General features: G+C 45.0%; 4 protein-coding genes and 2 long non-coding RNA genes across 6 annotated transcripts; all 6 read right to left on the minus strand.

Moving 5' to 3' along the window:
* Positions 1 to 75,587: 75,587 nt before the first annotated feature.
* On the minus strand, positions 75,588 to 470,188 carry LOC120997662 (zinc finger protein 282-like). Its single transcript, XM_040427858.1, has 13 exons — positions 470,165 to 470,188; positions 469,958 to 470,081; positions 467,401 to 467,492; positions 445,135 to 445,213; positions 407,879 to 407,970; positions 361,945 to 362,017; positions 361,764 to 361,855; positions 160,338 to 160,416; positions 160,149 to 160,240; positions 84,138 to 84,216; positions 83,951 to 84,042; positions 83,731 to 83,806; positions 75,588 to 75,655 (listed from the first exon to the last, which is right to left on the minus strand). The coding sequence occupies exons 1-13, from the start codon at positions 470,186 to 470,188 to the stop codon at positions 75,588 to 75,590; spliced, it is 1,062 nt and encodes a 353-aa protein (XP_040283792.1).
* LOC120998434 lies at positions 285,604 to 288,229 on the minus strand. The gene is made up of 3 exons (XR_005778378.1): positions 288,218 to 288,229; positions 288,011 to 288,134; positions 285,604 to 285,659 (listed from the first exon to the last, which is right to left on the minus strand). It is a non-coding gene; the product is annotated as an uncharacterized LOC120998434 (long non-coding RNA).
* On the minus strand, positions 408,244 to 408,958 carry LOC120998428. The gene is made up of 3 exons (XR_005778373.1): positions 408,902 to 408,958; positions 408,410 to 408,476; positions 408,244 to 408,302 (listed from the first exon to the last, which is right to left on the minus strand). It is a non-coding gene; the product is annotated as an uncharacterized LOC120998428 (long non-coding RNA).
* Positions 470,189 to 474,479: 4,291 nt separating the features above from the next.
* On the minus strand, positions 474,480 to 508,016 carry LOC120997664 (gastrula zinc finger protein XlCGF8.2DB-like). Its single transcript, XM_040427860.1, has 5 exons — positions 507,965 to 508,016; positions 507,199 to 507,354; positions 498,618 to 498,741; positions 475,541 to 476,277; positions 474,480 to 474,569 (listed from the first exon to the last, which is right to left on the minus strand). The coding sequence occupies exons 2-5, from the start codon at positions 507,220 to 507,222 to the stop codon at positions 474,480 to 474,482; spliced, it is 975 nt and encodes a 324-aa protein (XP_040283794.1). The 5' UTR covers positions 507,223 to 507,354; positions 507,965 to 508,016.
* Positions 477,639 to 478,783, minus strand: LOC120998396 (gastrula zinc finger protein XlCGF66.1-like). The gene is made up of 3 exons (XM_040429071.1): positions 478,326 to 478,783; positions 478,043 to 478,198; positions 477,639 to 477,959 (listed from the first exon to the last, which is right to left on the minus strand). Exons 1-3 carry the CDS (start codon positions 478,371 to 478,373, stop codon positions 477,801 to 477,803), a joined length of 363 nt encoding a protein of 120 aa, XP_040285005.1. The 5' UTR covers positions 478,374 to 478,783; the 3' UTR covers positions 477,639 to 477,800.
* A 20,369-nt stretch (positions 508,017 to 528,385) lies between the features above and the next one.
* On the minus strand, positions 528,386 to 559,767 carry LOC120998335 (gastrula zinc finger protein XlCGF26.1-like). Its single transcript, XM_040428997.1, has 2 exons — positions 559,715 to 559,767; positions 528,386 to 530,630 (listed from the first exon to the last, which is right to left on the minus strand). Exon 2 carries the CDS (start codon positions 530,596 to 530,598, stop codon positions 529,069 to 529,071), a length of 1,530 nt encoding a protein of 509 aa, XP_040284931.1. The 5' UTR covers positions 530,599 to 530,630; positions 559,715 to 559,767; the 3' UTR covers positions 528,386 to 529,068.
* Positions 559,768 to 576,716: the final 16,949 nt, after the last annotated feature.

Below are 576,716 nucleotides of genomic sequence, written 5' to 3' on the forward strand. Positions count from 1 at the left end.
GGGCCTAAAAAATGTAGGGTAAAAAAGTTTTTAAAAAAAAGTTTAAAAAGATAGTTAAAAAATGTACATTTAAATCGCCCCCTTTCCCCCGAATAAAAATCAATAATTCAAAAAATAAACATCATAGTCATCGCTGCATCTGAAAATTTCCTTACTATTAAAATATAAAAATGTTTATCTAATATGGCTAATGTTGTAACAGAAAAAAATCTAATGGTCAATTTACCATTCTTTTTTAGGAACTTCACCTCTCACTCAGCTCCATAGACATAATGATAACAAAATGTTGGGGGTCAGAATATGGCGATGACGAGAAAAATCTTTTTTTTTTTCCAAAGGTTTAATGTTTTTTTCAGTATTAAAATACAAGAAAACCATATGAATAAAGTATGGCTGTAATCGTACTGACCCGGAGAATGAAGAGAACAGGTCAGTTTTACCTCATGGGGAATGTCGTAAAAACAAAACCCATGAAACTATGTAAATGTGGTGTCACTGTAATTGTACTGACCCGGTGTCACGGATGGTGTTGCAGAAAACTAGAAGACATAAAAAAAAGATCCGACTGACTTGATCCCAAACTAAGGAACATAAGGGTGAGCCCTATAAAAGCCCTAGAGCTCTCCCTGACTGCTCAGCCCATGCAAAGATCTTTATGATAGATAATTGCATGCCCTCGTACCTAGACTGTGTGACACCTGAAAACCCTATAATAGTGAGGGGACACGACCACCAGCTCCCTACACTTAATACGGAGGGAGTCAGGATCACCTAGGATCAAGCCAACAGGAAAACACAAATAAAGGAACAGACTTCTCTGAGGAACCAGCAGTTGCAGCATCTAGGAGTGAGCACAATCCAGGAAGTTGTATAAACCGCAAAGTGATGCAGTATGGGAGGGGATATAAAGGGATGCAATCAGTGCAACTAGATGACAGCTGAGAGAGGGAAACGAGATGACAAAAAGAAACCAAAATAAAAGAACCTAAAGCAAGAGGTACTGAAGAATGTCTGTCAGAGCTTCTCAGAGATCTGGCGGTAACAGTACCCCTCCTTCTACGAGTGGACTCCGGACACTCAGAGCCCACCTTCTCAGGATAGGACCTATGGAAAGCCCTGATGAGACGAGTGGCCTTAATGTCCGCCACTGGGACCCACATCCGCTCCTCAGTACCATAACCCTCCCAATGAACGAGGTACTGGAGAGAACCGCGGATAATGTGAGAATCCACAATCCTAGAGACCTGAAATTCAAGATTACCATCAACCACAATCGGAGGAGGAGGCAAAGAGGAGGGTACAGTCGGTTGGACATAAGGTTTTAACAGGGACTTGTGAAAAACATTATGGATCTTCCAAGTCTGAGGAAGATCAAGACAAAAGGCAACGGGATTGATGACGGACAGAATCTTAGGCCCAATAAACTTAGGACCCAACTTCTAGGAAGGAACCTTCAATTTGATATTCTTAGTAGACAATAACACCAGATCACCCACATTCAGGTCCGGATCAGGCACACGTCTCTTATCCGCCACACGCTTATATCTCACTCATTCTCTTCAGATTACCCTAAATCTTTTGCCAAATAAATGACAAAGACGAGGACAATCTCTCCTCATCAGGTAAACCAGAAGACCCCTCTCCAGAGAATGTCCCAAACTGCGGATGAAACCCATATGCACCAAAAAATGGTGACTTATCAGAGGACTCGTAGCGACGGTTATTTAAAGCAAACTCCGCAAGGGACAAAAAAGAACACCAATTCTCCTGATTCTTAGTCACAAAACAGCGCAGATATGTCTCCAGATTCTGATTGACGCGCTCTGTCTGGCCATTCGACTGCAGGTGAAAAGCAGAAGAGAGCAATAATCGAACCCCCAAGCGAGAACAGAAGGCCTTCCAGAATCTGGAAACAAACTGCGTGCCCCTATCCGAGACTATGTCTGAAGGAATGCCATGCAGTTTGACAGCGTCTTAGCATTGGGTAACCCAGGAAAAGGAATAAAATGCGCCATTTTGCTAAAACGGTCTACTACTACCAAAATCACAGTCTTCCCTGAGGAACGAGGCAGGTCCGTAATGAAGTCCATGGACAGATGTGTCCAAGGACGGGAAGGAATGGGTAACGGGAGGAGAGGACCCCATGGCCGTAACTGAGGGACCTTTGCACGAGCGCAGGTCTCGCAGACTTCCACAAAACCCTCAACCGTCTTACGAAGAGCCGGCCACCAGAATCTCCGAGCAATGAGATCCACAGTGGCTCTGCTCCCCGGGTGCCCAGCAAGGACAGTATCGTGATGCTCCTTAAAAACCTTGTGTCATAAAGCGAGAGGCACAAACAACCTCCCAGGAGGACAAAGGTCAGGAGCCTCTGCCTGGACTGCCTGAACCTCTGCCTCCAAATCAGGGTAAAGAGCAGAGACGACCACCCTTTCAGCCAAAATGGGACCCGGGTCTTCAAAGTTCCCCCCTCCCGGAAAACAACGTGACAGGGCATCGGCCTTCACATTTTTAACCCCAGGGCGGAACGTGACAACAAAATTAAACCTGGAAAAGAATAAAGACCATCTGGCCTGTCTCGGGTTCAGACGCTTGGCTGACTCCAAGTAGGCCAGATTCTTATGGTCGGTAAGCACGGTAATAGGGTGTCTGGCACCCTCTAGCTAATTTGATGGCCAACAACTCCCTATCTCCCATATTGTAATTTCTCTCTGCGGAGGAGAGTTTCTTTGAGAAAAAGGCACACTGTTGCCATTTGGCAGGAGAGGGACCCTGAGACAAGACCGCACCCACACCCACCTCAGAAGCGTCCACCTCAACAATGAAAGGTAGAGAGACATCAGGTTGTACCAAGATGGGAGTGGAAGCAAAACTCTCTTTGATACTAGAAAAGGCCTTACGCGCATCTATCGACCAGGAGGAAAAATCGACCCCCTTTTTAGTCATATCAGTGAGTGGCTTAACAACAGAGGAATAATTCAAAATGAACTTCCTGTAATAATTGGCAAAACCCAAAAAGCGCATCAGTGCCTTCTGATTCTCAGGAAGCTCCCAATCAAGCACAGCGCGAACCTTCTCAGGGTCCATGCGAAAACCAGAAGCGGAGAGAAGAAAACCCAGAAATTGAATTTCTGGAACCGCAAACACACATTTTTCCAGTTTAGCGTACAATTTATTCTCCCGCAGAACGAGCAAGACCTGATGTAGGTGGTCCCTATGAGTTTTGACATCAGGAGAAAAAATGTCATCTAGATACACTAGTACAAATTTCCCCATTACATGATAAAAAATGCTGTTCACAAAATGTTGGAAGACGGCTGGAGCATTCATCAAACCAAAGGGCATAACCAAATTCTCAAAATGGCCCTCAGGAGTATTGAAGCCTGTCTTCCATTCATCCCCTTCCCTGACCCTGACCAGGTTGTATGCCCCTCTCAAATCTAACTTAGAAAAAACTTTAGCCCCAACAATCGGGTTAAACAGGTCCGGAATCAGAGGAAGCGGATAAGGGTCACAAATTGTGATAGTGTTCAGCTCCCTGAAATCCAGACATGGTCTTAAAGAACCATCTTTTTTCTTAACAAAAAAAAAAAATGCGGCAACAGGTGACTTCTAGGGTCGGATGGGTCCCTTTCTCAGGCTCTCAGAGATATACGTACGCATAGCGACCCTTTCAGGTTGGGAGAGATTGTATATAAACAAGATTTAGGCAGCTTGGTTCCTGGGATGAGATTAATAGGGCAATCGTACTCCCTGTGAGGGGGCAGCTTCTGGACACCACTCTCTGAAAACACATCCAAAAATTCAGAGAGAAAAGATGGTAGAGTCTTGGTAGAAACCTCTGAAAGAGAGGCAATTCTCTCTGCAAAAGTCAATCCAATCATTTATTTGCCTTGCTTGCCAATCAATGGTGGGCTTATGTTTAGTGAGCCAGGGTAGCCCCAACACTAGAGGCGTAGGTAATCCACTTAGGACGAAACATGAGACATCCTCAACATGAGCATCACCCACAGTCAAATGGATATTGTGAACTATGCCCTTTAACGATCTTTGAGAAAGTGGAGCGGAATCGATAGCAAAAACAGGTATATCTTTTCCCAAAGTGCATACCTGGAAACCATGTGTTATAGCAAATTGATTATCAATGAGATTGACAGCTGCTCCACTATCTACAAAAATCTCACAAAAAATGTTCTTGCTCTTTAGCGCCACGCTGGCAGGTAGGACAAAACGGGAACTACAAGCAAACGGAAAAGCTTCAATTTCCGCATCAACCTTGCCAATGGTAACAGATGGAAAGTTTTTAGAGGATCTTTTTATTTTAGTTTCTTTATTACCCTCAAAATTCTACTTGAATCTTCTAAAGGGGCAAACATTTGCCAAATGATTTATACCTCCACAACAGAAACAAACCCTGCCCTGAGAGCTGAATCTTCTATCAGAGGCAAGCAAACCCATCTGCATGGTCTCCTGCTCAGAGGGGATTGAGAGAGACTGAGACCTCTGCGCACTGAATGAGACTGCCCCACTGTCCTTGGACTGAATATGACAGGAAGGAGTGATCTCTCCTCTCTCTCTAAGACGCCTGTCAATACGAACAGCCTGAGACATGGCAGACTGCAAGGAGGCAGGTCTCTCATGAAAGGCAAATGCATCTTTCAATCCCTCCGAAAGACCATAGCAAAATTGACTTCGAAGTGCAGCATCATTCTAACCAGTATCAGCTGCCCATCTCCAAAATTCTGAACAGTATATCTCAGAATATTTACCCTGGCATAAAAGACGCAGTTTAGATTTAGCCAGAGCAATACGATCCGGGTCATCTTATATCTGACCCAGGGCTGCAAAAAATTCATCCACCGATCGGAGGGGCCGTGCCCCCACCGGCAGCGAAAAGGCCCAAGACTGAGCGTTATCCCTGAGCAGCGAGATAATGATCCCCACTCTCTGCTCCTCATCACCAGAGGAATGGGGAAGTAGGCAAAAATAGTGTTTGCAAGCCTCTCTAAAACGAACAATATTATCACTACCCCCGGAGAACGTATCCGGGAGCGAGATCTTAGGCTCAGAACGAACTCCATGAATGCAAGCTGAACCGGTCACCTGAAATTGAGATACAGTTTTACGGAGATCTGCTACCTCCAGTGATAGACCCTGCATGCGTTCAGTCAAGAGTAAAACCGGATCCATGCTTAAGACGGTTTTGGCGGTTTATAATGTCACAGATGGTGTTGCAGAAAACTAGAAGACACAAATAAAGATCCGACTGACTTGATCCCAAACTAAGGAACATAAGGGTGAGCCCTATAAAAGCCCTAGAGCTCTCCCTGACTGCTCAGCCAAGGAAAGAGCTTTATGATAGATAATTGCATGCCCTCATATCTAGACTGTATGACACCTGAAAACCCTATAATAGTGAGGGGACACGACCACCGGCTCCCTACACTTAATACGGAGGGAGTCAGGGTCACCTAGGATCAAGCCAACAGGAAAACACAAATAAAGGAAGACTTCTCTGAGGAACCAGCAGTTGCAGCATCTAGCAGTGAGCACAATCTGGGAAGTTGTATAAACCGCAAAGTGATGCAGTATGGGAGGGGATATAAAGGGATGCAATCAGTGCAACTAGATGACAGCTGAGAGAGGGAAACGAGATGACAAAACGAAACCAAAACAAAAGAACCTCAAGCAAGAGGTACTGAAGAACGTCTGTCAGAGCTTCTCAGAGATCTGGCGGTGACACCCTGAGAATGAAGGGAACAGGTCAGTTTTATCTTATAGAGAACGTCGTAAAAACAAAACCCATAAAACTATATAAATGTGGTATCACTGTAATCGTACTGACCCAGAGAATTAAGAGAACAGGTCAGTTTTATCTCATAGGGAAAACCATAAAAACAAAACCCATAAAGCTATGGTGTAATTGTGTTGTTTTTTTTTCCAATTTCACATCATTTGAAATTTGTTTCAAGATTCCCACTACATTATATGTAATACTAAGCACAACTTGTCCCACAATAAGAAGCCCTTATATGGCTATGTTAACATAAAGGCAGGTAGTAAAAAACGTCCGGTCTTGAAGGGTTAGGGTCTTACCTACAATTTCTGAGAGTTGTCTTTCTAGTAAATGGCGTTCTAAAACACTTCCAATTTTGGTGCCTGTCTTTCTGTTTATGCTCCGCCCCTAGGATTTTTACCAAGGTGGTAGCCCAATGATAATGATTCTCAGGATGAGAGGAATAGCAGTTATACCTTTCTGAGAGGATTGGCTGGGCATCGCCAGTTCAGGTACTGAATCACCATATTCTCTAGGTAATGGGGACTTTTTGACCAGCTTACAGTGGTAAATATTAATACATTTCAAAAAGTAACGTAAGGTTCCAACTCAGAAGTGTCACTTTGTAGGTTTTACATTTAACATCATTATAACACTCTCAGCAGAGGATACTTTGATATCTCAGGCTTGGGAATAACAGTCTCTATGATGGTGGGTAAATGCCATAGTAGGAAGGTAAATGAGATCTCAGGAGTGGGCAGTATTGACTACAAATGCCCTTGTATAGATGGAGTGCATGTCTTGGGTCACAGGCCACATGGTGTTTGGAGCCCCCAAGAAAACAATATCTCTCATTCAGGTGGATTAAGGCTGTCTTTAAAGCCCAGGTGAAATTTCGGCATCTGCTCGATGGCAGAGCCATCAAGGTTCAGGTGGACAATGTGTTTTCAGTCAGTCACTAGAATTGCTAGGTCAGCACCAAATTCCTGCATCTCCTCAGGAACAAAGCTGACATAATGAAATTAGCAGATGTCTGTGTTAAAGACTTGATAGCAGTCCACATCAGAGGCAAGGCCAATGTCTGGGCAGGCAGACCAAGCTGAGAGCAGCCCATTCCAGGGGAATGGGAACTCAATAAGAAGGTCTAAAACCATGAGGTAGACAGAATCTAGAGACCAGTTATAGAACTTAAAAAAAAATAAAAAATAAGGGGTTGGGTCAGCACAACCTGCCTGTAGGTGCACATCACTATGGCGAAATACATATACAAACGGAAAATGCAAATGTGATCGCACACTACATCCAGCACTCTGCCCTCCATGCTGGACGAGACATTGGTTTATATTTTGGCCAAAGCATAGTAAGCCACTCACCGCGTCAAGGTTGTCTCATGAGTGGTCCCTAACTCTTGTTCCTACCTGTTCATGGGCCATGACAGCCACATAAAATCCAGGGAATGCAGGTCAGCATGCAAGCCAAGTACACTTTGCTTGTAACCCCGTCCGGTGCCATTACAGCTTTCATCGGATCCAGGGATGCAAGTACCAACATGCATGCTGAACCCACCATATACTTCTCCTGGAGCCAGATGGCTAATGGTAGGTTCTATACAAGCAGACTCAGTTTTATACTGACTTTAAAACCAGCCTCAAGGACAGATTAACTGGTCAGGTGTGCAATGACTCCAAGGAGATCGCCACGCCTCCAATATATACTACAAAGAAAAAAATAAGGGGTTGGGTCAGCACAACCTGCCTGTAGGTGCACATCACTATGGCGAAATACATATACAAACGGAAAATGCAAATGTGATCGCACACTACATCCAGCACTCTGCCCTCCATGCTGGACGAGACATTGGTTTATATTTTGGCCAAAGCATAGTAAGCCACTCACCGCGTCAAGGTTGTCTCATGAGTGGTCCCTAACTCTTGTTCCTACCTGTTCATGGGCCATGACAGCCACATAAAATCCAGGGAATGCAGGTCAGCATGCAAGCCAAGTACACTTTGCTTGTAACCCCGTCCGGTGCCATTACAGCTTTCATCGGATCCAGGGATGCAAGTACCAACATGCATGCTGAACCCACCATATACTTCTCCTGGAGCCAGATGGCTAATGGTAGGTTCTATACAAGCAGACTCAGTTTTATACTGACTTTAAAACCAGCCTCAAGGACAGATTAACTGGTCAGGTGTGCAATGACTCCAAGGAGATCGCCACGCCTCCAATATATACTACAAAGAAAAAAATAAGGGGTTGGGTCAGCACAACCTGCCTGTAGGTGCACATCACTATGGCGAAATACATATACAAACGGAAAATGCAAATGTGATCGCACACTACATCCAGCACTCTGCCCTCCATGCTGGACGAGACATTGGTTTATATTTTGGCCAAAGCATAGTAAGCCACTCACCGCGTCAAGGTTGTCTCATGAGTGGTCCCTAACTCTTGTTCCTACCTGTTCATGGGCCATGATAGCCACATAAAATCCAGGGAATGCAGGTCAGCATGCAAGCCAAGTACACTTTGCTTGTAACCCCGTCCGGTGCCATTACAGCTTGCATGCTGACCTGCATTCCCTGGATTTTATGTGGCTGTCATGGCCCATGAACAGGTAGGAACAAGAGTTAGGGACCACTCATGAGACAACCTTGACGCGGTGAGTGGCTTACTATGCTTTGGCCAAAATATAAACCAATGTCTCGTCCAGCATGGAGGGCAGAGTGCTGGATGTAGTGTGCGATCACATTTGCATTTTCCGTTTGTATATGTATTTCGCCATAGTGATGTGCACCTACAGGCAGGTTGTGCTGACCCAACCCCTTATTTTTTTCTTTGTAGTATATATTGGAGGCGTGGCGATCTCCTTGGAGTCATTGCACACCTGACCAGTTAATCTGTCCTTGAGGCTGGTTTTAAAGTCAGTATAAAACTGAGTCTGCTTGTATAGAACCTACCATTAGCCATCTGGCTCCAGGAGAAGTATATGGTGGGTTCAGCATGCATGTTGGTACTTGCATCCCTGGATCCGATGAAAGCTGTAATGGCACCGGACGGGGTTACAAGCAAAGTGTACTTGGCTTGCATGCTGACCTGCATTCCCTGGATTTTATGTGGCTGTCATGGCCCATGAACAGGTAGGAACAAGAGTTAGGGACCACTCATGAGACAACCTTGACGCGGTGAGTGGCTTACTATGCTTTGGCCAAAATATAAACCAATGTCTCGTCCAGCATGGAGGGCAGAGTGCTGGATGTAGTGTGCGATCACATTTGCATTTTCCGTTTGTATATGTATTTTGCCATAGTGATGTGCACCTACAGGCAGGTTGTGCTGACCCAACCCCTTATTTTTTTCTTTGTAGTATATATTGGAGGCGTGGCGATCTCCTTGGAGTCATTGCACACCTGACCAGTTAATCTGTCCTTGAGGCTGGTTTTAAAGTCAGTATAAAACTGAGTCTGCTTGTATAGAACCTACCATTAGCCATCTGGCTCCAGGAGAAGTATATGGTGGGTTCAGCATGCATGTTGGTACTTGCATCCCTGGATCCGATGAAAGCTGTAATGGCACCGGACGGGGTTACAAGCAAAGTGTACTTGGCTTGCATGCTGACCTGCATTCCCTGGATTTTATGTGGCTGTCATGGCCCATGAACAGGTAGGAACAAGAGTTAGGGACCACTCATGAGACAACCTTGACGCGGTGAGTGGCTTACTATGCTTTGGCCAAAATATAAACCAATGTCTCGTCCAGCATGGAGGGCAGAGTGCTGGATGTAGTGTGCGATCACATTTGCATTTTCCAGTTATAGAACTTATTGCAACTTGAGCCACAAAACTCACAACAGGCCTTATTCTCTGGATATGTTTTCAATCAAAGGAGACTTCAATCTAGCCTACATCTTCCTGGAGAATCCAATCATCTTGAATTTTTAAATAAGATCCGATAAGAAAGAGCGTTAGAGATTGCAATAATACCTTTCTTGTCCAACATGGTCTGGCTTCCCATGCAACTACCAATGTCTCAACTGAGTAAATTTTTAGAAACTGTATCACACCCGGACTTCTTAGTCCAGAATATAGTATATTGCCAAAATTACAAAGTGCTCAGCTTGACGGCCTAGAAATTGATAGAAACTTTTGATGAGACTTTTGATTTAAGTGCCTGTAATAGAGACATTAATGCAGTGCAGAAAGCCTGTCACTACTAAATGAGCCAGCTTCCCAGAACATCTTGGCCTACTGTCACGGCTGAGGATGGGGAAAAGCCTCAGCCGTGCGATGACAGAAGATGGTGGTCACGTCTTGGCCAAAACCACAGAACTAGGGAGCTGGTCACCTCCTATTGCCTCCCTAATCTGACCCTAACTCCTAGCGACATGAGCCGACCTTGAAGGTAGGAGGACTCATGCTCTGAAACCTCGGGTCCCTACTAGCCCTCCGCAGGTCCCTACGCTAGGAGCTGGGTAGACTACCTATTCCTCCTGGACATGGAGAAATAGGAGTCTAAAGATGGCCAAACTATAAAGAAAGGGGAAACGGAAACAGGCATATGGCAATGGCAGGTAAGTGCAACTAGTACTAACACCTACCTGCCACAGACACAGGGCCTGGGACCCAAGTATCAGTGCTGCTGTCCACAAACACAAACGACAGAGCACACACACCACACAGGACTCCAGGAAACCATACGCTGCACATAATAGACATGACACACAAACACATCCTCAAAACATTGTGTATAAACAATAAATAACAATTTGTTTATAACAACAATATGTTTATACAATTTGTTTATGACCACAAGGGTGGCCCCCACTGGCAGATGGAAATACCAGGAGGGTGTCTCCAGCAAAGCGTGGCTGAAGAACCCCCTCAGCTACTGATTTCCAAAGAAGCTTTATAGCCCAAAGTGGCCACACCCACACAGACACAAGGAGAGGGAATTAACCCTTCCAACACTAACAGGGAGTGAAACCACTTAAAGGGGAAGTGTCCAAATGAACATCACACTGTAGCTATTACCGCAGGCAACGACATGGGTGGCAACCATGTCCTGGGAGTCAGTCAGAAGGCCGAGACACTGCCACCACATGTACATCAAACCAAACGTTGCCACGGGCAGCTACAGTGAAGGGAAGAGTCACAGTGCACACCAAACATAACACCAAGTGCACACCAGACATACAAAAGTGCATAACACACACACACACCTAACAGAGAGGTAGCTAGGTGGAACCGCATGAACATGCCGCAAGCTGCCTAGCACCAGCTCAGGCTGCTATGCTGCGACAATACCAAATGACAACGTGTTGCCCGCGGCAACCACAAGTGAGGCAGCACACTAGCGGTCCTCATCTGTGGTTGAACACCCAAACCAAACCGCAGGCAACCGCATGCGGTACAGGAGTCACGACCATGACCATGGCCGTGACACTTTCCTACAGGCAGGGTTTACAAAGGTCTAAGGCCTAGTAGGTTCTCATGAAGGCAGTCACTATTACCTATAAAATAAGTGATCTAAACGTCAGAGAAAACCTATATAGCCATTCTTCTGGGAGGAGTGGTGCTCAGAGCGCTGACTCCTGTTAGAGCAGAATTTAGGTTGCGCAGGAATTCCAAGCTAACTCAGTTCACCCCAGAGATTCTAATTATTCTGGTAAATTATGTTAGCTAACGGAGACAAAAATGCACCCATTGTTCTGAACAGTCAGAATAATCAGCATCCTATATTTATTAAAAATCATAATACATATTATAGAGGAGCTTATGTGGATCAACTGTGTCACTTGAATAGATATAACTTGCGGCTACTCCTAAGGGTGTTATCAAAGTGTCCCCTCAGGTCTTCCAGTGAGGAGCACCAGGCGATCAGGCAAAACTGTACTCAGGGACAGGTCAATGTCAGGGCATTTGGAGAATGAGCAATACAATAAACAGTTCAAGGTCATGGCTGGCAGCTCAGGGTTAAAACGAAGAACAGACAGGGGTCAGGTTAGGCAGGGGACGGTCAATTCCAGAAGTCGATACATGGAACAGCCAAATGGAACACCTTTGCAGACTAGATGGGCCAAATGGTTCTTATCTGCCGACACATTCTATGTTTCTATGTTAAACTAGTAAACTAGAACCTATTGATCAAGCACCTTCACACAGGGAAATGAAATCAGTCATTGTCTGGGGAAAATTAGGGTGCACTGACCCTTTAATAGGTGGGAAGAGTATGCTTGCCTTATTGGCAGAAAGAGACATTGCCAGCAGGAAGCAGGCTTTATTCGTGTGCAAGGTGAATTGTTACTCTGGTGGCTGGGATTGAGGAGCAGAGAGAGAGAGATACCCTTGGTGGGACAGGACTGCAAGACCCCTGAAGCTATGGAGCAGGTGAGCAAGGCAGCGACTGTGCCCACCAGTTGGAGATGAGCAGAGGTGGGCACAGGCTGCCACCATTACAGTACAGCCCTTCCTACGTCCCCTTTTCTTTGGTCCAGACTGTTGCAAACATTTTTTAGAAGGGCTGGTACATACATATTTTCAACAGGTTCCCAGGATCTCTCCTCTGGACTGTAACCTTTCCCACCAAACAGTAGGTTTTGCTTTGCTTTTCTTCTTTATATTCAGAATGCTCTAAATTTCTTTTTCTTTCTCAGAACCAAAACTAAGGGGAGCAGCAACAGAAGAACTGGAGTATTGATTAAGAACCGGAGGTTTGAGGTGCGACACATAGAAGGAATTAGGGATATGGAGAAATGGTGATAATCACAACTTATTACAGAGCATGAAAGGTTTGAGGTGTGATACATGGAAGGAATTGGGGATATGGACAGATTGTGGAAGTCACAGCTTATAAAAGACAGGATTGATTTCAATATCTCGAAAGGACCCAAAAAGCGAGTTAATTTGTAGGAGGGTACCTTAAAAACGAGGTCTTGCTACGTATGAGAACCGGAAAGTTCTGCCGGTTTAGATTTATGCCACAGGTGAGAATCTGCTTTCTTTTGGGCACAGGAACATATATCTTAACCGGAGGAATGTCTTTGACCAAGAACAGATGATACTGAGATGATTTAGTCGGGATAAGTGATATATATGGTGGCTCTTCCACCCTGTCAGCAGAGTTAAAAGAATGGGAAAGGGCATCTACTTTAAGGTTCTTCTCAGCAGGACGGAAGTTTAAGACAAAATCAAATTGTGAGATTGTTGTGATCTGTCGAAATGGTGACAGAATGACAGGACCCCTTCAGAAGGTGACACCACTCCTCCAGAGCCAACTTGATAGCAAGCGGTTATCTGTCTGAAGTAATTGCAGTTTGCTGGGAAGAAAGACTTAGAGAAAAAATGGAGGGGTAAGGACAACACCAGCTGCCATGGAGGATATATTCACCTCCAGTAAGAATAATTTTTTAGAATCTGTGGGGAGAAGAAGGCCTGCTTGACAGACAAAACTGCAACTTTAGCCTCTGGTGTCAATTCCCTAGTGTTCACCTCTCTTCAGATAAGAGCAGGTAAAGTGGTGTTAAGGGTGGAAAAGTGAGAGATTAATTGCTGGTAGTAATTTGCAAAGCCTTGGAACTGCTGAATGGCTTGCACGCCCATAGGATGAGACCATTCCAGAACTGCACTCAGCTTTTCGGGGTCCATTTCAATATCACAATCACAAATTACATAACCCAGAAAGGGTGGGAGTTTTTTTTATTTTTAAAAAGACATTCCTTGAACTTGGTGTACAGTCTGTTCGCTCATAGACAAAGGAGGACAGTACGATGTCAGGTCAGGAGAGAAGACCAGAATGTTTTCCCGATAGACCACAACACAGAAAAAGATCATGGAAGACGTCATTTACGAAGACTGCAGGAATTTTGCAAAGGCGAAAGGGCATGACGAGTTATTCATAATGGCCGTCATGGGTGTTCCACTCATCGCCCTCACGAATACGAATCAAATTGTAATTGGATCCAACTTCTTGAGCACTCTGGCTCTACAGAGCATATCATATCTAAGAGTTCAAAGATAAGGTGCTGAAGATATTTGTTCTTCACCGTGATCTTGTTCAGACCATGGTAAACTATACATGGCTGGAGAGAACCATACTTTTATTTGGCAAAGTAAAATTGGCCCAGCTGGTGAGGAGGACTTCTAAATAAATTCCTTCTCAACTTTCTCCTTAATATAGTATGATATAGTCTGGGTCTCAGGCAAAGACAGTGGGTAAACTTGACCACGTGGGAGTGTGGTACCAGGCAGAAGATCAATAGGACAGTCATAGGGCTGATGCGGGGGCAGATTCTAAGCTAGAGGACTAATAGAAAACGGCAGGAGGTAGAAGGAGATGCAGAGGGGGACCCGAGAGAATCGGGCTGAAAGTGGACAAGGTTGATCAGAGATCAGTTTGGACCAGCTGAGCCAGTGGAAAGTGCATAAAAAGGAAAACATTAAGTTTAACATTGAAATCTGCTCTAGATTCAGTCAAAAGATATTGCATCCTGCTACGGGTCATCGGGCTACAGAGACTTTCCTCTGTGTGGTGATAAAAAAGTGCTACTGCAGACTAACTTCAAAGGAACTTGTTTTTAGAGCATAAAAGCATAGAGGAATATCTCTACATGTATTTGTTTAGAAGAAGGAGCATCATTAGTCCAGAGGCCAGTACCACCAGGCAGAGAGAGGGGGATGTCGGCGGGGCTGGGTCATTAAAGCCATCAAACTTTGGGAGAAGTTGAACAAGTCAGTGGCTGTGCTGACCATATGGAGAGCAGAGGAGGTGGGCAGAGGCCACTGACATGACATGCATGAATATCAATATAAGGTTACAATAACTTCTAATTATGTTTTACTACTATTCTACACATACCCTAAAATCTAGTTTAATCCATAGTAAAAGTTCACTCTACACTAGCAATAGCAGCCTCCTAGGTAGAAAAAGGAAGATCCTCAGTTACCTGAATTTGTGGAGCAGCCTATTGGTTTAGTGTTGATACCTATATGAAGCACTAAAGCTTTTGGCCCTTCATGTTCTCAATCAGTGCTCTTCCCACCATCTTGCTGTAACCCACTGTTTCACTGGATGATTATGTATTGCATATAAAGAATGACTCAGCAGATATTGGCGTTGTTTTTTCGTTTATACCATAGACTGCAATATTTTGCTGCCACTACTAAATAGCCCTCAGTACACGAACTTTAGTATTTTAGGGGTCTTAATAAGAATGTAGGTTTCCATCTCTCTTAAAGGGAACCTGTCTCCGGGATTTTGTGCATAGAGCTGAGGACATGGGTTGCTAGATGGCCGCTAGCACATCCGCAATACCCAGTCCCCATAGCTCTGTGTGCTTTTATCGTGTAATAAAACCGATTTGATACATATACAAATTAACCTGAGATGAGTCCTGTCCCTGAGATGAGTCTGAGACAGGACTCATCTCAGGTTAATTTGCATATGTATAAAATAATCATTGTTTTTTACACGATAAAAGCACACAGAGCTATGGGGACTGGGTATTGCGGATGTGCTAGCGGCCATCTAGCAACCCATGTCCTCAGCTCTATACACAAAATCCCGGTGACAGGTTCCCTTTAAGCATTTGTAATTTTAATTAGTACATCTTTAACAACATCAAGGGTATTCACCAGAGATGCTGTAATGGCAGTGGTTGTGGAACCGCTGTGTAAACCAAACAAATTTGACTTGGGGCTACTCTTAAGAGCGTTACCCTGGAAATCCTCTGGTTTTCACAGGAATCTGGACCTCGCTGCAGGGGAACCACCAGGCTGTTACCTCTTGGAGTCATTTCTGTTCAGTCGATGGTTGAATCACAGGAGGAGCACTGAAGGCAGGCAGTGAAGGGTCAATATGGAGATCAGGCACAGGTCAGGCAGTAAAGGGTCAGAATTCAGGAAATTGATAGAGGTCAGTACATGGGCAGATAAGGAACTATAGCATACCTTAGCAGGAACTAGCAGACAAGGAAACTTAATATTCAGACTCCCCCACACTAATGATAGTACCTAAAGTGGTCAGGCTGGCGAAGATTAAGAAATGCACGCCCTGGCCCTTAGATAGAAATACAGCAGCAGACAGGAAGAGAGAAGGGAGATGGCACCTCTGCACGCCATCTCCCCGTACAGCTGATCGGCGGGGGTGCCAGGTGTCAGACCCCAGCCAATCTGATATTGATGACCTATCCTGAGGATAGGTCATCAATATGAAAAAACCCAGACAACCCTTTTAATACAGAAAATAAAGACTTGCATAGTGATTCTTTTGAACTAGATATATATTTGCAATTACTTGCATGTGTATCCAGCTGGATTTGGCTTAAAGCTTCACCAATGTTGGTGTGATTAGCTGCACCTAGAGGAGACCATCAAATCTGGGACCCAGACTTTTCCACATGTGCCTCTTAACATAGTTCCAATTACAGATTTAAGTAAATGGGTACCAGCCATTGAGTCAGGATATGGAAGGGAATCAGACACACATTTATGTAATAGTCTAATATGCAATTAGTTTTGTAAAGACTTCCATGTAACCAGTGAGATCAAAATACAATAATTATTCCTGTTTAAGGAAAGTATAAACCTATCTTAGTAGCTTGGTCAAGGAGTACATTTTAGGGTGACAAAGAGGTGTTCTTCTGAAGAGTGGTCCTTGCAAATACAAAGCTACAGGGAGGCTTTCTAGGGTCTTTTTGCCTCCAGCATGGCCTTTAGAATTTTTAAGTTTAGAATACCGTTTAACATTCTACCGTTCTACCATTAACATACCGTTTAACAGTCTAATTTGGGGATGTGTAACACCCCAGAGTTGGGTTACTAAACGCTTTTACCCCGCTACTATCTGCTAAGAGCATTAACATGGTCATTTGATGTGATTTCCCTCATGTCATTCACAAGTGTGCAGATGAAACCATTTTAAAATGTGATATTTTCCTTGTAATGTTTCAGGTCTACCAGCAGGTGGCGGCATCATTGGTAGGGATAGTTTTAATGTTATGGCCATTCAGAATGGAACGTTCCAGTTCTGTTTTGCAACCTTGCTTAAGGGAAGTGGAGTTTCACACGTCCTGCAGCAAGGGAGGAAAAACCAGTTAGATCCAGTTAGTTCCAGCTCTCCCTGCATGGGGATGGCTGCGCAAGTAGGAGCACCCGGTTCTAGGGATCCAAGACAGTCTCTTGTCTTGGCTGAGACAAAAGATCATCATTCCCAGTCTGAGCCCTTCAGCCTCAGCTGGTAGAAAACAAGCAGCCACCTCCAGAACTCCAGGAAGAAGCATACCCTGTGAGCACAACTGTGAGTAACGTCCAGAGACCAGGAGAAGCCAAATTCCTCCTCAGCTAGTCAGTCCCATACACAGCAGAAGATAGACAGAGCAGAAGATAGTAATTCCTGCCACATTTCAGAGCCACAAGCAGATGACTTATCCTGCAAGAGAGCTCCAGGCACATGATAGAAGCAGAAGAGATAGATTCCTGCCACACATTGCCAATACCTGCTGGGACTTCAGACTATTGCTGTATCTCGCATGGATTAAAGCTGCATCAAGTAAAGACCAGTTTGAATTATATTCCAATATAGAACCAAACAAAAAAGCCTCACTATAAAACTGTAGTTAGGCACAGAAGAGACAACCATATAAACCTATAATGTTGTTAACCCCTTAGAGACGCATGACGTAATGGTAAGGCCTGTTTCCCGAGTCCTTAAGGACCCATGACGTACCGGTACGTCATGAGTTTAAAATGAGATTGCGGCGCTGCGGGGGTTAATCCGAAATGGATGCCGGCTGAAATCATTCAGCCGGCATCCTGTCACAACGCCGGGGGGGGGGGGGGTCATGTGACCCCCCCGTATCGGCGATCGCAGCAAACCGCAGGTCAATTCAAACCTGCGGTTTGCTGAGCTTTCTGCCGATTCTGATCCGCGGGGATCAAACTTTAAAATGCCCCAAATAAAGTTTTATTCACCCCCCCTGCACCCCTGAATGATTTTATGGCAGCGGGTGGTGCAGGGGGTGTGTTGCGGGCGGTGCGGGAGGCGGGCGGTGCGGCCTCCCGCACCGAATATTGGCGTCCAGTGGTATACCAGAGTGTCAGCAAATTGCTGACACTCTGGTATAAACGGCTGACATCTGTGATGCGATGTCAGCCGTTTAACCCTTTCCATACCGCGGTCCGTACGGACCGCTGTATGGAAAAAGTTAACAGTAAGAGGGGGCTCCCTCCCTCTCCCAACGGGGGGCTGCTGTGCCAAATTTCAAGATTTGCTTCTAAACTTCTAAGCCTTGTAACATCCCCAAAAAATAAAGTGAAGTAGACATATGGGGAATGTAAAGTCATCCAAATTTTTGGGGGTATTACTATGTATTACAGAAGTAGAGAAACTGAAACTTTGAAATTTGCTAATTTTTCTAAATTTTGGGTAAATTAGGTATTTTTTTATGCAAAAAAAATGATTTTTTTTTTACTTCATTTTACCAGTGTCATGAAGTACAATATGTGACGAAAAAACAATCTCAGAATGGCCTGGATAAGTCAAAGTGTTTTAAAGTTATCAGCACTTAAAGTGACACTGGTCAGATTTGCGTCCTTAAGGGGTTATACAAACAACAAATGAATGCCCAATGTATTCGAAAAATATATACTTTATTTAATTATAATAAACATATCATGATTATTAAAATATTAGAGATAAAAAGAAAAGAATATGAAGAGTCAGAAGAAAAACCGGAAGCCGCAATCCACTGGCAAGTGTCTTTGCTACCCGCCAACAGATGGAACACATGTCAATTATACCAATAATATGCAGCAGGGTGATTCACAATACAATAGCACATAAAGTATGACTATTCTAATGTTAGGAAATGTGATCGTCTGTCACCGCCAGATCTCTGAGAAGTTCTGACAGACGTTCTTCAGTACCTCCTGCATGATGTTCTTTTGTTTTGCTTTCGCTTTGACATCTCTTCTCCCTCTCCCAGCTGTCATCTATTAGCAGTGATTGCTTCCCTTTATATCTCCTCCCATACTGCTTCACTTTGCGGTTTATACTACTTCCTGGATTCTGTTCACTGCTTGAAGTTGCTATTGCTGGTATCTCAGATAAGTCTATTTCTGTATTTGTGTTTTCCTGTTGGCTTGATTCTAGGTGACCCTGACTCCCTCCGTATTAAGTGCAGGGAGCCGGTGGTCGTTATTATACGGTTTGAAGGTGTCACTCAGTCGAGGTACGTGGACATGCAACTTTCTATCATTGAGATCTTTGCATGGGCTGAGCAATCAGGGAGAGCTATAGGGATTTAATAGGGCTCATCCTTTTGTTCCTTAGTTTGGGATTAAGTCAGTTGGATCTTTATTTATTACTTCTTGTTTTCTGCAACACCATCCGTGACATTATAAACCGCCAAAACCGTCTTAAGCATGGATCCGGTTTTAGCCTTGACGGACCACGTGCGGGGTCTTTCACTCGAGGTCGCAGAGCTCCGTAAAACTGTATCTCAGACCGGTTCTGCATGCGTTCATGGAGTTTGTTCTGAGCCTAAGATCTCGCTTCCGGATACCTTCTCTGGGGGTAGTGAGAATTTTGTTCATTTTAGAGAGGCTTGCAAACTCCGTTTTCGCCTACTTCCCCATTCCTCTGGTGATGAGGAGCAGAGGGTGGGGATCATCATATCACTGCTCAGTGATAACGCTCAGTCTTGGGCCTTTTCGCTGCCGGTGGGGGCACGGCCCCTCCGATCAGTGGACGAATTTTTTGTAGCCCTGGGTCAAATATATGATGATCCGAATCGTATTGCTCTGGCTGAATCTAAACTGCGTCTTTTATGCCAGGGTAAACAGTCCGCAGAGATATACTGTTCTGAATTTCGGAGATGGGCAGCTGATACTGGTTGGAATGATGCTGCACTCCTAAGTCAATTTTGCCATAGTCTTTCAGAGGGATTGAAAGATGCATTTGCCTTTCATGAGAGACCTACCTGCTTGGAGTCTGCCATGTCTCGGGCAGTTCGTATTGACAGGCGTCTTAGAGAGAGAGGATAGATCACTCCTTCCTGTCATACTCAGTCCAAGGACAGTGGGGCGGTCTCATTCAGTGTGCAGGGGTCTCAGTCTCTCTCAATCCCCTCTGAGCAGGAGCCCATGCAGCTGGGTTTGCTTGCCTCTAACAACAGAGGATTCAGCTCTCAGAGGAGGGTTTGTTTCTGTTGTGGAGGTAAAAATCATTTGGCAAATGTTTGTCCCTCTAGGAGATTCAAGGAGTTTTTTGAGAGTAATAAAGAAACAAAAAGAAAAAAGTCCTCTAAAGACGTTCCATCTGTTACTTTTGGCAAGGTTGATGCTGAAATTAAAGGTTTTCCGTTTGCTTGTAGTTCCCGTTTCGTCCTACCTGCCAGGGTGGCGCTAGAGAGCAAGAACATTGTTTGTGAGATTTTTGTAGATAGTGGAGCAGCTGTCAATCTCATTGATAATCAATTTGCTATAACACATGGTTTCCAGGTATGCACTTTGGGAAAGGACATACCTGTTTTTGCTATTGATTCCGCTCCACTTTCTCAAAAATCGTTAAAGGGCATAGTTCACAATATCCATTTGACTGTGAGTGATGCTCATGTTGAGGATGTGTCATGTTTCGTCCTAAGCGGGTTACCTACTCCTCTAGTGTTGGGGCTACCCTAGCTCACTAAACAAAACCCCACCATTGATTGGCAAGCGAGGCAAATAAATGGTTGGAGTGACTTTTGCAGAGAGAATTGCTTCTCGACGTCTCTTTCAGAGGTTTCTACTAAGTGTGTTTTCTGAGAGTGGTGTTCAGGAGCTGCCCCCTCACCGGGAGTACGATTGCCCTATTAATCTCATCCCAGGCGCCAAGCTGCCTAAATCTCGTTTATACAATCTCTCCCAACCTGAAAGGGTCGCTATGCATACTTATATCTCTGAGAGCCTGAGAAAGGGACACATACGACCCTCTAAGTCACCTGTTACCGCTGTTTTTTTTTTTTTTAAGAAAAAAGATGGTTCTTTAAGACCATGTCTGGATTTCAGGGAGCTGAACAGTATCACAATTCGTGACCCTTATCCGCTTCCTCTGATCCCGGACCTGTTTAACCAGATTGTTGGGGCTAAAGTTTTTTCCAAGTTGGATTTAAGAGGGGCATACAACCTGGTCAGGGTCAGAGAAGGGGACGAATGGAAGACGGCCTTCAATACCCCTGAGGGCCATTTTGAGAATTTGGTTATGCCTTTTGGTTTGATGAATGCTCCAGCCATCTTTCAACATTTTGTGAACAGCATTTTTTTTCATTTAATGGGGAAATTTGTACTAGTGTATCTAGATGACATTTAGATTTTTTCTCCTGATTTCAAAACTCATAGGGACCATCTACGTCAGGTCTTGCTTCTTCTGCGGGAGAATAAATTGTACGCTAAACTGGAAAAATGTGTGTTTGCGGTTTCAGAAATTCAATTTCTGGGTTTTCTTCTCTCCGCTTCTGGTTTTCACATGGACCCCGAGAAGATCCGCGCTGTGCTTGATTGGGAGCTTCCTGAGAATCAGAAGGCGCTGATGCGCTTTTTGGGTTTTGCCAATTATTACAGGAAGTTCATTTTGAATTATTCCTCTGTTGTTAAGCCACTCACTGATATGACTAGAAAGGGGGTAGATTTTTCCTCCTGGTCGGTAGAGGCGCGTAAGGCCTTTTCTAGTATCAAAGAGAGTTTTGCTTCCGCTCCCATCTTGGTACAACCTGATATCTCTCTGCCCTTCATTGTTGAGGTGGATGCTTCTGAGGTGGATGTGGGTGTGGTCTTATCTCAGGGTCCCTCTCCTGCCAAATGGCGACCGTGTGCCTTTTTCTCGAAGAAACTCTCCTCCGCAGATAGAAATTACGATGTGGGAGATAGGGAGTTGTTGGCCATCAAGTTAGCTTTTGAGGAATGGCGCCATTGGCTAGAGGGAGCCAGACACCCTATTACCGTGTTTACCGACCATAAGAATCTGGCCTACTTGGAGTCAGCCAAGCGTCTGAACCCGAGACAGGCCAGATGGTCTTTGTTCTTTTCAAGGTTTAATTTTGTTGTCACGTTCCGCCCTGGGGTTAAGAATGTGAAGGCGGATGCCCTGTCACGTTGTTTTCCGGGAGGGGGGAACTTTGTAGACCCGGGTACCATTTTGGCTGAAGGGGTGGTTGTGTCTGCTCTTTATCCTGAATTGGAGGCAGAGGTTCAGGCAGCCCAGGCAGAGGCTCCTGATCTTTTGTCCTCCTGGGAGGTTGTTTGTGCCTCTCGCTTTACGACACAAGGTTTTTAAGGAGCACCACGATACTGTCCTTACTGGGCACCCGGGTAGAGCCACAGTGGATCTCATTGCTCGGAGATTCCGGTGGCCGGCTCTCCGTAAGTCGGTTGAGGGTTTTGTGGCATGCTGTAAGACCTGCGCTCGTGCCAAAGTTCCTCACTCACGGCCATCGGGTCCTCTCCTTTCGTTACCAATTCCTTCCTGTCCTTGGACACATCTGTCCATGGACTTCATTACGGACCTGCCTCGTTCCTCGGGGATGACTGTGATTCTGGTGGTGGTGGACTGCTTTAGCAAAATGGCGCATTTTATTCCTTTTCCTGGGTTGCCCAATGCTAAAACGCTGGCGCAGGCATTTATTGATCACATTGTCAAATTGCATGGTATTCCTTCAGACATAGTCTCTGATAGGGGCACGCAGTTTGTTTCCAGATTCTGGAAGGCTTTCTGTTCTCGCTTGGGGGTTCGGTTGTCATTCTCTTCTGCTTTCCACCCGCAGTCGAATGGCCAGACGGAGCGCGTCAATCAGAATCTGGAGACATATCTGCGCTGTTTTGTGGCGGAGAATCAGGAGGATTGGTGATCTTTTCTCTCCCTTTCTGAGTTTTCTTTAAATAACCGTCATCAGGAGTCCTCTGATAAGTCACCATTTTTTGGTGCATATGGGTTTCATCCGCAGTTTGGTACATTCTCTGGAGAGGGGGCTTCTGGTTTACCTGATGAGGAGAGATTCTCCTCGTCTTTGTCATCTATTCGGCAAAAGATTCAGGATAATCTAAAGAGCATGAGTGAGAGATATAAGCGTGTGGCGGATAAGAGACATGTGCCTGGTCCGGACCTGAATGTTGGTGATCTGGTGTGGTTGTCTACTAAGAATATCAAATTGAAGGTTCCCTCCTGGAAGTTGGGTCCTAAGTTTATTGGGCCTTACAAAATCTTGTCCGTCATCAATCCCGTTGCCTACCGTCTTGATCTTCCTCAGACTTGGAAGATCCATAATGTTTTTCACAAGTCCCTATTAAAACCTTATGTCCAACCCACTGTACCCTCCTCTTTGCCTCCTCCTCCGATTGTGGTTGATGGTAATCTTGAATTTCAGGTCTTTAGGATTGTGGACTCTCGTATTGTCCGCGGTTCTCTTCAGTACCTCGTTCATTGGGAGGGTTATGGTCCTGAGGAGAGGATGTGAGTTCCAGTGGCGGACATTAAGGCCACTCGTCTTCTCAGGGCATTCCATAGGTCACATCCTGAGAAGGTGGGCTCTGAGTGTCCAGAGTCCACTCGTAGAGGGAGGGGTACTTTCACTGCCAGATCTCTGAGAAGTTCTGACAGACGTTCTTCAGTACCTCCTGCATGATGTTCTTTTGTTTTGCTTTCGCTTTGACATCTCTTCTCCCTCTCCCAGCTGTCATCTATTAGCAGTGATTGCTTCCCTTTATATCTCCTCCCATACTGCTTCACTTTGTGGTTTATACTACTTCCTGGATTCTGTTCACAGCTTGAAGTTGCTACTGCTGGTTCCTCAAGATAAGTCTATTTCTGTATTTGTGTTTTCCTGTTGGCTTGATTCTAGGTGACCCTGACTCCCTCCGTATTAAGTGCAGGGAGCTGGTGGTCGTGTCCCCTCACTATTATATGGTTTGCAGTCGAGGTACGTGGACATGTCAAGTCACTTGCTCTGAGGGGGTCGGCACCACTGAGGTCACTGTTGCGCTGCGGGGGGTCGGCACCACTGAGGTCACTGTTGCGCTAAGGGGGGTCGGCACCACTGAGGTCACTGTTGCTCTGAGGGGTCGGCACCACTGAGGTCACTGTTGCTCTGAGGGGGGTCGGCACCACTGAGGTCACTGTTGCTCTGAGGGGGTCGGCACCACTGAGGTCACTGTTGCAGTGATTTTATGAGGTTTAAAGGGTTTTTCCTAAGATGGATATTTATCACCTGTCGTTAAAAAAGGACCCCTTACCTCTCCTGATTTGTCTGTTTTGGTAACTTCTTGCACCCCCACATGCAATAACAATCCTGGAGGATCTATTCTTATGACTTTATGTTGCACCATTCCTCTGTTATTCCTGTTAGTTAGTTATGAATGACTTGCTGGTAGTTTGCAGTGAAGGTCCAGATGGGGGTGTCACCGCATAGCCTGATATTATTCAATCAGTGCTGTCAACTGGTAACATCCAGCTGGACCTTTATTGCAGACTACTAGCAATTAGTTCATAAGTTCTAGTAGGAATAATAGAGTAATGGTACAATATAGAGTCACAAGAATTGACTCCCCAGAATTGTTATTGCATGGGAAATGCAAGTCGTTACTAAAACAGACATGTCCCCTTCAAGTACATGATCGCTGAGGGTCCCACCTTGGTTACCACGTTCTAGTGTTCTCTGGGTCAAGTATGGATAGGTAAATAGTGTTGATCTTGGGACAATCCCTTTAATTTTTGCTGCTGTTTCTGTGCCGGTGGTCACTGGGGTTTGCCATCCATCACGTGGCCATTGCTGCCCACCAAAGTTACATCCTTGTATGTAGATGAGCTCTCAGGTGGGTATGTCGGCGCCACCGGGGCTGTTTGTAGACTCTGAAGAGACCTGAGGCACTGGCGGAGCAGGACACAGGCACAATGGATGGTGGTGCATGCTGGTGCCAAGGGCACAAGCGAAAGACCCGGGCACATACCTTGCAGGGCCACAGTCACATGTTATGGATCTGGATGATGACATCACGCAGTGATAACCACTGATCTAGGGAGCAGCAACCTTTGGCACTCCAGCACTGCTGTGAAACTACAACTCCCAGCATGCACACTTGCTCAGCTGTTCTTGTAACTCCCAAAGTGAAAGGAGGATACTGGGAGTTGTAGTTTCAGCACAGCTGGAGTGCCGGAGGTTGCTGCTCCCTGATCTAGAGGCTGTCATTTTGTGTTATGCTTGATCTTGCTATAAAGGGGAGTTTGTCTTCCATGACCCATTGCCCTATCTCATTCCACAAAAAAGCCACCACTGCTGTGGTTATTGGATTATACCGTTATACAGTGAAGTACTTCATGTGCTTGGCAGAGGGACTGTGTGTCCTGGAGGCTGTAAATGGCCACATGCGGCACCGCATTACAGAAGAGATCCTTATAAGCATCTGATGGAACATGCTGCAATGAATCCTTGATGGATTTATAGGAAAGCTGACAGGTCTGTCGTTATGGAGGTCTCCTGTTGGTGTGTCCAGCGCTGGGACCCCCGCTGTCTTCTATAAGCAGGAGTCTGAAGCGCTCAGCCACTTGTCCTCACTGCTGACTGCGGTAGTGAAGACGGTCCCCTAGACCTTCTATTGAGGCCGTCTTCACTACCGCGCTCAGCAGGGAGGAGAGCTCGGCTGAGCGCTGCAGACTCATCACTATAGGGTAAAAACAAGGCGCTCAGACCAACACTTACCCCGCCAGTCAGGATCGCGCGCCTCCCTCCTCCCTCTTCAGAGCGATGTGTCCTAAGCGCTCCGGCAGCCCGCTCAAACTGACCAATAACAAAGCTCCTTACTGTAAGGAGCCTTGTTATTGGTTGTCTCAGGCAGCAGCAGCATCGCTGCGCTGCCTGCGCCGTTCACAGCATTCACTACACTTATGAATGGCAGGGAAAAGTCTAAGGCGTATCGGTACGCCTTAGACTTTTTCCAGGGAGTAAAATGGCCTGAACAGGCGTTATTGCGACCTCTGTGTAGAGCCCTCACATAAGTGAGACCACACACATCAAGCCTTATTATAAAGGATATGAGGGAGCTCATCTATGGACAACAGATAGACAATTAAGGCATACCATAAGACATGATGGAGGGTAAAGGCAGCAGGCACGGGACAGGCTAGGAACCTCGACGCGCGTTTCGCCTCAGCTTCGTCAGGAGGTAAGTAAGAGTGTGACCATAACCCCCTATTTGTATCCACCATGTAGCTCCTGGGCATATGATCGTGATAGGTAATTACAACAGCTGATACTTACTATCGAGCGCTCCATGCCTGATGATGCACGCCGAGTACATCATGGCGTCCCCACGTGACTCAGCGCACAGCGCATCACAGCACAGTGCTGTATCAGCCTATCCGATCACAGAGGTATCCGAACTATATCTAATATATTAGCCACAGTCCTTCACACTGGGGAGCCCTGTATGGGGAATCTACATAGGGGATATCAATTGTTCAGAGGGCGTAAATGGAGATCTGAATACATTTAGGCATAAATACCATTAGGAGAGAATGGATATACAGCATCACGGTTATTGCGGAGCTGAATACATCTAAGCATAGATACTATTAAAAAAGAGTAAGTACATAATAATCACAATTATTATAACATATCATTCGGCACTATGAATATCACATAATTTGGACAAGAGACATGATATCATATTAATATAATCATGATACAAAAAGTATTATGAATAGATACCATACATGATCATAAGAGCACAAGTGGCATGAAAAATACATAATATACACTATATAATCACACATATCATGATTATATCCTACTATCCTCAGGCCCCAATATAGAAAAATAGAAGATGTGTAATATTTTTTCCCCATAACAAACAGAAGTGATTAAGTAGTACAGACAATCTTTTTAATGATATCATAGTGAAAGTGTCATAATTCATAATTTTGGTGCAAAGCATAACCGAATTAACAAAAACAATGTGGTCATCCTATCAACCCGCCTAGATCGGCAGTATATATCCCCCCATATAAAGTGCTACGTGCATAGAGAATAATTAGCAACAAAAATACAAAAATAATTTTCCTTAATCATTTAAGTGAAAAAAAAATGTTTTTGTATAGCCAGTGTGACTGGGGCAGCATTGCCCTAACATCATAAATCACATCAGCTGTACAATACCCATAGTGTCATTAGGATGCCAAGTGCATAACAGTGACAATAGGCCCACAGATACATAATGGTCACAAAGTGTATCGGATACAAATCATAAATATAAAGGTCCGTCCTAAGATTTCCATGGTAGTCCGTCTCCATGTTCGCAATGTATATGGATCATCTCTCTCCTCACAGCTCTCCAGTCATCACATAATATGGCCACACAGAAAACTGTATAAGTAAAGAAACCTGAAATCAGCATAGAAACTTAACTAAATAAAGGATTTGAAACTCAATGCCTCATTCAATCCGTGTGGAGTCACAGTGTTGAGCAGAACCATCCATTTTGTTTCTTTTTGGAGGAGACAATGTTTTATGTTGCCCTTTAAAGGAGATGCCTCTAGGATTATAGTTATGGGCTTCCCTAAAGTGTTTTGCCACATTCAGTGATCTCAGCGGCCACCTTAATATCACGAACATGCTCCAAAACTCTCGTCTTGAGTGCCCTTGTGGTCATCCCAATGTAGATCAGACCACAAGGGCATTCAGCACGATAAACCACTGCCTCTGTTTTGCAGGAAATATGATGTACAATTTTTGTTCTCCTTCTCCCTACTTGTGTTAGTAAACTTGTCCGTTCTCGCCATATACTGACATGCAGTGCAGTCACCGAATGGGAAAGATCCCCACTGTGGACCCTTATCCCCAAAGAGACCACCTTTTTTCGGGGCCACATAGTGGCTCCTGGTCACCATAACCTTAAGATTTTTTGCTCTCTTCCAAGTGACCAGTGGTCTCTCAGAGATAACTTTCTTTAGGTCCTTATCAGTTCGAAGGACCTGCCAGTGTCTTTGGAGAATATCCTGCAATTGTCTCCATTGAGCATTAAAGTTGGTAATGAATCTAGGGATCGGGGCCCCCCCCTCTCCTCATTGGTGGCAGCGGCAGTTCCGATCGGAGTCCCAGCAGTGTAATGCTGGGGCTCCGATCGGTTACCATGGCAGCCAGAACGCTACTGAATTCCTGGCTGTCATGGTCAGTTAGTCATACTTACATGCGCAGTGGCCGCCGGGCGCTCCTCCTTCTTGTAACTCGTCACAGGTCTGTGCGGCGCATTGCTATAAGCATAAGCAATGCGCCGCACAGACCTGTGACGCGTTACAAGAAAAAAGAGCGCCAGGCGGCCACAGCACATGTAATGATGTAAGTATGCTGCAGAGTAACTGACCAACTGCCGCTGACACCACTGATGGGGGGGCTGGAGGGCACAGTGTCCACCAATGATTTTGATACTGGAGGGGGGTGGCACACTGCCCACCAATTAATGATTTTAATACAGGGGAGGGGGGGGCACACTGCCCACCAATAAATGATTTTAATACAGGGGAGGGCAGGGGACACACTGCCCACCAATGATTTTAATACCGGTGGGGGGGGGGTAGGGGGGCACACTGCCCAACAATGAATGATTTTAATACAGGGGAGGGGGGCACACTGCCCAACAATGAATGATTTTAATACAGGAGAGGGGGGCACACTGCCCACCAATGAATGATTTTAATACAGGGGAGGGGGGGCACACTGCCCACCAATGAATGATTTTAATACAGGGGAGGGGGGGCACACTGCCCACCAATGAATGATTTTAATACAGGGGAGGAGGGGCACACTGCCCACCAATGAATGATTTTAATACAGGAAAGGGCAGGGGACACACTGCCCACCAATGATTTTAATACCGGTGGTGGGGCTCAGGGGGGCACACTGCCCAACAATGAATGATTTTAATACAGGGGAGGGGGGCACACTGCCCACCAATGATTTTAATACCGGGGAGGGCGCACTGGGGGCTGATGGAGATGGTCTGGGGGCTGGTGAGAGGCACTGGGGGCTGGTGGAGAGGGTACTGGGGGCTGGTGAGAGGCACTGGGGGCTGATGGAGATGGTACTGGGGGCTGGTGAGAGGCACTGGGGGCTGGTGAGAGGCACTGGGGGGCTGATGGAGAGGGTTCTGGGGGCTGGTGAGAGGCACTGGGGGCTAATGGAGAGGCTACTGGGGGGCTGATGGAGAGGCTACTGGGGGGCTGATGGAGAGGCTACTGGGGGGGCTGATGGAGAGGCTACTGGGGGGCTGATGGAGATGCTACTGGGGGGTGATGGAGAGGCTACTGGGGGATGATGGAGAGGCTACTGGGGGCTGCTATGAGGCTACTTGGGGCTGCTATGAGGCTACTGAGGGCTCTTATCTGAGGTCTGATTGGGGGTCATTCATATTGGGGTCTGAGGTGTGATCTGAGATCTTATTGGGGTCTTATTACCATTGGGGATCTTATTGGGGCTGTTAGCTGAGGTCTGATTAACATTGGGGGTCTGATTGGTGGTCTGACCTGAGGTATAATGAAAAATATATTTTTTCTGGAGAAGCCTGGAGAAAAAAGGCCTCACAGTCTCCCACACTCCTTCTGCCCGGCCAAGCCTGCCAGCACCCCTGAGGCCAAGCCTGCCAGCACCCCTGAGGCCAAGCCTGCCAGCACCCCAGAGACCAAGCCTGCCAGCACCCCTGAGACCAAGCCTGCCAGCACCCCTGAGACCAAGCCTGCCAGCACCCCTGAGACCAAGCCTGCCAGCACCCCTGAGGCCAAGCCAGCCAGCACCCCTGAGACCAAGCCTGCCAGCACCCCTGAGACCAAGCCTACCAGCACCCCTGAGACCAAGCCTGCCAGCACCCCTGAGGCCAAGCCAGCCAGCACCCCTGAGACCAAGCCTGCCAGCACCCCTGAGACCAAGCCTGCCAGCACCCCTGAGACCAAGCCTGCCAGCACCCCTGAGGCCAAGCCAGCCAGCACCCCTGAGACCAAGCCTGCCAGCACCCCTGAGACCAAGCCTACCAGCACCCCTGAGACCAAGCCTGCCAGCACCCCTGAGTCTTCAGAACTGTAAGTAAATTATACATAAGGGGAGCTTATAATATGAAAGAGACGAATTATGTCAAAGCGGCTCTTCGCCTACACGTGTATCAGCACTAGATATATACCCCTTACTTTCCCTAATACCCAAACTACACAAGATACATATCCCTACCTTCTGTATAATTGGCATACACACCCCACGATATCTACTTTCACCTTCTTGTGTTACAGACCCCTGTACAATTTAACAATCTTCTTTAATACACAGACATTTAGATTCATACATTTCCTACACTGGCACAAATGCGTTGCCAGTGACCAACTGTCTGTGCTCAGTCCTACGCGTAACCATCGCAAGTGCATGAGGAGCTGCGGATGTGGCGACGAGGTCCGAGAGGTGTGTGGGGGTGGGAGATCCGAGAGGGGGGGGGGCATAAATTTTTTTTGCTATGGGGCCCAGTCATTTCTAGCTACGCCCCTGCGCCTAGCCCTACAGAATTGGCCAATGGGTATAGCACGAGAGACCTGTGGGTGATGTGAGGAGGAAGAGGAGAATAACAATGAGTTGGTGGCAGTGGGTTTCCTATGTATATCAAAACCCAGGAAGCCCTCATTCTCCACAGTGATCGCAAGGTCTAAGAACTCTACACGATCCCTACTATAAATCCACGTAAGTTTGATGTTCTGATCATTCAAGTTGAGATCGTGTAGAAACCCCTCCAAGTGCGACGTCGAGCCCTGCCAGATAAACAAAACGCCATCTATATAACTCGACCACGAGACCACGGTGTCGTGACCCTCCAAATTCATGACTATCTGTCTTTCCCACAGCCCCAGGAACAGATTAGCATATGAGGGCGCACAAGTCGCCCCCATAGCCGTTCCCCGGAGCTGTAGGAAATAGCGATCTTCAAACGTGAACGCATTATGTTTCAATGCGAATTCCAATGATGTCATGACCAAATCAATTAAATCTCTATCCAAATTAGTTGTTTCCAAAAAGAATCGCGACGCCCGTAGTCCGTGGTTGTGGCAGATAGACGTATACAGGGACTCGACGTCGCACGTGACCAAGAGCATATCACTGTGCAAGTGCATCCCACTGAGTCTCTTAAGGACATCGGTGGTGTCACGCACAAAGGAGTGTAAGGTCTCTACCCATCTCTGTAGAAAAAATCCACAAAGCGGCAGATAGTCTCACACAAACCCCCAATCCCAGATACTATGGGTCTCCCTCTATTATTAGCTGAATATCTGATATACTCCAAATCTTCTGTGACCACATTGTATGCACATTATATATTTTTCTAGACTTCGCTGAAGAAGGTCGTAATGATGGAAACATCCGGGAATTTCGTGTCATGTGGCTATATACTTATGATGTATAAATGATCTACTCTGGATGTATACAAATGATAATCTGCAAGAATTAATTGTGAAAATGTATTTTGCACAAAAATCTTTTGGAGTGCCGTGGATTAACTTTATATTGTTCAAACCACTCTAACAGGCACCCACACTGGATCCAAGGTGTGCAGAGTACATATTTCTTTAATAAGCCACCAGTCACAGTGCCTGCTGTCTCAGCACCACCAGTCAGTGACAAATGTATCAGCCAGCAGTCATTGCCAGCCATCAGTCATTGCCACCAGTCACAGTGCCAGCAGTCAGTGCCAGCTGTATCAGTTACCAGAAGAACAGCTCTTTGTCACCCTTAAATGTACTCCTTGACCAAGCTACTAAGATAGGTTTATACTTTCCTTAAACAGGAATAATTATTGTATTTTGATCTCACTGGTTACATGGAAGTCTTTACAAAACTAATTGCATATTAGACTATTACATAAATGTGTGTCTGATTCCCTTCCATATCCTGACTCAATGGCTGGTACCCATTTACTTAAATCTGTAATTGGAACTATGTTAAGAGGCGCATGTGGAAAAGTCTGGGTCCCAGATTTGATGGTCTCCTCTAGGTGCAGCTAATCACACCAACATTGGTAAAGCTTTAAGCCAAATCCAGCTGGATACACATGCAAGTAATTGCAAATATATATCTAGCTCAAAAGAATCACTATGCAAGTCATTATTTTCTGTACTAAAAGGGTTGTCTGGGTTTTTTCATATTGATGACCTATCCTCAGGATAGGTCATCAATATCAGATCGGCTGGGGTCTGACACCTGGCACCCCCGCCGATCAGCTGTACGGGGAGATGGCGTGCAGAGGTGCCATCTCCCTTCTCTCTTCCTGTCTGCTAGTTCCTGCTAAGGTATGCTATAGTTCCTTATCTGCCCATGTACTGACCTCCATCAATTTCCTGAATTCTGACCCTTTACTGCCTGACCTGTGCCTGATCTCCATATTGACCCTTCACTGCCTGCCTTCAGTGCTCCTCCTGTGATTCAACCATCAACTGAACAGAAATGACTCCAAGAGGTAACAGCCTGGTGGTTCCCCTGCAGCGAGGTCCAGATTCCTGTGAAAACCAGAGGATTTCCAGGGTAACGCTCTTAAGATTAGCCCCAAGTCAAATTTGTTTGGTTTACACAGCGGTTCCACAACCACTGCCATTACAGCATCTCTGGTTAATACCCTTGATGTTGTTAAAGATGTACTAATTAAAATTACAAATGCTTACGAGAGATGGAAACATACATTCATATTAAGACCCCTAAAATACCAAAGTTCGTGTACTGAGGGCTATTGTCATGCCCTGCTCAGATGATGTGCGGAGGTCTGTCAGATTAGCTGCACGTGTCGAATAATTTGTTTTGTTTTGGAATCGTGCTAGATCCGCCTCCCTTCAGGTGCTCTGGGTGGGGTCATTGGCTTAAATTACTTTCACTCCCAGGGTGCCGTGCGGGTTATAGAAATCAGTCTGGCCTTGGAAGGAAGGATTGTCTGTTCCAGCTCACATAAGATAAGTTTGGTTTCTGTTTTGTTGTTTGCTGTCTAGGCTGTTTGTGAGTCGTCTGTCCCCTCCAGGTTCTGAGGGAGCAGGCTACCCCTATTCCCCTTTCACCATCTCAGGGATTCTAGGGTATTTTCAGCCCAGGCACAAGGTCTGAATGTGGGCTTAGCAGTGTAGGGAGAGAAGTCAGGGATTTGCTAGAAGGTGACCTTTTCCAGCTTCTCGCCTAGAAACTTGTTTGTTGGTTTATCTGTGTATCTGAGATCCCGTCCGCCGTGACATTATAACCCGCCAATACTTTGACTGTCATTGCTCAGCGGTTTTGTGATGGCGTCAATTGATGCGTTAGTTGACCGCATGCAGGGGCTATCCCTAGAGGTTGCGGAGCTGCGTAATTCGGTCACACGGTGTCAGAATGCTCTGGCATCAGGTGCAGGTCAAATTTGTGGGGAGCCTAAAGTCGCTCTTCCTGATAGATTTGCAGGGGGTACGGATGACTTTATCCGTTTTAGAGAGTCATGCAAATTGTATTTTCGGCTGCGTCCATCGTCGTCAGGTGATGAAAGTCAGAGGATAGGTATAATAATTTCTCTGTTTAAAGGGGACATGCAGTCCTGGGCCTTTTCTCTGCCGCCCGGTTCTCGGGCCCTCTGGTCAGTGGAAGAATTTTTTAAGGCCCTGGGATTAATCTATGATGACCCAGATCGGGTCTCGATGGCGGAATAGAAATGACGTAATTTTTTACAGGGTGAACATACTGCAGAGGTTTACTGTGTTGAGTTTAGGAGATGGGCTACCGAGTCAGAGTGGAATGATCCCGCGTTACGTAGTCAGTTTTGTCAGGGGTTATCTGAGAGATTGAAAGATGCCCTCGCTTTTCATGAGTACTCAGATTCTTTGGAGAATGCAATGTCTTTGGCAGTACGGTTAGATAGACGTATTAGAGAAAGGTGTAGGGCTCCCTCCGTGCAAGGGATCCCTTCTGTGAGTGGTTTTGTCTCTACTGCTTCCCAGGGTGATGTTACAGGTAACTCTGGTGTATGGGAGGAACCCATGCAGCTGGATCAGGTTTCTTTCCGTTCTGGTAGTAGAGACTTTAGGAAATTGCACAAACTATGTTACTACTGTGGGAAAAGTGGTCATTTTATTTTTGCTTGTCCTTTTGTTAAACCACACGTGGAAGAGAAAAAGAAAAAAAAAACTTTCCTGACTCTTGGTAGAGTGAATGGTGTGGTGGAGCAGGCGGGTATGCAAGCTCCCTGTAATGCCCGTTTTCTCCTTCCAGTTATGGTGGCGCTAGACTCAAGAGAATTTTTTGTTGAAGTATTCCTTGACTGTGGTGCTGGGGTAAACCTTATTGACTTTCTTTTTCTTCAAAATCTGGGTCTAAGTACTTGCACTTTAGAAAGAGAAATTCCGGTTTTTGCTATTGATTCTTCCCCTCTTTCTCAAAGGTGTCCACTCATATTGCTCATGGTATTCACTTAAGGGTGGGTGATTCACATGTTGAGATTATGTCTTGTTTTGTCATGAATGATTTGCCGGCTCCAATAGTTTTGGGGTTACCATGGTCGACTAAACATAACCCAATTATAGATTGGCAAGCAAGACAAATCATTGGTTGGAGTGAATTTTGTTTGGATAATTGTCTTGGCACATCTATCTCTGGTGTGTCCACTATGGCTTTACCTCAGAATCTCTCTGATTTTGGGGATGTATTTTCGGAGGGTGGGGTTCAGGAATTGCCCCCTCATCGTGACTATGATTGTCCAGTTAATCTCATCCCAGGGGCTAAGTTGCTAAAGTCTCGGCTTTACAATCTTTCTCAACCCCGAAAGAGAGGTCATGCGGAAGTATATCGCCAAGAGTTTGGCAAAAGGTCATATTAGGCCATCTAAGTCTCCAGTGGCAGTAGGTTTGTTGTTTGTAAAAAAGAAGGATGGATCGCTGAGACCTTGTTTGGATTTCCGGGAATTGAACCGTATTACGGTCCGGGATCCATATCCCCTGCCTTTGATCTCTGACCTTTTTGATCAGATTGTTGGAGCCAAGGTGTTCTCCTAGTTGGATTTGAGAGGGGCCTACAATCTGATCAGAATCAAGGAGAGGGATGAGTTGAAAACGGCCTTCAATACGCACGAGGGTCATTTTGAGAATCTGGTTATGCCTTTTGTGTTGACGAATGCGCCAGCGGTATTTCAGCGATTCGTCAATGACATTTTCCATCATTTGGTGGGGAGGTTCGTGGTGGTTTACTTGGATGACATTTTAATTTACTCTCCTGATCTGAAGACACATCAGGATCATGTGAGACAGGTTTTGACGATCCTTCGGGAGAATAAATTATATGCCAAATTGGAGAAATGTGTATTTTCGGTGCAGGAGCTTCCGTTTTGGGATATATGCTTTCTGACTCTGGTTTTCGTATGGACCCCGAAAAGGTCCGGGTGGTTCTGGAATGGGACCGACCAGAGAATCAGAAAGCTTTGATGCGGTTTTTGGGGTTTACTAATTATTATAGAAAATTTATTTCGAACTATTCTACCATTGTAAGACCTCTCACTGATATGACTAAAAAGGGCGCCGACGTCTCTGTCTGGTCGGATGAGGCATTGCAGGCCTTTTCGGCTATTTGCGTCTGCTCCTATTCTGGTGCAGCCTGATGTGTCTCAGCCATTCGTGGTGGAGGTTGATGCATCAGAAGTGGGGGTTGGAGCGGTGCTGTCGCAGGGTTCATCTCCTGGCAAATGGGTCCCGTGTGCCTTTTTCTCCAAGAAGCTCTCGGTCGCCGAGAAGAATTATGATGTTGGAGATAGAGAGTTGCTGGCCATCAAGTTGGCCTTTGAGGAATGGCGTCACTGGTTGGAGGGGGCGTCTCACCCCGTTACAGTATATACAGATCATAAGAATTTGGCTTACCTGCAATCTGCCAAGTGTCTGAACCCTAGACAGGCCAGATGGTCACTGTTTTTTACCAGGTTCAATTTTGTGGTTACCTTTCGCCCAGGGGTTAAGAACGTCAAGGCAGATGCTTTGTCTCGCAGCTTTTCTGGGGGAGGTGATTCAGAGGATCCTGCTCCGATTTTGGCTGATGGGGTGGTGGTCTCCTCTCTGTACCCGAATTGGAGATGGAGGTGTTGGGAGCCCAGGAGGGGGCTCCTGGTTCTTGTCCCCAGGGAGGTTGTTTGTTCCTGAAGGTCTGCGATACAAGGTATTCAAGGAACATCACGATACTGTCCTTGCTGGGCATCCTGGTGGTAAGTCCACCTGTGACCTGGTGTCCCGGAGGTTCTGGTGGCCAGGGTTACGTAAGAGCATTGAGGATTACGTGGCAGCTTGTGAAACCTGTGCTCGGTCAAAGGTTCATCATACTCGACCGGCTGGTTCACTTCTTCCTTTGTCTATTCCGTCTCGTCCTTGGACGCACTTGTCTATGGACTTTAATACGGATCTGCCGAGTTCCTCTGGGAGAACAGTAATTTTGGTGGTAGTTGACCATTTCAGTAAAATGGCTCACTTTATATCATTAACTAGTCTGCCTAACGCCAAGACTCTTGCGCAGACTTTTGTTGATAATATTGTAAAATTGCATGGTATTCCTTCGGATGTGGTTTCTGATAGGGGCACGCAGTTTGTCTCCAGGTTTTGGAGGGCGTTCTGCTCTCGGCTTGGCATTCAACTTTCGTTCTCTTCGACTTTTCATCCGCAGTCGAATGGACAGACAGAGCGTACCAATCAAAACCTGGAGACCTACTTGAGGTGCTTTGTGGCTGAGAATCAGGAGGACTGGTCCTCATTCTTGTCCCTAGCAGAATTTGCTTTGAATAACCGTAGGCAGGAGTCCACGGGTAAGTCGCCATTTTTTGGCGCATGCGGTTTTCATCCTCAGTTTGGTACCTTTTCTGGGACTAGTTTCTCTGGGATGCCAGAGGAGGAGAGATTTTCTTCTGCCTTGTCTTCTATCTGGCGGAGGATCCAAGTGAATTTGGAGAAGATGGGTGAGAGGTATAAGCGAATGGCTGACAAGAGACGTGTGAATGGTCCGGACCTGTGTGTGGGTGATCTGGTGTGGTTGTCCACTAAAAATATTAAGCTGAGAGTGCCATCTTGGAAACTGGGTCCAAGATTTATTGGTCCGTACAAAATATCTGCGGTGATCAATCCAGTAGCGTTTCGGCTGGATCTTCCGCAGACTTGGAGGATCCATGATGTATTCCACAGGTCTTTATTGAAAAAATATGTGAGACCGGTGGAACCATCGCCATTGCCCCCTCCTCCTGTTCTGGTCGATGGAAATTTAGAGTTCGAGATCTCCAGAGTTCTTGACTCTAGAGTTCTTCGGGGTTCCCTTCAGTACCTGGTACACTGGAGGGGATACGGCCCTGAGGAGAGGATGTGGGTTCCGGCGCTGGATGTCAGTGCCAGCCGACTGGTTAGGGCTTTTCACAGATACCACCCGAATAAGGTTGGTCCGGGGTGTCCGGAGGTCACCCGTAGAAGGGGGGGTACTCTCATGCCCTGCTCAGACGATGTGCGGAGGTCTGTCAGATTAGCTGCACGTGTTTAATCTTTTGTTTTGGAGTCGTGCTAGATCCGCCTCCCTTCAGGTGCTCTGGGTGGGGTCATTAACTTAAATTACTTTCACTCCCAGGGTGCCGTGCGGGTTATAGAAATCAGTCTGGCCTTGGAAGGAAGGATTGTCTGTTCCAGCTCAGATAAGATAAGTTTGGTTTCTGTTTTGTTGTTTGCTGTCTAGGCTGTTTGTGAGTCGTCTGTCCCCTCCAGGTTCTGAGGGAGCAGGCTGCCCCTATTCCCCTTTCACCATCTCAGGGATTCTAGGGTATTTTCAGCCCAGGCACGAGGACACATTATTCCTACCTTCAAGGTCTGAATGTGGGCTTAGCAGTGTAGGGAGAGAAGTCAGGGATTTGCTAGGAGGTGACCTTTATCAGCTTCTCGCCTAGAAACTTGTTTATTGGTTTATCTGTGTATCTGATATCCCGTCCGCCATGACAGCTATTTAGTAGTGGCAGCAAAATATTGCAGTCTATGGTATAAACGAAAGAACAACGGCAATATCTGCTGAGTCATTCTTTATATGCAATACATAATCATCCAGTGAAACAGTGGGTTACAGCAAGATGGTGGGAAGAGCACTGATTGAGAACATGAAGGGCCAAAAGCTTTAGTGCTTCATATAGGTATCAACACTAAACCAATAGGCTGCTCCACAAATTCAGTTAACTGAGGATCTTCCTTTTCTACCTAGGAGGCTGCTATTGCTAGTGTAGAGTGAACTTTTACTATGGATTAAACTAGATTTTAGGGTATGTGTAGAATAGTAGTAAAACATAATTAGAAGTTATTGTAACCTTATATTGATATTCATGCATGTCATGTCAGTGGCCTCTGCCCACCTCCTCTGCTCTCCATATGGTCAGCACAGCCACTGACTTCTTCAACTTCTCCCAAAGTTTGATAGCTTTAATGACCCAGCCCCGCCGACATCCCCCTCTCTCTGCCTGGTGGTACTGGCCTCTGGACTAATGATGCTCCTTCTTATAAAAAAATAAATGTAGAGATATTCCTCTATGCTTTTATGCTCTAAAAACAAGTTCCTTTGAAGTTAATCTGCAGTAGCACTTTTTTATCACCACACAGAAGAAAGTCTCTGTAGCCCGATGACCCGTAGCAGGATGCAATATCTTTTGACTGAATCTAGAGCAGATTTCAATGTTAAACTTAATGTTTTCATTTTTTATGCACTTTCCACTGGCTCAGCTGGTCAAAACTGATCTCTGATCGACCTTGTCCACTTTCAGCCCTATTCTCTCGGGTCCCCCTCTGTATCTCCTTCTACCTCCTGCCGTTGTCTATTAGTCCTCTAGCTTAGAATCTGCCCCGCATCAGCCCTATGACTGTCCTATTGATCTTCTGCCTGGTACCACACTACCATGTGGTCAAGTTTACCCACTGTCTTTGCCTGAGACCCAGGCTATATCATGCTATATTAAGCAGAACCTTGAGAAGGAATTTATTTAGAAGTCCTCCTCACCAGCTGGGCCAATTTTACTTCGCCAAAGAAAAGTATGGTTCTCTCCAGCCATGTATAGTTTACCATGGTCTGAACAAGATCACGGTGAAGAACAAATATCTTCAGCACCTTATCTTTGAACTCTTTGATATGATATGCTCTGTAGAGCCAGAGTGTTCAAGAAGTTGGATCCAATTACAATTTGATTCGTATTCGTGAGGGAGATGAGTGGAACACCCATGACGGCCATTATGAATAACTCGTCATGCCCTTTCGTCTTTGCAAAATTCCTGCAGTCTTAATAAATGACGTCTTCCATGATCTTTTTCTGTGTTGTGGTCTATCTGGAAGACATTCTGGTCTTCTCTCCTGACCTGACATCATACCGTCCTCCTGTGTCTCTGAGCGAACTGACTGAACACCAAGTTCAAGGAATGTCTTTTTGAGAAAAAAACTCCCACCCTTTCTGGGTTATGTAATTTGTGATTGTGGTATTGAAATGGACCCCGAAAAGCTGAGTGCAGTTCTGGAATGGTCTCATCCTATGGGCGTGCAAGCCATTCAGCAGTTCCAAGGCTTTGCAAATTACTAGCAGCAATTAATCTCTCACTTTTCCACCCTTAAGATCACTTTACCTGCTCTTATCTGAAGAGAGGTGAACACTAGGGAATTGACACCAGAGGCTAAAGTTGCAGTTTTGTCTGTCAAGCAGGCCTTCTTCTCCCCACAGATTCTAAAAAACTGTTCTTACTGGAGGTGAATATATCCTCCATGGCAGCTGGTGTTGTCCTTACTCAAAGAGGTTCCTCCATTAAGATGGTCACCTCTATTTTTTTCTCTAAGTCTTTCTTCCCAGCAAACTGCAATTACTTCAGACAGATAACCGCTTGCTATCAAGTTGGCTCTGGAGGAGTGGTGTCACCTTCTGAACGGGTCCTGTCATTCTGTCACCATTTCCACAGATCACAACAATATCACAATTAGATTTTGTCTTAAACTTCCATCCTGCTGAGAAGAACCTTAAAGTAGATGCCCTTTCCCATTCTTTTAACTCTGCTGACAGAGTGGAAGAGCCACCATATACACTCACCTAAAGAATTATTAGGAACACTTGTTCTATTTCTCATTAATGCAATTATCTAGTCAACCAATCACATGGCAGTTGCTTCAATACATTTAGGGGTGTGGTCCTGGTCAAGACAATCTCCTGAACTCCAAACTGAATGTCAGAATGGGAAAGAAAGGTGATTTAAGCAATTTTGAGCGTGGCATGGTTGTTGGTATGGATAGGGAAAAAAACGTAAGAAAAATAGACCTGTATCTTACGTATTTTTCTTACGTTTTTTTCCCTATCCTCACAATATGTCCATTTCAGGCTTACCCCTGTCTGGACATTAGACCTGTGGCTGCCTACCACCTCTCCAGTAATCAAACACACCCGTATTACACCCGAATTTTAAACCATCCACTAACGGTCCTTCCCTTTGGCGCCCTGCCTGGATATCCCAGACTCTTTTTACCGTAAGGAGTCTGTGACTAATCCCCTCTTTTTTTCCCCTCGTATCTCTATGGTTGTTGGTGCCAGACGGGCCGGTCTGAGTATTTCACAATCTGCTCAGTTACTGGGATTTTCACGCACAACCATTTCTAGGGTTTACAAAGAATGGTGTGAAAAGGGAAAAACATCCAGTATGCGGCAGTCCTGTGGGCAAAAATGCCTTGTGGATGCTAGAGGTCAGAGGAGAATGGGCCAACTGATTCAAGCTGATAGAAGAGCAACGTTGACTGAAATAACCACTAGTTACAACTGAGGTATGCAGCAAAGCATTTGTGAAGCCACAACACGCACAACCTTGAGGCGGATGGGCTACAACAGCAGAAGACCCTACCGGGTACCACTAATCTCCACTACAAATAGGAAAAAGAGGCTACAATTTGCACGAGCTCACCAAAATTGGACTGTTGAAGACTGGAAAAATGTTGCCTGGTCTGATGAGTCTCGATTTCTGTTGAGACATTCAAATGGTAGAGTCCGATTTGGCGTAAACAGAATGAGAACATGTATCCATCCTCTGATGGCTACTTCCAGCAGGATAATGCACCATGTCACAAAGCTCGAATCATTTCAAATTGGTTTCTTGAACATGACAATGAGTTCACTGTACTAAAATGGCCCCCACAGTCACAAGATCTCAACCCAATAGAGCATCTTTGGGATGTGGTGGAACGGGAGCTTCGTGCCCTGGATGTGCATCCCTCAAATCTCCATCAACTGCAAGATGCTATCCTATCAATATGGGCCAACATTTCTAAAGAATGCTATCAGCACCTTGTTGAATCAATGCCACGTAGAATTAAGGCAGTTCTGAAGGCAAAAGGGGGTCCAACACCGTATTAGTATGGTGTTCCTAATAATTCTTTAGGTGAGTGTATATCACTTATCCCGACTAAATTATTTCAGTATCATCTGTTCTTGGTCAAAGACATTCCTCCGGTTAAGATATATGTTCCTGTGCCCAAAAGAAAGCAGATTCTCACCTGTGGCATAAATCTAAACCGGCAGAACTTTCCGGTTCTCATACGTAACAAGACCTCATTTTCAAGGTACCCTACTTCAAATTCACTCGCTTTTTGGGTCCTTTCGAGATATTGAAATCAATCCTGTCTTTTATAAGCTGTGACTTCCACAATCTGTCCATATCCAAAATTCCTTCCATGTACACACCTCAAACCTTTCGTGCTCTGTAATAAGCTGTGATTACCACCATCTCTCCATATCCCTAATTCCTTCTACGTGTCACACCTCAAACCTCCGGTTCTTAATCAATACTCCAGATCTTCTGTTGCTGCTGCTCTTACCTTTGGTTCTGAGAAAGAAAAATAAATTTAGAGCATTCTGAATATAAAGAAGAAAAGCAAAGTAAAACCTACTGTTTGGTGGGAAAGGTTACAGTCCAGAGGAGAGATCCTGGGAACCTGTTGAAAATATGTATGTACCAGCCCTTCTAAAAAATGTTTGCAACAGTCTGGACCAAAGAAAAGGGGACGTAGGGAGGGCTGTACTGTAATGGTGGCAGCCTGTGCCCACCTCTGCTCATCTCCAACTGGTGGGCACAGTCGCGGCCTTGCTCACCTGCTTCATAGCTTCAGGGGTCTGGCAGTCCTGTCCCACCAAGGTATCTCTCTCTCTCTGCTCCTCAGTCCCAGCCACCAGAGTAACAATTCATCTTGCACACGAATAAAGCCTACTTCCTGCTGGAAATGTCTCTTTCTGCCAATAAGGCAAGCATACTCTTCCAACCTATTAAAGGGTCAGTGCACCCTAATTTTTCCCAGCCAATGACTGATTTAATTTCCCTCTGTGAAGGTGCTTGATCAATAGGTTCTAGTTTGCTAGTTTCCTGCAAAGGATACCTTTTTGAAGGAATGGGAAGTCATTTTGTCAGAGTGCTCTCTGAAACTGATGGACTTAATCATAACTAATGAGAGTCAAGCTCTTGTGGATTACAGGGCAAACATCAAAAAAACACAAGAAACCTTTTGCACACAGATCAATAACCCTGAATTCATCAACCTGGATAACAAGTTAAAAGATGATCTTCAAAAAATGGAGGACGATCTCATTAAATTCAAGCAAAGGAAATTTAATCGCGATCTGCTTGATTATCAGTCCGACCAGGTGTATACATGGACAGACTCCAAACAGAACACACCTCGTTCAATCTTAAAAAAGCTGCGTAACAAAAAGAAAAGAAATAATCCGCAAAGGGTCTCCTTCAGTTCAACGGATTTGGGCTCTGCCGACTCCGAACAGGATCTCATTTTGTCATCGACGCAGGCCGCACAAAGTCAAGAGACGGTTTCACACAAAGCGGTTTCAAAAAACGGAGAGCGGGTCGAAAACATGGAAACCCGCCGATATCCGACAAGATACAAAAAGAACAGGATGAATTGGAAGTAATCAACTTATCCGCTTCCATATTGTCAGTTGATGACATCAGTATACTTAAGAGAGGCTTAACCTTTTCTCCTACCTGTCATTTTGATCTGTACAGGACGCTTTTGGATGTCAACAGGCTGGCCCGCGCCCTCACTCTCCGTCGGCATTTTCAGGTGGATGGTAATGATGTTTGTGCTGCGGAGGCTGGGGACGCTGATCACCCTGTTGCGTCTACAGGTGATCCCACTGTCTGTGTTGGTACAAATACTTTAAATAATAGACATAAGAGTTTTCATGAAATGATGCATGTGTGTGAACTACAGGAGTCCAATACAGTTCTGGAGGATCTGGATTTGTATAACAGGTCTATGCATTTTCATACAAAGAATCAGGATTTTTATCCGATTCAGTCCAGATCTCCAGCACTGGATTGATACCAGGGTTTGGTGGAACGTGATTTAGTTTTGCTGCATGATCAGACTAATCAGAATCCTGGGGGTTGCAACAATGTTACCAAAAAAGAAAAAAAGATGTTGTAATTAAACAATCTGATAAGGGGGGCGGGGTTGTCGTGCTGGACAGTGGTCTATACAGGACCCTGATAGAATCCATGCTTAGTGACACTACAGTATACGTCACTCTCAGCGACAACCCTCTCCCCTCTTTTCAGAAGGAGCTGAGGGTTATCTTGGATTTAGGGATCCAATCAGGCTTCCTAACTAATAAGGAATCAGAATATATTTACACTATGTCCCCGGTTATCCCAGTGTTTCACGCACTTCCAAAAACACACAAAAATGTTTTTCCACCTCCCCTCAGGCCAATTGTAGCGGGCATTGGCTCCTTCTCGGAGAGAATGTCACAATGGGTTGATTCCATACTCCAGCCACTTATACCATTAATACCGGGTTATCTCAGGGACACTACGTCCGTTTTACAAACAATTGATAATATTGAATGGTCCTCAAATTATGTCTGGATCACAGCGGACGTGGTGTCCTTGTATACTAATATTCCCCACGAACTAGCTATTAAATCCCTAACTTGGTTCTTACAGATATATGGGAACATTACTGCAGGCTTGCAGGAATATGTCCTGATGGTGGTGGACTTCCTCCTCAGGCGCAATTTCTTCATGTTCAACAATAAATTTTATCTTCAGATATCGGGGGTGTCGATGGGGGCCAAATTCTCTCCCTCCATCGCCAATATATTTATGGCATGGTGGGAGAGGTGTTTTCTCTTCATCGACACCCACCCTTTCTGGCACCCCATCAGGTGGTATGGCCGTTACATCGATGACCTGATCCTGATCTGGACGGGCGATGTGGCGGCCATACCATCCTTTTGTGGTTACATCAATTCCTGTGTGGACACTATTTCTTTTAGTGTCCACCATTATACATTGGAGGTGGCTTTTTTTCCAATGAAAGCGTATCTCAATTGCAATACAACCCACGCTGTTTATTTAATTACTTGCACAAAATGTAAATTGTAATACGTGGGCTGTACTATTAATGCAATAAAATCTAGAATACACAAACACATCTCTGATGTGCCCCACCATGGCAATCGCAATGCATCTGCAGCTAGTCTGCATTTCGCTGTTTGCCATGGTGGGGACACATCAGATATGATAGTACAAGGCATAGAAAAAGTTTTTTTGCCTAAGCGTGGAGGAGACTATAGAAGAAAATTACTAAACAGAGAATCGTTTTGGATATTTTCATTGAATACGCGCCAACCTGAGGGGCTTAATAAACGCCTAGATCTGATTCTGCAGCAATAATTTATATACTAATAATCTGGTGTAATAAATCCCTCCTCTTCCTGGGAATATTATAGGAGCAAAATTTCCGTTGATCTGACTTCCATCACATTCCACCATATTTTTCCAAATAACTGTTATGTATCCAGCATATACCTTATGCGTATCCTTCTTATATTTGTGGTCAAGGCTCCGGGGGGAGTGTTGAAAAGAGGGTGGAGAAACTGGACACGGTAGGACCTAACTTGGCTAGTGGTGTGCCTTTAGCCATGTGACGCGGGTAGCCAAAAAAGGGGGCTAACCCAGGGAGTCTGAGCTGAGGTGAGACTGGAAAAGAGGGAGGGTCGGGTTGGGCACCGCGCGATGCCGACACCTGGGGGAGGCCGTGAGGCCGGCTAAATACCCTATGCCCCTCCCACAAATGCAGGCTGAAAATCCAGCCTGCTATACTTGTGGTCAAGGCTCCGGGGGGAGTGTTGAAAAGAGGGTGGATAAACTGGACACGGTAGGACCTAACTTGGCTAGTGGTGTGCCTTTAGCCATGTGACGCGGGTAGCCAAAAAAGGGGGCAAAACATGGATTTTAGGCAGTTTATTGTTTGAGAATTACAAAACCAAACTGGAAAAAGCTTTGGCAATCTCGACCCGTGGATGTGGGATGTAACGGGAAAAACATGAAGATTGCCACCGTCCCATCTTCCGTATGACGTGAGTGGGGACGCCATGTTTAGAAGCTGCAGATGCGGCCCCGATTCGGAAAGAGTGTCCGGAAATGGAGGCAGCGTGGAACCCCAGACCCGAAGCTATGGAGGAATGTGCCTGATGAACTGCGCGGATGTCAGTGAAAGCACGGGAAAAGGCAGTAGGGGGCTATCGGGAGTTCTCTCATGGAGAGTGGAGAGCAGCTGATTAAACACTGACACTGGGCACCAAGGATTGAACGAATTGAAGTACTCAATCTGTACCGGTGGACCGACTTGGGAGGTTTTGGAGGAAGGTAGAAAGAAGGTGAAGTGGTCTAAACTACAGTGGAGCTGACTGATTGCTGGCCCTGGATTCTGGGCTGAGGTGGAGCAGAATTCCCCAGGTCTGAGAAACCCATAGAAGCTGAGGTAGAGAGCAGCTTTGAGGATCAAACTTCTGAAAGGGCCAAAGGGACTACCATCTAGGGCGGCAGAAATTTTTGGGAATAATTCCCCTGTAACTGGTTGTCTGGTGGGAGTGGAAGGAGAAGAGAGCTTCTGAATGCCTCTCAAGACCGCCTTGACCGCCTGGGAGGAAAAGAAAGAGGTATGACTGGGATGACTGATCATGTGGTGGTGCTGGATGCCCGCTAAATAAAGTCTGATGGTGTTGTGGGACAACCGGAGCTCCTTGTGGCAGTACGCCAGGAAGGCCAGGACGAAGGAGACTCTGTCCCTGTCCCCCCTGGGGTGAAGGTGTGCAAACCGCCTGAAGGTGTTCCACTCCGTTAAATAGTTCCGGGCAGAATTAGCCGAGAGTGACTTGCGGATGAGACCGTGGGCTGCGGAAATGTACTCCTCTAGTCCATGATCAGGGCTTCGAACCCCGGAGGGTTGATCCCGACTCTCCGTGCTCCCGGCATGACCTGAAAAAACAAATTAAAGTTTAAACGGGACAGAGCATCGGCTGCGGTATTTTTCTTGCCCTCTATGTGCCTGCAGATGACACGGAAGTTGTTTTGAAGAGACAGCCAGGTGAGCTTGCGAACCAGACGCATGACCTTGGGGGAGCTGGACCTACCCCTAGCGAGGATGTCAACAACTGCCTGGTTGTCAGTCATGAAGCACACTGGCCTGTTACTCCACGACTGCCCCCAGACAAGAGCGGCTGCAACGATGGGGTAAACCTCAAGCAGGGGGGAGGACCTGGCAGCCTCCTGGTCTGAGGAGACCTGCGTGGGCCAAGGACCCGCAAACCATTGGTCCCCGCAGATGGCCCCGAAACCGAGGGAAACAGCAGCATCGGAGAACACCAAGGGGGAGGCATCGTTCCACTGAGGAACGAAGAGGGAGATGCCATTCTAGCTGGACAAAAACAGTGACCACATGGCCAGATCCGCCAACGCATCGCGTCCGAGGTGGATGAGGGCATGCTGATCTGAAACTGTTGGGAGGAGTCTGAGCAGGCCGGCGGTGAATGACCTGCTTTGAGGCATGATCCTGGCGGCAAAGTTGAAAGACCCCAATAAAGACTGGAGTTCCAACTTTGACACCGTGCGGGTACCCACGAGCCTGGCCACAGAGTCCTTTAACCTGCTTAATTTGTCCAGGGGGAGGCTGGCCTCCATTCTGACTGTGTCCAGGGTGATGCCCAGAAAGGTGATTACCCTGGAGGAGCCCTCGACCTTTGCTGAAGCCACTGGAACGTTCAGGCGGCTGAACAGGCTGAGGAGGCTGTCCAACCTATCCGGGGCGTGTTCGGCCTGCTCGATGAGCAAGAAGTCGTCCAGATAATGGATAACCCTCGGACAGTAGGCATGGTTGACCAGGACCCAGTGAAGTGCTTGGGCGAACTGGTCAAAGAGCCAGGGACTGCTCTTTGACCCGAAAGTCAAGCGGGTGGCAAAATAATATTTTGCCCTCCATTTGATGCCGTAGAACTTCCACAGGTGGGGCAGGATAGGCAGCAATTTGAAGGCATCAGCAATGTCCGCTTTTGACAACCAAGCTCCTGCCCCGACCTGTAAGATGAGTTCCACGGCCTCGTCCAGGGAAGAGTACTGCATGGAGAACTCGACTGACGGGACCAGGGAATTTAGGCTGGGGGTGCTGGATGCATGAGGAGCAGACAGGTCATAGATCAATCTTTTTTTATTAGAGGATTTTTTGGTCACCAGACCTATGGGGCTGACCCGGTACAGAGGGAAAGGGGATTCGGCAAAAGGACCGATCATGAAGCCCTTCTGCAACTCCGCCTCCAACAGTTCGTCCACCGCCCCGGGATCCGCAAGAGAAGAGAGAAGGTTGGGGCATTCATAAGTGACCTGCGGAAGGGTGACTAGCCCTGTATGGAAACCCTCCGAAAACCCCTGTTTGAGAAACCGGACAAAACTGGGGTCATGATGTTGTTGGAGGAGGGAGAGTAACAGGTCAATGTTGACCCCGCCTAGTCAGGAGCGTTTGGCCATGCGTTGGGAATAGGAGGACTGAGGATGGGCCCTAAAGCAGATGGAGCAGATGTGCAAAGCTTTGCACTTATCATAACTGCAGAAACCTAGGTTTAAATTATTACAAATCTGATTTTTCCTAAGAAAGTGATGGGACGACCGAGTTTGTCCGTGGCGGGGTTAGGTTTCTGCGTCCCGGAGCTGAACATTGGCCTGGCAGGGGGTGGGTTGGCGACATGGGGGCACCAATCAGACGAATGGAGGACTGATTGGCAACCGGCACAGGCTGGGGATTTTTGCCCGGCGAAATGCCTGCAAAAAATCTCCATGTCCAAAACCGCCCAGTTGGTAACATGCTGGTGCTGGAGGAACGCTGCTGCAGCTTTGGCGGAGAAGGACCGGTGATATTCATAAAAGGCGGAACCGCCATATTTGTGTCCCAGCTCGGTGACCTTGTACATATATGTATCCAATTCTACCCTGCGGTGGGGATGAATGGAGCACACTATGTCCCGGTACAGGCTGAAGGTCAGCAAAAATTCGGGGATGGACAGCTTCTTGTTGAGGCGGACGTCTTTAGACCTCAGCACCACCGACACATCACCGCAGGCGATTGTCCGGTTTTCGACCGTGTCATGGGTGGAGATCAGGATGGCGGCCAAGTTGATGTCCTTTCCTGCCAGGATATCCTGCCTGATGTTCTCTGATACGAAGAAAGCGGAGGCGATGTCGGGAGAGGCAAGACTTGTACCTGGGATGTTGGCATGGGAAGTTGAAGGAACAGCTTCGGGCTCTGCCGGAGGAGGAGGCGTGGAAATCTTGCTCTCGACGGCCTGGAGCCTGGAGTCGATGTGCGACATTGAAGATGCTAGATTGTTAATGGTTGCATGGAGTTGAGTCAGGGAGAGCTGAATGGTTGACATGGAGACCAGGTCTTCGGAGGCTCCGGGTGGTTCGGGAGTCCTGGGAGATTCAGGAAAGAGCAGACGATATAGCTCTGCCTTTCGTGCAGATGCCGAGTGGCGGATCCCTTTCTTTTTAAGTTCGGCGATCAGCCTGGAGATGGTCCAGTGTCTGTAAGACGCGCGGCTGGCTGCCTCGGAGACCGCTGACTCTGGGATGGACATTGAGTCCTCAATGTCCGAAACGTGAGACATGATGTAAGAAGAAGGCCGGACCCTGTTGGGAGGATCTGAAGTGAATTGACAACCCCTCATGCAATCCCCAATTTTTTTTTTTTTTTTTTAACTTACCTGGAGCCTTAGAGAGTTTAGGATGGGAAAATTTTTGGAAACCCTAGGAGCAATCGAAAAATGCCCGGGAATGTCCGCGAAGAGGGTGAACTTCACACCCCGCGAATCTGGGATTGGTAAGTGAGGAAGAAATTTTATCTGGTACCTGCGGGGAGAGGTACACCAACATATGCTGACAAGACGAAACTTACGTGATGATGAACAGGAAGAAAACGAACCCTGAAGGTGTCAGGCCGAAAAAACGTAAGAAATCCTGAACGATATCAGGCGATGGAAGGACAAAACCTGAAAGAAAACACGAAAACCGAGTGGCCTGAGCGTATCAGGTAGTGACGAGACATGACCTGGCGTGAACAAGTGACTTGAAAAACGCCGGGCCCTGAACAAGACCGAGAGCCGAGACGCGTCTGGAAACGAGGCCCCAACTGGCTGCCAGCGTGGAATTTACCAGTGTGGCAGGCAGTGAGGTGACATGACCCGTGCGTGATGGCAATGGCGAGCAACAGGCCCCGAGCGTGACAGATAAGGAAGCCTGAACTGACCGTGATAGGTACACCTATGAGGTAGGAGAGAAAGATGCAACAGGACAGTAGGAGAGGAATTCGACGTGAAATGGTGTAAGCAGACAAATGAAAGATTTGGAAAAGATGAACGAAAAACAAGCAGGTCTGACAAGACGGGACACGAAAACCGAACGTGACAGGAGGGAGGACATGATGAAGACTGAACAGCAAGAGGACATGACGAGGACCTGAACGTATCAGGCAGAAGGACATGAAGAAAAAATCCTGAACGTATCAGGCAGACAGACATGAAGAGGAACCTGAACGTATCAGGCCGAAGGCACAAAGAACATCCTGAACGTATCAGGCAGGAGGACACGAAGCAAATCCTGAACGTATCAGGCAGAAGGACATGAAGGAAATCTTGAACGGATCAGGTGGAAGGACATGACGAAAAACCCCCGGACGTATCAGGCAACCGGACACAAAAAGAAACCTGAACGTATCAGGTGATCGGACATGAAGCGAGCCTGAACGTATCAGGCGACAGAACCTGAAGGGAACCTGAACGTATCAGGCGACAGGACCCGAAGGGAACCTGAACATATCAGGCGACAGGACACGGAGAGAACCATATCAGTGCAAAAACAGGAAAAGACGACCACCTGGACGTACCTGGAAGGAGAAAACATGACGGGCCAGGTAAATAGAATAGAGAAAAATATCTGAGCGGACAGAAAGATTTTTTTTTTTTTTTTACCTGGGGACACTAAAAACACAGGGGGGCTGCTAGTTGCTTAAAGTAACATCCTTCAGACAAACGGCTGTCATTCCTGGAACCAGTGATGGGGCCCGCTCTGTCCCACAGACTGTGTGGGATGTGACACCAACCACCTTACTGTGCTTGAGAGGGACGCCTGACAGCATGCCAAAATTTGTCCAAAACATGCACGTTTTAAGCAAGGCAGGCCATTGTTTGGCGGAATGAAAGCCGGGGAGTTTTAAGCAAGGTGAACGGGCGTCTCAGGATTTAAACAAGGGGCCAAATGGGGCCGACTATGGTGCTGTGCCCACCCTGGGGGAGAAAAACCATCCACAGGGGACGCGCCGCCTCGCCGCGTCCCCGTCTGCCGCTCCCCCAGGCACTGATATTGGTGATGCAGTCAGCCTGAGGGGGGAGGAGGAGACGCGCGGCGCCCCCCGCGATGCGACGGCTGAGAGAAGCGGCGTGCTGCGGAGGAGACTACACACAGGGAACGTATGTCAAGCCATGGCTCGGGCCGCGCATACGGGAAGTCGCGCACATGTGCAGCCTGGAAACACGCACCAAGCATCCCATCTCCTGCTGCACCGCTCCCCCCGCTGGCCACGCCAGGTAACCGCGCTCCCACAGACCAGACGCTATGGACGCGGCCGATCGGGAGTCAGATGGTGCGGGCCAGTGCGCGTGTGGACAAGCGCAGTAGAGGAGAGGCGCTGGGGGGGAAGCGGAGCCGGTGGTGGGCGCCCGGAGATGCCGAGCGGCGACGATGTAGCACGGGGTAGCTTACCACCAAAGACCGCCGCACAGGAGAAGAGTCCCGCCGCAGCTTCTGCTCTTAGATGTAGCCGGAACCGGAAGTCGCACTCGGATGAAGTCACCGTGATACGAGGTGCACCGCGCGATGCCGACACCTGGGGGAGGCCGTGCGGCCGGCTAAATACCCTATGCCCCTCCCACAAATGCAGGCTGGAAATCCAGCCTGCTATACATATATATACTCTTCTGCATAGCTATTATATTTTTTACTATGCATATGTATGGTTTCATGTTTTTGTTTTTTCTTTCATTTAATTTTCATGAGAAGAGTTAACTGAAGGTGTGGCACCTTTTCTTGGGGGCGGTTACAGGCCTGTGGAGACAATCAGTGGACACAGGTGCACCCTCCCCTTTAAAAGGTCTCACTTTTAATGTCTTTCTGTGTCATGAGGAAGGGCTGGAATTGTCTCTGGTAGCCCGAAACGCGTAGACAAGACTGCTAATTTTTGTAATTCATGGATGAGTTTTTACTGCAAGCTGAATAAACGCACATTCCTTTATCCAAGTGGAGCTGGATTTCTTTCAACCTCTTTTTGCATTGCTGCCCGTACCTGTCACGGGTTATCCGTGCTCACAACTGAAGGAGGGGCAGGTGAGAGCTGCTAAACTTCTCTTTTCTTTCCTGCAAAGGTGTTCCATTTGGTTGTTCCATATAGAGAAAAGAAAAGTTGCAGCTCTCACCTCTAATCACCCTTGTGAAGTACGGAAGATGTGGCTTGAACCCAGCCACGCTTGATATGTCCAAAAACAAAGGGTCAATTCCAGCTTCTGACGTATAAAATAATTGTTCTTTATTCGGCTTTAAAAGTTTAAGATCCAACATACATCACATGGAGAGACACAAAGTAATTGTGACGCGTTTCGGGCTATGGTATTGAGCCCTTCATCAAGACCATTTGGTTGTTCCATGTATCGACTTCTGGAATTGACCGTCCCCTGCCTAACCTGACCCCTGTCTGTTCTTCGTTTTTACCCTGAGCTGCCAGCCATGACCTTGAACTGTTTATTGTATTGCTCATTCTCCAAATGCCTTGACATTGACCTGTCCCTGAGTACAGTTTTGCCTGATCGCCTGGTGCTCCTCACTGGAAGACCTGAGGGGACACTTTGAGAACACTCTTAGGAGTAGCCGCAAGTTATATCTGTTCAAGTGACACATCTGATCCACATAAGCTCCTCTATAATAAGTATTATAATTTTTAATAAATATAGGATGCTGATTATTCTGACTGTTCAGAACAATGGGTGCATTTTTGTCTCCGTTAGCTAACATAATTTACCAGAATAATTAGAATCTCTGGGGTGAACTGAGTTAGCATGGAATTCCTGCGCAACCTAAATTTTGCTCTAACAGGAGTCAGCGCTCTCAGCACCACTCCTCCTAGAAGAAAGGCTATATAGGTTTTCTCTGACTTTTAGATCACTTATTTTATAGGTAATAGTGACTGCCTTCATGAGAACCTACTAGGCCTTAGACCTTTGTAAACCCTGCCTGTAGGAAGGCCAAGATGTTCTGGGAAGCTGGCTCCTCACTCTCCTTTCCCAGATCTTTGCACGAAATATTAAATTAATTGAGAATTCACTTCTAAACCCATTTATTAGTGACAGGCTTTCTGCAATGCATTAATGTCTCTATTACAGGCACTTAAATCAAAAGTCTCATCAAAAGTCTCTATCAATTTCTAGGCCGTCAAGCTGAGCACTTTGTAATTTTGGCAATATACTATATTCTGGACTAAGAAGTCCGGGTGTTGAGACAGTTTCCAAAAATTGACTCAGTTGAGACATTGGTAGTTGCATGGGAAGCCAGACCATGTTGGACAAGAAAGGTATTATTGCAATACCAGATCTTCTTTAGAAATTCAAGATGATTGGATTCTCCAGGAATATGTAGGCTAGATTGAAGTCTCCTTTGATTGAAAACATATCAAGAGAATAAGGCCTGTTGTGAGTTTTGTGTCTCAAGTTGCAATAAGTTCTATAACTGGTCTCTAGATTCTGTCTACCTCATGGTTTTAGACCTTCTGATTGAGTTCCCATTCCCCTGGAATGGTCTGCTCTCAGCTTGGTCTGCCTGCCCAGACATTGGCCTTGCCTCTGATGTGGACTGCTATCAAGTCTTTGACACAGACATCTGCTCATTTCATTATGTCAGCTTTGTTCCTAAAGAGATGCAGGAATTTGGTGCTGACCTAGCAATTCTAGTGACTGACTGAAAACACATTGTCCACCTGAACCTTGATGGCTCTGCCATCTAGCAGATGCCGAAATTGCACCTGGGCTTTGAAGACAGCCTTAATCCACCTGAATGAGAGATATTTTTTTTCTTGGGGGCTCCAAACACCATGTGGCCTGTGACACAAGACATGCACTCCATCTAAACAAGGGCATTTGTAGTCAATATTGCCCACTCCTGAGATCTCATTTACCTTCCTACTATGGCATTTACCCACCATCATAGAGACTGTTATTCCCAAGCCTGAGATGTCAAAGTATCCTCTGCTGAGAGTGTGATAATGATGTTCAATGTAAAACCTACAAAGTGACACTTCTGAGTTGGAACCTGACGTTACTTTTTGAAATGTATTAATATTTACCACTGTAAGCTGGTCAAAAAGTCCCCATTACCTAGAGAATATGGTGATTCAGCACCTGAACTGGCGATGCCCAGCCAATCATCTCAGTAAGGTATAACTGCTATTCCCTTTCGTCCTAACCAGCAGCACAAGTGGGGTATTTGCCCCTGTGAAGCTGGTCAGGACAGGCAGAATTTTTAATGAACACAAAAAATTTCTGCCTAAGTATCCTAATTAATTAATTAAGCCCCTACCCCATATAACCCGGCCCCTAACTGGACGGGGTTGCTTTTTTATTGTCCTGTGGACTCCAGGACAGGCTAGACTCCTTACTGGAGTCTCCCATAGTTTTCTGTAGCGTTATAATAATGGTTATTATAATGTCTAATTCTGCCTTTGTTTGTTTTTCAGATATCCTGAGAATATCCTGCCCTCTCATGCCTCCGCTGGATTACATTCGGGGCCATCTATCTATATTTATATCGATGCTTTTTACCTTGTGTGCCGCATAAGCTGTTGCTTCAGCGCTCCTGTTGCTTCAGCGTCATTGCTGTCACTTCCGGTCCGCGGCTCCGTCCTCCAGCGCTGTGTTCAGCGCTTTCCCTGTATTAAAATCCTCTCAAATTCGTGCCCTCAGGTTTGCTGGGGCACCCAACGGGGAAATGTAGAGGAATTAGTGTATTTCTATTTAAATTGTAGTTTTAACTTCGGGATCCACTCCCAGGGTGGGGGAGTGACTATGATCTCCTCCCCCTTGTGCTATTTAAGGCACCTGTGTGAGGCAGGTCAATGTTGCTCTCAGTTTACTGAGCTCAACTGACTTCTGCTGTTTGGCTACTCCTGCGCTCAGGAAGTTTTCCTTGAAGTCACCTTGCTTTCTTCTAAGATGGCATCGCCACCTCATGGTAAGGTACTGCTCTCCTTTTTTGTACGTACTATTCTGGGTCCAAATTCTTATCCTATTGTCTGTTTCTTAGGCAAATCTACTCAGAAGCAGAAACATCTCGCCTGCTCCAGCTGCAGCACCCCATTGCCGGATTCATACGAATTCCATCGATGCCCAGGCTGCCGTCCCAGACCAACGGACCCAGAACCAACCGTGGTGGATATGTTTTCATGGATGAAACAGTTCATGGATACGTCCATTGCCGAGATCAAGGGAGCAGTCTCTAACAAGAGGCCCAGACAGGCTTCTCCTGGTCCTGTACCCATGTCTGAAGACGTTGTCTCCATTGAGGATAATTCTTCCTCTGAGGAAGAGAGTTCGGCCTTCCTTTTTCCGGCCGAAAAAACTCAAAGACTGTTACGCTCCATCAGGTCGAGGGACCATGCTGTTGAGCAAGGGGAAGCTCCACAGTCCACCTCTAGGGGGCCAGGGCCTTTAAAGTGGACGAGTCTTTAAAGAAGTTAATGGCGACCGAGTGGAAACACCCGGAGAAGGGGCCAGTATTAACAAAAAGATTTAAACGAATGTTCCCTCTACAGGATGCGGATTCCTTAGTTTGGGTGCCACCTCCAAAGGTGGATATGGCCATATCAAAGCTCTCTAAAAGGACTCTAGTCCCCTCTGACGATGGCAGCAACCTAAAGGATCCCCTAGACAGACGAGCAGAGTGCACGCTTAGACGCAACTACTCGGCTGCCTCCGCCTCTGCCTCGGTTGCTATAGCGTGCTCTGAGGTATCAGAGTTCATCCGTGCACGCACTCTCAGAATCCAATCAGACTTGGATTCTGGGGTTGCCCGGGACGACATCCTGGACCAATTTAAAACTCTCTTACTGGGCATTGATTTCCTATCAGATTCCTCCCAACAGCAATTAAAATTAGTGGCCAAGTCTATGGCGCTCTCCTCAGCCAGCAGACGCCCACTCTGGTTAAAACCATGGGCGGCGGACAACACGTCCAAATTTAACCTTTGCTCCCTTCCTTATGAACCAGGGAGATTGTTCGGTTCTGAATTAGATTCTCTCATGGAGAACCTAGCAGACAAACAAGGTAAATCCCTCCCCCAGCAGTCCTTTCGGGGTCGAGGAAGAGGTAGAGGAGGAGGAGGAGGAGGAAGATTTCAAAGGGGAGATAGAACCCAGAGGCGTTCTGAAGGTAGTAAGAGAGGTAGGGGTCGCGGTCGTGGGAACTGCAGGGCTGACCTATGACTCTCTACAGCCCGTCAATTCCCCTTCCCCACCCCCCGGGGTCCCAGAGGAAGGACCAGTTTTCAGTCCCCCAGTCGGTGGACGTTTGAGGCTATTCAAAAGTTTTTGGATGCAAAAAATTCCAGACCCTTGGGTGCTACAAGTGATAGCATCAGGGTACACAATAGATTTAATTTCCCTTCCTCGGGACAAGTTCGTCCTAACAAGGACGTTAGCACCCGACAAACAATTAATCCTGGAAGACTCGGTTCTCCAGTATATACAGAAAGGAGCATTAGAGGAGGTTCCTCCTCGCGAGTGGCGGCAGGGGGTTTATTCCCCCATCTTTCTGGTACCAAAACCATCAGGAGACTGGCGGATGATCATCGATTTACGTTACCTAAATCGTTTCATCAGGAAGAAGCGTTTCCGGATGGAAACCATTCGCTCTGTAATAAACATCCTGAACCCAGGAGATGTGATGGTAACTATAGACCTGAAGGATGCCTACCTTCATGTTCCCATCTGCCCAGCACACAGGAAATATCTCAGAGTTGCTGTGGCCTTGCAAGGGGTAGTGAAGCACTACCAGTTTGCTGTATTGCCCTTCGGCATATCCTCAGCTCCGCACACCTTCACAAAGGTAGTGGCTCCTGTGGTCGCCCATTTAAGACTTCTTGGGCTAGAGGTCGTACCGTACTTGGACGATTGGCTTTTAAAAGCCGCAAACGCAGACGTCCTGCAGAGTCAGCTTCAACAAGCTCTCCAGATTCTCCATGGTCTGGGTTGGTTGATAAATTGGGACAAGTCGCACTTAGTCCCCTCAACCACGAGAACGTTCTTGGGGTTTGTGATCGATTCACAACTGATGACCCTGTACCTGTCCCCACAGAGGAGGGACAGAGTAATAAAAGCCGCACAGTCTCTTATACCGCCCAAACGAGTCTCCATAAGGGTTCTTATGAGGATGTTAGGCCACATGTCAGCATCTGCAGAGGCAGTTCCTTGGGCCTTATGGCACTTACGCCCTCTTCAGGAGGAGGTCTTAGCAGCTTGGAGTCGCAAGCCCAAAGACCTAGACAGAATGCACTCCCTGTCGGTAGAAGTCCGTTCTTCGCTCAAGTGGTGGAAGAACCTAAAAGATGGGAGCTCTCTGATCCAACCTCGTTGGGTCACGTTGACCACGGACGCTTCACTGCTGGGCTGGGTACTTGGAATCCCCAGGAGAAAATCCTCTCATCCAATTGGAGAGAGCTGAGAGCGGTCAAACTAGCCCTCCTTCATTTTGCTCCTCTCATTCGCAGTCAGGCGGTGAGAGTCCGCACAGACAACACAACTGTGGTCGCTTACCTGAACAGACAGGGAGGGACGAAATCCCAGACCCTCCTGAGGGAGGTGGGTTCTATTCTCTCTTGGGCAGAGGTCAACCTGTCCCACCTAATGGCAGTCCATATCAAAGGGGATCTCAATGTGGTCGCAGATCGCCTGAGTCGGGGTCTACCAGTTCCAGGGGAGTGGTCCCTGAACAAGAGTATCTTCTCCACGATTGTCCAGCGTTGGGGCACCCCGGAAATCGACCTGATGGCTACCCGATTGAATGCCAAGGTGAGCAAGTTCTGTTCCCTTTACAGGGAGGACAACCCGGTAGCAATAGACGCTCTGTCCATAACTTGGTGGTTCAGGCTGGCATACATCTTCCCTCCAATTTCCATGATACCAAGGGTATTGATGAAGATCAAGCAAGACCAGACCTCGGTGATCGCCATCATGCCATTCTGGCCAAAGAGGTCTTGGTTCACCCAGCTCATGCAGATGAGTCAGGGCAATTATTGGAGACTTCCCCTAATACAGGACCTTGTGTATCAGGACACAGGTCCCTGTCTAGATCTGAGGAGGCTCAATCTGACAGCCTGGAGATTGACAGGTCCCTTCTAGAAGCTAGAGGGTTATCTGTGGAGGTCCTGAGAACAATTTCTCACTCCAGAGCGGAATCTACAAGCAAGAAGTATTCTAGAATCTACAGAATATTCCTGCAATGGTGTAATGACAGAGAGGTAGTTGCCTCAGACCCTCCTCTCTCCGCTATTCTACAATTCCTCCAGGATGGTCTAGACAAGGGTCTAAGCCCATCTACACTCAGAGCTCACGTCTCTGCCTTATCGGCATGCCTTAGCAGACCGATTTCTCAGGACCCCCTAATCAAAAGGTTCCTGAAGGGAGCCGAGAGGCTTAAACCCAGAATCCTGAGACCAGTCCCACAGTGGGACTTAACAGTGGTTCTAAAAGGGTTATGTGTTTCCCCCTTTGAGCCTTTGAATGAGGTAGACTTGAGGTTCCTATCCCTAAAGATCACCTTCTTACTAGCTATCACATCAGCTAAGAGAGTTGGGGAACTTCAGGCTCTGGGGGCTTCTGAGCCCTATTTAAAATTCCTTCAGGACAAGGTCCTGATAAGGTTTTTGCAAACCTTTTTACCAAAGGTTCCTACTTTTTCTAATATCAATCAGACGATATGTCTGCCCACTTTTTCACCGGCTGCGTCTTCTCCCGAGGAGGAAAAGCTCCGTACATTGGACATCTCAAGAGGTCTTAGGATATATTTGGACAGAACAAGTGAATTCAGAAGGTCGGAAAACCTCCTTCTGACCTATTCAGGGAAGAACAGGGGTCTGAAGGCCTCCAAACCCACTCTGAGCAGGTGGATTAAAGAAGCAATCCATCTGGCCTTTCTGTCCCAAGATTTGACGCCTCCTTCTTTTGTCTCCGCCCATTCTACCAGGGCTGTATCCACCTCTTATGCAGAGAAGAAACTGATCCCCCTGGATCAGATTTGTGCAGCCGCTTCTTGGAGTTCTCTGAACACCTTCATCTCGCATTATCGTCTAGAGGCTAGACAGGCGGAGGGAATGGCCTTTGGACAATCCGTTTTAAGTGCCGCCCTCTCCTGAGAGGGGAGTAGGGAGCCCTCCCAATTTGGGTGAGGTTTCTTGCTACTTCCCCACTTGTGCTGCTGGTTAGGACGAAAGGGAAGCGTCAATTTTGACGTAAATTTGTTTTCCCTTAGTCCTAACAGCAGCACACAAATTTCCCTCCCCTTGTGTGATTATTATCATTTACTTGTTATAAAGCAACCCCCGTCCAGTTAGGGGCCGGGATATATGGGGTAGGGGCTTAATTAATTCATTAGGATACTTAGGCAGAAATTTTTTGTGTTCATTAAAAATTCCGCCTGTCCTGACCAGCTTCACAGGGGCAAATACCCCACTTGTGCTGCTGTTAGGACTAAGGGAAAACAAATTTACGTCAAAATTGACGCTTCCTCTCATCCTGAGAATCATTATCATTGGGCTACCACCTTGGTAAAAATCCTAGGGGCTGAGCATAAACAGAAAGACAGGCACCAAAATTGGAAGTGTTTTAGAACGCCATTTGCTAGAAAGAAAACTCTCAGAAATTGTCGGTAAGACCCTAACCCTTCAAGACCGGACATTTTTTACTTCCTGCCTTTATGTTTCGGGACCCTTTCCCCGAAACGCGTTGTGTGATTGCAATAAATACTTTTGAAGATTCATCATCCGCCTTTGGTTGGTTCCTTGCGCCGAGGGATGCTCCTTCTTTTTACTTCATTCCAATCCTCTGTGTGGGCCTAGGCACGCTTATCCGAGGACACCTGCATCCGTGGCTGCATACCAACCTCTATATTGGGGATTGAACTTATCTCCGACATGTCTACAATAGCGTTGTGCCTATAATTGCGCAACCCTATAAGGTGAGCCTCCTAAATTGGAGTAAATTTGAAATTTCCAAACGTTTTTACCCTATCGTGCGCCCTGTTTTTCTGTCTATACAGTAAACAACTTGCCTTTACACGTATTTATGTTCACATAGCCATAATAGGGCCTGTTATTGTGGGACAAGTTGTGCTTACTATTACATATAATGTAGTGGGAAGCTTGAAACAAATTCCAAATGGTGTGAAATTGGAAAAAAAACACAATTACACCATAGCTTTATGGGTTTTGTTTTTACAGTGTTCCCTATCAGATAAAACTGAGCTGTTCTCTTTATTCTCCGGGTCAGTACGATTACAGTGATACCACATTTATATAGTTTTATGGGTTTTGTTTTTACAGCGTTCCCTATGAGATAAAACTGACCTGTTCTCTTTATTCTCTGTGTCAGTACAATTACAGTGATACCACATTTATATGGTTTTTGTTTTTAAAGTGTTCCCTATGAGATAAAACTGACCTGTTCCCTTCATTCTCCGGGTCAGTACAATTACAGTGACACCACATTTATATAGTTTTATGGGTTTTGTTTTTACGACGTTTTCTATGAGGTAAAACTGACCTGTTCTCTTCATTCTCCGGGTCAGTACGATTACAGCGATACTTCATTTATATGGTTTTCTTGTGTTTTAATACTGAAAAAAAATATTAAACCTTTGGGAAAAAAAAAAAGATTTTTCTCGTCATCGCCATATTCTGACCCCCAACATTTTGTTATCGTTATCTCTATGGAGCTGAGTGAGGGCTCTTTTATTGTAATTTTTATAGATACCATCTCGGAATATGTTTGATTTTTTGATCACTTAAGTTAATTTTTTTGAGAGGTGAAGTTCCTAAAAGAATGGTAAATTAGCCATTAGATTTTTTTATGTTACATTAGCCATATTAGATAAATATTTTTATATTTTAATAGTAAAGAAATTTTCAGATGCAGCGATGACTATGATGTTTATTTTTTGAATTATTGATTTTTATTCTAGGGAAAAGGGGGCGATTTAAATGTAAATTTTTTAACTATCTTTTTAAACTTTTTTTTAAAAACTTTTTTACCCTACATTTTTTAGGCCCCCGAGGGTCTAGCATCATGCAATTGTTAGATTGCCACTTTTATATATCTTTGGAAATTGAAAATAGATGTAGCAAATTGCAATCTAGTGTTGCCATCTGCAGGCTTATTTTTTATATTTTAAATATCTTTTTAAACTTTTTTTTTGTACTTTTTTCCTTACGTTTTTTAGGCCACTTCTATATATCAATGAAAATTAATCCATTAAAAATAGATTTAGTAAATTGCAATCTAGTACTGCCATCTGCAGGCCTACATTGGATTATACATGTGAAAGGCATCGGAACCTCCAGCAGACTCCAGCCTTTTACATCCAACAAACAGCTCCCCCACTAGCCGTGTGAGGGAGCCATTCCAGGCTCGGAAGCTCAGCACTTCTGGATTTTGCACTCTCAGATGCTGAGGTCACATTTTACCATTACCTGCGATCAGATTTATCACCAATCGCAGACATTAGCCCAGGGTGTCTGCTGTATGAAACAGCAGAAACTGATTTGTATGGCTCACTTTGTGCTCATAAGTGAGCACCATTTTTACATGTACAGTGGAGTTCTTGAAGGGGTTAAATCTAAGGTGTCTATGAAGCTTCTTTTCTCAAACAGATCTGTTTCCACACAGAACGTCTCACTTTTGACAAATGAGTTTAGATATCTGAGGTCCAGAACTTGCCATTCAGCTATGGTATTAAGAACAGGGAATACTCCTCCGACCTTTTGATGACAGAGGCACTTCTTAATAAATTGTGTAATAGCTGATAGGAGTAGGAGCCCAACCTTCCTTTGAATAGAAACATGAGGACTGGAAAATTCAGTTCTGAAGGACAAAGGAAACCTAAGGTGTAACCGTTTAAAATTATATTGACAACCCAAAGGTCTAACCCTTGATGTAACCAGGAGGAGGTGAATATAATGCCAGTCTTCTGCCCACTGGCATTTCCTTGTGTCAGAAATTGTAATCCCTCATTCACATATCAGTGTTTCGGTCAGTGATTTCTATCAGTGATTGTGAGCCAAAACCAGGATGGAGGTATGAGGGAAAGATCTGCACCTGTTCTCTGTTTAGAGCCGCACCTGGTTTGGGCTCAAAAGTACTGATGGAAATCATTGACCGAACACGGACGTGTGAATGAGGCATAAGGTGTTGCTAAGTAAGGATTGTCTCCTCTTTGTGGGTTCGTACCTCTCTCCACCTCCTGTTCCCTGGTTCTAGGAACTCAGGTATGTGATGTGGAAACTCTTGTCAGAAAATCTTCTGGACCTGTGAAGAAATGGCAAGGTCTTATCCTTTTTTATCAGATAGTCTCTCGAATAGTCTGTTCCTCACCAAACAATCTTCCAGGTTTAAATCCCATAGCACATAGGAACATATCGGAGCCCCTCATGCACCACGTCACGGTGTCTCAGCACGCATGGGGTCCTACCACTCAACTACCGGTGGTGTGTGAACAGGCTCTGAACAGTGCTAGAAGCCAACTCACAGCCAGACTCTCACATGCCTCCATAGTGGTATCACCAATGCACTTGTCAGGTATGATAAAGCTGTGAGCCGCACCCACAACAGACCATGTGACACAGAAGTTACCAGGTGCAAAAGAACGTTACCAACAAAATAAAGTGCCACATTCCATACACATAAAGACAAAAACTCACTGAAAAAAGTGGTCTAAACGGGTGAAAATGCTTCAAACCCAGACACTGTAGCGTGTCTATAACCGGGGGAGCAATTCCTCCACATGCGGTCCGCAGACAACGGCAATCCCCAGCAAAAAAATGCGTACAATGGAGGATGCCGGGGCAGTGCATGAGGGGCTCTGATATGTTCCTGACTGTAAGATATTGGCAAAGTTCTCAGCTTTTAACATCGGCCTGAGGAATTAGCTAGTATTGTCAGTTGCGTATCATTTTGGTGCATTTTGTGCAGTGATTTGTGTATGTATATTTTTTCATCTGCACAATGTATCATTTTGTGCAAGATGTTCTTGTTGCATGCGGTCTGCCCCGGCATCCTCCATTGTACGCATTTTTTGCTGGGGATTGCCGTTGTTTGCGGACTGCATGCAGAGGAATTGCTCCCCCGGTTATAGACACGCTACAGTGTCCGGGTTTGTAGCATTTTCACCCGTTTAGGCAACATTTTTCAGTGAGTTTTTGATGTTTGGCTGCCCCCCCTAATATGTTTGGCGAGCTTCTGACTCTCCCCCCCCCCCCCCCCCCCCCCCCCCCCCCCCTCACAGATGATGTCAGAGGAGAAAAGGATCTGCTGAAATGAAATTTTTTGCTTTTGTTCTTTAGTGACATAAGCTGCCACCAGAATCTGTCTGGCGGCGTCTCTCTCCACTGTCCCCACAGAATACACCGACATGTTCGGCCAAGCTGAAGCCTGGAGGGATTTGGGAGAGATAGCCGTTGGTTGACACCTATTGAATGTGTATGAGCAGTTTCAAAGCCCAAGTGCATTGGATGCTTTGTTGTGGAGCAATTTGACCATCTAATGAGGCATTTAATTTTTGACATGTCTGCAAACCGCTTGTTCACCAGATGATTGTTCAACTACCAACCAACTTCTGTGTAATGTGTATGACCACCTTGTTTATGCTAATAAGAGTGTTTTATACGTGTTTTATGAACTTTGATATCTTTTTATATGGAACTATCTGTTGAAGATTTAGTGATGTTTTGTAATTAAGATAAGGCACATGGCAGGGGACTTAACAGCATAGCCACTGTATTCCATTAGGCCTTGAGAAAGCATTCGAGGACACAAATCAAATTGCACCTTAAAAATGTTCGATGGCAGAAACTTCACCCATCTACATCCTCGGAGCAACCTTGCCCTAAACAGAGTGGAGACCAAATGAAAATCCCTATAATCCTTAAAAACCCAAAAGTAAGCCCACTCCCAGAGGAATTCGAAGAAACAAGCTTCAGCGCTTGAAACTTAGGAAAAAATTTGCAAAAAACAATGGCGACAACACTCTACTTCCACCAAGATTGCACCCACGTCAAAAATAACCTGGACCTACTTGTGTCATTAGATGCATCACCAAAAGGGGCAGGCTTCAAGAACCAGTTGAATGTGGCCGTCAAGCTTACTGCCAGGAAGAAAACCACATGCCAATCTAGAAAGGAGTCAAAAAGGTTCATGAACCTTAATGAACCAGTACGCTCCATCAAAGCAAAACGAAACATAAAAAAATACCAAACCTGACACAAGGAAGAATGCCACCCGTCCAGCAGAGTAGTAGAAAAACAGATGAGGGGGGAGTGGCTTGGTAGGTTTTTTAATTTTTCATCATGTGAATTACCAGCAGCCGGAGACTTAACTGTTCTTGTGTTCTGCTGTGTAGGACGGCCAAGAAAACTGGAATTTCAAGATGTTTTTATTTGAAAAGTCACAAAAGGTTTTTAAAGTATTACACTCTTCAACATTAAAATTTCAACATCAAGAAAAGACATGGCATTATGGAAATCACAGGACCTTTTAATGTTTCATCATGTGAATTACCAGCAGCTGGAGACTTTACATTACTATATTTGTGTTTTGCTGTGTAGGACGGTCAAGAAAACTAGAATTTCAAGATGTTTTTATTTGGAAAGTCACAAAAGGTTTTTAAAGTATTTACGCTCTTCAACATTGAAATTTCAACATCAAGAATCAAAAGAGATGGATCGATATACATATAAATGATATGCAACACATTCAAAACATCTCAATTTGTCCAGTATGGGGTATAAGTGCCACGTGCAGATATACACACACTTACACGTCTTGGCATGCCATCAAAGAGGTTATTAATGGTGGTCTGAGGAATGTTCTGCCATGCTGAATGCACTTGGGCACGCAAATCATCAAGATCCGCTAATGGCAGCTCCATTTGCAATTTCCAACCAATATCCCCAGAAGTGCTTGATGGGAGACAAGTCTGGAGACACTGCGGCCATAGTAGCACGTTTATACACATCCTGCTCACAGTAGTATAAGAAATATGCAGCCTGGAACAGTTATTAAAAAATGTCTCATGGGAGACTTTGGAGAAGTGGCCGTACCACTGGTTACATGACCGAATCATATAAAGCTGAGCTGTTAGTGTATCTATGATCACAACAATGTTATAATGTACAGAGCAGGTTGATGGCAGATGATTGTGTCAGGATCGGCTCATGTAGAATCCCTGTGTGGATAGTAACACAATTATACAGTTTTTGTATTAAAGCTTTATACTTTAGTGTTTAGTCCTTGTGCACTCTAGTAATCCTTAGCCTTTATAAGAACGTTATGCTTCTTCATGGAAGAATAGGAAACAACACCTCACATGTAAGAGACCAGTAGACAGTACGGCCTCATTGACATCTGTGTCTTTTGGTGAGTATCTTGTATTGGCAACAACACAGACTGCAGAACTGGACTTTACCTTTGCCAGCCCAATAGATAACAATAGATCTTGGTACTCATACCCCAAGGACTACTAGAAGGGCTGAACTGCACAACAGACAGTTGCAAACATATCACAAATGAAACATGTTTCAACACTGAAAAGGCAAAGTTATGGGTGAGCACACTGCACTTGGACTTCAATAAAATCAGATAAAATTGTGAATAAAATTTAATTAAACCACAATAGTTGAACACGTGTATAATATGTAAAATGCAATAAAATACAAATCCAAAAACAAAAATAACATAAATAGCAATCCCTAAAATCTCAAAAGTTCACACTGGTTAAGTTCATAGTTGGAGATAATTCCTTATTGTCTCAATGGACGCTGAGGTATGTGTGTGACTGCACAGTGATAAAGTGCTCTGCAGTCACTGGACTCCAACACAAGGTATGCGGATAAACATACACAGAGAAATGTAGCTTCAGACTCCTGCACAATAGTAAAGTGCTATATAGTTACTAGACTCCAGTATAGAGAATATGGGTAATCGAAATATGACTTCAACACTCCTGCTGTGTGCAGTATCTTAAAGGACAGTCTTATTTTCCATAATCTTGTGCACTGGTACAGTAAGGTAGGTATTGCAGTAGTTTTAGTCCCATGCCAATAACATATATGATTTCATGGATTGTGTCTTCTTACCTTCTGTTCAGTTTATCTTTCATGTGCGTCTTTTTCTGAATCGGACAAGGGACGAGCGGCGCTGGACACTGCCGGCGTCTCGCTCCGTACTCCTCCAGCTCACTTACCCAGAAACTCGCGGGAGTTGGAGCGATATCTTGGTGATTAGCGTCCGACACAATCAAAAGGTAGATGTCTTTCTCGATTGTTTGATAGTAATTATAATCGTTTAGATATTCCTCTGTCTCAATATTTCAGCATGGCCATGCTTGTAGGTGCGGAGGTGCTTCTTACAGGTATGCGTTTCGGGAACTCTCCTTCCCTTCATCAGTGGTACCGCATTACCTGTTTGTCTCCGCCTTTTATATCCTTGATTAGCACCAAATTGTGGATCGCTGGATTTACTTAATCTACAATCTACTACATCTACTACAATCTAAACGATTATAATTACGATCAAACAATCGAGAAGGACATAGTAACATAGTAACATAGTACATAAGGCCGAAAAAAGACATTTGTCCATCCAGTTTGGCCTGTCATCCTACAAGTTGATCCAGAGGAAGGCAAAAAAACCCTGTGAGGTAGAAGCCAATTTTCCTCACTTTAGGGGAATAAAAAATTCCTTCCCGACTCCAATCAGGCAATCAGAATAACTCCCTGGATCAACGACCCCTCTCTAGTAGCTATAGCCTGTAATATTATTACACTCCAGAAATACATCCAGGCCCCTCTTGAATTCCTTTATTGTACTCACCATCACCACCTCCTCAGGCAGAGAGTTCCATAGTCTCACTGCTCTTACCGTAAAGAACCCTTTTCTATGTTTGTGTACAAACCTTCTTTCCTCCAAACGCAGAGGATGTCCCCTCGTCACAGTCACAGTCCTGGGGATAAATAGATGATGGGATAGATCTCTGTACTGCCCCCTGATATATTTATACATAGTAATTAGATCTCCCCTCAGTCGTCTTTTTTCTAACGTGAATAACCCTAATTTTGATAATCTTTCAGGGTACTGTAGTTGCCCCATTCCAGTTATTACTTTAGTTGCCCTCCTCTGGACCCTCTCCAGCTCTGCTATGTCTGCCTTGTTTACAGGAGCCCAGAACTGTACACAGTACTCCATGTGGGGTCTGACCAGTGATTTGTAAAGTAGTAGGAATATGTTCTCATCACGGGCATCTATGCCCCTTTTGATGCAACCCATTATCTTATTGGCCTTGGCAGCCGCTGCCTGACACTGTTTTTTGCAGCTTAGTTTGCTGTTTATTAAAATTCCTAGATCCTTTTCCATGTCAGTGTTACCGAGTGTTTTACCATTTAGTATGTATGGGTGACTTGCATTATTCCTTCCCATGTGCATAACTTTACATTTCTCAGTGTTAAACCTCATCTGCCACTTATCTGCCCAAGCCTCCAATCTATCCAGATCCCTCTGTAGTAGTATACTGTCCTCTGTAGTATATATATATATATATATATACAGTATACTGTCCTCTGTAGTATATATATATAGTATACTGTCCTCTGTAGTAGTATACTGTCCTCTGTAGTAGTATACTGTCCTCTGTAGTATATATACAGTACACTGTCCTCTGTAGTATATATACAGTATACTGTCCTCTGTAGTATATATATACAGTATACTGTCCTCTTCAGTGTTAATTACTTTACACAGTTTAGTGTCATCTGCGAAAATTGATATTTTACTATGCAAGCCTTCTACAAGATCATTAATAAATATATTGAAGAGAATAGGGCCTAATACTGACCCCTGAGGTACTCCACTAGTGACAGTGACCCAATCTGAGTATGTACCGTTAATAACCACCCTCTGTTTTCTATCATTGAGCCAGTTACTTACCCACTTACAGACGTTTTCTCCCAGTCCGAGCATTCTCATTTTATATACTAACCTTTTATGAGGTACAGTGTCAAATGCTTTGGAGAAGTCCAGATACACGACATCCATTGATTCGCCGCTGTCAAGTCTAGTACTTACCTCCTCATAGAAACTGATTAAATTAGTTTGACATGACCGATCCCTCACGAAGCCATGCTGATATGGCGTTATTTGCTTATTTCCGTTAAGATGCTCTAACATAGCATCTCTCAGAAAACCTTCAAACAGTTTACCCACAACAGATGTTAAACTTACCGGCCTATAGTTTCCAGGCTCTGTTTTTGGACCCTTTTTGAATATTGGCACCACATTTGCCATGCGCCAATCCTGTGGGACATTCCCTGTCAGTACAGAGTCCGCAAATATCAGAAATAAGGGTCTGGCTATGACATTACTTAATTCCCTTAGGATACGGGGGTGTATGCCATCCGGTCCTGGCGATTTGTCTATTTTGATCTTTTTAAGTCGCTGTTGTACTTCTTCCTGGGTCAGACAGGACACTTTTAATGGCGAATTTATTTCAGCATTCAGCATTTCATCTGACAGTTTATTTTCCTCAGTGAATACATTGGAGAAAAAAATATTTAACAGCTTTGCTTTCTCCTCGTCGCTCTCTGCGACTCCCCCCTCATTACTCTTTAAAGGGCCGACACCTTCAGATTTATACTTTTTAACATTTATATAATTGAAGAACATTTTAGGGTTAGTTTTACTCTCTTTGGCAATTAATCTCTCGGTCTCTAGTTTGGCCGCTTTTATTTGTTTTTTACATGTTCTGTTTTTTTCCTTATAGTTTTTCAGTGCTTCCGTGCTACCCTCCTGTTTTAGTGTTTTATATGCTTTCTTTTTGTCATTTATTGCTTTCTTTACAGTTCTGTTTATCCACATTGGTTTCTTTTTGTTCCTTAACCTTTTATTCCCATACGGTATGTACCTCTCACAATGAGATTTTAGGATGTTTTTAAAGATATCCCATTTTGTGGATGTATTTTTATTTTTGAGGACTTTGTCCCAGTTAGTTAGGCCTATGGCCTCTCTTAGTTGGCTAAATTTAGCTTTTTTGAAGTTTGGTATTTTTGTTCCTCCCTGTAGAAACGCTCTTTTGAATGATAATTGGAAGGTTATTACTTTATGGTCACTATTTCCCAGGTGTCCCCCAACCTGCACGTCTGTTGTTCTGTCAGGTCTATTGGTTAATACTAAGTCCAGTATGGCCGTCCCTCTAGTCGGGTCCTGAACCAGTTGGGAGAGATAATTGTCTTTGGTTATTGCCAAGAATCTGTTTCCTTTATGAGATATACAAGTTTCAGTTTCCCAGTCTATATCTGGGTAGTTGAAGTCCCCCATAATAACCACCTCATTATGATTTGCCGCCTTGTCTATCTCGTTTACTAGTAGATTTTCTGTGGACTCTGGTATATTAGGTGGTTTATAGTAGACTCCTATTAGTAATTTATTGTTGTTTTTAGCTCCATTTATCTCTACCCATAGTGACTCCACATGTTCATGTCCCTCACTTATATCTTCACGGAGTGTGGGCTTTAGACAAGACTTTACATAAAGGCAGACCCCTCCACCTCTCCGGTTTTGACGATCCTTTCTGAACAGACTGTAACCTTGTACATTAACTGCCCAGTCATAGCTATCATCCAGCCATGTCTCAGTTATTCCCACTATGTCATAGTCCTCCTCACACATCACTAATTCCAGTTCACCAGTTTTATTAGTCAGGCTTCTGGCATTAGTATACATACATATGAGAGGTTTATGTATATTTTTTACCCTACACCTTTCCTTCTGAACTGTTCTTGTCCCTCCTTCCATTTCTCCCCCAGTCCCACTACCTTGCCCCCGGTCTCTATCTGCACTATCTTCCCCTTCTATAGTGTAATTACCCTCCCCCCCAGTCCCTAGTTTAAACACTCCTCCAACCTTCTAGCCATCTTCTTCCCCAACACAGCTGCCCCTTCCCCATTGAGGTGCAGCCCGTCCCTACGATAGAGCCTGTAGCCGACAGAGAAGTCGGCCCAGTTCTCCAGGAACCCAAACCCCTCCATCCTACACCAGTTCTTGAGCCACTTGTTAATTTCCCTAATCTCCCGCTGCCTTTCTTGTGTGGCCCGTGGTACCGGTAGTATTTCGGAAAATACTACCTTTGAGGTCCTTGCCCTAAGCTTTTGCCCTAAATCCCTGAAATCATTTTTAAGGACTCTCCACCTACCCCTAACTTTGTCATTGGTTCCGATATGGACCATGACCGCTGGATCTTCTCCAGCCCCTCCCAGTAATCTGTCAACCCGATCCGCGATATGTCGAACTCTAGCGCCAGGAAGACAGCACATCTGCCTTTTGATTGTGTCGGACGCTAATCACCAAGATATCGCTCCAACTCCCGCGAGATTCTGGGTAAGTGAGCTGGAGGAGTACGGAGCGAGACGCCGGCAGTGTCCCGCGCAGCTCGTCCCTCGTCCGATTCAGAAAAAGACGCACATGAAAGATAAACTGAACAGAAGGTAAGAAGACACAATCCATGAAATCATATATATTATTGGCATGGGACTAAAACTACTGCAATACCTACCTTACTGTACCAGTTCACAAGATTATGGAAAATAAGACTGTCCTTTAAGATACTGCACACAGCAGGAGTGTTGAAGTCATATTTCGATTACCCATATTCTCTATACCGGAGTCTAGTAACTATATAGCACTTTACTATTGTGCAGGAGTCTGAAGCTACATTTCTCTGTGTATGTTTATCCGCATACCTTGTGTTGGAGTCCAGTGACTGCAGAGCACTTTATCACTGTGCAGTCACACACATACCTCAGCGTCCATTGAGACAATAAGGAATTATCCCCAACTATGAACTTAACCAGTATGAACTTTTGAGATTTTAGGGATTGCTATTTATTTTATTTTTGGATTTGTATTTTATTGCACTTTATTGCATTTTAGATATTATACATGTGTTCAACTATTGTGGTTTAATTAAATTTTATTCACAATTTTATCGGATTTTATTGAAGTCCAAGTGCAGTGTGCTCACCCATAACTTTGCCTTTTTAATCTATTACTACTAGAGGGTGGGTGTCCCTCTAATTTTGGGTTAGCAGCACCTATTCCAGGATTCCGCCTAGAGTGAGCCACCGCCCCGAGTCTAATGTTTCAACACTGGCAAAAAACATGACACTGAAACAAAATAACCGGTGGATAGGAACTGAATGCTGTGGGTCACAGAAGGAGATAATCCATCAATGGAGTGGGTGGCAGATGTGTGGCACATGTGAAGATAGTGAATAAATGATAGTCAGCAGAAAAGAGGCAATATTGAACTTACTCTATTTGAATTTAAGTAAAAAAAAAAATCAGCCAGGACAACGCAACAGCAAAGCAACAGACAAAAACCAAACACAGCAAGAAATGGTGGAAATACAGTTCCCAGAATAAACATAAAACACACAGGACTATATCCAGTAAAGTCTGGATATATAAAAGGCTCATCTATCAGCGACTCCACCCTTATCAATCAGAGAAGGCAATAACCCCACACAGATTCAGATACAAGGCTAACGCTCAAACAAAATTAGTAACCAGATGAACATGATGTAGACCCCTGTTGCTTGTAACATTTGTAACATGATATTTGTAAGCGAATAGAACATAGACAGAGTAGAATTTAATTAAGATATGGTCATGTTTTCCATGTTTTAGACCTACTCCTAAGTTTGGGTTATAAATACGGACATTACATACTGACCAAAATACACATATAGTATGTGAATAAGACTCTTTAATAAACACCTGCTGTAGGTTGATTTTGCCAAAGGGACATCGCTGGGTATTCAAGGCAGAGAAGGATTTGGTAGATCTATGAATATTTTGTGTAACAAATTATTACAAATTTAAGTTATTATTTTCCCCATCACCTTTATCTTTCTATACTGTACAAATGAATATAAAAATATCAATATGTCCACCTATGTTACCTAAAAGTCTCTAAGGGAAGTCCTTCCTTTTTTGCTATGTTCCTCTGAATTCTCCTGCAGTGTGGGTGGAACAGTGCCAGACGAGGGTGCCTAGAGCCCACCAGTAAAATTCTTTCTGGAAGCCCACTGTACAGCTACATGCAAATATTACCTACTCCCATAGCGGCAGGCAGCAATAAGACACTCAAGATGATTCATTATGGTGATTCCTGCAAAAACTTTGAGAAGTTGGGTCCCTGGGGAAAAATGATACTGTCTGGCTTGCTTTTGTACAGAGAAGTCACCTTAACCACTGAGTTGTATGGATGTAGGCTGGCTGAGAGGCTGTAATGGGTTACTGAGGGCCCATCTTTGTCATTGGACCACCGAGGTATTCACCTGTTTCCCTGTGGGTGAGTCCGAGCCTGGAGTCGAGGTATGAATACAGTAGGAAGCAAGGTTCATTGTGACAATTCATCTTCACTGCTCTACAGTAAACAAGGCTCTTATTTTCTTCCTCAAATCCACAATACTTTTCCTCCATTGATCCTGATCACTGTTGACCTCAGGTTAATCGAATTTGGGTGTTTTTTTCTCTATGTGAGTTTCAAAATTTGATTTTATGATGTTGTAAAACATATAGTACCTAAAGAACATCAAAATCATTTATCTCCCGTGTGATTTTTCTCATGTGCAACAAGACTTGACTTTTGTCTAAAATATTTTCCACATTCTGAACATGTAAATAGCTTCTCTCCTGTCTGAAATCTCTGATATACATCAAGAATTGACTAACTTGTAAAACATTTTCTACATTTTAGACATGAAAAGGGCTTCACTCCTGTAAATTCTCTGATGTATAATAAAACCCAATATATCTTTATAGCACTTGCAGTAGCACAGTTTCACCTTCTTGATAAATAATTACATTTGATCTATCTATGTGAATTTCCTCATGTCTACTAAGATATGATTTCTCTGCAAAACATTTCCCACATACTGAACATGAATATGGCTTCTCCCCTGTGTGAATTCTCTGATGATCTTTAAGTTTGGTTTTTGTAACAAAGCTTTTCCCGCATTCTGAACATGGATACGGCTTCTCTCCTGTGTGATATCTCAGATGTTTAACAAGATCTGATTTATTTGTAAAACCTTTCCCGCATTCTGAACATGAAAATGGCTTCTCTCCTGTGTGACTTCTCTCATGTATAACGAGACCGGGTTTATTTGAAAAACATTTTGAACACATTGAGCATGCAAATTGCTTCTCTCCTGTGTGACTTCTCACATGTTTATTAAGACTTGATTTACGTATAAACCGGCTCCCACATATTGAACATGAAAATGGTTTCTCTCCAGTGTGAATTCTCTGATGTTCTTTAAGTATGACTTTTGTTTTATAATATTTCCCACATTCTGAACATGAATACGGCTTCTCTCCTGTGTGTTTTCTCTGATGGGCAACAAGTACTGATTTCCTTTTAAAACCTTTCCCGCATTCTGAACATGCAAATTTCTTTTCTCCTGTGTGACTTCTCACATGTTTATTAAGACTTGATTTACATTTAAAGCGGCTCCCACATATTGAACATGAAAATGGTTTCTCTCCAGTGTGAATTCTCTGATGTTCTTTAAGTATGACTTTTGTTTTATAATATTTCCCACATTCTGAACATGAATACGGCTTCTCTCCTGTGTGTTTTCTCTGATGGGCAGCAAGTTCTGATTTACTTTTAAAACCTTTCCCGCATTCTGAACATGAAAATGGCTTCTCTCCTGTGTGACTTCTCTCATGTATAACGAGACCGGTTTTATTTGAAAAACATTTTGAACACACTGAGCATGCAAATGGTTTCTCTCCTGTGTGAATTCTCTCATGTCTAACAAGATGTGCTTTAGTTTTAAAACATTTTCCACATTCTGGACATGAAAATGCTTTCTCTCCAATGTGAATTTTTCTGTGGGCATTAAGAGTGGATCTGTTTTTTAAGTGTTTTCCACATTCCCCACAATTATACCTTTTACCCCCTTCCTGCCCAATAATTGTGGTAACAATCTGTGATTGGTCAAAGGCAGGTTCCTCATGATTAGAAGGATTATATAACGGGTCTGTACAGTTAAGTCCTTGATGTACATTACAGGTAATTAGGTTTTCTTCTGATGAGCGCTGCTCGATATCTTCATCTTTTTCTTTATAGTCTACTGTTAATATGACATTTTCCTCAGAATTCTTGAGATTTTCTGTTAGGATTAAAATTTGATTTTGTATTAGGAAGAGGTTACTAAAATGAAGGGTAGTAAAGTTTTTTTTACCTTTTTTTTTTGGAAATAGGAGATTTATAGATGCAACTTTTGTTTAAAAAATTTAGTTTACCCCAGATGACAATGTCTGGGGTAAAAGAATTTTGGGGAGATTTATCAAACTGGTGTAAAGTAGAACTGGCTTAGTGGCCCATAGCACCCAATCAGATTCCACCTTTCATTTTGTAAAGGAGCTGTCAAAAATGAAAGGCAGAGTCTGATTGGTTGCTATGGGCAACTAAGATAGTTCTACTTTACACCAGTTTGATAAATGACCCTATTTGTATGTATTTTATTAGAATAGGATTTACCTAATGCACACTTTTTATCTGAAGTTGAGACATGCAATAGAATTACAAATGAAAAAGGGAATCAGTCTGAAAAAAGTTTAAATCACAAAAAATAAATGAAAAATCTAAAATAATAACTTCTTATTAACCCTTGACGGATGACGGATATACAGTGGTCCCTCAGGATACAATGGTCTTTTCTGACCCATCGTAAGTGTAATACCTCGGAGTGGTATTACCATTTCTGTACTCTACTACTGTCTATTATGGTTAACATGAATGCCATCTTTGTATTTACTTCCAGGTCCTTCACTATTGTGCATTGATATTATTGTTATGCAACTGTTTTGTACATGTAATATGCCTGGTTCACCGGCAGGTGGCAGTGTATCTGGAAGAGAGCTAGATCTATGGATAGAATGGAACTTACCATTCCATTCTCCTCCTTTTGGGCAGGAATTAGCGAGTCCTGCTTCCTACCAGAAGGGAGGGGTTGCAGTTCTAGATTGTTCCAGTTTTAGACTCCATAGTGGAGCTAAGAAGACCTGAAAGAAGTAGCAGCCAGAGGAAATTGTTCTTCGGCTGGAGCAGGAGCCACCAAAGGGGGGTAGCTTGTAGAGCTCTCGGAATCCATGCTAATTTACTTTACTGAGTGTCAGGAGGGGGATAACAGCCCAAGGCACCCAAATCCAAGGATACCAGAACCGACCAAAAGTCCAGTAACTAGACCCATGCAGAGTTTAGCACAGCAGAGAGAAAGAAATCAGAGTTATTAAGCAAGCCTGTCAGCCCAGCAGAGAAAGAGAGAAAGCAGAGTTATCAAGTTTGCCTGCCAGTTTATGCCAAAGCCTGCTAGAACCAAGAGAAAGCCTGAATGTAAGAGAAGCCTGAATATTGTCTGGAATCAAGTTTACCCAAGTAAAGCTGCTGTTAAAGTTTACCAAGGTCTGGACTCAAGTTATTCTTTATCCCCTACCTCAACTATTTCCCCTTTATTTGCTTCGGAGCCTAAGCCTGGGGTCCGTTGTACCCAGGTAGGAGCACTGTGACACATATTGGCCGCACCACACCACTTGGCATTCCACTAAACCTGGAACGTGATAGGGCCCTGGGGGGCGGCTTGTTGCATAAGCTAAAACCAGACTCAGATCCAACCAATCAAGGACATTTCTCTGGTAAAATAGTTGGATTAGATGCTCGTTCTGACTGTTTTATCTGTCTTAGTTATCTGCTCATTTATCTTTGATGAAATTTTGGGGCTTTGAAAACGATCACTGAAGTTTCAATGGTTTTAGTGTTGAGCGAATTGAGCTTTGGATCATATATCTCAAAACTTAGTTTTAATGCTGCATGGAGAACCATCTCCATACGGCATTCAAATGTATGCGCTCTGGCGAGGGAAATTAATTATCTCTGAAGTCTCGCAAGACTTCAATAAATAACTTCAGACTTCGATTTATGGCTCTTGGAAAGGGGAGGAGTTAAAAATGAAAATTATTTTTAAAAAGTCATCATCCTTAAGGGGTTAAAGCCGGTTACTGAAAAATATTCAAAAACGCTATGAGAAATGGCGGGTGAATCCTCTCGAGTCGACCTATGAATACTAGGATGAAATAGAGAGAAATTTCCAAACAGTATCTCAGAGTCCTTGAGAGAGGTCTACGAAGATTGTATTATACATTTTGTATAAAATTGGCTTTTATGAGAATGATGAGTGTTGTAGTTGTGGAAGCCGGAAACACATGTGGTGGTGTTGCCCCAAGATGCACAGATCAGAGGGAAGTTATCAGCACCGTAACATAGTTACATAGTTAATACGGTTGAAAAAAGACAAACGTCCATCAAGTTCAACCAAGGGATAGGTGGGGAAGCAAATCCCAGAAGGAAGTGAGACTCTACACGTTTTCATAAGCATTTATGGTTTTTACTTTTAAGAATTCGTCTAAACCCTTTTAGAAACTGTCCACTGTTCCTGCTGTGACTCCGTGCTGAGGAAGTCTATTCCACAGATTCACAGTTCTTACAGTAAAGAAGCTTTGACGCTTCTGGAGACTTAACTTTTTCTTCTTCAGTCGAGGGCATTTTACATGAACAGCTTTTCGCCGTATTTTTTGTATGGCCCATTTATATACTTGTACAGGTTAATCATGTCCCCCCTTAGACGTCTCTTCTCAAGACTAAATAAATTCAATTCTTTTAATCTTTCTTCATAACTAAGACCCTCCATGGCCCTTATCATTTTAGTCGCTCTCCTCTGTACTTTTTCCAGCTGCAGTGCATCTTTTCTATGTACTGGTGCCCAGAACTGGACTGCGTATTCCAGATGAGGCCGCACTAGCGCTTTGTAAAGTGGTAGTATTACATCCCTGCCCTGCGAGTCCATGCCTCGTTTAATACATGACAATATCCTGGTGGCCTTAGAAGCAGCTGATTGACATTCTATATTGTAATTTACTCTACCATCCACAAGGACACCCAAATCTTTCTCTATAAGTGACTCTCCCAGTGCTACATCACCTAGGACATATGAAGCACAGAGATTATATGTGCAGAACTTTACATTTGTCCACATTGAACCTCATTTGCCAAGTTGATGCCCAATCACTCAGATTGTTCAAGTCAGCTTGTAGTTTGTGGACATCTTCCATAGACCGTACAGTTCTACACAGCTTAGTGTCATCTGCAAAAATAGATATGGTGCTATTAATCCCATCCTCAATATCATTAATAAATAAATTAAATAATAAAGGGCCCAGCACTGAACCTTGGGGTTACCACTTATAACCCGGGACCATTCTGAATAGGAATCATTGACCACAACTCTCTGGACACGGTCCTTCAGCCAGTTTTCAATCCAATTACAAACTATACTTTCCAAGCCTATAGACCAGTGATGGCGAACCTTTTTAGAGACTGAGTGCCCAAGCTGCAACCCAAAACCCACTTATTTATCACAAAGTGCCAACACAGAAATTTACCCTGAATACTACAGTCCCATATAGTATATCTTCCATGTATATCACTTAGCTATAAAAGCCTGCCTACATTCAGTGCTCTGCCTGAGATGTTGATAGTGCACCCTGTGCTGATGAATGGCAGGAAAAGTCAAAGGCATATTGGTACACCATAGACTTTTCCAGGGTGTGAGTGCCCACAGAGAGGGCTCTGAGTGCCACCTCTGGCACCCGTGCCATAGGATCGCCACCACTGCTATAGACCTTACTTTACTTATTAAGCGTCTATGAGGGACAGTATCAAAAACCTTTGCAAAATCCAGAAACACTACATCCACAGCCGCCTCTCTGTCCAGGCTACTACTACTAACCTCCTCATAAAAACAAATCAGGTTAATCTGACAACTTCTGTCCTTGGTAAACCCATGCTGGTTATCACTTATAATATTATGTATAGTCACATACTCCTGTATATAGTCCCTTAACCCCTTAAGGACTCGGCCCTATTTCACCTTCTGGATTTTTTGCAAATCTGACCAGTGTCACTTTAAGTGCTGATAACTTTAAAACGCTTTGACTTATCCAGGCCATTCTGAGACAGTTTTTTCGTCACATATTGTACTTCATGACACTGGTAAAATGAAGTAAAAAAAAATATTTTTATTTATTTAAAAAAATATCAAGTTTACCAAATTTTATTAAAAAAATAGCAAATTTCCAAGTTTCAATTTCTCTACTTCTATAATACATAGTAATACCTCCAAAAATAGTTATTACTTTACATTCCCCATATGTCTACTTCGTGTTTGGATCATTTTGGGAATGATATTTTATTTTTTGGGGATGTTACAAGGCTTAGAAGTTTAGAAGCAAATCTTGAAATTTTTCTGAAATTTTCAAAAACCCAATTTTTAGGGACCAGTTCAGGTTTTAAGTCACTTTGCGAGGCTTACATAATAGAAACCACCCAAAAATGACCCCATTCTATAAACTACACCCCTCAAGGTATTCAAAACTGATTTTTACAAACTTTGTTAACCCTTTAGGTGTTCCACAAGAATTAATGCAAAATAGAGATACAATTTCAAAATTTCTATTTTTGGCAGATTTTCCATTTTAATATTTTTTTTTCAGTTACAAAGCAAGGGTTAACAGCCAAACAAAACTCAATATTTATGGCCCTGATTCTGTAGTTTACAGAAACACCCCATATGTGGTCGTAAACTACTGTACGGGCACACGGCAGGGCACAGAAGGAAAGAAATGCCATAAGTTTTTTGGAAGGCAGATTTTGCTGGACTGTTTTTTTTTACACCATGTCCCATTTGAAGCCCCCCTGATGCAACCCTAGAGTAGAAAGTCCATAAAAGTGACCCCATCTAAGAAACTACACCCCTCAAGGTATTCAAAACTGATTTTACAAACGTTGTTAATCCTTTAGGTGTTTCACAAGAGTTATTGGCAAATGGAGATGAAATTTCTGAATTTTTTGGAAAATATTACATTTTAATCCATTTTTCCCAGTAACAAAGCAAGGGTTAACAGCCAAACAAAACTCAATATTTATGGCCCTGATTCTGTAATTTACATAAACACCCCATATGTGGTCGTAAAAAGCTGTACGGGCACACGGCAGGGAGCAGAAGGAAAGGAATGCCATACGGTTTTTGGAAGGCAGATTTTGCTGGACTGTTTTTTTTTTACACCATGTCCCATTTGAAGCCCCCCTGATGCACCCCTAGAGTAGAAACTCAAAAAAGTGGCCCCATTTTAGAAACTACGGGATAGGGTGGCAGTATTGTTGGTACTAGTTTAGGGAACATATGATTTTTGGTTGCTCTATATTACACTTTTTGTGAGGCAAGATAACAAGAAATAGCTGTTTTGACCCCATTTTTATTTTTTGTTATTTACAACATTCATCTGACAGGTTAGATCATGTGATATTTTTATAGACCAGGTTGTCACGGATGCGGCAATACCTAATATGTATACTTTTTTTTAATTTATGTAAGTTTTACACAATGATTTCATTTTTGAAGCAAAAAAAAAATCATGTTTTAGTGTTTCCATAGTCTGAGAGCCATAATTTTTTCAGCTTTTGGGCGATTACCCTGGGTAGGGTATAATTTTTGTGGGATGAGATGACGGTTTTATTGGCACTATTTTTGGGTGCGTGTGACTTTTTGATAGCTTGCTATTACACTTTTTGTGATGTAAGGTGACAAAAAATGTTTTTTTTAGCACAGTTTTTATTTTAAATTTTTTACGGTGTTCCTCTGAGGGGTTAGGTCATGTGATATTTTTATAGAGCCGGTCGATTCGGACGCAGCGATACCTAATATGTATACTTTTATTTTTATTTATGTAAGTTTTACACAATAATATCATTTTTAAAACAAAAAAAAAATAATCATGTTTTAGTGTCTCCATAGTCTGAGAGCCATAGTTTTTTCATTTTTCGGGCGATTATCTTACGTAGGGTCTAATTTTTTGCGGGATGAGATGACGGTTTGATTGCATATGACTTTTTGATCGCTTGCTATTACACTTTTTGTGATGTAAGGTGACAAAAAATGGTTTATTTAGCACAGTTTTTATTTTTTTATTTTTTACGGTGTTCATCTGAGGGGTTAGGTCATGTGATATGTTTATAGAGCCGGTCGATACAGACGCGGAGATACCAAATATGTATACTTTACCCCCCTATTTTTTACCTTTTTTTTTTTTACTTTATTTGGGGAAAATTAAGTTTTTGTTTATTTTTACTTGAAACTTTTAATTTTTGGGGGGGAAAACTTTATTTTTGAAACTTTTTTTTCACTTTATTTTTTGTCCCACTTTGGAACTTGAACATTTGGGGGTCTAATCCTTTACAATGCATTCCAATACTTCTGTATTGGAATGCATTGGCTGTATGAGTAATACTGTGTGTATTACTCATACAGCTTCCGGCCTGTGAGATCCAGGGGGCTGGATCTCACAGGCACGTCACAGGAAGGCAGCGGCGATGCCTCAGGAAGGCATCGCGCTGCCTTCCATGCCATCGGGTCCCCCCTGCAGCCCCATGGGGACCCGATGGCACCACCGCCGCCGCATCAGGTAAAAGCCGCAAACCGCAGGTCTGAATTGACCTGCGGTTTGCGGCGATCGCCGACACGGGGTGCCTGCTCAATGATTTGATCGGGCACCGGGTTCCGATCACCGCCCGCCGTCAGTACGTCATGGGTCCCTAAGGGGTTAAGATTCCTTCAAACATTTTTACCACAACAGAAGTTAAACTAACTGGTCTATAATTACCTGTTGAGGACCTTGATCCTTTTTTGAATATGGGCACCACGTTTGCCTTGTGCCAATCACTTGTCACTGTACCAGTCCCTAAAGAATACTTAAAAATTATAAACAGGGGCACAGCAATGACTGAACAGAGCTCTTTAAGCACTCTTGGGTGTAATCCATCTGGACCCGGAGTTTTATTCACATTTACCCTATTTAACTTCTCTTGGACCATATCTACAGTTAGCCAATTGAGTATATCGCTGGATGTACTAACAACCCCGGCGCCACAGATATCATCTCATTTCTCTTCTTTTTTATATACAGAGCTAAAAAACCTATTTAGGAACTCTGCCTTTTCCTTATCTTCAGTGACTACCCCTCCTTTACCATTATTCAGGGGCCCAACCTGCTCAGACCTAGGTTTTTCAGCATTTATATATTTAAAAAACTTTTTGGGATTTGTTTTGCTTTCTTTTGTTACCTGCTGTTCGTTTAGTACCTTTGCGAATTTTATGTCCTTTTTGCAGATTTTTTAAGTGCAATTACTCAATGTGGATTTGAAGCTCTCCCATTTATCCTCAGTATTATTATGTGACAGTAGCTGCTCCCAGTCTATGCCCTGAAATGCTGCCCTCAACCCAGGCAAATTAGCCTTTTTGAAATTCAGTGTCTTTGCTCTGCCTGACAGAGTTTGCTTCTTATAGTTTAGGGGGAATATAATTATATTGTGGTCAGTATTACCTAGTGTTTCTCGAACAGTAACATTGCCAACAAGTTCTGCATCATTAGAAATTACCAGATCCAACAGAGCATCGCCCCTAGTGGGAGCTTCTACAAACTGGCCCATAAAGTGGTCCTGCATCAAGTTGAGGAATTTTCTCCCCTTTGCAGTTGAGGCAGAACCGTGACCCCAGTCAATGTCTGGGAAGTTAAAATCTCCCACTATGACCACTGTACCCGCCTGTGCCGCCCGCTCTATTTGGTTATACAGTTGTGTTTATATCTCCTCTGTGATGTTAGGGGGTCTATAGATTACACCAAGTATTATTTTTTCAGTGTTTATAGCCCTTTGAACTTCCACCCATAAGGTTTCCACATCCTCACCATCCACACCCTCAATTGCCTCTTTCACACTTGTCTTCAGATAACTCCTCACATACAGGCACACACCACCACCTTTTCTATTGACCCGGTCTTTCCTAAATAGTGTAAAAGCCTCAATATTAACAGCCCAGTCATGTGAAGAGTCCAACCATGTCTCAGCTACACCAACTACATCTATGTGTTCTACTAGTACCATAGCCTCCAGCTCTCCCATTTTTCTAGCTAGACTTCTGGCATTTGTGAAAATACATTTTAAATTACTATTACCTGTAAAGTGATTATCCGTTTTTTTTTTTTTTGTTACCTTGTTCAATTTTTGTATGTAACAGGTTCTTGTTACCAGCAGTTCTATTTTTTATAAATGTATAGTTATTCCCAGTCTTCTCCCTATTTTCCTTGCTAACCCCGGCCCCCACTAAATCTCCACTTTCCCCTTCTATAACCCGCTCTCTATCTACACTATCTACCCCCTTATTAGTATGACCCCTCCCCCAGATCCTAGTTTAAAATCTCCTTTAGCCATCTAACCATTTTTTCCCCCAGGGCAGTTGCACCCTCCCCATTGAGGTGCAGCCCGTCCATACTGTAGAGCCTGTAACCGACCGCGAAGTCGGCCCAGTTCTACATGAACCCAAACCCTTACTTCCTGCACCAGCTTCTGACCCACTTATTTAACTCTCTAAGCTCCCATTGTCTCTCTGGTAAGGCTCGTGACACTGGTAGTAGTATTTCTAAAAACACTACCTTGGAGGTCCTGGACTTGAGCTTCTCACCTAGCTCCCTAAAATCATTTTTAAAGGACCTTCCATCTCCCACTGACTTTGTCATTGGTGCAATGTGTACCATGACCGCCAGGTCTTCCCCAGACCCACCCAGCAATCTGTCAATCCGATCCGCAATGTGCCGAACCCGAGCACCCGGCAGACAACACACTGTTCGGCATTCATGGTCTCGGCGACAGATGACCCTATCTGTCCGCCTAATAATAGAGTCCTCTACCACCAGCATCTGTCTGACCTTTGCTGCACTCCTTTTCCCATCCTTCCTGCAGCGGTCATGCTCCTGGTTGTTAGGAGAAACGACCTGCTGCAGTGTTGCTGGCCCTGGGCTTTCATCCCTAATATCAGCCAAACAGGCATATCTACTAGGGTGTGCCAGCTCAGGACTAGCCTCCCTAAGACTTTTCCCTCTACCCCTTCTTTCTACATTAACCCAACTGCTGATCTGATAGTTATGATCTTGCCATCCTCCACCCCCCTCCATTTCACTGACCCCAGTCAGCGCCTGCACAGTGAGGTCTAAGCCTCTCTCCAGTTTTGCAATGCCCCTAAGTATTTCAAGCTGCTTATTTAGATCCAAGATCTGGGCTTCCAAATATGCAACATGATTGCATCTAGTGCAAATGTATTCACCCTAGAACGGCTCTTCAAGGCACGGACACACTGCATAGGACACACTTAGTGGCATTGTCCATGGAGCACATGTTTAATGGGGATGAAGAGTAAAGAATGAAAACAGTAAATATGAGTTAGAATTAGACCCTGTCTGCAGTAGTTGATGGACTAGCTGGAATCAAGCCAACACACAAGGAAATTCTATCCAACCTTAGTGTCTTGCTCCTTGTCTTAAACTCCTTTTCTTTAACTCCACTTAATCAGAAGCCTACTTGGGACAGCAAGCCTCAGGAAGAGCTAAAGATACTAAAAACTGTGCACGGGGACAGATACGGGTATGGGAGGGAGGCCAACTTAAAAATCCTATGTTAGGAAATGAGAAGATACTTTATAAAAACTGACAACTTAAGCAGATATCATAACATCTAGGACCCCTGGAGTAAATGGGCTACAACGGTCAATGAGGTTTTGATGGAGTTTTTGAGCCAAATCCAGAAGTGGATCCAGCAAGAAGGAGGAGGAGACGTCCTCCCTTCATATTTCCTATTCCTTTGGAGCCGGTATACATAGACCAGCAGCAGAACATCAATAGCAGTCAGAATAATGGAGACTACTGAAAAAGAACATAAAATAACAGCCTTGCTTCACTGAGGGCAGATCAGGTCTTGGGAGAGAAGTATCGGGTGTTCGGAATTTCAGTGACCGATCCTTTTGTTCTCCCGGGAGATAAATATCCACAAGAAGTATCTGGACGCCCCACTGACAACCCAGACACTTAGCCGAGCCGAGCATGGAGGTATATGGGGGAGTCGGAGGGATAGCGGTCAGCTGAATGAGTGGCCTAAACACACCTAACTTGGTGAGTACACAGAGTTCGCCATTCTCCATTCATTATTCCATACCTGTGGTCACATGGACTGGAATGTCCTCCTCCACCTCACTATTACACGGGGGATCGCCCATCATCAGCTCTTCCTCATCCTTCACTTTAATATCAGTCAGATCTTCCCCCTGATTTGTCATCTGTAACAATTCAGTACAATACAGCAGACAGGTGGAAAATATAACAGATCCACATAAGGGACCCCCACCATTATTGACCCCTCTATGTCTGCAGGACCCCCCCCCCCCCCTATATAGATGTGTATAGGGCTCAGCTCCATCTACCTGATGGTTCTCTGGGAGCTTCTCCTCTGGACAGTCCTGGGAATACAGAGGACAGGGACATCTCTTGGGGGGATTTCTTTCTATGATTCCATCTGTAAGAAACACATAGGAAAGGATAGATTGATACATGTGACGATAAGAAGATGGTAGTAGCATCCAGGTGACCCTCAATGCAGACAATTCTTACACTGATGATCGCCCCATAAATCCATCTCCTCTTCATCATCATCTTTAACCTCAACCTTAATATCAATCAGATTTTCATCCTAAACAAGAAAAATGTAAATTCATCCTTGGTTCAATCCCTTTCTGGTCAGATTCTGGTGAGACATCAGCTCCATCTACCTGATGGTTCTCTGGGAGCTTCTCCTCTGGACAGTCCTGGGAATACAGAGGATGGGGACATCTCTCGGGGGGATTTCTCCTCCTGGATCCATCTGTGGAGACACAAGCACACAGTGACTGAATACATGGCCTCCTGTAGATCTGTCTATAGATCAGACTCTTCTCTCAGCTCCTTCACTTCTAGGTTTAGTGATCAGGGTCTAAATAACAATGTTCTGCTCCTCACTCACTTTCTACCAAACCCCAAACTAATACAGTCACCCCACATAGAAATCCCACTACTAGGACCCTCCTAGATCATGAGAACAGGGGTCCTGTGTCCTCCTGGAGCGGTGGCTGTACATGTCTGCTGTTCCCGTCACGGTCAGTGAAAATGCTGGAGATATCTATGAGAACATCTGTTACATCCACAAGGAGGACACGGGACCCTCGTTGTCATGATCAGTGGGGTCTCAGTGGTCACATATTTATCCCATCCTGTGAACAGGGATATCGTCGTCTTTAACCACTTCCAGACCGGGCCATTTGCCCCCTTCCTGACCAGGCCTAATTTTGCAAATCTGACGTGTCACTTTATGTGGTAATAACTTTGGAACGCTTTTACTTATCCAAGCCATTCTGAGATTGTTTTCTCGTGACACATTGTACTTCATGTTAATAGTAAATTTGAGTCAATATGGTTCACCTTTATATATTAAAAAAATCCAAACGTTAACAAAAATGTGAAAAAATTCACAATTTTTTAATTAGAATTTCTCTGATTTTAAGACAGATAGTGATGCCTCATAAGATATTTATTAATTAACATTCCCCATACGTCTTCTTTATGTTGGCATCATTTTTGTGTAATTTTATTTTTTTAGGAAGTTAGAAGTTTTAGAATTTTAGAAGCAATTTTTGAAATTTTTAAGACATTTTCCAAAGTCAACTTTTTTAACCCCTTAAGGACCCTGGGATTTTCCATTTTTGTGTTTTTGTTTTTCCCTCCCCGCTTTCCCATAGTCCTAACTTTTTTATTTTTCCATTCACATAGCCTTATGAGGGCTTATTTTTTTGCATGACAAGTTGTACTTTTTAATGGCACCATTTAGGGTTGCATACCATGTAGAAGGGAGCGGTAAAAAAATTCCAAATGGGGTAGAATTGGGAAAGAATGCAATTCTGATAGAGCGTTATTTGTTATTTTTTTTACACTGTACACTATGCAGTAAAATTGACCTGTTATCTTCATTCTCCAGATCAGAACGGTTCCAACGATACCACACTTGTATAATTTCTCTTGCGTTTTAATACTGAAAAAATGTAAACCTTTGAGAATTTTTTTTTTTTTTCATAACCATATTCTGACCCCTATAACTTTTTTGTAGCTATGTGTACGGGGCTGTGTGAGGGCTCATTTTTTGCGGGATGATTTGTTCTTTTCAGTGATACCAATTTTAAGTGTGTGCGACTTTTTGATCACTTTTTATTAAGTCGAGTTAAAGGAAAAGGAGTTTAAGACAAAGAGCAGGAAACTAAGGTTGGGATATAATTTCCTTGTGTGTTGTTGGCTTAATTCTAGGTAGTCCTTCAACTACAGCAGACAGGGTCTAATTCTAAATTATATTTACTGTTTTACTTTTTTACTGTTGTAATCCCCATTTAGTATGTGTTGCACAATTGACAGTGCAGTCCAGTGCACATCTTGTCTGATGTCTGCAGTCCTGGAACAGCCGTTCAGGGGTGTATATCTTTGTTCAAGATGTGAGAAAATTACCCGTTTGGAATCGCTAATCGAGTTTCTAAACGGGCAAGTTGCAACACTGAGAGGCATTGACAATTTGCAAAAGAGTTTGCTTCTCACCGAGCAAGCACTCTTTGGGGTAGATGAGGGGGAGGGTGACAGAGAGGAGGCTGAGGAAAGTGAGGTAGCTGGTGCTGGTAGTGGGAGACTCCATTATTAGGGGAACAGATAGGGAAATCTGTCACAAAGACCGTGATCGCCGAACAGTGTGCTGTCTTCCTGACGCTAGAGTTCGACACATCGCGGATCGGGTTGACGGATTACTGGGAGGGGCTGGAGAAGATCCAGCGGTCATCGTCCATATCGGAACCAATGACAACGTTAGAGGTAGGTGGAGAGTCCTTAAAAATGATTTTAGGGATTTAGGTCAAAAGCTTAGGGCAAGGACCTCAAAGGTAGTATTTTCCGAAATACTGCCTGTACCGCGGGCCACACAAGATAGGCAGCGGGAGATTAAGGAGATTAACAAGTGGCTCAAGAACTGGTGTAGGAAGGAGGGGTTTGGGTTCCTGGAGAACTGGGCCGACTTCTCTATCAGCTACAAACTATCGTAGGGACGGGCTGCACCTCAATGGGGAAGGGGCAGAAGTGCTGGGGAGAAGATGGCTAGAAGGTTGGAGGAGTGTTTAAACTAGGGACTGGGGAGGGAAATTACATTATAGGAGGGGAAGATAGGGCAGATAGAGACCGGGGGCAGGTAGTGGGACTGGGGGAGGAATGGAAGGAGGGACTAGAACAGTTCAGAAGGAAAGGTGTAGGGTAAAAAATATACATAAACCTCTCAAATGTATGTATACTAATGCCAGAAGCCTGACTAATACAACTGGGGAGCTGGAATTAGTGATGTGTGAGGAGGACTATGACATAGTGGGAATAACTGAGACATGGCTGGATGATAGCTATGACAGTGGGAATAACTGAGACACGGCTGGATGATAGCTATGACTGGGCAGTTAATGTACAAGGTTACAGTCTGTTTAGAAAAAATTGTCAAAACCGGAGAGGGGGAGGGGTCTGCCTTTATGTAAAGTCCTGTCTAAAGCCCACACTCCGGGAATATATAAGTGAGGGACATGAACATGTGGAGTCACTGTGGGTAGAGATACATGGAGCTGAAAACAACATTTAATTACTAATAGGAGTTTACTATAAAGCACCTAATATACCAGAGTCCACAGAAAATCTACTACTAAATGAGATAGACGAGGCGGCAAATCATAATGAGGTGCTTATTATGGGGGACTTCAACTACCCAGATATAGACTGGGAAACTGAAACTTGTATATCTCATAAAGGAAACAGGTTCTTGGCAATAACCAAAGACAATTACCTCTCCCAACTGGTTCAGGACCCGACTAGAGGGACGGCCATACTGGACTTAGTATTAACTAATAGGCCTGACAGAACAATGAACGTGCAGGTTGGGGGACACCTGGGAAATAGTGACCATAAAGTAATAACCTTCCAATTATCATTCAAAAGAGCGTTTCTACAGGGAGGAACAAAAATACCAAACTTCAAAAAAGCTAAATTTAGCCAACTAAGAGAGGCCATAGGCCTAACTAACTGGGACAAAGTCCTCAAAAATAAAAATACAGCCACAAAATGGGATATCTTTAAAAGAATCATAAAATCTTATTGTGAGAGGTACATACCGTATGGGAATAAAAGGTTAAGGAACAAAAAGAAACCAATGTGGATAAATAGAACTGTAAAGAAAGCAATAAATGACAAAAAGAAAGCATATAAATCACTAAAACAGGAGGATGGCACGGAAGCACTGAAAAACTATAATGAACAAAATAGAACATGTAAAAAACAAATAAAAGCGGCCAAACTAGAGACCAAGAGATTAATTGCCAAAGAGAGTAAAACTAAGCCTAAAATGTTTTCTTAAATTATATAAATGTTAAAAAGTATAAATCTGAAGGTGTCGGCCCTTTAAAGAGTAATGAGGGGGGAGTCGCAGAGAGCGACGAGGAGAAAGCAAAGCTGTTAAATATTTTTTTCTCCAATGTATTCACGGAGGAAAATAAACTGTCAGATAAAATGCAGAATGTAAAAATAAATTCCCCATTAAAAGTGTCCTGTCTGACCCAGGAAGAAGTACAACAGCGACTTAAAAAGATTAAAATAGACAAATCGCCAGGACCAGATGACATACACCCCCGTATCCTAAGGGAATTAAGTAATGTCATAGCCAGACCCTTATTTCTGATATTTGCGGACTCTATACTGACAGGGAATGTCCCACAGGATTGGCGCATGGCAAATGTGGTGCCAATATTCAAAAAGGGTCCAAAAACTGAGCCTGGAAACTATAGGCCGGTAAGTTTAACATCTGCTGGGGGTTAACTGTTTGAAGGTTTTCTGAGAGATGCTATGTTAGAGCATCTCAATGGAAATAAGCAAATACCGCCATATCAGCATGGCTTCGTGAGGGATCGGTCATGTCAAACTAATTTAATCAGTTTCTATGAGGAGGTAAGTTCTAGACTTCACAGCAGCGAATCAATGGATGTCGTATATCTGGTCTTCTCCAAAGCATTTGACACTGTACCACATAAAAGGTTAGTATATAAAATGAGAATGCTCGGACTGGGAGAAAACGTCTGTAAGTGGGTAAGTAACTGGCTCAATGATAGAAAACAGAGGGTGGTTATTAACGGTACATACTCAGATTGGGTCACTGTCACTACTGGGGTACCTCAGTGGTCAGTATTGGGCCCTATTCTCTTAAATATATTTATTAATGATCTTGTAGAAGGCTTGCGTAGTAAAATATCAATTTTCGCAGATGACACTAAACTGTGTAAAGAGGACAGTATACTGTATATATACACTACAGAGGACAGTATACTGTATATATATACTACAGAGGACAGTATACTGTATATATACTACAGAGGACAGTATACTACTACAGAGGACAGTATACTACTACAGTGGGATCTGAAAAGACTGGAGGCTTGGGCAGATAAGTGGCAGATGAGATTTAACACTGACAAATGTAAAGTTATGCACATGGGAAGGAATAATGCAAGTCACCCGTACATACTAAATAGTAAAACACTCGGTAACACTGACATGGAAAAGGATCTAGGAATTTTAATAAACAGCAAACTAAGCTGCAAAAACCAGTGCCAGGCAGCTGCTGCCAAGGCCAATAAGATAATGGGTTGCATCAGAAGGGGCATAGATGGCGGTCATGAGAACATAGTCCTACCCCTTTACAAATCGCTAGTCAGACCACACATGGAGTACTGTGTACAGTTCTGGGCAACAAGGCAGACATAGCAGAGCTGAAGAGGGTCCAGAGGAGGGCAACTAAAGTAATAACTGGAATGGGGCAACTACAGTACCCTGAAAGATTATCAAAATTAGGGTTATTCACTTTAGAAAAAAGACGACTGAGGGGAGATCTAATTACTATGTATAAATATATCAGGGGTCAGTACAGAGATCTCTCCCATCATCTATTTATCCCCAGGACTGTGACTGTGACGAGGGGACATCCTCTGCGTCTGGAGGAAAGAAGGTTTGTACACAAACATAGAAGAGGATTCTTTACGGTAAGAGCAGTGAGACTATGGAACTCTCTGCCTGAGGAGGTGGTGATGGTGAGTACAATAAAGGAATTCAAGAGGGGCCTGGATGTATTTCTGGAGTGTAATAATATTACAGGTCATAGCTACTAGAGAGGGGTCGTTGATCCAGGGAGTTATTCTGATTGCCTGACTGGAGTCGGGAAGGAATTTTTTCCCCCTTAGGTGGGGAAAATTGGCTTCTACCTCAGTTTTTTTTTTTGCCTTCCTCTGGATCAACTTGCAGGATAACAGGCCGAACTGGATGGACAGATGTCTTTTTTCGGCCTTATGTACTATGTTAGTCGAAGTGCCCAAAAATTGAAAATTGGCTGTTTTTATTTTTTTCCCCCGCTACTCCATTTGCCATATGCCATTAATATTGTTATATTTTAATAGTATGGGCATTTTTGCACGCGGCGATGCCCATGATGTTTATTTTTTTTATTATTGGTTAAGTATTTTTATTTTAAGGAAAGGGGTGTGATTTGAACTTTTAGGTTTTTTTATATTTAGAAAAACATTATTTTTTTTAAACTTTTTTTAAGTCACCTTGGGTGACAATAACTGGCAATCATTAAACTGCCCATAGTATTCAGTGATGGCTAAATAGCCATCATTGAAGACATAATTTGCACTATATCAATACAAGGCTGCCACCTAGTGGCCTGTATTGGCATAGTCATCTAATTGAAGCCTGCTTGAGGCTTCGGTCAAATAGCACAAGGTAACAGGTTCCCCTATCTCAGCCGGGGAAAGCTGTTACCGGACCAGAAGCGCGCCACTTCCCGTTCCGGTCTGCTTAGATGCCGTGGTCACATTTGACCACGGCATCTGAAGGGTAAGATGCAGAATAGCAGAAACCCTGTGGCTAAGGCGCCCACTGCACGAGCGAGCAAGCGGGCGCCATGTTTAGGGATCGGACGTACAGCTAGGTAATGGGTCCTTAAAGGGTTAAGGACCAGTTCAGTTCTGAAGTCACTTTTGTGGGGCTTACATAATAGAACCAACCCAAAAATGACCCCATTTTAGAAACGATACCCCTTGAACTATTCAAAACTGTTTTTTGAAATGTCTTTAACCCTTTAGGTATTCCACAGGAATTAAAGCAAAATAGGAGGTGAAATTTCAAAATTTCAATTTTTTTTGCAGATTTAGCATTTTAATCAATTTTTTCCTGGGACACATCAAGGGTTAACAACAAAACAAACATTATATTTATTACCTTGATTCTGCAGTTTGCAGAAACCCCCAATATGTGGTCGTATACCGCTGCTTGGGCACACGGCAGGGCACAGAAAGAAAGGAGCGTCACATGGTTTTTGGAGGGCAGATTTTGCTGGAATGGTCTTTCGGCACCATGTTGCATTTGAAGAGGCCCTGAGGTATCTCCACAGTGAAAACCCCCAAAAAGTGACCACATTTTGTAAACTACACCACTCAAGGAATTTTTAAGGGGTGTAGCAAGCACTTCACTCAACAGCTGTTTTATAGAATTTTTAATACTTGGGTGTGAAAATGAAAAATTACATTTTTGTTTTTACAAGAAAATGGTGCTTTAGGCCCAAACTTTCTTTTTCACAAAAGATAACAGGAGAATATCCCCCCAATTTGCTACCAATTTTCTCCTGAATACAGTAACACCAAATTGTGGTCGTAAACTGTTATTTGCAGATACGCCAGGGCTCAGAAGGGAAGGAGCGGCATCTGGATTTTCTAATATGGAATTTTCTGTCATGGTTTTTAAGAGCAATAACTTTTTTTTATTTTTTGTTCAATGAGCTGTAGTTTTTATTGCCACCATTTGGCTTTCTGGTTGCTTTCTATCTCATTTTTGGGAGGTGAAGTCATTTTTCACATTTTTTATTACACCGTTCATTTGATGGGGAAGATCATGTGATGTATTTATACAAATACGTCTAGTTTGTATCTTTTTTATTTTTACGTTTTACACAATAAAAACATATATTTTTTTTATGTTATTGTGTTGCCATTTTCTTAGAGCCATATTTTTTCATTTTTCTGGCTATAATCTTGTGTGAGGGCTTGTTTTTTGCAGGATGAGAGGATGTTTTTATTGCTACCATTCTGGAGTACATACAACTTTTTGATTGATTGATATTATTTTTTTTTGTGATTTGAGGTGACAAAAAAAAACCAGTTTTGGCATAATTAGTATTTGTTTTTTTTATTACACCGTTCACTTGATGGGGTAGATCACGATATTTTTGTAGAGCCAATTGTTACGGACGCGGCGATACCAATTATGTCTTTTTTATTGATTTCTAACATTTTACACAATAAGGCCGAATGCACACGACCGTGGAACACGGACGTGAGCAGTCCGTGGTATCCTGGCCTGGCATCCTGCTGAGAGCAGGAGCGCATGGCGTCATTGGTTACCATGCAGTGTATTACTGTACTGCAGTGGCGCCTCGAAACGCACGGTGTCATAGCAACCAATGACGCCGTGCGCTTCTGCTCTCAGCAGGATGCCACATGTTTTTGTGTTGCAATTTTCATAGAGCCATATTTGTTTTCATTTTCTGGCTATGGTCTTGAGTGGAGGCTCATTTTTTGCGGGATGAGGTGACGTTTTTATTGCTACTATTTTGGGGGACATACGACTTTTTGATTGACTAACATTATGTTTTTTGGGAGATGAGCTCACAAAAAAAATTTTTAAAAATGTTTACAGCATTCACCTGATGGGGTAGATCATATCCCCTGGTGGTCACATGATCATTGGGCCGGGACAGGAAGTGCATAACGCTTCCTGATCTGTACAAGCCATCTAGAAGGCACGGACACCTGGGAACTGTCCCTGCCTTCTCTCTGAGGGTGCCCTACTGTCACTGGCAGCAGGCCCCCCGCTCGGCAGCTGCACGATTAGCGTGCAGCTGCCATCTCTGAATGGACGTTCCAGAATGTCCAGAGATAAACCAACCGCCCAAGGACGTTTATAGTCAATAGGCGGTAGGGAAGTGGTTAATAACTCTTTTACTTTCCGTTGATGGAGTCCTTTTTATATTTGGTATTAATCTCTTTAGACGGCTCTAAGACAATATGGAAGGAGCAGCGCGGTGGACACCCACAGGTCCGGTGTCACAGACTGTAAGAAATCCAGTATCAAACACGGTGAGGAGCTCCGGGCACAGACCGACCACAAGGATCATCATCAATTATTATTTATTAATTATAAAAAATCATTAATCAAAAAGGCAGAACACACAATGGACGGTCCAATCAATAATCAAACCACAGGACGAAGGCATTATTGATGGTTCAGGGGTAGACGGATGAAACTGAACGTAAAATGTAAAAATAACTAAAGAAAAACACAGTATATGATGGTCCAGATAAAGTATCATTTAGTATAACCTGTATAATACACACCAGCAGGGGGCGCACTGCGGGTAAACGAAGTGCACTTATAAATGGTGGATTCACCTAAAAAATGTCTAAAACCCGTTATCGCTATATTGTGCCTAATAATGTTACTGCTAGTAGTAGTAATAGAGGGTTCAAGAGGAGTTCCAATGGCTTAGTGTAAAAATGCTTTATCTTGATATATCTGCAATGTCACGTATATTTCTGCTGACCTGAGATAACAGGCCATATCTCACAGCCACCACTAGATGGGGCTGGTATCACCCTCCATATAAGGAGTCAGCACAGTGCAGTGAGTGAGGAGAGTCTGGTCTAAACCGGTAGAGTCAGAGACAGCGCAGGGTTAGAGGAAGCAGAAAGATGTGAAGCTGACCCTTAGCAACTCCTGGATTCAGGTACCAGCCAGGGGGAGGCCTGAAGGAGAAAGGAACAACTGCCAGAAGCAAGCCAGATTTAACAGAGAGGTGTAGTGAAAGTCCAGTAGAGGTAACGTGTCTGAAGTGACTTATTGACTCTACAGCCTCCATGTTCAGGAGTAGCCTCCAATGCCTGAGCACACACCACACAACTTGGCCCACTGTGACAAGTTGGATCTTGTGGAAGTGTCCTGTAAGTACAGTAACCTGCTCAAAGACTGGAGCAGAAGAGTCTCCCTGCTGTTAGGGAGAACCGCCCTGTTGGTTGCCTAAAGTAAACTCTACACCCCGGGCCTGGGTGCTTGTTTGTACAACTCAGTTAGAGAGGTGCAGTAAAGTGCTTTCCGGAGACAATTGTGCCTGTTACCTCAGATCTCAGCTGTGACAACTGTGAAATCTGCAGAAATGATGCCTGTGAAACCTCTGCCAGTCCATGCATGATGAACCTATGATTAGGGTTGAGCAAATTGAGCGCCAGATCCAAGATCCAAAGTCGATTCGTTGCAAAACTTTGGTTTAATGCTGTATGGAGAACTGTCTCCGTACAGCATTAAAATGTATGGACTTTGCGGAGGCAAAGTTTGTTAAGTCTGAAGTCGTGTGAGAATTTGGTGAAGAACTTCGGGCATTTGATTCTACAACTTTAAAAACATTTTAAAACAGGAATCCGCAGTCGGCTTTGTTACCAAGGTACAGAAGCCAACTTCAGACTCCTGTTTTAAAATGGTTTTAAAGTTGTAGAATAGAAGCCCGAAGTTCTTCACCAAAATGTTACACGACTTTGGACTTTTGGGTGAATTTTGCCTCCGCGAAGTTCATACTTTTTTTTTTTAGATCTTTATTACTTTTTTACAATCAATAATGATAATTTTTTACAGCAATTTTATTCATTTACATACATATAAAATTCCCCCTAAGCCACTGCTTATATATATATATATCTAAAAAAAATAAAAATGAAAATAATAATTTCTCTCCCCTATCCCTTCCCTCCCACCTCATCTCCCCAACCCCTCCCTCCCACCTCATCTCCCCAACCCCTCCACCCAATATCCTCTGTCATTTAATTTAGCCATTTCTGCCATGTTCTGGCAAATCTGGATTATTTTTTATTTTTATTTACCAGGTGGAATTCCTCACTGGTCAGCGAGACTCTGGTGGACCTCATCAACCAAGGGAGCAGTACTCCCCCCCCCCCCCCCCCCCCCAGTGACGAACAATACATAGAATAGTAGTTTAGATGCTATCTCTCGGTGTTGAGGGGTATCCACTCCTTCCATCACCCCCAAAATACAGTTTTCAAATTGGGTACTTTAAACCGATGATATTCCTCTATTTTTCCGTTAACCTTTGCCCAGAACTCTCAAATTCTTACGCATGTCTAAAGTGTATGTATATCGTCAACTCCTATCTCTCTGCATTTTTGACAGCCAAACACCTTGGATTTATAACACTTCATTAAAATCTTAGGAGAGTAGAAGAGGCGGTACAGTATATTAAATTGGATGATTCTATGTGAAAAATTCTTTGAGACCCTACTTTTTTCCTGTATGGCCAGTTCCCAAAACTCTTCCCGTTGGGGATTTATAGCCCCTTGCCATTTATGCATTAAGCTACCAACTGCTCTACTCTTAGTTTTTTTATATAACATTTTGGAAACTAGTTTCTCACATGGTGTCAATTCCATCATTTTTACTAGTGGTAACGATAGGGTGGCAATTTGTGTACCTTTTCCTACCATTTTTCTCAATGCTTGTTTCAATTGTATATAATAAAACCTCAGATCTATACTATTTAATTGGAACCTATCTATAAAGTCTTCATAGGGAATTAAAGTACCCCTCATTCCATACCTGGCCCAGTTTGTATATTCCATATTTCCACTAAATTCTCTGTTCAATAAACATTAATTCTGTAAAACAGATATTGTCCCACAGTATGGTACCGATATGGGGATCACTCTGCGACCACAATTCTCTAGCTTCCTTCCATGTTTTAAACATCAACTCGAATATTGGTGGCTTTTCATCCCGCTGTTGCAGCAAAGTACCTGCCTCCAATATTTGGAAGATGTTACATTTTTCCAATCTTTTGTTAATCTCCACTATCATATTCTTGTATCTTTGCGTACTACTCCATGTTAACATATTTTTTATGTGGCCGGAAATAAAGTAGAGTTCCAGGTCTGGTACTGATAATCCACCCTCCTTCTCATGGATGCACAATATTTGTGCCTTTATACTCGGTTTTTCCCCTCGCCATATTAGATCCGTTAATAAACTAGTTATTATTTTGAAAATTCTTTTTGGGATTATCGCCGGCGTATTCCACATAATATAGTTTAAGCCGGGTAATAAGCACATCTTCACCAGTGAGATACGACCTGCCATTGAGACATATAGTTTTTTCCATATCTCTATTTTTTTCCTAATTTCCTTTATTTTTGGGACCACGTTCATTTGGACATAGTCTCTGGGGTTTGGGGTAATATAAATACCTAAATATTTAACCGGTTCGTTGATCCTCTTAATCTCGAGTGGTCCCGGTCTAAAATCATTCAGAGGGTCACAGGCGGATTTAGACCAATTTATTCTAAGTCCAACATATTTACCATACTGATCAAAAACTTGAGAGATCTTAGTTAGTGAACCATGTGAACCCACAAACAGCATGATGTCATCTGCATAAAGCACAATTTTTTCCTCATATCTGCCAAACTCAAACCCTACAATTTCTTTATCCTGCCTGATCATATCTGCAAGTGGTTCCATGGCTATAGCAAAAAGCAGAAGAGAGAGGGGACAACCCTGTCTAACTCCCCTTCCATTTACTAACACCCTTGCTGATATGTCAGTATACAATAGTTTTACCCAAGAGATAACGTTTTCACCAAATCCCATTTTCTTCAGCGTATTAATTAGAAAGGGCCATTCTACAGTATCAAAGGCTTTTAAAGCATCTATGGTTACAATAATTCGTTGCCCGCAATTTGTACGTTCAAGTTGAGTGTTCACAAAATAACGCATGAGATTATCGGTTGTGGCCTTTCCTGCCATGAATCCGGTCTGATCCTCATGAATAAGCCCAGAGACCACGCTCCTGAGTCTGACTGCCAATACCCTGGCTAATATTTTATTATCAGTACTAATCAGTGAAATAGGATGATATGAATCCAGGAATGTTGGATCCTTTCCAGGTTTTAAAATAAGTGTGATTAGGGCTTCTCGCAGGGAATCTGGCAGTTTTCCCCCCTTCCTCGATTCCACCCACATAGTGAGCAGTTTCGGTATTAGTATTTCTTTATATTGTACATATACCTCGAACGGAATACCGTCTATTCCCGGGGCCTTATTTTTTGTTATCCTGGATAGTGTATCATCTACTTCTAGAGAGGTTAGGGGAGTTTCCAAACGCTCACATTGATCTGCTGTTAATCTGGAAATATAAATTTTATCCAGAAACTGTTGTATCTCCTCTGAATTCTTATTAACCTAACTACTGTATATATCTTCAAAATGTTTTTGCCGTATGTTCAGTAGGTTTATGTCCCGATTCGTCAATTAAACTGTGAATATAACTATTCCTTTTTTCTTGGCTAGCTTTTTACCCGGTATGTGTGCCTGAATGTAATTATCTCTTACAAAGTTTTCTTTTTGATGTTCTGCCAATAAAAATAGTTTGTCCTGTAATTTAGAGGCTTTCTCTATCCAATCCTTATAACTTTGCTCTGTAGGGTTTTTAATGTGCTTTATTTTTTACATATTTTTCCATTTCTTTTATTTTCTTTTAATCCTTTCTTATACCTTATTGTATATTGTTTAAAAATCCCTCTAATGAAAGCCTTTGCAGCTTCCCATACCATGTTAGTTGCCGCAGAACCATCATTTATCTCAAAGAATTCCATTATCTCTTCCAGGATCTTTTTGTGTACACCCATGAAGTTTATCCATCCTATATTTATATTCATCCCTATTTTTTTGTTGTTGTTGTTTTTATATTTATATTAATTGGATTATGATCCGAAATCCCTCGTTGTGCATATTTAACACCTTCTATATAAAGTGAACCTTTGTTATTTGTAAAAACTGAATCAATCCGTGATAGACTCCTATGAGTCTTTGAGAAACATGAATATTTTCTTAATCTTGGGTACATTACCCTCCAAATATCAATCCATCCCATTTCCTCTGTAATATATTTTAAATTTGGTCCTGTATAAAGAACTTGGGTGTTACCTATTCTACATTTATCTATTCTTCCATCCATTACATTGTTGAAATCTCCCATAACTAAAAGTGCTTTATCCCCCGCTGTCATGCCCTGCTCAGGCTATGTGCGGAGGTCTGCCAGGTTAGCAGCACGGGTGTAGCCTTTTTGTTTGGAGTTGAGCTATATCCGCCTCCCTTCAGGTGCACTGGGTGTGGTCGTTGGTTTGAGTTTAAATTACGCCCACTCCCAGTGTCCTGTGCAGGTTATAGCTTCTGTCTGGCTAAGAGGAAGGAAGGAAGGATTTGCTGTTCCTGCTCAGTAAAGATAAGTTGGTTTTGCTTTCTTGTGGTTGTCTGTCTAGGCTGTTAGAGAGACGCCTGCCCCCTCCAGGTCCTGAGGGAGCAGGCTGCCTCTTTCCCCATTTCACCATCTTAGGGATTCTAGGGAATCTTCAGCCTAGGCACGGGGACATGTTTTTTCCCACCTTCAGGGTCTGAACATGGGCATAGAAGTCTAGGGAGAGCTGGTAGGGATTTGTCAGGAGGTGACCTCTATCCCCAGATTCTTGCCTAGACACTTGTTTGTTTATATCCTGTGTATCTTATATCCTGTCCGCCGTGACATTATAACCCGCCCATACCTTGACTGCCATTTCTCAGCTGTTTTGAGATGGAGTCAATTGAGGTGCTAGTTGATCGCATGCAGGGATTATCCCTAGAGGTTGCGGATCTGCGTAATTCGGTCACACGGTGTCAGAATGCTCTGGCATCAGGTGCAATAGGAGTAAGTCAAATTTATGGGGAGCCTAAAGTCACTCTCCCTGATAGATTTGCAGGGGGTGTGGATGACTTTATCCGCTTTAAAGAGTCATGCAAGTTGTATTTTCGGCTGTGTCCATCTTCGTCTGGTGATGAAAGTCAGAGGGTAGGGATAATCATTTCCCTGCATAAAGGAGACGCGCAATCCTGGGCCTTTTCTCTGCCGTCCGGGTCTCTGGCCCTCCGGTCGGTGGAAGAATTTTTTAAAGCCTTGGGATTAATTTATGATGATCCAGATCGGGTCTCGATGGCAGAATCTAAATTGCTTATTTATTACAAGGTGAACATACAGCAGAGGCTTACTGCGTTGAGTTTAGGAGATGGGCTACTGAGTCAGAGTGGAATGACCCCGCGTTACGTAGTCAGTTTTGTCAGGGGTTATCTGAGAGATTGAAAGATGCCCTAGCTTTTCATGAGTACCCGGATACATTGGAGAATGCTATGTCTTTGGCAGTACGGTTAGATAGATGTATTAGAGAGAGGTGTAAGGTTCCCTCTGCGCAAGGGATCCCTTCTGTGAGTGGTTTCGTCTCACCTGCTCCCCAGGGTGATATGACATGTAACTCTGGGGTAGGGGAGGAACCCATGCAGCTGGGTCAGGTATCTATCCGTTCTGGTAGTAGGAACTTTAGGAGGTTGCATAAACTATGTTATTACTGTGGAAAAAGTGGTCATTTTATTTTTGCTTGTCCTTTTGTTAAACCGCATGTTGAAGAGAAAGAATCACAAAGAGGTTTACTTAAAGAGAAAAAAGAAACATCCCTGACTCTTGGTAGTGTGAATGGGGTGGTGGAGCAAGCAGGTAAGCAAGCTCCCTGTAATACTCGTTTTCTCCTTCCAGCTATGGTGGCGCTAGACTCAAGACATTTTTTTGTTGAAGTATTCATTGACTGTGGTGCTGGGGTAAACCTTATTGATTTTCTTTTTCTTCAAAATCTGGGTCTAAGTACTTGCACTTTAGAAAGAGAGATTCCAGTTTTCGCAATTGATTCTTCCCCTCTTTCTCAAAGGAGTCTCACTCATATTGCTCATGGTATTCTATTAAGGGTGGGTGATTCACATGTTTTTTTTTTCTTTTGAAATATCTTTATTATTTATCTTGCATAGACAACAGTATAAAACAAATATCTAATCACAGAGAATACTCACGTATGACAGATACATTTGAGCGGTATATCGCTTCAGTACTAACCAACGTACATACATACAAAAGCATCTATATCCAGGATTACCCTAGGTTGATATCAATTCTCTGTCATACATAACATACACTCAAAAAAAAAACATCCCCCCCCCCAAGGCTCCGGAAAGTACCGGAGACCGCTCTTTGTTATACATAAAAACTGTCAGCTGATTTAGGACTGTCATTGCAAATGGTGGCGGGATGTACAAGAAGGCTAAAATACACTTTCTACCGTTCCATTGGGCGTAGAGGAAGATGAATCTCTATCAATCAGCTGATCTAATAGGATAAAGTCAATGCTTTGGTGTACATACACACTTATCCCTCGGGAGTATGACGAGAAGCCGGAGTGGAACTGATGCCCTGCCCATCTCTTTATAATGTATTCTGGGATATCAGGTGTAGCGTGCGTTTCCAGTAGGGCCACTATTGCGGGAAGGTGCCGAATAATCAAATCAAAGACCACTACCCGTTTCGTTCTATCAGCCAGTCCACGCACATTCCATATCATCACTCTATTATTAATCATGTTATGTATTATAGAGGAAACGTCCGTCGCCCCCCAAAAGCAACCGCAACCAGGCCAGGGTCCGCCTCCCCCCACCCCCACCCCTGCTCCCCCCCCCCATCGCATCCCCCTTACTGGTTCACTGATGCAAAGCATCGTTGTAAACCTCTCACATTTCGCCCATCCGTCCATGGGCCGCCCCCACTATTCCCCCACCCCCTACATTGGGTCAACCTCCTGCCGCCACGGCCAGAGTCCAATATCTAATCCCTAACAGTGTCTAACCATTCCAAGGTTTCTCTAGGTGAATGGAAGAACATTACATTGTCCCTGTAAACCACTCTTAACTTTGCGGGGTATAACATAGAGTATTTGATGTTTCCACCCCGTAGTCTTTTCTTAATATCGAAGTACTCCCTACGCTTATTTTGAGTGTCCTTAGAGAAGTCAGGGTATATCTGTATCGAATGGCCATTAAAGGCAATCTCTGCTAGTTCCCTCTTACGTCGAAGCACCCAATCTCTATCACTAGAGGATACTATCCTAATTAAGAGGGGTCGAGGGGGGCCACCCGGCGGAGGTTTTTTTGCAGGCATTCTATGCGCTCTCTCCACACAGAGTGCAGGGGTATCCCCACAGGGTCCCAACACGTCGATCAGCCATTTTTGCATAAACGCCACGGGGTTCCCCCCCTCTACCCCCTCTGGAAAACCCACTATTCTAAGGTTGTTACGGCGTGCTCTATCCTCCATGTCTGTTAATCTCGCATTAATCCGTTTGTTTTCTTTGTCTAGTTCGTCTATTTTTGTAGTCATCTGTCGCTGTTCTGTTTGGACCTTTGATAGCCCAGTTTCTACAAATGAGATAACAGCCCTAATTTTATTCATATCATCTCTAATGAGGGTAAACTCAGTCTGCAGTGTCTGCACGGTGGTGGAGATGTCTAAGACTGATTGGTTGGTGGTCTGCACAACCGACAATATGTCCGCCAACTTATTCTCGATCATATCAAATCTCGTACACTGTTCTAACAGTACCAGTGGTTCTACCTGTGCTTCCACCGGCTCAGGTATTTCCCCCCCCCCTCTGTTTGGGTGGGGGCGATTTCAAATATTTGTCCATTCTAGCCTGTGGGCTGTTACCATCACCCGCCCTAGGGGATCCCATACCCCCAGATCGCCTATTATATTTAGGAGGCATATTTCAAACTTGTCCAGCGGGGGTACACCACATAGAGAGAAGTGGGGGAAAAGAATAAGAGAAGTATCCCAAAGACAAATACTCTTACAGTGTCACCCCCTGTCAAATATATACTAACACCGGGTCGATGACTGATTTTCTACTGTGTATATTAAGTAACAGGGTGGGATTATATGCATATCCAGCATTGGTTTGTCCAATCCCAACTAGGAGGAGTATAGTAGTATATATCCGCCTATTTGAGACATGCACGTATACATAAACGAAAAACAATTGTGCATATAACATAGAGTTAATAAATGACAAAGTTCAGCCCAAGAGCGACCTGCAGAAAGAAGTGCCAGCAAAAACTAAGCACCTATTCACATGTTGAGATCATGTCTTATTTTGTCATGAAGGACTTGCCCGCTCCTATAGTCTTAGGGTTACCATGGTTGACAAAACATAATCCAATTATAGATTAGCAAGCAAGACAGATCATTGGTTGGAGTGAATTTTGTTCGGACAATTGTCTTGGCACATCTATCTCTGGTGTGTCTACTACGGCTTTACCTCAGTATATCTCAGATTTTGCGGATGTCTTTTCGGAGGGTGGGGCTAAGGAATTGCCCCCTCATCGTGACTATGATTGTCCAGTTAATCTCATCCCAGGGGCTAAATTGCCAAAGTCTCGGCTTTACAATCTTTCTCAACCTGAAAGAGAGGTCATGCGGAAATATATTGCCGAGAGTTTGGCAAAAGGTCATATTAGGCCATCTAAGTCTCCGGTGGCAGTGGGTTTATTCTTTGTAAAGAAAAAGGATGGATCACTGAGACCTTGTTTGGATTTCCGGGAATTGAACCAAATTACGGTCCGTGATCCGTATCCATACATCAGACTATAATTTCCCGTTTTTGGTCCTATAATTAAAATATAACTTTTATTTTCCTTTTGTTAAACTCTATATTCCACACAGAAAAAAACACACTTATTAAAAGGTATATGGAGGACTTAGACATTAAAGTGTAATTACACAGGCTAGACACAAATAGCCTGTATATGATTTTTGTGTGAAAGAGAAAGTCCTCCTGAATAATACAGATACTGAGCCCACAGGTCTAAGTCCTCCATATACCTTTTAATAAGTGTGTTTTTTTCTGTGTGGAATATAGAGTTTAACAAAAGGAAAATAAAAGTTATATTTTAATTATAGGGTGATCCGTATCCCCTTCCTTTGATCTCCGATCTTTTTGATCAGATTGTTGGAGCCAAGGTGTTCTCCAAGTTGGATTTAAGAGGGGCCTACAATCTGATCAGAATCAAGGAAGGGGATGAGTGGAAAACGGCCTTCAACACGCACGAGGGTCATTTCGAGAATCTGGTTATGCCTTTTAAGGTTAACTAACGCGCCAGCGGTATTTCAACAATTCGTCAATGACATTTTCCATCATTTTGTGGGGAGGTTCGTGGTAGTTTACTTGGATGACATTCTAATTTACTCTCCTGATCTGAAGACCCATCAGGATCACGTGAGACAGGTTTTGACGATCCTTCGGGAGAATAAATTATATGCCAAATTGGAGAAATGTGTGTTTTCTGTGCAGGCGCTTCAGTTTCTGGGATATCTGCTCTCTGACTCTGGTTTTCGTATGGATCCCGAAAAGCTCCGGGCGGTTCTGGAATGGGACCGACCGGAGAATCAGAAAGCTTTGATGCGGTTTTTGGGGTTTACTAATTATTATAGAAAATGTATCTTGAACTATTCTACCATTGTGAAACCTCTGACCGATTTGACTAAGAAGGGCGCCGATGTCTGGTCGGATGAGGCATTGCAGGCCTTTTCGGCTATTAAGGAATGTTTTGCGTCTGCTCCCATTCTGGTGCAGCCCGATGTGTCTCAGCCATTCGTGGTGGAGGTTGATGCATCAGAAGTGGGGGTTGGAGCAGTGCTGTCGCAGGGTTCATCTCCTGGCAAATGGGTTCTGTGTGCTTTTTTTTCCAAGAAGCTCTCGGTCGACGAGAGGAATTATGATGTAGGAGATAGGGAATTGCTGGCCATCAAATTGGCCTTTGAGGAATGGCGTCACTGGTTGGAGGGGGCGTCTCATCCCGTTACAGCAGGCATCTCAAACTCCGGCCCTCCAGCTGTTGCAAAACTACAACTCCCAGCATGCCCGGACAGCTTACAGGTATCAGCCTACAGCAGGGCATTGTGGGAGTTGTAGTTTTACAACAGCTGGAGGGCCGCAGTTTGAGATGCCTGCGTTACAGTATATACGGATCATAAGAATTTGGCTTACCTGTAATCTGCCAAGCGTCTGAACCCTAGACAGGCCAGATGGTCACTGTTCTTTACCAGGTTCAATTTTGTGGTTACTTTTCGCCCGGGGGTTAAAAACGTCAAGGCCGATGCGTTGTCTCGCAGTTTTCCTGGGGGATGTGATTCAGAGGATCCTGCTCCGATTTTGGCTGATGGGGTGGTGGTCTCCGCTCTGTATCCCGAATTGGAGATGGAGTTGTTGGGAGCCCAGGAGGGGGCTCCTGGTTCTTGTCCCCAGGAAGGTTGTTTGTTCCTGATGGACTGCGATACAAGGCATTCAAGGAACATCACAATACTGTCCTTGCTGGACATCCTGGTGGTAAGTCCACCTTTGATCTTGTGTCCCGGAGGTTCTGGTGGCCCGGGTTACGTAAAAGTGTTGAGGATTACGTAGCAGCTTGTGAAACCTGTGCACGGTCAAAGGTTGCTCATACTCGACCTGCTGGTAGAAATGTCGCGAACATAAAATTTTCCGTTCGCGAATGGCGAACGCGAATTTCCTCAAATGTTCGCGAACGGGCGAACCGCCATAGACTTCAATAGGCAGGCGAATTTTAAAACCCACAGGGACTCTTTCTGGCCACAATAGTGATGGAAAAGTTGTTTCAAGGGGACTAACACCTGGACTGTGGCATACCGGAGGGGGATCCATGGCAAAACTCCCATGGAAAATTACATAGTTGACGCAGAGTCTGGTTTTAATCCATAAAGGGCATAAATAAGCTAACATTCCTAAATTGTTTGGAATAACGTGCTTTAAAACATCAGGTATGATGTTGTATCGATCAGGTAGTGTAAGGGTTACGCCCGCTTCACAGACATTGACAGACCAAACTCCCCTTTTAACACACCGCAAACAGTCCATTTGCACAACCGCAAACTCCCCATTTGCACAAGGTTGGATACCAAGCTAGCCATGTCCCGTTCCTTGTCCTCACTGATGTCATTGAAGGTCTCTTCCTCCGCCCAGCCACGTACAACACCAAGGGTCCCCGAAAGGTGACAACAAGCCTTCTGGGACGCTGTGTTTGGTCTTCCACCTCCTCAAAGCCACCTTCCTCCTCTGACTCATCTTCTTCAGACTCCTCTCTATGCGTTATTATAAGGTGTGTTAAGTAGTACTATTCTTATCAGTTTAATCCCTGTTACGTCCCCTATCAGGGGACGTGTATATGGAATCGATTTTAGGAACCGGGAGAAGGAAAAAGATGCTTGGTCGGTCCTCCTACTTCAAATTTGGGGCACTGTGCGTGCAATCTAATGTGCCACCAGATATGAGTAGTGTGTTAAGTAGTACTATTCTTATCAGTTTAATCCCTGTTACGTCCCCTATCAGTCCCCTATACTTTTCGAGTTCAGGGTACGTGGCCTCTGAACACTGGACATTATTCTAGGGCCAAAGGGAATCACAGCACCACGATCACGACGGCCCCTGCGGGGTGGCCTGCCTCTGCCTGTCATTTTTTTTTCGATTAGTGGTACTATGCGTGCAAGCTACTGTGACACCAGATATGAGTGGCACTGTGCACTGGCAGAAGATGGCAGAGTAGACGCTGTAGGCCTGACACACACGCTTGCAGAGAACTAACTGCTATTCAATCTATTACAGTCAAATTTCTAGTTTTTTTTTTTTATGCACACTACTGTTACACCAGATATGAGTTGCACTGGTGTGACACTGTTCCCTGGCAGGCCCTGAAACGCACACGCGTGCAGGCAACTGACTGCTATTATATTACAGTCAAAAAAGTTTTTTTTTTTTTTTTTTTAAATGAAAGCTATTGTGACACCAGATATGAGTGGTGGCACTGGGCAAGTGGGCACAGTATACGCTGTGAGCCCGACACACACGCTGGCAGGAAACTGCAGTTAGATTACACAGGAAAAAATATATAAAAGCAGACTGATGTTCTAGCCCTAAAAAGGGCTTTTTGGGGTGCTGTCCTTACAGCAGAGATCAGATGAGTCCTTCAGGACTGTAGTGGACACTGAATACACTGGCCTAGCTATCGATTTTCCTATTAAATCAGCAGCAGCTACACTGTCCCTCTTCTCACTAAGAATGCAGCTTCCGAATGAATCTAAAACGGATGCTGTCCAGGAGGTGGGAGGGTCTGGGAGCGAGGGTCTGCTGCTGATTGGCTGGAATGTGTCTGCTGACTGTGAGGTACAGGGTCAAAGTTTACTCAATAATGACGAATAGGGGGCGGACCGAACATCGCATATGTTCGACCGCCGCGGCGAACGCGAACAAGCTATGTTCGCCGGGAACTATTCGGGACATCTCTACCTGCTGGTTCACTTCTTCCTTTGTCTATTCAGTCTCGTCCTTGGACGCACTTGTCTATGGACTTTATTACGGATCTGCCGAGTTCCTCTGGGAATACAGTAATTTTGGTGGTTTTTGACCGTTTTAGTAAAATGGCTCACTTTGTATCGTTAGCCAGTCTGCCCAATGCCAAGACTCTTGCTCAGATTTTTGTTGATAATATTGTGAAATTGCATGGCATTCCCTCGGATGTGGTTTCTGATAGGGGCACGCAGTTTGTCTCCAGGTTTTGGAGGGCGTTCTGCTCTCGGCTGGGCATTCAACTTTCGTTCTCTTCGGCTTTTTATCCACAGTCGAATGGGCAGACAGAGCGCACTAACCAAAACCTGGAGACCTACTTGAGGTGCTTTGTGGCTGAGAATCAGGAGGACTGGTCCTCATTCTCGTCCCTAGCAGAGTTTGCTTTGAATAACCGTAGGCAGGAGTCCACGGGTAAGTCGCCATTTTTTGGGGCATACGGTTTTCATCCTCAGTTTGGTACCTTTTCTGGGACTAGTTCCTCTGGGATGCCAGAGGAGGAGAGATTTTCTTCTTACCTACACAGCTCAGAGAGCAACCACACAGAGAGTAATTTTAATTAATTATTCTTTATTGGATATCCAACATGATAGATGGTATATCAATTAAAAAACATATACAAAAGACAGTACATACTGGGAACAGATCGGTGTTACAATAAATGTATAAAAACAGAGTAAGCTCCAAACCAATAAGGGACTAGTATCCCCCCGTACACAGTAGCGCAGTATCAGCTAGGTGGGGCACATATAGCAATAGAGGCATCCGGAGCATACATACACCAACACTCCAAACATTTAAGGGAGTGTAAGCCTGGATGCCGCCCACAACAAGCGGAGACTGCAGGAGATAAGGGGGGAAAAAAACACTGTTTAAAGTGCAAGTGCAATAAATACCTACTGACCCTGGTCTGAAACAGCCGCCCGACGATCGTTTCGCAAAGTGCTTCCTCTTGGGGCCTACTGAACTACTCCATACTGATCTCCTATATACTCCAGACATCTACATTCATCCAATCAGCACACACCTACTCAGCTTTCCATGATTAATCAAATCAGTTACTCCTGGCCGTGGGGAACATGCCCAACCAATAGTCAGTCGTGTTCAGTCTCGTCATCAGTCACCTGATCAAATGGTATCGGCACCGCCCACCTCTCTCTCAAGATCATATTGCGGCACCGTTCAATCCTATACTTTGAATACTCTTGTACCTATCCTCTCACTCTACCTCCGCATCGCTCCCCAAAGTTGCATACATTAGATCCCCAGTGGTGCTCGGATGATCCATTGCCGTCACGCGATCCGCGTCATGACTCGGCTACGTCAGCCGATGGCGCCAGAGAGTGACATCACCCTCTGTACTACCACTATGTTTCCATGGCCAGCATGTTTCCTAGCAGCCGAGTCACGGGGCGGGTCACATGATCGGACCAGCGGCATCTCAAAACTTCAGTGTTATGGTTTGCAGATAGAGACAAAGGTCCACATCATATGGTACGTTGTCAACACTCTCTATCAATTCTGCAAACAGTTAAATATAATAGTGATGATATAAGTACAAATAACTATAGTTGAATACATATATATATCGGAGATTGGGCATTCTACATAGACATGAAATTGGAGTAATTATCTCCAAGTAATAAAAGTGACCCGTGCACATACAAATTCATAGTATGCCTACATTGTACAATAAAATCACATGCATTCATTATTTATAATATAATCACTGCAATATCCCACATGATAGACAATCACAATAAAAAACAAAATAAAATAATATAAAAAGCTACCTAAAGTGCTGCAGTGTAAATTGCATCAACTTGATGCTACATAGTGTAAATTGCATCATATTGATGCCGCATCGTGTAAATTGCATCATATTGATGCCGCAACGTGTAAATTGCATCATATTACTGATGCATAAACACCAGTGTATATACATTTTTATACATTTTTTGAAGGTCAGGTGTTTGTCTACCATCGTCTTATATTCAACATATAGGTATCCAAACACCCGGACCATTAGGTTGGTATATAGGATCCAGTTGATGTTCTACAGACCCCTCCCTCCAATAACAACCCAAAGGCCAGATGTGTTCCAATACCATCAATAATAAAAGTGCCAGTGCATGTGCTCAAAAAATAAAAGAGTGAAGGACAGAAGGAGTGTTAAAAAAGTGCCAGTGCCAGTGCTATAGGAGAGGATTATATTGATGGTATCCAAACCCAGCTCGCCTATTCATGTTTCATCACTATAGTCATATAAGAAACCCAAAAGCAACATGTACCCCATTCCAGGCACCCCTCGGTCACTTCTCTGACTCTGTGTATAGACACAGAAGCACAGTATGTATCCTTGGTAACCTCTCTGACTCTGTGTATAGACACAGATGCACAGTTTATATCCCCTGGGGCCTCCATCAATAGGGGAGTCCAGACCACCTTAGTCTTCTCCGCATCTTTTTTTCTTTTTTGTCTTTTTCTTTCCTTTTGTTGTCTCTTTTTTCTCTCTTTTTCTTTTTCATTTCTCTCTCATACTTATTTTACGTATTTGGTGCTGTGAGTATATCTCAAGACACCCCATCGACCAGGAAGCTCAATACATGTTATCCAGACCTTCAGAATTTTACTAAGAAAAAACGGAATTGAGAGAAGAAAGGAATACACAGGAGATCAGTATCCATTTTAAAACAAATAATAGAGAGAACCACCGTGTGGCTGCATGAACTACAAGCAGCCAAACACTGGTATCAAAGGACAAGGACATAACCAAATCACTGTTAAAAAGGGGTTATACGTCATTACATCAACAAATAAATAACTAACAATGATTAAAATGAACCAATCCTACCTGGTGGTTCTGTGATGATCCAGGCTTAGAAGTACAAGCAGGAGGAAAGATAATCTAGAGAAATGGAGCATAGCTATTATAGTCATTCAATCCCACAGGGGCCATAGTTTTCAGAGTATATATCCAGCGTGTCTCTCGCTGGGCCAGTAATTTCTTCCAATTCCCACCTCTTTGGGAGATCATTACATGATCAATCCCTCGGAAACGTAGGGTTGATCCATCACAGGCATGTTCAGCTTTAAAATGTCTTGGTATAGTTGTTAGTAGTTGTACATCAGTTACCTCCTTTGCAGCTTCAATCGCTAACACATGCTCACGGATCCGTTTTTTAAACTGTCGAGAGGTCATCCCCACCTCTCGACAGTTTAAAAAACGGATCCGTGAGCATGTGTTAGCGATTGAAGCTGCAAAGGAGGTAACTGATGTACAACTACTAACAACTATACCAAGACATTTTAAAGCTGAACATGCCTGTGATGGATCAACCCTACGTTTCCGAGGGATTGATCATGTAATGATCTCCCAAAGAGGTGGGAATTGGAAGAAATTACTGGCCCAGCGAGAGACACGCTGGATATATACTCTGAAAACTATGGCCCCTGTGGGATTGAATGACTATAATAGCTATGCTCCATTTCTCTAGATTATCTTTCCTCCTGCTTGTACTTCTAAGCCTGGATCATCACAGAACCACCAGGTAGGATTGGTTCATTTTAATCATTGTTAGTTATTTATTTGTTGATGTAATGACGTATAACCCCTTTTTAACAGTGATTTGGTTATGTCCTTGTCCTTTGATACCAGTGTTTGGCTGCTTGTAGTTCATGCAGCCACACGGTGGTTCTCTCTATTATTTGTTTTAAAATGGATACTGATCTCCTGTGTATTCCTTTCTTCTCTCAATTCCGTTTTTTCTTAGTAAAATTCTGAAGGTCTGGATAACATGTATTGAGCTTCCTGGTCGATGGGGTGTCTTGAGATATACTCACAGCACCAAATACGTAAAATAAGTATGAGAGAGAAATGAAAAAGAAAAAGAGAGAAAAAAGAGACAACAAAAGGAAAGAAAAAGACAAAAAAGAAAAAAAGATGCGGAGAAGACTAAGGTGGTCTGGACTCCCCTATTGATGGAGGCCCCAGGGGATATAAACTGTGCATCTGTGTCTATACACAGAGTCAGAGAGGTTACCAAGGATACATACTGTGCTTCTGTGTCTATACACAGAGTCAGAGAAGTGACCGAGGGGTGCCTGGAATGGGGTACATGTTGCTTTTGGGTTTCTTATATGACTATAGTGATGAAACATGAATAGGCGAGCTGGGTTTGGATACCATCAATATAATCCTCTCCTATAGCACTGGCACTGGCACTTTTTTAACACTCCTTCTGTCCTTCACTCTTTTATTTTTTGAGCACATGCACTGGCACTTTTATTATTGATGGTATTGGAACACATCTGGCCTTTGGGTTGTTATTGGAGGGAGGGGTCTGTAGAACATCAACTGGATCCTATATACCAACCTAATGGTCCGGGTGTTTGGATACCTATATGTTGAATATAAGACGATGGTAGACAAACACCTGACCTTCAAAAAATGTATAAAAATGTATATACACTGGTGTTTATGCATCAGTAATATGATGCAATTTACACGTTGCGGCATCAATATGATGCAATTTACACGATGCGGCATCAATATGATGCAATTTACACTATGTAGCATCAAGTTGATGCAATTTACACTGCAGCACTTTAGGTAGCTTTTTATATTATTTTATTTTGTTTTTTATTGTGATTGTCTATCATGTGGGATATTGCAGTGATTATATTATAAATAATGAATGCATGTGATTTTATTGTACAATGTAGGCATACTATGAATTTGTATGTGCACGGGTCACTTTTATTACTTGGAGATAATTACTCCAATTTCATGTCTATGTAGAATGCCCAATCTCCGATATATATATGTATTCAACTATAGTTATTTGTACTTATATCATCACTATTATATTTAACTGTTTGCAGAATTGATAGAGAGTGTTGACAACGTACCATATGATGTGGACCTTTGTCTCTATCTGCAAACCATAACACTGAAGTTTTGAGATGCCGCTGGTCCGATCATGTGACCCGCCCCGTGACTCGGCTGCTAGGAAACATGCTGGCCATGGAAACATAGTGGTAGTACAGAGGGTGATGTCACTCTCTGGCGCCATCGGCTGACGTAGCCGAGTCATGACGCGGATCGCGTGACGGCAATGGATCATCCGAGCACCACTGGGGATCTAATGTATGCAACTTTGGGGAGCGATGCGGAGGTAGAGTGAGAGGATAGGTACAAGAGTATTCAAAGTATAGGATTGAACGGTGCCGCAATATGATCTTGAGAGAGAGGTGGGCGGTGCCGATACCATTTGATCAGGTGACTGATGACGAGACTGAACACGACTGACTATTGGTTGGGCATGTTCCCCACGGCCAGGAGTAACTGATTTGATTAATCATGGAAAGCTGAGTAGGTGTGTGCTGATTGGATGAATGTAGATGTCTGGAGTATATAGGAGATCAGTATGGAGTAGTTCAGTAGGCCCCAAGAGGAAGCACTTTGCGAAACGATCGTCGGGCGGCTGTTTCAGACCAGGGTCAGTAGGTATTTATTGCACTTGCACTTTAAACAGTGTTTTTTTCCCCCCTTATCTCCTGCAGTCTCCGCTTGTTGTGGGCGGCATCCAGGCTTACACTCCCTTAAATGTTTGGAGTGTTGGTGTATGTATGCTCCGGATGCCTCTATTGCTATATGTGCCCCACCTAGCTGATACTGCGCTACTGTGTACGGGGGGATACTAGTCCCTTATTGGTTTGGAGCTTACTCTGTTTTTATACATTTATTGTAACACCGATCTGTTCCCAGTATGTACTGTCTTTTGTATATGTTTTTTAATTGATATACCATCTATCATGTTGGATATCCAATAAAGAATAATTAATTAAAATTACTCTCTGTGTGGTTGCTCTCTGAGCTGTGTAGGTGATAATACGAATAACTCCATGCGAGATATTTATGATATAGTTTTTTTTTTGGTGCTTCAAGAGATTTTCTTCTGCCTTGTCTTCTATCTGGCGGAGGATCCAGGTGAATTTGGAGAAGATGGGTGAGAGGTATAAGCGAATGGCTGACAAGAGACGTATGACTGGTCCGGACCTGTGTGTGGGTGATCTGGTGTGGTTATCTACTAAAAATATTAAACTGAGTGTACCATCTTGGAAACTGGGTCCTAGATTTATTGGACCTTACAAAATATCTGCGGTGATCAATCCAGCAGCGTTTTGTCTGGATCTTCCGCAGACTTGGAGGATCTATGATGTGTTCCACAAGTCTTTACTGAAGAGATATGTGAAACCGGTGGAACCATCGCCATTGCCTCCTCCCCCTGTTCTGGTTGCTGGAAATTTAGACTTCGAGATCACCAGGGTTCTCGACTCAAGAGTTCTTCGGGGTTCCCTTCAGTACCTGGTACACAGGAGAGGATGTGGGTTCCGGCTGTGGATGTTAGTGCCAGCCGACTGGTGAGGGCTTTTCACAGATCCCACCCGGATAAAGTTGGGCCGGGGTGTCCGGAGGTCACCCGTAGAAGGGGGGGGGGGTTACTGTCATGCCCTGCTCAGGCTATGTGCGGAGGTCTGCCAGGTTAGCAGCACGGGTGTAGCCTTTTGTTTTGTTTTGGAGTTGAGCTATATCCGCCCCCCTTCAGGTGCACTGGGTGTGGTCGTTGGTTTGAGTTTAAATTACGCCCACTCCCAGTGTCCTGTGCGGGTTATAGCTTCTGTCTGGCTTAGAGGAAGGAAGGAAGGATTTGCTGTTCCTGCTCAGTAAAGATAAGTTGGTTTTGTTTTCTTGTGGTTGTCTGTCTAGGCTATTAGAAAGACGCCTGCCCCCTCCAGGTCCTGAGGGAGCAGGCTGCCTCTTTCCCCATTTCACCATCTTAGGGATTCTAGGGAATCTTCAGCCTAGGCACGGGGACACGTTTTTTCCCACCTTCAGGGTCTGAACGTGAGCATAGAAGTCTAGGGAGAGCTGGTAGGGATTTGTCAGGAGGTGACCTCTATCCCCAGCTTCTTGCCTAGACACTTATTTGTTTATATCCTGTGTATCTTATATCCTGTCCGCCGTGACACCCGCATTAAGTGCAAAGTCGTGTATTTTTAACCACCTCAGCTCCCCTAGCTTAAACCCCCTTAATGACCAGACCACTTTTTACAATTCTGCACTACACTACTTTCACAGTTTATTGCTCGGTCATACACCTTACCACCCAGATGAATTTTACCTCCTTTTCCTCTCACTAATAGAGATTTCATTTGGTGGTATTTCATTGCTGCTGACATTTTTACTTTTTTTGATATTAATCAAAATTTACCGAAATGTTTGCAAAAAAATGAAATTTTTCACTTTCTGTTGTAAAATTTTTCAAATAAAACTACATTTCTATATAAATTTTTCTCAAAATTTATTGTTCTACATGTCTTTGATAAAAAAAAATGCAATAAGTGTATATTTATTGGTTTGGGTAAAAGTTATAGCGTTTACAAACTACTGTATGGTGCAAAAATGTGAATTTACGCAATTTTGACTTTCTGAGCACCTGTCATGTTTCCTGAGGTTCTACAATGCCCAGACAGTAGAAACACCCCACAAATGACCCCATTTCGGAAAGTAGACACCCTAAGGTATTCGCTGATGGGCATAGTGAGTTCATGGAAGTTTTTATTTTTTCTCACAAGTTAGCGGAAAATGTTTTTTTTTTTTTTCTTACAAAGTCTCATATTCCACTTACTTGTGACAAAACATAACATTTTACATGAACTCACCATACCCCTCACGGAATACCTTGGGGTGTCTTCTTTCTAAAATGGCGTACCACGTGTGACACTTTTTTGTACGGCGATACCACGTGTGACACTTTTTTGCAGCTTAGGTGCACAAAGGGGCCAAAATTCCAATGAGTATCTTTAGAATTTCACAGGGCATTTTTTACGCATTTGGATTCCAAACTACTTCTCACGCTTTAGAATTATTATTTTTTTGGCACAAGTTAGCGGAAAATGATTTTATTTGTTTTATTTTTATCTTACAAAGTCTCATATTCCACTAACTTGTGACAAAAAATAAAAATTACATGAACTCGCCATGCCCCTCACGAAATACCTTGGGGTGTCTTCTTTCCAAAATGGGGTCACATGTGGGGTATTTATACTGCCCTGGTATTTTAGGGGCCCTAAACCGTGAGAAGAAGTCTGGAATATAAATGTCTAAAAAATTTTATGCATTTGGATTCCGTGAGGGGTATGGTGAGTTCATGTGAGATTTTATTTTTTGTCAGAAGTTAGTGGAATATGAGACTGTAAAAAATAAAATAAATAAAAAACACCCCACACACAACAAGCGGCAAGCATATATCCAACCCACTCCTCCCACCCCAAATGAGCCAGGATAACCTGAGACCTGGTTCTCTAACTTAGCATTCCCCCAGCCCTATTCCTGCTCATCTCTTGATCTTGTCTCTAACCTATTCCCCCGCCGCTTCTGGGGAGTCAAAAAAACATATTTTGTTTTCCCATTCTAACCTCAGCTTAGCCGGGAACAACATTGAGTATTTCACATTCTTTAATCGCAGTGTTTTTTTCACTTCAGCAAATCGGATCCTTTCATTAGCCGTTTCTTTTGCATAGTCGGAAAATATTCCAGCCTCCCCCTCCTCCTTGCCCTACGCAATATCTCCTCCTTGTCTCCAACCGATAGAAGATTTATCATCATTACTCTCGGTCTTGTTCCTGGGGGAGGTATCTTTGCCGATATTGTATATACCCTTTCCACAAAGTTTTTATGGTATGAGATGCCCTGGCCCAATTGTTCTATCAACCATGTTTGTATAAAGGCGCGGGGGTCTTGCACCTCTGCACCTTCTGGGAATCATCGACATCTCAAATTAGCCCTCCTAAAGCTGCTATCTAGATACAATATTTTATTTTTTAATTCCTTGTTTTCTGCCATTAAAAATGTATTTTCTTTAGCTACTATCTGCATTGAGTCTTCCACACCCGATGTCCTTTTTTCCACTATCCTTATATTTTTGTAGATCCGCCCTAAGGAGTCCCAACGACTCCCTAATGTTCCCAGTCTGGAAAGAGAGGTCCTGGATCGCCAGATTACAGTTTCTTATTTCTTAAAATATATCTTGCAGGCTTGGAGCCTGCTCTAAGGCATTTTTTCCGCCTCATTTGACTGTTTTTTACCTCTCTCCCCTGACTGAGAAGTCCATACATTTTAATGCTGCAAAAATAGAAAAAAGGGGAGCGTAGATGGAGGTGAATTAAAAAGAGAAGAAGGGGGGGGTTGTGTTGGAAATAGGGAGAAAGGTAGGATATAAAGTGGCGTAGGGTGGAATGGAGGATAGATTAGGGGGGCGCCAGGGGACACCTAAAGCCAAAACCAAAACCAAAGGAAGAAATGGTAGATTGTAAGGCTTCTTTCACACGGGCGTTGCAGGAAGATGTGCTGGTGCGTTGCGGGAACACGCAAGATTTTTCCGCGCGAGTGCAAAACATTGTAATGCGCGCATTTTTGGTACCCAAATCCAAACATCTTCACAGAAGTTCGGGCTTGGGATCGGTGTTCTGTAGATTGTATTATTTTCCCTTATAACATAGTAATATGCGAAAATAATAGCATTCTTAATACAGAATGCATAGTACAATAGCGCTTGAGGGGTTAAAAAAATAAATAAAATTTAACTCACCTTAGTCCACTTGATCGCGCAGCCCGGCATCTCCTTCTGTCTCCTTCTTTGCTGATTGCAGTAACAGGACCTGTGGTGACGTCACTCCGGTCATCACATGGTCCGTCACATGATCCATCAGCATGGTAAAAGATTATGTGACGGATCATGTGATGACCGGAGTGACGTCACCACAGGTCCTGTTACTGCAATCAGCAAAGAAGGAGACAGAAGGAGATGCCGGGCCGCGATCAAGTGGACTAAGGTGAGTTTAATTATTTTTTATTTTTTTTTAACCCCTCCAGCGCTATTGTACTATGCATTCTGTATTCAGAATGCTATTATTTTCCCTTATAACCATGTTATAAGGGAAAATAATAATGATCGGGTCTCCATCCCGATCGTCTCCTAGCAACCGTGCGTGAAAATCGCATCGCATCCGCACTTGCTTGCGGATGCTTGCGATTTTTACGCAACCCCATTCATTTCTATGGGGCCTGCGTTACGTGAAAAACGCACAAAGAGGAGCATGCTGCGATTTTCACGCAACGCATAAGTGATGCGTGAAAATCACCGCTCATGTGAACAGCCCCATAGAAATGAATGGGTTGGGATTCAGTGCGGGTGCAATGCGTTCAACCTCCCGCAACGTATCCGCGCGGAATACTCGCCCGTGTGAAAGGGGCCTTAAGGCTGCTCACACCTAGGTTCAGCCGGCCTGACTCGCAGGCCGCGATAATTAGTGGATGAACGAAAAAAGAGGAGAAGAAAAGCTGGTGGAGCGCCAAGTATTGAAAGAGGATTAATGGGAATTTGATACCACTGATAGAGGCTTGTAGTGCCTCCCCAGAAATAAAGAAGACCAAACGGTGTATAGCCAATAAGAAATAAAGATAAAAAACAGTGTTATTACATAAAAACAATAATCATCAAAGTGAGTATGTTCGCTGTATTATTTAACAGATTATACATATACACGCAATCGTGTTTTACTCACTTCACTGGGGGGGGGGGGGGCACAAGATAAAGCTCAAGACACTTGATGCCAGGTAACCCCCCCCTCGCCGAGGTCGTCTGTAGAATGTAAGTTCCTCTTGTCGTCCTGTTGATTGATTGATGACTGACAGAACTTCAGACGTTGCACAAGGTAACTTTTATTAGATTATCTTAACGCGTTTCGGGGCATAGACAACCCCTTCCTCAGGAGCATATACACATAGACAAATACAAAGCAGCTTTTTATAGATGGTCGCATAAAAAAGGAGGAGGAGGAATCTCCACGTGGTGGAGCGCTTCCTCCCGGTCCTGTGAACCGGAACCGGAAGTGCGTTCCATCCGTGGAATGCATGTTTATTGCCTACTGTTTACTCATTTATTGCCTACTGTTTACTCATTATTTCTATCCTACAGTTGCACTGAAGGGACCCTGCCTCGCACCTTAAAACATCAACATCAAGGGCACCTCGACCGCCATCAGGCAAGAGAACTCCAGAATCAGAGTGTGTCCTGAAGGGAAGAACCTGTGTGCCCTTCCCATCACTACACACTGGCCCAGAGAGCTTCAGAAAACCGTGAGTACGACTACTGCACCATCCAGCCACCCACCCTACGGCCCGGCCTCTGAAAACACTTCAGGCCATACATCTACTGCTAGAAGACACATGTCCGCTCTGACAGGACCACAAACTGGAGGAGGAGAGAGAAGAGCCCGGTGATCCCACCTTCTTCTCCGGTCACATATAGCACCTTGTGTCTTCTCTGCTTGTGGAGTGACTAGAGGATCCCAGACATGAAGGGAGGAGAACTACTGGAATAAGGTTGTGTTCACACCACGTCTGAGCCTTCCATCAGAGGTAGATATCAGGAGGGTTTCCTAACGTAGATCTCTGATAGAAGGAGGTGACGTCTCCCCTGTACAGTCCTATCATTCTATATAGTCACACAGGGGCAGACGTCACCCATAAGCCCCATGTATACGGCACGGCGCAGGTTCTCCTGCAGGACCCTCTGTATAGAATAGTGTCATCTACTGTACCGGCCGATGGAGGCCAAGAGGGGGGATGGAGCCTATGGAGAAGTGTGATGTATATGGGAAATGTAGGCTCTAACGTGATGTGACCGGAGAATAACATGTGGAGCTCCTACATTACATGTCATTACACGCGTGTACACACTGCACATGACCGGACTGAGGCTCTAACACGGCCTCTTCTCACCTCGTCTCTTCTTACCTGGTGATGTCAGAGGCCGGGGAGCCTCCATCATGGCCTCCTTGTACAGATCCTTGTGTCCTTCTATATACTCCCACTCCTCCATGGAGAAATAGACCGCCACATCCTGACACCTTACAGGAACCTGACAACACAATGACACCGTCATCACCCAGACCCCTCCAGTGCTGTTACTGGAGAATTTCCCAGCATTCCCAGCAGTGTCAGCAGCTTCCCAGCATTCCCTCTCCAGTCAGCAGCTCCATCATCTTGTGGGTGAGTTCTAGGATCTTCTGCTCATGTATCAGGGGGGGAGGCTCTGTGATGGGGGTCCTGCTCCACCCTCCTGACTCATGGATGATGGGAGTCCCCCCCAATGTCTTCTTCACTATGGTGTAATCCTGTGGATGTAGAGAGACACTTAGGGAAAGAAATTCCTTCCTGACTCCAGATCTACACTCAGAATCCCTCCCTGGATCATGGCCCCATCTCCAGTAATCTAGTCACTAGAAGCTGGAATATTATTACCCTCCAGACCTCCAGGCCCCTTCTGGACTCTTCTAGAGAATCCCCCATGACTCCTTCCTCTGGCAGAGAGCTCCATAGTCTCACTGCTCTTACAGTAAAGACTCCTCTTCTATGTTGGTGGAGAAACCTTCTTTCCTCTAGATGTAGTGGAGGCCTCCTTGTTATAGTCCAGTATCATCTAGATGTCAGACTAGTGGTAGAAATCCTCCCTCCAGGCCACACTCCGGCCATCTCCTCCTCTGCTTCCTCTCCTCCTGGGTACAACGTGCCTACTTACCTTCTCATGGCTCCTACAACATGACTATTGGTCTCCATGATACATCACTGACCATACTGGTGGCTGATCTTCAGGTTCTTCATCACTTGGAAGGTCTGGAGGCCGTTCTCCAGGACCCTGGACTCTTCCTATCACTTCCTATGATGGATTCTCCTTCCCGATGTCTGACTTGTTACAGAATACAATAAAGAGGAGAGAAATCTAGAAAAGTTTACCTCTCCGCTCAGCAGGGAGATGATCTCCAAGGTGAGGTCTAATATTCTTCTGCTGATCTCCTTCCTGTCCATCCTTGGTGGTCATTCAGGAGAAATGGAGAGACCTGGAGGAGCTGGAGGCTTCTAGTACTGCAGGCGGCTTTATGAGGAGAGGAGAGGCTGGAAATCCTCCAGGGACAAGAGGATTAGTGAGATCCAGAACCGCACATACTGCTCCTGGAGAGACCCCGCTTCTCAGAGTCCCCAGCACCGGGGATAAAGGGGGATTCTGGAGAAATGGCTGATACCAGAGAGAAGAAGAGGCTCCAGACACCACAGCAGTGACTACCGACCAGGACCTGCTCTGTATCTGCTGCACTGCAAGAGCTGAAGGACCTGTGATGACGTCACCGTCATGTGATCAGGAGGGGCGGAGCTCAGCAGTGGAGAGAAGTGGTAGAGGACCTGGGATGATGTCACTGTCATGTGATCAAGAGGGGCGGAGCTCAGCAGTGGAAAGTATAAGTGGTGGTGAAAGACCAGTGATGATGTCACTGTCATGTGATCAGGAGGGGCGGAGCTCAGCAGTGGAAAGTATAAGTGGTGGTGAAGGACCTGTGATGATGTCACCATCATGTGATCAGTGCTGGGGGTGGAGCTAAGCAGTAGAGCAGTCATAGTGAAGGACCTGTGATGACATCACAACCATGTGACCATATTCCTGTGAGGGAGGGGAAGTTCTGGAGATGTTTTCACAGGAGGAGATGAAGGTGTGATGCTCTGCAGGGACCGGGGAGCTCTGTGTGTACCGGGAAGCAAAGATGTAGAGGGGTTTTGGAAACTTGACATATATTTTACTGGGAGAAAGGCGGAATACCTTTTCTAGCTCACGTTACGCTGCACGGGTCCACGTCTGGTAAACCAGTGAGGAACGGTGGGAGAGTTCACTTTTTTGACTTCAGGTTTCCTGTCCTTAGAGTTATACCTGTAAGTGTAATTTATCATTGCTTTGGTCGCCTCACTTTCCAAAAAGAAACAATGAAAACAATGAAAAAGCCCCTGAAATGGTATCAATTAGAAGAACCATTTGCCGCTCAAAATAACAAGTCCTTACACAGCTCCATGAACATGTGAGGACCTCTCAGAACATGGCGCCAAGAAAACAAAGTGTCCTATTGCACTAGAGCATAATAAAACCATATATGAATGTTATATCACCGTATGTGTACGTTTTGTGGTGGTGATGACGAATGACCTTATTCACCGAATTCACAGGAATGTAGGTCTCGAATGGCAGTAAGAATCTGAGGTGCGTTCTAGAAAGCCAGCTACTGACCCACCGAATAAATGTAAGGTCATTTAAGCCATGCGACAACCGGAAATTCCTGTTTTATTTCCCTTTTCCAAGAAGAGTTAAGAAAGGTTACCTAATACGTTACACGAGGGTGAGTCAAAAATGATCCACACTCTGGCTGTAGAACTTTCTTTCAGAAAAGACAAATACCTCTTAAAAATACAATTTCAACATAATCTCCCTGCTTTTCAATACACTTTGTCCATCAGTCAACAAGCTTTCATTAACAAGTCCTCACTAAAAAATGTTTTGGTAGAGCTGTGAGCCACGAATGCCCCAATGTCTTCATGAGACGTGAATCTCCATCCTCGTAGGGCCACATAATCCACTGTTTCTCGTCTATCCAGCAGAATCCGCTCATGTGCACCCTCAATGTTGTCATCAGTCGTGGATGGGCGTCTGGCTCCTTCTTCATGGTTGACCCTTGAGTGACCCTCTTTGAGCGTCTCTATCGATTCATACTGCTTCATGGCAAATCACTTTCTTCATCCTGTGCAGTAAATCTTCCATAACTATCGGCACCAGACGCACCCTCAGACCACAGAAAACCCAGTCACTGCATGCTGCTTTTCTCTCGTACCAATCACAAGTAGGGCAGCCATTGTTTCTCGCCCCGCAGTCACAAATGAACTGGAAAAAACACATTCAACCCTTCACAGCAGTGACTGGAGAGGTTGTGTCGAAAAATGATGGATTTGTGCTTTCTGAAAGATGATTAAAATAAATTCTACAGCCAGAGTGCAGATAGTTTTTGACTCGCCCTCATATATACCATATAGTGGTGCCATTAACCACCTCAGCCCCTATAGCTTAACCCCTTAAAGACCAGGCCACTTTTTACACTTCTGACCTACACTACTTTCACCGTTTATTGCTCGGTCATGCAACTTACCACCCAAATGAATTTTACCTCCTTTTCTTCTCACTAATAGAGCTTTCATTTGGTGGTATTTCATTGCTGCTGACATTTTTACTTTTTTTGTTATTAATCGAAATTTAATTTTCACTTTCAGTTGTAAAATTTTGCAAAAAAACGACATCCATATATAAATTTTTCTCTAAATTTATTGTTCTACATGTCATTGATAAAAAAAAAATGTTTGGGTAAAAAAAAAATGGTTTGGGTAAAAGTTTTAGCGTTTACAAACTATGGTACAAAAATGTGAATTTCCGCTTTTTGAAGCAGCTCTGACTTTCTGAGCACCTGTCATGTTTCCTGAGGTTCTACAATGGCCAGACAGTACAAACACCCCACAAATGACCCCATTTCGGAAAGTAGACACCCTAAGGTATTCGCTGATGGGCATAGTGAGTTCATAGAACTTTTTATTTTTTGTCACAAGTTAGCGGAAAATGATGATTTTATTTTATTAATTTTTTTCTTACAAAGTCTCATATTCCACTAACTTGTGACAAAAAATAAAAACTTCTATGAACTCACTATGCCCATCAGCGAATACCTTGGGATGTCTTCTTTCCAAAATGGGGTCACTTGTGGGGTAGTTATACTGCCCTAGCATTCTAGGGGCCCTAATGTGTGGTAAATAGGTAAATGACCTGTGAAATCCTAAAGGTGCTCTTTGGAATGTGGGCCCCTTTGCCCACCTAGGCTGCAAAAAAGTGTCACACATGTGGTATCGCCGTACTCAGGAGAAGTTGGGGAATGTGTTTTGAGGTGTCATTTTACATATACCCATGCTGGGTGAGATAAATATCTTGGTCAAATGCCAACTTTGTATAAAAAAAATGGGAAAAGTTGTCTTTTGCCAAGATATTTCTCTCACCCAGCATGGGTATATGTAAAATGACACCCCAAAACACATTGCCCAACTTCTCCTGAGTACAGCGATACCACATGTGTGACACTTTTTTGCAGCCTAGGTGGGCAAAGGGGCCCACATTCCAAAGAGCACCTTTCGGATTTCACCGGCCATTTTTTACAGATTTTGATTTCAAACCACTTCTCACGCATTCGGCCCCTAAAATGCCAGGGCAGTATAACTAAACCACAAGTGACCCCATTTTGGAAAGAAGACACCCCAAGGTATTCCGTGAGGGGCATAGTGAGTTCATGGAAGTTTTTATTTTTTGTCACAAGTTAGTGGAATATGAGACTTTGTAAGGGGAAAAAAAAAAATCATCATTTTCCGCTAACTTGTGACAAAAAATATAAAATTCTAGGAACTCGCCATGCCCCTCACGGAATACCTTGGGGTGTCTTCTTTCCAAAATGGGGTCACTTGTGGGGTAGTTATACTGCCCTGGCATTTTCCAGGGGCCCTAATGTGTGGTAAGTAGGTAAATGACCTGTGAAATCCTAAAGGTGCTCTTTGGAATGTGGGCCCCTTTGCCCACCTAGGCTGCAAAAAAGTGTCACACATGTGGTATCGCCGTACTCAGGAGAAGTTGGGCAATGTGTTTTGGGGTGTCTTTTTACATATACTCATGCTGGGTGAGAGAAATATCTCGGCAAAAGACAACTTTTCCCATTTTTTATGCAAAGTTGGCATTTGACCAAGATATTTATCTCACCCAGCATGGGTATATGTAAAATGACACCCCAAAACACATTGCCCAACTTCTCCTGAGTACGGAGATACCACATGTGTGACACTTTTTTGCAGCCTAGATGCGCAAAGGGGCCCACATTCATTTTAGGAGGGCATTTTTAGACATTTGGATACCAGACTTCTTCTCACGCTTTGGGGCCCCTAGAATGCCAGGGCAGTATAAATACCCCACATGTGACCCCATTTTGGAAAGAAGACACCCCAAGGTATTCAATGAGGGGCATGGCGAGTTCATAGAAATTTTTTTTTTTTGGCACAAGTTAGCGGAAATTGATATATATATTTTTTTCTCACAAAGTCTCCCTTTCCGCTAACTTGGGACAAAAATTTCAATCTTTCATGCACTCAATATGCCCCTCACGGAATACCTGGGGGTGTCTTCTTTCCGAAATGGGGTCACATGTGGGGTATTTATACTGCCCTGGCATTCTACGGGCCCTAAAGCGTGAGAAGAAGTCTGGAATATAAATGTCTAAAAAATTTTACGCATTTGGATTCCGTGAGGGGTATGGTGAGTTCATGTGAGATTTTATTTTTTGACACAAGTTAGTGGAATATGAGACTTTGTAAGAAAAAAAAAAAAATTTCTGCTAACTTGGGCCAAAAAAATGTCTGAATGGAGCCTTACAGGGGGGTGATCAATGACAGGGGGGTGATCAGGGAGTCTATATGGGGTGATCACCCCTGTCATTGATCACCCTCCTGTAAGGCTCCATTCAGACGTCCGTATGCGTTTTGCGGATCCGATCCATCTATCAGTGGATCCGTAAAAATCATACGGACATCTGACTAGAGCCTTACAGGGGGGTGATCAATGACAGGGGGGTGATCAATGACAGGGGGGTGATCAGGGAGTCTATATGGGGTGATCAGGGGTTCATAAGGGGTTAATAAGTGACAGGGGGGGTGTAGTGTAGTGTAGTGGTGTTTGGTGCTACATATTACTGAGCTGCCTGTGTCCTCTGGTGGTCGATCCAAACAAAAGGGACCACTAGAGGACCAGGTAGCAGGTATATTAGACGCTGTTATCAAAACAGCGTCTAATATACCTGTTAGGGGTTAAAAAAAATCACATCTCCAGCCTGCCAGCGAACGGTCGCCGCTGGCAAGCTGGAGATCCACTCGCCTACCTTCCGATCCTGTGTGCGCGCGTTCACAGGAAATCTCGCGTCTCGCGAGATGACGCATATATGCGTGACTCTGCGCAGGGCTGCCGCCTCCGGAACGCGATCCTGCGTTAGGCGGTCCGGAGGCGGTTAAAGGGGTTTTCCAAGATTTGAATACTTATATCAAGGGGAGAAGAACAGAACTGGATCGCACATCCACAATGCTATGCTTAGAGCTAATTAAACAGCAGGGTTGCTGTTTGACTCCTGGGTCCTGCCGCCTACTAGGGCAGTGCCGCTTTGTCACCGCATTGTGCTGCGCCTTTTTGTCAGAGTAGGTCCCAGTGAAAGAGGCGACCTTGGCGTGGTGAGTGGGCTTATGTGCCTTTTGATCAAAATGTACACTAATGCCTGTTGTACAGCATGCGGATCTGCAAATGCGGATAGCACATTCTGGCCCCATGGAACATGAATAGGTCTGCACCCGTTCCGCAAAATTCCTCTGGATAGATCATCAGCATCTGAACGGCGGGGGTCCGCCCCCCAGGACCCCGCCGATCAGCTGTTTGAGAAGGCAGCGGCGCTCCAGCAGCGGCACAGCCTTCTTACTGTTTACCGCTGGCCCAGTGACATCATGACTAGTATCAACTAGCGTGGGCGGGGCTAAGCTCCATTCAAGTGAACAGAGCTTAGCCCCGCCCACGCTAAGCTCCGCTGCTGAAGCGCCGCTGCCTTCTCAAACAGCTGATCGGCGGGGGTCCCGGATGTCGGACCCCCGCCGATCAGATGCTGATGATCTATCCAGAGGATAGATCATCAGTTAAAACAAAGTGCAGAACTCCTTTAAGCAGAAAGCACAGATGTGGTCGGCAATAACAAGTGCTCGCGGAACTAAATCAGAAACCATATGTCCTACCACAATACGGGGGGTTCCAGTGCACATCCATGAATCCCGGAGGGAAAGCAAAAACCACCTATCCCTGGGCTAGATGATGATGTGGTATTGAAGGACAGGGTGGGCAAAGAACTGTCCCTGATATTGCCCTACAGGGGGTGCTATTCTGGCCCTGATAGCCTAACCACAGACCACCCGCCCTGATAAGAGTGACCCCGTCCGGAACCTTACCCTATATAAATATGGCCCTAGTGAGCCCCTAGGCCCCTGACTTCCAGGTGATCACTATATAGATCTATGTGTTTTTGACTCATTATAAAAGTATATTATAAGTATATCGCACCCCTCTGTGTATCACACATATAGATAGCACACCTATACCAGTCCTTATAATGTCTTTTGTGGCCCTATTAGCCAGCGTTTGGTGTCTCTAACAGCCTGTCCCTGCTCCACACAGCAACCTCGCCCTACACTGGCAAAAGACTGAATGTAAAATGGCGGCTAGATCGGGTCTATTTATAAGGTAGGGGGTGTGTCCATGTGCTGAAATGTTTCAATTGGCTGTCCTGTACCACCTGATGGATGTGTCATGGGTCAAAGTTCTTCATAATGTAAAAGAATATGGCGGGTGCGAATTTCTCCATATGTTCACATGTTTGGCGAATCGCAAACACGCAAAGTTTACCGCTGGGCGAACCGCAAGGCCATCTCTAGTGCCTGGTCCATTGGAAAAGGTCAGAAAGTGACAGAAACACCAACGAAATGGATCGGGAACACCATGGGGACGATGTCTGGATGCATCTTGGACGCCCAGGCTGCTGCTGGGAACCATGTTGTCCGAGTTGTACGCCACTTTTAAAAAATGACAAAAATATGCACAAAACCCCCCCAAAAAAATCAATTTTACAGGAAAGATTGTTAGGAAACATTCTTTCCTGTATATTCAATTGTATATAAAGTGCAAGTTCTGCAAGGTCCCACGGCACTGTTGGTAGAAGGTATCCTGGAATAGAAAATAATTGCGCTCTAGCACGATTTTAGGAAGTAATAGGAAAAATGTTTTTTCTGATGTTTTGTAAGTGCTAGTATTCAATAGTCCTCTAACCGCTATCAGGCCCTTCTCATGTGTGATCGAGGTGTATAAACTACATACATGGAATGTGACGAGTACGCAGTTCTTATCAGTCACTAATGTACCGATCTCTGACAAATAGTGTCCCGTATCTCTAGGGGAGTCTTCATCTGTGATGGTCGATTTGTTGTATACATTCTCAAATGTCCCTGCGGTTTAATGTATGTGGGAGAAACCTCCATGAGAATTAAAGATGGATTAAGTAAGCATCAGAAAGATCTTCTCTCTCTATTATCCGTTGGTGTGACGAGTGGATTTATGGATCAAAAACAGGCAGATTTTATCTACACACCTCATCCTGTGACTCCTATTTTCCACTCGCTACCCAAAATTCACAACCCTGGTTTCCCCCCTCCCATGCGACCTATTGTCGCGGGTATCGGATCTTTCTCTGAGAGACTGTCAGCTTGGGTGGATAGCCTCCTGCGGCCATTGGTCCAGACAATCCCTGGTTTCCTGTTAGATACCACTACTGTTTTACAACCATTCCATAACTTTATCTGGGAGCCAAATTTTGTCTGGATCACTGCGGATTTCGCTTTATACAGTTATTCCACATGAACTGGCCATTAACCCATTGCAGTGGTTTCTTAATGTATATTCAGACTATGGCGCAGCATTTCAGAATTTCATCTGTGATGTGGTTCACACTTTCTTTTACTGCATAATGTGTTTATGTTTAATAACCGCTTCTACTTACAACGGTCAGGTGTTTCTATGGGGGCGAAATTTTCGCCCTCATTAGCTAACATATACTCGTCATGGTGGGAACATACATACCTGTTCTCAGTGAACAACCCATGGGCTACCTCCATACAGTGGGATGATTTGCTGCTGGTGTGGTCAGGTGACCATGACGCCGTACCACTGTTTGGACAATTCCTCAGTGATAGTCCTCTTAAACTTAAATTTACCATCCACTCTGATAGGGCTTCAATTTCCTTTTTGGACTTGAAGTTGGTAGGGGACAATTTTGCTCATAAGGTTGTTACTCACAGTTTCCGTAAAGACACTGCGGGAAATACTACTTTGCTAGCCTCCTCTTGTCATCCAGGTCACGTTACACGTAAAATTCCTAGGGGCGAGTTCACACGTCTCAGGAGAATCTGCTCCAAGGATGAAGCGTTTTCCAGAGAGTTGGATTCGGCCTCTGATCGCCTCAGGGCACGTGGATATTCTCATGATTCCCTTGAGGCTGCTGGGTCTCATCTAAAAAACACAAAGATTTGGTCTTCCCGGATAATAGAGGCAGAATATTAAAAGGTTAACATACATATTGTAAGAATCCTATTTTTGACACTAGTTACAGTTTGGAATATTCCAAAATCTGCCTCATCATCCGAAAACACCTATCTATGCTACGTCATGATTCACAATGGTCAGAAATAGTGAACCCAGGTATTACCTGCATTGCTCGCAGGGCTCCCACTATAGCACAATCAGTCCTAGTCTTTTTTTGGACTCTGTTCAGACACCATGGCGCTTAAATAATAAATAATAATAATAATAAAAAAAACAGTGGGTTACAGCAAGATGGTGGGAAGAGCACTGATTGAGAACATGAAGGGCCAAAAGCTTTAGTGCTTCATATAGGTATCAACACTAAACCAATAGGCTGCTCCACAAATTCAGGTAACTGAGGATCTTCCTTTTCTACCTAGGAGGCTGCTATTGCTAGTGTAGAGTGAACTTTTACTATGGATTAAACTAGATTTTAGGGTATGTGTAGAATAGTAGTAAAACATAATTAGAAGTTATTGTAACCTTATATTGATATTCATGCATGTCATGTCAGTGGCCTCTGCCCACCTCCTCTACTCTCCATATGGTCAGCACAGCCACTGACTTGTTCAACTTCTCCCAAAGTTTGATGGCTTTAATGACGCAGCCCCGCCGACATCCCCCTCTCTCTGCCTGGTGGTACTGGCCTCTGGACTAATGATGCTCCTTCTTCTAAACAAATACATGTAGAGATATTCCTCTATGCTTTTATGCTCTAAAAACAAGTTCCTTTGAAGTTAGTCTGCAGTAGCACTTTTTTATCACCACACAGAAGAAAGTCTCTGTAGCCCGATGACCCGTAGAAGGATGCAATATCTTTTGACTGAATCTAGAGCAGATTTCAATGTTAAACTTAATGTTTTCCTTTTCTTATGCACTTTCCACTGGCTCAGCTGGTCCAAACTGATCTCTGATCAACCTTGTCCACTTTCAGCCCGATTCTCTCGGGTCCCCCTCTGCATCTCCTTCTACCTCCTGCCGTTTTCTATTACTCCTCTAGCTTAGAATCTGCCCCCGCATCAGCCCTTTGAATGTCGTATTGATCATCTGCCTGGTACCACACTCCCATGTGGTCAAGTTTACCCACTGTCTTTGCCTGAGACCCAGGCTATATCATACTATATTAAGGAGAACCATGAGAAGGAATTTATTTAGAAGTCCTCCTCACCAGCTGGGCCAATTTTACTTCGCAAAAGAAAAGTATGGTTCTCTCCAGCCATGTATAGTTTACCATGGTCTTAACAAGATAACGGTGAAGAACAAGTATCCTCAGCACCTTATCTTTGAACTGTTTGACATGCTCTGTAGAGCCAGAGTGTTCAAGAAGTTCAATCCGATTACAATTTGATCCGTATTCGTGAGTTCGATGAGTGGAACACCCATGATGGCCATTATGAATAACTCGTCATGCCCTTTGCAAAATACCTGCAGTCTTCGTAAATTACATCTTCCATGATCTTTTTCTGTGTTGTGGCCTATCTGGAAGACATTCTGGTCTTCTCTCCTGACATTGCACAGTCGTACTGTCCTCCTGTGTCTATGAGCAAACAGACTGTACACCAAGTTCAAGGAATGTCTTTTAAAAAAAAAAAAAAAATCCCACCCTTTCTGGTTAATGTAATTTGTGATTGTGGTATTGAAATGGACCCCGAAAAGCTGAGTGCAGTTCTGGAATGATCTCATCCTATGGGCGTGCAAGCCATTCAGCAGTTCCAAGGCTTTGCAAATTACTACTAGCAATTAATCTCTTACGTTTCCACCCTTAACACCCCTTTTATCTGCCCCTACCTAAAAAGAGGTGAACACTAGGGAATTGACACCAGAGGCTAAAGTTGCAGTTTTGTCTCTCAAGCAGGCCTTCTCCTCCACAGATTCTAAAAATCAATTCTTACTGGAGGTGAATATATCCTCCATGGCAGCTGGTGTTGTCCTTACCCAAAGAGGTTCCTCCATTAAGATGGTCACCTCCATTTTTTTTCTCTAAGTCTTTCTTCCCAGCAAACTGCAATTACTTCAGACAGAGAACCGCTTGCTATCAAGTTGGCTCTGGAGGAGTGGTGTCACCTTCTGAAGGGGTCCTGTAATTCTGTCACCATTTCCACAGATCACAACAATCTCACAATTTGATTTTGTCTTAAACTTCCATCCTGCTGAGAAGAACCTTAAAGTAGATGCCCTTTCCCATTCTTTTAACTCTGCTGACAGGGTGGAAGAGCCACCATATATATCATTGATCCCGACTAAATCATCTCAGTATCACCTGATCTTGGTCAAAGACATTCCTCCGGTTAAGATATATGTTCCCGTGCCCAAAAGAAAGCAGATTCTCACCTGGAACATAAATCTAAACCGGCAGGACTTTCCGGTTCTCATACGTACCAAGACCTCATTTCCAAGGTACCCTCCTACAAATTCACTCGCTTTTTGGGTCCTTTCGAGATATTGAAATCAATCCTGTCTTTTATAAGCTGTGACTTCCACAATCTGTCCATATCCCCAATTCCTTCCATGTATCACACCTCAAACCTTTCATGCTCTGTAATAAGCTGTGATTACCACCATCTCTCCATATCCCTAATTCCTTCTACGTGTCACACCTCAAACCTCCGGTTCTTAATCAATACTCCAGTTCTTCTGTTGCTGCTCCCCTTACTTTTGGTTCTGAGAAAGAAAAATAAATTTAGAGCATTCTGAATATAAAGAAGAAAAGGAAAGCAAAACCTACTGTTTGGTGGGAAAGGTTACAGTCCAGAGGAGAGATCCTGGGAACCTGTTGAAAATATGTATGTACCAGCCCTTCTAAAAAATGTTTGCAACAGTCTGGACCAAAGAAAAGGGGACGTAGGGAGGGCTGTACTGTCATGGTGGCAGCCTGTGCCCACCTCTGCTCATCTCCAACTGGTGGGCACAGTCGCTGCCTTGCTCACCTGCTCCATAGCTTCAGGGGTCTTGCAGTCCTGTCCCACCAAGGTATCTCTCTCTCTCTCTGCTCCTCAGTCCCAGCCACCAGAGTAACAATTCACCTTCCACACGAATATAGCCTACTTCCTGCTGGCAATGTCTCTTTCTGCCAATAAGGCAAGCATACTCTTCCAACCTATTAAAGGGTCAGTGCACCCAAATTTTTCCCACCCAATGACTGATTTCATTTCCCTGTGTGAAGGTGCTTGATCAATAGGTTCTAGTTTACTAGTTTCCTGCAAAGGTGTTCCATTTGGCTGTTCCATGTATCGACTTCTGGAATTGACCGACCCCTGCCTAACCTGACCCCTGTCTGTTCACTTGTTTTTACCCTGAGCTGCCAGCCATGACCTTGAACTGTTTATTGTATTGCTCATTCTCCGAATGCCTTGACATTGACCTGTCCCTGAGTACAGTTTTGCCTGATCGCCTGGTGCTCCTCACTGGAAGACCTGAGGGGACACTTTGATAACACCCTTAGGAGTAGCCGCAAGTTATATCTGTTCAAGTGACACAGCTGATCCACATAAGCTCCTCTATAATAAGTATTATGATTTTTAATAAATATAGGATCCCTATTATTCTGACTGTTCAGAACAATGGGTGCATTTTTGTCTCCGTTAGCGAACATAATTTACCAGAATAATTAGAATCTCTGGGGTGAACTGAGTTAGCTTGGAATTCCTGCGCAACCTAAATTCTGCTCTAACAGGAGTCAGCGCTCTGAGCACCACTCCTCCCAGAAGAATGGCTATATAGGTTTTCTCTGACTTTTAGATCACTTATTTTATAGGTAATAGTGACTGCCTTCATGAGAACCTACTAGGCCTTAGACCTTTGTAAACCCTGCCTGTAGGAAGGTCAAGATGTTCTGGGAAGCTCACTCTTCACTCTCCTTTCCCAGATCTTTGCACGAAATATTAAATTAATTGAGAATTCACTTCTAAACGCATTTAGTAGTGACAGGCTTTCTGCACTGCATTAATGTCTCTATTACAGGCACTTAAATCAAAAGTCTCATCAAAAGTCTCTATCAATTTCTAGGCCGTCAAGCTGAGCACTTTGTAATTTTGGCAATATACTATGTTCAGGACTAAGAAGTCCGGGTGTTGAGACAGTTTCCAAAAATTGACTCAGTTGAGACATTGGTAGTTGCACGGGAAGCCAGACCATTTTGGACAAGAAAGGTATTATTGCAATCTCTGACGCTTCTTTTTATCGGATCTTCTTTAGAAATTCAAGATGATTGGATTCTCCAGGAAGATGTAGGCTAGATTGAAGTCTCCTTTGATTGAAAACATATCCAGAGAATAAGGCCTGTTGTGACTGACTAGAGGGAAGAATATTGCAATATTCTGTGGCTCAAGTTGCAATAAGTTCTATAACTGGTCTCTAGATTCTGTCTACCTCATGGTTTTAGACCTTCTGATTGAGTTCCCATTCCCCTGGAATGAGCTGCTCTCAGCTTGGTCTGCCTGCCCAGACATTGGCCTTGCCTCTGATGTGGACTGCTATCAGGTCTTTGACACAGACCTCTGCTCATTTCATTATGTCAGCTTTGTTCCTGAGGAGATGCAGGAATTTGGTGGTGACCTGGAAATTCTAGTGACTGAAAACACATTTTCCACCTGAACCTTGATGCCTCTGCCATCTGGCAGATGCCGAAATTGCACCTGGGCTTTGAAGACAGCCTTAATTCACCTGAATGAGAGATATTGTTTTCTTGGGGGCTCCAAACACCATGTGGCCTGTGACACAAGACATGCACTCCATCTAAACAAGGGCATTTGTAGTCAGTACTGCCCACTCCTGAGATCTCATTTACCTTCCGACTATGGCATTTACCCACCATCATAGAGACTGTTATTCCCAAGCCTGAGATGGCAAAGTATCCTCTGCTGAGAGTGTGATAATGATGTTCAATGTAAAACCTACAAAGTGACACTTCTGAGTTGGAACCTGACGTTACTTTTTGAAATGTATTAATATTTACCACTGTCCTCTGGATAATATAACCAAGCTAACATCTGGTAAGAAACTGGTCTCAAGAATATACCAATGTTTGTCACACCGTAAAAATAACAGAAGAGCAGTTGAAAATTTGACGCATAAATGGCAGGGAGCCTTGAATCCCGTACGAGAAGATTTTTGGGAGTCGGCTATACAGGCGAAGAATAGGGTCTAGAGGAATTTTTCTTATAGAGTAACCCAATTTAATATATTGTATCGTCTCTACTACTATAAGATCAAAGTGTTTGGCTGTCAGAAATGTGGAGAAATAGGAGTGGACGATATACATATATTATGGACATGTGCAAAAATTCAAGATTATTGGGTAAAGATTATTGACAAAATAGAGGAATATCACCAGTTTATAGTGCCTAGACATTTTGAGGAATGTATTTTAGGGGTGATGGACGGAGTGCAGGCCCCACAACATAGAGAGGTAGCAACTCAACTATTGTTTTAAGCTAGGAAGTGTATAGTTGGACATTGGGGGGGGATGCTGTTCCCACAGTTAAAGAATGGGAGAACTTCACTAGGTTGTCGCTTATCAGAGAACAATTTCATCTGGTCGGGTTTAAGAAAAAACTCAGATTTGGCAGGTTATGGCAGAAATGGCTAAACGAAAACTGAGCCTAGAGGGGTGCGGCTGGGTCCGTGGGGGGGGTGGGGGGGGGGGGGGGAGGAGAGGAGGAAGAAAGAGAAAAAAATCGTAGTTTTTTTTTATTTAGTTTTTTTCTCTCAGCAACTAATAGGTTGGGGGCGGGGGGGATGGGGAAGACATGTAATGTATGAATAAGATGACTGCTGAATAATTATGTAAAACTTGGAAAATTGTAATAAAGATTTACAAATAAAAAAAATAATAATATTTACCACTGTAAGCTGGTCAAAAAGTCCCCATTACCTAGAGAATATGGTGATTCAGCACCTGAACTGGCGATGCCCAGCCAATCCTCTCAGTAAGGTATAATTGCTATTCCTCTCATCCTGAGAATCATTATCATTGGGCTACCACCTTGGTAAAAATCCTAGGGGCTGAGCATAAACAGAAAGACAGGCACCAAAATTGGAAGTGTTTTAGAACGCCGTTTACTAGAAAGAAAACTCTCAGAAATTGTCAGTAAGACCCTAACCCTTCAAGACCGGACATTTTTACTCCCTGCCTTTATGTTCACATAGCCATATAAGGGCTTGTTATTGTGGGACAAGTTGTGCTTACTATTACATATAATGTAGTGGGAAGCTCGAAACAAATTCCAAATGGTGTGAAATTGGAAAAAAAACCACAATTACACCATAGTTTTATGGGTTTTGTTTTTACAGTGTTCCCTATGAGATAAAACTGACCTGTTCTCTTCATTCTCCGGGTCAGTACAATTACAGTGACACCACATTTATATAGTTTTATGGGTTTTGTTTTTACGACATTCCCCATGAGATAAAACTGACCTGTTCTCTTCATTCTCCGGGTCAGTACGATTACAGTGATACTACATGTACATTTATATGGTTTTCTTGTGTTTTAACACTGAAAAAAATTAAACCTTTGGAAAAAATATAATAATAATTCTCGTCATCGCCATATTCTGACCCTCAACATTTTGTTATCGTTATGTCTATGGAGCTGAGTGAGGGCTCTTTTATTGTAATTTTTATAGATACCATCTTGGAATATGTTTGATTTTTTGATCACTTTTTAGTTATTTTCTTTGAGAGGTGAAGTGAATTAGATTAGCCATATTAGATAAACATTTTTATATTTTAATAGTAAGGGCATTTTCAGATGCAGTGATGACTATGATGTTTATTTTTTGAATTATTGATTTTTATTCTGGGGAAAGGGGGCGTTTTAAATTTTTATTTTTTAAATATCTTTTTAAACTTTTTTTTTTTACTTTCTCCCTACATTTTTTAGGCCACTTCTATATATCAATGGAAATTAATCCATTGAAAATAGATTTAGTAAATTGCAATCTAGTGCTGCCATCTGCAGGCCTACATTGGATTATACATGTGAAAGGCATCGGAACCTCCAGCAGGCTCTAGCCTTTCACATCCAACGAACAGTTCCCCCACTAGCCATGTGAGGGAGCCATTCCAGGCTCGGAAGCACAGCACTTATGGATTTTGCACTCTCAGATTCTGAGGTCACATTTGACCATTACCTGTGATCAGATTTATCACCAATCGCAGACATTAGCCCAGGGTGTCTGCTGTATGAAACAGCAGAAACTGATTTCTATGGCTCCCTTTGTGCTCGCAAGTGAGCACCATTTTTACATGTACAGTGGAGTTCTGGAAGGGGTTAAATCTAAGGTGTCTATGAAGCTTCTTTTCTCCAACAGATCTGTTTCCATACAGAACGTCTCACTTTTGACAAATGAGTTTAGATATCTGAGGTCCAGAACTTGCCATTCATCTATGGTACTAAGAACAGGGAATACTCCTCCGACCTTTTGATGACAGAGGCACTTCTTAATAAATTGTGTAATAGCTGATAGGAGTAGGAGCCCAACGTTCCTTTGAATAGAAACATGAGGACTGGAAAATTCAGTTCTAAAGGAAACCTAAGGTGTAACCGTTTAAAATTATATTGACAACCCAATGGTCTAACCCTTGATGTAACCAGGAGGAGGTGAATATAATGCCAGTCTTCTGCCCCCTGGCATTTCATTGTGTCAGAAATTGTAATCCCTCATTCACATATCAGTGTTTCGGTCAGTGATTTCTATCAGTGATTGTGAGCCAAAACCAGGATGGAGGTATAAGGGAAAGATCTGCACCTGTTCTCTGTTTAGAGCCGCACCTGGTTTTGGCTCAAAAGTACTGATGGAAATCATTGACCGAACACGAACGTGTGAATGAGGCATAAGGTGTTGCTAAGTAGGGATTGTCTCCTCTTTGTGGGTTCGTACCTCTCTCCACCTCCTGTTCCCTGGTTCTAGGAACTCAGGTATGTGATGTGGAAACTCTTGTCAGAAAATCTTCTGGACCTGTGAAGAAATGGCAAGGTCTTATCCTTTTTATTATCAGATAGTTTCTCGAACAGTCTGTCCAGTTCCTCACCAAACAGTCTTCCAGGTTTAAATCCCATAGCACATAGGGCATTTTTAATGTCACGTCTGATGCTCAGGGCTTCAATCAGACCACCTCCTGACCTGCTCTGGACCTATTTCTCACAATTCAATGCCTTGAGTTGGGGCAACACATGACAAAAACAAGCAGCTAGAGATCTATATTTGAAGGACCTTAGTAATTTGTCCCTAGCAATGTTGTCTTGGATGTCATCTTGAAGTTGAAACAGCCAAACCCTTAATGCCTTAGCTACAAATGCGGCAGTTATCGACTCTTGAGCTGACCTATATAAAGTCTGTTCAACCATCTCTGTTTTATGATCTAAGGGATCCTTCAGACTGGCACCATCTTCTGATAGTACACCCGTTTTTCTAGTCCAGAGGACAGATCATCACTATCATGACACTGCACAACCCCTTCAAAATTTTGGGGAAGAAAACTTTGAAAGTATAATAATGACCTAAAAAAATATTGGTTAAAAATCATTGTTCATTTTGCACATGCATGCATATAGGAAAGACAATACATGTGTGCCAGGTTGTTTCCTGTAGGCAGGGCTTTTTTTTCTCAGAGAAAAGGTGGTGTAACTCACCCCCCCCCCTCCCCTGGCCACGCCCCTACCCACCCCTAGGACCGCCCCCTAAAACTGCCCCTTTAGAGAACAGGGATGCAAGTAAAATTTGGGGGGGCTATAAAAGTTCAGCCCAGCAAAGAAACCCCCCAGATGGGGATGGCACTCTGTTAATGGGGGATCTGGGGATGGCACTGTTATGGGGTGGAGGATCTGTGGATGGAACTGTTATGGGGGATCTGTGGATGGGATCCACAGATCCCCCATCCTATAACAGTGCCATCCACAGACCCCCCCCACCCCATAACAGTGTCATTCACAGACCTCCCCCACCCCATAACAGTGCCATCCACAGACCCCCCCTTAACAGTGCCATCCAAAGACCCCCCCACCCCATAACAGTGCCATCCACAGACCCTTGCCACCCCATAACAGTGCCATCCGCAGACCACCCCACCCCATAACAGTGGCATCCACAGACCCCCCCACCCCATAACAGTGCCATCCACAGACCCCCCCCTTAACAGTGCCATCCACAGACCCCCCCTTAACAGTGCCATCCACAGACCCCCCCATCCCATAACAGTGCCATCCACAGACCCCCCCACCTAACAGTGCCATCCACAGACCCCCCCCACCCCTTAACAGTGTCATCCACAGACTCCCCCACCCCATAACAGTGTCATCCACAGACTCCCCCACCCCATAACAGTGTCATCCACAGACCCCCCCCCACCCCATAACAGTGTCATCCACAGACCCCCCCACCCCATAACAGTGTCATCCACAGACCCCCCCACCCCATAACAGTGCCACCCACAGACCCCCCCACCCCATAACAGTGCCATCCACAGACCCCCCCCACCCCATAACAGTGCCATCCACAGACCCCCCCATTGCCGCTCCAGTACAGTTATAAAATGTGTAATTTAATTAATAATGATTCATGCTGCCCCCTCTGTAGTATAACATTCAATATATCCTACTCACAGGGCTACTGTTATATCGTAATGCAGGCCGGCCGGGCAGACGAGCGGCAGCGTGACTGACGTGACGTGCCTGCGCTGCCTGCTTCATTCATAAAGTAGGCCGGGCAGGCACGTGACGTCAGTCAGTCACTCTGCCGCTCGTCCGGCCTGCATTACGATATAACAGTAGCCCTGTGAGTAGGATATATTGAATGTTATACTACAGAGGGGGCAGCATAAATCATTATTAATTGAATTACACATTTTATGACTGTACTGGAACGGCAGGGCCGGAGCACAGTGAACGCACCGGCCCCCAGCTCCTCCTCCCAGTCCCTCCCCGCTGATACATCGCAGCCTGCCATGCTGGAGCATGGCAGGCTGCGATGTCAAAAGGTGGCGGAACGCCGTTCCGGTGCGTTCCGCCAGAAAAAAAGCCCTCCCTGTAGGTGTGATATCACTGTGCACCTGCACAACAAGGTTTTTTAGAATTGATAATCAGAACAGAGGAATTAGGACCCTGTGGATTGAATGACAGGAACGATCACTGCTCTTTCTTGTAGACTGTAAAGGTGGCCATACACATCAGTCTAAAGTTGATCAAAACGGAAGATTTCAACCAAACTGAATATTCGTTGGGTCAAATTTAACAACAAACAATCGTTTTAGCCGACTGATGACATCCCATCATCATCTCAATAGAAGTTGGCCGTGTTTGAAAATTTCAGCCAGTAGTCAGATAAAAGAGCTGTTGTTGAAAAAGTGGAGATGAAAGATCTTTCATTGCAAGAATGTTCCCTGAATTATCCTTCGTCCATCGCCCTGTTTCACTTAATATGTATGGCCATTCTGAACAACTGTAATGTTAGTGAAGTGTAGTAATCAGTGACGGTCTAAAGGTGGCCACATTAGTATTTTGTCAGCCGAACCCACTGAGAACAGCAGGTTTGGCTGCACAAATCACTGCAAAAAATGCACCAAAATGATACGCAACTGACAATACTAGCTAATTCCTCAGGCCGATGTTAAAAGCTGAGAACTTTTCCAATATCTTCCACTTTGTGTAAGATGTTCTTGGAATTGCTCCCCCGGTTATAGACACGCTACAGTGTCTGGGTTTGGAGCATTTTCACCCGTTTAGGCCACTTTTTTGGTTTAGGTTTGGCTGCCCCCCTAATATGTTTGGCAAACTTCTGACTCCCCCCCCCCCCTCCCCTCACAGATGATGTCAGAGGAGAAAAGGATCTGCTGAAATGAAATGTTTTGCTTTTGTTCTTTAGTGACATAAGCTGCCACCAGAATCTGTCTGGCGGCGTCTCTCTCCACTGTCCCCACAGAATACACAGACCTGTTCGGCCAAGCTGAAGCCTGGGGGGATTTGGGAGAGATAGCTGTTGGTAGACACCTATTGAATGTGTATGAGCAGTTTCAAAGCCCAAGTGCATTGGATGCTTTGTTGTGGAGCAATTTGACCATCTAATGAGGTATTTAATTTCTGACATGTCTGCAAACCGCTTGTTCACCAGATGATTGTTCAACTACCAACCAACCTCTGTGTAATGTGTATGACCACCTTGTTTATGCTAATAAGAGTGTTTTATACATGTTTTATGAACTTTGATATCTTTTCATCTGGAACTATCTGTTGAATATTTAGTGATGTTTTGTAATTAAGATAAGACACATGGTAGGGGACTTAACAGCATAGCCACTGTATTCCAGTAGGCCTTGAGAAAGCATTCGAGGACACAAATGAAATTGCATCAAATTGCACCAAAAATGTTTGATGACAGAAACTTCACCCATCTACATCCTCGGAGCAACCTTGCTCTAACCAGAGTGGAGACCAAATGAAAATCCCTAAAAACCCAAAAGTAAGCCCACTCCCAGAGGAATTTGAAGAAACAAGCTTTACCGCTTGAAACTTAGGAAAAAATTTGAAAAAAACAATGGAGACAACACTCTACTTCCACCAAGATTGCACCCACGTCACGAATAACCTGGACCTGCTTGTGTCATTAGGTGCATCACCAAAAGGGGCAGGCTTCAAGAACCAGTTGAATGTGGCCGTCAAGCTTACTGCCAGGAAGCAAACCACATGCCAATCTAGAAAGGAGTCAAAAAGGTTCATGAACCTTAATGAACCAGTACGCTCCATCAAAGCAAAACTAAACATGAAAAAATACCAAACCTGACACAAGGAAGAATGCCACCCGTCCAGCAGAGTGGTAGAAAAACAGATGAGGGGGGAGTGGCTTGGTGGGCCTTTTAATTTTTCATCATGTGAATTACCAGCAGCCGGAGACTTAACTTAACTGTTCTTGTGTTCTGCTGTGTAGGACGGCCAAGAAAACTGGAATTTCAAGATGTTTTTATTTGAAAAGTCACAAAAGGTTTTTAAAGTATTACACTCTTCAACATTGAAATTTCAACATCAAGAATGAAAAGACATGGCATTATGGAAATCACAGGATCAATATACATATAAATGATATGCAACACATTCAAAACATCTCAATTTGTCCAGTATGGGGTATAAGTGCCACGTGCAGATATACACACACTTACACGTCTTGGCATGCCATCAAAGAGGTTATTAATGGTGGTCTGAGGAATGTTCTACCATGCTGAATGCACTTGGGCACGCAAATCATCAAGATCCGCTGATGGCAGCTCCATTTGCAATTTCCAACCAATATCCCCAGAAGTGCTTGATGGGAGACAAGTCTGGAGACACTGCGGCCATGGTAGCACGTTTACACACATCCTGCTCACAGTAGCCTAAGAAATATGCAGCCTGGAACAGTTATTAAAAAATGTCTCTTGGGAGACTTTGGAGAAGTGGCCGTACCACTGGTTACATGACCGAATCATATGAAGCTGAGCTGTTAGTGTATCTATGATCACAACAATGTTATAATGTACAGAGCAGGTTGATGGTAGATGATTGTGTCAGGACCGCCTCATGTAAAATCCCTGCTGTGTGGATAGTAACACAATTATACTGTTTTTGTATTAAAGCTTTATACTTTAATGTTTAGTCCTTGTGCACTCTAGTAATCCTTAGCCTTTATAAGAATGTTATGCGTCTTCATGGAAGAATAGGAAACAACACCTCACATGTAAGAGACCAGTAGACAGTACGGCCTCATTGACATCTGTGTCTTTTGGTGAGTATCTTGTATTGGCAACAACACAGACTGCAGAACTGGAATTTACCTTTGCCAGTCCAATAGATAACAATACATCTTGGAACTCATACCCCAAGGACTTCCAGAAGGGTTGAACTGCTCAACAGACAGTTGCAAACATATCACAAATGAAACATGTTTCAACACTGGCAAAAAACATGACACTGAAACAAAATAACCGGTGTATAGGAACTGAATGCTGTGGGTCACAGAAGGAGATAATCCATCAATGGAGTGGGTGGCAGATGTGTGGCACATGTGAAGATAGTGAATGAATGATAGTGAGCAGAAAAGAGGCAATATTGAACTTACTCTATTTGAATTTAAGTAAAAAAAAATAATCTGCCAGGACAACGCAACAGCAAAGCAACAGACAAAAACCAAACACAGCAAGAAATGGTGGAAATACAGTTCCCAGAATAAACATAAAACACACAGGACTATATCCAGTAAAGTCTGGATATATAAAAGGCTCATCTATCAGAAACTCCACCCTTATCAATCAGAGAAGGCAATAACCACACACAGATTCAGAAACAAGGCAAACGCTCAAATAAAATTAGTAACCAGATGAACATGATGTAGACCCCTGTTGCTTGTAACATTTGTAAAATTATATTTGTAAGCGAATAGAACATAGACAGAGTAGAATTTAATTAAGATATGGTCATGTTTTCCATGTTTTAGACCTACTCCTAAGTTTGGGTTAGAAATACGGACATTACATACTGACCAAAATACACATATAGTATGTGAATAAGACTCTTTAATAAACACCTGCTGTAGGTTGATTTTGCCAAAGGGACATCGCTGGGTATTCAAGGCACAGATAGATTTGGTAGATCTATGAATATTTTGTGTAACAAATTATTACAAATTTAAGTTATTATTTTCCCCATCACCTTTATCTTTCTATACTGTACAAATGAATATAAAAATATCAATATGTCCACCTATGTTACCTAAAAGTCTCTAAGGGAAGTCCTTCCTTTTTTGCTATGTTCCTCTGAATTCTCCTGCAGTGAGTGGAACAGTGTCAGACGAGGGTGCCTAGAGCCCACCAGTAAAATTCATTCTGGAAGCCCACTGTACAGCTACATGCAAATATTTTCTACTCACATAGCGGCAGGCAGCAATAAGACGCTCAAGATGATTCATTATGGTGATTCCTACAAAAACTTTGAGAAGTTGGGTTCCTGGGGAAAAAATGATACTGTCTAGCTTGCTTTTGTACAGTGAAGTCACCTTAACCACTGAGTTGTATGGATGTAGGCTGGCTGAGAGGCTGTAATGGGTTACTGAGGGCCCATCTTTGTCAGTGGACCACCGAGGTATTCACCTGTTTCCCTGTGGGTGAGTCCGAGCCTGGAGTCGAGGTATGAATATAGTAGGAAGCAAGGTTCATTGTAACAATTCATCTTCACTGCTCTACAGTAAACAAGGCTCTTATTTTCTTCCTCAAATCCACAATACTTTCCCTCCATTGATCCTGATCACTGTTGACGTCAGGTTAATCAAATTTGGGTGTTTTTTTCTTTATGTGAGTTTCAAAATTAGATTTTATGATGTTGTAAAACATATAGTACCTAAAGAACATCAAAATCATTTATCTCCCGTGTGATTTTTCTCATCATGTGCAACAAGACTTGACTTTTGTCTAAAATATTTCCCACATAATGAACATGAATATGGCTTCTCCCCTGTGTGAATTCTCTGATGATCTTTAAGTTTGGTTTTTGTAACAAAGCTTTTCCCGCATTCTGAACATGGATACGGCTTCTCTCCTGTGTGATATCTCAGATGTTTAACAAGATCTGATTTATTTGTAAAACCTTTCCCGCATTCTGAACATGAAAATGGCTTCTCTCCTGTGTGACTTCTCTCATGTATAACGAGACCAGGTTTATTTGAAAAACATTTTGAACACACTGAGCATGCAAATTGCTTCTCTCCTGTGTGACTTCTCACATGTTTAGTAAGACTTGATTTACTTATAAAGCGGCTCCCACATATTGAACATGAAAATGGTTTCTCTCCAGTGTGAATTCTCTGATGTTCTTTAAGTATGACTTTTGTTTTATAATATTTCCCACATTCTGAACATGAATACGGCTTCTCTCCTGTGTGTTTTCTCTGATGGGCAACAAGTTCTGATTTCCTTTTAAAACCTTTCCCGCATTCTGAACATGCAAATTGCTTCTCTCCTGTGTGAGTTCTCACATGTTTTGTAAGACTTGATTCACATTTAAAGCGGCTCCCACATATTGAACATGAAAATGGTTTCTCTACAGTGTGAATTTTCTTATGTTCTTTAAGTATGACTTTTGTTTTATAATATTTCCCACATTCTGAACATGAATACGGCTTCTCTCCTGTGTGTTTTCTCTGATGGGCAGCAAGTTCTGATTTACTTTTAAAACCTTTCCCACATTCTGAACATGAAAATGGCTTCTCTCCTGTGTGACGTCTCTCATGTATAACGAGACCGGGTTTATTTGAAAAACATTTTGAACACACTGAGCATGCAAATGGCTTCTCTCCTGTGTGACTTCTCTCATGTATAATGAGATTTGCTTTATTTTTAAAACATTTTCCACATTCTGGACATGAAAATGCTTTCTCTCCAATGTGAATTTTTCTGTGGGCATTAAGAGTGGATCTGTTTTTTAAGTGTTTTCCACATTTCCCACAATTAAACCTTTTACCCCCTTCCTGCCCAATAATTATGGTAACAATCTGTGATTGGTCAGGAGCAGGATCCTCATGATTAGAATGATTATATAACTGGTCTGTACAGTTAAGTCCTTGATGTACATTACAGGTAATTAGGTTTTCTTCTGAAGAGCGCTGCTCGATATCTTCATCTTTTTCTTTATAGTCTACTGGTAATATGACATTTTCCTCAGAATTCTTGAGATTTTCTGTTAGGATTAAAATTAGATTTTGTATTAGGAAGAGGTTACTAAAATGAAGGGTAGTAAAGCTTTTTTTTACTTTTTTTTGGAAATAGGAGATTTATAGGTGCAACTTTTGTTTAAAAAATTGAGTTTACCCCGGATGACAATGTCTGGGGTAAAAGAATTTTGGGGAGATTTATCAAACTGGTGTAAAGTAGAACTGGCTTAGTGGCCCATAGCAACCAATCAGATTCCACCTTTCATTTTGTAAAGGAGCTGTCAAAAATGAAAGGTGGAGTCTGATTGGTTGCTATGGGCAACTAACACAGTTCTACTTTACACCAGTTTGATAAATGACCCTATTTGTATGTATTTTATTAGAATATGATTTACCTAATGCACACTTTTATCTGAAGTTGAGACATGCAATAGAATTCCAAATGAAAAAGGGAATCAGTCTGAAAAAAGTTTAAATCACAAAAAATTTATGAAAAATCTAAAATAATAACTTCTTATTAACCCTTGACGGATATACAGTGGTCCCTCAGGATACAATGGTCTTTTCTGACCCATCGTAAGTGTAATACCCTGGAGTGGTATTACCATTTCTGCACTCCGCTACTGTCTAATATGGTTAACATGAATGTCATCTTTGTATTTACTTCCAGGTCCTTCACTATTGTGCATTGATATTATTGTTATGCAACTGTTTTGTACATGTAATATGCCTGGTTCACCGGCAGGTGGCAGCGTATCTGGAAGAGAGATAGATCTATGGATAGAATGGAACTTACCATTCCATTCTCCTCCTTTTGGGCAGGAATTAGCGAGTCCTGCTTCCTACCAGAAGGGAGGAGTTGCAGTTCTAGATTGTTCCAGTTTTAGACTCCATAGTGGAGCTAAGAAGACCTGAAAGAAGTAGCAGCCAGAGGAAATTGTTCTTCGGCTGGAGCAGGAGCCACCAAAGGGGGGTAGCTTGTAGAGCTCTCGGAATCCATGCTAATTTACTTTACTGAGTGTCAGGAGGGGGATAACAGCCCAAGGCACCCCAATCCAAGGATACCAGAACCGACCAAAAGTCCAGTAACTAGACCCATGCAGAGTTTAGCACAGCAGAGAGAAAGAAATCAGAGTTATTAAGCAAGCCTGTCAGCCCAGCAGAGAAATAGAGAAAGCAGAGTTATCAAGTTTGCCTGCCAGTTTATGCCATAGCCTGCTAGAACCATGAGAGAGCCTGAATGTAAGAGAAGCCTGAATATTGTCTGGGATCAAGTTTACCCAAGTAAAGCTGCTGTTAAAGTTTACCAAGGTCTGGACTCAAGTTATTCTTTATCCCCTACCTCAACTATTTCCCCTTTATTTGCTTCGGAGCCTAAGCCTGGGGTCCGTTGTACCCAGGTAGGAGCACCGTGACACATATTGGCCGCACCACACCACTCGGCATTTCACTAAACCTGGAACGCGATAGGGCCCTGGGGGGCGGCTTGTTGCATAAGCTAAAACCAGACTCAGATCCAACCAATCAAGGACATTTCTCTGGTAAAATAGTTGGATTAGATGCTCATTCTGACTGTTTTATCTGTCTTAGTTATCTGCTCATTTATCTTTGATGAAATTTTGGGGCTTTGAAAACGATCACTGAAGTTTCAATGGTTTTAGTGTTGAGCGAATTGAGCTTTGGATCATATATCTCAAAACTTAGTTTTAATGCTGCATGGAGATCCATCTCCATACAGCATTCAAATGTATGCGCTCTGGCGAGGGAAATTAATTATCTCTGAAGTCTCGCAAGACTTTAATAAATAACTTCAGACTTCGATTTATGGCTCTTGGAAAGGGGAGGAGTTAAAAATGAAAATTATTTTTAAAAAGTCATCATCCTTAAGGGGTTAAAGTTGGTTACGGAAAAATATTCAAAAACGCTATGAGAAATGGCGGGTGGATCCTCTCGAGTTGACCTATGAGTAGAGTTGAGCGAACACCTGGATGTTCGGGTTCGACGAGTTCGGCCGAACTTTCGAAAAATGTTCGGGTTCGGGATTCGAACTCGACCCGAACTTCATCCCGAACCCCATAGAAGTCAATGGGGACCCGAACTTTTGGGCACTAAAAAGGCTGTAAAACACACCCGGAAAGGGCTAGAGGGCTGCAAAAGGCAGCAAAATGTAGTTAAATCCCCTGCAAACAAATGTAGATAGGGAAATGATGAGTTAACATAAAATAAATAAAAATTAAACAATATTAATTGGAGTGAGGTCCCATAGCACAGAATCAGGCTTCAAGTCACCCACCAATGGAGAAGGTCACTTACTATTATTTTGACCACAGCACCCAAACAGAGGAGAGAGGTTCCACATCAGAGAATCAGGCATCATATCAACCACCACAGGAGTAGGCCACAATTTAATGGGACCCCGGCAACCATGTCAGATGGCACAACCATCAGCTTCATATCAATCAGCACAGGAGAAGGCGACTTTGAAAGACTTTGACCCCTACACCCAGACGGAGGAGAGAGGTTTCACAGCAGAGAATCAGGCATTTAGATCACCCACCACAGGAGTAGGCCCCCATTGAATCAGACCCTGGCAACCATGTCAGATGGCACAACCATCAGCTTTATATCAATCAGCACAGGAGAAGGCGACTTTGAAAGACTTTGACCCCTACACCCAGATGGAGGAGAGAGGTTTCACAGCAGAGAATCAGGCATCATATCAACCACCACAGGAGAAGCCACCATTTAGTTACTTTGACCCCTGCACCCAGGAAGAGGAGAGAGGCACCACAGCACATATTCTGGCATCATATCAGCCACCACAGGAGAAGCCACCATTGAGTTACTTTGACCCCCGCACCCAGGAAGAGGAGAGAGGCACCACAGCACATATTCTGGCATCATATCAGCCACCACAGGAGAAGCCACCATTGAGTTACTTTGACCCCCGCACCCAGGAAGAGGAGAGAGGCACCACAGCACATATTCTGGCATCATATCAGCCACCACAGGAGAAGCCACCATTGAGTTACTTTGACCCCTGCACCCAGGAAGAGGAGAGAGGCCCCACAGCACATATTCTGGCATCATATCAGCCACCACAGGAGAAGCCACCATTTAGTTACTTTGACCCCTTCACCCAAACAGAGGAGAGAGGTTCCACATCAGAGAATCAGGCATCATATCAACCACCACAGGAGTAGGCCACAATTTAATGGGACCCCGGCAACCATGTCAGATGGCACAACCATCAGCTTCATATCAATCAGCACAGGAGAAGGCGACTTTGAAAGACTTTGACCCCTACACCCAGACGGAGGAGAGAGGTTTCACAGCAGAGAATCAGGCATTTAGATCACCCACCACAGGAGTAGGCCCCCATTGAATCAGACCCTGGCAACCATGTCAGATGGCACAACCATCAGCTTTATATCAATCAGCACAGGAGAAGCCACCATTGAGTTACTTTGACCCCTGCACCCAGGAAGAGGAGAGAGGCCCCACAGCACATATTCTGGCATCATATCAGCCACCACAGGAGAAGCCACCATTGAGTTACTTTGACCCCCGCACCCAGGAAGAGGAGAGAGGCACCACAGCACATATTCTGGCATCATATCAGCCACCACAGGAGAAGCCACCATTGAGTTACTTTGACCCCTGCACCCAGGAAGAGGAGAGAGGCCCCACAGCACATATTCTGGCATCATACTAACCACCACAGGAGAAGCCACCATTGAGTTACTTTGACCCCTGCACCCAGGAAGAGGAGAGAGGCCCCACAGCACATATTCTGGCATCATATCAGCCACCACAGGAGAAGCCACCATTGAGTTACTTTGACCCCCGCACCCAGGAAGAGGAGAGAGGCACCACAGCACATATTCTGGCATCATATCAGCCACCACAGGAGAAGCCACCATTGAGTTACTTTGACCCCCGCACCCAGGAAGAGGAGAGAGGCACCACAGCACATATTCTGGCATCATATCAGCCACCACAGGAGAAGCCACCATTGAGTTACTTTGACCCCTGCACCCAGGAAGAGGAGAGAGGCCCCACAGCACATATTCTGGCATCATACTAACCACCACAGGAGAAGCCACCATTGAGTTACTTTGACCCCTGCACCCAGGAAGAGGAGAGAGGCACCACAGCACATATTCTGGCATCATATCAGCCACCACAGGAGAAGCCACCATTGAGTTACTTTGACCCCCGCACCCAGGAAGAGGAGAGAGGCACCACAGCACATATTCAGGCATCATATCACACACCACAGGAGAAGGCCTCTTTCAGTGATATAGGCCTTTGGACCCAGACAGAGGAGAGAGGCACCACAGCACATATTCTGGCATCATATCAGCCACCACAGGAGAAGCCACCATTGAGTTACTTTGACCCCTGCACCCAGGAAGAGGAGAGAGGCCCCACAGCACATATTCTGGCATCATATCAGCCACCACAGGAGAAGCCACCATTTAGTTACTTTGACCCCTGCACCCAGGAAGAGGAGAGAGGCACCACAGCACATATTCTGGCATCATATCAGCCACCACAGGAGAAGCCACCATTTAGTTACTTTGACCCCTTCACCCAAACAGAGGAGAGAGGTTCCACATCAGAGAATCAGGCATCATATCAACCACCACAGGAGTAGGCCACAATTTAGTTTATTTGACCCCTGCACCCAGGAAGAGGAGAGAGGCCCCACAGCACATATTCTGGCATCATATCACACACCACAGGAGAAGGCCTCTTTCAGTGATTTAGGCCTTTGGACCCAGACAGAGGAGAGAGGTCAGAGATTAGCTTCATATCCCCCAGCACAGCAGAAGACCGCTTTATTTGACTTAGGCCTCAGCACCCAGACAGAAGACAGAGGTAGCATGGCAGAGGTTATGGCTTCATGTCACCCGTTAGTTTAACCGGCCACTTTCATCTGGTTAGGCCCCGGCGCCCAGACAGAGAAGAGTTTCATTCAACTGTGGGTTTCATAAAATTTGTATCAAATAAAGAAGTGGCCCGTAGCACAACAAGACATGTTTTAGGCAGTTAATAAGGACTACTCTGCACAAGGGAGGGACAGGTCCTGTGGGATCCATGCCTGGTTCATCTTTATGAAGGTCAGCTTGTCCACGTTGGCTGTGGACAGGCGGCTGCGCTTGTCAGTAATGACGCCCCCTGCCGTGCTGAATACGCGTTCAGATAAAACGCTGGCCGCCGGGCAGGAAAGCACCTCCAAGGCATAACATGCTAACTCTGGCCACGTGGACAATTTCGAAACCCAGTAGTTGAATGGGGCCGAACCATCCGTCAGGATGTGGAGGGGGGTGCAGACATACTGTTCAACCATGTTAGTGAAATGCTGCCTCCTGCTAACACGTTCCGTATCAGGTGTCGGTGCAGATAGCTGTGGCGTGGAGACAAAACTTTTCCACATTTCTGCCATGCTAACCCTGCCCTCAGATGAGCTGGCCGTGACACAGCTGCGTTGGCGACCTCTTGCCACTCCTCTGCCTTCACCTTCCACCTGTTCCCCTGTGACATGTGGGAATGCTCTCAAGAGCGCCTCTATCAGCGTGCGCTTGTACTCGCGCATCTTACGGTCGCGCTCCAGTTCAGGAATTAAAGTGGGCACATTGTCTTTATACCGGGGATCCAGCAGGGTGGCCACCCAGTAGTCTGCACACGTTAAAACGTGGGCAACTCTGCTGTCGTTGCGCAGGCATTGGAGCATATATTCGCTCATGTGGGCCAGGCTACCCATGGGTAAGGACAAGCTGTCCTCTGTGGGAGGCGTATCGTCATCGTCCACCGTATCCCCCCAGCCACGCACCAGTGATGGGCCTGGGCTGCCACCCCGCTGTGAACTTGCGTCATCCTCGTCCCCCTCCACCTCCTCCTCCTCGTCCTCCAGTACAGTGCCTTGGCTGGCGACTTGTGAACCTGTCCTCTGCTGCTTAAACAAACCTCCCTCTGAGCCACTTCGAACAGACTGGCCCGAAAGTGTTAGAAACGAGCCCTCATCCTCCTCCTCCTCCTCCACCTGGGCCACCTCCTCTAACATCATTGCCCTAAGTGTTTTCTCAAGGAGACATAGAAGTGGTATTGTAACGCTGATAACAGTGTCATCGCCACTGGCCATGTTGGTGGAGTACTCGAAACAGCGCAGCAGGGCACACAGGTCTCGCATGGAGGCCCAATCATTGGTGGTGAAGTGGTGCTGTTCGGCAGTACGACTGACGCGAGCGCGCTGCAGCTGAAACTCCACTATGGCCTGCTGCTGCTCGCACAGTCTCTCCAGCATGTGCAAGGTGGAGTTAGGTGAGGCGGTGAGCGGGAAGGCCGAAGTTCCGCTGTAGCGCAGACAGGCGAGCAGCGGCAGGATGTGAACGGAGGAAGCGCGCACAGACGGCCCGCACTTTATGCAGCAGCTCTGACATGTTGGGGTAGTGGTGAATGAACCTCTGCACCACCAAGTTCAGCACATGCGCCAGACAAGGGATGTGCGTCAAACCGGCTAGTCCCAGAGCTGCCACGAGATTTCGCCCATTATCGCATACCACCAGGCCTGGCTTGAGGCCCACCGGCAGAAACCACTCGTCGGTCTGTTGTTCAATACCCCGCCACAACTCCTTTGCGCTGTGGGGCCTGTCCCCCAAACATATGAGTTTCAGAATGGCCTGCTGACGTTTACCCCGGGCTGTGCTGAAGTTGGTGGTGAAGGTGTGTGGCTGACCGGATGAGCTGGTGGAAGCAGTGGAGGAGGAAGCCGAGTAGGAGGAGGAGGCTACAGGAGGCAGAGAATGATGCCCTGCGATCCTAGGGGGCGGAAGGACGTGCGGCAAGGAACTGTCCGCCGGGGGCCCAGCCGCCACTACATTCATCCAGTGTGCAGTTAGTGAGATATAGCGTCCCTGGCCGTGCTTACTGGTCCACGTATCTGTGGTTAGGTGGACCTTGCCACAAATGGCGTTGCGCAGTGCACACTTGATTTTATCGGACACTTGCATGTGCAGGGAAGGCACGGCTGTCTTGGAGAAGTAGTGGCGGCTGGGAACCACATACTGCGGGACAGCCATGGCCATCAGCTGTTTGAAGCTGTCTGTGTCCACCAGCCGGAATGACAGCATTTCAAAGGCCAGCAGTTTAGAAAGGCCAAGGGCTCGAGGGTGACTCGGGGGGAATTTGCGCTTCCTCTCTAAGGTTTGAGATATTGAGAGCTGAACGCTGCTGTGTGATATAGTGGAGACGCTAGTTGACGGTGGTGGTGGTGGTGGTGTCGGTGGCACATCCTCTGTTTGCTGCTCGGCAGGTGGCAACATTCCTCTCGAGGCGGAAGCCGAGGCAGCAGCGGTAGAGGGAGCAGGGGGAGCCTCAGCGAGTGCCTGGTTTTTAAGGTGTGTACCCCACTGCAGTTCATGCTTTGCATGTAGATGCCTGGTCATGCAGGTTGTGCTGAGGTTCAGAACGTTAATGCCTCGCCTCAGGCTCTGATGGCAGAGCGTGCAAGTCACTCGGGTCTTGTCGGTAGGACATTGTTTAAAGAAGTGCCATGCCAGGGAACTCTTTGAAGCTGCCTTTGTGGGGCTGGGTCCCTGTTGGCGATGTCCAGTAGCAGGCGAACTCTGGGGGCGGCGGCTCGTCTGCTTTGGCCCCCTGCTCCCTCTTTGGCTTCGCTGTTGTCTCGGTCTCACCACTACCTCTTCCTCTGAACTGTGAAAGTCATCGCCACGACCTTCAGTCCATGTGGGGTCTAAGACCTCATCGTCCTCTGCATCGTCTTCCACCCAGTCTCCCTCCCTGACCTCCTCCTGTTCAGTCTGCACACTGCAAAAAGACGCGGCAGTGGGCACCTGTGTTTTGTCATCATCAGAGAGTCGGTGACTCTGCTGTGGTGGTATTCCCATGTCCTCTTCATCTGGAGACATAAGTGGTTGTGCGTCAGTGCATGGTATGTCTTCCTCCACTGGGGAAGGGCTAGGTGGACGCCCCTGGGAAACCCTGGAAGCAGAGTCTTCAAACAGAAGAAGAGACTGCTGCATAACTTGTGGCTCAGACCGTTTCCCTGATATGCTTGGGGGTGATGTGACAGACTGATGGGCTTGGTTTTCAGGTGCCACCTGTGCGCTTTCCGCAGAAGACTGGGTGGAAGACCATGTGGTGAACGTGCTGGAAGCACTGTCGGCCACCCAATCGATTAATGCCTGTACCTGCTCAGGCCTTACCATCCTAAGAGCGGCATTGGGCCCCACGAGATATTGCGGTACATTCTGCCGGCTAGTTGAGGGAGTTCGTTCCCTACTGTGTGCGCCTGGGGCCGAACGGCCACGTCCTCTACCAGCAACAGAGGCTCCACGGACACCACCACGACCGCGTCCTCGTCCCTTAATAGTATTTTTCTTCATTGTTGCGATTCAACTCGCACCACAATGAAATATATTATTTTTTATAAGCAAAATCCCCTCACTGGAATACTTTCAGTCTTTTGACTGTATGGATTACAGATGGAATGACTGTTATATGTGAGTACCGCTTTCTTTGACAGATTCTAGTATGGGTACATATATGTTTTCCCAACCCCAGCACATTAGTTTGCTAATTCCAGATGTATGAAACGCAGGCCTAACTGTATCTAGTATATTGAACGCCAGATAAACTAACTTGGCCTTTTTTAAATAAAAAAAAAATTCCCTCACTGGAATACTTTCAGTCTTTTGACTGTATGGATTACAGATGGAATGACTGTTATATGTGAGTACCGCTTTCTTTGACAGATTCTAGTATGGGTACATATATGTTTTCCCAACCCCAGCACATTAGTTTGCTAATTCCAGATGTATGAAACGCAGGCCTAACTGTATCTAGTATATTGAACGCCAGATAAACTAACTTGGCCTTTTTTAAATAAATAAAAAATTCCCTCACTGGAATACTTTATGGCTTTTCACTGTATGGATTACAGGTGGACTGGTATTAGTAGGGGTGACACAAGCACACCCAAGTCCCTGATGTAGGATTTCTATGGCACAGACCACTATTACAAGTGATTAATGGACGTTGGGAGAGATTGTGCTGCAGCACTAGTCCCAAGATGGCCGCCGCCTATCAGCCCAGTAACATGTGCCACAAAATGGTCTGCACAACCTTTAAAAAAAATAGCCTTGGACTGTGCTGCTAAATCGCTATTGGTCTGAATCCCAGGTGTAGATGTCTGACTTGTTTGGAGCTTTGGAATGCACACTGTGGCAGCTTCTGCTGCAGCACTACAAGTCGCAAAATGGCGGCCGGCGGTCAGCCCAGGTACATGTGGATGGAAAAATCACTCTGGCCACTCTAAAAATATCCAATCCCTATCAAAAAAGCAGCTCAGCTGCAGTTGTTCAGATGAATCACAGGTGGAGGAGAGAAATTTGCTTCCAGTTATTCAATTATCCCTGCCTATTCTCGCCCTAGCATCAGCTGCGTCTATCCCTGTTCTATTCACATCGGGAGTGAGCACGTCCCGACGTGCGCACAAGCTTATAAAGAGGCTGAGTCACATGCTGCACTTGGCCAATCACAGCCTTGCCAATAGTAGGCATGGCTGCGATGGCATCTTAGGGCAAGTAGTATGATGCATGTTGATTGGCTGCTTTGCAGCCTTTCAAAATGCGCCAAAATACATGCCGAACGACGAACCCGAACCCGAACTTTTACGAAAAAGTTCGGGTTCGGGTCCGTGTCACGAACACCCCAAAATTCGGTACGGACCCGAACTATGCTCGAACTGTTCGCTCAACACTACCTATGAGTACTAGGATGAAATAGAGAGAAATTTCCAAACAGTATCTCAGAGTCCTTGAGAGAGGTCTACGAAGATTGTATTATACATTTTGTATAAAATTGGCTTTTATGAGAATGATGAGTGTTGTAGTTGTGGAAGCCCTTTTTGAAACTGTCCACTGTTCCTGCTGTGACCACGTCCTGAGGAAGTCTATTCCACAGATTCACAGTTCTTACAGTAAAGAAGCTTTGACGCTTCTGGAGACTGAACTTTTTCTTCTTCAGTCGGAGGCAGCACCCCCTTGTCTTTTGAGCACATTTTACATGGAACAGCTTTTCGCCGTATTTTTTGTATGGCCCATTTATATACTTGTACAGGTTAATCATGTCCCCCCTTAGACGTCTCTTCTCAAGACTAAATAAATTCAATTATTTTAATCTTTCTTCCTAACTAAGACCCTCCATGGCCCTTATCATTTTAGTCGCTCTCCTCTGTACTTTTTCCAGCTGCAGTGCATCTTTTCTATGTACTGGTGCCCAGAACTGGACTGCTTATTCCAGATGAGGCTGCACTAGCGCTTTGTAAAGTGGTAATATTACATCCCTGCCCTGCGAGTCCATGCCTCGTTTAATGCATGACAATATCCTGGTGGCCTTAGAAGCAGCTGATTGACATTGTATACTATAATTTAATCTACCATCCACAAGGACACCCAAATCCTTCTCTATAAGTGACTCTCCCAGTGCTACATCACCTAGAACATATGAAGCACAGAGATTATTACTACCAAGATGCAGGACTTTACATTTGTCCACATTGAACCTCATTTGCCAAGTTGATGCCCAATCACTCAGATTGTTCAAGTCAGCTTGTAGTTTGTGGACATCTTCCATAGATCGTACAGTTCTACACAGCTTAGTGTCATCTGCAAAAATAGATATGGTGTTATTAATCCCATCCTCAATATCATTAATAAATAAATTAAACAATAAAGGGCCCAGCACTGAACCTTGGGGTCACCACTTATAACCCGGGACCATCTGAATAGGAATTATTGACCACAACTCTCTGGACACGGTCCTTCAGGCAGTTTTCAATCCAATTACAAACTATACTTTCCAAGCCTATAGACCTTACTTTACTTATTAAGCGTCTATGAGGGACAGGATCAAAAACCTTTGCAAAATCCAGAAACACTACATCCACAGACGCCCCTCTGTCCAGGCTACTACTACTAACCTCCTCATAAAAACAAATCAGGTTAATCTGACAACTTCTGTCCTTGGTAAACCCATGTTGGTTGTCACTTATAATATTATCTATAGTCACATACTCCTGTATATAGTCCCTTAACCCCTTAAGGACTCGGCCCTATTTCACCTTCTGGACTTGGCCATTTTTTGCAAATCTGACGAGTGTCACTTTAAGGCTGGGTTCAGACCTGAGCGTTCCGGATGTCGCGCTCTGTATGCGCGATTCTACGGGCGTCTCACATACGCGGTTCCGGAACAAGCGAACGCCTATTGTCGCGCGTTCCCGCTAAGTCTATGTACAGGAACGCGCGACAAGACGCCCCAAAGGAGCTCAAGAACTTTTTTGAGCGTCGGGCGTTTTACAGCGCGATCGTACGAGCTGTAAAACGCTCAGGTGAGAACCCTTCCCATAGGGAAACATTGGTTCTTGCCTGTTGAGCGTTTTACAGCGCGTAGGAACGCGCTGTAAAACGCTCAGGTCTGAACCCAGCCTAAGTGCTGTTAACTTTAAAACGCTTTGACTTATCCAGGCCATTCTGAGACTGTTTTTTTGTCATATATTGTACTTCATGACACTGGTAAAATGATGTAAAAAAAAATCATTTTTATTTATAAAACAAATACCAAATTTACCAAAAATTTGTAAAAAATTTCAAATTTCCAAGTTTCAATTTCTCTACTTCTATAATACATAGTAATACCTCCAAAAATAGTTATTACTTTACATTCCCCATATGTCTACTTCATGTTTGGATCATTTTGGGAATGATATTTTATTTTTTGGGGATGTTACAAGGCTTAGAAGTTTAGAAGCAAATCTTGAAATTTTTCTGAAATTTTCAAAAAAACAATTATTAGGGACTAGTTCAGGTTTGAAGTCACTTTGCGAGGCTTACATAATAGAAACCACCCAAAAATTACCCCATTCTATAAACTACACCCCTCAAGGTATTCAAAACTGATTTTCTAAACGTCGTTAACCCTTTAGGTGTTCCACAAGAATTAATGGAAAATAGAGATACAATTTCAAAATTTCACTTTTTTGGCAGATTTAGCATTTTAATATTTTTTATACTTTTACAAAGCAAGGGTTAACAGCCAAACAAAACTCAATATTTATGGCCCTGATTCTGTAGTTTACGACCACATATGGGGTGTTTCTGTAAACTACTGTACGGGCACACAGTAAAAAGCTGTAAGGGCACACGGCAGGGCGCAGAAGGAAAGGAATGCCATACGGTTTTTGGAAGGCAGATTTTGCTGGACTGGTTTTTTTTACACCATGTCCCATTTGAAGCCCCCCTGATGCACCCCTAGAGTAGAAACTCCAAAACAGTGGCCCCATTTTAGAAACTACGGGATAGGGTGGCAGTAGTGTTGGTACTAGTTTAGGGTACATATGATTTTTGATTGCTCTATATTACACTTTTTGTGAGGCAAGATAACAAGAAATAGCTATTTTGGCACCGTTTAAATTTTTTGTTATTTATCATCTGACAGGTTAGATCAGGTGATATTTTTATAGAGCAGGTTGTCACAGATGCGGCGATACCTAATATGTATACATTTTTTTTATTTATGTAAGTTTTACACAATAATTTCATTTTTGAAGCAAAAAAAATCATGTTTTAGTGTTTCCATAGTCTGAGAGCCATAATTTTTTCAGTTTTTGGGCGATTACCTTGGGTAGGGTATGATTTTTGCGGGATGAGATGCTTGCTATTACACTTTTTGTGATGTAAGGTGACAAAAAATGGTTTATTTAGCACAGTTTTTATTTTAATTTTTTTACGGTGTTCATCTGAGGGGTTATGTCATGTGATATGTTTATAGAGCCGTCGATACGGATGCGGAGATACCTAATATGTATACTCCCCCCCCCCCCCTATTTTTTACCCTTTTTTTAACTTTATTTGGGGAAAATGATGTTTTTGTTTATTTTTACTTGAAACTTTTAATTTTTTGGGGGGAAAACGTTATTTTTTAAACTTTTTTTTTCACTTTATTTTTTGTCCCACTTTGGGACTTGAACTTTTGGGGGTCTAATCCTTTACAATGCATTCCAATACTTCTGTATTGGAATGCATTGGCTGTATGAGTAATACTGTGTGTATTACTCATACAGCTTCCGGCCTGCGAGATCCAGGGGGCTGGATCTCACAGGCACATCACAGGTAGGCAGCGGCGATGCCTCAGGAAGGCATCGCGCTGCCTTCCATGCCATCGGGTCCCCCCTGCAGCCCCATGGGGACCCGATGGCACCACCGCCGCCGCACCAGGTAAAAGCAGCAAACCGCAGGTCTGAATTGACCTGCAGTTTGCGGCGATCGCCGACACGGGGGGGGTCATGGAACCCCCCCCGCGCGCATTTAGCCGAGGTGCCTGCTCAATGATTTGAGCAGGCACCGGGTTCCGATCACCGCCCGCCGGGCAGCGATGATCGGAACTATACATGACGTACCAGTACGTCATGGGTCCTTAAGGACTCAGCAACCATGCCGTACCGATACGTCATGGGTCCCTAAGGGGTTAAGATTCCTTCAAACATTTTTCCCACAACAGAAGTTAAACTAACTGGTCTATAATTACCTGTTGAGGACCTTGATCCTTTTTTGAATATGGGCACCACGTTTGCCTTGTGCCAATCACTTGTCACTGTACCAGTCCCTAAAGAATCCTTAAAAATTATAAACAGGGGCACAGCAATGACTGAACAGAGCTCTTTAAGCACTCTTGGGTGTAATCCATCTGGACGCGGAGTTTTATTCACATTTACCCTATTTAACTTCTCTTGGACCATATCTACAGTTAGCCAATTGAGTATGACGCTGGATGTACTAACAACCCCGGCACCACAGATATCAGCTCCTTTCTCTTCTTTTTTATATACAGAGCTAAAAAAACTATTTAGGAACTCTGCCTTTTCCTTATCTTCAGTGACTACCCCCCCTTTACCATTATTTAGGGGACCTACCTGCTCAGACCTAGGTTTTTCAGCATTTATATATTTAAAAAAACTTTTTGGGATTTGTTTTGCTTTCTTTTGTTACCTGCTGTTCGTTTGGGACCTTTGCGAATTTTATCTCCTTTTTGCAGATTTTTTAAGTGCAATTACTCAATGTGGATTTGAAGCTCTCCCATTTATCCTCAGTATTATTATGTGACAGTAGCTGCTCCCAGTCTATGCCCTGAAATGCTGCCCTCAACCCAGGGAAATTAGCCTTTTTGAAATCCAGTGTCTTTGCTCTGCCTGACAGAGTTTGCTTCTTATAGTTTAGGGGGAATATAATTATATTGTGGTCAGTATTACCTAGTGTTTCTCGAACAGTAACGTTCCCAACAAGCTCTGCATCATTAGAAATTACCAGATCCAACAGAGCATCGCCCCTAGTGGGAGCTTCTACAAACTGGCCCATAAAGTGGTCCTGCATCAAGTTGAGGAATTTTCTCCCCTTTGCAGTTGAGGCAGAACCGTGACCCCAGTCAATGTCTGGGAAGTTAAAATCTCCCACTATGACCACTGTACCCGCCTGTGCCGCCTGCTCTATTTGGTTATACAGTTGTGTTTATATCTCCTCTGTGATGTTAGGGGGTCTATAGATTACACCAAGTATTATTTTTTCAGTGTTTATAGCCCTTTGAACTTCCACCCATAAGGTTTCCACATCCTCACCATCCACACCCTCAATTGCGTCTTTCACACTTGTCTTCAGATAACTCCTCACATACAGGCACACACCACCACCTTTTCTATTGACCCGGTCTTTCCTAAATAGTGTAAAAGCCTCAATATTAACAGCCCAGTCATGTGAAGAGTCCAACCATGTCTCAGCTACACCAACTACATCTATGTGTTCTACTAGTACCATAGCCTCCAGCTCTCCCATTTTTCTAGCTAGACTTCTGGCATTTGTGAAAATACATTTTAAATTACTATTACCTGTAAAGTGATTATCCGTTTTTTTTTTTTTTGTTACCTTGTTCAATTTTTGTATGTAACAGGTTTTTGTTACCAGCAGTTCTATTTTTTATAAATGTATAGTTATTCCCAGTCTTCTCTCTATTTTCCTTGCTAACCCCGGCCCCCACTAAATCCCCACTTTCCCCTTCTATAACCCGCTCTCTATCTACACTATCTACCCCCTTATTAGTATGACCCCCTCACCCCTCCCCCAGATCCTAGTTTAAAATCTCCTCCAGCCATCTAACCATTTTTCCCCCAGGGCAGTTGCACCCTCCCCATTGAGGTGCAGCCCGTCCCTACTGTAGAGCCTGTAACCGACCGCGAAGTCGGCCCAGTTCTACATAAACCCAAACCCTTCCTTCCTGCACCAGCTTCTGACCCACTTATTTAACTCTCTAAGCTCCCGTTGTCTCTCTGGTGACGCTCGTGACACTGGTAGTATTTCTAAAAACACTACCTTGGAGGTCCTGGACTTGAGCTTCTCACCTAGCTCCCTTAAATCATTTTTAAATGATCTTCCATCTCCCACTGACTTTGTCATTGGTGCAATGTGTACCATGACCGCCGGGTCTTCCCCAGACCCACCCAGCAATCTGTCAATCCGATACGCAATATGCCGAACCCGAGCACCCAGCAGACAACACACTGTTCGGCATTCATGGTCTCGGCGACAGATGACCCTATCTGTCCGCCTAATAATTGAGTCCCCTACCACCAGCATCTGTCTGACCTTTGCTGCACTCCTTTTCCCATCCTTCCTGCAGCGGTCATCCTCCTGGTTGTTAGGAGAAACGACCTGCTGCAGTGTTGCTGGCCCTGGACTTTCATCCCTAATATCAGCCAAACAGGCATATTTACTAGGACGTGCCAGCTCAGGACTAGCCTCCCTGGCACTTTCCCCTCTACCCCTTCTTTCTACATTAACCCAACTGCTGATCTGATAGTTATGATCTTGCCCTCCTCCACCACCTCCATTTCACTGACCCCAGTCAGCGCCTGCACAGTGAGGTCTAAGCCTCTCTCCAGTTTTGCAATGCCCCTAAGCATTTCAAGCTGCTTATTTAGATCCAAGATCTGGGCTTCCAAATATGCAACATGATTGCATCTTGCGCAAATGTATTCACCCTAGAACGGTTCTTCAAGGCACGGACACACTGCACAGGACACACACTTAGTGGCATTGTCCATGGAGCACATGTTTAATGGGGATGAAGAGTAAAGAATGAAAACAGTAAATAGGAGTTAGAATTAGACCCTGTCTGCAGTAGTTGATGGACTAGCTGGAATCAAGCCAACAACACACAAGGAAATTCTATCCAACCTTAGTTTTTTGCTGCTTGTCTTAAACTCCTTTTCTTTAACTCCACTTAATCAGAAGCCCACTTGGTACAGCAAGCCTCGGGAAGAGCAAAAAGATACTAAAAACTGTGCACGGGGACAGATACGGGTATGGGAGGGAGGCAATCTTAAAAATCCTATGTTAGGAAATGAGAAGATACTTTATAAAAACTGACAACTTAAGCAGATATCATAACATCTAGGACCCCTGGAGTAAATGGGCTACAACGGTCAATGAAAATGATTGAGTTTTGATGGAGTTTTTGAGCCAAATCCAGAAGTATATCCAGCAAGAAGGAGGAGGAGACGTCCTCCCTTCATATTTCCTATTCCTTTGGAGCCGGTATACATAGACCAGCAGCAGAACATCAGAGCAGTCAGAATAATGGAGACTACTGAAAAAGAACATAAAATAACAGCCTTGCTACACTGAGGGCAGATCAGGTCGTGGGAGAGAAGTATCGGGTGTTCAGAATTTCAGTGACCGATCCTTTTGTTCTCCCGGGAAATAAATATCCACAAGAAGTATCTGGACGTCCCACTGAAAACCCAGACACTTAGCCGAGCCGAGCATGGAGGTATATGGGGGAGTCGGAGGGATAGCGGTCAGCTGAATGAGTGGCCTAAACACACCTAACTTGGTGTGCACACAGAGTTCGCCATTCTCCATTCATTATTCCATACCTGTGGTCACATGGACTGGAATGTCCTCCTCCACCTCACTCTTACACGGGGGATCGCCCATCATCCGCTCTTCTTCATCCTCCACTTTAATATCAGTCACATCTTCCCCTTGATTTGTCATCTGTAACAATTCAGTACAATACAGCAGACAGGTGGGAAATCTAACAGATCCACATAAGAGACCCCCACAATCTATGACCCCTCTATGACTGCAGGACCCCCCTATATAAATGTGTATAGGGCTCAGCTCCATCTACCTGATGCTTCTCTGGGAGCTTCTCCTCTGGACAGTCCTGGGAATACAGAGGACGGGGACATCTCTCGGGGGGATTTCTTTCTATGATTCCATCTGTAAGAAATACATAGTGAAAGGATAGATTGATTACATGTGATGATAAGATGATGGGAGTAGCATCCAGGTGACCCTCAATGCAGACAATTCTTACACTGATGATCGCCCCATAAATCCATCTCCTCTTCATCATCATCTATAACCTCAACCTTAATATCAATCAGATTTTCATCCTAAACAAGAAAAATGTAAATTCATCTTTGGTCCAATCACTTTCTGGTCAGATTCAGGTGAGACATCAGCTCCATCTACCTGATGGTTCTCTGGGAGTTTCTCCTCTGGACAGTCCTGGGAATACAGAGGACGGGGACATCTCTCGGGGGGATTTCTCCTCCTGGATCCATCTGTGGAGACACAAGCACACAGTGACTGAATACATGGCCTCCTGTAGATCTGTCTATAGATCAGACTCTTCTCTCAGCTCCTTCACTTCTAGGTTTAGTTATTGGGGCCTAAATAACAATGTTCTGCTCCTCACCCACTTTCTACCAAACCCCAAACTAATCCAGTCACCCCACATAGAAATCCCACCACTAGGACCCTTACAGATGATGAGAACAGGGGTCCTGTGTCCTCACATGGATGGAGCGGTGGCTGTACATGTCTGCTGCTCCCGTCACGGTCAGTGAAAATGCTGGAGATATCTATGAGAACGTCTGTTACATCCACAAGGAGGACACGGGACCCTCGTTGTCATGATCAGTGGGGTCTCAGTGGTCACATATTTATCCCATCCTGTGAACAGGGATATCGTCGTCTTTAACCATTTCCAGACCGGGCCATTTGCACCCTTCCTGACCAGGCCATTTTTTGCAAATCTGACACGTGTCACTTTATGTGGTAATAACTTTGGAACGCTTTTACTTATCCAAGCCATTCTGAGATTGTTTTCTCGTGACACATTGTACTTCATGTTAATAGTAAATTTGAGTCAATATATTTCACCTTTATTTATAAAAAAAATCCAAACGTTAACGAAAAAGTGAAAAAATTCACAATTTTTTTATTAGAATTTCTCTGCTTTTAAGACAGATAGTGATGCCTCATAAGTTATTTACTAATTAACATTCCCCATACGTCTTCTTTATGTTGGCATCATTTTAGTAATCTAATTTTATTTTTTTAGGACGTTAGAAGGTTTAGAATTTTAGAAGCAATTTTTAAGAAAATTTACAGTCAACTTTTTTAACCCCTTAAGGACCCTGGGATTTTCCATTTTTGCGTTTTCGTTTTTCACTCCTCGCTTTCCCATAGTCCAACCTCTTTTTTTTTTTCATTCACATAGCCTAATGAGGGCTTATTTTTGGATGACAAGTTGTACTTTCTAATGGCACCATTTAGGGTTGCATAGCATGTAGAAGGGAGCGGTAAAAAAATTCCAACTCAACAGCTGTTTCATAGAACTTTTAATACTTGGGTGTGAAAATGAAAAATTACATTTTTGTTTTTACAAGCGAATGGTGCTTTAGGCCCAAACTTTCTTTCTTTTTCACAAAAGATAACAGGAGAATATCCCCCCAATTTGCTACCCATTTTCTCCTGAATACAGTAACACCCCAATTGTGGTCGTAAACTGTTATTTGCAGATACGCCAGGGCTCAGAAGGGAAGGATCGGCATCTGGATTTTCTAACATGGAATTTTCTGTCATGGTTTAAGAGAAATAACTTTTTTTATTTTTTGTTGAATGAGCTGCGTGACGGCTTATTTTCTGCGGGACAAGCTGTAGTTTTTATTGCCACCATTTTGGGGTACATTTGGCTTTCTGGTTGCTTTTTATTAAATTTTTAGGAGGTAAAGTCATTCACCGTTCATTTGATGGGGAAGATCATGTGATGTTTTTATAGATCCAGTCATTATGGATGCAACGATATCAAATACGTCTAGTTTGTATTTTTTTTTACGTTTTACACAATAAAAACTTTTTTTTTTTAAATCATGTTTTTGTGTTGCCATTTTCTTAGAGCCATATTTTTTCATTTTTATGGCTATAATCTTGTGTGAGGGCTTGTTTTTTGCAGGATGAGAGGATGTTTTTATTGCTACCATTTTGGAGTACATACAACTTTTTGACTGATTGATATAATTTTTTTGTGATTTGAGGTGACTAAAAATAATGGCATAATTTGTATTTGTTTTTTTTATTACACCGTTCACTTGATGGGGTAAATCACAATATTTTTGTAGAGCCAATTGTTACAGACGCGGCGATACCAATTATGTCTTTTTTATAGATTTTTAACATTTTACACAATAAGGCCGAATTCACACGACAGTATTTTTTCACGGTCCGCAAAACAGGGTTCCGTTGGTCTGTGATCCGTGATCATTTTTTCGTCCGTGGGTCTTCCTTGATTTTTGGAGGATCCATGGACATGAAAAAAAAGTCGTTTTGGTGTCCGCCTGGCCGTGCGGAGCCAAACGGATCCGTCCTGAATTACAATGCAAGTCAATGGGGACGGATCCGTTTGACGTTGACACAATATGGTGCAATTTTAAACGGATCCGTCCCCATTGACTTTCAATGTAAAGTCAGGAGTCCCTATTATACCATCGGATCAGAGTTTTCTCCAATCCGATGGTATATTTTAACTTGAAGCGTCCCCATCACCATGGGAACGCCTCTATGTTAGAATATACTGTCGGATATGAGTTAGATCGTGAAACTCATATCCGACAGTATATTCTAACACAGAGGCGTTCCCATAGTGATGGTGACCCTTCTAGTTGGAATATACTACGAACTGTGTACATGACTGCCCCCTGCTGCCTGGCAGCACCCGATCTCTTACACTTACGCTGCACCTGAGGGGTTAATTGTGCATATCATAGCCCCCTATAAGAGATCAGGGGCTGCCAGGCAGCAGAGGGCAGACCCCCCTCCCTCCCCAGTTTTAATTTCATTGGTGGCCAGTGTGGCCCCCCCCTGCCCCCCTCCCTCTATTGTAATATCATTGGTGGCCAGTGTGCGCCCCCCCCCGGCCCCACCTCTATTGTATTAATATCATTGGTGGCCAGTGTGCGGCCTGCCCTCTCCCCCCCCCCCCCCCCCCGATCATTGGTGGCAGCGGAGATTCCGACCGGAGTCCCAGTTTAATCGCTCCGATCGGTAACCATGGCAACCAGGGCGCTACTGCAGGCCTGGTTGCCATGTTTACTTAGCAATATTACAATATTAGAAGCATCATACTTACCTGCTGCGCTGTCTGTGACCGGCCGGGAGCTCCTCCTACTGGTAAGTGACAGATCATTAAGCAATGATCGGGGGGGGAGAGAGGGGAGGCCGCACACTGGCCACCAATGATATTAATACAATAGAGGGGGGGCCGCACACTGGCCACCAATGATAATACAATAGAGGGAGGGAGGGGGGGCCGGGGGAGGCTGCACACTGGCCACCAATGATATTACAATAGAGGGAAAGGGGCCGGGGGGGGCCGCACTGGCCACCAATGAAATAAAAACTGGGGAGGGAGGGGGGTCTGCCCCCTGCTGCCTGGCAGCCCCTGATCTCTTATAGGGGGCTATGATATGCACAATTAACCCCTTGTGTGGATCACAGCCGACTGTAAGAGATCGGGTGCTGCCAGGCAGCAGGGGGCAGTCATGTACACAGTTCGTAGTATATTCTAACTAGAAGCGTCCCCATCACTATGGGAACGCCTCTGTGTTAGAATATACTGTCGGATATGAGTTTTCACAAAGTGAAAACTCATCTCTGAAAAAGCTTTTATGCAGACGGATCTTCGGATCCGTCTGTATGAAAGTAACCTACGGCCACGGATCACGGACGCGGATGCCAATCTTGTGTGCATCCGTGTTCTTTCACGGACCCATTGACTTGAATGGGTCGATGAACCGTTGTCCGTCAAAAAAATAGGACAGGTCCTATTTTTTGGACGGACAGGAAACACGGATCACGGATGCGGCTGCAAAACGGTGCATTTTCCGATTTTTCCACGGACCCATTGAAAGTCAATGTGTCCGCGAAAAAAAAACAGAAAACAGCACAACGGCCACGGGTGCACACAACGGTCGTGTGCAGGAGGCAGGAGGCCTAAGGCCGAATGCACACGACTGTGGAACATGGACTTGAGAAGTCCGTGGTATCCCGGCCTGGCATCCTGAGAGCAGGAGCGCATGGCGTCAGTGTATTACTGTACTGCAGCGGCGCCTCGAAGCGCACGGTGTCATAGCAACCAATGACGCCGTGCGCTCCTGCAATCAGCAGGATGCCAGGCCGGGATACCACGGACCACTCACGTCCGTGTTCCATGGTCGTGTGCATTCGGCCTAAGAGCATTTTTAGAAAAAATAATCATGTTTTTGTGTTGAAATTTTCATAGAGCCATATATATATATATATTTTTTTCTGGCTATGGTCTTGAGTGGAGGCTCATTTTTTGCGGGATGAGGTGACATTTTTATTGCTACCATTTTTGGGGACATACGACTTTTTGATTGATTAACAATGTTTTTTGGGAGGTGAGCTCACAAAAAAAAAATCTGTTTTGGTGCAATGTTTCTTTTTTTACATTTTTTTACTGCATTCGCCTGATGGGGTAGTTCATATGATATTATTATAGAGCCGGTCGTTGGGGATGCATTGATACCAAATATGTCTATTTATTTATTTTTCTTCAATTGGGGGGACATTTTTATTTATTTTTTATGTGAAACTTTTTATTTTTTTAAAAACTGTTTATATTTATATTTTTTTACATTTTTTATTTTACACTGTGTCCCCCGTAAGGTCATACAAGACCTCTGGCGGATATTTAACTTCATTTTTTTTTTTCCCCCCAGAGAGGCTGTACAGCAGTATACAGCGCTGTACAGCCTCAGTGCAGGGCTGATCAAGGTCTATGGAAGACGCGCCAACTCCTGCACTCCCCCCGCCCCCAGCGGTCACATGATCATCGGACCGGGACAGGAAGCGCATAACGCTTCCTGATCTGTACAAGCGATCTAGAAGGCAGGGACACCTGGGAACTGTCCCTGCCTTCTCTCTGGGGTGCCCTACTGTCACTGGCAGCAGGCCCCCCCGCTCAGCAGCTGCACGATTAGCGTGCAGCTGCCATCTCTGAATGGACGTTCCAGAACATCCATTCAGAGATAAACCAACCGCCCAAGGACGTTTATAGTCAATCGGCGGTAGGAAAGTGGTTAATAAATCTCTTACTTTCCGTTGATGGAGTCCTTTATATTTGGTATTAATCTCTTTAGACGGCTCTAAGACAATATGGACCGAGCAGCGCGGAGGACACCCACAGGTCCGGTGTCACAGACTGTAAGAAATCCAGTATCAAACACTGTGAGGAGCTCCGGGCACAGACCGACCACAAGGATCATCATCAATTATTATTTATTAATTATAAAAAATCATTAATCAAAAAGGCAGAACACACGATGGACGGTCCAATCAATAATCAAACCACAGGACGAAGGCATTATTGATGGTTCAGGGGTAGACGGATGAAACAGAACGTAAAATGTAAAAATAACTAAAGAAAAACACAGTATATGATGGTCCAGATAAAGTATCATCTAGTATAACCTGTATAATACACACCAGCAGGGGGCGCACTGCGGGTAAACGAAGTGCACTTATAAATGGTGGATTCACCTAAAAAACGTCTAAAACCCGTTATCAATATATTGTGCCTAATAATGTTACTGCTAGTAGTAGTAATAGAGGGTTCAAGAGGAGTTCCAATGGCTTAGTGTAAAAATGCTTTATCTTGTTATATCTGCAATGTCCCGTATATTTCTGCTGACCTGAGATAACAGGCCATATCTCACAGCCACCACTAGATGGGGCTGGTATCACCCTCCATATAAGGAGTCAGCACAGTGCAGTGAGTGAGGAGAGTCTGGTCTAAACTGGTAGAGTCAGAGACAGCGCAGGGTTAGAGGAAGCAGAAAGATGTGAAGCTGACCCTTAGCAACGCCTGGATTCAGGTACCAGCCAGGGGGAGGCCTGAAGGAGAAAGGAACAACTGCCAGAAGCAAGCCAGATTTAACAGAGAGGTGTAGTGAAAGTCCAGTAGAGGTAACGTGTCTGAAGTGACTTATTGACTCTACAGCCTCCACGTTAAGGAGTAGCCTCTAATGCCTGACCACACACCACACAACTTGGCCCACTGTGACAAGCTGGATCCTGTGGAAGTGTCCTGTAAGTACAGCAACCTGCTCAAAGACTGAAGCAGAAGAGTCTCCCTGCTGTTAGGGAGAAAAGCCCTGTTGGTTTGCTAAAGTAAACTCTACACCCCGGGTCTGGGTGCTTGTGTGTGCAACTCAGTTAGAGAGGTGCAGCAAAGTGCTTTTCGGAGACAATTGTGCCTGTTACCTCAGATCTCAGCTGTGACAACTGTGAAATCTGCAGAAATGATGCCTGTGAAACCTCTGCCAGTCCATGCATGCTGAACCTATGATTAGGGTTGAGCAAATTGAGCTCCGGATCAAAGATCCAAAGTCGATTTGTTGCAAAACTTCTAGTTAATGCTGTATGGAGACCTGTCTCCGTACAGTATTAAAATTTATGGGCTTTGCAGAGGCAAAGTTTGTTAAGTCTGAAGTCGTGTGAGACTTTGGTGAAGAACTCCGGGCTTCGATTCAACAACTTTAAAAACATTTTAAAACAGGAATCTGCAGTCGGCTTTGGTACCGAGGTACCAGCCAGTACAGAAGCCAACTTCGGATTCCTGTTTTAAAATGGTTTTAAAGTTGTAGAATAGAAGCCCGGAGTTCTTCACCAAAGTCTTGCACGACTTCGGACTTTTGGATGAATTTTGCCTCCGCGAAGTTCATACTTTTTAATGCTACAAAAATAGAAAAAAGGGGAGCGTAAAAGGAGAGGTGAATTAAAAAGAGAAGAAGGGGGCAGGGTTGTGTTGGAAAAAGGGACAAAGGTAGGATATAAAGTGGCGTAGGGTGGAATGGAGGACAGATTAGGGGGACGCCAGGGGACACCTAAAGTCAAAACCAAAACCAAAGGAAGAAATGGTAGATTGTAAGGCTGCTCACACCTAGGTTCAGCCGGCCTGACTCGCAGGCCGCGATAATTAGTGGATGAACAAAAAAGAGGGGAAGAAAAGCTGGTGGAGCGCCAAGTATTGAAAGAGGATTAATGGAAATTTGATACCACTGATAGAGGCTTGTAGTGCCTCCCCAGAAATAAAGAAGACCAAACGGTGTATAGCCAATAAGAAATAAAGATTAAAAAAAGGATAAAAAAATGTGTTGTTACATAAAAACAATCATCAAAGTGAGTATGTTCGCTGTATTATTTAACAGATTATACATATACATGCAATCGTGTTTTACTCACTTCACCAGGGGGGGGTCGGCGCAAGATAAAGCTCAAGACATTTGATGCCAGGTAACCCCCCCTCGCCGAGGTCGCCTGTAGAATGTAAGTTCCCCTTGTCGTCCTCTTGATTGATGACTCACAGGACTTCAGACGTTGCACAAGGTAACTTTTATTAGATTAGCTCAATGCATTTCGGGGCATAGACAACCCCTTCCTCAGGAGCATATACACATAGACAAATACAGAGCAGCTTTTTATAGATGGTCGCATAAAAAAGAAGGAGGAGGAATCTCCACGTGGTGGAGCGCTTTCTCCCGGTCCTGTGACCCGGAACCGGAAGTGCGTTCAATCCGTGGAATGCATGTTTACTGCTTATATTCACATTAATTTAAAACTGACCCTAGGGCAAATACATGTGGACACCTAATTAATTAGTATGTCCGCACGGGTGACTGCCCAGCTATGTTCGGAGTTTCACCCCCGCTTCTGTAGGTAGTTTAGGGCCCTAGAGGTATGGGCCGGAGATTCACTTCTGGTCACGTGATGTCGGGTCAAGAATTGCATTCGGAACGCATGAAGGGCGATATGTGGCTTCAGGTCCTAACGGGGGCGTCTAGGGCCAGGAAAACCCGATGGTTAGAGGTATATTCAATGGAAAAAGAGGAACGGATAGGGATAGAGTGTAATACATATATATGGATTGGATAAAGGATGAGAATTTCTGTGTTCCACAGTGGAACGCAAAGTGTATGTGAACGATCCAATCAACTGAATTAGGGTTTACTGCGTTCCTCATTGGAACGCAAAAGAGACTAAATTGTAAATCATAACTTAATAGGGGGAGGGGATTCTTTGAAGCAGTAATACATAAAATAAGGAAGGGATTTTTATACATAGGAACCATAAATTAAAATAAAGATTATATATATGATAAATAATAACACATAATAGGTATATCTATGGAAAGGACAGACCAAAAGTTTGGACACACCTTCTCATTCAAAGAGTTTTCTTTTTTTTCATGACTATGAAGGCATCAAAACTATGAATTAACACATGTGGAATTATATACATAACAAACAAGTGTGAAACAACTGAAAATATGTCATATTCTAGGTTCTTCAAAGTAGCCACCTTTTGCTTTGATTACTGCTTTGCACACTCTTGGCATTCTCTTGATGAGCTTCAAGAGGTAGTCCCCTGAAATGGTCTTCCAACAGTCTTGAAGGAGTTCCCAGAGATGCTTAGCACTTGTTGGCCCTTTTGCCTTCACTCTGCGGTCCAGCTCACCCCAAACCATCTCGATTGGGTTCAGGTCCGGTGACTGTGGAGGCCAGGTCATCTGGCGCAGCACCCCATCACTCTCCTTCATGGTCAAATAGCCCTTACTTTCAAAGTTTTCCCAATTTTTCGGCTGACTGACTGACCTTCATTTCTTAAAGTAATGATGGCCACTCGTTTTTCTTTACTTAGCTGCTTTTTTCTTGCCATTATACAAATTCTAACAGTCTATTCAGTAGGACTATCAGCTGTGTATCCACCTGACTTCTCCTCAACGCAACCCCATTTATAAGGCAAGAAATCCCACTTATTAAACCTGACAGGGCACACCTGTGAAGTGAAAACCATTTCAGGGGACTACCTCTTGAAGCTCATCAAGAGAATGCCAAGAGTGTGCAAAGCAGTAATCAAAGCAAAAGGTGGCTACTTTGAAGAACCTAGAATATGACATATTTTCAGTTGTTTCACACTTGTTTGTTATGTATATAATTCCACATGTGTTAATTCATAGTTTTGATGCCTTCATAGTCATGAAAATAAAGAAAACTCTTTGAATGAGAAGGTGTGTCCAAACTTTCTGTACTGTAATATATACAGGGAGTGCAGAATTATTAGGCAAGTTGTATTTTTGAGGATTAATTTTATTATTGAACAACAACCATGTTCTCAATGAACCCAAAAAACTCATTAATATCAAAGCTGAATATTTTTGGAAGTAGTTTTTAGTTTGTTTTTAGTTTTAGCTATTTTAGGGGGATATCTGTGTGTGCAGGTGACTATTACTGTGCATAATTATTAGGCAACTTAACAAAAAACAAATATATACCCATTTCAATTATTTATTTTTACCAGTGAAACCAATATAACATCTCAACATTCACAAATATACATTTCTGACATTCAAAAACAAAACAAAAACAAATCAGTGACCAATATAGCCACCTTTCTTTGCAAGGACACTCAAAAGCCTGCCATCCATGGATTCTGTCAGTGTTTTGATCTGTTCACCATCAACATTGCGTGCAGCAGCAACCACAGCCTCCCAGACACTGTTCAGAGAGGTGTACCGTTTTCCCTCCTTGTAAATCTCACATTTGATGATGGACCACAGGTTCTCAATGGGGTTCAGATCAGGTGAACAAGGAGGCCATGTCATTAGATTTTCTTCTTTTATACCCTTTCTTGCCAGCCACGCTGTGGAGTACTTGGACGCGTGTGATGGAGCATTGTCCTGCATGAAAATCATGTTTTTCTTGAAGGATGCAGACTTCTTCCTGTACCACTGCTTGATGAAGGTGTCTTCCAGAAACTGGCAGTAGGACTGGGAGTTGAGCTTGACTCCATCCTCAACCCGAAAAGGCCCCACATGCTCATCTTTGATGATACCAGCCCAAACCAGTACTCCACCTCCACCTTGCTGGCGTCTGAGTCGGACTGGAGCTCTCTGCCCTTTACCAATCCAGCCACCGGCCCATCCATCTGGCCCATCAAGACTCACTCTCATTTCATCAGTCCATAAAACCTTAGAAAAATCAGTCTTGAGATATTTCTTGGCCCAGTCTTGACGTTTCAGCTTGTGTGTCTTGTTCAGTGGTGGTCGTCTTTCAGCCTTTCTTACCTTGGCCATGTCTCTGAGTATTGCACACCTTGTGCTTTTGGGCACTCCAGTGATGTTGCAGCTCTGAAATATGGCCAAACTGGTGGCAAGTGGCATCTTGGCAGCTGCACGCTTGACTTTTCTCAGTTCATGGGCAGTTATTTTGCGCCTTGGTTTTTCCACACGCTTCTTGCGACCCTATTGACTATTTTGAATGAAACGCTTGATTGTTCGATGATCACGCTTCAGAAGCTTTGCAATTTTAAGAGTGCTGCATCCCTCTGCAAGATATCTCACTATTTTTGACTTTTCTGAGCCTGTCAAGTCCTTCTTTTGACCCATTTTGCCAAAGGAAAGGAAGTTGCCTAATGATTATGCACACCTAATATAGGGTGTTGATGTCATTAGACCACACCCCTTCTCATTACAGAGATGCACATCACCTAATATGCTTAATTGGTAGTAGGCTTTCGAGCCTATACAGCTTGGAGTAAGACAACATGCATAAAGAGGATGATGTGGTCAAAATACTCATTTGCCTAATAATTCTGTACAGGGTGTACACTCACCTAAATAATTATTAGGAACACCATACTAATACGGTGTTGGACCCCCTTTTGCCTTCAGAACTGCCTTAATTCTACGTGGCATTGATTCAACAAGGTGCTGATAGCATTCTTTAGAAATGTTGGCCCATATTGATAGGATAGCATCTTGCAGTTGATGGAGATTTGAGGGATGCACATCCAGGGCACGAAGCTCCCGTTCCACCACATCCCAAAGATGCTCTATTAGGTTGAGATCTGGTGACTGTGGGGGCCATTTTAGTACAGTGAACTCATTGTCATGTTCAAGAAACCAATTTGAAATGATTCGAGCTTTGTGACATGGTGCATTATCCTGCTGGAAGTAGCCATCAGAGGATGGATACATGTTCTCATTCTGTTTACGCCAAATTCGGACTCTACCATTTGAATGTCTCAACAGAAATCGAGACTCATCAGACCAGGCAACATTTTTCCAGTCTTCAACAGTCCAATTTCGGTGAGCTCGTGCAAATTGTAGCCTCTTTTTCCTATTTGTAGTGGAGATGAGTGGTACCCGGTGGGGTCTTCTGCTGTTGTAGCCCATCCGCCTCAAGGTTGTGCGTGTTGTGGCTTCACAAATGCTTTGCTGCAGACCTCGGTTGTAACGAGTGGTTATTTCAGTCAACGTTGCTCTTCTATCAGCTTGAATCAGTCGGCACATTCTCCTCTGACCTCTAGCATCCACAAGGAATTTTTGCCACAGGACGGCCGCATACTGGATGTTTTTCCCTTTTCACACCATTCTTTGTAAACCCTAGAAATGGTTGTGCGTGAAAATCCCAGTAATTGAGCAGATTGTGAAATACTCAGACCGGCCCGTCTGGCACCAACAACCATGCCACGGTCAAAATTGCTTAAATCCCCTTTCTTTCCCATTCTGACATTCAGTTTGGAGATCAGGAGATTGTCTTGACCAGGAGCACCACCCTAAATGCATTGAAGCAACTGCCATGTGATTGGTTGACTAGATAATTGCATTAATGAGAAATAGAACAGGTGTTCCTAACAATTCTTTAGGTGAGTGTGTATATATATATATATATATATACATATAAACATAAATGTGAACATATTTTGCCCCTAGGGATACCTAAAAATAGTAGTAAAATGTTAAAACGAATGTAGTTTAGCCCTAAATTTGAGTAGGGATCGAGATGACATGTCATGGTCCCCATATTTCCATCACATGGTCTCCGTATATATCAAACGATACAAATAGTAAGTAAAGGGTGATAAAAATAGAAAATACGTATTGAGTCATCAATAAATAGTAATGTAATGCTTGTGAAATAGGTAATGGATAATGGTGAGTACGTTTGTTAGCGAAAAATGGCTTTTATGTTCCGAGGTGGCTCATATTATTATTCCTATTGTTGTTGGTGGTTTTCATTATATTTTCATTAGGCCTCATGCACACGACCGTTGTGTGCATCCGTGGCCGTTGTGCCGTTTTCCGCTTTTTTTCGCAGACCCATTGACTTTTAATGGGTTCGTGGAAAAATCGGAAAATGCACCGTTTTGCAGCCGCATCCGTGATCCGTGTTTTCTGTCCGTCCAAAAAATATGACCTGTCCTATTTTTTTGACGGACAACGGTTCACGGACCCATTCAAGTCAATGGGTCCTTGAAAGAACACGGATGCACACAAGATTGGCATCCACGTCCGTAGGTTACTTTCATACAGACGGATCCGAAGATCCGTCTGCATAAAAGCTTTTTCAGAGATGAGTTTTCACTTCGTGAAATCTCATATCCGACAGTATATTCTAACACAGAGGCGTTCCCATAGTGATGGGGACGCTTCTAGTTAGAATATACTACGAACTGTGTACATGACTGCCCCCTGCTGCCTGGCAGCCCCTGATCTCTTACAGGGGGCTGTGATCCGCACAATTAACCCCTCAGGTGCTGCACCTGAGGAGTTAATTGTGCATATCATAGCCCCCTATAAGAGATCAGGGGCTGCCAGGCAGCAGGGGGCAGACCCCCCTCCCTCCCCAGTTTAAATATCATTGGTGGCCAGTGTGCGCCCCCCCCCTCCCTCCCTCTATTGTCATATCATTGGTGGCCAGTGTGCGGCCTCCCCCGGCCCCCCCTCTATTGTAATATCATTGGTGGCCAGTGTGCGGCCTCCGTCGGCCCCCCCTCCCTCCCTTTATTGTAATATCATTGGTGGCCAGCGTGCGGCCCCCCCCCCCTCCCTCTATTGTAATATCATTGGTGGCCAGTGTGCGGCCTCCCCCGGCCCCCCCTCTATTGTAATATCATTGGTGGCCAGTGTGCGGCCTCCGTCGGCCCCCCCTCCCTCCCTTTATTGTAATATCATTGGTGGCCAGCGTGCGGCCCCCCCCCTCCCTCCCTCTATTGTAATATCATTGGTGGCCAGCGTGCGGCCCCCCCCCCCTCCCTCTATTGTAATATCATTGGTGGCCAGTGTGCGGCCTCCCCTCTCCCCCCCCCTCGATCATTTGTGGCAGCGGAGAGTTCCGATCGGAGTCCCATTTTAATCGCTGGGGCTCCGATCGGTAACCATGGCAACCAGGACGCTACTGCAGGCCTGGTTGCCATGGTTACTTAGCAATATTACAATATTAGAAGCATCATACTTACCTGCTGCGCTGTCTGTGACCGGCCGGGAGCTCCTCCTACTGGTAAGTGACAGATCATTAAGCAATGCGCCGCACAGACCTGTCACTTACCAGTAGGAGGAGCTCCCGGCCGGTCACAGACAGCGCAGAAGGTAAGTATGATGCTTCTAATATTGTAATATTGCTAAGTAACCATGGCAACCAGGCCTGCAGTAGCGACTTGGTTGCCATGGTTACCGATCGGAGCCCCAGCGATTAAACTGGGACTCCGATCAGAACTCTCCGCTGCCACCAATGATCGGGCGGGGGGGGGGGGGGAAGAGGCCGCACGCTGGCCACCAATGATATTACAATGAAGGGAGGGAGGGGGGGCGGCGGGGGAGGGCGCACACTGGCCACCAATGATATTACAATAAAGGGAGGGAGGGGGGCCGACGGAGGCCGCACACTGGCCACCAATGATATTACAATAGAGGGGGCTGGGGGGGCCGCACACTGGCCACCAATGATATTCAAACTGGGGAGTGAGGGGGGTCTGCCCCCTGCTGCCTGGCAGCCGCTGATCTCTTACAGGGGGCTAAGATACGCACAATTAACCCCTTCAGGTGCGGCACCTGAAGGGTTAATTGTGCTGATCACAGCCCCCTGTAAAAGATCGGGTGCTGACAGGCAGCAGGGGGCAGTCATGTACACAGTTCGTCGTATATTCTAACTAGAAGCGTCCCCATCACTATGTGAACACCTCTGTGTTAGAATATACTGTCGGATCTGAGTTTCACGATGTAACTCAAATCCGATGGTATGTTCTAACATAGAGGCGTTCCCATGGTGATGGGGACGCTTCAAGTTAAAATATACCATCGGATTGGAGAAAACTCCGATCCTATGGTATATTAACTCCTGACTTTACATTGAAAGTCAATAGGGGACGGATCTGTTTGCAATTGCACCATATTGTGTCAACGTCAAACGGATCCGTCCACATTGACTTGCATTGTAAGTCAGGACGGATCCGTTTGGCTCCGCACGGCCAAGCGGACACCAAAACGACTTTTTTTCATGTCCGTGGATCCTCCAAAAATCAAGGAAGACCCACGGACAAAAAAACGGTCACCGATCACGGAAAAACAGAACCCATTTTCGCGGACCGCAAAAAAAAAAACGGTCATATGCATGAGGCCTTAGAAGTAGTTCTATTTTTATTTTTATCTGATTGGGTATTATATATTAGTTTAGTAGTGGCTATATTCCAGGGTTTCGTTTAAACCAAATGAGGAAAGGGTATTGAACCTATAGATCCAGTACACTTCTCGTCTGCACAGTTGTGTGTGTGTGATAGAGAGACCATAGCAATAGGGGTCAATTTTAGCCCCAAAAAGTCACCCGTGTGTGCTTCAGAAAAATGTTTGGATACTTCGTGTTTCAGATATTGTCGTTGGATGTTTGAGCGATGATTAATAAGTAGAGTTGAGCGGACACCTGGATGTTCGGGTTCGACGGGTTCGGCCGAACTTCACAAAAAAGTTAGAGTTCGGGACGCGAACTTGACCCCGAACCCGAACCCCATTGAAGTCAATGGGGACCCGAACTTTTGAGCACTAAAATGGCTGTAAAAATGTCATGGAAAGGTCGTAGAAATGTGGTTAAGAGCATGGCAAGTGCTCTGCAAACAAATGTAGATAGAGAAATGACTTTAAATAACATAAAATACGTAAAAATAAAAAATAATAATCTTGATCTAGGAGGACCAGGTCCATATGGAGTAGGAGGTTGAGGAAGCGGTGGACGTGGCGGTGCAGGTGGAAGTGGCGGTGGAGGAGGAGGAGGTAGCCTACACTGCTTTTTTGTTTAATTTTTATTTTTTTAAATTAGGGTACACTCCAAAACATTGGGAAATATAACCCTCCAGTCGTGCTAAACACACGTTCAGACAATACACTGGTGGCAGGGCAGGCCAGCACCTCCAAGACGTAAAGGGCAAGCTCAGGCCATGTGCCCAATTTGGAGACCAGGAAGTTGCAGGGGCTGACCCCTGTCAGTCAGTTCGTGTAGGCGTGTGCACACTTACTGCCCCACCATGTCACACGTCCCCGTGATGTTCACGATCCAATTTGATATCTGCTCTATCAACTTTTTATGCGCCTACCATGGTGATCACGGGTGGCGGGGAATCAGGGTTCCAGTCCGGAGAGGGAGCGTGAGAAAAAGACCAAATTTAAGGGAGATAAATTAATTTAAAAAAAATTGGAATCGAGCAGAAATGTGGGAAAAGCTATTGAGGCGCAAATGTGGTACAAATTACAGAAGCCCAAATGTGGGCCAAAAGAGTCAAGCGGAAATGTGGGAAAAGCTATTGAGGCGCAAATGTTGGCCAAAAGAGTATAGCGGAAATGTGGGACAAAGTATTGAAGTGAAATGTGGTACAACTTGTTTAAGCATTGAATGAAAGGAGGTGGCGCGCATCAATTACAGAAGCATTTCAGAAATTTTATTCCCTGTCACCTATGCAAGAATGTAAAAATTACAGAAATGTATTAGGCTGCGTTCACACGGGTGAGATTTCCGCGCGGGTGCATTGCGGTAGCTGAACGCATTGCACCCGCACTGAATCTGGACCCATTCATTTCAATGGGGCTGTTCAGATGAGCGAAGATTTTCACGCATCACTTATGCGTTGCGTGAAAATCGCAGCAAGCTCTATATTCTGCGTTTTTCACGCAACGCAGGCCCCATAGAAGTGAATGGGGTTGCGTGAAAATCGCAAGCATCCGCAAGCAAGTGCGGATGCTGTGCGATTTTCACGCATGATTGCTAGGTGACAGTCTATAAACTGTATTATTTTCCCTTATAACATGGTTATAAGGGAAAATAATAGCATTCTGAAAACAGAATGCTTAGTAGGTGATCAATTGAGGGTTAAAAAAATAAATAAAAATTAACTCACCTTCTCCTCTTGTTCGCGTAGTTCTCCCGGTCTTTAGTTCTTTAAAAGATGAACTATGGGCTAAAGGACCTTTGGTGACGTCAGATCACATGCTCCATCACCCCGGGAGTCTTGAGTTTATCCTGGAGGTGACCCCCCTTGTGAAGTGAGTGAAAAAGCTCTGAAGCTTTTATTATTTATCATTTGTTTTTATACATTGATCACCTCTATATATTTATTCTCATTTAATATCACAGATTGGAAGTTTGGCGCTCATCCTTCTCCTTCCTGGTGTCGTTTCTTTCACCTCACGGGTTACGAATTTAGTTTTTTCTGTTCTATGTTCATTGACTTAGTCTTTAAACTCTGTTTACACTGATTTGAGCTGCCTACTTCCTTTTTAGCGACCTATTTCTTCACATTATCACAGTCCTGTTGGCGCCCGTCTTTCCTTCTCTTCAGGGGCATTCAGTTGATCCCCTTATTGAGTTGGGATAACCTCGTTTTCTTTTTTTCTTTTTTACGCCCTTGTTATCGGCAGTGGCCATGTTGGTAGAGTACTCGAAACAGCGCAACAGGGCACACAGGTCTCGCATGGAGGCCCAGTCATTGGTGGTGAAGTGGGGCTGTTCCGCAGTGCGACTGACCCGTGCGTGCTGCAGCTGAAACTCCACTATGGCCTGCTGCTGCTCGCACAGTCTGTCCAGCATGTGCAAGGTGGAGTTCCACCTTGTGGGCACGTCGCATATGAGGCGGTGAGCGGGAAGGCCGAAGTTACGCTGCAGCGCTGACAGGCGAGCAGCAGGGTGAGAACGCCGAAAGCGCGAACAGACGGCCTGCACTTTATGCAGCAGCTCTGACATGTCGGGGTAATTTTTAAGGAATCTCTGCACCACCAAATTCAGCACATGCGCCAGGCAAGGGATGTGCGTCAAACCGTCTAGTCCCAGAGCTGCTACGAGATTTCGCCCATTATCGCACACCACCAGGCCGGGCTTGAGGCTCACTGGCGCCAACCACTCATCGGTCTGTTGTTCAAGGCCCGTCCACAGCTCCTGCGCGGTGTGGGGTTTGTCCCCCAAACAGATACGTTATAAAACTGCCTGCAGTCGTTTACCCCTGGCTGTGCTGAAGTTGGTGGTGAAGGTGTTACGCTGACCGGATGAGGAAGCAGAGTAGGATGAGGAAGCAGAGTAGGATGAGGAAGCAACAGGAGGCAAACTGAAGCGCCCTGCAATCCTCGGTGGTGGAAGGACATGCGCCAAACTGCTATCCGCCTCAGGCCTAGCCGCCACTGCATTTACCCAGTGTGCTGTTATGGAGATATACGTCCCTGACTGTGCTTACTGGTCCACGTATCCGTAGTCAGGTGCACCTTGCCACAGATGGCGTTGCGCAGTGCACACCTGATTTTGTCCCTTACTTGGTTGTGCAGGGAAGGGATGGCTCTCCTGGAAAAGTAGTGGCGGCTGGGCACGACATACTGTGGGACAGCAAGCGACATAAGGCTTTTAAAACTCTCTGTCTCCACCAGATGGAATGACAGCATTTCAAAGGCCAGTAATTTAGAAATGCTGGCATTCAGGCTAGGGATCGCGGGTGGGTAGGGGGGGTACTTCCTCTTCCTCTCCAGTGTTTGGGAGATGGAGAGCTGAACGCTTCTGTAGGACATTGTGGAGATGCTTGGAGACCCAGGTGTTGGTGTTGCTGGCAGATCCTCTGTTTGCGGGGTGGCAGGTGGCACTGTCACTCCAGAGGTGGATGAAGAGGCCGAGACTGCAGCAGAGGAGGAAGCAGGAGGAGCCAGAGACCTTTCTTGGTTTTTGAGGTGTCTACTCCACTGCAGCTCGGGCTTTGCACTTAGATGCCTGGTCATGCAGGTTGTGCTCAGGATGACAACGTTTATGCCTCGCTTCAGGCTCTGACTGCTCAGCGTGCAAACCATACGTGCCCTGGGAAACCCTGCTAACAGAGTCATCAAAAAGCAGAAGAGACTGCTGACTGACTTGGGGCTCAGACTGCTTGGCTGATTTGCAAGGGGATGAGGTGAAAGACTGATGGACATCGGCTTCAGGTGCCAACTGTGGTCTTTCAGCAGGAAACTGGGTGGGAGACAATGTGAATGAACTGGATCCACTGTCAGCCACCCAATCTACTATCGCCTGTACTTGCTCAGGCCTCACCATTTGTAGAGCCGCATTAGGCCCGACCAAATACCGCTGCAGGTTTTGTCGCCTACTCGCACCTGAGGAAGGGGTTTCACTTGTGCGTGTAGCTGGCACAGATCGACCACGTCCTCTCCCTGCAACAGGAGCTCCACCAGCAGCACCACGACCTGGGCCACGTCCCTTATTTGACGCTCTCCTCATATTTTTCGAATTTAGGATCTTGCCCAAAATGGGTGTTTAATTAATAGTAAAATAGAACGACAGTATGTAAAGGGTGTATCTCACACGGCCTGACCCACAGTATTCCTAATCTAATAAAAGTTACCTTGTGCAACGTCTGAAGTCCTGTCAGTCATCAATCAATCAACAGGACGACAAGGGGAACTTACATTCTACAGACGACCTCGGCGAGGGGGGGGGGTTACCTGGCATCAAGTGTCTTGAGCTTTATCTTGCGCCCCCCCCCCTGGTGAAGTGAGTAAAACACGATTGCGTGTATATGTATAATCTGTTAAATAATACAGCGAACATACTCACTTTGATGATTATTGTTTTTATGTAAGAACACATTTTTTTATCTTTATTTCTTATTAGCTATACACCGTTTGGTCTTCTTTAGTTCTGGGGAGGCACTACAAGCCTCTATCAGTGGTATCAAATTCCCATTAATCCTCTTTCAATACTTGGCGCTCCACCAGCTTTTCTTCCCCTCTTTTTTCGTGCATTTTAATGCTGTACAGAGACAGGTCTCCATACAGCATTAAAGTTTTGCAACAAATCGACTTTGGATCTTGGATCTGAAGCTCGATTCGCTAACCTCTCCCTATGATTAATGCACCAGAACTTTAAACTTCAGTAAAGAATTGTTTGCTGTTAACTCATTATTTCTATCCTACAGTTGCACTGAAGGGACCCTGCCTCGCACCTTAAAACATCAACATCAAGGGCACCTCGACAGCCATCAGGCAAGAGAACTCCAGAATCAGAGTGTGTCCTGAAGGGAAGAACCTGTGTGCCCTTCCCATCACTACACACTGGCCCAGAGAGCTTCAGAAAACCGTGAGTACGACTAGTGCACCATCCAGCCACCCACCCTACGGCCCGGCCTCTGAAAACACTTCAGGCCGTACATCTACTGCTAGAAGACACATGTCCGCTCTGACAGGACCACAAACTGGAGGAGGAGAGAGAAGAGCCTGGTGATCCCACCTTCTTCTCCGGTCACATATAGCACCTTGTGTCTTCTCTGCTTGTGGAGTGACTAGAGGATCCCAGACATGAAGGGAGGAGAACTACTGGAATAAGGATGTGTTCACACCACGTCTGAGCCTTCCATCAGAGGTAGATATCAGGAGGGTTTCCTAACGTAGATCTCTGATAGAAGGAGGTGACGTCTCCCCTGTACAGTCCTATCATTCTATATAGTCACACAGGGGCAGACGTCACCCATAAGCCCCATGTATACGGCACGGCGCAGGTTTTCCTGCAGGATCCTCTGTATAGAATAGTGTCATCTACTGTACCGGCCGATGGAGGCCAAGAGGACACTATATCTGTCAGGGGGATGGAGCCTATGGAGAAGTGTGATGTATATGGGAAATGTAGGTTCTAACGTGATGTGACCGGAGAATAACATGTGGAGCTCCTACATCACATGTCATTACACACGTGTACACACTGCACATGACCGGACTGAGGCTCTAACACGGCCTCTTCTCACCTCGTCTCTTCTTACCTGGTGATGTCAGAGGCCGGGGAGCCTCCATCATGGCCTCCTTATACAGATCCTTGTGTCCTTCTACATACTCCCACTCCTCCATGGAGAAATAGACCGCCACATCCTGACACCTTACAGGAACCTGACAACACAATGACACCGTCATCACCCAGACCCCTCCAGTGCTGTTACTGGAGAATTTCCCAGCATTCCCAGCAGTGTCACCTCTCCAGTCAGCAGCTCCATCATCTTGTGGGTGAGCTCTAGGATCTTCTGCTCATGTATCAGGGGGGGAGGCTCTGTGATGGGGGTCCTGCTCCACCCTCCTGACTCATGGATGATGGGAGTCCTCCCCGATGTCTTCTTCACTATGGTGTAATCCTGTGGATGGAGAGAGACACTTAGGGAAAGAAATTCCTTCCTGACTCCAGATCTACACTCAGAATCCCTCCCTGGATCATGGCCCCATCTCCAGTAATCTAGTCACTAGAAGCTGGAATATTATTACCCTCCAGACCTCCAGGCCCCTTCTGGACTCTTCTAGAGAATCCCCCATGACTCCTTCCTCTGGCAGAGAGCTCCATAGTCTCACTGCTCTTACAGTAAAGAATACTCTTCTATGTTGGTGGAGAAACCTTCTTTCCTCTAGACGTAGTGGAGGCCTCCTTGTTATAGTCCAGCATCATCTAGATGTCAGACTAGTGGTAGAAATCCTCCCTCCAGGCCACACTCCGCCCATCTCCTCCTCTGCTTCCTCTCCTCCTGGGTACAACGTGCCTACTTACCTTCTCATGGCTCCTACAACATGACTATTGGTCTCCATGATACATCACTGACCATACTAGTGGCTAATCTTCAGGTTCTCCATCACTTGGAAGGTCTGGAGGCCGTTCTCCAGGACCCTGGACTCTTCCTATCACTTCCTATGATGGATTCTCCTTCCCGATGTCTGACTTGTTACAGAATACAATAAAGAGGAGAGAAATCTAGAAAAGTTTACCTCTCCGCTCAGCAGGGAGATGATCTCCAAGGTGAAGTCTAATATTCTTCTGCTGATCTCCTTCCTGTCCATCCTTGGTGGTCATTCAGGAGAAGAGGAGAGACCTGGAGGAGCTGGAGGCTTCTAGTACTGCAGGCGCCTTTATGAGGAGAGGAGAGGCTGGAAATCCTCCAGGGACAAGAGCATTAGTGAGATCCAGAACCGCACTTACTGCTCCTGGAGAGACCCCGCTTCTCAGAGCCCCCAGCACCGGGGATAAAGGGGGATTCTGGAGAAATGGCTGATACCAGAGAGAAGAAGAGGCTCCAGACACCACAGCAGTGACTACCGACCAGGACCTGCCCTGTATCTGCTGCACTGCAAGAGCTGAAGGACCTGGGATGATGTCACCGTCATGTGATCAGTGCAGGGGGCGGAGCTCAGCAGTGGAAAGTATAAGTGGTGGTGAAAGACCTGTGATGATGTCACCATCATGTGATCAGTGCAGGGGGCGGAGCTAAGCAGTAGAGCAGTCATAGTGAAGGACCTGTGATGACATCACAATCATGTGACCATATTCCTGTGAGGGAGGGGAAGTTCTGGAGATGTTTTCACAGGAGGAGATGAAGGTGTGATGCTCTGCAGGGACCGGGGAGCTCTGTGTGTATTTGGAAGCAAAGAAGTAGAGGGGTTTTGGAAACTTGGCATATATTTTACTGGGAGAAAGGCGGAATACCTTTGATAGCTCACGTTACGCTGCGCGGGTCCACATCTTGTAAACCAGTGAGGAACGGTGGGAGAGTTCACTTTTTTGCCTTCAGGTTTCCTGTCCTTAGAGTTATACCTGTAAGTGTAATTTATCATTGCTTTGGTCGCCTCACTTTCCAAAAAGAAACAATGAAAACAATGAAAAAGCCCCTGAAATGGTATCAATTAGAAGAACCATTTCCTGCTCAAAATAACAAGTCCTTACACAGCTCCATGAACATGTGAGGACCTCTCAGAACATGGCGCCACAAAAACAAAGTGTCCTATTGCACTAGAGCATAATAAAACCATATATGAATGTTATATCACCGTATGTGTACGTTTTGTGGTGGTGATGACGAATGACCTTATTCACCGAATTCACAGGAATGTAGGTCTCGAATGGCAGTAAGAATCTGAGGTACGTTCTAGAAAGCCAGCTACTGACCCACAGAATAAATGTAAGGTCATTTAAAGGGATTCTGTCACCTCTCATAACACAAATTCGGATTTTAAACCAGTCATGCTCCACAGCTTACCTTGAATCGGCTGAGCTGTTCTATATTGTAATCCGTCCAGTAGTTTTGCAGAAAAATAACTTTTATAATTATGCAAATTAACCCTGAAGGTGCCCAGAGGGGCGTTATGTTCCCCTTTGTGTGCCCAGTAACGCCTTCCTCCAGAATCCCTAACCGCCCACAGCGTCTCATCCCTCTCCTCCCCCTCCCTGACGGCCGAGCGAAGTCTTGCGCAGACGCAGTACCCACTGAGGGCTGCACCAGTGCGATTTGCTGGAGACTGAGGGAAGAGCGAGCATCGGACGTCACTGGGCTCGGCGCATGCCCAGTGACGACGATGAAGCTCCTGCCGCCTACTAGGGCAGTGCCGCTTTGTCACTGCATTGTGCTGCGCCTTTTTGTCAGAGTAGGTCCCAGTGAAAGAGGCGACCTTGGCGTGGTGAGTGGGCTTATGGCTTTTGATCAAAATGCACACTAATGCCTGTTGTACAGCATGAGGATCTGCAAATTCGGATAGCACATTCTGGCCCCATTGAACATGAATGGGTCTGCACCCGTTCCGCAAAATTGCTGAACTGATGCGGACCCATTTTGTGGATGTATGAATGGAAAAGATATACCTCAAAATGAAAATAAATTATTAAAGTGAAAGGGGTTCTGCACTTTGTTTTAAATGATGAACTATCCTCTGGATAGATCATCAGCATCTGAACGGCGGTGGTCCGACACCCAGGACCCCCGCTGATCAGCGGTTTGAGAAGGCAGCGGCGCTCCAGCAGCGGCGCGGCCTTCTCGCTGTTTACCGCTGGCCAGTAAAATGGCGGCCAGATCGGGTTTATTTATAAGGTAGGGGGTGTGTCCATGTGCTGAAATGTCTCAATTGGCTGTCCTGTACCACCTGATGGATGTGTCATGGGTCAAAGTTCTTCATAATGTAAAAGAATATGGTGGGCACGAATTTCTCCATATGTTCACATGTTTGGCGAATCGCGAACACGCAAAGTTTGCTGCGAAACGACCGCCGGGCGAACCGCAAGTACATCTCTAGTGCCTGGTCCATTGGAAAAGGTCAGAAAGTGACAGAAACACCACCGAAATGGATTGGGAACACCATGGGGATGATGTCTGGATGCATCTTGGACGCCCAGGTTGCTGCTGGGAACCATGTTGTCCGAGTTGTACGCCACTTTTATAGACTGACAAAAATACGCACAAAATTTTACAGGAAAAATTGTTAGGAAACATTCTTTCCTGTATATTCATTTGTATATAAAGTGCAAGTTCTGCAAGGTCCCACGGCACTGTTGGTAGAAGGTATCCTGGAATAGAAAATAATTGCAAATCTAGCACGATTTTAGGAAGTAATAGGAAAAATGTTTTCTGTGATGTTTTGTAAGTGCTAGTATTCAATAGTCCTCTAACCGCTATCAGGCCCTTCTCATGTGTGATCGAGGTGTATAAACTACATACATGGAATGTGACGAGTACGCAGTTCTTATCAGTCACTAATGTACCGATCTCTGACAAATAGTGTCCCGTATCTCTAGGGGAGTCTTCATCTGTGATGGTCGATTTGTTGTATACATTCTCAAATGTCCCTGCGGTTTAATGTATGTGGGAGAAACCTCCATGAGAATTAAAGATGGATTAAGTAAGCATAAATCGACTATCAGAAAGGAGAATTTGTTACTCCCATTACCGTATCATTTTCATTTAAAGGGGCATACAATATCTCAACTACGCTATCAGGTTATAGAGAGTGTTTCACTTCCTCGACGCGGTGGAGACAGAAACAAATTGCTTTTGAAAAGAGAGGCATATTGGATTCATCGTTTGCAGACCATGGATCCAAAAAATCGAGATTATAATGTCAGTGGTTTCATATGATGCGATTATTTATAATTATGTCTTCTACTCCTCTTTTTCTTTCCTTTTTCTTTCCTTTCTTTCTATAGCGAAACTAGATGTTCCAGAGAATGTATTTCACCTGTGGAATCCCGTTTATTTCTCTACACCTTGTAGGAATTCAATGATGGGAGGAGCCTAATGAAACAATGTGATGTCATTTCCTTTGTACCTATTTGTATATATATATCAGGTTTTGTGGTAGAATACATACACACAGTCTGATGAAAGCACTTAGTTGCTGAAACGCGTCACTATGCTGTTGTAATATGTGATTGAATAAATTTGCAAGAAACTTCAACAGAGCGAGTGTCGGTCTTTTCTTCACCATTGTTCAAGTATTGTCCTTTTGTTGACTCTGGGGATTCAAAGAACACCCTTGTTTGTGTAGCAATGCATGAATGGGTTGTGTGAAACTTAGGTTTAGTGTGATTCTTGTGTGGTAAGTGAGACTGATAAGTGTGAGATTGAACGAGTGGCAAGTGTGTCATGCTATGGTATGGCCAGAGAGTTTGGGTGATAGAGAATGGGATACAGATAGCACATCATGTCGTTAAATACATTGACAGGAACTGTAAAATAAAGAGTTAAGAAGTAGCCCAGGGTTTGTGTGTCAATAGGTACTACATAAGTTGGAAATGGGAATACAGAAAGAGAGGAGGATCCAAGGGTCCTGGATTTAGTGGTAGGGACCAAGACAGGAGATGACATCTTTAAAAGCAGTCTGAAGTGAATAGACTGTCCCTTTGAGGATTTGTCACCATACTCTTGTTGTTCATCGTGTGGTTATGTTACAGTTGGTGTTGAGCGAATCGAAGGACTTCGATCTGAATTTCAGGGAAAATTTGATTTGCTGTGAAGCCGAATTTCCTTGTGCTGAGGCGGTAAAATAAAATCATCAGTTTGAGCGCAAAGAGCTGACCTCCACCATCTTGATTAAAGATCCTTCTCAAAATCCATATGACGTCTCCACACTGGCCAGCGCGAGATTTCACACTGGATGTTCAATCAAGATGGCGGGGACCGTCTCTTCATGATCAAAGTATGAATTTATTTTATTTTGTTTGACACTTTGTTAATGTCAGAAGCCGCGACCAGCTATGCAACCACCAACCATTACTTACAAAGCAATGTGCTTCGTGACCATGTACTTTGTCATAAAGCAAATTTGTTTGTAAAATTCAGCGAAGCAGCCGAATCGAATTTCCAATACTTCACTCATCTCTAGTATAGTAGTCAATGACCACAGGTGATCAGGGACCATAGGAAGGGGTACCGGGTATCCTGTAGTCACGTAAATGTTGATACGTGGCCTGGTCCACCTAGCACTGCTGCTACCTCGACGCGCGTTTTGCCAACCCACTGGCTTCATAAGGAGGCAAAGGTAAGTGCAAAAGTAGGGGTATAAATACTAAAAAGGCACCTGAGTTCATTATAGGTCACATTCCCCGCATGATTAGAACGCCAACATCACAACAGCGCGTGCGTGCGTCCAAACTCAGGGACATAACCAACACTAAAGAGAGAGGAATAACGGGACCAACCAGGTATCACAATGGAGAAAAGACCATAGAGTACAAAATATATTATGCTCAGCACTACTACATGCCAAATGGCCAACCCACAAACAAGAAATAAAAGAGAAATAAAACGAAGTAAAAAAAAAAGATAAAGACAACAAATTATATACGTGAACATGACTACAGACAGTTCATTATTATTCCATTAATATTGTGATATTAAAGTGACTAGTGCAGAACTTGAGACAAGATGTTTCCTCTTCAATCAAATCTCATCTTGGCCTATTTCTAGGGGTCCATAATATATTGCCAAAGGTTATTCTCATGAAAGCTGTAACACAATTATTAATCAGAAAAAAGACAAAAAAAAATATAAATAAAATAACCAACATTATATCCCAGTAATTAAAATTCAGAGAAAGGACCTAAAACTGACAACATCATTCAAACACTGGGGAATCTCAGTTTTCAAAACTATAATCCATTTGGTTTTCTTTTGTAGAAGAATCTTTTTGACATCTCCCTGACAGCCCAAAATTACTCCGTCTATACCTCTTACACGTAATCCCTTTGGGTCACAATTGTGTTTCTGCTTGAAATGTAACACTGATGGCTTTAATTCAGCCATATCCTCCACATTGACTGTAGATGCCAATTTAACCTTGCTAGCATGTTCTAGAGTACGAACCCGAAGCTCTCTAGTTGTCATGTCCACATATAGCTTGTTGCAAGGACAAGTGGCCAGATATATCACTGCTGTGGATCTGCAGTTAATATGGTAGATAAACTTTTACCATCGGACTCCATCAGAGTCATCAAATGTAGATGTCCTAACTATATATCTGCAGGCCTGGCAGTTGCCACATGAAAATGAGCCCCACCTTTGGCCCTTACTCCCAAAAATATTCCATCCCAATGGAGGAATATAATGACTTCTTGTGAGGATATCCCCTAAACTCTTTGCTCTCTTCCAAGTTATCATAGGGTAATCAGAGATCAAATCTTTAAGATCCTGATCTGACAAAAGGATTGGCCAGTATTTTGTCAGTATACCCTGTATTTTACCCCACTTTGAATTGAAGAGTGTTATAAATCGGGGTTTCATATCAGTGCTCTTTTGGGTACCCACCAGAAGGGAGTCACGAGAAGACAGTTTCACCCTCAGATAACCCTTCCCGATGTCCCGTTGGTTATATCCCCTGTTACAAAACCGATTTAAATAAGTCATCTGATTGAGTCTCGAATTGTTCGTCACTTGAGCAGATCCGCCGGAGTCTCAAAATTTGGCCAGTCGGAATGGCCTTAATAGTCTGTGGGTAGTGAGAAGATCTTGCATGTAGTAGAGCGTTTACAGACGTTGATTTCCTGAAGAGATCTGTGGAGACAATGCCATCACTATCGCTGGTAAGTAGAATATCTAAAAGTTCCACCTAAACTTGACTATATTTCCATGTCAATTTGATATTCAGATCATTTGTGTTTAGATGTTGTAAGAAATCATCCAATTCAGGCACTGAGCTTTGCCAGATAAACAGTATATCGTCGATATATCGTGACCACAAGATCACCAAATCATGGCCAGATAAATTCTGGACATAGTCTCTCTCCCATAGCTCCAAGAACAGATTAGCATATGAGGGCGCACAAGTTGCCCCCATCGCTGTCCCCTGGAGCTGTAGGAAGAGGTGGTCCTTAAACAGAAAATAATTATGCCTAAGTACAAAGTCCAGAATACTAAATTGAATCAGGTCAGGCTCTAAATCTGTCCTATGTAAAAAAAAACACTCGGCTGCTCGGATCCCGTGGTCATGGCGTATCAACGTATATAAGGACTCCACGTCATGTAACAAAAATCATGTCATCTTCCATGTAGACTCCATTGAATTTTCTCAGGACATCTGATGTATCCTTCACATAGGACGGCAGGGTCTCCACACAGTTCCGCAGATAAAAATCCACAAATCTACTAGCGAGTTCACAAAGGCCACCGATCCCAGATACAATGGGATGTACCAGAGGATTGGTACTGTGCTTGTGTATCTTGGATAGTAAATAAAATGTTGGTGCCACCGGATGGTCCACCACTAACCCATCTTTTAATCTAGGAGTGAGTATCTGATTACACACTTGTCATGCCCTGCTCAGGTTATGTGCGGAGGTCTGCCAGGTTAGCAGCACGTGTGTAGCCTTTTGTTTTTGTTTTGGAGTTGAGCTGTATCCGCCTCCCTTCAGGTGCACTGGGTGGGGTCGTTGGTTTGAGTTTAAATCACGCCCACTCCCAGTGTCCTGTGCGGGTTATAGCTTCTGTCTTGCTCAGAGGACGGAAGGAAGGATTTGCTGTTCCTTCTCAGTAACAAGATAAGTTGGTTTTGTTTTCTTGTGGTTGTCTGTCTAGGCTGTTAGAGAGATGCCTGCCCCCTCCAGGTCCTGAGGGAGCAGGCTGTCTCTTTCCCCCTTTCACCATCTTAGGGATTTTAGGGAATCTTCAGCCTAGGCACGGGGACACGTTTATTCCCACCTTCAGGGTCTGAACGTGTGCATAGAAGTCTAGGGAGAGCTGGTAGGGATTTGTCAGGAGGTGACCTTTATCCCTAGCTTCTTGCCTAGACACTTTGGTGGTATCTTGTATCCTGTCCAGCGTGACATCACTCCAGATTGTAAGATCTCATCTAATTCTGTATCTAATAATTACAGAATTATCAGATACACACTGCAGCTGCTGCCAGCAGTATTAGCCAGCACCAGCAGTCATTGCCAGCCATCAGTCACAGTGACAGCAGTCAAGTATTGACAAACTTGACAAAGGCTACTGCGTAGCCGAAATGTCGTACTTTGTTTGTGTGTGCACTCAAGGCTTCCAATAAATAACGCACTGAATATGCTGCTGTGACTACCATCTTTCATAGCAGTCATTGCCAGTCACAGTGCCAGTGGTCTCAGCACCACCAGTTAGTGTCAGCCACCAGTCACAATATAAAGTTAATCCACAGCACTCCAAAAGATTTTTGTGCAAAATGAATTTTCACATTTAATTCTTTTTTGCAGATTAGCATTTGTATACATCCAGAGTAGATAATTTATACATCATAAGTATATAGCCACATGAGACGAAATTCCCAGACGTTTCGGTCATTACGACCTTCTTCAGCGGGGTCTAGAAAAATATATAATGTGTATACAATGTGGTCACGGAAAATTTGGATTATATCAGATATTCTGCTAATAATAGAGGAGGGAGTGAAAAAAGTTAGAAGGAAATAGGTCCAATCGGAGGCTAATAAGAAGGGGAATAGGGAAGTCACAGGGTAAAGATTATGTAGCGATAGCCGTAGTTGTAGTAATTCATAGATGATATTTTCCTCATATGGGATGGACCTAAATCTCACTTAGAATCTCTCTACAATGATCTCAACGACATATATCCCGAATTGGGCTTCACTATACACATTAATAAAAAAAGAAGTCAGTTTCCTAGACACACTGGTACAAAAGGACACCAGAAATCAGCTTCAATTCGACCTGTACACCAAACCCACTGATAGAAACAGCTTACTTCACTACTCTAGCTGTCATCCCAACACTACCAAAAGGGCGATCCCACAATCACAGATCACTAGAGTTGATCGAATCGTCTCAGACCCAGTAACACGTACAATGGGAATTTCTGAAATGAGTAAAAAATTCACAAACGGGGGATATCCACCCCATCTAACGAAACAGAAAACGAAACAACTGCCTACAAAACCCAAGATAGACGCACCTCGATTTCCTTGCATAACCACATACCATCCCCTCATGCCCAAGATACATAGTGTAGTGCGCCAGAACTGGTCCATTTTACAAAGTGCATATCCATCAGTAAAAGAATTTGAAAACCCTCCACGCACTTGCTACAAACGAGGTCCTAACATAAGAGACAAACTTATCTGTGCAGACTTTGGATAAAGATCCCCAAACAATGTTTCGTGACAAACCCTAAACATTGAACTTTTCCATGCTTGCACTGCGCTCAATGCTCCAATATCATGAAAGGTGACTTTATTACACATCCACGCACAGGTAAACGTTTTCATATCAAGGATTTTTTTTACATGCGAGTCATCTTTTGTCGTTTATATGATTAAATGTCCGTGCGGCCTAGCTTACATCGGGGAAACTACTCAACACATCCGTTATCGCATTTTTCAAACACAAATCCACAATACGAACTAAACAACTCCTTTTACCTCTACCGGCACACTTTGAAAGATATAAACATCAAATCTCCCAACTTCGTTTTCAAGTCATCGAACAGGTGCAGCAACCAAGACGTGGGGGTAACAGGATCTCCCAATTACAACAACGGGAATCATATTGGATCCATAAACTGTACACATTAGAACCAAGAGGTCTAAATAGAGAATGTGATTTCCGCATATTATCATGATTATAACTTGCTCTTTTTCTCTGTTCCAGGCTCGTTGATAGGGATTAGGCGAACATGGGTGAGAAACCCCCTTTCTCCCCCTTCCCCCCTTTTCCCCGTTCCTTCCCTCTCATCCCATGCTAGCAGTTTTTCCCTGATTCTTATCCACCAATCACTAACCACTGTTCATTAATTGTTTTCTTTGTCTTGCTCATTATCCCCTGTTTAAATTTTACTCTTTAACTGTATATACCTGCGTATTCAGCAATTATTCATACTGCAATATTGTGCTATTCTTTATTACATCGACACATGATATAACAGGACAGTGTGCAAATGTTTAACTGTTTAATTATCCTACTAGATTGCGAGATCCCCGTTTATACACCTTTTTATACTTATAGCAACACCATAATCCATATTTCTAATTCCTCCCTCATCTGGCAGAATTGTAGTTCCTCCTTTTCCAACTAATTCTCAAGTGTAAAACGCACTACTATCATACCAATTGGCCCCTCCACCCTTTTCTTCTCCTCCTCTCACTTCTTCTGCCTTTTTGCACACACCTTTGCCCACACTGCACCCGCATATCGAGTGTGCATGCGCACGCACGACACAACGTGATGACGCACAAATGATGCCTGCACTAGCCACGGACATCCACTCCTCCAGTCCCAGCGCATGCGTTTACTCATGAGAGCCTCTGGACGTGATGACGTCACTGTTATGCGCCCATCATTACTGCTTACAGCAATAAAAAGCGCACTGATCCAGCGCCTGCCTCTCTAACCTGCCACCAGGTATTTTCTTACATCCCGAGACCTATAGCAAGCAATTGTAATCTGTCCATGATGCCTGTATATATTGATGCCTGACATGATGTAATAGGATCGCCTAACCCAGGTTTATAGATCCTTTGTCACAGATGATGTTGCAGATAGCTGGAAGTTATGGATAAACATCCGACTGGCTTGATCCCAAACTAAGGAGCATAAAGGTGACCCCTATAAAACCCTAAGAGCTCACCCTGACTGCTAAGCACATACAAGGGTCTCAGAGGTAGACGATTGCATGCCCTCGTACCTAGACAGTGTGACACCTGAAAACCCTATAATAGTGAGGGGACACGACCACCGGCTCCCTGCACTTAATAGTCAGGGTCACCTAGAATCAAGCCAGCAAGGAAACATAATACATGAAAGGACTTATCTGAACAAGCAGCCACAGAAGTCTCCAGCAGTGAACACTTCAATCCAGGAAGTAGTATAAACCGCAAAGTGAGGCAGTATGGGAGGGAATATAAAGGAAAGAGGATTAGTCTAAATAGGGGACACCTGGGAGAAGGAAATGAGATGACAAAGTGAAACCAAAACAAAGAACATCATGCAAGAGGTAGAAAAGGACATCTGTCAGACCTTCTCACAGAAGTGGCGGTGACATCCTTGTTTTACGATACCAATGATGTTATTTCTCCAAAATTACTACAACTACGGCTATCGCTACATAATCTTTACCCTGTGACTTCCCTATTCCCCTTCTTATTAGCCTCCGATTGGACCTATTTCCTTCTAACTTTTTTCACTCCCTCCTCTATTATTAGCAGAATATCTGATATACTCCAAATCTTCTGTGACCACATTGTATACACATTATATATTTTTCTAGACCCCGCTGAAGAAGGTCGTAATGACTGAAACGTCCGGGAATTTTGTCTCATGTGGCTATATACTTATGATGTATAAATGATCTACTCTGGATGTATACAAATAATAATCTGCAAAAAAGAATTAATTGTGAAAATGTATTTTGCACAAAAATCGTTTGGAGTGCTGTGGATTAACTTTATATTGTTCAAACCACTCTCACAGGCACCCACACTGGATCCAAGGTGTGCAGAGTACATATTTCTTTAATAAGCCACCAGTCACAGTGCATGCCGTCTCAGCACCACCAGTCAGTGCCAAATGTATCAGCCAGCAGTCATTGCCAGCCATCAGTCATTGCCACCAGTCACAGTGCCAGCAGTCAGTGCCAGCAGTCTCAGCCACAGCCACCAGTCAGTTCCCTTGCCATTTAATATAGACTGTTCCTACTAATGTTTATGCACTACTGTTCTAGCGCCTGTTATTGTAACGGGCTTAATGTCTAGTTATTATATAAGACCTTGACATTAATTCCACACCTTGTATGTTATTTATTTAGGGGTGTGTTGATCCATACATTCCTCAGCGTGTATGTAGGGATTGTTGTGTATTCATTTATATACATTATTTCCGATGTGTACCATTACCTGAAGTCAAATTTAAGGTCTATGTGATTCAACCAACCCAGGGCTCTTGGACCTCCAAAGTAGAAGCAATGAATGAGGACAGGCTCTGGACGGTAGGTAAAACTGGCCCAGTGTATGTAGTTCAGAGACAATGTGTGGTTTTGATCTTTAGTGGTGGGTTCAACAACGCTGCCACCAGGTTTGTTCAAGGCTACATGATGTGTGTCTGTAATAATGTTGGGAGAACCGTGACAGTTCCAGGAAAAAATATGACCAAGCCATCTAATCCATTTCAGAGGCTGCAGATGGGCTACATTCAGTTACAAAGGTGGGACAGTATGAATATGTCCTTGTCTATATTGATTTCTTTTCAGGGGATGCCTGGCCTGTAGCAACAGCAAAATAAGATACTGGCTGAGGTGCTATGTAGATGTGGGGTCTTGGAAACTGTTGAATGCAATAGGGGAACTCATTGCACTGGAGAAGTGATACAAGCAATAATGAGCATTGGGTATAGAACAAGCCGTTGGCACTCCCTACCATCTGCAATGAGCAGGACCATGGTACGGTTACGCGGAGGCCAAATTATGCAGTGGTTCCAGATATGGGTATAATAGTCTATTGGCGTTCGTGACGCCAATTGCAGCGTGCGCAGGGTACAGTCTCAGGGCCCTTTAAGGTGTTGCAACTCACGTACCAGGTTAGGAATGCCAGAGTGGGGTAATGTCTCTGTGTGGTAGTAGGTATAGTGTCAACGGTGTCTCCTACCTGGGTACGGCTGGACTCCTGGATCCTGGCTCACTTGCAATAAATGAGTGTGTTGCTAGTAGGAGTAATTGAGGGTTTTGGTAACAATAACTGAGATCCAGACTTGGAATATAATTCATATAAACCTATAATGTTGTTAATCAAACAACAAATGAATGCCCAAACGGTTTTATAGTGAGGCTTTTTTTGTTTGGTTCTATATTGGAATATAATTCAAACTGGTCTTTACTTATAGAAACATAGAATGTGTCGGCAGATAAGAACCATTTGGCCCATCTAGTCTGCCCAATATACTGAATACTATGGATAGCCCCCGGCCCTATCTTATATGAATGATGGACTTATGCCTATCCCATGCATGCTTAAACCCCTTCACTGTATTTGCAGCTACCACTTCTGCAGGAAGGCTATTCCATGCATCCACTACTCTCTCAGTAAAGTAATACCTCCTGATATTACTTTTAAACCTTTGCCCCTCTAATTTAAAACTGTGTCCTCTTGTGGTAGTTTTTCTTCTTTTAAATATTCTCTCCTCTTTTACCTTGTTGATTCCCTTTATGTATTTAGCAGTTTCTCTCATATCCCCTATGTCTCGTCTTTTTTCCAAGCTATACATGTTAAGGTCCTTTAACCTTTCCTGGTAAGTTTTATCCTGCAATCCATGTACTAGTTTAGTAGCTCTTCTCTGAACTCTCTCCAAAGTATCAATATCCTTCTGGAGATATGGTCTCCAGTACTGAGCACAATACTCCAAATGAGGTCTCACTAGTGCTCTGTAGAGCGGCATGAGCACCTCCCTCTGTCTACTGGTAATACCTCTCCCTATACACCCAAGCATTCTGCTAGCATCTCCTGCTGCTCTATGACATGGTCTGCCTACCTTTAAGTCTTCTGAAATAATGACCCCTAAATCCCTTTCCTCAGATGCTGAGGTTAGGACTGTATCACTGATTTTATATTCTGCTCTTGGGTTTTTACGCCCCAGGTGCATTATTTGATCCATGTGAGATACAGCAATATTGGAAATGGAGAGAAATTATGGACTGGCACTCTGTATGTGTGGATAAAATCAATTATTAATACAATATAAAGTGATCACATACATTTAATATTTCAAAAACTATAATACAGAATAAAATCCCAATAAAAATCCCAATAAAAATTGCAATATGTCACCTAAAAATTGTACAAAGGTGATAAATACTGATAAAAAAGTGGCTGGGGGTCTAAGGTGTGGGTCAACGCAAACAGATATTGATGTATTACTGAAAAGGATAAAATCCACTAGTTGTAAATGAACAAATGTTTATAGGTCGAATCGTATATTGTCTATTTCCAAACACAAAATCCTCTGTACAAGAGTCCTATTTGATTTCAAATAATTTAGCAATGTCCAGACTCGGTTTTTATAGCAATATAGAGTACTGGTTTGCACTGTGTAAAACCCTGTATGGGTCTTACCTTCTCCTTGGTCGAGGCAATGCATCCGGAGTTGCGGCCTTCCAAACCTGGATATTATAGGAGCTGCTGTGTTGGATAAGCGCTACTGTGTTAAAAAACTTCAACTTGTTCGCACGGACGCCAGCATGTCACGTGATCTCTTGCAAGGCTGTAGCGTGTGATTCACAGCAGGAAGTATCGCGAGGGTTGGTGCCGAGATTTCGGATGAAGAAAATTGTTATGAAATTCGGAGAGCTCCAATCTTTCGGAAGATAACTGAAAAATTACTTTTCAAATTTCTGCAGACGTTCGTGTAGATGCCTCTTTCTTGGATCCAAAGGAGGAACGGGTAAGAGGTCCCAGAGGCTGCCACTGAGGAAGGGGTAAGAGGTCCCCGAAACACGTCTGGCGTGAACAAGCATACTACTCCCTTAGTAAATGTATGTGATCACTTTATATTGTATTAATTATTGATTTTATCCACACATACAGAGTGCCAGTCCATAATTTCTCTCCATTTCCAATATTCTTATCTGTACGGGTGATAGTTTATTGGACTAGAGCACCTGGTCCTTATCACATAGGAGTGAGCTATTTCTATTATTTAAAGAGATACAGCAATAGTCTGAAGTCCCAGCAGGTATTGGCAATGTGTGGCAGGAATCTATCTCTTCTGCTTCTATCATGTGCCTGGAGCTCTCTTGCAGGATAAGTCGTCCGCTTGTGGCTCTGAAATGTGGCAGGAATTACTATCTTCTGCTCTGTCTATCTTCTGCTGTGTATGGGACTGACTAGCTGAGGAGGAATTTGGCTTCTCCTGGTCTCTGGACGTTACTCACAGTTGTGCTCACAGGGTATGCTTCTTCCTGGAGTTCTGGAGGTGGCTGCTTGTTTTCTACCAGTTGAGGCTGAAGGGCTCAGACTGGGAATGATGATCTTTTGTCTCAGCCGAGACAAGAGACTGGCTTGGATCCCGAGAACCGGGTGCTCCTACTTGCGCAGCCATCCCCATGCAGGGAGAGCTGGAACTAACTGGATTTAACTGTTTTTTCCTCCCTTGCTGCAGGACGTGTGAAACTCCACTTCCCTTAAGCAAGGTTGCAAAACAGAACTGGAACGTTCCATTCTGAATGGCCATAACATTAAAACTATCCCTACCAATGATGCCGCCACCTGCTGGTAGACCTGAAACATTACAAGGAAAATATCACATTTTAAAATGGTTTCATCTGCACAGTTGTGAATGACATGAGGGAAATCACATCAAATGACCATGTTAATGCTCTTAGCAGATAGTAATGGGGTAAAAGCATTTAGAAACCCAACTCTGGGGTGTTACACTTCCCCAAATTAGACTGTTAAACGGTATGTTAATGGTAGAACGGTAGAATGTTAAATGGTATTCTAAACTTAAAAATTCTAAAGGCCATGCTGGAGGCAAAAAGACCCTAGAAAGCCTCCCTGTAGCTTTGTATTGGCAAGGACCACTCTTCAGAAGAACACCTCTTTGTCACCCTAAAATGTACTCCTTGACCAAGCTACTAAGATAGGTTTATACTTTCCTTAAACAGGAATAATTATTGTATTTTGATCTCACTGGCTACGTGGAAGTCTTTACAAAACTAATTGCATATTAGACTATTACATAAATGTGTGTCTGATTCCCTTTCATATCCTCACTCAATGGCTGGTACCCATTTACCTAAATCTGTAATTGGAACTATATTAAGAGGCACATGTGGAAAAGTCTGGGTCCCAGATTTGATGGTCTCCTCTAGGTTCAGCGAATCACACCAACATTGGTGAAGCTTTAAGCCAAATCCACCTGGATACACATGCAAGTAATTGCAAATATACACTCACCTAAATAATTATTAGGAACACCTGATCTATTTCTCATTAATGCAATTATCTAGTCAACCAATCACATGGCAGTTGCTTCAATGCATTTAGGGGGGTGGTCCTGGTCAAGACAATCTCCTGAACTCCAAACTGAATGTCAGAATGGGAAAGAAAGGTGATTTAAGCAATTTTGAGCGTGGCATGGTTGTTGGTGCCAGACGGGCCGGTCTGAGTATTTCACAATCTGCTCAGTTACTGGGATTTTCACGCACAGCCATTTCTAGGGTTTACAAAGAATGGTGTGAAAAGGGAAAAACATCCAGTATGCGGCAGTCCTGTGGGCAAAAATGCCTTGTGGATGCTAGAGGTCAGAGGAGAATGGGCCGACTGATTCAAGCTGATAGAAGAGCAACGTTGGCTGAAATAACCACTCGTTACAACCGAGGTCTGCAGCAAAGCATTTGTGAAGCCACAACACGCACAACCTTGAGGCGGATGGGCTACAACAGCAGAAGACCCCATCGGGTACCACTCATCTCCACTACAAATAGGAAAAAGAGGCTACAATTTGCACGAGCTCACAAAAATTAGACTATTGAAGACTGGAAATTGCCTGGTCTGATGAGTCTCGATTTCTGTTGAGACATTCAAATGGTAGAGTCCGAATTTGGCGTAAACAGAATCAGAACATGTTTCCATCATGCCTTGTTACCACTGTGCAGGCTGGTGGTGGTGGTGGTGTAATGGTGTGGGGGATGTTTTCTGGGCACACTTTAGGCCCCTTAGTGCCAATTGGGCATCGTTTAAATGCCACGGGCTACCTGAGCATTGTTTCTGACCATGTCCATCCCTTCATGACCACCATGTACCCATCCTCTGGTGGCTACTTCCAGCAGGATAATGCACCATGTCACAAAGCTCGAATCATTTCACATTGGTTTCTTGAACATGACAATGAGGTCACTGTACTAAAATGGCCCCACAGTCACCAGATCTCAACCCAATAGAGCATCTTTGGGATGTGGTGGAACGGGAGCTTCGTGCCCTGGATGTGCATCCCTCAAATCTCCATCAACTGCAAGATGCTATCCTATCAATATGGGCCAACATTTCTAAAGAATGCTATCAGCACCTTGTGGAATCAATGCCACGTAGAATTAAGGCAGTTCTGAAGGCAAAAGGGGGTCCAACACCGTATTAGTATGGTGTTCCTAATAATTCTTTAGGTGAGTGTATATCTAGTTCAAAAGAATCACTATGCAAGTCTTTATTTTCTGTATTAAAAGGGTTGTCTGGGTTTTTTCATATTGATGACCTATCTTAAGGATAGGTCATCAATATCAGATCGGCTGGGGTCTGACACCTGGCACCCCCGCCGATCAGCTGTATGGGGAGATGGCGTGCAGAGGTGCCATCTCCCTTCTCTCTTCCTGTCTGCTGCTGTGTTTCTATCTAAGGGCCAGGGCGTGCATGTCTTAATCTTCGCCAGCCTGACGACTTTAGGGCACTTAAGGTACTATCATTAGTGTGGGGGTGTCTGAATATTAAGTTTCCTTGTCTGCTAGTTCCTGCTAAGGTATGCTATAGTTCCTTATCTGTCCATGTACTGACCTCCATCAATTTCCTGAATTCTGACCCTTTACTGCCTGACCTGTGCCTGATCTCCATATTGACCCTTCACTGCCTGCCTTCAGTGCTCCTCCTGTGATTCAACCATCGACTGAACAGAAATTACTCCAAGAGGTAACAGCCTGGTGGTTCCCCTGCAGCGTGGTCCAGATTCCTGTGAAAACCAGAGGATTTCCAGGGTAACGCTCTTAAGAGTAGCCCCAAGTCTAATTTGTTTGGTTTACACAGCGGTTCCACAACCACTGCCATTACAGCATCTCTGGTGAATACCCTTGATGTTGTTAAAGATGTACTAATTAAAATTACAAATGCTTAAAGGGAACCTGTCACCGGGATTTTGTGCATAGAGCTGAGGACATGGGTTGCTAGATGGCCGCTAGCACATCTGCAATACCCAGTCCCCATAGCTCTGTGTGCTTTTATCGTGTAAAAAAAAATTATTTGATACATATGCAAATTAACCTGAGATGAGTCCTGTCTCGGACTCATCTCAGGGACAGGACTCATCTCAGGTTAATTTGCATATGTATCAAATCATTGTTTTTTTACACGATAAAAGCACACAGAGCTATGGGGACTGGGTATTGCGGATGTGCTAGCGGCCATCTAGCAACCCATGTCCTCAGCTCTATGCACAAAATCCCGGAGACAAGATCCCTTTAAGAGAGATGGAAACCTACATTCTTATTAAGACCCCTAAAATACCAAAGTTCGTGTACTGAGGGGTATTTAGTAGTGGCAGCAAAATATTGCAGTCTATGGTATAAACGAAAAAACAACGGCAATATCTACTGAGTCATTCTTTATATGCAATACATAATCATCCAGTGAAACTGTGGGTTACAGCAAGATGGTGGGAAGAGCACTGATTGAGAACATGAAGGGCCAAAAGCTTTAGTGCTTCATATAGGTATCAACACTAAACCAATAGGCTGCTCCACAAATTCAGGTAACTAAGGATCTTCCTTTTTCTACCTAGGAGGCTGCTATTGCTAGTGTAGAGTGAACCTTTACTATGGATTAAACTAGATTTTAGGGTATGTTTAGAATAGTAGTAAAACATATTTAGAAGTTATTGTAACCTTATATTGATATTCATGCATGTCATGTCAGTGGCCTCTGCCCACCTCCTCTACTCTCCATATGGTCAGCACAGCCACTGACTTGTTCAACTTCTCCCAAAGTTTGATGGCTTTAATGACCCAGCCCCGCCGACATCCCCCTCTCTCTGCCTGGTGGTACTGGCCTCTGGACTAATGATGCTCCTTCTTCTAAACAAATACATGTAGAGATATTCCTCTATGCTTTTATGCTCTAAAAACAAGTTCCTTTGAAGTTAGTCTGCAGTAGCACTTTTTTATCACCACACAGAAGAAAGTCTCTGTAGCCCGATGACCCGTAGCAGGATGCAATATCTTTTGACTTAATCTAGAGCAGATTTCAATGTTAAACTTAATGTTTTCCTTTTCTTATGCACTTTCCACTGGCTCAGCTGGTCAAAACTGATCTCTGATCGACCTTGTCCACTTTCAGCCCGATTCTCTCGGGTCCCCCTCTGTATCTCCTTCTACCTCCTTTTTATGGTCCCTGATCACCTGTGGTCATTGACTACTATACTAGAGATGAGTGAAGTATTGGAAATTCGATTCGGCTGCTTCGCTGAATTTTACAAACAAATTTGCTTCATGACAAAGTACATGGTCACGAAGCACATTGCTTTGTAAGTAATGGTTGCATAGCTGGTCGCGGCTTCTGGCATTAACAAAGTGTCAAACAAAATAAAATAAATTCATACTTTGATCATGAAGAGACGGTCCCCGCCATCTTGATTGAACATCCAGTGTGAAATCTCGCACTGTCCTGTGTGGAGACGTCATATGGATTTTGAGAAAGATCTTTAATCAAGATGGTGGAGGCCAGCTCTTTGCGCTCAAACAGATGATTTTATTTTACCGCCTCAGCACAAGGAAATTCGGCTTCACGGCAAATCAAATTTTCCCTGAAATTCAGATCGAAGTCCTTCGATTCGCTCAACACCAACTGTAACATAACCACACGATGAACAACAAGAGTATGGTGACAAATCCTCAAAGGGACAGTCTATTCACTTCAGACTGCTTTTAAAGATGTCATCTCCTCTCTTGGTCCCTACCACTAAATCCAGGACCCTTGGATCCTCCTCTCTTTCTGTATTCCCATTTCCAACTTATGTAGTACCTATTGACACACAAACCCTGGGCTACTTCTTAACTCTTTATTTTGCAGTTCCTGTCAATGTATTTAACGACATGATGTGCTATCTGTATCTCATTCTCTATCACCCAAACTCTCTGGCCATACCATAGCATGACACACTTGCCACTCGTTCAATCTCACACTTATCAGTCTCACTTACCACACAAGAATCACACTAAACCTAAGTTTCACAGAACCCATTCATGCATTGCTACACAAACAAGGGTGTTCTTTGAATCCCCAGAGTCAACAAAAGGACAATATTTGACCAATGGTCATGACAAGTGGGAAGGCACAGGAAGCACAAAATATCTTAAAGTCCCCTTAGACTGGGTGATACAACAGATGATTGTCGGGAAAAGAAGAGTTCACATGGGGCACCAAAAACTGTCATTGCAATTTAGAACAGGTCCCAAACTAGAGGACTATACATTTTTTGTTTGTGGGATTCAGATTGGTTAATGGTCTTCTCCTGTGCCAAGGGAATTTGGCCAGTTAGCAGAGTGATCAAGCAATCAAGCTATACTGATTCCACTGCAAGGTAAGGGGAAACGCGTTAAACACCGCCACCGCAGTTCAGGTCAGGCATAGCTAGAAGCCTGCCTCATACAGTGAACATCTACAGTCACAGGTTCCAGCTTAACAGCTGTAGTGTAGAAGAATCAGGAGAGATAGAGAGACTTTCTCAACTAGCATATATTTGGGTGACATTTAACATGTCATTTTCTGATGATACATTCCCTGTAGAATAGTTTTTCTTACAAAAATCTCTTTGGCTAAACATTTACAGGAAATAAAATCAATTTTATCAAATAAACTTCTCTCAGAATAATAGATAATTGATGTCAAACATTTAGCACATAAAGAACATCAACATTATCTCCAGTGTGAACAAGACTTGACTTTTGTGTAAAACATTTTCCACATTCTGAACATGTAAACAACTTCTCACCTGTGTGACTTCTCTGATGTACATCCAAAACTTACTTCCTTGCAAAATATTTCCCACATTCTGGACATAAATAGGGCTTCAATCTTGTGTTATATCTCTGATGTACAGTCGTGGCCAAAAGTTTTGAGAATGACACAAATATTAGTTTTCACAAAGTTTGCTGCTAAACTGCTTTTAGATCTTTGTTTCAGTTGTTTCTGTGTTGTAGTGAAATATAATTACACGCACTTCATACGTTTCAAAGGCATTTATCGAGAATTACATGACATTTATGCAAAGAGTCAGTATTTGCAGTGTTGTCCATTCTTTTTCAGGACCTTTGCAACTCGACTGGGCATGCTCTCAATCAACTTCTGGGCCAATTCCTGACTGATAGCAACCCATTCACTTCTTGGAGTTTGTCAGAATTAGTGGGTTTTTGTTTGTCCACCCGCCTCTTGAGGATTGACCACAAGTTCTCAATGGGATTAAGATCTGGGGAGTTTCCAGGCCATGGACCCAAAATGTCAACGTTTTGGTCCCCGAGCCACTTAGTTATCACTTTTGCCTTATGGCACAGTGCTCCATCGTGCTGGAAAATGCATTGTTCTTCACCAAACTGTTGTTGGATTGTTGGAAGAAGTTGCTGTTGCAGGGTGTTTTGGTACCATTCTTTATTCATGGCTGTGTTTTTGGGCAAAATTGTGAGTGAGCCCACTCCCTTGGATGAGAAGCAACCCCACACATGAATGGTCTCAGGATGCTTTACTGCTGGTATGACACAGGACTGATGGTAGCGCTCATCAATCGGAAAGAGGCTTCATCGGAGAATATGACTTTGCACCAGTGCTCAGCAGTCCATTCACCAAACTTTCTGCAGAAGATCAATCTGTCCCTGATGTTTTGTTTGGAGAGAAGTGGCTTCTTTGCTGCCCTTCTTGACACCAGGCCATCTTCCAAAAGCCTTCGCCTCACTGTGCGTGCAGATGCGCTCACACCTGCCTGCTGCCATTCCTGAGCAAGCACTGCACTGGTGGCACTCCGATCCCGCATCTGAATCCTCTTTAGGAGATGATCCTGGCGCTTGCTGGACTTTCTTGGACGCCCTGAAGCCTTCTTAACAAGAATTGAACCTCTTTCCTTGAAGTTCTTGATGATCCTATAAATTGTTGATTGAGGTGCAATCTTAGTAGCCACAATATCCTTGCCTGTGAAGCCATTTTTATGCAACGCAATGATGGCTGCACTTGTTTCTTTGCCGGTCACCATGGTTAACAATGGAAGAACAATGATTTCAAGCATCACCCTCCTTTTAACATGTCAAGTCTGCCATTTTAACCCAATCAGCCTGACATAATGATCTCCAGCCTTGTGCTCGTCAACTTTCTCACCTGAGTTAACAAGACGATTACTGAAATGATCTCAGCAGGTCCTTTAATGACAGCAATGAAATGCAGTGGAAAGGTTTTTTTGGGATTAAGTTCATTTTCATGGCAAAGAAGGACTATGCAATTCATCTGATCACTCTTCATAACATTCTGGAGTATATGCAAATTGCTATTATAAAAACTTAAGCAGCAACTTTTCCAATTTCCAATATTTATGTAATTCTCAAAACTTTTGGCCACTACTGTACAATAAAACCTGATATATCTTTATAGCACTTCCCCCTGACCTTCTTGACATATAACAACACGATCTATCTATGTGAATGTCTTCATGTCTAACAAGATATAATTTCTCTGTAAAATATTTCCCACATACTAAAAATGAATATGACTTCTCCCCTGTGTGAATTCTTTGATGATCTTTAACCACCTCCGGACCGCTGTACGCACAGACGCGTCCTGGAGGTGGTTGATTCATTCCGAGTGGACGCGTCGGCGCGTCCTCTCGCGAGACGCGAGATTTCCTGTGAACGCGCGCACACAGGCGCGCGCGTTCACAGGATCGGAAGGTAAGAGAGTGGATCTCCAGCCTGCCAGCGGCGATCGTTCGCTGGCAGGCTGGAGATGTGATTTTTTTAACCCCTAACAGGTATATTAGACGCTGTTTTGATAACAGCATCTAATATACCTGCTACCTGGTCCTCTGGTGGTCCCCTTTGTTTGGATCGACCACCAGAGGACACAGGCAGCTCAGTAATATGTTGCACCAAGCACCACACTACACTACACCCCCCCCTGTCACTTATTAACCCCTTATTCGCCCCTGATCACCCCATATAGACTCCCTGATCACCCCCCTGTCATTGATTACCCCCCTGTCATTGATCACCCCCCTGTCATTGATCACCCCCCTGTAAAGCTCCATTCAGATGTCCGCATGATTTTTACGGATCCACTGATAGAATGATCGGATCCGTAAAAATCATACGGACGTCTGAATGGAGCCTTACAGGGGAGTGATCAATGACTGTGGTGATCACCCCATATAGACTCCCTGATCACCCCCCTGTCATTGATTACCCCCCTGTCATTGATCACCCCCCTGTAAAGCTCCATTCAGATGTCCGCATGATTTTTACGGATCCACTGATAGACTGATCGGATCCGTAAAAATCATACGGACGTCTGAATGGAGCCTTACAGGGGAGTGATCAATGACTGTGGTGATCACCCCATATAGACTCCCTGATCACCCCCCTGTCATTGATTACCCCCCTGTCATTGATCACCCCCCTGTAAAGCTCCATTCAGATGTCCGCATGATTTTTACGGATCCACTGATAGACTGATCGGATCCGTAAAAATCATACGGACGTCTGAATGGAGCCTTACAGGGGAGTGATCAATGACTGTGGTGATCACCCCATATAGACTCCCTGATCACCCCCCTGTCATTGATTACCCCCCTGTCATTGATCACCCCCCTGTAAAGCTCCATTCAGATGTCCGCATGATTTTTACGGATCCACTGATAGACTGATCGGATCCGTAAAAATCATACGGACGTCTGAATGGAGCCTTACAGGGGAGTGATCAATGACTGTGGTGATCACCCCATATAGACTCCCTGATCACCCCCCTGTCATTGATTACCCCCCTGTCATTGATCACCCCCCTGTAAAGCTCCATTCAGATGTCCGCATGATTTTTACGAATCCACTGATAGACTGATCGGATCCGTAAAAATCATACGGACGTCTGAATGGAGCCTTACAGGGGAGTGATCAATGACTGTGGTGATCACCCCATATAGACTCCCTGATCACCCCCCTGTCATTGATTACCCCCCTGTCATTGATCACCCCCCTGTAAAGCTCCATTCAGATGTCCGCATGATTTTTACGGATCCACGGATACATGGATCGGTTCCGCAAAACACATACGGACATCTGAATGGAGCCTTACAGGGGGGTGATCAATGACAGGGGGGTGATCACCCCATATAGACTCCCTGATCACCCCCCTGTCATTGATCACCCCCCTGTCATTGATCACCCCCCTGTCATTGATCCCCCCCCCTGTAAGGCTCCATTCAGACATTTTTTTGGCCCAAGTTAGCGGAATTTTTATTTTTTTTTTCTTACAAACTCTCATATTCCACTAACTTGTGTCAAAAAATAAAATCTCACATGAACTCACCATACCCCTCACGGAATCCAAATGCGTAAAAATGTTTAGACATTTATATTCCAGACTTCTTCTCACGCTTTAGGGCCCCTAGAATGCCAGGGCAGTATAAATACCCCACATGTGACCCCATTTTGGAAAGAAGACACCCCAAGGTATTCCGTGAGGGGCATATTGAGTCCATGAAAGATTGAAATTTTTGTCCCAAGTTAGCGGAAAGGGAGACTTTGTGAGAACAAAATAAAAAAAAATCAATTTCCGCTAACTTGTGCCAAATTTTTTTTTTCTATGAACTCGCCATGCCCCTCATTGAATACCTTGGGGTGTCTTCTTTCCAAAATGGGGTCACATGTGGGGTATTTATACTGCCCTGGCATTTTAGGGGCCCCAAAGCGTGAGAAGAAGTCTGGTATCCAAATGTCTAAAAATGCCCTCCTAAAAGGAATTTGGGCACCTTTGCCCACCTAGGCTGCAAAAAAAGTGTCACACATGTGGTATCTCCGTATTCAGGAGAAGTTGGGCAATGTGTTTTGGGGTGTCATTTTACATATACCCATGCTGGGTGAGATAAATATCTTGGTCAAATGCCAACTTTGTATAAAAAAATGGGAAAAGTTGTCTTTTGCCAAGATATTTCTCTCACCCAGCATGGGTATATGTAAAATGACACCACAAAACACATTCCCCAACTTCTCCTGAATACGGCGATACCACATGTGTGACACTTTTTTGCAGCCTAGGTGGGCAAAGAGGCCCACATTCCAAAGAGCACCTTTCGGATTTCACAGGTCATTTACCTACTTACCACACATTAGGGCCCCTGGAAAATGCCAGGGCAGTATAACTACCCCACAAGTGACCCCATTTTGGAAAGAAGACACCCCAAGGTATTCCTTGAGGGGAATGGCAAGTTCCTAGAATTTTTTATTTTTTGTCACAAGTTAGTGGAAAATGATGATTTTTTTTTTTTTTTTTTTTCATACAAAGTCTCATATTTCACTAACTTGTGACAAAAAATAAAAACTTCCATGAACTCACTATGCCCATCAGCGAATACCTTGGGGTCTCTTCTTTCCAAAATGGGGTCACTTGTGGGGTAGTTATACTGCCCTGGCATTCTAGGGGCCCAAATGTGTGGTAAGGAGTTTGAAATCAAATTCTGTAAAAAATGACCAGTGAAATCCGAAAGGTGCTCTTTGGAATATGGGCCCCTTTGCCCACCTAGGCTGCAAAAAAGTGTCACAAATCTGGTATCTCCGTATTCAGGAGAAGTTGGGCAATGTGTTTTGGGGTGTCATTTTACATATACCCATGCTGGGTGAGAGAAATATCTTGGCAAAAGACAACTTTTCCCATTTTTTTATACAAAGTTGGCATTTGACCAAGATATTTATCTCACCCAGCATGGGTATATGTAAAAAGACACCCCAAAACACATTCCTCAACTTCTCCTGAATACAGAGATACCAGATGTGTGACACTTTTTTGCAGCCTAGGTGGGCAAAGGGGCCCATATTCCAAAGAGCACCTTTCGGATTTCACTGGTCATTTTTTACAGAATTTGATTTCAAACTCCTTACCACACATTTGGGCCCCTAGAATGCCAGGGCAGTATAACTACCCCACAAGTGACCCCATTTTGGAAAGAAGACACCCCAAGGTATTCCGTGAGGGGCATGGCGAGTTCCTAGAATTTTTTATTTTTTGTCACAAGTTAGTGGAAAATGATGATTTTTTTTTTGATTTTTTTTTCATACAAAGTCTCATATTCCACTAACTTGTGACAAAAAATAAAAACTTCCATGAACTCACTATGCCCATCAGCGAATACCTTGGGGTCTCTTCTTTCCAAAATGGGGTCACTTGTGGGGTAGTTATACTGCCTCTGTATTCAGGAGAAGTTTAGGAATGTGTTTTGGGGTGTCATTTTACATATACCCATGCTGGGTGAGATAAATATCTTGGTCAAATGCCAACTTTGTATAAAAAAAATGGGAAAAGTTGTCTTTTGCCAAGATATTTCTCTCACCCAGCATGGGTATATGTAAAAAGACACCCCAAAACACATTCCTCAACTTCTCCTGAATACAGAGATACCAGATGTGTGACACTTTTTTGCAGCCTAGGTGGGCAAAGGGGCCCATATTCCAAAGAGCACCTTTCGGATTTCATTGGTCATTTTTTACAGAATTTGATTTCAAACTCCTTACCACACATTTGGGCCCCTAGAATGCCAGGGCAGTATAACTACCCCACAAGTGACCCCATTTTGGAAAGAAGAGACCCCAAGGTATTTCGTGATGGGCATAGTGAGTTCATAGAACTTTTTATTTTTTGTCACAAGTTAGTGGAATATGAGACTTTGTAAGAAAAAAAAAAAAATCATCATTTTCCACTAACTTGTGACAAAAAATAAAAAGTTCTATGAACTCATTATGCCCATCAGCGAATACCTTAGGGTGTCTACTTTCCGAAATGGGGTCATTTGTGGGGGTTTTCTACTGTCTGGGCATTGTAGAACCTCAGGAAACATGACAGGTGCTCAGAAAGTCAGAGCTGCTTCAAAAAGCGGAAATTCACATTTTTGTACCATAGTTTGTAAACGCTATAACTTTTACCCAAACCATTTTTTTTTTACCTAAACATTTTTTTTTTATCAAAGACATGTAGAACAATAAATTTAGAGCAAAATTTATATATGGATGTCGTTTTTTTTGCAAAATTTTACAACTGAAAGTGAAAAATGTCATTTTTTTGCAAAAAAATCGTTAAATTTCGATTAATAACAAAAAAAGTAAAAATGTCAGCAGCAATGAAATACCACCAAATGAAAGCTCTATTAGTGAGAAGAAAAGGAGGTAAAATTCATTTGGGTGGTAAGTTGCATGACCGAGCAATAAACGGTGAAAGTAGTGTAGGTCAGAAGTGTAAAAAGTGGCCTGGTCTTTCAGGGTGTTTAAGCACTGGGGGCTGAGGTGGTTAAGCTTGGTTTTCCTAACAAAGCTTTTCCCACATTCTGAACATGAATACGGCTTCTCTACTGTGTGACTTCTCTCATGTATAACGAGACCGACTTTATTCGAAAAACATTTCAAACACACTGAGGATGCAAATATTTTCTTTCCCATGTAAATTCTCTCATGTTTAGTCAGATCTGAAAATGGTTTCTCTTCATTGTGAATTCTCTGATGATCATTAAGTCTGCTTTTCGTAACAGCATTTTCCACAGTCTGAACATGAATACGTGTTTTCTCCCACGTGATCTATCTCATGTACAAGTTCTGATTTATTTATAAAACATTAACCACATTCTGAACATGAATTTGACTTCTCTCCTGTTTGGTATTGCTTGTGTTTAATAAGATCTGATTTAATTGAAAAACATTTCCCACATTCTGAACACGAATAAGGCTTCTCCCTTGCGTGACTTCTCTGATGTTTAACAAGATCTGATTTATTTGTGAAACATTTCCCACATTCTGAACATGAAAACGGCTTCTCTCCTGTGTGAATTCTCTCATGTATCACAAGTTGTGATTTATTTATAAAACATTTCCCACATTCTGGACATGAAAATGGCTTCTCTCCTGTGTGAGTTCTCTCATGTATAACAAGTTGTGATTTATTTATAAAACATTTCCCACATTCTGGACATGAAAATGGCTTCTCTCCTGTGTGAATTCTCTCATGTATAACAAGTTGTGATTTATTTATGAAACATTTCCCACATTCTGGACATGAAAATGGCTTCTCTCCTGTGTGAATTCTCTCATGTATAACAAGTTGTGATTTATTTATGAAACATTTTCCACATTCTGGACATGAAAATGGCTTCTCCCCTGTGTGAATTCTCTCATGTCTAACAAGACTGGATTTATCTGAAAAACATTTCAAACACGTTGAACATGCAAATCCCTTCTCTCCTGTGTGACTTCTCGCATGTTTAGTAAGATCCGATTTAAATTTAAAGTAGTTCCCACATATTGAACATGAATATGGTTTCTGTTCAGTGTGAATTTTCTGATGATACTTAAGCTTGGTTTTTGTAACAAGGCATTTCCCGCATTCTGAACATGAATATGGCCTCTCTCCTGTGTGACTTCTCTCGTGTTTAACAAGATCCGATTTACTTATAAAACATTTCCCGCAGTCTGGACATGAAAATGGCTTCTCTCCTGTGTGAATTCTCTCATGTCTAATGAGACTAGAGTTATTTGCAAAACATCTCAAACACATTGAGCATACATATCGCTTCTCTCCCGTGTGAATTTTCTCATGTTTAGTAATATCTGATTTACATTTAAAGCAGTTCCCACATATTGAACATGAAAATGGCTTATCTCCAGTGTGACTTCTCTCATGTTTAACAAGATCCGATTTACTTATAAAACATTTCCCGCATTCTGGACATGAATACGGCTTCTCACCTGTGTGAATTCTTCTGTGTATATATAAATTTGAACTTCTTGTAAACTGTTTTCTACATTCCCCGCACTGAAATCGTTTACTCTCTTTCTGCCTGGTACTTGTGGTAACAATATGTGATTGGTCTGGAGAAGGTTCCTCATGATTAGGAGGATTATATGATGAATTTGTACTGGGAAGTCCTGGATATACAATGCAGGTAATGAGGTTTACTACTGAAGAGCGCTGCCCGATATCTTCATCATCTCCTTTATAATTTTGCGATAACATGAAGTTTCCTTCAGAGTTTTTGCTGGGATTTTCTGTTAGGATTAAAATTATATTTGTGTTAGGAAAATAAAGGGTATCAAAAGTCTTTCCCCTCTTGAAAATAGGAGATACATGGATTTGACTTTGATTAAAAAATGGAGTTTTATATGAATAACTGCTGACATCAGCTGGGGTAAAAGACTTCCGGGGTAATTTACTAATAGAATTTTGCCTATTTTTGGCGTATTTCTGGCACAGATTGTGGCGCAAAGGTTATTTGAGCCACAATCTGCGACTATTGCCCGCACATGCCAGGTCTAAAAAAGGGGGCATGGCGTGGGCAGAGACGCACCGACACGCCCGTCTCATTTATCATTTTTTTACGCCTGTTTCAGACGTAGAAAATGGTCGAAATTTAAGCCAGTAAGGAAACTGGCGTAGATTTTGACTGGCTGTAGTTACGCCAAAGTTATGTAGAGGAAAGCACCTCTTCATTACTTCATTACAGCGCACGGGGTTATTAAGATTGACTTCTAAAACTCTGGTCTTAATAAATGACCCCCTATGTGTGTATTCCATTAGAATATGATTTACCTAATGCACGTTTTTTGTAGTATCTACAACAGAATTCCAGATCAAAAAGTTTAAAAAGAGAAAAGGTCTGACTTTTGGAAAACAGTTTACATGACAAAAAACAAAAAAAACAGTATATATAAAAAAATCTAAAAATCGTCAGATTATTATTAACCCCTTTGTTCTAAATAACGGCTATATCCATCATACACATGAGGGATATGTATGGAGCAGGTTCTGGAGCTGAGCCATCTCCATACGCGGAGGGTGCCGGCTGTGTAATAGAGCTGAAACTCAGCTGCAGTGACCAGGATCAGAGCAAACTCTGATCCCAGTCAGTAGCAACCACAGGATCTGAGAGGTTAGATAGAGGGTGGGCTCCCTGCAGTGAAATTGCACCATTTTGATCAGTAGCTATGAAGCTAGTAGAAACCCCATACACTGCAATAGTATACTAACACAGTCTGAAGTACGTTGAAATCTCCTAAGAGTACAAAAAATAATTGAAAATTATAAAAAATATTAAAGACCCCGCTACAATATGTAAAAATTCAAATCACCCTTTTTCACAATTTACATATAAAAATAAATAGGAAAAAATACCATCTTTTTCGCCCTATAAGACATACAACCCCCCCCCCCCCCCCCGTGTCCTATAAGTGCATCTTATGGAGCAAATACTAATGAGTGCTTCCATTATGGGGGGGGGTCAGTTTGTGCCTGCAGGTCACACTCAGCTACTGAAAAGGAGGACATCCCTGCATCCGTACAGGCCCTGCGCCAGAGAGAGGACAGGGAGCCAGAAAACCAAACTGTCCGGCCTAAAAACGGACGACTGCCGACCATAGAATTAGGAGAGGTGAGTTGATTTTTTTTGTCTGTCGTGTGCATGGCTCTGCTCTGAGGTCTGAATGGGAGTCTGATCTGAGGTCTGAATGGTGACTCTTATTCACATTGGGCTCTGATCTCAGGTCTGAATGGTGGCTCTTATTCACATTGGGCTCTGATCTGAGGTCTGAATGGGTGTCATTCACATTGAGAGTATGATCTGAGGACTGAATGGGGGCTCTTATTCGTATTGGGACTCTGATCTGAGGTCTGATTGGGGGTCTTATTAATACTGGGGGTCTGATTGGGGCTCTGAGCTGAGGTCTGATTGACATTGGGGGTCTGATTAGGGCTCTGATCTGAGGTTTATAGAAAACATTTTAATTTTTTTTCCCTCTAAAACCTAGGTGCGTCTTATGGGCAGATGCGTCTTATAGTGTGAAAAATATGGTCATTCTTATCGCGTCAGAAAATGTCTGAACTGATAAAAAATAAAAATTATCATCATGAACGGTGAACACTGTAATGAATAAAAAAGACTGGATGATTTGCTGTTTTATGTTCATCTCTCTCTCTCTCAAAAGTATGAAATATAAAGTTATTAAAAAGTTGTATGTTGCCAAAAATGGAACCAATAAAAACTACAGTTCATCCTGCAGAAAACAAGCCCTCCACAGCTGTGTAGATAGAAACAAAAAAACATTAGGGGTGTCAGAGTATAGTGATAGAATAAAAAATGTCAAAGGTTTTTAAAAAAAATTAAAAGCAGTAAATACATAAAAACTCTATAAACATGGCAGAATTGTGGTGGGTTTTTTCATTGTACAAAGAATTTTTGTTCCCATTTTTCAATACAAAATATGGCAAATTAAATGGTGGCATTAAAAACAACTAAAAAAAGAGGCCTTCATACAGCTAATTAAATAGAAAGGCAGGGAGGGGGGGAGTAAAATACAAAAACAAGAAAATAAAAATTGTCAAGGTCCTTGAGGGGTTAAAGACAGTTACTGAAAAATATTGAAAACTACGCTGAGAAAAATGGCCGATGGATCCTCCGGAATCAACGTATGAGGATTGGGATGAGTAGTTTCCAAATAGTATCTTTGAGTCCATGAGAGAGGAAAATTTTTACTATAAAGTGAGCATTTTGTATAGAATTTGCTAGTATGAGCATGATGAGTGTTGTAGTTGTGGAGTCCAGATACATGTGGTGGTGTTGCCCCCAGATGCACAGGTTGGAGGGAAGTTATCAGCACCGTCTAGAGTTACAGATACTAAAATCTGTGCCTAGGACTGATATGGCATGGGAGGGAGGCCATCTTAATCCTAAATTAGGTAAATGAGAACTGACTGAGTTCTTGATGCAGTTTTTTGAGCCAAATCCAGAAGGAAGGAGAAGTAGACGTCTTTCCTTAACACAGTGTATTGTCAGACAGACCTGCAGAGAACGATGGTTTGGACAACAGTTTAATGTCTATGGAGAGATTCCGACTCCCGATAGGGAGAGAAGGATCGGATGATATGAATGTTCTCTCCTGAACCTTTTGTTATCCCAGGAAATAAGCTGAAGCCAGAAGTGTCTGGTACTAGCATCCTCCCCTCTCCCCTCAGAACAGACACAAGTTTGGCCAAGCTGAATGTGTATGTGTTTGAGGGAGTTGTGAGAAAATCGGGAGAGACAGCAGTCAATCATCTACGGCCTGTAGATGGAGCTGGTGCCATGAGTATCGCCGATCAGGATCGCAGCACAAGCTATTATACAGTTCTCCATAAAGAGCTGATCGATAAGGGAATGAAAATTGAGCTTAATCCCGGGACAGTTCAGTGGATTTGCAGTTGGTAAAGGACAGATATCAGAGAACAAGAGGCAGTGACAAGTGGTGACCACAAGGGTCTGTTCTGTGTGATAGTGATAAGTCATATATGGTAGGAGATGGTTTGGTAAGTAGGGTATGACTTTAGGTAGGGTGTATAGTTAGGGTAGAGGTATAAATGTAATTAGGGTATGTAGATAAGATGTGCCATTAAGGTAGGGCATGCTTGTAGGTGTAGGTATAGATAGGTATATAGGTATAGAGAGGGTGCGCATGTTGGTGGAGTATGGATGTAAGTAAAGTGTGTAGGTAGGGTATGGCTGTAGGTGTGTGTAGGGTGTGACAATAGGTAGGGTATGACGGTAGGTAGGGTATGTAGGTAGGGTGTAACTGTCCCATGATTATGTGGTACATATAGCTGTGCGGGCCCCCATGATTAGGTGGTACATATAGCTGTGCGGCCCCCATGATTAGGTGGTACATATAGCTGTGTAAGCTCCCATGATTAGGTGGTACATATAGCTGTGCGGGCCCCCATGATTAGATGGTACATATAGCTGTGCGGGCTCCCATGATTAGGTGGTACATATAGCTGTGCAGGCTCCCATGATTAGGTGGTACATATAGCTGTGCGGGCTCCCATGATTAGGTGGTACATATATCGGTGCGGGCCCCCATGATTAGGTGGTACATATAGCTGTGCGGGCCCCCATGTTTAGGTGGTACACATAGCTGTGCAGGCCCCCATGATTAGATGGTACATATAGCTATGCAGGCTCCCATGATTAGGTGGTACATATAGCTGTGCGGGCTCCCATGATTAGGTGGTACATATAGCTGTGCGGGCCCCCATGATTAGATGGTACATATAGCTGTGCGGGCTCCCATGATTAGGTGGTACATATAGCTGTGCGGGCTCCCATGATTAGGTGGTACATATAGCTATGCAGGCTCCCATGATTAGGTGGTACATATAGCTGTGTGGGCTCCCATGATTAGGTGGTACATATAGCTGTGTGGGCCCCCATGATTAGATGGTACATATAGCTGTGCGGGCCCCCATGATTAGGTGGTACATATAGCTGTGCAGGCTCCCATGATTAGGTGGTACATATAGCTGTGCGGGCTCCCATGATTAGGTGGTACATATATCGGTGCGGGCCCCCATGATTAGGTGGTACATATAGCTGTGCGGGCCCCCATGTTTAGGTGGTACACATAGCTGTGCGGGCCCCCATGATTAGATGGTACATATAGCTATGCAGGCTCCCATGATTAGGTGGTACATATAGCTGTGCGGGCTCCCATGATTAGGTGGTACATATAGCTGTGCGGGCCCCCATGATTAGGTGGTACATATAGCTGTGCGTGCCCCCATGATTAGGTGGTACATATAGCTGTGCGGGCCCCCATGATTAGGTGGTACATATAGCTGTGCGGGCTCCCATGATTAGATGGTACATATAGCTGTGCGGGCTCCCATGATTAGGTGGTACATATAGCTGTGCGGGCTCCCATGATTAGGTGGTACATATAGCTGTGCAGGCTCCCATGATTAGATGGTACATATAGCTGTGCGGGCTCCCATGATTAGGTGGTACATATAGCTGTGCGGGCCCCCATGATTAGGTGGTACATATAGCTGTGCGGGCTCCCATGGTTAGGTGGTACATATAGCTGTGCGGGATCCCATGATTAGGTGGTACATATAGCTGTGCGGGCTCCCATGATTAGGTGGTACATATAGCTGTGCGGGCTCCCATGATTAGGTGGTACATATAGCTGTGCGGGCTCCCATGATTAGGTGGTACATATAGCTGTGCGGCTCCCATGATTAGGTGGTACATATAGTTGTGCTGGCTCCCATGATTAGGTGGTACATATAGCTGTGCGGGCTCCCATGATTAGGTGGTACATATAGCTGTGCGGGCTCCCATGATTAGATGGTACATATAGCTGTGCGGGCTCCCATGATTAGGTGGTACATATAGCTGTGCGGGCTCCCATGATTAGGTGGTACATATAGCTGTGCGGGCCCCCATGATTAGTTGGTACATATAGCTGTGCGGGCCCCCATGATTAGGTGGTACATATAGCTGTGCGGGCTCCCATGATTAGGTGGTACATATAGCTGTGCGGGCCCCCATGATTAGGTGGTACATATAGCTGTGCGGCTCCGATGATTAGGTGGTACATATAGCTGTGCGGGCTCCCATGATTAGGTGGTACATATAGCTGTGCGGGCTCCCATGATTAGGTAGTACATATAGCTGTGCGGGCTCCCATGATTAGGTGGTACATATAGCTCTGCGGCTCCCATGATTAGGTGGTACATATAGCTGTGTGGGCTCCCATGATTAGGTGGTACATATAGCTGTGCGGGCTCCCATGATTAGATGGTACATATAGCTGTGCGGGCCCCCATGATTAGGTGGTACATATAGCTGTGCGGGCTCCCATGATTAGGTGGTACATATAGCTGTGCGGGCCCCCATGATTAGGTGGTACATATAGCTGTGTGAGCTCCCATGACTAGGTGGTACATATAGCTGTGCGGGCCCCCATGATTAGGTGGTACATATAGCTGTGCGGGCTCCCATGATTAGGTGGTACATATAGCTCTGCGGCTCCCATGATTAGGTGGTACATATAGCTCTGCGGCTCCCATGATTAGGTGGTACATATAGCTGTGTGAGCTCCCATGACTAGGTGGTACATATAGCTGTGCGGGCTCCCATGATTAGGTGGTACATATAGCTGTGCGGGCTCCCATGATTAGGTGGTACACATAGCTGTGCGGGCTCCCATAATTAGGTGGTACATATAGCTGTGCGGGCCCCCATGATTAGGTGGTACATATAGCTGTGCGGGCTCCCATGATTAGGTGGTACATATAGCTGTGCGGGCTCCCATGATTAGATGGTACATATAGCTGTGCGGGCCCCCATGATTAGGTGGTACACATAGCTGTGCGGGCCCCCATGATTAGGTGGTACATATAGCTGTGCGGGCCCCCATGATTAGGTGGTACATATAGCTGTGCGGGCTCCCATGATTAGGTGGTACATATAGCTCTGCGGCTCCCATGATTAGGTGGTACATATAGCTCTGCGGCTCCCATGATTAGGTGGTACATATAGCTGTGTGAGCTCCCATGACTAGGTGGTACATATAGCTGTGCGGGCTCCCATGATTAGGTGGTACATATAGCTGTGCGGGCCCCCATGATTAGGTGGTACATATAGCTGTGCGGGCTCCCATGATTAGGTGGTACATATAGCTGTGCGGGCTCCCATGATTAGGTGGTACATATAGCTGTGCGGGCCCCCATGATTAGGTGGTACATATAGCTGTGCGGGCTCCTATGATTAGGTGGTACATATAGCTGTGTGGGCTCCCATGATTAGGTGGTACATATAGCTGTGTGGGCTCCCATGATTAGGTGGTACATATAGCTGTGCGGGCCCCCATGATTAGGTGGTACATATAGCTGTGCGGCCCCCATGATTAGGTGGTACATATAGCTGTGCGGGCCCCCATGATTAGGTGGTACATATAGCTGTGCGGGCCCCCATGATTAGGTGGTACATATAGCTGTGTGAGCTCCCATGACTAGGTGGTACATATAGCTGTGCGGGCCCCCATGATTAGGTGGTACATATAGCTGTGCGGGCTCCCATGATTAGGTGGTACATATAGCTCTGCGGCTCCCATGATTAGGTGGTACATATAGCTCTGCGGCTCCCATGATTAGGTGGTACATATAGCTGTGTGAGCTCCCATGACTAGGTGGTACATATAGCTGTGCGGGCTCCCATGATTAGGTGGTACATATAGCTGTGCGGGCTCCCATGATTAGGTGGTACACATAGCTGTGCGGGCTCCCATAATTAGGTGGTACATATAGCTGTGCGGGCCCCCATGATTAGGTGGTACATATAGCTGTGCGGGCTCCCATGATTAGGTGGTACATATAGCTGTGCGGGCTCCCATGATTAGATGGTACATATAGCTGTGCGGGCCCCCATGATTAGGTGGTACATATAGCTGTGCGGGCTCCCATGATTAGGTGGTACATATAGCTGTGCGGGCTCCCATGATTAGGTGGTACATATAGCTGTGCGGGCTCCCATGATTAGATGGTACACATAGCTGTGCGGGCCCCCATGATTAGGTGGTACATATAGCTGTGCGGGCCCCCATGATTAGGTGGTACATATAGCTGTGCGGGCTCCCATGATTAGGTGGTACATATAGCTCTGCGGCTCCCATGATTAGGTGGTACATATAGCTCTGCGGCTCCCATGATTAGGTGGTACATATAGCTGTGTGAGCTCCCATGACTAGGTGGTACATATAGCTGTGCGGGCTCCCATGATTAGGTGGTACATATAGCTGTGCGGGCCCCCATGATTAGGTGGTACATATAGCTGTGCGGGCTCCCATGATTAGGTGGTACATATAGCTGTGCGGGCTCCCATGATTAGGTGGTACATATAGCTGTGCGGGCCCCCATGATTAGGTGGTACATATAGCTGTGCGGGCTCCTATGATTAGGTGGTACATATAGCTGTGTGGGCCCCCATGATTAGGTGGTACATATAGCTGTGCGGGCTTCCATGATTAGGTGGTACATATAGCTGTGTGGGCTCCCATGATTAGGTGGTACATATAGCTGTGCGGGCTCCCATGATTAGGTGGTACATATAGCTGTGCGGGCTCCCATGATTAGGTGGTACATATAGCTGTGCGGGCTCCCATGATTAGGTGGTACATATAGCTGTGCGGCTCCTATGATTAGGTGGTACATATAGCTGTGCGGGCTCCTATGATTAGGTGGTACATATAGCTGTGCGGGCTCCCATGATTGGGTGGTACATATAGCTGTGCGGGCCCCCATGATTAGGTGGTACATATAGCTGTGCGGCCCCCATGATTAGGTGGTACATATAGCTGTGCGGGCCCCCATTATTAGGTGGTACATATAGCGGTGTGGGCGCCCATGATGAGGTAACTAGGAGCAACACACTATATGTGCAGGGTCTGCTCTCCTGAACATAGATGCTCATACGGCATAGGTAGGTATAGGTGGGACCTGCCTGACTGAGACCACCATGGCGCTGGGTAGGTGGGCACAGCATGTGTTGTGATCAAAATATATTGGCTGAGAGTCTTAGATTTTATCATTATAGTGAGGGCTTAGTCCATACATAATGTTTGCATCTATTGTGTTAGTGCATTATTTATCGTGACTTTATATATGTGTCGGTAGGGTATGACTGTAGGTGGGGTGTGTAGGTAGGGTCAAGGCCGGCGTCAGCACCCGGAATACCTGGGCAAGTGTTGGGGCCCACTGCACAGCTGATTATAATTGTGAAGCACTAGCAGCAGGGCAGTAGTGTGCCGGCTCTCACGGGTGCTAGAACACAGAAGCAATGAGCGCTTCCGTCATTACAGATGGAATCGCTGATTGCTGGAGCGCAGGGAGCCTGGTCCTGTCCCTCACCGCTCAGCTCCCAGCGCTCCACTCCTTCAGGCTGGCCGCGCACAGAATGGTGAAGCAGGAAGACTTTCCCCCGCTCCACCATTCAACCTGCAGACACCGATCGCAATGCTGGCCTTTGTTAGTGGAGCCTGCAGCCTGGAAATCTGCATAAGCTCCGCCCACACAGTGCTGCAGAGAGATCTGTGTCTGCAGGGGAGAGAGGACTGTGAGCTTCAGGAACGGGACAAGGTGAGTAGTTACTGTGTTTTGTTTTTAATACAGAGGGGGCACAGAGGTCTTTATTACTATGGAGGGGGCACAGAGGTCTTTATTACTATGGAGGGGGCACAGAGGACTTTATTACTATGGAGGGGGCACAGAGGACTTTATTACTATGGAGGGGGCACAGAGGTCTTTATTACTATGGAGGGGGCACAGAGGTCTTTATTACTATGGAGGGGGCACAGAGAACTTTATTACTATGGAGGGGGCACAGAGGACTTTATTACTATGGAGGGGGCACAGAGGTCTTTATTACTATGGAGGGGGCACAGAGGTCTTTATTACTATGGAGGGGGCACAGAGGTCTTTATTACTATGGAGGGGGCACAGAGAACTTTATTACTATGGAGGGGGCACAGAGGTCTTTATTACTATGGAGGGGCACAGAGGACTTTATTACTATGGAGGGGGCACAGAGGTCTTTATTGCTATGAAGGGGGCACAGAGGACTTTATTACTATGGAGGCGGCACAGAGGTCTTTATTACTATGGAGGGGTCACAGAGGTCTTTATTACTATGGAGGGGGCACAATAGGACTTTATTACTGAGGGGAGATCTAATAACTATGTATAAATATATCAGGGGTCAGTACAGAGATCTCTCCCATCATCTATTTATCCCCAGGACTGTGACTGTGACGAGGGGACATCCTCTGCGTCTGGAGGAAAGAAGGTTTGTACACAAACATAGAAAAGGATTCTTTACGGTAAGAGCAGTGAGACTATGGAGCTCTCTGCCTGAGGAGGTGGTGATGGTGAGTACAATACAGGAATTCAGGAGGGGCCTGGACGTATTTCTAGAGCGTAATAATATTACAGGCTATAGCTACTAGAGAGGGGTCGTTGATCCAGGGAGTTATTCTGATTGGAGTCGGCAAGGAATTTTTTTCCCATTAAGTGGGGAAAATTGGCTTCTACCTCACAGTTTTTTTTTTTGCCTTCCTCTGGATCAACTTGCAGGATAACAGGCCGAACTGGATGGACAGATGTCTATACTATGGAGGGGGCACAGAGGACTTTATTACGATGGAGGGGGCACAGAGTACTTTATTACTATGGAGGGGGCACAGAGGACTTTATTACGATGGAGGGGGCACAGAGGACTTTATTACGATGGAGGGGGCACAGAGGACTATATTACTATGGAGGGGGCACATAGGACTTTATTACGATGGAGGGGGCACAGAGGTCTTTATTACTATGGAGGGGGCACAGAGGTCTTTATTACTATGGAGGGGGCACAGAGGACTTTATTACTATGGAGGGGGCACAGAGGACTTTATTACTATGGAGGGGGCACAGAGGACTTTATTACTATGGAGGGGGCACAGAGGTCTTTATTACTATGGAGGGGGCACAGAGTACTTTATTACTATGGAGGGGGCACAGAGGACTTTATTACTATGGAGGGGGCACAGAGGTCTTTATTACTATGGAGGGGGCACAGAGGTCTTTATTACTATGGAGGGGGCACAGAGGACTGTATTACTATGGAGGGGGCACAATGGGGATTATTACTATGGTGGGGGCTCAGATAGGGCATTACAACTGTGAAAGGGGCACAGAGAGGGCATAACTACTGTAAGGGGGGCACAATGTGGACATAACTACTGTGAGGGGGGCACACATCTGTACAAAACTACTGTGAAGGTTGTACAATGAGGGCAATACTACTGTACGGGGGTACAATTTTTTTTAAAGTATTGGGGGGAGAAAGGACCCACCTCAGGTGCCAAACACCGTAGGCACCCCACTGAAGCAGGGAACCATTCGTTCCCCGCTCCACCATTGAGCCGCCAGCACTCCACAGCAGCAGCAGTACGATGTCCTCACACATGGGCCTGCTGATCTGTGTAGGAGGAGGAGCGGGGCAGGCTGGGAATCAGCCTCTGCTCCTCCTACACAGCAGCGCCATGTGTCACAGCATCCTGCAAATGTGGAGCGCAGATCATGGGAGGAGCCAGGGGACTGAGGCCAGGAGGATTTTTATTTTTATTTTTCACTTCCTGTGAAGGCGGCACATTATGAAAGGGGCACTGGGCACATATCTTGGCATATCCACCGTAAGAGGGCACATATCTTGGCATATCTACTGTGAAGGGGGCACATATCTTGGCCTATCTACTGTGAGGGGGCACATATCTTGGCATATCTACTGTGAGGGGGCACAAATCTGTGAGTAGACCTGAGGGACTGAAACACTGGGTAGAATATAAAGTAGGCACATAAGGACTGATTCACATATATCCGCTCTGTAGCATGCTCTGTGTAAGGTATTTAACCTATAATACGTGCAGTAAGCTCCGTGCAAAATGCCACAAGGGGGCCCACTGAGACTTTATCGCCCAAGGGCCCACATGAACCTGGAGCTGGCCCTGGGTAGAGTTGCTTTCTTACCAGTGATCAGGTACAATAAGGAGGACATTCCTGGAGGACTCTGTAATGATTTTCTGGATAATGGTCCAAACAATGGAGACTGCTGCAAATGTCCCCAAGTGGAACATGCTGGACTCGTGGAGAAGGAATCCTCGGAGCATCGTGTTCGGGTTCAGTGTCAGGACTTCGGGTTCTGATTTCTGTGGTCAGGCAGTAGGGAAGCGAGTGGGATTCTGGGCTGTATAGTGAGAGGTATAACCAGGAGAAGGAGGAGATTGTGACCCCGCCGTCCATCAGCTTTTATAGGAGATAAAACCGACTTGTAGATTTGTCTTTTATGTAGTTATTTTTATTAGTTTAACCAGTTTTGTGCCAATAATGGCTTATAGTGTAAAAGTATCTAATGTCGTAGAAGAGTCACATCTGATAAGACATACCTAAGGTATAACAGGCGATACTACATGTATCAGGGGGTTTGTTAGGACATGAGCTGGTGACAGGACCAGCTGACAACCTAATGTGTACGAGGAGCTCTTGACTACTCCCAGACAGATGATATCGTGGGAGAGAAGTGTCGGGTGTTCTGACCGATCCTTTTGTTCTACCAGGAGATAAACCTCCACAAGAAGTATCTGGACTCCCCATTGAAAACCCAGACACTCAGCCAAGCCCAGCATGGAGGTATTGTCACCGCCACTTCTGTGAGAAGGTCTGACAGATGTCCTTTTCTACCTCTTGCATGATGTTCTTTGTTTTGGTTTCACTTTGTCATCTCATTTCCTTCTCCCAGGTGTCCCCTATTTAAACTAATCCTCTTTCTTTTATATTCCCTCCCATACTGCCTCACTTTGCGGTTTATACTACTTCCTGGATTGAAGTGTTCACTGCTGGAGGCTTCTGTAGCTGCTTGTTCAGATAAGTCCTTCATGTATTGTGTTTTCCTTGCTGGCTTGATTCTAGGTGACCCTGACTCCCTCCGTATTAAGTGCAGGGAGCCGGTGGTCGTGTCCCCTCACTATTATAGGGTTTTCAGGTGTCACACAGTCTAGGTACGAGGACATGCAATCATCTACCTCTGAGACCCTTGTATGTGCTTAGCAGTCAGGGTGAGCTCTTAGGGTTTTATAGGGGTCACCTTTATGCTCCTTAGTTTGGGATCAAGCCAGTTGGATGTTAAAGGGTGTTAAAGGGGTTTCGGGTGTTAAAGGGGTTTCCAGGATTTCGCACTTTTTTTTTGTTTTGAAGCCATGCCAGTTCAACATGTTCTGGCTCCCTGTCTTTCTTCTGCAGTCTTACGGTCCATAGCTGTAAACCTCAGGATGGATGGGGTCACATGTGACACTGCAGCCAATTACTGGTCTTAGTGGAGACATGTCTCCAAGTGGTACATGACCCAGCAGTAAAGTGTCACTTCGGGTCCATTCAATGATGAGGCCAGTAATTGGTGACCACATCATTGGAAGGTTAGAGACGGGCACTGGATGACCACAGAAGAGAGCCAGAGAGCCGAAACAGAGCAGCAGGGAGAAGGCGAGTATGATTTTTCAACAGGTACAACTGACTTGGACAACAAATAAAAAAATGTGCAAAAAACCTGAAAAGAGTTTTAATATTAGATGTTGCATTATAGTAAAAAAATAGTCTCAGAAAGTAATCAAAAGCTATTACCATGTAAAGATCTGAAAAAGGACTGAATCTGCTCCATCCTTCAGGGTTACTGCAGCTGTAAGGTGGAGCCTCACCTGAAGAAACCTCAAAATTCCCTTCCTATATTCATTATTCCATACCTGTGGTCACATGGACTGGAATGTCCTCCTCCACCTCACTCTTACACGGGGGATCGCCCATCATCCGCTCTTCTTCATCCTCCACTTTAATATCAGTCACATCTTCCCCCTGATTTGTCATCTGTAACAATTCAGGACAATACAGCAGACAGGTGGGAAATCTAACAGATCCACATAAGAGACCCCCACCATCTATGACCCCTCTATTACTGCAGGACCCCCTATATTAATGTGTATAGGGCTCAGCTCCATCTACCTGATGGTTCTCTGGAAGCTTCTCCTCTGGACAGTCCTGGGAATACAGAGGATGGGGACATCTCTCGGGGGGATTTCCTTCTATGAGTCCATCTGTAGGAAACACACAGGGACAGGAGAGATTATTACATGTGATGATGGGAGTAGTATTCAAGTGACCCTCAAATAGACATGAAAGTCGCCCCCCCCCCCCCTCCCCCTCCTTACACTGCTGATCTGTCTCCTCTTCTGGTTCATCTTTAACCTGATGGTTCTCTGGGAGCTTCTCCTTTGGACAGTCCTGGGAATACAGAGGACGGGGACATCTCTCGGACAGATATATCCTCCTGGATCCATCTGTGGAGACACAAGCACACAGTGACTGAATACATGGCCTCCTGTAGATCTGTCTATAGATCAGACTCTTCTCTCAGCTCCTTCACTTCTAGGTTTAGTGATGAGGATCTACTGTACATAACAATGTTCCGCTCCTCAACAACTTCCTTCCAAATCCCAAAATAATCCAGTCACCCCACATAGAAATCCCACCACTGGGACCCTCACAGATAATGATAATAGAGGTCCTATGCCCTCACATGGATGGAGCGGTGGTTGTAGATGTCTGCTGCTCCACTCACTGCCAGTGGAAATGCTGGAGATATCTGTTAAGACGTCTGCTACATCCACTCCATTCACAGGACCCTTGTTTTCATGCTCAGCGGGGGTCCCATTCATCAGACACATACCGTCTTATGAACAGAGGATTATGTTTCATGTGGGAAAAGTCTATTAAAACCTTAAGGACCAAGCCAATTTTAAGGTCAAATTTTAGATTTTCCCTACTCAACTTTCTACAGCCATAACGTTTTAATTCTTTGTTTGCCAAATTACATTCCTTTTCTGTGGGACGAGCTGTATTTTATAATTTCATAATTCATATAATGTATTGAGAAACTGTAAAATAAAAGCTATTTGTGGAAAAAAAAACATAACTGGCCCTTCACTTTTACAATATTCTGACATTTTCTTACCTTTATTCTGTAGATTAGGAACTTGACCCTATGACCCTTTGTATTATACACTGCATTTCCTCAGACACCAGAGATGGGGTGTAATAGCAGCAGAAAGATAATAGACCCCCCCATGACACCAATGTGCCTGTGAATTCATCGTGAGGAAGGTGACGGGGCCGATCAGTGCTCGTTATTGGGAGCCATTTGTGTACTGCAGCTACTTGGACACAGCAGGGTTCAGTGAGAGACTATTTCAAGCACTTCTTCACTGATGACTACAGTCAGGTCCATAAATATTGGGACATGGACACAATTCATTTTTTTTTGGCTCTATACACCACCACAATGAATTTGAAATGAAACGAACAAGATGTGCTTTACCTGCAGACCGTCAGCTGTAATTTGAGGTTATTTACATCCAAATCAGGTAAACGGTGCAGGAATTACAACAGTTTGCATCTGTGCCTCCCACTTGTTAAGGGGCCAAATGTAATGGGACAGAATAATAATCATAAATCAAACTTTCACTTTTTAATACTTGGTTGCAAATCCTTTGCAGTCAATTACAGCCTGAAGTCTGGAACGCATAGACATCACCAGACGCTGGGTTTCATCCCTGGTGATGCTCTGCCAGGCCTCTACTGCAACTGTCTTCAGTTCCTGCTTGTTCTTGGGGCATTTTCCCTTCAGTTTTGTCTTCAGCAAGTGAAATGCTCAATCAGATTCAGGTCCGGTGATTGACTTGGCCATTGCAGAACATTCCACTTCTTTCCCTTAAAAAACTCTTTGGTTGCTTTTGCAGTATGCTTTGGGTCATTGTCCATCTGCACTGTGAAGCGCCGTCCAATGAGTCTGAAGCATTTGGCTGAATATGAGCAGATAATATTGCCCGAAACATCATCAATAAATACAAGGGAACCAGTTCCATTGGCAGCCATACATGCCCACGCCATGACACTACCACCCCCATGCTTCACTGATGGGGTGGTATGCTTAGGATCATGAGCAGTTCCTTTCCTTCTCCATACTCTTCTCTTCCCATCACTCTGGTACAAGTTGATCTTGGTATCTGAATGGGACTATACGTGACAATAGTCTCACTGATATTTCAAGATTCAAAGCTGTGAGTGGCCCACAATTGAGAGTGTGGGGAAATATCCTTGTTAAAATATAACCTTTATATGATATACATTAAAATATACACCTGAGGATGCATCAACAATACAAAACATATACTCCAGGGGTTCTAGGTCGATACCCCACTGCTGGTAGAGCAAAAGGCAAACAATATTACTGATGCGCCTGTGTAGACGCTCAGCGTCTACACAGGCGCATCAGTAATATTGTTTGCCTTTTGCTCTACCAGCAGTGGGGTATCGACCTAGAACCCCTGGAGTATATGTTTTGTATTGTTGATGCATCCTCAGGTGTATATTTTAATGTATATCATATAAAGGTTATATTTTAACAAGGATATTTCCCCACACTCTCAATTGTGGGCCACTCACAGCTACAAGTTGATCTTGGTCTCATCTGTCTATAGGATGTTGTTCCAGAACTGTGAAGGCTTTTTTAGATGCCGTCTGGCAAACTCTAATCTGGCCTTCCTATTTTTGAGGCTCACCAATGGTTCACATCTTGTGGTGAACCCTCTGTATTCACTCTGGTGAAGTCTTCTCTTGATTGTTGACTTTGACACACATACACCTACCTCCTGGAGAGTTTTCTTGATCTGGTCAACTGTTGTGAAGGGTGTTTTCTTCACCAGGGAAATAATTATTCGGTCATCCACCACAGTTGTTTTCCGTGGTCTTCACGGTCTTTTGGTGTTGCTGAGCTCACCGGTGCGTTCCTTCTTTTTAAGAATGTTCCAAACAGTTGTTTTGGCAAAGGCTAATATTTTTTCTTTCTCTCTGATGGGTTTGTTGTGTTTTTTCAGCCTAATGATGGCTTGAGAGTTGACAGCAACAGATTCCAAATGCAGATAGCACACTTGAAATTAACTCTGGACCTTTTATCTGCTCATTGTAATTGGGATAATGAGGGAATAACACACACCTGGCCATGGAACATCTGAGAAGCCAATTGTCCCATTACTTTTGGTCCCTTAACAAGTGGGAGGCACATATGCAAACTGTTGTAATTCCTACACCGTTCACCTGATTTGGATGTAAATACCCTCAAATTAAAGCTGACAGTCTGCAGTTAAAGCACATCTTGTTCGTTTCATTTCAAATCCATTGTGGTGGTGTATAGAGCCAAAAATGTTAGAATTGTGTCGATATCCCAATACTTATGGACCTGACTGTATATTGAGCTCATGGTGCCCCAGAACACCTTTTATGCCCAGTAGTTCATTGCCAGTAACTCCACATCATTTTATGCCCAGCCTCATCCATGTAGACACTGTAGAGATGGACAAATTCTGGGGCCTGTTTTTGAACATGGTTCTTTTAAAGAAGTCATTCCTCATGGTCTCCTGAAGTGTGAACATCTTATAGCAAACCTGATCTACCCTACTTCACCACATCAGTGCCTGGATTGCTGAAGCACACTCCCCCAAAAAGTGCATTTCCGTAGATGAGTCCCTGCTACATTTCTTAGGGAATGCTACAAAGAAGATGTGGATCCACTCAAGAGAGACTGGTGTGGAGTTCTGAGAGGTCAGGCAAAACCATAGACACGGACAGGCTGAGGTTGAGGCAGGCAAGTCAATCCTAGGGTCAGGGTAGGCAGCTCAGAGTCAGTTCTGAAGAGTCTCTGCAGGAAGGACAACTAGAACCTATTACTCAGGTATCTATCCACAGGGGAAGGTGCCTTAAGTACCCTCTGGTGGCCAGGCATAGGCTGGGGAAGATTTAGGTGAGCATGCTGGTCCTTTAAGATCTGGAGAGAGGGCATGCACAGAAAGGCCAAGGCAGGCAAGAAGAAGGACTTCTCATATCAAGTCCCAGAGCCATAAAGATCCAAGTGGAAATCAAGGTTGTGGTATAAGAAGCTGGCATTGTATAATTCATACGTGCTATATCCATGTGGAGGCCAGAGGGGAACACTTCATAGATTTCATGAGCCTAATTTTTCAGGACCAGAAAGTGGTGAGTCCCAGTGCTTCTGGAAGCGAGGCCCAAACTGTACCAGGGCAACATTTCCCCAGTGAAGTTCCCCAAACAGGCAGGAAGGGAAAGACTCAAAAAAGGTGCTGAGTGTGCCTCAAAAGAGGGATAAGTAGGAACACCATTTACCAGTGTGACACCTGCCCCAGCAAATATGGGCTTTGTATGAAGGAGTATTTTACAATTTGTCATACATACCTTGATTTTATTTAATTGAACCCTCTGTTATTAACCCAGATGTTCTCCGCACAGCTTCTACAACCCCATTACTCAAAAAGTTGTGTAAATTGTAAATAAATGTAATAAAACCAGAATGTAATATTATCTGTGAATCTCATAGCCCCATATTTTACTGACAATAGATAAAAGATAGAAGAACATACAGTACAGACCAAAAGTTTGGACACACCTTCTCATTCAAAGAGTTTTCTTTATTTTCATGACTATGAAGGCATCAAAACTATGAATTAACACATGTGGAATTATATACATAACAAACAAGTGTGAAACAACTGAAAATATGTCATATTCTAGGTTCTTCAAAGTAGCCACCTTTTGCTTTGATTACTGCTTTGCACACTCTTGGCATTCTCTTGATGAGCTTCAAGAGCTTCAAGAGGTAGTCCCCTGAAACAGTCTTGAAGGAGTTCCCAGAGATGCTTAGCACTTGTTGGCCCTTTTGCCTTCACTCTGCGGTCCAGCTCACCCCAAACCATCTCGATTGGGTTCAGGTCCGGTGACTGCGGAGGCCAGGTCATCTGGTGCAGCACCCCATCACTCTCCTTCATGGTCAAATAGCCCTTACTTTCAAAGTTTTCCCAATTTTTGGCTGACTGACTGACCTTCATTTCTTAAAGTAATGATGGCCACTCGTTTTTCTTTACTTAGCTGCTTTTTTCTTGCCATAATACAAATTATAATAGTCTATTCAGTAGGACTATCAGCTGTGTATCCACCTGACTTCTCCCCAACGCAACTGATGGTCCCAACCCCATTTAGAAGGCAAGAAATCCCACTTATTAAACCTGACAGGGCACACCTGTGAAGTGAAAACCATTTCAGGGGACTACCTCTTGAAGCTCATCAAGAGAATGCCAAGAGTGTGCAAAGCCGTAATCAAAGCAAAAGGTGGCTACTTTGAAGAACCTAGAATATGACATATTTTCAGTTGTCTCACACTTGTTTGTTATGTATATAATTCCACATGTGTTAATTCATAGTTTTGATGCCTTCATAGTCATGAAAATAAAGAAAACTCTTTGAATGAGAAGGTGTGTCCAAACTTTTGGTCTGTACTGTATATCAGATGCTGAAAGAAAAACATTTTACCATTTCATGATAAACTTGATGGCAGCAACGCATCTCAACAAATTTGGGACAGGACCATGTCTACCATTGTGTAGCATCCCCTCTTCTTTTACCAACAGTCTGTACACATCTGGGAAGTGAGGAGACCAATTGCTGGAGTTTTGGGAGAGAAGGAATGTAGGCCTATTCTTTTCCGATGTAGGATTCAAGCTACTCAACAGTCCAGGGTCTTCTTTGCTGGATTTTTAGTTTAATAATGCACCAAATGTTTTCTATTGGTACAAGGTCTTGATTCAAGCAGCGAATTCAGCACCCAGATTATTCTTCTGTGAAGCCATGCTGGAGTGATAGATGCAGTATGTGGTTTAACATTTTCCTGTTGAAATATAAAAGGCCTTTCCTGAAAAAGGCATTCTCTGGATGGAGAAGATGTTGTTCTAAAAGCTCTATATACGGTTCAGCATTGACAGTGCCTTTCCTGATGTGTAAGCTGCTCACACCATGGGCACTAATGCCATCCTATGCCATAAGAGATACAGGCTTTTGAACTGGGCACTGATAACTTGCTGGATGGTCCCTCTCCTCTTGAGTTCACAGAACACTGAATTTGTGATTTCCAAAAAGAATTTCAAATTTTGGCCATGAGAAAACGGTTGTGTTTCTTGATTGTGTTCACAAACTATGATTTTTGGAAGTGTTCCTGAGGCCATACAGACATTTCCAGTACAGAATAATGACTATTTTTTATTGTGGTGCCACCTGAGGGTAAATCACAAGAATCCAGTATTGACCACTGGCCTTGTCTCTTGCACAGATGGATCTTTCCAGATTCTGTGAAGTTTTTGATGGTACGCTGTACTGTAGATGGTGGGATATTCAAGGTCTTCACTATTTTACCTATTTTTCTTGAAACTGTTCTACCATTTTTAGACGCAGTTTTTCACATATTTCTTCTGAGAGACTTTGCCTCTCTAACATGCTCTTTATATACCCAGTCATGTGACGTAGTAGCAGACGGCTCCGTCAGCTGTTTTATTTTAGTACCACTTACTTTTCCGGCCTTTCATGCCCCTGTTCCAACTAATTTGTGATGCTGTCACCACCGGCTCTGGGAGAGATCTTAGAAGTTCAGATAGACGGAAGACTCAGGAGTCGATCTGATAGATCTCTATTGTTTTCATTGTTGCTGACTGGTTTCCACCCCTTTGCAGATGCTGCTCATTATCTGTCAGGTGGCTCTTTATATGTTTCACCTCTTCCTTGTTTTCCCTGCATCAGATAGTTCATCTGAGGAGTGCTCTGCTTGTGTGGCGATTCTCCTGTTCCAGTTGCTTCTCAAGCTAAGTCCTTTCCCTTTTCTTGTTGTGTCTGTCCTGACTAGGCCTCAGGGAGACACTGGCTCTTTCCTTGTTCCCTAAGCTGAGGGTTTGGTGCAGTGTGTCAGCAGTCTTAGGTTCCCGTGCATGTGTATTTCTACCTTTGAGACTTGCACATGTGGTTAGCAGCTTAGGGAGAGAGTCAGGGTTTGCTAGGAGGTGACCTCTTTATTCCCTAGGCTTGGGGCCTAGTCTGTAGTTGTTTTGTTGTTGTTCCCTTTGGTTGTCTTTCCTTGACACTATCAGCCACCGAATACTGTTACTGTTTCCCCTGCTCTATGTTGTCATGGATCCTGTCTCTGCACTGGTGGATCGCATGCAGGGGTTGTCACTGGAGGTAGCAGACCTCAGTGAATCTGTTGCAAGCTGTCAGATGTCTGTCTCCGCCTGTGGAGTCCAGACCTGCTCTGAAACTAGGATCGCCCCCCCCCCCCCCCCGGACCGATTTGCTGGAGGAAGTGACAACTTCATTCGGTTCAGGGAGTCTTGTAAACTTTATTTTCGCTTACGCCCTCACTCCTCTGGTGACGAGAGTCAAAAGGTGGGGATCGTTATTTCTTTATTGAAAGGTGACGCTCAATCCTGGGCCTTTTCTTTGCCGACCGGATCCCAATCCCTCCGGTCGGTGGATAGTTTTTTCAGAGCCCTGGGACTTTTTTATGACGACCCAGACCGAGATTCTCTGGCTGAATCTATGTTGCACGGCTTGCATCAGGGAAATCGGTCTGCTGAGTCCTACTGCTCTGAATTCAGGAGGTGGGCAACTGATTCTGAATGGAATGACCCTGCTCTCCAGAGTCAGTTCTGTCAGGGGCTATCTGAGAGACTAAAAGATGCCCTTGCACTCCATGAAAATCATGTTTCATTAGAAGCTCCTATGTCTCTTGCGGTGCGAATTGATAGACGTCTGAGGGAAAAGTGCAAGTCTCCGTTCTCTCGGGACGTATTACCTGAAGGGAGGTTGGTCCCCTCTGACACTGGGGGTACTGAGACACCCTAGCCCATGTTTGTAGATAAACCTATACAATTGGGACGGGTCTCTCCAGACCCTGGTGATAAGAACTTCAGGGCTAGAAAGAGACTCAGTTTTTTTGTGGTAAAGAGGGTCATTTTGTTAATGTTTGTCCCTATGTAAAATATCAAGGCGAGAATAAAAATAAAAAAAAGGAGTTACCAATAAGTTTTGTTCTCTAACTCTTGGCAGAGTAGTTGGGGAATCTGAGAACATACTCTTGTCTTTTACTGGTAATACCCGTTTTCTCATGCCTGCCAGGGTGGCACTAGATTCCAAGAATATTGATGTGGAGGTATTTTTGGACAGCGTGGCAGGGGTTAACCTTGTGGATTACCAATTTGTCCTGATGCATGGTTTTAAATCTAATGCACTGGACAAAGAGATCTCAGTGTTCGCTATTGATTCTGCTCCCCTTTCTCAAAAATTTTTGACTCACATGGTGCTGGATATCCATTTAAAGGTGAGGGATTCTCATGTTGAGGGTATTTCTTGTTTTATAATGAAGGGTCTGCCGGCCCCTCTGGTTCTAGGGTTTTCATGGTTGTTCAAACATAATCCTGTCATTGATTGGCAAGCGAGACAGATCAAAGGCTGGAGTGATTACTGTATGGACAACTGTCTCGTCACATCTCTTGCTGGGATATCCACTAAGATGTTTCCCCCGTTTCTCTCTGATTTCTCTGATGTGTTCGCTGAGGGTGTGGATCAGGAGTTACCCCCTCATAGAGAATATGATTGCCCTGTCAATCTGATTCCCAAAGCGAAGTTGCCAAAGTCTCGGTTGTATAACCTTTCTGAAACCGAAAGAGTTGCTATGCGAAAGTATATTACTGAGAGTTTGGCAAAGGGACACATCAGACCATCTAAGTCACCTATGGCGGCAGGGTTCTTTTTTGTAAAGAAAAAAGATGGGACATTGAGACCGTGTCTAGATTTCAGAGAGTTGAATCGCATCACTATCCGTGATCCTTATCCCTTTCCCCTGATCCCAGATTTGTTCAACCAGATTGTTGGAGCTAAGGTGTTTTCTAAATTAGACCTAAGAGGGGCATATAATCTGGTCAGGATCAAGGAAGGGGATGAATGGAAGACTGCATTTAATACCCCAGAGGGTCATTTTGAGAACTTGGTCATGCCTTTTTGTTTGACCAATGCCCCGGCAGTATTATAACATTTCATCAATGACATTTTTCATCATTTGGTGGGAAGGTTTGTTGTCGTATACCTGGATGACATATTGATTTATTCGCCCGACATGGAGAGTTATCAGGATAATTTGAGATAAGTCTTGCTGATCCTCCGGGAGAATAAGTTATAGGCCAAGATAGAAAAATGTGTGTTTGCTGTTCGAGAGATTCCTTTTCTGGGTTACCTGCTTTCCGCTTCGGGCTTTCACATGGATCCCAAAAAAGTCAGTGCGGTCTTGGAATGGGATCTGCCCGAGAATCAGAAAGCGCTTATGAGGTTTTTGGGGTTTACCAATTACTACAGAAAATGTATCTTTAATTATTCCACTATTGTCAAACCTCTGACTGACATGACTAAGAAAGGGGTCGATTTTTCTGTCTGGTCGGAAGAGGCGTTACATGCTTTTTCCACTATAAAGAAATGTTTTTCTTCTGCTCCCATATTGGTGCAGCTTGATGTGTCTCAGCCATTTATTGTTGTGGTGGACGCATCAGAAGTGGGAGTTGGTGCAGTTCTGTCGCAGGGTCCTTCTCCTGGCAAATGGCGCCCTTGTGCTTTTTTTTCGAAAAAACTCTCTTCTGCCAAAAGAGAAATTATGAAGTTGGTAATAGAGAGCTGCTGGCCATTAAGTTGGCCTTTGAGGAATTGCGTCATTGGTTAGAAGGAGCGATTCATCCCATTACTGTATTTACCAATCATAAAACTCTGGCCTACCTGGAGTCGGCTAAACGTTTGAACCCAAGGCAGGCCAGATGGTCTTTGTTTTTTACCAGATTTAATTTAATTGTCACTTTTTGCCCTGGGGTCAAGAATGTCAATGCGGGTGCCTTGTTGCGTAGCTTCCGGGGGGGGGGGGGGGGGGTGATACTGAGGATCCTGGTCCGATTTTGGCTGATGGGGTGGTTGTATCCGCCCTCTATCCTGAACTGGAGGCGGAGGTGTTAGAAGTTCAGGGAGAGGCACCTGATTTCTGTCCCCCAGGGAAGTTGTTTGTTCCTTCTGAGCTTCGTCACAAGGTGTTTAAGGAACATCATGATACTGTCCTTGCTGGACACCCTGGGAGCAGATCCACTGTTGATCTTATTTCTCTGAGATTAGTGGCCGGGTTTACGTAAGAGTGTTGAGGGCTATGTGGCAGCTTGTGAGAACTGTGCACGTGCCAAGGTGACTCATACTCGGCCCTCAGGATCTCTTCTTCCTTTGTCCATCCCATCCCGTCCCTGGATGCACTTGTCCATGGACTTTATCACCGATTTGCCCAGTTCTCCTGGGATGACGGTGATTTTGGTGGTGGTCGACCGCTTTAGTAAGATGGCACACTTTATTCCATTTTCTGGTTTACCCAATGCCAAAACTCTGGCTCAGACATTTATTTATAACATTGTGAAATTACACGGCATTCCCTCTGTTGTGGTGTCTGATAGAGCGACTCAATTTGTTTCCAGATTCTGGAAGGCTTTCTGTACTCGCCTGGGGATTCGTTTGTCCTTCTCTTCGATTTTTCACCCTCATTCGAACGGACAAACTGAACGCACTAACCAAAATCTCAAGACATATTTGTGGTGTTTTGTCGCTAAGAATCAGGAGGAGTGGTCCTCATTTTTGTCATTGGCTGAATTTGCTTTGAATAACCGTCGTCAGGAGTCCACTGATAAATCACCATTTTTTGGTGCATATGGGTTTCACCCTCAGTTTGGTACATTCTCTGGGAATAATTCCTCTGGTATACCTGATGAGGAGAGATTTGCTTCTTCCTTGTCATCTGTCTGGCGGAAAATTGAAATCAATTTAAAAAAGATGGTGCGATAGGTATAAACGTATGGCTGACAAGAAACGTGTGTCTGGTTCGGACCTGAATGTGGGTGATTTGGTGTGGTTGTCCACTAAGAACATTAATTTGAAGGTGCCATCCTGGAAGTTAAGTCCAAGATTTATTGGTCCATACAAGATCTCTGCCATTATTAATCCGGTTTCTTTTCGCCTTGAACTTCCGCAGGCTTGGAAGATCCATAATATCTTCCATAAATATTTGCTAAAGAGTTATATGGAACCTGCTGTACCCTCTTACTTGCCACCTCCACCTGTAATGGTTGACGGGAATATGGAGTTTCAAATTTCCAAAGTTATTGACTCTCGTGTCCTTCAGGGTTCCCTTCAATACCTCGTTTATTGGAAGGGTTACGGTCCGGAGGAGAGAATGTGGGTCCTGGTGACTGAAGTGAATGCCAGTCGGCTGCTGAGGGCTTTTCACAGAGCCCACCCTGATAAAATTGGTCCTGGGTGCCCAGAGGTCACCCGTAGAAGGGGGGTACTGTCACCGCCGGCTCTGGGAGAGATATTAGAAGTTCAGATAGACGGAAGACTCAGGAGTCGATCTGATAGATCTCTATAGTTTTAATTGTTGCTGACAGGTTTCTACCCCTTCGCAGATGCTGCTCATTATCTGTCAGGTGGCTCTTTATATGTTCCACCTCTTCCTTGTTTTCCCTGCGGTTGATAGTTCTTCTGAGGAGTGCTCTGCTTGTGTGGGGATTCTCCTGTTCCAGTTGCTTCTCAAGCTACAGATGTAGCAGGGTTAGCACTCAAACTCTTAACTAAATTTTTTTTAAATAATCGTGTTATCGTGAAACAAAAGCCATTGAAAAGCAAGTGAAGGTGTTTGCTTAGTTTAGATAACACGTCTCAGAAATCTCAGAAAGCATGAGTGTTAACTCAGTCCTTTCCCTTTTCTTGTTGTGTCTGTCCTGACTAGGCCTCAGGGAGACACTGGCTCCTTCAGGTTGGAAGGAGCTGGTTGCCTCTTTCCCTGTTCCCTAAGATGAGGGTTTGGTGCAGTGTGTCAGCAGTCTTAGGTTCCCGCGCATGTGTATTTCTACATTTGAGACTTGCACATGTGGTTAGCAGCTTAGGGAGAGAGTCAGGGTTTGCTAGGAGGTGACCTCTTTATTCCGTAGGCTTGGGGCCTAGTCTGTAGTTGTTTTGTTGTTGTTCCCTTTGGTTGTCTTTCCTTCCCCGTACTACCCGTGACAGATGCGTTGCTGCTAGAGATGAGCGAAGTTCTTAAGAATTTGATTTGGCTGCTTTGCCGAATTTTACAAACAATTTTCCCTAATTTACGTCATCACATAGCACATTTCTTTGTAAGCAGCAGACGCAATGACATGGAACGGCGATTACGCCGCCCCATCATTGAACTCCTCAGATGCCGCATTCGTTGCTGTGAAGCATGAGGAAATTTGGTTTTGCGGAGAATCTAATTTTCACTGAAATTCGGATCGAAGTCCACTTCGGATGCTTCAATTCGCTACCCTCGAGTTCTGAATTAGTAATTTTCTTTCATGAAATGGTGAACGTCTCACTTTCAGCATCTGAGACGTGTTCTGTCATCTATTGGGAATAAGATTTGGGTCTGTGAGATTTGCAGATCATTGTATCATTTTCTTTACATTAAACTACATTTTACACAGGGCCCCAACCTTTTTGGGATAGGGGGTTGAAGATGCCGCTCCTTGTCTTCTGAGCCCGGCTGTATGACCAGGCAGCAGATGAGATACTGCTGTACCTGGGAGAACCTGCAAATTGTGGGGTGGTCGTCTCCATTGGCACTCACATGGCGTATCTGAAGAGGAATTTTCACTCTGCACCATCCGCTCCCCATTAATTTTGGGACAACAAATGTGGGGTCACAAAGATTTGTAACAGGGTTGATGTTCCTGGAGGGCGACACCAAATGGAAAAGGATTTAGGAAAACTAGAGGAATGGTCAAAAATCTGGCAACTAAAATTTTAAGGGGTTCTGCACTTTGTTTAAACTGATAATCTATCCTCTGGATAGATCATCAGCTTCTGATCGGTGGGGGTCCGCCACCCGGGACCCCCGCCGATCAGGTGATTGAGAAGGCAGATCCAGTAGCGCCACGGCCTTCTCACTGTTAACCGCAGGCCCAGTGACGTCACGACTAGTATCACTGGCCTGGGCGGGTCTAAGCTCCATTCAAGTGAACAGAGCTTTGCCCCACCCACGCTAGTCGATACAAGTCGTGACGTCACTCGGCCAGCGGTAAACCATTTGGCCCATCTAGTCTGCCCAATATACTGAATACTATGGATAGCCCCGGCCCTATCTTATATGAAGGATGGCCTTATGCCTATCCCATGCATGCTTAAACCCCTTCACTGTATTTGCAGCTACCACTTCTGCAGGAAGGCTATTCCATGCATCCACTACTCTCTCAGTAAAGTAATACTTCCTGATGTTACTTTTAAACCTTTGCCCCTCTAATTTAAAACTGTGTCCTCTTGTAGCAGTTTTTCTTCTTTTAAATATTCTCTCCTCTTTTACCTGGTTGATTCCCTTTATGTATTTAGCAGCTTCTCTCATCTCCCCTCTGTCTCTTCTTTCTTCCAAGCTATACATGTTAAGGTCCTTTAATCTTTCCTGGTAAGTTTTATCCTGCAATCCATGTACCAGTTTAGTAGCTCTTCTCTGAACTCTCTCCAAAGTATCAATATCCTTCTGGAGATATGGTCTCCAGTACTGAGCACAATACTCCAGATGAGGTCTCACTAGTGCTCTGTCCTCCTAAGTGCCATCAGCTTGCCCCCCTAAGTGCCATCAGCTTGCCCTCCTAAGTGCCATCGGCTTGCCCTCCTAAGTGCCATCAGCTTCCCCCCTAAGTGCCATCAGCTTCCCCCCTAAGTGCCATCAGATTGCCCCCTAAGTGCCATCAGATTGCCCCCTAAGTGCCATCAGATTGCCCCCCTAAGTGCCATCAGCTTGCCCTCCTAAGTGCCATCGGCTTGCCCTCCTAAGTGCCATCAGCTTCCCCCCTAAGTGCCATCAGCTTCCCCCCTAAGTGCCATCAGATTGCCCCCTAAGTGCCATCAGATTGCCCCCTAAGTGCCATCAGCTTCCTGTAATTTTTTCTTTTACAGGATTTTTTTATTGAATAAATGATTTTTTTTTACACTTAATAGTCCTACAAGGGGACTATAACAGACAGCTTTTTGATTGCTTTTAAAATGCAATGCACTATCCCTGTAGTGCATTGCATTTTAATGGCAATGCAATTCTAACATTGACCAGCAGGCTGCACCAGAGAGGCTCAGCCTTCTGGAAATTACTTAAAGGGAACCTGTCACCAGGATTTTGGGTATAGAGGACATGAGTTGCTAGATGGCCGCTAGCACATCCGCAATACTCAGTCCTCATAGCTCTGTGTGCTTTTATTGTGTAAAAATACAGATTTGATAAATATGCAAATTAACCTGAGATGAGTCAGAGCTTGAAAATATGACTCTTCTCTGGTCACACAAGTAAGATATGACTCTTTTATGTTAATTTGCATATGTATAAAATCGATTTTTTTAACACAATAAAAGCACACAGAGCTATGGGGACTGGGTATTGCGGATGTGCTAGCGGCCATCTAGCAGCTCATGTCCTCAGCTCTATACCCAAAATCCCGGTGACAGGTTCCCTTTAAGGCTGGTCTGGGGCCTACATCAGACCCCATGCAGCCTTCACACACACATCGGCACCCCGCGATCGCATTTGCGGGGTGCCGATGAGAGACAGAGGGAGTCCGCTCCCTCTGTCAGCACTTTACATGCGGCGGGCGCCATTGCCAGCGGCATGTAAAGTGTTAAACAGCCCGGATAGGCACTCCTGCTGGTCCGGGCTGTTAGAGCAGGGCCACAGCTCCCCGCTGCATGGGGCGGTGGCCCAGCCTACGGCCCCTTAGTGACCGCCATAAAAACACGTATGGGTGGTTTCTAATGGGTTAAAGAGAGTCTGATAGCAGAGACCTCCGTATGAAACCAGGGGTGCAGTCACATAGCTGAGGGTCACCTACATAAAACCTGTGTGAAGGAGCTGACTGGAGCAAAGAGGCCGTCATCATCGCCCTCACCGCACCAAAGCCACGCTCCCTCCCTGGTCTGATTGTAATCTCGCCTGGTGCACGCCCAGTACAGCCGATTACCACACTGGCCAGTATACGGGCTGAACTTCACATGCACCGATATTCAAAGCGAAGGCACGTGTGCAAGAACGAAGGGTCCGGTGAGATTACATCACCACTGCCCGCCAGTAAATGTAACAACCAAAATTTACCATCAACATAAAGTACAGTGTGTCACAAAAAAATAGTCTCAGAAAGTCATCAGAAGTCATTATCATGTAAAGAGACTTAGGTCAGCTCTGAAAAATGGGTTAACTAGAGCTCTAAGGTGGAACCTCACCTGAAGAAGAAACCTCCCAATTCCCTTCCTCCATTCATTACTCCATACCTGTGGTCACATGGACTGGAATGTCCTCCTCCACCTCACTCTTACACAGGGGATCGCCCATCATCCGCTCTTCTTCATCCTCCACTTTAATATCAGTCAGATCTTCCCCCTGATTTGTCATCTGTAACAATTCAGGACAATACAGCAGACAGGTGGGAAATCTAACAGGTCCACATAAGAGACCCCCACAATCTATGACCCCTCTATGACTGCAGGACCCCCCTATATAGATGTGTATAGGGCTCAGCTCCATCTACCTGATGGTCCTGGGAATACAGAGGACGGGGACATCTCTCGGGGGGATTTCTCCTCCTGGATCCATCTGTGGAGAAACAAGCACACAGTGACTGAATACATGGCCTCCTGTAGATCTGTCTATAGATCAGACTCTTCTCTCAGCTCCTTCACTTCTAGGTTTAGTGATCGGGGCCTAAATAACAATGTTCTGCACCTCAACAACTTTCTGCCAAACTCTAATAGTGGTGAAGGACCTGTGATGATGTCACCGTCATGTAGTCAGTGCAGGAGGGGACAGAGCTCAGCACCGGAGAGAAGTGGTGGTGAAGGACCCGTGATGAAGTCTATGACATGAGAGGTGGGTGGATTTAATGTGAGAACCAGAGAAATCCTGGGAGTTGTAGTTCTCTCCTTTTATTCCCCCTCCATGCCTGGAGGGATGATATTTACTTGGGACTGTATAATGGTAGGGGTTGAAGGGAAGGCAGTGATGTTATTTACATGGGACTGTATGTGGGAGGGACTGAAGGGATGGGAGTGACGTATTTTAAATGGTACTGTATGTTGGAGGGGTCTGAAGGGAGGGGAGTGATGTTATTTATGTGGGACTGTATGCTGGAGGAGTGAGAAGGGAGGGGGTAAAGTATTTTTTTACATGGGACTGTATGTTGGAGGTGGCTGGGGCATTATAGTTTCTGGGGGCTCTATAGAAATGCTTTATAGATCGGCCTTATTTATACTGGGGGTCTATAGCGTTACCTTATTACTGAGGGCACTATATGAAGCATTATTACCACTGGGGGCACTAAACGGATGCCTTATTATTATTATTGGGCACAATATGGAGGGCTCTTCTACTAATGAAGAACAAACACAAAGTGACAGCGCTCTCTGCCAAGACTCTGACATTTATAACGTAGCATTCGCAATAGTGCAGTCTGTAGTGAGTGCGGCACTGTTGTGTTTACTCTATTACTTGTGTTTGCAGGTGCATTGTGTTTGTTTTTGCTTTTATGCTTCAATCCATGGCGACGTGCACCTGCGCACTGGGAGGTGCTGACTAACCCCCATTTCTTTCTTCTACTAATGAAAGCATTCTTGGGGAGGATTATCACCATTAGGAGCACTGTAGGGGGCACTATTACTAATGAGGGCATTCTGCGAGGGAATTACTACTGGTGAGAGCACTATTATTATAGGGGGACTATCTGTGTGGCAGTATTACTTATAAGTAGTACATGTGGGCATTGGGGAACCTAAGAAGTCTGAGTGGTAAACTCTGCACAGACAAGACGTGGCTGAAAGATGTCATCATGGTGGTCTGGGCCGACTGGAGAAGATGAGGAAAGAGAAGGTCTATATCATTAGATATAAGAGGTATTTAGTTCTGATTGAGAATTTGTTACAGAAAGGAGCGGCGCTGTTCAATTTTGACTTCAGGCAGCAGAAAACCTAGAATCAGCACTGGATGCAATGTCAACGCGGCAGAGGCGTCTCATTCACTAAGAGGTGTGTGCCGTAGTGGTGTCTTGTAGATTATTTGCAGCCTGGCTTTCAGTTAATGCCGGGTGCACGTTACATTTTTGTCTTATGTTTAAGGTATACAAAACACATAAATGTCACATGGATTCCTGTGATGGATGTCATACTGTACTAGCTGTCACCATAGGGTTGCATTGTAAAAACAAAACAAAAAAAAACGTATACATAAACATATAAGGTTTTTTTTTTCACTGGACTCCGCTAGATGGAAAAGTACAGTGTGCTTTTCCCCAACATATATGTTAAATTTAGGGTAAAAACATGATGTTAACCCCGGGTAAGCGTCCATCCGTATGGGGGATAGCTGACAGTCTAGGGAGCATTTGGCTGTCAGCTATCAAAATTTTATGGACATCAATGGGGGGGGACCTAAAGTGTTAAGAGGGCATGAAGTCCAAATATGTCCCTGATAGTCACACAGGGGCAGACGTCACCCATAAGCCCCATGTATACGGCACGGCGCAGGTTTTCCTGCAGGATCCTCTGTATAGAATAGTGTCATCTACTGTACCGGCCGATGGAGGCCAAGAGGCCACTATATCTGTCAGGAGGATGGAGCCTATGGAGAAGTGTGATGTATATGGGAAATGTAGGCTCTAACGTGATGTGACCGGAGAATAACATGTGGAGCTCCTACATTACATGTCATTACACGCGTGTACACACTGCACATGACCGGACTGAGGCTCTAACACGGCCTCTTCTCACCTCGTCTCTTCTTACCTGGTGATGTCAGAGGCCGGGGAGCCTCCATCATGGCCTCCTTGTACAGATCCTTGTGTCCTTCTATGTACTCCCACTCCTCCATGGAGAAATAGACCGCCACATCCTGACACCTTACAGGAACCTGACAACACAATGACACTGTCATCACCCAGACCCCTCCAGTGCTGTTACTGGAGAATTTCCCAGCATTCCCAGCAGTGTCACCTCTCCAGTCAGCAGCTCCATCATCTTGTGGGTGAGTTCTAGGATCTTCTGCTCATGTATCAGGGGGGGAGGCTCTGTGATGAGGGTTCTGCTCCACCCTCCTGACTCATGGATGATTGGAGTCCCCCCCGATGTCTTCTTCACTATGATATAATCCTATGGATGGAGAGAGACACTTAAGAAAATAAATTCTTTCTTGACTCCAGATCTACAATCAGAATCCCTCCCTGGATCATGGGCCCATCTCCAGTAATCTAGTCACTAAAAGATGGAATATTCTGACCCTCCAGACCTCCAGGCTCCTTCTGGACTCTTCTAGAGAATTCACCATGACCCTTTCCTAGACATAGTGGAGGCCTCCTTGTTATAGTCCAGTATCATCTAGATGTCAGACTAGTGGTAGAAATTCTCCCTCCAGGCCACACTCCGGCCATCTCCTCCTCTGCTTCCTCTCCTCCTGGGTACAACGTGCCTACTTACCTTCTCATGGCTCCTACAGCATGACTATTGGTCCCCATGATCCATCACTGACCATACTGGTGGCTGATCCTCAGGTTCTCCATCACTTGGAAGGTCTGGAGGCCGTTCTCCAGGACCCTGGACTCTTCCTATCACTTCCTATGATGGATTCTCCTTCCCAATATCTGACTTGTTACAGAATACAATAAAGAGGAGAGAAATCTAGAAAAGTTTACCTCTCCGCTCAGCAGGGAGATGATCTCCAAGGTGAAGTCTAATATTCTTCTGCTGATCTCCTTCCTGTCCATCCTTGGTGATCATTCAGGAGAAGAGGAGAGACCTGGAGGAGCTGGAGGCTTCTAGTACTGCAGGCGCCTTTATGAGGAGAGGAGAAGCTGGAAATCCTCCAGGGACAAGAGCATTAGTGAGATCCAGAACCGCACTTACTGCTCCTGGAGAGACCCCGCTTCTCAGAGCCCCCAGCAACAGGGATAAAGGGGGACTCTGGAGAAATGGCTGATACCAGAGTGAAGAAGAGGCTCCAGACACCACAGCAGTGACTACCGACCAGGACCTGCTCTGTATCTGCTGCACTGCAAGAGCTGAAGGATCTGGGGTGATGTCACCATCATGTGATCAGTGAAGGAGGGGGTTCAGCAGAAGTGGTGTTGAAGGACCTGTGATGACATCACCAGCATGTGATCAGTGCAGGAGGGGGCGGAGTTTAGCAATGGTGAAGAAACTGTGATGATGTCACACCCATGTGACCAGACTAATGTGAGGGGGGCAGTTCTGGAGTTTAGTAGAATGTGAGATGTTTCCACAGGAGGAGTCGGAGCTGTATGAGGCTTGTTGAGGGACGGTTGTGCAGAACTTGAGATTATTTGATCACTTTTTATTAGAGATGAGTGAACCATTTGAGATTCTGTTCGGTTCAGGTTTACCAGATTTTTTAAAAAAACATTCAGTTTGGACCCGAATCGATTTGGACCAAACTAAAGTGGCTCCAATTGCCCTGAAATTTGGTATATATCCTCCTCTTGTCTCCTTGGAATTTTTAGGAAAGCTTGTTATGTCGTTCCATATTTTTTTGGGTGAATTTGTTCCCTCAGCCTGCCCCCCCGCCAGGTTCTGGCATGCATGGTAAATGATGTGTGAGCGACACTGACATAGCTGTGGGTAAACGCAAGTTTGATGGTGTTATCATACAGCGATGGGTGGGCGGAGCCTGAACAATGTTAGTCAGGCTCCACCCACCAATTTCATTTGTGAATACTACTAGTAGGGCACAGCTGGGGCCTCCTGGACCAACCGCATGTGATGCAGCTGAGACGAGCACACTGACGGGGCCTGGCATGAAATACAATGAAAGTGACGGGCCCCGTTACATGTGAGCGAAGACTGAGGGCAGTGGAAGGATATTAGTGGGGGGCGGGGGCCATTAATGGGGGCAGTGGAGGACTTTACTGGGGGCAGTGAAAGGACATTAGTTGGGGACTTTACTGGGGGCCAGGGCCGGTGCTACTATAAGGCAGAACAAACGGCTGCCTTAGGGCTCCCTGGGGGAGGGCGGAAAAATGAACCTTCTTTTCTTTTAATCACTTACTTGTGAGTTGCACCGCAGCGCCGCCGCCCGCCCGCCTGCATGCGCCGTGTGGCCCCGGCCCTCACTCACAGAGCGGCACAGGCCCGGCAACACGGTCACGGGGTCAGGCCAGGGGGGTGTGACTGACGAGTGGCGCAGCGGCGGCGGGTGGCAGCGGGGACTGGAGCTGACTGTGTCTGTGAGTCTGACTCACACACAGCCAGATTGCCGTAGCAGCAGGACAGGTGGGTAGGTGATCACTGATGAGCGCACAGAGTGCACGGCATAAATGTGTTTTAAAAAAATTATTACACAAACAACAATCATAAATGAAGGGGGGGGGATAGTGACCGTGACACGACGGGAGGGGGGACAATGTCTGTAGTCTGTGACATGGGGATGGGGCCAGGGCCGGCCGGGGGGGGGATGATGTGCCAAGGGGGGGACTGAAATGTGACACAATTGGGGGTAATGATATGATCATGTGATGTGACACGAAGGGGGTGATGTGACATGGTTTGGAGGGGGAGAAATGTGACATGGAGGGCTGGTGTGACATAGATGATTTGACATGGAGGGGGAAAAATGTCACATTGAGGCCTGGAGGGGGAGAAATGGGACATGGAGGGGGTGAAATGTGACATGGAGGGGGAGAAATCTGACATGGGGGGAGAAATCTGACATGGGGTAATGTGACAGAGGGGATTATGTAAAAAGGAGGGGGAGAAATGTGACATGGAAGGGGGAAATGTGACATGGAGGGCTGATGTGACATAGGGGGGTGATTTGACATGGAGGGGGAGAAATGTGACATGGGGGGCTGATGGCTGACATGGGGGCATGATGGCTTACATGGGGGCATGATGGCTTACATGGGGGCATGATGGCTTACATGGGGGTCTGATCAGAGGTCTGATTAACATTGGGGGTCTGATTGGGGCTGATACGGTCCTCAAACCAGCGATTGTCTGAAGCAGAGAGAAGATACCAGGACCACACAGAGGAGAAGCCAGCTGCTGCAGACGGGACCAGAGCCAGGTGAGCTGCGAAGGGGGGAGCCAAAATGTAGCTTTGCTTGTGTTGGCAAAAATCCTTGCACCGGCCCTGCTGGGGGCAGTGAGAGACATTACTGGGGGCAGTGGGGGACTTTACTGGGGGAAGTGGTGACATTACTGAGGGAAGTGGGGGACATCACTGGGGGCAGTGGGGAACATTACTGAGGGCAGTGGAAGGACATTACTGGGGGCAGTTGAAGGACATATGAGTGAAGACTGGGTCAATGCGGGACATTACTGGGGGCAGTGGAAGGACATTACTGGGGGCAGTTGAAGGACATATGAGTGAAGACTGGGGCAATGCGGGACATTACTGGGGGCAGTGGAAGGACATTACTGGGGGCAGTTGAAGGACATGTGAGTGAAGACTGGGGCAATGCAGGACATTACTGGGGGCAGTGGATGGACATTAATGGGGGACTTTACTGGGGACAGTTGAAGGACATGTGAGTGAAGACTCGGGGCGGTGGAGGACATTACTGGGGGCAGTGGGGGACATTACTGGGGTCACTATAGGGATATTAATGTGGGTGCTATAGGTACATAAGTGGGGGGATATTATTATTACCAGAGACCAGGGGTATAACAATTGCGGGCAAAGAGGGTGCCACCGGGCCCGATCCAAATTTGCCCTGGGGCCCATAGAACTCTAGTTAGGCCACTGCACACATGGTGTTATGTGATTAAAAAAAAAGTAAAAAAATAGCTTGGGGGACCAAGCCTCCAAAAATGATGCCTTGACAGGGTCAGAACGCCACCCGTACGACACAAGTTCTCCCTTTTAATTGGAAGCAGCAGCAGTGTGGATTTGGAAAGAATACGAATATAGTAGTGAGGCAGCAGCCATATGATACTGTACATGTTGGCAGGTGGCAGCAGCAGCCCGACAGAACATGATGGTTGGCAGGCCGCAGCAGTGGCAAGATAGGGCACCATCAGCAAGGTCAGATCTATTTATTGACCTCAGCCAGAAGAGTGTGAAAATCTCCAGGTTCATTTTGACAAAAGTGATGTTTTGGACAACTTGGTCCGTTTGGGTGTCACCACACCTCCCGTGGCACTGAAATCCCTCTCCGGGGTGACACTGGAGGCTGGACAAGAAAAAAGATAGAACACGCTGTGCCAGTTCGAGCCACTGTTTCAGTCTGCCTGCCCAGAAATCCATGGGATCAGGGAACAGGGTATGTGCCGGAGACTGGCCAGAGTTTAGGTAGGCCTGGACATGGGCATTGAGGCGGGAGCTGTCGGCTTGCTGATTGGCCTCAGCCAGTCGTGGAACGAGAAATAAGTGCTCCTTCATGTTGTGAAGACTGAAATGGCGGCTGCTGCTCCTACTGCTGCGACTTCTGCTGCTCGTGGAGGTGAGTGACCCTGCAGGGGGCGGAAGGGGGCCTCCCTTTTTAGACATGCTGGCAGCAGGCGTCTGTTCACCATAAGTGGCATACACAGTGTTTCCTTGTAATAACGAATTTTGTCCACCCTTTTTCTTCCATTTTGCCATGGTAGTGAGGGTCTAAAATCATGGCTATCCAGTAATCATCAGACTGCTTGATGTCAACAATACGCCTGTCACTGCGTAAGTAAGTGAGTCTACAGGTCGCCATTCTGACCAGCGTGCTGCAGTTCTTTCCACCTCTGCCCCCCCCTTCCTCAAGACGATTGGGTGTCATGGCCGGTGTCATCGTCATCATCATCATCATTATCCTCCTCTCCAGAGGCAGCACCTCCTCCTCCCCCATGAGAGTTTCTCATTGTGGGTCCCCCAACAGCTGCAGGACGTATAAGATCCACTGGCATGAGCGTCAAGGTCTCTTCAAAAATACATATGAGGAGGATGAGGGACAACTAGGGTGGCCTGACATCTGGTTTTAGGACGGACAGTCCGGTTTTCTGTGTCCCTGTCCTCCATCCAGCGCAGGGCCTGCATGGACGCAGGGATGTCCTCCTTTTCAATAGCTCACGCTCAGACAGCAGTATTGTGCTGCCTGAGCTGCAGCAACAAACTGACTGACTGAGGCGTCTCTCACCCCCAATCACTAGACACTAGAGCCGGTGGACAGGTCACTCTATGGCTGACTGAGAAGGAGAGAAGCACTCCCCAGGGAGACTCTCTTGACTGTCTTCCATAGGGCACATGGGGTTTTCTTGCCACTTCTCTGGGACTGCAAGGACAGTGTCAGTCTCCAAAGTCAAATCCGTGTCATCCTGCTGTGACTGAGAGGAGGACTGAGCCATCCAATCTACAATCTTATCCCCCTTCTCCTCAACTATAATGTTGCGCCTTTCCAAAGCCAGAGACAATTGCGGCCTACTACTACTACTTCTGGTCGGACAGCTGGTGCTGCTACTACCCACATTCTAGCTCTAGGTCATCCGCACAGATAATGTTGTGCGCTACCTGGTGTATTGGTGTATTGGTGTATTGGTGATATGCTGGTTTAATTAAATGAAACAATCCCAACAAAAAAATTTGCAACCGTATGTAGACAGAAATAAACATAAACGGATGATTGCGGCCTGACACTTAATATCACGTTATCACTCACAGATATTGTTATGCGCTACCCTGTGTTTTGGTGTAGTGATCACATATATGCTGGTATATAACAGAGCAAAAGAACGGAAAGGTGAGCGCACATGAAAAAGCAGCCTTATACGCTTTTTAAAACTTAAACAAAAAACATAACATTAAATTAACTATGTGAGATGCCCTGACAATGAGGTCAGACTAGCTAAAGGCAGAAGTCTGATCAGACTAAGTGTAAAGTGAAAATACAGTACAGTACACTATATAGTGTACTGTATTGTATTATACAGACATCAGACCCACTGGATCTTCAAGAACCAAGTGGGTCTGGGTCAAAAAAATAATAAGAAAAAGTTAAAAAAGAAAAAAAAAATTATCACTGATTAAAAAAATAATCAAATAAATGCACTACACATGTTTGATATCACCGCGTCCGTAATGACCTGATCTATAAAACGGTCATGTTACTTTCCCCGCACGGTAAACGCCATAAAAAAATCAAATAAAACTATGATGAAATTGCCCACCTTACTTCCCAAAAAAGGTAATAAAAGTAATCAAAAAAGTTGTATGTACGCCAAAATGGTACCAATCAAATTGGCACCTCATCCCGCAAAAATTGAGCCCCTACATGAGACAATCACCCAAAAAGTAAAAAAAATATGGCTCTCAGACTATGGAGACACTAAAAGATGATTTTTTTAAAGTAAAATAAATTAAAAAAACTACGTGTCCGTAATAACCTGCTCTATAAAAATATCACATGACCTTACCCCTCAGGTGAATACCATAAAAAAAATAAAAAACTGTGTAAAAAAAAGCTATTTTTTGTCACCTTACATCACAAAAATTGTAATAGCAAGCGATCAAAAAGTCATACGCACCCCAAAATAGTGCTAATCAAACCGTCATCTCATTCTGCAAAAATCATACCCTACCCAAGATAATCGCCCAAAAACTGAAAAAACTATGCCTCTCAGACTATGGAGACACTAAAACAAGATTTCTTTTGTTTTGAAAATTAAATCATTGTGTAAAACTTACATAAATAAAAAAAGCAGACATATTAGGTATCTTCGTGTCCGTAATAACCTGCTCTATAAAAATATCACATGACCTAACTCCTCAGGTGAATACCGTAAAAAAATAAAAACAAAAACGGGGTAAAAAAAGCAATTTTTTTGTCACCTTACATCACAAAAAGTGTAATAGCAAGCGATCAAAAAGTCATACGCACCACAAAATAGTGCCAATTAAACCATCATCTTATCGCAAAAAAAATGAGCCCCTACACAAGACAGTCGCCCAAAAAATAAATAAAACTATGGCTTTCAGAATGTGAAGACACTAAAGAATATATTTTTTTTAAATGCTTTGTTATGTCAAACTGAAACAAACAACCAAAAAAAGTAGTCATATTTGGTATTGTCGCGTCCGTGACAACCTGCTCTATAAAAATACCACATGATCTAACCTGTCAGATGAATATTGTAAATAACAAAAAATAAAAACGGTGCCAAAACAGCTATTTCTTGTTACCTTGCCTCACAAAAAGTGTAATATAGAGCAACCAAAAATCACATGTACCCTAAAATACAGTGTTTCCCCGAAAATAAGACATCCCCCGAAAATAAGACCTACTTCCAGTTTTGCCTCTTGCTGAAATATAAGGCATCCCCCCGAAAATAAGGCCTCCCCGATAATAAGGCCCCCCGGAATATAAGGTCCCAGAAGTTACTGTAAGGCGTCTGACTCCTTTGGATCGTAGCGGCGGGTACCGCCGCGCAGCTCACTGATTGGCCACAGCGCAGCCAGAGCTGTTCAGGCGGTGCGAGGTCTCTTTAAATCAGAGAGCCCGCGCCACCGCCAGGACAAGCTGCCGCCTGCTGCTCGCTCTGCCCTGACGGAGTCTGGCTGACTCACATTTAGACAGTGAGTGAGTTGCGCAGGGCAGGAGTCGGGCACATTGTGTGGAATCTGGCCGGCACGGACACAGGGGTGACTGAGGTAGGGGGGGGGAAATGTCTGATAAAGTGGTTGTGGGATGTCTGGTGAAGGTGGGAGGGGGGAGAGACTAAATAATCCACTGTCCGCTGGCACAGGGGAGGGGGGTCATGTAAAATGACACAGGGGGATCAGAGGGGGGAATCAAAATGACACAGGAGGATAAGAAAGGGGTACTAAAATGGTAATCCCTCCCTTTGATGCTCCTGTGTCATTTTGATTCCCCCCTCTGATCCCCCTATGTCATGGAAAAATAAGACATCCCTGAAAATAAGACCTAGCGCATCTTTTGGAGCAAAAATTTATATAAGACACTGTCTTATTTTCGGGGAAACAGGTAGTACCAACAAAACTGCCACCCTATCCCGTAGTTTCCAAAATGGGGTCACTTTTTTGGAGTTTCTACTCTAGGGGTGCATCAGGGGGGCTTCAAATGGGACATGTGTCAAAAAACCAGTCCAGCAAAATCTGTCTTCCAAAAACCGTATGGCATTCCTTTCCTTCTGCGCCCTGCCGTGTGCCCGTACAGCAGTTTACGACCACATATGGGGTGTTTATGTAAACTACAGAATCAGGGCCATAAATATTGAGTTTTGTTTGGCTGTTAACCCTTGTTTTGTAACTGGAAAAAATTGATTCAAATGGAAAATCTGCCCAAAAAGTTAAATTTAGATTTTTTTTCCCTCAATTTTCTATTAATTCTTGTGGAACACCTAAAGGGTTAACAAAGTTTCTAAAATCAGTTTTGAATACCTTGAGGGGTGTAGTTTGTAAAATGGGGTAATTTTTGGGTGGTTTCTATTATCTAAGCCTCACAAAGTGACTTCAGACCTGAACTGGTCCAGAAAAAGTGTGTTTTAGAAATTTTCTGAAAAATTTTAAGATTTGCTTCTAAACTTCTAAGCCGTCCCCAAAAAATAAAATGGCATTCACAAAATGATCCAAACATGAAGTAGACATATGGAGAATGTAAATTAATAACTTTTTTTGGAGGTATTACTATGTATTATAGAAGTAGAGAAATTGGAACTTGGAAATTTGCAAATTTTTCCCAATTTTTGGTAAATTTGGTATTTTTTATAAATAAAAATATATATTTTTGACTCCATTTTACCAGTATCATGAAGTACAATATATGATGAAAAAATAATCTCAGAATGGCCTGGATAAGTAAAAGCGTTTTAAAGTTATTCACACATAAAGTGACACTGGTCAAATTTGCAAAAAATAAAGGGGTATTCCCATCACAATGATCACTGTTAAATCTGTTAATGATTTGACAGTGATCATTTTTGTAAATACATTTTATTACCCAATTCCCACCCTTTTTGAGAAAATAAGTCCCCTCTTACCTGATTGTTGTCTTTCGTCTCCCCTGGTTACGGCCACCTCTCGCCTGTCTAATCCTGTGGCCGCGCTTGCGCAGAAGACTGGAGAGTTTCTCCCGGCCGGGCCGCGCAATTTCCTGAACGCGCACGCCGCCGCGCATGTGCCATGATGACTTCTTCCTGGCCAGTATAGTACAGAGCCGCGAACGCGCACGCCGGCTCTGTACTATACAGGCCAGGAAGAAGTCTGAGCCCACCTAGCTAAATCCAGGAAGTGAACGTCGCGCTCGCCGCAGGGAAGTATGAAAACTGCTGATGGGAATACCCCTTTAAGGGGTTAATACCTATTAGTGACATATACTGTACATCATCCGCAGACTGTGTCTTTTTGCGTAAATTCAAATAATCGGCACCACATTTATTGTCTATAGTGTGTGTTTAATACACATCCGTGACATATACAGTGCGCCATCCGAAAACCGTTTCTTTACCGTAAATTCCAATAATCTGGGCCTAATCTAATGTCCATAGTGTGTGGCTTTCTATGACATACAGTACGCCATCCGAAAACTGTTTCTTTAGGGTAAATTTAAATAATCAGGGGCCAGTCCTCATCTACTGTCTCTGTAGTGTGTGCGTGTAATACACATCCGTGACATATACAGTACTCCATCCGAAAACTGTTTCTTTAGCGCAAATTTAAATAATCTGGGCCTAATCTAGTGTCCATAGTGTGTTGTTTTCTGTGACATATACAGTACGCCATCCGAAAACTGTGTCTTTAGCGGACAGTAAAACAATCTGCGTCACATCTAGTGACAAAACCATTAATATGAAGAAGGTGAGCACTAAGGGACGGGGAAGTGGGCGTGATGCTGATGGTGCACTCAGAGGCCCTGGCCCTGGGCGCAATGAAACTGTGCCTGCTGCCAGTGCACCAGAAAGAAAAAAAACATCCACTGTACCCAGCTTCATGTCCAACTTAGCTGGGCCGCGCAGGACAACACTGTCCAAGTCCAGTCTCTGTAGTCAAGAGTCTGGTAAACCGAATCCTCACTCTGATCATCCTTCCTCCCACCATGGAGAGGCTTGCCAAACGAGTGATCCCACACTTTGATATTCCGAGCAGCTCTTTTGAGCGCTACTATAACATTTGGCCCTTGCGCCAAGCAAGCTTGAAGAGGGACCTGAGATATTGTGCCCTGATTCCCAACCTCTTGAGCCTTCATAGTCTCAAGAAGATGACGGTGGTGAACGGCAATCATTCGTTCACAAGGTGGATGATGATGAGACACAGTGTCAATCATTGAGGTTGTGACTAGGTCAAGTCAGAAGGATGAGCAGAGTGAGGAAGTGGAAGAGGAGGTGGTGGACGATGAAGTCACTGACCCAATATGGGAAGGTGAAAAGCTGAGCGAGGACAGCAGTACAGAGGGGGAGGGATCCGCAGCACCGCAACAGGCTGGAAGAGGCAGTGGGGTTGCAAAAAGGAGACGTCAGCCCACACCAAACAGGCCCGCAACTATTACACCGAGCACCCCCATGCATAAATTTACCTTGCCAAGGGGTAGGTGTTCCGCAGTATACGCTTTTTCGAGTAAAGTGCAGACGACAAAAGAGTGGTAGTTTGCAACCTGTGCTGTACCAATATGAGCCGGGGAGTGAACATTAGCAACCTCAACACCACCAGCATGATCCGCCACATGGCATCCAAGCACCCTAATAAGTGGGCCGAACTTCTGGGTCCACTGCCTCCTCTTCCCCTGTGTTACGCACTGCTGGCCAATCCCCTGTTGAAGGCGCAGGCCCGGATGCCCCTCGCCCTGCACCTTTGCATGAACCATCAGCAACAACATCCACTTCCCTGTCCCAGAGCAGCGTCCAAATGTCATTAACACAGTCATTTGAACGCAAGCGCAAATACCCACCCACCCACAGGCCATAGCACTAAATGCGCAACTTTCCAAATTACTTGCCCTTGAAATGTTGCCATTTAGGCTTGTGAACACTGAGGCCTTCTGCAGCCTAATGTCGGCGGCCGTCCATCGGTACGTAGTCCCCAGTCGCCACTATTTTTCGCGGTGTGCCGTGCTCGCCTTACACCAGCCTGTGTTCCAGAACATCACCCGTGCCCTGACCAACGCAGTTACTCGGAAGGTCCTCTTAACAACAGACACATGGACAGGTGCTGGTGGCAAGGGATGCTACATTTCCCTGACGGCACACTAGGTGAATGTTGTGGAGGCCGAGAGTGAACCGTACCCTGGGATGGCAAAGGTGCTACCCACGCCTAGGATTGCGGGCCCTAGATCGATCAGGGTCTTCGCCAGCAGCTATGTTACTGTCTCCAACCCCCACTTCTCCTCCTCCGCCTCCTCCTCCACTTCCTCCTCCAGCAGCAGTCAGCCATCAGTCGCTAGCTAGAAGCAGTGTAGCACTGCTGTGGGTAAGCGTCAACAGGCCGTGCTGAAGTTGTTCTGCTTAGGGGACAAACAGCACACCCCCGCAGAGCTGTGGAAGGGTATAAGGGACAAGACCGAGCTGTGGCTCTCGCCACTCAACCTACAACCAGGCATGGTTGTGTCTGAAATGGCCGTAACTTGGTGGCGGCTTTGGAGCTCGGCAACCTGACACACATCCCATGCCCAGTCCACGTCTTAAACTTAGTGGATCAGTGGTTTATCAAAACCTACCCCAATTTTCCAGAGCTACTAGTGAAGGCGCGCCACGTGTGTGTGCCCATTTCCGCAAGTCGTCCACAGCTTCAGCCGGTCTGTCAACTCTGCAGCAGAGCTTGCGGCTTCCAGCTCACCGACTGTTGTGCAACGTGAGCACACCCTGGAACTCTACGTTCCACATGTTGGCCAGGCTTTGTGAGCAGCAGAGGGCAGTTGTGGAATACCAGCTGCAACATGGTGGTCGCCTTTCGAGTCAACTGCCACTATTCACAAGCGAGGAGTGGGCATGGATGTAAGACCTCTGTGAGGTTTTAAAAAACTTTGGTGAATCCACACAGATGGCTAGTGGCGATAACGCTATTATCAGCATAACCATCCCACTGCTGTGTCTACTCAAACGATCGCTGCTCACAATTAAGAATGACACTCTGAATGTGGCAGACGAGGAAATGGGGGAGGACATTACACAGGGTGATAGCCAGCCCACCCTCAGTTCGTCTTCTCAGCACGAATTGGACCCTGAGGAGGAGGAAGAGCTGGAGACAGTTGCCACTGCTACAGAGGGTAGTACACATGAGACTTTAATTCCATCTGTTCAGCGTGGATGGGCAGAAGAGGAGGATGAGGAGGGGGATGAGGAGATGGAGAGTCATCCTGATGTTGACATCGACGTCTTGCCTGTTGGTACTCTGGCACACATGGCTGACTTCATATTAGGCTGCCTTTCCAGCGCCCCTCGCGTTATACGCATTTTAGATAACACGGATTACTGCGTGTTCACCCTTCTTGACCCCCGCTACAAAAAGAACTTCTCATCTCTCATTCCTGTGGTGGAGAGGACGAGTAAAACAGTGCAATACCAGAAGGTACTTGTTGAGGGATTGCTCCAAAATTTTCCATCTGACAACACGGCCGGCAGAGTACGTACTTCCTTAGGCAACCGAGGAAGGGAGACAAGGGGAACACACAGCAGTTCCAACAAAGGCAGGGCAACACTCTCCAAGGAATGGGACATTTCCATGACACCCCGCCAGCAACCTCACCCTGAAGCGCGGCCTAGTGGTACAAGGAGGGGAAAGTTTTGGAAGATGGTGAAGGAATACATAGCAGACCACGTCAGCGTCCTCCATGATCCCTCAGTGCCTTACAACTACTGGGTGTCCAAGCTGGACACGTGGCACGAACTTGCGCTCTACGCTTTGGAGGTGCTTGCCTGCCCTGCCGCCAGCGTTTTGTCTAAGCGTGTATTTAGTGCTGCTGGTGGCATTATAACAGATAAGCGTATCCGCCTGTCAACTGAAAATACTGACAGGTTGAATCATATAAAAATTAACAAGGCCTGGATTGACCATGAGTTCTCGACTCCACCAGAGGAATGCTGATGAACATAATGACACTTTAAATGTGTTGTTTTTAATATTAATATAGTTAATACACTGTATTCCCATGCACCCCTTGCACCACAAACAAGGGTATATGGTTGAATCTTCCTTTTCTCATCCTCCTCCTCCTTTTCCATCATATCAACATGCATTGCTTATTCGTCACATATAATGCCCTCGCATATATGGCCTTCAAATATAATGTTTTACAGGGTCCGCTCACCGGCAGGCCCTCACATCAAATTTTTTAGAGGGTCCGCTCACCAGCAGGCCCTCACATCTAATTTTTTAGAGGGTCCGCTCACCAGCAGGCCCTCACATCTAATTTTTTTGAGGATCCGCTCACGTGCAGGCCATATGTCTACTTCATGTTTGGATCATTTTGTGAATGCCATTTTATTTTTTGGGGACGTTTCAAGGCTTAGATTTTTAGAAGCAAATCTTGAAATTTTTCAGAAAATTTCTAAAACACACTTTTTCTGGACCAGTTCAGGTCTGAAGTCACTTTGTGAGGCTTACATAATAGAAACCACCCAAAAATGACCCCATTTTACAAACTATACCCCTCAAGGTATTCAAAACTGATTTTAGAAACTTTGTAAACCCTTAGTAGTTCCACAAGAATTAATAGAAAATAGAGATGAAATTTCTAAATTTCACTTTTTTGGCATATTTTCCACCAGCAGGCCCTCACATCAAATTTTTTAGAGGGTCCGCTCACCAGCAGGCCCTCACATCTAATTTTTTAGAGGGTCCGCTCACCAGCAGGCCCTCACATCTAATTTTTTTGAGGATCCGCTCACGTGCAGGCCCACAACTCAAATCTTTTACTTGGTCAGCTCACCTGCTTGCCCAAACCTAAAATCTTTTACAGGGTCAGCTCACCTGCAGGCCTGCAACTCAATGTGAATGAGGCCCTCCATTATGTGATATACAGGCTGTATCGGAGTGACTCTTCCTTGTAATTTTTGGCAGCACTTGCACTTTATATACAAGTAAATATACAGGAAAGAATGTTTTGAATCAATTTTTACTATAAAATCGATTTTTTACTTTGGTTTTGTGGGTAAAACCTTAATTAGATTGTGGGCCTGGTGATCAGTTTAAGCCCTTTTAAGCTGCATCAGCAGCAGCATGGGGATAAAAAGAGTGGCAAGGTGACATGGTGTGGAGATGGCAGCATGAGGAGGCCACTTAGTGGCACAATGACAGAGTCTGGATAAAAGACTAAGGCCACAGATTGTTTAGATTAGAAAGATGCAGATGGAAATCTGTGGAGCTGTATCACGGTCACCTGCAGATTAATGCAGACCAGGGGCGTAGCTATAGGGGAAGCAGGGGAAGCTGCAACTTTGGGGCCCTGACCCAGAAGGGGCCCATCCAGGAGGAGGAGGACTAAAGGATTTGGTCAGGGCCCCCTCAACAGTATTACACAATGAAATTATATACAGTGACAGTATAGACAGTGTATAAAACGGATGTAACAGCTACCAACCCTGGTCTGAGAGAGCGATCTTTACTAGCCACAGGAATGGGGGCGGCATGAAAGGAAGGGGTCGCTAAAATTTTTTATGTGGGATGGAGCCCAATTCAAAAATATGCTGTGGGGACCAGTCATTTCTAGCTACACCACTGATGCAGCCCACAAAAGCAAGTTGGGTTTATCGATTACAAAATCCTAATTAAATTGTGGGCCTGGTGATCACTTTAAGCCCTTTTAACCCCTTAAGGACCAGGTCATTTTTCACCTTAAGGACCAGGCCATTTTTTTGCAAATCTGACATGTGTGGTGATAACTTTAAAACGCTTTTACTTATCCCGGCCATTCTGAGATTGTTTTCTCATCACATATTGTACTTCATGACAGTGGAAAAAATTGAGTCAAAACAATAAAAAAAATTATAAAAAATAATCCAAATTTACCCAAATTTTTGAAAAATTAGCAAATTTCAATTTCTCTACTTTTATAATAGATAGCAATACCTTCAAAAATAGTTATTATTTTACATTCTCCATATGTCTACTTCATGTTTGGATCATTTTGTGAATGCCATTTTATTTTTTGGGGACGTTTCAAGGCTTAGAAGTTTAGAAGCAAATCTAAGCAACATTTCTAAAACCCACTTTTTCTGGACCAGTTCAGGTCTGAAGTCACTTTGTGAGGCTTACATAATAGAAACCACCCAAAAATGACCCCATTTTACAAACTATACCCCTCAAGGTATTCAAAACTGATTTTAGAAACTTTGTTAACCCTTAGTAGTTCCACAAGAATTAATAGAAAATTTCACTTTTTTGGCATATTTTCCATTTGAATAAATTTTTTCCAGTTACAAAGCAAGGGTTAACAGCCAAACAAAGCTCAATATTTATGGCCCTGATTCTGTAGTTTACAGAAACACCCCATATATGGTTATAAACCGCTGTACGGGCACACGGCAGGGCGCAGAATAAAAGGAACGCCATACGGTTTTTGGAAGGCAGATTTTGCTGGACTGTTTTTTTGACACCATGTCCCATTTGAAGCCCCCCTGATGCGCCCCTAGAGTAGAAACTCCAAAAAAGTGACCCCATTTTAGAAACTACGGGATATGATGGCAGTTTTGTTGGTACTATTTTAGGGTACATATGATTTTTGGTTGCTCTATATTACACTTTTTGTGAGGCAAAGAAATAGCTGTTTTGGCATCGTTTTTATTTTTTGTTATTTACAACATTCATGAGACAGGTTATGTGGTATTTTTATAGATCAGGTTGTCACGGATGCGAAAATACCAAATATGACATGTTTGCTTCAGTTTTACATAACAAAGCATTTAAAAAAAAAAAAGGATTTTTTGGGATGATATGACGTTTTGATTTGTCCTATTTTGTGGTGCGTATCACTTTTTGATTGCTTGCTATTACACTTTTTGTGATGTAAGGTGACAAAAAAAGGCTTTTTTTACACTTTTATTATTTAATTTTTTTACGGTATTCACCTGATGGGTTAGGTCATGTGATATTTTTATAGAGCAGGTTCTCACGGACGCGGCGATACCTAATATGTCTACTTTTTATTTTATTTATGTAAGTTTTACACAATGATTTCATTTTTTAAACAAAAAATATCATGTTTTAGTGTCTCCGTAGTCTGAGAGCCATTTTATTTTCAGTTTTTCAGTATGATTTTTGCGGGATGAGGTGACGGTTGGTACTATTTTGTGGGGCATACGCCTTTTTGACCACTTGGTGTTGCACTTTTTGTGATGTAAGGTGACAAAAATGGCTTTTTTTTTACACTGTTTTTATTTAATTTGTTTTAATGGTTTTTATCGGACAGGGTGGATCATGTGATATATTTATAGAGCCGGTCATTACTGATGCGGGGATACCTAATATGTGTGTTTTTTTATTATAAAATATATATATATATATATATTTTTTTTTTTATTAAAAACACTTTTTTTAACTTTTTTTTTTCTTTACTTTATTTCTGATGTTCACTTTTGGGGGTCTGATCCCCTCTGCAATGCTTTACAATACATCTGTATTGTAATGCATTGCCTGTAAGTGTATGACCCTAAGTAATAAACTAACAGGTTGCCTAGGAGACCCAACCTGAGGCTGGATCTCCTCGGCTCCCGTAAAAGGCAGGTCCCGATGCCGTGCAAGGCATTGGGCAGCCCCTGCACGACATTGGGCAGCCCCTGCACAGCATCGGGCTGCCTTCTGAGACATCGAGTCCCCGCCACAGCAGCGTGGGGACTAGATGGGCTCACTCAAACACAAACCCCATCTATGTACGCCCTATGTCCCCAAAAGGTTAAGCTGCATCAGCAGCAGCATGGTGATAAAAATGAGTGACAAGGTGACATAGTGTGGAGATGGCAGCATGAGGAGGCCACATAGTGGCACAATGACAGAGTCTGGATAAAAGACTGAGGCCACAGATTGTTGAGAAAGATGCAGGTGGAAACAAATCTGCAAAGCTGTATGATGGTCACCTGTAGATTAATGTAGCCATCAAAATCAAGTTGAGTTTGTCGGTTCCATCTCAGCTTACCAGCAGGCCGGCACCTAAATTCTTTTACTGGGTCAGCTTACCTGCAGGCCCGCAACTCGAATCTTTTACAGGGTCAGCTCACATGCAGGCCCTCAAAGAGAATTTTTTAGAGGGTCAGCTCAGCTGCAGGCCCTCGCATATAATGTTTTACAGGGTCAGCTCACTCGCAGGCACTAGCATATAATGGTTTACAGGGTCAGCTCACCAGCAGGCCCAAACCTAAAATCTTTTACAGGATCAGCTCACCTGCAGGCCCGCAACTCAAATCTTCTACAGGGTCAGCTCACCTGCAGGCCCGCAACTCAAATCTTCTACAGGGTCAGCTCACCTGCAGGCCCGCAACTCATGCTGCTTTGCTTTGAAGTAGTAGCCGTAGCCGTTTATCAGGCTCCCTCTCCGAAATCGAACAATGATTCCCTGTTACCGGTGATCACCATGTTAGGTGCATAAATGAACATCAAAAGTTGATAGGGAAGATATCCAAATGGATCGTGGACATCACGGGGACGTGCGATCAGGCAGAAGTTATCTAGAGTCAACAAAGCGGCAGCAGGGCCTCTCCTGTATAACGTTTCCTCATCCAAAATACCGCAGTAACATTCCCTGTAATTTTGTATTACTCATTCCAATAACAGGGCATCTTAAGAGTCCTGTATTGTTATTTATCGTCACTACCTCCACGAGTCGGGAGTGGGTAATTGCTGCGTGCCTGCTGCCTTCCTTGGATGTGGTAGCCCTTTCTCAGGCTCCCTCTCCGGCATCGAACCCTGATTCCCTGTTACCCGTGATCACCATGGTAGGCGCAGAAAAGAACATCGAAAGTTGATAAGGAAGACATCCGAATGGATCGTCGCCGTCACAGGGACGTGCAATCGCCCAGAAGTTATCTAGAGCCACCAATGCAGCAGCAGGCCCTCGCCTAATATTTTAGATGGTAAGATCAGCAGCAGGCCCTTGCTCCAAATGTTTTTGAGGGTCACCAGCAAGCCATCAATCATAATTTTTCAAGGGTGTGTATGATGTCCTCCTTTATGTGTAACAAAGGGTGTATTGGAGTGCCGGTTCCTTGTAATTTTTGGCAGCCCTTTCACTTAGTGCATAGGCTTTATGAGTGTAGGAGTCCCACTACCTGAACAATTGTACCACAATGTGAATGAGGTCTCCTTTATGTGATATACAGGCTGTATCGGAGCGCCTCTTCCTTGTAATTTTTTGCAGAACTTGCACTTTATATACAATTGAATATACAGGAAAGAATGTTCCCTAACAATTTTTCCTGTAAAATAGATATTTTTTGGGGGGGTTTTGTGCGTATTTTTGTAAAAGTGGCGTACAACTCGGACAACATGGATCCCAGCAGCAACCTGGGCAGCCAAGATGCATCCTGACATCCTCCCCATGCTGTTCCCGATCCATTTCGGTGGTGTTTCTGTCACTTTCTGACCTTTTCCAATGGACCAGGCACTAGAGATGGCCTTGCGGTTTGCCCGGCGGTCGTTTCGCGGCGAACTTTGCGTGTATGCGATTCTCCGAACATATGGAGAAATTCGCGCCCGCCATATTCTTTTACATTATGAAGAACTTTGACCCATGACACATCCATCAGGTGGTACGGGACAGCCAATTGAGACGTTTCAGCACATGGACACACCCCCTACCTTATAAATAAACCTGATCTGGCCGCCATTTTACATTCAGTCTTTTGCCAGTGTAGGGAGAGGTTGCTGTGTGGAGCAGGGACAGGCTGTTAGAGACACCAAACGCTGGCTAATAGGGCCACAAAAGTCATTATAAGGACTGGTATAGGTGTGCTATCTATATGTGTGATACACAGAGGGGTGCGATATACTTATAATATACTTTTATAATGAGTCAAAAACACATAGATCTATATAGTGATCACCTGGAAGTCAGGGGACTGGGGGCTTACTAGGGCCATTTTTATATAGGGTAAGTTTCCGGACGGGGTCGCTCTTATCAGGGGGGTGGTCTGTGGTTAGGCTATCAGGGCCAGAATAGCACCCCCTGTAGGGCAATATCAGGGACAGTTCTTTGCCCACCCTGTCCTTCAATACCACATCATCATCTAGCCCAGGGATGGATGTTTTTTGCTTTCCCTCCGGGATTCATGGATTTGCACTGGAACCCCCCGGATTGTGGTAGGACATATGGTTTCTGATTTAGTGCCGCCGAGCACTTGTTATTGCCGACCACATCTAGGCTTTTTGCTTAAAGGAGTTCTGCACTTTGTTTTAACTGATGATCTATCCTCTGGATAGATCATCAGCATCTGAACGGCGGTGGTCCGACACCCATGACCCCCGCCGATCAGCTGTTTGAGAAGGCAGTGGTGCTTCAGCAGCGCCGCGGCCTTCTCGCTGTTTACCACTGGCCCAGTGACATCATGACTAGTATCAACTAGCGTGGGCGGAGCTAAGCTCTGTTCACTTGAATGGAGCTTAACCCCGCCCACGCCCACGCTAGTTGATACTATTCGTGACGTCACTGGGCCAGCGGTAAACAGTGAGAAGGCCGCGGCGCTACTGGAGCACCGCTGCCTTCTCAAACAGCTGATCGGCGGGGGTCCCGGGTGTCGGACCCCCGCCGATCAGATGCTGATGATCTATCCAGAGGATAGATCATCAGTTAAAACAAAGTGCAGAACTCCTTTCACTTTAATAATTTTATTTATTTTCATTTTGAGGGATAACTTTTCCATTTACACGTCCGCAAAATGGGTCCGCATCCGTGCAGACCCATTCATGTTCAATGGGGCCGGAATGTGCTGTCCGCATCCGCATTTGCAGATCCGGATCCGCACTTCCGCATCTGTGCTTCCGTTTCCGCAAAAAAATAGAACATGTCCTATTCTTGTCCGCAATTGCATACAAGATTAGGCATTTTCTATTATAGTGCCGGCGATGTGCGGTCCAAAAATTGCGGAATGCACATTGCCGGTGTCCGTGTTTTGCGGATCCGCAAAACACTTACGGACGTGTGAACGGACCCTCATAGTAACATTATTAAAGGTTACGTTTTATCTTTATGTATATTCTAATGGATTGCCTTCCTTGTACAATGTTATAATATACTTTCTATGTTAGATATAGTATATTATAGTGCATTTGTATTGTGCGGCAGTTGTGTGCGGTTCTGCTGCGATACTGCAGGTACAGTGGGGGAAATAATTATTTGACCCCTCACTGATTTTGTAAGTTTGTCCAATGACAAAGAAATGAAAAGTCTCAGAACAGTATCATTTCAATGGTAGGTTTATTGTAACAGTGGCAGATAGCACATCAAAAGGAAAATCGAAAAAATAACTTTAAATAAAAGATAGCAACTGATTTGCATTTCATTGAGTGAAATAAGTATTTGAACCCCTACCAACCATTAAGAGTTCTGGCTCCCACAGAGTGGTTAGACACTTCTACTCAATTAGTCACCCTCATTAAGGACACCTGTCTTAACTAGTCACCTGTATAAAAGACACCTGTCCACAGAATCAATCAATCAAGCAGACTCCAAACTCTCCAACATGGGAAAGACCAAAGAGCTGTCCAAGGATGTCAGAGACAAAATTGTAGACCTGCACAAGGCTGGAATGGGCTACAAAACCATTAGCAAGAAGCTGGGAGAGAAGGTGACAACTGTTGGTGCGATTGTTCGAAAATGGAAGGAGCACAAAATGACCATCAATCGACCTCGCTCTGGGGCTCCACGCAAGATCTCACCTCGTGGGGTGTCAATGGTTCTGAGAAAGGTGAAAAAGCATCCTAGAACTACACGGGAGGAGCTAGTTAATGACCTCAAATTAGCAGGGACCACAGTCACCAAGAAAACCATTGGAAACACATTACACCGCAATGGATTAAAATCCTGCAGGGCTCGCAAGGTCCCCCTGCTCAGGAAGGCACATGTGCAGGCCCGTCTGAAGTTTGCCAATGAACACCTGAATGATTCAGAGAGTGACTGGGAGAAGGTGCTGTGGTCTGATGAGACCAAAATAGAGCTCTTTGGCATTAACTCAACTCGCTGTGTTTGGAGGAAGAAAAATGCTGCCTATGACCCCCAAAACACCGTCCCCACCGTCAAGCATGGGGGTGGAAACATTTTGCTTTGGGGGTGTTTTTCTGCTAAGGGCACAGGACAACTTATTCGCATAAACGGGAAAATGGACGGAGCCATGTATCGTGAAATCCTGAGCGACAACCTCCTTCCCTCTGCCAGAAAACTGAAAATGGGTCGTGGATGGGTGTTCCAGCACGACAATGACCCAAAACATACAGCAAAGGCAACAAAGGAGTGGCTCAAGAAGAAGCACATTAAGGTCATGGAGTGGCCTAGTCAGTCTCCGGACCTTAATCCAATCGAAAACCTATGGAGGGAGCTCAAGCTCAGAGTTGCACAGAGACAGCCTCGAAACCTTAGGGATTTAGAGATGATCTGCAAAGAGGAGTGGACCAACATTCCTCCTAAAATGTGCGCAAACTTGGTCATCAATTACAAGAAACGTTTGACCTCTGTGCTTGCAAACAAGGGTTTTTCCACCAAGTATTAAGTCTTTTTTTGTTAGAGGGTTCAAATACTTATTTCACTCAATGAAATGCAAATCAGTTGCTATCTTTTATTTAAAGTTATTTTTTCGATTTTCCTTTTGATGTGCTATCTGCCACTGTTACAATAAACCTACCATTGAAATGATACTGTTCTGAGACTTTTCATTTCTTTGTCATTGGACAAACTTACAAAATCAGTGAGGGGTCAAATAATTATTTCCCCCACTGTATATAGAGAGACAAGCGTTACTGGAGCAAATCATTTCTACTGGTGTGATATACCAGTCGCCCCCCCAAAAAACTGATTGAAGCGGGGTGTTATATACCAATATACACTGCTCAAAAAAATAAAGGGAACACTTAAACAACACAATGTAACTCCAAGTCAATCACACTTCTGTGAAATCAAACTGTCCACTTAGGTAGCAACACTGAGTGACAATCAAATGGGATAGACAACAGGTGGAAATTATAGGCAATTAGCAAGACACCCCCAATAAAGGAGTGGTTCTGCAGGTGGTGACCACAGACCACTTCTCAGTTCCTATGCTTCTTGGCTGATGTTTTGGTCACTTTTGAATGCTGGCGGTGCTTTCACTCTAGTGGTAGCATGAGATGGAGTCTACAACCCACACAAGTGGCTCAGGTAGTGCAGCTTATCCAGGATGGCACATCAATGAGAGCTGTGGCAAGAAGGTTTGCTGTGTCTGTCAGCGTAGTGTCCAGAGCATGGAGGCGCTACCAGGAGACAGGCCAGTACATCAGGAGACGTGGAGGAGGCCGTAGGAGGGCAACAACCCAGCAGCAGGACCGCTACCTCCGCCTTTTTGCAAGGAGGAACAGGAGGAGCACTGCCAGAGCCCTGCAAAATGACCTCCAGCAGGCCACAAATGTGCATGTGTCTGCTCAAACGGTCAGAAACAGACTCCATGAGGGTGATATGAGGGCCCGACGTCCAAAGGTGGGGGTTGTGCTTACAGCCCAACACCGTGCAGGACGTTTGGCATTTGCCAGAGAACACGAAGATTGGCAAATTCGCCACTGGCGCCCTGTGCTCTTCACAGATGAAAGCAGGTTCACACTGAGCACATGTGACAGACGTGACAGAGTCTTGAGACGCCATGGAGAACGTTCTGCTGCCTGCAACATCCTCCAGCATGACTGGTTTGGCATTGGGTCAGTAATGGTGTGGGGTGGCATTTCTTTGGAGGGCCACACAGCCCTCCATGTGCTCGCCAGAGGTAGCCTGACTGCCATTAGGTACCGAGATGAGATCCTCAGACCCCTTGTGAGACCATATGCTGGTGCGGTTGGCCCTGGGTTCCTCCTAATGCAAGACAATGCCAGACCTCATGTGGCTGGAGTGTGTCAGCAGTTCCTGCAAGACGAAGGCATTGATGCTATGGACTGGCCCGCCCGTTCCCCAGACCTGAATCCAATTGAGCACATCTGGGACATCACGTCTCGCTCTATCCACCAACAGACTGTCCAGGAGTTGCACCACAAACTGTCCAGGAGTTGGCAGATGCTTTAGTCCAGGTCTGGGAGGAGATCCCTCAGGAGACCGTCCGCCACCTCATCAGGAGTATGCACAGGCATCGTAGGGAGGTCATACAGGCACGTGGAGGCCACACACACTACTGAGCCTCATTTTAACTTGTTTTAAGGACATTACATCAAACTATGACCAACAGGGCCATAGTTTAGGGAACTTACCCATCCTACTATGTTCACAATGCACCAATGCTTCCAGCCTATATATCTGATCCACCTTTTGAACCCATTCAGTTAAGAAAATGGTATCCCATTGATGCCAGTGTTTGGAGATGAGGAAACGGGCAGCTGCTATTAAATGCTTAGCCAAGATCCACACTGCACAGTCTCTTGTAGAGAAGGATCAGGTACTAATAATCTACATACATCATATGTCCTCAGAGGAGTAACACTGCACAGTCTCTTGTAGAGAAGGATCAGGTACTAATATTCTACATACATCATATGTCCTAGGAGGAGTAACACTGGAGAGTCACTTGTAGAGAAGGATCAAGAACTAATAATCTACATAAATCATATGTCCTAGGGGGAGTAACACTGGAGAGTCACTTGTAGAGACGGATCAGGTACTAATAATCCACATACATCATATGTCCTAGGAGGAGTAACACTGGAGATTCACTTGTAGAGAAGGATCAGGTACTAATAATCTACATACATTATATGTCCTAGGAGGAGTAACACTGACATTCTGGGAGTTGTAGCTCTGTCCTCTTATATCCTGCTCCTTATAATGTATTCTGATGCCCCATAGTAATAGTGTGGTCATGCTGAGAGTTGTAGTTCTCTTCTCTTATACCACTCTTCCTATAATGTATACTGATGTGTAACAGATCTCCTGGCACCCCGACTGGGTACCTCCGTTGGTTGATGCCCCTAGTGCTTCCCGAGGACTCCAAGCACTCCGCTCGACACTGTAAGCACCACAGGAACAAGCAACAGCTCTTACAAGAGCTAGGGGTTGTAGCCCAAGGAGTATACAGCATATAGCAATCCCCACACACATGAGACTAGGCTCTATGTTGAATGTAAAACTGGAACTCTTTATTGACCACACAAGCATTGCCTTCTATACACATTTTCCAACAAGGGTACCACCCCCGTGGACCTGGTTGGGAACTGAGGACATAACATAGCAACCAATAATTTACAGTTTTACAGTTTAAACACAAAAACGATACATTTAACAAACACAATGGCATTGCCTGTGACGCAATCAATAACAGAATAGGCATTGCCTGTTACATCCCCTGATAGCCTCGATCTGGGTGAACAACCTATCCAAAAATCACCCAGATTGGTTCAGGGGTTAAGGAATTTCCTGGAAGTCTTATTTTTGCCCCACAGTGCACATGGTCACATGCCCCAAATAGTTCCAGTAAAAAGTCCAGGGGGCAGAAACAGAGCCTTTGAAGTCCAATATGCCCAAATAGTGTCCCAGGGGCCATAGTCACAGGGCAAGAGGCTGGCAAGCAGGCCTCTCCAACTCCCAGTGACGAAGGTGCTTTCGTCACATGATACACCTTAATAATAGTCTGGACATGCTTGGAGTTGTAGTTCTGTCCTCTTATATCAGTATCCTCAGTGGAATACATCTCTGAACCGAGGGCCCTTTCTATCGTTTGGCTATGATGGAAACCCAAGGCTTGTTTGCCCCCACACCATGCAGAGAATCCTATATCCAGGGTGTAAGCAGGTACCTTCTGTCACAGTGGACTGTAATTTTCCTATAATTTTGTATATATCTGGTAAATGTGTTTCTTCTATTACTCAGTGTGTGTTGTATTACATAATGGGGGTTGTAGTGATGGTCTTTACATCTCCCTGGTACCAGAGATAAGGTATGCTAAGGTATACCTCTGTGATCCTCAGGAAATGTTAGGTTTGGGAACTCTACACTTCTACAAGGTCTGGCCATGCTTGAAAGCATTCCTCTCTCAGCGGGGGTAATGAAACCCGGCCCCTGCTAGTGATAGTACAGACAGGGGCGGGTGTGTCTCTGGATCTCTGAGACTGGGGGTAGTAGTCAGATGTTGGGAGATGTGAGATCAAGCTGAGGCGTTCTCTCCTCCTGGATTTCCTTCAATATGGGAACTTTTAATATCTACTAACTTGTGTGAACTCCAATAAACTGCTCACGGGTGAAAACTGCTATTGCTCAGTGCCTATCTGTGTCAGTCACAAGCCGATTTCATGACTCCTTCTCTGACCAATGCTCTAAAATCCTCCTTTGTGGTCGCTAAACTGTCATCTGTCTTCTCTTACTATTCCTAGCACATAGATTGTCACTTTTGGGTTTGTAATCCACAGGGTAAGATGATTTCCCGGTCAGCGCCGCTTCTTAGCTGTGTACTCGTCTGCAGCTCACACTAAACTGAACTTCACTCCTTCCTAGAGAGGAAGCGGTGGTGAAAGGGAACCTCCTTCTCCATACTCAGCCTATGGGACCTGGTGCACAGCATAATGTCCATGAAGTACAGTGACATTCACACTGGCAATGTTTTGTGGTGGGGACACTGCACTTGGACAGACAGATAAAAGCTCAGTTAGTCCTCAGGCACATGTCCGTATTGCAGTCCGCAGACCATGTATCCGCAGAGACACATTCTATAATATGCGTAACGGACACACGGATGCGGATGGCACATCAAGGACACCCGTGTACTGTAGGTTTTTTTTTTTGGGCGGACCTATAGAAATGAATGGGTCTGTGTGCAATCCGTAAAAACTGCAGATCAGACATAGATACAAAATACAGTGGTGTGCATAAGACCACGTAGTTCACCAAACACAGAGTATAACAAAAACATTTACACAGAAGGAGAAAAAAATAGCATTTTATTTGGTTAATCTATGATTATTACAAAGTTCTACATAATGTACAGAGCAGGATGATGGGAGATGATTGTGCGGCTGTGTCGCGAATGGTCCATGTGAAATCCCTGCTAGTGTTGATCAAGCACCAAAGTGCTCGAGTAGAACAGTTCACGATGCTCGGGTGCTCGGTAATGGGAGAACCTAAACTTCAAACCAGGCACCCCCTGCTCTGAAGAGGGGAGGATGTCGGGACTCTAGTTCGGCTTAGGAGTCCCTGCTCTGACTCCATATATAGCTATGTCCATATATGGAGTTAGTGTTTGGGGACACCCCAGTTTATTTAAATCTAATTTAGCCTGTACTTCAGAAAAGTTTCTGCCGGGATTCAAACTGACAACTTTCAGCATTAGAGGCAAGGCACTTAACCACTCAGCTATAATAGCTATAAAAATATGAGACTTCTACTGTACTGTACTTCTACTGAGACCTATACAGTAGAAGTCTCATATTTTATTTTTTTAGAGACTGGCTATGCAGCTAACAATGCCTAAAACCGACAAGAATAGGAAATGTTCTATATTTTTTGTGGGGCTACGGAATGGACATATTGATGCAGACAGCACACAGTGTGCTGTCCGCATTTTTGAAAATGAACGGGTCCACATCCTATCAGCAAAAAAAAAACGGAACGGACGCGGAAACAAACATTGTTCGTGTGCATGTAGCCTAAATTAGATTTAAATACACTGAATGGTGTTCGGCCGAGCATGCTCGCTCAACACTAATCCCTGCTCTGTGGTTAGTAACACAATTAAATTGTTCTCATCCAGGACCTCTGGTCTCTCGTTGTTCATAACCCTGTGAGGTGTCAACTTATATTAGGGGTGTGTGGACTGTGTTTCATGTTATTTATGCTAAATTTGCACTTTTGCAGTCGAGGCCGTCACATGCTGGGACTGTGCAAACATCACAGATTGCTGTCCAGAGAAAACTTCAGGGCAAGACTACACTGTTGTGAACCCATTAACATGTAGGAGACAACTTCTGGTACAACCTGCTATAGATTGAAGAATCAAACAGCATCAAGCCACCATTATACACAAGAAACCTGTATTCCAGGCAGAGAAGGACATGATAGATCTGGAAATGTTTTGTGTAACTAATTATTATCATTTATGGTAAGTTGTTGTTACTATACCCATCACCGTTGTATTTCTATACTGTATTAATAAGTATCAAATATCAACCTGTCTACAGTCGTGGCCAAAAGCTTTGAGAATTCCATAAATATTGGAAATTGGAAAAGTTGCTGCTTAAGTTTTTATAATAGCAATTTGCATATACTCCAGAATGTTATGAAGAGTGATCAGATGAATTGCATAGTCCTTCTTTGCCATGAAAATTAACTTAATCCCAAAAAAAAATTTCCACTGCATTTCATTGCTGTCATTAAAGGACCTGCTGAGATCATTTCAGTAATCGTCTTGTTAACTTAGGTGAGAATGTTGACGAGCACAAGGCTGGAGATCATTATGTCAGGCTGATTGGGTTAAAATGGCAGACTTGACATGTTAAAAGGAGGGTGATGCTTGAAATCATTGTTCTTCCATTGTTAACCATGGTGACCTGCAAAGAAACGCGTGCAGCCATCATTGCGTTGCATAAAAATGGATTCACAGGCAAGGATATTGTGGCTACTAAGATTGCACCTCAATCAACAATTTATAAGATCATCAAGAACTTCAAGGAAAGAGGTTCAATTCTTGTTAAGAAGGCTTCAGGGCGTCCAAGAAAGTCCAGCAAGCGCCAGGATCGTCTCCTAAAGAGGATTCAGCTGCGGGATCGGAGTGCCACCAGTGCAGAGCTTGCTCAGGAATGGCAGAAGGCAGGTGTGAGCGCATCTGCACGCATAGTGAGGCGAAGACTTTTGGAAGATGGCCTGGTGTCAAGAAGGGCAGCAAAGAAGCCACTTCTCTCCAAAAAAAACATCAGGGACAGATTGATCTTCTGCAGAAAGTATGGTGAATGGACTGCTGAGGACTGGGGCAAAGTCATATTCTCCGATGAAGCCTCTTTCCGATTGTTTGGGGCATCAGGAAAAAGGCTTGTCTGGAGAAGAAAAGGTGAGCGCTACCATCAGTCCTGTGTCATGCCAACAGTAAAGCATTCTGAGACCATTCATGTGTGGGGTTGCTTCTCATCCAAGGGAGTGGGCTCACTCACAATTTTGCCCAAAAACACAGCCATGAATAAAGAATGGTACCAAAACACCCTCCAACAGCAACTTCTTCCAACAATCCAACAACAGTTTGATGAAGAACAATGCATTTTCCAGCACAAAGGAGCACCGTGCCATAAGGCAAAAGTGATAACTAAGTGGCTCGGGGACCAAAACGTTGACATTTTGGGTCCATGGCCTGGAAACTCCCCAGATCTTAATCCCATTGAGAACTTGTGGTCAATCCTCAAGAGGCGGGTGGACAAACAAAAACCCACTAATTCTGACAAACTCCAAGAAGTGATTATGAAAGAATGGGTTGCTATCAGTCAGGAATTGGCCCAGAAGTTGATTGAGAGCATGCCCAGACGAATTGCAGTGGTCCTGAAAAAGAAGGGCCAACACTGCAAATACTGACTCTTTGCATAAATGTCATGTAATTGTCGATAAAAGCCTTTGAAACGTATGAAATGCGTGTAATTATATTTCACTACATCACAGAAACAACTGAAACAAAGATCTAAAAGCAGTTTAGCAGCAAACTTTGTGAAAACTAATATTTGTGTCATTCTCAAAACTTTTGGCCATGACTGTATATGTGACATAAAACTCTACATGGAAAGTCCTTCTGGATTGTCCTATGGTGTGGCTGGAGGTATTAATACAGTAAGAAGAAGCGATGCTCATGGGGACAATTCATCTTCACTGCTCTGACAGTAAACAAGGCTTTTCTTCTCTTCCTCATATCCACAATACTTTTCCTCCAGGAGATCTGGGTGTTTGACAGATGCATATCCCCCATTATGGACATGGATATAACTGCAATACAGATTGATTTCCTTGACATACACTCACCTAAAGAATTATTAGGAACACCTGTTCTATTTCTCATTAATGCAATTATCTAGTCAACCAATCACATGGCAGTTGCTTCAATGCATTTAGGGGTGTGGTCCTGGTCAAGACAATCTCCTGAACTCCAAACTGAATGTCAGAATGGGAAAGAAAGGTGATTTAAGCAATTTTGAGCGTGGCATGGTTGTTGGTGCCAGACGGGCCGGTCTGAGTATTTCACAATCTTCTCAGTTACTGGGATTTTTACGCACAAAATGGTGTGAAAAGGTAAAAACATTCAGTATGCGCAGGCCTGTGGGCAAAAATGCCTTGTGGATGCTAGAGGTCAGAGGAGAATGGGCCGACTGATTCAAGCTGATAGAAGAGCAACGTTGACTGAAATAACCACTCGTTACAACCGAGGTATGCAGCAAAGCATTTGTGAAGCCACAACACGCACAACCTTGAGGCGGATGGGCTACAACAGCAGAAGACCTGGGGTACCACTCATCTCCATTACAAATAGGAAAAAGAGGCTACAATTTGCACAAGCTCACCAAAATTGGACTGTTGAAGACTGGAAAAATGTTGCCTGGTCTGATGAGTCTCGATTTCTGTTGAGACATTCAAATGGTAGAGTCCGAATTTGGATTTGGCGTAAACAGAATGAGAACATGTATCCATCCTCTGATGGCTACTTCCAGCAGGATAATGCACCATGTCACAAAGCTCGAATCATTTCAAATTGGTTTCTTGAACATGACAATAAGTTCACTGCACTAAAATGGCCCCCACAGTCACCAGATTTCAACCCAATAGAGCATCTTTGCGATGTGTTGGAACGGGAGCTTCGTGCCCTGGATGTGCATCCCTCAAATCTCCATCAACTGCAAGATGCTATCCTATCAATATGGGCCAACATTTCTAAAGAATGCTATCAGCACCTTGTTGAATCAATGCCACGTAGAATTAAGGCAATTCTGAAGGCAAAAGGGGGTCCAACACCGTATTAGTATGGTGTTCCTAATAATTCTTAAGGTAAGTGTATAATACTATTTGATGTATCTATGTGTATGTCTTCATGTTTAGAAAGATATGTTTTATCTGTAAAACATTTCCCACATACTGAACACGAATATGGCTTCTCCCCTGTGTGAATTCTCTGATGGTCTTTAAGCTTGGTTTTCGTAACAAAGCTCTTCCCACATTCTGAACATGGATACGGCTTCTCTCCTGTGTGATATCTCAGATGTTTAACAAGATCTGATTTATTTGTAAAACCTTTCCAGCATTCTGAACATGAAAATGGCTTCTCTCCTGTGTGGCTTCTCTCATGTATAACAAGACCAAGTTTATTTGAAAAACATTTCAAACACACTGAACATGTAAATCTCTTCTCTGCAATGTGAATTTTCTCATGCTTATCAAGACCTGATTTACATTTAAAGCAGCTCCCACATATTGAACATGAAAACTGTTTCTTTTTACTGTGAATTATCTGATGGACCTTAAGTCTGTTTTTCGTAGCATAGGATTTCCCACATTTTGAACATGAATAAGGCTTCTCTCCTGTGTGAATTCTCTCATGTACAACAAGTTTTGATTTACTTATAAAACATTTTTCACATTCTGGACATGCAAATCGCTTTTCCCTTGTGTGAATTCCCTCATGTTTAGTAAGATGTGATTTAGATTTAAAGCAGTTCCCACATATTGAACATGAAAATGGTTTCTCTTTAGTGTGAATTCTCTGATGATCTTTAAGCCTGCCTTTCGTAATAAAGGATTTACCACATTGTGGACATGAATATGGTCTCTCGCCTGTGTGAGTTCTCATATGTACAACAAGATCTGATTTATTTGTAAAACATTTCCCACATTCTGAACATGGATATGGTCTCTCTCCTTTGTGACTTCTGTTATGTTTAACAAGATCTGATTTATGTGTAAAACATTTCCCACATTCTGAACATGGATATGGCTTCTCTCCTGTGTGTGTTTTGTTGTGTTTAACAAGATATGATTTATGTGTAAAACATTTCCCACATTCTGAACATGAAAACGGCTTCTCTCCTGTGTGAATTCTCTCATGTCTTATGAGACTAGATTTTATGGTAAAAATTTTCAAACACATTGAGCATGCAAATAGACTCTCTCCTGTGTGAATTCTTCTGTGGACATTAAGACTTGATTTTTGTTTAAACGGTTTTCCACATTCCCCACAATAAAACCATTTATCCAATTTCTGCCCAATACTTGTGGTAGCAATCTGTGATTGGTCAGGGGCAGGTTCCTCATGATTAGGGGGATTATATGATAGATTTTCTCCTGAAGAGCCATGCCCAATAACTTCATCTTCTTCTTTACAATCTAGTGATAACATGACGTTTTTCTCAGAGTTCTTACTGGGATTTTCTGTTAGGATTAAAATTAGATTATGTGTTAGGAGGAGGTTAGGAGAAGGGTTTTTACCTACTTTTGGAAATAGGAGATTTATGGATTTAACTTTTGGTTAAAAAAGGAGTTTGATTTATCAACTGCTAAGGTAAAAGATGTTGTATGTATTATATTACAATATGATTTAGCTAATGCACACTTTTTTTCCAGAATTCCAGATGAAAAAGCTAAAAAAGCAGTCGGTGTGACCTATGGCCGTCATTGGAAAAGCTAGCTCTATGTACAGGGGGTTCCAGCATTGCAATGCAGCTGACCCTTGGCTGCAATTACCGTGATCGGAGCTAATAGTGACCACGGTATCTAAGAGGTTAGACAGAGGGAGGGAGGTTCTTACTGTCCTCCAATCAGACCCTTGCGTGGAAATCATGGTGTTCTGATCATTTACTATGACAGCCTGCGGCAGGGCTTAATTGGAAACTAGTAGAAATCCCATAGATTGCAAAATTATACTAAAGCAGTCTGAAGTATGCGCAATCAAATGAAGGCATGTTCAAGTCCCCGAAGAGGACTAAAAATTTAAGTTTAAAATATTTAAAAAATCCACAATATTTAAAAATTCAAATCACCTCTTTTCCCAATTTTACATATAAAACAATAAAAAATATAATTATCATCACAGCGTCTGAAAATGTCTAAATGTCTGAACTATTAAAATATAAAAAAATATTCATCATGAGTAGTGAACATTGTAATAAAAAAAAATAGACTGGATGATTTACAGTTTTTTTCTCCTAGCTCTCCCAACAGCATGGAATATAAAGTTATTAAAAAGTTATATGTCTCCTAAACTGGACCCAATAAAAACTACAGCTCGTCCTGCAAAAAACAAGCTCTCACACAGCTGTGTAGATGGAAACAAAAACATTAGTGGTGTCAGAATATGGCAATACAAAGAAAACAATTATTCAAAGGTTTTTAATCTATTTAAAGCAGTAAAACATAAAAACTAATCATAGTCATTTGTGGCATACAGTGAACGCAATAAAAACCCAAAAACAAGCCAAAACTGTGGCGTTTTCAATTTCATCCTACAAAGAATTTCTCAATTTTTCAGTATAAAATATGGCAAATAAATGGTGCCATTAAAAACAAAACTTGTCCCCTGAAAAGAAGCCTTCATTTGGAAATGATAAAAGTTATGGCTTTTAGAAGGCGGAAGTAAAACATGAAAATTTCTAAATAGTATCTGGGCAGGGCCGGCGCCACCTGTAAGGCGACCTAGGCAGCTGCCTAGGGCGCAATTTAGCAGGGGGGGCGCTGGAACCGTGTGGTTTAAAAAAAAAGCGGAGGGGGGAAATGAGAGTGACAAGGGAGGGGGGGAAATGAGATTGACAAGGGAGGGAGGGAATGAGAGTGACAAGGGAGGGCGGGAATGAGAGTGACAAGGGAGGGGGGGGAATGAGAGTGACAAGGGAGGGGGGGGGAATGAGAGTGACAAAGGAGGGGGGGGAATGAGAGTGACAAGGGAGGGGGGGAATGAGAGTGACAAGAAGGGGGAGAGAGTGACAAGGGGGGGGGGGGGGGGGGAGAAAGAGAGTGACAAGGGAGGGGGGATAAGAGTGACAAGGGAGGGAGGGGGGGGAGAGAGTGACAAGGGAGGGAGGGGGAGAGAGTGACAAGGGAGGGAGGGGGGGAGAAGAGAGTGACAAGGGAGGGAGGGGGGAGAAGAGAGTGACAAGGGAGGGAGGGGGGGAATGAGTGACAAGAAGGGGGAGAGAGTATCAAGGGGCTGGGGGGTGAGAAAGAGTGACAAGGGAGGGGGGATAAGAGTGACCACAGTTACAAACAGCCTCCAGAGAGCCTGTTCTACACAAGACCAGTGGAGCCAGACTGCAGCTAGAGCCCATCATCATCCTCATCTGGTTGTAAGGAGGCAATCTCTAATTTACCTCACATTACAGAGACACTATAGTCCCCAGAACCACTGCAGCTTAATGTTCTGGATCCAGTGGACCATCACGCCAATGACACCCTGGATGAGGTAGGACCAGATTTTATTAGGACTGGGTGAGTGTAGTCATGCATTGGGCTTAGGGCTCTTTAACACGAGCGGATGCCATGCGGGTAAACAAGAAAATGACGTGCTGGACTGCTGGTATAATTACACAATGCTATGGGGCTGGTATGTAATTTTTTCCAAGGCTGGTTTTCATACCCAGTCCGGCCCTGGTGGAGGCGGAGCTCTGCTGACTTGGATGGAAGGCTGGGTAGCTAAAGGGCGCACAGCCGCGCACTGATCTCTACGTTTAACCCCCCTGAACCCTCCCACCCTTGAGCACGCAGAGCAGAGAGGGGGTGGAGCGAAGAAGGAAGGGAAGGCCACTGAGCAGCCGAGCAGCCAGCCACCAGCAATTTCCTGCCTCCCAGTGCCTTCTGGGACAGAAGTGGGCTCCTGGATTGGAGCGCAGCTGCTTTCTTCTTCCCCAGGGCAACATTGGTGTTTGTCTCCAGTCCCCGGAGTCCCCAGAGCCAGACCAAGAGCCAGACTGCAGCCAGAGACCAGATCATCTTATTGTCCTGGTGGTAAGTTGACAATGCAATATGTTTATTATTTAATTGTTTAGTTATTAATACTACATTGGAAACTAATTTACCTCACATTAAAAGGACACTCTAGTCCCAGAACCAGTAAAGTTAATGTAGTGGTACTGGTGTCCATAGCCTGTTCCTGCAGAGAACAGACACTGTGCCGTACTGGTGGTAAAGGACACTATAGTGCCAGGAAAACAAACTCATTTTCCTGGCACTATATAGTTGTTAGGAGTGGGGCACCCTCGTGTCCCCCTCCCACTGGGCTGAAGGGGTTAAAACCCCTTCAGCCACTTACCTTTCTCCAGCGCCGGCACTGGGAACTCTTCTCCCCGATCCTCCTCTCAGCTGCAAATGCGCATGCGCACGCATTCAAAACTATGTTCCGCGTCTTCCCACTGTAATTTTCACAGTGAGAATCGAGGAAGCACCTCTAGCGGCTGTCAGGGAGACGGCTACAAGAGGCTGGATTAACTATAAGCGAAACATAGCAGTTCTTTTAATTTAAATGCTGAGAAAGGGGTGGAACATATGTGATGTCATGATATGGGCAGATCATTTGATAAGGGGTGGGGGGCGGCAATTTTTATCTTGCCTAGGGCGGCAAAAATCCTTGCACCGGCCCTGTATCTGGGAGTCCTCGAGAGAGGTCTATGCAGATTTTTATTTTAAACTGAACACGTTTCACTTAGAACATTTTGTATAAAATTAGCTTTTATGAGAATTCAAAATTGACCAGTTAGAAAATATTGGATCCCTGGAGAAAATGGGTGTTGGGGAAATTTAAAAATGTACTCTGTGTTTTCTAGAATATACTCTATTGTAATTACTGAAATGAGTGAACTTTGCACGAGTATTTCAAGTTTCACCCGTATGTGAAGGGGTATGGTCTATGCCATAAAGAGGTCAGAGGCCATGGAAACATAGATCATTGCTGCCTTGAAACTTAAGATAAGAATAACAGTGGACAGTTGGAATAGTTCTTGTCCTCAGGCACTTTTTTGATAAATTATCCTTAATGTCTGTAACATTTTCCAAATGCCTTACAAACTGTGAATATGTTGTTAAAACTAGTTCAAACCAGTTTCACTATGCCTCAAGATTGCCTATATAAACTCAGCTTCAACAATATACTTCAGACGTTCTGCTGCCCCTTCATACAGTGTGTTTGTCTCTTCTTATATAAGAACAAAGAGAAAATACCTCCTTTAACCTTAAATTCAGATGACATCGAGATCCTTCCTTGGCAAAGAAAATTCTTTTAACAAATTGGCCCTTCGAGCCGGAATCCAATATCTCCTAAAACCTCGATTCATTTCGCAGCTGAACACCGTTGACAGTGGGGAGTCCCCTGACTCCCTAATTTAGAAAGACCTCCAGCTGAATTGCTGTTAAACAGAGGCCAGCAGGCGAAAGGACGAGGGGGAGTGACGGATTCAAAGAACCTAGTATGGAGAATCAGGGATCTGAGTAGAGTAGAGTCTGGAGCACTTGAGATTCTCAAGGGGAAAAAAGCCATAGCCTGTGTGAGAAGGCTACAGGAATAAATAACTCCATGCGCATGTAAAAGATGATAGGTACCTGGTAGGTATGCAACAAGTAACTGTGTTTATGTAACTAACTATTGTCTAAGTATCTTTATGTAAATTTTTTATTTTGTCTGTATTGTATGTAAGTTGTCTATTTTGCATGTCTAAGTGTTGCAAAAGTAAGAGTTAAGACAGTCTCTTACAAATACCAGTCGTGGTCATCTCGGGCGAGCGACATTACTGTCTAAGAACTGTATTTAGACTAGTGGCTCTGGTCGTCCAGAATGCGGTGAACATTACAGTCCCGGGAGGGTAACGTTTTGGAAAGCGGCTTTGATTCTTGCCCGAATCATAGTGCAGCGAGCACTGTTACTCACGACTCTTTGAGTCATCCCACTTGGCCATAAAATATATGTTTTGTGTATGCATATGAAACTCCTTGAATGATTTGTGTGAATGTATGAGGGTTAAATGAATAAAACCCTGAATGGATAAAGGAGTTCAATTAGGTGTGGTCTGAGGTCATTGTTTGGACTGAAGACAAAAACGATAGGTAGAAAACGAAAAAAAAACACCCAGGCACATTTCCCAAATAATGACACCCATCCCATGTCAAAGTGTCTACCATCGTGTAATGAATGCTGTGAAAAGTGTATTTGTTCTATAACCTTCATTGAGAAACCTTCAGGTCAAATATATGTCAAACCTGTGAGTGACCAAGTTTTCCATGAACCCTTAATTTATTGGAGAAATCAGGTTGTAACTACCTTGTGTTGTTAGGAGGTAATTCCTTTATCATTATTAGGAAATAGATGGATGGAAATAGGAAGACAGAGAGGAAGATATTTAGTTCATAGTATTATTTCTAAGGATGTTAAATATGTGATATAATATTAATTGATATTTAATATAAAGGATGTATTACACTACACACTGACACCATCTATAGTGATACAGGGTGATGGGAGGTCTGTATAGGGATGTCAAGACCTATATTTGAAGTCTCCATATATGACAATGTAGAAGCACATATGTGTGTAAGACACATCTGTATCTATGGTATAAATGATTGACAGAGACAGACAAGGGGGTGGTCTTCTTACACTCCCTCTATTGGTGGTGGTTGCTGCCGAAGATCATTGAAGAAACACATGGAGCCTTAGAAGAAGATTCCTACTCTTCAGAAAGGATACTTTAAGGACATTCATATTCACGCATGGACAATAGACTAAGACTTTTCCTAAACAATTTTTGTAAGTAATCAACCTTGATGAAGACTGTAAATAAATCGCATTATTCATTTTTTTTATATAACTCTTGTTGAATCCTGGTGATGAGTCCTCAGGGTGTTCTTTACTCCAAATAACGCATACACTTGGAGAGGATTACCAAATCAGTTTGATATATTTCATATTTATTTTACATTTGGCGAGATATTAGAGGACAAATTGGATCCCAATTTTTAATGAATATAACTTACCCCGGCTTCTCTCAGTTTAAGTGGGTCAATGCCCACTGTACTGAAGGAACTGTTCTAATAATCATATTGACTTTTGGCATTTGAGCCTTCTTGTCATCAGAAATATAAAGAAAAATCTTCCACCCACTACATTGATTTAAATATCCTGCCTAGAGTGTAAATTTGGGTCAATGCTAAGCATTTCTTTAGAAGGATGGAGGATTTTGTAAATTGTAGACAAAGGGTACTATGAAATATATACCGGATACAGTCCTTTGATATCTAAATACCTAATTTTTATAGTGTATAGGTTGAATAATGAATATACGTGTTTCTAACAGTACCAACAATTGTAGGGATTTTCTTTCATTATTTAAGGCAAGTTATATTTACTTGAAAATAGTGTAGAGAGATACTAACAGATTCAAGGATATCTTAAAAACTAGACTGGTTAAATCACAAGTGATAAGTCAGGGATTTTATCATCAAACTACTGTGGGGAACTGTGAGGAATATGGAATCCAACCACACTCAGCTTCCCTTTAAACTCAAACTTTTTACGCTACTTATCCACATACTTTACATTCTCTGGATCTAATTTGTGCATACACTTAACATCACCTTCTAAAGTAACATTCTTCTGACAAAACAGACTTCCACATACAAAACAGCTGTCTGCAAATGAGGTGCTGGCTTATTATAATATCTGATTCATGTCTTAAGGCCTATATAACGGGTTGAACATTGACCTAAAGAATATCTGCCTTACATCTGGTGGCCTCAGAGGCAGAGCTTGTTAAGAGCTCATTTTTATCCCTTTCTTGCCAAATGGAAAACTGATTAGTAGAGAAAAGTCCCAAAAGCCCAACCAAGAGGGATGGACTTAGACAACATACTTGGGAGTTGCGCGGATGCACTCCACTACTGTTGCCTCTGGATCTTGTGCTTCTAGTACAAGGGTCCATTGTTGCATATCTCAAGTTGGACCAACATTGTTCCAGAGTCAATAGATGCCCTTTATACCATGACATGTACATTGATCACACCCCTTTGCATTAGACATCCCTGACTCCAATACTTTGATATTATTTTGTCATGAACAAGCAGGACAAGCTAGAGGAGTCCTTAACCAAGAACATGGAGGCAGCCATAAACTGTTGGGATAATACTCAGTGGTTCTGAACCCTGTAATCATTGGATCTCCATTTATGTATGAACAGTTGTGGCTGCAGCTGAACTCGTTAAAAAGCTGCAAGAGCCCCATGCAATGTCTAAAATTTTACCAAACCAGACACCTGTCTGTAGCTAGACCAGACACCTTTCCAAGGTTAGTGTCACGGTCCCCCCCGTGACAGAGGTGAGATCGGACAGACTTGCTGCACGTGAGGCTATCTGACAGGTCTCTCTGTTTTCCTCATTGTTGTTGTTTGGCAGAATCTCACCTCTCCACAGGTTCTGCTCGTTATCAGTGATGAGGCTCTATTTAGGTCCGCCTCACACTGCTGACCATGCGGTTGATATTTCCTGTTGGAGTTGCTAGAGCTTGTTTGTTTTGGATCTCCTGCTTCTCCAGACATCCCAAAGCTAAGTGCTTGTGGACTTTTCTGTTTGTTGTTCGCTGCTGTGTTTTGTTCTAGGCCTTAGGGAGAATGCAGGTTCCTTCATCTGAGAAAGAACCAGCTGTCTCGTCTCCTGCTACCTATCCTAGGGATCGTCAGTTTCAGCAGCGCCTAGGTATACGGCGTATGAGCATTTCCACCATCAGGATTTGCTCATACTGTCAGGAGTTAGGGAAAGGCCTAGGGATTACTAAGAGGCCACCACCCCTCTTCCTTAGCTTTTGAGGCCTAGACTGTTGTCTATTTCCTTTGTGTGTATCTGGTGTTTTCCCCTTCCCCATTACCCAGGACAGTTAGATTCACCAAATATGAGGTTTTACTTCTCTTACCCTCCAATCTAGTTAAGGGTTGCAATGTTATGAATCCAACCAACTTGCTGCTAGTGGATTTAGAAAAGGGGGGAGAGGTCCAAAATGGTGATGAAAAAAAATACAGAAACCACTCCCTTCTAGTTGTTTGAAAAAAGATGTGGAGCTGAAGGCAATCACTGCAGCATGTAATCTGAGTAAGGGAAAAGAGGTGAACATCCATATGGACTCGAGGTAGGCATTGACTTTGGAGTCATTTGGCGGAGCCGCAGTTTCGTGAGCTCTGTAGGGAAGCCTAGGAGGGTTCTGGTGTATACACACAAAGGTCTGTCTGCCCTGTTGTTTGTTTTCCATGATGACCACCCTGTCTCAGTCAGTGGTCCATAACCTCAAGGGCCATAGTTTTACAGAACTAGTTTGCCCCAAGGTTTCAGAATGCAGTTGAGAAAATTTTTGTATAGGTATGCCTTACATGTGCAAGGTAAGCCTACCCGAGTACGCAGGAAGAGCAACACAAGAGAAGATAACCTGATCCAGAGATTGCAGGAGAACTACATACAGCTACCTAAGATGACCCTACACATGAGAGAGAGACTGTGAAGCCATTAAGTTTGATGCTGATCAGAGTAATAAAGAGGAAACACTGGCATCATCCTCATTAAGAGGGACCATATCAGGTTTTACTCACCACACCTACTGCAGTAAAAATAGCTGAGCGTACCTCTTGGATACACCATTCACACCAAGATAGTTCGGGAACTGCTAATATACTCCTAGGCTACAAAAGTCTGATTACAAAAGGGTGGTCATTTGTTAGAAGTGACTATTCTCAATGATAAACATGAATGGTTAACCTGGATGAGATACACTGCGATACGGAATAATAGAACTGACTGTATAGCTGGTGCTAAGGCTAGACCACATCTAGGTACTATACCATTCAGGCTATCAGATAAGGAAAGCCCACAAGGTCTGCAATGTATATTGTCTTTATATAATGCCTCGCATAATCCAGATGATAGTTTATGTCAGACACTTTACTGTATCCACCTCCTTTAGTGGTTGCCTACCCAGGTAACTACACCTGCTTCATGAGAGATGGACCAGGTAGGGAATTAGGGAACCTTACTAAAGAATACTGTGAAAGAACCATAAGGATTGATCTCGACAATAAGAATTATTCCTCCAGCTGGTTTATTAACCCGACAAGCGCCAGGACTGATATTTGGTGGCTGTGTGGAGATAGGAAGCTGAGGTCTAGGCTCCCCGCTGAATGGCAGGGAAGCTGTACCTTGGCTCAGCTCCTTATGCCCTTCCATTTATTTTCAGCCACAGAGTTTGAGAAGGTAAGGAAAAGTCCTGAAAGCCAAATATACCGCTATAAGCGACCACTTCCTAGAGGATTCTTTAACTCTAAGGTATATGTTGATGAAATCGGGGTACATCACGGGGTGCCAACTGACTTTAATGCCCAAAATCTGATTGGAGCAGGGTTTGAATCTGTGTTCTTTTGTTGGGTAACAGTAAATAAGAATGTTGACTGGATTAATTACAACTCACCTAAAGAATTATTAGGAACACCTGTTCTATTTCTCATTAATGCAATTATCTAGTCAACCAATCACATGGCAGTTGCTTCAATGCATTTAGGGGGGTGCTCCTGGTCAAGACAATCTCCTGAACTCCAAACTGAATGTCAGAATTGGAAAGAAAGGTGATTTAAGCAATTTTGAGCGTGGCATGGTTGTTGGTGCCAGACGGGCCGGTCTGAGTATTTCACAATCTGCTCAGTTACTGGGATTTTCACGCACAACCATTTCTAGGGTTTACAAAGAAAAATATCCAGTATGCGGCAGTCCTGTGGGCAAAAATGCCTTGTGGATGCTAGAGGTCAGAGGAGAATGGGCCGACTGATTCAAGCTGATAGAAGAGCAACGTTGACTGAAATAACTACTCGTTACAACCGAGGTATGCAGCAAAGCATTTGTGAAGCCACAACACGCACAACCTTGAGGCGGATGGGCTACAACTGCAGAAGACCCCACCGGGTACCACTCATTTCAACTACAAATAGGAAAAAGAGGCTACAATTTGCACGAGCTCACCAAAATTGGACTTTTGAAGACTGGAAAAATGTTGCCTGGTCTGATGAGTCTCGATTTCTGTTGAGACATTCAAATGGTAGAGTCCGAATTTGGGGTAAACAGAATGAGAACATGTATCCATCCTCTGATGGCTACTTCCAGCAGGATAATGCACCATGTCACAAAGCTCCAATCATTTCACATTGGTTTCTTGAACATGACAATGAGTTCACTGCACTAAAATGGCCCCACAGTCACCAGATCTCAACCCAATAGAGCATCTTTGGGATGTGGTGGAACGGGAGCTTCGTGCCCTGGATGTGCATCCCTCAAATCTCCATCAACTGCAAGATGCTATCCTATCAATATGGGCCAACATTTCTAAAGAATGCTATCAGCACCTTGTGGAATCAATGCCACGTAGAATTAAAGCAGTTCTGAAGGCAAAAGGGGGTCCAACACTGTATTAGTATGGTGTTCGTAATAATTCTTTAGGTGAGTGTATATCTAATATAATCAACAAAGGCTTGTTAATTATACAAGAGATGCGATAAAGGGTAGAGCAGACCAACTGGTTCCTACTTCTCTGATGGCAGGGCAGAACAGGATGGCCCTAGATATGTTACTAGCTGAGAGAGGAGGGGTCTGTAAAACGTTTGGTACTTTTTGTTGTACTTTTATTCCCAATATTACAGCTCCTGATGGCAGCATTAGCAAAGCATGGAAAGGACCCACATCCCTGTCTGAGGAATTGGTGGAGAACTCAGGGATAGATGATGTTTTTTTTTCGAATTGGCTTGAAGGATGATTCAGGAAGTGGAGCACCCTTATATCCAGGTTATTGATCTCTCTGACAACAGTAGCGGCCGTGCTGATGACTTGTGGACTTTGTTGTATTCCCTGTATAAGAGGACTGATTCAAAGACTTATTGACACAACTATCACTAAAACTACAGTACAGACCAAAAGTTTGGACACACCTTCTCATTCAAAGAGTTTTCTTTATTTTCATGACTATGAAGGCATCAAAACTATGAATTAACACATGTGGAATTATATACATAACAAACAAGTGTGAAACAACAGAAAATATGTCATATTCTAGGTTCTTCAATGTAGCCACCTTTTGCTTTGATTACTGCTTTGCACACTCTTGGCATTCTCTTGATGAGCTTCAAGAGGTAGTCCCCTGAAATGGTCTTCCAACAGTCTTGAAGGAGTTCCCAGAGATGCTTAGCACTTGTTGGCCCTTTTGCCTTCACTCTGCGGTCCAGCTCACACCAAACCATCTCGATTGGGTTCAGGTCCGGTGACTGTGGAGGCCAGGTCATCTGGCGCAGCACCCCATCACTCTCCTTCATGGTCAAATAGCCCTTACTTTCAAAGTTTTCCCAATTTTTCGGCTGACTGACTGACCTTCATTTCTTAAAGTAATGATGGCCACTCGTTTTTCTTTACTTAGCTGCTTTTTTCTTGCCATAATACAAATTCTAACAGTCTATTCAGTAGGACTATCAGCTGTGTATCCACCTGACTTCTCCTCAATGCCACTGATGGTCCCAACCCCATTTATAAGGCAAGAAATCCCACTTAATAAACCTGACAGGGCACACCTGTGAAGTGAAAACCATTTCAGGGGACTACCTCTTGAAGCTCATCAAGAGAATGCCAAGAGTGTGCAAAGCAGTAATCAAAGCAAAAGGTGGCTACTTTGAAGAACCTAGAATATGACATATTTTCAATTGTTTCACACTTGTTTGTTATGTATATAATTCCACATGTGTTAATTCATAGTTTTGATGCCTTCAGTGTGAATCTACAATTTTCATAGTCATGAAAATAAAGAAAACTCTTTGAATGAGAAGGTGTGTCCAAAATTTGGTCTGTACTGTATGTATCAAGAAATTAAAGTTGAAGATATATACGATGACTTAGAGATATCCCATGATGATGATCGAGACTCTGAAATATGAAAGGATTGGTGAAAACTCAAAGAGAGAACCTGTCCTCGAGGTCTTACAGAAAACTCAAATTATAAATTTAGAAAAGGGGGGAATGTTGGGGAAATGTTAATATTTACTCTGTGTTTTCTAGAATATACTCTATTGTAATTACTGAAATGAGTGAGCTTTGCACGATGTTCTAGTATTTTGAGTTTGACCCGTATGTGCAGGGGTCTGGTCTACGCGATAAAGAGGTCAGAGGCCATAGAAACATAGATCATTGCCGCATTAAAACATGAGATAACAATAACAGTGGACAGTTGGAACAGGAATTCTCCTCAGGCACTTTTTCATAAACCACAGTTGAAAGCTCAGCCCACCGTCCCGACACAAATGACTCCATACGAAACCCCAACTAAAAAATTCTGAGCCTCAGACCCATAAGTACACAGGCAGCTCGGGATCAAGTCTGATGCAGCAGGGCTCAGTGAAATGGGATTTTACCACCGACCTAAAGTACAGTGTGCCACAAAAAATAGTCTAAGAAAGTAATCAAACGTTCTTACCACATGAAGTTACACATAAAGGGCTCTGAATCATCCGCGTCCTTAAGGGCACTTTACACAAGTGAGCTTTCCGTCCAGATGCGATGTGTGTAACGAACGCGTAGCATCCGGACTGAATCCTGACCACTCATTTCATGGTTCTGTGCACGAGCATTGTTTTTCATGCATCATGTTTGCACTCGCAGCATGTTCTGTATTGTGCGTTCTCCCCACAGCTCTGGCTCCAAAGAAGTGAATGGTGCTTGAGTGAAAAACTGAAGGCATCAGCAGATTGTTAGTCCTCAGTTTTAATTCACTCTTGTAAAAAAAAGCCTGCAATCCGGGCGGCAAAAAACGCACGCACTGAATGCAATCGCTGAAAAAACATGACTGATCCTGCCTGTAAAACCATCAGTTTTCCCCTTAACAGATCCTGACACAATTCGTATCGCTTGTGTGAAAGAGGCCCAAGGGGTTACTAGAGCTCTAGGGTGGAGCCTCACCTGAAGAAACCTCCCAATTCCCTTCCTCCATTCATTACTCCATACCTGTGGTCACATGGACTGGAATGTCCTCCTCCACCTCACTCTTACACGGGGGATCGCCCATCATCTGCTCTTCTTCATCCTCCACTTTAATATCAGTCAGATCTTCCCCCTGATTTGTCATCTGTAACAATTCAGGACAATACAGCAGACAGGTGGGAAATCTAACAGATCCACATAAGAGACCCCCACCATCTATGACCCCTCTATGACTGCAGGACCCCCCTATATAGATGTGTATAGGGCTCAGCTCCATCTACCTGATGGTTCTCTGGGAGCTTCTCCTCTGGACAGTCCTGGGAATACAGAGGACGGGGACATCTCTCGGGGGGATTTCCTTCTATGAGTCCATCTGTAGGAAACACACAGGAACAGGAGAGATTATTACATGTGATGATGGGAGTAGTATCCAGGTGACTCTTAAATATACATGATAGCCGCCCCCCCCCCCCTCCTTACACTGCTGATCCGTCTCCTCTTCTGGTTCATCTTTAACCTCAGTCTTAATATCCATCAGATTTTTATCCTAAACAAGAAAAAAAAATTAAAATAATCTTTGGTCCAATCCCTTTCTGGTCAGATTCTATGGAGACTTCAGCTCCATCTACCTGATGGTTCTCTGGGAGCTTCTCCTCTGGACAGTCCTGGGAATACAGAGGACGGGGACATCTCTCGGGGGGATTTCTCCTCCTGGATCCATCTGTGGAGACACAAGCACACAGTGACTGAATACACGGCCTCCTGTAGATCTGTCTATAGATCAGACTCTTCTTTTAGCTCCTTTACTTCTCGGTTTAGTGACCAGGACCTACATAACAATGCTCTGCTCCTCACCACCTTTCTACCAAACCCCAAGATAATCCAGTCACCCCACATAGAAATCCCACCGCTGGCACCTTCATCATGAGAACAGGGGTCCTGGGTCCTCACATGGATGGAGCGGTGGTTGTACATGTCTGCGGCTCCAGTCACGATCAGTGAAAATGCTGGAGATATCTATGAGAACGTCTGTTACAGCCACAAGGAGAACACGGGACCCTCGTTCTCATGATCAGAGGGGTCTCAGTGGTCACATATTTATCCTCTGAAAATGGATATCGTCATTTTCTAACTTCCATAACTGGTTTACGTTTACGTCGATGGAGCTGGACGAGGGCTCATTTTCTGTGGGGTGAGCTGTCAGTTTGATTCACACCATTTTGGGGCAGATAGGAGTTTTTCTGACATTTTTGAACACGACCATACAGACTACGTTGATTTATTTAAGATAAATAGGAAAATAATTTATTTTTTTATTTTTCTTTTATTAATATTTTGAAAATATTTTTTTTCCGTTAGTCTTCTATGAGCTGGACCTGCAATCATACTGACTCCAGAGGCAGGTATAACAGAAGAAACAAGGTGGCGGGCCTTCATTATGTCTCAGGATGCCATTACCACCGACCAGCGCCTGAAAATTGTGTTGCAGGGAAGGGGGTGATCAGGGGATAAAGGAAGCCCCCATGTCTGCCCAGCTGCAGTGGATGTTATTGACCACAACATCTTTTGTTGGGTGTCATCTCTGTATCACAACTCCTGACCCCGCTCCTCACATTCCATCCTGACCAGTGACGTTCATGTAGCTCATTGGTCATTAATAGGTTAAGTCCCCGTTATCCACAGATGACTCCCATCCTCCGGCTTCTTACAGGAGAGGTCGGATCATTTATAACCATAGCAGACTGTGCTCCGCTGCTGATAACAGAGAGGAATAACCCCGGCCGGTCTGATGGCCTCCACCGCTGTATCCATCCCCTGCTGCAGGAACATCCACATTCACATATATGGGACGGATTTCAGGAGCGGAAACCTCTACAACAAACCTGCCATGTGTGAACACACCCTAATGCAGCAGTACAGTAAAGCGAGGGACGTGTGTGTGGAGCTCAGGCATCGGCCGCTGATCATGGACGTCCGTCACCCCCTCAGGCTGCCCGATTCATCTGCACCCCCCATGTCACCCCAGTCCTATGTATCCTGGAGCAGATCCTCAGAGTAAGAGAAAACGGAGCCCATGACATATTGTGGAGCCTCCGCAGCTAGAACACTCCGGCCGTACATCTACTGCTAGAAGACACATGTCCGCTCTGACAGGACCACAGACTGGAGGAGGAGAGAGAAGAGCCCGGTGATCCCACCTTCTCCTCCAGTCACACATAGCACCTTGTGTCTTCTCTGCTTGTGGAGTGACTAGAGGATCCCAGACATGAAGGGAGGAGAACTACTGGAATAAGGATGTGTTCACACCAGGTCTGAGCCGTCCATCAGAGGTAGATATCAGGAGGGTTTCCTAACGTAGATCTCTGATAGAAGGAGGTGACGTCTCCCCTGTACAGTCCTATCATTCTATATAGTCACACAGGGGCAGACGTCACCCATAAGCCCCATGTATACGGCACGGCGCAGGTTTTCCTGCAGGACCCTCTGTATAGAATAGTGTCATCTACTGTACCGGCCGATGGAGGCCAAGAGGACACTATATCTGTCAGGAGGATGGAGCCTATGGAGAAGTGTGATGTATATGGGAAATGTAGGCTCTAACGTGATGTGACCGGAGAATAACATGTGGAGCTCCTACATTACATGTCATTACACACGTGTACACACTGCACATGACCGGACTGAGGCTCTAACACGGCCTCTTCTCACCTCGTCTCTTCTTACCTGGTGATGTCAGAGGCCGGGGAGCCTCTATCATGGCCTCCTTGTACAGATCCTTGTGTCCTTCTACATACTCCCACTCCTCCATGGAGAAATAGACCGCCACATCCTGACACCTTACAGGAACCTGACAACACAATGACACCATCATCACCCAGACCCCTCCAGTGCTGTTACTGGAGAATTTCCCAGCATTCCCAGCAGTGTCACCTCTCCAGTCAGCAGCTCCATCATCTTGTGGGTGAGTTCTAGGATCTTCTGCTCATGTATCAGGGGGGGAGGCTCTGTGATGGGGGTCCTGCTCCACCCTCCAGACTCATGGATGATGGGAGTCCCCCCCGATGTCTTCTTCTCTATGGTGTAATCCTGTGGATGGAGAGAGACACTTAGGGAAAGAAATTCCTTCCTGACTCCAGATCTACACTCAGATCCCTCCCTGGATCATGGCCCCATCTCCAGTAATCCAGTCACTAGAAGCTGGAATATTATTACCCTCCAGACCTCCAGGCCCCTTCTGGACTCTTCTAGAGAATCCCCCATGACTCCTTCCTCTGGCAGAGAGCTCCATAGTCTCACTGCTCTTACAGTAAAGACTCCTCTTCTATGTTGGTGGAGAAACCTTCTTTCCTCTAAATGTAGTGGAGGCCTCCTTGTTTTGTCCAGTATCATCTACAGGGTGGGCCATTTATATGGATACACCTTAATAAAATGGGAATGGTTGGTGATATTAACTTCCTGTTTGTGGCACATTAGTAAATGTGAGGGGGGAAACTTTTCAAGATGGGTGGTGACCATTTTGAAGTTGGCCATTTTGAATCCAACTTTAGTTTTTTCAATAGGAAGAGGGTCATGTGACACATCAAACTTATTGGGAATTTCACTTTATTCTTTCATGAGTTATTTACAAGTTTCTGACCACTTATAAAATGTGTTCAATGTGCTGCCCATTGTGTTGGATTGTCAATGCAACCCTCTTCTCCCACTCTTCACACACTGATAGCAACACCGCAGGAGAAATGCTAGCACAGGCTTCCAGTATCCGTAGTTTCAGGTGCTGCACATCTCGTATCTTCACAGCATAGACGATTGCCTTCAGATGACCCCAAAGATAAAAGTCTAAGGCCCCTTTCACACGGGGTGAGTATTCCGCGCGGATGCGATGCGTGAGGTGAACGCATTGCACCCGCACTGAATACCGACCCATTCATTTCTATGGGGCTGTTCAGATGAGCGGTGATTTTCACGCATCACTTATGCGTTGCGTGAAAATCGCAGCATGTTCTATATTCTGCGTTTTTCACGCAACGCAGGCCCCATAGAAGTGAATGGGGTTGCGTGAAAATCGCAAGCATCCACAAGCAAGTGAGGATGCAGTGCGATTTTCACGCATGGTTGCTAGGTGACAGTCTATAAACTGTATTATTTTCCCTTATAACATGGTTATAAGGGAAAATAATAGCATTCTGAATACAGAATACTTAGTAGGCGATCAATTGAGGGTTAAAAAAAGAAATAAAAATTAACTCACCTTCTCCTCTTGTTCGCGTAGCTCCCGTCTCTTCTTTACTTCTCAAAAGATGAACTATTGGCTAGGACCTGTGGTGACGTCAGATCACATGCTCCAATCACATGGTCCATTACCACGGTGATGTACCATGTGATTGGAGCATGTGATCTGACGTCACCACAGGTCCTAGCCGATAGTTCATCTTTTGAGAAGTAAAGAAGAGACGGGAGCTACGCGAACAAGAGGAGAAGGTGAGTTAATTATTATTATTTTTTTTAACCCTTAATTGATCACCTACTATGCATTCTGTATTCAGAATGCTATTATTTTCCCTTATAACCATGTTATAAGGGAAAATAATAAAATCTACACAACACCTAACCCAAGCCCGAACTTCTGTGAAGAAGTTCGGGTTTGGGTACCAAACATGCGTGATTTTTCTCACGTGAGTGCAAAACGCATTACAATGTTTTGCACTCGCGCGGAAAAATCGCGGGTGTTCCCGCAACGCACCCGCACATTTTCCCGCAACACCCGTGTGAAAGAGGCCTAAGGGGGTCAGATCAGGAGACCTTGGGGGCCATTCAACTGGCCCACGACGACCAATCCACTTTCCACGAAACTGTTCATCTAGGAATGCTCGGACCTGACACCCATAATGTGGTGGTGCACCATCTTGCTGGAAAAACTCAGGGAACGTGCCAGCTTCAGTGCATAAAGAGGGAAACACATCATCATGTAGAAATTTCGCATATCAAGTGGCCTTGAGGTTTCCATTGATGAAGAATGGCCCCACTATCTTTGTACCCCATATACCACACCATACCATCAATTTTTTTCTTCCAACAGTCTTGGAGGGATCTATCCAATGTGGGTTAGTGTCAGACCAATAGCGGTGGTTTTGTTTGTTAACTTCACCATTCACATAAAAGTTTGCCTCATCACTAAACAAAATCTTCTGCGTAAACTGAGGGTCCTGTTCCAATTTTTGTTTTGCCCATTCTGCAAATTCAGTGCGCCGATCTGGGTCATCCTCGTTGAGATGCTGCAGTAGCTGGAGTTTGTAAGGGTGCCATTTGTGAGTAGCTAATATCCGCCGAAGGGATGTTTGACTAATGCCACTCTCCAGTGACATGCGGCGAGTGCTACGCTGTGGGCTCTTGCTGAATGAAGCTAGGACAGCCACTGATGTTTCTGCATTAGAGACAGATTTCATGCGTCCACATTTTGGCAAATCCAACACTGAACCAGTTTCACGAAACCTAGCAAGCAGTTTGCTAACTGTAGCATGGGAGATGGGTGGTCTCGTAGGGTGTCTTGCATTGAAATCTGCTGCAATGACCCGATTACTGCGTTCACCAGACATCAACACAATTTCTATCTGCTCCTCACGTGTTAACCTCGGCGACATGTCAATGGCTGTAAACAAAGAGAAACTTGTAAATAACTCATGAAAGAATAAAGTTACGTTAAAACCAAGCACACCATTGTTTTTCTTGTGAAATTCCCAATAAGTTTGATGTGTCACATGACCCTCTTCCTATTGAAAAAACAAAAGTTGGATTCAAAATGTCCGACTTCAAAATGGCCACCATGGTCACCACCCATCTTGAAAAGTTTCCCCCCTCACATATACTAATGTGCCACAAACAGGAAGTTAATATCACCAACTATTCCCATTTTATTAAGGTGTATCCATATAAATGGCCCACCCTGTAGATGTCAGACTAGTGGTAGAAATCCTCCCTCCAGGCCACACTCCGGCCATCTCCTCCTCTGCTTCCTCTCCTCCTGGGTACAACGTGCCTACTTACCTTCTCATGGCTCCTACAACATGACTATTGGTCTCCATGATCCATCACTGACCATACTGGTGGCTGATCTTCAGGTTCTCCATCACTTGGAAGGTCTGGAGGCCATTCTCCAGGACCCTGGACTCTTCCTATCACTTCCTATGATGGATTCTCCTTCCCGATGTCTGACTTGTTACAGAATACAATAAAGAGGAGAGAAATCTAGAAAAGTTTACCTCTCCGCTCAGCAGGGAGATGATCTCCAAGGTGAGGTCTAATATTCTTCTGCTGATCTTCTTCCTGTCCATCCTTGGTGGTCATTCAGGAGAAGAGGAGAGAACTGGAGGAGCTGGAGGCTTCTAGTACTGCAGGCCCCTTTATGAGGAGAGGAGAGGCTGGAAATCCTCCAGGGACAAGAGCATTAGTGAGATCCAGAACCGCACTTACTGCTCCTGGAGAGACCCCGCTTCTCAGAGCCCCCAGCACCGGGGATAAAGGGGGATTCTGGAGAAATGGCTGATACCAGAGAGAAGAAGAGGCTCCTGACACCACAGCAGTGACTACCGACCAGGACCTGCTCTGTATCTGCTGCACTGCAAGAGCTGAAGGACCTGGGATGACGTCACTGTCATGTGATCAGTGCAGGGGGCGGAGCTCAGCAGTGGAGAGAAGTTGTAGAGAAGGACCTGTGATGATGTCACCATCATGTGATCAGTGCAGGGGGCGGAGCTCAGCAGTGGAGAGAAGTGGTAGAGAAGGACCTGTGATGATGTCACCATCATGTGATCAGTGCAGGAGGGGGCGGAGTTTAGCAATGGGAAGGAGAGGTCCTGGTGAAGAAACTGTGATGATGTCACACCCATGTGACCAGACTACTGTGAGGGGGCAGTTCTGGAGTTTGGTAGAATGTGAGATGTTTCCACAGGAGGAGTCGGAGCTGTATGAGGCTTGTTGAGGGACGGTTGTGCAGACGATGAGATTTTATTTATTACTCTTTATTTCTGTTTTCAGAATGTGTAGTATAAATAATGTGTTAAAGGCTATACTCAGTGTCTGGGGTACTTAGGGCCCACTAGTGTAACTGATTCTGGGGGCCCACCTTAGGGCTCCTGCACACTAACTTATTTTTTTTCTGTGTTCGTACCGTTCCTGTTTTTGTGGCCTGTATGCGAAACCATTCACTTCAATGGGGCCGCAAAAAACGGAAATGACTCCATGTGCATTCCGTGTCTGTATGTCCGCATGGCCGTTACGCAAAATGATAGAACATGTCCTATTATTGTCGGCATTACAGACAAGGATAGGGCGGTTCTGTTAGAGGACGTTCTGTTCCGCATAATGTGGAATGTGCACACCCGGTATCCATGTTTTGCGGATCAGCAATTTGCGGACTGGAAAACGTCCAGCGGTCGTGTTCATGAGCCCTTACAGTGATAACAGAAATATTACAGATGAAGTATGATGGCGGACACTCACAGCAACATGCACAGACATACATGTGGCAGGATTTAGGCTGCTCTCACACTTGCAGTAGCAGGGTCCGGCAGGATGTTCTGGCGGGGGAACAGGCTGCCGCATACGTGCTAACGCTAGCCCACCATGCCGCCGTTAGTCCGCTGTAGTTTTTGTGTGGCCGCCTCTCGGCATGTTTGCCCCCATTATAGTGAATAGGGCCTGAGCGGACCTCCGGTGGCTGTTCCCCCACTGGTATAGGCTGCCGGACCCTGCAACCGCAAGTGTGAGAGTAGCCTTACACATATGTGGATATCCTGCTCTTAAGTCAGTCAGAAACAAGACACATGCAGCTCCTATCACACATGGGAAGCACCAAGACATGAATGCCGGACCCTATTAAGTGTAGCACAAGGGGCGGCCTCACTTCAACAAATGTCATTTTTCATGTAGAGAAAGTTAATACAAGCCACTTACTAATGTATTGTGATTCTCCATATTGCCTCCTTTCCATCACATTATACACAGCTCGTATCCGAGGATATTACCACCGTGTAATCCAGCAGCGGTGGCCGTGCTTGAACACTATAGGTAGAGGTGTTGTCCTATGAGCACTTCCAGCCTTTCCCTATAGTGTGTAAGCCCGGCCACCGCTGCTGGATTACACGGTGGTAATAACCCCGGATACGTGCTGTGTATAATGTGATGGAAAGGAGGCAATATGGACAATCACAATACATTAGTAAGTGCCTTGAATTAACTGCATGATAAATGTCATTTACTGAAGTGAGACAAACCCTTTAACCATAAATGTCTGGCATGAAATTTACCAAATCTTACCCTCTTCAGATTGTACATAATCTACATTATATTTAAAAGGGTTGTCCTACCATAATGACCTCTCGCCTATCTACAGAATCGGTGATAAATATCAGATTGCTGGGGTCTGACTGCTGGACCACCCACTGATCAGGAAAAAAGGGGTCCTGAGACATTCAATTACATTACCGCCAATCTGTGTACACAAGGGTCTTAAAGGCGTCCTCTCACTTCAGTAAGTCGGATTTATCATGTAGAGAAAGTTAATACGAGCAACTTAGTAATATAGTGTTATTATCCATATTGCCTCCTTTTCTGGCTGGATTACTCTACCACTGCTGGACTGCAGGGTGGTCGTAACCATGGAAACGAGCAGTGTATAATGTGATGGAAAAATGAATCCAGCCAGCAAAGGAAGCAATATGGATAAGAACAAATTTAAAAAATTTGCAGAGAGCATTCCTCATGACTGAGGGCCCTCGTCTGTGTGGTAACGACTAGGTTTTTCAACAGGACAACACTACAGTACACAATGCCCGCAGGACAAGGGACTTCTTCCAGGAGAAGAACATCACTCTTTTGGCCCATCCTGCGTGTTCCCCTGATCTAAATCCAATTGAGAACTTTTGGGGATGGATGGCAAGGGAAGTTTACAAAAATGGACAACAGTTCCAGACAGTAGATGGCCTTCGTGCGGCCGTCTTCACCACCTGGAGAAATGTTCCCACTCACCTCATGGAAACGCTTGCATCAAGCATGCTGAAACAAATTTTTGAAGTGATAAACAATAACAGCGGAGCTACTCATTACTGAGTTCATGTTTGGAAGTTGGATTTCTGTTTTGGGGGGGTTTAGTTTTTTTTTGCAGGTGTGGTCCTAAACTGTGGATCAGCTGAAAAACAGCCTGTTTCAGTTTATTCGTTGTTTTCATTAAATTGAATGCTCAAAAAATGTTTTGTCTCACTCCCATTTCTTCTTGTTGCATGTTGAAGCTCTACTTGGAACCTTGTTAAGATCCAGCCATGATGAATAGGATTTTTTGCTATTTTTCAAGTGGTCTTAAACTTTTGATCAGGACTGTATTAGTAAGTTGCTCGTATTAACTTTCTCTACATTATAAATCCGACTTACTAAAGTGAGACAACCCACGTTCATGGGGGACCCAGCAGTCAGACCCCCCTCACAAAATATGTATCAAACTAAAATAGAAATGCTCACCTGTTAAAGGACCTGTGTCAACTTTTCTAGTTATTATTATTATTATTATTATTTATTATTAAAGCGCCATTCATTCCATAGCGCTGTACATGTGATAAGCGGTGCACATACATTATACAGACAATTGCACTAATCATAAACAAGACAAGTTACAAACTGGTACAAAAGGAGAGTGGGCCCTGCCCGTGAGGGCTTACAATCTACATGGTATGGGAGAAGGACACAGTAGGTGCGGGTGAAGCTGGTCATGGCGGTATAGAGGCAGCAGGGTCACTGGTTGTAGGCTTGTCTGAAGAGGTGGGTTTTCAGGTTTCTTTTGAAGGATTCCAATGTAGGTGAGAGTCTGATATGTTGGGGCAGCGAGTTCCAGAATATGGGGGATGCGCGGGAGAAATCTTGGAGTCAATTGTGGGAAGAGGCGATAAGAGGAGAGGAGAGAAGGAGGTCTTGTGAGGATCGGAGAGTGCGTGTGGGGATGTATCGGGAAAGTAGCTCCGAGATGTAGGGAGGGGACAGGTTATGGACGGCCTTGTATGTATTTGTTAGTACTTTGAAGTGAATTCGCTGGGCAATGGGGAGCCAGTGAAGGGATTGGCAGAGGGGAGAGGCAGAGGAGTAATAGGGTGAGAGGTGGATTAGTCGGGCAGCAGAGTTGAGGATAGATTGGAGGGGTGCGAGAGTGCTAGATGGAAGGCCACAGAGGAGAATGTTGCAGTAGTCTAGGCGGGAGATAATGAGGGCATGTACAAGAATTTTCGCAGAGTCAAAGTTAAGGAAAGCACGGATGCGGGAGATGTTTTTGAGTTGGAGGCGGCAGCTCGTGGAAAGAGCTTGGATTTGCGGTTGGAAGGAAAGTGCAGAATCAAAGGTCACTCCAAGGCAGCGGACTTTGTTGACCGTGGAGAGTGTGCAGCCATTGATCATGATAGATAGGTCTGCTGAGGGGGTTGAACAAGATGGGGTAAAGATTATAAATTCTGTCTTATCCATGTTAAGTTTTAGAAAGCGAGAGGCGAAGAAGGATGATATAGAAGATAGACATTGTGGGATTCGTGATAGTAAGGTGGTGATGTCTGGACCAGAGAGGTAGATTTGTGTGTCGTCAGCGTAGGAGTGATACTGAAAGCCATGGGACTCTATAAGCTGTCCCAGGCCAAAAGTGTAGATAGAGAAGAGCAGGGGTCCTAGGACAGAGCCTTGCGGGACACCAACAGAGAGGGAATGAGACGAGGAGGTGGTGCGAGAGTGGGAGACGCTAAACGTCCGGTCTGTGAGGTATGATGTGATCCAGAAGAGGGCCAGGTCGGTGATGCCAAGAGATGAGAGAGTTTGCAACAGAATGGAGTGGTCAACAGTGTCAAAGGCAGAGGACAGGTCAAGGAGAAGGAGGACAGAGTATTGTTTCTTGGTTCTATCCACAGGATCGGGGATAACTAAGTGATCCGTGGGGGTCTGAACGCTGGAGCCCCCACTGATCCTCCTTCTTGACTGAGTGGCAGGTGGAGCATATGCCCTGCCTCTCCATCCATTCTCTATGGGGTCGCCGGAGATGGCGGAGTACAGAGCTGGCTATTTCCAGTGGTCCCAAAGAGAATGAATGGAGCAGCATGGGCGTATGTGTGGCCTGTCACACCATCAAAAAGGGGGAACAGGACCAGTTCCTGGGATCAGTGGGGGTCGCAGAATCAGACCCCACTATTCATATAGTTATGCCCTATAGTGTGGAGAGGATAATTTGAGAACCTGGACAACCCCTTTAAATCCTCCACCACTAGTATCTCTTTACATGGCAGCAGTGATGCCTGTAAATACGGAATATCATCACTGCCGCCATGTAAACCATAGGTGTCAATACTGGAGAATGTGACGAACTGGGCAGAATTGTTCAGGCATAAGTCCAACCCCCTTTGGATGTCATAATCTTTAACAAAGCCCAAGCAAAGGTTCTAGAGGAGCAACGTAAGCAAAGGGCACGAACAGGGGGTCATAACTGAAGCAGAGATATTAGGTGTCACGGATGGTGTTGCAGAAAACAAGAAGTAACAAATAAAGATCCGACTGACTTGATCCCAAACTAAGGAACAAAAAGGTGAGCCCTATAAAAGCCCCAGAGCTCTCCCTGACTGCTCAGCCCATGCAAAGATCTCAATGATAGAAAATTGCATGTCCACGTACCTAGACTGAGTGACAACTGAAAACCCTATAATAGTGAGGGGACACGACCACCGGCTCCCTGCACTCAATACGGAGGGAGTCAGGGTCACCTAGAATCAAGCCAACAGGAAAACACAAATAAAGGAATAGACTTATCTGAGGAACCAGCAGTTGCAACTTCTAGCAGTGAGCACAATCCAGGAAGTAGTATATACCGCAAAGTGAGGCAGTATGGGAGGGGATATAAAGGAAGGCAATCACTGCTAATAGATGACAGCTGGGAGAGGGAGAAGAGATGTCAAAGCGAAACCAAAACAAAAGAACATCATGCAGGAGGTACTGAAGAACGTCTGTCAGAACTTCTCAGAGATCTGGCGGTGACAGTACCCCTCCCTCTACGAGTGGACTCCGGACACTCAGAGCCCACCTTCTCAGGATGGGACGCCCTGATAAGACGAGTGGCCTTAATGTCCGCCACTGGGACCCACATCCTCTCCTCAGGACCATAACACTCCCAATGAACGAGGTACTGGAGAGAACCGAAGACAATACGAGAATGCACAATCCTAGAGACCTGAAATTCAAGATTACCATCAACCACAATCGGAGGAGGAGGCAAAGAGGAGGGTACAGTGGGTTGAACATAAGGTTTTAATAGGGACTTGTGAAAAACATTATGGATCTTCCAAGTCTGAGGAAGATCAAGACGGAAGGCAACGGGATTGATGATGGACATGATTTTGTAAGGTCCAATAAACTTAGGACCCAACTTCCAGGAGGGAACCTTCAATTTGATATTCTTAGTAGACAATCATACCAGATCACCAACATTCAGGTCCGGACCAGGCACACGTCTCTTATCCGCCACACGCTTATATCTCTCACTCATGCTCTTTAGATTATCCTGAATCTTTTGCCAAATAGATGACAAAGACAAGGAGAATCTCTCCTCATCAGGTAAACCAGAAGACCCCTCTCCAGAGAATGTCCCAAACTGCGGATGAAACCCATATGCACCAAAAAATGGTGACTTATCAGAGGACTCCTGACGACGGTTATTTAAAGCAAACTCAGCAAGGGACAAAAAAGAACACCAATCCTCCTGATTCTCCGCCACAAAACAGCGCAGATATGTCTCCAGATTCTGATTGAAGCGCTCTGTCTGGCAATTCGACTGCGGGTGGAAAGCAGAAGAGAATGATAACCGAACCCCCAAGCGAGAACAGAAAGCCTTCCAGAATCTGGAAACAAACTTCGTGCCCCTGTCAGAGACTATGTCTGAAGGAATACCATGCAATTTGACAATGTGATCAATAAATGCTTGCGCCAGCGTTTTAGCATTGGGCAACCCAGGAAAATGAATAAAATGCGCCATTTTGCTAAAACGGTCCACCACCACCAGAATCACAGTCTTCCCTGAGGAACGAGGCAGGTCCGTAATGAAGTCCATGGACAGATGTTTCTAAGGACGGGAAGGAATGGGTAACGGGAGGAGAGGACCTGATGGCCGTGAATGAGGGACTTTGGCACGAGCGCAGGTCTCGCAGGCTGCCACAAAACCCTCAACCGACTTACGAAGAGCTGGCCACCAGAATCTCTGAGCAATGAGATCCACTGTGGCTCTACCCCCCGGGTGCCCAGCAAGGACCGTATCGTGGTGCTCCTTAAAAACCTTGTGTCGTAAAGCGAGAGGCACAACCTCCCAGGAGGACAAAGATCAGGAGCCTCTGCCTGGGCTGCCTGAACCTCTGCCTCCAATTCAGGATAAAGAGCAGAGAAAACCACCCCTTCAGCCAAAATGGGACCCGGGTCTTCAAAGTTCCCCCCTCCCGGAAAACAACGTGACAGGGCATCCGCCTTCACATTCTTAACCCCAGGGCGGAATGTGACAACAAAATTAAACCTTGAAAAGAACAAAGACCATCTGGCCTGTCTCGGGTTCAGACGCTTGGCTGACTCCAAGTAGGCCAGATTCTTATGGTCGGTAAACACGGTAATAGGGTGTCTGGCTCCCTCTAGCCAATGGCACCATTCCTCAAAAGCTAACTTGATGGCCAACAACTCCCTATCTCCCACATCGTAATTTCTCTCTGCGGAGGAGAGTTTCTTCGAGAAAAAGGCACACGGTTGCCATTTGGCAGGAAAGGGACCCTGAGACAAGACCGCACCCACACCCACCTCAGAAGCGTCCACCTCAACAATGAAGGGCAGAGAGATATCAGGTTGTACCAAGATGGGAGCGGAAGCAAAACTCTCTTTGATACTAGAAAAGGCCTTACGCGCCTCTACCGACCAGGAGGAAAAATCTACCCCCTTTTTAGTCATATCAGTGAGTGGCTTAACAACAGAGGAATAATTCAAAATGAACTTCTTGTAATAATTGGCAAAACCCAAAAAGCGCATCAGCGCCTTCTGATTCTCAGGAAGCTCCCAATCAAGCACAGCGCGGACCTTCTCGGGGTCCATGCGAAAACCATAAGCGGAGAGAAGAAAATCCAGAAATGTAATTTCTGGAACTGCAAACACACATTTTTCCAGTTTAGCGTACAATTTATTCTCCCGCAGAATGATCAAGACCTGACATAAGTGGTCTCGATGAGTTTTGAAATCAGGAGAAAAAATCTAAATGTCATCTAGATACACTAGTACAAATTTCCCCATTAAATGAAAAAAAATGCTGTTCACAAAATGTTGGAAGACGGCTGGAGCATTCATCAAACCAAAAGGCATAACCAAATTCCCAAAATGGCCCTCAGGGGTATTGAAGGCCGTCTTCCATTCGTCCCCTTCTCTGACCCTGACCAAGTTGTATGCCCCTCTTAAATCCAACTTGGAAAAAACTTGAGCCCCAACAATCTGGTTAAACAGGTCCGGGATCAGAGGAAGCGGATAAGGGTCACGAATTGTGATACTGTTCAGCTCCCTGAAATCCAGACATGGTCTTAAAGAACCATCTTTTTTATGAACAAAAAAAACCCAGCGGCAACAGGTGACTTCGAGGGTCGTATGTGTCCCTTTCTCAGGCTCTCAGAGACATAAGTACGCATAGCGACCCTTTCAGGTTGGGAGAGATTGTATAAATGAGATTTAGCTTAGCATCTGGGATGAGATTAATAGGGCAATCGTACTCCCGATGAGGGGGCAGCTCCTGAACACCACTCTCAGAAAACACATCCGAAAATTCAGAAAGAATAGATGGTACAGTCTTAGTAGAAACGATTTTTGAGAAAGTGGAGCGGAATCAATAGCAAAAACAGGTATGTATGTCCTTTCCCAAAGTGCATACCTAGAAACCATGTGTTATAGCAAATTGATTATCAATGAGATTGACAGCTGCTCCACTATCTACAAGAATCTCACAAACAATGTTCTTGCTCTCTAGCGCCACCCTGGCAGGTAGGACAAAACGGGAACTACAAGCAAACGGAAAACCTTCAATTTCCGCATCAACCTTGCCAATAGTAACAGATGGAATGTTTTTAGAGGACTTTTTTCTTTTTGTTTCTTTATTACCCTCAAAAAACTCCCTGAATCTCCTAGAGGGACAAACATTTGCCAAATGATTTATACCTCCACAACAGAAACAAACCTTCCTCTGAGAGCTGAATCCTTTGTTGTTATAGGCAAGCAAACCCAGCTGCATGGGCTCCTGCTCAGAGGGGATTGAGAGAGACTGAGACCCCTGTGCACTGAATGAGACCGCCCCACTGTCCTTGGACTGAGTATGACAGGAAGGTATGATCTCTCCTCTCTCTCTAAGACGCCTGTCAATACGAACAGCCCGAGACATGGCAGACTCCAAGGAGGTAGGTCTCTCATGAAAGGCAAATGCATCTTTCAATCCCTCTGAAAGACCATGGCAAAATTGACTTCGGAGTGCAGCATCATTCCAACCAGTATCAGACACCCATCTCCGAAATTCTGAACAGTATATCTCTGCGGACTGTTTACCCTGGCATAAAAGATGCAGTTTAGATTCAGCCACAGCAATACGATCCGGATCATCATATATCCGACCCAGGGCTACAAAAAATTCATCCCCTGATCGGAGGGGCCGTGCCCCCACCGGCAGCGAAAAGGCCCAAGACTGAGCGTTATCCCTGAGCAGTGAGATGATGATCCCCACCCTCTGCTCCTCATCACCAGAGGAATGGGGAAGTAGGCGAAAATGGAGTTTGCAAGCCTCTCTAAAACGAACAAAATTCTCACTACCCCCAGAGAAGGTATCCGGAAGCGAGATCTTATGCTCAGAACAAACTCCATGAACGCAAGCAGAACCGGTCACCTGAAACTGAGACACAGCTTTACGGAGCTCCGCTACCTCCAGTGAAAGACCCCGCATGCGGTCCGTTAAGGCTGAAACCGGATCCATGCTTAAGACGGTTTTGGCGGTTTATAATGTCACGGATGGTGTTGCAGAAAACAAGAAGTAACAAATAAAGATCCGACTGACTTGATCCCAAACTAAGGAACAAAAGGGTGAGCCCTATCAAAGCCCTAGAGCTCTCCCTGACTGCTCGGCAGATGCAAAGATCTCAATGATAGAAAATTGCATGTCCACGTACCTAGACTGAGTGACACCTGAAAACCCTATAATGGCGAGGGGACACGACCACCGGCTCCCTGCACTCAATACGGAGGGAGTCAGGGTCACCTAGAATCAAGCCAACAGGAAAACACAAATAAAGGAATAGACTTATCTGAGGAACCAGCAGTTGCAACTTCTAGCAGTGAGCACAATCCAGGAAGTAGTATAAACCGCAAAGTGAGGCAGTATGGGAGGGGATATAAAGGGAGGCAATCACTGCTAATAGATGACAGCTGGGAGAGGGAGAAGAGATGTCAAAGCGAAACCAAAACAAAATAACATCATGCAGGAGGTACTGAAGAACGTCTGTCAGAATTTCCCAGAGATCTGGAGGTGACATTAGGTTCACCTGAGGCAGGGTAATAGTGGGGATCCTGGAGCAGGGGTAACTGGAGAAGAGGCAATATTAGTGGTGCTTTTAGAGTGGGGGCATCTGGATCTGGGACACTAATGGGGGTACACCTAAAGCAGAGGCATTAGGGTCTCCTGAGGCAGGGTGGGGATCCTGGAGTAGCTGCAGGGGTATTAGGGGGGCAACTGGAGAAGATTTAATTTTAGGGGTGCTTTTATAGTGGGGGCATCTGGAGCTGGGGCACTTATGAGGGTGCACCTAAATTAGAGGCATTGGGGGGACCTAGGGCAGAGTCCCCCCAATGCTACTCTCACACATACACAGATCTGAGTCTACTATAAACAAATCCCCTATTTCCCCCTTACAGTCTCCTACAGATCACGACTGTCACACACCTGAGAAATCAGCCCAGCACCGCAGAGGAGTCCTTCTCTCCAGCAGCCAGTGTCCTGACAGCAGGGATGGCCAGACATGTTCTCTCCTCCTTCACAGCCAGCAGCTGGGAAGTTTAGAATATACTGTGGGGCCTCCTGTACAATTTATACCAGTAGGAGGCTGCATCACTGTGCTATACTGCCACCTAGTGGCTACAATAATTATCTCTCCTGATAAGGTTGAAATAATTACTCCTCCATCTTATCTGGTGCGTAGGAGACTGTGGGCCTACCGAGGAAACCCCGCTGGACCAGTCTGAGCCTGTCCGTGATATGGTGTGCATACGGACGGTGCCCGCATATTGTGGACCCGCTGTTTGCCCGGCCGGCACACGTTCATGTACATGAGCCCTTATGCACACTGGGGCACATTTATCAAGCTCGCCTTTTTTGGCATAAAAAGAGAAATTAAATATTGGCAACGTTTGTCTTTATTTTAACCTTATTTATTGGGGAAAACTTATCAAAACTAGTGCAAAGGAAAACTAGCTTAGATGACCATAGCAACCAATCAGATTTCCAAAGGAGCAATGAAGAATGAAAGGAGGAATCTGATTGGTTGCTATGGGCAACTAAGCCAGTTCTACTTTACACCAGTTTTGATTCCCCCCCCCCCCCCCCCCCCCCATTATACTTTCAAACCATTTTTTTTTTTATTTAAGTCTGACCTCTAGTGGTCATTTTTTTTTTTTTGTAAGACAGGTTCATATTCACTAAGCCTGGTCTAATTAGTATGCGCATGAAAATATGGCGCAAATGAGCTGAAATTAGACACGTGCTCATAAATGTGGCGCAACTCACCACGCAAAACAGAGGCAGAAAAGTCTGCCTGCCCTGGAGTGGAGTAGAAATGTTTTTATGATAAGGCGCACCTACATAAATAGGTCGGAAATTAGGTTCAAAGGTTTGAAAACTTCTGAATTCGTCTTAAAACTCAAAATAGGCGCAAAATCTGTTTGTTAATTAGACTTAAAAAATAAGACAGTCGGAAATAGGCTCTGATACTATAGTAAATGTGCCCCGCGGTCTCTTTCACATCTCCGTCAAGGAGATCCAGCACAAATGCCGGCTGTGAACACTGCATGCAACGGTTTTTGTCAGACCGAAAGCTATGAATTCAAGTCGGAAAGCGGCCGGATCACCAACGGACCTCATTACAGTCAGTGGGGATCCGGTGGCGAAAATCCAGCAATGCCGGCTCCTGCGAGATCTGGCGGGCTGCTCTGTGCCGGAACAGTCCACCAGATCTCCTTGACAGAGATGTGAACTCAGTCTCTCCAAGGATGGTGCCCTCTGGCTCAGTGGTCAGAGAGGTCGGTCTTTACAGACACACAAAAAGGCTTCAGATGTCCAAAGCTCAGGTTCTTTCCGGCATTTATTGGCAGTGAATATACAGGTAACACATATACTAAAGAACACGATAAACACAATCCTGCGTATCGCTGCCTGCTCCGTCTCTGAAACATTTACTTTCACTCACTCTATTGGTCCGCTGCCAAACTAACCAGGCTCTCGAGATACATGGATTATTTAGCATCCAGTTGGGTGTAGGCCCCGGGGAAGTTCTACTTTCATTTGTTATATATAACCTGACAATAATACATTGCTTCATTGTGAACCGTTATTATGTTACCTAATATGTTCTGTTACCAACCCTTATGTGGGACCTTACTAGTCCCCGCCTGAACACACGAGAGGCTAATCTCCTTTGGCTAACCCTTTGTCCCCTTTTTCTTAGCTCAAACATGTGACCCTCAGATTGACACCTCTGCACTTACCTCACCTCGATATGGCTCCCAACCCTAAAACCATCACCTTCTATGTGAAATCTCTAATGAGCCGAGGAAACACAGCCAAGTACTAGATCTTCTTAAGAAAGCCCAGAGTGATATACTGTACTTCTACAAAAACCACAAATCTCATTACCTTCCTAATCTGCCTCACGCCCACTGCTCTAAATGGTTCTCCAGCGCACGCTTAACCTCCACCTCTAGAGGCGCAAGTGTTCTGTAAAAGCACTCTGTACATACAATTTCCCATTGGGACAGAGATGGTAGAGAGTAGAACCCTTTTTATAAAAGTCACCACAGCAGACAGTATCAATCACCAATCTGAATGCCCCTGACCACCATTAAGTCCCAATGGCTCATTTACACCATTGAAAGATGTTGTGCCTTTGCCGAAGGTATCTCGAATACCCGAGGTTTATTGATTTCACATTTTCCTTTTTCTTCCCTGTCTTTACGGAGCCATAACTTTTTTATTTTTACATTCAGATATCAGTAAATTTTTTGTGTGACAAGTTGTATTTTCTAATGCCACCATTTAATATGCCATATAATGTAGTGCGAAGCAGGGGAAAAAATGCAATTCCCCCAGTTTTACGGGTTTTGTCCCTATGGCGTTCCCTATACGGCAAAACTGACCTGCGCCCTTCATTCTCTGTGTCAGTAAGATTATAAAGTTTTATTTTTTTTTAAGTTTGAAAGTTTGGAAATATATATATATATATATTTTTATTTTTTTTTACATCGCCATTTTCTGACTCATAACTTTTTTTTATAGTTATGTCTACTGAGCTGTGTGGGGGCTCATTTTTTGCGGGACGATGTGTAGTTTTTATTGATACCATATTGGAGTATGTGTAATTTTTTCATAACATTTAATTCAAATTATTTTGGGCAAGTGAAGGAATGGAAAAAAATGGTGAATCAGCCATTTTGATTTTTATTCATTACGCCATTCGCCGTATGGGATAACTATTTTTATATTTTAATAGTGTCATGCCTTCACAAGCATTAATATCTGGTTTTATTCCCTATTGTAATGTATTGCCCTTGCTAATTACTTTGCCAACAGCGCCATGTACTGTCTCGGTGCAGCCTGTTTTACACCATTTCCTATACTAGTAATTAGCTCCTGCTTAGCTCTCTTAAGTTTGGCCATCCCAGCCACCTTCGTTTTCCCACCTGCCCCTTCTTCTTGCAGAAGCCATTACTTACTTACCGTTCTCCTCATCCCCCACACAGATATCACTGTATTGCTGTGCCTTAGCTGTACCCATGCTAGTACCATGCGGTCAGCCTCCCTCATGGTTAGTCGGCCATCTTGTCCACGTATTTCTATGTGTGTATTACATATGCTCTTTGTTATGCTATGTATATATTTGCCTCATAGTAAGCAATGTTATTTTCCTTGTAGTTTCACACTGATCCCCCAGCGTCTACCTCACTGAATAGCTGCCTGTCAACTCATTGTCCTTTCAACGTGTGAGGGTGGCAGAACAAATAGTACGCCATTTTTGGATGTGGTAATGCCCATGATATTTTTTTTTTTATTCTAGTGAAAGAGGGTTTTTTAAATTTTTATATTTTAACTGCAGCTCTGATACACTGGGTCACTTCAGAAAGACTCAGCGCATTAGAACAAAGGAATGGCTGTCCGGATTGCCAAAATGGGAAGCCGGTCCTCACCCAGAAGGGCGCACTTCCGGGTTTTTCGCCATTGAGATGGCGTGGTCAGGCTGGACCACAGCATCTAAAGGGTTAAATGCCCGCGATCGGCTTTATTACCGGTCGCAGACATTAGCCGTGGACCTTTGCTGTTTGAAACAGCAGATACCTGTCTACTATGCCCCCCCCCCCAGCGCTCTCGGGCCAGCGCCATATTTAAATAACTTCCTGATGCAGCGATTTTCTGTTTCTGCGATTTCGTTTGTTGCTCCCTGCCTTCCTGGAGACGAGGGCTTGTTTTATTTCAGGAAAAGTTGTACTTTCTAATGCCACCATTTAATATGGTATACAATGTAGAAGGAAGGTGGAAAAAAATTCCAAATGAGACGGAATTGGAAGAAAAACAAAACTAATTCCACCACAGCTTTTTTACGCAGTTCACTTTGCAGTAAAACTGACTTGTGCTCTTCATTCTCCAGGTCAGTACAATTATGGCAATACCACATATCTATAGTTTTTCTTGTGTTTTAATACTGAAAGAAAAATAAAAAGTTGGAAAAAAAAATTTTTTTCGATTCATCGCGATATTCTGACCCCCATTCTGTTATGCCAATGCCTGTATGGGATGATTTGTTATATATTTTAATAGTATGGGCGTTTTCACATGCTACGATGCCCATGATGTTATTTTATTTTTACTGTTTATTTATTTTGATTTTGGGAAAAGGGGGGTGATTAGAATTTTTTTATTTTTAAAATAATTATATTTACTTTTTTTTATTCATTCCCCAATTGCACACAAGCTTGCAATCATCTGATTGCAATTTGTATAGAATAATGGATTTTGCTCCATGATTCTATACAGAAATCACTTTATTAAAGTTTAGTGCTGCCTGAACTGTAATATGCAAGTAATTTGCCTGGAAGCCCAGTACAGGCTTAGGCTCAATACTGTAAAGGAACGTATCCACCTATCAAAACTGTTAATATTTCTCTAAAGTTTTTTTAAAACTCGGTGACCTTTTAATAACTCCCAAAAGCCATCTTTTTGGATGATTAACATCTAAGAATAACCTAACGTGTTATTTTATTAATTTATACACTGCTCACATACAGAGATTGTAGTCACATCAGTAACCGTCCCCATTGGGGCTTACAATCTAAATATCAATTTAAAATTTCAGGTTAAAAAAAAAATTCACTGTAGTAATGTTTTCCATATTCCAAAAAATGCAGTCTCTTTTCTGAGTGCATTTGCTGATGGGTTTCATAATGTGATTTCCTTGTAAGACATTTTTCTTACTTCTCATGTAGAACATCACGTCTGCTCTCCCGAGTGGCTTCTTTCATGAGCAAGAATGCTTGATTTATTTGTAAAACATTTGCCACATTCTGAACATGAATACGGCTTCTCACCTGTGTGAATACTCTGGTGATCCTTAAGATTGGCTTTGGTGACAAAACATTTGCCACATTCTGAACATGAATAAGGCTTCTCTCCAGTGTGACTTCTCTCATGTGTAACAAGATGTGATTTGTTTGTAAAACATTTCCCACATTCTGAACATGAATAGGGCTTCTCTCCTGTGTGAATTCTCTCATGTGTAATAAGATTTGATTTATTTGAAAAACATTTTCCACATTCTGAACATGAATATGGCTTATCTCCTGTGTGAATTCTCTCATGTTTAACAATGCTTGATTTATCTGTAAAGCACTTCCCACATTGTGAACATGAATATGGCTTCTCTCCTGTGTGAATTCTCTCATGTGTAATAAGACATGATTTATCTGCAAAGCATTTTCCACATAGTGAGCATGAATATGGTCTCTCTCCTGTGTGAATTCTTTCATGCGTAACAAGATGGGATTTATTTGTAAAACCTTTTTTACATACTGAACATGAATATGGTTTCTCTCCTGTGTGAATTCGTTCATGGGTAACAAGACTTGATTTATCTGAAAAACATTTCTTACACAGTGAACATGAATACGGCTTGTCTCCTGTGTGAATTCTATAATGGGTAACAAGACTTGATTTATCCGAAAAACATTTCCCACACAGTGAACATGAATATGGCTTTTCCCCTGTGTGAATTCTCTCGTGTGTAACAAGATGTGATTTCCTTGTAAAAGATTTACCACATTCTCTACATGAATATGGCTTTTCTCCTGTGTGACTTCTTCTGTGTATAAAAAGACCTGAGTTGTGTGTAAACTGTTTCCCACAGTCATTGCACTGAAACCTCTTACTCCCTTTCTGCCCAGTATTTGTGGTAACAATCTGTGATTGGTCAGGAGTAGGTTCCTCATGATTAGGGGGGTTATATAATAGATCTGTACTGTGAAGTGCTGAATGTACATTACAGGTAATGAAGTCTTCTGAAGAGCGCTGTCTGATATCTTCATCTTCTACTTTATAATCTTGTGATAACACCACGTTTCCATCAGACTTCTTACTGGGATTTTCTGTTAGGATTAAAATTAGATTTCATGATTTCTTGTTTTCCTATCTGGGATTTTTATAGGATACGCCATTCATGTCCAATAGCTGCTGCTCCCACTTCTGGGACCCACTCTTATCTCCCAAACGCTCTGTCGCGTCTGACCAAGAATGGAGAGGTGAGCATGCATGAGCAGCTCTCTCGATTTACATCAATAGCACTCCTGAAAACAGCCAAGTGCTCTGACTAAACTATTTTTGGAACCGCTATTAAATTAAAAGGAGAGAGTAGCATCCACTTCTCCATTCCCAGCTGGGTGAAACAGGGCCCCGTTCTGGAGATAGCAGCGGGTAACCTGCACCTATCTGACATTTATGGCACCATCCTTTGGTTATGCCATAAATATACCAGATGGGCATACCCCTTTAAAGCTACACAACAGACTGACTTAGAACGTTCCTATGGGGCTAGAAACAAACTTTGTAGTTTTTATTTATGTATTTTTACACAGTTTAATTGTTGACACCGTTTTTCAAGCGAAAGTCAGAAGTGGATCCATCAGGAACATTAGACGAGAAGATATTCTGTTTATTAACCAGTAGCAGTTAATCAAGTGGTATGCATTCAAAAGATATTTAATTTAAAAAATATATATAAATCGCAAAAGAAAAAAAATTGTGAATGCCTCACACTTTTGCGTGTCAAGGCTCCGGCGCTATGATGGCCGTCATAGCGCCGGAGCCTTGACACGCAAAAGTGTGAGGCATTCTTTGCTCTACAGGCTTTCCTCTATTGAGAGACTTATGCTCCTGATGATACGTGGCAGACCATATCATGTTGCAACGCGTTGAGCCGGTGATCTCCACTTAGGACAAGGCTCCATAGGCAGGGTGCAGACTAAGTGTCAGGCAGCGCTACAGCTGACCTGGTAGTGTGAATGCGGTCTGATACCGAGACCCAGTGCTGTCTTGCATGAATGGGTAGGCAGATGTAGGCAGCTGAGTGAGCGTCTATAGAATCAAACAATACTGTGTGGATGCTTCATGCTGGAGTGCCCTGATACGGTGTGTGGTGTATTTCACATACTACTATATTACAAGATTGGAAGATAACATCGCTTCCACTTGTAACAGGGCCTCCAGCTTCTGATTCACTTCACGCTAGGTAGGACTGCTACTTAACGCACCTGTGCCGGGTTCAAATATAAGAACCGTGTCCTGATTCCTTCGCCAGCATATATTGGCACTAAGGTGTCGGCAGGATAAGGACTTAGTCCAGACTTTATGCTATGTAGTGGGTATATTTATTCCCTGAACTACACTACTTGAGTCTGGAGCCTGATATTCACGAAAGTGATGTACAGTTATTTCCCGTTTTAACCAGATATTAATAAACACTTTATTATTTTCTTTTAAATACGTTCTTCAGGCAGTGTGACATTAATATATATATAGTGAACGTACCAAGTAGTATCCTTATCGTGTGAGGTAGACGATTACAGTGACACCACATTTATATAGTTTTATGGGTTTTGTGTTTACGGTGTTCCCTATGAGATAAAATTGACCTGCTCCTTTCATTCTCCAGGTCAGTACGATTACAGTAATACCACATTTTTCCCCTAGTCGTCTCCATGACACCACATCCTGAGACTGACTTCCTCTGATAGGACAGGAAAAACACAGAGAGGTGTTCAAATCCCACCCCTTCCCCTCCATCACCAGTGTTTTTCCTGTCCTACCAAGATGGGAAGCAGGAGAGGTGCATGGAGGCTCTTTTGGGGCCTACCTGCAAGGCATATATGCAGGCAGAGGTCGGATCCACAGTGCGGCTCTCCCTCCACTTCTGGTGGCCTGTGCACGGGCGCAGACTGTTGCGATCCCATGCGAAGATTCCCCTGCGGTCGTCCAGGCGGGCTTCATGCAGAGGGGAAGGAAGATGGCGACCGGAGCGACACTGAGATGCGTTCCCTCCGGCCACTGGCGCAAGACTTCAGACGCTGGGAGCGGGGCTGGACGTCATGACGTCATCTCCGGGCACCGAAGGTCACAGGAAGTATAAAAGACCACAGGTGCAGCTCAATGGCGTCTGGACAGCGCAATCCTTTTCACTGGGGGAGGAACAGTGCAGTGTCTTCTGGCGGACGGGAAATTTTTCCAGATGAGTGCCCCCATCACGCCGGGCTCTAGAGCTGAGCCTGCAGCAAATCAGGGAGTTGTGAGTAGCCTGGTATTAGGCACCTGGTGTACCACCCCTATACCCTGGTTAGCTGATCCTTCTCTCCCTTACATCTTTCAGGGAGAAAAGGATTCTGCTTCAGCTCCTAAAAAGACAAGGAAATGTGGAATGTGTTATAAGCATTTACCCAGCGCAGGAGCTTAACCCTTATGTAAAGAATGTACTCCTAATGTGGTAAAAGCTGAATCCTCTAGTATCCTGGAAGATACCAGGACATTAATTAACTCCTTAATGACCCAGAACGAGAATGCTCGTCCTAAATGGCCGGTACTTTGTGACCCAGGACGAGCATTCTCGTCCTGCGATCCTTCCTCCTCCCCATGTGCGCTGCTGCGATCAGCACCACGGATCCGGCTGTTACTGGATCCGTGCTGCATCCACCAGCATCGGTGATAATGCGGATGCCGGTGGATTAACCCCTCATATGCTGCGGTCAGCGCTGACCGCTGCATATGGGAGGTTTGCGCTCCCTCTCCTTAGCCATCGGGTCCCCGCGCTGTAGTGGTGGGGGTCGGATGGTTGCCATGGCAGCCATGATGCCTTACAAAGGCATCGGGGCCTGCCAACTACGGAAGCCCAGGAGATCCAGCCTGAGGGCAGAGTCTCCTAGGCAACTGTCAGCGTCTTACACAGAATGTATTGTACTGAATTAAAACAGGGATCAAACCCTGAAAAGGTGAAGTCCCAAAGTAGGACAAATATAAAAAGTAAAAAAATGAGTTTTTTTATAATAAAAAAATAAAAAGTTTCAAGTAAAAAAAAAAGCGTCCTTTTCCAAAAAAAAAAGAAGAAAAAAATTGTAAAAAATAGGAAAAAAAAGAAAAGTTGACATATTACGGTAAGTATCATCTCATCCCTCAAAAAAATGAGACAATCGCCCAAAAAATAAAAAAAATAGGGCCCTCATTATATGGAGAAATTTTTTTTTAATTCAAAAATGCTGTTATTGTGTAAAACATAAATAAATAAAAAAAAGTATACATATTAGGTCTCGCCGCGTCCGTAAGAACTTTCTGTATATAAATATCACATGACCTAACCCCTCAGCTGAACATCATAAAAAAAATAAAAAAATAAAGAAAGTATGTCAAAAAAGCCATTTTTTGTCACCTTACATTACAAAAAGTGTAATACCAAGCGATCAAAAAGTCATACGCGCCCTAAAATAGAACCAATAAAACAGTCATCTCATCCCGAAAAAAATTTGACCCTACATAAGACAGTCGCCCCAAAAAATAGACTATGGCTTTCAGAATATGGAGACACTAAAAAAAGAAATTTTTTCAAAAATGATTTATCTAAAACTGAAACAAACAACCAAGTCATATTTGGTATTGTCGCGTCCGTCACAACCTGCTCTATAAAAATAGCATATGATCTAACCTGTCAGATGAACATTGCAAATAACAAAAAATAAAAATGGTGCCAAAACAGATGTTTTTTGTTACCTTGCCTCACAAAAAGTGTAATATAGAGCAACCAAAAATCATATGTACCCTAAAATAGTACCTGCCACCTTATCCCGTAGTTTACAAAATGGGGTCATTTTTGGGGAGTTTCTACTCTAGGGGTACATCAGGAGGTCTTCGAAAGTGACATGGCAGCTTAAAATTATACCAGTGAAATCTGTCTTCCAAAAACCATATGGCGTTCCTTTCCTTCTGCGCCCTGCCGTGTGCCCGTACAGCAGTTTTCGACCACATATGCGGTGTTTCTGTAAACTACAGAATCAGGGCAATAAATATAAAGTTTTGCTTGGCTGTTAACCTTTGCTTTGTTAGCGGAAAAAAATGGATTAAAATTAGTTTTGAATACCTTGAGGGGTGTAGTTTCTAAAATAGGATTAAAATCTGCCAAAAAAGTGAAATTCTGAAATTTCATCTCCATTTTCCATTAATTCTTGAGGAACACCTAAAGGGTTAATAAAGTTTGTGAAATCAGTTTTGAATACCTTGAGGGGTGTAGTTTCTAAAATGGGGTAATTTTTGGGTGGTTTCTATTATCTAAGCCTCACAAAGTGACTTCAGACCTGAACTGGTCCTTAAAAAGTGGGTTTTGGAAATTTTCAGAAAAATTTCAAGATTTGTTTCTAAGCTTCTAAGCATTCTAAGGTCCCCAAAAAATAAAATGGCATTCACAAAATGATCCAAACATGAAGGAGACATATGGGGAATGTAAAGTAATAACTATTTTTGTAGTTATTGCTCTCTATTATAAAAGTAGAGAAATTGAAATTTGGAAATTTGCAAATTTTTCAAAAGTTTTGGTAAATTTGGTATTTTTTATAAATAAAAATGAAATTTTTTGACTTAGTTTTACCACTGTCATGAAGTACAATATGTGACGAGAAAACAATCTCAGAATGGCCTGGATAAGTAAAAGCGTTTTAAAGTATTCACCACATAAAGTGACACATGTCAGATTTGCTAAAAATGGCCTGGGCAGGAAGGTGAAAAATGGCAGGGTCCTTAAGGTGCTAAAGAAGAAGTCCAGTCCACACTAGCTTCCCGGGATCCCTAACCCTCCTCAGGTCATCCGTGATAATCACAATCCAGTGTATGATTCAGATTCTGACATTTTAGGAGGATCGGACGCCTAAACGTACGAAAAATATATGCATTGTCTGCTAAAGATAATGAATATAAACGGTTCTTATTTAATCCGGATGACATCGATGAGCTTATAAAAGCGATTAGAGCCACAATACGGATGGAGGTGCCTAAGAAGCCTAAAAAGAGAAATTTGGGGGGCTGGGGGAAAGGAGGAAGTCCATTTTCCCAGTTCCAGACAATATTCAAAAGTTAAATCAGGTCAGAATGGGAGAAGTCGGATAAAGGATCTTTCATTCCTAGGGGTATCAAGAGGTGCTATCCTTTTAACGAGGAGGTATCTATTCCTAGAGTAGACGCTCCTGTGGCTAAGGTAGCAAAACATACCGCCCTACCATTTGAAGATTCAGAGCAACTTAAAGACCCTATGGATAGGAAAGCAGAGAGCCTACTGAGGAAAACCTGGGAGGCTACGGCAGCTCTTCTTAAGCCAGGGGTGGCTTCTACTTGTGTAGCTAGAACCCTTAAGTTGTGGTTCAAGCAAATGGAGATTCATCTAATCAATAAAACAGCAAGAGATCAGATTCTGGAGAACATTCCATTACTAAAAATGGCAACTAGTTTTTTAGCGGATGCTGCAGCTGAATCAGTCAAACATTCAGCACGCACGGCAGTTTTATCTAACACAGCCAGACGGGTGCTATGGCTCAAAGCCTGGGCAGGGGATATTACATCTAAAAACAAGCTCTTTTCCCTTCCCTTTCATGGCCAATACGTTTTTGGACCGGAACTAGACAAGTTCTTAGAAAACGCCACTGACAAAAAGAAAGGTTTTCCCAAAGAGAGATTTATATTAAAAATACAAAATTTTCATGTCCGTCAGTACTATTCGGAACAAAAGAAAGGGGTAAACGGGGAGGTGGAGTTATGCAAAAGGAGGGAAGGGAAAAATTTCCTTTTAAACCCTAACAGAGGGGAGACCTCCTCCTCTAATCCCAAACAATGATGCCATACAAGTAGGGGGAAGACTCTGCTCCTTTTTAAGAGCTTGGGAGCAAGTAACATCAAATTCATGGATCCTAAACATCATAAGAGAGGGTTACCGTGTGGAATTAGAGTCTTCCCCTCCAGGAAAATTTGTTATTACCACTCTTCCTCCCTCTTAACAAGGTACCTTACTGACAGGCATAGAAGATTTACTAAAATTAGGAGCAATAGAACCTGTCCCGGAACATCAGCTAGGAGAGGGCAACTACTCTCGACTATTTTTAGTGAAAAACACAAACGGGAAGTCCAGAATTATAATAAATCTAAAACCCTTGAACAAACATATTACATATCAAAAGTTCAAGATGGAAACTTTGAGATCAGCAGTAAAATGAAGAGATCTCCCGAGAGATCTCCCAACTGCGGTGGATGCCTATAATCAGGACTGGACATCCCCCTTAGTGTACACATTCCTGCCCATTCCTCCAAAACCCAAGGTCTTTTAGAAATTTCAAAAAGAAAAATGTACCTTGATGTTAGTAGCTCCCTTCTGGCCCAAGAGGAGCTGGTTTGCACTTCTAAAGTCACTCAGCATAGAAGTCCCCCTTCTGCTACCCCTGAGATCGGATATGTTGTATCAAGGTCCAATTCTCCACCCAAATTTAAAAATCCTAAAGTTGTCGGACTGGATTCTGAAGAATCCATCCTCTTAAAATTGGGGTTATCTAGTAAGGTGGTTTCCACCCTACTCCTTAGCAGGAAACAGAATACAAACAAGGCGTATTTTAAAGTTTGGAGAAAATCTGCTTCTTGGTGTGGAGATTCGTTTGATCAATTTAGACCCAACATAGCGACGATCTTAGATTTTCTTCAGGACGGATTAGACCTAGGTCTTTCTCCTAATACCCTAAGGGTGCAAGTTTCAGCATTAGGGCCTTTTATAATACTAGTCTGGCAAAGAGTTTCCCTGGATAGTCAGGTTCCTGAAAGCAGCAGACAGGATTAGCCCAACAGTCAGGAATATGGTAGCTCCTTGGAACCTTAACACGGTCCTGTCAGGGTTAACTTCGGCCTCCTTTGAACCATTAGAATCTATTTCCATAAAATGTCTCACCTTAAAAAACTTTTTCTTGGTATCTATTACATCAGCGAGACGTGTCTGTGAACTCCAGGCCTTGTCTATTCAGGACCCTTTCCTCAGTGTTTTTCAGGACAAGTTTAAGTTAGATCCCAGTTTTTTGCCAAAAGTCGTTTCTACTTTCCATAGATCTCAGTATATAGTAATTCCCTCATTTTGTGCCTACCCCAAAAATGAGCAAGAGGCTATTTTTCATACCTTAGACGTCAGACGAGCAGTACTAAGGTATCTAGAAGTGACAACATATTGGAGGGTCGACAAGAACTTTTTTGTCCAATTTTGCGGGCCAGATAAAGGTAGAAGAGCGGCGAAAAGTTATATTTCCAGCTGGATAAGAACAGCTATTTCAGAAGCCTATAAATTGGAAATGAAGGAAGCCCCTCCTTCACTTAGAGCACAGTCTACGAGAGGCATTGCTGCTTCTTGGGCAGAAAGATAGTCAGACTCTCTACAACAGATTTGTAGGGCGGCAACCGGGAAAAATACCAAGCATTATAAGCTAGACATTTCTTCTAGCGAAGACATGGCCTTTGGACGGAAAATCCTTTGTGCTATTGTCACCCCCCCCCCAATATATTTCTTTGTTATTTTTAAGGATGTGGTGTCGTGGAGACGACTGGGGAAATGAGTATTAGAGTTAACTGAAAAATATTTGGTCATGAGACCGTACTTGCTATAAAAGTGTATCACTGCCTAAATGTACGGTTAAAAGGAAAATCTTTATTAGAAAATTTGTAAAATCACTAAGCTCATATGTTAGAAAAGGACAAGCGCCACTTGTGGACCCGTGTAGATGATTATCCACATTCCCACCGGCACTACAAGTGGTCAGAGCAGTAGGTATGCTGATTAACACATGTGGAATTATATACATAACAAACAAGTGTGAATCAACTGAAAATATGTCATATTCTAGGTTCTTCAAAGTAGCCACCTTTTGCTTTGATTACTGCTTTGCACACTCTTGGCATTCTCTTGATGAGCTTCAAGAGGTAGTCCCCTGAAATGGTCTTCCAACAGTCTTGAAGGAGTTCCCAGAGATGTTTAGCACTTGTTGGCCCTTTTGCCTTCACTCTGCGGTCCAGCTCACCCCAAACCATCTCGATTGGGTTCAGGTCCGGTGACTGTGGAGGCCAGGTCATCTGGCGCAGCACCCCATCACTCTCCTTCATAGTCAAATAGCCCTTACTTTCAAAGTTTTCCCAATTTTTCGGCTGACTGACTGACCTTTATTTCTTAAAGTAATGATGGCCACTCCTTTTTCTTTACTTAGCTGCTTTTTTCTTGCCATAATACAAATTCTAACAGTCTATTCAGTAGGACTATCAGCTGTGTATCCACCTGACTTCTCCTCAGCGCAACTGATGGTCCCAACTCCATTTATAAGGCAAGAAATCCCACTTATTAAACCTGACAGGGCACACCTGTGAACTGAAAACCATTTCAGGGGACTACCTCTTGAAGCTCATCAAGAGAATGCCAAGAGTGTGCAAAGCAGTAATCAAAGCAAAAGGTTCTTTGAAGAACCTAGAATATGACATATTTTCAGTTGTTTCACACTTGTTTGTTATGAATATAATTCCACATGTGTTAATTCATAGTTTTGATGCCTTCAGTGTGAATCTACAATTTTCATAGTCATGAAAATAAAGAAAACTCTTTGAATGAGAAGGTGTGTCCAAACTTTTGGTCTGTACTGTACCTGACGGTACTGCTGTATCTCTGCCCTAAACCACTTCCCAAAGGTAAATTAGTAGTAGTTAATAAATTCACTGGACCTTGTACGTCCACAAGTGAATACTACTAATACTCTCAGTGTCAGATGCTCCTTGTCTATCCTGGATAAAATCACCAGGTCCCACAACAAGGTAGCCATCTAGACACTATACCCCTATGTCAGGTTGAGGCTTTAAATCAAGTATTAGCCCCCTTAGCCTGACTAGAGATATGCCCGGAGTGCCAGGGAGAGGAAAAAGACAGTGTCACAGCCAGGCATCTATTAAAGACAGAACGCTGTTATTCCCGGCTAGTGGACTATCACTCCCTGCACTACTAAGCAACCGCTACACTCGGTGTCAGATTCTAATGCCCTACATGCACTCTACACGTTTCTGTGCCCCTATCAACGGGACACTTCATCAGGAGCACCAGGCAAAGCAAGACGAGTCATTTTCTGACAATCACTTGAGTGAAGATGGAGTAGGCGGTGAACGCTGCACGTGTATATCACAGCATCAGCGGCGCTATGATGGCCGTGAGCGCGCCGCCGACTTCAGCTCTTTTTGTAAGGGAGCGCTTGTGAAGAGGGGAGTGGGCGCTGTACACAGCAGAAAATCAAAGGAGGGGGGCGTGGCAGACATTCACTCCCGATCGTGCTGCTACATTCTATATGGTGCGACCTATGTACCAAGGTTAGTATGGGGGATCTGTAGGCGACTTTGAAACCCCCTCAGAGTGACAGAGAATATCGAGAGTGGCAGACATAACAAAAAGGCCCATATAAGCAAAAGCAGATAAATTAAAACACCCACATTATGATAGCCAATGATGTTAGAGAGCATATAGTCACGGACCAATAATTCTAATAAAATGAATAAGGTTTGGTGGTACCTCATGCATTCTTCTTAAGGGAAAGACAATACATTAATATGCAGGCATAGCCAACATGGGGGGGGGGGGGGGGGGGGAGTGAACGCTAGCACCATAAATGTTAAATTATTCTATAAAGCAGGTAAAGTTGCTTCGTTCATTTAGTCCTCTTGGAGACTCCATATCCATCCGGAAAATCCATTGGAGCTCCTTTCTCAAGAGTCTATAGTCCAGATCCCCTCCTCGTGGCATCTGCCTGATATGTTCAATCCCTTGAAATCTCATAGAGTTGATATTCCCTGCATGCATCTCGTTCATATGTCTGGAAATCGGGGTATCTTTGTTATTACGCACATCATTAAGATGTTCCCCTATTCTGCGTCTAAATTCGCGAATTGTTTTTCCAACATACTGTCAACCACAGGTACATGTCATAAGGTATACCACTGCTGTCGTCCTACGATTGATGAATGATTCTATCTCATAAGTCTTCTGGGTTACAGAGCTACGAAAAGTTCTCCCCAGCTGTATTGACCCGCATGCAACGCATCCACTGCATCTAAAAAGGTACCTGTTGGTTTTGGGGGCAACCAAGTCCGTTGTGGCGGAGAAGAGAGAAAACTGTGAACCACCCGATCCCTGACATTCCTGCCTCTCCGATAGGTTATTGAAGGAGACTCTCCAACCAATTGCGCTAAATCGGGATCTGTGCGCAAAATGCACCAGTATCGATTAATGATATCTCTAACCTCCCTATGGCCCGCATCGAAGGGGCCGATGATTCTAGTTATATGTTCCTCCATCCTTTTTTCCTTGGGGACCAATGGGGTGTTACGGTCCGAACATGGTGCATGGTGGCAAGCATTTCTAAGGATGGAGTCAGGGTAGCCTCTGGCCCTAAATCTCAATCTCAGACCATCGGCCGCATGTTTGAAATCACCTGGTTCTGAACAGTTCCTCCTGGCCCTAAGATATTGTCCCGTAGGTATTCCCCTACGTAGAGCATGTGGATGACCACTATCCCATTGTAATAGGCTATTTTGGGCGGTAGATTTCCGATACATATTCGTGGTGAGATGTCCATCATTTTGTTTAGTTATGAGAAGATCCAGGAACGTAATTGGACAGGAATCCACTACACGGCTCCAGAAGTGGCGCTTGTCCTTTTCTGCCATATGAGCTTAGTGATTTTACAAATTTTCTAATAAAGATTTTCCTTTTAACCGTATATTTAGGCGGAAATGAGTATTACACTCACCGGTAATCCGGTTTCCTGGAAGTCTCCATGACACGACATACTTCCCACCCATTTATTGTTGTACATAGATTGATTATGTTTTGTTTTCTTAAATCTAAGTTACTTATTATCTCCTTTTCCTGGTTACGTTGGAAGTACACTGGTGATGGAGGGGAAGGGGTGGGATTTAAACCTCTCTGTGTTTTTCCTGTCCTATCAGAGGAAGTCAGTCTCAGGATGTGGTGTCATGGAGACTTCCAGGAAACCAGATTATCGGTGAGTGCAATACTCATTCATAGTTTAATGGGTTTTGTTTTACAGTGTTCCCTATGAGATAAAACTGACCTGTTCTCTTCATTCTCCGGGTCAGTACGATTACAGTGAGACCACATTTATGTCATTTATTGGGTTTTGTTTTTATGATTTAACCTATGAGATAAAACTGTCCTGTTCTCTTCATTCTCCAGGTCAGTACGATTACAGAGATACCACATTTATATAGTTTTATGGGTTTTGTTTTACAGCGTTCCCTATGAGATAAAACTGACCTGTTCTCTTCATTCTCTGGGTCAGTACGATTACAGTGATACCACATTTATATAGTTTTATGGGTTTTGTTTTTACAGTGTTCCCTATGAGATAAAACTGACCTGTTCTCTTCATTCTCCGGGTCAGTACGATTACAGTGATACCACATTTATATAGTTTTATGGGTTTTGTTTTTACAGCGTTCCTTATGAGATAAAACTGACCTGTTCTCTTCATTCTCCGGGTCAGTACGATTACAGTGATACCACATTTATATAGTTTTATGGGTTTTGTTTTTACAGTGTTCCCTATGAGATAAAACTGACCTGTTCTCTTCATTCTCCATGTCAGTACAGTTACCGAGATACCACATTTATATAGTTTTATGGGTTTTGTTTTTACAGTGTTCCCTATGAGATAAAACTGATCTGTTCTCTTCATTCTCCGGGTCAGTCCGATTACAGAGATACCACATATATATAGTTTTATGGGTTTTGTTTTTACGGCGTTCCTTATGAGATAAAACTGACCTGTTCTCTTCATTCTCCATGTCAGTACAGTTACCGAGATACCACATTTATATAGTTTTATGGGTTTTGTTTTTACAGCGTTCCTTATGAGATAAAACTGACCTGTTCCCTTTATTCTCTGGGTCAGTACGATTACAGTGATACCACATTTATATAGTTTTATGGGTTTTGTTTTTACAGTGTTCCCTATGAGATAAAACTGACCTGTTCTCTTCATTCTCCATGTCAGTACAGTTACCGAGATACCACATTTATATAGTTTTATGGGTTTTGTTTTTACAGTGTTCCCTATGAGATAAAACTGATCTGTTCTCTTCATTCTCCGGGTCAGTCCGATTACAGAGATACCACATATATATAGTTTTATGGGTTTTGTTTTTACGGCGTTCCTTATGAGATAAAACTGACCTGTTCTCTTCATTCTCCATGTCAGTACAGTTACCGAGATACCACATTTATATAGTTTTATGGGTTTTGTTTTTACAGCGTTCCTTATGAGATAAAACTGACCTGTTCCCTTTATTCTCTGGGTCAGTACGATTACAGTGATACCACATTTATATAGTTTTATGGGTTTTGTTTTAGTGTTCCCTATGAGATAAAACTGATCTGTTCCCTTCTTTCTCTGGGATATAATGTACGGCGCTGTGCTTGGTAAACTGAGATCTCCAGTAAGTGCCTCGGCTTCCTCAAACAGCTGATGGGCGGGGGTGCCAGGACTTGATCCCCCCCCCCGCTGGTATGATGTTTTTAGAAGACCTCTTTAAACCATAAGTCCTATGTACGTCCCAAAATGAAACCAATGAATAGCGCCTCTGGTTCTGTAAAGAACAAGTGACATATGGCGGCATCGACAGAAAGATGAACACAGTCAAAACTAGACATTGCTGGTATCGCCCTCATCATACCGACCCACAGAATGAAGAGCTTTTTTCTCCATTACCGCCTGAAATCATCATTATATGTTAATGAATATCAAACACAAGCTGTCTGTGAAAACTGTCAATCATTTGTCCGGAGCCTTCGTACGGCTACATCGGTGGAAAAATAAGGGGCCCCCCACTGATGCAGAGAATGATTGCCGCTGTCCTGATGAAGAAGCAGGTCAAGTATGAGCACTGGCACACCGTTCATTCTTTTTGAAATTGCCGGAAGAAACAAGAATAAAAACTGACAGCTGTAGTCCTGCAGTACGATCTGGAGCCCCATCAGCATGGACTGTGGAGCTTAAGTGGTTAAAAAGGGTTTTTCAGACCCCGGCCATTAGTGCAGCCGTTTATCCTAGCCGGTTCCCCTCAAACCTGATGCGAAGCTGAGTGTTCAGCCTGGAGCATGAGAAGATGGAGAGAAGAGCTTGGAGAGGATGTCTATGTGCAGTCTCAACTCCCTCCGCTCCTGTACATAACACAGGGGTCACTGCCCGGAGTGCTACTTTACTGCAGCTCTAAGGTAGAGCCTCACCTGAAGAAACCTCCCAATTCCCTTCCTCCATTCATGATTCCATACCTGTGGTCACATGGACTGGAATGTCCTCCTCCACCTCACTCTTACACGGGGGATCGCCCATCATCCGCTCTTCTTCATCCTCCACTTTAATATCAGTCACATCTTCCCCCTGATTTGTCATCTGTAACAATTCAGGACAATACAGCAGACAGGTGGGAAATCTAACAGATCCACATAAGAGACCCCCACAATCTATGACCCCTCTATGACTGCAGGACCCCCCTATATAGATGTGTATAGGGCTCAGCTCCATCTACCTGATGGTTCTCTGGGAGCGTCTCCTCTGGACAGTCCTGGGAATACAGAGGACGGGGACATCTCTCGGGGGGATTTCTCCTCCTGGATCCATCTGTGGAGACACAAGCACACAGTGACTGAATACATGGCCTCCTGTAGATCTGTCTATAGATCAGACTCTTCTCTCAGCTCCTTCACTTCTAGGTTTAGTGATCGGGGCCTAAATAACAATGTTCTGCTCCTCACCACCTTTCTACCAAACCCAAAGATAATCCAGTCACCCCAAATAGAAATCCCAGGCCTGGAGCTGCTGTTCCATTCAGAGACTCGGCTTTCACTCCTTCCTCAGGGTAATTCATTCTCTGCAGGTGGAAGAGATTCAGAGACTGATGGATTTAGATGGTTCTCTGGTGGAGGAAACCTAGAGCCAAGCACCTTATGGGGGTTATTACAAGAGAGGGAACAAAACATAAAGATTCTCATCTAATATCAGCCAGATGAAGTAAGCAGAAGAACTACTCCCAGCAACCTCTCCACCAGGGGTGGACACCACAGAGTTGATAAAGAACGCTCTATATTGTATACAACCCCAGGTTTCCTTTCCTGGAAAGACAATTTCTCTCTCCTAACGAGCCGAGGCGGTGAATGGAGGAAAGAAAGATGACTAGCTGATTACATTTACCAGTGATCGGCTTGCTGTGAGCCTAGGACGGTGGCATGAGAGAAGGTGGCCATGCTGGAGTGGAATCTTCCTGCCCTGCACCATACATTTCTGATGCTAGCATCTGAAAGTACAGTAGTAGTACACCATAAATGTGAGACATTAGGAGGGGCTCAGATGAAGGAGGCCTGATAAGCCACAATCCATGGATCACACCTGCTTCCAACGGATTCAGATCTGGGTATCTGGAGACTTCACAGTGATCCTTTTCTCAGGTTCCTCATTCCTGGACAGTTTAGCAGTGTGGCCAGGGTATTATCCTGCTGAAAAAGGTCACTGCCAATAGGGTGCACCACCGCCATGAAGAAAGCGGAGCCCATGACATATTGTGGAGCCTCCGCAGCTAGAACACTCCGGGCCGTACATCTACTGCTAGAAGACACATGTCCGCTCTGACAGGACCACAGACTGGAGGAGGAGAGAGAAGAGCCCGGTGATCCCACCTTCTCTTCTAGTCACACATAGCACCTTGTGTCTTCTCTGCTTGTGGAGTGACTAGAGGATCCCAGACATGAAGGGACAAGAACTACTGGAAAGTGACTATGGAATAAGGATATGTTCACACCACGTCTGAGCCTTCCATCAGAGGTAGATATCAGGAGGGTTTCCTAACGTAGATCTCTGATAGAAGGAGGTGACGTCTCCCCTGTACAGTCCTATCATTCTATATAGTCACACAGGGGCAGACGTCACCCATAAGCCCCATGTATACGGCACGGCGCAGGTTTTCCTGCAGGATCCTCTGTATAGAATAGTGTCATCTACTGTACCGGCCGATGGAGGCCAAGAGGACACTATATCTGTCAGGGGGATGGAGCCTATGGAGAAGTGTGATGTATATGGGAAATGTAGGCTCTAACGTGATGTGACCGGAGAATAACATGTGGAGCTCCTACATTACATGTCATTACACACGTGTACACACTGCACATGACCGGACTGAGGCTCTAACACGGCCTCTTCTCACCTCGTCTCTTCTTACCTGGTGATGTCAGAGGCCGGGGAGCCTCCATCATGGCCTCCTTGTACCGATCCTTGTATCCTCCTACATACTCCCACTCCTCCATGGAGAAAAAGACCGCCACATCCTGACACCTTACAGGAACCTGACAACACAATGACACCGTCATCACCCAGACCCCTCCAGTGCTGTTACTGGAGAATTTCCCAGCATTCCCAGCAGTGTCACCTCTCCAGTCAGCAGCTCAATCATCTTGTGGGTGAGTTCTAGGATCTTCTGCTCATGTATCAGCGGGGGAGGCTCAGTGATGGGGGTCCTGCTCCACCCTCCAGACTCATGGATGATGGGAGTCCCCCCCAATGTCTTCTTCACTATGGTGTAATCCTGTGGATGGAGAGAGACACTTAGGGAAAGAAATTCCTTCCTGACTCCAGATCTACACTCAGATACCATCCCTGGATCATGGCCCCATCTCCAGTAATCTAGTCACTAGAAGCTGGAATATTATTACCCTCCAGACCTCCAGGCCCCTTCTGGACTCTTCTAGAGAATCCCCTATGACATAGTCTCACTGCTCTTACAGTAAAGACTCCTCTTCTATGTTGGTGTAAATTTTACAGCATCTGGACGCCACACGTGCCAGAAGCTGGTAGCAGCGCAATTTCCATCAGCAGCACTTTCACAGACTTGAAAAAGGGGTCCACAGTACCCCGAAACGCGTTGTCACGATAACAAAAACAATTAAAAAAACCTATTGGTTTGAAACAAACTCTGGTTGTGTTTTGCGCCTATGGTCCACCCTCCACTCGACCCCAGAGTCCAGTGGATACATACTTCATCTTCTATGTTGGTGGAGAAGCCTTCTTTCCTCTAGATGTAGTAGACGCCTCCTTGTTATAGTCCAGTATCATCTAGATGTCAGACTAGTGGTAGAAATCCTCCCCCCAGGCCACACTCCGGCCATCTCCTCCTCTGCTTCCTCTCCTCCTGGGTACAACGTGCCTACTTACCTTCTCATTGCTCCTACAACATGACTATTGGTCTCCATGATACATCACTGACCATACTGGTGGCTGATCTTCAGGTTCTCCATCACTTGGAAGGTCTGGAGGCCGTTCTCCAGGACCCTGGACTCTTCCTATCACTTCCTATGATGGATTCTCCTTCCCGATGTCTGACTTGTTACAGAATACAATAAAGAGGAGAGAAATCTAGAAAAGTTTACCTCTCCGCTCAGCAGGGAGATGATCTCCAAGGTGAAGTCTAATATTCTTCTGCTGATCTCCTTCCTGTCCATCCTTGGTGGTCATTCAGGAGAAGAGGAGAGAACTGGAGGAGCTGGAGGCTTCTAGTACTGCAGGCGCCTTTATGAGGAGAGACTGGAAATCCTCCAGGGACAAGAGCATTAGTGAGACCCAGAACCGCACTTACTGCTCCTGGAGAGACCCCGCTTCTCAGAGCCCCCAGCACCGGGGATAAAGGGGGATTCTGGAGAAATGGCTGATACCAGAGAGAAGAAGAGGCTCCAGACACCACAGCAGTGACTACCGACCAGGACCTGCTCTGTATCTGCTGCACTGCAAGAGCTGAAGGACCTGGGATGATGTCATTGTCATGTGATCAGGAGGGGCGGAGCTCAGCAGTGGAGTGAAGTGGTAGGAAAGGACCTGTGATGATGTCACCATCATGTGATCAGTGCAGGGGGCGGAGCTTAGCAATGGAGAGAAGTTGTAGAGAAGGACCTGTGATGATGTCACCATCATGTGATCAGTGCAGGGGGCGGAGCTTAGCAATGGAGAGAAGTTGTAGAGAAGGACCTGTGATGATGTCACCATCATGTGATCAGTGCAGGAGGGGGCGGAGTTTAGCAATGGGAAGGAGAGGTCCTGGTGAAGAAACTCTGATGATGTCACACCCATGTGACCAGACTACTGTGAGGGGGCAGTTCTGGAGTTTGGTAGAATGTGAGATGTTTCCACAGGAGGAGTCGGAGCTGTATGAGGCTTGTTGAGGGACGGTTGTGCAGACGATGAGATTTTATTTATTACTTTTTATTTCTGTTTTCAGAATGTGTAGGATAAATAACGTGTTAAAAGGTATACTCAGTGTCTGGGGTACTTAGGGCCCACTAGTGTAACTGATTCTGGGGGCCCACCTTAGGGCTCCTGCACACAAAAGTATTTTTTTTCCGTGTCTGTACCATTTTTTATTTTTTTGTGGCCTATATGTGAAACCATTCACTTCAATGGGGCCGCAAAAAGCGGAAATGACTCCATGTGCATTCCGTGTCTGTATATCCGCATGGCCGTTACGTAAAATGATAGAACATGTCCTATTATTGTCGGCATTACAGACAAGGATAGGGCGGTTCTGTTAGAGGCCGTTCTGTTCCGCATAATGTGGAATGTGCACACCCGGTATCCATGTTTTGTGGACTGGAAAACATCCAGCGGTCGTGTTCATGAGCCCTTACAGTGATAACAGAAATATTACAGATGAAGTATGATGGCCGACACTCACAGCAGCATGCACAAACATACATGTGGCAGGATTTAGGCTACTCTCACACTTGCAGTAGCAGGGTCCGGCAGGATGTTCTGGCGGGGGAACAGGCTGCCGCATACGTACTAACACTATCCCACCATGCCTCTTGGCCAGGGCTGGCTCTATAATAAGGCAGACCAAGCCGCTGCTTGAGGGCGCAGAGAAGGGGGGGGGGGGCAGTGCGGAATTTTTTACATTTTATTTTTTTAAATACATAACTTGCGGACTTGCCCCGCTGGTCCTGGCCGCCCGCCCCAGCCTGCAGGTGTGCCATGCGGCCCCAGCCCTCACCTCCTCACAGAGTGGCACGCAGGCTCAGCAGCAGCACCGCATTCGCAACACAGACAGTCATGGGGTCAGGGAGGTGTAACTGCCGAGTGGCGGCGGCAGGCAGGCAGCAGCAACTGGTGTAGACTGGGGAGCGGATGTCTGGAGACTGGAGAAATGGACAACATGGATGGAGGGGGAGAAATGTGACAACATGGATGGAGGGGGAGAAATGTGACAACATGGATGAAGGGGGAGAAATGTGACAACATGGATGGAGGGGGAGAAATGTGACAACATGGATGGAGGGGGGGAAATGTGACAACCTGGATGGAGGGGGAGAAATGTGACAACCTGGATGGAGGGGAGAAATGTGACAACCTGGATAGAGGGGAGAATTGTGACAACATGGATGGAGGGGGAGAAATGTGACAACATAGATGGAGGGGGAGAAATGTGACAACATAGATGGAGGGGGGAGAAATGTGACAACATGGATGAAGGGGGAGAAATGTGACAACATGGATGGAGGGGGAGAAATGTGACAACCTGGATGGAGGGGGAGAAATGTGGCAACCTGGATGGAGGGGAGAAATGTGACAACCTGGATGGAGGGGAGAATTGTGACAACATGGATGGAGGGGGAGAAATGTGACAACCTGGATGGAGGGGGAGAAATGTGACAACCTGGATGGAGGGGGCGAAATGTGACAACATGGATGGAGGGGGAGAAATGTGACAACATAGATGGAGGGGGAGAAATGTGACAACATGGATGGAGGGGGGAGAAATGTGACAACATAGATGGAGGGGGGAGAAATGTGACAACATAGATGGAGGGGGGAGAAATGTGACAACATAGATGGAGGGGGAGAAATGTGACAACATGGATGAAGGGGGAGAAATGTGACAACATGGATAGAGGGGGAGAAATGTGACAACATAGATAGAGGGGGAGAAATGTGAGGGCTGATGTGACATGGAGGGGGAAAAATGTGACATTGAGGGGGTGAAATGTGACATGGGGGCTGAAGAATGACATGGGGGGCTGATGGATGGGGGCTGATAGCTGACATGGCAGGCTGATCTGAGGCAATGGGGGTCTGATCTGAGGCCTAATTAACATTGGGGGTCTGAATGCTGGTCTGACCTGAGGCGTAATGAAAAAAAAAAATTCTTATTATCCTCCTCTAAAACCTAGGTGTGTCTTATAGAGCAAAAAATACGGTCCTCAAACCAGCGATTGTCTGAAGCAGAGCGAAGATACCGCTACCACACAGAAGAGAAGCCAGCTGCTGCAGACGTGACCAGGGCCAGGTGAACTGCGGGAGGATTTGGGAGGGGGGGGGCTAAAATGTAGCTTCGCTTGTGTTGGCAAAAATCCTTGCACCAGCCCTGCTCTCGGCATGTTTGCCGTGCTGCGGCCGGACCTCCGACCCACCCCCATTATAGTTAATGGGGCCTAAGCGGACCTCCAGCGGCGCGGTGGGCTAGCGTAAGCACGGATCTGGCAGGCTGTTCCCCCACTGGAAAAGCCTGCCGGACCCTGCAACCGAAGGTGTGAGAGTAGCCTTACACATATGTGGATATCCTGCTCTTAAGTCAGTCAGAAACAAGACACATGCAGTTCCTATCACACATGGGAAGCACCAAGACATGAATGCCGGACCCTATTAAGTGTAGCACAAGGGGCGGCCTCACTTCAGTAAATGGCATTTATCATGTAGAGAAAGTTACTACAAGGCACTTACTAACGTATTCTGATTCTCCATATTGTGGCTCATTTACATCACATTATACACTGCTCGTTTCCATGGTTACGACCACCCTGCAATCCAGCAGTGGTGGTCGTGCTTGCATACTATAAGCAAAAGCGTCAGCCTCTCTGGTGGCCGGGACCATGGGAGCTCACATAGGCTAGTGCTTTATCTTATAGTGTGCAAGCACGGCCACAACTGCTGGATTATAGGGTGGTCATAACCCCGGATACGTGCTGTGTAAAATGTGATGGAAAAGAGCCAATATGGAGAATGAGAATACATTAGTAAGTGCCTTGTATTACCTGCATGATAAATGCCATTTACTGAAGTGAGACAAACCCTTTAACCCCTTTAAGCATAAATATCTGGCATGAAATTTACCAAATCTTACCCTCTTCAGATTCTACATAATCTACATTATAATTATAAGGGTTGTCCGACCATAGTGACCCTTTTCACATTCCCTTTCCTTAAAGATTTTCTTTGGGTGTAAAAAAAATAAATAAATTAAAAATGTGGCCCAAAATATGTGTCAAACTAAAATAGAAATGTTCGCCTGTTAAAGGGCCGGTGTCCACTTTTCTAGTTATCCTCTACACAGGATCGGGGATAACTAAGTGATCCGTGGAGGTCTGAACGCTGGAGCCCCCACTGATCCCCCTTCTTGACTGAGTGGCAGGTGGAGCATATGCCCTGCCTCTTCATCCATTCTCTATGGGGTCGCCGGAGATGGCGGAGTACAGTGCTGGCTATTTCCAGTGGTCCCAAAGAGAATGAATGGAGCAGCAGGGCGTATGTGTGGCCTGCCACACCATCAAAAAGGGGGAACAGGACCCGTTCCTGGGATCAGTGGGGGTCGCAGAATCGGACCCCACTATTCATATAGTTATGCCCTATGGTGTGGAGAGGATAACTTGAGAAACTGGACAACCCCTTTAAATCCTCCACCAGTATCTCTTTACATGGCAGCAGTGATGCCTGTAAATACGGAATATCATCACTGCCGCAATGTAAACCATAGGTGTCAATACTGGAGAATGTGACGCACTGTGCAGAATTTTTCGGGCATAAGTCCAACCCCCTTTGGAGGTCATAACCTTTAACAAATTCCAAGCAAAGGCGCTAGAGGAGCAACGTGAGCGAAGGGCACAAACGGAGGGTCATAACTGAAACAGAGGCATTAGGGTCACCTGAGGCAGGGTAATAGTGGGGATCCTGGAGAAGGGGCAACTGGAGAAGAGGTAATATTAGGGGTGCATTTAGAGTGGGGGCATCTGGAGCTGGGGCACTTATGGGATGCACTTAAAGCAGAGGCATTAGGGTCACCTGAGGCAGGGTAATAGTGGGGATACTGGAGCAGAGGTATTAGGGGGGCAACTGAAAAAGAGGCAATATTAGGGGTGCATTTAGAGTGGGGGCATTGGGGGGCATCTGGAGCTGGAGCACTTATGAGGGTGCACCTAAAGCAGAGGCATTGGGGGGACCTAGGGCAGAGTCCCCCCAATGCCACTCTGAACTCTGCAGAGAGCAGCACACATACACAGATCTGAGTCTGCTATAAACAAATCCCCTATTTCACCCTTACAGTCTCCTACAGCTCACTACTGTCACACACCTGAGAAATCAGCCCAGCACCGCAGAGGAGTCCTTCTCTCCAGAAGCCAGTGTCCTGACAGCAGGGAGGGCAGGAGGGTGGCCAGACATGTTCTCTCCTCCTTCACAGCCAGCAGTTGGGAAGTTTAGAAGATACTGTGGGGCCTCCTGTACAATTTATACCAGTAGGAGGCTGCATCACTGTGCGATACTGCCACCTAGTGGCTACAATAATTATCTCTCCTGAGAAAGGATAAATAATTACTCCTCCATCTTATCTCCGGGTGCAGGAGACGGCGGGCCCACCGAGGAATCCCCCGCTTCCCCGGTGGCCAGTCCGAGCCTGGGTATACCACAAATATAAAACAGTTTTTACTCACATATTTGTAGGGCTTGCTTCTTTTTTATGGGTGGACAGTAGATAGGGTTGCCACCTTTCCCAACAAAAAATACTGGATAAGTTAAGCCACACCCAAAAGAGGGTATGGTTGTGGGGTGTTAATTCGCTATGTCGTAATGTGACTCCCAGTATTAATAATGCCCTCATTAGTGCCCTCCAAGTAATAGTAATGCCTCCATCAGTGCCCCCCAGAATTGATAATGCCCCCCATTAGTGCCACCCCTAATAATCCCTCTATTTGTTCCCCCAGTAATAGTAATGCCCCAATTAGTGCCCCCCCAAATGAATAATCCCTCCATTAGTGCCCCTAATAATAGTAATGTCTCCATTAGTTCCCCCCAGAATAATGCCCTTCAATAATACTGGTGTCCCCATTGATGCCCCCAGAATTAATAATGCCCCCTTTAGTGCCCCCAGTAATAGCAATGCCCCCATTAGTGCCCCCAGTAATAGCAATGCCCCCATTAGTGCCCCCAGTAATAGCAATGCCCCCATTAGTGCCTCCCAGAATTACTAATGCTCTGCTAGTGCAAAAAAAAGAACTCCCCTCCTCCATTAGATGGCGCCACGGTGAACACTCGTTGCTGACTGGAAGCTCAGGACTGGACCAGCACTCCAGCGTGTTCACCGCGGCGCCATCTAATGGAGGAGGGGAGTTATTTTTTTCCTCATCACAAGTGGGAAGGGGGGGAGGGCAGGAGTTATAGGCTGTACTAATGAGTGCTCCACAGTGGAAGTCCATTATTATTGCCGGTACAAATAAATTACCGTCCGGGGCGCCAAATAAGCTACCGGCCGCGTGGCAACTCTAGCAGCAGATATCTCCCAAGATACATTGCAATTAGCTCTTGTTAACCCTCTCCTTTCCTGCATAGAAAATAGTCCCTCACACACAGCCCCAGAGATACGTATGGTGTGTAATGCCCCCACAACGTCCTTCTCCACTGTCTAGAGAGAGATACGGCTATATACTTCTAAGAATTTTAATATAGGGAGGAATAAATGAAAGGTGTCTGGACTGATGAGACAAAGGCTATGAGAAAGGATGTATCTAACCATCCAAAATACGTAAGTCTCTCTCCTGCATAACCCCGATGTTTGTAAGGATTTGCCAAAATCTGGAGACCTCCATGCTGACTAAAATCCCTGAAATACCAAAGTTCATGATCAAAGTGACCAATATCTGCTGAGCCAGTCACCTTCACACACAATACCTGATCATCTGGTCAAACATTGGGATACAGCAAGATTATCCGTGTGGGAAGAAATAATCAGCCTAAAGCTTTAGTGCTTCATAACGGTATCAGCACTAAACCAAGAGGCTGCTCCACAGATTCAGTAAACTGAGGATCTTCTTATTTCTGCTATTGCCGGCGTAGAAGAGTCACTTGTAGAGAAGAATCAGGTACTAATACTCTACATACATCATATGTAGAGATGGTCTTGCGGTTCACCCCGGTAGTCTTTTCGCTGCAAACTTTGCTCGTTCACGGTTCCCCGAACATGCGAACATATGGCGATGTCCGCCGGCACCATATTCTTTTGCATTGTGCCGAACTTTGACCCATGACACATCCATCAGGTGGGACAGGACAGCCAATTGAGACATTTCAGCACATGGACACACCCCCTACCTTATAAATAAACCCGATCTGGCCGCCATTTTACATTCAGTCTTTTGCCAGTGTAGGGCGAGGTTGCTGTGTGGAGCAGGGGCAGGCTGTTAGGGACACCAAACGCTGGCTAATAGGGCCACAAAAGTCATTTTCAGGACTGGTATAGGTGTGCTATCTATATGTGTGATACACAGAGGGGTGTAATATACTTATAATATACTTTCTAACATAGAAAGTATATTATAGTGCATTTGTATTGTGCAGCAGTTGTGTGCGGTTCTGCTGCGATACTGCAGCTAGATAATTAAGATGATTAAGGGGTGCGTTATACCTGCTTCCACAAAATATTGATTAACCCCTTAAGGACTCAGCCCTATTTCACCTTAAGGACTTGGCCATTTTTTGCAAATCTGACCAGTGTCCCTTTAAGTGCTGATAACTTAAAAACGCTTTGACTTATCCAGGCCATTCTCAGATAGTTTTTTCGTCACATATTGTACTTCATGACACTGGTAAAATGAAGTAAAAAAAATATATTTTTTTGCATAAAAAAATACCTAATTTACCAAAAATTGGGAAAAATTAGCAAATTTCAAAGTTTCAGTTTCTCTACTTCTGTAATACATAGTACTACCCACCAAAATTGCGATGACTTTACATTCCCCATATGTCTACTTCATGTTTGAATTATTTTGGGAATGATATTTTATTTTTTGGGGATGTTACAAGGCTTAGAAGTTTAGAAGCAAATCTTGAAATTTTTCAGAAATGTACAAAAACCCAATTTTTAGGGATCACTACAGGTCTGAAGTCACTTTGTGAGGCTTACATGATAGAAACCGCCCAAAAATGACCCCATTATATAAACTACACCCCTCAAGGTATTCAAAACTGATTTTACAAACTTTGTTAACCCTTTAGGTGTTGCACAAGAGTTATTGGCAAATGGGGATGAAATTTGAGAATTTCATTTTTTTGCCACATTTTCCATTTTAACCCATTTTTTCCACTAACAAAGCAAGGGTTAACAGCCAAACAAGACTGTATCTTTATTGCCCTGACTCTGCCGTTTACAGAAACACCCCATATGTGGCCGTAAACTACTGTACGGCCACACAGCGGGGCGTAGAGGGAAAGGTGCGCCGTATGGTTTTTGGAAGCCAGATTTTGCTGGACTGGTTTTTTGACACCATGTCCCATTTGAAGCCCCCCTGATGCACCCCTAGAGTAGAAACTCCATAAAAGTGACCCCATCTAAGAAACTACACCCCTCAAGGTATTCAAAACTGATTTCCCAAACTTTGTTTACCCTTTAGGTGTTGCACAAGATTTAATGGAAAATAGAGATACAATTTCAATATTTCACTTTTTTGGCAGATTTTCCATTTTAATATTTTTTTTCCAGTTACAAAGCAAGGGTTAACAGCCAAACAAAACTCATTATTTATGGCCCTGATTCTGTAGTTACAGAAACACCCCATATGTGGTCGTAAACTGCTGTACGGGCACACAGCAGGGCGCAGAGGGAAAGGAATGCCATACGGTTTTTGGAAGGCAGATTTTGCTGGACTGTTTTTTTTTACACCATGTCCCATTTGAAGCCCCCCTGATGCACCTCTAGAGTAGAAACTCCAAAAAAGTGACCCCATTTTAGAAACTACGGGATAGGGTGGCAGTTTTTTTGGTACTAGTTTAGGGTACATATGGTTTTTTGGTGCTCTTTTTGTGCGGCAAGGTAACAAGAAATAGCTTTTTTGGCACTTTTTTTTTGTTATTTACAACATTCATCTGACAGGTTAGATCATGTGGTAATTTTATAGAGAAGGTTGTCACGGACGTGGCGATACCTAATATGTATACAATTTTTTTTTATTTATGTAAGTTTTAACCACTGTCCACCATTGATTATTTAAGGAGAGGCGGGCGGGGGATCGCGATCCTGCCTGCCGCACCGCCCGCCTCCCGCACCGCCTGCGATACCCCCCCCTGCACCACCCGCCCACATAATATTATTCAGGGGTGCAGGGGGGGTTAATAAAACTTTATTTCAGGCATTTTAAAGTTTGATCCCCGCTGTCAGAGAATCGGCTAAAAGCGCAGCAAACCGCAGGTCTGAATTGACCTGCGGTTTGCTGCAATCGCCAATACAGGGGGGTCACATGACCCCCCCCCCCGGCGTTGTGACAGGATGCCGGCTGAATGATTTCAGCCGGCATCCCGTTCGGATTAACCCCCGAGGCGCCGCTATCTTATTTTAAACTCATGACGTACCGGTACGTCATGGGTCCTTAAGGACTCGGGAAACATGCCGTACCGGTACGTCATGCGTCCCTAAGGGGTTAAAGGGTTTGATATACCTGCTTCCAGCAAATACTCATTATTGGGTTCTATATCCCTGTTTCCACAAAATACTGATAGAGGGGATTGATATACCAGCTTCCACAAATACGGCTCTTCTCTAGGGACTTTGTCAGAGGGTCATTTTGAAAATGACAGGCAGAGGAAGAGGCAGGACATTCTGCAGGGGTGGTAGGCGTCGGGCAGACGCACCAGGCCGGAGCCAAAGTGGGAAGTTGGAGAAGGTGCGTGCGATTACGTCAAATGACGCACCAGAGTTGGTTGAGTGGCTTACACAGCCTTCCGCTTCTGCACCCTCCTCACTCTCTGCTGTGTGCACCACAAAGACACCACCACCACCACCACCATAGCCCCTCCAATCGAGTCAGCAGAATTATTCTCCTATCCATTCCCAGACCTTACCGATGCGCAGCCATTCTTGGCATTGGATCAGGAAGAGGAGGTAGCAACGGCCGCCACCCAGCTGTCTGACGACAGTACCCAGATCAGCCCAAGGAGGGTGGTCCCCGCCGTTGCTGCCTACTCCAAGATCTCTAATGTCAGTGGTGGTGAAGGTGACGATAATGACGTGTCGATGGATGTCACGTGGGTGCCCACAAGAGAGGAAGAGGAGGGGAGTTCAGAGGGAGAGACAGAGCAGCAGATAGGGAGGAGAAGCAGGCAAAACTCGCAGTGCACAGGAGGCAAAAAGCAGACTGCAAATGTATCTGGAGAGAGCCAACCACCATGCACGGTCACATCTGGCACTCCCAGGATGCCGGCACATGGCTCAGCAGTGTGGGCTTTTTTTAACATTTCTGCTGCTGACAATAGTGTTGCCATCTGCAGCCTGCTCTGTCAACACATAAGTCGCGGTAAGCCCAACACTCACCTAGGAACGACCACCTTAAGAAGGCATCTGGCCTCCCAACACCGAGCCCAGTGGGAGCAACACCGTAAGAACCCACAAAGCCACACTCCCGGCGCTCCACGTCCTGCCTCTTCTCTTCTCTCCTCCCATTTGTCCTCCACTCCACCCTCCACCGTGCCATCATAGCATTCTTCTGGCAAAAGGCAGGCTTCTGTGGCCCAAATGTTCGAACGTAAAAAGTTGATTATGTCGGATAACCCTCTTCCCCAACGGCTGACCGCTGGCTTGTCAGAACTGCTAGCTCACCAACTACTGCCATATAAACTGGTGGACTCAGAGGCCTTTAGAAAATGTGTGTGTCACGGTGGACAGGATACAAGATACACAGAATACCACCAAACAAGTGTCTAGGCAAGAAGCTGGGGATAAAGGTCACCTCCTGACAAATCCCTACCAGTTCTCCCTAGACTTCTATGCCCACGTTCAGACCCTGAAGGTGGGAATAAACGTATCCCCGTGCCTGGGCTGAAGATTCCCTAGAAACCTTAGGATGGTGAAAGGGGGAAAGAGGCAGCCTGCTCCCTCAGGACCTGGAGGGGGCAGGCATCTCTCTAACAGCCTAGACAGACAACCACAAGAAAGCAAAACCAACTTATCTTGTTACTGAGCAGGAACAGCAAATCCTTCCTTCCTTCCTCTGAACAAGACAGAAGCTATAACCCGCACAGGACACTGGGAGTGGGCGTAATTTAAACTCAAACCAACGACCCCACCCAGTGCACCTGAAGGGAGGCGGATACAGCTCAACTCCAAAACAAAAGGCTACACACATGCTGCTAACCTGGCAGACCTCCGCACATAACCTGAGCAGGGCATGACAGTACCCCCCCCCTTCTACGGGTGACCTCCGGACACCCCGGCCCAACTTTATCCGGGTGGGATCTGTGAAAAGCCCTCACCAGTCGGCTGGCACTAACATCCACAGCCGGAACCCACATCCTCTCCTCAGGGCTGTATCCCCTCCAGTGTACCAGGTACTGAAGGGAACCCCGAAGAACTCTTGAGTCGAGAACCCTAGAGATCTCGAACTCTAAATTTCCATCAACCAGAACAGGGGGAGGAGGCAATGGCGATGGTTCCACTGGTTTCACATATTTCTTCAGTAAAGACCTGTGGAACACATCATGGATCCTCCAAGTCTGCGGAAGATCCAGACGAAACGCTACTGGATTGACCACCGCAGATATTTTGTAAGGTCCAATAAATCTTGGACCCAGTTTCCAAGATGGTACTCTCAGTTTAATATTTTTAGTAGATAACCACACCAGATCACCCACACACAGGTCGGCACCAGTCATACGTCTCTTGTCAGCCATTCGCTTATACCTCTCACCCATCTTCTCCAAATTTACTTGGATCCTCCGCCAGATAGAAGACAAGGCAGAAGAAAATCTCTCCTCCTCTGGCATCCCAGAGGAACTAGTTCCAGAAAAAGTACCAAACTGAGGTTGAAAACCGTATGCACCAAAAAATGGCGACTTACCTGTGGACTCCTGCCTACGGTTATTTAAAGCAAACTCTGCTAGGGATAAGAATGAGGACCAGTCCTCCTGATTCTCAGCCACAAAGCACCTCAAGTAGGTCTCCAGGTTTTGATTAGTACGCTCTGTCTGCCCATTCGACTGCAGATGAAAAGCCGAAGAGAACGAAAGTTGAATGCCAAGCCGAGAGCAGAACGCCCTCCAAAACCTGGAGACAATCTGAGTGCCCCTATTAGAAACCACATCCGAGGGAATGCCATGTAATTTCACGATATTATCAACAAAAATCTGAGCAAGAGTCCTGGCATTGGGCAGACTAGCTAACGATACAAAGTGAGCCATTTTACTAAAACGGTCAACAACCACCAAAATTACTGTTTTCCCGGAGGAACTCGGCAGATCCATAATAAAGTCCATAGACAAGTGCGTCCAAGGACGAGACGGAATAGACAAAGGAAGAAGTGAACCAGAAGGTCGAGTGTGAGCAACCTTTGACCGTGCACAGGTTTCACAAGCTGCTACGTAATCCTCAACACTCTTATGTAACCCGGGCCACCAGAACCTCCGGGACACAAGATCAAAGGTGGACTTACCACCAGGATGTCCAGCAAGGACAGTATCGTGATGTTCCTTGAATACCTTGTATCGCAGTCCATCAGGAACAAACAACCTCCCTGGGGGACAAGAACCAGGAGCCCCCTCCTGGGCTTCCAACACCTCCATCTCCAATTCGGGGTACAGAGCGGATACCACCACCCCATCAGCCAAAATCAGAGCAGGATCCTCTGAATCACATCCCCCAGGAAAACTGCAAGACAACGCATCTGCCTTGACGTTTTTAGCCCCCGGGCGAAAAGTAACCACAAAATTGAACCTGGTAAAGAACAGTGACCATCTAGCCTGTCTAGGATTCAGACGCTTGGCAAGATTGCAGGTAAGCCAAATTCTTGTGATCAGTATATACCGTAACGGGATGAGACACCCCCTCCAACCAGTGACGCCATTCCAATTTGATGGCCAGCAATTCCCTATCTCCTACATCATAATTCCTCTCGGCGACCGAGAGCTTCTTGGAAAAAAAAGCACACGGAACCCATTTGCCAGGAGATGAACCCTGCGACAGCACTGCTCCAACCCCCACTTCTGATGCATCAACCTCCACCACGAATGGCTGAGACACATCGGCCTGCACCAGAATGGGAGCAGACGCAAAACATTCCTTAATAGCTGAAAAGGCCTGCAATGCCTCATCCGACCAGACAGAGACGTCGACGCCCTTCTTAGTCATATCGGTCAGGGGTTTTACAATGGTAGAGTAGTTCAAGATAAATTTTCTATAATAATTAGTAAACCCCAAAAACCGCATCAAAGCTTTCTGATTCTCCGGTCGGTCCCATTCCAGAACCGCCCGGACCTTTTCGGGGTCCATACGAAAACCAGAGTCAGAAAGCAGATATCCCAGAAACTGAAGCTCCTGCAGAGAAAACACACATTTCTCCAATTTGGCATATAATTTATTCTCCCGAAGGATCGACAAAACCTGTCTCACGTGATCCTGATGGGTCTTCAGATCAGGAGAGTAAATTAGAATGTCATCCAAGTAAACTACCACGAACCTCCCCACAAAATGATGGAAAATGTCATTGACGAATCACTGAAATACCGCTGGCGCGTTAATTAACCCAAAAGGCATAACCAGATTCTCGAAATGACCCTCGTGCGTGTTGAAGGCCGTTTTCCACTCATCCCCTTCCTTGATTCTGATCAGATTGTAGGCCCCTCTTAAATCCAACTTGGAGAACACCTTGGCTCCAAAAATTTGATCAAAAAGATCGGAGATCAAAGGAAGGGGATACGGATCACGGACCATAATGCGGTTCAATTCCCGGAAATCCAAACAAGGTCTCAGCGATCCATCCTTTTTCTTTACAAAGAATAAACCAACTGCAACCGGAGACTTAGATGGCCTAATATGACCTTTTTCCAAACTCTCGGCAATATACTTCCGCATGACCTCTCTTTCAGGTTGAGAGAGATTGTAAAGCCGAGACTTAGGCAACTTAGCCCCTGGGATGAGATTAACTGGACAATCATAGACACAATGAGAGGGCAATTCCTGAGCCCCACCCTCCGAAAAGACATCCGCAAAATCTGAGAGATACTGAGGAAAAGCCATAGTAGACACACCAGAGATAGATGTCTCAAGACAATTGTCCAAACAAAATTCACTCCAACCAATGATCTGTCTTGCTTGCCAATCTATAATTGGGTTATGTTGTGTCAACCATGGTAAACCTAAGACTATAGGAGCGGGCAAGTCCTTCATGACAAAACAAGACATGATCTCAACATGTGAATCACCCACCCTTAACTGAATACCATGAGCAATATGAGTGAGACTCTTTTGAGAAAGAGGGGAAAAATCAATTGCAAAAACCGGAATCTCTCTTTCTAAAGTGCAAGTACTTAGACCCAGATTTTGAAGAAAAAGAAAGTCAATAAGGTTTACCCCAGCACCACAGTCAATGAATACTTCAACAATAAATTTTCTTGAGTCTAGCGCCACCATAGCTGGAAGGAGAAAACGAGTATTACAGGGAGCTTGCATACCTGCTTGCTCCACCACCCCATTCACACTACCAAGAGTCAGGGATGTTTTTTTTTTTTTCTTTAAGTAAACCTCTTTGTGATTCTTTCTCATCAAGATGCGGTTTAACAAAAGGACAAGCAAAAATAAAATGACCACTTTTTCCACAGTAATAACATAGTTTATGCAACCTCCTAAAGTTCCTACTACCAGAACGGATAGACACCTGACCGAGCTGCATGGGTTCCCCCCTACCCCAGAGTTACATGTCATATCACCCTGGGGAGCAGGTGAGATGAAACCACTCACATAAGGGATCCCTTGCGCGGAGGGAACCTTACACCTCTCTCTAATACGTCTATCTAACCGTACTTCCAAAGACATAGCATTCTCTAATGTATCTGGGTATTCATGAAAAGCAAGGGTATCTTTCAATCTCTCAGATAACCCCTGACAAAACTGACTACGTAACGCGGGGTCATTCCACTCTGACTCAGTAGCCCATCTCCTAAACTCAACGCAGTAAGCCTCTGCAGTATGTTCACCTTGCAATAAATTACGCAATTTGGATTCCGCCATCGAGACCCGATCTGGATCATCATAAATTAATCCCAAGGCTGTAAAAAATTCTTCCACCGACCGGAGGGCCAGAGAACCGGACGGCAGAGAAAAGGCCCAGGATTGCGCGTCCCCTTTAAGCAGGGATATGATTATCCCTACCCTCTGACTCTCATCACCAGGCAAAGATGGACACAGCCGAAAATACAGCTTGCATGACTCTTTAAAGTGGATAAAGTCATCCACACCCCCTGCAAATCTATCAGGGAGAGCGACTTTAGGCTCCCCATAAATTTGACTTCCTCCTATTGCACCTGATGCCAGAGCATTCTGGACACCGTGTGACCGAATTACGCAGATCAGCAACCTCTAGGGATAATCCCTGCATGCGATCAACTAGCGCATCAATTGACTCCATCTCAAAACAGCTGAGAAATGGCATTCAAAGTATTAGCGGGTTATAATGTCACGGTGGACAGGATACAAGATGCACAGAATACCACCAAACAAGTGTCTAGGCAAGAAGCTGGGGATAAAGGTCACCCCCTGACAAATCCCTACCAGCTCTCCCTAGACTTCTATGCCCACGTTCAGACCCTGAAGGTGGTAATAAACGTGTCCCCGTGCCTGGGCTGAAGATTCCCTAAAATCCCTAGGATGGTGAAAGGGGGAAAGAGGCAGCCTGCTCCCTCAGGACCTGGAGGGGGCAGGCGTCTCTCTAACAGCCTAGACAGACAACCACAAGAAAGCAAAACCAACTTATCTTGTTACTAAGCAGGAACAGCAAATCCTTCCTTCCTTCCCCTGAACAAGACAGAAGCTATAACCTGCACAGGACACTGGGAGTGTGCGTAATTTAAACTCAAACCAACGACCCCACCCAGTGCACCTGAAGGGAGGCGGATACAGCTCAACTCCAAAACAAAAACAAAAGGCTACACACGTGCTGCTAACCTGGCAGACCTCCGCATATAACCTGAGCAGGGCATGACAGTGTGGCCATTAGCACACCGCAATTGCAGGTCCCCGGAAGGAAATATTTCTCCCAGAAGCAATATAGCGTGAATGTATCTCTGGCACACAGTGTCGGTGCCAAGATACATCTGACCACAGACATGTGGTCTAGCAAACATGGGCAGGGAAGGTACATAACTTTTACTGCCCACTGGTAAACATTCTGACGGCTGTCAAGCATGCAACCCTTGGCACCCGTGTGGATTTAGTGTTACCACCACGGATTGCATGCAGGCCTGCCTCTTCTTCTCCTCCTCCTACTCCATCCTCCGTCCCCTCCTTGGCTGACTCCTCCTTTTCCACTGCTACCGCCTCTTCCGCTGCACCCCCAAGCTTCTCAGAACCTATTCGACGTGCCAGATGAGACGTTGCCATGCTATGCTGCGGCTATTGTGCCTGGAAACCAAGAGCCACACCGGTCCTGCACTGCTTTCAGCTCTGCGTTCACAGGCCGATCAGTGGCTAACCCCACTCAATTTGACAGTTGGTAAAGTGGTGTGCAACAACGGTGCCAATCTGCTGAGTGCGCTGAAACAGGGAAAAATGACACGTGCCATGCATGGCACACATCCTGAACTTCGTCGTGCAGCGATTTGCCAAATACCCCAAGGTCCAGGACATCTTGCGGCAGGCCAGAAAAATCTCTGGCCATTTTAGAAGATCTTACACGGCCATGGCTCGCCTTGCTGATGTTCAGGGGCGACACCACCTGCCCATCAGACATCTGATTTGTGACAGCCCGACGCACTGGAATTCCACCTTGTATATGCTTGATAGGCTGCTCCAGCAGCAACGTGCCATTAACGACTACCTGTACAAACTCTGCAGCAGGACAGGTTCTGGGAGCTTGGTTTCTTTTCACCGCGCCAGTGGCTAATCATGCACGACGCATGCAGACTTCTGCGGCCATTTGATGAGATCACCAACCTGGTCAGTTGCAGCCAGGGCGCCATTAGTAATATCGTACCTTACGCCTTCTTTCTGGAGCATGCATTGCTTTGTGTCATTGATCAAGCCGTCGAGGGGCAGGAGCTGGAAGATGAGGAAGTCGCAATGCTGAATAAGTTCCCAGGGGGGGCTACTCCATCGGAGACAAGTCAACAAGAGTCTGAAGAGGAGTCAGAGGAGGATGGTGCCTGGGGGAGGAGGAGGAGCAAGAAAAGCAGGCTTTAAACTTTTCAGGGATCCCTGGTGTTGTCCGTGGCTGGGGGGAGGAGACAGAGGACGACATTCTCCTGGGCAATGAGCAGGAGCCAGGGCGCTCCACCGCTTCCAGTTTAGTGCAAAAGGGGTCCTTCATGCTCCAGTGTTTGAAGAGGGACCCCCGTATAAAAAGCATAAAGGGCAAGGACCAGTACTGGGTGGGAACGTACAAACCGGATTCCAAAAAAGTTGGGACACTAAACAAATTGTGAATAAAAACTGAATGCAATGATGTGGAGATGGCAAATGTCAATATTTTATTTGTAATAGAACGTAGATGACAGATCAAACGTTTAATCCGAGTAAATGTATCATTCTAAAGGAAAAATACGTTGATTCCAATTTTCATGGTGTCAACAAATCCCCAATAAGTTGGGACAAGTAGCAATAAGAGGCTGGAAAAAGTAAATTTGAGCATAACGAAGAGCTGGAAGACCAATTAACACTAATTAGGTCAATTGGCAACATGATTGGGTATAAAAAGAGCTTCTCAGAGTGGCAGTGTCTCTCAGAAGCCAAGATGGGTACAGGATCACCAATTCCCACAATGTTGCACAGAAAGATAGTGGAGCAATATCAGAAAGGTGTTACCCAGCGAAAAATTGCAAAGACTTTGCATCTATCATCATCAACTGTGCATAACATCATCCGAAGATTCAGAGAATCTAGAACAATCTCTGTGCGTAAGGGTCAAGGCCGTAAAACCATACTGGATGCCCGTGATCTCCGGGCCCTTAAACGACACTGCACCACAAACAGGAATGCTACTGTAAAGGAAATCACAGAATGGGCTCAGGAATACTTCTAGAAACTATTGTCAGTGAACACAATCCACCGTGCCATCCGCCGTTGCCAGCTGAAACTCTACAGTGCAAAGAAGAAGCCATTTCTAAGCAAGATCCACAAGCTCAGGCTTTTTTACTGGGCCAGGGATCATTTAAAATGGAGTGCGGCAAAATGATAGACTGTTCTGTGGTCAGACGAGTCACGATTCGAAGTTCTTTTTGGAAATCTGGGACGCCATGTCACCCGGACCAAAGAGGACAAGGACAACCCAAGTTGTTATCAACGCTCAGTTCTGAAGCCTGCATCTCTGATGGTATGGGGTTGCATGAGTGCGTGTGGCATGGGCAGCTTGCATGTCTGGAAAGGCACCATCAATGCAGAAAAATATATTCAGGTTCTAGAACAACATATGCTCCCATCCAGACGTCATCTCTTTCAGGGAAGACCCTGCATTTTTCAACAAGATAATGCCAGACCACATTCTGCATCAATCACAACATCATGGCTGCGTAGGAGAAGGATCCGGGTACTGAAATGGCCAGTCTGCAGTCCAGATCTTTCACCTATACAGGGAGTGCAGAATTATTAGGCAAATGAGTATTTTGACCACATCATCCTCTTTATGCATGTTGTCTTACTCCAAGCTGTATAGGCTCGAAAGCCTACTACCAATTAAGCATATTAGGTGATGTGCATCTCTGTAATGAGAAGGGGTGTGGTCTAATGACATCAACACCCTATATCAGGTGTGCATAATTATTAGGCAACTTCCTTTCCATTGGCAAAATGGGTCAAAATAAGGACTTGACAGGCTCAGAAAAGTCTAAAATAGTGAGATATCTTGCAGAGGGATGCAGCACTCTTAAAATTGCAAAGCTTCTGAAGCGTGATCATCGAACAATCAAGCGTTTCATTCAAAATAGTCAACAGGGTCGCAAGAAGCGTGTGGAAAAACCAAGGCGCTAAATAACTGCCCATGAACTGAGAAAAGTCAAGCGTGCAGCTGCCAAGATGCCACTTGCCACCAGTTTGGCCATATTTCAGAGCTGCAACATCACTGGAGTGCCCAAAAGCACAAGGTGTGCAATACTCAGAGACATGGCCAAGGTAAGAAAGGCTGAAAGACGACCACCACTGAACAAGACACACAAGCTGAAACGTCAAGACTGGGCCAAGAAATATCTCAAGACTGATTTTTCTAAGGTTTTATGGACTGATGAAATGAGAGTGAGTCTTGATGGGCCAGATGGATGGGCCGGTGGCTGGATTGGTAAAGGGCAGAGAGCTCCAGTCAGACTCAGACGCCAGCAAGGTGGAGGTGGAGTACTGGTTTGGGCTGGTATCATCAAAGATGAGCTTGTGGGGCCTTTTCGGGTTGAGGATGGAGTCAAGCTCAACTCCCAGTCCTACTGCCAGTTTCTGGAAGACACCTTCTTCAAGCAGTGGTACAGGAAGAAGTCTGCATCCTTCAAGAAAAACATGATTTTCATGCAGGACAATGCTCCATCACACGCGTCCAAGTACTCCACAGCGTGGCTGGCAAGAAAGGGTATAAAAGAAGAAAATCTAATGACATGGCCTCCTTGTTCACCTGATCTGAACCCCATTGAGAACCTGTGGTCCATCATCAAATGTGAGATTTACAAGGAGGGAAAACAGTACACCTCTCTGAACAGTGTCTGGGAGGCTGTGGTTGCTGCTGCACGCAATGTTGATGGTGAACAGATCAAAACACTGACAGAATCCATGGATGGCAGGCTTTTGAGTGTCCTTGCAAAGAAAGGTGGCTATATTGGTCACTGATTTGTTTTTGTTTTGTTTTTGAATGTCAGAAATGTATATTTGTGAATGTTGAGATGTTATATTGGTTTCACTGGTAAAAATAAATAATTGAAATGGGTATATATTTGTTTTTGTTAAGTTGCCTAATAATTATGCACAGTAATAGTCACCTGCACACACAGATATCCCCCTAAAATAGCTAAAACTAAAAACAAACTAAAAACTACTTCCAAAAATATTCAGCTTTGATATTAATGAGTTTTTTGGGTTCATTGAGAACATGGTTGTTGTTCAATAATAAAATTAATCCTCAAAAATACGACTTGCCTAATAATTCTGCACTCCCTGTAGAGAACATTTGGCACATCATAAAGAGGAAGGTGCAACAAAGAAGGCCCAAGACGATTGAACAGTTAGAGGCCTGTATTAGACAAGAATGGGAGAGCATTCCTATTTCTAAACTTGAGAAACTGGTCTCCTCGGTCCCCAGACGTCTGTTGAGTGTTGTAAGAAGGGGAGATGCCACACAGTGGTGAAAATGGCCTTGTCCCAACTTTTTGGGGATTTGTTGACACCATGAAATTCTGATTCAACATATTTTTCCCTTAAAATGGTAAATTTTCTCAGTTTAAACTTTTGTTCCGTGATTTATGTTCTATTCTGAATAAAATAAAATATTAGAAGTTGGCACCTCCACATCTTTGTACTTAGACCCCCGGTACAAACACAGAATGGCGGACATTTTACCAGAATCACAGAGGGCTGTCAGAATGCAGAATTTCCAGGCCTTGCTGCGAGAGATTCTGCATTCTGCTGTTGAGGGCGCTGGCAGAGGAATTTCCACCCACAGAGAAACAGTTGCGGGTACCAATTCTACCGCGCATGCAAGAAGAGGGCGGTTTGAAGATGTGTTGGTCACTTCGGATATGAGATAATTCTTGAAGCCAACCCATCAACAGCCGCCCTCCGCATCCAGCCTTAGGGAGCGCCTAGAGCAACCGGTGTCCGACTACATCGGGTTAACGGCCAATGTGGAAGCTCTGAGACCCCTGGACTACTGGGTGTGCAGGCTTGATCTGTGGCCAGAGCTGGCACAATTTGCCATGGAACTTGTCGAGTGTCCTGTCCGAAAGGACGTTCAGTGCAGCAGGGGGGATCGTGACCGATAAGCGCATTCGCCTAGCTCAGACAGTGTGGACTACCTCACAGAAATTCAACACCTGTGACGACCACTTTTAATTGAATTTCCTCATGCCAATCCACACATATCCGCCATCACTCAGAACAAAGAATGGTCCGTCTTATGTAAATACAGCGGCATAAAAGGCCTTTTCTGTCCGGTGAATGCCTAATGTTTGGGGCCTGTACTCCACTGGCCTGCAGTAAAATTGGTATCCAATGACCGTCTAATATACAGTCAGGTCCATAAATATTGGGACATCGACACAATTGTAACATTTTTGGCTCTATTCACCACAAAGGATATGAAATGAAACAAACAAGATGTGCTTTAACTGCAGACTGTCAGCTTTAATTTGAGGGTATTTACATCCAAATCAGGTGAACGGTGTAGGAATTACAACAGTTTACATATGTGCCTCCCACTTGTTAAGGAACCAAAAGTAATGGGACAATTGCCTTCTCAGCTGTTCCATGGCCAGGTGTGTTATTCCCTCATTATCCCAATTACAATGAGCAGATAAAAGGTCCAGAGTTCATTTCAAGTGTGCTATTTGCATTTGGAATCTGTTGCTGTCAACTCTGAAGATGAGATCCAAAGAGCTTTCACTATTAGTAAAGCAAGCCATCATTAGGCTGAAAAAACAAAACAAACCCATCAGAGAGATAGCTAAAACATTAGGCGTGGCCAAAACAACTGCTTGGAACATTCTTAAAAAGAAGGAATGCATGGGTGAGCTCAGCAACACCAAAAGACCCGGAAGACCACGGAAAACAACTGTGGTGGATGACCGAAGAATTCTTTCCCTGGTGAAGAAAACACCCTTCATAACAGTTGGCCAGATCAAGAACACTCTCCAAGAGGTAGGTGTATGTGTGTCAAAGTCAACAATCAAGAGAAGACTTCACCAGAGTGAATACAGAGGGTTCACCACAAGATGTAAACCATTAGTGAGCCTCAAAAACAGGAAGGCCAGATTAGAGTTTGCCAAGCGACATCTAAAAAAGCCTTCACAGTTCTGGAACAACATCCTATGGACAGATGAGACCAAGATTAACTTGTACCAGAGTGATGGGAAGAGAAGAGTATGGAGAAGGAAAGGACCTGCTCATGATCGTAAGCATACCACCTCATCAGTGAAGCATGGTGGTGGTAGTGTCATCGCGTGGGCATGTATGGCTGCCAATGGAACTGGTTCTCTTGTATTTATTGATATGACTGCTGAGAAAAGCAGCAGGATGAATGCTGAAGTGTTTCGGGCAATATTATCGGCTCATATTCAGCCATATGCTTCAGAATGGACGGCGCTTCACAGTGCAGATGGACAATGACCCAAAGCATACTGCAAAAGCAACCAAAGAGTTTTTTAAGGGAAAGAAGTGGAATGTTCTGCAATGGCCAAGTCAATCACCTGACCTGAATCCGATTGAGCATGCATTTCACTTGCTGAAGACAAAACTGAAGGGAAAATGCCCCAAGAACAACCAGGAACTGAAGACAGTTGCAGTAGATTCCTGGCAGAGCATCACCAGGGATGAAACCCAGCGTCTGGTGATGTCTATGCGTTCCAAACTTCAGGCTGTAATTGACTGCAAAGGATTTGCAACCAAGTAGTAAAAAGTGAGTTTGATTTATGATTATTAGTCTGTCCCATTACTTTTGGTCCCTTAACAAGTGGGAGGCACATATGCAAACTGTTGTAATTCCTGCACAGTTCACCTGATTTGGATGTAAATACCCTCAAATTACAGCTGACAGTCTGCAGTTAAAGCACATCTTGTTCGTTTCATTTCAAATCCATTGTGGTGGTGTATAGAGCCAAAAATGTTAAAATTGTGTCGATGTCCCAATATTTATGGACCTGACTGTACCTCCAGCCACATAATCACTTGATCTTTTCTGTACGTTGAATGCCTAATTGTTGGGGTCTCTGAGGAATTCAACACCTGTGACAAACACTTGTTATCAAATTTCACCTATTTCATTTGGGGTTTATTCAAGAGAGGGGATTTAGTTAGCCATGTTTTTAATCCAATTTTATATTTTTAGTTCTTTTAAACATATGTATTTGACATGTATTTGTACTGGCCTACAGTAAAATTGTTATCCAATCACCGTCTGTAACGGACCGTTTCAGCAGACAAGGGGTTAAAATCCGTTTAGGCGATATGCCCCTTTCTGAGAGACAGGCACAGCTACTGCAGAACACCAAACTCCCGAACTGGATACAAAATAGCACTCCAAACTGGAACCTCACGAATAGCTGCTAGCAGACGAACAGGGATCAGCTTACACTCCTGGCAATCAGTCTCTAACAGCATACAGTGGATCCCCCCAATAACGAGACAAGGCTCCGTGTTGAGGGTCAAGCAGTGGTCTCAGGTGCTGGCACACCCAGCCTGGTTTTTATTACAGTTGTTGCAAATACAGGTCCGCCCACAGGGAGGTATAAAACAACCAAGCCCATCTGGTGTACACGCCCCTAGGGGACCAGAATGAAGACTGTGACACAGGACAGATATGCAGCACTGCAGGATACACAGAGACAATACATACCCACAATGCATCATGGTTTCCTCCTCTCGGCCCTGGAGACACCCGAGGAGTAATCCAATTATCTCTCAAGACAAAGGGAAATCACCAATACACGTGTGGGGACAATCACCATTTAAACATACAATGTCACAACCCTTTTCAATACACAGACATTTAACATCCCAAAATGGCACGAATTAGACCAGGAGTTCAAGTTAGTTCAAGTCCTTTGGGAACAAATGAGGCCTGGCTGATGAGAGGGCCCATAATCCTGGGGGATTTCGTTTGCCATGTTTTTAATCCAATTTTATATTTTTAGTTCTTTTAAACATATGTATTTGACATGTATTTGTACTGGCCTGCAGTAAAATTGATATCCAATGACCGTCTAATATACCTCCAGACACATAATCACTTGATGTTTTCTGTCCGGTGAATGCCTAATGTTTGGGGCCTGTACTCCAGTGGGCTACAGTAAAATTGTTATTCAGTGACCGCATAATGTACCTCGAGCCACATAATCACAAATTTATTTTTTGTGGTGAATGCCTAATTTTTAGGGCCCGTACTCCCGTGGCCTAAAGTAACATTTTTCTAGGCTCCAGCAGGGCACATTTTTGAGAGTTTCCCCTTAAGATGCATAAAAACGACCCATGATTAACCTCCTCAGGACCGCCGTACGCAGGATTGCGTCTTTGCGGCGGCCCTGCTCTTCTGGGTGGACGCGCCGGCGCGTCCTCCCGCGAGACGCGAGATTTCCTGTGAACACGCGCACACAGGCGCGCGCGTTCACAGGATCGGAAGGTAAGAGAGTGGATCTCCAGCCTGCCAGCGGCGATCGTTCGCTGGCAGGCTGGAGATGTGATTTTTTTTAACCCCTAACAGGTATATTAGACGCTGTTTTGATAACAGCGTCTAATATACCTGCTACCTGGTCCTCTGGTGGTCCCCTTTGTTTGGATCGACCACCAGAGGACACAGGTAGCTCAGTAAAGTAGCACCAAACACCACTACACTACACTACACCCCCCCTGTCACTTATTAACCCCTTATCAATCACTGATCACCCCTGATCACCCCATATAGACTCCCTGATCACCCCCCTGTCATTGATCACCCCCCTGTAAAGCTCCATTCAGATGTCCGCATGATTTTTACGGATCCACTGATAGATGGATCGGATCCGCAAAACGCATACGGACGTCTAAATGGAGCCTTACAGGGGCGTGATCAATGACTGTGGTGATCACCCCATATAGACTCCCTGATCACCCCCCTGTCATTGATTACCCCCCTGTCATTGATCACCCCCCTGTAAAGCTCCATTCAGATGTCCGCATGATTTTTACGGATCCACTGATGGATCGGATCTGCAAAACGCATACGGACGTCTGAATGGAGCCTTACAGGGGCGTGATCAATGACTGTGGTGATCACCCCATATAGACTCCCTGATCACCCCCCTGTCATTGATTACCCCCCTGTCATTGATCACCCCCCTGTAAAGCTCCATTCAGACGTCCGCATGATTTTTACGGATCCACTGATAGATGGATCGGATCCGCAAAACGCATACGGACGTCTGAATGGAGCCTTACAGGGGCGTGATCAATGACTGTGGTGATCACCCCATATAGACTCCCTGATTACCCCCCTGTCATTGATCACCCCCCTGTAAAGCTCCATTCAGACGTCCGCATGATTTTTACGGATCCACTGATAGATGGATCGGATCCGCAAAACGCATACGGACGTCTGAATGGAGCCTTACAGGGGCGTGATCAATGACTGTGGTGATCACCCCATATAGACTCCCTGATCACCCCCTTGTCATTGATCACCTTCCCTGTCATTGATCACCCCCCCTGTCAGGCTGCATTCAGATGTCCGTATGATTTTTACGGATCCACGGATACATGGATCGCATCCGCAAAACACATACGGACGTCTGAATGAAGCCTTATAGGGGGGTGATCAATGACAGGGGGGTGATCACCCCATATAGACTCCGTGATCACCCCCTGTCATTGATCACCCCCCTGTCATTGATCACCCCCCTGTCATTGATCACCCCCCTGTAAGGCTCCATTCAGACATTTTTTTGGCCCAAGTTAGCGGAAATATATATTTTTTCCTTACAAAGTCTCATATTCCACTAACTTGTGTCAAAAAATAAAATCTCACATGAACTCACCATACCCCTCATGGAATCCAAATGCGTAAAATTTTTTAAACATTTATATTCCAGACTTCTTCTCACGCTTTAGGGCCCCTAGAATGCCAGGGCAGTATAAATACCCCACAAGTGACCCCATTTCGGAAAGAAGACACCCCCAGGTATTCCGTGAGGGGCATATTGAGTCCATGAAAGATTGAAATTTTTGTGCCAAAAAAAAAAAAAATGCTATGAACTCGCCATGCCCCTCATTGAATACCTTGGGGTGTCTTCTTTCCAAAATGGGGTCACATGTGGGGTATTTATACTGCCTTGGCATTTTAGGGGCCCTAAAGCGTGAGAAGAAGTATGGGATCCAAATGTCTAAAAATGCCCTCATAAAAGGAATGTGGGCCCCTTTACGCATCTAGGCTGCAAAAAAGTGTCACACATCTGGTATCGCCGTACTCAGGAGAAGTTGGGCAATGTGTTTTGGGGTGTCATTTTACATATACCCATGCTGGGTGAGATAAATATCTTGGTCAAATACCAACTTTGTATAAAAAAATGGGAAAAGTTGTCTTTTGCCGAGATATTTCTCTCACCCAGCATGAGTATATGTAAAAAGACACCCCAAAACACATTGCCCAACTTCTCCTGAATACGGCGATACCACGTGTGACACTTTTTTGCAGCCTAGGTGGGCAAAGGGGCCCACATTCCAAAGAGCACCTTTAGGATTTCACACGTCATTTACCTACTTACCACACATTAGGGCCCCTGGAAAATGCCAGGGCAGTATAACTACCCCACAAGTGACCCCATTTTGGAAAGAAGACATCCCAAGGTATTCCGTGAGGGGCATGGCGAGTTCCTAGAATTTTATATTTTTTGTCACAAGTTAGCGGAAAATGATGATTTATTATTTTTTATTTTTTTCCTTACAAAGTCTCATATTCCACTAACTTGTAACAAAAAAAAAAAACTTCCATGAACTCACTATGCCCCTCAGCGAATACCTTGGGGTGTCTTCTTTCCAAAATGGGGTCACTTGTGGGGTAGTTATACTGCCCTGGCATTCTAGGGGCCCAAATGTGTGGTAAGGAGTTTGAAATCAAATTCTGTAAAAAATGGCCGGTGAAATCCGAAAGGTGCTCTTTGGAATGTGGGCCCCGTTGCCCACCTAGGCTGCAAAAAAGTGTCACACATGTGGTATCTCCGTATTCAGGAGAAGTTGGGGAATGTGTTTTGGGGTGTCATTTTACATATACCCATGCTGGGTGAGAGAAATATCTTGGCAAAAGACAACTTTTCCCATTTTTTTATACAAAGTTGGCATTTGACCAAGATATTTATCTCACCCAGCATGGGTATATGTAAAATGACACCCCAAAACACATTCCCCAACTTCTCCTGAATACGGAGATACCACATGTGTGACACTTTTTTGCAGCCTAGGTGGGAAAAGGGGCCCACATTCCAAAGAGCACCTTTCGGATTTCACTGGCCATTTTTTACAGAATTTGATTTCAAACTCCTTACCACACATTTGGGCCCCTAGAATGCCAGAGCAGTATAACTACCCCACAAGTGACCCAATTTTGGAAAGAAGACACCCAAAGGTATTCGCTGATGGGCATAGTGAGTTCATAGAACTTTTTATTTTTTGTCACAAGTTAGTGGAATATGAGACTTTGTAAGAAAAAAAAAAAAATTCATAATTTTCCGCTAACTTGTGACAAAAAATAAAAAGTTCTATGAACTCACTATGCCCATCAGCGAATACCTTAGGGTGTCTACTTTCCGAAATGGGGTCATTTTTGGGGTGTTTGTACTGTCTGGCCATTGTAGAACCTCAGGAAACATGACAGGTGCTCAGAAAGTCAGAGCTGCTTCAAAAAGCGGAAATTCACATTTTTGTACCATAGTTTGTAAACGCTATAACTTTTACCCAAACCATTTTTTTTTTTACCCAAACATTTTTTTTTTTATCAAAGACATGTAGAACAATAAATTTAGAGCAAAATTTATATATGGATGTCGTTTTTCTTGCAAAATTTTACAACTGAAAGTGAAAAATTTCATTTTTTTGCAAAAAAATCGTTAAATTTCGATTAATAACAAAAAAAGTAAAAATGTCAGCAGCAATGAAATACCACCAAATGAAAGCTCTATTAGTGAGAAGAAAAGGAGGTAAAATTCATTTGGGTGGTAAGTTGCATGACCGAGCAATAAACGGTGAAAGTAGTGTAGGTTAGAAGTGTAAAAAGTGGCCTGGTCTTTAAGGGTGTTTAAACTATAGGGGTTGAGGTGGTTAAAATACATATTTTTTGTGGGAATTTTTGTCATTGATCCCCCTCTAGTATGTTTCTGTCCATGTTGTGGGACGATTTATTTGTGCAGTTCTAGTAAATATTTGGTGGCTGCAAATGTGATCTGAAGGTTTTTCAGGTTCGCATGACATTAAAGTGAATGGGGCCCGCCGTGAACTTGCGGTTCACAAACATTTGATCGCGTTTGCGAATTGTCCCAGCCGATGTTCGTCAATCACTAATCATATGTTCTAGGAGGAGTAACACTGGACAGTCACTTGTAGAGAAGGATCAGGTACTAATAATCTCCATACATCATATGTCCTATAGGGAGTAACACTGCAGAGTAACTTGTAGAGAAGGATCAGGTACTAATAATCTACATATATCATATGTCCTAGGAGGAGTAACACTGGAGAGTCACTTGTAGAAAAGGATCAGGTACTAATAATCTACATACATTATATGTCCTCGGAGGAGTAACACTGGAGAGTCACTTGTAGAGAAGGATTAGGTACTAATAATCAACATACATTATATGTCCTCGGAGGAGTAATACTGGTGGAGTCACTGGTAGAGAAGGATTAGGTTCTAATAATCTATATACATCATATGTCATAGGAGGAGTAACACTGGAGAGTCACTTGTAGGGAAGGATCAGGGTATTAATAATCTACATACATCATATGTCCTAGGAGGAGTAACACCGGTGAGTCACTTGTAGACAAAGATCAGGTACTATAATTTACATGCCTTATATGTCCTAGGAGGATTAACACTGAAATTCTGGGAGTTGTAGCTCTGTCCTCTTATATCCTGCTCCTTATAATGTCTTCTGATGCCCCATAGTAATAGTGTGGTCATGCTGAGAGTTGTAGTTCCCTTATGTTATACCACTCTTCCTATAATGTCTACTGATGCACCTTAATAATAGTCTGGACATGCTTGGAGTTGTAGTTCTGTCCTCTCATCAGTATCCCCAGTGGAATACTTCTCTGAACAGAGGGCCCTTTCTATCGTTTGGCTATGATGGAAACCCAAGGCTTGTTTGCTCCCACACCATGCAGAGAATCCTATATCCAGGGTGTAAGCAGGTGCCTTCTGTCACAGTGGACTGTCATTTTCCTATGATTTTGTATATATCTGGTAAATGTGCTTCTTCTATTACTCAGTGTGTGTTGTATTACATAATGGGGGTTGTAGTGATGGTCTTTAGATCTCCCTGGTACCAGAGATAAGGTATGCTGATGACCTCTGTGATCCTCAAGAAATGTTAGGTTTGGGAACACTACACTTCTACAAGGTCTGGCCATGCTTGAAAGCATTCCTTTCCACGATTCATGACACCTTCTCTGACCAATGCTCTAAAATCCTCCTTTGTGGTCGCTAAACTTTCTGCTGTCTTCTCTTGCTTTTCCTAGCACATAGATTGTCACTTTTGGGTTTGTAATCCACAGGGTAAGATGATTTCCCGGTCAGCGTCACTTCTTAGCTGTGTACTCGTCTGCAGCTCACACTAAACTGAACTTCACTTCTTCCTAGAGAGGAAGCGGTGGTGAAAGGGAACCTCCTTCTCCATACTCAGCCTATGGGACCTGGTGCACAGGATAATATCCATGACGTACAGTGACATTCACACTGGCAATGCTTTGTGGTGGGTACACTATACCATGTATCCGCAGAGACACATTCTATAATATGCATAACGGACACACGGACGGCACATCGAGGACATCCGTGTGCTGTCAGTTTTTTTGCGGACCTATAGAAATGAATGGATCTGTGTACAATCTGCAAAAAATGCAGATCAGACACAGATACAAAATACAGTGGTGTACATGAGGCCACGTAGTTCACCAAACACAGAGTATAACAAAAGCATATACACAGAAGGAGAAGAAAAAAACCATTTTATTTGGAAAATCTATGATCATTACAAAGTTCTACAAAATGTACAGAGCAGGATGATGGGAGATGATTGTCCGGCTGTGTCAGGAACGGTCCATGTGAAATCCCTGCTCTGAGGATAGTAACACAATTACATTGTTCTCATCCAGGACCTCTGGTCTCTCGTTGTTCATAACCCTGTGAGGTGTCAACTTATATTAGGGGTGTGTGGACTGCGTTTGATGTGATTTATGCTAAATTTGCACCCTTGCGGTCGAGGCCGTCACGTGCTGGGACGATGCAAACATCACAGATTTCAGTCCAGAGAAAACTTCAGGGCAAGACTACACTGTCGTTTACTTATTAACACGTAGGAGACAACTTCTGGTACAACCTGCTAGAGATAGAAGAATCAAACAGCATCAAGCCACCATTATACATAAGAAACCTGTATTCCAGGCAGATAAGGACGTGGTAGATCTGGAAATGTTTTGTGTAACTAATTATTATAATTAATGGTAAGTTGTTGTTACTATACCCATCACTGTTGTATTTCTATACTGTATTAATAAGGATCAAATATCGACATGTCTACGTGACATAAAACTCTACATGGAGAGTCCTTCTGGATTGTCCTATGGTGTGGGTGGAGGTATGAATACAGTGAGAAGAAGCGAGGCTCATGGGGACAATTCATCTTCACTGCTCTGACAGTAAACAATGCTCTTTTTCTCTTCCTCATATCCACAATACTTTTCCTCTAGGGATCCGGGTGTTTGACAGATGCATTTCCCCCATTATGGACATGGATATAACTGCGATACAGATATATTTTCTTGACATATAATAATATTTGATGTATCTAGGTGAATGTCTTCATGTCTAGAAAGATATGTTTTCTCTGTAAAACATTTCCCACATACTGAACATGAATATGGCTTCTCCCCTGTGTGAATTCTCTGATGGTCTTTAAGCTTGGTTTTCGTAACAAAGCTCTTCCCACATTCTGAACATGGATATGGCTTCTCTCCTGTGTGATATCTCAGATGTTTAACCAGATCTGATTTATTTGTAAAACCTTTCCCGCATTCTGAACATGAAAATGGCTTCTCTCCTGTGTGGCTTCTCTCATGTATAACGAGACCAAGTTTATTTGAAAAACATTTCAAACACACTGAACATGTAAAACTCTTCGCTCCAATGTGAATTTTTTCATGTTTAGCAAGACCTGATTTACATTTAAAGCAGCTCCCACATATTGAACATGAAAACGGTTTCTCTTCACTGTGAATTCTCTGATGAACATTAAGTCTGCTTTTCGTAGCATAGGATTTCCCACATTTTGAACATGAATAAGGCTTCTCTTCTGTGTGACTTCGCTCATGCACAAGAAGTTCTGATTTATTTGTAAAACATTTTTCACATTTTGGACATGAATATGGCTTCTCTCCTGTGTGACTTCTCTCATGTACAATGAGATTGGCTTTCTTGGCAAAAAATTTCAAACACATAGAGCATGCAAATTCCCTTTTGTGAATTCCCTCATGTTTAGTAAGATCTGATTTACATTTAAAGCAGTTCCCACATATTGAACATGAAAATGGTTTCTCTTCAGTGTGAATTCTCTGATGATCTTTAAGTCTGGTTTTCGTAATAAAGGATTTCCCACATTCTGCACATGAATACGGCCTCTCTCCTGTGTGAATTCTCATATGTATAACAAGATCTGATTTATGTGTAAAACATTTCCCACATTCTGAACATGGATATGGCCTCTCTCCTTTGTGAATTCTGTTGTGTTTAACAAGATCTGATTTATTTGTAAAACATTTCCCACATTCTGTACATGGAAACGGTTTCTCTCCTGTGTGAATTCTCTCATGTCTTATGAGACTAGATTTTTTGGGAAAAATTTTCAAACACATTGAGCATGCAAATAGACTCTCTCCTGTGTGAATTCTTCTGTGGACATTAAGACTTGATCTTTGTTTAAACTGTTTTCCACATTCCCCACAATGAAACCATTTTTCCAATTTCTGCCCGGTACTTGTGGCAGCAATCTGTGATTGGTCAGGGGCAGGTTCCTCATGATTAGGAGGATTATATGATAGATTTTCTCCTGAAGAGTGATGCCCGGTAACTTCATCTTCTTCTTTATAATCTATTGATAACATGATGTTTTTCTCACAGTTCTTACTGGGATTTTCTGTTAGGATTAAAATTAGATTATGTGTTAGGAGGAGGTTAGGAGAGTTTTTTTTTTACCTACTTTTGGAAATTGGAGATTTATGGATTTAACTTTTGGTTAAAAATAGAGTTTGATTTATCAACTGCTAAGGTAAAAGACTTTGTATGTATTATATTAGAATATGATTTACCTAATGCACACTTTTTTCAAGAATTCCAGATGAAAAAGCAAAAAAAGGAATCGGTCTGATCTATGGTTGTCATTGGAAAAGCTAGCTCTATGCACAGTGGGTGTCGGCATTGCAATTCAGCTGACCCTTGGCTGCAATAACCATGATCGGAGCTAACTCTGATACCAGTCAATAGTGACTACAGTATCTAAGAGGTTAGAGGGGGTTTTTACTGTCCAATCAGACCCTTGCAAGAAAATCATGGTGTTTTGATTGTTTACTATGACAGACTGCGGCAGGGCTTAATCGGAACCTAGTAGAAATCCCATAGATTGAATTAGTATATTAGAGCAGTCTAAAGTATGAGCAATCAAATGAAGGCATGTTCAAGTCCCCAAAGAGGACTAAAAATTTAATTTAAAAAAGGTGCTTAAAATATTTAAAAAATCCACAATATTTAAAATTTCAAATCACCTTTTTTTCCCAATTTTACATATAAAACAATAAAAAATATTATTATCATCACAGTGTCTGAAAATGTCTGAACTATTAAAATATAAAAATATTCATCATGAGCAGTGAACACTGTAATAAAAAAAAATAGACTGGATGATTTATAGTTTTTTTCTCCTAGCTCTCCCAACAGCACAGAATATAAAGTTATTGAAAAGTCATATGTCTCCTAAAATGGACCCAATAAAAACTACAGCTCGTCCTGCAAAAAACAAGCCCTCACACAGCTTTGTAGATGGAAACAAAAACATTAGTGGTGTCAGAATATGCAAATACAAAGAAAACTATTATTCAAAGGTTTTTAATCTATCTAAAGCAGTAAAACATAAAAACTAATCGTAGTCATTTGTGGCATACAGTAAACGCAGGAAAAAACCCAAAAACAAGGCACAATTGTGGTGTTTTCAATTTCATCCTACAAAGAATTTCTCAATTTTTCAGTATAAATATGGCAAATAAATAATGCCATTAAAAACACAACTTGTCCCCTAAAAATAAGCCGTTATATGGAAATGATAAAAGTTATGGCTTTTAGAAGGCAGAAGTAAAACATGAAAACGTCTAAATAGTGTCTGGGAGTCCTCAAGAGAAGTCTATGCAGATTTTGATTTTAAACTGAACATGTTTCACTTAGAATATTTTGTATAAAATTGGCTTTTATGAGAATGAGCAATTGACCAGTTAGAAAATATAGGACCCATGGAGTAAATGGGCTACAACGGTCAATGAAAATGCTTGAGTTTTTGATGCAGTAGTTTGAGACAAATCCAGAAGTGGATACAGCAGGAAAGAGAAGTAGACGTCCTTCCTTTTTATTTCCTATGCATTTGGCGCTGATAACTATAGACCAGCAGCATAATGGAGACTACTGACAAACTGGCCCCTAAAAGACCGTTGCTAGGGCTTACCTGTCTTCACTTTAGTGTAAACAGAAGACAGAGGGGCGGTCCTCACACTACATGCCTGCATTAGGCTTCAGAGTGAGGAGGCGTGTCTCAGTAATCCAATCTGATTGGCTGGCAGCAAGCTGCTGGCTACACTTAGTTTGTATGTGAAGAGAGGGAAGGCAGTTTTGGCCTCAGAGAACTGGCAGAGGAGCCATCTTGAGAAGATCCTCATATTGTAGGGGTTAAAACAGCTGTAACTAAGGAAAAAGCACAAGAAAAACAGTGGTATGTGCTTGCTTCATGCATAATGCTGCAGCAGAAGTAACATATGCTAAAATTGATTATTTTGATGAAAACTTGACAGTTACACTTTAAGGCCCCCATACACATTAGCGCATTGTCAGCTGAACAGCAAAGACCAACGAGTTTGGGCAACAGTTACCAAATGTGTATGGCTGCCTTAAAACCAAGGTGGTCGGCCATTAGTGCAGATGTTTATCACAGACTAGCGTTTCCAGGTTTTTGTAATTTTTTAAGTTTAGACTTCCAGCTGTACATGTACCTCTGGATGGATGGAGTCACATGTGCGACTGCAGCCAGTTACTGGTCTGAGTGGAGACACTGTGTCACTTCAGGTCAAGTCGCCGCTTAGGCCAGTTTTAGGCTACAGTGGCCACATGACCCCATCCATCCATAAGTTTACAGATGACGACCAGAGGACGGCAGAAGAAAGCCAGGGAACCGGAGCAGAGGAGCAGAGAGCAGGCGAATAGGATCGTTTCAACAGGTACATCTGGCTAAGCTTGGAATTTAAAAATGTGCAAAAACCTGGAAAAGTTTTTTTTTGTTTGGTTCATTCAGGTAGCTGCATGTTGTGGCATAGTTAGGTTCAGCATCTGGTAGTTTGGGAAGTATGTTTTTATACTCTGTTCTAGTTTTAGGTTATATACCTCATTTTTGGGGTCTTTACATACCTAACATTGTATCCGCACAGAGCCCGACAATTGTTTGTCTACACAGGACTCATCAATTTTTTTTACATGTCTATACAATGCGGCACGCTTTGTCTGCACATTTTTGGTGTCTATACAGGTCTCACCGTTTTTATATATCTGTGCACGGCTCACTATTTTGTGTATACATGGCTCGCGATCTTTTTTTTTTCGACTATACATGGCTGCCAATTTTTGGTTTTACCTGTCATCCTCCTCGTCCAGTGATACCCCCCCACCCACACCCCTTGGAGAAAGCACCACAGTTGAAAGCTCAGCCCCACCCTCAAGACAAAGGACTCCATACGAAACCCCAACTAAAAAATTCGGAGCCTCAGACCCATAAGTACACAGGCAGCCCCGGGGATCAAGTCTGATGCAGCAGGGCTCAGTGAAATGGGATTTTACCACCGACCTAAAGTACAGTGTGCCACAAAAAATAGTCTCAGAAAGTAATCAAACGTTCTTACCACATTAAGTGACACATAAAGGGATCTGAATCATCCGCGTCCTCAACCCTTAGGATACCAGAGGTTTTTTCGTTTTTGCATTTTTTAATTTTTCTTCCTTATTTTCCGTGAGCCATAACTTTTGTATATTTCCGGTCACATAGCTGTATGGGGGCTTATTTTTTGCAGGACAAGTTGTACTTTCTAATGCCACCATAAAATGTAGTGGGAAGCGGTAAAAAAAAAAAATCCAAATGGGGCGGAATTGGAAAAAAAAAAATGCAATTCCTCCACCATTTTTTTTACATCACCATATTCTGACCCCCATAACTTTTTTATACTTATGTCTACTGAGCTGTTTAGGGGCTCATTCTTTGCGGAACAATCTGTAGTTTTTATTGATACCATTTTGGAGTGTGCATGACTTTTTGATCACATTTTATAAAAAAATTTTGGATAAGAGAAGCAATGAAAAAATGGCAAATTGGCCATTTTGACCCTTTTTTCGTTATGCTATTCGCCGAATTGGAAAGATTTTTTAATATTTTAATAGTATGGGCGTTTTCGGTCGCGGTTTTTTAATTATACGGAAAGGGGGGGTGATTTAAACTTTAATATTTTTTTTAAAAAATGTGATCATTTTGAAGCTCTTATTTGAGCCTATAAATTATGTTTTTTTATTTTGTTCCATCAGGGATTTTTAAATTGACATTTAAACCCTAATTTGCTCATTTCTTATCCTGGCTTACCATCTGATCTCCAAAATAAGAATTGCAGCATGAATACTTTCAGCCTCGTCAGCGAGGCTGAAAGTATTCAGCGCAACTGCCGATGCCCACTTTGGCCACACGGGGCATCGGTACCAAGCCCAGAAGCGCGAGCTTCCGGGTTTTTGCGCATTTAGATGCCGTGACCTCACTTGGTCACGGCATCTAAAGCATTTAATTACCGTGATCAGCATTATTAACGAACACGGTAATTAGCCACAGGTCTCTACTATTTGAAACAGCAGAGAACTGCCGGCGATGGTGCCCGCTGCACGTGCGAGCGTGCGCCATGTTTACACATCGCTCCAGCGCCGTACATGTGTGGTGCTGGTAGCGAAGGGGTTAAGGGCACTTTACACGAGTGAGTTTTACATCCAGATGCGATGTGTGTAACGAACGCGTAGCATCCGGACTGAATCCTGACCACTCATTTCATGGTTCTGTGCACGAGCATTGTTTTTCATGCATCATGTTTGCACTCGCAGCATGTTCTGTATTGTGCGTTCTCCCCACAGCTCTGGCTCCAAAGAAGTGAATGGTGCTTGAGTGAAAAACTGAAGGCATCAGCAGATTGTTAGTCCTCAGTTTTAATTCACGCTTGTGAAAAAAGCCTGCAATCCGGACGGAAAAAACGCACGCACTGAATGCAATCCGAGAGAAAACGGACTGATCCTGCCTGTAAAACCATCAGTTTTCCCCTTAACAGATCCTGACACAATTCGTATCGCTTGTGTGAAAGAGGCCCAAGGGGTTACTGGAGCTCTAAGGTGGAGCCTCACCTGAAGAAACCTCCCAATTCCCTTCCTCCATTCATTACTCCATACCTGTGGTCACATGGACTGGAATGTCCTCCTCCACCTCACTATTACACGGGGGATCGCCCATCATCCTCTCTTCTTCATCCTCCACTTTAATATCAGTCACATCTTCCCCCTGATTTGTCATCTGTAACAATTCAGGACAATACAGCAGACAGGTGGAAAATCTAACAGATCCCCATAAGAGACCCCCACAATCTATGACCCCTCTATGACTGCAGGACCCCCCTATATAGATGTGTATAGGGCTCAGCTCCATCTACCTGATGGTTCTCTGGGAGCTTCTCCTCTGGACAGTCCTGGGAATACAGAGGACGGGGACATCTCTCGGGGGGATTTCTTTCTATGAGTCCATCTGTAGGAAACACACAGGTACAGGAGAGATTATTACATGTGATGATGAGATGATAGAAGTAGTATCCAGGTGACCCATGACAGCCCCCCCTCCTTACACTGATGATCGCCCCATAAATCTGTCTCCTCTTCTTCTTCATCTTTAACCTCAACCTTAATATCCATCAGATTTTCATCCTAAAGAAAAAAAAATGTAAAATGATCTTTGGTTCAATCCCTTTCTGGTCAGATTCTGGTGAGACTTCAGCTCCATCTACCTGATGGTTCTCTGGGAGCTTCTCCTCTGGACAGTCCTGGGAATACAGAGGACGGGGACATCTCTTGGGGGGATTTCTTTCTATGAGTCCATCTGTATGAAACACACAGGGACAGGAGAGATTATTACATGAGATGATAGAAGTAGTATCCAGGTGACCCATGACAGCCCCCCCTCCTTACACTGATGATCGCCCCATAAATCCATCTCCTCTTCTTCTTTAACCTCAACCTTAATATCCATCAGATTTTCATCCTAAACAAGAAAAATGTAAAATGATCTTTGGTCCAATCACTTTCTGGTCAGATTCTGGTGAGACATCAGCTCCATCTACCTGATGGTTCTCTGGGAGCTTCTCCTCTGGACAGTCCTGGGAATACAGAGGACGGGGACATCTCTCGGGGGGATTTCTCCTCCTGGATCCATCTGTGGAGACACAAGCACACAGTGACTGAATACACGGCCTCCTGTAGATCTGTCTATAGATCAGAGTCTTCTCTCGGCTCCTTCACTTCTAGGTTTAGTGATCAGGACCTACATAACAATGTTCTGCTCCTCACCACCTTTCTACCAAACCCCAAGATAATCCAGTCACCCCACATAGAAATCCCACCGCTGGGACCTCCCACCTGGGTCCTCACATGGATGGAGCAGTGGCTGTAGATGTCTGCGTCTCCAGTCACGGTCAGTGGAAATGCTGGAGATATCTGTGAGAACGTCTGTTACATCCACAAGGAGGACACGGGACCCTCGTTCTCATGATCAGAGGGGTCTCAGTGGTCACATATTTATCCTGTAAAAATGGATATCGTCATTTTCTAACTTCCATAACTGGTTTACGTCGATGGAGCTGGACGAGGGCTCATTTTCTGTGGGGTGAGCTGTCAGTTTGATTGACACCATTTTGGGCACATAGGAGTTTGTTGGTCATACTTTATTCCAAAATTTTGGGGGGAACCAGGATTTCTTACGGTATTCACTGCACATGATTAACAAGGTGGTATTTTAATATCTCTGACATTTTTGAACACGACCGTACAGACTACGTTGATTTATTTAAGATAAATAGGAAAATATTTATTTTCATTTTTTACATTTTCTTTTATTAATATTTTGAAAAGCTTTATTTTCCTTTAGTCTTCTATGAGCTGGACCTGCAATCATACTGACTCCAGAGGCAGGTTATAACAGAAGAACCAAGATGGCGGGCCTTCATTATGTCTCAGGATGCCATTACCACCGACCAGCGCCCGAAAATTGTGTTGTAGGGAAGGGGGTGATCAGTGGACAAAGGAAGCCCCCATGTCTGCCCAGCTGCAGTGGATGTTATTGACCACAACATCTTTTGTTGGGTGTCATCTCTGTATCACGGAAGAGAAGAGGCGCTAAAACTTCTACTTTTATTAGCTGCTATTAAAAAGTAAGTGAGAGGATGTGAGATCTAAAACCCACAAACAACATACATGAGATATTAGCCGAGTAGACATGTATGTTAGAGGCAGTGGTGCCTCTAAAAAAAAAAATACAATCACTCAGGCTAGAGCTCTGAAAACGGCAATTTGTGCCACAAACAAGCCTCACAGCAGTGCGGTATATGCCAAATTGTAATGGTTATTGTCCGTCGCCATCGGTTGGCATATAACAAGGGAACGATAGTGCCAAGGGTCTATGGGGTGGTAAATAATGCCTCTGGCTGATATACACAATCAGCTACTCAAGAGGAGACCACTGTATTGAATTCTAAAGGGGTTAATAGGCATAACAGCCAAAACCAAAGACCCCTAAACCTCAAGCCCAATTGCTACCCTATCATCGCAAACTGACTAACTCTCCCTCATGTAGGGTCTATCTAGTGCTCAACGCGTTTCATCAGAGAATCATCAGGAGCAGCAATCGATTACAGATAGAGATGCTAGGCACAACAACGCGGCCACACTGGTCTCCGGCACTATGACAGCCGTGAGGCGGCCGCTCAACGCGCCGATTCAAGTAGGGGAAATTGACACACCCCCAAAGAGGGGTAGGGAAGCACGAGGCGGAAGATTCACCGGCATCACCATGACGTTACAGGATAAGCCGCCCACCCCTCGTTTTGAAAAACGGTAAGGTAGGGACCGGATTCGGCAGCCTAACCCCAAAACCAGAGACAAAATCTATGCAGGGGACAGTGACGGACAGGGAGGAGAAGAACCTCTTTTAATAAGTACATTCAAGAAATGCGCGATGAATGCAAGAATTCGCGATGGTCACAGAAAAAGGGAAGCGCAGCGCTATAACCAGCTGACAGCGCGCGTACAGTTAATAGATGTTAATAACATGTACAGGGCGAGCAGATTAAGTTGAGCAAGGAGCTATCAGACTGAACAGATGCAGGTAGCCCAAACCTGAGGATCTACAATTCACAAAGCATTTGATTTGGTAACACTTGGAAGTGGTGGTACTGGTGAATGAAGATCCCAGTTTTATGGAGTGGCATGCTACGCATCCACTACAACGAAAAGTACCCACAGTGGAGCTAGCAAACCAAGTGCTGGGATGCCATGTCTGAAAGAAACTGTGGACCAATCAGTCCTTCAAGTTGTGTCCTCTGCGATAAGTGATGGATGGGAAGTCACTCACGCAGTTTGCAATATCAGGATCCATCTTTAAGATATCCCGATGCCTGCGCAATATGTTAGTGATTGAGCCATTCGCGGCATCAAACGTTGCTTTTAGGCGGGTCTGTTTATCGCTTTGTTGTCTACTTCTGGGGTTAAGAAGAGACTCCCGTGTGCATGCTAACGAGTGTTGGTAAGCCGAAGCCAGAACCCTGTGAGGATAGTCACGTCTCAGGAATCGGTTACCTAAGTCTCTATGACATGGAGGAGCAGGTGCGACGAACCCGGAGATATTGTCCCCTAGGTATTCCTTTTTTCAAGGGAAGGGGATGACAGCTCTCCCAATGAAAGAGGCTATTGGTTGCAGTTTTCTTACGATGTAAGCTAGTGTGTATCTGTCCCTCTGCTGTCTTGGAAATCTGGAGATCCAAGAAAGTAATCTCAGATGTAAAATAGAGACCATATTTATTAATGTTTAAGGCCTTGACAAATTCGCTGAATTCCATCTCGCATCCTGTCCAAAATAATCAGGACATCATCGATGAACCTTAACCACATCGAGACAGGAGAGGACCACCTCACAAGTTCATCTCCGAAAACCACCTCTCTTTCCCACCAGCCCAGGTATAAGTTGTCATAAGATAGAGCACATGGGCTTCCCATGGCCACACCCCTGAGCGACGGTTGAAGAGGAAAACATTGTGATAAGGTATGAATTTGACAAGGCTGATCACAAATTCATTATGCGGCCAAAATTCTATCCCACGTTCTTGCAGGTAGTAGCGTACTGCATTGATGCCCCCCTCATGAGGGATGGAACTGTAGACGGCCTCAACGTCGAGACCGGCCAGTAGGGTATTGCCATCAACCTGGAGGCCATCGAATTTATTAAAAATTTCCATTGAATCCCTAACATGAGAGGGCAATAACAGAACAAAGGGTTTGAGAATGACCTCTACATAATTACTAATCTGATTCGTCAGGCTATTCGTACCCGAGACAATCGGCCTGCCTTTAAGGGGATTCAACCCTTTATGCACCTTAGGCAAGCTACAGAAGCAAGCCAATTGAGGATGTTTGGGTAGGCCTGAAATTCAGCCTTATCTATAAAAGCAAGTGCAGGACTGAGGAGACTTTTTAGCTCAAATAAGTATTTTCCAGTAGGGTTTCCCGGTAATAAACCGTAGCAGCTTCTGCGTCTCCGACACTATGACTACCGTGAAGCGGCCGCTCAACGCGCTGATTTAAGTAGGGGAAATTGACACACCCTATAGCCTATTGTAGTTTTATTTGAGAGGCACCACTGCCTCTAACATACACATCTACTCGGCTAATATCTCATGTATGTTGTTTGTGGGTTTTAGATCTCGCATCCCCTCACTTACTTTTTATTAGCAACTAATAAAAGTATACGTTTTAGCGCCTCTTCTCTTCCGTGATTCTCCTTAGTGCCGAGACGCACGATTTTTGTTTACTAATCTGGCCTTCAGTGAATTGGTGTCATCTCTGTATCACAACTCCTGACCCCGCTCCTCACATTCCATCCAGTGACATTCATGTACCTCATTGGTCATTAATGGGTTAAATCCCCGTTATCCACAGATGACTCCCATTCTCCGGCTTCTTACAGGAGAGGTCGGATCATTTATAACCAGAGCAGACTGTGCTCCGCTGCTGATAAGAGAGAGGAATAACCCCGGCCGGTCTGATGGCCTCCACCGCCGTATCCATCCCCTGCTGCAGGTACATCCACATTCACATATATGGGACGGATTTCAGGAGCGGAAACCTCTACAACAAACCTGCCATGTGTGAACACACCCTAATGCAGCAGTACAGTAAAGCGAGGGACGTGTGTGTGGAGCTCAGGCATCGGCCGCTGATCAGGGACGTCTGTCACCCCCTCAGGCTGCCCGATTCATCTGCACCCCCCATGACACCCCACTCCTATGTGTCCTGGAGCAGATACTTAGAGTAAGAGAAATCGGAGCCCATGACATATTGTGGAGCCTCCGCAGCTAGAACACTCCGGCCGTACATCTACTGCTAGAAGACACATGTCCGCTCTGACAGGACCACAGACTGGAGGAGGAGAGAGAAGAGCCCGGTGATCCCACCTTCTTCTCCGGTCACACACAGCACCTTGTGTCTTCTCTGCTTGTGGAGTGACTAGAGGATCCCAGACATGAAGGGAGGAGAACTACTGGAAAGTGACTATGGAATAAGGAGGTGTTCACACCACGTCTGAGCCTTCCATCAGAGGTAGATATCAGGAGGGTTTCCTAACGTAGATCTCTGATAGAAGGAGGTGACGTCTCCCCTGTACAGTCCTATCATTCTATATAGTCACACAGGGGCAGACGTCACCCATAAGCCCCATGTATACGGCACGGTGCAGGTTCTCCAGCAGGACCCTCTGTATAGAATAGTGTCATCTACTGTACCGGCCGATGGAGGCCAAGAGGACACTATATCTGTCAGGAGGATGGAGCCTATGGAGAAGTGTGATGTATATGGGAAATGTAGGCTCTAACGTGATGTGACCGGAGAATAACATGTGGAGCTCCTACATTACATGTCATTACACACGTGTACACACTGCACATGACCGGACTGAGGCTCTAACACGGCCTCTTCTCACCTCGTCTCTTCTTACCTGGTGATGTCAGAGGCCAGGGAGCCTCCATCATGGCCTCCTTGTACCGATCCTTGTGTCCTTCTACATACTCCCACTCCTCCATGGAGAAATAGACCGCCACATCCTGACACCTTACAGGAACCTGACAACACAATGACACCGTCATCACCCAGACCCCTCCAGTGCTGTTACTGGAGAATTTCCCAGCATTCCCAGCAGTGTCACCTCTCCAGTCAGCAGCTCTATCATCTTGTGGGTGAGTTCTAGGATCTTCTGCTCATGTATCAGGGGAGGAGGCTCTGTGATGGGGGTCCTGCTCCACCCTCCTGACTCATGGATGATGGGAGTCCCCCCCGATGTCTTCTTCACTATGGTGTAATCCTGTGGATGGAGAGAGACACTTAGGGAAAGAAATTCCTTCCTGACTCCAGATCTACACTCAGATACCATCCCTGGATCATGGCCCCATCTCCAGTAATCTAGTCACTAGAAGCCGGAATATTATTACCCTCCAGACCCCCAGGTTCCTTCTGGACTCTTCTAGAGAACCCCCCATGACTCCTTCCTCTGGCAGAAAGCTCCATAGTCTCACTGCTCTTACAGTAAAGACTCCTCTATGTTGGTGGAGAAACTTTCTTCCCTCTAGATGTAGTGGAGGCTTCCTTGTTATAGTCCAGTATCCTCTAGATGTCAGACTAGTGGTAGAAATCCTCCCTCCAGGCCACACTCCGGCCATCTCCTCCTCTGCTTCCTCTCCTCCTGGGTACAATGTGCCTACTTACCTTCTCATGGCTCCTACAACATGACTATTGGTCTCCATGATCCATCACTGACCATACAGGTGGCTGATCTTCAGGTTCTCCATCACTTGGAAGGTCTGGAGGCCGTTCTCCAGGACCCTGGACTCTTCCTATCACTTCCTATGATGGATTCTCCTTCCCGATGTCTGACTTGTTACAGAATACAATAAAGAGGAGAGAAATCTAGAAAAGTTTACCTCTCCGCTCAGCAGGGAGATGATCTCCAAGGTGAAGTCTAATATTCTTCTGCTGATCTCCTTCCTGTCCATCCTTGGTGGTCATTCAGGAGAAGAGGAGAGAACTGGAGGAGCTGGAGGCTTCTAGTACTGCAGGCGCCTTTATGAGGAGAGGAGAGGAAATCATCCAGGGGACAAGAGCATTAGTGAGATCCAGAACCGCACTTACTGCTCCTGGAGAGACCCCGCTTCTCAGAGCCCCCAGCACCGGGGATAAAGGGGGATTCTGGAGAAATGGCTGATACCAGAGAGAAGAAGAGGCTCCAGACACCACAGCAGTGACTACCGACCAGGACCTGCTCTGTATCTGCTGCACTGCAAGAGCTGAAGGACCTGGGATGACATCACCATCATGTGATCAGTGCAGGGGGGGGAGCTCAGCAGTGGAGAGAAGTTGTAGAGAAGGACCTGTGATGATGTCACCGTCATGTGATCAGTGCAGGAGGGGGCGTTGTTTAGCAATGGGAAGGAAAGGTTCTGGTGAAGAAACTGAGATGATGTCACACCCATGTGACCAGACTACTGTGAGGGGGCAGTTCTGGAGTTTGGTAGAATGTGAGATGTTTCCACAGGAGGAGTCGGAGCTGTATGAGGCTTGTTGAGGGACGGTTGTGCAGACTATGAGATTTTATTTATTACTCTTTATTTCTGTTTTCAGAATGTGTAGGATAAATAATGTGTTAAAGGCTATACTCAGTGTCTGGGGTACTTAGGGCCCACTAGTGTAACTGATTCTGGGGGCCCACCTTAGGGCTCCTGCACACTTACTTATTTTTTTTCCGTGTTCGTACCGTTCCTGTTTTTGTGGCCTATATGCGAAACCATTCACTTTAATGGGGCCGCAAAAAAACGGAAATGACTTCATGTGCTTTCCGTGTCTGTAGTCCGCATGGCCGTTATGCAAAATGATAGAACATGTCCTATTATTGTCGGCATTACAGACAAGGATAGGGCGGTTCTGTTAGACGACGGCCGTTCTGTTCCGCATAATGTGGAATGTGCACACCCGGTATCCATGTTTTGCGGACCAGCAATTTGCGGACTGGAAAACGTCCAGCGGTCGTGTTCATGAGCCCTTACAGTGATAACAGGAATATTACAGATGAAGTATGATGGCGGACACTCACAGCAGCATGCACAGACATACATGTGGCAGGATTTAGGCTGCTCTCACACTTGCAGTAGCAGGGTCCGGCAGGATGTTCTGGCGGGGGAACAGGCTGCCGCATACGTGCTAACACTATCCCACCGTGCCGCCGTTAGTCCGCTGTAGTTTTTGTCCGGCCACATCTCGGCATGTTTGCCGTGCTGCGGCCAGACCACCGGCCCTCCCCCATTATAGTGAAGGGGCCAGACCGGACCTCCGGCGGTGTGGTGGGTTAGCGTAAGCACGGATCTGGCAGGCTGTTCCCCCACTGGAATAGGCTGCCGGACCCTGCAACCGCAAGTGTGAGAGTAGCCTTACACATATGTGGATATCCTGCTCTTAACCCCTTCCCGACACATGACATACTATTACGTCATGGAAGCCACTGCGTTCCCGCAATTTGATGTAATAGTACGTTATGGTGATCGGGCGGGCACCGGAGCAGTGCTCGTCCGATCACTGCAGGGGCCCGGCAGTCCCTGGTAGCCAAGCCCCTGCTGTATCCACTGGCATCGCTGAACGCGAGAGCTGAACACATAGAAGGGGTTTGTGTCGGGTGAGGGAGCGCATCGAGTCCACGCGCTGCTGTGGCGGGGACCCGATGCGTGACAAGGCAGCCCGATGCCGTGTAGAGGCTGCCCAATGCCTTGCACGGCATCGGGACCTGCCTTCTACAGGAGCCGAGGAGATCCAGCCTCAGGCCCGTCTCCTAGGTAACCTGTCCAGCCTCAGTCCCGTCTCCTAGGCAACCTGTCTAGCCTCAGGCCTGTCTCCTAGGCAACCTGTCTAGCCTCAGGCCCGTCTCCTAGGTAACCTGTCTAGCCTCAGGCCCGTCTCCTAGGTAACCTGTCTAGCCTCAGGCCCGTCTCCTAGGCAACCTGTCTAGCCTCAGGTCCGTCTCCTAGGCAACCTGTCCAGCCTCAGGCCCGTCTCCTAGGTAACCTGTCCAGCCTCAGGCCCGTCTCCTAGGCAACCTGTCCAGGCTTAGGCCCGTCTCCTAGGCAACCTGTCCAGGCTCAGGCCCGTCTCCTAGGCAACCTGTCTAGCCTCAGGTCCGTCTCCTAGGCAACCTGTCTAGCCTCAGGCCCGTCTCCTAGGCAACCTGTTAGTGTATGACTCTGTGTCATACACTAACAGGCAATGGATTACAATACAGATGTATTGTAAAGCATTGCAGAGGGGATCAGACCCCCAAAAGTGAACATCAGAAATAAAGTAAAGAAAGAAAAGTAAAAAATAAGTGTTTTTAATAAATTTTATAAAGTAATAAAATTAATAAAGAAAAAAAAATACCCCTTTCTCTTTATTTTATAATAAAAAACAGAAAGAAACACACATATTAGGTATCGCCACGTCTGTATTGACCGGCTCTATAAATATATCACATGATCCACCCTGTCCGATAAACACCATAAAAAAATATAAAAAAACGGTGTAAAAAAAAAAGCCATTTTTGTCACCTTACATCACAAAAAGGTGCAACACCAAGCGATCAGAAAGGCGTATGTCCCACAAAATGGTATCAATAAAATCGTCACCTAATCCTGCAAAAAATGAGCCTCCACCTAAGATAATCGCCCAAAAAAAAATAAAAATAACTATAGCTCTCAGAACATGGAGACACTTAAATATCATTTTTTGCTTCAAAACTATTATTGTGCTAAAGTTAAATACATGAAAAATGTATACATATTAGGTATCGCCACGTCCGTAACGATCTGCTCTATAAAAAAGTCACATGACCTAAGGTAAACGCTGTAAAAATAAATAAATAAAAACTGCGCCAAAACAACCAATTTTCTGGTCACCTTGCCCCATAAAGTGTAATAATGAATGATCAAAAAATCATATGTACCCAAAAATGGTACCAATAAAAACGTCAACTCTTCCTGCAAAAAACGAGCCCCTGCACAAGACAATCGTCAGAAAAAAAAAAAAAAAAGGCGTTCAGAAAATGGAGATACAAAAACCTAATTTTTGTTTTCAAAAATGCTTTTTTATGTAAAACTGAAACAAACATCATAGAAAGTAGACATATTTGATATCATTGCGTCCGTAACAACCTGCTCTATAAAAATTGTGCATGATCTAACCTTTCAGATGAATGTTGTTAAAAAAAAAAAAAAAAACGGTGCAAAAAATAATGTAATATAGAGCAATTAAAAATCATATGTACCCCAAAATAGTACAAATAAAACTGGCACCTTTTCCTGTAGTTTCCAAAATGTGGTCCCTTTTTTGAGTTTCTACTGTAAGGGTGCATCAGGGGGGCTTCAAATGAGACATGGCATCTAAAAACCAGTTCAGTTAAATCTGTTTTCCAAAAACCATATGGCGTTCCTTTCCTACTGCGCCCTGCCGTGTGCCCGTACAGCAGTTTACAACCACGTGTGGGGTGTTTCTGTAAACCTCAGAAATCAGGGTAATATATATTGCGTTTTATTTGGCTGTTAACCCTTGTTTTGCTACTGGAAATTGCGGACAAGAATAGGACATGTTCTATTTTTTTCGGGAACGGAATTGCGGACCCGGAAGTGCGGATCCGCAATTCCGGCCGGGCAGCTCATAGTGGCCCATAGAAATGCGGAACAGAATTGTGGACGTGTGAATGGACCCTTAGGGTACTTTCACACTTGTGTCAAAGTTTTCCGGCACTGAGTTCCGTCCTAGGGGCTCAATACCGGAAAAGAACTGATCAGTTTTGTCCTAATGCGTTCTGAATGGAAGGGAGTCCGTATGTCTTCAGTTCAGTCCTTTTACGGTATTGTCACTACCAGAGCTTTGGGACGTTCTCACAGCTCTGTTTCCCCACCCCTGTGATGATGTCACTACTAGAGCTGGGAGGAGTTCTCACTACTCTGTTTACTTTTGGTTTCTTTCATCACAGCTGTTCTTCATGTGTTTGATTTCCCTCTCTTTATATCACCCCTCCTCCTATGATAGGATGTGGATTATAGTTCTCACTTCAGTTGTAGCTCTTGCTTTAGTTTCTTCACTTGTAGCTATCAGTTCACTAGACCTGTGTTCTGCTGCAGCTAGCACTCCGGATATTGCCAGCCTGTCCTTGGATCCGTCTTCTCTGCGGCTGCAACAGGTTCAGCTAAGTCTGCAGACATTGTTGTGTTCCTGTTTATTTTCTGACTGGATCTGAGGTGGCCACGGTTCCCTCCATATACTGAGTAGGGCACTGGTGGCCGTGCCCCTTCCACTATTGTAGGGGTTACAGTGGTCATTAGTCTTAGGCACGTGGGCATGCCTCGTTCCGCCATTGGGATCCGGGCATGTGCTTTAGCAGAATAGGGAGAGCGTTGAGGGTCGGACAGGGGTCACCCTTTATCCTCCCTAGTTCTGGGTCCAGTCAGTAGCTCTGTACTGTGTATTACTATTGTTGCTCACATACAGCCGTGACATTATAATCCACCAAAACCGTCCTTTTTTGACATGGATCCGCTTTCTGACCTGTTTGACCGCATGCAGGGTCTTTCTTTGGAAGTAGCGGATCTCCGTCAATCTATGACCCAGCTTCAAGCATTGGGCCCTGCTCCGGCTCATGGAGTATGTTGCGAGCCAAAGGTCTCACTTCCGGAGACGTTCTCCGGGGGCAGTGAGAATTTTGTTCGTTTCAGAGAGGCATGCAAACTCCATTTTTGCTTGTGTCCTCACTCTTCTGGTAATCAGGAGCAGAGGGTGAGGATTGTCATTTCCCTGCTCAGGGGTAATGCTCAGACTTGGGCTTTTTCGCTGCCATCAGGGGATCCCTCCCTTCGATCCGTGGAGGGATTTTTTGTGGCCCTGGGGCAGATTTATGATGACCCGGATCGTGTTGCTCTGGCCGAATCTAACCTACGTGTTTTATGCCAGAACAAACGGTCTGCGGAGCTTTATTGTTCTGAATTTCGGAGATGGGCAGCTGATTCGGGTTGTCATGGTCAGTTCTGTCATGGTCTCACGGAGAGATTAAAAGATGCGTTTGCTTTCCATGAGAGACCAACGTCCTTAGAGTCTGCCATGTCATTGGCGGTACGCCTTGACAGGCGTCTAAGAGAAAGAAACGAGACCTCTCTGTCCAGCCATTGTCAGTCTAGGGGCAGTGGTGCGGACTCATTCAGTGTGCAGGGGCCTCATCCTGTCTCGCTCCCCTCTGAGGAGGAGCCCATGCAGCTAGCTCGACTTGCCCCTGATAAAAGAGGATTTAGTCCTCAGAGTATGGTGTGTTTTTGTTGTGGGGGCATAGGTCATTTGGCAAATGTTTGTCCGTCTAGGAGATTCTTGAACTGTACTAAGAGCGATAATAAGAGAAAAATCTCAAAAGTTAAATCATCAAGTTCTGCTTCATCTGCTACTTTGGGCAAAGTTGATGTAGGATTTGATGCTTTTCCTCTGACCTGCAGTTCCCGTTTTCTCCTGTCTGCCAGGGTGGCGCTAGAGAGCAAAGTCATTTCTTGTGAGATTTTTGTCGATAGTGGAGCGGCCGTCAATCTTATTGACACTCAATTTGTAGCCATGCATGGTTTTCAGGTTTGCACATTAGATAAAGATATACCTGTTTTTGCTATTGACTCTGCTCCACTCTCACAGAGATCTCTGAAGGGCATTGTTCACAATATCCGGCTAGCTGTAGGTGACACTCATGTGGAGGATATATCTTGTTTTGTCCTTAACGGATTGCCGTCTCCTCTAGTTTTGGGGTTACCCTGGCTCACTAGACATAACCCCACTATTGATTGGCAAGGAAGGCAAATAAATGAGTGGAGTGAGTTTTGTAGAGAGAATTGTCTCACAGCGACTTTTGCAGAGGTGTCTACGAAAACGGTGCCATCATTTCTCTCTGATTTCTCGGACGTGTTTTCCGAGAGCGGTGTTCAGGAGCTACCTCCTCACCGGGAGTTTGACTGTCCCATTAACCTCATTCTCGGCGCCAAGCTGCCAAAAGCACGCCTCTACAATCTCTCACAACCGGAAAGAATCGCTATGCGAACTTACATCTCCGAGAGTCTCGAAAAGGGGCATATTTGTCCCTCAAAGTCACCTGTGGCCGCGGGGTTTTTTTTTGTTAAAAAGAAAGATGGCTCTCTGAGACCTTGCCTAGATTTTAGGGAGCTGAACCGTATCACGATTCGCGATCCCTATCCCCTTCCTCTGATCCCGGACCTCTTCAATCAAATTGTTGGGGCCAAGGTGTTTTCCAAATTGGATTTGAGAGGCGCGTACAACCTGGTCAGGGTCAGAGAGGGGGATGAATGGAAAACGGCCTTTAATACCCCTGACGGGCATTTCGAGAATCTCGTTATGCCTTTCGGCCTGATGAATGCTCCGGCCGTCTTTCAGCATTTTGTTAATAGTATTTTCTAACATTTAATGAGGAAATTTGTATTGGTGTATCTTGATGATATTTTGATTTTTTCCCCTGATGTTCAGACCCATCAGGATCATCTTTTTCAGGTTCTGCAGATTCTGCGGGAAAATAAATTGTACGCCAAGCTGGAGAAATGTCTTTTTATGGTATCGGAGATTCAATTTCTGGGTTTTCTCCTCTCTGCTTCTGGTTTTCGCATGGATCCCGAGAAGGTCCGTGCTGTACTTAAGTGGGAGCTTCCTGAGAATCAGAAGGCATTGATGCGCTTTCTGGGTTTTGCGAACTATTACAGAAAGTTAATTTTGAATTATTCCTCTGTTGCCAAACCCCTCACTGACATGACAAAAAAGGGGGCGGATTTTTACTCTTGGTCGGAGGAGGCGCTTACAGCCTTTTCTAAGATTAAAGAGAATTTTGCGTCTGCTCCCGTCTTGGTGCATCCCGATGTTTCCTTACCTTTTATTGTTGAGGTGGATGCTTCCGAGGTGGGTGTGGGTGCGGTTTTGTCCCAGGGCCCTTCCCCTGCCAAGTGGCGACCCTGTGCCTTTTTCTCTAAAAAACTCTCCCCGGCAGAGAGAAACTATGATGTGGGAGATAGGGAGTTGTTGGCCATCAAGTTGGCTTTCGAGGAATGGCGCCATTGGTTGGAGGGGGCCAGGCACCCTATCACCGTTTTTACCGACCATAAGAATCTGGCATACTTGGAGTCGGCCAGGCGTATGAATCCGAGACAGGCCAGATGGTCTCTGTTCTTCTCCAGATTCAATTTTGTTGTTACATTCCGACCTGGGATAAAAAATGTGAAGGCTGATGCTCTCTCTCGCTGTTTTCCGGGAGGAGGAAACTCCGAGGACCCGGGTCCCATTTTGGCGGAGGGGGTAGTTGTTTCTGCTTTATATTCTGATTTGGAGGCCGAGGTCCAGGCTGCCCAGACTGAGACACCTGCCCGTTGTCCTTCTGGGAAGTTGTTCGTGCCTCCTGAGCTACGTCACAAACTCTTTAAGGAGCATCATGATACGGTTCTTGCTGGTCACCCCGGGAGTAGAGCCACGGTAGATCTCATTGCTCGGAGATTTTGGTGGCCGGCTCTTCGTAAGTCGGTGGAGGGTTTTGTGGCTGCTTGTGAGATGTGCGCTCGCGCTAAGGTCCCTCGTTCACGGCCTTCAGGTTCCCTTCTCCCGTTACCCATTCCTTCCCGTCCTTGGACACACCTGTCCATGGACTTTATCACGGATCTTCCTCGTTCCTCGGGGAAGTCGGTGATCCTGGTGGTGGTGGACCGTTTTAGCAAGATGGCTCATTTCGTACCTTTCCCTGGTTTACCCAATGCTAAAACGTTGGCGCAAGCTTTTGTCGACCATATTGTAAAATTGCACGGCATTCCCTCTGATATTGTTTCCGATAGAGGCACGCAGTTTGTGTCCAGGTTCTGAAAAGCTTTCTGTTCTCGCCTGGGGGTTCGGCTGTCCTTCTCTTCTGCTTTTCATCCGCAGTCGAATGGTCAGACTGAGCGCCTCAATCAGAATCTGGAGACATATTTGCGCTGTTTTGTGGCAGAGAACCAGGAGGATTGGTGTTCATTTCTCCCTCTTGCTGAGTTTGCTCTGAACAACCGTCGTCAGGAATCTTCTGATAAGTCACCATTCTTTGGTGCATATGGGTTCCATCCGCAGTTTGGGACATTCTCGGGAGGGGCTCTTTCTGGTTTACCTGAGGAGGAGAGATTTTCCTCGTCTTTGTCTACCATTTGGCAAAAGATTCAGAGTAATCTTAAAAAGATGAGTGAGAGGTATAGGCGTGTGGCTGATAAGAGACGTGTGCCTGGTCCGGACCTGAATGTGGGTGATCTGGTGTGGTTGTCTACTAGAAACATTAAGTTGAAGGTTCCCTCCTGGAAATTGGGTCCCAAGTTTATTGGGCCTTATAAAATCTTGTCAGTCATCAATCCTGTTGCCTTCCGTCTTGATCTTCCACGGGTTTGGAAGATACATAATGTATTTCACAGATCTCTCTTAAAACCATATGTCCAGCCCACGGTACCCTCCTCTTTGCCTCCTCCTCCGATTTTGGTTGATGGCAATCTGGAGTTTGAGGTTTCCAGAATTGTGGACTCTCGCATTGTCCGCGGTTCTCTTCAGTACCTCGTTCATTGGAAGGGTTATGGTCCTGAGGAGAGGATGTGGGTTCCGGTGTCGGACATTAAAGCCACTCGCCTCATCAGGGCATTTCATAGGGCTCATCCTGAGAAGGTGGGTCCTGGGTGTCCGGAGTCCACCCGTAGAGGGGGGGGGGGGGGGGTACTGTCACTACCAGAGCTTTGGGACGTTCTCACAGCTCTGTTTCCCCACCCCTGTGATGATGTCACTACTAGAGCTGGGAGGAGTTCTCACTACTCTGTTTACTTTTGGTTTCTTTCATCACAGCTGTTCTTCATGTGTTTGATTTCCCTCTCTTTATATCACCCCTCCTCCTATGATAGGATGTGGATTATAGTTCTCACTTCAGTTGTAGCTCTTGCTTTAGTTTCTTCACTTGTAGCTATCAGTTCACTAGACCTGTGTTCTGCTGCAGCTAGCACTCCGGATATTGCCAGCCTGTCCTTGGATCCGTCTTCTCTGCGGCTGCAACAGGTTCAGCTAAGTCTGCAGACATTGTTGTGTTCCTGTTTATTTTCTGACTGGATCTGAGGTGGCCACGGTTCCCTCCATATACTGAGTAGGGCACTGGTGGCCGTGCCCCTTCCACTATTGTAGGGGTTACAGTGGTCATTAGTCTTAGGCACGTGGGCATGCCTCGTTCCGCCATTGGGATCCGGGCATGTGCTTTAGCAGAATAGGGAGAGCGTTGAGGGTCGGACAGGGGTCACCCTTTATCCTCCCTAGTTCTGGGTCCAGTCAGTAGCTCTGTACTGTGTATTACTATTGTTGCTCACATACAGCCGTGACAGGTATTTGGATGGAGAAAATAAAGGCAGCATGCTACATTTTTTTGTCTCCAGCCAAAAATCCTGAATACTTGGCGGCATTTTTTTCCATTGGAATATATCAGTGCCACATTGACGGATCCGGTCTTCCGTAGACCGTTAAACTCTTAAGGTCACATGACGTACCGGTACGTCATGATGTCCTGGTACTTAAGGACACATGACGTACCGGTACGTCATGTGTTGTTCCGATCACTGCCGCCCGGCCGGCAGTGATCGGAACAAGATGCCTGCTCAAATCATTGAGCAGGCACCTAGGCTAAATGCGCGGGGGGGTCCCGTGACCCCCCCATGTCGGCGATCGCAACAAACCGCAGGTCAATTCAGACCTGCGGTTTGATGCGCTTTTTGCAGTTTCTGATCCCCGCGGTCCCTGACCGCGAGGATCAGAAACTTTATAATGTCCAAATTATATCTGTATCCCTCCCCCTGCACCCCTGAGTGATTTTAGCCCCGTGGGAGGTGCAGGGGGAGGGTTGCGGGCGGTGGGGGCGGTGCGGGAGGCGGGCGGTGCGGCAGGCGGGATCGCGATCCCCCGCCCGCCTCCCCTTGTATAATCGTTGGCTTCTAGTGGGTATACCAGGGTGCCAGCACATTGCTGGCACCCTGGTATAAACGGCTGACATCTGCGATGCGATGTCAGCCGTTTAACCCTTTCCATACAGCGGTCCGTACGGACCGCTGTATGGAAAAAGTTAACAGTAAGAGGGAGCTCCCTCCCTCTCCCATCGGGGGGCTGCAGTGCCTTTGCAGCCCCCCGATGGGGAGGGAGAGAGCCCCTAGACAGCCCCCCGACAGATCCCCTCCTTACCCTTCCCCGTCTGCGAAGTTCTGAGCAGACGGGGAAGGTTCCCATGGCAACAGGACGCCTGCTCAGGCGTCCTGCTGTCCATGGTGCTGAACAGATCTGTGCTAAAAGCATAGATCTGTTCAGTGTAAGTAAAATACAGTACAGAACAATATATATTGTACTGTACTGTATTATACAGACATCAGACCCACTGGATCTTCAAGAACCAAGTGGGTCTGGGTAAAAAAAAAAGTGAAAAAAAAAGTAAAAATCAAAAAACACATTTATCACTGATTAAAAATGAAAAAAATAAAATTCCCTTCACATGTTTGGTATCACCGCGTCCGTAACGACCTGATCTATAAAACGGTCATGTTAGTTTACCCGAACGGTGAACGCCATAAAAATAAAAAATAAAAAACTATGATGAAATTGAAATTTTGCCCACCTTACTTCCCAAAAAAAGGTAATAAAAGTGATCAAAAAAGTCGCATGTACGCCAAAATTTTAACAATCAAGCCGTCATCTCATCCCACAAAAATCATACCCTACCCAAGATAATCGCCCCAAAACTGAAAAAACTATGGCTCTTAGACTATGGAAACACTAAAACATGTTTTTTTTTGTTTCAAAAATGAAATCCTTGTGTAAAACTTACATAAATTAAAAAAAGTATACATATTAGGTATCGCCGCGTCCGTATCGACCGGCTCTATAAAAATATCACATGATCTAACCCCTCAGATGACCACCGTAAAAAATTAAAAATAAAAACGGTGTAAAAAAAGCCATTTTTTGTCATCTTACGTCACAAAAAGTGTAATAGCAAGCGATCAAAAAGTCATATGCACTCCAAAATAGTGCCAATCAAACCGTCATCTCATCCCGCAAAAAATGAGACCCTACTTAAGATAATCGCCCAAAAACTGAAAAAACTATGGCTCTTAGACTATGGAGACACTAAAACATTTTCTTTGTTTTCAAAATGAAATCATTGTGTAAAACTTACATAAAAAAAAAAGCATACATATTAGGTATCGCTGCATCTGTGACAACCTGCTCTATAAAATTACCACATGATCTAACCTGTCAGATGAATGTTGTAAATAACAAAAAAAAAAAAAACAGTGCCAAAAAAGCTATTTTTTGTTACCTTGCCTCACAAAAAGTGTAATATAGAGCAACCAAAAATCATATGTACCCTAAACTAGTACCAACAATACTGCCACCCTATCCCGTAGTTTCTACAATGGGGTCACTTTTTTGGAGTTTCTACTCTAGGGGTGCATCAGGGGGGCTTCAAATGGGACATTGTGTCAAAAAAAACAGTCCAGCAAAATCTGCCTTCCAAAAACCGTATGGCATTCCTTTCCTTCTGCGCCCTGCCGTGTGCCCGTACAGCAGTTTACGACCACATATGGGGTGTTTCTGTAAACTACAGCATCAGGGCCATAAATAATGAGTTTTGTTTAGCTGTTAACCCTTGCTTTGTAACTGGAAAAAAAATATTAAAATGGAAAATCTGCCAAAAAAGTGAAATTTTGAAATTGTATCTCTATTTTCCATTAAATCTTGTGCAACACCTAAAGGGTTAAAAAAGTTTGTAAAATCAGTTTTGAATACCTTGAGGGGTGTAGTTTCTTATATGGGGTCACTTTTATGGAGTTTCTACTCTAGGGGTGCATCAGGGGGCTTCAAATGGGACATGGTGTAAATAAACCAGTCCAGCAAAATCTGTCTTCCAAAAACCAAACGGCGCACCTTTCACTCTACGCCCTACTGTGTGCCCGTACAGTAGTTTACAGCCACATATTGGGTGTTTATGTAAACGGCAGAGTCAGGGCAATAAAGATACAGTCTTGTTTGGCTGTTAACCCTTGCTTTGTTAGTGGAAAAAATGGGTTAAAATGGAAAATTAGGCAAAAAAATGAAATTCTCAAATTTCATCCCCATTTGCCAATAACTCTTGTGCAACACCTAAAGGGTTAACGAAGTTTGTAAAATCAGTTTTGAATACCTTGAGGGGTGTAGTTTCTTAGATGGGGTCATTTTTGGGTGGTTTCTATTATGTAAGCCTCGCAAAGTGACTTGAGACCTGAACTGGTCCCTAAAAATTGAGTTTTTGTAAATTTCTGAAAAATTTCAAGATTTGCTTCTAAACTTCTAAGCCTTATAACATCCCCAAAAAATAAAATATCATTCCCAAAATGATCCAAACATGAAGTAGACATATGGGGAATGTAAAGTCATCACAATTTTTGGGGGTATTACTATGTATTACAGAAGTAGAGAAACTGAAACTTTTAAATTTGCAAATTTTTCAAAATTTTTGTTAAATTAGGTATTTTTTGGTGCAAAAAAATTTTTTTTTTTTACTTCATTTTACCAGTGTCATGAAGTACAATATGTGACGAAAAAACAATCTCAGAACGGCCTGGATAAGTCAAAGCGTTTTAAAGTTATCAGCACTTAAAGGGACTCTGGTCAGATTTGCTAAAAATTGCCTGGTCCTAAAGTGTAAAAAGGCTGTGTCCTTAAGGGGTTAAAAATGTAAAAAAATAAATAAATACTGGATCCGTTTTGACGGATGACACCGGAGAGACGGATCCGCATCCCGATCCATCTACAAATGGTTTCTGTTTGCATACAGATTGCCGGATCGCGACGAAACTGCCTGCCGGAATCCAGCAACTCAAGTGTGAAAGTACCCTAAAGGAAAGGACACAGCGTGTCATGGTCACGTGGGCATGGGGACATTAGAAAGGCATAAAAGTTCTAAGCTTGTAAACATCTTCAGACTGCTAATAATACACTTATATTTGTGTGACATCTGATATACCCATTGCTCCAGAACGTGACAGTGCGGTTGTTTGTGACATTAAAAGTATGAGATTCGAAGCAGGTAAAACACTCACTGCAAGCATGTACGCAAAAATATTGCAGTAAGAATACCTAGGCACGGAACACGCATAAAATACAATCCGTTTGGCTCCGTCTCACAGAGACTTACATTATCTTTTGACAACGGATCCGCTATTTACATAACGAATGCGTTATAGGTAACGGAAAAAAAGTCCTGCAGACAGGATTTTGGTCTCTGTTATAAAAACGGATCCGTTACGGAAATGACCATAACGCAAGCAGACGTAAGCGTTTCCGTAACAGATCCGTTACCATTGACAATTATGTCATTTTAAACGGATGCGTTTCTTTGCGTTGTTTTGCTGAGAAAGGATACAAAAAGGCTAATGTGAACCCACCCTTACTGAAGTGAGACAACCCCTTTAAGACCACATTCCCTTGATCATGGGGGTCCCAGCAGTCAGACACTTGTCATCTGTCGTGTTATAGCTGTTGGACCTTTCCACATTCCCTTTCCTTAAAGGTTTTGTTTGGATGTATAAAAATAAAAAAATTGGCCCAAAATATGTGTCAAACTAAAATAGAAATGCTTGTCTGTTAAAGGGCCTGTTCTAGTTATCCTGTATCCACAGGATCGGGGATAACTAAGTGATCCGCGGGGGTCTGAACGCTGCCTCTCCATCCATTCTCTATGGGGTCGCCGGAGATGGTGGAGTACGGCGCTGGCTACTTACAGTGGTCCCAAAGAGAATGAATGGAGCAGCAGGGCGTATGTGTGGTCTGTCACACCATCAAAAAGGGCGAACAGGACCCGTTCCTGGAATCAGTGGGGGGGTCACAGAATCAGACCCCACTAATCATATAGTTATGCCCTATAGTGTAGAGAGGATAACTTGAAAACCTGGACAACCCCTTTAAATCCTCCACCACTAGTATCTAGAGTTGTTGCGATACCAAATTTTTGATTCGGTTTCGATACCATGAAAAAGTATTGCGATACTCGATACCATTCGATACCACGCGAAAAAAATAAACAAAAAAAGCCACGTGCATTCCTCATTTTTAAAAATGGCGAATCGCGCAGTTTTTATTTTATTTTTTCTGTTCCGGCATTCACCACCTAGATTTTTTTTTTATATTTTAATAGTTTGGACTTTTCTGACGTGGCGATGTAATATGTTTATTTATATATTTTATATGTGAAATTGGGAAAAGGGGGGTGATTTATACTTCATATTTTAGTGTTTGTTTTTTTTCACTTTTTATTTAATAACTATTTCCCCCCTTAGGGGCGAGAACCTGGGATCTTTCATCCCTTTTCCTATTCACCCTGATAGATCTCTATCAGGGTGAATAGGACTCCACACTGTCCCTGCTGCTCTGTGCTTTGTGCACACAGCATCAGGGATGTTACCATGGCAACCAGGGCTTCTGTAGCGTCCTGGCTGCCATGGTAACCGATCGGAGCCCCAGGCTTACACAGCTGGGGCTCCGATCAGAAGCTGCCACTGCACCACCAATGAGGGGGAGTGGAGAGGTCCCTGTGGCCACTGCCACCAATGATTTTAATACTAGAGGGTTGAGAGGGGCCGGCGCACTGTGCCACCAATGATTTTAATGGGATGGGGGGATTGAGGGGGGGGGGGGCACACTGCACCACCAATGATTTTGGACCACCGCTGATCGCAGCTCCCTGTCAGGGGCAGGGTGCCGGCAATGCGATTCTGCTGCCGGCACCCGCCTCCTGTATGTGTTAAAGACTGACTACTGTATATGAGTCCAGACTTTCACTATAAGGCCACACAGAGCGGCGCCCAGCGATGTCTCAGCACTCACCATTTAGTCCTGGGCGCCGCTCCGTTCGCCCGCAGTGCCTAGGGTTGCCACCTTTTCTTCAAGCCAAACCCGAACAGAAGGGAGGGAGGGCCCTTTCCAGGCCCCACCCATGTCCCACCTCCAGCCACGCCCATGCCCCGCCTCCAACCACGCCCATGTCCCACCTCCACCCCTGATTGCTGTCGCACCGCAATCGTTACGCCCCTGATCCCACGCCTGCGCCGTACTGTTTAGTATTCGACGCAGACGCAGGATTTACGGGACGAAGAGGAGAACTCGGACGTCAATCAACTAAACATGGGCGTGCCACTGCCAAAGGTGAATGGACGGAGCCTCTAGGTGCTGCAGCAACGCCCTCATAGCACCTAGAGGCTCATTAGCATATCATGTCTTTATTTTAAAGGGCTTCTGTCACCCCACTAAAGTGATTTTTTTTTTTGGGGCTAGTTAAATTAGTTATATTGCGATATATGAAAATATAATGGTGTTACTTACTTTGATCCAGCAGTTTATTAAAAAAATGAAGTTTTATAATATGTAAATTCGGTCTCTACCAGCAAGTAGGGCGGCTACTTGCTGGTAGCTGCTGCAGAAATCTGCCCCCTCGTCGTGTTGATTGACAGGGCCAGCCGGCATTTCAAAAATCGCGCGCCTGTGTGGATTCGGCGCAGGCGCTCTGAGATGAGGAGGCTCGTCTCCTCAGAACTCCCTCAGTGCGCCTGCGCCGATGACGTCTTCTATTTTGGTGATGTCATCGGCGCAAGCGCACTGAGGGAGTTCTGAGGAGACGAGCCTCCTCATCTCAGAGCGCCTGCGCCGAATCAACACAGGCGCGCGATTTTTGAAATGCCGACAGGGCCAGCCGGAGGAGGAGATCCCGGCTGGCCCTGTCAATCAACACGACGAGGGGGCGGTTTTCTGCAGCAGCTACCAGCAAGTAGCCGCCCTACTTGCTGGTAGAGACCGAATTTACATATGATAAAACTTCATTTTTTGAATAAACTGCTGGATCAAAGTAAGTAACACCATTATATTTTCATATATCGCAATATAACTAATTTAACTGGCCCCAAAAAAAAACAACACTTTAGTGGGGTGACAGAAGCCCTTTAAGAGAACGGCAGCAGGCAGGGAGTTATAAAACACACTGTTATGCACTGCTGACATCAGCCCATCGCTAATGTCAATCAGCTACATAACATAAATGTTTTTTCTGATTGACAGATTCAGAAACCTGAGGCTGTTTAAACACTGTTACAAACATGCTTCAAATGTTTTATATTTATACCTTTTTAGAAGTAAAGTAAGTGATTACCTAGTGTCACAGTCAGACTCAGTCTTGGTCATGTTGAAAAACTAGCAGGGCACAGCGGGCACAGTCTGGGCTGGGCACTAGTTGGGCAGGCTGCTGGAGCCTGGAGCTGCTGGAAGAATGATTTCAAATCTCCCTCCCTGCCTCTCTCTCTGATGTCACTTCCTGTGGACTTGACTTAGTTCCTTATCAGAGAGAAGGAGGGAGGGACTGAGAGGCAGAGGAGGAGCGAGGAGACTGGAGACTACTAAACAGTGAGTGAGCTGCTGCGGCTGCGCTGCCTGCCTGGCAGCCGCATCACTGTAGTGATTGTAGACTGGAGGAGGAGGGGGACTGGGGGAGGGAGCGCTCCGCTCAGCTGATCATCAGTGCAGTGCACTCAGACAGCAGCAGCTTAAATATGCGATCGGACGGACTCCACACTGACTGTCTGCAGTTTCAATGAATAGAATAGAATAATCCTGTGTCCGGGTCTAAGAAAGGCTTGTACCCGGGCACAGGATTGCAAACCCGGACTGTCCGGGTCAATCCCCGACGGGTGGCAAACCTAGCAGTGCCCCATTACTGTCTCCTCTCCTGCTCCACATGCTGCTGATTACTATCGGAGCGATGGGAGGAGACATCAGCTTCACTAGTGGGCGTTCCTTCTCCCTGGCTGTAGCGCTGTCCAATCGCAGCGCAGGGAAAAGGAACGCCCACTAGTGAAGCTGATGTCTCCTCCCATCGCTCCGATAGTAATCCTATCATTGGTGGCGCAGTGCGCCCGCCCCTCCTCCGCCCCTCTCTTCTCATTGCCGCCCCTCCTCCACCCCCTCTCTTCTCATTGCCGCCCCTCCTCCGCCCCTCTCTTCTCATTGCCGCCCCTCCTCCGCCCCTCTCTTCTCATTGGTGGCAGCGGCAGCAGCACAGGGGGAGGGAGGACAGCTTCCTTCTCCCCGTGCTGCTGAGAGAGAACATGAGCGCGCCGATAGCAGCGCGCTCATGTTCAGAGATACTAGACTGCGCAGCAGCGCAGCCCAGTATCGAAAAAACGGAAATCCCGGTATCGTATCGATACCGGGACAAAAGTATCGATTGGGTATCGAAATTTCGATACCCGCAACAACCCTACTAGTATCTCTATACATGGCAGCAGTGATGCCTGTAAATACAGAATATCATCACTGCCGCCATGTAAACCATACGTGTCAATACTGGAGAATGTGACGCACTCTGCAGAATTTTCCGGGCGTAAGTCCAACCCCCTTTGCAGGTCATAACCTTTAACAAAGCCCAAGCAAAGACGCTAGAGGAGCAACGTGAGCAGAGGGCACAAACGGAGGGTCATAACTGAAACAGAGGCATTAGGGTCACCTGAGGCAGAGTAAAAGTGGGGATCCTGGAGAAGGGGTAACTGGAGAAGAGGCAATATTAGGGGTGCATTTAGAGTGGGGGCATCTGGAGCTGGGGCACTAATGGGGTGCACCTAAATCAAAGGCATTAGGGTCACCTGAGGCAGGGTAATAGTGGTGATCCTGGAGCAGAGGTATTAGGGGGGCAACTGGAAAAGATTCAATATTAGGGGTGAATTTAGAGTGGGGGAATTGGGGGGGATCTGGAGCACTTATGGAGGTGCACCTAAAGCAGAGGCATTGGGGGGACCTAGGGCAGAGTCCCTCCAATGCCACTCTGAACTCTGTAGAGACCAGCACTGTCACGGAGGAGGTATGGGAGGGAACACCACACCGACAACAGGAGGGAAGGGAAAAGCCACTAGACCTCAACGCTAGAGAAAGGGAAAGAGTCACCTCCTATAGAACCCTACTCCTTGCACTCACTCCTATCCGTATTGCCTTGACGTTCTTAACACCAGGGCGATAGGTGACAATGAAGTTAAATCTGGTGAAAAACAATGACCATCTGGCCTGTCTTGGGTTCAGACGTTTAGCTGACTCCAGATAAGCCATATTTTTGTGATCAGTAACCGTAATAGGATGAATTACGCCATTCCTCAAAAGCCAACTTTATGGCCAGCAACTCTCTATTACCCATGTCATAATTTCTTTCAGCAACCGAGAGTTTTTTAAAGAAGAAAGCACATGGGCGCCATTTACTAGGTGAAGGACCCTGCGACAAAACTGCTCCCATCCCCATCTCGGATGCGTCAACCTCTACAATGAATGGCTGTGACATGTCTGGTTGCACCAGTATAGGGGCCGAAGCAAAACATTCCTTCACCGCTGAAAAGGCTTGTAATGCCACAGAGATAGAACCCTTTCTAGTCACGTCTGTTAAAGGTTTAACCACAGTTGAATAATTCAAGATGAATTTATGGTAGTAGTTGGTGAACCCCCAAAACCGCATAAGCGCTTTCAGATTTTCAGGTCGATCCCAGTCCAACACAGCACAGACCTTCTCAGGATTCATATGAAAACCGGAGGACAAGAGTACGTATCCCAGGAATTGCACCTACTGGACAGCAAATGCACACTTCTCCATCTTAGCATACAACTTATTTTCTCTTAGGATCTGTTATACCGGTCTCATGTGACCCTGATGAGTCTCCATGTCAGGAGAATATGTATGTCATCCAGATATACAACAAACCTTCCCACCAGATGATGAAAGATGTCATTGACAAAGTGTTGAGAAAACTGCAGGAGCATTAGTTAAGCCAAAAAGGCATGACCAGATTCTCAAAATGACCCTCAGGGGTATTAAAAGCTGTCTTCCATTCGTCCCCCTCCTTGATCCTTACCAGATTATATACGGAGAGCAGGATCATTCCACTCCGTATCCGTAGACCATCTCCTAAATTCAGAGCAATAGGTCTCCGCGGAGCGCTCTCCCTGTCGTAAACCACATAACTTGGTCTCGACCTGAGAGATCCGATCTAGGTCATCGTAAATAAGACCCAAGTATCTAAAAAATTCATCTGGATAGACTGTGATCCGGTCAGCAGAGAAAAAGCCCAAGACTGGGCATCAATTAAGCAATTAAATGATCCTACCCACACGTTGGCTCTCATCCCCAGAAGAGTATGGACACAGCTTAAAGTACAATTTACATCGACTCTCTGAACCGAATGAAATTGTCACTACCCCAGGAGAATCTGTCCAGGAGGGCAACCTTAGGTTCAGGGCAGGCCTGGTACCCACTGTAATAGAAATATTTATAGTAGAAATTCGCTTGCATCAGACTTTGTGTAAGGAAAGGTAAATCTCTTCAAGACTCAGAGTCAGACAAAGCTGTTATCATGTTGAGTTCTGCTGAGCACTCCCCCTCCCTACCCAGTCTGTTCACCTTTATTTACTCACAAAAGGGTGTAACCAATAGAAAAGGGGCTGGCCCGTCACCCGACCACTTACTTCATGTAACAAGGATACAGGAAGTTATAATACAGGAACATGAGAAACCACCATCATTTAGAATAACATAGCCAGCTAACAAACACATGTATACAATAATCTCCCATTACCACTGGTGTTAACTTTATCCAGCCTTGCTCAGTGATCAATGCCAAATAAAGTTACTATGATCCTCATGCATGTTTATTTACAGGACAACGTCATTATCTCCAGCGGCTGATCAGGCGCACTAGAGACAACAAATGCACGTTCCTTTCATATATTGTTCCCTTAACAAATGCATCCACGCCAAGCCAATAAATCCGCGTGTTGCGCGGGGGCCCTAGCCGGCGTCCATACATCAGTCAACAAAACACTGCTCTGCTGAACACATCAGTCTCCCCCGGCCCACAGCCCAGTGCATAGCACATGGACCATTCGCCGACGGAGACCTCTGCGCCCGGCAGCTGTGTCTCCACATACACAGTAAGATATGCACTCCAATGGTTTACCCTGACACTGAGAGACATGATGACAATACACAATATATTAAATACAGACCCTAATAAAATTTCCACAACAGTCCCTCCTCTTTGTCATATGCTCCCCAGTGTCCCTCGATAAATCTCGATCTTCTTCTTTGAAAAAAAACAGTCTTGTCTATGAAAAGTCCTGAATCCATAAAACAAAACAGATGATGGAAAACAGAAAGTCAATCTTGACACGTAGCTTAAAACACAAATCTTGACTCAGAGATTCTTTTCTACGGTAGGTGACTCAGGAGGTGGCATTTCACGTTGGTTGCCGGCTGGTTTGGAATCCTCTGCATCTGGTCCATGGTTTGGTCTTCAGGGCGTCTTGTCTGTTCGGGCTTTGGTAACTCGGTCGATTAGACATCAGGAACATCTTCCTCCGGCGTATAGAAGGAATGGAAACAAAAAAACATAAGTACATGTCCTATTTCCTTTAGCCCGGATCCAATGGAAAACCAGTGAGCCCCAAGACCTCCAAAAGCTTTAAAAAGGATTCCAACCCTCACTAGTCATGGCTCCGCCTCTGCCCTGATCCTGTCAGTATGGGCCTGACCCTTGTCAATGGTGTCTGCTAGCCAGGCATAACCATCATCTAATTCACAGAAACCCTCCTTTGGACGCTCTACTGACATTTCTCGGTCATCTCTCTCACTGCCTCAACGGTTTCATTGAACATATCATTCACTATGGACGAGAAATTGTTCAATCGCTTTAGAAGTCCAACTCCCCATCCCGTCCAGCCAGAAAACAACTCCCTTCTAACTCTCCCTGCCCTTCTTACCTCCTTCCACACCATCAGTTCCTCCCAAACGGCTGCAACGTAAGATGCAGGGACAAGCTTCACCAGGACACATGAACCTCTGGCATTAGGGGGAATTATCTTATAAGCGGCTAACCCACATAGGAAATAGTACGGACCCGTCAAATCCACACAAGAACTTCTGACAGTCACGGGCCTCCAGCAATAACTGATTAGATCAGATAGGGATCGCTCCCTGAGTCTGAACGTCACACCCTTCTTTCCAGCAGATATAATCTGGTCTATGGGTGTTATTAAAGAGATCGGGGGTTTCATTAGTAAGGTTGACTGTTATACCTTCCTTACAACTGGAGGATCCCACAAACTTATGCCCTTTAACACATCTACGGGCTGCCTAGCTGCCCAGACACCCATACAGGATTAACAAGCGAGGTGCAGGAGCCAGAGCTAATATTAAACCTATAGCTGATATTACCCTCTAGGAAAGTATCGTTATGTGTTATCAACAAATGTCTCCTTGTGGTCCTGGCTAGTTTGAGGTGCGTTTCCCTCCCTAAAAATTAAACTAAACAAATAAACAAAAGTGATACTCTTCATTCTTTGACGTAGTTGAGCAGCTTCTTGCAGTGACTGGTGTGGATCCAGTTGTCTCGTCCCTCGAACTTCAGAGAGGTTGGCGTCATCAGCAGTACCTGGAATGGCCCAAGATATCTCGGCTCTAGTCCCGTCCTCGGATGTTTCTTTAGCACGACCCAATCACCTGGTTGACTAGAATGAACACTGGTTATTTTCTTCTGGGTTCGGGAGAGATTCCTGAACCCGTGGGGCTGCCTGGGGGCATCCCTGATGGAATAAATGGTTACAGCGGAACATTCAGGCCATGGATCGGCCGTTATTTTTACCTTCTTTGCAAAAATCTGACCCAAGTACTATCAAAGAAAAGGCAGTCGTGATGGTTCTCAACGTAATTCCCTACTAGATTAGAAAATTGATTGACATTTGAGAGATTAGAATGGTTAGTAAAAAGATTGTTGTTTTCTGCACCACTTTCCCCCCCTTTTCATCGTCCTTAAAACCAGGACGAAGAGAAGCTGGATTCAACATGGTGCATCGTCTCAAGGTTAGATAGAGAGATGGGGGAGGGATGAGAGAGAAAAAGAGAGAGGCGACCCTGTCAGTAGTGGAGGTGGAAATGACAGTTGGAGACTAAGATTACCCCTCAGGCCAGGTTTATATCATTTGGTTCTTCCGAATTGAAACTGGGTTCTGTACGCCCTGCTTAATTACCATGATTGACTTTTGCAGCCATCATTGCGCTACCTACCTTTCAGAGGGATACTCCAATTAGTTCCCTTGGACCACCTACTCTGTTCTTTAAAGGGGCTTCATGGCTTTCGCCCCAAAACTAGATTTCATGTACTGTGCAGCAGTAGGACTGTGGGAAGCCTTACTTTCCTCCCCAGCATGGACGGTCTATTGCCCATGGAGATTAATCGACTCTAGTCTTACCCCTGTGTCCAGGGAAACCTCTGCACCAATTTAGGATTGACGGACTACAACCACTATACCACTATAGTCCACCCAACTAGAAACCCTAACCGAGGTGATGTGTAACACTATGGCTTCCAACACTTTTGGTACAGAACTATGCCAAACGATTAGTCAACAACCACAGATCACACCCCCGCGTTATGTCTCTACCCCTCACAGTGTATGCACACAACCCTTACACTGCGTCGCCAGACTAAATTGCACAGCATAATAAATATCCTCTTTCTCTACAGAACAATGTGGCTCCACCAGTCAATCTCCTGCTGATAAAGTAAAAAGAAATACGGGGTTAACCTATGGTTGTTAAAGAGAGAAGAGTCCTGGAGTGGAGAACTGTCACTTGGGAAATAGAAATAGAAAGAAAAAAGTATGTTAAGATCGAATATAGAACTGCAGAAAAAGGTAAATATAACTTAATCAAAGAAATACCCAAACAAAAATAGCCAAAATATGCAAAGGCAAAAACTGAAAGAAAAATTGATTATAACAATAACAATCTAAAAATAAAAATGGATAAGTAAAAAAAAAACTGTAAAAAGGAGAGAAAAAACAACATAGAAAACTTCAGTTACAGGAAGTTTTGCTATATACATTGAGATTCAGTAAAAAGTAAATTTTAACTTAAAAACAGAAACTTAAATACAAAAAAACCCAAAAAAAAAAAACCTTAGGAACACATACAATTGTATAGGACTGAATTAACACATCAATGTCTTGGAGGGTTTACCTGAAACTGTAAAAACTGGCAGGAGAATTTCTACCCACCCAGTCATTGAAATGCCAATTTGGCCAGCCCCAAACCAACTTCAGATTCATTTTACCAAAGAAGCAGGATTTAACATTACAAGGTCCCAAAACCGGTTTTCAGGGGAAGAGAAAGGTCAATTTAAATTAGGTCTTAGAGTTCCTCCATTTTCTTTAAATACGAACAGTAAAATGGTTTACAAAGACCTCTATAACATCTCTTAATTTACCCTTCTCTGGCACCCAAAATTAGAAACTCTACTGAATTCCAGGAACCGATCTCTTTCCTCTCTGAGATTCACATTTTCACATTTTAACAGTTCATATTGGGATTTAAAATAGGTACTAATAATCTACATACATCATATGTCCTAGGAGGAATAACACTGGAGAGTCATTTGTAAAGAAGGATTGGGTACTAATAATCTACATACATCATATGTCCTAGGGGGGAGTAACACTGACATTATTCTGGGAGTTGTAGCTCTGTCCTCTTATATCCTGCTCCTTATAATGTCTTCTGATGCCCCATAGTAATAGTGTGGTCATGCTGAGAGTTGTAGTTCTCTCCTCTTATACCACTCTTACTATAATGTCTACTGATGCACCTTAATAATAGTCTGGACATGCTTGGAGTTGTAGTTCTGTCCTCTTATATCAGTATCCTCAGTGGAATACATCTCTGAACAGAGGGCCCTTTCTATCGTTTGGCTATGATGGAAACCCAAGGCTTGTTTGCTCCCACACCATGCAGAGAATCCTATATCCAGGGTGTAAGCAGGTACCTTCTGTCACAGTGGACTGTCATTTTCTTATGATTTTGTATATATCTGGTAAATGTGCTTCTTCTATTAGTCAGCGTCTGTTGTATTACATAATGGGGATTGTAGTGATGGTCTTTACATCTCCCTGGTACCAGAGATAAGGTATGCTAAGTTATACCTCTGTGATCCTCAGGAAATGTTAGGTTTGGGAACTCTACACTTCTACAAGGTCTGGCCATGCTTGAAAGCATTCCTCTCTCAGCGGGGGTAATGAAACCCGGCCCCTGCTAGTAATAGTACAGACAAGGGAGGGGCGGATGTGTCTCTGGATCTCTGAGACTGGGGGTAGTAGTCAGATGTTGGGAGATGTGAGAACAAGCTAAGGCGTTCTCCTGGATTTCCTTCAATATGGGAACTTTGAATATCTACTAACTTGTGTGAACTCCAATAAACTGCTAACGGGTGAAAACTGCTATTGCTCAGTGCCTATCTGTGTAAGTCACAAGCCGATTTCATGACACCTTCTCTGACCAATGCTCTAAAATCCTCCTTTGTGGTCGCTAAACTTTCGTCTGTCTTCTCTTACTATTCCTAGCACATAGATTGTCACTTTTGGGTTTGTAATCCACAGGGTAAGATGATTTCCCGGTCAGCGCTGCTCCTTAGCGGTGTACTCGTCTGCAGCTCACACTAAACTGAACTTCACTTCTTCCTAGAGAGGAAGCGGTGGTGAAAGGGAACCTCCTTCTCCATACTCAGCCTATAGGACCTGGTGCATAGCATAATGTCCATGACGTACAGTGACATTCACACTGGCAATGTTTTGTGGTGGGGACACTGCACTTGGACAGATAAAACCTCAGTTAGTCCTCACGCACATGTCCGTATTGTGGTCTGCAGACCATGTATCCGCAGAGACACATTCTACTGTATAATATGCATAACGGACACACGGATGCGGACGGCACATCAAGGACATCCATGTGCTGTCTGTTTTTTTGCGGACCTATAGAAATGAATAGGTCTGTGTGCAATCTGTAAAAAATGCAGATCAGACACAGATACAAAATACAGTGGTGTGCATGAGGCCACGTAGTTCACCAAACATAGAGTATAACAAAAACATTTACACAGAAGGAGAAGAAAAAAGCATTTTATTTTGAAAATCTATGATCATTACAAAGTTCTACATAATGTACAGAGCAGGATGATGAGAGATGATTGTGCGGCTGTGTCAGGAACGGTCCATGTGAAATCCCTGCTCTGTGGATAGTAACACAATTACATTGTTCTCAACCAGGACCTCTGGCATCTCGTTGTTCATAACCCTGTGAGGTGTCAACTTATCTTAGGGGTGTGTGGACTGCGTTTGATGTGATTTATGCTAAATTTGCACCCTTGCGGTCGAGACAGTCACGTGTTAGGACGGTGCAAACATCACAGATTGCTGTCCAGAGAAAACTTCAGGGCAAGACTACACTGTCGTTTACCCATCAACATGTAGGAGACAACTTCTGGTACAACCTGCTAGAGATAGAAGAATCAAACAGCATCAAGCCACCATTATACACAAGAAACCTGTATTACAGGCAGAGAAGGACGTGGTAGATCTGGAAATGTTTTGTGTAACTAATTATTATAATTTGGAGTAAGTTGTTGTTATACCCATCACCGTTGTATTTCTATACTGTATTAATAAGGATCAAATATCGACATGTCTACATGTGACATAAAACTCTACATGGAGAGTCCTTCTGGATTGTCCTATGGTGTGAGTGGAGGTATGAATACAGTAAGAAGAAGCGAGGCTCATGGGGACAATTCATATTCACTGCTCTGACAGTAAACAAGGCTCTTCTTCTCTTCCTCATATCCACAATACCTTTCCTCCAGGAGAACTGGGTGTTTGACAGATGCATATCCCCCATTATGGACATGGATATAACTGCAATACAGATTGATTTTCTTGACATATAATACTATTTGGTGCATCTATGTGAATGTCTTCATGTCTAGAAAGATATATTTTCTCTGTAAAACATTTCCCACATACTGAACATGACTATGGCTACTCCCCTGTGTGAATTCTCTGATGCTCTTTAAGTTTGGTTTTTGTAGCAAAGCTCTTAAAACATTCTGAACATAGATACGGCTTCTCTCCTGTGAGATATTTCAGATGTCTAACAAGAGCTGATTTAGTTGTAACACATTTCCTACATTCTGAACATGAAAATGGCTTCTCTCCTGTGTGAATTCTCTCATGTTCAACAATTTTTGATTTACTTATACAACATTTTTCACATTCTGGACATGCAAATCGCTTTTCCCTTGAATTTCCTTATGTTTAGTAAGATCTGAATTACATTTAAAGCAGTTCCCACATATTGAACATGAAAATGGTTTCTCTTCAGTGTGAATTCTCTGATGATATTTAAGGCTGCCTTTCGTAATAAAGGATTTACCACATTGTGAACATGAATATGGTTTCTCGCCTGTGTGAATTCCTATATGTACAACAAGATCTGATTTATGTGTAAAACATTTCCCACATTCTGAACATGGATATGGCCTCTCTCTTTTGTGAATTCTGTTGTGTTTTACAAGATCTGATTTATTTGTAAAACATTTCCCACATTCTGTACATGGATATGGCTTCTCTCCTGTGTGAATTCTCATATGTACAACAAGATCTGATTTATGTGAAAAACATTTCCCACATTCTGAACATGGATATGGCCTCTCTCCTTTGTGAATTCTGTTGTGTTTTACAAGATCTGATTTATTTGTAAAACATTTCCCACATTCTGTACATGGAAACGGCTTCTCTCCTGTGTGAATTCTCTCATGTCTTATGAGATGAGATTTTTTGGGAAAAATTTTCAAACACATTGAGCATGCAAATAGACTCTCTCCTGTGTGAATTCTTCTGTGGACATTAAGACTTGATCTTTGTTTAAACTGTTTTCCACATTCCCCACAATGAAACCATTTTTCCAATTTCTGCCTGGTACTTGTGGCAGCAATCTGTGATTGGTCAGGGGCAGGTTCCTCATGATTAGGAGGATTATATGATAGATTTTCTCCTGAAGAGCGATACCCGATAACTTCATCTTCTTCTTTATAATCTATTGATAACATGACGTTTTTCTCACAGCTCTTACTGGGATTTTCTGTTAGGATTAAAATTAGATTATGTGTTAGGAGGAGGTTAGGAGAGGAGTTTTTTTACTTTTGGAAATAGGTGATTTATGGATTTAATTTTTGGTTAAAAATGGAATTTGATTTATCAACTGCTATAATTTACCTAATGCACACTTTTTTCCAGAATTCTAGATGAAAAAGCTAAAAAAGGAATCGGTCTGATCTATGGCCGTCATTGGAAAAGCTAGCTCTATGCACAGTGGGTGCCAGCATTGCAATGCAGCTGACCATTGGCTGCAATGACCGTGTTCTGAGCTAATAGTGACAACGGTATCTAAGAGGTTAGACAGAGGGAAGGGGGTTCTTACTGTCCTCCAATCAGACCCTTGCGAGGAAACTATGACAGCCTGCAGCAGGGCTTAATCGGAAATTAGTAGAAATCTCATAGATTGAAATAGTATACTAAAGCAGTCTAAAGTATGAGCAATCAAATGAAGGCATGTTCAAGTCCCCGAAGGAGGACAAAAGTTTAATTTAAAAAGGTGTTTAAAATATTTAAAAAAATCCACAATATTTAAAAATTAAAATCACCTCTTTTCCCAATTTTACATATAAAACAATAAAAAATATAATTATCATCACAGCGTCTGAAAATGTCTGAACTATTAAAATATATAAATATTCATATTCATATTCATGAGCAGTGAACACTGTAATAAAAAATATAGACTGGATGATTTACTGTTTTTTTTTTCTTTCTCCTAGCTCTCCCAACAGCACGGAATATAAAGTTATTGAAAAGTCATATGTCTCTTAAAATAGACCCAATAAAAACTACAGCTCGTCCTGCAAAAAACAAGCCCTCACACAGCTGTGTAGATGGAAACAAAAACATTAGTGGTGTCAGAATATGGCAATACAAAGAAAACAATTATTCAAAAGGTTTTTAATCTATTTAAAGCGGTAAAACATAAAAACTAATCGTAGTCATTTGTGGCATACAGGGAACACAATAAAAAAATAAATAAAAAAAAAGCACAATTGTGGTGTTTTCAATTTCATCCTACAAAGAATTTCTCAATTTTTCAATATAAAATATGGCAAATAAATAGTATCCGGAAGTCCTCGAGAGGTCTATGCAGATTTTTATTTAAAACTGAACACGTTTCACTTCGAACATTTTGTATAAAATTGGCTTTTATGAGAATGAGAAATTGACCAGTTAGAAAATATAGGACCCATGGAGTAAATGGGCTACAATGGTCAATGAAAATGCTTGAGTTTTTGATGCAGTTGTTTGAGTCAATTTCAGAAGTGGATCCAGCAGGAAGGAGAAGTAGACGTTCTTCCTTTTTATTTCATATTCCTATGGAACTGATAACTATAGACCAGCAGCATAAACAAGACTACTGACAAATTGGCCCCTAAAAGACCATTGCTGGGGCTTGTGTCACGATCATAGTGGGGGGGGGGGGACTCCACACTGAACACAGGAGGGAAGGGGAACATTAACTGGGCCTGGAAACTAGGGAAGGAACAGGTCACCTCCTAGACAAACAAAATAATAATAACTTTTACAAAGACAGGTGCATTCTGTGGACTTACTAAACCCTCATACTGATGTAAAATTGAGAGATTAGCCAACATATCCTACTGTGGAGGACATGTCTGAACCCGAGCACTGCGCCAAGGTTTCTCAAGTAGCTCGGGACCTAACGCTAAACCTACCTGTGCAGTATGGGCAATACCAGGAGCCAGTGGCGAATTACAGGAGCACAAGGTCTGACTCAGAGCAAACTCCCAGTTACCTCTGGCATGCAGCCATGCTTACAATGGGAGGAGGGAGAGAGCTCTGAGCCCCACCCAAGATTGGCTGATATAGCCCAGGCCTCACATGTGCCCCAGAATGCTGCCTGTAGATGGAAATAAAGGCACATTCAGACTAGGAGTTTTTACACCTCCAGACAATTTTATATGTAAACTACAAATTGGAGTGGTGATGAAAAGCAGGAAGTGCTCAACCCCATATGCAGTGGTGCATCTATACCGGGGGGGGAAGCAGATCCTGCACTTGTGATCCGCGGCTAATGGCAATCCCCAAGTACCACAATAGATATCCTACACAGGATAGCAAATGTGTGGATGTGATAAACAATCAAACAAAATAACAATAACTTATACAAAGACAGGTGCACTCTGCAGACTTACTAAACCCTCATACTGATGTTAAAATTGAGAGATTAGCCAACATATCCTACTGTGGAGGACTATGGAGGCACTGCATCAAGGTTTCTCAAGTAGCTCGGGTGAGTTGGCCCTTACGCTCCTGTAATTCGCCCACTGGCTCCTGGTATTGCCCATATGGCACAGGTATGTGAGTGTTAAGTCCCGAGCTACTTGAGAAACCTTGGCGCGGTGCTCGGGCTCAGACATGTCCTCCACAGTAGGATATGTTGGCTAATCTCTAAATTTTAACATCAATATGAGGGTTTAGTACGACCGTAGAGTGCACCTGTCTTTGTATAGGTTATTGTTATTTTGTTTGATTGTTTATCACGTCCACACATTTGCTATCATGTGTAGGATATCTATTGTGGTACTTGTGGTCCGCTGCGGGCATCCTCCATTGTATGCATTTTTGCTGGGGATTGCCATTAGCAGTGGACCACAAGTGCAGGATCTGCACCACTGCATATGGGATTGAGCACTTCCTGCATTTCATCACCACGCCAATTTGTAGTTTACACCTCCTAGACAACCCTAATCCGGGCCCTGACAACATATCAATACGATTAGACCTTGAAGGTAGGAATATTTATAAGCAGTATACCTAGGCCCTGATTTCACTATAAGGCCCTGGAATAAGTATAGGACCAGAGACAACCCATTACTCCCCAGACGGACGAATGGAAGTCTCTGTCTCAGGCCCAGATACAACAATAGGGAATAAAACAAATACAAACAAACGCGACACTTAACTTCTGTAGAGATGGAAGAACAGGAACACCAGAGAGGATCTCACACCAGCTCAGCCAAACCCAAATGAAGCTATCAACCGCATAGTCAGAAGGGAGGGGTGAGACTATAAAGGGTAGAAGTGATGACCACTGAGCAACAGCTGAGAAAAAGGGAAGTGGTCATTAACCCTATCAACACTGAATCAAGATAAATCAAGGAGGCTGTTAGATTTCTCCACGCTCAGCCAATCTCCTTGATTTCCTGACATCAGTCACCTGAGGGACCGTGACAGCTTGTCTGTCTTCCCTTTAGTGTAAACAGAAGACAGAGGGGCGGTCCTCACACTACATGCCTGCATTAGGCTTCAGAGTGAGGAGGCGTGTCTCAGTAATCCAATCTGATTGGCTGGCAGCAAGCTGCTGGCTACAGTGTGTATGTGAAGAAAGGGAAGGCAGTTTTGGCCTCAGAGAACTGGAAGAGGAGCCATCTTGAGGAAAAAGCGCAAGGAAAACAGTGGTATGTGAAGAAACTAAAGCTTGGTTGATTCATAATACTGCAGCAGAAGTAACATATGCAAATTTTTTATTTTTTTTAATGAAAACATGACAGTTACACTTTAAGGCCCCCATACACATTAACCACCTCCGGACCGCTGTACGCACAGACGCGTCCTGGAGGTGGTTGATTCATTCCTCCTGGACGCGCCGGCGCGTCCTCTCGCGAGACGCGAGATTTCCTGTGAACGCGCGCACACAGGCGCGCGCGCTCACAGGAACGGAAGGTAAGAGAGTTGATCTCCAGCCTGCCAGCGGCGATCGTTCGCTGGCAGGCTGGAGATGTGTTTTTTTTAACCCCTAACAGGTATATTAGACGCTGTTTTGATAACAGCGTCTAATATACCTGCTACCTGGTCCTCTGGTGGTCCCCTTTGTTTGGATCGACCACCAGAGGACACAGGTAGCTCAGTAAAGTAGCACCAAGCACCACTACACTACACTACACCCCCCCCCCCCCGTCACTTATTAACCCCTTATTAGCCCCTGATCACCCCATATAGACTCCCTGATCACCCCCCTGTCATTGATTACCCCCCTGTCATTGATCAACCCCCTGTAAAGCTCCATTCAGACGTCCGCATGATTTTTACGGATCCACTGATAGATGGATCGGATCCGCAAAACGCATCCGGACGTCTGAATGAAGCCTTACAGGGGCATGATCAATGACTGTGGTGATCACCCCATATAGACTCCCTGATCACCCCCCTGTCATTGATTACCCCCCTGTCATTGATCACCCCCCTGTCATTGATTACCCCCCTGAAAAGCTCCATTCAGACGTCCGCATGATTTTTACGGATCCACTGATAGATGGATCGGATCCGCAAAACGCATCCGGACGTCTGAATGAAGCCTTACAGGGGCGTGATCAATGACTGTGGTTATCACCCCATATAGACTCCCTGATCACCCCCCCTGTCATTGATCAACCCCCTGTCATTGATCAACCCCCTGTAAAGCTCCATTCAGATGTCCGCATGATTTTTACGGATGCACTGATAGATGGATCGGATCCGCAAAACGCATCCGGACGTCTGAATGAAGCCTTACAGGGGCGTGATCAATGACTGTGGTGATCACCCCATATAGACTCCCTGATCACCCCCCTGTCATTGATTACCCCCCTGTCATTGATTACCCCCCTGTAAAGCTCCATTCAGACGTCCGCATGATTTTTACGGATCCACTGATAGATGGATCGGATCCGCAAAACACATACGGATGTCTGAATGAAGCCTTACAGGGGTGTGATCAATGACTGTGGTTATCACCCCATATAGACTCCCTGATCACCCCCCTGTCATTGATCAACCCCCTGTCATTGATCACCCCCCTGTCATTGATCACCCCCCCTGTCATTGATCACCCCCCCTGTCATTGATCACCCCTCTGTAAGGCTCCATTCAGACATTTTTTTGGCCCAAGTTAGCGGAAATTATTTTTTTTTTCTTACAAAGTCTCATATTCCACTAACTTGTGTCAAAAAATAAAATCTCACATGAACTCACCATACCCCTCACGGAATCCAAATGCGTAAAATTTTTTAGACATTTATATTCCAAACTTCTTCTCACGCTTTAGGGCCCCTAGAATGCCAGGGCAGTATAAATACCCCACATGTGACCCCATTTCGGAAAGAAGACACCCCCAGGTATTCTGTGAGGGGCATATTGAGTCCATGAAAGATTGAAATTTTTGTCCCAAGTTAGCGGAACGGGAGACTTTGTGAGAAAAAAATTAAAAATATCAATTTCCGCTAACTTGTGCCAAAAAAAAAAAATTTCTATGAACTCGCCATGCCCCTCATTGAATACCTTGGGGTGTCTTCTTTCCAAAATGGGGTCACTTGTGGGGTATTTATACTGCCCTGGCATTCTAGGGGCCCCAAAGCGTGAGAAGAAGTCTGGTATCCAAATGTCTAAAAATGCCCTCCTAAAAGGAATTTGGGCACCTTTGCGCGTCTAGGCTGCAAAAAAGTGTCACACATCTGGTATCGCCGTACTCAGGAGAAGTTGGGGAATGTGTTTTGGGGTGTCATTTTACATATACCCATGCTGGGTGAGAGAAATATCTTGGCAAAAGACAACTTTTCCCATTTTTTTATACAAAGTTGGCATTTGACCAAGATATTTATCTCACCCAGCATGGGTATATGTAAAAAGACACCCCAAAACACATTCCTCAACTTCTCCTGAATACAGAGATACCAGATGTGTGACACTTTTTTGCAGCCTAGGTGGGCAAAGGGGCTCATATTCCAAAGAGCACCTTTCGGATTTCACAGGTCATTTTTTACAGAATTTGATTTCAAACTCCTTACCACACATTTGGACCCCTAGAATGCCAGGGCAGTATAACTACCCCACAAGCGACCCCATTTTGGAAAGAAGAGACCCCAAGGTATTCGCTGATGGGCATATTGAGTTCATGGAAGTTTTTATTTTTTGTCACAAGTTAGTGGAATATGAGACTTTGTATGAAAAAAAAAAAAAATCATCATTTTCCACTAACTTGTGACAAAAAATAAAAAATTCTAGGAACTTGCCATGCCCCTCACGGAATACCTTGGGGTGTCTTCTTTCCAAAATGGCGTCACTTGTGGGGTAGTTATACTGCCCTGGCATTCTAGGGGCCCAAATGTGTGGTAAGGAGTTTGAAATCAAATTCTGTAAAAAATGACCTGTGAAATCCGAAAGGTGCTCTTTGGAATATGGGCCCCTTTGCCCACCTAGGCTGCAAAAAAGCGTCAAACATCTGGTATCTCCATACTCAGGAGAAGTTGGGGAATGTGTTTTGGGGTGTCATTTTACATATACCCATGCTGGGTGAGAGAAATATCTTGGCAAAAGACAACTTTTCCCATTTTTTTATACAAAGTTGGCATTTGACCAAGATATTTATCTCACCCAGCATGGGTATATGTAAAATGACACCCCAAAACACATTCCTCAACTTCTCCTGAATACAGAGATACCAGATGTGTGACACTTTTTTGCAGCCTAGGTGTGCAAAGGGGCCCATATTCCAAAGAGCACCTTTCGGATTTCACAGGTCATTTTTTACAGAATTTGATTTCAAACTCCTTACCACACATTTGGGCCCCTAGAATGCCAGGGCAGTATAACTACCCCACAAGTGACCCCATTTTGGAAAGAAGAGACCCCAAGGTATTTCGTGATGGGCATAGTGAGTTCATAGAAGTTTTTATTTTTTGTCACAAGTTAGTGGAATATGAGACTTTGTAAGAAAAAAAAATAAAAAATCATCATTTTCCGCTAACCTGTGACAAAAAATAAAAATTTCTATGAACTCACTATGCCCATCAGCGAATACCTTAGGGTGTGTACTTTCCAAAATGGGGTCATTTGTGGGGTGTTTGTACTGTCTGGCATTGTAGAACCTCAGGAAACATGACAGGTGCTCAGAAAGTCAGAGCTGCTTCAAAAAGCGGAAATTCACATTTTTGTACCATAGTTTGTAAACGCTATAACTTTTACCCAAACCATTTTTTTTTTACCCAAACATTTTTTTATCAAAGACATGTAGAACAATAAATTTAGAGCAAAATTTATATATGGATGTCGTTTTTTTTGCAAAATTTTACAACTTTTTTGCAAAAAAATCGTTAAATTTTGATTAATAACAAAAAAAGTAAAAATGTCAGCAGCAATGAAATACCACCAAATGAAAGCTCTATTAGTGAGAAGAAAAGGAGGTAAAATTCATTTGGGTGGTAAGTTGCATGACCGAGCAATAAACGGTGAAAGTAGTGTAGGTCAGAAGTGTAAAAAGTGGCCTGGTCTTTCAGGGTGTTTAAGCACTGGGGGCTGAGGTGGTTAAACAGCAAAGACCAACGAGTTTGGGAAACAGTTACCGAATGTGTATGGCTGCCTTAAAACCAAGGTGGTCCCGGCCATTAGTACAGATGTTTATCAAAGACTAGCATTTCCAGGTTTTTGTAATTTTTACATTTTAGACTTCCAGTTGTATGTGTTCCGGCTCTCTGTTTTTCTTCTATGGTCTTCCAGTGCCCATCTGTAAACATCTGGATGGATGGGGTCACATGTGCGACTGCAGCCAGTTACTGGTCTCAGTGGAGACACTGTCACTTCAGGTCAAGTTGCCGCTGAGGCCAGTTTTAGGCTACAGTGGCCACATGACCCCATCCATCCTCAAGTTTACAGATGACGACCAGAGGACGGCAGAAGAAAGCCAGGGAACCGGAGCAGAGCAGCAGAGAGCAGGCGAATAGGATCGTTTCAACAGGTACATCTGGCTAAGCTGCTGTGAATTTAAAAATATGCAAAAACCTGGAAAAGTTTTTTTTTTGTTTTGTTTATTCAGGTAGCTGCATGTTGTGGCATAGTTAGGTTCAGCATCTGGTAGTTTCGGATGTATGTTTTATACACTGTTCTAGTTTTAGGTTATATACCTAATTGTTTGGGGCTTTACATACCCAACATTGTATCCGCACAGAGCCCGACAATTGTATTTTTTTATATGTCTATACAATGCGGCACGCTTTGTCTGCACATTTTTGGTGTCTATACAGGTCTCACCGTTTTTATATATCTGTGCACGGCTCACAATTTTTTTTGTGTATACATGGCTCGCTATTTTTTTTTTTACTATACATGGCTGCCAATCAGTCATCCTCCTCGTCCAGTGATACCCGCCCCCCCTCCCCCTTGGAGAAACCCCAGGATCACCACAGTTGAAAGCTCAGCCCCACCCTCTCGACACAAATGACTCCATACGAAACCCCAACTAAAAAATTCTGACCCTCAGACCCATAAGTACACATGCAGCCCGGGGATCAAGTCTGATGCAGCAGGGCTCAGTGAAATGGGATTTTACCACCAGCCTAAAGTACAGTGTGCCACAAAAAATAGTCTCAGAAAGTAATCAAACGTTCTTACCACATGAAGTGACACATAAAGGGCTCTGAATCATCCGCGTCCTTATGGGCACTTTGGACAAGTGAGTTTTCCGTCCAGATGCGATGTGTGTAACGAACGCGTAGCATCCGGACTGAATCCTGACCACTCATTTCATGTGTGGCGAAACCAACCTCGCCACTGAGTTTTGGAGAGGCCTGTTTATCAGCCTCTTGCCTCAGGATTATGCCCATACTAACTTTTAAACCCCTGAACCTATTCAAGTGAATTTTGGATAGGTTTGTCCCCAAGTTATACTGTTTAAATTGATGTAAGTTATATGTATGGCCAATGTAAACTCACAAAGTTGTAACAATTTATAATAAGTGTAACTTGTCAGCTTGGGAGGAATATGCTGGGTGTGTTTCTATTGTGCCATTGTCCCATTGTGTGTTTAAATGGTGATGTCTGTCCTGTTGTCTGCACATGTGTATTGGTGATTTCTCTTTGTCTTGAGAGATAATTGGATTACGCCTCGGGTGTCTCCAGGGCAGAGAGAAGGAAACCATGATGCATTGTGGGGATGAATTGTCTCTGTGTATCCTACAGTGCTGCATATCTGTCCTATGTCACAGTCTTAATTCTGGTCCCCTAGGGGCGTGTACACCAGATGGGCTTGGTTGTTTTATACCTCCCTGTGGGCGGACCTGTATTTGCAAACTGTAATAAAAACCAGGCTGGGTGTGCCAGCACCTCAGACCACTGCTTGACCCTCAACACGGAGCCTTGTCTCGTTATTGGGGGGATCCGCTGTATGCTGTTAGAGACTAATTGCCAGGAGTGTAAGCTGATTCCTGTTCGTCTGCTAGCAGCTATTCGTGAGGTTCCAGTTTGGAGTGCTATTTTGTATCCAGTTCGGGAGGTTGGTGTTCTGCAGTAGCTGTGCCTGTCTCTCAGAAAGGGGCATATCGCCTAAATGGATTTTAACCCCTTGTCTGCTGAAACGTGCCGTTACATTGGTGGCAAGCAGCGGGATCGTTCCTACAGCCAGAAGGACAGCTACAGGAGACACCATTTCTTTGGATTTTACAACTTAAGGGCAACGCATGTCTCAGTACAGCGACCCTAAAAGCACCAGGATGGAACCAGCAGTGGAGTACAGATACTCTGTGGAGGAATTTGACCGTATGATGTGGTTGCGGCTGAACTTCTTCGGACCCAATCCAGCTGAGAAATACGTGAAGTTCGTGAGGAGTCTAGTGTTCAAGACCCTACTATACCGGGCAGAAGGTGACGGTCAGCTGCCACGTTGGGTGGACCTCCACCGGAAGTTACAGTTGCGGGACAGAGAGAGCTCAGTCTCCTCTCCCCAGCGGCAGAGTGTCCAGCAGGGAATCGGGAGCCCAGTCTCCATTCCCCAGCGGCAGTGTGAATTGCAGGGAATTAGGAGCCCAGTCTCCATTCCCCAGCGGCAGGCTGAGTTACAGGGGGCAGAGGTAGTTGTTCCTGCCCCCCAGCAGCAGAGTGATATGCCGGGAAGGCAGTGTGAAGTGCAGGGAGAGGAGAGCAGCGTCCTCCCTCCCTAGCGGCAGGCTGAGTTACAGGGGGCAGAGGTAGTTGTTCCTGCCCCCCAGCAGCAGAGTGATATGCCGAGAAGGCAGTGTGAAGTGCAGGGAGAGGAGAGCAGCGTCCTCCCTCCCCAGCGGCAGGCTGAGTTACAGGGGGCAGAGGTAGTTGTTCCTGCCCCCCAGCAGCAGAGTGATATGCCGGGAAGGCAGTGTGAAATGCAGGGAGAGGAGAGCAGCGTCCTCCCTCCCCAGCGGCAGGCTGAGTTACAGGGGGCAGAGGTAGTTGTTCCTGCCCCCCAGCAGCAGAGTGATATGCCGGGAAGGCAGTGTGAAATGCAGGGAGAGGAGAGCAGCGTCCTCCCTCCCTAGCGGCAGGCTGAGTTACAGGGGGCAGAGGTAGTTGTTTCTGCCCCCCAGCAGCAGAGTGATTTTTTGGGAATTGGGAGCCCAGTCTCCATTCCCCAGCGGCAGAGTGTCCAGCAGGGAATAGAGAGCCCAGTCTCCTTTCCCCAGCAGCAGGACACTGTATTGGGAGCGGAGACGGTCGGTCGCCCTCCCCAGCGGCTGGAAGTATGTATGGGAGAGGAGCTCGTTACCCCCTCTCCCCAGCGGCAGCTTAACGCACCAGGGGGAGACAGTAACCCCCACAACAGTGCAGATGGGACCGTGGTCTCTGCACTTACAGCACAGGGGGTAGAGACAGTCTGTCTCCCCCTCCAACAACCAGACTCTAAGCCGGGGAGCAACACAGAGACCGGGAGTACCAGCTTCCAACATAACCTTGGTGGACTCACTGGACCGAGACAGGCTACCAAATGCAACAGGTCCAGTATTGGGTTGTGGGTGGGCTGCCAGACTAACTCAGGTACCGACCGGCGTGAGGTCAGGTGTCTGGTTAGTCTTCCCTGGGGGGGGGGGGGGGGGGGGAGATGTGTGGCGAAACCAACCTCGCCACTGGGTTTTGGAGAGGCCTGTTTATCAGCCTCTTGCCTCAGGATTATGGCCCATACTAACTTTTAAACCCCTGAACCTATTCAAGTGAATTTTGGATAGGTTTGTCCCCAAGTTATACTGTTTAAATTGATGTAAGTTATATGTATGGACAATGTAAACTCACAAAGTTGTAACAATTTATAATAAGTGTAACTTGTCAGCTTGGGAGGAATATGCTGGGTGTGTTTCTATTGTGCCATTGTCCCATTGTGTGTTTAAATGGTGATGTCTGTCCTGTTGTCTGCACATGTGTATTGGTGATTTCTCTTTGTCTTGAGAGATAATTGGATTACGCCTCGGGTGTCTCCAGGGCAGAGAGAAGGAAACCATGATGCATTGTGGGGATGTATTGTCTCTGTGTATCCTACAGTGCTGCATATCTGTCCTATGTTACAGTCTTAATTCTGGTCCCCTAGGGGCGTGTACACCAGATGGGCTTGGTTGTTTTATACCTCCCTGTGGGCGGACCTGTATTTGCAAACAACTGTAATAAAAACCAGGCTGGGTGTGCCAGCACCTCAGACCACTGCTTGACCCTCAACACGGAGCCTTGTCTCGTTATTGGGGGGATCCGCTGTATGCTGTTAGAGACTGATTCCCAGGAGTGTAAGCTGATTCCTGTTCGTCTGCTAGCAGCTATTCGTGAGGTTCCAGTTTGGAGTGCTACTTTGTATCCAGTTCGGGAGTTTGGTGTCCTGCAGTAGCTGGGCCTGTCTCTCAGAAAGGGGCATATCGCCTAAACGGATTTTAACCCCTTGTCTGCTGAAACGGTCCGTTACATCATGGTTCTGTGCAGGAGCATTGTTTTTCATTTAAAAAAATCGCAGCATGTTCTGTATTGTGCGTTCTCCCCACAGCTCTGGCTCCAAAGAAGTGAATGGAGCTTGTGTGAAAAACTGAAGGCATCAGCAGATTGTTAGTCCTCAGTTTTAATTCACACTTGTGAAATAAGCCTGCAAACCGGACGGAAAAAACGCTGCTCGCACTGAACGCAATCCCAGAGAAAACTGACTGATCCTGCCAGTAAAACCATCAGTTTTTCCCTTAACAGATCCTGACACAATTCGTATCGCTTGTGTGAAAGAGGCCCAAGGGGTTACTGAAGCTCTAAGGTGGAGCCTCATCTGAAGAAACCTCCCAATTCCCTTCCTCCATTCATTACTCCATACCTGTGGTCACATGGACTGGAATGTCCTCCTCCACCTCACTCTTACACAGGGGATCGCCCATCATCCGCTCTTCTTCTTCCTCCACTTTAATATCAGTCAGATCTTCCCCCTGATTTGTCATCTGTAACAATTCAGTACAATACAGCAGACAGGTGGGAAATCTAACAGATCCACATAAGAGACCCCCACCATCTATGACCCCTCTATGACTGCAGGACCCCCTATATAGATGTGTATAGGGCTCAGCTCCATCTACCTGATGGTTCTCTGGGAGCTTCTCCTCTGGACAGTCCTGGGAATACAGAGGACGAGGACATCTCTCGGGGGGATTTCCTTCTCTGAGTGCATCTGTAGAAAACACACAGGGACAGGAGAGATTATTACATGTGATGATGAGATGATGGGAGTTGTATCTATGTGAACGTCAAAATAGACATGATGTCTCCTCTCCTTACACTGATGATCGCCCCATAAATCCGTCTTCACTTCTGCTTCTTCCATAACCTCAACCTTAATAACAATCAGATTTTCATCCTAAACAAGAACAAAATGTCTAATGATCTTTGGTTCCATCACTTTCTGGTCAGATTCTGGTGAGACATCAGCTCCATCTACCTGATGGTTCTCTGGGAGCTTCTCCTCTGGACAGTCCTGGGAATACAGAGGACGGGGACATCTATCGGGGGGATTTCTTTCTATGAGTTCATCTGTAGAAAACACACAGGGACAGGAGAGATTACTACATGTGATGATGAGATGATGGGAGTAGTATCCAGATGACCCCTTGCTTACATTGCTGATCGCCCCATAAATCCGTCTCCTTTTCTGCTGTATCTTTAACCTCAACCTTCATATCAATAAGATTTTCATCCTTAACAAGAAAAATGTAAAACAATCTTTGGTCCAATCACTTTCTGGTCAGATTCTGGTGAGACATCAGCTCCATCTACCTGATGGTTCTCTGGGAGCTTCTCCTCTGGCTGGGAATACAGAGGACGGGGACATCTCTCGGGGGCATTTCTCCTGCTGGAGTCAGTATCTATAGGAGATAACAGAGTGACAGGAGAGATTATTACATATTATGATGGGAGTAGTATACAGGTGACCCTCAAATATACATGATAGTCATCGTCGTCCCCTCCTTACACTGCTGATCTGTCTCCTCTTCTGGTTTAACTTTAACCACAACCTTAATATCAATCAGATTTTTATCCTAAACAAGAAGAAAATTTAAAATGATCTTTGGTCCAATCCCTTTCTGGTCAGATTCGGTGGAGACTTCAGCTCCATCTACCTGATGCTTCTCTGGGAGCTTCTCCTCTGGACAGTCCTGGGAATACAGAGGACGGGGACATCTCTCGGGGGGATTTCTTTCTATGAGCCCATCTGTAGGAAACACACAGCGACAGGAGAGACTGATTAAATGTGATGATGAGATGATAGAAGTAGTATCCAGGTGACCCATGACAGCCCCCCTCCTTACACTGATGATCGCCCCATAAATCCATCTCCTCTTCTTCATCTTTAACCTCAACCTTAATATCCATCAGATTTTCACCCTAAAGAAGAAAAATGTAAAATGATCTTTGGTCCAATCCCTTTCTGGTCAGATTCGGTGGAGACTTCAGCTCCATCTACCTGATGGTTCTCTGGGAGCTTCTCCTCTGGACAGTCCTGGGAATACAGAGGACGGGGACATCTCTCGGGGGGATTTCTCCTCCTGGATCCATCTGTGGAGACACAAGCACACAGTGACTGAATACATGGCCTCCTGTAGATCTGTCTATAGATCAGACTCTTCTCTCAGCTCCTTCACTTCTAGGTTTAGTGATCGGGGCCTAAATAACAATGTTCTGCTCCTCACCACCTTTCTACCAAACCCCAAGATAATCCAGTCACCCCACATGGAAATCCCACCGCTGAGACCTTTACAGATCATGAGAACAGGGGTCCTGGGTCCTCACATGGATGAAGCGGTGATTGTACATGTCTGCGGCTCCACTCATCGGTTATATCCAAAAGGAGGACACGGGACCCTCGTTCTCATGATCAGAGGGGTCTCAGTGGTCACATATTTATCCTGTGAAAATGGATATCGTCATTTTCTAACTTCCATGTTGGTCATACTTTATTCCAATATTTTGGGAGAGAACAGGATTTCTTACAGTATTCACTAGGGTTGTTGCGGGTATCGAAATTTCGATACCCAATCGATACTTTCCATTTTTTCGATACTGGCCTGCGCTACTGCGCAGTCTAGTATCACAGAACATGAGCGCGCTGCTGTCAAAGTGCTCATGTTCCCTCAGCAGCACAGGGGAGAAGGAAGCAGTCTCTCCCTCCCCCATGTGACGCTGCTGCTGCCACCAATGAACGGAGGAGGGGCGGGCGCACTGCACCACCAACGATGGGACTTTTCCTGGGTCCAGACTTAGTTAAATAAGAGGCTACACAGAGCGGCGCCCAGAGATTTCCCTGCACCTACTATTATTCCTGGGCACTGCTCCGATCGCCCGCTGTGGCCCCCATTACTGTCTCCTGCTCCATATGCTAATTACTACTATCGGAGCAATGGGGAGGAGACATCATCTTCTCTCCTGGGCGTTCCTTCTCCCTGGCTGTAGTGCTGTCCAATCGCAGCGCAGGGAGAAGGAACGCCCACTGGAGAAGCTGATGTCTCCTCCCCATTGCTCCGATAGTAATTAGCATATGGAGCAGGAGACAGTAATGGGGCACGGCGGGCAAACGGAGGATAATAGTAAGTGCTGGGACATCTCTGGGCGCCGCTCTGTGTAGCCTAATACTTAACTAAGTCTGGACCTACAGTACAGACCAAAAGTTTGGACACACCTTCTCATTCAAAGAGTTTTCTTTATTTTCATGACTATGAAGGCATCAAAACTATGAATTAACACATGTGGAATTGTATACATAACAAACAAGTGTGAAACAACTGAAAATATGTCATATTCTAGGTTCTTCAAAGTAGCCACCTTTTGCTTTGATTACTGCTTTGCACACTCTTGGCATTCTCTTCATGAGCTTCAAGAGGTAGTCCCCTGAAATGGTTTTCACTTCACAGGTGTGCCCTGTCAGGTTTAATAAGTGGGATTTCTTGCCTTATAAATGGGGTTGGGACCATCAGTGGCGTTGAGAAGTCAGGTGGATACACAGCTGATAGTCCTACTGAATAGACTGTTAGAATTTGTATTATGGCAAGAAAAAAGCAGCTAAGTAAAGAAAAACGAGTGGCCATCATTACTTTAAGAAATGGTCAGTCAGTCAGCCGAAAAATTGGGAAAACTTTGAAAGTAAGGGCTATTTGACCATGAAGGAGAGTGATGGGGTGTTGCGCCAGATGACCTGGCCTCCACAGTCACCGGACCTGAACCCAATCGAGATGGTTTGGGGTGAGCTGGACCGCAGAGTGAAGGCAAAAGGGCCAACAAGTGCTAAGCATCTCTGGGAACTCCTTCAAGACTGTTGGAAGACCATTTCAGGGGACTACCTCTTGTAGCTCATCAAGAGAATGCCAAGAGTGTGCAAAGCAGTAATCAAAGCAAAAGGTGGCTACTTTGAAGAACCTAGAATATGACATATTTTCAGTTGTTTCACACTTGTTTGTTATGTATATAATTCCACATGTGTTAATTCATAGTTTTGATGCCTTCATAGTCATGAAAAAAAAGAAAACTCTTTGAATGAGAAGGTGTGTCCAAACTTTTGGTCTGTACTGTATATACGGTGGTCTTTAACACATAATACAGGAGGCAGGTACTGGCAGCAGAATCGCATAGCCGGCACCCTGCCTCTGACAGGGAGCTGCGATCCGCGGCGTTAACCCCTTAGGTGCGGCACCTGAGGGGTTAACAGCCGCTAATCTGCTGCCAGTACCCGCCTCCTGTATTAAGGGTTAATTATTATTGGTGGTGCAGTGCGTCCCCCCAAGTATTAAAATCATTGGTGGCACAGTGAGCTCAACCCCCAGTATTAAAATCATTGGTGGCAGTGGCACAGGGTCCCCTCCCTTTCTCATTGGTGGAAGTGGCCACAGGGTCCCCTCCCCTTCACATTGGTGGCAGTGGCGACAGAGTCCCCTCACCTCCTCTCATTGGTGGCAGTTTCTGATCGGAGCCCCGGCTGTGTAACCCTGGGGCTCCGATCAGTTACCATGGCAGCCAGGATGCTACTGAAGCCCTGGCTGCCATATTCCGCTACCTGCTGCTGTGTGCACAAAGCACAGGGCAGCAAGGACAGTGTGAGCTCCTATTCACCCTAATAGATCTCTATCAGGGTGAATAGGACAAGGTATGAAAAGATCCCGGGATCTGGCCCCTAAGGGGAGAAATAGTTATTAAGAAAAAAAAGTAAAAAAAAAAAAAATGTATTAAGGTTTAAATCGCCCACTTTCCCAATTTCACATATAAAATATATAAACAATAAATAAACATATCGCCACGTCAAAAAAGTCCAAACTATTAAAATATATATTAAAAAAATCTATGCAGTAAACGCTGAAACAGAATTTTTTTTTATAAAACTGCGCGATTCACCATTTTTTGTAATGATGCGGAATGCACGTGGCTTTTTTTGTTTATTTTTTCGTGTGGTACCGAATGGTATCGAGTATAGCAATACTTTCTTATGGTATCGAAATCGAAACAAAAATTTGGTATCGCAACAACTCTAGTATTCACTGCACATGATTAACAAGGTGGTATTTTAATATTTCCGTCATTTTTTAACACGACCGTACAGACTACGTTGATTTATTTTATCATTTATTAATATTTTGAAAAGCTTTATTTTCCTTTAGTCCTCTATGAGCTGGACCTGCAATCATACTGACTCCAGAGGCAGGTATAACAGAAGAAACAAGGTGGCGGGCCTTCATTATGTCTCAGGATGCCATTACCACCGACCAGCGCCCGAAAATTGTGTTGCAGAGAAGGGGGTGATCAGGGGATAAAGGAAGCCCCCATGTCTGCCCAGCTGCAGTGGAAGTTATTGACCACAACATCTTTTGTTGGGTGTACTCTCTGTATCACAACTCCTGACCCCGCTCCTCACAATCCCTCCTGACCAGTGACGTTCATGTAGCTCATTGGTCATTAATGGATTAAGTCCCCGTTATCCACAGATGACTCCCATCCTCCGGCTTCTTACAGGAGAGGTCGGATCATTTATAACCAGAGCAGACTGTGCTCCGCTGCTGATAACAGAGAGGAATAACCCCGGCCGGTCTGAAGGCCTCCACCGCTATATCCATCCCCTGCTGCAGGAACATCCACATTCACATACAGTTGCAAGAAAAAGTATGTGAACCCTCTGGAATGATATAGATTTCTGCACAAATTGGTCATAAAATGTGATCTGATCTTCATCTAAGTCACAACAATAGACAATCACCGTCTGCTTAACCTAATAACACACAAAGAATTAAATGTTACCATGTTTTTATTGAACACACCATGTAAACATTCACAGTGCAGGTGGAAAAAGTATGTGAACCCCTAGACTAATGACATCTCCAAGAGCTAATAGGAGTGAGGTGTCAGCCAACTGGAGTCCAATCAATGAGATGAGATTGGAGGTGTTGGTTACAGCTGCCCTGCCCTATAAAAAACACACACCAGTTCTGGGTTTGCTTTTCACAAGAAGCATTCCCTGATGTGAATGATGCCTCGCACAAAAGATCTCTCAGGAGACCTACGATTAAGAATTGTTGACTTGCATAAAGCTGGAAAGGGTTATAAAAGTATCTCCAAAAGCCTTGCTGTTCATCAGTCCGCGGTAAGACAAATTGTCTATAAATGGAGAAAGTTCAGCACTGCTGCTACTCTCCCTAGGAGAGGCCGTACTGTAAAGATGACTGCAAGAGCACAGCGCAGACTGCTCAATGAGGTGAAGAGGAATCCTAGAGTGTCAGCTAAAGACTTACAAAAGTCTCTGGCATATGCTAACATCCCTGTTAGCAAATCTACGATACGTAAAACACTAAACAAGAATGGATTACATGGGAGGATACCACAGAGGAAGCCACTGCTGTACAAAAAAACCATTGCTGCACGTTTACAGTTTGCACAAGAGCACCTGGATGTTCCACAGCAGTACTGGCAAAATATTCTGTGGACAGATGAAACCAAAGTGGAGTTGTTTGAAAGAAACACACAGCACTATGTGTGGAGAAAAAGAGGCACAGCACACCAACCTCAAAACCTCATCCCAACTGTGAAGTATGGTGGTGGGGGCATCATGGTTTGGGGCTGCTTTGCTGCGTCAGGGCCTGGACGGATTGCTATCATCGAAGGAAAAATTAATTCCCAAGTTTATCAAGACATTTTGCAGGAGAACTTAAGGCCATCTGTCCACCAGCTGAAGCTCAAGAGAAGATGGGTATTGCAACAGGACAACGACCCAAAGCATAGAAGTAAATCAACAACAGAATGGCTTAAACAGGGGAAAATACGCCTTCTGGAGTGGCCCAGTCAGAGTCCTGACCTCAACCCGATTGAGATGCTGTGGCATGACCTCAAGAAAGCGATTCACACCAGACATCCCAAGAATATTGCTGAACTGAAACAGTTCTGTAAAGAGGAATGGTCAAGAATTACTCCTGACCGTTGTGCACGTCTGATCTGCAACTACAGGAAACGTTTGGTTGAAGTTATTGCTGCCAAAGGAGGTTCAACCAGTTATTAAATCCAAGGGTTCACATACTTTTTCTTGCAATTGAATATGGGACGGATTTCAGGAGCGGAAACCTCTACAACAAACCTGTCATGTATGAACACACCCTAATGCAGCAGTACAGTAAAGTGAGGGACGTGTGTGTGGAGCTCAGGCATCGGCCGCTGATCAGAGACGTCTGTCACCCCCTCAGGCTGCCCGATTCATCTGCACCCCCCATGTCACCCCACTCCTATGTATCCTGGAGCAGATCCTCAGAGTAAGAGAAAGAGGAGCCCATGACATATTGTGGAGCCTCCGCAGCTAGAACACTCCGGGCCGTACATCTACTGCTAGAAGTCATATGTCCGCTCTGACAGGACCACAGACTGGAGGAGGAGAGAGAAGAGCCCGGTGATCCCACCTTCTCCTCCGGTCACACATAGCACCTTGTGTCTTCTCTGCTTGTGGAGTAACTACAGGATCCCAGACATGAAGGGACGAGAACTACTTGAAAGTGACTATGGAATAAGGATGTGTTCACACCACGTCTGAGCCTTCCATCAGAGGTAGATATCAGGAGGGTTTCCTAATGTAGATCTCTGATAGAAGGAGGTGACGTCTCCCCTGTACAGTCCTATCATTCTATATAGTCACACAGGGGCAGACGTCACCCATAAGCCCCATGTATACGGCACGGCGCAGGTTTTCCTGCAGGATCCTCTGTATAGAATAGTGTCATCTACTGTACCGGCCGATGGAGGCCAAGAGGACACTATATCTGTCAGGGGGATGGAGCCTATGGAGAAGTGTGATGTATATGGGAAATGTAGGCTCTAACGTAATGTGACCAGAGAATAACATGTGGAGCTCCTACATTACATGTCATTACACACGTGTACACACTGCACATGACCGGACTGAGGCTCTAACACGGCCTCTTCTCACCTCGTCTCTTCTTACCTGGTGATGTCAGAGGCCGAGGAGCCTCCATCATGGCCTCCTTGTACAGATCCTGGTGTCCTTCTACATACTCCCACTCCTCCATGGAGAAATAGACCGCCACATCCTGACACCTTACAGGAACCTGACAACACAATGACACCGTCATCACCCAGACCCCTCCAGTGCTGTTACTGGAGAATTTCCCAGCATTCCCAGCAGTGTCACCTCTCCAGTCAGCAGCTCCATCATCTTGTGGGTGAGTTCCAGGATCTTCTGGTCATGTATCAGGGGGGGAGGCTCAGTGATGGGGGTCCTGCTCCACCCTCCTGACTCATGGATGATGGGAGTCCCCCCCGATGTCTTCTTCACTATGGTGTAATCCTGTGGATGGAGAGAGACACTTAGGGAAAGAAATTCCTTCCTGACTCCAGATCTACACTCAGAATCCCTCCCTGGATCATGGCCCCATCTCCAGTAATCTAGTCACTAGAAGCTGGAATATTATTACCCCCCAGACCTCCAGGCCCCTTCTGGACTCTTCTAGAGAATCCCCCATGACTCCTTCCTCTGGCAGAGAGCTCCATAGTCTCACTGCTCTTAGGCTGGGTTCAGACCTGAGCGTCTTTGATATGCGCGTTTTACGCGCGTTTTTGATGCGCGTTTTTTGCAATAGTAAACGCGCGTTTGACGCGCGTTTGTGTGATTGACTGCAATGTCCTATGGCCACAAACGCGCGTCAAAACGCCCCAAAGAAGCTCAAGTACTTGTTTGAGCGTAGGGCGTTTTACAGCGCGTTTTTCAGCGCTGTAAAACGCTCAAGTGAGAACCAGGGCCATAGGGAAGCATTGGTTTTCATGTGTTGAGCGTTTTACAGCGCTGAAAAACGCGCTGTAAAACACTCAAGTGTGAACCCAGCCTTACAGTAAAGACTCCTCTTCTATGTTGGTGGAGAAACCTTCTTTCCTCTAGACGTAGTGGAGGCCTCCTTGTTATAGTCCAGTATCATCTAGATGTCAGACTAGTGGTAGAAATCCTCCCTCCAGGCCACACTCCGGCCATCTCCTCCTCTGCTTCCTCTCCTCCTGGGTACAACGTGCCTACTTACCTTCTCATGGCTCCTACAACATGACTATTGGTCTCCATGATCCATCACTGACCATACTGGTGGCCGATCTTCAGGTTCTCCGTCACTTGGAAGGTCTGGAGGCCGTTCTCCAGGACCCTGGACTCTTCCTATCACTTCCTATGATGGATTCTCCTTCCCGATGTCTGACTTGTTACAGAATACAATAAAGAGGAGAGAAATCTAGAAAGGTTTACCTCTCCGCTCAGCAGGGAGATGATCTCCAAGGTGAGGTCTAATATTCTTCTGCTGATCTCCTTCCTGTCCATCCTTGGTGGTCATTCAGGAGAAGAGGAGAGACCTGGAGGAGCTGGAGGCTTCTAGTACTGCAGGCGCCTTTATGAGGAGAGGAGAGGCTGGAAATCCTCCAGGGACAAGAGCATTAGTGAGATCCAGAACCGCACTTACTGCTCCTGGAGAGACCCCGCTTCTCAGAGCCCCCAGCACCGGGGATAAAGGGGGATTCTGGAGAAATGGCTGATACCAGAGAGAAGAAGAGGCTCCAGACACCACAGCAGTGACTACCGACCAGGACCTGCTCTGTATCTGCTGCACTGCAAGAGCTGAAGGACCTGGGATGATGTCACTGTCATGTGATCAGTGCAGGGGGCGGAGCTCAGCAGTGGAGAGAAGTTGTAGAGAAGGACCTGGGATGATGTCACCGTCATGTGATCAGTGCAGGGGGCGGAGCTCAGCAGTGGAGAGAAGTGGTAGAGAAGGACCTGGGATGATGTCACCGTCATGTGATCAGTGCAGGAGGGGGCGGAGTTTAGCAATGGGAAGGAGAGGTCCTGGTGAAGAAACTGTGATGATGTCACACCCATGTGACCAGACTACTGTGAGGGGGCAGTTCTGGAGTTTGGTAGAATGTGAGATGTTTCCACAGGAGGAGTCGGAGCTGTATGAGGCTTGTTGAGGGACGGTTGTGCAGACGATGAGATTTTATTTATTACTTTTTATTTCTGTTTTCAGAATGTATACTCAGTGTCTGGGGTACTTAGGGCCCACTAGTGTAACTGATTCTGGGGGCCCACCTTAGGGCTCCTGCACACTAACTTATTTTTTTTCCGTGTTCGTACCGTTCCTGTTTTTGTGGCCTATATGCGAAACCATTCACTTTAATGGGGCCGCAAAAAAACGGAAATGACTCCATGTGCATTCCGTGTTTGTAGTCCGCATGGGCGTTACGTAAAATGATAGAACATGTCCTATTATTGTCGGCATTACAGACAAGGATAGGGCGGTTCTGTTAGACGACGGCCGTTCTGTTCCGCATAATGTGGAATGTGCACACCCGGTATCCATGTTTTGCGGACCAGCAATTTGCGGACTGGAAAACATCCAGCGGTCGTGTTCATGAGCCCTTACAGTGATAACAGGAATATTACAGATGTAGTATGATGGCGGACACTCACAGCAGCATGCACAGACATACATGTGGCAGGATTTAGGCTACTCTCACACTTGCAGTAGCAGGGTCCGGCAGGATGTTCTGGCGGGGGAACAGGCTGCCGCATACGTGCTAACGCTATCCCACCGTGCCGCCGATAGTCCGCTGTAGTTTTTGTCCGGCCGCCTCTCGGCATGTTTGCCGTGCTGCGGCCAGACCACCGGCCCTCCCCCATTATAGTAAAGGGGCCAGACCGGACCTCCGGCGGCGCGGTGGGCTAGCACAAGCAGGGATCTGGCAGGCTGTTCCCCCACTGGAATAGGCTGCCGGACCCTGCAACCGCAAGTGTGAGAGTAGCCTTACACATATGTGGATATCCTGCTCTTAACCCCTTCCCGACACATGACATACTATTACGTCATGGAAGCCACTGCGTTCCCGCAATTTGACGTAATAGTACGTCATGGTGATCGGGCGGGCACCGGCGCAGTGCTCGCCTGATCACTGCAGGGGCCCGGCAGTCTCTGGTAGCCGGGCCCCTGCTGTATCCACTGGCCTCGCTGAACGCGAGAGCTGAACACATAGAAGGGGTTTGTGTCAGGTGAGGGAGCGCATCGAGTCCACGCACGGCATCGGGACCTGCCTTCTACGGGAGCCGAGGAGATCCAGCCTCAGGCCCATCTCCTAGGCAACCTGTCCAGTCTCAGGCCTGTCTCCTAGGTAACCTGTCCAGCCTCAGGCCCGTCTCCTAGGCAACCTGTCCAGCCTCAGGCCCGTCTCCTAGGCAACCTGTCTAGCCTCAGGTCCGTCTCCTAGGTAACCTGTCCAGCCTCAGGCCCGTCTCCTAGGCAACCTGTCCAGCCTCAGGCCCGTCTCCTAGGCAACCTGTCCAGCCTCAGTCCCGTCTCCTAGGTAACCTGTACAGCCTCAGGCCCGTCTCCTAGGTAACCTGTCTAGCCTCAGGCCAGTCTCCTAGGCAACCTGTCCAGCCTCAGGCCCATCTCCTAGGCAACCTGTCCAGCCTCAGTCCCGTCTCCTAGGCAACCTGTTAGTGCATGACTCAGTGTAATACACTAGCAGGCAATGGATTACAATACAGATGTATTGTAAAGCATTGCAGAAGGGATCAGACCCCCAAAAGTGAATGTCATAAATAAAGTAAAGAAAAAAAAGTAAAAAAAAATGTGTTTTTAATAAAATTAATAAAGTAATACAATTAATAAAGAAAAAAAAAAGCCCCTTTCTCTTTAGTTTATAATAAAAAACAGAGAAAAAAAAACATAAATTAGGTATCGCCGCGTCCGTAATGACCGGCTGTATAAATATATCACATGATCCACCCAGTCCAATAAACACCATTAAAAAAAAAAAAAAAACGGTGTAAAAAAAATGACATTTTTGTCACCTTACATCACAAAAAATGCAACACCAAGCGATCAGAAAGGCGTATGTCCCACAAAATGGTATCAATGAAATCGTCACCTCATCCTGCAAAAAATGAGCCCCCACCTAAGATAATCGCCCAAAAAAAAAAAAAAATAACTATAGCTCTCAGAACACGGAGACACTTAAATATCATTTTTTTGTTTCAAAACTGTTATTATTGTGCTAAAGTGAAATACATAAAAAAGGTATACATATTAGGTATCGCCACGTCCGTAACGATCTGCTCTATAAAAAAGTCGCATGACCTAAGGTAAACGCTGTAAAAATAAATAAATAAAAACTGCGCCAAAACAACCAATTTTCTGGTCACCTTGCCCCATAAAGTGTAATAATGAATGATCAAAAAATCATATGTACCCAAAAATGGTACCAATAAAAACGTCAACTCTTCCTGCAAAAAACTAGCCCCTGCACAAGACAATCGTCAGAAAAAAAAGGCGTTTAGAAAATGCTTTTTTATGTAAAACTGAAACAAACATCATAGAAAGTAGACATATTTGATATCATTGCGTCCGTAACAACCTGCTCTATAAAAATAGTGCATGATCTAACCTTTCAGATGAATGTTGTTAAAAATAAAAAACGGTGCAAAAAAAAATGTAATATAGAGCAATTAAAAATCATATGTACCCCAAAATAGTACAAATAAAACTGGCACCTTTTCCTGTAGTTTCCAAAATGTGGTCCCTTTTTTGAGTTTCTACTTTAAGGGTGCATCAGGGGGGCTTCAAATGAGACATGGCATCTAAAAACCAGTTCAGCTAAATCTGTTTTCCAAAAACCATATGGCGTTCCTTTCCTACTGCGCCCTGCCGTGTGCCCTTACATCAGTTTACAACCACGTGTGGGGTGTTTCTGTAAACCTTTTTTTCGGGAACGGAATTGCGGACCCGGAAGTGCGGATCCGCAATTCCGGCCGGGCAGCTCATAGTGGCCCATAGAAATGCGGAACAGAATTGTGGACGTGTGAATGGACCCTTAGGGTACTTTCACACTTGTGTCAAAGTTTTCCGGCACTGAGTTCCGTCCTAGGGGCTCAATACCGGAAAAGAACTGATCAGTTTTGTCCTAATGCGTTCTGAATGGAAGGGAGTCCGTATGTCTTCAGTTCAGTCCTTTTACGGTATTTGGATGGAGAAAAAAAAGGCAGCATGCTACATTTTTTTGTCTCCAGCCAAAAATCCTGAATACTTGCCGGCATTTTTTTCCATTGGAATATATCAGTGCCACATTGACGGATCCGTTCTTCCGTAGACCTTTAAAAATGTAAAAAAAAAAAAAAATACTGGATCCGTTTTGACGGATGACACCGGAGAGACGGATCCGCATCCCGATCCATCTACAAATGGTTTCTGTTTGCATACAGATTGCCGGATCGCGACGAAACTGCCTGCCGGAATCCAGCAACGCAAGTGTGAAAGTACCCTAAAGGAAAGGACACAGCGTGTCATGGTCATGTGGGCATGGGGACATTAGAAAGGCATAAAAGTTCTAAGCTTGTAAACATCTTCAGACTGCTAATAATACACTTATATTTGTGTGACATCTGATATACTCATTGCTCCAGAACGTGACAGTGCGGTTGTTTGTGACATTAAAAGTATGAGATTCGAAGCAGGTAAAACACTCACTGCAAGCGTGTACGCAAAAATATTGCAGTAAGAATACCTAGGCACGGAACACGCATAAAATACAATCCGTTTGGCTCCGTCTCACAGAGACTTACATTATCTTTTGACAACGGATCCGCTATTTACATAACGAATGCGTTATAGGTAACGGAAAAAAAGTCCTGCAGACAGGATTTTGGTCTCTGTTATAAAAACGGATCCGTTACGGAAATGACCATAACGCAAGCAGACGTAAGCGTTTCCGTAACAGATCCGTTACCATTGACAATTATGTCATTTTAAACGGATACGTTTATTTTGCGTTTTGCTGAGAACGGATACAAAAACGCTAATGTGAACCCACCCTTACTGAAGTGAGACAACCCTTTAAGACCACATTCCCTTGATCATGGGGGTCCCAGCAGTCAGACACTTGTCATCTTTCGTGTTATAGCTGTTGGACCTTTCCACATTCCCTATCCTTAAAGGTTTTGTTTGGATGTAAAAATAAAAATAAAAAATTAAAAATTGGCCCAAAATATGTGTCAAACTAAAATAGAAATGCTTGTCTGTTAAAGGGCCTGTTCTAGTTATCCTGTATCCACAGGATCGGGGATAACTAAGTGATCCGCGGGGGTCTGAACGCTGCCTCTCCATCCATTCTCTATGGGGTCGCCGGAGATGGCGGAGTACGGCGCTGGCTACTTACAGTGGTCCCAAAGAGAATGAATGGAGCAGCAGGGCGTATGTGTGGTCTGTCACACCATCAAAAAGGGCGATTAGGACCCGTTCCTGGAATCAGTGGGGGGTCACAGAATCAGACCCCACTAATCATATAGTTATGCCCTATAGTGTAGAGAGGATAACTTGAAACCCTGGACAACCCCTTTAAATCCTCCACCACCAGTATCTCTTTACATGGCAGCAGTGATGCCTGTAAATACAGAATATCATCACTGCCGCCATGTAAACCATATGTGTCAATACTGGAGAATGTGACGCACTCTGCAGAATTTTCCGGGCATAAGTCCAACCCCCTTTGCAGGTCATAACCTTTAACAAAGCCCAAGCAAAGACGCTAGAGGAGCAACGTGAGCAAAGGGCACAAACGGAGGGTCATAACTGAAACAGAGGCATTAGGGTCACCTGAGGCAGAGTAATAGTGGGGATCCTGGAGAAGGGGTAACTGGAGAAGAGGCAATATTAGGGGTGCATTTAGAGTGGGGGCATCTGGAGCTGGGGCACTAATGGGGTGCACCTAAATCAAAGGCATTAGGGTCACCTGAGGCAGGGTAATAGTGGTGATCCTGGAGCAGAGGTATTAGGGGGGCAACTGGAAAAGATTCAATATTAGGGGTGAATCTAGAGTGGGGGAATTGGGGGGGATCTGGAGCACTTATGGAGGTGCACCTAAAGCAGAGGCATTGGGGGGACCCAGGGCAGAGTCCCTCCAATGCCACTCTGAACTCTGTAGAGACCAGCACTGTCACGGAGGAGGTATGGGAGGGAACACCACACCGACAACAGGAGGGAAGGGAAAAGCCACTAGACCTCAACGCTAGAGAAAGGGAAAGAGTCACCTCCTATAGAACCCTACTCCTTGCACTCACTCCTATCCGTATTGCCTTGACGTTCTTAACACCAGGGCGATAGGTGACAATGAAGTTAAATCTGGTGAAAAACAATGACCATCTGGCCTGTCTTGGGTTCAGACGTTTAGCTGACTCCAGATAAGCCATATTTTTGTGATCAGTAACCGTAATAGGATGAATTGCTCCTTCCAACCAATGACACCATTCCTCAAAAGCCAACTTTATGGCCAGCAACTCTCTATTACCCATGTCATAATTTCTTTCAGCAACCGAGAGTTTTTTAAAGAAGAAAGCACATGGGCGCCATTTACTAGGTGAAGGACCCTGCGACAAAACTGCTCCCATCCCCATCTCGGATGCGTCAACCTCTACAATGAATGGCTGTGACATGTCTGGTTGCACCAGTATAGGGGCCGAAGCAAAACATTCCTTCACCGCTGGAAAGGCTTGTAATGCTGCATCAGACCAGACAGAGATAGAACCCTTTCTAGTCATGTCTGTTAAAGGTTTAACCACAGTTGAATAATTCAAGATGAATTTATGGTAGTAGTTGGTGAACCCCCAAAACCGCATAAGCGCTTTCAGATTTTCAGGTCGATCCCAGTCCAACACAGCACAGACCTTCTCAGGATTCATATGAAAACCGGAGGACAAGAGTACGTATCCCAGGAATTGCACCTACTGGACAGCAAATGCACACTTCTCCATCTTAGCATACAACTTATTTTCTCTTAGGATCTGTTATACCGGTCTCATGTGACCCTGATGAGTCTCCATGTCAGGAGAATATGTATGTCATCCAGATATACAACAAACCTTCCCACCAGATGATGAAAGATGTCATTGACAAAGTGTTGAGAAAACTGCAGGAGCATTAGTTAAGCCAAAAAGGCATGACCAGATTCTCAAAATGACCCTCAGGGGTATTAAAAGCTGTCTTCCATTCATCCCCCTCCTTGATCCTTACCAGATTATATACGGAGAGCAGGATCATTCCACTCGTATCCGTAGACCATCTCCTAAATTCAGAGCAATAGGTCTCCGCGGAGCGCTCTCCCTGCCGTAAACCACATAACTTGGTCTCGACCTGAGAGATCCGATCTAGGTCATCGTAAATAAGACCCAAGTATCTAAAAAATTCATCTGGATAGACTGTGATCCTGTCAGCAGAGAAAAAGCCCAAGACTGGGCGTCAATTAAGCAATTAAATGATCCTACCCACACGTTGGCTCTCATCCCCAGAAGAGTATGGACACAGCTTAAAGTACAATTTACACGACTCTCTGAACCGAATGAAATTGTCACTACCCCAGGAGAATCTGTCCAGGAGGGCAACCTTAGGTTCAGGGCAGGCCTGGTACCCACTGTAATAGAAATATTTATAGTAGAAATTCGCTTGCATCAGACTTTGTGTAAGGAAAGGTAAATCTCTTCAAGACTCAGAGTCAGACAAAGCTGTTATCATGTTGAGTTCTGCTGAGCACTCCCCCTCCCTGCCCAGTCTGTTCACCTTTATTTACTCACAAAAGGGTGTAACCAATAGAAAAGGGGCTGGCCCGTCACCCGACCACTTACTTCATGTAACAAGGATACAGGAAGTTATGATACAGGAACATGAGAAACCACCATCATTTAGAATAACATAGCCAGCTAACAAACACATGTATACAATAATCTCCCATTACCACTGGTGTTAACTTTATCCAGCCTTGCTCAGTGATCAATGCCAAATAAAGTTACTATGATCCTCATGCATGTTTATTTACAGGACAACGTCATTATCTCCAGCGGCTGATCAGGCGCACTAGAGACAACAAATGCACGTTCCTTTCATATATTGTTCCCTTAACAAATGCATCCACGCCAAGCCAATAAATCCGCGTGTTGCGCGGGGGCCCTAGCCGGCGTCCATACATCAGTCAACAAAACACTGCTCTGCTGAACACATCAGTCTCCCCCGGCCCACAGCCCAGTGCATAGCACATGGACCATTCGCCGACGGAGACCTCTGCGCCCGGCAGCTGTGTCTCCACATACACAGTAAGATATGCACTCCAATGGTTTACCCTGACACTGAGACACATGATGACAATACACAATATATTAAATACAGACCCTAATAAAATTTCCACAACAGTCCCTCCTCTTTGTCATATGCTCCCCAGTGTCCCTCGATAAATCTCGATCTTCTTCTTTGAAAAAAAAACTGTCTTGTCTATGAAAAGTCCTGAATCCATAAAACAAAACAGATGATGGAAAACAGAAAGTCAATCTTGACACGTAGCTTAAAACACAAATCTTGACTCTTGATTCTTTTCTTCGGTAGGTGACTCAGGAGGTGGCATTTCACGTTGGTTGCCGGCTGGTTTGGAATCCTCTGCATCTGGTCCATGGTTTGGTCTTCAGGGCGTCTTGTCTGTTCGGGCTTTGGTAACTCGGTCGATTAGACATCAGGAACATCTCACTCCGGCGTACAGAAGGAATGGAAACAAAAAAACATAAGTACATGTCCTATTTCCTTTAGCCCGGATCCAATGGAAAACCAGTGAGCCCCAACACCTCCAAAAGCTTTAAAAAGGATTCCAACCCTCACTAGTCATAGCTCCGCCTCTGCCCTGATCCTGTCAGTATTGGCCTGACCCTTGTCAATGGTGTCTGCTAGCCAGGCATAACCATCATCTAATTCACAGAAACCCTCCTTTGGACGCTCTACTGACATTTCTCGGTCATCTCTCTCACTGCCTCAACGGTTTCATTGAACATATCATTCACTATGGACGAGAAATTGTTCAATCGCTTTATAAGTCCAACTCCCCATCCCGTCCAGCCAGAAAACAACTCCCTTCCAACTCTCCCTGCCCTTCTTACCTCCTTCCACACCATCAGTTCCTCCCAAACGGCTGCAACGTAAGATGCAGGGACAAGCTTCACCAGGACACATGAACCTCTGGCATTAGGGGGAATTACCTTATAAGCGGCTAACCCGCATAGGAAATAGTACGGACCCGTCAAATCCACACAAGAACTTCTGACAGTCACGGGCCTCCAGCAATAACTGATTAGACTGAGGGATCGCTCCCTGAGTCTGAACGTCAACGTCACACCCTTCTTTCCAGCAGATATAATCTGGTCTATGGGTGTTAGGATACCAGGAGGGAACAGCGCACTCAATCGAAACCAACCTATGGATCTACCACACCAGTACCAACAGTAAACACAGCCGTTCCAGCACGCCCGGGGGTAAGCAATAACACCTACACCCCCAAGTATCAAGCTCGCCCCCCGAAACGATGCCACACCTGTAACCAACAGGGACATATGCAGCGGGACTGTCCCCGCAACCGACCACGGTCCAGCTGGAACCCCCCGGTACCCAACAACCGGGCAGCGGTTCATTGTGCCCAAGCGAAACCCTACAGAGTACCCGAGGTCCTAGCTTCCACCGAGGAACCCCTGGGCACACTACATGAGGTGAACCCTATCCAAGCCGCCTCTGACAACCGCCAAGGGCACCGACAAGAGGTACAGGTGGAGGGGAGAAAGGTACAGGGGTTTACGAGACTCTGGGGCTACTATAAAGCTGGTCCGCAAGCACCTAGTACCCAAAGGCAACCTCACGGGGGAGTGTGTAGCAGTGCGTGTAGCAGGGGGAGCGATCTACAAGATCCCCATGGCCAAAGTCCACCTGAATTGGAGAGCGGGGAATGGGAATGTGGAGGTGGGCCTGATGCAGGACTTACCCGCAGACGTTATTTTGTGCAACGACCTGGGGGAGCTGACTTCAGCTTTTGTTCCCCAGTCCATCAGCCATGAAGCTTATCCGGTTGAGACACGGCAACAGGCTCGCACCACAGCACCACCTAACCACTCTGAGTACTCCTCCGGACATCCCCAAGCCGATCCGTTAGGATCAGACTGGGTATGCCGGCTTGGTTCTGGGGGAGCATTGTGGCAAACCCAGCCACTTTATATTGTCATTCCTGTATGTACGATGTTATTGCATATGTGTATGCCACTTTAAAGAACCAAGCGTATATATGTTTTGTGTAATATGGTTCAGGTGGGCTGTAACGTTCCTATGCTGGCTGCATGAAAACCGCCAGCATTCATGCAATTGTATGTTGCTATGTGAGGGGACCCAGATAGCTAATTGTATTGTATTTGTGTATTCTGAGTGGCATTCACCTAATGATATGCCCTCAGACTTGAGCTATCTGGGATATGTTAATGTCTGTGTTTGCTGGGAGGGTGTGACATTGTGTGTTTGGGTGGTGATTCCTGTCCTGTTGTTCCCACATGTGTATTGGCAATTTCCCTTTGTCCTGAGAGATAATTGGATTACTCCTCGGGTGTCTCCAGGGCAGAGAGGAGGAAACCATGATGCATTGTGGGGATGTGTTGTAATATATTGATTGGTTGTATTTCAAAACCCTGTGGGCAGTACTATGTTTTTGGTTTGTGAATAAAAGAGGCTGTACTTGAAGTACAGTCAGTTCCTGTTTTACACTCAACATAGAGCCTCGTCTCATGTGTATGGGGATTGCTATACGCTGTATACTCCCCTGGCTATAACTCCTAGCTCTTGTAAGAGCTTGCTCCTGGTTCCTGTCTCTGGATTTAGGAGAGGTTCACCCACTGGAGCCTTGTCATAGGTCCAGGGTGGGTAGGAGACGGCGAGACCTCCACCAAGCTTCGGCGGTTCGTGGGGTCTGCAGTGCTGACGGTGTCGAGTGGTGTGCTTGGAGTCCTCTGGAAGCACTAGGAGCATCTATCGACGGAGGTACCCGGTCGGGGTGCTAGGCGTTCCGTTACAACAGGATTAACAAGCGAGGTGCAGGATCCAGAGCTAATATTAAACCTATAGCTGATATTACCCTCTAGGAAAGTATTGTTATGTGTTATCAACAAATGTCTCCTTGTGGTCCTGGCTAGTTTGAGGTGCGTTTCCCTCCCTAAAAATTAAACTAAACAAATAAACAAAAGTGATACTCTTCATTCTTTGACGTAGTTGAGCAGCTTCTTGCAGTGACTGGTGTGGATCCAGTTGTCTCGTCCCTCGAACTTCAGAGAGGTTGGCGTCATCAGCAGCACCTGGAATGGCCCAATATATCTCGGCTCTAGTCCCGTCCTCGGATGTTTCTTTAGCACGACCCAATCACCTGGTTGACTAGAATGAACACTTGTTATTTTCGTCTGGGTTCGGGAGAGATTCCTGAACCCGGTGGTGGACATCGGATGATAACCCGTGGGGCTGCCTGGGGGCATCCCTGATGGAATAAATGGTTACAGTGGAACATTCAGGCCATGGATCGGCCGTTATTTTTACATTCTTTGCAAAAATCTGACCCAAGTACCATCAAAGAAAAGGCAGTCGTGATGGTTCTCAACGTAATTCCCTACTAGGTTAGAAAATTGATTGACATTTGAGAGGTTAGAATGGTTAGTAAAAAGATTGTTGTTTTCTGCACCACTTTCCCCCCTTTTCATCGTCCTTAAAACCAGGACGAAGAGAAGCTGGATTCAACATGGTGCATCGTCTCAAGGTTAGATGGAGAGATGGGGGAGGGATGAGAGAGAAAGAGAGAGAAGCGACCCTGTCAGTAGTGGAGGTGGAAATGACAGTTGGAGACTAAGATTACCCCTCAGGCCAGGTTTATATCATTTGGTTCTTCCGGATTGAAACTGGGTTCTGTACGCCCTGCTTAATTACCATTGACTTTTGCAGCCACCATTGCGCTACCTACCTTCCAGAGGGATACTCCAATTAGTTCCCTTGGACTACCTACTCTGTTCTTTAAAGGGGCTTCATGGCTTTCGCCCCAAAACTAGATTTCATGTAATCTGCAGCAGTCTGACTGTGGGAAGCCTTACTTTCCTTCCCAGCATGGACGGTCCATTGCCCATGGCGATTAATCGACTCTAGTCTTACCCCTGTGTCCAGGGAAACCTCTGCACCAATTTAGGATTGACGGACTACAACCACTATACCACTATAGTCCACCCAACTAGAAACCCTAACCGAGGTGATGTGTAACGCTATGGCTTCCAACACTTTTGGTACAGAACTATGCCAAATGATTAGTCAACAGCCACAGATCACACCCCCGCGTTATGTCTCTACCCCTCACAGTGTATGCACACAACCCTTACACTGCGTCGCCAGACTAAATTGCACAGCACAAATATCCTCTTTCTCTACAGAACAATGTGGCTCCACCAGTCAATCTCCTGCTGATAAAGTAAAAAGAAATACGGGGTTTACCTATGGTTGTTAAAGAGAGAAGAGTCCTGGAGTGGAGAACTGTCACTTGGAAAATAGAAATAGAAAGAAAAAAGTATGCTAAGATCGAATATAGAACTGCAGAAAAAGGTAAATATAACTTAATCAAAGAAATACCCAAACAAAAATAGCCAAAATATGAAAAAACTGAAAAAAAAATTGATTATAACAATAACAATCTAAAAATAAAAATGGATAAGTAAAAGAAAACCTGTAAAAAGGAGAGAAAAAACAACATAGAAAACTTCAGTTACAGGAAGTTTTGCTATATACATTGAGATTCAGTAAAAAGTAAATTTTAACTTAAAAACCGAAACTTAAATACAAAAAAAACCAAAAAAAAAAAAAACCTTAGGAACACATACAATTGTATAGGACTGAATTAACAGGACTGAATTGGAGGGTTTACCTGAAACTGTAAAAACTGGCAGGAGAATTTCTACCCACCCAGTCATTGAAATGCCAATTTGGCCAGCCCCAAACCAACTTCAGATTCATTTTACCAAAGAAGCAGGATTTAACATTACAAGGTCCCAAAACCGGTTTTCAGGGGAAGAGAAAGGTCAATTTAAATTAGGTCTTAGAGTTCCTCCATTTTCTTTAAATACGAACAGTAAAATGGTTTACAAAGACCTCTATAACATCTCTTAATTTACCCTTCTCTGGCACCCAAAATTAGAAACTCTACTGAATTCCAGGAACCGATCTCTTTCCTCTCTGAGATTCACATTTTCACAGTTCATATTGGGATTTAAAATAGGTACTAATAATCTACATACATCATATGTCCTAGGAGGAGTAACACTGGAGAGTCATTTGTAGAGAAGGATTGGGTACTAATAATCTACATACATCATATGTCCTAGGGGGGAGTAACACTGACATTATTCTGGGAGTTGTAGCTCTGTCCTCTTATATCCTGCTCCTTATAATGTATTCTGATGCCCCATACTAATAGTGTGGTCATGCTGAGAGTTGTAGTTCTCTCCTCTTATACCACTCTTCCTATAATGTCTACTGATGCACCTTAATAATAGTATGGACAAAATCATTGGAGTTGTAGTTCTGTCCTCTTATATCAGTATCCTCAGTGGAATACATCTCTGAACAGAGGGCCCTTTCTATCGTTTGGCTATGATGGAAACCCAAGGCTTGTTTGCTCCCACACCATGCAGAGAATCCTATATCCAGGGTGTAAGCAGGTACCTTCTGTCACAGTGGACTGTCATTTTCTTATGATTTTGTATATATCTGGTAAATGTGTTTCTTCTATTACTCAGTGTGTGTTGTATTACATAATGGGGGTTGTAGTGATGGTCTTTACATCTCCCTGGTACCAGAGATAAGGTATGCTAAGGTATACCTCTGTGATCCTCAGGAAATGTTAGGTTTGGGAACTCTACACTTCTACAAGGTCTGGCCATGCTTGAAAGCATTCCTCTCTCAGCGGGGGTAATGAAACCCGGCCCCTGCTAGTAATAGTACAGACAAGGGAGGGGCGGATGTGTCTCTGGATCTCTGAGACTGGGGGTAGTAGTCAGATGTTGGGAGATGTGAGAACAAGCTAAGGCATTCTCCTGGATTTCCTTCAATATGGGAACTTTGAATATCTACTAACTTGTGTGAACTCCAATAAACTTCTCACGGGTGACAATTGCTATTGCTCAGTGCCTATCTGTGTCAGTCACAAGCCGATTTCATGACACCTTCTCTGAGCAATGCTCTAAAATCCTCCTTTGTGGTCGCTAAACTTTCGTCTATCTTCTCTTACTATTCCTAGCACACAGATTGTCACTTTTGGGTTTGTAATCCACAGGGTAAGATGATTTCCCGGTCAGCACCGCTCCTTAGCGGTGTACTCGTCTGCAGCTCACACTAAACTGAACTTCACTTCTTCCTAGAGAGGAAGCGGTGGTGAAAGGGGACCTCCTTCTCCATACTCAGCCTATAGGACCTGGTGCACAGCATAATGTCCATGACGTACAGTGACATTCACACTGGCAATGTTTTGTGGTGGGGCCACTGCACTTGGACAGATAAAATCAGTTAGTCCTCACGCACATGTCCGTATTGTGGTCTGCAGACCATGTATCCGCAGAGACACATAGACAATTGAAGGCAATTGTCTATGCTGTGAAGATACGAGATGTGCAGCACCTGAAACTACGGATACTGGAAGCCTGGGCTAGCATTTCTCCTGCGGTGTTGCTATCAGTGTGTGAAGAGTGGGAGAAGAGGGTTGCATTGACAATCCAACACAATGGGAAGCACATTGAACACATTTTATAAGTGGTCAGAAACTTGTAAATAACTCATGAAAGAATAAAGTTACATTAAAACCAAGCACACCATTGTTTTTCATGTGAAATTCACAATAAGTTTGATGTGTCACATGACCCTCTTCCTATTGAAAAAACAAAAGTTGGATTCAAAATGGCCAACTTCAAAATGGCCGCCATGGTCACCACCCATCTTGAAAAGTTTCCCCCCTCACATATACTATTGTGCCACAAACAGGAAGTAAATATCACCAACCATTCCCATTTTATTAAGGTGTATCCATATAAATGGCCCACCCTGTATAATGTGCATAACGGACACACGGATGCGGACGGCACATCAAGGACATCCATGTGCTGTCTGTTTTTTTGCAGACCTATAGAAATGAATGGGTCTGTGTGCAATATGTAAAAAATGCAGATCAGACACGGATACAAAATACAGTGGTGTGCATGAGGCCACGTAGTTCACCAAACACCGAGTATAACAAAAACATTTACACAGGAGAAGAAAAAAGCATTTTATTTTGAAAATCTATGATCATTACAAAGTTCTACATAATGTACAGAGCAGGATGATGAGAGATGATTGTGCGGCTGTGTCAGGAACGGTCCATGTGAAATCCCTGCTCTGTGGATAGTAACACAATTACATTGTTCTCATCCAGGACCTCTGGCATCTCGTTGTTCATAACCCTGTGAGGTGTCAACTTATCTTAGGGGTGTGTGGACTGCGTTTGATGTGATTTATGCTAAATTTGCACCCTTGCGGTCGAGACAGTCACGTGTTGGGACGGTGCAAACATCACAGATTGCTGTCCAGAGAAAACTTCAGGGCAAGACTACACTGTCGTTTACCCATTAACACGTAGGAGACAACTTCTGGTACAACCTGCTAGAGATAGAAGAATCAAACAGCATCAAGCCACCATTATACACAAGAAACCTGTATTCCAGGCAGATAAGGACGTGGTAGATCTGGAAATGTTTTGTGTAACTAATTATTATAATTTGGAGTAAGTTGTTGTTATACCCATCACCGTTGTATTTCTATACTGTAATAATAAGGATCAAATATCGACATGTCTACATTTGACATAAAACTCTACATGGAGAGTCCTTCTGGATTGTCCTATGGTGTGAGTGGAGGTATGAATACAGTAAGAAGAAGCAAGGCTCATGGGGACAATTCATATTCACTGCTCTGACAGTAAACAAGGCTCTTATTCTCTTCCTCATATCCACAATACCTTTCCTCCAGGAGAACTGGGTGTTTGACAGATGCATTTCCCCCATTATGGACATGGATATAACTGCAAAACAGATTGATTTTCTTGACATATAATACTATTTGATGCATCCATGTGAATGTCTTCATGTCTAGAAAGATATATTTTCTCTGTAAAACATTTCCCACATACTGAACATGAATATGGCTACTCCCCTGTGTGAATTCTCTGATGCTCTTTAAGTTTGGTTTTTGTAGCAAATCTCTTAAAACATTCTGAACATGGATACGGCTTCTTTTCTGTGAGATATTTCAGATGTCTAACAAGAGCTGATTTAGTTGTAAAACATTTCCTACATTCTGAACATGAAAATGGCTTCTCTCCTGTGTGAATTCTCTCATGTTCAACAAGTTTTGATTTACTTATAAAACATTTTTTACATTCTGGACATGCAAATCGCTTTTCCCTTGTGTGAATTTCCTTATGTTTAGTAAGATCTGATTTACATTTAAAACATTTCCCACATATTGAACATGGAAACGGCTTCTCTCCTGTGTGAATTCTCTCATGTCTTATGAGATGAGATTTTTTGGGAAAAATTTTCAAACACATTGAGCATGCAAATAGATTCTCTCCTGTGTGAATTCTTCTGTGGACATTAAGACTTGATCTTCGTTGAAACTGTTTTCCACATTCCCCACAATGAAACCATTTTTCCAATTTCTGCCTGGTACTTGTGGCAGCAATCTGTGATTGGTCAGGGGCAGGTTCCTCATGATTAGGAGGATTATATGATAGATTTTCTCCTGAAGAGCAATGTCCGGTAACTTCATCTTCTTCTTTATAATCTATTGATAACATGACGTTTTTCTCACAGCTCTTACTGGGATTTTCTGTTAGGATTAAAATTAGATTATGTGTTAGGAGGAGGTTAGGAGAGGAGTTTTTTTACTTTTGGAAATAGGAGATTTATGGATTTAACTTTTGGTTAAAAATGGAATTTGATTTATCAACTGCTATAATTTACTTAATGCACACTTTTTTTCCAGAATTCTAGATGAAAAAGTTAAAAAAGGAATCGGTCTGATCTATGGACGTCATTGGAAAAGCTAGCTCTATGCACAGTGAGTGCCAGCATTGCAATGCAGCTGACCATTGGCTGCAATGACCGTGTTCTGAGCTAATAGTGACAACGGTATCTAAGAGGTTAGACAGAGGGAAGGGGGTTCTTACTGTCCTCCAATCAGACCCTTGCGAGGAAACTACGACAGCCTGCAGCAGGGCTTAATCGGAAACTAGTAGAAATCCCATAGATTGCAGTAATATACTAAAGCAGTCTAAAGTATGAGCAATCAAATGAAGGCATGTTCAAGTCCCCGAAGGAGGACAAAAGTTTAATTTAAAAAAGGTGTTTAAATATTTTTAAAAAATCCACAATATTTAAAAATTAAAATCACCTCTTTTCCCAATTTTACATATAAAACAATAAAAAATATAATTATCATCACAGCGTCTGAAAATGTCTGAACTATTAAAATATAAAAATATTCATATTCATATTCATGAGCAGTGAACACTGTAATAAAAAAAATAGACTGGATGATTTACTGTTTGTTTTTTTTTCTTTCTCCTAGCTCTCCCAACAGCACGGAATATAAAGTTATTGAAAATAGACCCAATAAAAACTACAGCTCGTCCTGCAAAAAACAAGCCCTCACACAGCTGTGTAGATGGAAACAAAAACATTAGTGGTGTCAGAATATGGCAATACAAAGAAAACAATTATTCAAAAGGTTTTTAATCTATTTAAAGCGGTAAAACATAAAAACTAATCGTAGTAATTTGTGGCATACAGGGAACACAATAAAAAAAAATTAAAAAAAAGCACAATTGTGGTGTTTTCAATTTCATCCTACAGAGAATTTCTCAATTTTTCAATATAAAATATGGCAAATAAATAGTATCCGGAAGTCCTCGAGAGAGGTCTATGCAGATTTTTTTTTAAAACTGAACACGTTTCACTTCGAACATTTTGTATAAAATTGGCTTTTATGAGAATGAGAAATTGACCAGTTAGAAAATATAGGACCCATGGAGTAAATGGGCTACAACGGTCAATGAAAATGCTTGAGTTTTTGATGCAGTTGTTTGAGTCCATTTCAGAAGTGGATCCAGCAGGAAGGAGAAGTAGACGTTCTTCCTTTTTATTTCATATTCCTATGGAACTGATAACTATAGACCAGCAGCATAAACAAGACCATTGGCCCCTAAAAGACCGTTGCTAGGGCTTGTGTCACGATCAGTGTGGGAGGGGGGACTCCACACTGAACACAGGAGGGAAGGGGAACATTAACTGGGCCTGGAAACTAGGGAAGGAACAGGTCACCTCCTAGACAAACTAAATAACAATAACTTTTACAAAGACAGGTGCACTCTGTGGACTTACTAAACCCTCATACTGGTGTAAAATTGAGAGATTAGCCAACATATCCTACTGTGGAGGACATGTCTGAACCCGAGCACTGCGCCAAGGTTTCTCAAGTAGCTCGGGACCTAACGCTAAACCTACCTGTGCAGTATGGGCAATACCAGGAGCCAGTGGCGAATTACAGGAGCACAAGGTCTGACTCAGAGCAAACTCCCAGTTACCTGTGGCATGCAGCCATGCTTACAATGGGAGCAGCAAGAGAGCTCTGAGCCCCACCCAAGATTGGCTGATATAGCCCAGGCCTCACATGTGCCCCAGAATGTTGCCTGTAGATGTAAATAAAGGCACATTCAGACTAGGAGTTTTTACACCTCCAGACAATTTTATATGTAAACTACAAATTGGAGTGGTGATGAAAAGCAGAAAGTGCTCAACCCCATATGCAGTGGTGCATCTATACCGGGGGGGAAGCAGATCCTGCACTTGTGATCCGCGGCTAATGGCAATCCCCAGCAAAAATGCATACAATGGAGGATGCCCACAGTGGACCACAAGTACCACAATAGATATCCTACACAGGATAGCAAATGTGTGGACGTGATAAACAATCAAACAAAATAACAATAACTTTTACAAAGACAGGTGCACTCTGCAGACTTACTAAACCCTCATACTGATGTTAAAATTGAGAGATTAGCCAACATATCCTACTGTGGAGGACTATGGAGGCACTGCATCAAGGTTTCTCAAGTAGCTCGGGTGAGTTGGCCCTTACGCTCCTGTAATTCGCCCACTGGCTCCTGGTATTGCCCATATGGCACAGGTATGTGAGTGTTAGGTCCCGAGCTACTTGAGAAACCTTGGCGCGGTGCTCGGGCTCAGACATGTCCTCCCCAGTAGGATATGTTGGCTAATCTCTCAATTTTAACATCAATATGAAGGTTTAGTAAGACCGTAGAGTGCACCTGTCTTTGTATAGGTTATTGTTATTTTGTTTCATTGTTTATCACGTCCACACATTTGCTATCCTGTGTAGGATATCTATTGTGGCAGCAGCGGACCACAAGTGCAGGATCTGCCCCCCCCCCCCCCCGGTATAGATGCACCACTGCATATGGGATTGAGCACTTCCTGCATTTCATCACCACGCCAATTTGTAGTTTACACCTCCTAGACAACCCTATTCCGGGCCCTGACAACATATTAATACGATTAGACCTTGAAGGTAGGAATATTTATAAGCAGTATACCTAGGCCCTGATTTCCCTATAAGGCCCTGGAATAAGTATAGGACCAGAGACAACCCATTCCTCCCCAGATGGACGAATGGAAGTCTCTGTCTCAGGCCCAGATACAACAATAGGGAATAAAACATATACAAACAAACGCGACACTTAACTTCTGTAGAAAGGGAAGAACAGGAACACCAGAGAGGATCTCACACCAGCTCAGCCAAACCCATAGCCAAATGAAGCTATCAACCGCATAGTCAGAAGGGAGGGGTGAGACTAGAAAGGGAAGAAGTGATGACCACTGAGCAACAGCTGAGAAAAGGGAAGTGGTCATTAATAGTGTTGAGCGAACAGTTCGAGCATAGTTCGGGTCCGTACCGAATTTTGGGGTGTTCGTGACACGGACCCGAACCCGAACTTTTTCGTAAAAGTTCGGGTTCGTCGTTCGGCATGTATTTTGGCGCATTTTGAAAGGCTGCAAAGCAGCCAATCAACATGCATCATACTACTTGCCCTAAGATGCCATCGCAGCCATGCCTACTATTGGCAAGGCTGTGATTGGCCAAGTGCAGCATGTGACTCAGCCTCTTTATAAGCTTGTGCGCACGTCGGGACGTGCTCACTCCCGATGTGAATAGAACAGGGATAGACGCAGCTGATGCTAGGGCGAGAATAGGCAGGGATAATTGAATAACTGGAAGCAAATTTCTCTCCTCCACCTGTGATTCATCTGAACAACTGCAGCTGAGCTGCTTTTTTGATAGGGATTGGCTATTTTTAGAGTGGCCAGAGTGATTTTTCCATCCACATGTACCTGGGCTGACCGCCGGCCGCCATTTTGCGACTTGTAGTGCTGCAGCAGAAGCTGCCACAGTGTGCATTCCAAAGCTCCAAACAAGTCAGACATCTACACCTGGGATTCAGACCAATAGCGATTTAGCAGCACAGTCCAAGGCTATTTTTTTTAAAGGTTGTGCAGACCATTTTGTGGCACATGTTACTGGGCTGATAGGCGGCGGCCATCTTGGGACTAGTGCTGCAGCACAATCTCTCCCAACGTCCATTAATCACTTGTAATAGTGGTCTGTGCCATAGAAATCCTACATCAGGGACTTGGGTGTGCTTGTGTCACCCCTACTAATACCAGTCCACCTGTAATCCATACAGTGAAAAGCCATAAAGTATTCCAGTGAGGGAATTTTTTTTTTATTTAAAAAAGGCCAAGTTAGTTTATCTGGCGTTCAATATACTAGATACAGTTAGGCCTGCGTTTCATACATCTGGAATTAGCAAACTAATGTGCTGGGGTTGGGAAAACATATATGTACCCATACTAGAATCTGTCAAAGAAAGCGGTACTCACATATAACAGTCATTCCATCTGTAATCCATACAGTCAAAAGACTGAAAGTATTCCAGTGAGGGAATTTTTTTTTTATTTAAAAAAGGCCAAGTTAGTTTATCTGGCGTTCAATATACTAGATACAGTTAGGCCTGCGTTTCATACATCTGGAATTAGCAAACTAATGTGCTGGGGTTGGGAAAACATATATGTACCCATACTAGAATCTGTCAAAGAAAGTGGTACTCACATATAACAGTCATTCCATCTGTAATCCATACAGTCAAAAGACTGAAAGTATTCCAGTGAGGGAATTTTTTTTATTTAAAAAAGGCCAAGTTAGTTTATCTGGCGTTCAATATACTAGATACAGTTAGGCCTGCGTTTCATACATCTGGAATTAGCAAACTAATGTGCTGGGGTTGGGAAAACATATATGTACCCATACTAGAATCTGTCAAAGAAAGCGGTACTCACATATAACAGTCATTCCATCTGTAATCCATACAGTCAAAAGACTGAAAGTATTCCAGTGAGGGGATTTTGCTTATAAAAAATAATATATTTCATTGTGGTGCGAGTTGAATCGCAACAATGAAGAAAAATACTATTAAGGGACGAGGACGCGGTCGTGGTGGTGTCCGTGGAGCCTCTGTTGCTGGTAGAGGACGTGGCCGTTCGGCCCCAGGGGCACACAGTAGGGAACGAACTCCCTCAACTAGCCGGCAGAATGTACCGCAATATCTCGTGGGGCCCAATGACGCTCTTAGGATGGTAAGGCCTGAGCAGGTACAGGCATTAATCGATTGGGTGGCCGACAGTGCTTCCAGCACGTTCACCACATGGTCTTCCACCCAGTCTTCTGCGGAAAGCGCACAGGTGGCACCTGAAAACCAAGCCCATCAGTCTGTCACATCACCCCCAAGCATATCAGGGAAACGGTCTGAGCCACAAGTTATGCAGCAGTCTCTTCTTCTGTTTGAAGACTCTGCTTCCAGGGTTTCCCAGGGGCGTCCACCTAGCCCTTCCCCAGTGGAGGAAGACATACCATGCACTGACGCACAACCACTTATGTCTCCAGATGAAGAGGACATGGGAATACCACCACAGCAGAGTCACCGACTCTCTGATGATGACGAAACACAGGTGCCCACTGCCGCGTCTTTTTGCAGTGTGCAGACTGAACAGGAGGAGGTCAGGGAGGGAGACTGGGTGGAAGACGATGCAGAGGACGATGAGGTCTTAGACCCCACATGGACTGAAGGTCGTGGCGATGACTTTCACAGTTCAGAGGAAGAGGTAGTGGTGAGACCGAGACAACAGCGAAGCCAAAGAGGGAGCAGGGGGCCAAAGCAGACGAGCCGCCGCCCCCAGAGTTCGCCTGCTACTGGACATCGCCAACAGGGACCCAGCCCCACAAAGGCAGCTTCAAAGAGTTCCCTGGCATGGCACTTCTTTAAACAATGTCCTACCGACAAGACCCGAGTGACTTGCACGCTCTGCCATCAGAGCCTGAGGCGAGGCATTAACGTTCTGAACCTCAGCACAACCTGCATGACCAGGCATCTACATGCAAAGCATGAACTGCAGTGGGGTACACACCTTAAAAACCAGGCACTCGCTGAGGCTCCCCCTGCTCCCTCTACCGCTGCTGCCTCGGCTTCCGCCTCGAGAGGAATGTTGCCACCTGCCGAGCAGCAAACAGAGGATGTGCCACCGACACCACCACCGCCACCGTCAACTAGCGTCTCCACTATATCACACAGCAGCGTTCAGCTCTCAATATCTCAAACCTTAGAGAGGAAGCGCAAATTCCCCCCGAGTCACCCTCGAGCCCTTGGCCTGAACGCCAGCATTTCTAAACTGCTGGCCTTTGAAATGCTGTCATTCCGGCTGGTGGACACAGACAGCTTCAAACAGCTGATGGACATGGCTGTCCCGCAGTATGTGGTTCCCAGCCGCCACTACTTCTCCAAGACAGCCGTGCCTTCCCTGCACATGCAAGTGTCCGATAAAATCAAGTGTGCACTGCGCAACGCCATTTGTGGCAAGGTCCACCTAACCACAGATACGTGGACCAGTAAGCACGGCCAGGGACGCTATATCTCACTGCACACTGGATGAATGTAGTGGCGGCTGGGCCCCCGGCGGACAGTTCCTTGGCGCACGTCCTTCCGCCCCCTAGGATCGCAGGGCATCATTCTCTGCCTCCTGTAGCCTCCTCCTCCTACTCGGCTTCCTCCTCCACTGCTTCCACCAGCTCATCCGGTCAGCCACACACCTTCACCACCAACTTCAGCACAGCCCGGGGTAAACGTCAGCAGGCCATTCTGAAACTCATATGTTTGGGGGACAGGCCCCACACCGCACAGGAGTTGTGGCGGGGTATTGAACAACAGACCAACGAGTGGTTTCTGCCGGTGGGCCTCAAGCCAGGCCTGGTGGTATGCGATAATGGGCGAAATCTCGTGGCAGCTCTGGGACTAGCCGGTTTGACGCACATCCCTTGCCTGGCGCATGTGCTGAACTTGGTGGTGCAGAGGTTCATTCACCACTACCCCAACATGTCAGAGCTGCTGCATAAAGTGCGGGCCGTCTGTGCGCGCTTCCGCCGTTCACATCCTGCCGCTGCTCGCCTGTCTGCGCTACAGCGGAACTTCGGCCTTCCCGCTCACCGCCTCATATGCGACGTGCCCACCCGGTGGAACTCCACCTTGCACATGCTGGAGAGACTGTGCGAGCAGCAGCAGGCCATAGTGGAGTTTCAGCTGCAGCACGCTCGCGTCAGTCGTACTGCCGAACAGCACCACTTCACCACCAATGATTGGGCCTCCATGCGAGACCTGTGTGCCCTGCTGCGCTGTTTCGAGTACTCCACCAACATGGCCAGTGGCGATGACACTGTTATCAGCGTTACAATACCATTTCTATGTCTCCTTGAGAAAACACTTAGGGCAATGATGTTAGAGGAGGTGGCCCAGGTGGAGGAGGAGGAGGAGGATGAGGGCTCGTTTCTAACACTTTCGGGCCAGTCTGTTCGAAGTGGCTCAGAGGGAGGTTTGTTTAAGCAGCAGAGGACAGGTTCACAAGTCGCCAGCCAAGGCACTGTACTGGAGGACGAGGAGGAGGAGGAGGTGGAGGGGGACGAGGATGACGCAAGTTCACAGCGGGGTGGCAGCCCAGGCCCATCACTGGTGCGTGGCTGGGGGGATACGGTGGACGATGACGATACGCCTCCCACAGAGGACAGCTTGTCCTTACCCATGGGTAGCCTGGCCCACATGAGCGAATATATGCTCCAATGCCTGCGCAACGACAGCAGAGTTGCCCACGTTTTAACGTGTGCAGACTACTGGGTGGCCACCCTGCTGGATCCCCGGTATAAAGACAATGTGCCCACTTTAATTCCTGAACTGGAGCGCGACCGTAAGATGCGCGAGTACAAGCGCACGCTGATAGAGGCGCTCTTGAGAGCATTCCCACATGTCACAGGGGAACAGGTGGAAGGTGAAGGCAGAGGAGTGGCAAGAGGTCGCCAACGCAGCTGTGTCACGGCCAGCTCATCTGAGGGCAGGGTTAGCATGGCAGAAATGTGGAAAAGTTTTGTCTCCACGCCACAGCTATCTGCACCGACACCTGATACGGAACGTGTTAGCAGGAGGCAGCATTTCACTAACATGGTTGAACAGTATGTCTGCACACCCCTCCACATCCTGACGGATGGTTCGGCCCCATTCAACTACTGGGTTTCGAAATTGTCCACGTGGCCAGAGTTAGCATGTTATGCCTTGGAGGTGCTTTCCTGCCCGGCGGCCAGCGTTTTATCTGAACGGGTATTCAGCACGGCAGGGGGCGTCATTACTGACAAGCGCAGCCGCCTGTCCACAGCCAACGTGGACAAGCTGACCTTCATAAAGATGAACCAGGCATGGATCCCACAGGACCTGTCCCTCCCTTGTGCAGAGTAGTCCTTATTAACTGCCTAAAACATGTCTTGTTGTGCTACGGGCCACTTCTTTATTTGATACAAATTTTATGAAACCCACAGTTGAATGAAACTCTTCTCTGTCTGGGCGCCGGGGCCTAACCAGATGAAAGTGGCCGGTTAAACTAACGGGTGACATGAAGCCATAACCTCTGCCATGCTACCTCTGTCTTCTGTCTGGGTGCTGAGGCCTAAGTCAAATAAAGCGGTCTTCTGCTGTGCTGGGGGATATGAAGCTAATCTCTGACCTCTCTCCTCTGTCTGGGTCCAAAGGCCTAAATCACTGAAAGAGGCCTTCTCCTGTGGTGTGTGATATGATGCCAGAATATGTGCTGTGGGGCCTCTCTCCTCTTCCTGGGTGCAGGGGTCAAATAAACTAAATTGTGGCCTACTCCTGTGGTGGTTGATATGATGCCTGATTCTCTGATGTGGAACCTCTCTCCTCTGTTTGGGTGAAGGGGTCAAAGTAACTAAATGGTGGCTTCTCCTGTGGTGGCTGATATGATGCCAGAATATGTGCTGTGGGGCCTCTCTCCTCTTCCTGGGTGCAGGGGTCAAAGTAACTCAATGGTGGCTTCTCCTGTGGTGGCTGATATGATGCCAGAATATGTGCTGTGGTGCCTCTCTCCTCTGTCTGGGTCCAAAGGCCTAAATCACTGAAAGAGGCCTTCTCCTGTGGTGTGTGATATGATGCCTGAATATGTGCTGTGGTGCCTCTCTCCTCTTCCTGGGTGCGGGGGTCAAAGTAACTCAATGGTGGCTTCTCCTGTGGTGGCTGATATGATGCCAGAATATGTGCTGTGGTGCCTCTCTCCTCTTCCTGGGTGCGGGGGTCAAAGTAACTCAATGGTGGCTTCTCCTGTGGTGGCTGATATGATGCCAGAATATGTGCTGTGGGGCCTCTCTCCTCTTCCTGGGTGCAGGGGTCAAAGTAACTCAATGGTGGCTTCTCCTGTGGTGGCTGATATGATGCCAGAATATGTGCTGTGGTGCCTCTCTCCTCTTCCTGGGTGCGGGGGTCAAAGTAACTCAATGGTGGCTTCTCCTGTGGTGGCTGATATGATGCCAGAATATGTGCTGTGGTGCCTCTCTCCTCTTCCTGGGTGCGGGGGTCAAAGTAACTCAATGGTGGCTTCTCCTGTGGTGGCTGATATGATGCCAGAATATGTGCTGTGGTGCCTCTCTCCTTTTCCTGGGTGCAGGGGTCAAAGTAACTAAATGGTGGCTTCTCCTGTGGTGGTTGATATGATGCCTGATTCTCTGCTGTGAAACCTCTCTCCTCCATCTGGGTGTAGGGGTCAAAGTCTTTCAAAGTCGCCTTCTCCTGTGCTGATTGATATAAAGCTGATGGTTGTGCCATCTGACATGGTTGCCAGGGTCTGATTCAATGGGGGCCTACTCCTGTGGTGGGTGATCTAAATGCCTGATTCTCTGCTGTGAAACCTCTCTCCTCCGTCTGGGTGTAGGGGTCAAAGTCTTTCAAAGTCGCCTTCTCCTGTGCTGATTGATATGAAGCTGATGGTTGTGCCATCTGACATGGTTGCCGGGGTCCCATTAAATTGGGGCCTACTCCTGTGGTGGGTGATCTAAATGCCTGATTCTCTGCTTTGAAACCTCTCTCCTCCGTCCGGGTGTAGGGGTCAAAGTCTGTCAAAGTCGCCTTCTCCTGTGCTGGTTGATATAAAGCTTATGCTTGTGCCATCTGACATGGTTGCCGGGGTCTGATTCAATGGTGGCCTACTCCTGTGGTGGGTGATCTAAATGCCTGATTCTCTGCTGTGTAACCTCTCTCCTCCGTCTGGGTGTAGGGGTCAAAGTAACTAAATGGTGGCCTACTCCTGTGGTGGGTGATATGATGCCTGGTTCTCTGCTGTGGGACCTCTCTCCTTTGTCTGGGTGCTGTGGTCAAAATAATAGTAAGTGACCTTCTCCATTGGTGGGTGACTTGAAGCCTGATTCTGTGCTATGGGACCTCACTCCAATTAATATTGTTTAATTTTTATTTATTTTATGTTAACTCATCATTTCCCTATCTACATTTGTTTGCAGGGGATTTAACTACATTTTGCTGCCTTTTGCAGCCCTCTAGCCCTTTCTGGGTGTGTTTTACAGCCTTTTTAGTGCCCAAAAGTTCGGGTCCCCATTGACTTCTATGGGGTTCGGGTTCGGGATGAAGTTCGGGTCGAGTTCGGATCCCGAACCCGAACATTTTTCGAAAGTTCGGCCGAACTCGTCGAACCCGAACATCCAGGTGTTCGCTCAACTCTAGTCATTAACCCTATCAACACTGAATCAAGATAAATCAAGGAGGCTGTTAGATTTCTCCACACTCAGCCAATCTCCTTGATTTCCTGACATTAGTCACCTGAAGGACCGTGACAGCTTGTCTGTCTTCTCTTTAGTGTAAACAGAAGACAGAGGGGCGGTCCTCACACTACATGCCTGCATTAGGCATCAGAGTGAGGAGGCGTGTCTCAGTAATCCAATCTGATTGGCTGGCAGCAAGCTGCTGGCTACAGTGTGTATGTGAAGAAAGGGAAGGCAGTTTTGGCATCAGAGAACTGGAAGAGGAGCCATCTTGAGGAAAAAGCGCAAGGAAAACAGTGGTATGTGAAGAAACTAAAGCTTGGTTGATGCATAATACTGCAGCAGAAGTAACATATGCAATTTATTTTTATTTTTTTATGAAAACATGACAGTTACACTTTAAGGCCCCCATACACATTAGCACATTGAACAGCAACGACCAACGAGTTCGGGAAACAGTTACCGAATGTGTATGGCTGCCTTAAAACCAAGGTGGTCCCGGCCATTAGTGCAGCTGTTTATCAAAGACTAGCATTTCCAGGTTTTTGTAATTTTTACATTTTAGACTTCCAGCTGTATGTGTTCCGGCTCTCTGTTTTTCTTCTATGGTCTTCCAGTGCCCATCTGTAAACATCTGGATGGATGGGGTCACATGTGCGACTGCAGCCAAATACTGGTCTCAGTGGAGACACTATGTCACTTCAGGTCAAGTTGCCGCTGAGACCAGTTTTAGGCTACAGTGGCCACATGACCCCATCCATCCATAAGTTTACAGATGACGACCAGAGAACGGCAGAAGAAAGCCAGGGAACCGGAGCAGAGCATCAGAGAGCAGGCGAATAGGATCGTTTCAACAGGTACATCTGGCTAAGGTACATGTCTATACAATGCGGCACGCTTTGTCTGCACATTTTTGGTGTCTATACAGGTCTCACCGTTTTTATATATCTGCGCACAGCTCACTATTTTGTGTATACATGGCTCGCAATCTTTTTTTTGTGACTATACATGGGTGCCAATTTTTTGTTTTACTTGTCATCCTCCTCACCCCCCTCCCCCTTGGAGAAACCCCAGGATCACCAAAGTTCCACAAGCTCAGCCCCACCCTCGCGGCACAAATGACTCCATAAGTACACAGGCAGCCCGGGATCAAGTCTGATGCAGCAGGGCTCAGTGAAATGGGATTTTACCACCGACCTAAAGTACAGTGTGCCACAAAGAATAGTCTCAAAGTAATCAAACGTTCTTACCACATGAAGTGACACATAAAGGGCTCTGAATCATCCGCGTCCTTATGGGCACTTTACACGAGTGAGTTTTCCGTCCAGATGCGATGTGTGTAACGAACACGTAGCATCCGGACTGAATCCTGACCACTCATTTCATGGTTCTGTGCACGAGCATTGTTTTTCATTAAAAAATCGCAGCATGTTCTGTATTGTGCGTATTTTCCCTTAACAGATCCTGACACAATTCATATCGCTTGTGTGAAAGAGGCCCAAGGGGTTACTGGAGCTCTAAGGTGGAGTCTCACCTGAAGAAACGTCCCAATTCCCTTCCTCCATTCATTATTCCATACCTGTGGTCACATGGACTGGAATGTCCTCCTCCACCTCACTCTTACACGGGGGATCGCCCATCATCCGCTCTTCTTCTTCCTCCACTTTAATATCAGTCACATCTTCCCCCTGATTTGTCATCTGTAACAATTCAGTACAATACAGCAGACAGGTGGGAAATGTAACAGATCCACATAAGAGACCCCCACCATCTATGACCCCTCTATGACTGCAGGATCCCCCTATATAGATGTGTATAAGGCTCAGCTCCATCTACCTGATGGTTCTCTGGGAGCTTCTCCTCTGGACAGTCCTGGGAATAGAGAGGACGGGGACATCCTTCTCTGAGTGCATCTGTAGAAAACACACAGGAGAGATTATTACATGTGATGATGAGATAATGGGAGTTGTATCTATGTGAACGTCAAAATAGACATGATGTCTCCTCTCCTTACACTGATGATCGCCCCATAAATCCGTCTTCACTTCTGCTTCTTCCATAACCTCAACCTTAATAACAATCAGATTTTCATCCTAAACAAGAACAAAATGTCAAATGATCTTTGGTTCCATCACTTTCTGATCAGATTCTGGTGAGACATCAGCTCCATCTACCTGATGGTTCTCTGGGAGCTTCTCCTCTGGACAGTCCTGGGAATACAGAGGATGGGGACATCTCTCGGGGGGATTTCTTTCTATGAGTTCATCTGTAGAAAACACACAGGGACAGGAGAGATTACTACATGTGATGATGAGATGATGGGAGTAGTATCCAGATGACCCCTTGCTTACATTGTTGATCGCCCCATAAATCTGTCTCCTTTTCTGCTGTATCTTTAACCTCAACCTTAATATCCATCAGATTTTCATCCTTAACAAGAAAAATGTAAAACAATCTTCGGTTCAATCCCTTTCTGGTCAGATTCTGGGGAGACTTCAGCTCCATCTACCTGATGGTTCTCTGGGAGCTTCTCCTCTGGCTGGGAATACAGCGGACGGGGACATCTCTCGGGGGCATTTCTCCTGCTGGAATCAGTATCTATAGGAGATAACACAGTGACAGGAGAGATTATTACATATTATGATGGGAGTAGTATCCAGGTGACCCTCAAATATACATGATAGTCAATCTGCCCCCCCCCCCCTCCTTACACTGCCGATCTGTCTCCTCTTCTGGTTTAACTTTAACCACAACCTTAATATCAATCAGATTTTTATCCTAAACAAGAAGAAAATGTAAAATGATCTTTGGTCCAATCCCTTTCTGGTCAGATTCGGTGGAGACTTCAGCTCCATCTACCTGATGGTTCTCTGAGAGCTTCTCCTCTGGACAGTCCTGGGAATACAGAGGACGGGGACATCTCTCGGGGGGATTTCTTTCTATGAGTCCATCTGTATGAAACACATAGTGAAAGGATAGATTGATTACATGTGATGATGGGAGTATTATCCAGGTGACCCTCAAAATATACATAAAAGTCACCCCCACTCTTACACTGCTGATCGCCCCATAAATTCGTCTCTTTTTCTTCTTCATCTTTAACTTCAGCCTTAATATTAATCAGATTTTCACCCTAAAAAAGAAAAATGTAAAATGATCTTTGGTTCAATCCCTTTCTCCTCAGATTTTGGTGAGACTTTAGCTTCATCTACCTGATGCTTCTCTGGGAGCTTCTCCTCTGGACAGTCCTGGGAATACAGAGGACGGGGACATCTCTCGGGGGGATTTCTTTCTATGAGTTCATCTGTAGGAAACACACAGGGACAGGAGAGACTGATTAAATGTGATGATGAGATGATAGAAGTAGTATCCAGGTGACCCATGACAGCCCCCCTCCTTACACTGATGATCGCCCCATAAATCCATCTCCTCTTCTTCTTCATCTTTAACCTCAACCTTAATATCCATCAGATTTTCACCCTAAAGAAGAAAAATGTAAAATGATCTTTGGTTCAATCCCTTTCTGGTCAGATTCTGGAGAGACTTCAGCTCCATCTACCTGATGGTTCTCTGGGAGCTTCTCCTCTGGACAGTCCTGGGAATACAGAGGACGGGGACATTGATTGGTGGGATTTCTCCTCCTGGATCCATCTGTGGAGACACAAGCACACAGTGACTGAATACACGGCCTCCTGTAGATCTGTCTATAGATCAGACTCTTCTCTCAGCTCCTTCACTTCTAGGTTTAGTGATCGGGGCCTAAATAACAATGTTCTGCTCCTCACCACCTTTCTACCAAACCCCAAGATAATCCAGTCACCCCACATAGAAATTCCACCGCTGGGACCTTTACAGATCATGAGAACAGGGGTCCTGGGTCCTCACATGGATGGAGCGGTGGCTGTACATGTCTGCTGCTCCAGTCACTGTCAGTGGAAATGCAGGAGATATCTGTGAGAACATCGGTTATATCCAAAAGGAGGACACCGGACTCTCATTCTCATGATCAGAGGGGTCTCAGTGGTCACATATTTATCCTGTGAAAATGGATATCGTCATTTTCTAACTTCCATAACTGGTTTACGTTTCCGTCGATGGAGCTGGACGAGGGCTCATTTTCTGTAGGGTGAGCTGTCAGTTTGATTGACACCATTTTGGGCACATAGGAGTTTGTTGGTCATACTTTATTCCAATATTTTGGGGAAGAACAGGATTTCTTACAGTATTCACTAGGGTTGTTGCGGGTATCGAAATTTCGATATCCAATCGATACTTTTGTCCCGGTATCGATACGATACCGGGATTTCCATTTTTTCGATACTGGCCTGCGCTACTGCGCAGTCTAGTATCACAGAACATGAGCGCGCTGCTGTCAAAGTGCTCATGTTCCCTCAGCAGCACAGGGGAGAAGGAAGCAGTCTCTCCCTCCCCCATGTGCCGCTGCTGCTGCCACCAATGAACGGAGGAGGGGCGAGCGCACTGCACCACCAATGATGGGACTTTTCCTGGGTCCAGACTTAGTTAAATAAGAGGCTACACAGAGCGGCGCCCAAAGATTTCCCTGCACCTACTATTATTCCTGGGCGCTGGTCCGTTCGCCGCTGTGGCCCCCATTACTGTCTCCTGCTCCATATGCTAATTACTACTATAGGAGCAATGGGGAGGAGACATCATCTTCTCTCCTGGGCGTTCCTTCTCCCTGGCTGTAGCGCTGTCCAATCGCAGCGCAGGGAGAAGGAACGCCCACTAGAGAAGCTGATGTCTCCTCCCCATTGCTCCAATAGTAATTAGCATATGGAGCAGGAGACAGTAATGGGGCACGGTGGGCAAACGGAGCGGCGCCCAGGATAATAGTAAGTGCTGGGACATCTCTGGGCGCCGCTCTGTGTAGCCTAATACTTAACTAAGTCTGGACCTACAGTACAGACCAAAAGTTTGGACACACCTTCTCATTCAAAGAGTTTTCTTTATTTTCATGACTATGAAGGCATCAAAACTATGAATTAACACATGTGGAATTATATACATAACAAACAAGTGTGAAACAACTGAAAATATGTCATATTCTAGGTTCTTCAAAGTAGCCACCTTTTGCTTTGATTACTGCTTTGCACACTCTTGGCATTCTCTTGATGAGCTTCAAGAGGTAGTCCCCTGAAATGGTTTTCACTTCACAGGTGTGCCCTGTTAGGTTTAATAAGTGGGATTTCTTGCCTTATAAATGGGGTTGGGACCATCAGTTGCGTTGAGGAGAAGTCAGGTGGATACACAGCTGATAGTCCTACTGAATAGACTGTTAGAATTTGTATTATGGCAAGAAAAAAGCAGCTAAGTAAAGAAAAATGAGTGGCCATCATTACTTTAAGAAATGAAGGACAGTCATTCAGCCGAAAAATTGAGAAAGCGTTGAAAGTAAGGGCTATTTGACCATGAAGGAGAGTGATGGGGTGCTGCGCCAGATGACCTGGCCTCCACAGTCACCGGACCTGAACCCAATCGAGATGGTTTGGGGTGAGCTGGACCGCAGAGTGAAGGCAAAAGGGCCAACAAGTGCTAAGCATCTCTGGGAACTCCTTCAAGACTGTTGGAAGACCATTTCAGGGGACTACCTCTTGAAGCTCATCAAGAGAATGCCAAGAGTGTGCAAAGCAGTAATCAAAGCAAAAGGTGGCTACTTTGAAGAACCTAGAATATGACATATTTTCAGTTGTTTCACCCTTGTTTGTTATGTATATAATTCCACATGTGTTAATTCATAGTTTTGATGCCTTCATAGTTATGAAAAAAAAGAAAACTCTTTGAATGAGAAGGTGTGTCCAAACTTTTGGTCTGTACTGTATATACGGTGGTCTTTAACACATAATACAGGAGGCGGGTACTGGCAGCAGAATCGCATAGCCGGCACCCTGCCTCTGACGGGGAGCTGCGATCAGCGGCGTTAACCCCTCAGGTGCGGCACCTGAGGGGTTAACAGACGCTAATCTGCTGCCAGTACCTGCCTCCTGCATTAAGGGTTAATTATCATTGGTGGCGCAGTGCACCCCCCTAGTATTAAAATCATTGGTGACAGTGGCCACAGGGTCCCCTCCCCTTCTCATTGGTGACAGTGGCCACAGTCCTTCTCATTGGTGACAGTGGCCACAGGGTCCCCTCCCCTTCTCATTGGTGGCACTGGCGACAGAGTCCCCTCACCTCCTCTCATTGGTGGCAGTTTCTGATCGGAGCCCCGGCTGTGTAATCCTGGGGCTCCGATCAGTTACCATGGCAGCCAGGACACTACTGAAGCCCTGGCTGCCATATTCCGCTCCCTGCTGCTGTGTGCACAAAGCACAGAGCAGCAGGGAGAGTGTGAGGTCCTATTCCTATTCAATAGATCTCTATTAGCGTGAATTGGACAAGGTATGAAAAGATCCCAGGATCTGGCCCCTAAGGGGAGAAATTGTTATTAAGAAAAAAAAAGTAAAAAAAATATATTTATTAAGTTTAAATCACCCACTTTCCCAATTTCACATATAAAATATATAAACAATAAATAAATAAACATAATCGCCACGTCAAAGAAGTCCAAACTATTAAAATATATTTAAAAAAAATCTATGCAGTGAACGCCGAAACAGAAAAAAAATGTATAAAACTGCGCGATTCACCATTTTTTTTAATAATGCGGAATGCACGTGGCTTTTTTTGTTTATTTTTTCGTGTGGTACCGAATGGCATCGAGTATCGCTATACTTTTTTATGGTATCGAAATCGAATCAAAAATTTGGTATCGCAACAACTCTAGTATTCACTGCACATGATTAACAAGGTGGTATTTTAATATTTCAGTCATTTTTGAACACGACCGTACAGACTACGTTGATTTATTTAAGATAAATAGGAAAATATATTTTTTTTTCCATTTTTTTATTTATTAAAAATTATTATTTTATAATTTATTAATATTTTGAAAAGCTTTATTTTCCTTTAGTCCTCTATGAGCTGGACCTGCAATCATACTGACTCCAGAGGCAGGGTATAACAGAAGAAACAAGATGGCGGGCCTTCATTATGTCTCAGGATGCCATTACCACCGACCAGCGCCTGAAAATTGTGTTGCAGAGAAGGGGGTGGTCAGGGGATAAAGGAAGCCCCCATGTCTGCCCAGCTGCAGTGGATGTTATTGACCACAACATCTTTTGTTGGGTGTCATCTCTGTATCACAACTCCTGACCCCGCTCCTTACATTCCCTCCTGACCAGTGACGTTCATGTACCTCATTGGTCATTAATAGGTTAAGTCCCCGTTATCCACAGATGACTCCCATCCTCCGGCTTCTTACAGGAGAGGTCGGATCATTTATAACCAGAGCAGACTGTGCTCAGCTGCTGATAACAGAGAGGAATAACCCCGGCCGGTCTGAAGGCCTCCACCGCTATATCCATCCTCTGCTGCAGAACATCCACATTCACATACAGTTGCAAGAAAAAGTATGTGAACCCTTTGGAATGATATAGATTTCTGCACAAATTGGTCATAAAATGTGATCTGATCTTCATCTAAGTCACAACAATAGACAATCACCGTCTGCTTAAACTAATAACACACAAAGAATTAAATGTTACCATGTTTTTATTGAACACATCATGTAAACATTCACAGTGCAGGTGGAAAAAGTATGTGAACCTCCTAGACTAATGACATCTCCAAGAGCTAATTGGAGTGAGGTGTCAGCCAACTGGAGTCCAATCAATGAGATGAGATTGGAGGTGTTGGTTACAGCTGCCCTGTCCTATAAAAAACACACACCAGTTCTGGGTTTGCTTTTCACAAAAAGCATTCCCTGATGTGAATGATGCCTCGCACAAAAGAGCTCTCAGAAGACCTACGATTAAGAATTGTTGACTTGCATAAAGCTGGAAAGGGTTATAAAAGTATCTCCAAAAGCCTTGCTGTTCATCAGTCCACGGTAAGACAAATTGTCTATAAATAGAGAAAGTTCAGCACTGCTGCTTCTCTCCCTAGAAGTGGCCGTCCTGTAAAGATGGAGGTGAAGAAGAATCCTAGTGTCACAACCAGACAGCTGAGAAGCTCTGACAGAAGCCTTTCAGAACCTCCTCCTTGAGTTTTCTTTGTTTTGGTTTTCAGTTCCTCATCTCGTTAGTCTCTCTCAGCTGTCATGTAGTTGGACTGATTGCATCCCTTTAAATTCCTCCCCATAATGCATTAGTGTGCGGCCTATACAACTTCCTGGAGTGTGTATGCATGCTGTTCCTATTTCCCAGTCTTCTACAAGATAAGTGCTGTACATTCATTTGTGATTTTCTGTTTGCTGGATCCCAGATGACCCTGACTCCCTCAGTGTCTAGTGTAGGGAGCCAGTGGTCGTGTCCCCTCACTATTGTAGGGTGTTCAGGTATTATATAGTCGAGGTACGGGGATATGCGATCATCCACCTTTGGGGTGTTCGCATAGGCTGAGCAGTCAGGGAGAGTGCCAGGTCTCATGCAGGGGTCTCCCTTTTGTTCCTTAGTTTTGGATCCAGTGAGTCATAGATTCTTTTGCATTGTCTTGTTTCCTGTACACCTTCCGTGACATTATAAGCCGCCAAAACCGTCTCAAGCATGGATCCGGTTTCACTTTTGGCTGAACGCTTCCAGGGTCTTTCATTGGAGGTAGCTGATCTCCGTAAGACTTTTTCTCAGTTTCAAGTGACCGGTTCAGCTTGCGTTCATGGAGTTTGTTCTGAGCCTAAGATCTCGCTCCCGGATACGTTTTCCGGGGGTAGTGAGAATTTTGTGCGTTTTAGAGAGGCTTGCAAACTCCATTTTCGCCTTCTTCCCCATTCCTCTGGTGATGAGGAACGGAGGGTGGGGATCATTATATCGCTGCTCAGGGGTAACGCTCAGTCCTGGGCCTTTTCGCTGCCGGAGGGGGCACGGCCCCTCCGTTCAGTGGATGAATTCTTTTTAGCCCTGGGTCAGATATATGATGATCCGGATCATATTGCTCTGGCTGAGTCTAGACTACGTCTGTTATGCTAGGGTAAACAATCCGCAGAGATATACTGCTCAGAATTTCGGAGATGGGCAGCTGATACTGGTTGGAATGATGCTGCACTCCGAAGTCAATTTTGCCATGGTCTTTCAGAGGGATTGAAAGATGCATTTGCCTTTCATGAGAGGCCTATCTCCTTGGACTCTGCTATGTCTCAGGCCGTTCGTATTGACAGGCGTCTTAGAGAGAGAGGAGAGATCTCTCCTTCCTGTCATTCTCAGTCCCGGGACAGTGCAGCGGTCTCATTCTGTGCGCAGGGGTCTCAGTCGCTGTCAGCCCCTTCTGAGCAGGAGCCCATGCAGCTGGGGTTGATTGCCTCTGACAATAGAAGATTCAGCCCGCATGGGAGGGTTTGTTTTTGTTGTGGAGGTATAAATCATTTGGCAAATGTTTGTCCCTCTAGGAGATTCAGGCAGTTTTCTGGGAGTAATAAAGAAACAAAAAGGAAAAAATCTTTTAAAAATGTTCCGTCTGTTACTATTGGCAGGGTTGAGGCGGAAATTGAAGGTTTTCCGTTTGCTTGTAGTTCCCGTTTTGTCCTGCCTGCTAGGGTGGCGCTAGAGAGCAAGAGCATTTTTTGTGAGATTTTTGTGGATAGTGGAGCAGCTGTCAATCTCATTGATAATCAATTTGCAATAACTCATGGTTTCCAGGTATGCACTTTGGGAAAGGATATTCCTGTTTTTGCTATTGATTCCGCTCCACTTTCTCAGAAATCGTTAAAGGGCATAGTTCACAATATCCGTTTGATTGTGAGTGATACTCATGTTGAGGATGTGTCATGTTTCGTCCTAAACGGGTTGCCTACTCCTCTAGTGTTGGGGCTACCCTGGCTCACTAAACATAACCCCACCATTTATTGGCAAGCGAGGCAAATAAATGGTTGGAGTGACTTTTGCAGAGAGAATTGCCTCACGACATCTGTTTCTGAGGTTTCTACTAAGACTGTACCACCTTTCCTCTCTGAATTTTCGGATGTCTTCTCTGAGAGTGGAGTTCAGGATTTGCCCCCGCACAGGGAGTACGATTGCCCTATTAATCTCATCCCAGGCGCCAAGCTGCCTAAATCTCTTTTATACAATCTTTCCCAACCTGAGAGGGTCGCTATGCGTGCTTATATCTCTGAGAGTCTGAGAAAAGGACACATACGACCCTCGAAGTCACCTATTGCCGCTGTTTTTTTCTTTGTTAAGAAAAAAGATGGCTCTTTAAGACCTTGTCTGGATTTCAGGGAGCTGCACAGTATCACTATTCGTGACCCTTATCCGCTTCCTCTGATCCCGAACCTGTTTAACCAGGTTGTTGGGGCTAAAGTCTTTTCCAAATTAGACCTTGGAGGGGCATACAACCTGGTCAGGGTTAGAGAAGGAGACGAATGGAAGACGGCCTTCAATACCCCTGAGGGCCATTTTGAGAATTTGGTTATGCCTTTTGGTTTGATGAATGCCCCAGCCGTTTTTCAGCATTTCGTGAACAGCATTTTTTATCATTTAATGGGAAAATTTGTATTAGTGTATTTGGATGACATTTAGATTTTTTCTCCTGATTTCAAAACTCATAAGGAACACTTACGTCAGGTCTTGCTCATCCTGCGGGAGAATAAATTATACGCGAAACTGGAAAAATGTGTGTTTGCGGTTCCAGAAATTCAATTTCTGGGGTTTCTTCTCTCCGCTTCTGGTTTTCGCATGGACCCCGAGAAGGTCCGCGCTGTGCTTGAGTGGGAGCTTCCTGAGAATCAGAAGGCGCTGATGCGTTTTTTGGGCTTTGCCAATTATTACAGGAAGTTTATTTTGAATTATTCCTCTGTTGTTAAACCACTCACTGATATGACCAGAAAGGGGGTAGATTTTTCTTCCTGGTCGGTAGAGGCGCGTAAGGCCTTTTCTAATATCAAGGAGGGTTTTGCTTCCGCTCCCATCCTGGTACAACCTGATATTTCTTTACCCTTCATAGTTGAGGTTGATGCTTCTGAGGTGGGTGTGGGTGCGGTCTTGTCTCAGGGTTCCTCTCCTGCCAAATGGCGACCGTGTGCCTTTTTCTCGAAGAAACTCTCCTCTGCAGAGAGAAATTACGATGTGGGAGATAGGGAATTGTTGGCCATCAAGTTGGCTTTTGAGGAATGGCGCCATTGGCTAGAGGGAGCCAGACACCCTATCACCGTGTTTACTGACCATAAAAATCTGGCCTACTTGGAGTCAGCCAAGCGTCTGAACCCGAGACAGGCCAGATGGTCTTTGTTCTTTTCAAGGTTTAATTTTGTTGTCACGTTCCGCCCTGGGGTTAAGAATGTGAAGGCAGATGCCCTGTCACGTTGTTTTCCGGGAGGTGGGAATTTTGAAGACCCGGGTCCCATTTTGGCTGAAGGTGTGGTGGTCTCTGCTCTTTTTCCTGAATTGGAGGCAGAGGTGCAGGCAGCCCAGTCGGAGGCTCCTGATCTTTGTCCTCCTGGGAGGTTGTTTGTGCCTCTCGCTTTAAGACACAAGATTTTTAAGGAACACCACGATACGGTTCTTGCTGGGCACCCGGGGGCAAGAGCCACACTGGATCTCATCGCTCTGAGATTCTGGTGGCCTGCGCTTCGTAAGTCGGTTGAGGGTTTTGTGGCAGCCTGCGAGACTTGCGCTCGTGCCAAAGTCCCTCATTCACGGCCATCAGGTCCTCTCCTTCCCTTACCCATTCCTTCCCGTCCTTGGACACATCTATCCATGGACTTCATAACGGACCTGCCTCCTTCCTCGGGGAAGACTGTGATTCTGGTCGTGGTGGACCGTTTTAGCAAAATGGTGCATTTCATCCCTTTTCCTGGTTTGCCCAATGCTAAGACGCTGGCGCAGGCATTTATTGATCACATTGTCAAATTGCATGGTATTCCTTCAGACATAGTCTCTGATAGGGGCACGCAGTTTGTTTCCAGATTCTGGAAGGCTTTCTGTTCTTGCTTGGGGGTTCGGTTGTCATTCTCTTCTGCTTTCCACCCGCAGTCGAATGGCCAGACAGAGCGCGTCAATCAGAATCTGGAGACATATCTGCGCTGTTTTGTGGCGGAGAATCAGGAGGATTAGTGTTCTTTTTTGCCCCCTGCTGAGTTTGCTTTAAATAACCGTCGTCAGGAGGCCTCTGATAAGTCACCATTTTTTGGTGCATATGGGTTTCATCCACAGTTTGGGACTTTTTCGGGAGAGGGGTCTTCTGGTTTACCCGATGAGGACAGATTCTCCTCGTCTTTGTCATCTATTTGGCAAAAGATTCAGGATAATCTAAAGAGCATGATTGAGAGATATAAGCGTATGGCAGATAAGAGACGTGTGCCTGGTCCGGACCTGAATGTTGGTGATCTGGTGTGGTTGTCTACCAAGAATATCAAATTGAAGGTTCCCTCCTGGAGGTTGGGTCCTAGGTTTATTGGGCCTTACAAGATCCAGTCTGTCATCAATCCTGTTGCCTACCGTCTTGATCTTCCTCAGACTTGGAAGATCCATAATGTTTTTCATAAGTCCTTATTGAAACCTTATGTTCAACCCATTGTACCCTCGCCTTTGCCTCCTCCTCCGATTATGGTTGATGGGAATCTTGAATTTCAGGTCTCTAGGATTGTGGATTCTCGTCTTGTCCGCGGTTCTCTCCAGTACCTCGTTCATTGGGAGGGTTATGGTCCTGAGGAGAGGATGTGGGTCCCAGTGACGGACATTAAGGCCACTCGTCTCATCAGGGCTTTCCATAGGTCCCATCCTGAGAAGATGGGCTCTGAGTGTCCGGAGTCCACTCGTAGAGGGAGGGGTACTGTCACAACCAGACAGCTGAGAAGCTCTGACAGAAGCCTTTCAGAACCTCCTCCTTGAGTTTTCTTTGTTTTGGTTTTCAGTTCCTCATCTCGTTAGTCTCTCTCAGCTGTCATGTAGTTGGACTGATTGCATCCCTTTAAATTCCTCCCCATAATGCATTAGTGTGCGGCTTATACAACTTCCTGGAGTGTGTGTGCATGCTGTTCCTATTTCCCAGTCTTCTACAAGATAAGTGCTGTACATTCATTTGTGATTTTCTGTTTGCTGGATCCCAGATGACCCTGACTCCCTCCGTGTCTAGTGTAGGGAGCCGGTGGTCGTGTCCCCTCACTATTGTAGGGTGTTCAGGTATTATATAGTCGAGGTACGGGGATATGCGATCATCCACCTTTGGGGTGTTCGCATAGGCTGAGCAGTCAGGGAGAGTGCCAGGTCTCATGCAGGGGTCTCCCTTTTGTTCCTTAGTTTTGGATCCAGTGAGTCATAGATTCTTTTGCATTGTCTTGTTTCCTGTACACCTTCCGTGACACCTAGAGTGTCAGCTAAAGACTTACAAAAGTCTCTGGCATATGCTAACATCCCTGTTAGCGAATCTACGATATGTAAAACACTAAACAAGAATGGATTTCATGTAAGGATACCACAGAGGAAGCCACTGCTGTCCACAAAAAACATTGCTGCATGTTTACAGTTTGCACAAGAGCACCTGGATGTTCCACAGCAGTACTGGCAAAATATTCTGTGGACAGATGAAACCAAAGTTCAGTTGTTTGGAAGAAACACACAACACTATGTGTGGAGAAAAAGAGGCACAGCACACCAACCTCAAAGCCTCATCCCAACTGTGAAGTATGGTGGTGGAGACATCATGGTTTGGGGCTGCTTTGCTGCGTCAGGGACGGATTGCTATCATCGAAGGAAAAATGAATTTCCAAGTTTATCAAGACATTTTGCAGGGGAACTTAAGGCCATCTGTCCACCAGCTGAAGCTCAACAGAAGATGGGTGTTGCAACAGGACAATGACCCAAAGCATAGAAGTAAATCGACAACAGAATGGCTTAAACAGAAGAAAATCTTCTGGAGTGGCCCAGTCAGAGTCCTGACCTCAACCCGATTGAGATGCTGTGGCATGACCTCAAGAACCTGATTCACACCAGACATCCCAAGAATATTGCTGAACTGAGACAGTTCTGTAAAGAGGAATGGTCAAGTATTACTCCTGACCGTTGTGCACGTCTGATCTGCAACTACAGGAAACGTTTGGTTGAAGTTATTGCTGCCAAAGGAGGTTAGACCAGTTATTAAATCCAAGGGTTCACATACTTTTTCTTGCAATTGAATATGGGATGGATTTCAGCAGCGGAAACCTCTACAACAAACCTGTCATGTATGAACACACCCTAATGCAGCAGTACAGTAAAGCGAGGAATGTATGTGTGGAGCTCAGGCATCGGCCGCTGATCAGGGACGTCTGTCACCCCCTCAGGCTGCCCGATTCATCTGCACCCCCCATGTCACCCCAGTCCTATGTATCCTGGAGCAGATCCTCACAGTAAGATAAAGCGGAGCCCATGACATATTGTGGAGCCTTCGCAGCCTGAACACTCCAGGCCGTACATCTACTGCTAGAAGACACATGTCCGCTCAGACAGGACCACAGACTGGAGGAGGAGAGAGAAGAGCCCGGTGATCCCACCTTCTCCTCCGGTCACACCATAGAACCTTGTGTCTTCTCTGCTTGTGGAGTGGCTAGAGGATCTCAGACATGAAGGGACGAGAACTACTGGAAAGTGACTATGGAATAAGGAAGTGTTCACACCACGTCTGAGCCTTCCATCAGAGGTAGATATCAGGAAGGTTTCCTAACGTAGATCTCTGATAGAAGGAGGTGACATCTCCCCTGTACAGTCCTATCATTCTATATAGTCACACAGGGGCAGACGTCACCCATAAGCCCCATGTATACGGCACGGCGCAGGTTTTCCTGCAGGATCCTCTGTATAGAATAGTGTCATCTACTGTACCGGCCGATGGAGGCCAAGAGGACACTATATCCATCAGGGGGATGGAGCCTATGGAGAAGTGTGATGTATATGGGAAATGTAGGCTCTAACGTGATGTGACCGGGAATAACATGTGGAGCTCCTACATTACATGTCATTACACACGTGTACACACTGCACATGACCGGACTGAGGCTTTAACACGGCCTCTTCTCACCTCTTCTCTTCTTACCTGGTGATGTCAGAGGCCGGGGAGCCTCCATCATGGCCTCCTTGTACAGATCCTTGTGTCCTTCTACATACTCCCACTCCTCCATGGAGAAATAGACCGCCACATCCTGACACCTTACAGGAACCTGACAACACAATGACACCGTCATCACCCAGACCCTTCCAGTGCTGTTACTGGAGAATTTCCCAGCATTTCCAGCAGTGTCACCTCTCCAGTCAACAGCTCCATCATCTTGTGGGTGAGTTCTAGGATCTTCTGCTCATGTATCAGGGGGGGGAGGCTCTGTGATGGGGGTCCTGCTCCACCCTCCTGACTCATGGATGATGGGAGTCCCCCCCGATGTCTTCTTCACTATGGTGTAATCCTGTGGATGGAGAGGGACACTTAGGGAAAGAAATTCCTTCCTGACACCAGATCTACAATCAGAATCCCTCCCTGGATCATGGCCCCATCTCTAGTAATCTAGTCACTAGAAGCTGGAATATTATTACCCTCCAGACCTCCAGGCCCCTTCTGAAATCTTCTAGAGAATCCCCCATGGCTCCTTCCTCTGGCAGAGAGCTCCATAGTCTCACTGCTCTTACAGTAAAGACTCCTCCTCTATGTTGGTGGAGAAGCCTTCTTTCCTCTAGACGTAGTGGAGGCCTCCTTGTTATAGTCCAGTATCATCTAGATGTCAGACTAGTGGTAGAAATCCTCCCTCCAGGCCACACTCCGGCCATCTCCTCCTCTCTTCCTATCACTTCCTATGATGGATTCTCCTTCCCGATGTCTGACTTGTTACAGAATACAATAAAGAGGAGAGAAATCTAGAAAAGTTTACCTCTCCGCTCAGCAGGAAGATGATCTCCAAGGTGAGGTCTAATATTCTTCTGCTGATCTCCTTCCTGTCCATCCTTGGTGGTCATTCAGGAGAAGAGGAGAGAACTGGAGGAGCTGGAGGCTTCTAGTACTGCAGGCGCCTTTATGAGGAGAGGAGAGGCTGGAAATCCTCCATAGACAAGAGCGTTAGTGAGATCCAGAACCGCACTTACTGCTCCTGGAGAGACCCCGCTTCTCAGAGCCCCCAGCACCGGGGATAAAGGGGGACTCTGGAGAAATGGCTGATACCAGAGAGAAGAAGAGGCTCCAGACACCACAGCAGTGACTACAGACCAGGTCCTGCTCTGTATCTGCTGCACTGCAAGAGCTGAAGGACCTGGGATGATGTCACTGTCATGTGATCAGTGCAGGGGGCGGAGCTCAGCAGTGGAGAGAAGTTGTAGAGAAGGACCTGGGATGATGTCACCGTCATGTGATCAGTGCAGGAGGGGGCGGAGTTTAGCAATGGGAAGGAGAGGTCCTGGTGAAGAAACTGTGATGATGTCACACCCATGTGACCAGACTACTGTGAGGGGGCAGTTCTGGAGTTTGGTAGAATGTGAGATGTTTCCACAGGAGGAGTCGGAGCTGTATGAGGCTTGTTGAGGGACGGTTGTGCAGACGATGAGATTTTATTTATTACTTTTTATTTCTGTTTTCAGACTGTGTAGGATAAATAACGTGTTAAAGGGTATACTCAGTGTCTGGGGTACCTAGGGCCCACTAGTGTAACTGATTCTGGCGGCCCACCTTAGGGCTCCTGCACACAAACTTATATTTTTTCCGTGTCCGTACCATTTATTTTTATTTTTTGTGGCCTATATGTGAAACTATTCACTAGTATTGCACACTATAGGCAACAGCGTCAGCCTCTCTGGTGGCCGGGACCATGGCAGCACACATAGGCTAGTGCTTTATAGTGTGCAAGCACGGCCACCACTGCTGGATTGTAGGGTGTTCATAACCATGGAAACGAGCAGTGTATAATGTGATGGAAAAATGAATCCAGCCAGCAAAAGGAAGCAATATGGATAATAACAGTATATTAGTAAGTTGCTCGTATTAACTTTCTCTACATGATAAATCCGACTTACTGAAGTGAGAGGACGCCTTTAAGACGACGTTCCCTTGATCATGGGGGACCCAGCAGTCAGACCCCCATGACAAAATACACTCACCTAAAGAATTATTAGGAACACCATACTAATACGGTGTTGGACCCCCTTTTGCCTTCAGAACTGCCTTAATTCTACGTGGCATTGATTCCACAAGGTGCTGATGGCATTATTTAGAAATGTTGGCCCATATTGATAGGATAGCATCTTGCAGTTGATGGAGATTTGAGGGATACACATCCAGGGCACGAAGCTCCCGTTCCACCACATCCCAAAGATGCTCTATTGGGTTGAGATCTGGTGACTGTGGGGCCATTTTAGTACAGTGAACTCATTGTCATGTTCAAGAAACCAATTTGAAATGATTCGAGCTCTGTGACATGGTGCATTATCCTGCTGGAAGTAGCCATCAGAGAATGGATACATGTTCTCATTCTGTTTACGCCAAATTCGGATTCTACCATTTGAATGTCTCAACAGAAATCGAGACTCATCAGACCAGGCAACATTTTTCCAGTCTTCAACAGTCCAATTTTGGTGAGCTCGTACAAATTGTAGCCTCTTTTTCCTATTTGTAGTGGAGATGAGTGGTACCTGGTGGGGTCTTCTGCTGTTGTAGCCCATCCGCCTCAAGGTTGTGCGTGTTGTGGCTTCACAAATGCTTTGCTGCATACCTCGGTTGTAACGAGTGGTTATTTTAGTCAACTTTGCTCTTCTATCAGCTTGAATCAGTCGGCCCATTCTCCTCTGACCTCTAGCATCCACAAGGCATTTTTGCCCACAGGACTGCCGCATACTGGATGTTTTTCCCTTTTCACACCATTCTTTGTAAACCCTAGAAATGGTTGTGCGTGAAAATCCCAGTAACTGAGCAGATTGTGAAATACTCAGACCGGCCCGTCTGGCACCAACAACCATGCCACGCTCAAAATTGCTTAAATCACCTTTCTTTCCCATTCTGACATTCAGTTTGGAGTTCAGGAGATTGTCTTGACCAGGAGTACCCCCCTAAATGCATCGAAGCAACTGCCATGTGATTGGTTGACTAGATAATTGCATTAATGAGAAATAGAACAGGTGTTCCTAGTTCCCCTTCTTGACTGAGTGGCAGGTGGAGCATATGCCCTGCCTCTCCATCCATTCTCTATGGGGTCGCTGGAGATGGCGGAGTACAGCGCTGGCTATTTCCAGTGGTCCCAAAGAGAATGAATGGAGCAGCAGGGCGTATGTGTGGCCTGTCACACCATCAAAAAGGGGGAACAGGATCAGTTCCTGGGATCAGTGGGGGTCGCAGAATCAGACCCCACTATTCATATAGTTATGCCTTATAGTGTGGAGAGGATAACTTGAGAACCTGGACAACCCCTTTAAATCCTCCACCACTAGTATTTCTTTACATGGCAGCAGTGATGCCTGTAAATAAGGAATATCATAACTGCCGCCATACAAACCATAGGTGTCAATACTGGAGAATGTGACGCACTGGGCAGAATTGTTCAGGCATAAGTCCAACCCCCTTTGGATGTCATAACCTTTAACAAAGTCCAAGCAAAGGTTCTAGAGGGGCAACGTGAGCAAAGGGCACGAACAGGGGGTCATAACTGAAGCAGAGGCATTAGGTGTCACGGATGGTGTTGCAGAAAACAAGAAGTAACAAATAAAGATCCAACTGACTTGATCCCAAACTAAGGAACAAAAGGGTGAGCCCTATAAAAGCCCTAGAGCTCCCCCTGACTGCTCAGCCCATGCAAAGATCTCAATGATAGAAAATTGCATGTCCACGTACCTAGACTGAGTAGACACCTGACACCTGAATCCCCGTTCCTGGGATCAGTGGGGGTCGCAGAATCGGACCCCACTAATCATATAGTTATGGTGTCTACTATAAACAAATCCCCTATTTCCCCCTTACAGTCTCCTACAGCTCACTACTGTCACACACCTGAGAAATCAGCCCAGCACCGCAGAGGAGTCCTTCTCTCCAGCAGACAGTTTTCTGACAGCAGGGAGGGCAGGAGGGTGGCCAGACATGTTCTCTCCTCCTTCACTGCCAGCAGCCTGGGAAGTTTAGAAGATACTGCGGGGCCTCCTGTACAGTGTACACCAGTAGGAGGCTGCATCGCTGTGAGCCAAAAGTTTAAAATATTTTATTACTCACATAATTGTTGGACTTTTTTATGGGTGGGCAGTAGATAGGGTTGCCAGCTTTCCCAACAAAAAATACCGACAAGTTAAGCCACACCCCAAAGGGAGTATGGTTGTGGGGGCATGGCTTAACATGGGGTGTTAATTCGCTATGTCATAATGTGACTCCCAGTATTAATAATGCCCTCATTAGTGCCCCCCAAGTAATAGTAATGCCTCCATCAGTGCCCCCAGAATTTATAATGCCCCCCATTAGTGCCCCCCTGTATTAATAATCCCTCCATTAGTGCCCCTCCAAATTAATAATGCCCCTCAATAATATTGATGTCCCCATTGATGCCCCTAGAATTAATAATGCCCACATTAGTGCCACCCAGTAATATTAATGCCCCAATTAGTGCCCCCCAGAATTAATAATGCCCCCTTAGGTGCTTCCAGTAATTGCAATGCCCCCATTAGTGCCCCCAGTAATAGAAATGCCCCTATTAGTGCCACCCAGAATTACTAATGCCCCCATTAGTACCCCCCAAAATTAATAATGCTCTGCTTGTGAAGAAAAAAAAAAAGAACTCCCCTCCCCTATTAGATGGCGCCGCGGTAATCACTCGTTGCTGACTGGAAGCTCAGGACAGGACCAGTACTCCAGCATGATGACGTTTTGCAGGTCCAGTCCTGAGCTTCCAGTCAGCAGCAAGTGTTCACCGCGGCGCCATCTAATGGAGGAGGGGAGTACTTTTTTTATTTAAAAAAGGGGGGGGGGGGGGGGGTGCAGGAGTTATAGGCTGTACTAATGAGTGCTCCACAATGGACGTCCATTATTATTGCCGGTACAAATAAATTACCGTCCGGGGAGCCAAATAAGCTACCGGCTGCGTGGCAACTCTAGCAGTAGATATCTCCCAAGATACATTGCAATTAGCTCTTGTTAACCCTCTCCTTTCCTGCATAGAAAATAGTCCCTCACACACAGCCCCAGAGATACGTATGGTGTGTAATGCCCCCACAATGTCCTTCTCCACTGTCTAGAGAGAGATACGGCTATATACTTCTAAGAATTTCAATGTAGGGAGGAATAAATGAAAGGTGTCTGGACTGATGAGACAGAGTCTATGAGAAAGGATGTATCTAACCATCCAAAATACGTAAGTCTCTCTCCTGCATAACCCCGATGTTTGTAAGGATTTGCCAAAATCTGGAGACCTCCATGCTGACTAAAATCCCTGAAATACCAAAGTTCATGATCAAAGTGACCAATATCTGCTGAGCCAGTCACCTTCACACACAATACTTGTCACGAGGGTGTCAAGAACCACGCCTGACTCCGTTATACCCGGGGTCAGGAGGTTGCAGCGGTTGGCTGCACGCTCTATTTAGGATAGGGCTGTTTCCTTATGGTAGCTTTCTGGGTTTGCTTTGCAAACCCTTTTGGATCACTTAAGGACCCGTAGCTCCTTCTCCTCAGCTGTTCCTTGTCCAGCACTCCCAAACCTCCTTATATTCCCCTCTCACACTTCTCTGGTTGCCAGATATAGAGCTTCCTGCCTGGACATCTATTCTGACCCTCTGGAGCTGTGTTGCTGCGTTTTCTGGTAGTTGGTCCAGAACGCTACCCTCCGGATCCCTGTTGGACCTTTGTGGTCTATTGTGGTCGCCCACCTGGGTGTATGTGTTTGTCTGTTTTGTCTGTCCTCTCCCTGGTGTTTCCCTCTTAGTGACAGTGGTGCGGACTAGTGATCCCACCGGCCCGTTCACTATCTAGGGCTCATTTTAGGGAAAGCCAGGGTTTAGGCACGTGATCGCCGCACGGGTGAGGAACCCGTCTAGGGATGTCAGGGCAGTCAGGTGCCAGCCACAAGGTGAGTTAGGGGTCACCACCTTTCCCTCTCCCTTGGGCAGGGCTTTCCCTTTTTCCTCCCTGTGCGTGACGTCGGTCATTACACTACCAGAGGACATGCATGGAGGGCAAGAGGACAGAGGGGCTTCTCAAGGTCCAGACCCGCTACAGGTAAGCAAGTTTCTTCTTCCAGTTTTTTCCCCATCTTCCCTTGGGAGGCCGAATCGCTCATTTTATCCACGTTTCGGCTACAATAACCACAGAGTAGTGGATTCTAAACACTGTCGTGGGTTGTCAAATAGACTTCATATGTCCTCCAGTACAAACACAGAGACCCCATCCCATATTTTTCTCAAAAATAGACCAAGATCTAATAAGATCGGAAATAAGAGAACTGAGTTCCAAAGACGCGATTAAACAAATTCCTTGGCAATCCCAAGGTTATCTGAGCAATATTTTTCTTGTCAAAAAGAGAGACGGCGGTCACAGACCAGTCATCAACCTAAGAGCTCTCAACAATTTTGTTTTCTACCGCCACTTCAAAATGGAGGGCATTCATCTATTGAGAGACCTACTAATACAACACGATTGGCTTGCCAAGGTAGACTTGAAAGACATACCTCACGGTGCCTATGCACCCTCTATCCCAACCCTACCTCCAATTCTCAAGTCTACCATTTGGTCTCTCTTCAGCTCCCTGGTGCTTTACAAAGCTATTATAACCAGTAGTTACCATGCTCAGGTCCCGAGGCGTTCGTCTAATCATTTACCTAGATGACATTCTCATCATGGCTCAGTCTCAGTCAATTATACTCCATATTCAATGGACTCTATTTCTCCTGACGAACCTGGGTTTTCTTATAAATCACGAAAAATCCATTTTGAATCCCTTAAAAGAGATAGAATTTTTAGGGTTCCTGATTAACCCTCGAACAGCCATCCTAAGCCTTCTATCCAGGAAGTTGAAGACCATCCAGAGAGAAATCCGGTCTCTACTCAACAAAAAACTAGTATCTCTGCGAGCTATCGCTCGGGTAGTGGGCCTGTTGTCAGCTTCAATCCAGGCCATAATTCCTGCACCACTACACTACAGGGCTCTTCAACATCTGAAGACTCGCCACTTACAAGAGGGTTTACTGTATTTGGATGAGATATCCCTAACCCCAGACACCAAGGAAGAACTCCTGTGGTGTTTACAGCATATCCAGGCCTGGAATAGGAAGGCTATCTTCAATTCAATACCGGACATGATAATAGAGTCAGACGCCAGTCTCCAGGGCTGGGGGGCTTGTTGCAGCTCCCTTTCCACAGGAGGTAAGTGGTCCACAGAAGAGGCATCTCTTCATATCAATTGTCTCGAACTTCTGGCCGAATCCTTTGCCCTCAAGAGTTTTGAGAGGGACAAGTCACACTGTTGCATTCTCCTGAGGATGGACAACATCTCAGCAGTGCAATATGTCAATCGCCTTGGGGGCACCAGATCAGAGCGTCTGGCCAACATTTCCAAGGAATTCTGGCACTTTTGCCTAGACAAGAACATAATTCTCAAAGCAGAATATCTTCCGAGCCTTTCCAATTCTATTGCAGATTAGAATTCCCGCTTCCTGGCCGACAACAGCGACTGGAGACTGGATCCTCTCCTCTTCAAACATCTTCAATCTCTTTGGGGTCCTTTTCAGAAGGATCTTTTTGCATCCCGTCTGAATTGGCAACTCCCACAATTCTTCAGCTGGCATCAAGATCCAGAAGCTCTAGGCACCGATGCTCTCCTCCAAATTTGGCCCTCGGGGACTCTGTATGCATTCCCTCCTTTTGCCTTAATCCCGCGAGTCACTCTTCTGACAAAAATTCATAAGGCAACCCTGATGCTGATCACTCCTTTATGGCCGACCCAGACCTGGTTTCCCCAGATCTTGGAAATGGCGGTAGACTTTCCGCGCATCCTTCCATCTCATACTTCCATTCTTCTAGACCCATTTGGGAATTCACAACCCCTGGTTCAAGCAGAGACCTTGTCCTTTGTTGCTTGGCTCATCTCGAGCCAACAAACTCTGAAATTTGGTCTGATTGGTGCAATCAACGGGATCTGAATCCCGTACATGCACCTCTAAACCAAGTATTACATTTTCTTTCCTCCTCTTTTGAAGCATGGAAAGCCTACCGAACCATTAACGTCTTTTGATTGGCTCTTTCTATCATTCTCCCATTCAATCTTTACCTGTGGGCAAACACCCCTTGGTCTGTAAACTGATGAAAGGAATTAGATTCCGCAGACCTCCTTTTCCTAGATATCAGTCCACATGGGATGTCAGTCTTGTGTTCAATCTATTTAATTCCTGGGAGAATAATGATTCTCTATCCCTAAAATTGTTGTCATTCAAACTCGCTATGCTCCTTTGCCTAATGTCTGTTAAGCGAGTTTCAGATGTTCATGCCCTCGATATTGCTCACAAACAATACTTACCTCAGGGAGTAAAATTCTCTATCATCTATTGCACCAAGACCAATATTTCTTCAGTGTTCTACCCGATGTTTCCCCAACAAGAGAAATTGTGTGTAGTCCACTGCTTACGATTCTATGAGGAGAGAAATCTTCCTCTTAGGAATCAGTCATGCTCGCAACTCCTTATCTCCTACTGCAAGCCCCATGCTCCATTTTCTGCTTCTACTTTATCCCGATGGATATCTTAGACTATGTCTCTAGCTAGTATTGAGACTTCCATCTTTAAAGCCCACTCCACCAGGGGTGCTATGAAATATGGCTAGGAAAATCTTCAATTTTACCACCAACCTAAAGTACAGTGTGCCACAAAAAATAGTCTCAGAAAGTAATCAAACATAAAGAAAACTGACTGATCCTGCCAGTAAAACCATCAGTTTTTCCCTTAACAGATCCTGACACAATTCATATCGCTTGTGTGAAAGAGGCCCAAGTGGGTTACGGGAGCTCTAAGGTGGAGCCTCACCTGAAGAAACCTCCCAATTCCCTTCCTCCATTCATTACTCCATACCTGTGGTCACATGGACTGGAATGTCCTCCTCCATCTCACTCTTACACGGGGGATCGCCCATCATCCGCTCTTCTTCATCCTCCACTTTAATATCAGTCACATCTTCCCCCTGATTTGTCATCTGTAACAATTCAGTACAATACAGCAGACAGGTGGGAAATCTAACAGATCCACATAAGAGACCCCCACAATCTAGGACCCCTCTATGACTGCAGGACCCCCCTATATAGTTGTGTATAGGGCTCAGCTCCATCTACCTGATGGTTCTCTGGGAGCTTCTCCTCTGGACAGTCCTGGGAATACAGAGGACGGGAACATCTCTCGGGGGGATTTCTTTCTCTGAGTGCATCTGTAGAAAACACACAGGGACAGGAGAGATTATTACATGTGATGATGAGATGATGGGAGTTGCATGTATGTGAACCTCAAAACAGACATAATGTCTCCTCTCCTTAAACTGATAATTGCCCCATAAATCTGTCTCCTCTTCTGCTTCTTCCATAACCTCAGCCTTAATATCAATCACATTTTCATCCTAAACAAGAAGAAAATGTAAAATGATCTTTGGTTCCATCACTTTCTGGTCAGATTCTGTGGAGACATCAGCTCATCTACCTGATGGTTTTCTGGGAGCTTCTCCTCCGGACAGTCCTGGGAATACAGAAAACGGGGACATTCCTCCTGGATCCATCTGTGGAGGCACAAGCACACAGTGACTGAAGACACGGCCTCCTGTAGATCTGTCTATAGATCAGAGTCTTCTCTCTGTTCCTTCACTTCTAGGTTTAGTGATCAGGACCTACATAACAATGTTCTGCTCCTCACCAACTTTCTACCAAACCCCAAGATAATCGAGTCACCCCGCATTGAAATCCCACCGCTGGGACCCTTACAGATCATGAGAACAGGGGTTCTGGGTCCTCACATGGATGAAGCGGTGGCTGTAGATGTCTGCTGCTCCAGTCACGGTCAGTGGAAATGCTGGAGATATCTGTGAGAACGTCTGTTACATCCACAAGGAGGACACGGGACCCTCGTTCTCATGATCAGAGGGGTCTCAGTGGTCACATATTTATCCTCTGAAAATAAATATCGTCATTTTCTAACTTCCAAAACTGGTTTACGTTTCCGTCGATGGAGCTGGACGAGGGATCATTTTCTGTGGGGTGAGCTGTCAGTTTGATTGACACCATTTTGGGGCACATAGGAGTTTGTTGGTCATACTTTATTCCAATATTTTGGGGGAAACCAGGATTTTTTACGGTATTCACTGCACATGATTAACAAGGTGGTATTTTAATATTTGGACATTTTTGAACACGACCGTACAGACTACGTTGATTTCTTTAAGATAAATAGTAAAAAAAAAATGTAATTTTTTTATTTATTAAAAATTATTTATTATTTTATCATTTATTAATATTTTGAAAAGCTTTATTTTCCTTTAGTCTTCTATGAGCTGGACCTGCAATTATACTGACTCCAGAGGCAGGGTATAACAGAAGAAACAAGATGGCGGGCCTTCATTATGTCTCAGGATGCCATTACCACCGACCAGTGCCTGAAAATTGTGTTGCAGAGAAGGAAACAATCAGTGGACAAAGGAAGCCCCCATGTCTACCCAGCTGCAGTGGATGTTATTGACCACAACATCTTTTGTTGGGTGTCATCTCTGTATCACAACTCCTGACCCCGCTCCTCACATTCCCTCCTGACCAGTGACGTTCATGTACCTCATTGGTCATTAATGGGTTAAGTCCCCGTTATCCACAGATGACTCCCATCCTCCGCCTTCTTACAGGAGAGGTCGGATCATTTATAACCAGAGCAGACTGTGCTCCGCTGCTGATAACAGAGAGGAATAACCCCGGCCGGTCTGATGGCGTCCACCGCTGTATCCATCCCCTGCTGCAGGAACATCCACCTTCACATATATGGGACGGATTTCAGGAGCAGAAACCTCTACAACAAACCTGTCATGTGTGAACACACCCTAATGCAGCAGTACAGTAAAGCGAGGAACGTGTGTGTGGAGCTAAGGCATCGGCCGCTGATCAGGGACGTCTGTCACCCCCTCAGGCTGCCCGATTCATCTGCACCCCCCATGTCACCCCACTCCTATGTATCCTGGAGCAGATCCTCAGAGTAAGAGAAAACGGAGCCCATGACATATTGTGGAGCCTCCGCAGCTAGAACACTCCGGCCATACATCTACTGCTAGAAGACACATATCCGCTCTGACAGGACCACAGACTGGAGGAGGAGAGAGAAGAGCCCGGAGATCCCACCTTCTCCTCCAGACACGTATAGCACCTTGTGTCTTCTCTGCTTATGGAGTGACTAGAGGATCCCAGACATAAAGGGAGGAGAACTACTGGAATAAGGATGTGTTCACACCACGTCTGAGCCTTCCATCAGAGGTAGATATCAGGAGGGTTTCCTAACGTAGATCTCTGATAGAAGGAGGTGACGTCTCCCCTGTACAGTCCTATCATTCTATATAGTCACACAGGGGCAGACGTCACCCATAAGCCCCATGTATACGGCACGGCGCAAGTTCTCCTGCAGGATCCTCTGTATAGAATAGTGTCATCTACTGTACCGGCCGATGGAGGCCAAGAGGATACTATATCTGTCAGGGGGATGGAGCCTATGGAGAAGTGTGATGTATATGGGAAATGTAGGCTCTAACGTGATGTGACCAGAGAATAACATGTGGAGCTCCTACATCACATGCCATTACACGCGTGTACACACTGCACATGACCGGACTGAGGCTTTAACACGGCCTCTTGTCACCTCGTCTCTTCTTACCTGGTGATGTCAGAGGCCGGGGAGCCTCCATCATGGCCTCCTTGTACAGATCCTTGTGTCCTTCTATATACTCCCACTCCTCCATGGAGAAATAGACCGCCACATCCTGACACCTTACAGGAACCTGACAACACAATGACACTGTCATCACCCAGACCCCTCCAGTGCTGTTACTGGAGAATTTCCCAGCATTCCCAGCAGTTTCACCTCTCCAGTCCACAGCTCCATCATCTTGTGGGTGAGTTCTAGGATCTTCTGCTCATGCATGAGGGGAGGAGGCTCTGTGATGGGGGTCTTGCTCCACCCTCCTGACTCATGGATGATGGGAGTCCCCCCCAATGTCTTCTTCACTATGGTGTAATCCTGTGGATGGAGAGAGACACTTATGGAAAGAAATTCCTTCCTGACTTCAGATCTACAATCAGAATCCCTCCCTGGATCATGCCCCCATCTCCAGTAATCTAGTCACTAGAAGCTGGAATATTATTACCCTCCAGACCTCCAGGCCCCTTCTGGACTCTTCTAGAGAACCCCCCATGACTCCTTCCTCTGGCAGAGAGCTCCATAGTCTCACTGCTCTTACGGTGGAGAAACCTTCTTTCCTCTAGATGTAGTGGAGGCCTCCTTGTTATAGTCCAGTATCATCTAGATGTCAGACTAGTGGTAGAAATCCTCCCTCCAGGCCACACTCCGGCCATCTCCTCCTCTGCTTTCTCTCCTCCTGGGTACTTACCTTCTCATGGCTCCTACAACATGACTATTCATCCCCATGATGTATCACCGACCATACTGGTGGCTGTATCACGATGGGGAGTGGGGAAACTCCCCACTGTATTATGGGAACTGTTACTAAGCCTGGAAACAGGAAAAGGGAGCAGGTCACCTCCTAACGCATCCCTAAATCCGGTCGTGGTCTCCTAGCTATATGAGCCGACCCAGATGGTAGAAGAGCACATACTCAGGATTCTAAAAACCTTGGAATCCCTAAGAAACCCTAAGGTAAGGTGACAGGGCAAGAGACCACCTGTTCCTCCAAAATACGGAAGAACCAGGGTCTCACATCGGCCTCGTAACAGATGGAAGAAAGATAGATGGAGCAGCAACTGAACGGCAGGTAAGCACCCAGTGAAACAACAGCACACCAGAACAACACTTACCTGCCGCAGCAAAGATGCAACAACGACACCAAAACAACCTGGACCCCCATGTGGATACCGGATGCAAGGTGGCTCAAGGCAAGGCTGCTCATAATCTTTAGGTTCACCCCTCCGGGAAACCAATGGGGCCCCCTTCCGGAGGAGTATACAGACAAGGGGATGGCTAGCAACCATGCCGGGCATAACACCAAACATGCCAGACATAGTACACCAAACAAGACATCACCACACACCCATAACATAAACCCACACCAATCACAACAACAGGTAAGGGTAGAGGATAGAACATAGACATTGATGTTCTACTACGATGGCCCACAGACTGGACAGATGGAATCCAGGAACATCAACACTCCAACACACACCAAGGCTGGAGGCAAAACCTGATCTCAGGCTCAAAACACCAGGATAAATAGAGCCTAGAGACCACACTCAGTTCCACACTAAGGAAGACATTCCTCCTGTCTGGTGGTCATGGGGTTAAACAACTTAAAGAGGAAATGCACGTGCACACTGAACACAACACGTTGCCACCGGCAACAGTGTGCACAGCAACCGTGTCACGGTGCTCACCAAAAGCCTTGACAGGCTGTTCTTCAGGTTCTCCGTCACTTGGGAGGTCTGGAGGCCGTTCTCCAGGACCCTGGACTCTTCCTATCACTTCCTATGATGGATTCTCCTTCCCGATGTCTGACTTGTTACAGAATACAATAAAGAGGAGAGAAATCTAGAAAAGTTTACCTCTCCGCTCAGCAGGGAGATGATCTCCAAAGTAAAGTCTAATAATCTTCTGCTGATCTCTTTCCTGTCCATCCTTGGTGGTCATTTAGAAGAAGAGAGAATTGGAGGAGCTGGAGGCTTCTAGTACTGCAGGCGCCTTTATGAGGAGAGGAGAGGCTGGAAATCCTCCAGGGACAAGAGCATTAGTGAGATCCAGAACCGCACTTACTGCTCCTGGAGAGACCCCACTTCTCAGAGCCTCCACCACCGGGGATAAAGGGGGATTCTGGAGAAATGGCTGATACCAGAGAGAAGAAGAGGCTCCAGACACCACAGCAGTGACACCTGGATGCCATCAGATTATCTGCTCACACAGTTTCTTAGTTTCACCTCCCTCTAAGATGGCTGCTCTCTCTTACTCTCCTCTCCAGACTCTGTGTAAATCCCCACCTCTCTCATGAATATGGAGATATATATGCAGTCTGTAGCTGTGTTTAGGAAACAGCGGCATCTTGTGGCCAAACAGCAGAATGTCTGTCCAGAACATTTAATTTAATCTACACAGTGTTCAAACAATGAGAGCTGCTTCCCCATCTCACAGTATCAGCACTAAACCAAGAGGCTGCTCCACAGATTCAGTAAACCGAGGATCTTCTTATTTCTGCTATTGCCTGCGTAGGAGAGTCACTTGTAGAGAAGGATTAGGTACTAAAAATCTACATACATCGTATGCCCGGGGAGGAGCAACACTGATATTCTGGGAGTTGTAGCTCTGTCCTCTTATTTCCTGCTCCTTATAATGTCTTCTGATGCCCCATAGTAATAGTGTGGTCATGCTGAGAGTTGTAGTTCTCTCCTCTTATACCACTCTTCCTATAATGTCTACTGATGCACCTTAATAATAGTCGGGACATGCTTGGAGTTGTAGTTCTGTCCTCATATCAGTATCCTCAGTAGAATACATCTCTGAACAGAGGGCCCTTTCTATCGTTTGGCTATGATGGAAACCTAAGGGTTGTTTGCTCCCACACCATGCAGAGAATCCTATATCCAGGGTGTAAGCAGGTACCTTCTGTCACAGTGGACTGTCATTTTCCTATGATTTTGTATATCTCTGGTAAATGTGCTTCTTCTATTAGTCACTGTGTGTTGTATTACATAATGGGGGTTGTGGTACCAGAGATAAGGTATGCTGATGACCTCTATGATCCTCAGAAAATGTTAGATTTGGGAACTCTACACTTCTACAGGGGTCTGGCCATGCTTGAAAGCATTCCTCTCTCAACGGGGGTAATGAAACCCAGCCCCTGCTAGTGATAGTACAGACAGGGGAGGGGCCGGATGTGTCTCTGGATCTCTGAGACTGGGGGTAGTAGTCAGATGTTGGGAGATGTGAGAACAAGCTCAGGCGTTTTTCTGGATTTGCTTCAATATGGGAACTTTGAATATCTACTAACTTGTGTGAACTCCAATAAACTGCTCACGGGTGACAACTCCTAGTAATTAGTGTTGAGCGTACTTGTGTTTTAAGTTCGGCGTCTAAAGTTTGGGTTATCGAAGAATCGCGTTATGGATTCTAAATTCTGTTATGGTCCGTGGTAACGGAATCCATAACTCGATTGTTCGATAACCCGAACCCGAACTTTAGACGCCGAACTTAAAACACAAGTTCGCTCAACACTACTAGTAATCAGTGCCTATCTGTGTCAGTCACAAGCCGATTTCATGACACCTTCACTGACCAATGCTCTGAAATCCTACTTTGTGGTCGCTAAACTTTCGGCTGTCTTCTCTTGCTTTTCCTAGCACATAGATTGTCACTTTTGGGTTTGTAATCCACAGGGTAAGATGATTTCCCAGTCAGCGCTGCTCCTTAGCTGTGTACTCGTCTGCAGCTCACACTAAACTGAATTTCACTTCTTCCTAAAGAGGAAGCGGTGGTGAAAGGGAACCTCCTTCTCCATACTATGGGCCTATGGGACCTGGTGCACAGGATAATGTCCATGAAGTACAGTGACATTCACACTGGCAATGCTTTGTTGTGGGGACACTGCCATCGGACAGATAAAACCTCAGTTAGTCCTCATGCACATGTCCGTATTGTGGTCTGCAGACCATGTATCTGCAGAGACACATTCTATAATATGCATAACGGACACACGGATGCGGACGGCACATCGAGGACATCCGTGTGCTGTCTGTTTTTTTGTGGTCCTATAGAAATGAATGGATCTGTGTGCAATCCGTAAAAAATTCAGATCAGACACAGATACAAAATACAGTGGTGTGCATGAGGCCACGTAGTTCACCAAACACCGAGTATAACAAAAACTTTTACACAGAAGGAGAAGAAAAAAGCATTTTATTTGGAAAATCTATGATCATTACAAAGTTCTACATAATGTACAGAGCAGGATGATGAGAGATGATTGTGCGGCTGTGTCAGGAACGGTCCATGTGAAATCCCTGCTCTGTGGATAGTAACACAATTACATTGTTCTCATCCAGGACCTCTGGCATCTCGTTGTTCATAACTCTGTGAGGTGTCAAATTATCTTAGGGGTGTGTGGACTGCGTTTGATGTGATTTATGCTAAATTTGCACCCTTGCAGTTGAAGCCGTCACGTGCTGGGACGAAGCAAACGTCACAGATTGCTGTCCAGAGAAAACTTCAGGGTAAGACTATACTGTCGTTTACCCATTAACACGTAGGAGACAACTTCTGGTACAACCTGCTAGAGATAGAAGAATCAAACAGCATCAAGCCACCATTATACACAAGAAACCTGTATTCCAGGCAGAGAAGGACGTGGTAGATCTGGAAATGTTTTGTGTAACTAATTATTATAATTTATGGTAAGTTGTTGTTACTATACCCATCACCGTTGTATTTCTATACTGTATTAATAAGGATCAAATATCTACATGTCTACATGTGACATAAAACTCTACATGGAGAGTCCTTCTGGATTGTCCTATGGTGTGAGTAGAGGTATGAATACAGTAAGAAGAAGCGAGGCTCATGGGGACAATTCATCTTCACTTCTCTGACAGTAAACAAGGCTCTTCTTCTCTTCCTCATATCCACAATACTTTTCCTCCAGTGATTCAGATGTTTGACAGATGCATTTCCCCCATTATGGACATGGATATAACTGCAATACAGATTGATTTTCTTGACATATAATACTATTTGATGTATCCATGTGAATGTTTTCTCTGTAAAACATTCCCCACATACTGAACACGAATATGGCTACTCCCCTGTGTGAATTCTCTGATGGTCTTTAAGCTTGGTTTTCGTAACAAAGCTCTTCCTACAATCTAAACATGGATACGGCTTCTCTCCTGTGTGAGATCTCAGATGTCTAACAAGATCTGATTTATTTGTAAAACCTTTCCCGCATTCTGAACATGAAAATGGCTTCTCTCCTGTGTGAATTCTCTCATGTATAATGAGACCAAGTTTCTTTGAAAAACATTTCAAACACTCTGAACATTTAAATATCTTACCTCTAATGTGAGTTTTCTCATGTTTAGCAAAACCTGATTTACATTCAAAACAGCTCCCACATATTGAACATGAAAATCATTTCTCTTCACTGTGAATTTTCTGATGAATATTAAGTTTGCTTTTCGTAGCATATGATTTCCCACATTTTGAACATAAATAAGGCTTCACTCCTGTGTGAATTCTTTCATGTACAACAAGATTTGATTTAGATTTAAAGCAGTTCCCACATATTGAACATGAAAATGGTTTCTCTTCAGTGTGACTTCTCTGATGTTCTTGAAGCCTGCCTTTCGTAATAAAGGATTTCCCACATTGTGAACATGAATATGGCTTCTCTCCTGTGTGAATTCTCATATGTACAACAAGATCTGATTTATGTGTAAAACATTTCCCACATTCTGAACATGGATATGGCTTCTCTCCTGTGTGAAATCTCATATGCATAACAAGATATGATTTATGTGTAAAACATTTCCCACATTCTGAACATGGATATGGCTTCTCTCCTGTGTGAGTTATGTTGTGTTTAACAAGACCTAATTTACGTGCAAAACATTTCCCACATTCTGAACATGAAAACGGCTTCTCTCCTGTGTGAATTCTCTCATGTCTTATGAGAAGAGATTTTTTGGGAAAATTTTTCAAACACATTGAGCATGCAAATAGATTCTCTCCTGTGTGAATTCTTCTGTGGACATTAAGACTTGATCTTTGTTTAAACTGTTTTCCACATTCCCCACAATGAAACCATTTATCCAATTTCTGCCCGGTACTTGTGGCAGCAATCTGTGATTGGTCAGGGGCAGGTTCCTCATGATTAGGGGGATTATATGATAGATTTTCTCCTGAAGAGCGATGCCCGATAACTTCATCTTCTTCTTTACAATCTAGTGATAACATCATTTTCTCAGAGTTCTTACTGGGATTTTCTGTTAGGATTAAAATTAGATTATGTGTTAAGAGGATGTTAGGAGAGGAGTTTTTTTACCTACTTTTGGAAATTGGAGATTTATGGATTAAACTTTTGGTTAAAAATGAAGTTTGATTTATCAACTGCTAAGGTAAAAGACTTTGTATGTATTATATTACAATATGATTTAACTAATGCACACTTTTTTTTCCAGAATTCCAGATGAAAAAAGTAAAAAAGGAATCGGTCTGATCTATGGCCGTCATTGGAAAAGCTAGCTCTATGCACAGTGGGTGCCGGCATTGCAATGCAGCTGACCCTTGGCTGCAATGATCGGAGATAACTCTGATACCAGTCAATAGTGACCACGGTATTTAAGAGGTTAGACAGAGGGAAGGAGGTTCTTACTGTCCAATCAGACCCTTGTAAGGAAATCATGGTGTTCTGATTGTTTACTATGACAGCCTGCGGCAGAGCTTAAGCGGAGACTAGTAGAAATCCCATAGATTGCAATAGTATACTAAAGCAGTGTAAAGTATGAGCAATCAAATGAAGGCATGTTCAAGTCCCCAAAGAGGACAAAAGTTTAATTTAAAAAAGGTGTTTAAAATTGAAAAAATCCACAATATTTAAAAATTTGAATCACCTCTGTTTCCAATTTTGCATATAAAACAATAAAAAATATAATTATCATCACAGCATCTGAAAATGTCTGAACTATTAAAATATAAAAATATTCATCATGAGCAGTGAACACACCGTAATGCAGCAGTACAGTAAAGCGAGGAACGTGTGCGTGGAGCTCAGGCATCGGCCGCTGATCAGGGACGTCTGTCACCCCCTCAGGCTGCCCGATTCATCTGCACCCCCCATATCACCCCACTCCTATGTATCCTGGACCAGATCCTCAGAGTAAGAGAAAGCGGAGCCCATGACATATTGTGGAGCCTCCGCAGCTAGAACACTCCGGGCCGTACATCTACTGCTAGAAGACACATGTCCGCTCTGACAGGACCACAGAGGAGGAGAGAGAAGAGCCCGGTGATCCCACCTTCTCCTCCGGTCACACATAGCACCTTGTGTCTTCTCTGCTTGTGGAGTGACTAGAGGATCCCAGACATGAAGGGAGGAGAACTACTGGAATAAAGATGTGTTCACACCACGTCTGAGCCTTCCATCAGAGGTAGATATCAGGAGGGTTTCCTAACGTAGATCTCTGATAGAAGGAGGTGACGTCTCCCCTGTACAGTCCTATCATTCTATATAGTCACACAGGGGTAGACGTCACCCATAAGCCCCATGTATACGGCACGACACAGGTTTTCCTGCAGGACCCTCTGTATAGAATAGTGTCATCTACTGTACCGGCCGATGGAGGCCAAGAGGACACTATATCTGTCAGGGGGATGGAGCCTATGGAGAAGTGTGATGTATATGGGAAATGTAGGCTCTAACGTGATGTGACCGGAGAATAACATGTGGAGCTCCTACATTACATGTCATTACACGCGTGTACACACTGCACATGACCGGACTGAGGCTCTAACACGGCCTCTTCTCACCTCGTCTCTTCTTACCTGGTGATGTCAGAGGCCGGGGAACCTCCATCATGGCCTCCTTGTACAGATCCTGGTGTCCTTCTACATACTCCCACTCCTCCATGGAGAAATAGACCGCCACATCCTGACACCTTACAGGAACCTGACAACACAATGACACCGTCATCACCCAGACCCCTCCAGTGCTGTTACTGGAGAATTTCCCAGTATTCCCAGCAGTGTCACCTCTCCAGTCAGCAGCTCCATCATCTTGTGGGTGAGTTCTAGGATCTTCTGCTCATGTATCAGGGGGGGAGGCTCTGTGACGGGGGTCCTGCTCCACCCTCCTGACTCATGGAGGATGGGAGTCCCCCCCGATGTCTTCTTCACTATGGTGTAATCCTGTGGATGGAGAGAGACACTTAGGGAAAGAAGTTCCTTCCTGACTCCAGATCTACACTCAGAATCCCTCCCTGGATCATGGCTCCATCTGCAGTAATCTAGTCACTAGAAGCTGGAATAGTATTACCCTCCAGACCTCCAGGCCCCTTCTGGACTCTTCTAGAGAATCCCCCATGACTCCTTCCTCTGGCAGAGAGCTCCATAGTCTCACTGCTCTTACAGTAAAGACTCCTCTTCTATGTTGGTGGAGAAACCTTCTTTCCTCTAGACGTAGTGGAGGCCTCCTTGTTATAGTCCAGTATCATCTAGATGTCAGACTAGTGGTAGAAATCCTCCCTCCAGGCCACACTCCGGCCATCTCCTCCTCTGCTTCCTCTCCTCCTGGGTACAACGTGCCTACTTACCTTCTCATGGCTCCTACAACATGACTATTGGTCTCCATGATACATCACTGACCATACTGGTGGCCGATCTTCAGGTTCTCCGTCACTTGGAAGGTCTGGAGGCCGTTCTCCAGGACCCTGGACTCTTCCTATCACTTCCTATGATGGATTCTCCTTCCCGATGTCTGACTTGTTACAGAATACAATAAAGAGGAGAGAAATCTAGAAAAGTTTACCTCTCCACTCAGCAGGGAGATGATCTCCAAGGTGAGGTCTAATATTCTTCTGCTGATCTCCTTCCTGTCCATCCTTGGTGGTCATTCAGGAGAAGAGGAGAGACCTGGAGGAGCTGGAGGCTTCTAGTACTGCAGGCGCCTTTATGAGGAGAGGAGAGGCTGGAAATCCTCCAGGGACAAGAGCATTAGTGAGATCCAGAACCGCACTTACTGCTCCTGGAGAGACCCCGCTTCTCAGAGCCCCCAGCACCGGGGATAAAGGGGGATTCTGGAGAAATGGCTGATACCAGAGAGAAGAAGAGGCTCCAGACACCACAGCAGTGACTACCGACCAGGACCTGCTCTGTATCTGCTGCACTGCAAGAGCTGGAGGACCTGGGATGATGTCACTGTCATGTGATCAGTGCAGGGGGCGGAGCTCAGCAGTGGAGAGAAGTGGTAGAGAAGGACCTGGGATGACGTCACCGTCATGTGATCAGTGCAGGAGGGGCGGAGCTCAGCAATGGAGACAGTGTGATAATGAAGGACCTGGGATGACATCACTGTCATGTGATCAGGAGAGGGCGGAGCTCAGTAATGGAGAGGAGAAGGGGTTGTGAAAGACCTGAGATGATGTCACCGTCATGTGATCATTGGAGGGAGGGGCGGAGCTCAATAATGGAGACAGTGTGATAATGAAGAACCTGAGATGATGTCACCGTCAGGTGATCATGGAGGGAGGGGCAGTAGGTGTGCAGGGAGGTTGGGTGCGCCCCCTGGAGGACTCTCTCCTGATCTCCAATTATTTGGCTCTTCCCTCTTAGTGACTGGAGAAATTCATTAACCCCTTAAAGGACTCCTAAGGTAAAACTGAAAAAATACAAAACATTGTTATTAAAAAAAAAAAAACACTTGGGAATTTCTATTATTAGCAGAAGTTTCTGGTTCTGATTGTGGGAATCAGAACCCGACCTAGAATGCTGGGCAGTGTCAGGTTGGGTGCCGAGGGCCCACCAGTAAAATTCCTTCTGGGGGCCACTGTATAACTGGCGCACACTGTGGCAGACAGCAGCAGGATGCTACAAGATGATTATGGGGGCCCCGATGAAAGATGATACCGGCGGCCATCTGTAATAATATACTGGGTGATTTGGAATCTGCCCTGGTTTTAATATGAACCCAGACTGGTTGGAATGCTGTACAGTATACGCAGTGCAGTCTATTGTGCCACGGGCCTACTTTGCTCAGGGGCCCTGGTTCCTCTGGGGCCCAGTCAGAGGCTGATGTTGGGGAAGTAGTATGATGGTTGCTGTGAGGGAGCAGCAGCCATCTTCTCCTTCCTCCTACCTCTGCTGTCTGTGCATCTCCTTCCTCTTACCTCTGCTGTCTGTGTGCTGATAGGACGGATGGGACTTATGATGAAGGAGGACCCTATAAACTGCGCCCCCTTGTGTTAGTTCCTCTGGTAGGACCGGTGAGGAGCAGACTGTCTAACATCTCCTGTGTTTCTCAGGTCTTTTCTGGTCTCCTGTTTTGTCGCCATTCGCCCCCAGCGACAGGAGGTTCGGACTGAGTCCCCCCAAGAAGGTGATCAGTGATGTCACAGGGCATCATTGGACGGAGAGAAGCAGGATGGTTGTGGATGAATTGCCCACCATCTAGGTCGTTCTGACCTCGCTGTTAGGAGATGTTGATAGCAGTGGTTATGTGTGGGCACATGCAGAGGACAGGCTCCAGAGAGACCAGCAGTAGAGAGGATTGTTTGATCTGCCGACAAGCAAGAGCTGCTCCCATGGTTTCGTTATCGACCTTCCAGACACAGATGGCCCCTTCATTACACCCCCAGAATCCACCCAGACCAGGCGCTTAGCAGAAGGAAATTTGGTGTAACAGCATCTATTACATGTCCTGCCGTTGGCAGCAGGGCTGGCAGCTGGCATTGTTCAGCAGAATGATGCTCCCCTGCACACAACAAGGGTTTCCCAGGAATGTCTCCTCAAGATTACAACACCTCCTTGGCTGCCCAACCACCAGATTTATCTCCAGTCCAGCTGGGACGCTGGCTGTACCAACCTACGAGTGTGCAGGATCTACAGGCCCAGCTCCGACATCTTTGGGCAAATGTGCAACAGGATACCATCTCGTGTTGTATTCAGGCTGGAGGCTGTATCTCATCATGTATCCAGGCTAGAGGCCGTATCTCATCTTGTATCCAGGGTAGAGGCCGTATCTCATCTTGTATCCAGGCTAGAGGCCGTATCTCCTCTTGTATCCAGGCTAGAGGCCGTATCTCATCTTGTATCCAGGCTGGAGGCCGTGTCTGATTTTGTATCCAGCCTGGAGGCCGTATCTCATCTTGTATCCAGGCTAGAGGCTGTATCTCACCCTGTATCCAGGCTAGAGGCAGTGTCTAATCTTGTATCCAGGCTAGAGACTGTATCTCATATTGTATCCAGGCTAGAGGCCGTATCTCGCATGTCACGGTAAAGTTCAAAGTACGGTGGCCAGGCCAGTTGGACCTGACAACACACTTGTCTTCATAGAAAGACCGCAAGTGCTGGCATGCCAGTGGGCTGCCCTAGCACAATGGAGCGCTGTACAAAAGCGCAATATGGTCACTGTGGGGCCCAATTCGTAGGGTATATAGTATGGGGCTGTCAGCAACTGTTTACCTCTTAAGCGCCGCTTTTTAAGGCAAACACAGCGCGCCATCTGCCAGGGTACGCCCTCCAGTGTCACGTGGAACCGGGTAGGCTTGATCACGTGATCGGCGGTCCTGCGTGCCATGGAACCAGGCGCACGGTGGCGTATGCGTCCCAGGTCACGCCACACATGGGCAATGCCATTATGGTGATTCTGGATGTGGTTGGCTACTGGTGTGTCCTTGCCCTTGGATATGTCATTAAGGTGCTCGCCCACCCGCCTGCGAAACTCGCGGATGGTTTTGCCGACATATGCTTTGCCGCATTCACAGGCGAGGCGGTAGATCACACCACGGGTCCTACAATTGATGAAATGGTTAATGGTATAGACCTTCCCAGTGTTGTTACTGCGGAAGGTCTTTGTCACGGATGGTGTTACAGAAAATTAGAAGACACAAAGGAAGATCAGACTGACTTGATCCAAAACTAAGGAACAGAAGGGTAAGCCCTGTAGCAAGCCTAGCGCTCTCCCTGACTGCTCAGCCTATGCAAAAATCTCAATGGTAGAAAATTGCCTACCCTCGTTCCTCGACTGTATGACACCTGAACACCCTATAATAGTGAGGGGACACGACCACCGGCTCCCTACACTTAATACGGAGGGAGTCAGGGTCACCTAGAATCAAGCCCACAGGAAAACAGGAATAAAGAAACAGACTTATCTTGTGGGTGCAGCAGGAACAGCTTCTAGAATCAGCACACTCCAGAAAGTGGTATAAACCGCAAAGTGATGCAGTATGGGAGAGAGCTAAGCTTGTTACAGGGCTTACCCTTCTGTTCCTTAGTTTTGGATCAAGTCAGTCTGATCTTCCTTTGTGTCTTCTAGTTTTCTGTAACACCATCCGTGACATTATAAACCGCCGGAACACCAACGGAATGCTGCCAGCAGACGACCAGAGATAGGAACGTAGAGAGGGACATTGGATCACCAATGTCACGGACACGGACATTGGTGATCCAATGGAAAAGCCACCAACCGCGCCGTTAACGGTGATCCCCGGAACGCTCTCCCTCCGGAGAACGCGCATGCACCCCACATAGATGGCGATGCACTGTTTGTTTGGTGTGCGGCTGCACACCTTCGAAAGAGGGTGCAGCATGCATCTTCATCTCTTTTGAGGTGCATGCGCATTCTCCGGAGGGAGAGCGTTTTGGGGATCACCGTTAACGGCGCAGTTGGTGGCTTATTCCCTGCCACCTTACCTTCCGTGTCCGTGTTGGTGATCCCTCGTCCCTCTCCATGTTCCTATCTCTGGTCGTCTGCTGGCAGCATTCCGTTTGTGTTCCGGCTGCGTGCTGGTTGGGTGTCTGCTGGCAGCGACTGGAGTGGAGAGTGGACGCAGTGTTAGTGCGCTCTCCCCGGGCTGTTTCTTTGCTGGTCTCCGGTTCCTGTGTGTTGCTCCAGGGTCCGGCAGCAGTCCTGGGGAGACTCGTATGTACTGGCGCTGATTCCCCTTCTCCTATCCCCTTGTATGGGTCCCTCTCTGGTTTTCCCGTTTTTTTTGGTGGGTCATGGTCGTGACTCCTGTATCCGCATGCTGTTGCCTGTGGTCTGGTTTGGTTGTTCAACCACAGGTTGAGGGCCGCTAGTTTGTTGCCTCACTTGTGGTTGCCGCTGGCAACATGTAGTTATTTTGCAGTTTAGCAGCCTGAGCTGGTGCTGGGCAGCTTGCTGCAATGTGCATGCGGTTGCACCTGGCAACCTATCTTTGTTAGGTGTGTCTTTTCTATGTCTGGTGTGCACAGGGTTTTAGTTATGTGTGCACTTTCTCCTTTAAGTGGCTGTCTTCCCTTCCCTGGTGTGAGAAGGGTTAATCCCTTCTGTGTGTGTGAACACGGGGTGTGTCTGTGTGGGTGCGGCTACTTGGGCCTATATAGCCTCTGCTGAGAGCAGTAGTCAGAGGGGTACTTCAGCCATGGTCTGCTGGAGTCATCCTCATACCTGATACCATCTGCCAGTGAGGGCCACCCTTGTGGTCATAAATCTTGTTTGATGTTATGAAGATGTGTCTGTGGTATGCTTGTTTATTGCAGCTTATGGTCCTGGGTTCCTGTGTGATGTGTGTTGTGTGCTGTGTCCGTTTGTGTTTTAGGACAGCAGCACTTGCACATGGGTTCCAGGCTTTGTGTCTGTGGCAGGTGGGTGTTGTGCTTATGGCATTTACCTGCTATTGCCATAAGTTGTATATGTTCTCCTTTATTGTAGCCTGGCCTGTGAGACTCCTGTTCCTCCGTGTCTAGGAGGAACAGGTCGTCTTACCCTGCTCCTAGCTTTAGGGATCTGCGGAGGGTTACTAGGGATCCGAGGTTCCGGAGCATGAGCCCTCCTACCTTCAAGGTCGGCTCATGCAGCTAGGAGTCAGGGTCAGATTAGGGATGCGATAGGAGGTGACCTGCTCCCTAATTCTGTGCTCCTGGCCAAGCAGCGACCAACATCTTCCGTCATCGCATGGCTGAGGCTTTTCCCATCCTCAGCCGTGACAGTCTTACCAGTTTGTAGATGGCTGCAGGCAATGCATCTGTAACAGCCTTTGATATTGGACTGTAGCCATGCAGAGCCAGAGGGTACGGGCGGTATGAACTCACTCGAGACCAATCTATCGCAGAGATTTTTGGGTATTGGCCCAAAACCTCTCTAAGATCTGGATCCATCAGAAGGACGCCCCAGTTGGTGCATATGATGTCGCGAACCTCAGGTGCTGCACGATCAAAAGTGCTGACCAGGCGAATGAGGTTCCCTGTCTGTGCCTGGTTAGACTTAGGGATTAGGAGATCCGTGCAGTCTACCTGCAGTACTGCTCTGAAGGCTTGTCGCAACACCTTGTCGGGGTATCCTCGCTGAATGAATCCTATCCTGTGTGATACTGTCTGCTGAGCTGTGTATCTAATCCTATCCTGTGTGATACTGTCTGCTGAGCTGTGTATCTAATCCTATCCTGTGTGATACTGCCTGCTGAGCTGTGTATCTAATCCTATCCTGTGTGATACTGTCTGCTGAGCGATGTATCTAATCCTATCCTGTGTGATACTGTCTGCTGAGCTGTGTATCTAATCCTATCCTGTGTGATACTGTCTGCTGAGCTGTGTATCTAATCCTATCCTGTGTGATACTGCCTGCTGAGCTGTGTATCTAATCCTATCCTGTGTGATACTGTCTGCTGAGCTGTGTATCTAATCCTATCCTGTGTGATACTGTCTGCTGAGCTATGTATCTAATCCTATCCTGTGTGATACTGTCTGCTGAGCTATGTATCTAATCCTATCCTGTGTGATATAGCTATGTATACTTATTATATATAATATATAATTCCACATGTGTTAATTCATAGTTTTGATGCCTTCATAGTCATGAAAATAAAGAAAACTCTTTGAATGAGAAGGTGTGTCCAAACTTTTGGTCTGTATTAAAAAAAATTTTTTTTATATTTCTTGAGTGCTATATATATATATACACTGCTCAAAAAAATAAAGGGAACACAAAAATAACACATCCTAGATCTGAGTTAATTAAATATTCTTCTGAAATACTTTGTTCTTTACATAGTTGAATGTGCTGACAACAAAATCACACAAAAATAAAAAAATGGAAATCAAATTTTTCAACCCATGGAGGTCTGGATTTGGAGTCACACTCAAAATTAAAGTGGAAAAACACACTACAGGCTGATCCAACTTTGATGTAATGTCCTTAAAACAAGTCAAAATGAGGCTCAGTAGTGTGTGTGGCCTCCACGTGCCTGTATGACCTCCCTACAACGCCTGTGCATGCTCCTGATGAGGTGGCGGACGGCTCCTGAGGGATCTTCTCCCAGACCTGGACTAAAGCATCTGCCAACTCCTGGACAGTCTGTGGTGCAACGTGACGTTGGTGGATAGAGCGAGACATGATGTCCCAGATGTGCTCAATTGGATTCAGGTCTGGGGAACGGGCGGGCCAGTCCATAGCATCAATGCCTTCGTCTTGCAGGAACTGCTGACACACTCCAGCCACATGAGGTCTAGCATTAGGAGGAACCCAGGGCGGTTGGCACCAGCATATGGTCTCACAAGGGGTCTGAGGATCTCATCTCGGTACCTAATGGCAGTAAGGCTACCTCTGGCGAGCACATGGAGGGCTGTGCGGCCCTCCAAAGAAATGCCACCCCACACCATTACTGACCCAATGCCAAACCGGTCATGCTGGAGGATGTTGCAGGCAGCAGAACGTTCTCCACGGCATCTCCAGACTCTGTCACGTCTGTCACATGTGCTCATTGTGAACCTGCTTTCATCTGTGAAGAGCACAGGGCGCCAGTGGGGAATTTGCCAATCTTGGTGTTCTCTGGCAAATGCCAAACGTCCTGCACGGTGTTGGGCTGTAAGCACAACTCCCACCTGTGGATGTCGGGCCCTCATATCACCCTCATGGAGTCTGTTTGTGACCGTTTGAGCAGACACATGCACATTTGTGGCCTGCTGGAGGTCATTTTGCAGGGCTCTGGCAGTGCTCCTCCTGTTCCTCCTTGCACAAAGGCGGAGGTAGCGGACCTGCTGTTGGGTTGTTGCCCTCCTACGGCCTCCTCCACGTCTCCTGATGTACTGGTCTGTCTCCTGGTAGTGCCTCCATGCTCTGGACACTACGCTGACAGACACAGCAAACCTTCTTGCCACAGCTCGCATTGATGTGCCATCCTGGATAAGATGCACTACCTGAGCCACTTGTGTGGGTTGTAGACTCCGTCTCATGCTACCACTAGAGTGAAAGCACCGCCAGCATTCAAAAGTGACCAAAACATCAGCCAGGAAGCATAGGAACTGAGAAGTGGTCAGGTCACCACCTGCAGAACCACTCCTTTATTGGGGGTGTCTTGCTAATTGCCTATAATTTCCACCTGTTGTCTATCCCATTTGCACAACAGCATGTGAAATTGATTGTCACTCAGTGTTGCTTCCTAAGTGGACAGTTTGATTTCACAGAAGTGTGATTGACTTGGAGTTACATTGTGTTGTTTAAGTGTTCCCTTTATTTTTTTGAGGTTATAGGTTTTGCTGATATTTGTAGTCCTTCCTGTACTACCCAGTCTTCTATTTTACTATCTACTATCAGTGGGTGTCTTTTCGTTCACCTACCCAGCTTCCCCAAGCTCTGTTTTTCTTCCCTCCATTCCCAGTCTGTTTTCCCCTGTTACTGGGCAGTCTTTAAATTTTTCAATTCCTATCGCCGCTACTGTTATTTACCTCACGGTCTGTGGTAGCAGTGCCGAGCTGGTGTTACAGCTGCGCGCGCTTTTACTCACCTCACAGGCTGTTCTTTTCAGTCAGCCGGCGTTCACGTCTTCCTCCATACCACGCTTCTTCCCCGATCTGATTAGCCTAGTCAGCTGTCCACTGGCGTCCCCTAGTGTTCCCATGTTATAAGGGAAAATAATACAATCTACAGAACACCGATCCCAAGCCCGAACTTCTGTGAAGAAGTTCGGGTTTGGGTACCAAACATGCGCGATTTTTCTCACGCGAGTGCAAAACGCATTACAATGTTTTGCACTCTCGTGGAAAAATCGTGCATGTTCCCGCAACGCACCCGGACCTTTTCCCGCAACGCCCGTGTGAAAGAGGCCTTAAAGGTTGGGCCCAGAGGGCAGGTTTGTCTGTTAGGGACTGCCAATGCATCCATTTGCGCTGAAGGTCAACCCTCATGCGCCTGGATCAACAACTGATCCACCTGGCCACTTCTGACATTCCTCCCCCATCCGATGGCTTTCTTTTTGGAAATAACTTTGTTAAAGAAATGAACAAATATGTAGGGCTGTTTTCATCCTTAGAAAAGGCTCAGACGTCTTTGAAAAGTGTATTTCAAGGACATGTTTTTGGCAGGGCTGGGAAACGAAGGGGCAGGTTTCCGAGCCGCCAACCGCAAGGAAGCCAATATTACTGTGTCCCCCCCCCCCCCCCGTGCAGATAAATTCCCTCTCCCATCTGCCTCCTATACAACAACTCCTTTCTTCCCTACCAGAGGACGAGCATGGAGGGCAAGAGGACAGAGGGGCTTCTCAAGGTCCAGACCCGCTACAGGTAAGCAAGTTTCTTCTTCCAGTTTTTTCCCCATCTTCCCTTGAGAGGCCGAATCGCTCATTTTATCCACGTTTCGGCTACAATAACCACAGAGTAGTGGATTATAAACACTATCGTGGGTTGTCAAATAGACTTCATATGTCCTCCAGTACAAACACAGAGACCCCATCCTATATTTTTCTCCAAAATAGACCAAGATCTAATAAGATCGGAAATAAGAGAACTGACTTCCAAAGACGCAATTAAACAAATCCCTTGGCAATCCCAAGGTTATCTGAGCAATATTTTTCTTGTCAAAAAGAGAGACAGCGGTCACAGACCAGTCATCAACCTAAGAGCTCTCAACAATTTTGTTTTCTACCGCCACTTCAAAATGGAGGGCATTTATACTATTAAGAGACCTACTAATACAACACGATTGGCTTGCCAAGGTAGACTTGAAAGATACATACCTCGCGGTGCCTATGCACCCTCTATCCCAACCCTACCTCCAATGCTCAAGTCTACCATTTGGTCTCTCTTCAGCTCCCTGGTGCTGTTAAAACCAGTAGTTACCATGCTCAGGTCCCGAGGCGTTCGTCTAATCATTTACCTAGATGACATTCTCATCATGGCTCAGTCTCAGTCAATTCTACTCCATATACAATGGACTCTATTTCTCCTGACGAACCTGGGTTCTCTTATAAATCACGAAAAATCAATTTTGAATCCCTCAAAAGAGATAGAATTTTTAGGGTTCCTGATTAACCCTCGAACAGCCATCCTAAGCCTTCTATCCAGGAAGTTGAAGACCATCCGGAGAGAAATCCGGTCTCTACTTAACAAAAAACTATTATCTCTGCGAGCTATCGCTCGGGTAGTGGGCCTGTTGTCAGCTTCAATCCAGGCCATAATTCCTGCACCACTACACTACAGGGCTCTTCAACATCTGAAGACTCGCCACTTACAAGAGGGTTTACTGTATTTGGATGAGATAGCCCTAACCCCAGACACCAAGGAAGAACTCCTGTGGTGTTTACAGCATATCCAGGCCTGGAATAGGAAGGCTATCTTCAATTCAATACCGGACATGATAATAGAGTCAGACGCCAGTCTCCAGGGCTGGGGGGCTTGTTGCAGCTCCCTTTCCACAGGAGGGAAGTGGTCCGCAGAAGAGGCATCTCTTCATATAAATTGTCTCGAACTTCTGGCCGAATCCTTTGCCGACAAGTCACACTGTTGCATTCTCCTGAGGATGGACAACATCTCAGCAGTGCAATATGTCAATCGCCTTGGGGGCACCAGATCAGAGCGTCTGGCCAACATTGCCAAGGAATTCTGGCACTTTTGCCTAGACAAGAACATCATTCTCAAAGCAAAATATCTTCAGAGCCTTTCCAATTCTATTGCAGATTAGAATTCCCGCTTCCTGGCCGACAACAGCGACTGGAGACTGGATCCTCTCCTCTTCAAACATCTTCAATCTCTTTGGGGTCCTTTTCAGAAGGATCTTTTTGCATCCCGTCTGAATTGGCAACTCCCACAATTCTTCAGCTGGCATCAAGATCCAGAAGCTCTAGGCACCGATGCTCTCCTCCAAATTTGGCCCTCGGGGACTCTCTATGCATTCCCTCCTTTTGCCTTAATCCCGCGAGTCATTCTTCTGACAAAAATTTCCGCGCATCCTTCCATTCTTCTAGACCCATTTGGGAATTCACAACCCCTGGTTCAAGCAGAGACCTTGTCCCTTATTGCTTGGCTCATCTCGAGCCAACAAACTCTGAAATTTGGTCTGATTGGTGCAATCAACGGGATCTGAATCCCGTACATGCACCTCTAAACCAAGTATTACATTTTCTTTCCTCCTCTTTTGAAGCATGGAAAGCCTACCGAACCATTAACGTCTTTTGATTGGCTCTTTCTATCATTCTCCCATTCAATCTTTACCTGTGGGCAAACACCCCTTGGTCTGTAAACTGATGAAAGGAATTAGATTCCGCAGACCTCCTTTTCCTAGATATCAGTCCACATGGGATGTCAGTCTTGTTTTCAATCTTTTTAATTCCTGGGAGAATAATGATTCTCTATCCGTAAAATTGTTGTCATTCAAACTCGCTATGCTCCTATGCCTAATGTCTGTTAAGCGAGTTTCAGATGTTCATGCCCTCGATATTGCTTACAGACAATACTTACCTCAGGGAGTAAAATTCTCTATCGTCTATTGCACCAAGACCAATATTTCTTCAGTGTTCTACCCGATGTTTGTAGTCCACTGCTTACGATTCTATGAGGAGAGAAATCTTCCTCTTAGGAATCAGTCATGCTCACAACTCCTTATCTCCTACTGCAAGCCCCATGCTCCAGTTTCTGCTTCTACTTTATCCCGATGGATATCTCAGACTATGTCTCTAGCTAGTATTGAGACTTCCATCTTTAGAGCCCACTCCACCAGGGGTGCTATGAAATATGGTGAGGAAAATCTTCAATTTTACTACCAACCTAAAGTACAGTGTGCCACAAAAAATAGTCTCAGAAAGTAATCAAACATAAAGAAAACTGATCCTGCCAGTAAAACCATCAGTTTTTTCCTTAACAGATCCTGACACAATTCGTATCGCTTGTGTGAAAGAGGCCTGTCACGAGGGTGTCGAGGACCACGCCTGACTCCGTTATACCCGGGGTCAGGAAGTCGCAGCGGTTGGCTGCACGCTCTATTTAAGATAGGGCTGTTTTCCTTATGGTAGCTTTCTGGGTTTGCTTAGCAAACCCTTTTGGCTCACTCAGGGATCCGTAGCTCCTTCTCCTCAGCTGTTCCTTGTCCAGCACTCCCAGACCTCTTTATATTCCTCTCTCACACTTCTCTGGTTGCCAGAGATAGAGCTTCCTGCCTGGACATCTATTCTGACCTTCTGGAGCTGTGTTGCTGCGTTCGCTGGTAGTTGGTCCAGAACGCTACCCTCCGGATCCCTGTTGGACCTTTTTGGTTTATTGTGGTCGCCCACCTGGGTGTATGTGTTTGTATGTTTTGTCTGTCATCTCCCTGGTGTTTCCCTCTTAGTGTTAGTGGTATGGACTAGCGATCCCACCGGCCTGTTCACTATCCAGGGCTCATATTAGGGAAAGCCAGGGTTTAGGCACGTGATCGCCGCACGGGTGAGGAACCCGTCTAGGGACGTCAGGGCAGTCAGGTGCCAGCCGCAAGGTGAGTTAGGGGTCACCACCTTTCCCTCTCCCTTGGGCAGGGCTTTCCCTGTTTTCCTCCCTGTGCGTGACGTCGGTCATTACATTATCTCTGGCCCTTATTTTGTGTAGGTAAAAAAAAAAATAATAATTTTACCTACTTAGAATCCAGTATGGATCAAATTGCTGCTCTGTCCAAACAATTTCATGGCCTGTCTTTGGAGGTGGTAGGATTGAAGGCGTCGGTCCTCCAGCAACAGCAGCAATTACAACTGACTGCAAGCCCAGCGGTTGCTACTGGTAACCAGGTTGTTGCGGAACCCAAGGTCCCTCTCCCTGACAGATTTTCTGGGGGAAGGGACAAGTTTTTGACATTCCGTGAGGCCTGTAAGTTATATTTTAAACTGCGCCGTTACTCCTCTGGTAATGAAGATCAGCGGGTGGGGGTTGTTATTTCCCTGCTGCAGGGGGATCCGCAGTCCTGGGCGTTCTCTTTACCTACTGATTCCCAGGCTCTTCGGTCAGTGGATGAGTTTTTCGGGGCCTTGGGTCTCATATATGATGACCCTGACCGAGTCGCCCTGGCTGAATCAAGATTACGGAGACTCTTACAAGGAGAGCGGCCGGTAGAGGAGTATTGCTCTGAATTCCGTAGGTGGGCTACGCATACCCAATGGAAGGACCCGGCTCTCAGGAGTCAGTTCTGCTCTGGGTTATCCGAAAGGGTTAAGGATGCGCTTGCATTATATGAGACCCCCTTTTCCCTTGATGCGGTTATGTCCCTTTCTATCCGAATAGATAGACGCCTTAGGGACAGGTTGAAAAAACCGGAGCAATTGGTAACCCCTCCCAAGCAGCAGTTAGTCTGTACGGACTTAGACGAGCCTATGCAGCTAGGAGGAACTACTCGTCAGGTCCGTCCTCCTGAGGCTCGCCGTAGGCGTGGAGTTTGTTTTTTTTGTGGGGAGAGGGGTCATTTCATTAATGTCTGTCCTTCTTTCCTCAGAAACAAAAGACCGTCGGAAAAACTACTAACCCCAGGCTGTGTGGAGGATGTCAGCCGGGGGGTATACGTTTCCTCCATACGTACATCGCAATTTGTGTTGCCAGCGGTTATTATTTTTGGTGATAAGACGGAGTCTATTTCTTTCTTTCTAGACAGTGGAGCAGGGGTAAATTTGATAGATGCCCATTTTGCCCGCACTTTGGGTTTGTCTCTCTGTACTTTACAGAGACCCATTCCCATATTCGCTATTGATTCTGCTCCCCTGTCTCAGAGAAACCTCACGCACATTGTTCATAATTTACACCTTCGGGTAGGGGACCACCATAACGAGATGCTTTCATCTTCCCACTCCGGTAGTGCTGGGTCTTCCCTAGTTGGTAGCGCACAATCCAGTGGTGGATTGGCAGGCCAGGGAGATATTGTAGTGGAGTGAGCAGAAAATTGCTTAAATAGCAATTGCTTAGTCGCCTCCATAACTACCCTACCTACATTTATTTCGGACTTTGAGGATGTTTTTTCTGAAAAGGGTTGTCAGAAGTTACCACCTCATCGTCCTTATGATTGCCCGGTTAACCTTATTCCCGGCGCAAAATTACCCAAGACCAGGTTATATAATCTTTCGGGTCCAGAGAGACAAGCCATGAAAGATTATATCTCCGAGAGCTTGGCTAAGGGACACATCAGACCCTCTTCTTCACCCGTGGCTGCAGGGTTTTTCTTCGTTAAAAAGAAAGATGGGGGCCTGCGTCCTTGCTTAGATTTTCGCGAATTAAATCAGATCACCATCCGAGACCCATACCCTCTTCCTCTCATTCCTGACCTGTTTAATCAGATTGCGGGTGCTAGGTGGTTCTCCAAACTTGATCTTAGGGGGGCCTACAATCTGATTCGTATTAAGGAAGGGGATGAGTGGAAGACAGCGTTTAACACCCCTGAGGGGCATTATGAAAATCTAGTTATGCCTTTCGGTCTGACCAATGCTCCTGCCGTCTTTCAACATTTCGTTAATGACATTTTTAGTCATCTAATCGGCAGGTTTGTGGTAATATACCTAGATGATATTTTAATTTATTCGTCCGATCTGAAAACACATGAGGTGCATGTCAGACAAGTACTGCAGGTCCTACGGACGAATGAATTATATGCTAAAATTGAAAAATGTGTCTTCGCCGTTCAGGAGATACAATTCCTGGGTTATTTTTTATCTGCGTCAGGTTTCCGTATGGATCCTAGGAAGGTCCAGGCAATTTTAGATTGGGATCTTCCTGAGAACCTCAAAGCACTACAACGGTTCTTGGGCTTCGCGAATTTCTATAGGAAATTCATTAAAAATTATTCACTTATTGTAAAACCGCTTACTGACATGACTAGGAAGGGGACTGATTTTTCTAAATGGTCTGACGCCGCTAAAGTTGCTTTTTCCTCTCTAAAAGAGAGGTTTACCTCAGCACCTGTACTGGTCCAACCTGATGTCTCTCAGCCTTTTATTGTTGAAGTCGATGCGTCAGAGGTGGGAGTGGGGGCGGTGCTGTCTCAGGGTCCGTCTCCTGGCAAATGGCGTCCTTGTGCTTTCTTTTCTAAAAAACTATCTGCAGCAGAAAAGAACTACGATATTGGCAATAGGGAATTATTAGCTATTAAACTTGCGTTTGAGGAGTGGCGTCATTTCTTAGAGGGGGCAGTCCACCCCGTCACTGTGATTACGGACCACAAAAATCTTCTGTACCTCGAATCAGCTAAGCGTCTCACCCCTAGACAGGCTAGGTGGTCGCTATTTTTTACCAGGTTTAACTTTGTGATTACCTATCGTCCTGGGGCAAAGAACACCAAGGCTGATGCACTATCTCGTTGTTTCCCTGGAGGGGGTAATGTGAGTGATCCGGTACCCATTCTTCAAAGAGGAGTGGTTGTTTCTGCGGTACACTCTGTTTTGGAGGGGAAAGTGTTAGAGGCCCAGGGGGACGCCCCGGTCTCTTGCCCCTCAGAGAAATTGTTTGTACCGTTGAACTTACGTTTCGAATTATTAAAGGAACATCATAATTCGGCACTTGCTGGGCACCCAGGTAGTAAAGCAACCTTGGAACTATTGTCGCGTCGTTTTTGGTGGCCAAGGTTGCGTCAGGATGTATTGGATTTTGTGTCTTCTTGTTCTACCTGTGCGCGCGCAAAAGTTTCACATACACGTCCTGCAGGGTCTCTATTACCACTCGTCATTCCCAATAGACCGTGGACACATCTGTCAATGGATTTTATCACTGACTTACCTTTGTCTGCGGGTAAAACAGTTATTTTGGTAGTAGTGGACAGGTTTAGCAAAATGGTACACTTCATTGCGTTACCCGCACTACCTAATGCTAAGACTCTTGCTCAGGTATTCGTCAGTGAAATCGTGAAGCTTCACGGGGTCCCCTCCGATGTTGTTTCGGATCGGGGTACCCAGTTTATTTCTAAATTTTGGAAAGCTTTTTGTTCCCGTTTGGGGGTACACTTGTCCTTTTCCTCAGCTTTCCATCCTCAGTCGAATGGACAGACTGAGCGTACCAACCAAAACCTTGAGACATATCTAAGATGTTTTGTGTCTGAAAACCAAGAGTTGTGGTCATCATATTTACCGTTAGCTGAGTTTGCCATAAATAATCGTCGTCAGGAATCCACTGGCAAGTCACCATTTCTTGGTGCATATGGTTTTCATCCCCAATTCTGTACTTTCAAAGAGGGGGGGTCTTCTGGGGTTCCCGAAGAGGAACGGTTTTCGTCATCTCTTTCATCGGTATGGCAGAAGGTGCAAGCTAACTTGAAAAATATGGGAGGTAAATACAAATGCATGGCTGATAAGAGACGGTCGCCAGGTCCGGACCTAGGAGTGAATGACTATGTGTGGTTGTCTACTAGGAATATTAAATTGAAGGTTCCCTCTTGGAAACTGGGTCCTAGGTTTATTGGCCCTTACAAAATTGTAGCCATCATCAACCCCGTGGCTTTTCGCCTGGAGTTACCTCAGACTTTTAAAATTCATAATGTTTTTCATAAGTCGTTACTCAAAAAATATGTTCCACCTCTAGAACCATCACCGCTGCCACCCCCTCCTGTTGTTGTGGATGGTAACCTAGAATTTCAGATATCCAAAATTGTTAATTCTCGTCGGGTCCGCCGCTCTCTTCAATATCTGGTGCATTGGAGAGGTTACGGTCCCGAGGAAAGAATGTGGGTTCCTGCGTCTGAGGTAAACGCCGACAGGTTAGTTCGGGTTTTTCATGCCTCTCATCCTGAGAGACCTGGTCCTGAGTGTCCGGAGGCCCCTCGTAGAGAGGGGGGTACTGTCACGAGGGTGTCGAGGACCACGCCTGACTCCGTTATACCCGGGGTCAGGAAGTCGCAGCGGTTGGCTGCACGCTCTATTTAAGATAGGGCTGTTTTCCTTATGGTAGCTTTCTGGGTTTGCTTAGCAAACCCTTTTGGCTCACTCAGGGATCCGTAGCTCCTTCTCCTCAGTTGTTCCTTGTCCAGCACTCCCAGACCTCTTTATATTCCTCTCTCACACTTCTCTGGTTGCCAGAGATAGAGCTTCCTGCCTGGACATCTATTCTGACCTTCTGGAGCTGTGTTGCTGCGTTCGCTGGTAGTTGGTCCAGAACGCTACCCTCCAGATCCCTGTTGGACCTTTTTGGTTTATTGTGGTCGCCCACCTGGGTGTATGTGTTTGTATGTTTTGTCTGTCCTCTCCCTGGTGTTTCCCTCTTAGTGATAGTGGTGTGGACTAGCGATCCCACCGGCCTGTTCACTATCCAGGGCTCATATTAGGGAAAGCCAGGGTTTAGGCACGTGATCGCCGCACGGGTGAGGAACCCGTCTAGGGACGTCAGGGCAGTCAGGTGCCAGCCGCAAGGTGAGTTAGGGGTCACCACCTTTCCCTCTCCCTTGGGCAGGGCTTTCCCTGTTTTCCTCCCTGTGCGTGACGTCGGTCATTACAAGGCCCAAGTGGGTTACGGGAGCTCTAAGGTGAAGCCTCACCTGAAGAAACCTCCCAATTCCCTTCCTCCATTCATTACTCCATACCTGTGGTCACATGGACTGGAATGTCCTCCTCCATCTCACTCTTACACGGGGGATCGCCCATCATCCGCTCTTCTTCATCCTCCACTTTAATATCAGTCACATCTTCCCCCTGATTTGTCATCTGTAACAATTCAGTACAATACAGCAGACAGGTGGGAAATCTAAAAGATCCACATAAGAGACCCCCACAATCTGGGACCCCTCTATGACTGCAGGACCCCCCTATATAGTTGTGTATAGGGCTCAGCTCCATCTACCTGATGGTTCTCTGGGAGCTTCTCCTCTGGACAGTCCTGGGAATACAGAGGACGGGAACATCTCTCGGGGGGATTTCTTTCTCTGAGTCCATCTGTAGGAAACACACAGGGACAGGAGAGATTATTACATGTGATGATGAGATGATGGGAGTTGCATGTATGTGAACCTGAAAACAGACATAATGTCTCCTCTCCTTACACTGATAATTGCCCCATAAATCTGTCTCCTCTTCTGCTTCTTTCATAACCTCAGCCTTAATATCAATCACATTTTCATCCTAAACAAGAAGAAAATGTAAAATGATCTTTGGTTCCATCACTTTCTGGTCAGATTCTGTGGAGACATCAGCTCCATCTACCTGATGGTTCTCTGGGAGCTTCTCCTCCGGACAGTCCTGGGAATACAGAGGACGGGGACATCTCTCGGGGGGATTTCTCCTCCTGGATGCATCTGTGGAGACACAAGCACACAGTGACTGAATACACGGCCCCCTGTAGATCTGTCTATAGATCAGAGTCTTCTCTCGGCTCCTTCACTTCTAGGTTTAGTGATCAGGACCTACATAACGATGTTCTGCTCCTCACCAACTTTCTACCAAACCCCAAGATAATCCAGTCACCCTGCATAGAAATCCCACCGCTGGGACCCTTACAGATCATGAGAACAGGGGTCCTGGGTCCACACATGGATGAAGCGGTGGCTGTAGATGTCTGCTGTTCCAGTCACGGTCAGTGGAAATACTGGAGATATCTGTGAGAACGTCTGTTACATCCACAAGGAGAACACGGGACCCTCGTTCTCATGATCAGAGGGGTCTCAGTGGTCACATATTTATCCTCTGAAAATGGATATTGTCATTTTCTAACTTCCATAACTGGTTTACGTTTCCGTCGATGGAGCTGGACGAGGGCTCATTTTCTGTGGGGTGAGCTGTTAGTTTGATTGACACTATTTTGGGGCACATAGGAGTTTGTTGGTCATACTTTATTCCAATATTTTGGGGGAAACCAGGATTTCTTACGGTATTCACTGCACATGATTAACAAGGTGGTATTTTAATATTTGGACATTTTTGAACACGACCGTACAGACTACGTTGATTTCTTTAAGATAAATAGGGGAAAAAAGTTTTTTTCCTTTTTTTATTTATTAAAAATTATTTATTATTTTATCATTTATTAATATTTTGAAAAGGTTTATTTTCCTTTAGTCCTCTATGAGCTGGACCTGCAATCATACTGACTCCAGAGGCAGGTATAACAGAAGAAACAAGGTGGCGGGCCTTCATTATGTCTCAGGATGCCATTACCACCGACCAGCGCCCGAAAATTGTGTTGCAGAGAAGGGGGTCATCAGGGGATAAAGGAAGCCCCCATGTCTGCCCAGCTGCAGTGGATGTTATTTACCACAACATCTTTTGTTGGGTGTCATCTCTGTATCACAACTCCTGACTCCGCTCCTCACATTCCCTCCTGACCAGTGACGTTCATGTACCTCATTGGTCATTAATGGGTTAAGTCCCCGTTATCCACAGATGACTCCTATCCTCCGGCTTCTTACAGGAGAGGTCGGATCATTTATAACCAGAGCACACTGTGCTCCGATGCTGATAACAGAGAGGAATAACCCCGGCCGGTCTGATGGCCTCCACCGCTATATCCATCCCCTGCTGCAGGAACATCCACATTCACATATATGGGACGGATTTCAGAAGCGGAAACCTCTACAACAAACCTGCCATGTGTGAACACACCCTAATGCAGCAGTACAGTAAAGCGAGGGACGTGTGTGTGGAGCTCAGGCATCGGCCGCTGATCAGGGACGTCTGTCACCCCCTCAGGCTGCCCGATTCATCTGCACCCCCCATGTCACCCCACTCCTATGTATCCTGGAGCAGATCCTCACAGTAAGAGAAAACGGAGCCCATGACATATTGTGGAGCCTCCGCAGCTAGAACACTCCGGGCCATACATCTACTGCTAGAAGACACATGTCCGCTCAGACAGGACCACAGACTAGAGGAGGAGAGAGAAGAGCCCGGTGATCCCACCTTCTCCTCCGGTCACACATAGCACCTTGTGTCTTCTCTGCTTGTGGAGTGACTAGAGGATCCCAGACATGAAGGGAGGAGAACTACTGGAAAGTGACTATGGAATAAGGATGTGTTCACACCACGTCTGAGCCTTCCTTCAGAGGTAGATATCAGGAGGGTTTCCTAACGTAGATCTCTGATAGAAGGAGGTGACGTCTCCCCTGTACAGTCCTATCATTCCATATAGTCACACAGGGGCAGACATCACCCATAATCCCCATGTATACGGCACGGCGCAGGTTCTCCTGCAGGATCCACTGTATAGAATAGTGTCATCTACTGTACCGGCCGATGGAGGCCAAGAGGACACTATATCTGTCAGGTGGATGGAGCCTATGGAGAAGTGTGATGTATATGGGAAATGTAGACTCTAACGTGATGTGACCGGAGAATAACATGTGGAGCTCCTACATTACATTACATTACACGCGTGTACACACTGCACATGACCGGACTGAGGCTCTAACACGGCCTCTTCTCACCACGTCTCTTCTTACCTGGTGATGTCAGAGGCCGGGGAGCCTCCATCATGGCCTCCTTGTACAGATCCTTGTGTCCTTCTATATACTCCCACTCCTCCATGGAGAAATAGACCACCACATCCTGACACCTTACAGGAACCTGACAACACAATGACACCGTCATCACCCAGACCCCTCCAGTGCTGTTACTGGAGAATTTCCCAGCATTCCCAGCAGTGTCACCTCTCCAGTCAGCAGCTCCATCATCTTGTGGGTGAGTTCTAGGATCTTCTGCTCATGTATGAGGGGAGGAGGCTCTGTGATGGGGGTCCTGCTCCACCCTCCTGACTCATGGATGATGGGAGTCCCCCCCGATGTCTTCTTCACTATGGTGTAATCCTGTGGATGGAGAGAGACACTTATGGAAAGAAATTCCTTCCTGACTTCAGATCTACAATCAGAATCCCTCCCTGGATCATGGCCCCATCTCCAGTAATCTAGTCACTAGAAGCTGGAATATTATTACCCTCCAGACCTCCAGGCCCCTTCTGGACTTTTCTAGAGAATCCCCCATGACTCCTTCCTCTGGCAGAGAGCTCCATAGTCTCACTGCTCTTACAGTAAAGACTCCTCTTCTATGTTGGTGGAGAAACCTTCTTTTCTCTAGATGTAGTGGAGGCCTCCTTGTTATAGTCCAGTATCATCTAGATGTCAGACTAGTGGTAGAAATCCTCCCTCCAGGCCACACTCCGGCCATCTCCTCCTCTGCTTCCTCTCCTCCTGGGTACTTACCTTCTCATGGCTCCTACAACATGACTATTAGTCCCCATGATGTATCACCGACCATACTGGTGGCTGTATCACGATGGGGAGTGGGGAAACTCCCTACTGTATTATGGGAACTGTTACTAAGCCTGGAAACAGGAAAAGGGAGCAGGTCATCTCCTAACGCATCCCTAAATCCGGTCCTGGTCTCCTAGCTATATGAGCCGACCCAGATGGTAGAAGAGCCCATACTCAGGAACCTAAAAACCCTGGAATCCCTAAAAAACCCTAAGGTAAGGTGACAGGGCAAGAGATCACCTGTTCCTCCAAAATACGGAAGAACCGGCATCTCACAGCGGCCTTGTAACAGATGGAAGAAAGATAGATGGAGCAGCAACTGAACAGCAGGTAAGCACCCAGTGAAACAACAGCACACCAGAACAACACTTACCTGCCGCAGCAAACATGGAACAACGACACCAAAACAACCTGGACCCCCATGTGGACACCGGATGCAAGGTGGCTCAAGGCAAGGCTGCTCATAATCTTTAGGTTCACCCCTCCGGGAAACCAATAGGGCCCCCTTCCGGAGGAGTATACAGACAAGGGGATGACTAGCAACCATGCCGGGCATAACACCAAACATGCCAGACATAGTACACCAAACAAGACATCACCACACACCCATAACATAAACCCACACCAATCACAACAACAGGTAAGGGTAGAGGATAGAACATAGACATTGATGTTCTACTACGATGGCCCACAGACTGGACAGATGGAATCCAGGAACATCAACACTCCAACACACACCAAGGCTGGAGGCAAAACCTGATCTCAGGCTCAAAACACCAGGATAAATAGAGGCTAGAGACCACACCCAGTTCCAAACCAAGGAAGACATTAACCCCATGACCACCAGACAGGAGGAAACAACTTAAAGAGGAAGTGCACGTGCACACTGAACACAACACGTTGCCACCGGCAACAGCGTGCACAGCAACCGTGTCACGGTGCTCACCAAAAGCCTTGACAGGCTGTTCTTCAGGTTCTCCGTCAGTTGGGAGGTCTGGAGGCCGTTTCTCCAGGACCCTGGACTCTTCCTATCACTTCCTATGATGGATTCTTCTTCCCGATGTCTGACTTGTTACAGAATACAATAAAGAGGAGAGAAATCTAGAAAAGTTTACCTCTCCGCTCAGCAGGGAGATGATCTCCAAGGTAAAGTCTAATAATCTTCAGCTGATCTCCTTCCTGTCCATCCTTGGTGGTCATTCAGAAGAGGAGAGAACTGGAGGAGCTGGAGGCTTCTAGTACTGCAGGCGCCTTTATGAGGAGAGGAGAGGCTGGAAATCCTCCAGGGACAAGAGCATTAGTGAGATCCAGAACTGCACTTAGTGCTCCTGGAGAGACCCCACTTGTCAGAGCCTCCACCACCGGGGATAAAGGGGGATTCTGGAGAAATGGCTGATACCAGAGAGAAGAAGAGGCTCCAGACACCACAGCAGTGACACCTGGATGCCATCAGATTCTCTGCTCACACAGTTTCTTAGTTTCACCTCCCTCTAAGATGGCTGCTCTCTCTTACTCTCCTCTCCAGACTCTGTGTAAATCCCCACCTCTCTCATGAATATGGAGATATATATGCAGTTTGTAGCTGTGTTTAGGAAACAGCGGCATCTTGTGGCCAAACAGCAGAATGTCAGTCCAGAACATTAAATTTAATCTACACAGTGTTCAAACAATGAGAGCTGCTTCCCCATCTCACAGTATCAGCACTAAACCAAGAGGCTGCTCCACAGATTCAGTAAGCCGAGGATCTTCTTATTTCTGCTATTGCCTGCGTAGGAGAGTCACTTGTAGAGAAGTATCAGGTACTAAAAATCTACATACATCGTATGCCCGGGGAGGAGCAACACTGACATTCTGGGAGTTGTAGCTCTGTCCTCTTATTTCCTGCTCCTTATAATGTCTTCTGATGCCCCATAGTAATAGTGTGGTCATGCTGAGAGTTGTAGTTCTCTCCTCTTATACCACTCTTCCTATAATGTCTACTGATGCACCTTAATAATAGTCTGGACATGCTTGGAGTTGTAGTTCTGTCCTCATATCAGTATCCTCAGTGGAATACATCTCTGAACAGAGGGCCCGTTCTATCGTTTGGCTATGATGGAAACCCAAGGGTTGTTTGCTCCCACACCATGCAGAGAATCCTATATCCAGGGTGTAAGCAGGTACCTTCTGTCACAGTGGACTGTCATTTTCCTATGACTTTGTATATCTCTGGTAAATGTGCTTCTTCTATTAGTCAGTGTGTGTTGTATTACATAATGGGGGTTGTAGTGATGGTCTTTACATCTCCCTGGTACCAGAGATAAGGTATGCTGATGACCTCTGTGATCCTCAGAAAATGTTAGATTTGGGAACTCTACACTTCTACAGGGGTCTGACCATGCTTGAAAGCATTCATCTCTCAACGGGGGTAATGAAAGCCAGCCCCTGCTAGTGATAGTACAGACAGGGGAGGGGCGGATGTTTCTCTGGATCTCTGAGACTGGGGGTAGTAGTCAGATGTTGGGAGATGTGAGAACAAGCTCAGGCGTTTTTCTGGATTTGCTTCAATATGGGAACTTTGAATATCTACTAAATTGTGTGAACTCCAATAAACTGCTCACGGGTGACAACTCCTAGTAATTAGTGTTGAGCGTACTTGTGTTTTAAGTTCGGCGTCTAAAGTTCGGGTTATCGAAGAATCGCGTTATGGATTCTAAATTCCGTTATGGTCCGTGGTAACGGAATCCATAACTCGATTGTTCGATAACCCGAACCAGAACTTTAGACGCCGAACTTAAAACACAAGTTCGCTCAACACTACTAGTAATCAGTGCCTATCTGTGTCAGTCACAAGCCGATTTCATGACACCTTCACTGACCAATGCTCTGAAATCCTCCTTTGTGGTCGCTAAACTTTCGGCTGTCTTCTCTTGCTTTTCCTAGCACATAGATTGTCACTTTTGGGTTTGTAATCCACAGGGCAAGATGATTTCCCGGTCAGCGCTGCTCCTTAGCTGTGTACTCGTCTGCAGCTCACACTAAACTGAATTTCACTTCTTCCTAAAGAGGAAGCGGTGGTGAAAGGGAACCTCCTTCTCCATACTATGGGCCTATGGGACCTGGTGCACAGGATAATGTCCATGACGTACAGTGACATTCACACTGGCAATGCTTTGTTGTGGGGACACTGCCATCGGACAGATAAAACCTCAGTTAGTCCTCATGCACATGTCCGTATTGTGGTCTGCAGACCATGTATCCGCAGAGACACATTCTATAATATGCATAACGGACACACGGATGCGGACGGCACATCGAGGACATCCGTGTGCTGTCTGTTTTTTTGTGGACCTATAAAAATGAATAGGTCTGTGTGCAATCCGTAAAAAATGCAGATCAGACACAGATACAAAATACAGTGGTGTGCATGAGGCCACGTAGTTCACCAAACACAGAGTATAACAAAAACTTTTACACAGAAGGAGAAGAAAAAAGCATTTTATTTGGAAAATCTATGATCATTACAAAGTTCTACATAATGTACAGAGCAGGATGATGAGAGATGATTGTGCGGCTGTGTCAGGAACGGTCCATGTGAAATCCCTGCTCTGTGGATAGTAACACAATTACATTGTTCTCATCTAGGACCTCTGGCATCTCGTTGTTCATAACTCTGTGAGGTGTCAAATTATCTTAGGGGTGTGTGGACTGCGTTTGATGTGATTTATGCTAAATTTGCACCCTTGCAGTCGAAGCCGTCACGTGCTGGGACGATGCAAACGTCACAGATTGCTGTCCAGAGAAAACTTCAGGGCAAGACTATACTGTCGTTTACCCATTAACACGTAGGAGACAACTTCTGGTACAACCTGCTATAGATAGAAGAATCAAACAGCATCAAGCCACCATTATACACAAGAAACCTGTATTCCAGGCAGAGAAGGACGTGGTAGATCTGGAAATGTTTTGTGTAACTAATTATTATAATTTATGGTAAGTTGTTGTTACTATACCCATCACCGTTGTATTTCTATACTGTATTAATAAGGATCAAATATCTACATGTCTACATGTGACATAAAGCTCTATATGGAGAGTCCTTCTGGATTGTCCTATGGTGTGAGTGGAGGTATGAATACAGTAAGAAGAAGCGAGGCTCATGGGGACAATTCATCTTCACTTCTCTGACAGTAAACAAGGCTCTTCTTCTCTTCCTCATATTCACAATACTTTTCCTCCAGTGATTCAGATGTTTGACAGATGCATTTCCCCTATTATGGACATGGATATAACTGCAATACAGATTGATTTTCTTGACATATAATACTATTTGATGTATCCATGTGAATGTTTTCTCTGTAAAACATTCCCCACATACTGAACACGAATATGGCTACTCCCCTGTGTGAATTCTCTGATGGTCTTTAAGCTTGGTTTTCGTAACAAAGCTCTTCCTACAATCTGAACATGGATACGGCTTCTCTCCTGTGTGAGATCTCAGATGTCTAACAAGATCTGATTTATTTGTAAAACCTTTCCCGCATTCTGAACATGAAAATGGCTTCTCTCCTGTGTGAATTCTCTCATGTATAATGAGACCAAGTTTCTTTGAAAAACATTTCAAACACTCTGAACATTTAAATATCTTCCCTCCAATGTGAGTTTTCTCATGTTTAGCAAGACCTGATTTACATTCAAAACAGCTCCCACATATTGAACATGAAAATTGTTGCTCTTCACTGTGAATTCTCTGATGAACATTAAGTCTGCTTTTCGTAGCATATGATTTCCCACATTTTGAACATGAATAAGGCTTCACTCCTGTGTGAATTCTCTCATGTACAACAAGTTTTGATTTACTTGTAAAACATTTTTCACATTCTGGACATGCAAATCGATTTTCACTTGTGTGAATTCCCTCATGTTTAGTAAGATTTGATTTAGATTTAAAGCAGTTCCCACATATTGAACATGAGAATGGTTTCTCTTCAGTGTGAATTCTCTGATGATCTTGAAGCCTGCCTTTCGTAATAAAGGATTTCCCACATTGTGAACATGAATATGGCTTCTCTCCTGTGTGAATTCTCATATGTACAACAAGATCTGATTTATGTGTAAAACATTTCCCACATTCTGAACATGGATATGGCCTCTCTCCTGTGTGAAATCTCATATGCATAACAAGATATGATTTATGTGTAAAACATTTCCCACATTCTGAACATGGATATGGCTTCTCTCCTGTGTGAGTTCTGTTGTGTTTAACAAGATCTAATTTATGTGCAAAACATTTCCCACATTCTGAACATGAAAACGGCTTCTCTCCTGTGTGACTTCTCTCATGTCTTATGAGACTAAATTTTGTGAGAAAAACTTTCAAACACACTGAGCATTCAAATAGACTCTCTCCTGTGTGAATTCTTCTGTGGACATTAAGACTTGATCTTTGTTTAAACTGTTTTCCACATTCCCCACAATGAAACCATTTATCCAATTTCTGCCCGCTACTTGTGGCAGCAATCTGTGATTGGTCAGGGACAGGTTCCTCATGATTAGGAGGATTATATGATAGATTTTCTCCTGAAGAGCGATGCCCGATAACTTCATCTTCTTCTTTACAATCTAGTGATAACATGACGTTTTTCTCAGAGTTCTTACTGGGATTTTCTGTTAGGATTAAAATTAGATTATGTGTTAGGAGGAGGTTAGGAGAAGGTTTTTTTTTACCTACTTTTGGAAATTGGAGATTTATGGATTAAACTTTTGGTTAAAAATGAAGTTTGATTTATCAACTGCTAAGGTAAAAGACTTTGTATGTATTATATTAGAATATGATTTACCTAAGCACACATTTTTTCCAGAATTCCAGATGAAAAAAGTAAAAAAAGGAGTCGGTCTGATCTATGGCCGTCATTGGAAAAGCTAGCTCTATGCACAGTGGGTGCCGGCATTGCAATGCAGCTGACCCTTGGCTGCAATGGTCGGAGATAACTCTGATACCAGTCAATAGTGACCACGGTATTTAAGAGGTTAGACAGAGGGAAGGAGGTTCTTACTGTCCAATCAGACCCTTGTAAGGAAATCATGGTGTTCTGATTGTTTACTATGACAGCCTGCGGCAGAGCTTAAGCGGAGACTAGTAGAAATCCCATAGATTGCAATAGTATACTAAAGCAGTGTAAAGTATGAGCAATCAAATGAAGGCATGTTCAAGTCCCCAAAGAGGACAAAAGTTTAATTTAAAAAAGGTGTTTAAAATTTAAAAAATCCACAATGTTTAAAAATTCGAATCACCTCTTTTTCCAATTTTGCATATAAAACAATAAAAAATATAATTATCATCACAGCATCTGAAAATGTCTGAACTATTAAAATATAAAAATATTCATCATGAGCAGTGAACACACCGTAATGCAGCAGTACAGTAAAGCGAGGAACGTGTGTGTGGAGCTCAGGCATCGGCTGCTGATCAGGGACGTCTGTCACCCCCTCAGGCTGCCTGATTCATCTGCACCCCCCATGTCACCCCACTCCTATGTATCCTGGAGCAGATCCTCAGAGTAAGAGAAAGCGGAGCCCATGACATATTGTGGAGCTTCCGCAGCTAGAACACTCCGGGCCGTACATCTACTGCTAGAAGACACATGTCCGCTCAGACAGGACCACAGACTGGAGGAGGAGAGAGAAGAGCCCGGTGATCCCACCTTCTCCTCCGGTCACACATAGCACCTTGTGTCTTCTCTGCTTGTGGAGTGACTAGAGGATCCCAGACATGAAGGGAGGAGAACTACTGGAAAGTGACTATGGAATAAGGATGTGTTTACACCACGTCTGAGCCTTCCATCAGAGGTAGATATCAGGAGGGTTTCCTAACGTAGATCTCTGATAGAAGCAGGTGACGTCTCCCCTGTGCAGATGAGGAGGATTGTGAGGTCCGCACACCCTTAGACAGGTTGGGTGCTCGTGGAGGACTTCAGTCAGGTAATACTATTAGATAATCCACGGCACACCAATATTGTTTTGCTTGCAAATTTATTTTGAATACAAAAATTAATAATGTCAATATATGACTTATCGCGCCATTGCCAAAATATGCACATAGAATAATTTAGGCCATAATTTGTCCCAACGTTTCGGTCCTAATTAGACCTTTCTCAAGGGATCTGAGGCCATAATGCAAGGGACGCTGAACTGGAGCGTCCCTTGCAAGCAAAACAATATTGATGTGCCGCGGATTATCTAATAGTCTCCCCTGTACAGTCCTATCATTCTATATAGTCACACAGGGGCAGACGTCACCCATAAGCCCCATGTATACGGCACGGCGCAGGTTTTCCTGCAGGATCCTCTGTATAGAATAGTATCATCTACTGTACCGGCCGATGGAGGCCAAAAGGACACTATATCTGTCAGGGGGATGGAGCCTATGGAGAAGTGTGATGTATATGGGAAATGTAGGCTCTAACGTGATGTGACCGGAGAATAACATGTGGAGCTCCTACATTACATGTCATTACACACGTGTACACACTGCACATGACCGGACTGAGGCTCTAACACGGCCTCTTCTCACCTCGTCTCTTCTTACCTGGTGATGTCAGAGGCCGGGGAGCCTCCATCATGGCCTCCTTGTACAGATCCTTGTGTTCTTCTACATACTCCCACTCCTCCATGGAGAAATAGACCGCCACATCCTGACACCTTACAGGAACCTGACAACACAATGACACCGTCATCACCCAGACCCCTCCAGTGCTGTTACTGGAGAATTTCCCAGCATTCCCAGCAGTGTCACCTCTCCAGTCAGCAGCTCAATCATCTTGTGGGTGAGTTCTGGGATCTTCTGCTCATGTATCAGGGGGGGAAGCTCTGTGATGGGGGTCCTGCTCCACACTCCTGACTCATGGATGATGGGAGTCCCCCCCGATGTCTTCTTCACTATGGTGTAATCCTGTGGATGAGAGAGACACTTAGGGGAAGGAATTCCTTCCTGACTCCAGATCTAGACTCAGAATCCCTCCCTGGATCATGGCCCCATCTCCAGTAATCTAGTCACTAGAAGCTGGAATAATATTACCCTCCAGGCTCCTTCTGGACTCTTCTAGAGAATCCCCCATGACTCCTTCCTCTGGCAGAGAGCTCCATAGTCTCACTGCTCTTACAGTAAAGACTCCTCTTCTATGTTGGTGGAGAAACCTTCTTTCCTCTAGATGTAGTGGAGGCCTCCTTGTTATAGTCCAGTATCATCTAGATGTCAGACTAGTGGTAGAAATCCTCCCTCCAGGCCACACTCCGGCCATCTCCTCCTCTGCTTCCTCTCCTCCTGGGTACAACGTGCCTACTTACCTTCTCATGGCTCCTACAACATGACTATTGGTCTCCATGATCCATCACTGACCATACTGGTGGCTGATCTTCAGGTTCTCCGTCACTTGGAAGGTCTGGAGGCCGTTCTCCAGGACCCTGGACTCTTCCTATCACTTCCTATGATGGATTCTCCTTCCCGATGTCTGACTTCTTACAGAATACAATAAAGAGGAGAGAAATCTAGAAAAGTTTACCTCTCCGCTCAGCAGGTAGATGATCTCCAAGGTGAAGTCTAATATTCTTCTGCTGATCTCCTTCCTGTCCATCCTTGGTGGTCATTCAGGAGAAGAGGAGAGACCTGGAGGAGCTGGAGGCTTCTAGTACTGCAGGCACCTTTATGAGGAGAGGAGAGGCTGGAAATCCTCCAGGGACAAGAGCATTAGTGAGATCCAGAACCGCACTTACTGCTCCTGGAGAGACCCCGCTTCTCAGAGCCACCAGCACCGGGGATAAAGGGGGACTCTGGAGAAATGGCTGATACCAGAGAGAAGAAGAGGCTCCAGACACCACAGCAGTGACTACCGACCAGGACCTGCTCTGTATCTGCTGCACTACAAGAGCTGGAGGACCTGGGATGACGTCACTGTCATGTGATCAGTGCAGGGGGCGGAGCTCAGCAGTGGAGAGAAGTGGTAGAGAAGGACCTGGGATGACGTCACCGTCATGTGATCAGTGCAGGAGGGGCGGAGCTCAGCAATGGAGACAGTGTGATAATGAAGGACCTGGGATGACGTCACCGTCATGTGATCAGGAGGGGGCGGAGCTCAGTAATGGAGAGGAGAAGGGGTTGTGAAAGACCTGAGATGATGTCACCGTCAGGTGATCATGGAGGGAGGGGCAGTAGGTGTGCAGGGAGGTTGGGTGCGCCCCCTGGAGGACTCTCTCCTGATCTCCAATTATTTGGCTCTTCCCTCTTAGTGACTGGAGAAATTCATTAACCCCTTAAAGGACTCCTAAGGTAAAACTGAAAAAATACAAAACATTGTTATTAAAAAAAAAAAAAAACACTTGGGAATTTCTATTATTAGCAGAAGTTTCTGGTTCTGATTGTGGGAATCAGAACCCGACCTAGAATGCTGGTCAGTGTCAGGTTGGGTGCCGAGGGCCCACCAGTATAATTCCTTCTGGGGGCCACTGTATAACTGGCGCACACTGTGGCAGACAGCAGCAGGATGCTACAAGATGATTATGGGGGCCCCGATGAAAGATGATACCGGCGGCCATCTGTAATAATATACTGGGTGATTTGGAATCTGCCCTGGTTTTAATATGAACCCAGACTGGTTGGAATGCTGTACAGTATACGCAGTGCAGTCTATTGTGCCACGGGCCTACTTTGCTCAGGGGCCCTGGTTCCTCTGGGGCCCAGTCAGAGGCTGATGTTGGGGAAGTAGTATGATGGTTGCTGTGAGGGAGCAGCAGCCATCTTCTCCTTCCTCCTACCTCTGCTGTCTGTGCGTCTCCTTCCTCTTACCTCTGCTGTCTGTGTGCTGATAGGACGGATGGGACTTATGATGAAGGAGGACCCTATAAACTGCGCCCCCTTGTGTTAGTTCCTCTGGTAGGACCGGTGAGGAGCAGACTGTCTAACATCTCCTGTGTTTCTCAGGTCTTTTCTGGTCTCCTGTTTTGTCGCCATTCGCCCCCAGCGACAGGAGGTTCGGACCGAGTCCCCCCAAGAAGGTGATCAGTGATGTCACAGGGCATCATTGGACGGAGAGAAGCAGGATGGTTGTGGATGAATTGCCCACCATCTAGGTCGTTCTGACCTCGCTGTTAGGAGATGTTGATAGCAGTGGTTATGTGTGGGCACATGCAGAGGACAGGCTCCAGAGAGACCAGCAGTAGAGAGGATTGTTTGATCTGCCGACAAGCAAGAGCTGCTCCCATGGTTTCGTTATCGACCTTCCAGACACAGATGGCCCCTTCATTACACCCCCAGAATCCACCCAGACCAGGCGCTTAGCAGAAGGAAATTTGGTGTAACAGCATCCATTACATGTCCTGCCGTTGGCAGCAGGGCTGGCAGCTGGCATTCAGCAGAATGATGCTCCCCTGCACACAACAAGGGTTTCCCAGGAATGTCTCCTCAAGATTACAACACCTCCTTGGCTGCCCAACCACCAGATTTATCTCCAGTCCAGCTGGGACGCTGGCTTTACCAACCTACGAGTGTGCAGGATCTACAGGCCCAGCTCCGACATCTTTGGGCAAATGTGCAACAGGATACCATCTCGTGTTGTATTCAGGCTGGAGGCTGTATCTCATCATGTATCCAGGCTAGAGGCCGTATCTCATCTTGTATCCAGGCTAGAGGCCGTATCTCATCTTGTATCCAGGCTAGAGGCCGTATCTTATCTTGTATCCAGGCCAGAGGCCGTATCTCATCTTGTATTCAGGCCAGAGGCCGTATCTCATCATGTATCCAGGCTAGAGGCCGTATCTCATCTTGTATCCAGGCTAGAGGCCGTATCTCATCTTGTATCCAGGCTAGAGGCCGTATCTTATCTTGTATCCAGGGTAGAGGCCGTATCTCATCTTGTATCCAGGCTAGAGGCCGTATCTCATCTTGTATCCAGGCTAGAGGCCGTATCTCATCTTGTATCCAGGCTAGAGGCCGTATCTTATCTTGTATCCAGGGTAGAGGCCGTATCTCATCTTGTATCCAGGGTAGAGGCCGTATCTCATCTTGTATCCAGGCTGGAGGCCGTGTCTTATCTTGTATCCAGGCTAGAGGCTGTATATCATCTTGTATCCAGGATGGAGGCCGTATCTCATTTTGTATCCAGACTAGAGGCCGTATCTAATCTTGTATCCAGGCTAGAGGCAGTGTCTAATCTTGTATCCAGGCTAGAGGCCATATCTCATCTTGTATCCAGGCTAGAGGCCGTATCTCATCTTGTATCCAGGCTAGAGGCTGTGTCTTATCTTTTATCCAGGCTAGAGGCCGTATCTCATCTTGTATCCAGGCTAGAGGCTGTATCTCATCTTGTATCCGGGCTAGAGGCCGTATCTCATCTTGTATCCAGGCTAGAGGCCATGTCTTATCTTATATCCAGGCTAGAGGCCGTATCTCATCTTGTATCCAGGCTAGAGGCTGTATCTCATATTGTATCCAGGCTGAAAGCCTTATCTCATCTTGTATCCAGGCTAAAGGCCGTATCTCATCTTGTTTCCAGGCTGAAAGCCTTATCTCATCTTGTATTCAGGCTAGAGGCCATGTCTCATCTTGTATCCAGGATAGAGGCCGTGTCTCATCTTGTATCCAGGCTAGAGGCCGTATCTCATCTCGTTTGCAGGGTAGAGGTGGCCTAATTGCAATTGTATAGATTTCCCCCCAAAACTTCTCCTTTTGCTATAACATTGTTTTCACACACACTCACCTAAAGAATTATTAGTGCCACCATACTAATACGGTGTTGGACTCCCTTTTGCCTTCAGAACTGCCTTAATTCTACGTGGCATTGATTCCACAAGGTGCTGATAGCATTCTTTAGAAATGTTGGTCCATATTGATAGGATAGCATCTTGCAGTTGATGGACATTTGAGGGATGCACATCCAGGGCACGAAGCTCCCGTTCCACCACATCCCAAAGATGCTCTATTGGGTTGAGATCTGGTGACTGTGGGGCCATTTTAGTACAGTGAACTCATTGTCATGTTCAAGAAACTAATGTGAAATGATTCGAGCTTTGTGACATGGTGCATTATCCTGCTGGAAGTAGCCATCAGAGGATGGGTACATGTTCTCATTCTGTTTACCCCAAATTCGGACTCTACCATTTGAATGTCTCAACAGAAATCGAGACTCATCAGACCAGGCAACATTTTTCCAGTCTTCAACAGTCCAATGTTGGTGAGCTCGTGCAAATTGTAGCCTCTTTTTCCTATTTGTAGTGGAGATGAGTGGTACCCGGTAGGGTCTTCTGCTGTTGTAGCCCATCCGCCTCAAGGTTGTGCGTGTTGTGGCTTCACAAATGCTTTGCTGCAGACCTCGGTTGTAACGAGTGGTTATTTCAGTCAACGTTGCTCTTCTATCAGCTTGAATCAGTCGGCCCATTCTCCTCTGACCTCTAGCATCCACAAGGCATTTTCGCCCACAGGACTGCCGCATACTGGATGTTTTTCCCTTTTCACACCATTCTTTGTAAACCCTAGAAATGGTTGTGCGTGAAAATCCCAGTAACTGAGCAGATTGTGAAATACTCAGACCGGCCCGTCTGGCACCAACAACCATGCCACGCTCAAAATGGCTTAAATCACCTTTCTTTCCCATTCTGACATTCAGTTTGGAGTTCAGGAGATGGTCTTGACCAGGAGCACCCCCCTAAATGCATTGAAGCAACTGCCATGTGATTGGTTGACTAGATAATCGCATTAATGAGAAATAGAACAGGTGTTCCTAACAATTCTTTAGGTGAGTGTATATAATTATTGCATGATGATCACCACAGAATGCCATAGGCAGGCCTAGAGGCAATCTTCATCCATCCATAGACTACAGGAGACTGAATGAGATCACATAACTCTACCCCTCAACTCTGAATAATCGGTTAGCCCAGTGTCTGCAGCGCACCGGGGGCCGATCACCATGCACACTACACTAATCTAAAACCTAAACTTGCAGCTCCCCCGACATGTTTCACCACGGATGTGGCGTCTTCAGGGGCAATGGAGCTACTATCAACAAGATCGTCCTGTGATTCGGCCTTTATATATCGTATGGGTGGTTCTTTACCTTCTCTTATTACCAATAGGTTGCCGGCGATCGATTGATAGTCACATGGTTTGGCCAGATACAATCTATTTGATTCATAGTCAGTCACGGATTAGCCAGTGTTTGTGACGAGTATACGCCTACGTGTGAGCTTGTAGCTTTGTTCCGCCTACCTTTTCAGGTTCCAATGCGTGTCTCGCTGGGATAGTTTCTCCGTGCAGATACTAAGTCTGGGCGCATGCGCTCAACCCTCCACATCGCTTCCTTCCAGATACTAAGTCTGGGCGCATGCGCTCAACCCTCCACATCGCTTCCTTCCAGATACTAAGTCTGGGCGCATGCGCTCCACATCGCTTCCTCACAATTTCTCCCTACTGCGCATGCCCACACACTCAGTTCATGAGTTTCTAAAAATCCATGATCAAGGTATCAATGCGCATGCGTCCACACTTAGAAATTCTTGAGATCTATTTCTACTCTCAGCTTCTTCTTTCAATTTAAAGTCGGGGCGCATGCGTCTATACTCTAATAGTGTCTCGTGAGTTGTTCCTTCTGCGCATATTCAGCCACTTAGTCTCGCAATTATCAGAATTCTCCCAAATCCATACTTTGGTATGCTTTGTGTCCCCTTTCTTAGAGATTTCCAGTACATACTTCCCATCTCATATATTCCCCTTCCAATCTCCTCAGCCCATAATTATCTCCACATAATATTTGATGGATTTAGAGATTTATTTTACTTGTTCTCCCTTTTATTCTCATATAGAGTTAGGATAACTCCAATATATAGATGGAGACTCATACAGGTTTACCTGGATATGGGAAAGGGGAAAGAAAAGAGAAAAAGGGAAATGGGGGGATGATTAAGGGTCCATTCACACGTCCTTTGTTTCTTTCCTGATCTGGACCAGATCTGGACCCATTCATTTTCAATGGGTCCTGGAAAAAATCAGACATTGAGCTGTCCGTTTTTTTCCAGGACCCATTGAAAATGAATGGGTCCAGATCTGTTCAGCAAAAAACGGAACAGATCAGGAAAGAAAAAACGGACGTGTGAATGGACCCTAAATGTTTTGTGTTCCGTAAGGAATTCCAAGAACATCCTATTCTGAGTGAATATTATTGCTGTTATTTCTATTATATTTTATATTCTACAGGAGAAATTCGCCCACTCTGTTTAAAGAGACATACTCCTATACAACTTTATAGAGTATAGCCACATATGGTCCCAGTCCTCACTCCGACCTATTTGATATATATTTTGTATTTTATGATTTTCCTATATATAGGTTATAAGATGCTCACTTAATTACTGGAAATCCTATGTGTGACACTGACCTAGATGATAATTGGCCTTACTTCTTTTCTAAGGTTCTTCCTTTTATTCCTTGTATTTTAATTTATTTGAATGTATGTCTATATACTGAAGTATATTAGGTTTCCTTTTTATATACGAATATAATTTTATACTAGATGAATGCTGCGAATGAAAAACCTTCATTCAGTCCATGAGGACTCATAGTGTTTAATCTATCAATCCACCGGGCTTCACATTGTAACAGTTTTTTGTCTAGATTCCCTCCTCTTGGTCCCATGGATATTTTTTCTATTCCCCAGAATCTTAGTATAGAACTCTGGTTCCTGTGTATATATTTAACGTGTCTTGCCAGAGGGGTATCTTTGTCTGCTTCAATAGTACTTAGATGGCCTGAGATTCGGCGTCTCAGCTCTTGTAGGGTTTTACCCACATACAGTTTTGGGCATGGGCAGGAAGCTATGTAAATAACTCCTTGTGTTCTACATGTAATTAGTTGTCTAATTTCATATTCCTTCTTGTCTTCAGGGTTCATAAACTTCTTGATGCGAGGTATATATTTACAAAAGGAGCAGCTCCCACATGGTGAGGATCCCTTGTATTTTTCCTTTTTCCCTGTAGGTTGGATCTTATCTTCTCCCAGGTGACTATGGACCAGCTGGTCTTTAAGATTCGGACCTCTCCTGTATGTTATGGATGGATATGGGGTAAGAATCATCCCTAGGTCTCTGTCAGATCATATTATATGCCAGTATTTTTTAATTATGCGGCATATCTCATCATTATATCCATCATAAGTACCAATACACCTGATGACTTCACTTTTTTTGTGAATTGTTGTTTTCAATAATTCTTCCGTGTTCAGGCTTTTAGCTCTGTTATAAGCCTTCTTCAGGGGTCTGGTCGGGTATCCTCTCTTCTTAAACCTCTGAAATAGTTGTTCACTCTCTCTATCAAAGGAGATTTCATCCGAGCAGTTCCTACGTGCCCTCAGGTATTGGCCAGTTGGTATTCCTCTTTTCAGGGGGGGCGGGTGCCAGCTGCTCCAATGCAAATAACTATTAGTTGCCGTCGCTTTTCTATGAACCTCAGTAATAAGATGACCCTCTTCTGATTTTTTTATTTTGAGATCAAGGAATATTATTTCCTCATTCTGAACCTCAAAGGTGTATCTCATCCCTATATTATTATTGTTGTTAAGTCTCTGAGTGAATTCCTGAAACAATACGTGACCGCCATCCCATAATATGAGAATGACATTGGGAATTATTTGGGTTCCTGGAATTATATTTATATTATTGTATAATGGACGTCTATTAAAAAATATTAAAAAACTTTTAAAAAAAATTATTTAAAAAATATACATTTTTATCAAAAAATATAAATTTTTATCAAAAAACAATTTGAAAGTGATTTTTATGGTTATTTATTTCTATTTTTATCTATTGTGGTATGTATCGCATTTGAGCAGCTTTGACATAAAAAACGCACTTTTATCCAAAAAACCGCATGAGAAACGCATAAATTAAAATTTTATATAAAAAAGCCATTTTATCATATATTTGTAGAAAGAAATAGGATCACGTTATGTTCTTACACATTTTTGGGATAAAAAGGTGGCAGTATTGTATTTTTAGCGATAGAAATGTTTATGATGAATGTTAAATGTGTATGTTAATTTGTATTAACATCTATTTCAACTAAATGAACAGTATATATACACACCTAATAATTAACATGCTCAGCATTTCATACATGCAATTGTGAAAGCAATAAGAACCGCACAAAAACCGCAGAAGAAGTATACGGAAGTTACACCATGGAAATCCGGGTTTTATATATACCTGAGAACCATTACGATTCCGGTCCAGCTTTTGATACTTACCTTGATTCGGAGCATAAAAGGAAGAGGGGAAACAGAGTAAGGTTACCACTGAGGAAGGGGCCACGTCCCCGAAACGCGTATGGGCTATACCTTACACCGGCATGCTGGTAGAAAGTCTCCCCTGGATTTAAACTGAAGTTCCTGGAACGAAAAAAACCCTGGCGGCACTCGAGTCTAACGAGCGCTGAATTCGCTGACGACACTGGATACAGAGTCAGCTGAGATCAACGAGTCGGTATTGAGAGACGGGAACGAGACAAGAGCAAGGTAACAGTGAATAAGCAAATACAACTGTGTGGGACGCCACATTGCGGTTAACATTGTACCCTCTAGTCTCTTCCGTTATACCGTGAACCAACCAGGAGTGGAATCCTAATATAAGACATTATTCTGACTCACTACTTGGGTATTTCATTTGAAAGAAAGACTTTGGCATTACTGCAGTTTAAAGGAGCTTCCGATTTATATTTGCGGTTCATCTGGATGGACTTTAACTCATTATGGCCTTTGCTTCAAATTGCTGCCATTGAACGATACCTTTGTTGCAGTTAGTTACTGACACTTGTTGCTGCTATTTATTGTTATCTATTGTGCGTCTGCTATTTTATGCTGTTATTTTAGTAATTGATTGTATTACATTTAATAAATATCTCACTTGTTGGCTACATATATAGAGTGCCTGGTCTATTTTTACAAATTTTCCACAACCCCCTTGTGGCTGGGTGGGCGACTTAGACCAAGAGCACCTGTTCCGCATTGTCTAATTGGAGTGATCCACAGATTTTCTTCTCTATAAAGAAACATAACGGAATCCATAAGACGGAAGGATGGATCCGTACTTCTGCCTATAGACTTGTATTATGACGGAATGCAACACGGAAGTCTTTAAAAGGATCCGTCTGGGTCCTGTCGACAGGACTTTGTTTTCGGTCTTGCATAACGGGAACCAGATGGATCCGTTATGCTTTCTCATAGACTTCTATTAGGAAGGAATTCCTTTTAAAGGCTTCCGTTTTGCATTCTGTCTGGGCATTCCGTTATTTTCCGTTATAACCATATAGACACTTTTGTGTAAAAAATTATAATTGTATTTTTCTTCACCTGCTTAGCATTAATTTCTTTAAAAGACTAGGGGGTCAAAAAACTCATTACACCCATAGATGAATATGTTAAGGGGTGTAGTTTTCAAAATGTGGCCACTTTTGGGGGGTTCTATTATTCTGACACTTATAAGTCTCTGTAAACTTGGCTTGTTGCTGGAAAAAATATGTACTTCAAACATTTTTTTAATTTAAGTCTCCTAAATAAAATAAAAAAAGTAAAAGTTTTTCGTAAGTGCAGCCAAAATAAAGTAAAGATGTGAAATATATTTCTAATAAAAATATTGAATAGTATTTATGTATGTATGTGAAATATTGCAGTTGAAAATAGGAAAATATGCAAGTTTTTTAATAAAGATACGCATATTTTATCGGTAGAATTTTACCACCTAAGTGAAGTACAATATGTGACGAGAAAACAATGTCAGAATTACTTTGATGTGGAAAACCTTTACGAAGTTATTCTCTGCTAAAGTGACACGTGTCAGATTTCCAAAATCTGGCTTGGTCATTAAGGCCCAAACAGGCTTGGTCACTAAGGGATTAAAGGGGTTGGCCGGTTTCCCATATTGATGGCCTATCCTCAAGATCAGATCGGCGAATGTAGCCTTGCTGATCAGCTGCTTGAGGAGAACACATCAGTCTTGCAAGATAGGTCATCAATATCAGTTCGGCCAGGGTTTGACTCCTGGCACCTTCACCGATCATCTGTTTAAAGAGAACACGGTGCTCATGCGAGAGCTGCATCCTCTTCACTGTTTTCCTGCTCACTGTTGACATCGCAGCGACAAGCAGGTGTACTGACTCAGGGCCGGCTCCAGGTTCATGTGGGCCCTTGGACGATAAAGTCTCAGTGGGCCCCCTTCTGTCATTTTGCACGGCGCTTACAGCAATGAAACTGCATGTATTATAGATGAAATACCTTACACAGAGCGGATATATGTCAATCAGTCCTTATGTGCCTACCTTTATTTTCCCTCAGGTCTACTCACAGATATGTGCCCCCTCACAGTAGATATGCCAAGATATGTGCCCCTTCACAGTAGATATGCCAAGATATGTGCCCCCTTCACAGTAGATATGCCAAGATATGTGCCCCCTCACAGTAGATATGCCAAGATATGTCCCCCCCCCACAGTAGATATGCCAAGATATGTGCCCCCTCACAGTAGATATGCCAAGATATGTGTCACACCTGTGTCAGGTCTTAGAAAGTCTGAAAGATTATCTACGCATTAGTGATCTGACATCCTCTTTTGGTTTCACTATGTCTGTGTGTTGCTGGTATGTCCACACCTCCTGTTCAGGTGTGGATCATGTGACCTTTACCTCGCCCTATTTAGTCTGACTTTACCCATCACTCCTTGCTCTGGATAGCTTCATTTGGTTTTGGAAGAGCTGGAGTGTGGTTTGTGTTGAAGTCCTGTTCATCCATCATCCATCATCCTCAGAAGTTAAGTGTTCCACTTGTTGTGTTTTGTATCCCCCCCCCCCGGTTGCTTACTAGGCCTCAGTGAGACGCTAGTTCCTTCACCAGGGAAGGAACGGGTGGTCTCTGCCCTGTCATTACTTTTAGGGCATCTGAGGGTCACCAGGGTTTTCTAGGTTCCTGTGTATGGGCATCTCTACCATCGAGAGGTGCCCATACGGATAAGAGTTAGGGCCAGAAGCAGGGTTTTATAGGTGGTGACCCTTTTCCTTCCCTAGCGTTGAGGCCTAGTGTCTTTCCCCTTCCTTCTTGTTGTCTTTTGGTGTTCTCCCCTACTACATCCATGACAATATGTACCTCTTCACAGTAGATATACCAAGATATGTGCCCCCTCACAGCAGATATCCCAAGATATGTGCTTCCCTCACAGTAGATATCCCAAGATATGTGCCCCTTCACAGTAGCTATGCCAAGATATGTGCCCCCTTCACAGTAGATATCCCAAAATATTTGCCCCTTCACAGTAGTTATCCCAAGATATGTGCCCTCTTACGGTGGATATGCCAAGATATGTGCCCAGTGCCCACTTCACAGGAAGTGAAAAAAACAAACAATAAATCCTCCTGGCCTCAGTCCCCTGGCTCCTCCCTTGATCTGTGCTCCCCATCATCAGGATCCTGTGACACATGGCGATGCTGTGTAGGAGGAGCAGAGGCTGATCCCCAGCCTGCCCCGCTCCTCCTCCTACACAGATCAGCAGGACCAGGACATCGTACTGCTGCTGCTGTGGAGCGCTGGCGGCTCAATGGTGGAGCGGGGAACGAATGGTTCCCTAATTCAGTGGCGTGCCTACAGTGTTTGGCACCTGAGGCGGGTCCTTTCTCTGGACCCCCTCACAGCAGTATTGCCCTCATTATACAACCTTCACAGTAGTTTTGTACAGATGTGTGCCCCCCTGACAGTTGTAATGCCCTATCTGTGCCCCCTTCACAGTAATAATCCCCATTGTCCCCTCTCCATAGTTGAAATGCCCATTGTGCCCCCCCACATTAGTAATGCCCTCTGTGCCCCCTCCATAGTAATAAAGTCCTCTGTGCCCCCTCCATAGTAATAAAGTCCTCTGTGCCCCCTCCATAGTAATAAAGTCCTCTGTGCCCTCTCCATAGTAATAAAGTCCTCTGTGCCCCCTCCATCATAATAAATTCCTCTGTGCCCCCTCCATAGTAATAAAGACCTCTGTGTCCCCTCCATAGTAATAAAGTCCTCTGTGCCCCTCCATAGTAATAAGGACCTCTGTGCCCCCTCCATATTAATAAAGTCCTCTGTGCCCCCTCCATAGCAATACGGACCTCTGTGCCCCCTCCATAGTATAAAGTCCTCTGTGCCCCTCCATCGTAATAAAGTCCTTTGTGCCCCCTCCATAGTAATAAAGTTCTCTGTGCCCCCTCCATCGTAATAAAGTCCTCTGTGCCCCCTCCATAGTAATAAATCCCTCTGTGCCCCCTCCATCGTAATAAAGTCCTCTGTGCCCCCTCCATAGTAATAAATCCCTCTGTGCCCCCTCCATAGTAATAAAGCCCTCTGTGCCCCCTCCATAGTAATAAAGTCCTCTGTGACCCCTCCATAGTAATAAAGTCCTCTGTGCCCCCTCCATAGTAATAAAGTACTCTGTGCCCCCTCCATAGTAATAAACCCCTCTGTGCCCCTCCATAGTAATAAACCCCTCTGTGCCCCTCCATAGTAATAAAGACCTCTGTGCCCCCTCCATAGTATTAATGTCCTTGTGACAACCACCCGCCAATCCCGTCGTACTATGCCACAGTTGCCATACAGATCTCGTCCACTAGAGACTTCTGGAGGCAAATCCACTGTGAGCACAGTAGATGTTTAAGATTGGTTGGTGTGCCCATACATGATACAATCGCGATTGTATGTACAATCGGTAAAATAAAATTATTGATTTCGCACTGGAAATCAGATTAATTTGCTGCCACCAACTCTTCGTATTGAATCGGGGCGAAGAGACCCCGGCAAGCTAATCCTAAAGGGCAGAAACAGTGTTTTGCAACCTAGCTAACCAATTAACAATTTATAAAAATAAGACAATGCGGTAGTATGTCTCCTCTGAGGACAGAGCTCTTAGCATAGACCAGATAATCAGGTAAAAAGGGCAAAACTGGAACGATTAAATTGTTAGTTTTATTTTAAAAACTATACACAAAATTATATATATTAAAACTGACAGATAAATATAACTGCCGGTCGAACAGATTGGTTGGATAGAAATAGGTACTAGATGGAAAGGAGTAGAATGTCTGTAAGTTCAGAATTACCGTGGTAGGGTCCAGTAAAAGATAAAGTCTTTGTAAGGAATAATCCAAGATGGCGGGGTGCCCGTGTCAGGCGGTCGTGATCTTATTCGACATCAGATGGTAGGTGAAGGACCAGGACCTGAGTGTGTCACTGTGTTTTACCCACTCTGTAGCGGGGAGTGGTTATGACATGTACAAGCCCAGCCTTGTGTAATTGGAAGAGGGGCAGTTCTTGCCCCGAGAGGGAGTAAATCTGGCAGAATCTTGGCTTTGCCAGTTTATCCCCGTACTCGTAGGTCAACTTAAGAAATAAAGTTCATATTTATAATCAGGACAATTTTACGCATCATCTGATACCAAACATAACTGGAAGATAATACAGGGTTCCTGAGAACCGTTATATCTCACAGCGGGAATTTCCAATTGACTTGCAGATTTCCTGGAAGGTGTGTTAGAAGAACCGAAACATTTTCTGAAGAGATTGTTCATTTCGTATTTTCCTAACCCAGGAAATATGGGAAACATATGAAGTCTATGGATTGGTGGTGACCTTAAGGTCATCTTACTTCTTGCACCAACCAGCTGTGTGATAAGGATCTGTCCTTCTCTTTTGAAGGTCTGACCAGGCTTAAGGAGTGTGAAAACTCATGCTGTGTTGGAGCCGCTCAGACTAGAGAGAAGGCCCGTTTATGAGGTTTTGTCATGATGATATCAGATTGATGGATGTATAACCTGACAGGGGGTCAGTAACAATCTTTGTTAATTAACCTCTGCTCTGTGGGCTGTAACGGAAAGTTTTAACTCCTTGTGTGCAGGAGAGGGATCTGGTGAGACTGTGATTTTAGAACATGATGCATTCGCGATTTCTTCGTATTGCCGAGATCGCGAAGCGTCACAGTCCTCTGTGCCCCCTCCATAGTAATAAAGCTCTCTGTGCCCCCTCCATAGTAATAAAGCTCCCTGTGCTCCAGCAATGAGCGCTACCATCTGTATTGATGGAAGTGCTCACTGCTTCTGGCCTCTGGCAGCTGTGCTGTGGGCCCCCGCAGGAGCTGTGGGCCCCGGCACTTGACCGGGTATGCTGGGTGCTGACGCCGGCCTTGTACTTACTCCTGCTCACTGCTATGATGTCGACACCCAGGAGGTAAACAGTGAAGAGAATGCAGTGCTCACAAGAGCGATGTGTTCTCTTCAAACAGCTGATCGTGCTGAGAGTTAGATAGGTCATCAATATAGGAAACCGGCCAAGCCCTTTTAAGCTTTAGAGCAGACATGCTCAACCTGCGGCCCTCCAGCTGTTGCAAAACTATGACTCCCAGCATGCCCGAACAGCTTACAGCTATCAGCCTACACCAGGGCATGGTGGGAGTTGTAGTTTTACAACAGCTGGAGGGCCGCAGGTTGAGCATCCCTGCTTTAGAGCAACAGAGAGGTTTCAGGCAGAATCAATGATGTGCTGGGGTGCTCTACTCGGTCACTTGGGACGAACAAGGACATCAGCCTTGGTTTTCTTCCTGGTTGGGTGGATATGCAGAATGAAGTCAAGCCAAAGAGGGAACAGCAGCCACTGGGCTTGGTGATGATTAAGGTCTTGAGCAGACTGAAATTATGGCAAGTTTATGTGGTCCGTGTAGATGATAATGGGATGACGCCACTCCTCTGTTATCTCAGCGGTCTATGCCCTGGGATACTCTGCTGCTGCTGTAGATCAGAAGCCTGAAACTGCTGCGGGCCCGGATGCTGGAATCCAGGGTCTCCACTCCCGATGCAGGCCATGGAGTGCGTTTCTCTGCTAGGTCTTCCCTGTCTGTAGGGAGTGTGTGCATGGGCCAAAGCACCCATGCCCTAATCTTTCCCACTCTATGGCTGGCTGCCTCTGGGTACTTAGCCCCTGCATGCTACCTGTACATCATAGTGAGTGAGGGGATGTATGGAGCGGGCCTCTGCATCGGACCCTAATAGAGATCTATTAGGGTGAATAGGAGATGGGATCAAAAGATCCCAGGTTCTAGCCCCTTAAGGGCTATTCAAAAATAATAATAGTTAAATAGATTAAAAAAAAAAAAAAAAAAACACCAAAAATAAAAGTTTGAATCACCCCCCGTCCCAGTTTTACATATAAAAATATATAAAGAATAAAAAATAAACATATTGGGTATCACCACGTCTGAAAATGTCTGAACTATGAAAATATTAAAAAATAATTCTTGTATGGTAAGCGTCGTAACATGCAATTCGCCATTTTGTGTCTTCTTGTCCCCCCAAAAAATTGAATAACAGTGATCAAAAAGTCGTACAAACCACAAAAATTGTTCCAATAAAAATACATTTTTTTATGCAAAAAAACAAGCCCTTATACAGATCTGTAGACCGAAATGTAAAAAAAAGTTATGACTGTCAGTATATGGCAATAATTTAAATTTTTTCAAAGGTTTTTAGTTTTTTTAAAGTAGTAAAAAAAAAAATATACAAGTTTGGTATCGCCGCATTTGTTTACAGCTGCAGAATAAGAAGGTCAGGTCATTTTTAGCGCACAGTGAATTCTGTTTTGCCACACAAAGATTTTTTTTCCCATTTTCCAATACAAGACATGGTAAATTAAATGGTGCCATTTTAAAATGCAGTGTGTCCTGCAAAAAATAAACCCTCATATAGCTGTGTGCACGGAAAAATAAAAAAGTTATGGTTATTGGAATGTGGGGAGGAAAAATCCAAAATGCAAAAATGAAAATAGGCCTTGACAGTAAGGGGTTAATGCATCTGCCCCCTAGGGGAGGGTGCCTGAGCAAAAGGTGATTTTAGTATGCTACCTACTCTACCTACGTATGTACTGACCCCTGTCCTATTCCTGACCTAACATATTTACTGTACAGACCCTTTGCTGCTTGCCCTGACATCGGCCCTGATTTTGGAGGTGAGACTAACTTTGTCTCCAGAAGAAAACTGAGGCGGAGTCCTGCTCTTGTGGTCAGCAAATATAATTTGAGCAAAAGCCTAATATAGGGATGTTTTATTTCCTTGCCAGATCTGTACATAGTTGGTATGACAGTAGACCTGGAACGGAGGATGAAGACCATACACCATGAAGAAAGAGGTCTTACCGGTAGACTCACTGGGATGGTTGTTGAAGGAAAATTCTGCCCAGGGGTGCAAAGCAACCAAAGATAATTCACCAGGACTTGATTGATACATTTGGGCTGCTATGAGGCACAAACTCAAAAGGGGCCCTCCAAGGAGGAGGACTGATTATTCTCAGGGCCCCCACTACAATATTATACAATGGCATTCTATACAGTGACATGGCGTACTGTATATACATGTAGGAAATGGATGAAGCAGCTGCCTGGCCTGGGAGAGCCATCTTGACTAGCCGCAGCAGTGGGGGTTGCCCGGGAGGAGGGAGTTGCGGTGGGGCCCAGTCAGTTCTAGTTACGCCACTGGCAGAACTGCTGTTGTAGCTGTATGAGGGGTTGTTATTGCAGGCTCCCTGGTATGAGTGGGTATCTTGCTGGATATATACTCACAGCTGGTGGTAGTGCTAGGTACACACTGCCCTCCTGTTGGACAGAAGTAGCGCTGGTGGAAAGGAGCGGGAACCAGAGGTGGTACCTACATCTATCCGACATTGATGGTACTTCCTGTTCATATGCCATAAACACCCAAGTCCTTACAATCATTCTTCCAACCTTCAGATTACACGTTCATGGAGCCTGCAGTATCCAAAGCTGGCCATTCTTTTGGAGATAATGATCTGCCGCATTGCGACCGATCAGTCGTCCAGGGGATCGTCCGTATAAACGACCGCACCGCAATTTTGGCCGATGAACGGCCGAGGTTTTCCAGCACGGCGGATCGCATTTTTTAGCAGACAAGAGTCTGCCATCGGCGATTGCTGGTTTGCGCTAGTTGTTCAAACGGCAGTTGGCAGCAATGGCCGAAATCTGCATTTCCGGACAACTTTAATCTGTGTATGGCAACCCAGGGGTTGGCCACCATATCAGTACTTTACACAACATTGTTGGAGGCGGGGTAAAAAAGAGATTCCAAATATGCTTTCTTTAAAAAATCTGTCTGGTAATCTTTTTAGAGTAAGCTACGCCCCCTAAGCCCCGTAGCCAGTTCGCCTATGGCGGCACGCGAAATAGAGAAAGCTCGTCCATGCCTGTAGGGTAACTGCACAAGCACTGTTTTTCCTAATCTGCCTAAGAGCAGCGCATGCACAGTCTGCCCTGCCACTGGCGCGCGCCCTGTTCCGTCTCTGACGGAAATCCGCTGCTTGTTCTGTTAGTACAAACAGGGTATTCCTGTCAGAGTTCGGAGCGGGGAGCCTATTGGAGTGCGTCTGATCCCCTGGCCGTATTTCACAAACATCAGAGCAATGGGAATGCACGGCATCTCTGTACAAACTGATGACATGTGCTCCAGGGCACCAGCACTGAAAGGGTGTCTAGCAGTAAAATAACCCGCACTTTACAGTCAGGTCCATAAATATTAAGACAGACACAATTCTAACATTTTTGGCTCTATACACCACCACAATGGATTTGAAATGACACGAACAAGATGTGCTTTACCTGCAGACTGTCAGCTGTAATTTGAGGGTATTTACATCCAAATCAGGTGAACGGTGCAGGAATTACAACAGTTTCCATATGTGCCTCCCACTTGTTAAGGGACCAAAAGTAATGGGACAGAATAATAATCATAAATCAAACTTTCACTATTTAATACTTGGTTGCAAATCCTTTGCAGTCAATTACAGCCTGAAGTCTGGAACGCATAGACATCACCAGACGCTGGGTTTCATCCCTGGTGATGCTCTGCCAGGCCTCTACAGCAACTGTCTTCAGCTCCTGCTTGTTCTTGGGGCATTTTCCCTTCAGTTTTGTCTTCAGCAAGTGAAATGCATGCTCAATCGGATTCAGGTCCGGTGATTGACTCGGCCATTGCAGAACATTCCACTTCTTTCCCTTAAAAAACTCTTTGGTTGCTTTTGCAGTATGCTTTGGGTCATTGTCCATCTGCACTGTGAAGCGCCGTCCAATGAGTTCTGAAGCATTTGGCTGAATAGGAGCAGATAATATTGCCCGAAACACTTCAGAATTCATCCTGCTGCTTTTGTCAGCAGTCACATCATCAATAAATACAAGAGAAGCAGTTCCATTGGCAGCCATACATGCCCACGCCATGACACTACCACCACCATGCTTCACTGATGAGGTGGTATGCTTAGGACCATGAGCAGTTCCTTTCCTTCTCCATACTCTTCTCTTCCCATCACTGTGGTACAAGTTGATCTTGGTCTCATCTGTCCATAGGATGTTGTTCCAGAACTGTGAAGGCTTTTTTGGATGTCGTTTGGCAAACTCTAATCTGGCCTTCCTGTTTTTGAGGCTCACCAATGGTTTACATCTTGTGGTGAACCCTCTGTATTCACTCTGGTGAAGTCTTCTCCTGATTGTTCACTTTGACACACATACACCTACCTCTTGGAGAGTGTTCTTGATCTGGCCAACTGTTGTAAAGGGCGTTTTCTTCACCAGGGAAAGAATTCTTCGGTCATCCACCACAGTTGTTTTCCGTGGTCTTCCGGGTCTTTTAGTGTTGCTGAGCTCACCGGTGCATTCCTTCTTTTTAAGAATGTTCCAAACAGTTGTTTTGGCCGCACCTAATGTTTTTGCTATCTCTCTGATGGATTTGTTTTGTTTTTTCCGCCTAATGATGGCTTGCTTCACTGATAGTGACAGCTCTTTGGATCTCATCTTGAGAGTTGACAGCAACAGATTCCAAATGCAAATAGCAGACTAGAAATGACCTCTGGACATTTTATCTGATCATTGTAATTGGAATAATGAGGGAATAACACGCACCTGGCCATGGAACAGCTGAGAAGCCAATTGTCCCATAAATTTTGGTCCCCCAACAAGTGGGAGGCACATATGCAAACTGTTGTAATTCCTGCACCGTTCACCTGATTTGGATGTAAATACCCTCAAATTAAAGCTGACAGTCTGCAGGTAAAGCACATCTTGTTCGTTTCATTTCAAATCCATTGTGGTGGTGTATAGAGCCAAAAGTGTTAGAATTGTGTTGATGTCCCAATATTTATGGACCTAACTGTATGTATACATATAAATGTGTGTAATTACACTATATATATATATATATATATATATATACACAGTACAGACCAAAAGTTTGGACACACCTTCTCATTCAAAGAGTTTTCTTTATTTTCATGACTATGACAATTGTAGATTCACACTGAAGGCATCAAAACTATGAATTAACACATGTGGAATTATATTCATAACAAACAAGTGTGAAACAACTGAACATATGTCATATTCTAGGTTCTTCAAAGTAGCCACCTTTTGCTTTGATTACTGCTTTGCACACTCTTGGCATTCTCTTGATGAGCTTCAATAGGTAGTCCCCTGAAATGGTCTTCCAACAGTCTTGAAGGAGTTCCCAGAGATGCTTAGCACTTGTTGGCCCTTTTGCCTTCACTCTGCGGTCTATCTCACCCCAAACCATCTCGATTGGGTTCAGGTCCGGTGACTGTGGAGGCCAGGTTATCTGGCGCAGCACCCCATCACTCTCCTTAATGGTCAAATAGCCCTTGCTTTCAAAGTTTTCCCAATTTTTCGGCTGACTGACTGACCTTAATTTCTTAAAGTAATGATGGCCACTCGTTTTTCTTTACTTAGCTGCTTTTTTCTTGCCATAATACAAATTCTAACAGTCTATTCAGTAGGACTATCAGCTGTGTATCCACCTGACTTCTCCTCAACGCCACTGATGGTCCCAACCCCATTTATAAGGCAAGAAATCCCACTTATTAAACCTGACAGGGCACACCTGTGAAGTAAAAACCATTTCAGGGGACTACCTCTTGAAGCTCATCAAGAGAATGCCAAGAGTGTGCAAAGCAGTAATCAAAGCAAAAGGTGGCTACTTTGAAGAACCTAGAATATGACATATTTTCAGTTGTTTCACACTTGTTTGTTATGTATATAATTCCACATGTGTTAATTCATAGTTTTGATGCCTTCAGTGTGAATCTACAATTTTCATAGTCATGAAAATAAAGAAAACTCTTTGAATGAGGTGTGTCAAAACTTTTGGTCTGTACTGTATATATATATATATATATATATATACACACACACACACACATATATTAGGAATTGCCACTTCCGTAACAACCTGCTATAGAAAAATATAACATGACCGAGCCCCTCAGGTAAACGTCAAGGAAAAAAAAAAAAAAAAGGTTCCAAAAAAATGAAATTTTTTGTCACCTTACATCACCAAAAGTGTAATACCAAGCAATCAAAAAATCATATGTACCCAAAAATGGTACCAATAAAAACATCAACTCTTCCCGCAAAAAATTAGCCACTGTGCAAGATGATTGGCAGAAAAAACAAGAAAAAGTATAGCTTTCAGAAAATGGTGACACAAAAAAAACAAAAAACACACAATTTGTTTTGTTTGGCCAGGGAGGTCATGTGATCACTCCTCCGAAGAAGCATGCTGGGATTTTTACTTTCACTTTGAAGCTGCTCCACCCACACAGCCTCTCATCAATGGGAGCATGCTATGCTGAGCACATTAGAAAAATTATATGTACACAATATATCTCTCATGATACAAATACCTTATGGCTTTAGTTATTATCTGGGACCCTTTATTTTTTTATGCGTATGGTGTCCAGCCCCTTTAAGTCTCTGACTACAGTCATACAGAAATGTAAGGACGCCCATGTAGATTGTGTATGTGAACATATCAATATTTTATCACCAGGAGTATAAAAACATTCAAAAAACATACATCACAATTACTCATTAGAAGAACAATTCACACAACTTTATTCCACAGACGGAAATGTCATAAGTACATTCATCACTATGTTAGTATGGTTTCACATGCTGTAGTAATAACATGGCTAAAGTGTAAACGCAGTGCGACTAAAACTGTAAATACGAAATGGTGTCTCCTTTGCAGCACGCATTACTAAGGAAAGTCTACCTTTACCATATACTATAGTCTGAGGACAGCTGTGTGTAACATACAGAGCCTTCTCAGCCTGCCTCTTATCTCTCTACCTCAGCCCCTGCTTCCTTTAATTTGCCCTACTATATTTCTGACCTCTCTCTGCCTATTTCACTTGCTGCCAGTATGAATTGCTGTAAACTTTAATTTTTTCTTCCCTGCACTTCTCTGTTAGTTCCTGAGTGAAAGGAAGAGATATTAGAACAGCGCTCCATCAATCAGTGCAGGTAGCTAGTCAGATAGGCAAGGACTTATACAGAATATGGTAGGGCCCATGTATGGCTGGGGTAGATAAAGAAGAGGCAGGCTGAAAACCCTGTGTTTGGTACACCTAGCCACCCTAAAGTATATTTAAAGTACCTTGTCTGCTCTTATAACACTTCCCGTAATACAAACAAGAACATGGTTTCTTCTCTGTGTGAATTCTCTAAAAGAGTTTTAAAATTTGAATTATTTGTAAAGCATTTTCACATATAGCAAATCAAAATGGTTTCTCTCCTGTGTGAAGTTTCTCATGTGCAATGAGACTTGACTTTTGTGTAAAACATTTCTCACATTCTGAACATGAATACGGCTTCTCTCCTGTGTGAATTCTCTGATGACGGTTGAGGTTGTCTTTAGAAATAAAACATTTCCCACAATCTGAACAGGAATATGGCTTTTCCCCTGTGTGGTTTCTCTCATGTTTAATGAGATCTGACTTTTGTGTATAACATTTTCCACATTCTGAACATTTAAATGGCTTCTCTCCTGTGTGAATTCTTTCATGTGTAAGAAGACATGATTTATCTGTAAAACATTTACCACAATCTGAACATGTAAATGGTTTCTCTCCTGTGTGAATTCTCTGATGAACCTTTAAGTTGTCTTTTGAAATAAAACATTTCCCACATTCTGAACATGAGTACGGCTTCTCTCCTGTGTGAATTCTTTTATGTCTACCAAGATGTGATTTATCAGTAAAACGTTTCCCACATTCTGCGCATGAATAAGGCTTTTCCCCTGTGTGGATTCTCTCATGTTTAACAAGATATGATTTACCTAGAAAACATTTCCCACATAGTGAACATGAATATGGATACTCTCCTGTGTGAATTCTCTGATGAATCCTGAGGGTGGCTTTAGAAGCAAAACATTTCCCACATTCTGTACATGTAACTGGCTTTTCTCCTGCTTGAATTTTCTTATGTTCCTCGAGTTTATCTTCAGTAGTAAACCATTTTCCACGTTCTAAATATGAATACGGCTTCTCTCCTAAGTGAATCCTCTCATGTTTAACAAGATATGATTTCTTTGCAAAAAATCGCCCACATTCTGAACATGAATACAGCTTCTCTCCTGTGTGAATTCTTTGATGTACAACAAGACGTGATTTATACATAAAACATTTTCCACATTCTGAACAGGAATATGGCTTTTCTCCTGTGTGAATTCTTCTGTGGCTAAAAAGACCTGAGTTTTGTGTAAATCGCTTTCCACATTCAGAACATGAGAACGGCTTCTCTCCTGTGTGATATCGCTCATGTCTGACAAGACCTGATTTCTCTGTAAAACATTTCCCACATTCTGAACATGTAAATGGTTTCTCTCCTGTATGACTTCTCTGATGAACCTTTAGTTTGTCTTTAGTAGTAAAACACTTCCCACATTCTGAACACGAATACGGCTTCTCTCCAGTGTGAATTCTCTCATGCTTCACAAGCTGTGATTTATACATAAAACATTTCCCACATTTTGAACAGGAATTTGGCTTCTCAACTGTGTGAATTCTTCTGTGTGAATATAGATTTGAGCTTTTTGTATTCTGTTTTCCAGATTCCCTTTTACCTCCTTTCTGCTGGGTACTCGTGGCAGCAATCTGTGATTGGTCAGGAGAAGGTTCTTCATGATTAGTGGGATTAGATAATAGACCTGCACTGTGAAGTCCTGGGTGTACATTATAGGTAATGATTTTCTCTCCTGAAAAGCGCTGACCGATATCTTCATCTTCTGTTTTATCTAGCAACCACATGAAGTTTTCCTCAGAGTTCTTACTGGGATTTTCTGTTAGGATTACAAAGAAACACAGGCGTTTTTTTTAGACAGACTTCGAACTAAAATGAGACTTTGAACTAACATTCCCTATTCCTTTTGAATCCCTTCCTGGCTTTGACTCAAAACCTGCCTCTGTAGATCCTGCCTTATAAATCTTTATATAACACTTTATTATAGATGAATGATAAAGTTGAGGATTCCTCTCTACACTCACTGATCGCTTCTATTACACAAACCCAGAACTGATAACATTCAGAAATCTGGAAACCACAACCTTCTCTGACAATCAGGCCTGTCCTCTGCAAGGACATTAGGAACATCAATGCCAGTTCGGCATGATTTTAATACAATACGTTAACCCCCTTTATGACTTATCCTTTTTGGGCCTTAAATTAGTTCTCTAGTTTCATAATGAATTTGTTTTTATCTGCCCAGAGATGCTCCATATACCTACTTTTAACATCAGAACTTTCCTCCCCCTGTCCCTGGCATCAGCTCATCTTGGAAGGATGTTTACATGCAGAACTTCCTGCTGTTCCTCAGCTTCCTGCTGGGTTTCCTTAAGCAAACCCAGCATGCTTTGCTCTGTGATGTTTCACAGGGCCAGTGAACCACTTTTCACTAAACAAGTAACTTTTTATTGTCCCATTCTGAGTGCAGGGAGGGAGAGTTGAAGGTGAATTATCAGCTTGCTGAGAAATCAGGTCAAGGCCTCTTTCACATGGTCATTATTGTTGCATCAGTATTTGTGGGTGCAAAACACAGAAGAGGCACACATATTTCCATTATAGATTTTCTCTGTAGGTTCCACTTCTGACATTATGTCAGTGTTATCCAAATACATTCCAAAACTCTAAGGGTTACATGGCATCATAAATCAAGATAATGCTATGCGACCCCATCAGTGCTGGGAGGTCAGGACGGGAGCTGCCACAGACACACGCTGCGAGTCTGATGCGTGGAAACCACTCGTCTGACAGGGACCTTACTTTATTCTGGAGAAAAAGTCACTTTATTCCAAATGCAAATCAGCACTTCAGTTCTGCCAGACCGGACAAGGCATTCTGTGCACTTCCTGCTTGCTCTGCCACCCCTCCCTCCAGCTTCCTCTGCCACCCCTCCCGCTTCCTCTGCCACCCCTCCCACCTGCTTCCCCTGCCTCCCCTCCCACCCGCTTTCCCTGCCTGTCCTCCCTCCCGCATTCCCTGCCTGTCCTCCCTCCCGCATTCCCTGCCTGTCCTCCCTCCCGCTTTCCCTGCCTGTCCTCCCTCCCGCTTTCCCTGCCTGTCCTCCCTCCCGCTTCCCCTGCCTGTCCTCCCTCCCGCTTCCCCTGCCGGTCCTCCCTCCCGCTTCCTCTGCCGATCCTCCCTCCCGCTTCCTCTGCCTCCCCTCCCACCCGCTTCCTCTGCCTCCCCTCCCACCCGCTTCCTCTGCCTCCCCTCCCACCCGCTTCCTCTGCCTCCCCTCCCTCCCGCTTCCTCTGACTGTCCTCCCTCCCGCTTCCTCTGACTGTCCTCCCTCCCGCTTCCTCTGACTGTCCTCCCTCCCGCTTCCTCTGACTGTCCTCCCTCCCGCTTCCTCTGACTGTCCTCTCTCCCGCTTCCTCTGACTGTCCTCTCTCCCGCTTCCTCTGACTGTCCTCTCTCCCGCTTCCTCTGACTGTCCTCTCTCCAGCTTCCTCTGACTGTCCTCTCTCCAGCTTCCTCTGACTGTCCTCTCTCCAGCTTCCTCTGACTGTCCTCTCTCCAGCTTCCTCTGACCGTCCTCTCTCCAGCTTCCTCTGACCGTCCTCCCTCCCGCTTCCTCTGACCGTCCTCCCTCCCGCTTCCTCTGACCGTCCTCCCTCCCGCTTCCTCTGACCGTCCTCCCTCCCGCTCCCTTTGACTGTCCTCCCTCCCGCTTCCTCTGACTGTCCTCCCTCCCGCTTCCTCTGATTGTCCTCCCTCCCGCTTCTTCTGCCACCTCTCCCGCCTCCACCCATCCAACCTGCTTCCTCTGCCAGCCCTTCCCTCCTGATCAACAGGGCCAGGCGAGATGACTATGTGGCAGTCTGAACCAGATCACATTGTAAGGGGAGGGCGAGAGTGAAATGTGTCAATTTTATTTCCTGCCAGTTAAAATCAGATAGCACATGTGCTTTTTTCTAATCTGTTATTTTCCCCGGCGCCTCCACAACGGCATTCATAGGAGGGTGTCCCCGCCTCCAGGACAGGAAACAACGAGGAAGCACAGGATTTAAGGAGCCTCCTCCCCTTACCTTACCAGTCGTTGTTTCCTGTCCTCGGACGTGCGTGGAAGCCACTCCTGGGATTATCCAGAAACTTATCTACCGCACCAGCCTGGTCTTTTCCCTGTGATTCAGGAGGGCTGGTGCAGGGATTGGGGGCTCCAGGGCTGCATTGCCTCCCTTCCTCGATCCTGCGGAATAAGTCCTAATCTTAGGCATCCCCGGGCTTGCGAGTCCGCCGGAACTCGCGCGGGATCGGGCGTGTGACGTCACCGGAACGAGATCTCCTTGGGCAAGAGATTCTCGCGAGAAGACGGCTCCTGCGCGCGGCGGGAAATTTAAAAGGAAGGCTCACATTCATCACCGCCGCCGTTCTGCAGTGATGCCTTCCAGCGACAGAGAGTCGTCAAAGCGCTCCGGTGATCCCGCTGTTTCGGCCCTAAGCCCGGTAAGCCTCCTCCCTGGGGGAGTTATCCCTATGCTTTTATATGTTTTCCGCATAGTTATATAGGGTTAAGGAATCCTGTACCTCTCCTCCCCCTACACGCTGGGTGTCTGTAATGTTATATACTGACCCCTCACCACCCTTACTCTGGGTCCCTCCTTTGTCCTATACAAAGTTTGTTTTATTCCCTTTAGGACAGTGAGTCCAGAAAGCTTAAAACCAAAGGGGATTCAGGGCGCAAAAAGTGTGGTGGCTGCCGTAAGGGCTTGGTATCGGATCCAAAAAAGACCCTTTGCCCCAGATGTATTGAGAAAGTCATCTCAGAAGAATCCCCTTCCTTTGTGGAGTCCATGCGAACCCTCATTAGAGAAGAAATTAAGGCTGCAGCTGATTCCAGACAATTGGCGCTTTCCCCTGGGCCTTCCCGTTCCCTAAATCTGGAAATATCAGACCAAGTGGATCTGGATGAAGGGGAGTTACTTGATGATCAGGTCTCCTTATCCTCTGAAGAGGCTGCAGGGAGGCCTATGTGCTTTCCCGAAGAAACACAATCCCTACTAAAAGATATCAAATCTACCCTTAATTTGGAAGATGTAAAAGAGACTCAGTCCCTTCACGATCAGATCTTTCAGGGGTTGGGTGAAAAAAAGAAGAGATCCTTCCCCATCCATAATAATATAAAAGCCCTTATTTCCAGGGAATGGAGGGATCCTGATAAAAGGTGGACTGTATCAGCCGCCTTCAAGCGCAAATACCCCTTCTCAGAGTCTGACTCTGATTTGTGGGATAAAACTCCCAAAATAGATGCTCCAGTGGCCCGTATTTCAAAGAAATCCTCGCTGTCCTTTGAGGATATGGGTCTCCTAAAGGATCCAATGGAAAAAAAATGCGAAAATCTGTTAAGGAAATCCTGGGAGACGAATACTGCGATGTTGCGCCCCAGCATAGCGTCCACTTGTACTGCCAGAACCCTCTCAGTGTGGCTAGATCAGCTAGAAAGCAATCTGTCAGGGGGTACGTCCAGGGAAGAAATCTTGAACTCCCTTCCCACCTTAAAGAGAGCATCTAATTTTCTAGCGGATGCCTCGGCCGACTTGGTTAAACTCTCTGCAAAAAGCAGTGCTTTAGCCAATGCGACCCGTAGGGCGGTATGGCTCCGTTCCTGGACGGGGGACGCAGGATCTAAGAACCGCCTATGCTCCATCCCATGTGAGGGAGATAGGCTATTTGGCTCCGCTCTTGACGATATTCTGGAGAAGGCCTCCGACAGAAAAAAAGGGTTCCCATCTGATAATCGTTATTATCAACAGAGGCGTTCCTTTCAAAATCAAAAGAGGTCAAGAGCGGATCAAAGTAAAAGAGACGGATCAAAAAGATGGCAACCTTCTAGAGGTAGAGGAAGGGGATACCTTTTTAAGCCAGAGGCCTCTACCCGCCCTACCCAGTGACATGCTGATCCAGGTAGGAGGCAGACTAAAACAATTCTCCTCCGCCTGGCAAGAAATTTTTGCCTCCCCTTGGGTCACTCGTACCATAAGAGAAGGCCTAAAGCTAGAGTTTGTTTCACCACCCCCAAAACATTTTTTTCTCAACCAAATACAACAGCCCGACAAACAGGCATCCCTAGAGTCAGAGATAACTACGTTACTCCTCAAAGGAGTCCTCATCCCTGTACCAGAAAACCAACACGGCGAAGGATTCTATTCCCCTATATTTTTGATAAAAAAAACAAACGGCTCCTATCGCCTAATTATAAATTTAAAGTCCTTAAACAAATCCATCATTTACAAGAGATTCAAAATGGAGACCATAAAATCTACTACACAGATCCTTCCGCAGGACTGCTTTATGGCCACTGTCGACCTTCAGGACGCTTATTACCACGTCCCAATATACCACAGTCATCAGCGTTTTCTAAGGATTGCAATTTATTATCAAGGAAAGCTGTCCCATTTTCAGTTCACAGCCCTTCCTTTCGGCCTATCCTCTGCTCCCAGAGTTTTTTCAAAAATAATGTCCGAAGTCACAAAATTTCTTCACCTTCAGGGGGTACAAATCGTTCCATACCTGGACGACTTTCAGGTGTTTGCGGAGTCGCGCCAACTTCTACAGTCACGCCTCAAGCAAATCCGGAACTGTCTTACAGATCTAGGGTGGATAATAAATCCAAAAAAATAAGACCTTATCCCCAATCAAGAAAAGGTATTTTTAGGGGTGCTGTTGGACTCAAGGCAGCTAATGTCTTTCCTTCCTCAAGACAAACAGTCTCACTTAATCCAAACAGTGTCTCTTTTTTCCAGCAGGGATCGGTCCTCAATAAGAGACATCATGGCTGTACTAGGGCTGCTAACGGCCGCAATCCCGTCAGTAAGGTGGGCCCAAAGTCACACAAGAGCCCTTCAGGCCTTTCTCCTATCCTCATGGGACGGAAAGAACTCATCTCTAGACAGAAAAATTCACGTTCCCAGACAGGTAAAACAGTCACTAACCTGGTGGAGAATAAAGGGAAACCTGAGCGTAGGGGTTCACTGGCGCCCAAAAGATGTTATGGTCATTACAACAGACGCCAGCAACTCAGGGTGGGGAGGTCATTCCTCAGGATCAGTAGTTCAAGGATCCTGGGAAAAAAACATGCAGGACGCCTCCTCAAATTTAAAGGAACTGTCAGCTGTCCACAGAGTTCTCCTTTCCCTTTTCAAAACTACCTCCCCAAAACACGTAAAAATTTTGACGGACAACATTACTGTGGTGGCGTACGTAAACAAACAAGGGGGAACCAGAAGTCGCTCACTGGCGGAAGTGTCAAAAAACATTTTCTGTTGGGCAGAAAGAAACCTTCTGTCCCTTTCGGCGGTACATATCAAGGGGGAAAAGAACGTGGTGGCCGATTATCTCAGTCGACATCTCATAAGAGAAACCGAATGGTCCCTAAATCATCACGTTTTCAGCCAGATCTGCCAGATGTGGGGGACCCCAGTATTAGATCTATTTGCCACCAAAAGCAACAGACAGGTCACAAAATTCTGTTCCCTCTCGCAAAAAGATCATCCAGTATGGCTAGACGCCCTCTCCCGGTCGTGGCCAAAACAGCTCCTTTATGCCTTCCCTCCATTCACTCTCATTCCCAGAGTCCTGGTAAAAACTCAGGAAGAGAGGGTCCATGTAATTATGGTGGCCCCTTCTGGCCAAGAAGGGCTTGGTTTCCACTCCTGCTCAAACTATCAGCCGGTGTTCATTGGACACTACCGTCAAACCCAGACCTACTCCACCAGGGACCAATAAATCATCCCAGTGTAAAGCAACTCAGTTTGACGGCCTGGAATCTGAACGCCTCCTGCTAAAACGGAAAGGCCTGTCAGATGCGGTTATTTCCACGATGCTAAAAAGCAGGAAACCCATAACTTCCCGGATCTACTTGAGAACCTGGAATGCCTTCTTGTCCTTTTTGGGAAGTGTGGATTTTCCTGATGTTCCTCAGGTCCTCCAGTTCCTACAAGCTGGGTTGGAAAAAGGCCTCCGCCCGTCAACTCTAAAGGTACAGATCTCCGCGCTCAGCGCCTTCTTGGATGTAAAACTGACAGATTCCCCTCTGATCAAACGTTTTTTGAAGGGGGCAGTAAGAACTTCCTTCTTTCCCCGTCCGGTGGTTCCTCCCTGGGACTTGGGCCTAGTTCTGTCTGTTCTCACTACTCCTCCTCCGTTTGAGCCAATTGATAATATCCCTCTAAGGCTCCTCACCATGAAAACGTTTTTTTTAGTTGCCATAACCTCTGCCAGAAGAGTTGGGGAAATTCAAGCATTTTCTTGCAAACCTCCCTATCTTACAATTCTGGATGATCGTATAATCCTCAGGCACTGTCCTGCCTTTCTCCCAAAGGTGGTATCCAGATTTCATCAGGAACAGGAAGTCTCCCTACCTTCGTTTTTTCAGTCTCCATCTACTGACTCAGAGGAATCTCTTCATAATCTGGACGTCAGGAGATCAGTCCTTTCTTACCTACAGGCCACTAAGCCGCTAAGAAAATCGGACCGCCTCTTTCTACAATTTCAGGGCCCTAATAAGGGGCAAGCGGCTAGCAAATTAACCATAGCTAGATGGATTAGGAACGTAATATCCTCTGCCTACGTTACCAAGAACTGTCAGCCACCAGAGGTATTGAGGGCTCATTCTACAAGGGCAGTGGCCTCATCCTGGGCAGAGACGAAAGCAGTCCCTCTGGAACAAATCTGCAAGGCCGCTACATGGGCTAATCCTATGACTTTTTTCAGGCACTATAAGCTAGATATAGTAAGGGATCAGGACTTGTCCTTTGGTCGTAAAGTTCTATCTGCTATAACCCCCCCCTAATGTTTGATTACTCTGTTAGTCCTCCTATGAATGCCGTTGTGGAGGCGCCGGGGAAAAGGGTAAATTACTCTTACCGGTAATTGGATTTTCCAATAGCCTCCACAACGGCACTGGTTTCCCTCCCAAATTTTGAATGTAGACGAATGATGTAATTTGTTTACTATAATATATAATTTTTTTCTGCATCACTTCTGTGTCCTCTCTTATTGACTGGTAAGGTAAGGGGAGGAGGCTCCTTAAATCCTGTGCTTCCTCGTTGTTTCCTGTCCTGGAGGCGGGGACACCCTCCTATGAATGCCGTTGTGGAGGCTATTGGAAAATCCAATTACCGGTAAGAGTAATTTACCCTTTTCTGATTGCAGATTTATTTATTCTGTTTCCTGAACATGATTATAGGGGCGGCCATTTTGCCTGTCCTCCCTCCCGCTTCCTCTGACTGTCCTCTCTCCAGCTTCCTCTGACTGTCCTCTCTCCAGCTTCCTCTGACTGTCCTCTCTCCAGCTTCCTCTGACTGTCCTCTCTCCAGCTTCCTCTGACTGTCCTCTCTCCAGCTTCCTCTGACTGTCCTCTCTCCAGCTTCCTCTGACTGTCCTCCCTCCCGATTCCTCTGACTGTCCTCCCTCCCGCTTCCTCTGACTGTCCTCCCTCCCGCTTCCTCTGATTGTCCTCCCTCCCGCTTCTTCTGCCACCTCTCCCGCCTCCACCCATCCAACCTGCTTCCTCTGCCAGCCCTTCCATCCTGATCAACAGGGTCAGGCGAGATGACTATGCGGCAGTCTGAACCAGATCACATTGTAAGGGGAGGGCGAGCGTGAAATGTGCCAATTTTATTTCCTGCCAGTTAAAATCAGATAGCACATGTGCTTTTTTCTAATCTGTTATTTTCTGATTGCAGATTTATTTATTCTGTTTCCTGAACATGATTATAGCGGCGGCCATTTTGCCCGAGCTAAAAATTATGGCAGCCCCAGGGGCCATAGACACAATGGTCAATGGTTAGAATAACAGATAAGCAGATAACCGCAGTAAAGTTATCTGTACAGACCAAGAAGTGGCGCCTATTATTAGGCTTAGTGGACCAGTGCAAAAATGAAATCCCCATAGGATAGGGGAGAACTATCAGATCTGTGGGGGTCCTACCGCAGGGCCCCCCACCAATCATGAGAAAAAGGGTCCCATACCCCATGGAGCCCCCTTGAAATGGAAGGAGCGGCTAGTCGGAAATGCGTGCCGCTGTGCCATTAATTTCTATGAAAGTTCTGGAACTAGCCAAGCGCTGTACTCAGCTATCTCCGGCACTCCCTCTATGAATGGAGCAGCAGAGCTTGTATCCATCCAGCCGCTCCTTCCCTTTCAAGGAGGCTACGTGGGGTATGGGACCTCTGTTCTTGTGATCAGTGGGGGTCCCAGTGGAAGGACCCCCACCGATCTAATAGTTATCCCCTATACTGTGGATAGGCTATAACTTTCTGTGACCGGTTAACCCCTTTATCTCTGATCTTGGAAGTGAAAGAAGAGAAAGAAGTAAAGGGAGTGGCAGTTGAAAATAGCAGCGGAGAGACAGACACAGAGATCGCTGCTGCTTTGTTGGTGATGTGAGGCCCTTTTATAGGAGCAGATTTATAGACAATTATTGGGAAAGAACTGAACATTTCTGATAATTGCCCGATTGTGAGCTGCATGTAAATCTTATTTCCTCTGTATAGGGATCAGCCATGACTACTGAGACGGCTCGTACCCATACAGATTCCTGTTCACACAGGACAATCTGCTGCCCAGAAGCTATAACCTTGGTGCGACATCTAGCATGCTTTTACCTGAGGAACAAGCATTTGCTCATTTGACAAATGAATAAAAAAGGAGAAGATGTGCCGTATTTTTTGCCATATAAGTCGCACCTAGGTGTTTGAGGAGGAAAATAAGAAAAAAAAATATGGTGGGTTTTGAACTAATGGTGATCTGTGGACGGCACTGTTACGGGGGTAATCTGTGGACGGCACTGTCACGGGGGTAATCTGTGGACGGCACTGTCACGGGGTAATCTGTGGACGGCACTGTCACGGGGGTAATCTGTGGACGGCACTGTCACGGGGGTAATCTGTGGACGGCACTGTCACGGGGGTAATCTGTGGACGGCACTGTCACGGGGGTAATCTGTGGACGGCACTGTCACGGGGGTAATCTGTGGACGGCACTGTCACGGGGGTAATCTGTGGACGGCACTGTCACGGGGGTAATCTGTGGACGGCACTGTCACGGGGGTAATCTGTGGACGGCACTGTCACGGGGGTAATCTGTGGACGGCACTGTCACGGGGGTAATCTGTGGACGGCACTGTCACGGGGGTAATCTGTGGACGGCACTGTCACGGGGGTAATCTGTGGACGGCACTGTCACGGGGGTAATCTGTGGACGGCACTGTCACGGGGGTAATCTGTGGACGGCACTGTCACGGGGGTAATCTGTGGACGGCACTGTCACGGGGGTAATCTGTGGACGGCACTGTCACGGGGGTAATCTGTGGACGGCACTGTCACGGGGGTAATCTGTGGACGGCACTGTCACGGGGGTAATCTGTGGACGGCACTGTCACGGGGGTAATCTGTGGACGGCACTGTCACGGGGGTAATCTGTGGACGGCACTGTCACGGGGGTAATCTGTGGACGGCACTGTCACGGGGGTAATCTGTGGACGGCACTGTCACGGGGGTAATCTGTGGACGGCACTGTCACGGGGGTAATCTGTGGACGGCACTGTCACGGGGGTAATCTGTGGACGGCACTGTCACGGGGGTAATCTGTGGACGGCACTGTCACGGGGGTAATCTGTGGACGGCACTGTCACGGGGGTAATCTGTGGACGGCACTGTCACGGGGGTAATCTGTGGACGGCACTGTCACGGGGGTAATCTGTGGACGGCACTGTCACGGGGGTAATCTGTGGACGGCACTGTCACGGGGGTAATCTGTGGACGGCACTGTCACGGGGGTAATCTGTGGACGGCACTGTCACGGGGGTAATCTGTGGACGGCACTGTCACGGGGGTAATCTGTGGACGGCACTGTCACGGGGGTAATCTGTGGACGGCACTGTCACGGGGGTAATCTGTGGACGGCACTGTCACGGGGGTAATCTGTGGACGGCACTGTCACGGGGGTAATCTGTGGACGGCACTGTCACGGGGGTAATCTGTGGACGGCACTGTCACGGGGGTAATCTGTGGACGGCACTGTCACGGGGGTAATCTGTGGACGGCACTGTCACGGGGGTAATCTGTGGACGGCACTGTCACGGGGGTAATCTGTGGACGGCACTGTCACGGGGGTAATCTGTGGACGGCACTGTCACGGGGGTAATCTGTGGACGGCACTGTCACGGGGGTAATCTGTGGACGGCACTGTCACGGGGGTAATCTGTGGACGGCACTGTCACGGGGGTAATCTGTGGACGGCACTGTCACGGGGGTAATCTGTGGACGGCACTGTCACGGGGGTAATCTGTGGACGGCACTGTCACGGGGGTAATCTGTGGACGGCACTGTCACGGGGGTAATCTGTGGACGGCACTGTCACGGGGGTAATCTGTGGACGGCACTGTCACGGGGGTAATCTGTGGACGGCACTGTCACGGGGGTAATCTGTGGACGGCACTGTCACGGGGGTAATCTGTGGACGGCACTGTCACGGGGGTAATCTGTGGACGGCACTGTCACGGGGGTAATCTGTGGACGGCACTGTCACGGGGGTAATCTGTGGACGGCACTGTCACGGGGGTAATCTGTGGACGGCACTGTCACGGGGGTAATCTGTGGACGGCACTGTCACGGGGGTAATCTGTGGACGGCACTGTCACGGGGGTAATCTGTGGACGGCACTGTCACGGGGGGTAATCTGTGGACGGCACTGTCACGGGGGTAATCTGTGGACGGCACTGTCACGGGGGTAATCTGTGGACGGCACTGTCACGGGGGTAATCTGTGGACGGCACTGTCACGGGGGTAATCTGTGGACGGCACTGTCACGGGGGTAATCTGTGGACGGCACTGTCACGGGGGTAATCTGTGGACGGCACTGTCACGGGGGTAATCTGTGGACGGCACTGTCACGGGGGTAATCTGTGGACGGCACTGTCACGGGGGTAATCTGTGGACGGCACTGTCACGGGGGTAATCTGTGGACGGCACTGTCACGGGGGTAATCTGTGGACGGCACTGTCACGGGGGTAATCTGTGGACGGCACTGTCACGGGGGTAATCTGTGGACGGCACTGTCACGGGGGTAATCTGTGGACGGCACTGTCACGGGGGTAATCTGTGGACGGCACTGTCACGGGGGTAATCTGTGGACGGCACTGTCACGGGGGTAATCTGTGGACGGCACTGTCACGGGGGTAATCTGTGGACGGCACTGTCACGGGGGTAATCTGTGGACGGCACTGTCACGGGGGTAATCTGTGGACGGCACTGTCACGGGGGTAATCTGTGGACGGCACTGTCACGGGGGTAATCTGTGGACGGCACTGTCACGGGGGTAATCTGTGGACGGCACTGTCACGGGGGTAATCTGTGGACGGCACTGTCACGGGGGTAATCTGTGGACGGCACTGTCACGGGGGTAATCTGTGGACGGCACTGTCACGGGGGTAATCTGTGGACGGCACTGTCACGGGGGTAATCTGTGGACGGCACTGTCACGGGGGTAATCTGTGGACGGCACTGTCACGGGGGTAATCTGTGGACGGCACTGTCACGGGGGTAATCTGTGGACGGCACTGTCACGGGGGTAATCTGTGGACGGCACTGTCACGGGGGTAATCTGTGGACGGCACTGTCACGGGGGTAATCTGTGGACGGCACTGTCACGGGGGTAATCTGTGGACGGCACTGTCACGGGGGTAATCTGTGGACGGCACTGTCACGGGGGTAATCTGTGGACGGCACTGTCACGGGGGTAATCTGTGGACGGCACTGTTACGGGGGTAATCTGTGGACGGCACTGTCACGGGGGTAATCTGTGGACGGCACTGTCACGGGGGTAATCTGTGGACGGCACTGTCACGGGGGTAATCTGTGGACGGCACTGTCACGGGGTAATCTGTGGACGGCACTGTCACGGGGGTAATCTGTGGACGGCACTGTCACGGGGGTAATCTGTGGACGGCACTGTCACGGGGGTAATCTGTGGACGGCACTGTCACGGGGGTAATCTGTGGACGGCACTGTCACGGGGGTAATCTGTGGACGGCACTGTCACGGGGGTAATCTGTGGACGGCACTGTCACGGGGGTAATCTGTGGACGGCACTGTCACGGGGGTAATCTGTGGACGGCACTGTCACGGGGGTAATCTGTGGACGGCACTGTCACGGGGGTAATCTGTGGACGGCACTGTTACGGGGGGAACCGGGCCCCGCTCACTGTAGTAATCATAACTAACCTGTAGGCTATGCTAAAGTACAGAAATCCTCTGAAATCCAGCATGTAGCACTTACTAAACTCCCGTAGCAGGCAGGAGGCCGGCCGGCAACAGCGTAATTCACTACATCACGCGCCTGCTCCTCCCACTTTATGAATGAAGCAGGCGGCACAGGCGCGTGACGTAGTGAGTTACGCTGCGCCGCCCAGCCTCCTGCCTGCTACGGGAGTTTAGTAAGTGCTACATGCTGGATTTCAGAGGATTTCTGTACTTTAACATTGCCTACAGGTTAGATATGATTACTACACTGAGCGGGGCCCGGTGTAATAGAATACAGTGACTGCAACGGGCCCCGCTGCCATTACAGCACCAGATGCCGGCCCCCAGCCCCTCCTCCCTCCCCGCTGATACACCGCCGACAGCGCTGTGCAGCATCACGGCGGTGGTGTATCAGTGTAAATGGCAGCATTCGCCCCATAAGACGCACTGCCATTTCCCCCCCACTTTTGGGGGGAAAAAAGTGCGTCATATAGGGCGAAAAATAGTCTGAATCCCATAGACTACAATAATATAGAAATGTAGTGTATGGTACAAACAATCAGAAGATCACAGGTCTTGTAAGGGGTCTAAAAATTAAAGTAAAAGAAAATATAAAAAAACAACAAAAATTTTAACAATTAAAATCTTTCCCTTTCCCAAAATTACATATAAAATAAACAACTGAAAATATAAAAATATTATATTTATCGTGTGCAGTGAATGGTGTAACGGAGAAAAAATAAAAATAGCCGACTTGCTGTTTCATGAAAAACGCTGTCCCCTCAAAAATATTGAATAAAAAGTGATCAAAAAGTCGTGTGTAACGCGTACTGATAGAAAAAAGCCCTCACACAGAAATATAAAACAAGTTATGGGTGTCAGAGCATGGTAACGCAAAGAAAAACATTTTTAATGATTTTATTTATTTTTTTTTCGTTTTTTTTTTCAATTTCACCCCGCAAACAATTTTTTCTCCTGTTTTTCAATACATAATATGGTAAATTAAACGGAGTCATTAAAAATACAACTTGTCCCGCAAAAAAAAAGCTCTTATATGGCTATTTAAACAGAAAGTTTAAAAAAGTTATGATTCTTGAAATGTGGTGAGGAAAAAACAAAAACGAAAAAACGAAAATTGGTTCAGGCCTTAAAAGGGGTAAAAATTATGCAAAGTAAAGACGACAAAAAATAAATGTTCGTCATTAAATGAAGTCTGTCACCAGAGACCCCCTGTCACACCAGGAGCGCAGTCACACAGCGAAGGGTCACCTCAATAAAACCTTTATCCGCGTTCCCAATTTTTCAGAATATGCAAATGAGCCGTTTGGTAAATCGAGGCTCTCATCACACCAAAGCTCCGCTTCTTCCAGCGCCTAGCCGATTGTCAGGGCCAGGCAGTGGTGATGTAATCTCGCCTGGTGCACGCCCAGTACAGCCGATTACCACACTGGCCAGTATACGGGCTGAACTGCGCGTGCGCCGATACTCAAAGCGAAGGCACGTGTGCGAGAACTAGAGAGGATTCAAGTTTAGAAAAATTCAATTTGACGATTTCTTCAAGAAATTCGTTTTGTTCCGAATAACTTTTTCACGAATCGTGATATATCGGGTAGATCCAGGCCCCTCTGCCTAATCATATTCATCCCACTTAGTGGCCCAATCTCAGTGTGAAGCCTTGGAACTTAGACTGCAGGGAGAGCGCATCGCCGTGTGCATTAGGTTCTAGTGCACCCACATTTATTGTCAATCCGTTCTGTAGATACTTTGCCGTCAGTATTACAGGTGTGATTCCACAGCTAACACACAGTGCCGGGCACCAAGATTCATAGCTAATCCCTCCTGTTACCTGTGGAATCACTGTGCATCAGTATTACAGGTGTGATTCCACAGCTAACACACAGTGCCGGGCACCAAGATTCATAGCTAATCCCTCCTGTTACCTGTGGAATCACTGTGCATCAGTATTACAGGTGTGATTCCACAGCTAACACACAGTGCCGGGCACCAAGATTCATAGCTAATCCCTCCTGTTACCTGTGGAATCACTGTGCATCAGTATTACAGGTGTGATTCCACAGCTAACACACAGTGCCGGGCACCAAAATTCATAGCTAATCCCTTCTGTTACCTGTGGAATCACTGTGCATCAGTATTACAGGTGTGATTCCACAGCTAACACACAGTGCCGGGCACCAAGATTCATAGCTAATCCCTCCTGTTACCTGTGGAATCACTGTGCATCAGTATTACAGGTGTGATTCCACAGCTAACACATAGTGCCGGGCACCAAGATTCATAGCTAATCCCTTCTGTTACCTGTGGAATCACTGTGCATCAGTATTACAGGTGTGATTCCACAGCTAACACACAGTGCCGGGCACCAAGATTCATAGCTAATCCCTCCTGTTACCTGTGGAATCACTGTGCATCAGTATTACAGGTGTGATTCCACAGCTAATACACAGTGCCGGGCACCAAGATTCATAGCTAATCCCTCCTGTTACCTGTGGAATCACTGTGCATCAGTATTACAGGTGTGATTCCACAGCTAACACACAGTGCCGGGCACCAAGATTCATAGCTAATCCCTCCTGTTACCTGTGGAATCACTGTGCATCAGTATTACAGGTGTGATTCCACAGCTAACACACAGTGCCGGGCACCAAGATTCATAGCTAATCCCTCCTGTTACCTGTGGAATCACTGTGCATCAGTATTACAGGTGTGATTCCACAGCTAACACACAGTGCCGGGCACCAAAATTCATAGCTAATCCCTTCTGTTACCTGTGGAATCACTGTGCATCAGTATTACAGGTGTGATTCCACAGCTAACACACAGTGCCGGGCACCAAGATTCATAGCTAATCCCTCCTGTTACCTGTGGAATCACTGTGCATCAGTATTACAGGTGTGATTCCACAGCTAACACATAGTGCCGGGCACCAAGATTCATAGCTAATCCCTTCTGTTACCTGTGGAATCACTGTGCATCAGTATTACAGGTGTGATTCCACAGCTAACACACAGTGCCGGGCACCAAGATTCATAGCTAATCCCTCCTGTTACCTGTGGAATCACTGTGCATCAGTATTACAGGTGTGATTCCACAGCTAATACACAGTGCCGGGCACCAAGATTCATAGCTAATCCCTCCTGTTACCTGTGGAATCACTGTGCATCAGTATTACAGGTGTGATTCCACAGCTAACACACAGTGCCGGGCACCAAGATTCATAGCTAATCCCTTCTGTTACCTGTGGAATCACTGTGCATCAGTATTACAGGTGTGATTCCACAGCTAACACATAGTGCCGGGCACCAAGATTCATAGCTAATCCCTTCTGTTACCTGTGGAATCACTGTGCATCAGTATTACAGGTGTGATTCCACAGCTAACACACAGTGCCGGGCACCAAGATTCATAGCTAATCCCTCCTGTTACCTGTGGAATCACTGTGCATCAGTATTACAGGTGTGATTCCACAGCTAACACATAGTGCCGGGCACCAAGATTCATAGCTAATCCCTTCTGTTACCTGTGGAATCACTGTGCATCAGTATTACAGGTGTGATTCCACAGCTAACACACAGTGCCGGGCACCAAGATTCATAGCTAATCCCTCCTGTTACCTGTGGAATCACTGTGCATCAGTATTACAGGTGTGATTCCACAGCTAACACACAGTGCCGGGCACCAAGATTCATAGCTAATCCCTTCTGTTACCTGTGGAATCACTGTGCATCAGTATTATACAGGTGTGATTCCACAGCTAACACACAGTGCCGGGCACCAAGATTCATAGCTAATCCCTTCTGTTACCTGTGGAATCACTGTGCATCAGTATTACAGGTGTGATTCCACAGCTAACACACAGTGCCGGGCACCAAGATTCATAGCTAATCCCTTCTGTTACCTGTGGAATCACTGTGCATCAGTATTATACAGGTGTGATTCCACAGCTAACACACAGTGCCGGGCACCAAGATTCATAGCTAATCCCTTCTGTTACCTGTGGAATCACTGTGAATCAGTATTATAGGTGTGATTCCACAGCTAACACACAGTGCCGGGCACCAAGATTCATAGCTAATCCCTTCTGTTACCTGTGGAATCACTGTGCATCAGTATTATACAGGTGTGATTCCACAGCTAACACACAGTGCCGGGCACCAAGATTCATAGCTAATCCCTTCTGTTACCTGTGGAATCACTGTGAATCAGTATTATAGGTGTGATTCCACAGCTAACACACAGTGCCGGGCACCAAGATTCATAGCTAATCCCTTCTGTTACCTGTGGAATCACTGTGCATCAGTATTACAGGTCAATAAAAGTGTCAGGTCTAATTTATTGCTGTGGACTAAACCGTGCAGTGCCCCAAGATTCAAGGAGTGGCCCCATGACAAAGCGGGAAGAGTGGCAGCAGTGACAGTGACAAAAGTGGCCCCATGACAGAGTGGGGACACTGGCGGCAGCAGCAGTAGTGGGGCCTCATGACCGAGTGGGGAAGGTGGCAGTGACAGTAGTGTCCCCATGACAAAGTGGGGAAGGTGGCAGTGACAGCAGTAGCAGTAGTGGCCCCATGACAAAGTGGCGATGGTTTCAGGGACAACAATGGCCTCATGACAGAGTGGGGAGGGTGGCAGCAGCAGTAGTGGCCCCATGACGGGGGGGGGGGGGGGGGGGGGCGGCAGCAGCAGTAGTAGTGGTGTCAGAATTATTGAATATAAAAATATACGAATTACAATATAGACAGATATATGTGCTGTTTGGGAGCCATCTTGTCAGATTGTAAAAGGGCAAAGGGAGTTCAATGTCCTTTGGACTGAAACTCACTAACCAAGAGATTAAGGATCTAAGTAGAGACTTAGGAGTGTTTGTACAATCTGCTCTGGTGAGAAGAAGGTTTCTACAGACACAATAAAAGGCACATGATTAGATAAGAAAAGTAGGACGAACCTAAAGTTACGATGTATTGTAAGATTTATATTAGTAATCATGTAAATGGATTTCGGGTTTTATATCATAGGTTTTAAATACGTGGATTTTAAATGACTAGAAGTGTGGTGAAGACCTATTCATCTAGTGTTAGACTAGAGGTGAAAGCAGAGATATCTATGGCTGTCGGGATCAGACGCTGGGCTATCATTTTCCTTTCTTTCAGGGATATTATTTATGTGCACAGGTTCAGCGTTGCTGATAGTTTTTTAGCACGATATTTGTCGCAGGTCTTGGAAAAACCAATAGAGAATATTTTTACATGTTTGGAGTCTGGTTATTTGGGGGTGAGGAAGACCCTATTGATTCCTTGGACCCTACAAATGGTTTGGAATAAGCTTAAGAGGATTTTGAAAGTCTCCTACCCTTTTGCTTTCACCCCTCTGTGGGAGAACAGGAATCTGACGGAATTCTTTAAAATCTCAGATTTTGTCTACTTGTTACGTAGGGGGGTGGTTAATGTGGGTCATCTCTTTGTATGTGGACACTTTAAATCTTTTTCTGATTATAATTTCACCGATAGTTCATTATTAGATGTGTTTATGTACTCACGGTTAAAACACGCGTAGGAGGCCTCTAGGAAGAAAGGGTATACAGGGAGTGCAGAATTATTAGGCAAGTTGTATTTTTGAGGATTAATTTTATTATTGAACAACAACCATGTTCTCAATGAACCCAAAAAACTCATTAATATCAAAGCTGAATATTTTTGGAAGTAGTTTTTAGTTTGTTTTTAGTTTTAGCTATTTTAGGGGGATATCTGTGTGGGCAGGTGACTATTACTGTGCATAATTATTAGGCAACTTAACAAAAAACAAATATATACCCATTTCAATTATTTATTTTTACCAGTGAAACCAATATAACATCTCAACATTCACAAATATACATTTCTGACATTCAAAAACAAAACAAAACAAATCAGTGACCAATATAGCCACCTTTCTTTGCAAGGACACTCAAAAGCCTGCCATCCATGGATTCTGTCAGTGTTTTGATCTGTTCACCATCAACATTGCGTGCAGCAGCAACCACCGCCTCCCAGACACTGTTCAGAGAGGTGTACTGTTTTCCCTCCTTGTAAATCTCACATTTGATGATGGACCACAGGTTCTCAATGGGGTTCAGATCAGGTGAACAAGGAGGCCATGTCATTAGATTTTCTTCTTTTATACCCTTTCTTGCCAGCCACGCTGTGGAGTACTTGGACGCGTGTGATGGAGCATTGTCCTGCATGAAAATCATGTTTTTCTTGAAGGATGCAGACTTCTTCCTGTACCACTGCTTGAAGAAGGTGTCTTCCAGAAACTGGCAGTAGGACTGGGAGTTGAGCTTTACTCCATCCTCAACCCGAAAAGGCCCCACAAGCTCATCTTTGATGATACCAGCCCAAACCAGTACTCCACCTCCACCTTGCTGGCGTCTGAGTCGGACTGGAGCTCTCTGCCCTTTACCAATCCAGCCACGGGCCCATCCATCTGGCCCATCAAGACTCACTCTCATTTCATCAGTCCATAAAACCTTAGAAAAATCAGTCTTGAGATATTTCTTGGCCCAGTCTTGACGTTTCAGCTTGTGTGTCTTGTTCAGTGGTGGTCGTCTTTCAGCCTTTCTTACCTTGGCCATGTCTCTGAGTATTGCACACCTTGTGCTTTTGGGCACTCCAGTGATGTTGCAGCTCTGAAATATGGCCAAACTGGTGGCAAGTGGCATCTTGGCAGCTGCACGCTTGACTTTTCTCAGTTCATGGGCAGTTATTTTGCGCCTTGGTTTTTCCACACGCTTCTTGCGACCCTGTTGACTATTTTGAATGAAACGCTTGATTGTTCGATGATCACGCTTCAGAAGCTTTGCAATTTTAAGAGTGCTGCATCCCTCTGCAAGATATCTCACTATTTTCTGAGCCTGTCAAGTCCTTCTTTTGACCCATTTTGCCAAAGGAAAGGAAGTTGCCTAATAATTATGCACACCTGATATAGGGTGTTGATGTCATTAGACCACACCCCTTCTCATTACAGAGATGCACATCACCTAATATGCTTAATTGGTAGTAGGCTTTCGAGCCTATACAGCTTGGAGTAAGACAACATGCATAAAGAGGATGATGTGGTCAAAATACTCATTTGCCTAATAATTCTGCACGTAGTGTATTTGTCCACGGGAGAATGCATTTTTGGATTTTTGCTATGCCCAGACAGAAGAGAGGGTTAAGATAGCTGGTTTATATAGCAAACTTCGAACAGCACTGGCAACTGTAACTCTGAATAAAAGCTCAAGTAAATGGGAGCAAGAGTTGCATTGCCCACCATTACAATGGTCTAGTATATATAGGAATGTAAGAAAGGCTAAACTCTCTAATGCCCATAGATTATCTATCGGTTGTACGCCAAAAACCCAAGTGAAATTCTCCCAAAATAAAGGCCGAGACTGCTGCTGCCTGAAATGTGGATATGTGAACGCGGATTTCAGGCATTTACTTTGGGAATGTAGTAAAATAAAAAGGTATTGGGAACAAGTTTGTTGCAGCCCTACAAAAGGAGGCCACTTCGAGGTATAGTCCTAGGATGGTGACAGTGCTGCTGGGAGATTATGTTTCAGATATGGAAGTCCCGACCCGGGTCAGACAGATCTGGATGAGGGGTTTGATGGTGGCAAAAGATATTTTAGTTAGAGATTGGGGTTCTGTCTCCCCACCTTCGTTAAATGAATGGAGACTGTACCTCCAACAAATCAAAGTTTATGAGGATATGGAAAGGAAACGGAGAGCGGCACGTGTGACTGCTCAGATATAGTCATTAGTGAAACCGTGTCGGTTTCTATCAGAGTTGAAGTGACGGGAAGGGGTGGGTGGATATAGTATTACTGTATGTAGTAATTGTGAATTTACAGTCCTATTTATAATTTTTGTAGGATTTTGTTATATGTTATGGGATAGTTGATTACTGTTGTATAGTGGCTATCCTGTATTGGCTGTTTTTTTTTTACTATTATAATATGTGCTGTTTTGTATCATGAAGAAAACAAAATAAATAAATTTAATTAAAAAAAAAGAATAGAGGTGAAAATTCCGATGTATGTCAGAGACCAGGGTAGTTAATTAGTTAGTTTTTAGAAAATCTCTTGAAGGGGAATTGTAAACACAAGTGTTCAGAAGCAAACAAGGGATTTTCACAGAGACAATAAGGAGAAGTGTTTTACGAAACTGTTTTTCTCTAAATGAATAGGAAAAGGCAATTGTAATGTAATGTGTGTTTTTAATAGAAAAGGTCTTAGTCCTGTCTGGGGGTGTATACTTAGGATGTCTGTGGGAATAGAGGTCTAATCCCTGATACACATTCATGTTTGGGTTCTATTTCCCTTAAGGCCCCTTTCACACAGGTGAGAATTCCGCGCGGGTGCAATGCGTGAGGTGAAAGCATTGCACCCGCACTGAATGCCATTCACTTCAATGAGGCTGTGCAGATAAGCGGTGATTTTCACGCATCACTTGTGCGTTGCGTGAAAATCGCAGCTGTATATTCAGAGTTTTTCACACAACGCAAGCCCCATAGAAATGAATGAGGCTGCGTGAAAATCGCAAGCAAGTGCGGATGCAATGCGATTTTCACGCATGGTTGCAAAAAGATGATGTTAGTAAATTGATTAAAGTCAATTTACTGTATTATTTTCCCCTATAATATGGTTATAAAGGAAAATAATAGCATTCTTAATACAGAATACTTACTGAAGTGTTGCTTGAGGGGTTAAACAATAAAAACAATTAACTCACCTCATCCACTTGACCGCGCAGTCGCCATCGTCTTCTTTGCGGACCTGCAAAAGGACCTTTGATGACGTAATCGCGCTCACCACGTGGTGAGTGCGATTAAGTCATCAAAGTTCCTTTAGCAGGTCCTCAAAGAAGAAGAAAGAAGACGATGCCGACTGCGCGATCAAGTGGATGAGGTGAGTTAATTGTTTTTATTTTTTAACCCCTCAAGCAACACTTCAGTAAGTATTCTGCATTAAGAATGCTATTATTTTCCTTTATAACCATATTCAGTGAAGAATTTCGGGTCTGGGTACCACATTTAGTTTTTTATCACGCGCATGGTAAAACGCATTGCACCTGCGCGATGAAAACTGAACAACGGAACGCAATCGCAGTCAAAACTGACTGAAATTGTGTGCGCACTCGCGCGGGTTTCCCGCAATGCACCTAAAACGCATCAGGAGAAAATCCGGGACGCCTGTGTGAAAGAGGCCTAAGAATAACATAAGAGCTAGCTATAATTGCAAAATTTTGTTACATAGACCTCCAGTGCCATCTATTGGTGGGGTTGAAGTAAGACATGAGTTGTGAAATAGATGGGGGAGTAACACAAATGAGGTCATTAGTTATTGATAAACCTGACCAAGCCCCATTTCAGAGAAGGATAAAAGGTGGCATGAGTTCACAGGGGGGATCCATCCAGGTTCACTCAGATCCATCCATTCAGTTCTATCCAGGGAGAGCAATCGATTTAGATCGAACCACACATTCAGATGATCCACCTATTGATCCATTAGTCAACCCATCTAATGAGGCCACAACAATAAGGAGACTAATAGGACAGACCAGACTACACTCCTGAGCCTTAACTCTGATCTCTTCCAGTCAGATTCTGTGGTATAGTATACATTTCTATTTATTTTAGGAAATTAGTTAATCATATTTTATATACAGTACAGACCAAAAGTTTGGACACACCTTCTCATTCAAAGAGTTTTCTTTATTTTCATGACTATGAAGGCATCAAAACTATCAATTAACACATGTGGAATTACTGTATATACATAACAAACAAGTGTGAAACAACTGAAAATATGTCATATTCTAGGTTCTTCAAAGTAGCCACCTTTTGCTTTGATTACTGCTTTGCACACTCTTGGCATTCTCTTGATGAGCTTCAAGAGGTAGTCACCTGAAATGGTTTTCACTTCACAGGTGGGATTTCTTGCCTTATAAATGGGGTTGGGACCATCAGTTGCGTTGAGAAGTCAGGTGGATACACAGCTGATAGTCCTACTGAATAGACTGTTAGAATTTGTATTATGGCAAGAAAAAAGCAGCTAAGTAAAGAGAAACGAGTGGCCATCATTACTTTAAGAAATAAAGGTCAGTCAGTCAGCCGAAAAATTGGGAAAACTTTGAAAGTAAGGGCTATTTGACCATGAAGGAGAGTGATGGGGTGCTGCGCCAGATGACCTGGCCTCCACAGTCACCGGACCTGAACCCAATCGAGATGGTTTGGGGTGAGCTGGACCGCAGAGTGAAGGCAAAAGGGCCAACAAGTGCTAAGCATCTCTGGGAACTCCTTCAAGACTGTTGGAAGACCATTTCAGGGGACTACCTCTTGAAGCTCATCAAGAGAATGCCAAGAGTGTGCAAAGCAGTAATCAAAGCAAAGGGTGGCTACTTTGAAGAACCTAGAATATTACATATTTTCATTTGGTTCACACTTGTTTGTTATGTATATAATTCCATGTGTTAATAGTTTTGATGCCTTCATAGTCATGAAAATAAAGAAAACTCTTTGAATGAGAAGGTGTGTCCAAACTTTTGGTCTGTACTGTATATATAAATACACTGCTCAAAAAAATAAAGGGAACACAAAAATAACACATCCTAGATCTGAATTAATTAAATATTCTTCTGAAATACTTTGTTCTTTACATAGTTGAATGTGCTGACAACAAAATCAAATGGAAATCAAACTTTTCAACCCATGGAGGTCTGGATTTGGAGTCCCACTCAAAATTAAAGCGGAAAAACACACTACAGGCTGATCCAACTTTGATGTAATGTCCTTAAAACAAGTCAAAATGAGGCTCAGTAGTGTGTGGCCTCGACGTGCCTGTATGACCTCCCTACAACGCCTGTGCATGCTCCTGATGAGGTGGCGGACGGTCTCCTGAGGGATCTCCTCCCAGACCTGGACTAAAGCATCTGCCAACTCCTGGACAGTCTGTGGTGCAACATGACGTTGGTGGATAGAGCAAGACATCATGTCCCAGATGTGCTCAATTGGATTCAGGTCTGGGGAACGGGCGGGCCACTCCATAGCATCAATGCCTTCGTCTTGCAGGAACTGCTGACACACTCCAGCCACATGAGGTCTAGCATTGTCTTGCATTAGGAGGAACCCGGGGCCAACCGCACCAGCATATGGTCTCACAAGAGGTCTGAGGATCTCATCTCGGTACCTAATGGCAGTCAGGCTACCTCTGGCGAGCACATGGAGGGCTGTGCGGCCCTCCAAAGAAATGCCACCCCACACCATTACTGACCCAATGCCAAACCGGTCATGCTGGAGGATGTTGCAGGCAGCAGAACGTTCTCCACGGCGTCTCCAGACTCTGTCACGTCTGTCACATGTGCTCAGTGTGAACCTGCTTTATCTGTGAAGAGCACAGGGCGCCAGTGGCGAATTTGCCAATGTTGGTGTTCTCTGGCAAATGCCAAACGTCCTGCATGGTGTTGGGCTGTAAGCACAACCCCCACCTGTGGACGTCGGGCCCTCATATCACCCTCATGGAGTCTGTTTCTGACCGTTTGAACAGACACATGCACATTTGTGGCCTGCTGGAGGTCATTTTGCAGGGCTCTGGCAGTGCTCCTCCTGTTCCTCCTTGCACAAAGGCGGAGGTAGCGGTCCTGCTGCTGGGTTGTTGCCCTCCTACGGCCTCCTCCACGTCTCCAGATGTAATGGCCTATCTCCTGGTAGCGCCTCCATGCTCTGGACACTACGCTGACAGACACAGCAAACCTTCTTGCCACAGCTCGCATTGATGTGCCATCCTGGATAAGCTGCACTACCTGAGCCACTTGTGTGGGTTGTAGACTCCGTCTTATGCTACCACTAGAGTGAAAGCACCGCCAGCATTCAAAAGTGACCAAAACATCAGCCAGGAAGCATAGGAACTGAGAAGTGGTCTGTGGTCACCACCTGCAGAACCACTCCTTTATTGGGGGTGTCTTGCTAATTGCCTATAATTTCCACCTGTTGTCTATCCCATTTTCACAACAGCATGTAAAATTGATTGTCACTCAGTGTTGCTTCCTAAGTGGACAGTTTGATTTCACAGAAGTGTGATTGACTTGGAGTTACATTGTGGTGTTTAAGTGTTCCCTTTATTTTTTTGAGCAGTGTATATATATATATATATATATATATATTGCATCAACCATATTTTGTGGGTAGGATCTAGACTGAAATGGGGGGGGGGGGGAATTGTAACTGCAATATCAACTGCATCCTCTTCATTCTAAGGAGATCAATATATATCGTTGATATATATTTTCCTATCACTGTATCATCTCCAAAGAACTGTTTTTAGTTCAAGTCACATATGGTGGAATCTATATATACATACACTAGCAGAAGGATCCGGATTCGCACGGGTATATTTCATCTACTTCATTTTATGTTTCCATGTGTTGTAAAAAGATATTGACAGTTTCCCCATAACAGTGATCGCTACAGTAGCCGCCCCTTTAACAATGACCTCCACAGTGCCCACCCCTTTAACATTGAACACCACAGTGCCCTCCCCTTTAACAATGACCTTCACAGTGCCCGCCCCTTTAACAGTGCCTGCCCCTTTAGCATTGACCGCCCTTTTAACAGTGACTTTCACAGTGACCGCCCCTTTAACAGTGACATTCACAGTGACCGCCCCTTTAACAGTGACTTTCACAGTGCCCGCCCCTTTAATAACAGTGAGCTCCACAGTGCCCACCAATTTAATAACAGTGACCTCCACAGTGCCCACCCCTTTAATAACAGTGACCTCCACAGTGCCTGCCCCCTTTAAGCAGTAAAGAAAATGGCTGGGTTGTTTGGTATTGGCTAATGCAGGTCATTTTTTGGGAATATCTCAGGAACGGTACGTCCTAGAGAGCTGAGACCCGGTCTAAAACCTTCCCGGACACCTGATGTACCTGTGTGCCAAATTTGGTGAAGATCGGTCCAGTCGTTTGGTCGCGAATAAAGAACAAAGAGACAGACGTCTAGACAGACAGACAGAAACTCATTTTTATATATATATATATGGAAGGAAATATGATGAAAACCTGATGTCAGCTCAAATCTGATACGTCTATTGGCTGCGAGAAATCCAGTGTACGGGTAAGGATTTATTCAGATATCCAACTATATTATCGATTAGATTTATATTCTTTGGGTTATTTTGTGTTTATTAATTGCATATCATTGTTTATCACCATTTTATTGTCACAGATTTTATATTTTATTCTATTTGCACTGAATTATTAATAATAAATATATGAGGGACATTGTCCCACATAGAAGACTTATCAATAAACTGCAGTCATTGAGCATGGACTCCCATATTGTTGAGTGGATTAGGCAGTGGCTGAGTGACAGACAACAGAGGGTGGTAGTCAATGGAGTATATTCAGACCAAGGTCTTGTTACCAGTGGGGTTCCACAGGGATCTGTACTGGGACCGATTTTGTTTAATATCTTCATAAGTGATATTTGCAAAAGGCCTCGATGGGAAGGTTTGTCTTTTTGCTGATGACACAAAGATATGTAACAGGGTTGATGTTCCTGGAGGGAAACGCCAAATGGAAAAGGATTTAGGAAAACTAGAAGAATGGTCAGAACTCTGGCAACTGAAATTTAATGTGGATAAGTGCAAGATAATGCACCTGGGGCGTAAAAACCCAAGGGCAGAATATAGAATATTTGACACAGTCCTGACCTCAGTATCTGAGGAAAGGGATTTAGGAGTAATTATTTCAGAAGACTTAAAGGTGGGAAGGACAATGTAATAGAGCAGCACGAAATGCCAGTGAATGCTTGGATGTATAGGGAGAGGTATAAGCAGTAGAAAGAGTGAAGTGCTTATGCCGCTGTACAGAACACTGGTGAGACCTCACTTGGAGTATTGTGCGCAGTACTGGAGGCCATATCTCCAGAAGGATATAGATACTCTAGAGAGAGTTCAGAGAAGAGCTACTAAACTAGTACATGGATTGCAGGATAAAACTTACCAGGAAAGGTTTAAAGGACCTTAATATGTATAGCTTGGAAGAAAGAAGAGACAGAGGGGAGATGAGAGAAACTTTTAAATACATAAAGGGAATCAACTCGGTAAAGGAAGAGAGCATATTTAAAAGAAGAAAAACTACCACAAGAGGACACAGTTTTAAATTAGAGGGGCAAAGGTTTAAAAGTAATATAAGGAAGTATTACTTTACTGAGAGAGTAGTGGATGCATGGAATAGCCTTCCTGCAGAAGTGGTAGCTGCAAATACAGTGAAGGAGTTTAAGCATGCATGGGATAGGCATAAGGCCATCCTTCATATAAGATAGGGCCAGGGGCTATCCATAGTACTCAGTATATTGGGCAGACTAGATGGGCCAAATGGTTCTTATCTGCCGACACATTCTATGTTGTATATATTTTTTTTGTTGTCTTCAATTTAGCGCAGATAAAAGAGCTCTCATTAGCTCTTGTTTTGTTTATGGAAAAAGGTTGGAATTTCCATTATTATAGATCCTGACTCATTTACATAAATAAAAGACTGTTTTTTAGAGCAGTATAAATATTCTGACAGTGCCTCATGATGGGGGGGGGGGGGGGGGCAGCAGCAGTAGTGGCCTCATGATGGGGGGGGCAGCAGCAGTAGTGGCCTCATGATGGGGGGGGGCAGCAGCAGTAGTGGCCTCATGATGGGGGGGCAGCAGCAGTAGTGGCCTCATGATGGGGGGGGCAGCAGCAGTAGTGGCCTCATGATGGGGGGGGGGGGGCAGCAGCAGTAGTGGCCTCATGATGGGGGGGGCAGCAGCAGTAGTGGCCCCATGACGGGGGGGGGGGCAGCAGCAGTAGTGGCCTCATGATGGGGGGGGCAGCAGCAGTAGTGGCCTTATGATGGGGGGGGGGGGCAGCAGCAGTAGTGGCCTCATGATGGGGGGGGGCAGCAGCAGTAGTGGCCCCATGACGGGGGGGCGGCAGCAGCAGTAGTGGCCTCATGATGGGGGGGGGGCAGCAGCAGTAGTGGCCTCATGATGGGGAAGGGGGCAGGAGCAGTAGTGGCCTCATGACGGGGGGGGGGGCAGCAGCAGTAGTGGACCCATGACGGGGGGGATGGCAGCAGGCAGTAGTGGCCTCATGATGGGGAAGGGGGCAGGAGCAGTAGTGGCCTCATGATGGGGAAGGGGGCAGGAGCAGTAGTGGCCTCATGAAGGGGAAGGGGGCAGGAGCAGTAGTGGCCTCATGACGGGGGAGCAGCAGCAGTAGTGGCCTCATGACGGGGGGGGGTGGCAGCAGCAGTAGTGGCCTCATGATGGGGAAGGGGGGCAGCAGCAGTAGTGGACCCATGACGGGGGGTGTGTGGCAGCAGCAGTAGTGGCCTCATGATGGGGAAGGGGGCAGGAGCAGTAGTGGACCCATGACAGGGGGGGGGGGGTGGCAGCAGCAGTAGTGGCCCCATGACGGGGAGGGGGCAGCAGCAGTAGTGGCCTCATGATGGGGGGGGGCAGCAGCAGTAGTGGCCCCATGACGGGGGGGGGGGGGGCAGCAGGGGTGGCAGTAAGGCTGTGTTAACATCACTGTTTGTCTGATCCGTCTGAAGAACATAAAACAACAACAAAGAAACAATCCTGGATTTTGAGCATGAAGCCTCTTTCAGACGGTCAGTATGTGGTCAGTGTTTTGCTTCAGTATTTGATCAGTGGGTCCAAAACACAGATAAAATGTAATAGAAATATTTGCATCTCATGTGTGTTGGAGCCACTCCTGCTTTTGGCTTACAATTACTGATCAAATACTGATGCAAAACACTGACCAAACACTGAATAAATGAACATATTAGCTATGATGAATTTTGGTCGCGATAGAGAAACGATTTGTGTGGTTCACTCCGATAACCAAGGACGCGCTTCCTTACGGCAATCATCCAGCTGCCATGTTTGGTCCATCCAGCAAGTTTGGCCCGTCTGGTTTTAACCCTAATACAAGGAGTTATTTGACCCCAGGCGGCCAGCGTCCAACCTCCTGGAGGCCGAGAGGCCTCCACCACTATCAGTTCTGTGAGGACCTTACATGTCCGGGCTGCACTGAAGGGATCGCCGCGGGTCTACCCTTTGCCAACAGGCCAGCTCAACGTCGCTCGTCATAGGGATCGGGGATTGTAATACTGGAGCAGACTCAGTTATTCTCTAAAAGACTCATTTTTTCACTACAAGAATAATTTTTCAGATAAAACGACGATCAACTTGTGGTCAATTCTGCTGTACGAAGAATCAATGTATTTGCACTGCCCACAGAGGGTTAAACAAGACCGCTCTGTAACACTACAGTCAGGGCTCATCTAATCTGCAACAGAAACAGATCCGACAGCATACGGTGATCTGAGGGAACCCTAACTGATTGGCTAACAAGCGGTTAAATATCAATGTGGACAGCAATGAATAGAATTCAACATGAAGTACAGTGTGTCACAGAACACTAGTCTCAGAAAGTCATCAGAAGCTATTACCACATAAAGAAAGGGTTAACTAGAGCTCTAAGGTGGAGCCTCACCTGAAGAAACCTCCCAATTCCCTTCCTCCATTCATGACTCCATACCTGTGGTCACATGGACTGGAATGTCCTCCTCCACCTCACTCTTACACGGGGGATCGCCCATCATCCGCTCTTCTTCATCCTCCACTTTAATATCAGTCACATCTTCCCCCTGATTTGTCATCTGTAACAATTCAGGACAATACAGCAGACAGGTGGGAAATCTAACAGATCCACAGAAGGGACCCCCACAATCTATGACCCCTCTATGACTGCAGGACCCCCCTATATAGATGTGTATAGGGCTCAGCTCCATCTACCTGATGGTTCCCTGGGAGCTTCTCCTCTGGACAGTCCTGGGAATACAGAGGACGAGGACATCTCTCGGGGGGATTTCCTTCTATGAGTCCATCTGTAGGAAACACACAGGGAGAGGAGAGATTATTACATGTGATGATGAGATGATGGGAGGAGTATCTATGTGATCTTTACACTTCTATAATCAGGAATATTTCCTCTTACCTGGTGCTGTCAGAGGCCGGGGAGCCTCCCTCATGGCGTCCTTGTACAGATCCTGGTGTCCTTCTACATACTCCCACTCCTCCATGGAGAAATAGACGCACATCCTGACACCTTACAGGAACCTGACAACACAATGACACCGTCATCACCAGACCCCTCCAGTGCTGTTACTGGAGAATTTCCCAGCATTCCAGCAGTGTCACCTCTCCAGTCAGCAGCTCCATCATCTTGTGGGTGAGTTCTAGGATCTTCTGCTCATATATCAGGGGGGGAGGCTCTGTGATGGGGGTCCTGCTCCTCCCTCCTGACTCATGGATGATGGGAGTCCCCCCCCGATGTCTTCTTCACTATGGTGTAATCCTGTGGATGGAGAGAGACACTTAGGGAAAGAAATTCCTTCCTGACTCCAGATCTACACTCAGAATCCCTCCCTGGATCATGGCCCCATCTCTAGTAATCTAGTCACTAGAAGCTGGAATATTATTACCCTCCAGACCTCCAGGCCCCTTCTGGACTCTTCTAGAGAATCCCTCCACGACTCCTTCCTCTGGCAGAGAGCTCCATAGTCTCACTGCTCTTACAGTAAAGACTATGTTGGTGGAGAAATCTTCTTTCCTCTAGACGTAGTGGAGGCCTCCTTGTTATAGTCCAGTATCATCTAGATGTCAGACTAGTGGTAGAAATCCTCCCTCCAGGCCACACTCCGGCCATCTCCTCCTCTGCTTCCTTCCTCCTTGGGTACAACGTGCCTACTTACCTTCTCATGGCTCCTACAACATGACTATTGGTCTCCATGATCCATCACTGACCATATGGTGGCTGATCTTCAGGTTCTCCATCACTTGGAAGGTCTGGAGGCCGTTCTCCAGGACCCTGGACTCTTCCTATCACTTCCTATGATGGATTCTCCTTCCCGATGTCTGACTTGTTACAGAATACAATAAAGAGGAGAGAAATCTAGAAAAGTTTACCTCTCCGCTCAGCAGGGAGATGATCTCCAAGGTGAGGTCTAGTATTCTTCTGCTGATCTCCTTCCTGTCCATCCTTGGTGGTCATTCAGGAGAAGAGGAGAGACCTGGAGGAGCTGGAGGCTTCTAGTACTGCAGGCACCTTTATGAGGAGAGGAGAGGCTGGAAATCCTCCAGGGACAAGAGCATTAGTGAGATCCAGAACCGCACTTACTGCTCCTGGAGAGACCCCGCTTCTCAGAGCCCCCAGCACCGGGGATAAAGGGGGATTCTGGAGAAATGGCTGATACCAGAGAGAAGAAGAGGCTCCAGACACCACAGCAGTGACTACCGACCAGGACCTGCTCTGTATCTGCTGCACTGCAAGAGCTGAAGGACCTGGGATGACGTCACCGTCATGTGATCAGGAGGGGGCGGGGATCAGCAGTGGAGGGAGTGATGATGTAATGCCTGTGTGATCAGTAAGGGTGAAGCAGTGATGGGGTTTGGTAAAACCTGTGATCTTTCTGGTCAGCTAGAACATCAATAGGAGAGTGATACAGGTGTAATGCTCTGCAGGGACTGGATATACTGAGATGTAAAGCTCTGCAGAGACTGAATATGCAAGAGCTGAAGGACCTGGGATGACATCACTGTCATGTGATCAGGAGGGGCGGAGCTCAGCGGTGGAGGCGGGTCCCGTGTAGGGCGGTGATTCCTCTATTACTGCAGCAGATCTCCTGACAGGACAAGAGCCTCATGGGGCCTCCGGAGACATGGAGGGGGCGGAGCTGAGATCCTGTCACCACCAGACTCATGACCAGTGTTTTAAAGGGTTTCTGTCTTGTGAGAAGAAGGTTTCGACAGACACAATAAAAGGCATATGATTAGGCCTCTTTCACACTTGCGTTGTCCGGATCCGGCGTGTACTCCACTTGCCGGAATTACACTCCGGATCCGGAAAAACGCAAGTGTACTGAAAGCATTTGAAGACGGAACCGTCTTCCAAATGCTTTCAGTGTTACTATGGCACCCAGGACGCTATTAAAGTCCTGGTTGCCATAGTAGGAGCGGGGAGCGGGGGAGCGGTATACTTACAGTCCGTGCGGCTCCCGGGGCGCTCCAGAATGACGTCAGAGCGCCCCATGCGCATGGATGACGTGATCCATGTGATCACGTGATCCATGCGCTTGGGGCGCCCTGACGTCACTCTGGAGCGCCCGGGGAGCCGCGACGGACGGTAAGTATGCTGCTCCCCCGCTCCCCGCTACACTTACATGGCTGTCAGGACTTTAGCGTCCCGGCAGCCATGGTAACCACTCTGAAAAAGCTAAATGTCGGCTCCGGCAATGCGCCAAAACGACGTTTAGCTTAAGGCCGGATTCGGATCAATGCCTTCCAATGGGCATTAATTCCGGATCCGGCCTTGCGGCAAGTGTTCCGGATTTTTGGCCGGAGCAAAAAGCGCAGCATGCTGCGGTATTTTCTCCGGCCAACAAACGTTCCGTACCGGAACTGAAGACAACTCCTGATGCATCCTGAACGGATTTCTCTCCATTCAGAATGCATTAGGATAATCCTGATCAGGATTCTTCCGGCATAGAGCCCCGACGACGGAACTCTATGCCGGAAGACAATAACGCAGGTGTGAAAGAGCCCTTAGATAAGAAAAGTAGGACGAATCTAAAGTTACCTACTCGGTCCCAAATGTTCAACCTGGTTCACCTCACGAAAAAGTGGCTGAAACCTGAGACGAGCACAGCAGCCCAAATAACTGAACGGGTCATAATGGATCAAATTACGACTGCATTACCTAGGACATTACAGCGCTGGGTGGGGCGGGGAGACCCCAAAGACCTGGATGAGCTAGTGAACATGGTTGATCGGTATCTCACCACGGAAGACTATCTCCGGGATAATGCCTTCCCCTGTGCTCCTTCCAGGAGTGACCGTCCCAAATCTACAGCAGCTAGAAGACAGTCCCCAATGGGAGAAGCAGGAAAAATGGCACTGGAGAGTTCCTAGTGATTTTTCCCAAGCGTGCCCCGATTTGCTTCTCCAAAACCAGGACCTCCCCGATGTTGGAGGTGTCGGGAAGTGGGGCATGTGGTCGCTAATTGTCCCCTCACTTCCGAACCAATGGAGTGCAAGGCCAGCCAGCGGATGTCCTTGTTTGCTGAACCGGTCTGTGTGGCTTCCCCGGAGGTGAAACTTGAACCCTAGTTCTGCAGCGTACTGGTGAATAGTCAACCTGCAACTGCACTACTAGACTCAGGAAGTCTCGTAACTTTGGTGCATACCTCTTATGTAACCAGAGACAAAGTCCAGGGAGAATCCCTGAGTGTGCTGTGTATCCACGGGGATATAAGGCATATCCCATGGCAATGGTGACTTTTGAAACTACCTCTTGCTGTATTGACCATAATGTAGGTGTGGTGAAAAACCTCATGCATAATGCCATCCTCGGGCATAACTTTCCCTACTTCTGGCATTTGTGGGGGAGGGGCCAACCCCTTAGAGCCGCAGAGCAGTCGTTTGTAGAAGAATTGTCCGAGGTTGTGCCGGAATTGTTGCCAAAAGAGCCTGAGGAGAATAGTTTTCCAGGTACTAGCAGGAGATGAGGAAGCCTCCTCCTCTGAGCCAGTATTGTCTGACTTAAGAGTATCTAGTGAAAAATTTGGCATGCCCACCCTTGTACATGCCTGAGAAGGTGTTAAGGTCATCAATGGCGTACCTCAGGAACCAGAGGCTGATCGACAATTTCCCCATTTTGCCGTAAATAATAATCTTTTTTACCGAGTTACCCAGAGTAACGGAGAGGTTGTTGAGCAGCTCTTGGTGCACCCATGTCTCATTTCAGGAGTCCCCTGGTGCAGCTACCGATTATCGAAATTCCATTCGAGAGAGTCGCTATGGATCTCGTAATAAAATCCGCTAGGGGACATCAATATATTTTAGTCGTGGTTGACTATGCCACTCGTTATCCGGAAGCTGTCCCCCTAAGAAACACTGCCTCAAAAACCATTGCCAGAGAGTTATTTTTTATGTTCTCTACGACTGGAGTCCCCAAGGAGATCCTTACCGATCAGGGAACTCCCTTTATGTCTGGGGTTATGAAGGATATGTGCAAGCTATTCAAAATTACGCAAATACGCACTTCAGTGTATCACCCACAGACTGATGGCTTAGTCGAAAGATTTAACAAGACGCTAAAACAGATGTTGAAGAAAGCGGTAGAGAGGGATGGCCGAGATTGGGATTGCCTACTACCCTACCTCATGTTCGCAATCCGGGAGGTACCCCAAGCCTCCACAGGGTTTTCCCCATTTGAGTTAGTTTATGGCCGACATCCCCGGGGACTTCTTGACATAGCCAAAGAAACGTTGGAAACCGAGACTACCCCTTTCAAAAGTGTTATTGAGCATATAACCTATATGCAAGAGCGTATTGAGATGGTAATGCCCTTAGTGAAAGAGCATTTGCAGAAGGCCCAAGCCTCCCAAAGTGGAGTGTATAATCGCTCTGCAAGGATTAGGAGTTTCAACCCTGGGGATAGGGTCTTGGTATTAGTTTCCACAGTGGAAAGTAGGTTTCTCGCCAAATGGCAAGGTCCCTATGAGGTAGTGGAAAAAATAAGTGACGTTTACTATTAGATACATCAGCCGGGAAAAAGAAAGCCTTTCCTGGTGTATCATATTAACCTTCTTAAACCCTGGAAAGATAAGGAGTCCCTATTGTCAAAAGTTCCCAAAAAAAAAAATCGAGAAGGAATCCCACCCCATTTCTCCTGTGAAAATAGATGAGACCCTGTCAGGGAAACAACAAGAGACAAAAGAGTTTTTGCAACACAATCGGAAGAAATTTTCTGATCTATCAGGACGAACCCATCTGATTAGCTATCAGATTATCACTGAACCGAGTAAGATCGTAAACTTAAAACCTTACCGTATCCCGGAAGCCCGTAGGAAGGCTGTGTCAGAGGAGGTAAAGAGAATGTTAGAGTTGGGAGTGATAGAAGAATCTAGGAGTGCGTGGGCCAGTCCTATTGTCTTAATCCCAAAACCCAATGAGACCTGGAGGTTTTGTAATGACTTTAGGAAACTTAATGAAATTTCTAAATTCGATGCATACCCCATGCCTAGGGTGGATGAACTAATTGAAAATCTAGTGAGGGCTAGATTCATTACAACCTTAGACCTTACCAAAGGTTATTGGAAGATCCCATTAACACCAAAGGCGAAAGAGAAGACAGCATTCCTAACCCCAAAGGGTTTATTTCAGTATGTGGTAATGCCGTTTGGGTTACACGGGGCTCCAGCTACTTTCCAGAGATTGATGGATAGAATCCTGCAACCACATCGAGGATACGTGGCTGCATATTTGGACAATGTTGTCATTTATAGCGCAGATTGGCAGAGTCACTTAAAAAAGGTGCAAAAAGTTCTGGACTCTATAAGTGACGCAGGGCTAACCATCAACCCCGAGAAATGTGCCTTAGGATTAGAGGAAGCCAGGTACCTGAGATACATTATTGGCCGGGGATTGATTAAGCCCCAATTGAATAAGGTGGAAGCCATTCAAAACTGGCCCCGACCTCTGACAAAGAAACAGGTCAGGGCATTCTTAGGCATCGCCGGGTACTACCGGAGGTTTGTGAAAAATTTTGCGTTCATTGCAGCCGCTTAACAGACCTCACTAAGGGTGGAAAGTCCGTAATGATAAAGTGGTCCCCCCAAGCCGAAATGTCATTCCAGACATTGAAGGCTGGCCTCTGTCAACAGTTGGTACTGGTGACCCTAAACTTTACAAAAGAGTTCCTAGTTCAGACGGATGCCTCTGACTCAGAATTAGGGGTGGTGCTGTCCCAAGAGCTAAATGTGGAAGAGCACCCTGTTATGTACACTGCTTAAAAAAATTAAGGGAACACAAAAATAACACATCCTAGATCTGAATTAATTAAATATTCTTCTGAAATACTTTGTTCTTTACATAGTTGAATGTGCTGACAACAAAATCACACAAAAATAAAAAAATGGAAATCAAATTTTTCAACCCATGGAGGTCTGGATTTGGAGTCACACTCAAAATTAAAGTGGAAAAACACACTACAGGCTGATCCAACTTTGATGTAATGTCCTAAAAACAAGTCAAAATGAGGCTCAGTAGTGTGTGTGGCCTCCACGTGCCTGTATGACCTCCCTACAACGCCTGTGCATGCTCCTGATGAGGTGGCGGACGGTCTCCTGAGGGATCTCCTCCCAGACCTGGACTAAAGCATCTGCCAACTCCTGGACAGTCTGTGGTGCAACGTGACGTTGGTGAATAGAGCGAGACATGATGTCCCAGATGTGCTCAATTGGATTCAGGTCTGGGGAACGGGCGGGCCAGTCCATAGCATCAATGCCTTCGTCTTGCAGGAACTGCTGACACACTCCAGCCACATGAGGTCTAGCATTGTCCTGCATTAGGAGGAACCCAGGGCCAACCGCACCAACAAGGGGTCTGAGGATCTCATCTCGGTACCTAATGGCAGTAAGGCTACCTCTGGCGAGCACATGGAGGGCTGTGTGGCCCTCTAAAGAAATGCCACCCCACACCATTACTGACCCAATGCCAAACCGGTCATGCTGGAGGATGTTGCAGGCAGCAGAACGTTCTCCACGGCGTCTCAAGACTCTGTCACGTCTGTCACATGTGCTCAGTGTGAACCTGCTTTCATCTGTGAAGAGCACAGGGCGCCAGTGGCGAATTTGCCAATCTTGGTGTTCTCTGGCAAATGCCAAATGTCCTGCACGGTGTTGGGCTGTAAGCTCAACCCCAACCTGTGGACGTCGGGCCCTCATATCACCCTCATGGAGTCTGTTTCTGACCGTTTGAGCAGACACATGCACATTTGTGGCCTGCTGGAGGTCATTTTGCAGGGCTCTGGCAGTGCTCCTCCTGTTCCTCCTTGCACAAAGACGGAGGTAGCGGTCCTGCTGCTGGGTTGTTGGCCTCCTACGGCCTCCTCCACGTCTCCTGATGTACTGGCCTGTCTCCTGGTAGCGCCTCCATGCTTTGGACACTACGCTGACAGACACAGAAAACCTTCTTGCCACAGCTTGCATTGATGTGCCATCCTGGATAAGCTGCACTACCTGAGCCACTTGTGTGGGTTGTAGACTCCGTCTCATGCTACCACTAGAGTGAAAGCACCGCCAGCATTCAAAAGTGACCAAAACATCAGCCAGGAAGCATAGGAACTGAGAAGTGGTCTGTGGTCACCATGGGCAGAACCACTCCTTTATTGGGGGTGTCTTGCAAATTGCCTATAATTTCCACCTGTTGTCTATCCCATTTGCACAACAGCATGTGAAATTGATTGTCACTCAGTGTTGCTTCCTAAGTGGACAGTTTGATTTCCCAGAAGTGTGATTGACTTGGAGTTACATTGTGTTGTTTAAGTGTTCCCTTTATTTTTTTGAGCAGGCTATGAGCTGTGCGCTACGATTGGCCAGCACTGCAGCAAGGGACAACCCTAATACAAAAACTCTGCCCAGTACAAAAGAGGGGGCTGCACACACCGGAGCCTATACCGGGCGAACGGAGCGGCGCCCAGACATACTAGTAAGTGCAGGGGGACCCCTGGGCGCCGCTCTGTCCACTGATATAGTTAGTTTTTAAACTAGTGAAAGGTCCTCTTTAAGTAGGAAACTGACCCCAGCAGAGAAAAACTATGCAATAGTTGAAAGGGAATGTTTAGTGGTCAAATGGGCACTGGAATCCCTTAAATATTATTTGTTAGGGAGGAAGTTTAAGTTGCTCTCGGACCATGCCCCCCTAACATGGATGAAACAAAACCGGGAGAGAAATGCCAGAGTCACAAGGTGGTTCCTGTCTCTCCAAAAATTTTATTTTGTGTTGGAACATAGGCCAGGGAAACTACAGACAAATGCAGATGCGTTGTCAAGGGTGCACTGCATGTGGGGCACAGGTACCCAGTCCTCCGGTCAGGAGAAGAGGGGGGATATGTGGTTACGCAGTTGGAATACTGGTGGAAGGAAGGTATATTTCACCTAGATTTCTCACCTGGGTGAAGTAAGTGTAATCCAGGGAGTGCTGTGGCCTGAACAAACTTAGTTGTTTAGGCAGGATTCTTTCTGGAAATACGTGGGGCCTGGATTATGCGGAACGGTTGTTAAGGTTGGCAGAGGGAGCAACGGTTCCCGTCCTTCCAGGCCAGTTTGTTGGTATGCACTGAACCACCTTAAGGCAGTTAACCTCGTTAGGTTACTATATACAGAGTGCTGTGGCTCACTTAGGTGGAGGCCTGCAAGGACAGCACACGGTGTTGTGAATACTGAGGACCAGTGAGCAAACTACCTGCTGTGTGAACGTCAGCCTAACAACTGTAGCCTAGGTGATACAAACTCTTTGTGTTATTAGTTAGTCCCAGACGGGAAGGCTTTTGTTTTGTTATTTGTTACTGCAATACTGGAGATCCTGGGTTCCACTAAAAAGCATGGTTTAATGTAACCCTACTGAAATCGGACCCTAAATAAAAGTGACGTGAACTTTATGTCACCTGTGCCTCCATGAATGTCCAGAACCATACGCTCCCCCCCCCCCCTTGCAGGCTTACATTATATATATATATATATATATATATATATATATACACACAGTATATGGAAGGAAATATGATGAAAACCTGATGTCAGCTCAAATCTGATAGGTCTATTGGCTGCGAGAAATCAAGTGTACGGTTAAGGATTTATTAAGTTATTCAACTATATTATCGATTAGATTTATATTCTTTGGGTTATTTTGTGTTTATTAATTGCATATCATTGTTTATCACCATTTTATTGTCAATGATTTTATATTTTATTCTATTTGCACTGAATTGTTATTAATAAATATATTTTGTAGATTTTTGTTGTTGTCTTCAATTCAGCGCAGATAAAAGAGCTCTCATTAGCTCTTGTTTTGTTTATGGAAATAAGTTGGAATCTCCTTTTAATATAGATCCTGACTCATTTACATAAATACAAGTTTTTCAGAGCAGTATAAATATTCTGACAGTGCCCGCAGAAGTAATATTACCTGCTATATTGCACCTAGTAATATTAAAGCCCAACACAGTGGCCTCCAGTAGTAATTGCCACAGACACTCCCGTGACAGGTGCCAGTAGATCAGAGAGACTGGCAACACGTGGGTTAATCTGACTGGTTCCTTGTGGATCTTTTGTGTCTGTGTTGTTTTGGTAATGACCACACCTCTTGTAGGTGTTGTTGGTTTGGTCATTTAACTTCAACTATTTATTCCTGCTTACCCCTTTTGGGGGTGCGGTTTATAGCTTCAGTTTCTGGGCTAGCTGGTTGTTGGATCTTTGTTGAGCCCCTGGCGCTGCCTTTGCTCCACGTGAAGTTAAGTGTCGTCTTCCCTATTTGTATTTTGTTTGTTATATTTCCCTTTCTTCTGGATCTAGACCTGAGGGAGACTCCTGTTCATCCTTCTGGTGGAGGAATAGGTTGTCTCAAGTCCTGTCACTATACCAGGGCCCTACAGGGTGTGTTAGGGCTTTAGGTTCCTGTGTATGAAGTTTCCTACCATCGAGGTCAGTTCATACTGATAGTTAGTCAGCACTTGGATTAGGGTTGTTCTAGGAGGTGACCTTCTCCTCTACCCTTGTTTCCAGACCTAGTTCCTGTCCCCTTTCCTCCTGTGCTTGGTGTGGAGTTTTCCATCCACACCGCATCCGTGACATTATAAACTGCCGAATAACCGTCATTTCTGTTTGTCTGTATCAGTTCAGCCATGGATCGCTGCACTTGCCAGACAGCTGCAAGGGCTGTCTCTGGAGGTACAGTAGCTGATCTCCGCGCGACTGTCTCACAGATTCAGAGACCACAGGCGTCTGATCCTAGTGGTGGGTACCAGGCCTGTCCTGAACCTAAGGTTGCCCTCCCGGGTAGATTCTCGGTGGAAAGTGATAATTTCATTCAGTTCAGGGAAACATGCAAATTGTATTTTAAGCTACGTCCACACTCATCTGGGGATGAGAGTCAGAGAGTGGGTGTGATTATTTTGTTGCTTAAAGGGGACGCCCAGTCTTGGGCTTTTTCTCTGCCAAGCAGATCACAGTCCCTCCGATCGGTGGATACATTTTTCAGAGCTTTAGGTCTCATCTATGATGACCTGGATCGGACATCCCTGGCTAAAACCAAGTTACGCGGCCTGCGTCAGGGAGAGCGTTCTGCGATCTATTGCTCTGAGTTTAGGAGGTGGGCTACGGATACTGAGAGGAACGATCCAGCTCTCCGTAGTTAGTTCTGTCAGGGATTATCTGAGAGGCTGAAGGTCGCTTTGGCCTTTCATGAGAATCCTGAGTCTTTGGAAGCCGCTATGTCTCTTACTGTACGTATTGATAGACAGCTGAGAGAGAGATTGAAGGGCTCACTGTCTCAGGACGTTCTATTACATAACGTATCATCTTCCTCTGACACTTTGGGTGAATCTGCTCCTGGGTTTGGGTCGGGAGACGAACCCATGCAGTTAGGGGGAGCTACCCCTGGATCCACTGGTACTAGAAAGGGAGTGTGTTTTTTCTGCGGAAAAAGGGGACATTTTATCAATGTATGTCCAGATATGCAATGGCAAAAGGAGAGAAAAAAAGACATTAAATTCTCATTTGACACTTGGAGGAGTGAGAGGAGAGTCAGCAAATGTGCATTTGTCTTTTACTGGTAGTACCCGATTTCACCTGACTGACGAGGTGGTGCTAGAGTCCAAGACTGTGGGGATTGAGGTGTTTATCGACAGTAGAGCAGTGGTGAACCTGATTGACTCTCAGTTTGTTCGCATATACGGGTTGTCGTCACGTGTATTAGAAAAAAACAATCCCGTATTTGCTATTGATTCTGCACCTCTTGCTCAGAAGTGTTTGTCTCAAGTGGTGCATGATATCAGGTTGAGAATTTATCTCGTGTTTTGTGTTGGTGGGTCTCCCTGCTCCGATGGTTCTGGGTTTACCGTGGTTAAGCAAGCATAATCCAACCATCGATTGGCAAGCTAGACAGATTCTGGATTGGGGTGATTATTGCATTGACAATTGTCTAAATACATCTTTTTCTGTTGTAACCACTAAGAAATTACCCTCTTTTATATCTGAGTTTGCCAACATGTTTTCTGAGAGTGGATGCCAGGAGTTACCTCCACATCGGGAATATGATTTTCCTATCAATCTTATTCCTGGAGCTAAATTGCCTTAATCTAGGTTGTATAACCTTTCTGACAGATAATCCCAGCAGACGTCCTTGCTTCCAATATGTTATATTCTTTATTTCATCTTCAAAAATAACAAAATTACAGTAAATCACATTTGCAGTATCACAGGTATAATGTGGCGGATGCAGTGTGGATGGAAAACTCCACACCAAGCACAGGAGGAAAGGGGACAGGAACTAGGCCTGGAAACAAGGGTAGAGGAGAAGGTCACCTCCTAGAACAACCCTAATCCAAGTCCTGACTAACTATCAGTATGAACTGACCTCGATGGTAGTAAACGTCATACACAGGAACCTAGAGCCCTAACACAACCTGTAGGGCCCTGGTATAGTGACAGGACTTGAGACAACCTATTCCTCCACCAGAAGTATGAACAGGAGTCTCCCTCAGGCCTAGATCCAAAAGACAGGTAAATACAACAAACAAAATACAAATAGAGAAGATGACACTTAAAGGGGTTCTGCAGTTTTTTTTAAACTGATGATCTATCCTCTGGCAGTGGTACGACACCCGGGACCACCGCTGATCAGCTGTTTGAGAAGGCAGTAGCGCCGCGGCCTTCTCACTGTTTACCGCTGGCCCAGTGACGTCATGACTATTATCAACTGGTCTGGGCGCGGCTAAGCTCCATTCAAGTGAACAGAGCGTAGCCATGCACAGGCTAGTTTATACTAGTCGTGACGTCACTGGGCCTGCGGTAAACATTGAGAAGGCCGTGGCGCTCCTGGAGCACCGCTGCCTTCTCAAATGGCTGAACGGCAGGGGTTCCGGGTGTCGGACCTCCACCAATCAGATGCTGATGATCTATCCAGAGGATAGATCATCAGTTTAAACAAACTGCAGAACCCCTTTAACTTCACGTGGAACAAAGGCAGCGCCAGTAGCTCAACCAAGATCCAACAACCAGCTAGCCCAGAAACTGAAGCTATAAACCGCACCCCCAAAAGGGGAAAGTAGGAATAAATAGTTGAAGTTAAATGACCAAACCAACAACACCTACAAGAGGTGTGGTCATTACCAAAACAACACAGACACAAAAGATCCACAAGGAACCAGTCAGATTAACCCACGTGTTGCCAGTCTCTCTGATCTACTGGCACCTGTCACGGGAGTGTCCGTGACAATTACTAGTGGAGGCCACTGTGTTGGGCTTTAATATTACTGGGTGCAATATAAGCAGGTAATATTACTTCTGCGGGCACTGTCAGAATATTTATACTGCTCTGAAAAACAGTCTTTTCCAACTTATTTCCATAAACAAAACAAGAGCTAATTAGAGCTCTTTAATCTGCGCTGAACTGAAGACAACAAAAAAATATATACAAAATATATATATTAATAATAATTCAGTGCAAATAGAATAAAATATAAAATCATTGACAATAAAATGGTGATAAATATATATATAGAGAGAGAGAGAGAGAGATTCAACCATATGTGACTTGAACTAAAAACTGTTCTTTGGAAATGATGCAGTGATAGGAAAATATGTGTGTATCAATAATATATATTGATCTCCGTAGACTGAAGAGGGTGCAGTTGAGTGCAGTGCAGTGCAGTACTGCAGTTACAACCCCCCCCCCCCCTTTCAGTCTAGATCCTACCCACAAAATATGGTTGATATAATAAATATATATATATATACACTCACCTAAAGAATTATTAGGAACACCTGTTCTATTTCTCATTAATGCAATTATCTAGTCAACCAATCACATGGCAGTTGCTTCAATGCATTTAGGGGGGTGGTCCTGGTCAAGACAATCTCCTGAACTCCAAACTGAATGTCAGAATGGGAAAGAAAGGTGATTTAAGCAATTTTGAGCGTAGCATGGTTGTTGGTGCCAGACGGGCCGGTCTAAGTATTTCACAATCTGCTCAGTTACTGGGATTTTCACGCACAACCATTTCTAGGGTTTACAAAGAATGGTGTGAAAAGGGAAAAACATCCAGTATGCGGCAGTCCTGTGGGCAAAAATGTCTTGTGGATGCTAGAGGTCAGAGGAGAATGGGCCGACTGATTCAAGCTGATAGAAGAGCAACGTTGACTGAAATAACCACTCGTTACAACCGAGGTATGCAGCAAAGCATTTGTGAAGCCACAACACGCACAACCTTAAGGCGGATGGGCTACAACAGCAGAAGACCCCACCGGGTACCACTCATCTCCACTACAAATAGGAAAAAGAGGCTACAATTTGCACGAGCTCACCAAAATTGGACTGTTGAAGACTGGAAAAATGTTGCCTGGTCTGATGAGTCTCGATTTCTGTTGAGACATTCAAATGGTAGAGTCCGAATTTGGCGTAAACAGAATGAGAACATGTATCCATCCTCTGATGGCTACTTCCAGCAGGATAATGCACCATGTCACAAAGCTCCAATCATTTCAAATTGGTTTCTTGAACGTGACAATGAGTTCACTGTACTAAAATGGCCCCCACAGTCACCAGATCTCAACCCAATAGAGCATCTTTAGGATGTGGTGGAACGGGAGCTTCGTGCCCTGGATGTGCATCCCTCAAATCTCCATCAACTGCAAGATGCTATCCTATCAATATGGGCCAACATTTCTAAAGAATGCTATCAGCACCTTGTGGAATCAATGCCACGTAGAATTAAGGCAGTTCTGAAGGCAAAAGGGGGTCCAACACCGTATTAGTATGGTGTTCCTAATAATTCTTTAGGTGAGTGTATATACAGTACAGACCAAAAGTTTGGACACACCTGCTCATTCAAAGAGTTTTCTTTATTTTCATGACTATGAAAATTGTAGATTCACACTGAAGGCATCAAAACTATGAATTAACACATGTGGAATTATATACATAACAAACAAGTGTGAAACAACTGAAAATATGTCATATTCTAGGTTCTTCAAAGTAGCCACCTTTTGCTTTGATTACTGCTTTGCACACTCTTGGCATTCTCTTGATGAGCTTCAAGAGGTAGTCCCCTGAAATTATTTTCACTTCACAGGTGTGCCCTGTCAAGTTTAATAAGTGGGATTTCTTGCCTTATAAATGGGGTTGGGACCATCAGTTGCGTTGAGGAGAAGTCAGGTGGATACACAGCTGATAGTCCTACTGAATAGACTGTTAGAATTTGTATTATGGCAAGAAAAAAGCAGCTAAGTAAAGAAAAACTAGTGGCCATCATTACTTTAAGAAATTAAGGTCAGTCAGTCAGTCGAAAAAGTGGGAAAACTTTGAAAGTAAGGGCTATTTGACCATGAAGGAGAGTGATGGGTTGCTGCGCCAGATGACCTGGCCTCCACAGTCACCGGACCTGAACCCAATCGAGATGGTTTGGGGTGAGCTGGACCGCAGAGTGAAGGCAAAAGGGCCAACAAGTGCTAAGCATCTCTGGGAACTCCTTCAAGACTGTTCGAAGACCATTTCAGGGGACTACCTCTTGAAGCTCATCAAGAGAATGCCAAGAGTGTGCAAAGCAGTAATCAAAGCAAAAGGTAGCTACTTTGAAGAACCTAGAATATGACATATTTTCAGTTGTTTTACACTTGTTTGTTATGTATATAATTCCACATGTGTTAAAGAGGACCTTTCACTACTTTAAAAACGGGGAGTCCCAGGCTATGAGCTGTGCGCTACGATTGGCCAGCGCTGCAGCAAGGGACAACCCTAATACAAAAACTCCACCCAGTACAACAGAGGGAGCTGCAGACACCGGAGCCTATACCGGGCGAACGGAGCGGCGCCCAGACATACTAGTAAGTGCAGGGGGACCCCTGGGCGCCGCTCTGCCCACTGATATAGTTAGTTTTTAGTTTTTAAACTAGTGAAAGGTCCTCTTTAATTCATAGTTTTGATGCCTTCATAGTCATGAAAATAAAGAAAACTCTTTGAATGAGAAGGTGTGTCCAAACTTTTAGTCTGTACTGTATTTAAAACCTATGATATAAAACCCGAAATCCATTCACATGATTACTAATATAAATCTTACAATACATAGTAACTTTAGGTTCTTCCTACTTTTCTTATCTAATCATATGCCTTTTATTGTGTCTGTCGAAACCTTTATTACTACTGGAGGCCAGTGTTCTGGGCTTTAATATTACTGGGTGCAATATAAGCAGGTAATATTACTTCTGCGGGTACTATGGTGGACTTTATTACTACTGGATGCCACTATGTTGGGCTTTAATACTACTGGGTGCAATATGAGCAGTAGTGTCGAGCGAGCATGCTCGGCCGAACTGCAGTTCGGCTCGAGCATCGCAGTGTTTGGCCGAATACTGCTTGTGCTAGAGTACAATTTTATACAATGAAAGTCAATGGGAGACCCGAGCATCAAACCAGGCACCCCCTGCTCTGAAGAGAAGAGGATGTCTGGTTCACAAAAAAAAGTTAGAAATTTATGGAAACCCCATCAAAATGGTTTGGAAACAGCATTAGGAGGATAGCTGGATGTGTCTTGGACTCCCATTGCCTATGACATACAATAGACAACCACACAAAGGCTATATGCCAAACGTCAGGTATGTGCAAACCAATAATCTATCCATGAGACAGATAACAGTCAGCACACCTTACAATGGCAGCCTTGTGCACTATGAGATATTCCAAACCAGCTCTCATCTAACTGAGAGCCAGTAAGCCTCAAAGTTACTTCCTATCTGTTGGATAGCTTGGGTGGACCTGCGCACCTAAATCATTATCATTAGGGTGACAAAAAGTTTTGTGATTGTCCTAACATAATATTCAATAATCTTTCTACACAGTTTTGTCATGTAAACTCATTTGCATAAACATGGGCATATTAGAAAGACATGCAAATGAGCAGAATCTGCCTTGTTTTTCAGCTGAAAAACCATTTGCATGGAAAATTTGCGATAAGAATATTCGCGATCTACACTACTCATGAACAGCACCATCTATTGGATTCATAGTCTTGTCATAACACTATGAAACCAATAGAAGGCGCTGTTCATCTTGTTGAGGCGCTATTAAGTGGGGCACCCTGCTCACACACCGTGTAGCACTGAGCCTATAATAGCCTGCACTAACAGTGAGGTGTATATCGGATTGCTGCTATCATTCATACATCTTCTAGCACTTTATCTGCGGTAATATAAGTTTGCTAGGGTGTATCTGAGGACTATTGCCCTGCTTATAATGAAAATTCTAATCGCGAATTTTACATGCAAATGTTTTTCAGCTGAAAAACAAGGCAGATCCTGCTCATTTGCATGTCTTTCCCATATGCCCATGTTTATGCAAATGAGTTTACATGACAAATCTGTATAGAAAGGTTATTGAATATTATGTTAGGACAATCGAAAAACTTTTGTCATCCTAATGATAAT

The sequence above is a fragment of the Bufo bufo genome, chromosome 4, assembly GCF_905171765.1.
Source record: "Bufo bufo chromosome 4, aBufBuf1.1, whole genome shotgun sequence".
Taxonomy (NCBI): domain Eukaryota; kingdom Metazoa; phylum Chordata; class Amphibia; order Anura; family Bufonidae; genus Bufo; species Bufo bufo.

What these genes read in the sequence shown, in the direction of transcription:
- LOC120998396 (XM_040429071.1), bottom strand. Translation starts at nt 478,373, where the DNA reads ATGGGGGATTCTCTAGAAGAGTCCAGAAGGGGCCTGGAGGTCTGGAGG. An exon ending in GGGGCCTGGAGGTCTGGAGG is followed by an intron (nt 478,199 to 478,325) that starts GTAATACTATTC and finishes CTCCATCCACAG; the next exon opens with GATTACACCATAGTGAAGAA. An exon ending in TGGAGCTGCTGACTGGAGAG is followed by an intron (nt 477,960 to 478,042) that starts GTGACACTGCTG and finishes TTGTGTTGTCAG; the next exon opens with GTTCCTGTAAGGTGTCAGGA.
- LOC120997662 (XM_040427858.1), bottom strand. Translation starts at nt 470,188, where the DNA reads ATGATGGAGCTGTGGACTGGAGAG. An exon ending in CCGGCCTCTGACATCACCAG is followed by an intron (nt 467,493 to 469,957) that starts GTAAGAAGAGAC and finishes TGTTTTCTACAG; the next exon opens with ATGCACTCAGAGAAAGAAAT. An exon ending in TTTATGGGGCGATCATCAGT is followed by an intron (nt 407,971 to 445,134) that starts GTAAGGAGAGGA and finishes TGTTTTCTACAG; the next exon opens with ATGAACTCATAGAAAGAAAT.
- LOC120998335 (XM_040428997.1), bottom strand. Translation starts at nt 530,598, where the DNA reads ATGTGGTTGCTAGATAAAACAGAAGATGAAGATATCGGTCAGCGCTTT.
- LOC120997664 (XM_040427860.1), bottom strand. Translation starts at nt 507,222, where the DNA reads ATGATTGAGCTGCTGACTGGAGAG. An exon ending in TTGAGCTGCTGACTGGAGAG is followed by an intron (nt 498,742 to 507,198) that starts GTGACACTGCTG and finishes TTGTGTTGTCAG; the next exon opens with GTTCCTGTAAGGTGTCAGGA. An exon ending in CCGGCCTCTGACATCACCAG is followed by an intron (nt 476,278 to 498,617) that starts GTAAGAAGAGAC and finishes TAATCCTAACAG; the next exon opens with AAAATCCCAGTAAGAACTCT.